The 576,716-nt window shown below is 38.6% G+C and overlaps 3 protein-coding genes across 3 annotated transcripts; 2 read left to right on the top strand and 1 right to left on the bottom strand.

Annotated features, from left to right (window-relative positions):
- The first annotated feature begins 66,189 nt into the window (after nt 1–66,189).
- On the top strand, nt 66,190–112,328 carry PLCZ1 (phospholipase C zeta 1). The gene is made up of 13 exons (XM_071551367.1): nt 66,190–66,203; nt 66,415–66,538; nt 70,373–70,607; nt 77,112–77,313; nt 78,890–79,034; nt 81,102–81,257; nt 88,887–89,117; nt 91,243–91,399; nt 93,058–93,174; nt 103,873–104,045; nt 106,960–107,092; nt 108,812–108,961; nt 112,231–112,328. Exons 1-13 carry the CDS (start codon nt 66,190–66,192, stop codon nt 112,311–112,313), a joined length of 1,920 nt encoding a protein of 639 aa, XP_071407468.1. The 3' UTR covers nt 112,314–112,328.
- Nucleotides 112,329–113,007: 679 nt separating this feature from the next.
- On the bottom strand, nt 113,008–322,594 carry PIK3C2G (phosphatidylinositol-4-phosphate 3-kinase catalytic subunit type 2 gamma). Its single transcript, XM_071551366.1, has 33 exons — nt 322,545–322,594; nt 317,519–318,265; nt 310,070–310,152; nt 305,954–306,111; nt 302,512–302,623; nt 295,433–295,535; nt 288,657–288,727; nt 284,796–284,859; nt 280,061–280,183; nt 273,475–273,508; nt 264,456–264,651; nt 260,729–260,851; nt 255,364–255,495; nt 247,491–247,602; nt 245,070–245,200; nt 238,149–238,337; nt 227,252–227,345; nt 226,088–226,182; nt 196,778–196,958; nt 195,058–195,165; nt 192,714–192,806; nt 190,575–190,704; nt 188,272–188,408; nt 185,514–185,683; nt 173,417–173,573; nt 168,249–168,358; nt 159,885–160,077; nt 159,192–159,313; nt 154,816–154,924; nt 146,498–146,573; nt 138,903–138,997; nt 122,918–123,043; nt 113,008–116,173 (listed from the first exon to the last, which is right to left on the bottom strand). The coding sequence occupies exons 2-33, from the start codon at nt 318,176–318,178 to the stop codon at nt 116,021–116,023; spliced, it is 4,440 nt and encodes a 1,479-aa protein (XP_071407467.1). The 5' UTR covers nt 318,179–318,265; nt 322,545–322,594; the 3' UTR covers nt 113,008–116,020.
- Nucleotides 322,595–410,641: 88,047 nt separating this feature from the next.
- Nucleotides 410,642–419,461, top strand: RERGL (RERG like). The gene is made up of 5 exons (XM_071549781.1): nt 410,642–410,739; nt 410,841–410,897; nt 413,753–413,826; nt 415,646–415,794; nt 416,907–419,461. The coding sequence occupies exons 1-5, from the start codon at nt 410,688–410,690 to the stop codon at nt 417,187–417,189; spliced, it is 615 nt and encodes a 204-aa protein (XP_071405882.1). The 5' UTR covers nt 410,642–410,687; the 3' UTR covers nt 417,190–419,461.
- Nucleotides 419,462–576,716: the final 157,255 nt, after the last annotated feature.

Here is a 576,716-nt window from a genome sequence, read left to right on the forward strand (position 1 = left end):
CAATGGACATGGCATTCCAGGTGTGCTCTAACAAGTGCTGGACAGGGGCGATGGTCCCTCTCTCCCCATGAACTGTTCATGTCCCCATTGGCACATCCCAGGAAGCTGCTGCCTCTGGCCCTGCTGGATGCCTCTGGGCTCCAGAGGCCCCTTCCCTCAGCCTGTCTGGGTCTCTGACCTGAGTGCATAGTGTATGCCCTTTGTCCAATGTTTCAGTCAACTCTGTTGGAAAAATTTAGCCTCTCTCCCTACCAATCCTTCTTCCTGCATCCTCTCCTGTAGGCCTCTGTCTTTAATGATGTAAATCCAACAGATGACCACTGCACTCTGGACACTTCCCAGCTCTCATGGGGTTTTGCTGACTGTGAGACTGTGTCTCCTGACGTCTCTGGGGGACATAAAGTATTCTCTGCTGTTTCAAAAGTTTGTATGAGCTATATGTTATGATACAAAAGGGAATTATTTTGCATGATTTAATAGTTATTTACATAAAAGGCACACCCCCCCTCCCCAACAACAACAACAAAAATTTAAGATCTATTGAAAACAGCCCTCCAAATTTTGAAGGAAATTTTAGAATGAGCAAATCTGGTCCTTCTATCTAACCTAACCTGCTTTAGCCATAGAACAAGCCTTTCCCTACTACTGGCAATATCTGCTCCTACTGGATCTGAAAGAAGCTGCATCTTTCAAACTGTAAAGCTTGTAGACTGGATTGGCAGTTTGGGAAAGCACAACATACAGAAGAAAACAATAGCTTGATATATTTGCTGACATTTCATCTTTGTTCATGTATTTGTTGGACTGACAAATAAATGTGGAGATGCATAGGAAACCTTTTTAAAGAGAGCAATGAATCAGTGTTTGAGACTGATATTGCATATGATGACAATTTCCTGGCTCTCTACAGTATTTCTCCAGTGTGAAACACTGTTCTGTATGTCATGTTCCATAGCTTGTTTTCCTTTACCTCAAGTCCCCTCTTCCCTAGTTATCCTTCACTCTAAAATATACTACTTATACTGTTCTCTTCTGGTTTTCCTACACTGTCGCAAGTGTCCTCCCTCTCGTACAGATGCATCTTTAACACACAAAATTTTAAAAGTGGGAGCAATAGCTTTGAGGTCAACATCAAACCACTCAATGTGCTTCCCCAAGGAGATTCATTGTTAGTTGCACAAATACAAATGCATGTGAATAAAGACGCTAATGCTTCATTACCACTACATCAGAATAATTGGTACTCTAATTTACATCCTCCCAACAATATCTATCTATCAAGATATAATGAGATATTTAACATGTTGTTACTCTATGTATGCACATGTTTTATACATAACAACCTGTTATCTGTCAGCTTAAACCAGCACTGTACAATGCAATTAGGTTCTTTCCCCTATAATTATCCTAACATATGTCTGGGCAACCCCAGTAAAGACAAATAACAAGCACAGGATATAAACCATGGCAGAATAAGGCCATGAACTCTTTTAGTTTGGCATTTTATATTATTCTGCTTTCTTGAAACTTCAGGTACCAAATGGATTTTTAAAATGAAGAATCTATCCCTTTTTCTAAGCAGATGGCATAATACTTATAAATGCCTTCTTTACATTCTTATTCAAGAGGAATAAAATGAGCCAGTCAGCAGAGTAGAATACGGATCAATATGTGTTCTCAACAGCCCCTGGTTTTATTTGCACTGAAGTCAGTAGGCGTTTTGATACTCATTTCCAAGAGTGAAAGATCAAGTCCAAGCTAGAATTTGTATCAATGTGTTCTTCTTTTTAGGCGCACAAATACTCCATAAATCTTGAAATTCCATCTCCTGAGAGCAAATTACACCCAGAAATGTGGAGTTCCTCCATAATCTGAAAGTTCTGCTATCACACAAAGTCCTTCCATTTCTTCCATTCAATTGGCTGCTCTTGAAAATAATCTTTCTCTGTAAAATTAAAGCACTACTTTTTCCCCTGTTCCTAATGATATTAGCATCTGGGGTTTTTTAATTTTCATGGCCCTATACAAGAGTAAGAGTGTTCTGCTTTTTGTGTGTCTCTTTTGGATGATGAACTGCAGTAAAGGTAGTTGTATCTATGGCAGAGATGATGAATGATAATTTCAGGCATGACTTAAACCAGGATATTCTCTCTGCCTTCCCTGGAACCTCCTGCATGAGTAGAAAGTTTTCTTGTCCTGTATCAGGTAACCACACCAACATTTCAAAATGCTATTTTACTTCAAATTCAAGAAAGAGAAAAAATAAATTATTCAGTTTTAAAAAGATTAATGAATTAAAAGTAATGAAGAATATGCACTATTTTGAAAAACATCAGGTGGAAACAGCCCAAACTACATTGATACTTATGGAATTGTTCTGTTCCATAAACATGCTCTACTATATTGACAAAGTGGTTTAACCCTCACTTTAACTTTGTTTCTTTTCCTTGAAAAAGAATCCCTCATCCACAGAGAATTTAAATTTTTTTTTTCTTTTTATTAAAATTGACACCAACTTAGCTTAACTGGAGTGAAGGGAACCATTTCTTTTGGATATCTCATAATACTCTTGTATGTTAACTGTTTAGACACCAGCAAGTAGCAGACTGTTACACTATTTTATTTTCTTTAAAGGAAATAAAAGGAAATCCCTCACTTAAATAATAAATATGATCTTTACAGAGGCATTCCATTTGACTTTTTAGAGACATCAGAAATTAAATAATTTTTAAAATTAGACTGTTCACAGTTTTCCACTAGTTTTGATTTGCAGACAAAAGCAGTTGGTACAACATTGGATATACTTTCAGCATGGAGCAACATTGAGATAGGATTAGGGAAATGCTCTAGAAATTAGTACCCATCCCTTTGGTATTTCAGATTTACATCTTAATTTTCCCTTTGTTCAGAAAACGTTCAATATATTTCCATGTGTGTTCATCCAGTTAGCATAAAGTGCCAGGGTGTATTTCATATGCACAGACTTTTTTCTGAAATACAGCCATCTGTAGCTATTTGATAAATAGGTCTGGAGGCTTTCTTGTAAAAACATTTCATTTCCATTTCCCATTTCAGATCACCTTACTGGGACTATATTTATTCTCTTACAGTCAAGAATGTTAGAGAGATCTGTCCTTTCATCTATACAGTAAATAATTTGGAACAGGGGCTATAATTTACTCAATATTTGTATAATTCTCAAAATAATGTATTTTCAAACTGATTGACTTCTAGTCAGTGCTACAATAAGAATATTAGAACAGGGCTGCATTTCATATTAAGGCAGATATTAGCCAGTATTCATGGAAAGCAAATTTAATACTGGCTTGGATGAGTATCTACATTACATAGTTCAGAGTTGCAGTCATCACATGTCTGAAAGGAAGCATATCCAACACCTAAGCGGGCAGTCAAAACAGCTCAAATTGCAACTATCAGACACTTACGATGAATTGCTCATGAATAAGCAGCAGAAGAATTACTGACAGAAGCTATTCTGAGAGGCATTTTGAACAAATCCAGGGAAAAAAAATCATGCTCTTTCAATTGACAGTTCACAAACAGAGAGTTGACATTTGGCAAACAGATAATTCAACATGAATTACTCAGTCAAGACTAGTAATAACACCTAACAATTATATAGTGCTTTACACATTCAGTGGATTATACAAAGTCTGACATTAATTAAGTTGAACTGCCTCTTCTACTCTGCTCTTTGCTTTAAAATTCTCCTTAGTAAAAAACTTGGTTTGGCACACACAGGTTTTCATACAGACCTGATGTGTGACTGGCAAAATCTCCATCTTTAAGGGTAAAAAAAAATACATTAAAAGAAACAAGGTTAAAGTCTGAGGCAAAAACTCAAGGCTGGCTTGTCAGTTTACAGTACAGCATGAATTAGGAATGATGCACAGTTGTTGTGACAAGCTGAAGATGGACTTGCTATTTCTCAGTTACTGTCCTCATTACTAGGAGGAGGAGGAGAAGGAAGGATTTGTCTGCTGGGCTGGTCCCAGCTGAAACCCTGACGGCTGACTCAGTGGAGCTGGGTGGTGCAGAGCCCCTTCACCCTACAGTGTTCATCTCCATCCTTGCCCAGGAAGAAGCATCACCGTTATTGCTGGAAATATTCACAGATTATTTAATACATGAGGTATGTGTCAGAAATCTTCCGAGGGGCAGGAGACACAAGGGCTTCACATGGATTGTTTTTGCCCTGCCTCCTTTCCCACTGTACATATAGAAGTTATTCAGGAGAGTATGTGAAAAACAAAAGCAGAATTGTACAATTAACACCTCAGTAAAAAGTATTGAAAAACATGAAGACTAATAGGTGTGGATCAGCCTCATTACTAAAGGCAGCATTTTCTATCATTTCTCCAAAGACTTCCATGAAATTAATTTTGGAAATATTGTCAAATCATCTACCCCCTCTGTTCAGATTGATGGTGAATGCATGAAGCTGATTAGTCTCTAACAAATATGTACTGAAATAATACAGGGCTGCTGATACTGGTATAATCCAAATTTCGGAGGATGCCTTGAAGAGATCAGAAATTAGAAGTTTTTCTTAATACACTCAAGAGACTGCATATCAATTTATGGAGATGATACATACTCTAAAGAGACAAAGAAAAATAAATTAGCCCCAGCATTTTCAGCTGATGGGGTTAGAAGGCAAACTCATTAGCACATTCATAAGACATTTGCTTATCTATACACCTGCCTTCTGTTGCTGAACAAACCTCTAGAGTATCCCCTGGTTCATTTCTCTGCCATTGTCAGTGGTGCCACATGTACAGAGTTCAATATTGCCCTAGTTATTCAGCACTGGTGGGTAATCAAGGTGCCCAATAGCCACTCACTCATGTGTAAGAAAATCAAATGGTTCAGTCTTTGATCTCATTGCATTTCACTGCTTGTGTAATTTATAGGGCTGATAATTGAAAGTGGTACAGGTTCCCTGAGTTAAATTCTCTGCTCATTTTCTAATGTGCTTTGATAAATGAAGTAGGTTGGTAAGCATAACGACAGTCCAGGATTTTGATTCTTTTTCTCTCTTTCTCTTTAAGATTATATTTAGATATAGTGGCAGCACAATTTTAAAAACAGCTTTTCTCTAACTACCATATGCTGAGTCTCTCCCAAAGCTCAAGTCCTTTAGGTACAAACTCTTAGAGAACATTTAAGTTTCTGACAGATAACCACCTGTCATGTATTTGAACATATGCATTATAAATTGCATGTCTGTTTTATGATTACAGAAAGGGAACACTCAAACTAATCTTTCAAGGTTTGCTAATAATCAATAGTTCTGTCTTTTCCTGAAATTTTGGTAATCAGAGAGAAGGAAATACATTCAGGATGGTATTCAAGACAAATGCAGGTTGTGTCTGCATCTACAGTAGCCAACTCATCTGACTCAGAAAGCAGTTCCTGGTTCTGTGGCCCTGAGACATAACTAGACTATTTTGTGTTTTCAAAGTGATAATAAAGTGAGATAATTGGGCGGGGGGGGGGGGGGGGGGCGGGCGGGGGGTTGGGGGGTTAGTGGTGGGGGGGTGGGGCAGGAAGGGAGGTCTGTACTGCTGTACTGCAGCCTTCTGGAGCAGTGTCTCCAGAGCATGATGCCAAAAACGTGTACTGCTTGCCCTGCAGCCAGTCCTTGGGGTATGTGCTTGTCTTCGTGGGCACAGAGCCTGCTGGCATTATGTCACAAGTCTGTCTGAGGCTAAAGGAACCTGTTTTGGCACCATCTATTTCATGTTTTCTGCCTGGAGTGAACCCTGAAGCAAATTGCTGTGCCAAGTGTCCCTTGGCTTCCTCCTGGAGGAAACAAGTTTACTCAATCAGAAAGAAGCCTGGAAAGGCCCTGGAATACCCGTACTGGGAATAACCAACAACCAAGGCTGGGAAGTTCACTTACTTAGAAGCATAGAAGCCCTTCAGGATACCATGTGATCTTGATATACTGACTAAGGGCTGTAAGTGTTATCATGGTCAAATAGATATTAAAACATCATCCACATCAGTTTCCCTGACTCCATGAGCTTGTGGAGCTTCTGATCCTCATCTGTAAGTTATAAAGAGCAAGCTTTTTGTCATCTTCTGTGTATTATCCTGGGCTTAGTACAACGACTCTACTTGAAGGGCATTGTATTCTCTTTTCTTCCTATAGCATGATTTTCCATTGCATATTAAAATAGTTCAGGAGAAAATGGAGAGAAAAGGAAGAGTACTGGATCTCAGTAAAGGGACTATCAGCATCAGAGATCTGTCTTCCAAGCACTAACAACCAGGCATCACACAGTTTTTTGGACAGCTCTTCCAGCCTGTCACTTTCACAAATATTAAGGGTAATTAAAATGGCAAAAAATAAAAACATTGACTCCTACACACCTGTTTTTTCTTAACTGCTGCTTAATATTTATTTTTCATGACAGTATTTAGTGAATTCATTTCTTTAGATGGATGTGTAACCATAGCAACAACATCATCATCTCATAACACATTCTTTAAAATCACACTCTGGAAACAGTGTATTGTTCCAACTTGTATTGTTTGCACTGATGTTTTGGATAAAAAATGACTGAACCTATTCAGCTGTTGCTGCAGTTCAGTAGTCCCTTCCAACCAAAGCACTTTTCGTGTATCACTGAGTGTTCCTCAAAACTTTCATTATGGCTGGTCTGCATCGATCCCAAGGGGAGGTAACTAAGGCACAAGTATATTATCTGACTTGTCCACCATCAGACAGAGTATGTTCTCTACACTTCCAAGCACAACCACTGTTCACCAACTAAACAATGAGACATTCTCTAGATGTTAATTAAGAAAAACAAAAAAAAAAGGGAGAAAAAAAGGAAAAGATAAAAATAAGAGTTTTCCCCTTAAAAATCAGGCTGAAGCAGAATAATTCCAGAGGTCTGAGTGCACTGCAGTTTGGGTAAAAATTTGTTCCAACATCTAGGTCACTGACCATAAAACACACTCAGAAAGCCAGTGTGGGATTTCTCTTGCTTACACTGCTATTTGTTTACTGTAACTGTTGAATTTCAAATTTATGCTGATTTGAGAGCAGAACTTGACCTCTTGTTTTCATGCAAGCATCTACCATAAGAAAAAAAAGAAAGAAGCAGTAAAAATATCTGAAAGAAGCCAAATAGTTTCTCAGCAGCATGAATCTCATAGTTCCTTGTGAGGCCTCTCTGAAGGGTGCAGTTGTGCTTCTTTTTGTGTAATATGACATATTTTTGCCCTCATCCTTTTATTGCTATTCCCATTAGAATAGAGCAGTAAACATTTTTAACGATGATGTTTTCACCAATTATTCAACAAATATAGGCAATGTCAGGTTAGAGGAAATGAGGCATGAAGTACTGCAGGCAGGGTTCATACAAAGCACCACAGAGGCTTGAGAGCAGCTGCTGAAAGCCATTGTGCTAAAATTTCACTTTGAAAATAGTACACTTTGTACAATAGGCTAAAGTGTCTCTAAAGGAAGCATTCAAAGCCTTTCATGTAAATAATTTACATTCCCATTGTGCAAATAATTTAATTTTAAAGTATCTAAGCAGTTGAAATGCCACAAATATTTGTCTGATTGGCATTTATGCCTAAAAATGTGGAAATAGAATTCTAATGTCCATTGCAAAGGCTGCAGAGTGTCCTTCGTTCTCTCTGCTTTGGAAACAGAGCCTGTAGGATAAGACACTCAAAGCTGTCTAGCACAAGAAAACACCTATTTAATTCAGCCTAGGCAGTGAGACACACGTATTGGGTTTGCACAGCAAGATTTTGGAGGTGAGGGGTAGGCACAAGAATGGCTTCTGTGAGAAGCTGCCAGAAGCTTCCCCCATGTCCAGCAGAGCCAATGCCAGGTGGCTCCAGGATGGACCGGTCTGCTGCTGGCCAAGGCTGAGCCCATCAGCAATGGTGGTAGCGGTTTTGAGACAGAGGGTTTAAGAAGGGAGAAGAGACCTGCACAACAGCAATTTCATCTTCAGAGAGGAGTGAGAATATGTGAGAGCAACAACTCTGCAGACACCAGAGTCAGTGAGGAAGGAGGGGCAGGAGATGCTCCAGGCTCTGGAGCAGATTCCCCTGCAGCCTATGGTGCAGCCCATGATGAGACAGCTGTGCCCCTGCAGCCCATGGAGATCCACGGCAGAGCAGAGATCCACCTGCAGCCCCTGGAGGACTCTGTGCTGGAACAGGTGGAGGCCTGAAAGAGGCTGTGACCCCATGGGAAGCTTGTGCTGGAGCAGGTTCCTGACAGGATCTGTGAAGAGAGGGGCCCATGCTGGACCAGGTTTGCCAGCAGGACTGTGACCCCACAAGGGACCTACGCTGGAGCAGTTCCTGAAAACTGCAGCTGGTGGGAAGCACTAACACTGAAGAAGTTTGTGCAGGACTCTCTCCTGTGGGAGGGACTCTACACTGGAGCAGGGGAAGAGTGTGAGGAGTCATCCCCCTGAGGATGGAGCAGCAGACAGAGTGTGTGATGAACTCAGCACAGGCCCCATTCCCTGTACCCCTGCAGCACTGGGGCACTGGAGGCAGAGGCATCATGGAAGAAGTTAAAAAGAAGGGAGGGGTGAGAGGAAGGTGTTTTGAGATTAATTTTTTGTTTCTTATTCCCCTACTCTAATTTGATTGGTAATAAATTAAGCTAATTTCCCCAAGTTGAGTCTGTTTTGCCAGTGGCATTAATATGGTGAGTGATCTCTCCATGCTCTTATCTCAGCCTAGAAGCCTTTCATCATTTTCTCTCCCCTGTCCAGATGAGGAGGAAAGTGATGGAGTGGCTTTAGTGGGCAACTGGCACCCAGCCAGGGTCAACCCACCACATCACCTTAGTAAATCTCTTCCTTTCATATTACTAATCCTTCTTTAATACCATTGATTTTAATGAGAGATGAGGAGTTGTTTATATTTTCTTGTTACCAGATTTAGAAAGTAGCACAATGATGTCATTTTTATACTGATATACCTTCTGGACATGCTGACCATGGACTGTCAAATGCCATTTCTGATGACTCATGCACATAACTGTGGTCATTCTTTTGCCTGCCTTTTCCTTTGATGCGCTGGCCTTTCAACTTTGTGATTTTTCTGCTCTTCTGAACCCCTCTGTGTCCCTGTCTGACCCTCACTGTCTCCAACCTCCCTGCCTCTCACATTAGACAACCTGCTTCCTATCATCCTAATTTTTAAATTTCTTTATTTCTGCTTCTGTTCATGTATGCAGTTTGTCAGACTCCTTTGGAGTAAGGAGGGAAATTAGTTTTCTTTACTTACAAGGAGCACAGTTTCAGAACTGCGGTATTAGAGCACAGTATTCATGAATGATGAATAAAAAAATTAAGAATAGAAAGGACATTATATAATAGGTGAATGTAACATGCTACCTAAGTGTCAAGGAAGGGAAAAAAATCTCTGAAATTTGCCCTCTTCCATTTACTTTTTTTTTAAGTGAATGGTAAAAAATGAATTACATTGAATTGAATCCTGATATCACAGTCAACAAGTAATAATGTACTCCAGCACTTTCTGCAGAGCTGCTCTGTAGAAGAATGGGTGACTTTGTCCTTGGTTTTTATCTGCTGATGGCAGAAAAATGGGAGTACTGAGAAACAATCCTAACTGGGCCCAGTTCTTTTCCCAGCACTTCCTCTGGGCTCCTTGCCCAGCCAACCTTCAGACCATTGCCCCCAGATTCTTGTCCAGCTCGTTTCTCCATTGCTCCCTTGCCCTCCACACTACACTGTTCCCAGCCACACATTCTCTCTTAGGGCTGGACAAGGAGTATCCTCCCTTTTGCTCTGTCTTTTCTCCTGGCCCTGTTAAATGTTCTTAGGAATCCAGTGCTACATCTGGTCGAGGTAACTCACTGCAGCTCCCTTTCCTTGCATCACTTTTCAGTCTCCTCATCCAGTGAATCTTCCCCCATGGCAGAGCTACCCTTCACCAACATTTCCACTGTACATTTCACTTTCCCAAAGAGACTAGTTGGAAAAAAATATCTTTCATTATCCTTATTCAAGGATATAGTCGGATTATGTAGCTCAGACTGTACTTAACATTGAGACTGAGGTAGATATCTAATATGGCAAATTTTAGCCCTTTCAGTAGAAGACTGTCACATTGAAAAACCCCAGTATCTCAACAAGTAGTGTCTGGCAATCTTAATAATACACATAATAACTTTAATAATAATAATACCACCAGCAGCCACTCATAATATATGTATTTTCCCTGATTTTTATGGAAGATTTCCCTGTAATATTCTTTTGAAATTATATTATCTTTTCTCTCTATGAGTTAATTGTAATTGACATAACAATTTATCATTTGAGAATAGCACCATGACATTATATTTTTTTAAAGGCTGCTTTTATTCAGATCACACAATGGAACAGACTCTACACAATAAAAAAGATCATGTAGTTTGTCTTTCAAGGTCAGGAAGACTACAGTGACACAGTGAGATTTGGTCTATCATTGAGGGACTTAATGCCATACCTCTGTTTAAAGATGTTTGTTACATTCTTAAATTTTCCGTTTCAATCAATATCTCCTCTCTGTCCCTCCCTTTCCAAGTCCTCTCCAAACAGATATCTGTAAAGATAAACAGTTTCCAACTGTTCTTTACCATCTGAGAGAAAAACAAAAAAGGGAAGTCAGAATGTAAAATTTAAACTTAAGTACACAGCGTTTACTGACATCAAATATAGGTGGATTTTGGCTTTATGTTTTTGGGGGACTGACCAGAAAAGTGCCAGTGTGCAATCTAGGATATAAATGGAGGTAATAATTTTCAGTAAGTCTTGCAACTTAGGAGACAGTTTCCCAAAAGTGTGCAGGAATTCAGAGGCTGTGTTTACACTATGATTGCTCCATTGCTTAGATTACTGGAAGGGCAATAAAGACAGCTTCAATACCAGTAGTATAAGGGAATTAATTTTTTTAATCTTCATTTTACCCATAAGGTATATAGATGTTGGCAAAAATGTCTGTATAATAGAGGTATTATACAGTTTTACTAATGTGTAATCAAAGCCTTAGAGAATATATACCAAATGCTATAATGACTTTCCTTTCTTTTCTTCAGACATTTTTAGTCATAAAGTCTCTTATGTAGTTTCCCAAATCAAATTAATACCTCATAATAACATTGAGCATGACATAGATGTTTTCCCTAAGTAAGTCTAATTTAGCACGTAATGTGCAGAGAAGTTTTACACTCTTCCTATAGGATATTTTGCTGAAATTACTCGAAGTAGATCAAAGAAAAGATACCAAAATAACTTCAATGAGTTTTCTGTTTTCTTAATGTTTGCATGTTGGGCATAACTGATTTGCTGTCTAGTGTGCCCTGGAGAGTTATGAAATCTAAAAAAGGAAGCATTCTCTGTTGAAACAGCATAGTATTATTCATGAAAATAAAACTGCATTGAGGGGGTGGGGGTAGGGGGGAAGCCTACTAATTAACATGGGGCTACTGCAAGGAGATCTATTAGTTTCCAATATTGAATAATTAGCATTTTTATTACTGTACCATTATACACACACCATTTGCTTATTTATTAAAGAAATGTAAGGGGTTTTTAATTTTCATTAACATGGTTTGATGCAGCAGAGAATTGCTTTACCGGAACAAACTATTCCAAATATTTTTTCTCATTTTCTTCACCCACTCTTCAAGCAATGAGAGGTGATGAGCCCAGTAAAGCTGAACTTAGTGTATCTTTCCATATGCACATGTATCATCACTGTGACATTGCAGTGTGCTGCTCGTATTTCACAATTATAGTTAATACAATGAAAAAATAAATTAATGACCTCTGTTTCCCTACAAGAGTGTCTGGCATTCTTGGGGTTTTAATTTGGAAACCCATCATCCAAAGATGCTCACTAGGAATCACAAGCTCTGCATACCCGTATCCATTGAACAAGTCCATGCCCTGTGAAAATGTTGTAAAAAGGGAACATGACAAAGTACAACATATTTCAGCGCAGTCTGAGAGAGACACAAAGGTCTTTAGGACTGTGTTTGAGTATCCTCTGGTGCCAAGGAGGAATACTGCTCTTGTGTATTGTGTTTGTTTCTTGGAAAATGTTTGATTGTTTTTAATAACTCTTTGTAAGTTCTCATTGAACAAAAAGTGTCAGAACAATTGCATGAACTATGGTCAGTGTCCAAACAGCATTTGGCAAGCTTCTGTGGGTTATGGTATTTTGCCCACAATTGAGTTTTCTGATCAACCTAACAGCTATTTATTTATTACTGATGGAAGTAGGATGAAATTCTATTGATAAGCTATGGAATAGTCTGACTTATTGAACTGCATAGTCACAACAGCAGCATCAACTAACATGTACATTTCATTTTTACTTTTCTTGGCTTATCTTTGCAAGCCTAATGCAGCAGCAGTGTTGAACTCTTCACTGTCTGTATAGCTATGTCCAGGCATGCACTCCAGAGACTGCCTTCTAGAAGTGGATTTCTTACCCCTTTGCAAGGGGAGTGAGTTGGCAAAGATTGTTACAGCTTTAGCATAGTTTATTTAGACATAAATATTCCCAAGACAGAACATTGGCTTACAAAATGGAAGTGTAGCATTCATCTCACATATAGAGCATATAATTGTAGAATCCACGCATATGGGACAACCTCCCCTCCAATATTTAAATATTGATCTGATATCCATGTGCTTTTAAAAGCTAAAAATCATCATTATTTATCATCTCAAATAAAATTTACTCTTAAGTGTCTATAGATACATGTTCAGGTATTTATGGAGATCCTTGTCTAGAATAAAAGAGGTTGAGTAGTTTGCAATAACAGAATTACAATCAAACTCAGAACTGCAGAGCTATTCATTGTTCTCATATGTACTTAAAACTTATTATTAAAGACATACGGTATAGGGCAGAATTCCACTTATATAGAACAGAATAAGTGTATGATTTTTTACAAAGGTATTTTGTTTTCCTGCATGGTATTTTAAAACTCTCATCTGAAGTTAATGAATAGCAGTATAAAAATAACAAAGCCAACTAACCTAATACAGCTATTAAGTTCTTTTGAGTAGAGCACCATGAGCTGGGAAAGATTTTAAAGAGATTATGGGCTGAGGATAAGAATTCCTATCTGACAGATCCCTCTGGAGGTCATGGAAGGAAAACAAACAAGAAGCCATGTGGCCAAAAGATGATCTCCCAACAAACAATTAGAGGGTATATGGGTCAGAAAAGGGGGAGGGAAGGAAGGCAAAAATGAAGACGCTCAGTTCTACAGTATGACTGAGATGCTGAGGCAAACAAGTATTGTATCCCTTCAAACTGAAAGAGAGTACGTTTAGATAAGATATTAGGAAAAAAAATCTTAACTGTGAGGATGGTGAGGCACTGGGCTTTCCCAGAAAAGCTGTGGATGCCCCATCCCTGGAAGTGTTCAAGGTAAGTTTGGATGGGGCTCTGAGCAAGTAGGTCTAGTGCAAGGTGTCCCTGCCCATGGCAGGGGGTTGGAACTGGATGATCTGTAAGATCCCTTCCAACCCAAAGTATTCTGTGATTCTATGATACTGCTGATGTCCCAGGTTTCCAGTTGTTGAAGGGCCATGTATTTTATTGAAAGGTAATAGTACCTGGTCTGGTTGAACATTTGTCAGTGGTTCCCTCTGTGCACTGCCTGAATAGCTGATGGGAAGTAACTCTTTATGTGTTGCATCAGTGCTACCCAGCCCTCCAAGTCAGGCTGCTCAAGCTACTGCAGAGGTGGCAGAACCACCACATGTGCCAGCCCTCCTCCTACCTCCCTGTGGGATCTGCCTGGCCACAGGACAGTCCAGCTGTGTGTGAGCAGCAGACTGGTGCTTCCCCAAAGAGTGGTCAGGGGATAATGTGCCATATGGTCAGGCTATATGTGCACTCCTGATCTCCACAGATGCACAAGCAGGTCCTTTGCAAGGGTCAGGTATGGGCAGGGACCAGGTATGGGCAGGGACCAGGTATGGGCAGGGACCAAATTAGCTTTCTGAAGGCAACATCCACTTCTGTATGATCTCTATTTCCAAAAGATGTTCTGTCTTCTTGTAGGGCCAGCAAATGCTCTGAATCAGACAGTGAAAATGATCCCTCTGGTATTCATGATGTATTTCACTTTCTCAGCTGAGAGGCTGAGAGTGCAGAGGCTGAGTGGTTTTGCTCCCCACCAGATGCCATGTCACATAAGAAGTATGGAAGCTTCTGGGGTAATTATCCCAGAAACCATGACATGTCTTTTTCAAAAAATTCCAAGCTAATGTGAGTGCCCTGACCAGTCTCAGGAAGAAGGAATTGCCTCGGGAGGAAAATGTCATTGGAAGGAGAAGTATCAGCGTTATGGCTTTGGGGAGAGGTTGTAGCTATGGGACAGAGTGACTGGGGTTTGTTCCAACAGGGCAGATTTTTACAGTATAAGAAGAAACAGCATTTACCAGTGAAGTGTTGAGCTTAGAGGGGAAAAAAAAAGGTTACAATCCCAGCTCTTGAGCTTGTAACAAATGTGAATTCTGTCTGAAGACCTTAAATGTGCTTAAATCATTGATAAATTATTTCTGTGAACAACTCCAGCCAAAGTTTGGGAGCAGGAGAGAATGAAAATATTCTTTTTTTTGGTTGGGGTTTTTTTTTTGTTGGTTTTTTTTTCTGTTGGTTGTTGTTGTTGTTGTTGTTGTTTTTCACTTGTTGTGAATGTAGATTGGCTGAAGTAGAACACTTGAAGCAAGATTGATTCCACAGAATAAATTAGCATGTGCTGGACTGAAGGTTCAAGTGTGTTTTCTGGCTGAGAGGACTTAGATAGCAATGTCTATTTACAGAAGATTTTTCAAACAGTGAAGAAGAAAACAGTGAAGAAGAAAAAATAAAATTGATTTGAAGTAATATATCAAAGATGAATTTACTATTTAGGTAACCTATATGTTTTTATAATATTTTCTGTTTCTCTGATTTTTTCTTTGTCACAATCTTATTTGTTTCTTTTATTTTAATGTAGTTCTTTCTTCCTCAGCATGCATCACTTCAGTCAGCTGTCCTATATGTAAATGCTGCCTTGACCTCTCCTAGCACTACATTAGTCAGAAGTAAAGATAATTGCAGAAGTGTTTTCTTTATACACTTTCCAAGTAATCCTACACTAGTCTGTAAGAAAAAAAACATACACTGAAAAGTGAGTCAGGAGAGAAGGCAGAAAAGGAAAAAGACAGCTAAAGAAAGACATGAACTGCTGAGAACATCTTAACTTTCCTGGTAATTGCACGGGAATTTTATCCAAACTAAAAGGATCATTGGTTATTCAAGGTATAAAAGCTCATGAACCACATGAGATATTGATGAATACAATCAGAAGCACAGAATATCAGTTGTTTATTGTGTTTTTTTTTTCCCTCAGAATGATGTTCAAAACCACTGGTCTACTTATTAATTTGCCCTTCTCCCCCTGCACTTCATTTCATTTTCATTTGTTGTCATGCTGAGATCTATTTAGGATATTTAATATAAAGTTAAACCTGAATCCTATTGAAGGTACTTTTATGATGCAAATAAATGATACAGAAAAACTGAAACCTTACTATTGTTGCCATTATAAAAAGAAGAAAGTTTACTTTTAAAAATATATTCTTCTTTTATACAGAAAATGTTATTCATACTGGGAAATCAGACTTTTTTAACAATAATCCCCAAATCAACTGTATAAGTAGTAGCAAACTAATTACACTAAATTTAGATTATTTCATAAGCTCCTGCAGGTTTTCAGAACTGGTTTCTTCATTACCAACTAATTATATGCAATATATCACCAGTTTTGCAAAACTGAGTTTGTCTCTGAGTTGTTTCCCTTTCCAAAGCTTCTACTTATGCAAGTGTTGTTAATTCACATTTCTAACTTATCCAGTAAGACTGGCTACAGCATCTGAATGAAATGTGATAGAGTTATGGATCTATGTAAGTGAGGTGGGGATATTACCTGAGTGGTTGTACCTGCTCAGGATTTAGAACTCTTTGCATGACTCTTTTGATAATCAGTCCTGGGCAAGAAAATGGTGTGTTTACACTGTTGGCTGCACACACCTCATGTAGCTGTGAACAGCAAGTGGGAAATCAGTCTAAATGTAACTCCAGCCTGTCACAGCTGGATGGTTTCTGTTCTGGAACTAACTTCTTTACAGCTGCCCTGGGCAAAATCTCCAAGGTAGAGATAATCAAAGAAGAAACAGGAATGTCTGAATGCATCCCTGTGTGGCTGATGAAGGATCTCCCTGACCTGAGAGTTACATCGTTCGTCACGTAGCTTTGTGCCTGAGTTCTGTGCGGAGGAGGCGACGGTGACTCCACCCTGGGGAGTTTCACTGATGCAATGCACTGGAGCAGCTCCACTTAGCCTACATCCACACATCTTGCAAAACTTTGTTAATTAGTCTAGGCTTCATAGCACCCTTCCTAGTGTGGCATAATTAGAGGGACTGCTGGACAATAGGTATGTGATGTGAATCACTGAATCAGGTCCCCAAGTGTGGAAAACTATGAGCAACATGGAAATATAATATGAAAAGAAAGAGCACTACAAGGAAAATGCATTTGTATTCTGAAAGCACAGTCAGGACGCAGCATGGAAGAGTAGATGACCACTCAGAAGAAAAGCATCACTCAAGGAAAAAGGAAGTGAGCAGATTGTCATGATGGAACTAGAAGAGACAGCTCTCTCAGGGGCTGTATGGAATATGTTTGTGAATGAGCAAGAAGCATAAAAATGCAATGCCATGGAAAAGAACTTAGATGACAGGTGAAGAGACAGTGACAGGACTGAAGGTAGCTGTAGACTGAAAGAGAAGGAATGATAAAGCAAAAAAAAAGGTATTAAAGAAGAGTAGAACTTCTGATTGGCTGTTGCACAAACTCTGCCTAAAATCACAGGTGCTGGACATACAATTTTATGGCAGGCCTTTTTCTGGAATCTGAGAAAGAGTATTTGTCTCATGGAAAGGGCAGCAGGTGAAGTACTCCAGTGCTGATCCCTGGTTGCTGAAATGTCTTATTCAAGCCATAGGCAGCTACAAGTAATTAGGGGCTCTAATCTGTGACCAAGGAGTGTTCAGACAGTCTATAGCTACCTCTCCATTTTTGTCTTGAGCTGCTCTACATACAGCTCTTTTTTTGGCATAGTTATGTTCCTCAGTGAGCATAAGATGCTCTTTAAAAGGAAAAAAAAAGGAACTACTGTTTGATGAAATTAGGTTAAGGAAGAAAACACAGAAATGCCTTTTCTTTTGATCATTCAGACACCAGCAAGGTCTTCATGGTAGAACAGGTGGAACCAATTTGCAAAATGCTTTTGCAATTACTCACTGTATGGTAAAGTGTTACTGGTGCCAAGTAAATTCAGTAGGAATTTTGAAGAACAGACCTGTTAAAATTATTTCACTCATATATGTATACACAAATATATGAGAATGACAAACAGTATTTTATGTGGAACAATAAAACAAGTAAAAAAATAAATCCAGAAAGATCAGGCTCTCTATAAGACCTAAAACTCCCAGAGTTTTGTCCTTACTGAATGCAAGGCACTGAGGGGAGGATGTAATTCACAACACTGCAAACCCTTCTGACAACCTAGAAGTTTCAGTAATGAGAGCATGGAAAAGATTGGTTGGATCCTGCTGCTATTAAAGCAGCACTGATGATATGTCTTTGCCTGTATCAAGATTCATTCTCTGAAGACTATGTATGTCTGTGTAAATTGTGTCATGGGTGTCATCAAAGAGGACTGGAACTGTGTTCTAAGACGTGTTGTAGCTGGAGACAATAAGCACATACAATAAATGGAGGAGGTTCATTGCTGCCTGTCTGGCAGCCATTTATCCAGCAAGAAAATGGGGAGGTAGTAGGGGGAGTCTAGAGAGGATGCAATTTCTCAGTTTCTCTGTAATAAGAAATTGTTCTCATGGTTTCTGAAACACATTATAGGCAGTCTCAAAGACTGTGAAGAAGACAGTAAATTGGACTTCTCAGTGAAGAAAGAAAAAGCCTTCCACTGCCATTTTAGGGTATCTGGACAACAGAGGTGTCCTTTGCCCTAACATCAGACACTGAAAAAGTATTGCTTAAATTCCTGTTGAAGAGAGATGTCTGCAAATATAAGTACAAACTCAGTGACACCTTCGCCAGTGAGAATAGTACTCTGAAAAAGTATGAGTGTTGACCAGGAATAAGCAATCCATTTTCCCATAGTATAGGTCAATGCAAGGTGTTCTTACCCTAAGTAAAGGTGAAGAAATGGTGGATTCTAATGCAGGTGTGGCTTATTTAAGTTTTCACATCACCCCTGAGAATGCAGGCAATGTAGCCTTATGAAACTGTAAACCTACAACTGAATCTCAGACACAAAATAAGTGGTGCAGATAGAAAATACAAAAAAAATTAGCTGCCAGAACATGATTAGAATTGTGTGAAGTTTGCTTTGTTCAGTTTTTTCTTTAGTACTTTAAATCACAGTACTTAGTATTAAAACATATCAGTTCAGGCAGCTATTAATATCCTTTGAGATTTTGAAGCAATTACATTTAGAAAAGGAATTGCAGAAGATGTATAAACAAGAATGATGTTCTAAAGAAATTAAACAAAGATCTTAATTTCAAATCCAGTCATATGGCTGAGAACAGGAATAAACCTTTGCTAAATAAAGTCCTAGCAACACGAAGAAGTAATAATCTGACATTTTGTTTTCTTTCTAGCTACTAAATACTTGTCTAAGGTTCATTTGCTGTCACATTTAGAACTGTAAATTCCACCAGAAAAATGGAGTGTGCTCAATGAGATGCATTACTTACTATGCATCTGGGACAAGAGCACCACGGACAATCATGGACTGAAGTCCTAACACAGGCTGTGGCCATACCATGTCAGGTTCCTTTCAGCAATTTCATTGTAATAAACAATGGCAATAAACATTTGTAATTACAAATGAGGCTGAGAACAGTCTTAGTCCCTTTTTGGGGCAGTTATTTTTCCATAGCAGTCCACAATGAGAGTGTTACAGTGTTAAGCAAAACTGTCCAAGTTTTTACTTTCCTACTCTAGATAAAAATTAAATCCTCTTAAGTTCTGTTCCACTCTTTCTTCATAAATTCCTAAACAATATGAAACTTACTTGGTTCAGATCTTGCTGCAACCCCTGATTTAAAACATTGTTCATGTTTGTACACTTAGCCAGAATCTTCGAGGAGGTTTGAGTGAAGTGTAGATCTTGTTATACATTCAGAGAAAAAATGGCCGAATGCTTGGCTTGGCATTACAAAACACTGATTTTACAGCACAACAACAGCCACAGTGCTTTGCCCATCAATATTTTTCTCATTTTTTATGGGACTTCTCATCAGTTGTATTTTCCTGATGGTTAGGTCTATGTTTGAGAAAAATCCTGTAGGGTCCTACTTAGTTTGACCTTGCGGTCCACGGCAAAACACAAGTGTAAAGATCTGATGTAGATGAGAAAAGAGGGAAATGATGAGGATCATGAGGCAAAAAGACACAAAGTTCATGAACATTTATATCCCATGCACATACATGTTCCTGACCTCAATCCTTAAGAATGGCTTCATTTTTGACATGTTACAGCAATTCTTCAGTTTGTCGTTCAGGAAGCTCATGCAAAATTGAGGAGAAGCAGATGCAGGATCATTTTAGGTAACCTTTGTGTACAGCAACAAATAAAATAGCTCCAATATCAGAAACTACTCAGAATAAATAGTTGAAACTATTGCTGTGAAATGACTGACTTTCAAGAAAAGAGTTAGCCAGACATATACAATTTGTAAGGTGAAAAACATGGAATTAGACAAAGAAGTTAATCTGATTTCTTTTCTCAGCTCAAACTGTAATGCATTATCATAAGAACAGTATGACAATCATTTAACTTTGTGGATTCTACATATTTAAAGTTAAATCTGAGTGAAAAATATTTTTCTGAATTTATTGAGCAAAGAACTCGATTTTATAAAAAGTATTCTTTGTGGTTATCAAAGTTTTCCCTTGTATAAAAGAAATACCTTTAAATTTGTCTATTTCTTGCTCTTTTTGTAATAGACCGTTCCAGGTTTTAAATTTCAACTTTTATTAGAGGACATTTTCAAAATTTTTGAGGCTACTAAAGAAATGCTTTCTCATCCAGAAATAAGAACGATCATAATGTTTTACTTTTGACTACAGAGGAACAGAAATAAGAGCCTCAAAGCTCTCTGCCTAAGAGGTTTGATTCTTCTCTCAGTTACTGCTGAATTTTCCAGTTTAGAACCTGATATCATGTAACTGAATTCAATGATAGACTGGCTGTTGATTTCTGAGAGATGTGTTGATGTCTTTAATGAAAAGTAAACCACAACCTCTTTCTGAGCTGAGCTAGCCAGGACTGGAAGCTGAAATTACAGCTTCAATGGAGTCTTATTTCCAGTCCTGTAAGAAGAGAAAAAGTTGAGCAGGAAAATGAGAGCAGCTGTAATCACCAACCTCTATGTTTAAAGACATCTGGGAGGAAAAAAAAGAATAATCTTTAAAATGAATGAGTTCTCTTTGCCTGTAACAATGAAAAAACACTTTTATACAAGCTCTGCATTTCACTTCTGAAGATGTAGAACTGAATACCCTGCAGCACTCCCCAGGATATCTGTACATATTCTGGTGATATTATGACAATACCTTGGGTATTTTGGAACGTTTACTGTCAAGCCTGTGTGTTCAATTTACACTGTGTAGTATCAGCTTTTACACTATGTAGTATCACATACTTTGTCCTGGCAGCCTCTGAAGACAAGTGTTGGTGTTGCTTGTGCATGGCATGACCAGTAGGATTGGAGCTCTAGGAAACACAAGGAAGCACGAAACTGCCCTAGAACGAGGCATAAAATGAGAGTTAATGATTGAGAAGTGACAAGTTGTTGTTGCTCTCAGGTGTTTCACAATCCAATTTCCTTGAACAAAATCCTATTAGAAGATAAGGAAAATGTACTAATTATTGACACCAGTACAGGTGCAGACTTCCCTATGAATAAATCTGTATGGGTGTGCTTGCTTATTAACTCTGCAAAGGCATATTCATGGCCATTGTCTCAGTGGGATGAGCTATCTCTTGTGGTATATCCTTAGGAAAGGCAAACTGTAAGTGGTACTTACAGAGAGATTGAATTATGCTCTCCTTTGAGAATAAAGTTTTGAACTTGAATGGGATGTCAATATAACTCATAATAAAGCTAAACATTTATCCTCTAGTCTGGTCACAACACAACTAACCCCTAGCACTCTACAGATTTTAATTCTGTACCAACCAAATCATCAAAAATAGCATGGCCAGCAGGACCAGGAAAGTGACCCTTCCCCTGTACTCTGTGTTGGTGAGGCCACACCTTGAGTACTGTGTTCAGTTCTGGGCCCCTCTGTTCAGAAAGGATATTGAGGTGCTGGAGCGGGTCCAGAGAGGAGCAACAAGGCTGGTGAAGGGACTGGAGCACAAGTCCTGTGGGGAGAGACTGAGAGAGGTGGGGTTGTTTAGCCTGGAGAAGAGGAGGCTCAGAGGTGACCTCATCACTGTCTAGAACTACCTGAAGGGAAGTTCTAGCCAGGTGGGGGTTGGTCTCTTCTCCCAGGCACTCAGCAATAGGACAAGGGGGCACGGGCTCAAACTCTGCCAGGGGAAATTTAAGTTGGATATCAGGAAAAAATTCTTTCCAGAGAGAGTAATCAGTCATTGGAATGGGCTGCCCAGAGAGCTGGTGGATTCCCCATCCCTGGAGGTTTTTAAACTGAGATTGGACGTGGCACTGAGTGCCGTGGTCAGTAAATGCACTGGAGTTGGACCAAGGGTCGGACTTGATGATCTCGGAGGTCTTTTCAAACCTAATTGATTCTATGATTCTATGATTCTAAGGTGTAACAGTGTTGTAAGGCAATCACCTGACAGCCCTGTGTTGGCAATAGAGATGTGTCCCTCCTGGTGAAGTAGAAATAATTCATGACTTCTGCACACAGTGTTAGGAATTTCAAAGTTCAAGCATATACCTAAGAGCATTAGAAGCCTGGCAGATAAGGTGAAAGACTTGGACTTTGTTTTTTGAATTAAATGACCAAGAAGTTTTCTTTGCTTGGAAGGAGTTCCAACTGCTGTAGAAAAGTAAATGGGGAATTGCATTCTTTGTTGTGCATTTCACATTAACATTTAATAAAGGTGGAAAAAAATAACTAATAGTCCTGCACTTCTGCTTTCCTTTGTACATTATATCACATAGAGAAAAGCTACACCAAATGAAAATATAGACTGCAATCTTAACTATAGGGAAAAATGGAATTAAGATCACCTGTGTTTGAAGTTATCCTTCCCCTGTGCATATTAATTATTCTACAGTCTAATTACATGATCACATATTAATGTTTTCTCTAGACTCCAGACTCAGTCATGCACAGAATGAATGGTGCTTGCTGCCTAAGGATTTTTCAACATTTGGTTCAGTGTGCAGCCCCAGGCCTCTCATAGATTCAAACCACATTCTGAAAACAACTTTTTTTTATTCCCACATGGACTTTTCTACTTACATTACAATATCTAATTACCTAACCAGTATTAATTAAACTAGTTCCTACCACTTTTCTGAGTTACGTGGCCTTATGGATTCCTAGTTACAAAGGGAAATTGAGCCACAACACTGCCGCTGGCAAGTAGTGTAGAAAATGTCAGCCAAAATGGTTAAAGTCAGGTGATGTCATGAGTTGCTAATTAGAGGACCTAGTGATAGAAAAAATCAACACATCTGTAAGTTAAACTGTGCTCTGTAGCCTCTCATACTTTTCCAGCGTTCTAGGATATATCAGTAGTAAGAACACTTTAGCACAGAATTTCAAGAGCAATTATATAGTGCCTTCCTATAAAGCCCTGGAGTAATAGGATCAATGCCTAAAGCTGCTATAGCTTGTTTATTTGTGAGCTGTGATCTCGCAAACAGAACAGGGTCATTTTAGGCAAATACTTCAGAGTAACTTCAGGAGACGTTTCCAAGGAAATTTTAAACGCCACAGGGGATTGTAGGAGTATGCTTATTCTTCAGTAAGTACTGCATAAAGCTATACTTTCCATATGCTAAGTATCTCCACTTTGCTGCAAAATTTTCAAGAGATAAAATGATCATAACATGACTTTCATAGTGGGCTTGTGGTGACTTCACAAAGACCCCTAACTATTGTGCCACAGACTGTGCCACATGTTACAAAAACCAAAATAAATAAAAAATGTACTCAGCTATCTGGCACATTTTGCCAAATAGGAAGCCATTTTCCTCTATCATTATTTATTACTATTTTAAGAGTGTGTTATTGTAGGTGTAATGAAACACACTGTCGCATACTGGAGCTGACAGTAGTGATCTTAGTTGGTGATCATAGGGTTTTTTTTTCCAGAATATATTTAAAACCATTCAGAATAAAGTTCACAACCTCCACTGTGTGAATAGACACTTCCAGAAGTGAGTATGTGTACAAGAGCTGGTGCAACAAGATAGGGGTTGGTTGTGTTCCAAGTGTGGCACTCACTCTTCAGATGTCATTAACTGTTACCTTTGCATTTCCATCACCTATGTGAGAATAATATGATTGCACAAGACTTCTGTGAAACTTAATACAAAGAAAATGTTTTGAAATGGCAAAGATATTACATAAATATCACAAATACTGAAAACTGCAAGATGCTGTTGATGGCTGCATAGTTACTCCTGGGTAAGAATTATGAGCACATTCTCTTTCCTTGTATTGCTTATATTTTTCACAATATATATGAGACTCACATTTTAGCCGTGGAGGATCTTGGATTTTTTTATTTATTAAAAGACATTTTATTTCTTTGTTTTAAAGGAATTCTGCTTCCATTTACCTGTATGGAAATATATTTTTCTACTCAGGTGTCTAAAGCCTTTGGTAATTGAAGATGTAATGTAAAATTTATGGTGTTATTTGCAAAGAAGCTTACTGGTAAGTAAAGTAAAAAATTCTAGTATTCTCTGCCTTGAATCTAGAGCAAACAAAATTTAGTTTTCCTGGATTCTAAACTGAAATCTACCTCCTGGGGTCTTACTGTAAATCTCACATACCTTATTAATAACACTGGCCTGAATTAGTAGGATAAAGACAGGTGTAAAGCTTATCTCCTGTTCACAATTGTTAAGTGGTAAAATAGGACACTTAGGTTAAGATTAATGCTACTAAAGCACCCATTTCAGTTAATTCCCAGAAGCATTCTGGGACATATCAGGACAATAGGACATATCAGACCAAGCAACATAAATAGCAGTACCAAAATACGAATTTAAGGTAAGATATATGTGCTGCTCAGTTTATGGCTGGTTTTCTTTGTACCAGGTTGGAAGAAAAAGAAGACGACCCTAATGTCTGGGTGTTGCAGTTGTATAGTATAAAGCATATATACACTCACAGCCTGCAGGAGTCATGATTAGCTCCCTATATCTGGAAAAATTATGATTCCTGTAATATGTAATATCTTAATGATACAGATGGCCTTGTGCATGATGGGTGAATACAAAAGGATTTGAAAATTATAAGATGAAATTAAAAATATCTAAACTGTCCCAGCAGTCCTTCCCTTTCAAGAAAGATTAACCTCTACCTCTGATTTTTTGATTAAAGTTACTTCTCAAGCAAATTCTTTGGGATCAAAGATACCTTGTGAAAATTGTGGCCTCCCATACCTTTGTTTCCTCTTTGGAAAGGTATTTTTAACTCAAAAAAATTAAATGGATGTCTTTGAACTCCCTTTGTCAAGAAACATAAAAAAATCATTCCAAGATAAGATGCAATCCAGTCAACAAAGGTTAGAGCACACAATTAGAGAAGCTATTTTCTGGCAACTGCTGTAATACAGCTACTGTGAATGATTTAGCTGCTTAAAGAGCATTATGGGCTGAGCAGGACCAGCTCTACCTACACTTAAGTCTCTGGATCAGTCTGAACGTGAGTCAAAGTTTTGTGCTTAGAACATTAAAGCAATCCACTATTTAGCAGGCACCAAACTGTAAGGAGACGTGTGCACTTTTATTGTTATTCCAGTTCTATGTTAACTCAGGTATTCCTAGGCATGTGTTTCTGCTGATTATTTCATTACCATGTGATAGACTAATAGCATGATCCAGGTGCTGAATATCTAATCCCATCGGGGGATTTGATAATGCACATGTCAATGACCTGGCAGAGTATTTACGTTCATGGTTTCCAATAGTGGATCAGGGCTCGAGTTTCCTGTGTGTCCCAAAGGCTCTCCGTATGTTACAGCACAGCAAACAGTCTGCTGCTTTCTTGATCTGTACATGTCTGAGTCCAAGTGTACAGCTTTTATCTGGAAACCAAAGAGTTCAAATTGCTGTGACAATAGAACACCTCAAATACATTTCAAGAATAGCTTTTTTTTTCTTTTTCTTTTTTCTTTTTCTTTTTCTCTTTCTTTTTCTCTTTCTTTTTCTTTTTCTTTTTCTTTTTTCTTTTTCTCTTTCTTTTTCTCTTTCTTTTTCTTTTTCTTTTTCTTTTTTCTTTTTCTCTTTCTTTTTCTCTTTCTTTTTCTTTTTCTTTTTCTTTTTCTTTTTCTTTTTCTTTTTCTTTTTCTTTTTCTTTTTCTTTTTCTTTTTCTTTTTCTTTTTCTTTTTCTTTTTCTTTTTCTTTTTTCTTTTTCTTATTCTTTTTCTCTTTCTTTTTCTTTTTCTTTTTCTTTTTCTTTTTCTTTTTCTTTTTCTCTTTGTCTTTTTCTTTCTTTTTCTTTTTTCTTTTTTCTTTTTCTCTTTGTCTTTTTCTATCTTTTTCTTTTTTCTTTTTTCTTTTTTCTTTTTTTCTTTTTCTTTTTTTCTTTTTCTTTTCTTTTTTTTTCAAGAAAAAAAGAAAACAATAATTTAAAAAAATACTTAACTGCCCCAAATGGCTCTATTAATCAGAAAACAAAATGTTTCATCTCTAGAAAAACCCAGATGACATATTAATTGACCAACAGTTTATCATTTTTGGTTCACATGCTATTTCATATGCTACAATTCATGACTGCTGGGCTCGAATCAATTATATCTACTAAAACAACATGTGGGCATCAAAACCATATCTGTTTTAAAATGCATCCATTTAGGGAAGCTCTGGTATGTTGTTTAAGAATCATAAAATATATATAAATGCAGCTGGGTTATTGGTCTTCCAAATGATTATATTTTGCATGACTTGTACCTGAACTGATTTATCTCAGGTTCACTTACCTGCAGCTTTTCAAAGAAGCTTTGGCACTACAAAATCCTATTTTTCTAGTGCACCAAGGGAGCAGACTTTTGAAGGTGTTCCTGAATTTAATTTCCCTGTTACTATACAAAGGTATTGCAGAAGAAAATTCAGTATATAGAAGAAAAATCTAGAAATGGTGACCTTTCCTTTGTTATGAAAACTGAAGTCCGTGACTGAACACATCTCTTTAATCAGCTGAACAGAAAAAGATGAGATATGAACAAGTGGAAAATAGGAAAGACCAAAATGGATTTCCAAAAGCAGGGATAGGCACCCAGAAGGCATTGCTGCAAACACCACAGAGTGCAGAACTAATGCAGGCTGTTAGCAGATTTGCAAAACGTGTGTGCAAATCCTATTTTTGGATTAAATGAGTCATGTTAACTACACACAAGCCAAGTAACTCTCTGAGTACAACAGAAATAAATTAACTGCAAGCATGTCCTTCAAATAATATTGGAGATAGGCATTATTTTTTTTTAAATAGGTAACTGACCTGTTAGTAGAACTGGCAAAAGACAGCAGCAGTTGCTTGGGGAGGTTGTTGACAGGAGACGGCAGAGCCATATTTGCCTGTGCCCAGACGCAGCTGGGTCAGGTTTGCTACCAGTCAGCTCAGTGAGTGGCACAGCAATCCAGAATTTAAACTGCCTTCACATTCCTCCACCAGGAAGGAAAAAAATGAGGTCACATTGCCCAAATAATATTAGTCAGGAGAACACAACTCTCTCCCATAAGGTAGGTTCAATGCCCTCTCTAAGGAATCAGCCTCTTGTCCTTCACAGAAGGAGCTGCTCCCTGTATCAGCCTTTATCCCCTTTGTTGCACTTGAAAGTACGTAATAACAGACTTCAGAGCCCAAATCTAGGCCCACCTAGGTGAACCCATAACAGAGGTGAAAGAAGTTTCAGCTGGAGGTTGCATGTCTTCCTCAAGGTTTCTCTCCAGTAGACCCAAAAACTTATAAACCGGGCTGGAGATTAGTAGTTAAGGTGCTTAAAACAGATCTATAATTACTTTCTGCTTCAAATATCTCCACCTGTCTCTTGGGCATAACAACAACAACAACAACAACAACAATAATAATAATAATAATAATAATAACAATAATAATAATAATTCATCACATTTCAAATGCTTTGATATCCTACATTTACAAACCTATCTCTCTCAGACAAGGCATTATTCTGCTACAGAGAAAAACTGGAGAGAAGATAAACAGGTCAGCATGGAATTCTGGGGCTAAACTGATGGAGCATAAGGTAGAAACCATCAGCTTCACTTCTCAGACAGACAGATCTATTGAAATTTGATCTATTTCCTTAAGCATATAACTGGCCCAGTTTCAAACTCGTTATTTCAAATATAGCTGACTAACAGGATTTACTGAGCTTTGTGCTAACAGTCCAACATTAACCAACAGGAACCCCATCAATTAACTTTAAGACTTCCTGGCAACAAGGAATTGCAGTTTCCTTACTGCAGGAGATGTTGGACCTAGTTGTGCTCAGAAGTGATCACAAGGCCTCAATCTCTCAATTTCCAAAATTTACCCCTAATTCTAGTTTTAGTGTTATCACAGTCAATAATTCTCCTTTCACAACAAAAACAGCCCTGAAGGGTTTCAGAGAAAGAGTTACTTAAGTGGTGCAAAATTAAAGGCAAGGCAAGTAAAAACTGGTGCAAGTAAGAGGAAAAGGCTTTTCTTTGGTTAAAGTGGGGAATAGATGACTATAGGGCTCTAACCATGACAAGAGTGTCCCTGGAGGGTTTGGGCAGGTCCTGGTGTGGAGCTCTGGCCAGAGGTAGGATTTCTAAGAGTGCCTTTTGAGAAGGTACAGCACAGAATGGGCTATGAAGTATGACAGGGGTCAAAACTGGTGTCAGGGATTGGGACTGTAGCATCTAGCAGCTATGTTTAGTGTTAAACATCAGATAAACAGCAAGATTAGGGAGGAAGCCACTGCTGGCAGATATTGTCTTATACTTTGATGTAGGAGAGGATCATTTTCTCTGATAGGGTATTAGGAATAAAGATAAAGAGGAGGTACAAGCTAAAGAAACTAGGATTTACAAACCCTGCTCCAAAGCATCTCTGAGCCAGACTCCTAAAGTTACCAGCTCTTTTTATTGTGCATGCTTTATGGTAGCCCATCATTCCATCTCCAGACATAATCCTGGCTTGAACCCTGGTCTTTTCATTATAACTCAGCCCTTCTGAGCATTGTATTGGATCACCACATACAGAACACACTACAATTCCAGAAGCCACAACAGCACACAACTTTTTTTCTGTGAATTAGTATTGAACAATTAAATAGTATCCTTATTCAGCCACTTGCTAGGATATGATGGAAGCTTCCAACAAAAATAAATACTGCTTCTTGCCAATGCTACCACCTCCACATCCCTAGCCATGTTTTTAGGATGAAGAGGAAGAGGAAGTTTGTTTGTTCTTTCAAGAGGATTCACAGGCTTTTAGTAAAAATGCAGGTGATATGTGGTAGGCAAAATTTTAGCAATTACATTCTGTCTGATATCCCCTGCTGAAACTGTTCACTTTCCAGCAGAGCATTTTAGTCTTTTCTTTAGAGACCACAAGGATGTTATATTTTACAGAGAATGATACTCTTCTGAATTACTATTGTGATTTCTGATAAAATACACCCTGTGTACATTGAAGACTTTTAGAAGTGAACTGTACCATTCCAAAGCTGTTGGCTTTGTGGTAAAAGTTTAAAGCTCCAGCAGCTTGACCAGCAAGATGTTTATCCTCTCACTATTGCTTTGTGATTGAATCTCAATTATATAATCAATCAAGTCTCTTACTTGTTAAAGCCATTTTTAGCCTTTGATAGAATGTGTGAGTAAAGCCAAGAAATATATAGATGCTGCCATTATATTTTCAGGTTAAACTGTTAGAAGATGGAAACATGAATTACTGGAAAACACACTTTTTGCATGAAACAGAAAAATCAAGCAGAAAAAAAGGGAATGGGATTAAAGAGTTTCTTATGTTTCATTTACAAGAGTTACAGTTTTCAGATAGAATTTTCTCTGCCCAAATCATGGTTTCTAATTTCGTGTTTTGCAAAGTATTGCAACTAGCTGAATTAATGAGCAGAACTTAGCATTGGTTCTTAAGCCCCTACTCTGTTTAAAGAAATCACCAATACACATTGGCTAACTGGTGACTGGAATTTGAAGTCCCCTTAAATAACACCAAGACCAAGTACTTTACAGTACACATCGTTAAAAAGCACTTTTACTTTTTCTGAAACCCAAAAAATCAATTATGCAAAATGGGAAGAATTAGAGCACTCAGAGACATTTGAACACTCATGAGAAAACACCTGCAAAGGAGTCATGTGCATTTGTTATTACTGATGTGGTCTGCAATCAGAACATCAGTCAAGGACTCATTCTGTCACAACATTTACTGTCAAAAAGATAATGCTCACCTATAGCTAACAGCTGGAGAGATAGCACTGGCATATAAAAATGACTTATATTGAGAACTGAGTGCAGTAGCTTAATTTATATTTTACTTTGCACAAAATAAAGGATTGCTACAGATCAGCAGTTTAAATGGGGTTTGAAATGTATGCTAAAAATACCAACCAGGTGCTGCAAAACAAAACAGCCATTTTGTTCATTGTCTTGCCCCTGCTAGTACTTGGATCAGCTGTGGGACACATTCACACCAGTTTAGCCTATACCAACATACTTTTTGCATTTAGTTCCCTACTGTCAGAATATTCTGAAAAGAAAGAAAAAAAATTCCTCAGTGAATTGTCTTTTTAGTTCTCGGTAGGGGACACCTGGTCACTTCCCAGTGGGATCCAGTAAGAGCACATGCAGTTATCTGGCTCCTTGATTTCTCACCTTTAGAGGACTTCTGTGACAAATATAGAGCAGTCTCATTTAAAGATATAAGACTCCTATTTTTAGCCATAGAAACTTATTACTTAAGCACATGCCTAATCATATTATTCTAATATGATTCACAATAGCACCACATTTGCACACCCACAACTTGAGAATTTTGAGAAGAAAAAGGGAAAAATTAGTATTTTCTATGTAATTCCTCCCACCCTCACACAAGGCTTGAAGAACCATTGTTTGTTCTTCCCTGACATGACCTCCCACCTCTGCACTTACATCACAGCCACCAAAAATTCAAGGTGGCTACAGTGATGGGCAGAGGAAAGGGGAAATTATCTGTTATTGAAAGCTAGCAAAGAACTAGAGACCAGACTAGAATAAAATGTGTGTGTGGAGAGAAAACAGTCATTATATCATGTTTCTGGACAGCTAAATAATGGTCTGAGGCAACAGCCACATTGCACACTTGTTGTAGTCACTGACTTCTCAATATTGAATCTATGGTTTGCAATTAGTCTATTGAAAGAAATATGTCCTGTCTTTTATTGTCATGACAAACATCAGATGTAAGAGAAGCATAAGCACTGTGGGTAGTGTATGTTGTGTGGCAGTAACTCCCTCTGACAGCCCTGAAAGGGTCTTACACTCTTCTGCTCCTGAAGAATTTATGAGTTTGACCTCAGCAAGATGGAGCACACACTCCTCATCCTATATGACTGAAAGCAGGAGGGCAATCGGAAAGACAAAGTGCTAGCACAGTAATTGTGCAGTGCTTGTGCTGGGCTGCCAGCAGCACTGGGCTTGTCAGCAGAGCCATCAGTGGAACTGAACAGAAACAGTAAAAACGATGCATAAGAAGCCTTTAAAGAGCTGACATCTGGATACAGTTACTTGAAAAAACTCACCACTGTGACTGACATCTGCACTGATGACCTGCCAGAAGCTACCCATTAAGCAGCAAGGCTCAGCAGGGCTGCTGCTCCGCTGGACATCGAGGGATGTCACACCATCACAGGGTCCCATTTGTCAGTTGGAGGAGCCCAGGGTGCCACCTCTGCCATGAGGGGCCTGCAGGAGTCACAGCCCTGCACCTGGTTTGGTGCCATGGCATGGCACATGCCAGGCTGCTTCCCACTGCTGTGGGGCAGGGTGGGGGAGACAGTCATGGCCGGGGCTGGAGGTGGCCACAGCTGGCAGCAGCAGGACACCCAATGCCCAAAGCCATTCCTTGTCTCAGTTTTGTACTTTCCCCTGATTTTCCCTCTCCTGACAGCAGCAGTGCGACACCAGCCTCATGAGGAAGCAAAATTCCAGAAGCCTGAAGCTGACTGTGGGAAGATTGCAAAGGGGGCAGAGATGACTGTAATGGATGTAACAGAGAGCTACAGGAGAAAAACAAAGGCAGGTTCCATCATTCCAGACTTTATTTTCTGTACATGGGTACGGCAGTTTGCTTCACAGTTTGCTGACACTCGTCCTGTTTGTGTACACAGATCTTGAGCTATTCACATAGCTCACTAGGCATCCAAAACTAGAGGCTGGTTTAAAAATGTCCTTTAGAAAATATACTTGAATATATATTTTTAGTATCTTTCTGTACTATTAAAGTTTTAAGGAGGCAGTGGTACCAATTCTTTAGAGTCAGGGTGATTTTTTTCCCTATCACTAGAAGCAAGATGATAGAGCAGATATTTTAAGAGAAGAATTTTCAGAGTTCATATTTTCAGAGTTCTAAAGTAAAATGATTAATACTGCAGATTTCCACATGGAAAAATATGTTTAATTTACTCTGGTTAACAAACAAAGCAAGAAGCTTCTGCTGTCACATGAAATAATTGCATCAACAAGTAAAAAGCTGCTTTATCTGAATTTTGTTTTGAATAGTGAGTGTAAAAAGGGAGTTGTTTATATGAGGGTTATTATATTGGTTTGTAGAGGCCAAGTTGGTCCGTGTCTTGATGGGTGCACAAGTGGCTAAAATTTATGTTTGGAAAAAAATTATATAGCTATGGGGAAAGGTAATACATATAACAATACATGTCAGATTTATTACCTCATATTCCCTTGTATTCCCCAAATTTGAAAGTTAAAAGTCTAGAAATTACTCTATGAACATAAGACTAAATGATCCATAAAGAAATAGTTGAAAGTCAAAACTGGGCAGCAAACAGGAGGAATGCTTCCTGTTGGAATTTATTATGGAGCTATGGAGCCCCATTAATCCCAGGAAGCAGTTTGGCATCCTCAGCACCTGCATGGCAAACATGTTACTAAGAAATGAGATGACAGAGAAACAGCAGAAACTTTTAGCATTGAGGTATGCCCAGAACAACAGGCAGAAAATAGAAGGGTGTGACACACTTTGTAGGTTGAAGGAACATCATCACAATTTGGCAGGTTTTATGGAAAGGGTCTCAAAGGACTTCAAGGCCTAGAACAGTCCTGCATGTACCTCACTTCTCTTCTGCTCAAAATAATTAAAACAATGTTCTCTTCTGGCATAATTCATTTTTACTTAAGTAAATCACTTTCCTTGCATTCATAACTGATCTTCTGTTCCTCTCTTTTCCCTGTTTTTTATGGGCTTTCATTTCTATTTTTTTTCTGCCCTCTGTAGCCTGCAAGTTCCTCATTCCCTGAAAAGCCATTTTCTGTACAGCTGTGCTTTCCAGCCCTGTCTTTCACAGCTTGATGGTTTCTGCCATTCACTTTCTTAATTTTCAACTCTTGGCTTTGAGAGCTCTCTGAAAAGCTTAGCATTGAGCAGGGCTTGCGACTTCACTGTACAATATTTGCCCAACTGTTTAATCTCTTCTCCCAGGCTTTTTCGTTTGTTTGCTTGTTTTTTGTTTGTTTTTTTGTTTGTTTTTATTTTGTTAGCTAACCTAGGCTCTGAGACATGACCATGACTTTATCGACTTTTCTTGTCCGACAGTCTTTCTTGCTGTGATTGAAGGGTCCTCCAAACAATCTTTCTTCCCCATTTCCAGAAAGGTGTATATGATTTTTTTTTAGCTGAAAGGACTCTTCACTACCCCCACTTTTTCCTACCCTTAAATGTTCAGGATTCATTACAAGGATCCTGACCAATTTTCCTTGAAACCAACAGAAACTTCTATCACCTCAAATAGAAGTCAAATCTTGAAATAAACCCTGAATATTCTAGTAGATGTTCTTCAGAGAAATATGACAGTTAGGTCACCTTACCAACCAACCACCCAAATAAGGACAAGGAATTAGGACAAGGAATTTGATCATTAATGTCTTATTTAGAAATCTAAAACATGGCTGGAATTGCAACGTAGTTATCATCCAGGTAGTTTCATTTACACACAAAATAAAAGAAGTAAAACCACATGAAGCAAGAGCATGAAAACCGCAAGGACAAGTTTTGAACCTTTTTAACTGCTACGAAAACACAACAGTTCAAAAATACAACAAAATTGAAGCAGAAGAGCAGAGATGACAAAATTTTGTCTTTGTTATTCTAGTGGCAAAGGAGTTTTATCTGGTATAACCAAGACTAGACAATTCTGAGGATGGCAAAGATGTGCTGCAGTCATAGTGAATTAAACTAGATGTGTAGTCATGCATCCAGTAGGGATTTTTAAGAAATGGAACAAACTAATACACTTTACAGATATTTCAGAAGATAGAAACATTAAAAGTTCAATTCAGTCTCTGAGCTGGTCTGACAGGGGTGGTGAAGTATGCTCACCATGAACAAAAATAGAAAACTTGTAAGTACATAAATGAATCAAGAGCCTCTTAAAACACATGCCCTACAGCATTTGCTTTCAGCAATTTTGACACATTTGTCCATCAGTATATGAATCAAAGAGATTAGCCTGAGAATATTTGCCTTGGAGAGAAGGAAAACATAAAATAAACAAAAAAAAAAAAGGGGAGAGAGAAATTTTTTCTTTGGACCAACGTCCATTTCTTGCTATCAGAACACTGCAAAAACTGTTTTGTATACAAGTTGCCAGCCTTAACAACATTGTTCCCATGTTGAAGTTTCTCCAATTGTCTGCCACGTTTGACTGCATGCAACTAATAATGCTCTCATGATGCGGAAGAGAAGAAAAAATAATCAATTAGCATTTTGTATGCCAGGAATAAAAATCTTCAACGCTTGAGAAGAAACATGATAAACAGCTGCTAAAGAAACTTCTTCCTGTAATGAAAATGTTACCAGAATATTATTTAGGTTTTCCAGGGAGAAAACAGGCTTATTTCACAGGATACCATGTGAGCAGGAAGGCTGGACCAGATGACCCACTATGGGTCTCTTCCAACCTTACCCATTCTGTGACATTAATAAATTAACATGATCTTTTCCACTGTATCTCATTGACCTCATATCTAACATTGGTGGATATAATGAAACTAATAGAGATTATTCTTTTCATGCCTCTCATATAGCAGTGTTTTGTATGCAACAAAAAGTTGTAATTCATGTGATATGCTACGAAAACCAAATCAAAACACAACTCCCTTACAGTATTGTCAAAAACATTAATTCTCTGAAAATAAAAATTGAGTTAAGATACAGAAATTCCTTTAAAAAGTATTAATAATATTACAGCATTTAGAGTTTCCTGCCTTACTAATCTTTCTGGCTCAGTTCAGCTGGACTTCCATCACACTTCATGCTTTGGAAGGTGGACTTTCACAGGGCAGGAAGCATAGGACCTCCAATCTCTGGTATATGGGCAATAAAAAGACAGTGGAAGCAAAGAGCAAGAGACACAGATGGACAGTCACTGCAAATCTATAACACTGATCCAGCATTGGCTTTGTGAACTATGAAATCTTTTCACAAAAAAAACCATGAACTAATTTATCATACTTTTATACATTAAATATGCATATGTATACATGCATATGAAATATGTTTTCTCTGATATTTTATTAGTTTATTATACTGCAATGAGTTGTCAAAAATATCTTTCCTCAGATCAGGCAAAACATTCCACAGTCTAATAAAAACAATGGCAAAGACATTTGGTCACAGAACCGAAGTGTTTGTCATTTGTGCTTGCCAGCTGCAAATCCCACACCAGCTAAAGGCAGGCAGCTTTCTCTTCCACTGCGCTCTGGCAGCTGCCAAAAATCAAAATTGGACAGATCGTAGATAGAAAAAAATTTGGGGAGTTTAAGACAAATTTGAGGCATATGGTCACTGTACTACATATAGTTATCTATTATTTGTTGTTTGGCAGGAAAATATTATTTTTCTATCTTCTGTGTTCTAGTTTTCCCTTACCAATGCCTCTTATTGAAATTTTGAGGTCAAATGTGACCATTGCTTGCTGCAGGGTGAAGATTTTTTTTAATGATTAGGCCCTAATCCAGCTCCAATTAAAGTCAATGAAAAGACTCTAATAGCCACATTGAACCAGGCACAGTGCCAACGCTCCCAGACTTTGCAAAAGCCCTAAACAAAGGTGCTCATTGTACACCAGCTCCCACATTCACTAATCCAGCTATCTGCATCCAGTGAAGCGGTAGCCAGGTTTTTGCAAACTGCTATAGCCTTTTTGACAGGCACTGACTAGCAAAAACAATGGACAGGTTCACTGGAAAACTACTGAAAATAACAGGAAAGAAAACATGACAACACATTTCAGCCCTTCATGGATATGAATTATATTTTCTGGATTCCTGGTAATGAGTTCTTGTGCATCTCCATTTGCAAGCACTGTGTTAAAATGATTTACAGAAGCAGAACATTACTGGGGAGCAGAGATGAACGGGAAACTCACTAAGACTAGCACCTTGGAAAATCAAAAATCCCAATAACCCAAAACGTGCAAGACCATCACACTTCAGGATACAATGGGCCAGAGCAAAAGTAACCAGCCATTAGCCACCCTCAGCAGTAGCTTACCTTCTCACTGGTGTCTAGGCATGGATGAAACCAGCTCATGAACAGAAGGGTCTGTTCTCCCGAGGGAAGAGAGTAGCAGGGATCTAGGTTTGGGAATGCTGCTGTTCACTGTGAATTGACATGATGTAAAAGGTCTTCACCGACATTGTTGTCCTATGGTGCTGTTGGTGCTTTCTGCTTTGTTGTGCTGTAAACAGTGGGTGCTCTCCAGGTGAACACAGTGCTCTGGGATCAAAGAAATTTGGAGACTAATTCCTGGCTGGGCATCACATCAAAGGCTTAGTGGATGGACATAAGCTAGCAGTCATGTCATTTTGTCTTTTTGAAAGGGTTCATTATAAGGCAGGAGTTGTATCTTGCTGGGTTGGTACAGATCAGTGGAGTAGGAATGTGCTCTTGCTCAGCTGAAACTTCACTACTCTAACTTTCCAATGGAACAAACATTACCCACATCTTTCATCTAAGTGCTGGGGATCTTAACTGTGGAACCCAAAAGGCTCTTCTGGTTTCTAATGGTTAATCAAGGTTATATGCAGGGTCATATCTCCAGAAGAGATTGTTCCTACAGACTGTATTTGTTTGCAGCTTGAAAGGGGTTAAAAGAAGCTTAGTGTTTTGGTTTCATTGGGCTTTTTGTCTCTATTCTTTTTTTTTTCCCCCAGAAAAAAAATCCTAATAATGACTTTCTTTTTGAGTCTCTGGAATAAATTACTGCAGCACTTAAATGTAGAGAGCAGAACTTTTTGTATGCCATGCCAACTGCTCTACAAAGTTTTAGAAGAGAAGGTGCTATATTAAATTCACAGCACAGTGTTTGTTGTGCGATTGCCAGGTCCAATTAAGCAAAATTTATCAAGGCTGGCAACAATCAGCTTGTTTCATCTGCTCCTTGAAAGGCCTGATCCATATTTTCTGTGAGAGAATTAATGGTTGGTCTGACTTAGAATACTGATCACCACTTCAAGAAAACAGTAAAAGATAAAGAAAGCTGAAGAGACCAGAACTATCTGGGGAGTTTATTATTTTATATGCAATGTATTACAGGTAATACTCTATTTTTTTCTTTATTTTAGTTTTGTACAACCAAAACATGATTAATTAACAGGGAACAAAAGAGACTGGGTTTAACCATTATGTATGAGATTGGCAAAATATTCCTCTTTTCTGTTAGCTGGAATCTGAGATACTGTCTATCATTTTGCTGGAAATCTATAAGCAAATCACTGTAACACCAGTTCTGCAGCACACACCCTGCTGGATGGATATTTCACTTCCTCTCAATCCAGCCTTTCTATCTATCCACTGGCTTTTGCTGATGCTGCAGAAGAACACTCTAAGAGCCCATTGAGAGTTGTGGTGCTAGACCAGTAGAGAGACTGGTACAGCAGTGTCAGGAAGGATCACAGAGTAAGTCACACTGCACACTGACCATCTTAGTATAGCCCACTCCACAGGAGATATCACATGCCAGAGTGTGCAGCTACGGAAAGATATTGTGCCACAAAAATATTTGTGACAGGCTCTTATCATTGTAAAAAAGTATTAAACTTGTCCTGCATTATTCAAGATGCATAGTCTCCCAAAAATACTGACAGACACTTTTTACCTATCTCCCTGCTCCTGGATTATATTCCCTGTCACTAATACGGCTCAGTCCTTTAAATGGGAAACTGTAGGTCATCCATCTGACAGACTGGAGAGGTTGGTTTCTTCTGCCACTGCTAATGCAGAGGCCATCTGGGGACACTTCAGTTGCTATTCTGCCTTTAGGGAGAGCTCACTGATCATATGAAAGCAGATGGAAGTTTGTTGTCTCTCCTAAAAGACATTTTTTGTGTTCTTAAGCTGCTTGCCAGCCAGCTTGATTTCTACCATTAGTAATGTTCCAAAATAAAGACTACAAATTATGTGACATGGCTAACACTCCCTTAAATCAATGCTGACTGTACTGAGAGAATTTACTGAGCTTTATTTAAGTGTTTAGGGACTGGAGTTGGGTGGGGAGAATCAGTAGTGATATATAGTATGACAACTTTGTTTATCTTTCTAAAAAACAATCTCTGAAAGAAAACAAAGTTTGATGAAGAAAATAATTGTACCTGTTTGGTGCTTTGAACTCCACCAAAGAAGTTTATTTGGACTACCATTCCACAACTCACAGAAAGACTATATTAAAATTACCTGGTGAGCTACCTGGAAAAACACAGCAGGGAACAATGCACCACAAGTCAAATAAATTTAATTAATTTGGTGTTTTGTTTTCCTCCTGACTCAAAGAAACACCTCAAGATCATTTCTAATACCAGGCTGTGACCTCCCTTCTGCACAGTTTATGACAGTAAATAACAGCATATCATTCCCTTCCCCATTAGTTATCCTTCCCGGCTGGACACCTAATTTAGGAGTTTCTATTCAATAATCATATTTAAGGTAATGAATGGCCAACAATCCAAGGAAGTTCCAGGTCTACTCTTCACTCCCAAGAAAATTGGACAGGGGTGAGCTATTGCCTGATTGTTTCTCAATACCTTTGTTTAGAGCAGTCACTTAAATCTTCAAAATTAATCTGAATTCAGACTCTGACGTGATAAAATCTTAGGTACCTGAAATTAGAGATTGCTTAACTAAGCTGCTGTGTATGATCCACATCCTTTAGATGTTATTTGTGAAGAAAAAATGGACTTGCCAGGGGCAAGATGGGGCTTTCTTTCTCAGGAATACTTACTTATTAATTTCCCCTGGGTTTTCTTCTCAGCCATACCCATTTCTGACTGAAGTATTGCTATAGCTTCTCTCTTTCCCCTTTGTTTTTAACTTAATAGCATTTCTGATCTATGTAATATTATTTTTCTGGTTCTGCTTTGCTTTGGCCTCTGTGGCTAATGTCAAAAACCCAGCATTTGCTGACAGACACTTCCATTTTCTATCCACTGTGCTGGTTTAATAAGCCTATAGTTTGTACTCAGTGGCAAACTGTAGTAATTGCATAATATTCACTGGAAAATACTGAGGTAACTGCAAAAATGACATTTTATTAATAAAGCAAATAATAATGGAGGTCATTTAGTTAGAATGTGCTGTATCCCTTCCAAGTAAGCATTTTTTCTTGCTCTTTCTTCAAATGAACTGCATGTGAAGCAACAGAACCTCCATTTTTAAGCAGTGGGCTACATGAGAGTTGGGAATCCTCCTGTTTCCCATAAGCAGGCACTGAGCAGGGCACTCTTGGGTACTATTCTGAAAGTACACATTGAAGTTATTAGGCACGTTCCTTGTGGCCATCAGTGTCCATTTGTTATAAACAAAGATAATATGTGCTTTGTCAGAGCATAAAATCTGTGTGAAGAATACACAGCAGCCAGTACTTTCCTAGTAGTTGAAGACACAGAGCAAGTTATTTATATTGTTGGTCTCTCCAGAAATACATTACAGTGTCCTATGAGCAGAAATAAATGGCAATATGAATGACACATTCACTATTATGCACTCATTATATAATAAACTCCTCTATTCCTATTTTCCAGGACAGCTGGAGGATATCCTATCACTATTACACTGTAGCCTGTTATGCAACCAGAAGAAGACCAAACATCATATCATTTAAGTTCTTGCTCTTTTTGCTGAGCCTGGTCTGTTCTGTGTGCTCTGTATTTTGTGCCATGATGATGACTCTACTTGCTTATTTTGAATTTCATGGTTAATCTTTCAACTATATTCATCTATCAAAACATAAAAGTAGTTCAATGGAAAATGGAATTCTCACAACCTACAAGTCAGTTGCTCAGTTGCTTCTGCTGTGTGATATGTATTTATTGCAATCACATGCCTGTTAAAAGCAAAGGACTGGCTTTGTGTAAATCTGAGTCAGTGTTGTGAAAGTTCAGTTTCAATGTTAACCTCAGCAAACCACTGAGGGATGTTACACCACCCTGAGCACTCAGAGTTCAGTGTTTAAGCACTACACTGGAACTGACCTCAGGCAAAGAGGTTATAGATTACCATGCTCTGCAGAGAAAGGGAGGTGTGTTTTGTATAATAATGGTCACTTACCTACATGCCTAGATTTATGTATAGCTTTATATATGCAGCATAGATACACAGCACGTGGCAGTAACAATTTTCTTTTTTTTTTTTTTAGAATTTACTGAGGAAGCCAAACACCCATCAACAAATATAAAAAAAATATATGTGTGACTATTCTGTGACTGGTTGGGTTTTGTCTGTTGGGTTTTTTCCCCTTAACAAAACAACGGTGTCACTGCTTTTAGCTTCTCACAATTTATTTAAAGGCTTGCTAAGATCAAAGCAGTTGTCACAAAAGACAAAGTGTGTTCCTGGGGAATAAAAAAAAATTTAAGTTTTTATTGCAAGACAGATGTCTCCTGGTTCTTGTCTTAATCTAATGGACACACTGGATAGTTTAAATGGGATTTCACTGTTTCAATTTTGCCATCCTTAAAACATGAACTGTAAGCATTGCAGGTAGTACTTCAGCTGAGAGGCCTTAACACTAATTCAAGTACTCCTCAAGGCAGGGATGCTCCTAATACAGCCAGAAGGACACAGCTCTGTCTACTCAACACTTGCATTAAGTATTGTATTGCTCTTCCTCAAACCCTAAAATTTTAAATGACTGGCTTTGAGCATTTTCTGCTGCTTACAGAGAGGGAGAAGAAGTAGATGTATGTTGTGTAAGGAATTTCACCAGAATTATTATTTACACAGCACTTCTTGCATACCAAGTATTGCACACTGTTATTTTCGTCTTCTTTTATACTCTGCTCAAAAAAATATTGTACTATGCCAGCACAGATAATTGCTAAGTCTTTTAATTTATATCCTTACAAGACAAGCTAGGGTAGAATAGTAGGAAAAACAGGACTCACAAGGAGAGCAGGTTAAGAGTGTTTTACTGTGCTTTTCAAACCCCTTAAGTTGCCAATTTAGTTATAGCAATACCCAATCTCTAATACCCAAATCTCTAATAAAAATGTTTCATCTACGACTTTATTCTCCTCCTGAAGAGATGTTTTTGTGGGTCTCAAAAGCAAAGCATTCATGTTGTCAAATGGCACAGTTAATGGCTAAAAGATTACAATATATAGAATGCATTAGCTTTTGTAAAAGGTCTTCTGAAATATCATAGAAATAATATTCCTTCCTGGAAAAAGTCAGGAAATACTGAATACTATGTATGCTTGTAACTTTTGGCTGCCCTATGGAAACAAATTTTTGAAAGAAAACTTGTGGTCAAGAGATAGTTTTTAAGATAATTTTTTTTCTTTATTCTTCACAGCCATTTCAAATTTGAAAGCTCGAAAATACAGCAGAGTTACTTTTCTACTTGTGTTTGCAAGACAGGATACAATGCAAAGGACACAGCATAAAACTGAGACTTTAAGTAGCCAAAACAACAATTAATAAGATTAAAATTTGTCATTACACAGAATCATTTATTTATTTTTTCTGATTTTTACTTTTTTTTGTCCTTTATATTTTCATCACCTTTCTTTCTACTGAATTCGTTATTTTCTTTACCAATTTAGTATCTTCTTTTCCCTTCCTCTTCCAAAACAAATACTGAAATTATTTTAGTTTTTTTTTTTAAAAAGTACCTCTCAATTAATAAATTTCCAGGGTCTTCCACTCTGTCTGCCTCTACAAATAACCTTATGTCCTACACCAGAATAAGACATTTTAATTTCTAGATACTATTTTTGAGGGTAGCTGGGGGCAACAGAACAAGAGGAAAAAAGAAAGGCAAACTCAAGCCTTGGGTTTTACTGAACAATTTTATCTTCTATTAAAGTAAATCGTGCCCTTAACTGGGATTGAGGTTTTATGTATCTTCACAAAATATCACAATGGGTTTGTTAGGGGTATTTTTGAAGGTATGGTTGCTTTTTCAGTTTTAGGGTTTTTCCATCTTTGTCTTTTCTTGCAAAATTGCATGTTCCGGGCAATTTGAAAAATAAACCATTAAGGAAACTTGCCTGTCTGACCAAGCAGGAGTTTCTCTGGGTGCCCCACCTGTCTCCCTGCACACCCCACTCACACTGTCAGATCAGGTTTCCTTGCTGGCTCAATCCCAGGTTCCTCATAGTAGAACCTCAGCTCTCTGGATCCCTAAAGCAATTTATTCATGGGGCAGTAACATGGAAACAGCTTGAGCTGGTGGTTCCAAGGAGGGACCCTGAACAAAGAACCCCTGGGCTTTTATCCCCTCACAGTCTATGTGTGCAATAAGCTGGGGTCTTCCTGCTGAGCCACCAGCTTCTGCCATGTCCAGGAGTGCCCAGTCCCCAGGCTGGGCCACAGGTCCCTGTGCCCTTTGCTGTGCAAAGGGGTTGAGCCAGTTCACAGCCTCTCGCCTGAAGCTGCCATTTCCCACCACCCAGAGCTCAATCTGCAGATTGTACTGTGCTAAGTGCATTACTCAACAGCACACTGGTGATCTGCCCACTCCAGATGTCAGCATCACAGGGCATAATAAAGTAGTGGCACAAATTTGATGACCTCACTGCAGGGAGACAACAGAAGGATGCAAAAATTAACCTATTTAGGCTTATTGCTACAGCAAGCTTAAAAAATAAGCTGGAGAGAGATGAGTGAACCTTGATATGGCTGTAGTCTCAACTAAATAAAATCCAGGTCTGAAATACAAGGAGTTCACTGGCCAAAGATGTGATTATTACTGGGTTAATGAATAGGTATGATTGCATAGGAACATACTCTTCTTCACGTTTTTTCAGTGAAAATTGCCTATTAGAAATCTTTCACCCTTTTAGTGACTGATGCTTCTGCAATGTTTAATCAGCTTAATATCTCTCCCTACTCTTCCTGACCTTTCTAATGAATCCAGTCTTAAAGTTTTTCCAACTGAAATGAGGACCTATTCTTTTCAAAGCACTGTCTCCATCCCAATCTAATCAGATGACAAAAGGTTAAAAGAAGGAGACTACTTCATCCTCATTGAACAGACAGCAAGCTGTGGCCCAAAATAAGTGGGTCATTTTCTCAAGGCTCTGGCGAGATAGTTATTAAATCACATCTCATATGTCTCACTTCAAGAACTCTTGATCACAAGTATTTCTTTGTCAAGGATTCCTACTGAATAAGGACAAAAATAGTTTTGTAAGGAGACTGTGTGTAAAAGGCAAGGAAATGTAACTGCCAGCAATGCTATTCTAAGTGGGAAGCAGAGTATTTGCTGAGAGCAAATCTGTTGTGGCTTCTCACTTGAGGGTGAGACAGCACCTGGAAGAGGAAGGCTCCTTGGCACTGGGAGAAACCCAGGGAACAGGAATAAGGGCAGTCTCTCCAGAACATGACTCAGATAAATTGAACTGACTCACAGCTTTGTCATTGGGCTTTCTTGAAGGCTCTATAAACCATGGCAGACCACCATCTTTTTGTGCCTAATATTAGGAATGTACTTGCTAAAATATCTCAATATTAAGATAAAACAATGTCTGCTATTAGTCATACAGATGGTTTGGCAGAAGTCAAAATTTAAGGTAGCAGCAGGACAGAGAACTCGGAGGACTGAGGAGGAAAAATACACATACAAATACATCTGCTTTGATTTGCTAATGATTGCTCTTGGCCAGACTATAGTATTTGAATGCCTGGTAGCCACTGAAAAGTGACAGTAGTTATAAAGCAAATCACAAAGACACAGCTATTTGGAGTGACAATAATTACATAACTGAAAATTATTTACTTTTATGCATTTAAATGGAAACAACTTAAATAGGCCTCAGATTTGGCACTATCTTCAGAAACACAGCCCAGAGCAATAAAAGACAAAATGCAAAAAACCCCCAATGCACGAGGGAAGAAAACCAGAGAAAAGAGAGAGAAGACTTAAAAAACCCTCATCTCTATTTGCACTTGATAAACTATCCCCAAAATATCTACTCAGAATGACAGTATTAGTGAGATGCTCTGCTAAACCAGTATGCAAGTTTTACAACACATGATTGGGTTGGTCAGTTTTATACATTGGTAACGTGGATTAAATTAGATTTTTAAATATTTTTCAAAACATAATTCATGTGTATTGTAATGTTTTATGCAGCACTAAATAGTACATCAATATGTTTTAGCTAATCTTAATATATATATTTAAAAACTTTTTGCTCCCCCTCCACCTTCTGCCTTTCTGCCCTGAGATTCCACAGACTCAAATTTGTGATCTCATTATGCATTATAAGGGAGTGTGGTGTGGAAGAAAAGGGAAAATGCTGTTTGATGGGATTAGATTTATCTGTATTATTAAGGACAACCTGAATATTAATGTATTTTTACTATGACTCATATTTAGGGGTTACAGAAAGGTAATGATTTCTAATTTAATATCAATACATGCCTTTTTTACAAATTATGTAAACATCAAATTTGTGAAGCAGAATACAATGAAAAGAAACCAACAAAAAATTTAGGAAATGTTTGTAAATTCAGATATTTCATTTGTTGTGTTGTCCATGGGGTCCACTTTAAAGTACAAACTTATGTGCTTAATGTACATCAACTCACTGTACATTCTGTGTCAAATTTGGAAGTCAGTGAAATTTTTATATGAGTACCTGAGAACAAACTATGTATATCGTGGACCAAATTCAAGGTTTGACAGGATGCAGTATTCTGCAGAGGAGTCCCCACCACACAAATATTATAGGGCAGCATGTGATTTAAAATCAAGATTTAAATCATTCTCCATGAGTACCTTTCAGAAAAGATTGGATTGATAGATATTACCATAACCTTGACAGTCAGCTATTCTGAAAAGGAATGATTTGTGGCATAGGTGAAATTTAAGGAGTTCTTTTTCAATTTCATTGGCTGCCATAGGGCTGAAACTTTTCCCATCTATGAAAAGCTTTAGGACTCCAAAGCTGAATGCAGATATACCAACCAATAAACACCTTGTATACCAATTGCTAGCAAAGCTTTCTGAACACTGTTGATAATTATTGTGCATTTATACCCAGGTAAATTGCTATAGAAAATATTGCCCTTCTGTTAAAAGAAAGACAGAAAATCAGGGAAATTTCTTTCCCTGCCCCTTTCCCCTTCTGATACTTAAGCTCCCATTTTCCGATATAATATAGTGGATTTATGGCCACCATTTTAAATTATTGTACTAGACAAAAGATTAAATTTTGTTCTCATGCTGATGAGGTCATTGTAATTAATCTGATCTGCTGTTTGTTATATTGCTGCATAATCTGTCCTCTACCCTTATAACTCAACCTCAAGACAACAACAGCTATTGGTCTTAAAACATTGATATCTAAATATTGATCAGAAACTTTTGGTAGATATAAACTATGATTCCTTGATTTTTACCTTTTTCATACATGAAGACAAGCCTAGATGAGTTATAAACAATGAGACTTGAGAGCAGAGATGTCACCTGAATGGAAATGGTTTCAGAGGCAGAATTTGGGGTTACTTTGATTGTGAGAGTATGCAGCACTTTGAAATAAGTCTGGGAGTCTTACAAAACATAACCAAAATACCATCTTTTAAAAAGTCCTAAACTATATTTGCAAGGAAATAGTTTACTGTGTTTATGCATGTAACTATTGACAATCATTTTCTAACGAATTTGAGGGAAACTATTCAGCAAACCATCTTTTTTTTTTTTTTTGCCAGCCATCTTCAAAAGAAGAGTCAGATTGTCTAATTTTAGGTGTCAATTTAGCTGTGCTTTGCTGCTCTATCAAATCCTTAAACCCAGAATAATTCTGTACAGAATGGCATAGCTGAATTGTTCAGGATACATATAAAATGCCTGCCCACACAACTGTGTTTGCAAATTGACTTGCCAGCACTCTTCAATCCCAAATCAGACTCAGTTATACCTATTACAAACCCCATAAGATTTGTTTCACAGTTCCTGATGCAGTGCTGTCTTGTAGCTGTCTATCCAAAGACAATTTTCAGTGTATTTATAGTAATTTCATCAGTGAAGTATTAGTAGCAGCCCTCCAGACAGTAGCCATGAGGCAAAATACATTCTGTTCCACATCCCATCTTATCCATCAGTTTACATTATTTTTCTTTGTATCTCAGAAAGTTATCACTGTAAATATAGTTCTAGGAAAACAGTCATTCTCATAGTATCTTTGTTAAAAGAATGCATTTCTGTATAAAGTTGCTCAGGAAACAAGGAAAAACAGAATAGCTTTTCATTCCTCAATGTTATATTGATTTTGTCTATGAGAGAGCAATCAGACACATCTTCATCTATGTTAAAGTTTCAAAAATATGACAAAATAGCTTAAAATAGGAAATATTAAAATGTGTGTTACCCTTAATACTCTGTCAAACAGCTATTCAGCTTTCTGACAAAAACATGCCTAGCAACAGCAAGTTTTTGAGATGGTTTTAAAAACAGAAGCTTGAAGCCTGTGGAAGAGTTTTGTATCAATCCAATCATAGCATGTAGTTTCTATAGAGGATAGCAGAATTTATTAAAAAACTTATTAAATGAACTTTTAAAAATGTTGCTTCATCTGGAGAGGTGGATGTAGTACTATTGGAGAAGGGCTATTGGGATGTGGGAGACCCTGTCAGGAGGGTTGCAGCAAAGCAACTCTTGGATGTTGAATTTTCTGCGGTGTTTTGATGAATGTTTGTCCCAGTGCCAGTGATGTCTGAGAATATTTTGGGTTAGACATGTTATTCTTCTTGCTTGGGGAAATCAACCAGCAGTGCTTTCCCATCCTGCCTGTTTTAGAAGTCCCAGGCACTTCTGTCTCATGGCACAAGAGAACAGATGGACCATTCCTTATGCACAACTTAGTGAATAATATTATTAATTATAAATTTTAGGATAATGATCTATTAATTAGGATAGTAAAAGAGAGAATGCAGTACAGCAATTGCATCTAGTACAGTGTAATGTATTATGGGATGAGAGTTGATGACACGAGAGAATCAATGCCATATTTCCTTGAAAAACTGAGAGATTCTCATATTAAATAAATACGAGATGCCATAAAGAAATTAGGCAAGAGAATAAATTTACTAGGATACAATCTGACTGAGACAGAAAGACACAGGGAAGAGAACTAGAGTGCTTTTAAGATGTGAGTTTGACATAAATGTGATTTGCACTAGAAAAAAAGGAGATAGCTTCTCTCAAGCAGAAGTGATCCTTCTGATCCTATGAATTATGATCATCTAGGCAGGGACATAAGGGAAACAGAGTATGTTTATCAACTAGAGAGCTCTTGATGACTAATCACAACAAACAAGACTTCAAACAAGTAAATATATCACTGCACTACAACATGTCTGGGGAATCTCAAAAAAGTCTGGAGTAAAGGCAAGATTTTCAAAAAAACTAAATGTGAGCAAACAATTATTGGATCATAAATATAATTTGATCTCAAATTATTTAGATCTCAAAGTAAAACTGCATTTTGAGTTATTGTTGGTGAACAAACTAAACCTACTGTGATTCACAACACAGAGGTGCTATAAAAGGAGTCAAAAAGACAAAACCAGGCAAGATTAGGGTTCTGCTTCAACCTTGTGTTCAGTGTTCAGAACACCATGATGTCACCTGCCTTATGAATAGTGGAGACTCATTCACTGCTTTGACAGCCGTGGTAGATAAAATACTCTGGATAGGAACCCCTAGGAATTGACAAATTGAAAAGCTGATGAAAGACATTCATACATTTTGTATGGCCTTTGGTAACCTTAAGGACAGGAAATCAATTACTTTTGTTATTACTTGATATGTGACTGCCCATAATAAGCAAGTATACAACATTTCGAAGGTTGTAATTCCAAAGACTTGGTGGCTGGTTGAAATTTAATAACAAAAGATTGACTTCTGGGATACCATCTGTTGGGTTGATTACATTTCGTCCTTCCCAAAAATGAGCATGTTTAAGAATTTTTCAGCCTTAAGTTTAAAATAATTATTCAAGTCCTGTTAAAGATGAAAAGTCCTGTCTCCCAAGTATCTACAAGCAAGAATAATTGAAATGACAGTCTGGATATCTAAGGATTTTCCCACATCTCCCTGTACTTTCTGGCTTATAAGGCCAAAGTAAGTCAAATTTCAATATTCTAACCCCAAGGGAGAATGAGAATTAGTTATCTCAGTCAACTTCTTAGAAAGACTTGTTTGATATTTGAAGGGAAGGTGGTTTTCTGTTTGCACAAAGAACAAAATCAGAAGCAATTCTTATTCACAAAAGAGACAAAATAAAGGTCACATGTTTTTGGTTTGTGAAGGTAACCAAGATTAGAGTAATTGCTTTTAATATATTCTCCCCTCAGAACTTCTGAGCCTTGATTTCTACTGGCCCTTCCTCAAACCCAAGTGGAGACTTTTCTGCTGTCCATCCTACAGAGAATCAAATCACACAGACAGGTTCTGTGAGCACTCACTATTCCTTGCTCACTTTCTCGGCAGAGGCAGAGCAGCAGAAAGAGACAGTGAGGTTAGAGTTCATGCATTTTCTTCTCCCTTTAGGAGCTGGCAGAGCAGGAAAGGTATGCCAGGGTGTACATGTCCAGCTTGCTGAACAGGTCAGAGCAGGTTTCACAGCATGTGGCAAGTGATTGTGCCCCAGGTTTCTCTGTCATAGCTTTGGCCCCAAGAGTGCCATACTGTGTAAAGAGTGAAAATTAATCTCTACTTTCTTCCCTCCCTATCCCTAAGTGGATATACTCGGAAGTAATAACAAGGCATGTTGTGGTGATAAAATTCCTTTCACTTAGCTCACCTATTTAAAAGAGAAGAGGTAATTTGTTGCTCCTTTGCTCATGCATGACTTCACAGCCTGAGAAGTTTATGTGTGTTTTTAACACTACGTAGATTAACAGGCTTTAATCTCTAGAGGGGATATACATTGTCTTGATGCAGCCAAAGCAGCAATCAGTACAGATGACAATTCCTGTGTGTGGTTAGGCCACAATCCTGTGTGCCCCAATACGGATCCTACCAACACAGTGAAGATCTGCAGCAACATTTAGGGCTTGGTGTGATAAGACTCCACTGCAAGAGTGAGGTCATACACTGCAGGGTTTGCCTTCAGGGAATCTAAATTTTCAGTGAACTTCATTAGAATTTCTACATTATTTGTAATAAATCTTTTTGAAGAAAGAGCAGGATATGCAGCAAAAGCAAGGTCCTTTGGCTTAAATGAGAACAGAATCGATTTCCTGAAACATAGTCCATCTTCTTGAGACTCAGAACAAACATTCAGTAACTTGAAAGCTGAGAGCGTATGTGCTGAAAGTTTAATGGTTTAACTGCCTTTCTTTTCCATCCACAATATTCCAATTAATTGATTACAGAAATGGGATTTTGCAATGGCCATTTAGGTACTTTTGCAAAGACCTAAGATAAACAGTTCTGTGTAGTGAAATAGGGCTGAGAGTCTGCTGATGAAGTCAGGGATCCAAAATTGTGCCATTCTGTTGTACATTCTATACAGCAATAGCACTTTCTTTAATCTATTTTTAAAACAGCTCACCTCAAAATAAAGTTCTTTCTTCTTTTTCTTAACATGTTTCGTGGTAAAAAAAAAAAAGAAAATGTAAATTTTAGCTCAAATTTATCCAAGGGAGTGAAACAAGGTAATGATCAAACAGAACCCTTATTCAAACCAAACTAGCCAACACACCAGCCAAACAAGCTAAAAATAACTAATGCACGATTATGCACTAAAAAAAAAGTACAAATATGTAAAGGTAAACATCTTAGTTCTTAGATTTCAATATATTGTTCTTTGAATAGAAAATTTAGGCAGAACTTTCAAAGAGCAAGCTTATTAAAACAAGAATTCTGAAACCTTAAACAACATCAATATTTCTTCATGCATAAGAGTGGATCATTTAGCTACACAGTCTGTGACTTCAGTTAACAAAGGAAAAGGTCATAGCAAATTGACATATGGAGAGCTATCCATAAGACTTAGTTTGGCATTGAATTTTAGAATTATACAGAAGCAGTAGAATAAGTGCAGAGTTGAGCTACATGCAAAAAGGAGGATACTATTCAGGAGTTATGGGTGAGTCTGCTGCTACAAATCCACTTGCAACTCCCATTTTTTCAGCTTTCCATCCCTAGTCCTCCCTCTTTCATCCTTCACAAGGTTTCTACTCTCTGCATTGAGATAAAGTAAACTCCTACTTCTCTAGGCTGTATGGCTTTTAGTACTCTTACAGGAGTGCTAAAAACAAAGTAGAGATTATCTGCCTGCGTTCACTGGCATGTGGCTGCAATTTTGAGGGAGAGTCTTCATGAACATGGAAGGAACCTGCTCAGTAACGAATGGCTGCCTGAAGACCTCCCCTCAGTTCAGCCCTTGTGAGGCTGTACCTTTAGCAGTGTGGCCCATAAGGGCTCCTCAGTAACAGAAACACTGAAATATTGACACAAGTCCTGCAAAGGGGCATCAGGTTGGTTAGAGGTGTGAGATGCATGAGGAGAGGCAGAGGTAGCTATTCAGCCCTAAAGAGAGAAGGCAAAAGGGAGGTATAATTGCTGTCTACAACTACCTTACAGGAGACTATAGTGAAGACAGGTCCAGTGTACTGGAGGCACACTGTGGAAGGACAAGAGAGAACAGGCAGGAGTTGGCATTGTGACTTGCTAGGAAGACAAAGGTTTTTATCATGAGGTTGTTTTAACAATGAAACGGGGGCTCAGAGAAGCCTTGATGATGTTGTGTTTTTCAGGCTATGCTCTTTTACAAACACCCCTCAAGGAGGTCAACATCAGGCTACTTTTGGCCACCACCTCTTCTGAGAGTCAGATGTTTCCTTCTCTGTCATGTGACAGCACATATCCTGTCCACATGATGTGGAATGTGCCTTCTGGAAAAATTAGGGAGCACCTGTCCTAGCCACAGGCACTCATTTCCCTGGAGTCTGATTTGCAGGAGCATGTGCATAGGGGTGAGGAAGGGCAGCAATGGTCTCACAGGAGCACCCCACTCCTCTCATGTGGGCATGGGCAGGAGTCATGTGCTCCTTGGTCTCACTGGGCATCTGATTAAACTGATCCCCCTTGGAATTGGGATGGTAGCTCAGTTTGCAGCTCTTCCCTGCTGGATGCCGGTGCTGTCCTATTAACTCCTCCTCATCCCTCTGGGCAGGCTTCATTCCGTCTCCAGGGACTCACTGCTTCTCCCACCTCAAACTGAATTTATGACTTGTCACAGTTTTATTCCCCTCATGGGTGGAAGCTCATTTTTCTGATGCTGTTTGTCCTCACTCAAGAAGCCAAATTGCAATGGCTGTTCTGTGTCTGCAATCACAAGTATTTCTGGATCATTACAGTAATCCACTAGGATGTGGCTTCCCTTAGGATGGATGCAGGCTACAAGATTCATGGTACTGGTACAAATACAGTTTCTTCTCAGGAATTTTTGACAATATGCAGTACTATTTTAAGAAGAATAAACATGTCTTTAATAAATATTTATGTTCCTTCTGTCTAGGTTTCCACATGGGCATCGTCATAGCTACAAAACTCATACATACACAAGCCTTTACTCAGTCTGGAAGTTTATAGCAACAGATATGCACTCTTGGTGATATTTCACCTGATTTGACACAATCGAGGCATTTAAATATTCTTTTACTATAAATAACACAATTTAAGTGAAAAATTATTTTTAAAGCTATCCTTATTTGTATGTGATGTCTTTTTATATAAAAAAAGAGATTAAATATGAGAGTGGGATAGATTTAATGTGGAATTGATTTTTATCATGAGCTATGGTAAGTTTATATATAGTAACTCTGGTTTTAGAGGTATTTGCATTAATCTGTGATCAAAATTGTTTTAGGTCCAATATTTTAAATGAGCAGATAGTATTTTCAAAGACTGTTATTCAGAAAAACATAGAATTTTCCATTTTTTAAAAAGGATCCTGATACCAACAAATGCTGCTTATAAAGCTTCAATGTTCTATAATTGTATTAGATACCATAGGTAAATCAGTATTTTTAACTGCATATTTCTAAATCTGTTTGGCAACCAGGGAAAATGTTTAGCTTTCAACCAATTATTATGGGATCATAATTGAAATTTCTTTCAAAGAAAAACTTTTATTATCCTGAAATGTGTAGAGTAATACAGACGTACACAGCATACTGAGGTTCACCTTGCTTAGATACATTTATTTTTCAATGATTTCTCAAATATGCCTTTCACTACAACCTTGTTTCTTGTGAGGATTATCTGGAATCTGCAGAGACTGAATCTTCAATGATACAACATTAAACATTGAAAAAGTGACTACAACTGGCACCCCGTATTAAGAATTAAAGCTTAGCCCTTTTATGATTTCTAGATATCCTAATTTTATTGGCTCTACTTTGTCTCAAAGTCTCTCTCTCTATACACACACACACACACACACACACACACACACACACACACACTTTATCTTTTATATGTATATATATATATATATATATATATATATATATATATATACTCATATGTATACACACACATGCACTTTATGGTTTTTATATATGTATATATAGGCTTTTTTTCTTCTCCTAAAATTCATTTGGTAGGTCTGTCCTGTCCTATATAGAGCATTTCATGCCCCCAATGCATTTGCAGTGACCCCAGAGGTAGCAACATCAATGCCAGCACAGTTATACTGTGCAGCACAGCTGGGGATTCTATCAGAGATACAACATGAATTCCAAAATCAGTTGAGCTGCAACAGCTCCACAGTGCATGTAATCTCATTAGGCTGGGTCTAAGCTCTTCAGACAGAGCAGTAATGACTCTGTTTCCAGAACTAGGCTGCCTGGTGTTTTGACATCCCAGTACCAAGATAAGTTGTACAAAGATTTGAGATGGATTTAACACCAAATGGTTAGGAGGTTGTTACTTGGTAGAAGGTACTATCCCAAACTTAGGCAGAAATCAGTACTTGTCACATAGTAGTAAAATCCTGACACCAATTTTTCACCTGATATAAAATGGAGTAGTCAAACTGGGATGAAAATATGCAAAATTGATCTAAGGGTAAAATGGTATTTTTAATGCAATAAAGGATATGCTTTTCTACACCTAATGCAACATGGTGTTTCAGTGCACTATATTTAGTTAACATGTCTCCTGACACTAGCAAGCCATTGGGCATATAGGTTTTTTTGTTTTAATAATGTAACTATCCTCAGTTGTTCACTCTAAGTAATGGTTACATGCTGAGTTGCAAATGCCCTTCCTTGCATTTTACTATTTTATTATTGAAACCTACCTTTCCCCCTTAAAACATGCAGGTAGCAAATTTCAATGAATTATTTGTGTGCATTGTTCTTATTTAAGCACAATATCATCTAGAGGACACTGTGTTTACTCTGAGCATTCTGAAATGTTGTTCTTTTCAGGATTCACTAGTCCTTATTTCAACAGTCTGGTAGAAATATATGAGACCTGTTTCTGTTGTATTCTCTGTCTTTTTTCAGAAACGGGTCAGGCACTACTGTACTTCAAGAACAAGCACTCTTTTTCCCTCCAGCATACTTGGCTCTCCTTCCTTTCTGTGTGTTTGTGGAAAACAGGGTCTTAACCCTTTCCACCTAACACACGGAAGAAAAGCTTCTAATGTTTGGTCTGAAGGTCTGCATCCAGACTTTGCTTTAAAGGGAGGAATCAGGGGTTGCTCAGAGTTCTGGATGGTGGGTGAACCACTAAACTGAGCATGCAGCACAGGTCACAAGATGTGTACTTTGAGGGGAGAAAAGTATTAAGATCATCTTCCTGAGGGAAAATGGAATTTCCTATTTCACACCAGACTCCTTGACATCAAACCTAGAAGTCCAGCTGAAGTCTTGTGTGTGAAGTCTTTATTCTCCGTTTTGCCAGTCTAAGCAAAGAGCCCACCCAGCATTTAGCTTGTGCACCTGAGAAAGAGCCTTTGAGGTACTCAGTAGTCACATCACACCAACCTGGCAGCTCACTTCTGGCCTACATGGTCCAAAGTCATGAGGATAATTCAGGTTTTATTTGGATTTTCTTCAGGTATCTAAAGGCAGTGAGGGAACAGGACAGACTGATTTGAGCTCTACTATGAAATCATAATTTGGCAGTCAGGATTGCACAGCTGAGTAATGAAAGAAGTGGCAAAAAGATTAAAAACAAACAAACGCTGAGCAATATATTTTGGCTTTGGCATTGTTTTCCTGCTTCTGGAATAGGCAAATAATGTACTCAAGAAAGCATTTCTGCCTCCGTTGATATGAGACTGCAGATCTGTATGAAATACTGAAAACTGAATAAATTCCTCACTAATTACATCTTAAACTAACATTTAATATAATTTCCGTTTTCACTTCATCATACTAATGAGCTACAAACAAGTGTCCTTTGACCCAGAGCTTACAGCTGCTGGCAGTTTCCTTTCTACTTAGCACATCATGCAGTCTTTAGATGACAGTTTTACAATATGGCATGGTTAATGATTTGGTCTTTTAGAAGCAAATGAAATAGAGAATATTCATCTGGGGAGTTAAAATTATCAGGATTATGCTGCCTATAAGGGTTTTAATAACAGAGGAGCAGAAGCATCAAAGTCACTTTTGTCTGCAGAATTTCATGATTAATATATTGAGTTCTGTTTTTTCCACTTTGTATTTTTGCTTATAAAACTATTGTGCCAATATCGATAGGAATTAGGCATTGGAATTTCCTAACATCTACAGGGGTAAATTTGCAAATTCTTTCACATCTTTTGGTCTGGTCTTACATGTTCAAAGAATTGAAAGAAATTGTCTCAACATAAGGAGTTCTTAAAATTAATATTGCTTCAAACAAAAAAACAACCAAACAAAAAAACTACTGGAAACAACTCAAAATTCTAAAAAAAGATGTTAATGTCAGGCAAAAATCCAAGTTTTCTTTCAACTTCCTTCTGCACGGAATTTCTTCCCTCTTTCCTGTTATCTGAAAACACATAAGTAACCCCCATTCTCGCAGAATCTCAGCAGCTCACAATTTCGTGTTTTTACTTTCCCAATAAAGTGTAGTCAATTACCTTATCACTAAAAAGAATTTTGCTCTCCTGGATCCAGCTACATTCCAGCTATGTCATGAGTTGTGCTGGTCTTTACTCTTTTTATGCCCACAAATTTTGCATTCTGTAGCACACATTAACACATTTTCCATAGGTGTGGGTGAGTGTCCCTCCTCTGAGTGTGTAAGGAAGCTGCAAGGGAACTCCACTGGAAAAATGAGACAGAGTTGAACCTCCTTAAACGAAGAAGACATTGACCACTCTTGCAGAGAGCACACTCGCTATGGCTCAGAGCCTAAATGTTCCTGGGTTGCATAGGTGCTTCACTTGGCAGTTGTGTATTTGACTAGAGCATAAATAAGTGCTTAGCATCTAATTTACTGAAACTTCTAGACTTTTAAGCCCATTTCTGGATCTAGTGGTATTAAATTAAATTGAATTGCTTCATGATTAACGTGTGTCATTGATTAAGACAAAAAATGCAGCAGGATAACGTCAATTAATTTATAAAATATTGGAGCACTGAAGGGCTGGAAATTGGTTTTAGGGACTTTCTCCAAGTGTGTCTAAAGATCATAGTCTAAAGAAGGGAACATTTCTGCTGTTCTCTGTATCTTCTTTATCAGGTCCTTCATTTGGTATGAATTTAACCAACTGTAGCATGATGGTACCTGTATCATACTATTCCTCCCAGTGGAAATAGTCAAATGATTGTAATTAATCAAACAATTAAGTACTTTGTTGAACTGGGACTTAAATAGAGGAGCCAGAAAAGAGCTGAAGGCAAAATAGAGCCTATGCATTTTAATCTTCTCTTTCTCCCCATGAATACTTCACAGGACATAACAGGCTATTTTGAAAAAAACCCTGTATTTTAAGCACAGTTTGTCCCATAATCTGTATCATACATTTGGCAGCCTATGTAACTTTGATAATGAAAAATAAATTATTGCACACCAAATACCAAAATGTTAATTATGCTTCTCATTGGCTTCAGATAAATCCATATTTTTAATGGATTTAGGCATACAGAACTACAGCCCAGAGGCTGAAATAGCAGCTTGGTTCTTGCAGGACTTACAGATCATAGAAAGCATGTTGTCAATGTGCCTTTAAAGTGACCTTTTGATGGAAAGAGAAAGAATGAGCTATAGAAGCTCAGAGAATTCATACTGCATATCTGATGATAATTACTAGGGGAACTGGTCTGAGCAAGAATATACTAGCAGATAATGTTAATTATTTAAGAAAGAACAACAGAATAAATTTGCATGTAGATGTTATATATGGAAAGCAATGGTACTGAATTCTATGTAATGCAGTACCTGAAGAAATCACATTTTTATTATGGACATGCAAAGATGATGAACAAGAAGGTGACTTCCTACTGCAGATGCACTTCAGGCATTGATTGATTAACAATGCAAAGATGAATAATAAATACTTGAAATAAGTTGTGCTTCTCATATCTGTCTCTAATGATGATATAATTAAAAGTAACTTGCAAATGGTAAGTCTTGCATGAATAAAGTTCTTAAGTAAAATAATAATATCGTCAGTGAACTGGCAAAATATTTTTCTCAAAAATCATCACAGGGATTTGTAAAATATATTTACTAATGAACTCATTAGTAAAAGAAAAGGTAAAAAAAGTGCTTTTTCTCGTCTGTTGAATGCTATAAGCAAGAAAGACAATATAAGGAACCTTTATGTCTTGGAATATGCCTGGTTTTAAAGGCAAATTGTCTACATAACCTGCCTCGAGATCAACGGAGTCCTAATTAAGTCATGATACATACAGGACAACACAGCTATTAAAGGCTTACACAGAACTTTCTGCTTCTCTGTGAGCCTGACCTCTTAGTGGTGAGCTTCTCAGAGGGCATTCTCTTAATAGTATCTTCCATGCAGAGTAAGAGGACCCAAACCCTACAATATAAAAAACCTCACCCTCTAGCAAGTTGTTCATCTTCACCTTCCTTTTGATTATCTCATTCCAGAAAGGAAGTGTTTCTACCTGAAACCAAAGACATTTATTGAAACCTACCTTTCCCCCTTCCACATGAAACCACTCTCTGAGAGGCTTAGCTTTCAATTCCCCCCTCAAAGAGTGGTTCCTTGCAGGGTGAGTCTATATTTTTCTTAACCTTTAGTGGAACTTGGAGTATTTCAGCCATTAAATTGCCACAATAGGATTCAGAATAGCATACATTCCCCAGTCCTGTCCCAACATCCTGTCAGCACAGAACTCCAAATATACATTCACTTCTAAGGAAAGAATTGTGAATATGTGGCAAAAAAAGAGCTGTGTGAAATGAACCGTCCACTGCATGCCCAGTCAGAATGATTGGGGGTCTCATGCCAGGATGGGCCACCGTGACAGTCTCCAGACATGAACATGCATGACCAGGAACACAGACTTGTATCTTCACCTTATTTGAGTGTGTAGGACTTAGTATGGCCTGCACCACGTATTTGGGTTAAAATCAAACTCCTTGGTGGCCAGACTGTGTCTCAGAAGTCAAGGAACAGTGAAATTAGGTGAGCAGCACTGTACTCAATGTCTTCTTGTCTTCCTCGGGCCTCTAAACGTCTTGTGTTTAGGAACAAACAATATGTGTTTAAGGAAAACCAATGAATAAGTGAATAAACAAAGCTTTTGATCCCTTGCTTTACCTGCAAGGGTTAAGTCTGTTCCTGAGGGCTGTTCCTACCTGAAACAGGAGCTTTCTGCCACTGAAGATGAGCACACCTAAGTAGCTGTAGGCTTGCCAAGGGCTAGTGCACTGATCTCTGATCTGTGTAGGTAGATCATGAAGCTTTGCTGGTAAAAAAAAACCTCTCCTGCATGAGAGCACAGCAGTGTGCTTGAGGATGTGGGTTTGTAATTCTGAATTTCAATAGGATTGAAATTTTCCTGTTTCTTAATGCTTTTTAATTTTTTGAAATGAACTTGCATTAACTTATAGGTAATAAAAGAGTTTTATTTGGGATCATGACTACTTTGCACATGTGCCACATATAATTAAGACCCAATTATTATATTATCTACTCATCAAGTTAATGCATTTGATGAGATGCTTGTGAGATCAGGGAGAATTGTTGGCTTTCCTGGGCACAGGGAGGCTGAAAATTGCATGTACCAGAGTACTGATTGAAGATCTCTGGATCAATGCAACTCACCCTAAAGTTGAAGAAGAAGACGGCAAGGGAGATGATTATTTCAGTTCTTCTTTTCTGGATTGTCTCCTCTAGTTCCAGAACAGTGGAATTATAATGATGGCCTCTTTTTAGTTCCTTTCTCCAGTTGTGAATTTGCCTTTTTACATTTTTATTCAACGTTCCTCCACTTATGCCCTTTCCGTGATCCGTCCTATTCCAGTTTGTTCTCCTCTAATGTCATTCTGGACACTGGGCTTCCATTTCCCTAAGGAAATACATTCCTACCATATGCAGTTCTGGTGGACTTGGTTATGTATAAAAATTCAGGACTGAAAGGCCAATGCCTACATCTAGAATAAAGCTGATCCAACACTTCCTTTTCTTACAAATATATAAACAATAATACAAAAAAAAATCCCACCAAATCCAACCAGATGTGATTATTAAGACCCCATCATCTCAGGATATTTTCTGGGTATGAATTTAACGATGGTGTAGTACATTAGGTTAGATTAGTAGATTAGATTACTTTGTTCCATTCAAGGATAATCTGCTGCATTAATAACCTCATATAATATGGGTCATCAGTTTTAAATATTCTGTATCTTATTCCCTCAATTTTGTACGGTGGCAATTCCTAAGTCTTTCTATAACAAACACCTCTAGTAACTTTGCAGAACCCCAGGATAGTATGCTTTGTATAGTTATTTTTTTAAATAATGGCTTTTTGAAATAATTTCACATTTTTTATAACTCTGAGGCTTTCATTAAAAAGAACTATGAAATCCACTATTTGTGTAGGAATGGTATGCTGACATACAGACCTGAAAATTATCTTGCACTTGGCATGTAAAAAATTTGCTTTTTCAGATTTGTTTGAACATTTTAGACCATTCTTATCATAGAAGGGAAAGCAATCCTTGAATTTGGTATTACTATAGCAGGAGAATTAATGCATTGATTGTTTGAGATCAGTGAGAGAGATACACTTAATGGAATGTTCTTTGGATTTCTTTCACCTTTATTTTCTCTGTTTCAAAACCATGCTTTTCTTTCTTTTCCACAGCTTGGTAAAAAATAGGGAGTAAAAAATACAGCAGAGATTTTAGTACAGACTACAGCTTGGAAAACATTCAAGTGGGGTGTTTTGTTGTGCAAAAATTGTCTTTTTCATTCTATAAATGAAGCAAAGAAAGAATTAGTACTGGATTTGGACAATATAAAGAGAAATCATGAATTTCTTCCGAAGACTGGGAGTATTGGTAGACTTTGCTTTCTGCCAACAGATAACTGCCTGTTACAGATATGTCTGTCTGTTCTGAAACTAAAAAGAAATTAGCTTTTAATTCCACACATATTTGAAAATGAAATTATTAAACTTGTTTTGCTGTGTCCTTGCTTTGATGGGTTTTCCACCTGCTGTAGTACTAACAAAACATGAAGCAAACTTGATAATGTGAACATTAAATATTCAGCCCAAGTACTAATTTTAAGTGCCCTCCCATTTTAATGCAGCTGTAAGCTGACAATGAAATACAAGCTAAGCTCTAGTGTTACTGGCATAGTAAAAATGATAATTTTCTTTGCAACAACAATTAATGGTAGATTTCATAGTATTGTCAGAAATAAAAGAAATTAAGCCAGTTTGGCTCAGGTACATTTTTTACCAACTTGATGATTCCAATGAGTTTGCAAGCCTGTCAATGGAGGAGCAGTTTCAACAAAATCCCTATTTTATTTTCAAAGTAAGTAGCATCTCATTGTGTAACTGTTTTGAACTGATGGAGTAGATTGTCTTCTCCTTGTGACAAGGAACCGTGGCTTCTCAGTAACAAAAACAAAACAAAAAATCAGTAATGTGTTTTTGCAGGCACAGGGCAAGTTTAACAGCAGATAGTTAGGACTGGGATAAAAAGAAAGTTTACAGACTATGGAAAAAAGGGCTGGCTACTTACGAAGAATTTACAGATAGAGCTAGGTCATGCAGGAAAAAAATTAGGGAAAGAAAAGCGGAATTTGGCTATTTCAGCTAGGGCTAACAAAAGTCCTTTTATAAATACATTAATAACAAAAGGAAGGGCAAGGAAAACCTCCATTCTCTGTTGGACTTGGAGGGAAATATAGTTAAGGAAGATGAGGAGAAGGCTGAGGTACTTAACGCCTACTTTGCCTCAGTTTTCACCAGTAAGACAGGTGGCCCTCAAGACAACTGGCCTCTGGAGCTGTTAGACAGGGAGAGGGAGCTGAATAGCCCTCCTGTATTCCAGGAGGATGTAGTTACTGACTTACTGAGCCAGCTGGATCCTAACAAGTCTATGGGACCAGACGGGATCCATCCCAGGGTGATGAAGGAGCTGGCAGAAGAGCTTGCCAAACCACTCTCCATCATCTTCCAATAGTCCTGGCTCTCTGGGGAGGTCCCAGATGATTGGAGATTGGCCAATGTCACCCCAATCCACAAAAAGGGCTGCAAGCAGGACCCTGGCAACTACAGGCCTGTCAGCCTGACCTCTGTGCCTGGCAGGATTATGGAGCAGTTCATCCTGAGTGCAATCACACAGCACCTTCAGGGTGGACAAGGGATTAGGCCCAGCCAGCATGGGTTTAGGAGGGGCAGGTCCTGTCTGACCAACCTGATCTCTTTTTACGATCAGGTGACCCACCTGGTGGATGAGGGGAAGGCTGTGGATATGGTCTATCTGGACTTCAGCAAGGCCTTTGACACTGTCTCCCATAATATACTCCTGGAAAAGCTGGTAGCCCATGGCCTGGACAAGTGTACCCTCTCCTGGATTAAGAGCTGGCTGGAGGGTTGGGCCCAGAGAGTGCTGGTGAACGGAGCTGCATCCAGCTGGGGGCTGGTCACTAGTGGTGTTCCCCAGGGGTCTGTATTGGGTCCAGTCCTGTTTAACATCTTTATTGATGATTTAGATGAGGGGATTGAGTCCATCATCAGCAAATTTGCTGATGACACCAAGCTGGGAGGGAGTGTCAATCTGCTGGAAGGCAGGAGGGCTCTGCAGAGGGATCTGGATAGACTTGAGAGATGGGCTGATTCCAATGGGATGAAGTTCAATAAGGCCAAGTGCCGGGTCCTGCACTTTGGCCACAACAACCCCCTGCAGCACTACAGGCTGGGCACAGAGTGGCTGGAGAGCAGCCAGGCAGAAAGGGACCTTGGAGTACTAATTGACAGGAAGCTCAACATGAGCCAACAGTGTGCCCAGGTGGCCAAGAAGGCCAATGGGATCCTGTCCTGTATCAAAAATAGCATGGCCAGCAGGACCAGGGCAGTGATCCTTCCCCTGTACTCTGCATTGGTGAGGCCACACCTTGAGTACTGTGTTCAGTTCTGGGCCCCTCAGTTCAGAAAGGATATTGAGGTGCTGGAGCGAGTCCAGAGAAGAGCAACAAGGCTGGTGAAGGGACTGGAGCACAAGTCCTATGGGGAGAGGCTGAGGGAGCTGGGGTTGTTTAGCCTGGAGAAGAGGAGGCTCAGAGGTGACCTCATCACTGTCTAGAACTACCTGAAGGGAAGTTCTAGCCAGGTGGGGGCTGGTCTCTTCTCCCAGGCACTCAGCAATAGGACAAGGGGGCATGGGCTTAAGCTCTGCCAGGGGAAATTTAAGTTGGATATCAGAAAAAAATTCTTTCCAGAGAGAGTAATCAGGCATTGGAATGGGCTGCCCAGAGAGGTGGTGAATTCACCATCCCTAGAGATTTTAAACGCAGATTGGACGTGGCGCTGAGTGCCATGATCTGGTAAATGGACTAGAGTTGGACCAAGGGCTGGACTCGATGATCTTGGAGGTCTTTTCCAACCCAATCGATTCTATGATTCTATGATTCTATTCTATGACTGTAAAAGGATGGATACAGCTTCAATTCCAGGTGTGCTGTCCTGACTGCAGTGGACACCTACTGCATAATACAGATGGACAACTTGAATTTTTGTTTTCATTACACATGCCTATCCTTCATTTCTGTTCTTAAAATGCAGGGTACTGATGACAATAAAGAGATGGATTCACAAGCAGCTGTAAGAGTGTGAAAGATTTTCAAAGAGAGAAAGGAGGGCTATTTTAGGAACAAATATAATGAGAGGTGGCACGTATTCTCTGCATAACAAGAAACCCCTGATATGGACAAAAAGTAAGAAATTGTGAGTAAGTCTCTAAGTTATTCAGAGTCACAAAAATGCACAGGTAAAAGTTCAGTTAAGTGTTCAGTGGAGTTGTACACCTTCACTTTCTTCTCAGAATGCTTATTCTTCCCCAAGTTTCTGGTTTCGAAAAGAAATTAAAAAAATTCCTAGCCCATCCTGAAGAATGTAGATAGAAAATTGACAAAGCCTGTATTGTAATTCCCTTTCCCAGATTAATTTCATAGGCCTTGCAAAAAATGAGTAAGCATTTTCAGTTGGATCGGAACATTTACTTTGCCCAAATTCCATCCCTCTGAGCAGCCTTTGTTGCAGATTCTGGTTTCACAGGTTCTCTCTTTTATAGAGAAAGGAAAGGAAAAGTTCATAGGGAAGGCAGGAAAGCTGTGTAATCCTACAATATTACATGTTTTTATCATTGCACTCTTTGCTAGAATTTTGACATATAGAAACTGCTTTTTAAAGAAGAGAGAATGGAGTTCTACAGAACCGAACAGTATATTGCAAAATGTCGTATATTTGCATCTCATGAGGGGTTGGTACAGGTGGAATAAATGTTGGAAGTGAGTCATCTTACTGCTTAGTCTTCTTTATTGTTCTTTACTGTTCCTTATTGTTAATTCATGTTCAGTATTTGTGTTTGAATAAAGTGCTTTTTCACAATCCAGAATTTCTAGTGCTTTGCTCCTGTTTCTATTAGTACTTAAATTTATGTCCAAAATTCCATCTATTATTTTGTACTGCAGATGTGAGCTACACTCACAACAGGCCATCTCCATTAAAGCATCCCTGAGTTGTATAACACTTTTAATAAAATTGCTCTTACTTTCAATAAAGAAATAATCAGTTGTTCAACCAAATTCCATGGGAAGACAGCTGCTTTCTCATTGAATGGTCTCCAGCAGTAACACAGGAACTGAAGGGCTGGCTTGGTGTTGCAGTAGCAGCTGTGAGGTGAAAGAAGAATGACCCATAGGTAATGCAGCTTTCTCTGAAGAATCAAAGGAGCACAGAAAATTCTTTCCATGCTCCATCCTTCTCCCTATTCAAGTGCATGGTGCAGATTCTCTCACGAATGGGCATCTGCAAAAGGCGCTGTCAAGGGACATGGTTATTGCCGGCAAGAAACCTGCATAATGAGCATCTTCCTGCACATGGATTAGTACAGCATTAGAACCTTTGTGTTCAATGACCAAAAAGATAAGCAACCAGATGAAAAGTCTGCTCTAGTCAATGCAAATCTGAAAAATTTCAGTATATATCAAAGGAACTATTTCATTTATTTCTGTTTTATTCAAATATTGAAAACTCTGCAACACAGTGTTCTGTACTAAGGCTTTGTAAATTAGTGTTTATTAATAAAAATTGAGTGTATGTCTTAGTCATCCAAAATAGAACAATGCAGAAATCTGGGTTTTATGTTAGATACCTTTCCATTATTAGTTTTTCCAGATGTATAAAGGAACCTCCCAAATCAAGGGTAAGTAGAAATTCAAAATCCTCATTTTTTTATCAAAAGGGTAATCTGAAAATGGCATTTGTGCAAAATGTTTTCTCTCCCCAAAACCATAGCAATGCATAGCTCTTGACTACATTTTTAATCCAGTGCAATGAAAGCAATCGTGGCCAGCCAGAGCAGCAAAGCTATAAAGTCACAGATGAGTATTTACAAAAGGGCATCTTCAATCCATGTGACACTGTAACTGCCATCATCAGTGATGAGCAACAGCAAAATCTTGTACTTACATTAAAAACATCTTTATTTGTAGAATAAAGTTTAAATGTTCACATAAATTTTTTTTAAAAAATGTACTGTTTACATTGTTGCTTGAAATTAACCGTTGTTTCTGATAAAACTGTAATTAAAAGTTGTGCTCGCAGAAAACAGCAAACGTAGTAGGCATTTTTAATAATTTGTGATAAATGTTAGGAAAATAATTACTGTTGTTTGAAAGTAAACCAAAACCACATACATTTCTTTGGCCTTTGTAAGAAACAGTGGGAGAAGGGAAGTAGCATTGCTTTATTCTGTAATGCCTCAACACCAAGCACACAACCCTGAGCAGTCCTGAAATACCTTCTGCACTAGCTATAAGAAATTTATTCCTCCTGTGTGCTAATCTCGCTTTGTTCATGTGCCTGCGTTAGGGACGTCTCTTGTGCATGCAGAGAGGGATGCACAAGCAAAACCTGAAGGCTGAACTTACAGGTTTCAGTAGCAATGAAAAAATCTGGATATAATGTCCCAGTATCTTTGCCAGCCTGCCTTACCAACCTCCTTAAAACCAATGCTTTATTTAGTATGAAGTTACATAAGAGAATGTCATGTTGGTAAAATTACAAAGGAAAGTCAGAGTTTGCTTGCTGGCTCACCTAGAGCACTGTTCTGCCTTTGACATTTTGACCATTACTAGTATCTTTAGAAGCAGGTGAAAAGTACGTGAAGCAAATGAAAAAAATACTGCAAATTATTTCCAGTCACTACAGACCGGAATTATTTTTAAAGTGGTGATTGACTGATGGAAGTTTCTGTACTCTCCTGAGTGATCCAGAAATAAATCCACTGAACAACCCCATTTTGTCTCTTTCTTCCTTTTTTTTTTTTTTTTTTTTTTTATTCTAGGCCACGATATCAAAAGGTGCATTTCGGTACAATGGAGGCATTGGAGACATTGGTGTTCAGATACTGATCATTCAGTAGTTTGTTTCAGTTCATAGAAGTGTGAGTTATAGGGAGTTTCCTCAGCAGATTTCCCCCCCCCCATATATCCTCTGACCAAGCCTGAATGTTTTCCAGAATGGCAATATGAATTTTGGGGTTCTCAGCTTTCACAAATTTCACAAAACCTGTGACAAACTGCCTTTGGTCTGTCCCATTTAAAGTCTCCCTCTAAGGCTTGCTGACATTTATGTGGAGGTTGGCAGCTTGGAAGTGGTGTGCCTGGAGGAGCAGCATCCCTGTAACATGAGTGGTCAATTCAGTCAAGGCAAGAGTCCAGCCTGACTTCCAAAGGTTGCTCTGTGATCTGAAGGCTGATTTGGGTGGGATTCAAAGCAGGATACAGACAGCTACTCTTATCCAGGCAGTTCCCTGTGGGGAAGTGGCAATTCAGGTGGGCATCCAGCCAGTTCCCCCACAACTATCAAGACACTCTTCCAAGGAACATGCTGGTTCTGCCTCCCAGGTGTGCACACTCAGAAGGGACTTTGTCCAGATGGCCAAGGAAGGGGTTTCCCCCAAGCTGTTGCAGTGGCCCCATAGCACAGTGCCCCTGTTTATTTGAACAAAGGTGCAGATGTTGTTGTGGCAGCCTCCTGCCTCACCAGCCTGTCATCCTGGATCAAGGCAGACACATCCTGGACAAGGAGGCTGAGCTCCCCAGGAGGGCACTGGTTGTCTGCAAACGAGAAACAGCTCCTTGGTGGGTACAGCTCCTGCCTGGAGCACATCCCAGGGCTGTGGACCATCTAAAGTGTGGGAGATGGCAGGCGAGGGCAGGGCATGTGAGCCACTTTGTGCCGGAAGGAAAAGGCACAAGAGAGTGGTGGGGGTGGAGGAACAGTTGTTGGAAGGGAACTTTGCTGGGTCCCTCAGTTTGTGACATCACCAGAGTGGCAACCAGGACAATACCAAGCAAACATTCTGTGCAGTTCCAAATGAGGTTCTGACAACACCACCACACTGAAGGGACTGCAGAAGGAGATGCACAGCCACCATGGATGAAGACAGATATCCTTTTCCTGCCCTACCTCCTCTCCCCCTTCCCTGCCCTGTAACAGCTACTGTTGGGATCCCTCTCATACCTGTCTCCCCCAAGGCCTGGATCCAGCCTGGGCACACATGGGACCCCGAGGCTTAACAAAACTAAACTTCTTCCCTCTTTCCCCAATTAAAAGGCAATGTCATGGGCCAGAAGTTTCCTTAACCTCATCTTTCATACATGGTTTTGGTCTGTCATCCAGGATGATTTTAAGAATGGCCAGGTTGATTTGGAAGGTTGCATTAAGGTTCTTCGAAAAATGCAAGTATATTTTGATCAGACTCATTTAAAACATCTTGTCAAGGTACGTATATGTAGATTAAACATTAAATACATTCAGAAGTTCAGTTATGTGTTGTACATTTGCTGACGTTTTAAAATTAATTTTTTGAGAAGTGGATTTCTTACTAATACGGTGTGCAAAATCAGCACATAATTTTTGTTTCTGTGTAAAATAGATAGCAAATGTCTTGCTTTAGGATTCAAATAATTTAGGTTGGAAAATATAACAAATGTCTTGCTTTAGAATTCAAATAATTTAGTTTGGAAAATACCTTTCAGATCACTGAACCCAGCCATTAATCCAACACTGCAAAGTCCACCACTGAACCATGTCACTAAACACATCTACATGTCTTTTAAATACCTTCAAGGAATGCTGACTCAGACACTTCCCTGGACAGCCTTTTCCAATTCTTGAAAACCCTTTTGGTGTAGAAACTTTTCCTAATATCTAATCTAAACCATTCCTGGCACAGCTTGAGGCCATTACCTTTGTCATATTGCTTGTTTCTTTGGAGAAAAGACCACCACCCACGTAACACCACCTCTTCAATACAACATAATGGTGTAAAATGGATAATATATAAGTTTTAAACCCCCTTTTTTTGTAACATGTCCGCATTTGAGAAAATGTAAAACATTCTGGTTCCATCTGATCCTGCTTCTTCTGTGATCAAGCTAAGGAGCCCAGACATGCTTGTCTGATTCTAGACTGTGCCATTAGAGCAACTTCCTAAAAATCCTTTTGCCAGGAGGACAGCATTGACTTTTCTGAGTTGCTCAGGCTTCAGACCAACATAGATCCAGGGCACATTTGTTCAATACTTCACTATACCTCTTCTCTACTATTTAAAAGGTGTGCCTGAATGGATAGGAATGACACTTCCAATGCCCAGGGAAAGGATTGGGCCTTGAGATATAGCAGTGTTTAAGAGATTTCTATAAAGTAGGTACAGCTAGAAATTGGACTTACAAATAAGTTAATTTAGGGTAGGTAAGCAAACTACGAACAAGTGGCTGTTGTCCCAGTGAGCAAATACTACAAAGTTGAGTGCTTTGGATCAATTTGGGTTTACATGTTCTTCAGGTCTCTTCTAGTGATGACTCAAAAGTTGTACGATTTTTCCTTTTACCTCAATTTTTCCCCCCAAAATAGCTGTCTGTTAAAGTTATTTTTCTAAGGGAATTAAACCAAGTGGCTATATATATATATATATATATATATATATATATATGTGTGTGTGAGTGTGTGTCCCTGTGAGTGTGTGATTCTTTAGAGAATCTTGTAACCAGCTGGCTGATTCTGTCCCAGTTTGGCAGAAGAGTATTAATGATGGCAAGTCAGAAACCTTTAGGTCACATCATGCCAACAGGCAGACAGGCAGAGGGAAGGCATTAAGATCTCCTCACTCTGTCGTGTTCCTCTCTCATTGTTCTCTGCCTTGTCAAGCCAAGGTAAAACCGGCAGCATGAGCTCAGCACTTGCTAAAGAGGCCTCCTGTGGTTTTGGAACTTGCACTGCATTGAGAGAATTGCCAACCTTGAGAATCTCATGAGATCTTAAAAGTATTTCCCAGTTTCCTCTATTTCCACCCACTTTGCTTTCTGACAGAAAGTTGAGAGAGATGGTCTGTTGTGGGTAGAAAAGAGAGTAATTATTCGAGGATGTCACCTGCAAAGAACAAGTCTGATCTAGCTGTATTTAACATATTATTCTCAATAGCATGATCCAGTTATTTGTAGCAGTACTGTTAGGTATTCCATGCTATTTAAGAGAGATTTAAGTGTATTCAGGGTTTGGGGGTTCAAATATTTGATCAGTATAATAACATGTAAAAATGCAAAGAAATCTGGAAGGGAATCTTACTGACATCATTGTCAGTAACTGCACATCAACAGTTAATCAAATACACATAAATACATTTTATAGAAAACGTAGTTTATAAAGAATAATCTGCTTTTTTCCTTGTCTGTTCTTTTTGAGTTTATTTTACAGTAATGCTCCTTTGAGCAATATCAGAATTATGAACATTAAGATTTTTAAGGAATAATACATTTTCATATAATTACTCTCTAGACTCTTTGTCTAGATACTTCTTTTTCTGAATAGCTATAATTTGATGTGCATTAATAAAAAGAAGAATAATAAAAATCTACCAAGAAGAAATTTATAACTCTCTTTTTATAGCAACATGATTTTTACCACTTTACTTTGCAAAACTCTCCAGTGGAGTATTATAACCTGTCTTTCATCAAGAGGTAACTGAGATAGAAGCTTTAATTATTTGCCCAGCTTCTCTTAAAGGCAATGCCTAAGTGAACATCTCTCAAGTCCTGATAGACTGTGCATTTCCAAAAGAAGTTGGTTTTCTTTTCCTATTCAAGGATTATGAGAAAATTTGCTGTTTTCTTAAAGATGGTAAAATTAGATTGAGGATATCAGTCCTAGATGGGGGAATTTATCAGCAATAGTGAAATTGTGTGTAATTAGCATTTGTGTTGGAATACTTTCCTCCTAGTGATTTCTGTTAATAATAATAATTATAGTTCTCTTTCATAAACTCCAAGCATTTCTCTCTAGAACTCATGAAATTTACTTTTGTACTTGTTTCAGTCATTTAATATATCCTTACTCTATTGTACTTATCCAGAAGTACAGTAGGATCTGTACTGCATAGGAAGGAGCTGGTAATATATCTTTGAACTTTTAGATTTTATGGTATGGCTTCAGAATTAATCTAACTTAGCAATAATCAAAAGTCTTGACTAAAGTCTTGATCAAAGCCAGAGCTCAAGTAAGTAATTTCCTACTTATGGACATTTTTGGGAAAGTAACTACTGTGTTTTAGATGCTGAAATTTACCCTTTTTGGTAGTCTCAGTTTAAGGAGTCAGCAATTTGGAATTTTGATCTTACAGTGATAATCATTGAGGCAATAAATTGCCATTTATTTGTGATTTTTTCTCAGCAATTTTGTCAGAAAATTTCTCATAATTAGGCAACTTGTAAGAAAAATGCAATCTAAAATGTTAGAAACATATTTTGTATGCACAGATACTTATTTTGAGTAGAAGATTTTAAAGGAAAAATAGAATTGTTAAATCTGAGAAAAGTATTTAAGGCAGAAATGGTAAAAACGTATTCTACTCAAATTCTTTTGCCCTTTTAATTTTTCTAGTGGCTTTTATACTGAAACACTGAAATTAATTACTATACTAACATTTTGTAAGCTCTGTAAAAATAAGCTTACAATTTAAGAATTCTGCAAGTGTGAATAATTAATCTAAGTTAAACAGTCTGGCTTGTCAAGGATAGAACATGATGTCATAGGTTATTATAAAATAGCTTGTCTTCAAACTTCAATAGCATTTCTTATTTGATGTGTTGAAAGACTTGGATTTCATGATAATTTGGTCATCTTTATTTCATTTTTAAGATTACTTATGAAAATTTAATGGACAGTATTTCCAATATGGTCTAAATTGATGTTGGAGAGGTATTATGGTAAATACATTTTCCACTTGATAATTTTGGTGTTGCAAATTTATTTTAATGCACAGTGTTTTAGAGATTTTGCATGTGTTTTAATATTGCCTATTCGTTAAATATAAATTTCTTGTAATTATTTAGATGCCATCATACGATCCATTTTAATTTATATAAAATATTTTTAGCCCATGAAGTCAAATGTAAAATTTGAAGAATATGATCTGATAACACACCGTTGCCCATGGGTTCCTCTTTGGTTCTCGCTCTTATGATCATTTATAACAGAGTAGTTTGTGTCTCTTTGTATCATCGCATAACTTTGTATTCATTGCTTTTTGTGCGGATTTTTTGGTTGCTTTTATTTCAGGAAAGACTTCACAGACGAGTGGGACTGTTTATTAATGTGGACGACTTCAAGGCAATTTACAGAGCTCTTGTGCACAGAACTGAGTTTCATGATATCTTCCTGTCATACTCAACAGACGGCAAAGTCATACCAGACACCCAGCTCGCTAAATTTCTTATAAAAGAGCAGTTTCTTAGGAATTCTAATGAAACAACGGCCTTTGAAATTATTGCAAAGTATGAGCCAATCGATGAAGGTATGCATGGTTCAAGCATTTGGTATCTCTTATTTAGAGTGCTTCTGTCAGTGACTGGGGTTTGCAAGAACCTCATAAGTTTATTATTTTAAAAGCAAAGTATTTTTGTGCATTTATTTTTTCTTTCTGTGTTTTAATTTATTTTCATGTCCTTTTTCTACTCTCTCCTTTTCTTTTTCTTTCTGTCATTTATTTATTTTTTTTCATTGTCATTCCATGTATTCTGTGCTTCAGCTCACTGATGGTCATTACAAACCATTCTTAATTTGTTTTTCTTAGGATTCTTATCTTCCATTGTGTTTGTCTGCCCTTTATTCTGTCTTGCCTCCCTTCAGTCATTTAGTGACAATGCACAGCTGCAGACAGGGCTTGTCCCCTTAACTTACCTACAGAATAAGCCCTATGTAAGATCTTCGTGGGTGCCCGATCACCCTTTCTGGATCATGGGAACTCTGAGAGGAGGAGAGGTCTATGAATCTGTAACATGTGCATTCTTCAGCTATTGAAAGCTGCCTCAAATTGTGGTGTAACATTTCTGCCGTGTTTCACTGAACTTAACTTGAGGCAAAATTTGCAACTAAGCTATGAAAAGTACCTAATTTAACTGCATTTTAGTGCAAACTGTTACTTTATTCAGTGGAATATGAATCTCAGATGTTTCTTTGGTTCCCAGTCTCTGAAAATAGGTGGATTTGATAACTGGTTAAGTAAAATAAACCCAAGGAGAAAGTATTTATTTTGGGATAATAACCCTGAAATAGCTGTGCTGATCCTGTGGTGGAAGAAGAAAATGGATCACTCTTTCAATAAGAAACAGAAGACATTTGGTGTTTCATTAAGAGACACTTACTGTCCAGTAACACTTACAAAACATGTGACCCCTTATGCCTTTACTCTCTAAGGTTGCCTTTCAAATTAGACTCTATTTTGTTGAATACATTCTCCTCTTTCTGAAGACTGCTACATTTACTAATTAATTATATAAGTTACCAGGTTAAAATGTTCCTTTTGTCGTGTGTGTTTTCTCTTTTGATTGGAAAAAGCTATAACGCAGTGAAACAATGAAAAATCTTTAGTACGTTAGAAAATAGATTATTAAATATCAACTGAAGTTTCTGTAGTTTAATTTAATGTCTGGTTTAAATTTCAGATTCTCGGCCAAATTCTTGCTTGTTTCTTCATCTGTGACATAATAGTTTGTTTTATAATTGGAAATAATCTTGCTGAACAAAATAATAGCTGTATTGTTCATGCTCCTTTGAGTGAACTAAAACTCCCACTCAAACATATATATTGGAAAGTTCCAGTTATGATTGACATGATAGATGATTCATATAGTGTTGATAGACCATTTTGTGTAGCTGTTGTTCTGAATTTGGTATAGAATATTCCCCATCAGGATGATCTGTTGGACTTATCTGCCAACCTTGTCCTGTGTATTGCAGAAAGGCAAAAGGTCAGATTTTGACACTTGATTGACTAGTCTGCTAATGGTAATAACCATTATCTGATGAACATGATAGCACCAGTATGTCAAGATTAAGATGAAAACAGTGACTAGATTTTATATGCAACTTTGATAAGTTCATCTATAACATTTAGTGGATTGCCAGCATTTGTGCAAAGAGAGAAGACTTTTCAATGCTATTGAGCCAAGTAACTCTGGATTAAGTTTCTGACGATATTGTAGCTGGTTCAGGAACAGTATGGAATATATTACTCTTCCTTTTTTATTGTACAATTTACATGTACAAATGCTGCATTAACAGACTTGGATTTTTTGGTTGGTTGGTTGTGGGGTTTTTTTGACTAAAAGCTTGCATTTTGGCAGAAAGAACCATTTTTAAGAAATTGATCACAAAATATGAAGATGTGATTCACACTTGACAATTGTGTCTTATTAATATCCAAATGTCAGTTTTATTCTGCACAAACATTCCATCATCTCTCCATTTTATTATTGATTTTGAATAGAAATCCTGAGTCATTAAATGAGATTAAAGAAAACATGCCAGCTAAATGCACCTTTTTTTAAAGCTTGGTATGCATTTCTTTTACAAAAAATTATTGCTCATTATTCAGTATTTACATGGATAGGATTAGAGGATAAGAAGGTGCATCCCACTATTATTTCCAGTGTAGTGCCATTCAAAGACTCTGCTTCTGTCTCTCTATTTTCCTGTTAGGCAATACAAAATGAGGGCAAACCACAATCCTGTCTTGGAAAACTTGCTTACTTTGTAAATAACAATAAAAGCCCGGTGCATTTGTCAGATAAAGAGATTAAGTAACCCAGAACGTATTTGTGAATAATAATAAAAAAATCAGTTTATTCCTAGGATATACAGTCTTTTAAACTTTGTTGGGTTTGTTTGAGGGGTTTTTGTGTGTGTGTGTGTGAGAGACAGAGCAAGGTGGAGAACATTAATTTGCAGGAGAGAACATTTGATCTCATTGGCCAATGTAAACCAAATTTAACAAAGTAGAGATCTCAGCCAAATTCCTACAGATTTCACAAAAAAATTTATGGAATAAGAAAGATGATGGCTGGCTCTGGGTTTATGAGACACAAGAATTCAGATGTGTGAAAGGGTGTGTAAATGTTCAGCCTCTGGAAAAGTTTTCAACAGAAGAAGATGATTATGAGATATAAGTCCTTAGAAAACTAAACTGCAGCTCAGATACTTTATTCCAGTATGCACCAGTTGTGAGTCAGCAGGAAAATAGTCTCCCTAGAATATAAACTCAGAGTAAGAAAGAAATAACTGTAGTCTTACTTTAGTCAAGGAAACATTTCTCTCTTTGCTGTTCACTTAGATTGTTTTAGTCTGCCCTTAAGTAGTAAAATTTTGTAGTATAGAATTCCATCTGATATTTCTCTCTGACTTTTAACAATTACTGAAAGCTTCCTTCTTCCAATATAGCAGAGTAACAGCCCTGTCTCTGATTGCAAGTGTTTGTCATGAGTTCACCCCTAAAAATTCCCAGCAGACGTGTTTGTATATATTTCAATATCTCTGGTGGCCAGCTAATATATAAATTTAATTACTAATTTAGCTATTGGGAAACAAAGAACATACACATCCATTAAAAACATGGCAAAGACACTTCTTCCCATTTCCTAGTCTCAAATTCAGTTCAGGCTCTTCTCACCCTCACTTCCTAGTCTCCACTTTGGTCCAGACACCTCTGCTTCCAGCTGCTCATGGCTGCAGGTTGTACTCAGTCCCTTCAGTGAGGACAAGGCATTGCAGGAGGCTTTGGGCAACACGTAGTGACTTCTTGTTTTGTCTGCTTCAGTGTGGATCCTCAAAAGGCCTCAGTCTCTTCAAGGCAACAAACATCTTCTAAAAGTTTTCATTTTTTTCTTTCCATAAAGAAAGCAAAATACTTTCGAAGAAGTTCTGAGATAGATAAGAAAGCAGAGTGTAGTAAACCCTAAAATTAATGTATAATGTAATCCAAGTCTTTCAAATACTCAGGTTATGTATGACATGTATATAGCACGACTGATATGACACTATTTGTATATAGGGCAGAGCTGGAGTTTACCTTAACAGGAGGAATGGCTAAAACCATAAAAAAAATAGATTTGGAAAAAAATTATTAATAAAATATATTTCAGACTATACAAAAGAGGAAGACAAGAAAAAAAACATTGAACTTTGTAAGCAGAAAGAGGTGACAAGAAGACAGAAATATTTTCTAGCCTTCTCTTTTTCTTTCTGCACCAAATGGATATGTGTGGACACTAACTATTGCTAAAGGATCCTAATGGATACTGATGTTCCTCTCGGGACAAAATGTGAGGCCTTGATGAAAGTATCTTTTCACTGCAGAATAGTTATGGAAATTTCCATTTTCTTTAATGTAGAAGGAGAAAATGTCTGCAAATGGTCAGAAAATAGTATGACTGTGCTATCCTCAGAACTTAAAAAGCTCACCCTTCCATTTCTAACTAGTTTTGGTATCTTTGTCAGACAAAGATAAAACGTTGCTCTGAAGAAATGCAGTAGTTTTTTTCCCTTGGTATGAGAGGGGTGAATGAATAGCATACCTCAGTTCACAGGACTGCCCATGCTTAAAATTTTGGAAAAACTTTGGAAAGTTAATATTTTTCATTAATTAAAAAGATAATTTCAGGAAAAAAGAATTGTTAGTAAATAACCCCTCCCCTGTTGCCCAAGTTACCAGCTTGATGTTTAATTACACAGATAAATACACAGAGCATGAAAAACAAATTATTCAGAAATAAATACTAGATCTAATTGATGAAAAGCCTTCACTTCAAAAGAATTAAGTCTACAATTAATGTAATTCATTATAGACAAAGCATCGAGGATGAATGTATTCTGTTATGAGCAACATGTAAAAAAAATAAAACTGTGTTTTAAAGATCCAGAAAGCAGAAACTTACTCCAGTTGCTACAAGTATTGAACAGCATAGTGTGCACTTGTGGATAAGTCAAAGTCAAGATATCAAATAAGATACAATTATCAAGAGTCATCAGGGTAGCAATGTCTGTCTGCAAATATGTTAGTTAAAAGAAGACCAAAAAATTCTTGATGCACTACCTAAGTATAAGCTGATGCCTAATATTATTAATTAGACCAGAGTAAGACCTCAGTCAAAAATATAGATGAAACAGGGTAGGACATGCTTAAATGACTTACTCAGATCAGAGAAGAAAGGCTGACAAATCGGAGTTCTTAGCAAATGGACTGTAACGAGTTTGACTAATACAGGTTACCTTTGAAGATAAGTGGAAAATGGATGATGAATTGAAAGACTGGGAAAGATCAAATGCAATATCTGCTTTAGAGAGGGACCATCCAGGGAAGTAGACACAGTTGGTTATAAGTAAAAAAATGGAACAAATAATAAATATGTATGACCAGTAAGATGGTAAGGAAGAGGAGCAGTTTGTCAGGACATCCCATGAAGAAGTAGCATCCAGTTTTCTTCTATGAGAGAGTAACAGCATATAATAAAAGTTAATATTATCAGAAGTGTAAGAAAACCTGACCTAAACAGTAAGATACCCTGAACTGGATTTGTTTCTACTGGAAAAGAGGGGAAGTGCAATAGCAGTCTTTGTATGTCAGAGTGAAGAAAGAGGAGGGGAATAGCAGGAAACAGAACAAATATTTTGGACAGCAAAGAATTTTCAGGGTAAACTTCTCTTATGGAAAACTTTCTAACAATAGGGTTACTTCAGGGTTGAAATGGGTTTACTGGGTTGTCTTTAGATTCTTCACCAATGGGTGTCTGTGAGAATAGCTTCAAACAGACTTATGGGAGGAATAACATCTGCTTGGTTTAAAAGAAAGCTGAAGGTCGGTATAATGTCTGCAGAAGCTTCATCTTTATTTTCTAATTCTATTTTTCATTTTAAAACATTGCAAGTTTTCTAGTTCAAAAACCTGTGTAACTTAGAAATTTTCTATGGATTCTCATTCATGTGTAAAACTTTCAGTTTGTGCACATACTGAATATCAATAACTGCAATTCTAACTTGCAAATTCTGATTCTTATAGCTGTATTAAGAATTACACAGGTCAGAAAAGGGGGTTTTGTGCAGGTTTTTTGGGGTATTTTTTTGCATTCCCAACCTCTCCCCAGGTTTGTTTAAGTTATTGTTAGCATAAAGTAATCTTGGATTACTTACTGCTTTTATATCACTAGCCTACTATGATGACAAAAAGGTTATTTTACAGTCAGAACTGGGCAAAATTCCTCACTAATTCAAACTATGTTTTGAAGCAAAGCTGACTTTTGAGATTATATCATTTGCAAAATGATTGCATTCAAAACATGGCATTGTGAGCAGCAGTTGGCAGTGTAATGGCTCTACTTGTCATTAAATCAGTTCAAAACAAAACAAATGGGATGACTATGACTGGTATGGAGGCAATTAGCTCACTTTGTTATAAATGCAGTATGTAATAAGCTTGATTTGCAATGCTGTCTGGGCAGTCATTTCTTTTGTTAAGATGCTGTTTTTATTTCAAATATTTCTAAACATTGTCAATATTTATTTGGAATTTCCCACCACTGAGAAGGATGTTTGGTAGGAATCATAGTTTCTGCAAGATTATATTGACGGTTTCTGGCTGACATTTTGGTGAAGAATCCCTGTTGTTTTAAAAGAGAAAAAGAAGGTTCCCTTAGTGTATTGACTGGCATGTTACATTCCAAAACTAAACAGCAAATATTTTCATTTATATTTAATTAGGACTACTGCAAACTCTTCTAACTGGTATCTGCAGAAGAATAAAAATATCATATCACATTTATTTCCTCCCAAAGGGTGAATCATATCCATTCATCTCCAGAATCGTGCATATAATGTTTGTTAGGAATTTTCCAATTGCAGGACAGTGTTATGTTCTATACTCTTTAGCAGTCCTCAAAACTGACTATTAAAAATTATGAAAGTACATAGATAGAAAGTCTCAGTTTACCTTCACATCAGAGATTTTTTTGCCTTTGTTTTTGCTCAGTGAGGAAGAAAAAGCAGATGTCATTTGAAGGATTTATACGGTACATGAACTCAGAAGAATGTTCAATATTTAAAAGCGAGCACAAGACCGTCTATCAAGACATGGACCAGCCATTATGCGACTATTTTATTTCATCTTCTCACAACACCTACTTGGTGTCTGACCAGCTCATGGGACCCAGTGATTTGTGGGGATATATCAGGTATTTAGATACTGATTTTTAATACTTTAAACGTTCTTTAGCTGTTTTTTAATGAATGCTAAGTCACATATAATCCTCCTTGGCAATAAGGAACAAAGCCATCACAGATACAAGCTGAAAATGTGAAAGTGGTATTTTATTTTGTGTATAGACTTTTCAATATGTTTGCTAAACCATCTGTTCATAGTCTGGAAACAATCTATTTTTTCACTTACATCTCAAAAATTCAACCTTGCAGCAAGTGAAATCTATAGTATGGTGCACAATATATGATTAAAAAAGTTTTTAATCTCAATATGCCTTGGAATATTAGATAACTCCCTGATACAAATATACAATTCCCGGGCAAACTCTATTCTGATCAATATATAGGAAGTAAGGGTGCAATAAGTTGGGGTATGTCAGGGATATCCGTGATCAGTGCATGTTGCAAGTTTAGAAACAACAACAGCAAACTGTGAGCACTCTGATAGCCAGGAAGAAGAAGAAATTTTGCAGTGTATGACTCCAAGATGATGATGACAAGGATGCCTTAATGCCAAGAGAGGGAAGAAAAAAAGGGATGATGTAATAAAGGCAGCACAGAGAGGGTGGAAACTATTAAGAATTTGGAAGAGAATTGTCCAGCTTTCCTATTATTTGTACTATGTTAGTGACATGAAAGTAGTTGGAACTGTTATCTATCTGAACGGGCTTTGTTTTGGTTGCTCTTTGGATATTCTGTAGTCACTTGCAACCATCAAAAACTCTACTGAATTTCTAATAGGTTTTGAAATTCTATGATGTTAGCACTGCATTGCTGAAAGTAATTACAAAGAAGGTGAAAAGCCCCATTTCTTCAGCTTTCTTTGCTATTAGTGTGAGTAAAATGCTAAAATCAGCTAGAGGCATCTTTGAGATATTGTAAACATGCAGGGCAGCATGTAAAAGACAGATTGGTAATTAAGTAAAATAGTCTCCAAGAAATGTTTCAATTAACTTCAAGGCAAATATTGGAAGCTTAAGACCTTTAAGGGATGTCATTAGCATAGTAAATATTAAAACATTAAATTTAAGGCACCTGAGAAACTTTAGCACTCTCTCTTAGAAATAAGGCAGAGGTAGAAACAACTCAATTACATAAACACCAAGCACAACTGGATTCTCTAAGTGCAATGCTGTTATTTTTAAGTATAGTGATCCTCAAACTTGCAGACAAATCCTGGAATAGTAATAGAAAAAAACCATTTCAAACATTTATTCTTCTCTTTTAAGTGACAGCTTGAAATTATACAAAAATTCCTTTATTGAAATCTTTGAGCCTCACTTTTGGTCTCTTAATGAAGGTTATTTAGGTGATTCCCTGTTCTTTCATGCTCTTATATAATTTATTACCTAACTTGCCCAAGATAACAAAAAGTATTGCTCTGTCTTGTACCTGTATAATTCTATAGGATTTCTTTTTGTTTATGATGAAAATATATGGGGTTTTTTTGTAATTAATCAATGTGCTTGTAATCAGGAATACAGCAACTCGTATAAAAAAGTGTGGTATCTTTCTTTTGACTGTAAAATTGTTTCTCTTGTTCTTTTGAAGTGCTCTCTTAAAGGGATGTCGCTGCCTGGAAATTGATTGCTGGGATGGTCCCAGAAATGAACCTGTCGTATATCATGGTCACACCTTAACAAGCCAAATTCAATTTCGTTCTGTAATAACCGTGATCGAGAAGTACGCATTTTCGGTATGTATATACCTGAGCATGTGTATATGAGTTGGTTACAATGGGATGCTGGGGGACATGGTTGTTGTCAGAGATTCTCCAGGGGAAAACAGTCTGAAACACAGTGCTTGAGGCAGTGGGCGTTGTTGAAATTATTACAGGAAAATTGTGCTATCTGTCTTGATTTTTTTTTAAGGAATAGTAAACATATTTTACTGAATGATTATAAACGCAACTTGTTATAAAGAATTCAGGTGATCTTGCTCAGCTTGTGGAGTGGAATGCTAACCTGAGATCATTTGAGGAAGGACTGAATATAAAGCAATCAACCACCTCAGAATCAGTCTGGTGTTTTTCATATCTTAAATGAATCGGGTCGGTCCCGTGGTGTAATGGAGAGCACTCCAGACTCTGAATTCCAAGGTCATGAGTTCGAGTCTCAGTGGAGACTGTCCCCTGGCAGTTCAATGCCTCCCTGCCATCCCATCCCGTCAGATCTTGGATGCTCAGCAGGGTCAGCCCCAGTTAGTACCGGGTGCTGTGACAGTCCCGAGGACTTCACTGTCACTGTCCAAGCTCGCTTGGCTGTGGCAGATAGACCTTAGGACTTAAACAGTGGGGCCAGTTCTGCACATGCTGTGCCTCACCTAAAACATCCACTGGGCAGGCTGGAAGGGCTCAGCCACATGGGGAGAGCCCTGTCCAAATCTTTGTTTGCGAAGTTTGGCCATACATACATCTTAAATGAATATACTTTGCTTATTCTTCTGTTACTATCAGCTTGTCTTACATCCTTATGAAATAGACAAGAATGTTAGATTGTAGCTGAATTTGAGACTTAGTCCATTTTCGATTTCCTCTCTTTTTATTTTGAATGTTGAACCTGATAAATGTTACCAGCTACTGATGTCTTTTTGTCAGGTGACTCATTAGGGTAGTGTCCCTTCTGCCCATCTCTGGCAAGGCAGCAAAAGGTGGAGAGTTTTTGGCACTGTCTCAGGACTTTGTAGAGTTTTCTGGCAAAACTCCTGCTCAGATGAAGTTCTGAATGACTGTTAAGATAACTCTTGAATTCCGGCCAGCATTATGTCTGTGAATATATACATCTGTGATCGTACATTTACGTGGATTTTATACATAGATGTTTATAGCCTTCTCAGTGTTTTTTTCTATTCTGATTTCTATATTCAATTTAGATAGTCTCTGATTTTGAAAGTGAAATAAACCCCATGCTTTTATTTCACTGTTCTTCAAAACCCATTAGATAGAACTCTCCTGCTGTCACTAATGCACAACATTATTGTGCTTAACTATAATGCCTACTCCATCTCACAATAGGTAATGGTTCATACCAGCTGTGCTGTTATTAATGGGCAATAGCAAATATTTCAGGGACAAGTGTGAAGACAGGGTCAAAAAAACAGCCCTTCCCTTAGAAAGTGACAACTTAGGTCCTGCTCAAGCAAAGATTTTATTCAAAGTATTTGTTTTCAGTAGCCACCAGTGTTACTGGCAAGTTATGAGATTTACTTATGCAGCCTAAATGAACATGTTCCATTCGAGCTATTCTCTGATTTTTACTCAATTTCCCTTGTTTCACCTGTCTTACTGTGATGGGCAAAGTGTGGAGTCCCCGGAAAAGATTCTGATATTGGTAAAAAAAATAGATTGTGTAAAGGCAAAGATTTCTGAACAAGCCTTATGGATACTGTCTGCTTGATATGTAGTCAATTAAAATCTGTCATAAACGAAAGAAAAAGACATTTACTCCTGCTATACTTGGTCAATTTTGTTTCAGAATCCAATTTTACCTTGTAAAAACAAAACAGTTCTTTTTACATCTCTGTAGATGTCTAGCCCTGTTTTAACCCTTCCTTAATGTCCTGAAGATATATTTTTCTCTTCTTCATTTGTGCTTTCTCTTTCCCATAAATATTTGTGAGCCTTTTTATTTTGTTACTAACCTGGAACAACTGACCTATATGCTGAATGTTTTGAAAATAAAAGAGGGAACTTTTCTAAGATATTTTGGAAAAGAAAGTGTTCTGTTTATTTATAAATAATAAAACCTTTAAATTCTCTTTTCAGTCATCTGCCTATCCAATTGTACTGTCTTTGGAGAACCACTGCAGCACTCAACAACAGAAAGTAATGGCACATTATTTAAAAGACATTCTAGGTGACAAACTCCTTTTCTCACCGCTTGGTGGTGAAACAGAGATGACTCAACTGCCTTCTCCCGAGGTAATAAGCTTGCATTTTTCTCTATGAAACACATAGAAAAATGTGTTGAGATCTGTTTGTTTGTTTGTTTGTTTTGTATTTTCATTCTCTGAATTTATGGAACACTTCTGGTGTCTGAAATAAACTTCAGGTAGTAACAAAAAAATATATTTAAACAGCACAAAAAAGCCCCACATGAAAAGATAAATGTTGGTATATATGTTTTCTGCTCATTTATTTTTTGTTGCTTAAATTGAAGGAAATTCCTGAAATTTCAACATGTTGTTGAAATGGAATCCTGAATGTTCAGGTTTTGGTAGTAACAATGATGATGAAACTTCCTTACTGAATTTTGCTACTGCAAAGACCTTCTCTCTTTCTGTATGTTTCTCCCTAAGACAGTGTTTCTCAGCTGGTAGCTTGAGACCCCTGAGATATGAAGTCAGAAAAGGCAATTAGAGGGGTGTTGAAAATTTTATTGCAAAATAAAACAAATAAATTTCCATTGTTCCTGTCTTTGCACACAATTTTCTTTCAAGGATAAAGTTTTTTTTAAATCTCTGGTAGCACAATGAGTACACCCAAAATACTTATTTAGGCTTGTCACTCTTGCCAGTGGTAGACATATTTTATATCCTTTTTTTTTTTTTTACAATAACTGAAAAAGAATGCAAATGAAATATGGTGAGGAAACACTGTCACAAGGAAAAACAACACATGAAGGGATATAATTTTTTAGGGATTTACCAAAGAAAAGTATTTTTGAAGTGATGTGTTCAAAAGATAGGCTGAAATGCTACCATCCTGTTATATTTCCATAACAATGTTGTATATGTATTTACTACCTAAATTTCTCACTCAACATATTTTTATTGTAGCACTATAATTTTTATACACAGCATTTTATTTTTATATATATTTTTATCACAGTGTCCAGTATCACTTTGAAATCATGAAAATTTTTTTGCTGCGTGCAAAAATCTATAACCTATATTGAAAACAAGGTTTTGTTTTGAAGCTTCTCAAAGCATGACTGGATTCAGTGCATTACATGTCTGAGGATCTTATGTCCTCTGTAGAAGAACAAAATCACTGTATGCATCTGAATCGTAGAGTCACTGAACCACATACTTAAAAACCTTACTTTCTATGAGATAAGTCCTTTACCATATGGTTGCTGTGATGTAGAGAATCCATGCTTCGTATTTCCATAGCTTAGAGTTTCCGTATGGCAGCTGTGTAGATTTTTTCCCCAAAAATGAATTGTTGAGTTTGTAAGTATGGAAATGCTGTCCAGGTGACATTTATTCTCCTGAACTTTTAATATATTAAAGTTATGTGAGATGTGTTCCACATGTCTATAAAATGTAAGACTTATCTAAATAATACCACTCTCCTCAGCTGTTTACAAAAGTCTAAATTTAATAAACTGTTCTCTTGAGAATTAACAAAAATTAGGGTCATCTCCATTTCTCCTATCAGCTCTGGTCAAGCATATAAAAAATCAGTAGGATTTTATTAGCAATGGAAATATGCAGCTAGGACTGAACTTGCAAATTGAGGAGTAAGCTTGACTTTTGGTGAGATCTTTTTGAAGACCTACTTTTGGTCCGTATTCTAAAGGAGTTTTGTGGCATTCTATCTTTAAAGCTTGGGACCTTGTGCATAGCCAAGGCCTGGGTAAAATCATTTTCATTTGAGGGAGTCAAATGCTGAACTTAGTCTTCAACACATTTTACTTAAGCTGTGCAAAAGAGATGTTACAAAACAATAGATGTAGAATTAAAATTCTGTTTGTGAGAAGGATTCACAGTTAATGCAAAAGTTGTCACCTATGTAGTTTACTGTTCCACATTTTTCAAGATGCAGCACTAGCAAGAATAGGGAAAAAGCATCTCAGTGTTCCTCAACTGGTTCTCTAGTCAGTGCATGAAATGGGATACCACAAAGTTTCTCCAAATACTTCTTAGAAACTTTTGTCAATTACAGGTTCTTTTTATATCTTGGAGTTTTGGAGACTTCCATGGAAATTCTTTTCTCCTCTGTCTTCTGGTCAATCTTCTAATCCCTTTTCTAAGTAGGTTTTTAGCTTTTTCAGCTGACATGAATGTGTATGACAGGAAGAAGCATTAAATGCAGAGCAAACCCATTCTCGGTTACTTCCTTGGACCACAGTTCATGCAGTGATGTCTCCTACCATTGCAAGGCTAAGTGAAAGGTGCAGGATGACCCTTTGAAGACCTGGTCTAAGGAGGTCCAGAAAAGAAATCTGGATGATCACTGAACGCTATTGTTCTCTGCTTTTTCTTGACACTTGTCATGAAAAACAAACTCCGGAAAATTTCAGGAAAAGAGTTTTTTTTTTAATTCTTTTACCTCACACATATATTCATCCTTCCAGCTGCTATACTAGTACTGTTAATTCCCCAGAATATTATTGTGTTCTGTAGCATCTCAACATACACTTCTTCCTCTTCATGTGGAGTAAAAGAAAGGGAAGACTTTTGCTCTCTTTCTTTCTTTCACACACACCTTATTTCATGAGAAACTGAGGTTACCCTTAGGCTTCACCAATCTCTTCTCCCTCCTTCCCAAGCAGACATTTTTCCACTCAAAGCAACAGACCCACACCATTCCCTCCTCACATCTTGGCCACTGTGGTGCTTGTAAAGAGACTTCAAGAACTTCCTTTAATATTCACTGGAATATCAGGTCCTTTGAGTCAGTTCACACATTAAACTGTATTTGACATCACTGACTGGTGCCAGAGATCCCTGCCAGTTGCACCAGCACTCCTGGTGATTTGCTGATATAAAGTGACAGAATGTAGTGTCATATGCAGCAGTTTGTAGATAAACTTAGAAAATATTGGAGTCCTAGAACAGATAAGCTTTTACTTACCCAGCTGTGTTCTTCCTCTGTAAGAAGTTTGACAGCTACTGAAAGAAACAAGTAAGCCTCCAATATAACACATAGAAAAGAATGTAAACACATTGATGCTTTTGATGAAATTTTGTTCCTGAATTATTTTTGTAGTACATCACACTGCCTTATACTGCTGGCAGGATATGCACATGAACTACTTAGGAATTTTTCATTATTTGCAGGTTTCCTGTCACAAAATTGGAATGAAATATTGATGTGTTGTTAACTGAAATTGAAGTGGCAACAACTGTTATTTTACAAGTTGTCTTTAACATTTACCACACAGCTGCATGATCAATTACTATATTGTGGTGGTTCAAAAGCATATCTGGCCATGATTGTTAAGCTTTCCCCATAGTTATGAAAGTCAGGATGTCTAAATAAAAGGACCTTTGCAATGATCTCATTGAGAAGATTCATAGTGGACCTCCAATACAACTTTATGGGCTGTGGACATTTAAAATCCTACTGTTAGGGGGAAAGCCAACTAACCCTGTAACTGGGACTCCTCCTTCACCCTTTTCTTCATCTACTCTGTATACAAAGGAGCTTTTGCCACATCATCACTGTTTTTCCAGAACAGTCGCTGTTTACCTGGAATGCACCAGTCTCAGTGCACCAAGTATTGCAATCTTTGACATCTAGATATGATATTGGAGTGTATGTCTTAGAGATTCATATTGCTAATGCATTTTCTTCCTTTCTACCTGTTGCACTGAGAAACTTTCAAAACTCAGTTGTACCTGCTGTCTATAATCTGTGTCAAATAAATTCTTACTAACAGTAACATCTGCCACAATGGTAATGGTCTGATTAACCTGTGCCTATATGAACCAATTTTCAGTCTAACCATCTCCATATTTACCTCTTCCATATAACTTTATACAGTTTTATAGTCTTATTTCCTTGTTATTGAAGACCTGAGACATGAAGAAGTTCAAGATCAAGGCAGTATTAGAATATCTAATTCTTTTCCTTCAGTGGTGAGATTAATTCCTATTTTTTGACCTACAAAACATGAATGCAAATGTCTTGACCAAGTCTTTGCATCAGGAATATGTTTGCTTCTTAGTAAGTCAATACATTTCTAGTCCACTCTTTTGCCTTTCAATCTGTCTGTGGCATCTATTCCTTACAAAAATGAAAAAAAAGATGTTGAAAAGGTAGCATGCCTTGGTGATGACCTCAGAAATAAGAAAATCAATATTGTTTAACATAAAATTTCTGGATTCTCTAGGTTCTAGTTAGAACTTATAGAAGACTCATCTGATTCCTAAACTATTTATGGTCATTGCTCTCTACAGTCTTTTTCAGGGACCGTGGTTTCCCCACAAACATGTTAAACATGCAAAACCTGTTAATAACCTTTGTTAGTAACTTCCCTGTATTATAAAGCAATTTCCTAAGATAATTAAAACCAAAAAAATGCCATATTTTATATCATCACTCAGGCAGGTTTTAGGCTGATGGTTTTTGGTGTAAAAAAAAATCAGATCCTCCTTTTCTCAAGGCATCCTCTTGGAATGTTGAACTGTGGTGAGGCATTTGTGCATGAAGGCCCTAAGCACGCTGTACTAATTAGCCCAGCTAACTTGTAACCATCTTCCTCTATAATCATCCTTTGGATTTCCTTCCAATCCATCCACCAGAGATTTAGTTGCCTAAGTAGGATGTCATCTTTGATACAGCACAGCTGTTTAACCTTGGACCAGACTTACATGAAATGTGCTACAAAACACAATACGGAACTGTATTTTTCAGTGTAGGGGGATTCTCGCTGGGTAAATGTGTTGTATGAAAACTTATTATGAGATAGCTAAAGTGGTACTCCTGATATAATTAATACCTGCTTAACTAGAGCGCACACACTGCTGGTAGTATTCATTTAAAGCATCTCAATAACTGTGATTTATAAGGCTGCCACAAAGACATCCATTCACACTTTTACTAAGTGTGATTCTCTTCTTGAATCAGTGAACAATGTTAGTGTTGGGTTTTTTTTTTAACAGCTGTACTAAACTAATTTTTTCACTGTCTTAAAGGTTTTCTCCATGTTAGACTTCACAGGAGATGTTGCATCTTTACCCTATATCAGTATTTAAGACAGCAATATAGGTCTTGAAATAGAAAACTATGTAAAACTTAAACTGATTTTAACTTTGTTACTTAGCAAGATTTTCAGAATTAGATATTCCTCTAACTAAGCACCTATTGCTGGCCATGACAGAAGAAAGAACAACATACTAAATTTCAATAGGGGAAGCTGTTCTTCTCTTTTTATTATTCGTGACTCAAATACAAGGATTTGTTCTCTGCATTTCTGAGAAATTTATTTTGTCCTTTTTTACATTAATTGCAGTGGTCAGTTAAGTGCGTTTGCCTGATCCAAAGTGCTCGTGATTTTGTCTTTGAGTCTTGGCATTGTTTCAGCTGTTCTGTTTTGTGTTGTACATCACATTAACCAGAATGTACTAGAAATAAGTTTTGTTCATTTAATTATGTAAATATTTGTTCCACTTGATTGTACTTGGAGGCTTATGCCAGCCTTGATGTCCCATTATGCTCTAGGGAAGATCTATTGTGTTTTACAACTTTAAATTTTTTAGTGTGCTTAGAGTTTATATAGAACTACGTGGCAAATGTATTTTTAACATATTTTGCCTTTCATATTAAGACTAGAAAGGAGAAGTTATAATGAATGTTCAGACTTTCAGCTCATTAAAAGACTTTTCTTTTTTAAAATACTTGAATGTTTAGAGAAAAAGGTGCTCCATGATTAGCACTGCTGATTACCAACTAAAGAACTCCAGTTTCACACAGTCAGTGGTTTTGTAACCATACATTTGTTATATGGTGGGGTTTTTTAAGAGGCATTCGAAGTTCAGATTTAAAACCTTTGATGTGTCACTATTTCGGTTCATACTTCACTGTCTCTGATTTGGGGTAACTATGACAGGAATTTGCTTCTGGCCAAAAAATAGAAAAATTTCATATTGCTCGAGTATTTTCTGTAACTGTTTTTGAAGACAGCCATGATTTTAAAATATTATCTTTGTAGAAAACAAAATAAAACCCCTACAAACTTGTCCTACCTCAGGATATTTACATTTTTGCTAATAATTCATAAACAGAATTTTAGGAACTGATGTAAAACATCAGGGCCCATTTTTATAGGATCACACACTATGGTCTGTTTTTCACTTAGAGCAAATTTGCATATAGGAGACAGTAATGTAGTCATGGAAAGGTTTTCTTCCCTTGTACACCAAGACTTTTATTCTTTTTTCAATATGTAGGATTAAATCTTACCTATGAATAACAAAATACAAGACCAAAAGTGGATAGAATTGCTTTTAAACATTTGAAAAATTTGAACATGTGAAGGAAAATTCAGAACTCTTAAAAAATATGAGTAGCATTAATCATATTAAAACTCATCTAAAAATATCACAGGCAAAAAAATGGAGTGCATCAATAAGAAATGAAGGAAATGTTAAAGGGCATCCTTATTCTGAGTCACCAGTGCAGAGAGACTAATCAAATCTTCCAATAGCATGGCATTGATAGATATTAAGCCCAGGATATCTCATTCCACTGGCAAACTACTAATACAAGATCTGAAGTGATAAGGGAATTATGGGCAATAGAGATTGCAATGTAAATAAAGGAACTGCCTATTTCTTTGCCTGTGGCTCTACTTTCCATTATAAAACTTTGGTTTTATATGTTTCTATCATCTGTACTTTTCATATGTACTTATTGGATGCCTTAACATACAGTATTTCAGTTTCCTTTCATTTATTGTGAAATGATTTTTTCCCTGTTTCTCTGACCTTCCCAGCATTGGAGCTTTCCTTTCCACTACTGCTTACAAAACTCAGTGAATATTTTTGTGGATCACTTTATTCTAGAATGGTCATAAGGCCTGTTAGTCACGGATAGTTCTTCTGTGCAACTGTAGGCGTGAATGTCTGCCACTTATAGCTGGTGTACAATGAATATTATTTCATAAATCTAAGAGAAATATGTGCTCATAAAATTCAGGTGCATAGACAAAAGCCATGTTGTAAGAACTGATATAATTGAATGATTTTTTCCCCTACATCCTATATTATGGAAGTGGAAACATGCCCACTTAAAAATAGAGAAATTGCTTAAGCATAATCACCAAACTCTGTTATTTCCCTGACCAGGTAAGATCAGCATGAGGATCCACAATAAAATAACAAAAAAAAATTTCATTTGGTACAGTAGACGTATAGGCACAAAGTCACTAATCAAATAGGGTAACAGGTTTCCCACAGCTGCTATAATAGCTAGAACAACTTCCAAATTAATCTCAGACACATGTCTGTAATATATATATATAAATTATTTTATGCATAGTGAAAAAATGATACCTTCTATGTCTTGCCTGGCCATCAACGCTGACACTTGCTTCCTACTTTTAACTTCACATGGTTTCAGCATCTGTGTATCTATGATGGAGAGCCTTTTCTCCTGTCATGGGTTTTGATAGTTGCATTCTGTTGTGTGCTTTGATCTGCAAATTCTGTTTGGTTTACTTATTTTTGTATTCTGCCTCACTGATACCTATCTTTACTTCCCTTTGTTAACTCACTTTGTTAACAAACAACTTTGAGCATGGATTAAATACCAAGAGATGAAAACCTACAACTAACATATATTAATTCTAGTTACGACTGTTTAACCTCCTTTCTACAGGCATTAAAATTCAAAGTTCTGGTAAAAAATAAAAAAGTTGGAACTATTGAGGAAGGTATGCTCAGGACAGATGATGATACTGCTGCTGAGACTGAGGATGTGTCTGAATCTGGAATGTCTGATGAAGATGAAGAGTCAGATGAAACAATCCCTATTTACAAAGGAAGGAGTCACTCCAAAAGAAGAGGAGATCAGAGAACTGCAACCCCACCACCTCCAAAAAAGTCAAGGGTAATGTTTGTCTCAATTGAATATAGAGAACCTATAGATGTATGTCAGGGTTTTTTTTTTTAAAAAAAAAAAAAGAACAAAGGAATATATTATCTTAAAATAGAGACATATTTTAAAAACAAGATTTTAAAATTACTTAAAGCAATGCATTTTGAAATTATGTTTTAGCTCAAGGCTTCAGAGTTTTCCACTTCTTATAAGAAACTCCAAACTGGACCACATTTTAATATCCAACTAAAAAGCAACCGTTTCCTGTGCTCCCATCTTGATCTTTAACTACATTTTTCTCTTTGAAGTCTTGTGCTTGTCCCAGGTGTTCAGTACCATGATAGATCTAAGATAAAGTTGCCCAAGAGTTTTGTTGGTCTCATGGTCCTCCTGGAGCTATAACTGCTCCTTGTAACAGTTCCTGATGATGACAGATGGAGTTAACTATTTATTCCTGATGTCCACCAGTCTATATTTGAGATTTTGTGGAGTTTCCACTCCTATATTTTTTCTGGATTTATGCATGAAATTAGGTGCACAGTTGTTGTTGTGCTAAAACATTTTTCAGAACTTAGAAAAGGTGTTTTTACATTTAACATATAAGTAGAGACTTAACATTATTTCCTCAAGAGAGTGTAAACATTGGATGTAATCTTTTTGAAAGTCAAATTGAACTTACTCATTTTTTAACCAAGTATAATTCTCTACCATGGAAATCTGTTGCTTCATCAAGATTCAAACTGCTTTGTTCAAGTTTTTTAAGACATTAAGCCTCACTCTGTTTCCAGACACTGTTACACATCACGGTCTAATTACCTGACTGTGGGTAAACTGGCAATTCTCCTCAGAGTCCAGTGTTCCTGCTGAGAGCCAGTGTCTGGCTCTTATTCTGTGTCCCTTTCCTTTAAATGATTTGATGGTCTTTGCTTCTTCTATTTCCGTCTGATAAAGTGGAAAAGGAAAAATTCTGAGGGAGGGAGGATGGAGTCCTCTTTGAACAGGAGAGGCCAGCTTTCCAGATAATAGAGTCAAATGTATTTGTAACATCATGTTAGAGACCAGAATATATACACCATACTCTTGATCAAGAGTAGCAACCACAGGTATCTGGTCATGTTTCACAGGCAGAAGAGAAAATGGCTTCCAGGGTCCCACACTGTTGGAGTATTTCTCCTGAGGTTCCATTATATTGCTCTGGGGGAGGGTGGGAGATATCCCAGTGATGCTGTTGGCTTTGCCTGCCACATGCAGAGTTGTGCTCTTCAGGACTTCTATGACAGTAAATGCTCCCCATGGGACATAGCCCCAGAATAATTAATGCACTTGAACTTTGCATAGTTTAAGAGCCATGGGCAGGCAATCTCTATTGTTTTGTAAGATGAGATTTTGCCTTCAAAAGCTTTAATGGAATGTAAACATTATGAGCATCACCAGCTCTTTGCTGGGTACTGCTCCTGCTTATCTCACAAGTGATGCTGAGGGAAATGAAATGGTCACATAGTACTTGACAGTGAGAGAAAAGACCCTGGTAAAATCTCAGTCCCTTTGCTTTTGTTTGCTTGATAATTGAGCAAGACTAAACAAAGATTTTGGTGAAAGAAGTTTCCACCTTAATTAGGAACAAAAGAGTTTTCTTAACTTCAGAGCAGTGCTTGGAGGAATATGCCTATGACTAATTTGCTTGATATAATAAAATATCCTCCAGTTATTCTACACTTATTGGTTGAGTTTATGCTATTTATCTTTTTCTAGTACTTTCTGTATTTAGGAATATAAAGTTTGATGTATATTTTAAATGAGTAATGTTTAAAGCCATGAAAAATTATGTTAATTTACATACCAATCTCAGAAGGAGGAAAATTATAAAGCTACCCAAAACCCCACTGTGATAGGAAGACTGGCAGCATCTCTCCATTCACCCTATAATTGTTATGATAAAGATGGACACAATAACCTTAACTGTCTCTGACTGTATCAATTCTCACTATTAAAAGTCATAAATTCATTAACTGTGACACATTTTCTCACACTTTATGCATACAAAATGATCATTTCTCTGAATTAATAACAATAATAATAATAATAATGTGTCATTGTGACTTTTTTATTCTTTCATTATTCATATGATGGTTATTAGGTGGAGAAGGGACAAATTGCCATTGAGTTGTCAGATCTTGTGATTTATACCAAATCTTCAAAGTTTGTGAGCTTTGATCATTCCCTAGAGAATCAGAAGTGCTACGAAAATAATTCAATCGGAGAGTCTAAAGCACGGAAACTTGTAAACCGCTCAGGTAATTTAGTTTGATATAACCAGCTAAAAGTTACCTTGTTGCTATGGCTCATTGCCTAAACATGGGAAGGGTTAAAATTTTATGAAACACATGCATCTGATTTTACTTGGTTGTTTTTTGTAGTACTGTTTTAGAAATGTCCTTTGTACTGCAATTTTTTGTGTTTCAGTTGGTTTTGCGTGGAAAATTTAAATTCAACTTTCTTTTAATTTAATGTGGTTTCATAAGAACATATATTAACACAATCGATGAAATTAATTATCGCCTCTTGAGTAATTGCCTTCTGCATCAAATAGTTTAGCAGTTACAGCCAATACCTGAAAATGTTTGGAGATTTACATTCCCTCCCATGTGTGGCCTCGGCTTTCACTGGAGTTGGGCATGGAGTCCCCCTGGCTTTGGGAGATCTGCAGATAAGGCTGAAACAATGGATAAACCTCAAAGCAGGCTGTTTGCTCCATTGCGCCAGACCTTTCATGCCAGCCAAGCTGGATTATTTAAAACTCGTTCTGTGTTGGAGCATCTCCATTTGGTGCAGTCAGTACAGTGCAGCCTCTGCTGTTTGAACTCCAGCTGCCTGCCAAGAGCCTGGAGGGAGTGTTAAGGCCAGAGATCACTGACCATGACAATGAATCTGCCACATGCCCATTCACTCAGGGCCAGTCCAGCTGCCACCCACCACTTTGTGGAGGTGATTCAGTGGTTGGTTGGGTGAATGGTGCTGGATGGCACCAAACAAGTAGGATTTTGCCAACAGACAGTTCTCTCTGGTTCCTCTGGCAAGCAAACCAACACAAAAGGAGTTCCATTGAAAACAAACAAACAAACAAACAAAACCCCTGCCAAACCCCCACCCAAATAAGCAACAAACAAAACCAAAACTAAAAAAACCCCGCCAAAATTAGGGTGAAAGGAGGATGGAAAGGATCAGAGTGATGACCCTAGAAATGTAAAGCTTTTTATTTAATTACTAAAAAGGAATCATGTAGATAAAAGTCCCATGCCTGTATTGTTTATGCTTTCCTTCCCCATAGGGACGGAACACAGCTAGTGGGAAGAAAACCAACCCACTTGGATAGTTATAATCTTCTGAAGCTTATAAAGTAACCAATTAAATGTCGTTTAAAAATGTGTTATTCATTTATCTTGATGTTATTCAGTCATTTTATTTAATCCCCAAAACAGCAAATAAGTGAAGATCATCTTGGGATGATTTTTTTTCTATTGAGCTACTAAAGAATCAGGGGGTTTTTTTGAGCCGTTTCATGTTGTTATGTCTTAGTTTTCCATGAGAACACATTGGGCTTTAGAGTAAAAATCATATACTTACCTAGAAAAGAGGTGAAGAAACAGAATATTTAAGTGAAGGAATGATCCTTGGTTACTGATTTAAAAAAAAACCACAAAAAACAAAAAACAAAACACAATACACAGAAAAACAATTTAAATATACATAAAATATCAAGGTTTTAAAATAGGATTTTAGGTGTATGTCAGAGTGGTCAATTTATCAATGTTAAAATAGAATATGTTGGTATGATATTGGGTAAAAAATATTACTGGATCAGATTTATTGTATTTTTATTATTATTTATTTGAATAGACTCTTTTTAATAGCAAAGTTTTTCTTACCAAGCTTTTATCATTCTGTTTTTAAGCTAAACAGTTCATTTCACATACCACAAGATTTATTACAAGAATTTACCCAAGTGGAAGAAGAATGACCTCTTCAAATTATAATCCTCAAGAGTTCTGGAATGTGGGATGTCAGATGGGTATGTTTGTCTGCAGAAACTGTTGCATTAATAGCTTTACAGTGACAAAAGGCTTTTTGCTTCCAATAGCATCAACTTCATTTTGTGTTATGTAAAGTTTGCCTTCAGCCTACATATCCTAGCAATTTTTAATCCCTAGTTAAATAGCTGTATCTTATCCCAAATATGACATTTATTATATTTTATTAATTTATTTAGTTTATTATTAGTTTATTTAAACAATACAACATTTAAAAGCCTCCATTACACAGCAATGGAAGTATCTTCTGAAAGAGATGTGAGTTTTCAATGGCTTTCTGTGACTTGAGTTGCACAGATGCAGGAGACATGGGCACAATTAATAGTGGTGACAGGAATTCCCAGAACAGGATATACTGCTGAAAGGGTGCAACATAAATTTAGCATCTTAACTTCCAGTCCAAAGTTCCCTGAACAATGAAATAAAAATAACTCCTGCTTCTCTTAATCAAAATTATTAATTTGAGACTGTTAAAAATAAGCATGACTTCTGCACTCGGCAGGTTTGAATAACCTTTCACCTGTAATCATTTCTCCCTTTTTAATGGCTTTAGAGATAGTCTTGCCTTCATCTCTTTGTTCTTTGGTTTAAAGGATTTGCAATTACAGAATATTTTGCTGTCTGTTACATCTTCTTCAGCCTTAGGTAGAGAACAATATTTTTTGCATCCACATATATATTCTATCTTTCATTCTGAGTCTATGCCAAGGACACCTGAGGGAGACTGTGGGGTGAGCAGGGCATTTTGCCTTAGGCTCCCAGTTTTGAGAGGTGAAAGGTATGGTCTCACCTCGTTATGTTAAAATCCACACTCATCCAAGGACAGGCACAGATTTCACTTTGCCTGTAGGGCCCTAGAACTTATGTCACCCTTGCTCCGGCTTTCCATTTTCTTGTTTCCTTTCTCAGCTTCCAAAATTTCTTCTGTAGCTAATTAGCTTCTCCAAAACATTGTTAACAGTATGGAAGTTCCACACAATCAGGACTGTACGTATTATCATATTTAAACCCCTAATGAATCCCCAGCTACTCTCCTCCAGTTATAAAACTTAGAATGAGCATCATGCATCAGCTTTCACCGAGATTGCTGTTTCCACATCTGTGGCCCTGGCCACAAGCAATGGGGGACATCCTCAACCCTCAATTTCTTACCCTTTGCTGTCCCCACCCTGAGCTGTGCCATGCTGTTCACACTGTCAGTGCCATGTGTAGAGGTAACATGGGAAATAGAGACCAGACAGATTGTGTGAATTTGGCCACTCAGTGCTGACTGTTCCATGAAGAACTGCAATTTCCTCAGAACCACCGTAACTCTCTCATTGTCACAAATTCTCATCCTGGCTTTTATGCTGAAGTACAGTTTTACAACTACAGTAGGAGTAAAAAAATTACTAGCTAGTATAGATTTTGTTTATGTCTGTGTCCATTAAGAATGTTTTTTTATAGTACAGATTTGGACTTGGGCTGGAAGTATCTTGCCATTATCATACCATGTGAAATTGGTTTGATTATATTCTGTCCTTGTGGCTGATCCTCACTGAGTGTGATGTCATGCTGTTGCTGGGTTATTTACCTGGGGTGTTGCACTCTATATCCTATCCACATTACTATTAAACACTAGTAAGTTTGTTTCATGCTTAGAGGAAGCACTAGCCAGAGGTCCTTTATTTAAAATTGAATTAATCTCCAGGTTTATCATGCTGCAGTTTACTAGTTTTCTTTCTAGCCTGTAAATCTCCACGATTATCTCTGCAAAATATATCCATTTGTTGGATCTCAGACAGGACTGAAGTCTTTCAATATGATTACATTGACTGTTTTATTTAGAGTATACTTTAATGAAAAGTCACCCTAAACATTAGTATGAAAAACAAATGAATTTTCGTGTAACTGGGGGTTTGGGCCCTTTCCTGGAAGAATTGAAAATATGCAGGAAGTGCTTAGATTTGTGCTCTTGGTCACTTCATTTGCATCTTCATTTAAAAAAAAAAGCAAACAACAAACAAATTTCATGAGAATAGGCTGATTAAAACAATTCTCAACATATATTATTTCCAAGTCATGTTAGATCTATTCTTAAGTCCATACTCTGTTTTAGATAACTGGTAGAAATTTAACTGCTCTTCACAATGCAACTCCCAGAGCGAATATCAGGGAATATTCTGCTGATGTCCTTCTACTGACTTTACACAGATTTTTTTATTTTTATGTCTGTCCTGTGTCTGCATACTCCACATGCCCTTCCCATCTCCCTGCCATTGTACTTTACATCACATGCACAGAAGTCATCCCTCCAGATCCCTTCTACGACTTCCCTAAAACTGTTCACAGGACTCTCAGATGCCTCCTATGTTACCTAGTCCCCTTCCTCAGCTCCTTGCACCCTGCTAGCTGAAGTTCCTTTAACCTCCATAACTGTTCTGGCTTGGCAAAGAAAATATATTAGGTTTTGTTCAAACCTACATATAACACTACCTGTCAGGCCTCTGCATCATGTAATGCTGAAAGTTGAGCTATTCCTTTACTTAGTGATCGACCCAAAACAGTGCCCTTTTCTGTACCTTACCAGCAATTTTCCCTAAATTGCTTGGAACATTTTAACTCGGAGCAGCCTGGCATTCAGCTAAAGCAGGATGAAACAGTCCAACAGGCTCAAGATTTGTTGGGGCTGAGGATGAGATGTGTAATTGTGTAAACCTAATTTCCAGAGGAAGGCAAGTTAAAACCCTCAGCTAAAACTATAGAGTTTCCACGAAATCGCTCTTGGATATCACTGTGCACTCCACGTCCATTCTCTGAAAATTGAGACTCATAAGAGCAGGATAGGTTTTGTGAACAAAGAGGTCTCATGGAGAAAAAACTCTTTTTATAGTCTGTGAAAATTAGTATGCCTCCTGCATACAACTGCAGTGTGGCACTGGAAAAAACTGGTTTGGTGTATCCATAGCTCCTTTTTTATTTAGTAAATAAGATAGAATGTAAAGATTAATGCAGGGAAAGAAAATTCAGGACAGTTATTTAAATAAACATATATCAGTTGAATTATATTGACCGGAAAAAGCAGAGCAAAAAATCCAAACCAAAAGAAACCTTCAGTAAAAACAAAAGCAGAAAGACTTAAATAGCCTCTTGGTTATGGCCTTTGCATGCAGTAGGAAACATTATCCATGTATCAAAACACTCTACAGGAATCACCAAAAGATGTCATAAGTTATATGCGAAAGCCATGGCATGGCAGATACAGAATTTTGTTTCAGAAGAGAAACAGAGCATCTGCTTTCTGGAGCACTCATAAAAATTTATAGGCTACTGTGAAAGTTTCACTGCTTCTTTGATGGATTTTTTTCTTACTCTAGGTTTTGGTTTGGCCTGTGACATTGAAATGCAGCTTGGCAATTTTGTCACATCTGTTTCATGGCTCAATCTTGTGTGCAATACTATGACAAAATATGGTAAAAAAGAACACGTAAAGAGAGGAGGGATAAGGAGTTCTCTATTTCTGCTTTTAACTTCTGAAGCTACTTAGGGAAAAACCCCACACTTATTTAGATCCTGGTGTGCCTTACCTGTGCAACTTAAAATGACTCATGTCTGACCTTGCTTGGGTTCTTTGTCAATACCTGTATTATTGCTGTTTTCCTAATATGGTTTAAACAGTCCAAAAATTCTTCTTTAAGAAGTCAAAACTACATTTATTACAACCTGGCTAATGAACTCAGCTGATAAAGTCTCCCTGTTTTATTTCCTCCTTGACTGAGTCTTCTTAAAGGTGTTTTAACACCTGCTTGACAGGGGAGCATGCACACAACCTTGGAGGGCCAGGCACTGTCTTTGATCGACTTCATATGACTCCCTCTCTAACATTCTTTCCCCTTCCATGTTTTCCATACCCTCCAACTGCTGCAGAAATGTCTCTGCATAACCTAACATAGATCTTACTAAATAGTGACGAATAATAGGCTGTGAAAAGATAATATTAAGATGCCAAATAAAGAAGTGTGTTTATTATCAGCAAATTCGTGCAGCTGGAAAAAATTCCACAGCTGTAATAGGCCACACAGCCATCCTGGTTTATGGACCTCCCCCAAAAGGTTGCTTTGCCTCTTACTGTCCATAAGTCCTTGGCCCAGTGGGACAGCAATTAGACTTGTAGGCTCCAGGGATATGATTAATCTAATACTCCCAGTAAGGACTCTTCTTTTTTTATATGTTGTCTGTTAAACTTCACTGATTTGATCTTCACAGGCTGTAGTGGGGCAGCTAACTCAGGTGCAGACACCTACAAGTTAGGTGGGATGTTATCATTCAGTATATGAAGCTCCCTAAATGCACTCAGCTTTCCTTTGGAATGGCTCCAAGGGCTGGGAGCTGTTTTGAATGATGGTTTCACATTTCTCCTGCAGAAATGTGTCTACTGCCAGGTTTATGAAAAAGCTCTTTACTCTGTAGCTTGCTTCTTTTTAGACAGTTTTTGGTGTAATAGATACTGGAATTTCACTTAAAAGCAATAAACATTGAAATTTAATTTTATCAGTTTTTCCAGCTACCCTCACTTCAGGCAACCAGTAGAATATAACCAGTAAATAATTTAGCTGAAATCCAGTAAACTTTAAAGAAAGACAGAAAAAATTTTCAGGGCCACAAATGTCTCTGAAATCCTTGCTGATCTTATTCTAAACTATGTCAGTGACTCAGACTAAAACAGGAAAGGGAAGCTGGTAAAGTATACTGTTCTGCTGAGAATCACAAGTCAAACAAATTTTAAAAATTATTTTGGAATAGTATCTCTTTAATGATGAATGAAATCAGTTAAATGACAAGCAAAAGAAGCTCAGACTTGAACTGCAGTGTAACTTTCAGACTGACACATTAATTAGATAGCAAAAATCAATTTAGATTTTAGATCTGATAATGCTTTTGGTACTTTTCCCATGAGAACCTCACAAGAGAGGATCCCTAATTGAAACCACTCGCAGATATACTTGGACAATGGATGACTTTTAATCACCCAACATGTTTTTTCCAGTAGAACTACTTGTAATTATGTAGGAACGATGTCATCAATGATGAACTGTATGGCTGAATTCTTAAAATTTCTAAGGACAGTATCTTTAGTGAAGCAGTATTGAATTGGTCCAAAGACAATAAAAAAAGACTGACTGCCCATCCTAAGCATGTTATGTCAGACAGTTATGCATTTTCTCAGTTCTCAGAAGACTAGTCCCTCTTACAATGGCAGAATCCCTCATGTTGTAAGTCATAAATCTGTAGAATAAGAGCGAGCATTTCAAGATATGTCAATGACAAAGCCAGAAATTATAGTTAAGCTTAATAAAATTTGGACTCTGAATAGCAAAACCTGATTTTATGCTGTAAGTAAAAGCAAAAAATACATACATCTTGACCAACATTTTTGGTCAGAAAATGAGATGAGCATTTGTGTGCCAAAATTTATACTATCCACTTAAGCCTGCTCTGTGCTGTAAGGGAACCAATCACTTTATCCTTTTTTTTTTTTTTGTGTGTGTAGACCAACGTCCTTGTTTGTAAAGTTTGGGTGGGATCTCACTAAAGACACCTGAAGACATAAAAAAGAAAGGCTCAAGGCTAAAGGGATGCTGAGGGCACTTAAAAGACTGACTTTGGACAGTATGTCCTCAAGCCTGAATTAACAATCCCCAGAGATGGCAGTGGGGATCAGAGTGACATCTCAAGACAACACCAAAATGGCAAGCACTGCTCAGAGCCGTCTAAGGAGGATGCTGTAATTTGTCAGAGAGCCCTAATTATGCTGGAAGCCTTTCCAATTTCTCTGATAGATACAGATAAAACCAGTGCTTGAGAAACACCATTTTTCCAGGTTCCACGTTCTGACCACTTGGTGATGGAGCACATTATTCCTTGCATCTGCTATTAGTGAGAAGGGTTTAAAGGATATTACATATGCATTGCATTTCTCCTGTGCAGACTCCATCAGACAACATATTAGATTTACTATATTGAAATTATTATTCCAAGGGAAATATTAGTTGTACTAGAGCACATTGTGATAGTTAATGCTTGCACAAGGCTTAGAAATCAGTTTTGTACTTATCATTCAGATGATGATGGTATTACCATATTTTAGTTTGATAGAATTTGTTTACTACTGATAAGAGATCCTCTTGCTATGTAGGCTGCTTCCATTAAATGAATGCTTGCTGCCTGGTATGTGGAAGAGGTGACAGTTTGTCATCATGATACAGTTTGTCCTTCCTTTCTTCACGTCTTCATTTGGTTTTAATGTAATCTGATGACTGAATATCCTCCCTTTGCATCCAGACTTTTAGTCAGCTCATACACAGTCTGCATTCCCTCTATTCAGACTGTGAAGGACCTTTTTTTAAAGCCACTTTCATCCTTTGGAAAAATAGTCATGTGGAATACCCAGATATGTGAGAACTTAGAATCACAGAACGGTTTGGCTCAGAAGGGACATTAAAGATCACCCAGCTCCAACCTCCCTGCATGGACAGGGGCACCTTCCACTAGATTAGGTTGCTCAGGGCCCCATTCAACCTGGCCTTGAACACTTCCAGGGATGGAGCATCCACAGCTTCTCTGGGCAGCCTGGGCAGCCACATTTACCCTCTGTATTCTGGGCAGCCTGTTCCAGTGCCTCACTACCCTCAGAGTAAAGAATTTTTTCCTAACATCTCATTTAAACCTACTCTCTTTCAGTTTGAAGCTGTTCCCACTTGTCCTGTCACTACATGCCCTTGTAAATAGTCTCTCTCCATCTTTCTTGGACTTCTGAAATATTTCTGTAAATTTGGGCAGTGATGGATTGGGTGCAGCTGTGAACTGCATATGAGAAGAAAGGATAGACTGTCAGTGCCCAGCTGGGAGGGCTAACATGGAATGGAAGCAATGTCTTCAAATCCAGTCACATAGATCATCTCATAACCAGTGGCCACACACCAGATCATTAGGATATGGTCCTGTTTTCAATAGTATTTCTCTGTCTGTGTGCAATTCAGTTCGAATTTTAAATATTTAAAAGGCACAGAATCGTATTGCATTAATTGTGAGTGGCCCATTTAAAGAACATAACTGGAAAGAGCTCAGGGGATGGCAAAAATGCTGATAAAAGGGTTGGAAGTTTGATGTATTTTATCACTTTAGGCTTAAATGAGTGAAGTAAATCATGGAGATAGGAACACCAGCAATGAATGCTTTTTACATATGATATTTTTTGAAATGGCATGAATTCTGAGATGCATTTTAAATGACATGAAATGCAATTGAATAGCTCATATTAAGAAAAATGGGTGACAAATGTGTCCTTAGCCATTTTAAAATCTTCCCTTTTAAAAGGAGAAAATACACTAAATTTTATAGAAATAATACAGCTAGTAAAACTGAGAAAGAAAAAAACCAAAAAATATAAAATGACTATTTAAAAGTCCCAACAGGACTATTAATTGGGAGGCTGGACCACAGAGAAAAGATGAGCAGCTTTCCTCAGCTGCCTTCGAATCATAGTTACAGTGCTTATTTTGTTTTTACAAAGTTCTTGCTTTTAGTCTATAAATCAATTATGTCTTGAAGGGTAGTGCTTATGGAAGGCACTGTATTTGAATATTTGAATGTTAGGTCTGCAATTAGTTGTGGGGCTGACTTTAGCTGACTACTTGTGATACAGAGGACTGAGGTCAAATATGCTCTTTGTGTTCCTCTGTACAGTGTGGATTGGTTCATCTTTTTGGAACCAGGCAATTTCCTAACTTCCATGTCCTACATGAAGTTTTGTACACCCAGGGCCTGCTGGGACAGCTATGGCAGCTTTGGTACCTTACAAGATGACTTGAGCATTAAAAACTCTGAGCTGAAGCAGTTTTGGCCTCATGGTCCCAGGAAGACTTAGATCCATTTCAGATGCAGGAATCACACTGAATAATTCCTTTGCTCAGGGGTTCCTCTAAGCCCATGTTTTGCCTTGCTATTTTGATGTCAATATTAAAAGGCTTTCAGAGCTTCGTGAAAGGACTGAGGAGAAAGTTTAATGTACACAGTGCTAAACTTCAGGTGCCTGTCCTTTCCCATGAAAACCATACATTAAGATTATGTACTGCTCAGATGGTTTCATTATAAGCACATTTGGGCTTCTTTCTAAAAGAAATCATCAGTTTAAAGCTCTCTTCGTATATTCATTAAATTTCTACTGTTTCATAAAACAACAGTACAAAGGAAGTTATTGGCAGTACTGCTCCTGAATTCAGCAATACTAAAATGAAACACTGGGTAGAAATTTGGTCTTCCCTGAAGGAAAATCTTGCTAAGCCCACACTGCTAGGCATAGGCTTTAGTTTATGATCCTTGTCATTTCTTGAGAAGTGTAACGATTATAACTGCATCTGATTAAAAAAGAAAAACTGTGCATCAACAATACACCATAAAGCATGTCCTGGGAGGCTCCAGGCAGCTGCAAACCTTGCAAATAGTTGTAGTAGAGGTTTGCATCTCAAAGAATAGGATCAAAATTTCACATTTGCTTAATCAGCTTAGAACTTGCAATACCGAGAAACCAGTAGGTATATTAAAACTACTGTTCTGTGTGTGTTAAACTTATTTTAAAGTAAAATTAAATTAAGTGAAAACATAGTGTTGATGTCTGAAGATATGAACCCATAATAACATTGCCCTTCACTTGTGTTGCAAAAGTAATTTTCCTAATATGATGAAATGCAAAGTATTTTCCTTTGCTTGTTTCCGTTGTTACATCAGATTTTCCTGCTTAGTAGCCTATAAAGCTTGGCAAATTTAGCAGTAGTCTCATTATGTGCAATCATGTAATTTGTTTCATCATGTGGAAGCTGCTATTTGAAGCTATGACTGTTCAATTTGCCTAATTTCAGTTACACTTTTAAAACAACATATTCCGAGTATGGCCTAGGAATCATCTCTGGGCTGAGAGATCTTGGGTTATCTGTAGATCACAGCAGGGCCCTCAGGGTTGCAGATCTGTAGCATCCATTGCTCAGCTTGAATCAATATATTATAATATGACAAGCATCATATAGCACCACATTTGGGTCTGTTTCTGGATGATGTGTTGAGTCATAAAAAACAAATTGTGAACCACTGCCAAAACCATACCAGGAGAATACTTACCCTGTTTAGAAAAAGGCAGTGGTGTGCAATGGGCAATATGAATACTCTGATTTCTGTTGTCAATGGTAAAAGAAAGTTCCTTTGAATATTGATGAAACATCTATCTCTGCATCTATATTAACATTTAGTTCAAAGCAAGAGTGCATGTTGTGTTTTGTTGTTTGGGATTTTTTTGTTTGGGGTTTTGTTAGACAAGATTTCCAATTATTCTTACTTGCTGCATGTTTGTTCATGATGCAGAGCAATCTCTTGGTTCCTTTCAGTGAAATAGATGATGCACTCTGGGAGCAATTGATGTGTTCCAGCCATTAACTGGTTTTGAGGCCATGGAACCATCCCAGAGCTCTTCTGAAGTAAACCCATGTAAACATGTGTAGTGCAAACATCAGGCCTACAGCACCAGCTGCCTCATTCCTATTTGCGTCACTTACTACAGAACATTTTAAAAAGACCATCAAAGCAGTGAAGAAACAAATAATTTTGGCAGAGAAAAAAAATTTGTGCATTTTCCACGAGATAAGGATTTTTGAATTGAGTGAAATCTTCATTCTATACATTTATATTAATTCAAAGGAACATGAATTCTTTCTGAATTACTATGAGGAGTCACTTCAACTGCTTAAAATCTTTCTTTTTTTTCTTACCAAGCTATCAAGTAAATGACTTTTTATCCTTTTCTATTTAATAACACATGTCATGTTATCACTTCACTGATTTGACTTCTGCATTTTCTATTTTGAATGTGATAGGAAGCTCCGAAGTACTGGAATAGGGGAAAATTTCACTAAACAGGTCTATTTCAGTGTTGAATTTATGTCATGAATTACAATAGCCTGTTGACGAGGAGTGTGTTATTTTATTATTGCTGCTGCAGCAAACCAAAAATGTTTTGAACTGCCAAGGAAAGGAAAATCTGTCAGGTGTATTCTTACAATAATCACCAGTAGTGCAGGATTAAGCTCAAAAGAGTATGCTCACATAAATTAAGAACACTTCTAAAATTGTTTCTATAAACTTATATGTATTTGCACTGAATATTCTAACTAAGTTGAAGCTCCATGATCCTGTGGGTGATATTGTTTTGTGATGAATTCTGCACCATAGCTAAGGTTAGGTGCAATCCTTTAGTTTTGCCTTCTGCACCAGAACTTTGTTAGCACGGTTGGGGAGCAGGGTCTTGCTGCTGTAAAGAAACTGGTATGTGAATTTAGAGGGGAAAAAGATGTCTCCTTTCATATTCTCCAAGGTCTAATTTAGAAAGAAAAGGGAAAACATATGACATGCTGCAATGTAAAAAAGATCTATAGGGTAATTCTTAAAACATGGTGCAGTTCTAAATAGTGTACTGCTTTCGTGCATGAGCAATTCATTAATGTATGCCACTAAATTTAAGAGAAATAACGGTGTCTTACAGATGAATTGAAAGATAAACCTATTTTAATCTCATTTGCATTTTTTTTACTATTTGTTTTATAAAATTGTCTCAAATCTAATTCACTAAAATCAATACTTATATAATTTTACAGTGGCCTTAAACTTCCAGACACAGGGAATACCAATGGAACTGCAACATGGAAAATTCCTGGACAATGGAGGCTGTGGCTATGTGCTGAAACCCGAGTTCCTGCGGGACCCCAACACAACATTTACACCACAAAACGTGGGAGGACACAGTAAACCAATGTCTCTGTCCATAAAGGTAAGTTTACTTAATTGTTGGTTTGTTTCATAAAAGTGGGAAAACAAATGTTTGTCATTCAGATGTATTTGTTATCTATTTCTGCTTTCTCATTTTATCCCCGTTCCTGGTTGTCGGGAAGATTTTTTTTTTAAGATGATGATAAAACTCTCATATAATATCTACTGCTGCTTGGGTTACTTATGTTTTCTAAAAATATGTAGGTGTTCAGAACTTATAGGAGTTTGTAAAAATACATGATTTTTCATGGTCTTGTTTACAGAAATATAAATAGTGTAGATGACAAAGGGACTGGTCAGTTGTGGTTGCGGAGGCTGAACTCTGAAAACTCAGAAACCAAAAGTGCCCTTTTGGTGTTTTTTTCTTAAAATATTAATAATACCACATGAACTGTTATTATGTTAACTGACAAAGGGAAATGTTCAAAGTTACGATAGGAATCTTTATGCCTCTTTTAAGTTTCGTTATCTTCCTATGCATACATGAAAGACTATTTATCATCCTAGAATGGTATAAATAAGTGTGAAAAGAGGGATGACTTAATAAGCCTTTGAATTATTTCTGCTTCTCACAAATTAAAATGGGATTTACTTCCTAAAAATATTAGAAATACATGTAATTTACAAATAATGGGTTGGAAAACTCCTTTTTTTTTGAGGTCAAGTGGATGTTTTATAATTGTTCACTAGTTAGAAAACCACCTTTTCCCAATGAAAATTTGATATTTCTGATTGCACAGTACACTACTTGCATAAATGCCATTTAATTAGCATAAAATTAGTGTATAATTGCTATTTTGTTTCTTTCTGAGACATAGAGGGTGGAGATAAAACATTAGTTAATAACAACTATAAAATAGTTACATAATGCATGTATCTAATCATGAACATTTTAGTGTCCTGACAGTCAGCATACAAATTGTGAATAGACATTGTTGGATGATTTCAAGCAGCCAGGCAAACACAACAATTATTTTAGCCGTTATTTGTATAAAGCTGGAATTAATTAAGATGAGCAGAACCCCTTAGTTGTCTTCAATGCAGGAGACAGACAAAATCACTGACAGTGGGAAGTAAATGTCTGAGTGTGGAAGAAGCTGGAAAAGAGAAAGGCAGATTTCCAGACTGAGGACACAGAGTGGGATTACAGGCTGGATAGTGCAGGGTACAGAGAAGCAATGGGATCCCATCAGCTCAGGGACTGTGGAGCACAGGGAGCCCCATTCAGAGTCAGCAGCAAAACCCAGGAAATGGTGGTTGAAGACGAAACAAAATCAGGAAAAGCAGTTTCTGCTGAAAAGTAGCTACTAACTTGATGACTAAGAAATTACTTAACAGAAGGCAAAGATATAAAATATCTAGAAGCCAAATCTCTCCAAATGACTGAGAGTGAATCAAGCAATGAAGAAAAGGAAACTGATAAGTCGCACAGGCCTGATTTCACTGAATTCAATATCCTCCTTAAGCTGATCTGCCACAATTCCCAACAACAAGGACCCTTCTTAGCTCAACATTTTTTACTACTCTGTATTTCTGCTTCACCTTGGGTCTCCCAAAAATTTATTGGATGTATGGATTTAGATTTTTTTCCCACCCCATGTGAGACTTAGACTGGGCCTAGCAGTGGGCTAGGGGTGTGATGCAGGCCCTGGCCAGTGGGGCTGCATTTTCTTCATGGCATTCAGGATATGGCAAAGAACCTCCCCAGGTTCTAAGTGGGCAGCCCATGAGTGATTGCAAAGCTTTCTAGTGAAGGGGGTAATTATTTTTTGGGAGGAAAGGGGACAGCATCAGTGCTTGCTGAGCCACTGCTCTTCAACAGTTCAATCTAGAACTTTTCTTGGAGCAAGGTGTTCAAGAAAATACTTAAGCAAACGGTGGAATTTGTGGGGGTTGATGTTTTGGTGGTTGACAGGGGAATAAGAGTCTCTATCATGAGTTTTGCTGCTTAGTCCTGAGACAAGGAGCAGGAGTCTTATATTTCACCTAGGCTTGCGAGGTTGTATCTCTCTCGTGATACATTCCATACACTGATTTCTAAAAGGTAGATTACGAACAGATGGTTATTCTGTCCTAGGTGTCCTGAAATATAGGCAGAAAGCCGACAAAATTGTAACTTTCATAAATCCTTTCTTAGGCTGGGTGTCAGGTTACAGGGCAGTCTGAGGCAAAATTTCTAGGTAGCTAACTAAATTAAGTAGAAAAGCATCAGGGAGCTAGCTTACTAAAATACAGAGTTTCATGTGTTACTGTGCAAGAGAAGGAACACAGGTGAGGCAGTCTGCTACATACCCTGTAACACAACGCTGATGTCACAGGCATGTTAATGCTGGTCCACTAGATACAACTAAAATTGGAAATCATGAGCTTGATATGAGAAAATGCAAAAAAAAAATCATGAAGCTGATTCCTCCAACATTGTGATTTTGCATGCTAACAGAGTATATTTTTTATGTCTAGCTATTGAATAAAAATTTGAATGTGAAAATTATTATTTAAAGCATGATATCAGATTTTATTTTTTTTTTTCACAAAGAGAATGGTGACGCTGGAAAAGGTTGTCCAGAAAAGCAGTAGGTGCCCTGTCCCTGCAAACATTCAAGGTCAGGTTGGACAGGACCTTGAGTAAACTGCTGTAGTTGAAAATGTCCTTGCTTATTGCAAGGGGGTTGGACTAAATGACCTTTGAGGGTCCTTTCCAACCCAAACCATTATGACTCTATGAAATTATCCAAAAATTAAATGGGAAGCACCATATTCTTTTTTTCCTAGGTTTAATATGTATTTTTAGAAGAGTTTATGACTGATATATACCGCTTATAGTAGTTTCTTAGGAAACAATTATTTCTATTATGGCTACTATATATAGTCAATTCTTACAGTTATTTCAATACATTACAACTTTAATTTTCCAGCTCATCAGTGGTCATCAACTGCCACCCAGCACCAAGTCGAAGACTAACAAAGCTGACCCTTTCGTACAGATAGAAATTCATGGTGTGCCAGAAGACCAAGGAAGGAGGAAATCTAGTGTTGTCAAAAGCAATGGTGAGCATCAGTCTGATTCTCTTGATTGTGAACAAAGTATCATAATATTTTACAAGGAATTACCAGTTTTGCATCCCAAGAGGTTGTTATAAACTTACAGAAACTTCAATTATTTCTCTCTAGACAAGGATCTTCCGGCACAAAATTTGTAGCAGTTTGTGCTATGTGCCATTTTTGTCAATTGGTAGGTTAAAAAAGCACAAATTCCTAGTTAGAAGCACTTTCCTAAGGGAAGATGGAATTTTTTTTACACGCTGCTGTCACTCTGGACAGCTGCTGAGCCCCACAGAGCTGATTGCCTGCTCTCCCCAGTTTGGATGGGGAGAGGGGTGGAAGAGCAAAAATGAGAAACTCTTTAGTTGAGATAGACACAGTTTAATAGGTACAGTAAAAGCTGCACACACAGGCAGAGCAAAATGAAGAGTTCATTCCCGCTTCCCGTGGGTGGGCAGGCACAGAGCCATTTCCAGGAAAACAAGGTTTCTTTATGCATTGTGGTTAACTCAGGAAGACAGACTGAATACCTGTGTTTCCTCCTTTCCCCCAACTTTCTTATGCCAAGCATGATACCGTATGATATGGAATATCACTTTGGTCAGTTGGGGTCAGCTGTCCCAGTCCTGTCTCCTCTCAAATTCCTGTGCATCCCAGCCTGCTCACTCGGATGGGGAGGGTGTGTTGCAGCATGACAAAGACAGAAGTCCTTGATACTGTATAAGTCCTGCTCAGCAACAGCACTTTGGTCAAAAATTCAAAACATAGCACCACAGAGGTTGACATGAAGCAAATTAACCCTATCCCAGCCTAAACCAGTACACTAATTGGGAAATTTAATTTTTTTTTTTCTGAAGAAAGTTTTTTAGCTTCATCACTTACCTTATATGAAATTTCTGGTAGGAGTAGTCCCTTAGTTGCTTGACAGGTGAAGAATGTACTCTTTGTATCTGTCTTCAAGCACTCTCTTATCTTTTTCATATAGATCTTGATGTCTCAGACTACAAGTTTCCTACGATTTCTCTTCTTCTGCACCTCTGTCTTCTATTTTGCTTTTCTCTTTTTTTTTTTTTCCCCAGAGATGGTTGCTATTTTAAATCAGCCCCTGAATTTCTTGTCTCTGTATGAACATTGCTCAAGACAAAGCAACCCTCTCCTGTTCCATATCCTCTTTTTGCATTGCTAGTCAAGTCAACATTTTACTACCTGAATTTATTTAGCTCCCACCTTATTTACAACACTGTAAAAGGAGAAACTTTGGCACAAACATGAAGCTATATGTCTATATAGACATATATAGGAATTCTCTGTCTATAGGAAAATCTAAGTTGAGCAGAGGTTCTTAATCTGGCTATCCTTGCTCTATTTTGCTCTTCTAAGAGATGACACTGACTTTCTTAGGCTTCTGTTTTACAGTATGATAATCCTTGACAAATCCTTAGGAAGGGGCTGGCCTGTATACTATAAACAAGTCCCAGGCTGTCTATGTTTGTTTCATTCTCAGAGTTTCCCACTGACAGTTTTAACTCCATAATCTCCATGAAAGATGTGATCCATGTAACCCTGCAGCCAGTGGGAGTCTCGTCATCTATTTAAATGAGCACATAAATCTAGGGAAGAAGAGTGAATCTTTACAATTCAGACTAGTGATAGCAGATACAAGAATTCAGTTATTAAGTTAAAAAAATAAAATTGTATTTTAATCCTATTTTCTTTTTTCATTAGCTTTAAACCCTAAATGGAATGAAACCTTCTCTTTTAACATCCAAGTTCCAGAACTAGCAATGATACGCTTCTGTGTGGAGGACGAGCTCTCTGTGCTTAACCATGAATTCCTTGGTCAATACACTTTACCTGTGCTGAGCCTGAATACCGGTAATATATTTATGTGATCTCAAAAAAATCTGCAGAATTCCAGGCTTTTGTCATTACTGTAGCATTGTGAGAATGCAGCATTGTGTCTATTTTCTAGAGGATTGTATAACTATATGTAAAAATGGCATTCCTTGGTTTTGGAATTATGCAAATCTCTGAATGCAAATCCAGGATGTTGAAATCAAAATAATATTAATGACATCTAATTAGTCTTACTGCAGTATTTCATTCTAGATAGAAACTGCTCAGATGGTATTTTAATTCATTACAAGAAGTGAGATTAGTCAAAACTGCTGTGAAGTTCTGTGCACTTTCTACTCAGTTAGGCTCAAACAAACAAAATTAAAACAAAACAAACCACCAAAAATCCTCAGATAACCTATCTGCAACTTTTCAGAGTGAAGAACAAAGACTATAAATTAGGCAAAATATTTAAGATATTTTCCTTGCCAGAGTTTGTATTGTTATACCAACACAGATCCTGGAACCTTTTGTAATGAATAGGCTGCACACAAAGAGCACACACAGAAGTCAGTACGCCAAGGAGAAAGGCTTAAGTAAAATGGCTGTTTACTACATTGGGTTTCTAAAGCTATTTCTGACAAAACAAACAGCTTTTATTAGTGAATAAAGATGTGAAGGCACAACATTTGAGCTGGCAACGGGCACTGTGCCTTTTTTATTAAACTTAATGGGATTTTAAATGGCTTTTTTTCCCTGTGCTCTAAAGTCATAAAGCTCCTTGTGATTCTTAGTTGAGGTTGAGGAGTTATGGAAGAACAAAGACATTACTCTTAGAGCACAGTTGTTTTTCTACAACATAAATTTTTACACTGATAACCTTTTACTTTCCTTATATTTGTATATTTCCAGATAATGGAAAAACCCAACTCACAATGTCTGAGACATTTAAATATCAGGCACTGATGTTCACATATGCCTCTAAAATCACTGATTTGGGCTTTTTTCATACATACAATTTTTCCATGTGGCTCCAATGTACCTGTATGATTAATTGTAGTAAAAAATGAGGGATTCATGTTTTGGAAAAGTAAGAGTACGCAGATTCTACAGCAAATATTTTGAGTGGAGTAACACAAAATGCTAGGAAATGAATGTAGGTACAAAAACTGTAAATGCTGACAAAAAAATTGCCCCAATCACCACCTAACACAATATAAAAAATGTAATTTGTTATAAGGATGCACAAAGGCATAAATAAAATGCTTCTAAGAGGTGAGGTGATACATAATTTCAAAATTTATTGCAGTGCTTAGCACTGAGACCTCTAAAATGAGGTCTGGAACAATGGTTTGGCTATAGGTACCCAAGCTCTCTAAACGGTGAAATGGGAAAATAATGTTCTTGCAGTGGGAGTCACAGCAGTCTGTATTTCTTAGGGAAGAACTGCCTAAAATGCTGACGAGTGAGCTAAGATTTGTCTTATTCTTCAGAGTTCCCATTGCTTTCATCTGTACTACAGGACTGTCCCTCTTTCCTTGGGATTCATATCCTGAGGTGGCCCTGAGGGCAAGTTGCTTCCAGAGGCTGAACAGCGCTTACATCTTATTTTGCCTTTGACAGGCAGTGGGACAAAGTTGTGCCATTGCCATCCTCCCCCAGAGTTTCTTTTGAGAGGATTTAAACCTGTATCCTCACTGCCTTCCTTTCCCCAGCAGCAGGCACCCACCTCAGCAGACTACGCTGGGGAGGAATGCTTGTGGGCCAGCTGAAGCAGGATTTGATTTTTCATGCAATGATTATCTGGTTTCACAACAGAGGGCTCAAATTGAGAATAATTCTCTATCTCAGTGGTTAAAGGCAAGTGGAGAGGGATTGTGTGCTACAGTCCCTGTCCCAGTGAATCTGCTGTGTATAATACTAAAACAGGACAGGAATCCAGTTATTGCCATTATTATCATGGGATCCAAGAATAGTTAATTATTTAATGCAAACTGGAGCAATTTTGATAAGAAAGGGAAGCTTTACTTCTCTCAGGACACTTTGTGGAGCATTTTGTAGGTAGAGGCTTGAACAGTCTTCAGAAATTAGTCTTAGTCCCTGAAGTGTATCTTCGGATAGGAAATAAACTGAGTCTTCAGTATATTGTGTGCATGCCCTAAAAACTGATCTCAAATGTAAATTGCCTGGAACCAGTTTTGCTGTCTGCTGCCCAGAAGCTGAATCTTAGATACCAGGGGAACTTTAGGTTGGACATCAGGGAGAATTTCTTCACTGAAAAAGTGGTCAAGCATTAGAATTGGCTGCCCAGAAAGGTGGTGGAGTCTCCTTCTCTCGAGGTGTTTAAAGACAGAATGGACGTGGCACTTAGGTCTAGTTGACAAGGTGGTGATTGGTGTTAGGTTGGACTTGATGATCTTAGAGGTCTTTTCCAAGCTAAATGATTCTGTATAAAAGGACCAAGAAATTCCAAACTCAAGTAAATGAGGGTCCCAAAGACTACATAAACATCCAGACAAATCTAAAGAAGGATTTTGAAAACTGCAGTTCGGAACATAGATATTTATTCAAAACAGAGACTGCAGCTATTTATACATAGATAAAACACAGAACATCTTTTTAATCAAAAGTGACATTGTTTATTATTATGAAATAATAGGCATTTAGTAATATAAAGCAATACAGGAAGGGGTTTTGAAGAGATTGTTTTGCTTTCCAAGCAGGTAAGTTAATTATGTTTGAAGTTGAAAACTACAGCTTCTCCAAATGCTTCAACAACCATATGAGCACACAGTTTCTGAGGTACACCTTGTGTCTGATAACAGGAATTACTTATATGCAAAAGAATCTTAAAACACTTAAGATGTCATGGTAGATCTTACACTTCTTTTTTCTGCCTCAGCTGGACAGTGCGTTGCTGCTGCAACACTGTTCTTCTCTAAGGCACTATTACTGCTGATTCACAAGTTACTTTGCTATCAGAACAATGTGTGCAGCAAGTAATAACTCTGAATGTTAAAATGTATGCTTTCCCCATGTTTAAATATCACTAGGCTGAAAGTCTTCAGTTTAAAAACACACATCCCGAAAAACACTATTTTTTCACTCTGTGACCAAAAGTGCCAGAACTGAAATACTGTATATGCAGAGGAGAAAAGCAATAGAAATAGTATTGGGGTTCTGTATTATTTCAATGTATTTTAAAGAGTTATTTAGAGAATCATAAGTTATGCCTTATTTGCATAGTAGAACATCATAATATTTGTGCTTGTGATTAACACACTAATACAGTGTGATTGTATTTACAGGTTACCGTAATGTCCCATTGCTGGGAAAAGATGGAGCCAGGCTGGAATCTGCTTCACTATTTGTCCACGTCTGGTACTACTGAGGGTGTTCTGCAATGTCAGCCATTTGGGGCATTGAACCCCACATGAATAAAGTAACATCACTGGATTTGCAACAGCTCAGTGCTGTGATTCCCAGAGTGGTACGTTCTCAATGATTTCATTAAGCTAATGGGATTTCTTGTGTAAGTGGATAAGCGATGATTACTGACATTGGCCCTACCGCAATTACTGAAGTGCCTGCTGTAGGAGAAGAATGAGAACATCTAAGACACGCGAAGGTGCACAAGTCCATGAGACTTGACAAGTGACATCCACATGTCCTGAGGGAACTGGCCAAGCAAGTGGCTAAGCCATTATCCATCATATTTGAGAAGTCATGGCAGGCCAGTGAAATTCCACTGACTGAAAAAGGGGAAACATAATCCATCTTTTTTAAAAAGGGAAATTAGGAAGACCCAGGGAACTACAGGCTGGTCAGTCTCAGAAAGACTTGGGGATGTCCTTGAGGGTGTTGGTTGACAAGGATATCAGCATGATGTGGCATCCCAGAAGGCCAAAAGCATCCTGGCTGTATCCAAAGCAGAATGACCAGCAGGTTGAGGGAGGTGATTTTCTCCATCTGCTCTGCTCTCCTGAGGCCCCACCTGCAGTGCCACATCCAGCTCTGTGGCCCCAAACACAAGAAAGACGTGGATCTGTTGGAGTGAATCCAGAGGAGGCCATGAAGATGATCAGAGCAATGGGGCATCTCTGCTGTGCAGACAGTCTAAGAGAGTTGGGGTTGTAGTGACAGGACAAGGTGGGAATGGCTATAAACTGAAAGAAGTCAGGGTTAGATTAGATATTTGGAAGAAATCCTTTGCTGTGAGGGTGATGAGGCACTGGCACAGGTTTCCAGAGAAGCTGTGGATTCCCCAATCCCTGGAAGTGGTCAAGGTCAGGTTGGATGGGGCTTTGAGCAACCTGCACAAGTGAAAGGTGTCCCTGCCCATGGCAGGGTTGTTGGAATGAGATGGTCTTTAAGGTGTCTTCCAAACCAAACCATTCTGTAGTTCTTTGTTTCTTTAGAAACAATTTATAAATACTGAACATTTTTTTACATTTTCAACATTCAGGTAATAATGTAATTTTCAGCTAATTTCAAATTTATGATTGATTACTGAGTGAGAATATTAGTCTAATATATATGATCTGAGAGATCATGACAATTTTTATGATATAAGCAAGTTACACTGACATTTTTATTATTGAACAAAATTTCTTACCATTTTATCTTTCCAAGGGAACAGGAAAAATTAGACATACAGTGTAACCCTTAAATTTATAATAACAACAGCTTCTGATTGGACTATTCCTCTTTAATGTCCACTGTTATTTTGATGCCAGAAAAAACAGTTTTCAGGAAAAAAAAAGTAGCTCTTAAAACAATAAAAAAAATCATATGCTAATATTGGCACCTTTTCTTAGCTTAGTCTTGAATATCCTGCTGCTAAAGAAAGACAAAAAAAATCATGGACTGATTTGTAAAGGGCCATGGTCCTCACAGCAGCAGGGAGCTCAGGATACATCTTACTGTGAACTCAGGAAATAGGAAGCACAGCGCTTTGAGGTGAACTAGAAGAATTTTAGAAAAAGCAAGGCTTGATTGTGTGATTTAAGATCTACTTCTTGCCTAATCAAGCTATCAGTGTAGATCTTCCCCATAAGACAAAATTTTCCCAATCTCCTTACAGAACTGAACTATTGTTGACCTTCAACGGGACTGTAGCCACCCAGTTAATGGCAGATTTGTTACTCAAATATTTTTTTAAAGAGTATGTTAGGTTTACAGGTCTCTTTCTTCAATACCACACAATATTCGTTATGTTTTCAGACAGTTATGATAGTATTATATTGTAATGCTCTTTTTATTTATTCTTATTTTAATGCCATTTTATTTAATGTTTCTCGAAGATGGAAAATCAGGGCATGTGGTAAATAACCATTAGAAAATGTCACAGGAAATAACACTATTAGAAAGTTGCATTAGAATTATAATAAGGAAGCTAAGACAGTAGACTAAGAAGACTCTATAATCAATATTGAACTATAAGGGCAGGTAATTTGATAACCCTATAAGCTGGCCTTAGTGTGTTTTCTGTGCTTGAATGACAAGGCACTTGATTCCTCACCCAGGTGAGCCTATAATCTAAAATGTTAGGCATACTGATCTTTGTAGTGATGATATCTGTATGCCAGCCAATATCCCTTTTATGTGGTAAATATTTTATAGCTTCTTAGGGCTCTGAATATACTCAGACTATTAATATTCAAGCAGAGTTCCCTCCACCTCCTTTCATTGAGGAGGAGCTTAATACAGCAGATTGCCTGGGGAAACTATTCTCAGACAAAAACTGGCCAACTGACAGAGTCAATTGGTTTGATGCTGGGAAAAAATCCAGCCTATATTGTTTCCTAAATAACTAGTCTCACTTCAGGAGCTTTATACAACTTCACCTTCTGAAGGCTGATTTCTGAGTGTCCTTTGGGTGAAGAAGGCAATTATCTTAATTTCTGGCATTATTATCCCTCTGTTGACCACTTTTCCTCCTGGCAGCACAAATGTCAGACCTACCTAGTATATGGTAACTTGTAACTTAAAATTTACAGCAGAGCAGATCAGAAATCAACCTGTCTCCTGTGCCTTAGAAATGTGCCCTTGGTCCTGAAAAGGTCCATACACATGGTCAGCTAGAGTGTGTGCAAGAGTCTGGCAATAATGGACAGTTTATGATGGCTGCTTACATGCCAAATGTTTAAAGATGTGCTTAAGTGCTTCTTCCACTTATGTAAAAATTCCTTGAATAACAGAGCCCGTAATTAGCCTCAGTGAACTTAAAGGAACTACTCATGTTCATTATTCAATATGTAAAGACATATTTTATAGCCCTGAGGTCAGTTCAATGCATGTATTGACCTGAATCCCTTAAGCAGCATAAGAGGTAAGCATCTGTGGTAAGACTGGTGAACAAATATCTGTGATACCACGATCTTAAATAAATACCTCACTGAAAGCTCCCATTCAATGTGTTCTATTTATTTATGAACATTAGCTTCTTCCTCCTCCTTTCTTCTCACAAATGACCAGTTATATCTGCTTCTTGGATGTCAGAATAAAAGGAAAAATGACACATCTTACTGACAAATGAACATCCTGGATTGAATGTTACATGATATCAAAAGCTTTTAAGTTCTTTAAAAGAACTAATTACTAATCGCATAAGATTTAATTTGAAATTTGTTGGACATCTGAAATGTGTTGGCACCCGAGAACTATCCCATGGTTTTCTGGTGAAATCATCAGATGCAGTGGGGTCACAGCAGTTGCTGATAAATTACACGATTATCAGCATTGTTTCAACACAGTCAGTGGAATTAATGTGCAAAGAATGAGGTCCCACGCTTTGATGTGTCCAGAATTCAGTATTTTTAGAGTCCAATTTGAGATGAAATAACCAAAAATTTTTATTGTTGTAAGAACTTCCTGCATGCTGCTACCAGTCCTTAGCATGTGATTTTTTTAAACTCACACCACCAGGAATCTGTTGCAGGAAGATGGTAGCAATTTTAAGACTTATGATTAGAGATGTTAAAAAATGTGATCAGCAGATGACTGCACATTCTCAAGGGCAACTGAGACAAAATGTACCGTGGGAAATGGGATAAAAAAACATTAGCAGATAAATAACTGAATTATCTTAGGGAACATTTAAATTATACTATTTCCCAATGGGTACCACTTTTCTTCATTTAACTGGACACTGCTCAGTTGAATGTTAACAGCTCCCACAAATGTTCCTTTGCTTTTCACAACAAGCCTCAGTACATGGTCTCTGAGCTCCGTGACTTTGTCATACACAACCTGAAATCATATATAGTGAAACAGAAAGAAAAACACAAATTTGTTAATCTATTTGAAAGTCAAAGCACTTACTTCAATACAGCACTCAGGATGATTATTACAACTTTGGGATAATTACTTTAAACTTCCATCCAGAATTGTAAACGCTTAACCATGAGCCAAATGCAGTTAGTGAATTTACCTCAGAAATATATTTGATCTTATCTAGTTTATATAAAAGTGATTCTGCCAGCTTAGGCTCATGAAATCTGATTACCATTTGTAATAAACTTGAAAACTCTGTTGTGCAATGCTTGAGCAAATAAACTCCAGTATACATAATTTTTCATGTGAAAACTGAAACTCTGACTTATGCAGAGCTTTGAACTCAAGTGTGTAGAAATATCACAACCTCTATGAAGTTCCACAGGAATCATAACATGCCTGATTTTGTGAGTAGAAATTCAGATAGAGGGCACTCATCAAGGACAGTGGCATGAAAACATAAGATAGGTAAATGTGTAAAAGTGTCAATTATTATAATTATTCAATATCTTTCTATAGCAGATGCTTTGATAAATGGTATTGCTCTTCTGCAAAAATAAGAAAAAACAAAACAGTTTTGATGGCAATTTTTTTAACCTATGTATATTTCATTTGTTTTGTATTCCTTAATAGCAGCTTAAAGCAACTTTACATTGCATTAACCTGTGTTACAAAGGTGTGCCGCATCAAGGTACAGTACCTCAGAATGTTTTCCCAGTACGGTACTTGTGATTAAATCTCGTGCTACGTACCAGAATTTAAAAAAAGACCAAGCCAAAGTAAAATGAAAATTCCTTCTATCCAAGACTTCCATAAAATTTTGTAACTGTTCTAGATCCAACAGAACCACAACATAGAAGAAATAAGAATTTTGTGTGAAAACTGCCTATAAACTTTACTAAATCAATAGTAAAAATATTTCAGACATTGAGGTGCTGGAGTAAGTTCAGAGAAGGGCAATGGGGCTGGGGAAGGGTCTGGAGCACAAGTCCTGTGAGGAGCAGCTGAGGGAGGTGGGGTTGTCCAGCCTGGAGAAAAGGAGGCTCGGGGGGGTCTCTCTACAACCTCCTGAAAGGAGGGTGTAGCCAGGTGGGGGTCAGTCTCTTTGCCCAGGTAACAAGAGACATGACCAGAGGAGATGGCTTCAAGATGTTCCAGGGATGGTTTAGTCTGGGTATCAGGGAAAATTTATTCATGGCAATGGTTGTAAAGTATTATAACAGTCACCATCCCTGCAAGTGTTCAAAAAAGGTGTGGATGTGGCACTTGAGGGTGTGTCTTAATGGTGAACTTGATAGCGGTGCTGAGGTGACAGTTGGACCTGATGATCTTAAAGGTAATTTTCAACCTTAATGGTTCTATGATTCTTATGCCAGCAACTTCATGAATGATTCTGGGTTCTAACTACACCCAATCATACCTCTTATAAAAATGCTGGCATTTTTTAATAGCATCATCAAATATTAAACATGACAGAATGCTCGACCCACTCAGCAGAAGTTGTAGATGTGGAACACCTCTGAGATTGAACCCAGTTTAGCAAGTGGAACCTACTAAACTTTGATGTTTCCATTACTCCAGAAGTGCTGTTCAAACTTCTCAAAATAAATGAGACAGTTATTCAGTACTTTAGAAAAGTACTAAGGCCTATAGTTTTTAAAATATTTTTTTAAATTACCTTAATACTGTGAGAATGCACTGAGGTTAAGTATGAAATGTTAACGACTTATTTTCTAAATTCAAAAAAATACCCATGGAGTGATAGGCTCACAAAAATGAGCTGCACTCAGAATGGATTCCTATGCTTTAGTCTCTGCATTAATCAAAAACTGCTGAGTGAACTGCATGTGGGCTGATACAATGTGAAAGAATGCTCTCAGCTAGTTCAGGCCTGAAAGGTAAGCTTTGTTAAGAGAAGCACATTCAATCTAAAATTTGTATGGCTGGAAATGTTTTTGGCATTCTAGTTGGAATGGAAGAGCACTTTAAATTTTAATTTCTCTGTGCGGTTTAAAAAGCAAATGCAGTGACATTCTGTCACTTCTGGAGAATGGGAAACTGAAACTGCCTAAAAGGTGTTTGCCACACAACCTGCTTGGATTTTCTGTGCAATCCGAGCACAGGCTGTACCTGTGACACTGCTGAGGAAAAGTCAGCCCAAGCCCCCTCCAACTTGGATCTCTGTGGGCTGGACCTTCTCGACAACTCCACTTGTAAGGAGCAGAAATGGTCTTGGGAGGCATCCTTCAGGCAGGAACAGAGCTTACAGAGGCACATCCCCAGCAATGTTCCTCATGCTGAGTGGTAACAGAAAGGAGGTTCTGAAGATCACAGGGGCACCCTGGAGGCACAAAACTGTTGGTTCTCCCACCCAACCCAAGTTGACTTCGTCTGCCTGTGGGATCACAGTGGGATTCTGTCTGCTCTGCAGTCTGGAGGGATTTCACTAGGAGCATGGAACAGACAGGATGTCAGGCAGGGAACACTGACCCACAGGACACTGAGCTTTCTGGTTTAGGGGATAATTGCTGCTATGGGGATGAACATCCACTGCCAGAGGTTGGGGGGGGGGGGAAGAAAAACTGTCCCACTCACTCTTTTTAAAGGGCTTTTACTAGAAAGATCTTACCAGGGGGCAACAATTCCTATTCTATTTACATACCTCTGGAAATCATGGTTTGGAATGGCTATCAGGGAAGTAGTGCTTGGCACTTTTTTGGGTTTGATGTTTCCTCTGCCCATTTTGCCAAATTGTATGTGAATTAAAAATTCCAGCTTCTCTGTCCCTCAGCTGCCTTTCCCCACCAAAAAAAAAGTGAAATGATGAAGAAAATCTGAAAAGCAAGTGGAGGTACAGTAAGCAATAATATAATTTAGAAGAAGTCTATGATCTGACACTGGAGCATTGCTAATGTTACCAAAGAAAGCTGCCTTGTTTCTTTGCCAATATATTAAAGATGCAGCTGCTGCTTTAAATCAACAAAAAATATACATGTAAGCTGTAAAAACTTAGAAATCTTCAGTATGGTGCATCACAACAGGCATGAACTGAGGTAATGAACAACTTTCAATCTCTGGCCAAAAAGAGACTTTACGGTTGGAGCAATGACAGACCTTTAGAGTGTAGGGTGGGTGGTTTTCAAATTATTCCAGTAAACTCTTTCTAAATAGGTATTGCAAATTCAGCTGGAGCAAGGTATATATCATCAGGATGTAGGGACAGAAGAAAGGTCTAGAGATAGCTGAATGTGGGTAAAACAAATGCCACCTGCCAGACTTTCCTAACGCAACAGTTGAATCCTGAAATGACTGTGCAGTAGAATACTTGGCTGCCGTTTATACAGCTGGATCAGACTAAGGTGAGTTATACATGTCCATGCACCAAATCAGTGGGACAGTTAGGGCTGGAATTCAAGTATTCCTGGCTCCAAAAAGAGAAGTACTGTTGACCTACAGGAGTCTAACGACATTTTACTCACAAATGTGGGACAGTTGCTTCTCCTTAGGTAGCCATGGCACAGTTCCTAGATTCGGGTAATTAATCCAAATTAGCTGGGATGTGTGGTGCTGGAGTGAGCGGCTGTGGCTCCTGATGCAGTTCCCCTCCTCCCTCTCCACCAGACTTGCTGGGGCTGTTCAGGCTGCTCCAAGCCAGCCCCTCCCTCATCTCCAACAGGTCTATGATATGACCCAGGTCTATGTGCTCACATCTGGCTGTACCCAAAGAGCAGGACAGACAGTGCCCTCTCCTTGCAGGAATGCACACTCTGCTTTGCCTTGGAGTTTTGCTCACTCTGTGTCTGTGCTTACAGGCAGGCACTCAGGAGAGGACAATGGAGACCTTGAAGCATTTCTTAAGGCACATTTTACACACAGGAGCAAGACCTCACTGCAGGCGGATCTGGTCATCACGGCTTTTCTCAGCAAATGTTTAAAATTAAGTAATTCAGGTTTATTTTAATTTTTTTTTTGCTTATTTTTCACTGAACTACTCTGAAACCTCTCGAGTAACTTATTTATTCCTAACAGTGGCCTATAACAGGTAGGCTATTCATTTTCTCAACCATTTTTTAATAAAATGTTATACCGGTGTGAATGCCACAAATTCCAAAATTCAAAAAAGGGAACAAAATAAAAAAAGGAGTGCTTGTTAAAAGCAACTCCAAAACATTGGGCATAGCTCATTTTACTGTCAGCCCTCCTGGACTTTCACATCTTTACTCTCACACACATGAGTAAAAATGAAATGTAAAAAGCACTTTTGCAAGGTTGATAATTTGCTGTAGGCAGTCATAAGCAATAGAAGTACAAAACTAAAATCAAAAATACCCAAGAGTAGCACATTTCAGATTTTTCTCAGCCTCAAAGAAAGAAATTAATATACACCTTCCTTCCAGCCACTTGGCTTTAATAAAAACTTATGAACTCATAAAAAAGACTAGTACATTTCTGTACACAGTGTTTTGGACAGTAACTAACTTAAAAGACAGCTGACTTATATTTTTAGTAGTTTTTCTTCCCTGGGGCAGCTTCTGCCTCAGTCTACCAGCCTTGAACAGAAAATGCATACAGAATGACATCACATATGGAAGAACAGAGCTGCTAACGGCACAGGCATTGAGTCTGAAAAGTCCAAGTTCAATGGAACCATATGTCCCCACTGTGATTAGCAGTTCCTGGTGAAAAAGATTGAGCATCTGTGAAGAAGGCTCTAAATTTTGATTTAGGATATTAAAGTTTTCATGGAATTTCTTTTAATAGCAGTGGAGTACTCCTTAATCACAACTAAATCTCCTCCCTGTGATTACTGTATGACTGCAGACAGGATTTTGGATGTTCTTGCATTCAAATGGATCTAATAATGACTTGAAAGATAATTGTTTTCCTGTGTTGCTGATTGGTTCTTATCTGTAGTCCATCTTGGATACTTTACTATGAATGTTATGATATATCATACTATATTTCTTTGCTTTAAATACCCTTCAAATGTAAAGGAATTTCTATAGACAGGTTAATTGGATTCATTCCACTCTCTGTTTGATTGTAAAGTAAGAAATAACAAAAAAAATAAAGCCTAGTTCCTTGTTATTCCACTGCAGTATCACAGGGAGGGAAATTTATCTCAACTGAGAGCATCAACGCTACTCAAGGAGCCTTCTTACAGAAGCACAGGAAGTCATCAGTGTAAGTAGACAACTTTTGTAATCAAATAGATGTGGGAAAAGAGAAATATTAAAACTCCAGTACTGGGAAACTAGGAGATAAGGACTCAGACTCTGCTGACTAACCTAAGCTTCATCATATCTTATCTATGAAACAGGGTGGAGTGGTAATATTTTCCATGCCTTCTACTTGCCTGCTGAAAGAGCATTGGTAAATTGCTTTGAGATCTTTAGGAGATTTATTATATGTAATAATTATAATCTCCAATCCCACCTACTGTTTCAATCTCATCTGCCCTTACAAATGAACAGTTTATGCCACTTCCCATCCTTTCATAAATGTTTCTCCATACAAATGTTTCCTTTCACTCCTGAGGCTTGAGCACTTCAGTGGTGTGTGAAATAATCATACATAGCTGTGAACTGCTAGCATTTTGACATAAAAAGGACCTGGCTATTTATTCTTGTGTTATCACTTAGGACAGTGACAATCAATTTTCAAATGTGAATTTGAGTAATAGCATCCTTTCAAATAGTACTTTTCATTCTGTTGTAAAAACCTACATTCAGAACTGACAAAGCTATGGTGCAATGGTACTTGGTCTCATTTGGCTGACACGTAACCGTGGTTACAGTGTAAGACAGAACAACTGCTTTCCTGAAGAGAGAGACATAAAAGGGACTCTTGCACTTCTGAAAAAGACACACAGCCCATGGTTGTGACCGCTTATGGTTCAGCTTATGATATATTCCTCCTTTCTGATTGTCCTCATTGCAGCAACTCTAAATGCTGTATTGTTATTTTATCTCAAGAACGGGCAAATAAAATGAAATAAGTTGCACCAGTTCAGGCTGGGGTCTGACCGGCTGGGAAGCAGCTCTGCAGAGAAGGACTTGGGAGTCGTGGTGGACAACAAGCAGTCCACAAGCCAGCAGTGTTGTGCCCTTGTGGCTAAGAAATCCAATGATGTCTTGGGGTGCATTAGGAAAAGCACTGCCAGCAGGTCAAGGGAGTTGATCCTGCCTCTCTACTCAGCACATCTGGTAAGGCACATCTGGAGTGCTGCTCCCCCGCTCAAGAAAAACAAGGAACCACTGGACTGAGTCCAGTGGAGGCCCGTGGAGAGGATGAAGGGCTTGGAGCATCCCTCTTATGAGGAAAGGTTGAGGAGATGGGCCTGTTCAGCCTTGAGAAGAGACAAATGAGAGGGGATCTCATCACTGTCCATCAGCATCTGAAGAAAAAGGGTCAGAGGATGGACCAGGCTCTGCTCAGTGGTGCTGAGCCATAGGACAGCATCAATGGGCAGAGACTGATGCACAGAAAATTCCACCTAAGCATGAGGAACAACTTATTTACTGTGATGGTGACCGTGCAAGTTTCCCTCACTGGACATATTAATGAACTATCTGCACACAATCCTGTGCCATGTGCTCTGGGATGATCCTCTCCGAGAGAGGGACATTGGAGCAGAAGACCCACTATGGTCCCTTCCAACCTGACCCAGTCTGTGATTCTGTGAAATAAGAAATGGTGGAAGAATTGAACAGTACTCACAATTTCATTGTAAGTAGGGTCAGAGCTTTTTGGAGCTGTTCTTGTTTTTCTTTGACTGACCTCATAAGGATCTGGCAGGAGATAAAATTCAGCATGTGCACTTGGGGCAGAGCCATCTGGGAGTTGCTGAAAAACAAAAAGGTCATAAATATGAATGCTGATGTTCTAGCAAAGAAAACAAATAAAAAGTACCAAATGAAATCTGAAGTTTGGGCAGACACAGAAACAGGTTACATTCTGTGTTCTCTTGGCTAAATTGGAGAGCCAGTGCATTAAATAACAGGAATTATTAGAATTCATCTTAAAATTGAATCAATAATAGAAATTAAATAATACAAGGTAGAATTGCCTATCTTTAATATTTTACATGCTGATAGGAAAACACTTAAGCCTCAATCTACTTCAACTCAGCTTAATCTGATATGAAGTCTAGTTCTTCCACTTTCCAGAGCAATGCATTGCCAGAGAAACTGGATTTTACCCAGTAAGCCTCTGCTGATTTTAACCCCTAAGTGTCAGTGCTGATGCTGAAAAGAACTGATTGTTTCTAAGGATGTTCAGTAGAACATATTACTATAGAAGAATCGGGAGCAGTTCCTGCAGCAGTATGGGCAGAACAGGAATCTTATAATAACAGTCTTTCCAATCTCACCCATCACACAGCTGCAATCTCTCTTTAATTTTCCAGTCCAGGTTACTGAATGATATTCCAGATATTCCATTTTATGGTAGCCACTTGAGATCAGAGCCAATCTATTAACCAGGCTCAGTCATAAGCCAGTGCTGGTGGGTGGAGAGTTTTTTGATAACTTCTGGAAAGCTGTCAGGTTATTCCTAAAGCAATATTAGAATTACTCAGAAAACACATTGGTGTTACTTGAGGCTTCAAAAGAACATGCAAGAAACATAATAACGGAAAACTACGGAGCAGGTATAATTAACCACAAACCCTTGTGTTGGTTACACAGTATATAATCAGAAATCTCAAAATGGGGCATATCAAAATATCAGTAATTTGAATTGTATAATCAGCATTTTAAGCAGCAAGTTTACCCTCAGCTCATAGGCAATCCAGTGACAGGATGCAAATAAGAATACAGGCAAAAAAAAAAGAGATCTTAACACATTTACAACAAATTAACGCAGAGTATTATACAGGCACTTGCATTTATATGTCCCATTGTAATTTTATACCTGTCTCAGAATGAAGTAATTTCTCAGATTTTGACTATTCACAGTATGTGTCTGGAAATGGGGGGCTTTCTACAGGCATTATCAACAACATATCCCTGTGATAGGAGAAACCACTGTCTTCTAGCAATAAATAACTTCTCTACCAGGAAGTAAAACTGTGCTTGTGTGTGAGAGCAACCAGTGCTTGCACAACAAAACTCTGGGTTTTGTTACCTGAAATGATTCTTCAAGGCAAATGATGTGGTCAGCTGCAAAGTTTATTATTGCTATCATTAACCCTATACAGCATCAAAGGATGCACTAGTCAAATCATTACATATTGTCAGCACCACGTGAATGATTAATATTATTATTGCTAAGCCGGTCCAAGTGCATCTGCTTTAAAATACACAGGGGATTTAGATAGATGGGGTTCAATGGCCAACATAAGAAAGCCATCAAAGGGCAATGAAAGTAACGGGTATTTTCTTAGGACTGAGTACCTCATTGCTAATGCAGGATTTATAACTTACACTGTCCATTTGCAAACCCATCTCTGTTGATCTAGGACTGTACTAAAACTTCAATCGAGGATTACAAGTAACAGTAAATTGAACACGTCTTAAAAATCAGGTAGGAATAAAAACTGTAGCCTTAAATATCAGTCCGAGCAACCAGGATTGTAACTATAATCAAGCTCTTCTCAATGAACATCACAATAACTTGAAGGTCAACTGTTTTTACATATTTCAGACAAATAAGGGAATTTTGCTAAATAAAAAAAAAAAAAAAAGTTATTCTTGACTAAGACCTTATCAGCACAACTGCTGAGGGCCAGCACAATGATCTTCACTATCTCCAGCATTGAAATACAGCACAAGGAGATCCCGTAAATCATCCCAGCAGTGAGTTGAATAACCAGGGGGCATGTCAGGATTGATTCTGAAAGCTGAGGTGAGCAGCAGCTGCAAAGGGCACCAAGCTGAGGAGCCCAGGTGGAACGTAATAGGCTACAAACGTAACATGGCTTCATCCATCCTATCCTGGTACCTTTGAAATGCAAACAGGCTCAGCCTGGCATTCACCTGCCAAGCTGATTGTCATGACATTGTTCAACAGGACCTGGGTATCCAGAAGCAGGTGCAATGAAAAGAAATCAGATAAAATTGTCACTATGGATTTGAGTTGCTCTTTGGCATATTCCCTACCCTTCTGTAGCTTACTTTTCCCCAAATCTAAAGAGGGCACTTTATAGCAGTGCTTTAGCCATATGAAACATGGACTGAAAACTGCTTCCTCACTTTTCCTCTGAATGTAGCTAAATGCATGATGAAAGAGGCGAGTGGGAGGGGAGGGTCAATAGAGAAAATCAAACAAGAGAATATTTTAGCAATTCAGAGGGGAAAACTCAAGGTAGAGTAGTTGCTCTGGGGTATTTCAGAACTAAAGTAAAGCCACTTTTCATCAATAGTAGCAATCAGCAACCAGACTGCTAGAGGTAATTTGAATTGCAGCCACCTGAATTCCAACTAGAGATCTTAGTTCTGGTTGGTGGGTGTTAGTATTTTCCACCTCCCCTGATTTACAGGTGACACTTTCCCATTTCATCTTCCCTTCCTAAGAAGAGGCCAAAAGGCCCCTCCAAATTTCACAATGGTCCCAATCCTCCATTTGCAGTGGCACTGTTATGCCATCAAACAATTGAAAAGCTTCAGCTGAGCAATCTTCCAGCTGGATCTTCCACTTCTCAGCTGCCCTCCCCTGATATGACACCACAAATCTAATTAGGGACTCCAACTCTTTAAAAGGTTCTGTCTCACTACAGACTAGTAATTTAAACCTACGGATTAAAGGCAGTTATAATCCAGACATGGCCTTACAAGAGCTCCTAGGGTGAGTTTATGCTGGTTTCTCTTTAGACTGGCAAAAGAGTTGATTTTTTTTCTTGTGAAGAAACTGCTTCACCATAGCATTTCTTGAGGCAAGACTTGCAATGGAAGGAGCTGTACTTTGCTAGACATGCCCTAGCAGGGACAAGGAGTGGACTTCACAGTCTGACAGTCATAGGGTAAAAACAAGAGTGGGATTAATGGCAGAAAAATCTTTATAAATATTAAGTAGGTAGAATTTGAAGTTTTATTAAGACATCTGACATAGCAGTCAAAAAACCCCAAGGTTTTGGGCAAGCTAGTTCTTTCCCAGGTTTCATATATGTGTTGAGCATTGAATTAAAAAAGAATGAAAAATAAAAGAAAAACACAACAAAAATCAGAGATATTTCTCTTACTAAAGATTATGTCTTCAATCATATTTAGTGAGCAAACTCATTGGATTGTCCTTTCACTTCCAATTCAGACTGCATTGGCATGTTTATAAATTTAGATAAACCTGACCTAAAACACAGAATCACAGAATGGGCCAGGGTGGAAGGGACCACAGTGGGTCATCTGGTCCAACCTCCCTGCTCAAGCTGGGTCATCCCAGAGCACATGGCACAGGATTCTGGAATACCTCCAGTGAGGGAGACCACACCTTCTCTGGGTGACCTATCCCAGTATGCAGTCATTGCACAGTAAAGAAGTTCTTCCTCCTGTTCAGGTGGAACCTCTGCCTTTGCACCAAAGACAATCTGTCGTGGTGAGTCCATTATAAACACAGAGAAAGATTGCTAGCAAGCTTATGAGTGATTCTGAAATCCAGCTGTTGTAGTTTGGGATTATTATGTAAATTCTCTCCCCTGCCACTAACTGCCCATGCCAGCAGTTAACAAAAGAAGCAGTTAACTGCTGATCACTTGGATGGGGGCAGGTTTGTCTCTTTTGTTTTTTGGGGACATCTTTTTTTCTTAGCTCCGTGGAAGGCAGGAGCGGTGGCTGCCGAGGAGAGAAGTGGTTCTGCTGGCACTGCTGGGGCTTCTGGCTGAGCTGCTGCTTTTTTCTCCTCGCCGTGGCTGTTTCTCCCGGTTCCTGCATCTGGGATCCCGGCCTCTGTTGCAGTCACCACCGCCTGCACCGTCACAGCCTGCCCACCCCGGCTGGGGCAGTGACCCAGGAGAGAGAGAGGTTTGCAGCTGCTTTTGCAGGACACGTGGTGGTTCCCCACTTTCAGCTTTCTTTTTCCTTCATCTGGGACAAGAGACACAGAGTTCATCTGAGAGCTAACCACTCGTCTGTCTCGCTGGAGAGGGACTGGGAACTACTGGGAACTCACTCCGCAGCCAGCCGGACTGTGACATTTGACACTGCTTAAGTATAACTTTCCTCCTGGAGGAAAACCTGCTGGGTTTTGGTTTTGTTTTTTTTCTTTCTCTTGTGGTGTTGGGGAAGCGGTTTGCACTAGTCTGTTTATACATAGCAGTTAAGAACAGTTATCCTTCTTCTATTAAAATTCCTGTTTTTCTTAAATTTGATAAAGAGTGGCGTGATTATTGTGGAGAAGGCCCCCTCCCCCGCTTGTGGGTAAACATTTGGGTTTTTTTCCCCTCAAACCAAGACACCAGCAAAACCCCATAGTTTGAGTTGGGCCAGAAAGAAAATCAAATGATACCTTGGGAATGGCATTTTGCACTTTAGAAAACCTTTATATCTTGAATGCACTTGTGATCAAAGAAATAGAAAAAATCCCAAGGTGTTAGATTGAATTTTATTTATGTTTAATTCGGTAGTCATTTCATTCGCTCAAAATAAAAGGATTTTTACTTCCTTCAGAAGAAGCTAATCCCAATTTAAATTACTATCTTAAATCTTGCATTGTGTAAGCTTGCAAATAAATCCAAGCTATAAAATCTGTAAGGCTGAAAAGGTAAAAAACCAAGCTCCCAACAGAAAGGCCACAGGTCCCCTTTATCCGTCTGTGGACAAAATAACCACAAAAAACCCCACTGTTTTGATCTGCCAATAAAAAAATGATTTGAATTTAGAAGCTGACTCCCTGTGCTCTCTTCAAATACAGCCAAGTGATGGAATGATTTTCTCAGAGAATGATCATCCTACCTGTCCTTGATAATGATGGATGTTTTTAAGGAACTCAGTTACAACTGCCTGTATATAGGTTTAATAAAGCAGTTTATTTTATTTTTTCTTCTAAAGTCAGGCAGAAGGTGATAGAAATATTTAAAAATGAGTGGGAGTGAGGGAGAGGAAATAATACTCTGGATTTACTTCTTTCCACATCTCTAGTTCCATACTGAAAACGTAATACAGACCTGTATCTGTTATGACTATGTTCCATTTATCACTCTAAATTTATTTTGCAAAACCCCAAAAGTTGATACTTACTTACAGAAACCAACACAGATAGGTTATGTACTGTATAATTTAATTTTAAATGTAATAGCTGTAGCTGGGAAATAATAGATTAAATTCAATTAATTTTTCCACAAGAATTATATTATCCTAATGACCTTTCTCCCTTGATCATTACTAATCAACCTCAACTCTCCTAAAAGAAGAACTCTTTGTTAGCATTATGATAGGCCTAACTACTTCAAAATTTGCCATACATTAAACTATTTAGTATTTAGCAGCAATATGAATTTTGGGCCATACTCCTATGAATTTTAAGGAAAGTTTTATGATTTATAAAATATGTATTTAATGACAATTTATTGTAAAACATTTTCAACTCGTGTCTTTGTGACATAAAATTTTCTTTTCAGTTGACTTTTGCCTCACATTTAAATCATGCCATCAGTTTCTGTTAGTGTTAGACATGCAGATCACCTTTTGTGTTAGAGTGAAACAGATTGATGGCTCCTGAACATTTGATAGCTCCAGCTGCTGTTCTCTTTTTCCCATCTTTCATTTTCAACCATCTTGACAGTAAAAAATAATGATCAAAGGTAACTTGTATTAACTAATGCCACCTTTCCTCCTCTATAAATAACTTCCTTTCTTCCCAAGAATTAATTTCCTGGACATTTTCAAATCTCAGTTGCTTTCTTTATTTTCTTCAATGAAAAAGAATCCCAGATAGCCAGGCTTTAGAAAGGCTCCATTTTCAGCATCTGCCCCCAAATAAAAATAACTCACTTTGTCCAGTAGTTCTCTCACTTTTCCTATCCTTTACCTTCATCTTCTGTTCTTACATACACTGCTATAAGAATTTATTTACATAGTGAAGGAAGGACTCCAAAATATTCCTAAATGTTTAATATCGAGATACCTTTAATTCTTAAAAATCATATCACTAGAGTAAGTGGTTAGAAAAAACCCTCATGGCTACAAAGCAAAATATCTATATATGAAGCGGAGACATTAGGTGGATTTATTATCCAATAAAGGAGGATTAGAAAAAAATCCACAGAAGAAATCAGCCTTGCACCACAGTAACTTTTATAAATTAGTAGAGGCTTCTAGACTAAATTAAAATTAGTAAGAAAAGCCATCACTGCTGCTACACTGTCTTTCATTTTCTTGGAGTCCCCATGTAACATAGTAGAGAAAGGCTAAGTCCCGTCTTTCAAAATTGCAGCCTAATTAGCAAATACAGCCTCCGACTTAGGAAAAGAGAACATCCTCTGGGCTACTTCTAAACTTAGAGAGCTGAGAAATTTGTAATACAAAGAGGTTCCTTCAAAAACAGATTAATAAGATATATAAACCTTCAGGACAAACAGGATTGTTGTGTGAACAGGTGATTATGTTGTTATTCGTAAATCCTAACATGGTACCAAAGATCCTTCCTTGTTTCTCCTTTGAACTCTGCATATCTCAAAGCACTGAACACCTCTATTCCACTCTGCTACTAAGCTTTTCATTTTCCTCTCACAGAATATCTTCAAATTGCTTCAAAGAAAATTTAAAATAAAATCACATTTGCAGTAATTAAATAATAATTAGACAAGAAGATAATCCACTATATCACTGTAATGTACCCTGCACTCTCTGCTATTGGCAAGACAAACCAGAAAAGCAACTGGCCAAAAGTGATTGCACAAATAAGGTGTCTTTTTTACCCAAGTGCTTTTTGCACTTAAAATTTGAAAATACTTAACTGTTTCTCTGCAAGATCAGAGCCATTGTATTACGTTTTTTGATCAAACTTTTCCCCCTCTCTTCTCTGTGAGCAGCCTCATTCCTAGTCCTAAGTTCTTTCCTTTCTCATGCATGCATCTGAGTATGCACATGAAGAGAGAAGACATGCCTTGACAGAGGCCACTGACACAGAGGCCAATGGCAAGGCAACCAAAGAAGAAATTAGGTTTACCTCAATTCAATGCAGGGAAATAAAAAGATTAGTTGGTTTCAGAACAATATATATTTTGTTGTCAGGAAAGCTCTGTAAAGCATTTTTTGAGCAGGCATTTTCTACGTTTCAGAAATCTGCCAGTGTCAGTAGAGTGAGCCTCCAGATGGTTTTGTCAATAACTATGATAAAAATGCAGAGATGCTCTATCTATAGTATTGATTTGAATATCCAGATGTAGTCTGTGTCCAGTACCTTCAGCATCCTCCTCAACTCACCTGTAGTAGAGCAGCCAGGACTTGTGCAGCCTGGCTGTGAGGAACAGCTGGTTACGCTGCATTCCTGACAGGAAGAACTGTGCTGGCAAAAATAGGGTCTAGAGCTGTCCTGAGCCACAAAATCTCTGAAGAGTAACCCAACAACCAACGCTCTCAAAGGTCACTGAGAGGTAGGGAAAGCATCTCAGTTAACACTCTGCAATGAATACACCAGTCCTGGGCAAAATGTCTTGGTGCTCACCTGTCCTGGTGTGTACGTGAGGAAGGTATATAAGTGTTCTGAAAAGTTTGAACTGATCTCTGTAATGCTGTTGAGGAAGGAGGCCAGGAAAAGATTCAACCTTTCATACTGTGGATATCTCCTGGCTTGGCTTGGTTACATTGCCCCCATGTTGGTGCCTGGCCCCATTTGAGACACATAAGACGATTGAGATATCTGCAGAAACTGCCAGACATGACACAGGACTTACCTGGGCCCTCCTCTCCTACAGTGGCAGCTGCTGGCCAGAGGGGACATGTTTGGTCATCTCCTGTATACTCAGGAAAATGAACTGGGGTTTAAGTCTCCACTGATCAAATGAGAGCTTAGTCATCTAGGCGAGGATCCAGTTTCTAAAATACTGCTGCCTTACGTCACCACAGATGACAGAAGGTGCGTGTGGAGCTGTAAATATGACATAGGCTTTATGGGAGAATGGACCATTCTGCAGTGGTCACTGGAGGTCTAGCAAAATAATTCATGGTATTTGAAACAACCATGGTCAGGCAGCTGATCCATGACAACGTGATGGAAATGTGATTCCATCACATCATGTATCTAAGCACCTTAGTTTCAAACTGATTCCCACTCCAAGTAGACCAAGGAACACAGACAGTGGGATTTTCAAAGTGAACAAGAATTACTTTTTAATATTTAACAAAACCAGGTTTTGTTTGATTGTTGGTTTTTTAAGGAGAAAGACAGTGATGGGAAACTGGCTGGATCCTGAAAGATTCAGGGCTTTCTAAGAACTACATAAAAAGTTTCTGATCTGCTTCAGTCATTTGAGAGGAAAGCCCATCTAACTCTGCTTAAATGAAGTAAATAAAATAAAAGCTGGCTGTGATACCAAGGTCACAAGAGTTTCTCTCCCAAGCCTTTATAGAGCTCTGAAACCAGAAAGGAGAAGAAATGCACTGAAGTGTACCACTGATGCCATGTTTAAAAGGAAGAATTTATTGTCTCGATGATCCAGAAAAGTTGTATATCAGGGCAGACAGTTCCAAACGGAATGGGCAAGAGTTCGTAAAACCACAGGACTATGACTGTCATGTAAAACAGGCTCTTGCCTTTTACAGGCCAGCAGCAGCAGCAGGCAAGAAGGGATGGAATTTAGCTCCAGCAAGTAATGACACAGCTTTGTCTGTGTTTATTACTGTTTCTGAACAAACAACATAGAAAAAGAATGGCTTGTGTCCCTACCCAGCCCACTCAGAGCTAATTCTATCTCTGAACTCTGACAAACCTCTGGCCCTTCACCAATGCTCAGGACTATATTACTGGGTGCTCTGTATAGCTCCATGTGGGCACAAACAAAAGTCACTAAGGCTGCAAAAATAATGTAAAACAGGTGATTATATAACCATAGTGCGAATCTATTAAGTAAATGTACAACTCCCAGTAAAAGATTTGAGCAAGAATCACATAGTTGGTTTGGGTTTTTTTGCTGTAAGTGAAAGAGGTTAACAAGACATTCAAGGTTCTAGATCTTTAAGTAATTTAACTCTGCTTTTTTTATGTACATAGATGAAAGAAGCAAGGTTCAGTCATGCTTTAAAATATTATTATTATGTGGATAAGCAATGTTGGAGCAGGATGTATAATGCAGACAGCGGATTTCATGAACCAGTCTCTGGTGGTCTTATTTCAGAATTACCACCAAACCCATAAAGAAACTAAATTCCATTGCTTTCAACCCTATATTATTGTTGTGCTTAAAACACTTAATTTTCAAATGACTATTTAATCTTAGAGTCTAAGACACTGGCTAAGACTGATTGAGTTTGACCCTTAGAAACATAGATCCCAGAATTTCTTTCTTTTGAATAAAGTACAGAGAACAAGCACATAAGACAAAACCCCATTTCACTTTCCCTTTGAAAACACTCAGGATTAAGAGCATTGCTGACTGTTAAAGGGCATGAAAGAAAATTAGCTTTAGAGAAAAGAAACATAAGCAAATGCTGTTCTGTTTTTATCTTTTTGTCACATACATATTATTTTCTCTCCTTGCCTAGGCCCAGATAGTAAGCAAATATAAAAATGCACAAAGAACAGTGAGACTGTTATCTGTGTCTTTATCCTGCTCTATTTTTCTTCTCACTTTCTTAATTAATTACAAAAGTCAGTATATACCTGATCCAGACTATTTTTAATTTCTCAAACTGTGAAGAGCTCCATCCACTTTTCTTTTGATTATTCTAGAACTTGCCATATCCCTTTGCAAGAAAGCATTTCATTATAGGAGGCATGCGACTTCTGCTCCTTAATTAATTCTCATTACTTCTACTTACGCTTTTGCTCAATGTTGTAAGTAATTCTTCTTGAACCTTGCCACCTTCTCCCTTAAATATTGGCACAATTGACTTGTGTCCGTGTTAGTCTGTTTTAACTAAGTTAAATTTTAGTAACCATAAATCACTCCTGAAGAAACAATCACTCCCAAGTAACCCTACTGAGAATAGTTCTTTGAACTTGTATTCTAGTTAAAAAAAAATCCTGAGAGAAATATGTTGCTATCAAAGCCTTAAAAAGATGAACTACTTTCTTTCTGCACTATGACACCAGGATCTGGCCTTTCTCATTGGCATCTCAGAGCAACCTCATGTCTCACCATTCGCTTGTTTTATCTTCACATTACTGTGGGGTATAGATCTCTACCTCCCTGAGGAAATACTTTTCATTTGTCCAAGATGGTTGTAGGGCTATGGAAATTACTTTCATTCTCTTGATCTTGCTCTGTCTCCACTATTATTTTTGATGTCTTCTTCATTTGCAACCAGTGGCAAATTTAATTTATGTTCGCTTTCATCTCCCAGATCACTCATATTATTAAACAGAGCTCACTGCTTGTTGTTTTTTTTTCCTTATTCAACACATATCATCTATGTAAGGAGTTACTTATTTAAAAATGAGCTGTTATAATTTAGAGCTGAGGCAGTACTGTGACTGTGACAGATTAAGGGGTTTAACGAGAAAAAATAACACAACTTTCTGTACAACATATTTGTCAAACACCTTTCATAACAAATATGTATGAATCCAACAGTAATCCCTGTGCCACAAGAACAGACCTCATCTCTTTCCAATATAAACTGCTGCTGAGTAGTAGCAAACTTTGTTTAGAGGTGTTCAGCTAATTTTCAGTCTAAAAGAGAACATAGTCTATCTAAGCTAATTTTCTTTCATTGAAAAAATAAAAGCATTTTCTATGACTATAAAATTGAATCCAAATTCTTTAAAAACTAGAGTTAGTACAAGAGCTCTTTTCCCATGACTTTTTATTTTGTTTTCCTGCACCAGTCTAGGGAGAACTTCATCTGAATGTGTTACCTCCCTCTATCAGCCAAGCTGCTGATTTCATTCTGTCACTGATACTCTCTGGATAACTGTTGTTCAGCTCAAGGAGATTTTTTTTTCTACTTGTTTTCCATCCTTGGATGACCAGGCTTGCCTCCCTATGCAACTTCATTCCAATCACTGCTGACTGATCCATGGGCTGCAGCAAGGAAAGCCATATACATTCATAAATATTCTGAAAGGATAATGTAGCTTTTTATTTAGCTGGCAGGCATTGCGTTCTTGGCAGGTAGTGTATATTTTTCATTGAAATTTATATAATGATAGTCATAAAGTGTAAAAGTTGGTAAGCTCATGAGAGGAACCATGGGAACCAACCAAGACTGAAGAAAAATCCCCAAGCCTTACCCAATCAAGCTGCAGACAAAACCCAGCAAAGGTAGCAGAGCATCTACCTGTACTGTATCTGGGAACTCCCCTACAGCCCTGTACCTGCAGGCTTAAATTTCACCCCTTTGGTTTTGGGAAAGCTTGGCTCTCACCTTTCTTCCCAACACATTTAAGCCATCACATCTCACAAACATTTTTGGAAGCAATTTGTACTTGGATTGCATAGGACATGGAACGGAAAGAGGCTGGATGTCTGTGTAAGCCTAAAGCTGATTACTAAATTCGTCACCCACATATCAGCTATCCCAGAATCATTAATCACCAAGAGTGGTACATGACAGCTTCAGAGCTTTTATAAAAGGAAAGCTGGAAGTAGTTTTGCAAAGATCTGTAGGAGTTTATTTTTCTTCCAGCAAATTTTCCCCCTGTAAAACTGGTTCTGAATTCATCACCCACGCACGCTTTCCTGAATTCTAGTAACATTTTACATTTATTGGCATGAGGTTGAGGATACGTTGGCTTTGTTTCTCCTCCCCTCTAGCCCTGAGGAGTTATTCTGTCCACAAGAAGTAATGGGCAAAAATGTTTAGCAGTGAGGATTGAAAGTTTAGCTGCTTATCTGGGAAAACAGGGCATGCCTGAAGTCATGGTAATGAAATGAGCAGGAAAAGCAGACTTCCTCCTGAGCCAATGCTGAACAGCTGTGAAACAGGCAAGGAAATATGTTAGCCAAACTCATGAACTTCCAAAGTGGCTTCTTCTGTTGCCTCTGGTGGTTTTTTTGAGGAGTGGGCAAGCCCAGCAGCACCAGCAGCCTGCCTGTATTTGGCTGTGTGGAACTAATCTAGCTCACAGTCTGCCCTGTTTGAGACCTGGTAGGGTCTTGATATTCCCCATTCTCTGTGTTGGTTAATACAGATGAATGGAATTGAACCTGAACATTTCAAGTTCAAAACTTATGTGTATATCAATTTTCATAAATCCATCTCCACACCTGTGCTGATCTACAAGCCACATTATTAAGGTAGATGAGCGCTCCCTGTGCTCCTGTTCCTGCCTACTGCTGGTTTTCTGAGTATTGTTGCTGCCACAATTGGACTGGTTTTGTTCTTAGCTAACAAATCCTTTCAGATGCCAAATCAAACCTCCCCTGGGCTCCTGTATTTTCCTCCTAAGACCACTTATAGCGCTTTGCCACGTACTGTGCTATTGTGTGTGAAGAATAAGCCTGCCCTGTCTCATCCCCTCCAGCTGCCACATCCTCCGTGACTTCAGAGGCCAAACACTACAGGGCTCTATGGTTTTCATCCCTATACAAATGTTTCCTTCTATCCCAGCCTCACTTTATTAAGGTAGTTGGATTTAAACTTTTTTTCCCTCAGCAGTCATGGTGATGCCATTCAAATCATAAGAAGAAGCAGAAAGCCATCTGACTTACAGAATCTCAGAATTCAAATGAAACCATGAATTGCTAAAGGGAATCTTGAGACTGAAACATTTTTAGTATCTTATAAATATCTGTTTAAAGGAACTTGTCTTCATTGTGCACCCACAGTCTTAAACTGTAGGCAAACATTAACAACCAGTCTTAACATCTCTGTGTTCAAACAGTTTCCTTGGCTGCAAGCATTTTCTCAGTGAAAAAATACAGCTTTCTCTTTACAGAAGGTTTGATTAGGTTAATGGTCCTTTCCAGTCCCAAAATCTATAAGGCTGTTCTTCTCCAATATTTGTCTTTGAAGAATTTTTGATAAAGTTTTCTTCAAGCAGGACAGGCTTTCCTAATGCATGCCTGAAATGTCACGGTGGTAAGGGAGAGGATGTTGTGAAGCTGATCTAGGGATAACTGACTTGTGGTCTGCAGCAAATCTGGCACATGTGGGTGCATCAGATCAGAAGTGCCTGCACTGGGGAGTCCATGCTGCACCTATAGCTCTCCACTGCTATAGCATTTTTCCTCTATGACATTCCAGATGAGAGGGGAAATTTCCTTCAGGAAAAGTGCCTGCAAAGCTATAGTATTGCAGTCTCTTGGCTTCCTCCTGTAAAGAAGGGGTGACACTTGACAATGGCTATAAACACCAGCTCCTTAGGAAGCCCCTTGTGAATTGTGCATCAATAAAGGATTTTCACAACACAATCTAGAAGTCCTATTAAAACCCCTAGACGTAAACCCACACAAATACTAAATAAAATTTATTTACATGGATCGAATGTCTCTATCACAGTTTCTGTCAGTTCTGTGAAGCTCTGTTTGGGATTAATTTGGCCTACTACAATTATTTTTACATCTGAACACATCATAAAATCTCTTTACAGACATAAATTAAATAGAGAAGAGAAGCACAAAAATTATTTACTATAATATATGGAATAAAACAAGATAGCAAAGTAATCTCTGCACAGATGAACAACTAAAATATAATTAGGGAGATTCTGCAAAAGACTGAATATACTTGAAATAGCTTTAACATGCCTTGAATAATCTATGATCTTGGCATACTTTTAAAAACCCTGTTCAGCTCAACCAAAAAAAGGCAAGGCAACGCAAGGCAAGGCAAGGAAAAAGAAAAGAGAGCACTTCAGAAAGTTGGATCTATATGACTGAAAAGATGACAAGATTACTAATGGGATTAAGAACCTTCCTATTACAGGTTGCCAGTCTGAAGTCAGTCCAGTATCACGGTATCCCGAAGCACTACTATTTCATATTTAAGATCAGATGATGAAGGATGGATGGCCAGATGGAAGGAAGGAATTGGATGCCCAAGATTTAAAAACATGATTGCCTAGGTTAGGCTGCCAAAACAATGACCTTATTTTCAAGTCATGAATCATTGCCAGTCTTACAGAGTGGGACTCCTACCACTTCTCTGCAAACTCACTAAAATGGATTCTAGTTGCCTACTTACAAAAGCAGACTAAAACTTAAAGTTATATTGTCCCTTTCCAAAAAATGAAGAGAACTGAACTCTGGATTTCACGTTTACACTACACTGCTATCTGTGCTGTAATTTATTTTAACCTAATTAAATGGCTGGAACTTGTGCAGAACAGTTACGAGCCTATACACTTCAAATGATAGAAATAAGTAGAAAGACTAATTCCAACACCCATTAACTCTGTTTCTGTGCATCTCCACACCTGCTTGATCCCTCAATGGCATCATCAGCACGGCAACCACTTAAATATACCCCTCCTACACACTAGAACTTACCAAAAGTTTATCGAAGTCATTTACATTTAAAAAGCACCACAGAAAAAATAAAGAGGGTCTTATGATACATCCTGAAGGTAAAGTTTTCTAAATTGAACCTGTCAGTGAAGGCTGATCTCACCTGTCAAAGTGGCACACAGGAAACAGAAAACAAGTCTCAGGACAGAGATGTCTTAGATGTTACAGACCAAAATGAACATGCTTGAATTGCAAATCAGAAGCCAGAGTGGCCAAGAGAGAACAGTCAGAGCTACATAAACCTCATGTGTCTCATACAACTACTTAAGCATTTGGCCTTATTTTATTACTGGTTAGTGCTCACATAAACTCCTTACTTTGGCCCCATTTATGGAAACCTGTTGCAATCCACTTTGGGATGGAGGTGGTATCAGTGTATGCAAAGAGAACCCACACCAGTTAATAAATGCTTTAATCCCTAGCTAAACAAAGATGGGATCTCTTGGCACAACCATTACTTGAGATGTGAGCCACTGAGAATTCAAGAGCACACCTGGGTGCTGAACTCATTACAGAACAACTGACATGCTCCCTCAGCTGAGAGATCACACGTGACCCAGGGAGGTCTCTCAAGACACTTTATCAGCCAATTCCACCTGCCTTCTGCTGCAGGAGCACTGCCAGCTTCCCCCTGCCATAGCCAGGCTCCAGGAACACACAGCACTTACCTCTCAGCCTCCTGACAGAGGCTGTGTTATGAAGCTGAGCATCACCCCACCAAATGACATTGCTGGTTAAAATACACCACTGCTCTCTCTGCTGAGCTCTGCCCTGTTCATAGACAGTCATGCTGGACTAGAAGGAAATGTATGGATAATCAATCCATGATTCCAGACTGACATGCTACAAAAAGTCATGCTGCTGCTCAGTGCCTCATATCTGACTGGTATCAAAATGTGTCAGCTGAGAGGGCCAAAACAGTATCAAAATTGGTTTTCCTGGAAAAGACCATTACCAGCCACTCAGGAAACCCAGTTTCTGTACCTGTCCCACACCATACTGAGTGAGCTCAAATGAAAAAAAAAATTGTTAAATGATGACAGAGCAGTACTGTCATTACTTTGAGCTAAAATTACTTATCCTAGAAAGGGGAAGATTAATGTTTTCACAGTACTCTGCAAATACAAGGACTTATGAACTATACATCACAATGAAAGTACTCACAATGTTCCTCATGTGTTTCAACATTATTGTCAGGCGTGTGTTCTCGTAGGATATGACTAATTGTACTCCAGGCTTATGACCAGTTGACTGAGGACCTAAAAAATGCCAGATAGTTGGATTTTTTAGTTAGCACCACAGAGGAAGTAGATCTGTAAAATATTTAAGTGTACATAAACTAATATATAAAAAGAATCTACTACATGTTTAAATCAGGGATGAAATTAGGACACAGATAAGGGGTGTGATGGAAGAAAGTGGTCTGACATGCAGTGCTCATTTTCTTTCCTGTTTATGAACTGACAGTGAGATTTTTTGTTTTCTAATTGCCATCAATCTGAAATTCAGTGGGAAATTTATGCTTGAGTGACAAATAATTGGGTGTTTTTTTGGCAGTCATTGATGACATTATTCACTACTGATGCAGAGCTCTTGTCTGGTTAAAAACACTGGATTTTTTTTTTTCAGTTCCCAACAGAAAAAACAAAAAAAGAAAAAGAAAGGAAAGAAAACAGAGCAAGTTTCCCAACTAGTTCCAAAACAAATTAGAGAAACAACATCTACATCTGTCATACATAAATTCTCCCTTTCTCATTCTGTACTTTTACTGTTCCAGGGTGGTTTTCATGCAACCTATTGCTTTCATAGATTTTTCTACTAAGATAAACTTTAACTCCACTCCCACTGAAAAAAAAACATTTTTCATTTTCCAAGCAAGAAGGATCAGTCCCCTAATGCAGAAGAAATGACTAACCGTGTCTCATTCCATCTCTCTGCTGAGGCACTGAGCCAGCTGTCCTCACTGCCCCAAAGGTGTGTCCTTGAAGCTGGGTAGGTAAGGTGGTTTACTTGTCCCACAGAGACAGCAAAGAAACTACAGCTGCCTTTTAGCACAGTAAACCAGGTAACGGTGAACACAAGCCCTCCTTGATGTCTGTCTGACCTTCTTATCTGGCAGTGTTTCACCTGAGCAGGGTGGTCATGAGCCGTTTTGCACCACCTAGTCTGAGACCTGGGGTCCTCCCCACGTGGTCACAGTCACAGACAGTCCAGACATTGCCTGTGTGAAGTAACCTGGTTTTACTTACGCAAACAGAGCTTCACTTAGTTAGACCAAAGCTGTATTACAACCAGTATTACGTATTTACTGTGCTTGAAAAAATAAGAACTGTCCTGCTAACTTTTAGGACAAAACAGTGATGCCTCGTGAGCTGGGGGTCTGTTCTCCTGCCTCCCCATTCAAGAATTAGCTGAGCTTGAGACCTCAGACAGAGAAGTCCTTCCCCCCTGCATGCACCTCGGGATCTGTCACTGACACACCAGCCTTAAACCCACTGCAGAGTGAGATAATGACATGAGACAAGAGAACATAGCAGCAATTAATTCTTTAAAAAAACATATCTTCTAAGAAGCAGAAGGAATGAGAAATGATGATGAGAATGAAAGAACAGCTATCATGCATGAGGGTTAGGCGCTGTCAACAAGAGGCTTTTCAGAGAGCATCAGGACTGCTGACCCTCGGCAGCAGGCAGGGCTCCCACCTCTCCCTTCCAGCCCCAGCAGACACCTGTGCACTCTGTCACACTCATGCTCTCTCCTTCCCACACATGCAGCCGAGCTCTTACAGTCAGTGTTGTGAGAGCAAGAAATCAAACTCCCTCTCCTCAGCGTTTCCCCTGTGTTTCAGCAGAGTAGGCAGCAGAGGGGAAGTTATAATGAATACACAACACTGGCTGTGTTTTTTTCTGAAGGAACCAAACGTGTAACCTCTGTAGTGAACAGTGACTAAAATAACTGCGAAGCAGACAGAATGATGGTGGTGTCATGTACTATTGGCAGCCAGAGAGCCAGTGAAATTGCCATTTATCCTAAGGAAAGGAATTAAAATGAATTTAAAGGAACACAATGTGTACATGCAACTGCCATAATATAATTTTTCCAGGCAGCCTGGATAACAACACTTCTGAGTTTCTGATGTTTGGAATTTTAGAATATGAATCCATCTCCAATTTTGTCCCTTTAGAGATTACAAAAATACATTTTTAATCACATCCTAATTAGAGAAGGGCCTGAAAAACTCTTTAATTGAATTGAAATCTTGAGCAGAAATCACTAAGCTGAGAGTTAGAAGACTGAGTTGCAGCTCTTCATTTGTTATTCTCCCTTATGAACTTTGACAAATCACTTGGCAAGACTGTACCTTATTTAATTTCTTGTGGTATGCAAATAAGAGCAGGGGGGAGAGGAGATGAAAACTCCATGAACCAGACAATGCCGAGGTTTTTTCCAGGGTAATAAGAAGTCCATAAAAATTAGTTCCTCCTCTCTTCATGCAAAGAAACTTTACCTTTTTTTTTTTTTTTAAAGTTGTGAGTCCTCTTGCCTCTATGTTGCAACAGACGTGTCGAATTCTAGACCATTATTCCCCATCAGATCTCCGAAGCTAAGCAGGGTCAGCCCAGGTTAGTACTTGGATGGGAGACCTCCCGGGAATACCGGGGGGTGTAGGTTCTAGTCCTGAGGACTTCACTGTCACCGTCCAAACTCGCTTGACTGTGGCAGATGAACCTTAAGAGTTAAAGGTTGGGGCCAGTTCTGTGCACACTATGGCTCACCTAAAAAATCCACTGCACAGGCTCAAAGGACACACCCATGTGAGCAGAGCCTTTCCCAAATCTTCATTCTCGAAGCCTAGCCGTGATGATGATGATTACACACAGCATAACACAAAGGAAGTTGTGTTTTAGTGTAAAGGCATAATTCACTTGTGGGGCTCTGTTAATTTTGTGAATTGCAGTGAGTCACCCTGAGTGGTTAATCAAGAATCAAGAGCAGTTAAGCATTTCAGAGGCTAAATTACATCATCACAACCCTGCTGATCCCTGTGCCTTCCCTCTCCTACCAGCATTACCAGTGCCTTTTTTTGCATTACTTAACTTTTACAGTGCGGTCATATATCCAGTCAAGGAACTTCTCTGTGGGATTTGGCCATGTTTAATTTTTTAAAAAAAATTACTTTTAAATAATAAATGTAAATAAGTTTCTAACAATATGTAAAAGGAAGTCTGAAACAGACTCTATGTGCATGACTATTACTAAAATATTTGCTCTTACTATGTGATAAACTGGGTATTAATGGAAAAAATAAAAGGAAGGGAAAGAAAAAATAATAGGGCATGGGAAATGTGATAAAATGGAAGAAATGTCTATAACTTATATTTCATAATACAGTGAGTTACTCTAAGCTGGTATATTTTAGGTTTTCCCACACTCAGTGCTAAATCACAGCCCCTTTGAAGTTCACGTGATTTTAGCTTCAAATGATAATAGGATACACATACAATAATTACTTCCAATCCATCCAGCTTGGGCAGATGGACTTGAACTCAGGCCCTGCATTTTCAGGCAGGTCATGCTCTACTTGCACTCCATTATAGACAAAGACCAAATACTGGTCTGTTGTAGATATAGGACAAAGCTGCACTGACTAGGACTGATGAAAGATTTTCCTCCCAGGGGTAGATTCTTCACTCACTGGTGTCAACACAGAAGCTGTCAGATAGCAAATGAGAACTCAGACAAACTCAAACACCGTGCCAGTTTATAATCTCTTATCAAGGAACATAAACATGAGAAAACTGTGGGTCCTTTCATCTTTTCAAATGACAAAATGAAGGCAATTAGTGTTGAGATTTCTACTGAAGGTGAAATGATCTTCACAGTAGTCAAGTATGCAGCTTTTTTCTTTATCTAGATGGTCTTTTCTTGCATGCTGGAGAACTATATTCTATCATTTGTGCAATGTTTTCATTAGCAGCATTTTCAAATAAGCTCTGCAATACACTTTGCACAACGCAAGAGGAATATAAACAGTGAGGAAGTTGCTACCGAGAAAATCAATAGGGAAACTATAATTTAATAATACATTGCATTTCACACGTGAACTGCAAAGCAATCTGAATAAATTAATTAGCTAAGTGTCAACACACTGCCATTAGGGAGTTCAGTATTATTCTGTATTCTACACCCTCAGATTTATCTTAGACCTTCTTTCTTCGTGACAGCCTGTTTTGACATCTGACATCAAAGAGTACTGGAACCTGTTTGGTTTTCCAGGGCTGGGGTTGAACGCCCTGAGCCAACCATCTGCCTGCTTTAGCTACAGCTTGGGTTTCTGAGCCTCCAATGTACCTGATTTCATATAGTCAGCTGTAAACACCTTGACTATCTCAGTGGTTTTGTCCTCCAAGCCAGCCAGAGGTGCTTACGGCCAGCAAAAGAATCTATATGTGACTAGACCATGAACACAACTTGTGGAAAAGCTTTACATCAAGAATGAGCAACTTCAGAAGACCAAAACCCTATGTAACCTGAGCAAACCAGCCTGTTCTCCTCAGGTCTACTCATGAGGACTGTGATCGTGCATGGGGAGGAATACTGTGCAACAGTTATCTTGAAAAGTTTGGATCTTCCTTTAGAAGGACACAGAGCCAGTTCCTCTACTGCACTAAAAGGACAGAAGCCATAGAAACACATGGAGCACTAATTAAACATGCCAGAACTGGGCCATGGCTGTACAAAGTCATAACTCATAGCAAACCCAAACCAGTCTGAATTATTAATATTTTCAGGAGATATAAACTCAAGAGAAGAAAAATAAACAAGACTGATATAAAATGTTTTTGATAGATTTTCTTTCTCTTTTTTATTTAAGGGCTGGCTGTGAGATAATTCCTGATATCTGCTCTATCTGCTCTCACTGCCTTGTAGTGGGGTGGGTATAATGAAATGTTGACAATATTCAGTGTAATTCAGAATTCACCCCACTGGGAGTACTGATGCAGTATTTGTGTCAAAGTAAATTTAGCACTGATTTCTAATCTCTTCATTGCTAGGAGCACAGTACAAATTCATAAATTTTAATTTTTATTTTACTTTAGTAAGTGCAATTACCTACAACATTTATAAATTAAAGCAGTGTAAGAGAAAGATGCTTGTTTGATCAGAATTCATAACCTGATCCTATTGGGCATTAATTTTATTTTATATTGATCCTAACCAAGAGACAGATGATTTGCTTGCATAAATGCTAAGAAAGAAATCACCACATCCATGCAAAGGTACAGCCCATATTAAACCTGAGTTATTTTTCAAACCCGACAAATATTAAGACCCTTGTAACCTCAGAAAGCAATGAAATTTGTGGGTGAAGAATATATTTTTTTCAAGGTAATTACCTCTCTCCTGCAGGCTCTGTAAACTTAATTCCTCCCCAGACTGACTCTGGCTTTACTACAGAGTTTACTTTCAAATCAAGTGTGTTTCTGGGCACCCTCAGTAAGCAAGAACCTCCAGGGCCACTGTGCTCTTCCCACCAACTCCTTGTTTTCTATCTAGCAGCTTGGCCTCTTGCCTTGGCTGGACTTGTGTCTCCTCTAGATGAAAGCTGTGTGCAAATGCCCTGCAGCAAAGATTTCAGTGAACTCACCAGGCTATGGTAGCAGCCCAACTCCAACAACCAGGTGAAGAATAGATGAACATATATGAAAATAATTTTTCAAGTGGGTAATTAGCACATGCATGGCTTTGATATCTGAGGTAACTCATTTACAGCTAAGCTCACCTTCTTCCACAATTCACCACAACTGACTGTCAATCCTTGTTGCTGACCACAAGTGGTGCAGTATCCAGAGCAACTCAGCCCACAATTCTTGTTTTTACAAGGTCTAAGCTCATTGGGTCCTGATTTGGACCTTCTATGCTACTGGTATTCAATAAATGATAGCTATCAGTTTTCTGGACTAAAGGAAGGTGTGGTTTTTGTGTTTTGGGTTTCCCTTGTTATTTTCTCCTGTATTAAACAAAGGTTTTGCCCTGAGTGTTGGAATAAAATGCCCAAACTTTAAAAGGTAGAGTTCTTGAAGAGGAAGAAAACAATCCCCCTGTAACCACATTGCTCAAGGCTAGACACACATTAATCTTCCCTGGCCAGGTTGTGACCCTCACCTCCACTAACTGTATAGTGAAGGAACAGATTGGGTTACCTGTGACACAGCTTTCATCAACCACCCCACCCACTAAACACATTTTTGCCTCTGTTTCTTTATTCTCTGCCTTGATTTTCCTGTCACTGACAACAAAAATAGATGGCTTATCCTTTAGACCATATCAGCTCAGGACACCATGGGAGGAATTATGAGGCTGCAAGTTATTTCTCAACTTCACTGCACACTCAGTTCATGCCTTTGCATAAGACTTTTACATCCGGATTCTCTGTAACAATTAGGCACCTAAATATTAGTGAAATGTCAAAATTCTTCCAAAGACTTAGGACTTTAAGTCCCTTGTGCCTCCTCTCCCTCTCACATCTGTATGTCTTTGGTTAAAGATGTCTACAGAGAGATGCAGCTCATGGACCCAGACTACATGTTCCAGTTGAATTCTGGTTTGGATTTTCTGTGACAAGATTTAGCCTTGTATGTTCCTAACACCTAGGACATCTTTGCATTTTCTCCTTGGGCCTTTGTGAAAGTTAGAGCAACCATTAGTAATTTTCAATAGTCATAACGGGTTTAATAGGGTAATGGCATGACCTAATCAAATAAACTCTACACAGGGGGAATCTTCCAAAGGCCGAGAAGCTAGAATGGGATTTATTTTGTTCTGATGGATTACAAAAAATGGTCCCAGCAAAAGAGATGATGAAACCTCTGTCTGCAGAGGGATTAAATTAACTTAATGGACATGCAAACTGAATATGCAGAGATACTTGCACTCCTTTCTGAAATGTGGAAAACTGATGATCTTGGAAACGATCCTATCATTTGGAGCATATAACAACCAGCTGAATTGTTTTGGTGCAGAGTGCAGCTGCAGACTTCTTTATGAGATTTATTTTGCCTAAAATCTGACTATGGAAGATTATTTTCAGTGCAAAACTAAGGCAGTGGAGTACAATAAACATTCACAATTTACTTTTTACGGTTTATGCTTTGGCTCTTAATATTGTAATGTCTGAAATGAGATTAAATTAGGTGCTGGACAGAAGAGAAAAATGGGTTAAGTGTTTAGATAGGCTAAGGGAACAGTGCAGCATCTCATTTAGCAAGAAGGGAATTACTACTGTCATTAATAATGTATACCTAAGCATTAGCATAATGTTCTGTTATTTACCTGCTCCACTCATTGTGAAAATTACTTTAGAAGTCACCCTTGATTTTCTTCGCTTGTGCAAGCACATTGTGCCTTGTCATGACTCACATCCTTTCCTCCAAATTCTTCTCTGAATATTTTGTTTTGTAGAACAAGAAACCTGCTACAGTTCATGTAAATAAACCTTTGCTTTGCACATAGGCATGTTTATTCAAAAAGAAACAAAGCAAGGCTGAAGGGAATATGTCTAAGACAAAGAAAGCTACAGGTGACATTAGCAACACATTTTCAGAGACCTTGAGAAATCAGGAATTATTTGTTGGTATCTTTATGTCTTAAAAGGAAACAACCTACCTAAACACTCTAGACTCACCTTTGCATTATTATAGTTAACATTATTACAGAAGTCCTCCTTAGAAAAAAAAATAAGATGGTAACCCACATACCTAAGGCCAAAGATGATGAATCTTCTGCCGAGGTACTTTTGGACCAGTTCAGGAAGAAGCTGAGTACAAGCTCATTCTGAAAGAGAATAAAAATACTGCAGGTAGTACCATATGTTGTGCTTTGTTCCTTAAATTATTCCCCTCCAAGAAAATTGCTGGCAATTTTTCAATGTATATACTAGAATTAGCAATAAAATGGAGCCTTTCCCCTATGGTTATGGGCAAGGAACTCAGGGAATGACTTCTGCTCAGGCCTTGGGGAGATGACGGTGCCCCTTTCCACTGTCTCAAGGATGCTGCATTGGTGTCTACCTGGGCCCTTTCTGTCAACATGCTCCAGACAGCAGTGTGCTGTGTGGGCCACAGAGTTTCACTCCTGTTTAATGTATGGAGCTGGAGATTTGCATTTGCAGCTGCAGCTACTTTTACAGAGCAGTCCATTTGTGAAACAAATGCAGGAGACCATTTTATGCTGTGTAGTCAGCACAAAACTTGCCCTTGGCACGGGATGACCCCAAGCCTCCGACCTCGTGTGTGCCTCCCTGAGGCTCAGCAATTGTGTAAACCCCCCTCACATGGCAGCTTAATGGACACTTACACTGAAAAGCTCCATACAGAGTTAAATCCTACCAGAAAACCATGGAGAGTGAAAAGTATGATCATATTTCACCATCCTGTTTAAAAGAGTAATCCACCTAATGTACTGCACTGTAACTTTTATTTTTATGTACTGACCTGTGCTGCTCTAGTGAACATAGACAACAGGTAGTTGCATTCAGCTGTAGGGAATTAAAACAATAAACCAAATCCCCAGATTTGAGTATTGTGCAAGGCAATAAAAACGTGAATTCTGAAATGGACTCTTGTGACTTTGAATCAAAGGTGGACAGTAATTGCATTTTATTAGCTTTTCCATAAAGCCATGTATCAGAATGGCCACTCTTCAGGATGGTTAGAACTGCTGTTCATGCTGATGTTACTTGGACTGACACTGTAACGAATGGGTAGAACAAGAGACTTTTCATATTCTAGCACTAAAATGTCACTATTGTTTTCTTCCAGTCTGTGGAAAATAATGTGCCTCTTATCGGCAAGATGTACTTCATGTAGCATTTGTGTTGTTTCTATTCAACAAGACGTGGTGTAACTTGTGCAAAGAAAAAAAAAAGAAAAGGAAGAGGGTAGTGGCAAATGCAGCTAGTGAGGAATTAACATGTGGTTACAGCAGACAGAGGAACAAGATGTGTATGTACATTGTAGAGATTAGATTTAGCAATCTGAATTTAGTTTAACAGGTGCCCTTTCATTTTTCATTCTACTGTTTGGAGTTTTTCCTCCCACACTGATGTTTCTTTAAAACAAAAATCAGGAGCAAAAATGGAGAAACAAACAGAATTGTTTTCCTTGAATTGAATGACAAATCTTTAAGCTATTGTCTCGGTTTGAGGGGAAGAAAAACCAAAATGTTTTACCCACAAGCAGGGGAGGGGCCTCCTCCACGATAATCACACCACTCTTTATCAAATTTAAGAAAAGGAATTTTAATACAAGAAGGATAACTGCTATATGTAAACAGACTAGTGCAACCCACTTCCCCAACACCACAAGAGAAAGAAAAAAACAAAACAACAACAAAACCCAGCAGGTTTTTTTCTCCGGGAGAAAAGGTTATACTTAAGTGTCCATGTCACAGCCCGGCTGGCTGCAGAGTGAGTTTCAGTCCCTCTCCAGCGAGACAGACGAGCAGTGAGCTTTCAGATGGACTCAGTCTCTTCCCCCTGTGTTCCCCGTACAAGAAGCAGAAAGGTACGAGCAACCAGAAGCAAATCCAAGGCAGGCACCAGCAGCAGCGCGGCACGAAAAAGTAGTCCGGGGTAGGCAGCAGCGAGACAGCCAGGAAAACCCCAGCAGTAACCAGCAGGGCAGCTGCCTCCTTGGAGCCCCCACTCCCCCGTTCCGCCGAGCCAAGACTGGGAAGAATATCAAAAAAAAAAAACCAAAAGAGACAAACCTGCCCCCACCCGAGCGATCAACAGTTAACTGCTTCTTTTGTTAACCACTGGCCTGGGCAGTTAAGTGGCAGGGGAGAGAATTTACATAATAATCCCAAAATACAACAGCTATTAGCAGTGGACTGCCAATACACCTGCCCATACGAGCATGACTAATTATTCTCTCATCTGAAGACAGCTTACAGGGGAAAGCCCATACACCTGCTTCAGTTTCCAGTAGCTTTAAATGGGCAAGTTATTCCCTGTGGGACCTTCATTCACTCTTTCAGCACAAGTCCCACGTGTAGGAAATCTCCAGGGCTGAGTATATTTTTGGCAGCTCAGCCTTTATTTGACAGCATGAAAATTAGCAGAGACTCAAGTAGCCCTTCAAGTTCAAAAATCTTGAGAGAAGTGAGCAGGAGTTGGAAAGAAAGACACACAAACTGACTTGAAAGAGAATTAAAAAAAATCCACACTGAGCAACATGGTGCTCTTTCTGCTTTTTCTACACCTACTCTTTCTGCAATAAATGGAAATACATGAACTGAGTGGTTTGTAAATAGGAGGTGAAAAGATTGTTTCAGACAATAGTGACAAAATCTCATTCTAAAGGAGACAATACTCTGAAAATAAATGATATTTGGTTTAAGTACAGAAGTGGAGTTCAGGGATATCTTACAACAGGCATGAACAAGACAGGCATGTGCACTGCTGGTGCTACAGCACTGACTGCAAAGTCTTTCCAACCTGTGTATCCATCACACTCAACAGGTACTGAAGTCTGGGGGGCAGCAGCAAGGCTAATGCTCGCAAAAGGAATGCAAAATCCAAATGGAACTGGTCCTGTGGCAGGGGTAGATGAACCAGGCTGTGCGGGGCTAAGTGGTTCAAAAGCAATGAGGGAGATGTCTCCTATGTGTTTGGGGAGAGAAGCATTTTACACACTATTTTTCGTAAGACAGCAACTTCCCCCTGAACTGTGCTATCTGCCTGCTGCAGGACTCCACCATTTAGATTTCCATCTGCAAAGCATAGACCACCAAAGCACACACTGAACTTTTAGGTGATTCCTAAATCTGTGGACCTTGATCAGTTGGACCTCAGGTAATGGGACCATACATGCTTACAATTAAACATGCATCGAATTACAGTGTTAAAAAGAAACAGGTATCTCAGAGCTTTGAACACATGTATGACCAAAAGCACACTGCAACCAGAGGATAGAGTCCATGTCTAAACAAGCAATTGTTTCCAGAAAGATGTGACCCTTGGTGGGAATCTTACAGACCCTGTGATGGTCTTGGCAGATAGACAGATGCTGAGGATGACCACAAGCATGCAATTACCCTTTCAGCCCCTGGAATTCTTACCTTTAAATCAGCAAATGGAAATTTCCTACAATTCCGCACACTTATGGATTCTTAGAAAAGACTCCTATTATTTGTCTAACCATTCTTACCTAAGAAGACAGTCTTTAATAGGTAATGTTGATATTTTGCAGGTCACTCAATAGCATTAAACCTAGAGGGGAGCAGCCAGGTACATATGGCCAGCCTGGCTAAAACTCAGCACATCACCTTTTTTCAGTCACTAAACTCAAAAGGGACAAATTCTACCTCTACTTACAGAAGGATACAACTGAAATAAAAACTTTGAGTGGCATTAGGGGCGCTGGCACAGCCCTGCACCACTGTAGCACAGCAGAATTTGCCTACTGCTCTCCATCAGAGACTAACTAGAAAAGCACTCCTCTGGTAGTGAAACACAGCGAGATTTCAAACCAGATTTAATTTTGATAGAAAGAAAAGCAGCCTCCCCTCTGATTTCAGCTTTCTTTTCAACTGTGCTAGAGTGGATCTGGGGTCAGAGAACACCCATGTGCATGTTATACTTTAACAGGATGGAGAATCAGCAGGAAAGAAATAAACCAGAAAAAGCTGACCTTGGTGCAGCTCTTAAAACTTCAGGAAAGGACAGAGGAAAAGAAAGGCCTTTGAACCCTCCCCATTTTGGATCTGCTGGATGCCTTGCTGCAGCAGTACAGGGGTGGTGCAAGTTCAAGGGACCTGTATACCTTGGGGGCACTTTGTACCACCACATTCTGTTTCTCCACATGGGCAGTGTGGGAGTTATTTTCTCATCTCCGCAAATCCTAAGTACCGCCAGTGAATAAAACAGAAATGAAAAATGGGAAGCTCTTATCAAACTTGATTACTTTTACAGTGTAAAACATTACTCACTCTACAACAATGCTGTGGTCCTCATTTTTACTGTATGCTTGAAAATAAGTGAACATAATTTACAATCATTTCCATTTGCACCCTCATTAAAGCCCTTTTATACAGCCTATAAGTCACCATAAAGCTCTTTATAGAACCTATCCATACCTGAAACACTGTCACTATTTGCTTATCTGCTTGCATTAGATTTGTCTTTGCCCCCAAAGTTCTTAATTTGGATAGTTAGAAAATCTTTATAGACTCAAAATCCAAAAGACCTAGTTTTTAATTTAATGATTAGCCTACTTGGGCACCTGCACTGACTCTTAGTTTGCCAAATATTTCCACCATGATAAACAAACCCCCTCAAATAGCCAAACCCACTGAACTTGCACACAAAACCAATCTATGTGAAAGATATGGGACAAATACCATCAGTTTATTTAAGACTATGTAGTTTTGCAAGTCAGTATGCACATCTAGTGTCTGAGCTGTGTTATCAATAACTATGAAATACCCAGTTATTATAGTTATTATATCAACAACTATATAATATCCACAAATTAAATGCCACATCTCTTAAATTATGAGAGATGGGAAGATTATCCATACAATGTTACCAGCTGGCTGAGGGCACCACATGCACACAGTTGTGATATAAAACATTGCCTTAGGGTCAGTTTTAGATTTTTCACTTGCAATGCTCAAGCCACATGTAAGTTGTCTTTCCAAGATAAGCATGAAGACATTCAGCTTTGTGAATGCTGTAGTTTAGCACCAGGGCATAAAGCAGACTAAATTAATGGAGGCTTACCTTGCTTATGAGTCCCCAGGCAGTACATAACCCTCCTACAATACAGCCATAGAATGACAAGCCACTAGGGCAGCCCCAATTTATATTATGAGATTTGGGCTGCAATCTCCACCCAGCCTATCACTCAGCTGGAGCTGAGCGAAATAGAAGAATTTTCATAATCAGAACTTTGTCTGGACTAAAAAGTGCACTTAAGACTTGACTGAGGGAGGAATTTGAATATAATCTGATCCTTTCTTCATTTCTAGGACTTATGGTTACTTAATTGGTAGAACCAAGCATGTAGTCAGTCCTGTGTGGACTGGACTAAATTTTTCAGAGCTGACAATGGTGTGTAATCAATCAGGATAATGTGTTTACAGTGATAACAAGGGTATTTTATAATGAAATATAAGCTCTTCTCTCCATCTCAGACAATACTCCAGCGTTCTGTATTGCTACAATACAGCTACAATACAGTACAGGTACATTTCAGCATAAAGAAATGACTGTGGCAAGAAAGTGAAAGGAGCCTTGTTCCACAGGCATCTGTTCTTACTAGATTTCTTCACAAATTTATCAATTAATTATTTCTCCCTACACAGTTTTACTATATCATAGGAATGAAAGTTTGGTAATGCTTGAGAACAGACAACTCACTAAATGGTTTCAGCCAGATCCAGCAATGTGAGAAAAACAACAAATTTGACTGCAAAGTTGTCAGAGGCACAAAAAAAGACAAAATAATTGTATTTCTTTTTACCAAGAAGGCCTTCTAGCTTGCCTTTCTACTCAGGCTAAGCCAAGAAGACACCATGACACTTTTAAAAGAGCCGTACCAAAGTTAAAAGTAAAAATGAAGGGAATACAAAGGAAATTACCCACCGACTGGTCTCCTTGTTCTAAGTGGGTCAGAACACGTCAGTATTTTCTAAATTTCTCACATCTCCAGCAGGAGAAGCATATTGAAGTAAAAATAATGATTCAATGTTTATGGAGTATCAATAACTTTAAAGGTTATCATCATAGAATTGCAGGTTAGCTGCATGGTGGCAAAGCAAGATGATTTCCCACATGCAGTAGCACTTTACAGATGGGAACAATCTGCTCATTGCTCCATTTGTTATTTTGCCCTCCAAGTCCAGCACACCAGTAGCAGTGCAGCCCTTTTAGGCACACAATTGCTTTCTTCTCCTCGTGGTCCAGCACTGCAGGCTGTACTAGCCTGGAAATAGCTCCTCTGGTCTTGTTCAGAGCCACAACAATGTATGTTCCCAAGCAGGTCCATCCACAGGTACCTTCAAATCCCCTAGTTGTGGCCATGCCTCAGCAGCAATGTGCTGGGAGCATGTCCCCAGCTCCAAGGGTGTTGCAGGCCCATAAAGGGAGCATGGAGAGCATTAGGAAGCCCACTGCAAGGCAGCTGCTCTGGCTGATCACTAACCCATGCACAGACCAGGGAGTGGGAGGGAGAGCAGAGCTTCTGTGCAGGACCGGGAAACATTTTTATTACTATGCCAGAGCTTTAAGCAGTCTAATTTTTCAGCTGTAGATTAGGCTTCTACACAGCAGTGCTTGGCCCAAATTGAAAATCCTTGTACCTTCCAGCAGCCCAGAGCACAGCAGAAGATACCCAGCTTTACATTTCTAGGTCACTGGCTTATATCAGCTTTCCCTCAGCTGTGACCAAAAGGCGCTAATGTAAAATAAACCACGACCCTAGTGTGAGTGACATAAAGGAATCACAGAAATGTCAGGACTGGAAGGGACCTCTGGAGATTATCTAGGCCAACTCCCCCTGCCAAGGCAGGGTCACCTAGAACAGGTGACACAGGAATGTGTCCAGGCGGGTTTGGGATGTCTCCAGGGAGGGAGACTACACAATCTCCCTGGGCAACCTGTTCCAGTGCTCTGTCACCCTCAGTGTAAAGACATTCTTCCTCATGTTGAGGTGAAATTTCTTGTATTTTAATTGCACACCAATCAAACCAAACTTTGGCAAGTTCAGTCAAGGGAGCCAAGCCCACAGCTCAGCTGTTCATACCAAATTAGGTGTAACTCTATGAGACAAATAGTTTATATCCTCTTTGGAAATCTTCTCAGTTTCAACTCAGGGCTCAGAATTTATATTCATATTAATAAGAAAACTTCTGTGTATTTTGCATATGGACAGTTTCCTCTTCAATCTCCATTACACAGTCACAGCTGTATAGTTAGGCAGCAAACATTTTTCTCTTCCTGCAAGATGTTTGAAATTTTGGAGAACAATCATGCCGTCATATACTCTTTTGGTATCCTAGACTGTCTATGCTATTAAACCAAAGCAGCCCCAGTTTGAGCTATGGCCCTAACACCACAGGCCATGACCTGGCTTACCTGGCAGAGGCCCAAGCTCTGCTAGAGGATGTGCCGAAAGCGAAACGTAGGGTGAACACATGAGCTCGTGCCCTCTTGCTTGAATTTACTGGCCCCTATAGAAGCCTGGGATCTAATGTAAACCACCATTTTCCTGCCTGACAGCTTTCTTGACAACAGCTGATCACTGGAGGATGCTCCTTTCTCCCAGTCCCTGATGTCACTGACAGTAATTGTCCATTCAACTTCTGAAGTGATGCAACACCAGGACTTAACAGCTTCCCAGGGTGCTGCTCTCAGCCCTGGCTTTTACGATGCTGAGGTGCCTATGGCTTTGTCCTGGCCCAGACAGTGAAAAGGCAATGTTTGTTACCATTTCAATTTTCCATTTTTAAACAGGAGAAGAACGTCAAATCTCAGAAAGCAGTAATGAATGAAAAATGAGAAAACATCAATTTTAATAGACATGATGTATCTGATAATATTGAAACATTCTGGATTTGGTCTTATGTTTGCAAAACAGTTTCTTCTACATGCTAACTACATTTTGAAATGGGTTTTTCTGGGATGAAAGAATGGAACTTTTCATTTAACAACTGTCCAAGTCAGACTTTTCAATATTTCAGAGCTTACTCCTTTTTTAGACATTACTTTCCTCAGAACCTACTCCATTCTGTCAAAAATTCAGTGAATCACTACTTTTTGATGCCAGCAAAAGGAAGAAAAGTTTTTTCTGAAAAATGCCCTGTCAGGTCTAATAAACTATTTCTCACTCTCACTTGTCTTTCTCTTAGGTTTTGATGAATGCTGCAATGGCTCCATCCCAAAACAGCTGTATTAGAAGATGTGTCCTTTATGTAATTTTTTAATCTTTCCCAAGTGAGGCAATGGAAGAATTCCTGAATCTTCTAGTACAATGCCATATGCAAATTAAAAAAAAATACTAGAAATGCTCACATTAGCCAGTTTCCTGGAGCCACTTAATAGCTGCTTCAGATAGAGATTCAAATCCTTCACTCTTTTATGTTCAAGATCCGTAAAAGGTAAATGCCATGAGTGGGGAAACCTGCAAAATGAGAATATTTGTAAGCATAACTCTTGTACTGTATTTGCTGAAAATATTTCCAGCTCTGTTCAACAGAAGAAAGTGAAGACTTTTGCAGGTAGAGCAAGGGATGAGTACAGGGTCCAGAGGATAATTTATCCTCTCACTCTGGTTCTTCTAATAAATTGCTGATATTTTTCTTCATCCTGTAGCATTTTTCCCAACGAAATAATTAATTAAAACCCAATTAAATAAATAAAATGTAAAAGCAGCTACTGTCATTTTATAATCTAAATAATTGGCCCTTTATGAAAATAGGAAAGCACTGCTCTCCCCATTTTTTGCACAACAGATCTCTGATCTCAGCCCAGGGCTCATGTTACACACACTCTTACAACAGAATATTGAGTACCAAAAAGACTTACAGAAACAATGTGACATTTGATGAATATATCATTGCTTGCATTTTTACCTCAGCTATTTAGAGGGTAGATAAGTTTTTCAGAGGAGGTCCCTGATCCCATATGTAATTTCAGGTACCAGCATAATAAAAGCAATATATGAAAACAAATGATCATCATACTAAAAAATCAATCCCAACAAAAGCGATGACAATAATAATAGTAAAAGTAATGGTCTTGCTGAATTTTTATTAAGATTAATTTAATTTCAGTTTAGTAAATAAATCACATATGCATAGAATGGCCTTATGTCAATTTTCAAATGCTTTGGTGGTTATAAATGTCAAAGCCTCATATTTTTTTACTTGAATCATCTTTGCATTTTAGAGACAATGCACAATAGATCAGTCAAAAGGTTAGATTTTTAACAATACACATAATCAATTTATGTTAACCTTGCCCTCACAAAGGGTATTTATCTCTCAGGTTGAAGGAGCATTAGAAAAGCTATCTGTGCTAATTGCACATAGTGAGCTTTGTGGTATGGATTGCTAATAGTAGGATTCATAATTAACATTATGCTTTATGTCCTCTAATGTATGTGGTAAAGTTAGAAGTTTTGATCTGGTTATATTTCATGTTCCACTACTCCCACTGGAAATTGTCAACTGTGTCTTGTTTAAAAACCTCTCTTTTTTATGCTACAACCTTGTTTATCCACTAGACCTCAAGAGGCATCTGAAGGTTTCAGACAAATGACTAAGGAGCTGTCTAGCATGTGATACATTGGAAAGGGACACTTGAGCAGCCTTTTGAAAGGAAAAACTCAGTGCTGGTATAACTTAGTTTGCAATTAAAACAGTGAGGGACTAGGATGACAGCAGTGTACTGGCTGTCTGTATGACCTTTTGATTACTTCTTCCCATGGCACTGAAACACCAGGGCTCAGTGAGGGGCTGCACAGATGAATAGCAGGAGGCTACTCTTGCCTTGCAGAATTGCAGGGGCAGGACACATAAAGAGAGAGGGAAGTGATATGACCCAAGATCATGACATACATGAACTGTGCAGATAAAAATAGAGCCCAGGTCATCTGACACACACAGATAGCCTGTGAATGTTCTGGGTTCCTTTGGGGCACAAAGGGGCTTCTTTCAAGGGATGGTAGGGAGGAGCTGTTTGGAAGTGTCTTAAAATGAATTGGACCATGTAGCACAAAGAGAGGGCTCTGGCTGTAAAATGCAGGCCCTCAGAAGATGCACCCTCAGCACAGTGGCCAGAGGACAGAGTGCTGATTGATAGCACCAATAACTGCTAGGGTGAAGGACAATATGAACCTTTTGGTGGCACTGAGCCCTTCTCTAGAAGGCCTTCACACTTTCGGTGAATTGCATCTGTGGCTAAAACTGGCTTTGCCCTTGTGAGTGCACTTGTGTTAGAAGAGGTGAACTTCCCAACCTGATACTCAGCTTTGCATCCACCTTAAATGGATCAGAAAAACATAAACTTCTACTGTGTGCACATGACCTGCACTGCTGATTCCATCACCTACTTGCTGGCTTGAATATTGCTCTGTGTACAAATTGTGTCACTTAAATGCTTCCTTGGGTGAAAAGATTTTTGGCCTTTTACAAAGCAATAATTAAACACAATTAATACTTCCTCTGAAACCAAATAAGAAGGAAGGTGCTAGAATTCAAGGGCTTGGTTGGGGCAGCTGTGCTTTGACTTGTAAATATGGGGCAAACGTTCAAATGTCAATAGCAAAATTTCAGATTCTGAGAACTCTGAGCTTTTGCCATTAGTTTCTTGCAGCATAGTTTGTATTCAGCACTTATATGAGGCACTCTCATATTGCATTGTTTACTCCTAATGAGACATGAATGCATAAAATTTCATAGAAATAATACAAAGCAGAAGCCAAGTCCTTCCTGATAGCAGTTCCAATTATTCTAGTAATATTAAACATTTTACTTTTTAAATCATACATTTTTAAACTGATTTAGTGGTTACATTGTGGAACAAGGATTTTTCTTTCCTTTGAAGCATCTGGCATCAGACAGAGCTGGAGCTTGGTAACACACAGACAGACTAATGGTCTGATATGGTATGGCAATTTCAGTAATAATAACAATTTCCTATAAAGAAATTTAGTTTTTTATTATTAGGATAAAATCTGGGATACATGAAAAGCCTCAAATTAATGAACTTCTGCTCAAAAACAGCCCAAAACCTTAACATTAAAAAACATGGCTATCAAGAAATATCATAAAATGAATTGCTTTTAACACAATCTTGGGGAAAGATCATGCAGTGACAGGTTACTGCTGGGACTGAATTATGACAATAAAGCCCTGGTGCTCTCAGGGACAGCCTCAGTATGTGCAGATTAACCCACTGTGAGTTCTGAAATGCTCTTTGTGAGAATGTTGTGTGGGATTTTATTAAAGGTAGGTTTATCTATAAAATGGGTAGTACCTCTCTTGAAATTCACTACAGGGTTTCTGAGGTCTATGCCTTTCTATGGAGAAATGTGTTTTCTTTCAAAATGCTCTGCTCACCACAGGAAAAAATCATAAACAGGCACTTGCTAAGTATCTTATTTTAAAACTTAATGGTTGGTGTGCAAATATCCCCAAATCAAAATCATTATTCAAGCACTTGCAGTATTTGTTTAGTGAAATTTCGATTTTCCCCAGCTGCTGCAAACCAGTTCATGTGAGCCAGCCATAATGAATCAAATTGGAGTCAATAAAATCCCCTCAGGTAGAGAAAGATTCTTTAGAATAGACTAATATAAATCCATTTAACTGAATGTTTCTCACAAGCCTGAGGGAATATAAAATTTGGATCTGAAATTTTTGGACCTTAATTCAAAACCATGTTGTTTGTGGCTATGTACTTCAGGTCAAATTTCAAAGACCTTTATATTTTTCAAGCTTATCACTTGAACCTCAACTTGCTTCAAGTCAAATGCTTGCTTTTTAGGCCAAACTTATGTTTTATTGTAGATACAGCCTGAGGAAGGGCTTGAACCAGGTGAGTCAGCATGGCTGTTTAGACAGGACTACTTTGCTCTCAGTGGGGGACTCAGTATAATGTATAGGATATTTGTAGAAAAAATAACTCCACTTGTATTACTAAAGCCTTGGACCATCATTACATAAGGACAAGCTGGTTTATGTAAGACAGGAATAAACCATAGGACTCACTGTCCCAGGAAATTGTGAAGAAATAAGATTCCGGAAATGAAAAGCAGGAATAGACATGCACATGAATAAAAGTAATATTCAGAATTATTGAAACTAATGACAGCATATTTTTCAAAAGATTTTAAACTGAATGATGTGAAGCACAAAATATTGGGTTTTGAGGGCAGAACAGTACATAAGACTATTATGTATTTGTCAGCGAACGAATATGTCCATCTTTTTGGAAGCAGGTTGTTCATGCCTGCCGGTGTCAGAGCTTGGCTTGTTTCTGTTTTGATCCAGTGTAAACATTCCTGCACTGCTTTAGTATATGGATTTTGCTGTGAGTTTTGTTAAGCATCATAAAGAAAATAAAAATTGTTAAAGGTCTTATTGTGCCTTGAATGAAGTCAGCAACACTTACCCCTTGATTTCAGTAATAGTTTTGTCAGGCCCAAGCTGTTCTCCCTTTTCTTCTCCCATTAAAAAAAGGAACAATAAAATATATAAAAGCTAGACTGTCACAGTGGTGTATGATTCAATTTCTTCTGGGGCTGAATAGAAGGCTTGACAGAGTATGTCGCATTGCCTTTGTGTTTCTAAAAATATGTCTGCTGTGCATATTCTCACAGATTTATCTGAGCACAGAGAGAACCACTTAACAGCAGAATAACATTCACTAATACGCTGCCTTACTCTGGGAGGGCATGAGATGGAAATTGCTTCTGGAGATGGCTGTGAAGTTTGGAGAACTGGTCGAACGATTTTTCCACGAAAGTGACCACATTGCAGGTTTGTACCACCTGGACTAGATATATCTGTGTTGGGGAAAAGGGAGAAGCAGAAAAGAGAAATGATCATAGAGGTACATTAAAAAAACTTACGAGAGAAAATATAGGGTGATTTCAACAAAGAAAACCCTGCCTTTAATGTAGTGCCAAGTGCCAGAGAATTCACTCTGTAATTCATAGTCTTTGCTGCACAGAAAGAAAAACTTGCCTGGATAGAATACAATTCAAACACTGAAAGATCACGGCAGTTTGTGAAAACTAATAGTGCACCATTAAAGCATCACATAACAGCCTCAAATTTCTATTAGGCTTCCTAATTTTGTGCCATGCTTTCCTTCTGGATGCTTTAATTAGCTCTTGATTTATTTTTCACTATAGGGCATGAACTGTTCTCCTTAATGGCTCCCTGCAAATATCTGTCTGCCTGGTGTTCTTTCTCCCTGGTAGCTCATTGCTTATGGCACTGCTGTTCATCCCATGATCCTTTTAATGTGGCACAAGCACATCTTCTCTAAAGGAAGAGGGAGAGTATATAAGCTCTCAGAAGAGTCACTAAAGATCAAGGCAAATGAGGGCAAGCAAAGAACATAATACATACAGATTCAGGCTTTTTACTGAATCCCAAAATGGTGGCTCTTGCGATTGACTTCTCTGTGTCCAGCATCATCCACTCCTGGGGCACAGTCTCAGGAGCTGGAGTCTTTGCAGGGCCCGTCACTGACATCTGTACAAGCGTGTGGATCAAGTTATTCAGTTTAACAGGAAAGCACTCCAAACTTTCCCTTATTTTCCTGAAGAACAAACAGTAAAGGCGATTTATGCATCAGATTTGTTTCCATTTCTTGATCCCTATTTTCACGGATGTAAGACCAAAAAATCCCAAATTCTAAAGCCTACCTCACACAAACTCATATTCACATAAACACCAGCCACTGCTATTTGCAGCAATGTAGCACATCTGGCCCAGAGCTCTACTGCTTAAAGGAGTAAATAGAGACAAGCAGAAGATTTCCATGTATGTTTTGAGGCGTTCCAGAGCTGAACAACAAGTGTTCTTTTTGACAAGTAGGAGAAAATGCACCAGTTGTTATTAGATTTATTTTTGGTTGCACTAACCTCACATGGGCTTACATGTGTTTGCACAAGGCTCTTGGATTCAATTTGTGATTTAGCTGTGCATGATGTGTTGCTAAATCCTCTACCCAGCTCTTAAAAGCTCTATTCCTTTGCAACTGCTTAAGATGAATTTAAAAAAAAAGAAAGAGATAGAGAGAAATTTTCTCCCAGTATCTCCCTCCATCTCATCCCTGTGCAAGGAGAGCGAGAACATCCTTCAAGTTTCTTGTAGTTTTAAGATCCTTCATCAGATAAAACACAATAGATAAAAACAATCTAGATATACATGGAGATATGTACTGTAAATGTGTTTTAAAGCCAAAATGAACTGACTTGAGAAATAACACTGCAAGATAATCACAGGACTTGAAGAGGAAGATGTAGTTCTCATTAGAAAACGCTTGCCCTCTTGAATTCAATTGCTAATTGAATTGTTAAGACCTATTAACTTGTGACAATAATTTTTTTTTCTGTTTCCCTGCTTATTTCTTCAGCTTTCTGAAGATATTCAAGATAGGTTCTGATGTTATAGAACAAGAATCCATTAGTTTCAGGCCATATGGCAGCAAACCTCTATCAAATTGTCAGGGGTTTGCTGTTTTCTTTCTCTTTTTTTTTTTCTTCTAGTTTTATGACTATATCTAACTAGGTTACAAGGGCTGACAATATCCTTAACCATCCTCATCATCCCTTGTTCAAAGCTCAGCAAATGCTTCACCTGTCATTTCAAATTAAATTCTTATTCATGGGTTTCTGTGAGTGGGTTGGAATTGCAGGGCAATCATTTGAAATCAACTCCACTCATCACATTAGCTTAATTTTCATGATCTTGGATGCTCTGGCTAAAGTCTGTAGTTTCACAGATGCAACCATGCCAGAAAGAATTACAGACAGCTCCCCAGTTCAACCAGCCCCCTCCAAAATCAGATTTTATTCAAAATAGTGAGTGAATTTATCACACACAAGTGAAGTATAATAAACTGAGAAGTTGTTTATATTTTTCTTAATGTAATACAAGGAAAGGTATGTCTGCATTTATTTGGTTAATTATCTTAATTATTAATTACATTCTCCAGAAACAGATACATGCAGACTATTTAACAAATTAGACACATTAACACTGAAATGTAAAACAAGAAAACAAATCTAATTTCAAAATATTAGTACAAAATCAATTCAGTGCTGATTAATTAGCCTGCATCAGAGGTGAATTCTTCCTTTTCAATTCCTATGTATTTAATTTGATGTGTAGTTTAAACACTTCCTAAATCACTGAGATATTAGGTAATAGAATTGCAACTGGCCATATAACAGTAAAGCAGTTAGGGAATTTGCCACATTACTATAAGAGACATGTTAACTTTGCAGCTAAACACATTGCATTTTAATTCACATAAAGCAGGCTTTAGCTTGTAAATTAATATTAATTCAGAGATCATTACTATGCAGAACAGCCTGATATCAGAGTCCAAGTATTCCTTCCATGAGTCCATTAGGCTTCTAAAATACTTTCAAAATTCAACTTGCTAATCACACACTTTAAATCTAAACAGAGACTTGTTCTGTCATTGTTGCAATTTTTTCCTGTGAGTTATTTTATTACATTTTAAATAAAATAAAGCCTGTTTTCTCCTGCTCTTGATATTCTGTTTTGTCTCTATGCAGTATTCTAACAAAGAATAGAAAATAGTAAGCAATCCTTGTACCATACTATCAAACAAAGAATTGAAAAGGCCTCTTTGCTATTCTGATGCCATCTCAGAGGGTGTCTTTACAGCAAGGTAGAACAACTCTGCTTATGATTCTCTGAACTTTCTTTTTAGGGCAAATTGGCTTAAGGAAACCCTCTTTGCCAAAAGCTGGTTCCTACCAAACCCATGTGTCTTATCTGTGTGAAATTTTGCAGTGCATTTTTGGCCTGGATTAGTTCTCTGACCCAGTTTATCCCATTGTGGTATCTGATTCCCCTTTCTGTTGGCATTTTTAAAGTTCATCCTGAGGACCAGTGGTGGAAGTTTCTCCTTGAACTCTCCCAGACCCCCAAACACCTTCTTTTCTCTATAGTCATGTTAAGATTAGCAATAGTGGAAGTTGGTAAGGTCATGTGTATTCTTTGCCAAGGTCCTCTTGCTCCCTGGTCATTACCACTTTGCCTGTGTCCAAAGCTGGCTCTGCCTTTGCAAAGATGACAAAAAGTCATCTCGGTAGCCCAAGCTGTTTAGAAAATTAGTGCCTGGTGGTCTATGGATAGAAAAACTGAAGTGAACAATACAAAGGACATCTAAAACACAGGTTAATCAGATGAAAACAGGAAAGTGTCATTATCTAGAGTAACATCGGCAGTCAATCTCACTATTGGTAACTTTTTTCAGAGAGAAAAAAGCTATTTTTCCCCACGATAATAATTGTGCACATTGGCGTCTGACCTGCTTCTCAGAAAAGTCCGTTAAATATCTAGGATTATTGAAAAGTAATGACTTTCCACTTTCCACTGCCGGACTGACTTTGAATTTCAGATTTGGCTGGCAGTCTTTCTACAGAGGAGTCAAATTACACTATCAGAAAACATAAACAGACTGCCTGGCTGCTTCTGTAAACAGACATGGATGAAGCTTGGCTAATGTTTTCACTAGTGACTAGTGATAGTGACTTGATTTTTAGGAAGCAGACAGTTCTTATGGGACTGGTATACTGAGGACTGGTGCTTAGATATTTTTTGGACACACCAGCCTTTCTTCACAGCACATACACTCATTATTACTGACTAGTTATTCAGATCTTAGTCTTAGTATATATAATTATTATTCATCTCAAGCTTCAGAATAATTTTCTGTATGATTCTTGATGGTATCCTACTTCTCATTTCCATCTAGGCCTGAAAATAACTTAGTGTATAATAAGCAAAATTTATTTTCATGCAATTCTGAAATGTTAATTAATGTTGTTTCATTTATATTCCACATTTCCATCCATGAATTTACCAGGCTCCATTTTAAAACAAGCTGGGTAGTATGCCCCAAAAAACTCTCAATAGAGTTTTCCAGAATATTACTGCCTTCAGCAACAGACCTTTTATAATTTTCAGTGACATTTATTCATGGACAGTTGTCATCCTTTTCATGTCCAGCAGTGATAAACCCTTCAGTTTAATGCCTTATTTCCCACTGTGATGGTATACAAGCAATAATCACACTTTTTATTGCTTGAGTTGTTAGGCTTTAAAAACCAGGTTTCCTTCCAGACTAAGTCTTATTCCATGGGCTAAGCACATCAGGTACTTTCCTGAAGTGCATCTTCCAGTCTAGTTTCCCTACTAGTCCTCCCAGGAGTCTCTTCTAGGACAGATGACATTCCTCTCCCCTGAGCTTGTGGCATCTGGAGTTTCTGCAACAGGATGAATGCCTCAAACAGCTTAAATTCAAGGAGTAAGTCTGCCTTCTGTTGCTTTGAGGCACATATACCACAATCTTCACAAACTATTTAAATGCCCCCAAAATAAAGTGCAGTGGTGTAGTTTTGTCTACACCCTTTCACATACCACCAACTTTCACTATGTTTTAGCTGCTTGGGAAATTTCTTGCTGAAATATCCACAGTCACCTGAGAAACAGGGATTGACTTCAGTTTGAGATTAGTGTCATGCTTTGAAAGGAGTTACTGTGAATTGCCCAGTCTGAAAACTGCTGGCTTTTCTGCCTTGGAGTGGATATGTTTGACCAGGGCAATAAGAGGTACCTAAGAAAAAACTCCATTAATAAATAAGCAAAGACTGCAGGCTCTCAATCAGGCTGCTGAAGATATGCAATGAGCTTCCCTGGTAATGTCAGATCCACCCTGCATCTCTTATTCATGGGTTTCTGTGAGTGGGTTAGATTGCACACTGCAATCAACTGAAATCAACTCCATTCTTTGCATTTGGCTACCTTTATGCCATTAAAAACAGTTTTAAATACACACCCCTTTGCAGGCACATTAAAAATGTCAGGCAGTGTGTCACACCATCCTGACATTTGAAGACATCTACAGAAAACAAGAGAGGAAATTTATATCCAGAGGTAAAATGGTTTTCCAGTTTCTGGTAAAACTACATTGTCAGGAGAAGAGGAAAGCAGGGAGGATAAAGGATAAAGCAGAGTTTCAAGGATCAAACTGAGTTCAGGGCAGATGCTGGAGAGACAACACTGTTTCGTTTGGCATGAGGTGCACAGACTGACAAGGAAACACAGAAACTCTTGTTTAACTCTCAATTGGTGCATTGTTTATCCACGATCAGAGGCTGTGACCTTCCAGAAGGTTGTAAGTTGTGAGGCTTAACACTGCCGCTCATCAGCCCCTAACAGGGAACTGACCCCCTGTGAGAAGAATACAGTGCACAAATGAGACCACAGATTGTGGAACATGTCTTAAAGCAAGAATGAGACTAAAGGAATTTAGTAAAACACAGAACATTTTATGATCCTGACAGGGGTCAGTACAGTACAGCCCAAACTCCGATAGCATTGTTCTGCTGGCTGAAAAGGTGATGGCCAGGAACAAATTAACTCTGTTCTGCCAGGAATATTTGTGACATCATTCATCATTTAATTTTGTTTTTAAACAACAGCAGGGGCAATGTCAGTATTATTGCTCAAACCAAACTCAGAAAATTGCTAAAAGCAACCTATTTCTACAGAACTACAGAGAAATACTGTTCTCCTGTTTCCACTAACAGAGGATTGGGATATTCAGTAGATACATTATATGACTGAATCTGAAAGATTACAATAACTACCTTGTACTTAGAACAAGAAATAACTTTCTGTTGGCAGCGTTTAACATTCCAATGACCACACTCCTTGTCTACAAAAGAACATTTTAAAAACAATGAAGTGGTTTTGGAAGTAATCATGGAGAAAAAGGAACTACAAATGGCGAGGGATTTGAGTGTTAGTAGAAGTTGTGCTAATAACCAGAGCTTTCAGTTTCCTTATGTTTCTAAGGACAGCTTGACAAATAGATACAGGAATAAGCTACAGAATGACCATGAGAAGCATGTTACTGGACTTTTTTTTACACTGATATTTTGTATAAGGAGATAACAATTAATTTTTCTGAAGGACATCAGTAAAGGTGCTGCAGATAACACAAAGCCCACAAAAATCTCAATATATTAAGATTCCTAGAAGCAGGTTGGAAAAATGTTTTTACTGAGGGGAAAATTCTGCATAGATCTGGTTATCAGGCCATCCCAAAATCTTTACTTTGAAAAGTGTCTGGACACAATTTCCAGAAGTTAAAATACTACTGGACATGAAGCCTGATGTTCTGCCCCTGTTTAAACCTGTAGAAATATTAATACTTTCTTTCATTTAACACAAAATTATGTTCAAATGAATAGAAATTAGAATAAAAGGGGAAAAAAGCTCCAAGAGAAATAGAATCCATGGAAATACATGAGCTAATGCAAAGGGATTTTCTTCTTGCAAATGAGCATATATAGCACAAGCATATCCAAAGAATATTAATGAATAAAATATGCACTCTAGCAATATCTGACTTTTCTATGTGATATAGTGATCTCTGAACACATCTTAGCAGAAAATGCAGTTTCAAACAAGAACAGAGCCCACAGCACTGCACAGGTCTGAACTATTTTGTTGGTGTGCAGGAATTGAGGGGAATTTTCACTCTGAAAGCCTTCATATTCTTAAGATCATCCCTAACAAGAAATCTAATGGGAAGAAGGACATGCTGGCCTCCAAGTCCTAGCTATAGTCTCACTGAGCTGAATAGGATTTCCTACCCCTAATATACACCTCTACCAGGCAGAAAAACACACCAACTCTTCTTATTTCCAAAACAGTGTTTGGCCACATCTCCTTCCTAACGCCAGCTGTTAATTCACAGGTTCTGGCTGAGAAACAATGGAGATGAATTCTCATCCTGAAGTCCCTCACCTCCTTCACCCTAACCCTCGAAATACCCACAACCACCTTGCCCAACTCCAATAAAGGGCATGGAGATACAGCTCTTTCTGGACCAAATCTTCATCCTTTGTCTCTCAGCAAAGCAAGGCTGCAGTGATGTCAACAGTAACCATTATGTTACTGAACTGAAGAGCAATACTGCTCCTTTTCACCTCCAGAAGGGCAGAAACTCTGAGCTTTGCATGACAGTAATGTAATTTTCACTCTGAACACTCAGATTTCCCTATTTGTTATGTATATACTAACCTCCTTTCACTAACTAAATGAACTGAGTTTTTTACCCATGAGAGACAGACACAACCAACCCAAACTATTTGACAGAATCAAGACTTTTAATTAGAAACTGCCTATTTTCTATTTGAAGTGGAAATATAAGTCTGTAATTCGGCAACATGTAAAATTTTAAAGGAAAGGATAAGGTAGGAGTTGATGGTAAATGTGAAGCTGTAAATTTTAAATTTGAAAATATAACAATCTTGCTAAGGGGCAAGAGTCAAAGCATACGAAAAAAACAAGTGTTAAAGGAGAAGGAATTCAGTGCTATGTTGTGTGCAAAGTAATGGAATAACAGTTTTGTTTGAGAATGTCCTCTCTTTTTTTTTTTTCCAGAGAAAGTAATTCTTAAAGTCTCTATGTCTCTGTTCCAGCTTTCTCTAAACTTGCTGCCTCAGTTTCCTCAGATTTTGGCAGATTTTAAAAAAGCATGGGAAGGAGACATATAAACAGCATAATTCAAACTGCCCAAACCCTTCATATGGGCCCCTGTAATAGTAAAGAGACTGGTTCAGTGGCTCCAGTTGAATCTTTCATCTCATTTATCCATTGCCTTGTCCCCTCTGTACTGAAGGATGGAGAGATTGCTCTTGTCTCAAGGCACTTTGCACCCTGCAGAGAACTGTGATGCCTTAAGGGAATGTCCTTTGGGGCTTGGAGTTTTCAAGGGGCCCTTCACTCAGTGTTCACTGCTGTGAACTGGGTATGTGTCCTGCACTTGCAGCAGAGGAGGCACCAGAGGTTGCTTTGCACATGTACGGGTTGTCCAGGGAGTGTAAATTCATAGGCTGTCCTTGGAAAATGATGGTGCTACTCAAGACAGTCTCTGACAGGGAGATTTTTTTCTCATACTTTGCCTAGAATGGAAATCCAGACAATCTCCACTGATATCATCTACAGCATCATCACATCGACAGTTGGAATGACATGCAATGCAGAGGTCTGACCTGAAAGATCAGGACTGAGGGCTTTATGTACATCATCTGAAGCTCATCAATAATCCCTGTTATTAGCACAAACAAGTGAAAGGTTTCTTTATTCTAACACAAATCAAGCTTAAAATGTATCTATATTCATATCTATATTTCTGTGATTGATCTGCTACATATTTAAAAGAAAGAACAAATACTATTTTGCAGATGGAGAACCTGGGTAGCAGAGGGAAAGGGCCTTGCCTGATGCAACAGAGAAGGTCAAAAGAAGAAGAGGGAAGGGAGTAAAATGTAGAAATTGAAGGCTCTCTCTCAGTCTATTAACAAGTTGAACCTCTTTATGCAGCCCAAATCCATTTGCATGTAGCTGCTGCATTTAAAAGCAGAGAGAAAAATTTGACTTGATGTAAACCAGGATGGTTTTTTAACCATGAAAAGCCTAAGAAATCTCCAGGCACTCAGTGATTTGTTGCAAGGGTACAGAAATGCACAGCTGTTTCTTCCAGAAATCTGAGAAACTGGTTATGACATGCATAAGAAATGGATTTTTAAAAGTAAACATGTGAAGACCAGTTATCCTTTTATGTAGTTTACCTGATTACAATCTCTTAACACAACAGAAAAACTACTTCAAGCCTGAAGAAGATAAGGTTTCCAGATTATATCCTGGTTTTACCTTGTAAAGTAGCTTGTAGCCTGGAGATCTGAGTCCTGAGGACGAAGGTTGTCATACACATATTTCAGATCCTGGATGCTGTTTAGCTCAGGCAATCCTGCATGCAACATCTTAAAGTAAAAAAAATATTAGATTAGTAGTCCACTGTTTTGTTGAAAAGAAATTTAAATTAAATGGGGCTAAGAAAAGAAAGGTTTTATGTCAAAAGATCTTCTTGTAAAAGAAAAAGTTTCGAGGATCTGAGAAGTGATTTTGATGCTAGAGCAATGCCTGGAATAGTAAAGTGAATATATTGCATTGTAAACCTTTACACTGAGGGAGCAGAGGAGGCATGGGTCAGAATCAATGATCCATTTCAGGTATTTATTTTCTCTTTGGATACCTAACCTCAAAGTGTTCTTTGCTAAAATTCCTTTATAGCCTTCTAATGGTGATAAAGGAAGGTGACCAAATTCAGCCACCTGAACAGTAGTAACCACATTTCTGTTATGCTCACAGTGCTGTCCGAATCCTAATTCAATTTAGTGTACATCCTCTTCTCATTTGTAACCCCTCATTCCACCATCTCTGCTCTGGACTCCTGCTGAAAACAGATGATGGATTCACTCCCTTTACAGTCAATGGAGGAGAAAACTTCTTTAGACTTGGATTCATTGCAGAAGCCCTGATGTGGGCAGTGAGAACTGTCCTCTGGAGCTGGTATCATTCTCCATCGATAATAAACAGAACTGTTTGTGCTGGTTTAAAGGTACACTGAGAGGAGAAATGAACCCAACACAAAAGAGATTGTAAGTCAGAGTTACAATTTAATAAAAATATTACAATGAATGCAATGATATAAGGAGAATATTGTTTTAACCCACAAAACCCAGAAGTATAACCCAGTACCCTGAGGCACAAACAGAATGGTGATGTTAGCCACTGTGCTAAGCCCCACAGGGTTTCCTTGAGTCCAAAGTAAAAGAAAGGGAAAAACCTGTTAGTGCAGATGATGGTTGCAGTCTGCTCAAGAGTAGTGGTCACAGTCCTGTCTAGGTTCTGTTCCTCCTCTGAATCTGGTGAGTGGTACCAGAAGTCTCCAAGCCCCAATATTATATACTCTCTTGTTCAGGTGGGAATGCCCAATCCCCGCCCCAGGGTGGGGAGTTCCACAATGAGTGATCTATCTCTGAGTCATGGGGTACTTTTGGAATCATTGATGGTTCATTAGCAGATACGCTCCCTCAGGCTGGGCGTTAAAATGCTAAGGACTTCCCAGAGGGGAGTTATCACAGCTTCTATCTCATAGGCTTCTTTAACACCCAGCTTACATCCTGAAGATTTGGGTGTGCCCTGGGCAGCTGCTGCAAATGGTCTGTTGTTAACAGTTCATGAGAAATGGCTAAAGGGTATAGAATACACAGTTTTGGTCACACCCACAAAGTGATAAACTGGTCCCAGCTGCTGAACCAGGACACTGTCCTAGTTAACTGACCAAATTACATTCAAAAGACAAATAATGAAAATATTCCCCAGCAAAGTAACAATAGGAGCAAGGTAGACAAGCTGATGTGTCCAATTGCCCATACATCTTTCTCCACACATTTTAAAATGTCAACAACAACAAAACATTTTACTTCAAAAACTACTGATTTTCTCAACAATCACAGCAAGCTGAGAGTGATGCTTTTTGGGGTAATGGAAAAAACCATCAGTTCTTCACATTGCTCAGAAGGAAGTATATCCGAATTTGCAGACACTGCACATTTTCTTTTTGATATTATGAGGAAAATCTTGCTGTGTATCAATCCCAGTCTATACTATCACTTGACAGTCAGATTTCTGTTTTCACAGAGTTTTGGTTAGCAAGGAAGAGAGAGGCAGAAAGCTCCATGAGGTGAATTTGGGTTGACAACAGGAGTAGTAACAATATTCACACAGTGCTATTTCTCAATATATATTCAACCAATTCATAGAAGACAATAACATCTTCTGTGCCCTTTAAAGGAAAAAAAAAATTAAGCTTCTTGCCCTTCAGTAGAAAAGAGTATGGATGTTACCATATAGGAACATAATTTTAACAATCTGTAATGCGACAGAAAATTAGGAGTTTTTTAGGTTCTGTGCACTGTCAAAGGTAAAAACACATTTGCTGAAGTGTAAAAAAGAAAAGCCTTTATCTGGGCAGTACCTACACAGTACTTCACTGGCTGCAAGGGGGTCCTAGAGGCTTATTATACTTCTTCATCCCTTTTTCTCCACACAGTGTATTTTTCACATTTCTAGTCCCCTCATGGAGCAGGCTTCTCAATGCTGTGGCTGGTGATACTAAATGGTAATTAGACAAGACATGGAACAACTGTTTGGAAAACAACTACAGGTCTCATAGGGGAACTCAAATGTCACTTAGATGCCTAAGTTCAAGTGCCTGCATTGCTGCCTTCGTTTGCCCACACATCTGGTTTGACCTACCAGCCTTGGTTACCCCAGGCCTGACTCACTGAGTGGAGCTGCCAACACTTGCCTCGGGCCTGGATTCAGAGCTAGCGTGTGATATTCAGCCTACCATACCATGGAAGAGGAAGAGTCCTGGCATTTTCATTGGTTAAACCTCCAAAATGGGGGTGTTTCCAATGGTGTCCCTGAGTTTAGAAGGGTGAAATGACTTCTATGAAGACACAAGTTTCTCCAGTTTTAGATCTGCTTTATATAGGTGCAGTCTCCTCTTTTACACTATTAAGCTGACCTGTTTCTTGTCACACTGAATCAATCAATTGCTTTCTAGTGTCACGTCTAAGTCCCTTTGAATAATTTGCTATCTGAAAAATCTTTACAACAGTAATGGAGCTTGCATGTCTTTAAACTAATCAAAAGGTGTTTTGTGTCCTGTAATTATCCTCTTTATAATAGTTCACATCAAATCTTTAATGAGAGCAAAGCTGATGAACTACAGGTGTTTATGCAGCTGAACTCTGCCAGCAGACTCTTTGGTCTCCAGCAGATGTTTTTGCTTTTGAAAGCAATGGAAACTTCATGGGTTATTTCTTACTCCCAGTAGCAAATGTCAGTATAGCTTTAGAAACATGTTGCTTACCACCAAGAAATAGCATTAATTCCCAAACTAGGCCAAAACCCCCTCAAATTTGTTCATCATCATATTTGCTAGAAACCACTAATTGTTGCTGATGATCCAGGGCACAGTTTACTACTTCTGTGAAGTACTCTACTTTTTAGAAATAGTCTTACTGTTCATTTTTTTAACCATGTTTTATAAACAGCATCTCATGTGGGAGGAGAATGAAAGATTGATGATGCAGATTTCCAAACTGAGAGAAATCTTAGACTGTCATTGTTACAAATAAGCAGGGGTTAGTTCATCTTATCCCTTCATGATAACATCTGAAATTCTGGGAATGGAAATGAATTCAAAGTGGAACTTCACAGTCTATTTATTTTTTCTAGAAATGACCCATGGAACTAAAACATTTTGGTATTTACAATTTCTGACCAACATCCCATTTCAAGTGCAGAACCAGACTCACCCTTGGAAACATCACTGGCAAAAACCAGGCATTTGCAACCATATCTTGTTTGTTTAATTCCTTCTGATATGAAGTGCTCATCAATGGGGTGCAAGTGGGCTGCCAGTTATTTTTTAATTATGAAATGCAGTGCAATTGACTGAACTGCAGCCCACTGGCAAACATTAAAACGTATCTGGATGCTGACTTTTAGCTGAGCACTATTACCTCTGCAGATCAACAGAAACAAAAGATGCAGCATGTCCTGAATATAGACAAACCTGAGCTATATCCAGGCAGAGATAGCTAGTTATTTCAGAGCTCCTGCTGGGAACATTTTCCTAACATGGTCTCTCTATTATCCCAGAGTAATCTAACATCATTATCTCTGCTGTTTGCAGAAAAAAAGGACTGCACTGGGGACAAGGAGATGGGCAGAAGCTGTAGCTATATTTGCAGCAAGCAGTTTTAGACAACCAGTTCAGAAAAGCAGGGATTACTGCTATGGATGAGAGAGTAGGAGTGTTTTCCTCCTGTGTTTTCCAGAGGCTCTTTTACTTGTACAGTATCTCCTACAACTGCACTCTGCATGGCTTTCAGTGCAAAATTGTGCTTTTATGATGGAAATGCAGTTTTGTTGCACCATTGTGACTATTTAGCAGCAAGATTAAGAGATCTGGAGCAATCCTTCCTGCTCCACACTGGGAAATCACTCCTGGTATCACTACATGGGAAGAAGTAGATGGAAGAGGCCAGATGAGAGATTCTTGCCATTTCTCCCTCCCCCACTGAATAAGTTGGAGATGATAAAGTAGTGTTTATAGAGCAACTTTTTGGCTGTACCCCAGTCTCAGCATGAGTTCTGTTTATAAGGTCATGTAGATTTTTCCATGCACAAACCAGTCCCCTACATCATGAGACCCTGGACATATGTTTTGGATTAATATCATAGCCAAGCATCTTAGCAAATATTAGTTAATTTAATATTCTCATTGTATCTGTGACAGGGCCAATCATTAACCTTTCACACACAAGTAGATAGAGGCATAAAGCAGTTATGGAATCTGCCACACCACATGAATCAGTAGGAATACTCAAAGACAAAAACTATTGGTCTTAAAATCCCATACAAAAGACTTTTTAAACCTATGTACATATGGGCAGTGCTCTTTCTTTCCTGTGTCTGCCATCCACAGAAGGCACTGTAGAAATGATTCTATGATTGTACAAATGTTCAAAAAACCATTCTAACAGAACCACTGTAGCTGCAGTGCTGCTATGTACTGTCAAATCACCCACTCTGTGAAATATTTAGCTTATGTTGTCTTGTAACTAACAACAGGAGTGGAAAATGAATTCTTGAAGACCTATAAAAAGGGCTAAGTGAAATTCCTGAATATGAAACTTTTACCCAGCTTCTTTTGGAGTTTTCTGCTATTTTATAAAAAAAAATGCATTAAAAAACACACATAAAAAACAGTTAAAAAAATCAGAAATTAGTATTGAAACTGGATAGTTTCTCTGGACAGGAAGTACAGCACAAACATTTCCAGCAGTGCAGCTGATACCTCTTCAAATCACTGTGCTACTGGAGGCAGCAAAGAACTGGTAAAACAGAAGAAAACACCAGAGAAAAATTATTTTTGATTTCATCCTCAAGCTTCTTACCATCTCCAGTAGGTTCAAGAGTAACTGACTGTGTTTCCTGACTATGTTATAAGCTCGGCAACAAAGCTCCACAAACTCTTGAAAACGCTGTGGGTTCTTTCCACCTTCTGTGATGAAATACTCCATCTCTGATGTGAAGATGAAGGGAGCTCGGTCCCTTGAAAAGAGAACAATTATATGAGAAATTTCACCGAAAACAGCTAATCATGCAAGACAGTTAGTAACTCATTAGTCACATTTGTTTTTTCCAGTATTGCCTTCCTCATTATTTCACCTCTTCCTTCCTCAGTGTGGAAATCTCTATTGGTCTGCCTGGTGTCACTGACTAACTGGGGCTGAGACAGGTTTTAGAGCAAGAGCTTCCTAGCGAGAAATTGAACAGCTGATCAACTGTTTTCTTCTGTCTTTTCTTTGCTTTTCTTTTTAAACTCTCCTTGCTTTAATTTCTTGACTCTAGCCTGGAAGTGAATCTCGAAATGAATTCTCTCTTGGTATTGAAATATTTAAAAGTTGCTCTTAAAAATGTTGGGTTATAAATATCAACTCCCTACTAGGCAAGAAGGAAAAACTACACCTCCACAATCCAACAAGCACAGAAAACCAACAAGGTACAATACTATCATTAAATATACACCATTCTGAAGAGATGTTTCTGACTCAAGCTAAAAAAGAATGGAAATACATCAACCTGGTTTCTGTACATTTACTTTGTATTCACCCCAGAGTAAATAAGGTGCAGAATCTGACAACATGGCTTGCCTTTTTTCTTATCACTAGCACAGTTTGTAGCTATGGCATGGTATTGCAAAAGAAAACAGATTAGCCAGAGTTCTCCTAACAATTCTATCATTCCACAGTTTCAGAAAGGCCTGATAAACTGCATCCTCACACAGAAAAAACTGCTGCAGTGATTTACTCATCACAACTGTGAACACAGAGGCACGTAAACAGATTAGAGGGCTCTGTTCCAAGGCAATATACAATGTATGCTAACCCTTAATTCAAAATGAACTTGAATAAACTAAATATTCTTGGGAAGTTTTAATGCAGAAGAAAATTTAAGGGTGACTCTTTCTTGGTAAAACCTCAGACATGGGCTGAGTCTGAATCCATTTTGCTTCCTGATGAATTCATAAATGAGACAGGTTAGTTTTCCTCAGAATTTTCCTTATTTTCCCATAAAAATGCCAGCCTTTTATTATTGTAGAAAGTATAAACAAGTTGTCTTGAGATTCTAGGCTACAGCTGCAAGTTTTAGTCACAAGAAATGCTTGTGGACTTCCCACACTTATGTTTGGAAATTCATCCTGGTTTACATGGCAGCTAAGTTTGAGTCCAGACCTCCCATGGTTCTCATTTACCTCAAAGCAGTCCAGGCCATTAAGGTGGGTTTTTTCTTTGTTGTTTTTTTTTTTTGTTTGTTTACTTTTGTGGGTGTTTTTTTTTTTGGTTTGGTTGCGTGGGGGTTTTTTGCTTTGTTTTAAATATATTATTCAAGTACTATGCATGATGGAGGTCCACAATAGAATTTGTTTTCTTCCAAATTTTTCTGTATGGTCCAAGACAGGAGTTCAAAGTGTGAGGGCTATATTACAATATGAATGTTACATTCTTATTGTGTAGTTTCATGCTGTAGCTCTCAGAGAATTACAAACCTGTGTCTATTACTGATTTCCAAGTGTGAGATTTTCCCAGATCCTTCTCTCACTCACTCATTCATCTTTTAGCTAATCTTTTGTTTATCAGTGGTATTTAAAACAGACATTAAGTATTAAATAAAATGATATAATTAGAGTCGCAGAAGTCAATTTGTTGAAGCCCATAGGAAAGACAGATAGACCCAGAAAACTATCAACATTAACATCTTGACTTATCTGTGGACAGAATTCCAATCTAAATTCTAATTTGAAAGCATTTTAGCATCTCAAGAGTGTCTAAAACTCAAATTTGCTCTTAGGCTAAAGTATTTCAAAGCCAAAACTATGGCTGAAAATACTATGCATTTTTTCAAAATTCATATTTGATTTCTGATGTCCAACTGCATCACTAAGGAAATGCAGCCCTCACACTATGGAACAATCATACTGTGGAAATGCAGCCCTTTATGAGCTAGGCCAAGTCTCCCATGTTGAGCTACTTGAGCTGAAAATAGATACTGCAATCAGAAATTACTTTACTGGAAGAAATATGGTGTTTAACATTGTTGGGTTGGGCTGTGGGCCAACTTCCATATAATGTAATCACTGCAACATTAGTCAATTCTCTTCTCTTGTTGCTAAAGTGTGCCTTTGAACATATAACTGATATTTCAGTATTTACATTTTATGTGTAGATTAATTTGACTTGTAAAATGATGTAAAGGAGTTTCACAAGGTTCTTAAATTTCTCAGTATCATTTATGACTGTCTTCTAAGGTGGTAGGCCTGTCCTCCCTTGTAAACCTGCAAAATATGATGTAGAAATTTGACTTCCTTGGTTTTTCTTAAGGTCTTGTGATATGAGAGCCTCTCCCATGAGGTAGCCCCTACAATCAGTCAGATGCTGAAGCTTCAGCTCTGCATGCATCTAAATAAACTAGTTGTTCATAAAGGGAACACTTTGCAATGTAAATAAAAATGCCCAAAACACGTAAAACTGACTTAGAATATGGGAGGCAAGATCCGCTAGAAGAAACATCACAGTGATTTCTCTCAATAGTATTAAACCCCAAAGTTTTAGTGGGAGAAGACACTTACTGTAGAGTACATAAAGGATTCTGAAAAAACAATTGACAGGCTGAATGTCTGTGTATAGATATAAAATATTCCTTGCTGCTTTCATAAACTCCTTTGGAAAATAAAAACATAGAAGGGGATAGTCTAAAAATTGCTCCAGCAAAATTACAAAGAGCCAAGTCCAGTCACTGCCCATCATGCATGGGAAAATTTACATCAGCAAACAATAGACATTGGTTTAGCCTTCATAAGAAAAAGAGCACTACATGCCTTGATGTTGACAATGTACCACACACCCCTGCACCCTCTGTAGACCAAAATGAACCTCAACGGGGTGCACAGTGTCTATTTCTATATTCAAACCAGTACATCTCTAACTGGCAGCCTTCTTTGTGGCACACAGCCAAGATTGTATTACATGATGGCATTTATTCAGAAGATAAGCAATGCATCCAAAGGCCTGGTAATAATAATACTCATTTGGACTCAAACCTATTTCATAGCTTGCTCACATAAGTTATCTACAAAATATAAACATTAGATACCTCTTACCCTAGAACTTACCCTCAAGATCACAGTAATACATTTGCATAGGATGTTCAGTGACCAATGACTGTGCAATGGACAATGGGACAAAAGCCCCTTGGCCTAAAATCCATATTGATTACAAATGGATGCCTGCATCAAATTAAAGAAATAACTGGCATCAGATTAACAAAACTGCTATGATAAAGTGTATGTATGTATGGCCACACTTCGTGAATGAAGATTTGGCAAGGGCTCTCCCCATGTGGGTGAGCCCTTCAAGCCTGCGCAGTGGATTTTTTAGATGAGGCCCAGCATGCGCAGAACTGGCCCCACCGTTTAAGTCCTAAGGTCCATCTGCCACAGCCGAGTGAGCTTGGACGGTGACAGTGAAGTCCTTGGGACTGTCACAGCATCCGGTACTAACTGGGGCTGACCTTGCTCAGCATCTGAGATGTGACAGGATCTGATGGCAGGGAGGCATTGAACTGGCAGGGGACGGTCCCCACTGAGACTCGAAGTCACGATCTTGGGATTTGGAGTCCAGAGTGTTCTCCTTTATGCCATGGGACCATCCCATGATAAAGTATTCTCAGGTAAAAGCCTTTTACTGTATCTCTGTAAACCAAAAGCCTTTTTTCTTTTCTTTTCTTTACGGTGTGCTAAAGAAATGACTTCTACTATGTAATTGTAATGTCAGGTACCATTTTTTCTAGAGAAGAAAAGCCTCATTGAGGGAACTAGTGTGGCTTGAGACAGACCAAAGATGTACAGCAAATAAACCTCTCAAAATCATTAAACGTACCTTAACATGGCTCAACTTCTCTTCTCTTTCCTTCTTTCCTTTCTTTTTATTTTTCCTCCCTCACTAAAACCCTAGATGAGATTAATGAACCCTTTGGTTTTATAGTAGAAATCAGTCAAAAAGACAATACTCCTGTTTATGACAGAGTCTGATTGCAGTTCTGGACTTTAAAGACATACTTTACTATTGCTGTGACAAAAGAGTTTACTCAAGCCATTCAGTGAGAAACAAGCCTGGTTTTATTGTGGTTTTGGTTTTTTTCCTCCTCATGTACTGCTTTTAAAGATTTAAGATTTTCATGGGAATGTGTTTTGCAGTTCCTCTGGAGATTACAAATGTTTGGATGATATGTCATGAGAGGGAAGGAAGAAAGGAAACCTCAAGGAAATGAAGAGATCATCATGCAAAAATAAACTTGGTCTGGGGTGATGGGAACATTTACTGGGACTTAACTGTAGGCTTGAAATACGCTGCAGTCCTAGAAAACCAGCAAGATCATCAGGATTTGTTATGAAACATTAGGTGTACATTGATTAACAAAGTTTGTAAGATCAACAATGGTTTTAGTTTTTCCTACCGTGAATCTCACAGGACAGAACATTAAAGAACAATACACTGACTTCCTTTTATATCAAGCAGAAAAAGCAGATGAGATAATCAACAACAAATGACCTTTACTCTGATCCAATCTAAACTTCCCAATGGTATACTTCTGGAAAAGTGCAAGTCACACACATTAATAGGAGATCAAAACAGTTGCAGTCCAAGTTGTCATATGGACAGTGCGTGAGAAACCAGAGAGAACTCTGTGCAACTTAAAAACCAGCTGCTGAGCAGCACACGCCCCCATGTATTGCCTGACTGCTTTAAAACCATTTTGGCTGAGTCAAGAGTGACTGATAGTATTCAGCATGACTGTGTGCAATTTAGATGTGTCTAATAAAATAGGAAAAGCTTTTAGGAAGTGCTTGACTGCTGACATCCTTTGCAGGAAAAGCCAAAAGCTTATTGAAGAACGTACTCACACAAAATAAATGAACATGAGTGCTTATTTCTCTAAGCCAAGTGAAAATATTTAGTCATAGTAATCATATATATTTGTAGAAACAGAAAGCATTGATATTCCTTTTTTATGTTGAATAATGAAACAGGGAACAACTGTACAACACAATTTGTCTTCAGCAAACACATAAAGATTCATAAAGAAATATGCCTGGACCACAGTAGATACTCAATTTTTCTTCTTACCAGGACAAGATCAACTAGAAACATGCTTCTGAGATACTTATTTTGTCTATTCTCATAGATTTCTTCTCAAATCTCTCTATCAAATTTCTATTCTAGTATGTTCCTCACAGAGCTTTTTTCTTTAATGCTGAATCTAATCCTTGCCGTGCTTTCATCCTATTAATTCTTGTTCTTTCCTAAGGGAACATGAAGATCCTGTCTTCTTTACAGCGGCCTCTAATGTATTTGCAGACTGTTACTGTGTCTTTCCTCAATCTTCTGTAGACAATCGTTTCAGCCTTTTCTCACAAGCTTGTTTTTCAGATGCCTGATAATTTTAACTGCTTTTCTCTGGACTCCCTGTAATTTCTCTGGACTCCTTATGCTCATCTATCTAGAAGTAAGATGTTAAAATATTCCAGCTGAAGTTTTCCCAGTGTTATGTAAAGTAAAAGCATTACGTCACATTTCAGGCTTTCCAATTCAGTATTTTATCAACTCATATTCTACTTGACTGTAGTATAACTCTCAGACCCCTTTCTAAAAAACTACTAATCCAAACTTACGTCCCAGTAAAACCTTTTACAATAAACTTCTACTAAAATATGAACAGACACACTCTCTATCTCATCATACTGGTTACAAATCAAAATACCAAAAGATGCTAAATAGAGGGAGGCTCTACTTATTATTGAAAGATGTTCTACTTAGTGCTTAATAGTTCATACCCTGCCAGAACAAGAAAGATGTTGCTAAACTGAAGTAACTCAACAAAGGGCCACCAAGATGCTGGTGGCAGTTGCCTGTGAGGAAAAGGTAAGAAAGGTGGGCTTGTTAACCCAGGAGCAATAGCTCTCTCTTTGCAGTGCTGGGAAGACAGTTTTACACCTCTCATTGGGAAGGGCAAGATCATCCTATCTTCACAAAACCTTCACAACAGCTCTCCCAACATAAAAAGGAAAAAAAGAAAAATGTAACTCACTCTGTGGGACCTGATTCTCTTTCATATCAGTAAAGCTTACTTTGAAAGATCAGAATTGAGACCAGTGCAGATTATTTGTTTCATCATTTTCAGAGCCTAGGGTTATAACCAATCCACACTCCTACCGTTGTCTGACTCTGTGGCTCTTAAATCTGCAATAATACTGTCAGACAAAACAGGGAGGTGTTTACCACCAAAATAGACCCTGTTACAGCATCAACTAAACAATTCTCACTTCTGCTTATGCAAGTGTATTTTAATTGCATTTTAACTGCAAATATATTTGACCAGTGAAACAGACTCACAAATAACTTGTAAAGTGTTATTATTGCAGAGATGAAAAGCTGCTTTTGACTTCATGGTATTGGTGAAAAAATGCTACAGCTTGAGTCACAAACTTCACAGACCCAAATCAAATAATTAATTTTAAACAGCACAACTGAGAATGTTTCTGAGTGAAGCATTCATTTTTCTGAGGAAGATCCAAGACCACAAATTTGCACAGATCCCCTTTTCCTATGTTGTTCATCTTGAAAAACTGTCATAGTAAGCAGACTGTTATTTCTAAGGCCAAATTAAATCACTGTTGTTTTTTTTTTTTTTAAGTGATACTGTGGATTTTTAAAGGTTATGCACTCAAAATGTAATTCAATATAAATGACTGGCAAGCATATGAGCTTTGGTGATATGTAGATAATTTTTGGAATCTCATCACACATACCTGTCCCTTAAGAATGCTTAACACATATGGAGACTTTAATAGAACTACAGCTCCTCTTCAAATAAAAGGCAAAACCTGCAAACAATGGAGTCATTACCTCTATTTCCTCATTTTCAATTGTCAGGACTGAAATTGCCATTTTTTTACCTTCACCTCTAACAAACCTTCACCTATGTAATGACCACAGAAACAGTCACTTGACTGAAATCTGCTTCTTCCACTTCAGTCTTATTTCAAATTCACTTCAAAGTATCCCAGTGGTGAGATGATATTACTCTCCCTTATACACAGCTGAGTAAAATTTTAGGCCTTTACTAAAATCAGAGGCCAGTTTTCTTCTTGACCAACAGCTGACTTAACTAGAGCCCACACTCTAGCCCTGTATTTTAAACTTATTTTCCGATGACTTTAATGTCAAGCAGATGAGATAAAAACTCTGCTCTGATCTCAGGGAGATGGTTTGTAAACTCCCCTCTTCCTAAAGCTGTTCTGAAAACTCACATTACTAGACTCCTAGTGGTAAAGAGCTTATGAATTTACTGAACCTGGGGAAAGGTAGCTTTAAATGAATTCTGCTACTCCCACTCTCTTGAGGTAGAACTTCAGTTTCTAGATGCCTTGGAGCAACTAAGAAAAAGGTAATTACATTCATGCCCTTCTTAACCATTTCTCAACCTCCTGTCCCTCCCAATCTACCAGCCAACCAAACACATAAGGAGCAAGGGAGCATTGATAGGCTGCAGGTGGAAATATTGGCAAAAACCTCTTTGATGGGATTATTTGAAAGAGCTGAGGTAAACTCACTGACTATGAGTTTTACTGCTCCCAGTACCCCACCCTTGCATCTCAGCAACCTGCTAGCTATCTGTAGTTGTAGAATCACCTGATGTGCAGTCAGAAGGCATAGATCTTATGAAGGACATGGAAAATGAAGTGTGGAGATGAGACTGCACTCCGAGCAATAGACAACACCAACAAAACACACTGACAATAGCTTGTGCCTAGAAGCTGTCTACCACCAAACCCCCCTCAGGGGTCTGGGACTTGCACTGATGGACTTGCAACCTGCAGCAGTGGGCTCCTTCTTTCCTGATTGGATGGAGACATGTCCTGCACTTTTCAAGTACATGCAGGTGATAAAAAGGTGATCATATTAGGACTTTTAAGGCATATCAACTCTTCCTTTCTCAAAGTGTAGATACCATATAGTCAATATTGCAGATACAATATAGTCCAAAAATGCAGATACAACCTTTTTTCTCCATGTCCATATGCAAACTTTTCTATTTCAAAAAGAAATATCTGAAAAGAATACCTTTTTTTTCTTAAATAAAAACTTTCCATGAGACATTAACACTCATTTTAGGTTATTAACACTAAAAATGAAATGTGTTACTTTTAAAATAAAAAGAGGTACTTCTACATTTCTATATGCTCAGACTTTCTTAAGTACTTTTCAGTGTAAGAAAACACAGACTTAGGAAGAAAGTGTGGGAAATATAATTTTCCCATATTTTTGAAACTTCCTTAATAACTGGAATTTCCCAGTGGAATAGTTAGGCTGCCTTTAGTAATTAACTTTGTAGAAGAAAACCAGCTTAACAGATTTACTGGGAAAACCACGCCAAGACCCAGGATTAGTTTGGCAAAGAGACAAGAGGGTCTCTGTGATTTTGATCAGGGAAAAGAAAAGGCAGTGAGTGCTGGCTATAAATCAGGATGACTGAATATCTAAAGAATAGAATGGACAATGAATTTAGTGTTCCATGAGCTGGACTACTTTTTATCCTGCCACCAAATTTCACACCACACATCATTGATTGAAAAATACAGATGACAGTGATGGAAGTGACTGGTAGGGAGAAGGAGGAGACTGCTGAAGTTTGGATTAGTTCAGTTAGCACAGGATTTAAATAAATCTCTTACTGCTTAATTTACCAAAGAAGAACTGTTCAAAAGAAACTGGTCAGAACTGAAAAGAAGAAAATAAAAGAGAAGACACCATTGCAGGTACAACCATAAACCAGACACCTTCTTCCAAACCATTTGATGACTGACCTAGTCTCATATGATTACCTGGATACTATGGCAACTACTTAAGTTGGAATGGGTCTAAGGTGATTGCCACAGGATACTCCATAGATGAAGAATAAGAGTGATATAAAATTAAATAATAAACATTTCTTCATATAGTTTGAATTGTACCTGCAGAATTGCCTGCTTTAGGGGAATATAGAGTCAAAAGTGAAGGCTGGATGAGAGAATGAAAGAAGCATTTTATTACCACTAACAAAATGTGTCATCCAGTATGATAAAAAAAAAAAGAGAGAGAGAGATATAATAAAATCTCATGGTTCAGTAGGAAAGTTCCCTGTGGAATTTGGGAATAATTCTTCTGCCATGCTCTGTTATTATGCTATTGGTTAGATACATCATATGTCTCCCTTCAACACTTCTGAAATACTAGCTCCTAGATGCAAGGAAAGACAAGTTATTAGTAATATTTAAAGTATTTGCTGCACTGCAAAGGCAGATCAAAGTAGAAAGGCAGCAAGTTCCTGATTCCTCTTCCATCTGAAATCAGGAAAAATTGACTTGTGACTTGGAATCAAAACTGAGCAGATTTATTGGATATCATTTAAAGATGAGGGTAGGAATCAGAAAAGTTACCTAATCCCTTATTGGAGTGTTATACAATCAGGAATGCAAAAGTGAGCATGATTGCATTAATCGTATCAGCTTCAAAAGGTTCTCTGAAGACTCTTACTGGATTTGATAGAAAGAATTGCAGCCCTTTCCTGACAGCGTGTGAGTCTCCGAGCTGCCAAAGTGCTCCTTGCACTTCAGAAGAAACTCTCCATATGCAGAACACTGCAGGGAACCTATCCTCATAAAGTTTTATGAGGAATTAGGTTTTTTTAATGGCAAAAAGCATTCCCTGACAACAGAAAATGGACAGCTGTGGCAAGCAGCTTCCTCAATTCTGTAGGGAATGACTGTTTTAAACAGTTCAGAGCGGGATTCCTTTTCTTTAAGCCTTCATTCACTTGCATATATTTCATTCTACACCAAAAAACCCAAGGTTTTTTGTGTAATGTCTGTAAAGAACAGCTGCATGTATAGGAATTTGCATTAGAAGCTTTTGATTATTTAAAGCCATCTACAGAACATTCTAAGTATATGTAGGACATCAACGGTACAAATCCCCAAGGGCCAGGACTAATAATTCTACAGGTTTGACAGCATTGTGCTGCTAGTTTTCCAATATGATTTTAGGGGTATGATGTTCTGGTAGTGCAAAGAACTCAAATAAAAAATCTAATAAGAACTCAAATAAAAGTATAATATAAGAGCTGTTAAAGAAACCAGAGGCTAAGCTTATTTCAGGCCTTTCCTTGTGGGAATGAGTAGATACAAACAGCACTGAGAGATTCAGATTTTGAGAGAACCTGAAAATTATGAGATATAAAATGTGATATTCCTGTGTTCCTGTGTTTAAAAGAGTATATTATATTTCATGAAGGTGCATATAGCTCATAAGAACTATAGTCATTAATACTGTATCTGCTCAGTTGCATGTAGGCTTGAGGAAAACAATGGTTATCCCATGGTGTTCACAACCTGCTGTTATGTGGGGGACCTAGTTTTCCTGAGGAATCATGAGGGAAGTCCATGAATGGAGGTCCTAAATGTATGTTTTTATTCTATAGTTTAAAAGCAATACACTTCATTGATAAACAGTTAAAAGAGGCTGCTGTTTATGGAAGTGTGTTTTAAGTTGCTTTCACAGACCTAATAAGAAGGTGGGTAACTGAGCTGTAACACAGTAAAGTTAGTATCTATTTTTATTATTGCTATTACATGATTTCTGTTTAAATTTAGTTGTTGTTTCCCCTCCTACATTTGCTTCCCCCTGTTGCTCATTCAACTAGGTAATTCATTGCTCATGTAAAATTAATACTCAAGGAAATTCCTGTTGGGTTCTAAAAGGAGTTTCTCTGGAGAGAAGGATCCAGCACTTGAGGAGTGTGCATAACTATCTGTTTTTATTACTCTTGTCTGCTTTATTCTTTCCACAGCAAATAAGTAGGATTAAGGGAGCATATCCTGAATGATGGATGATAATTCTGAGCACTGCAACTAAATCTTTTGACTGCATGGCTTACAAGTACTTATTATCCTCATCAGCTTCCCTCATATCAATACTCCCACGTTGTTATACCTAACACACTGAGACAGTCTACAGCAGTCAAAGGCCAGCTTAAAAAAAAACCAACAAAACAAAACAAAACAAAAAAGAAAACAAACCAATTAGCTCAAACTTAATTCTGATACTTGTTCTGAAAATTGGAAATTATTAAGAAACATGGAGGAAAGACGTACACACACTACTCATCTCGTCACTATTAGGGATCATTCATCCATTCTTTGCTTTCCTATAACAGCTTCTTTGTGTTTTAGACATACTGGCATTATAATATCCTATCTATTATTATTCCATTCCAATTAATTTCTTCATAGTGTCTTCACATTAGGTGCTTGGATACATGATTACACTATTTTATTTATCTTTGCTGTGGGATAGTTAGCACAGACAGATACAAAGGTAAATCAGGTATTTGCAAAACAACTTCTGTTGGATGTAGAACTTCAAAAGACCATGAAAAAGTGTGAAAATTTACCCACAGAGTCATTCTCTATGTGTATTTGGAAAATTTGGTTTCTTCTCTGAATATAGGGAACAGGTTGTCAACTAGATAGATTTATCATTTTGGACCCATTAAAGGAACACTCTTCTGTTAGGAAAAAGAAGGTGGACACAAGAATTCTGGCATAGGCCAGTCTACTATTCTGGTCACTGAACTGCGTAATTCTTTGACCAAAAAGGATTTAGATTTTCTTTTACACTGAAAGGGGATCTCCAACAGATTTTAACTCTTTTTCCAGTAATTTCTGTATTTTTTAGAGATTTTAATAAACAACAAAAATATGTTGTTTTGGAAAATTCAGCAAGAAAAAGAAGTACGATCTCATTTGAATTATTTTTAGTGGAAGTTGATAAGGCTCTGAAATTTCAGAACATTGCTTTAAAGTTTACCATGTGAGTTACAACAGATACTAACCTTCTTATTCTGCCAAACATCTGTGCGTGACCTAAAAATCTTCCAAAATCTATGTGGAACATGTGTCCGGTTTTTGTCAGCATTATGTTGTCACTGTGTTGATCACAGACTCCCAGGATGAAGGTAACAACACACCAGCCAGCGCAGGAATAAAAGAAATTCCTTATTGCCTAGTCAGTAAAAGGAAAGCACTTACATGAAATACACAGATCTGTGTTGGTTTGTGATGCTAATAAAAAAAACCACCACCAACAAGAAGTAATTCCACAAATGCTTTGCTTGTTGCCAAAATTTTAACAGAGAGGTGTTTGTAAGAATGTACTCAAATAAGTCATAAACACTATGCAAGAACAACTCTATGCATAAGGTTTTCACCTTGTGTTTTACAGATTCTGGGAAGTCTGTGGAAAACTTTAAGGTGAAAGGTGCATAAGAAAAGCAAGCTTCTTGGCAGGAAGCTGACATTTTCTGTTCAATGTTCTGCATGCATATTATAAAAGCAATTGTTACAAAATCAGATGAAACTCTGCAAATTTAACTGTTTACTTCATAAACATAGCAGGTTATTTTATACCCACCGTCATGTGCTGTATCTATATGAATCTTTTTCTCTCCAGAACTCAGTTGCCTTCTAATTAATCAAGTCTCACAATATTCCAACCCAAAACCCTGAACCCTATTTGACAGAAATTAACTGAAATAAAGAAAGGCTATGTAGTTTGCTGCTCACAGCATCTGTGAACCTGAACAGACTATGGGATCAAGCCTAGTGGCATGCAGAGGCCCAAAACCCAGCCTGGCAGTGGTATTTCATATCACTTATCTCTCTGATGCTCTTTTCCATGGTGAAAATTAGCACTTTCATGTTGGTCTGCTCCATGTAGCCAGACTGGCTTGCTCAGCTCTATCTCATTAATATCTTTTCAATATCACATTGTGGCACCACACTTTACCAAAAGGGTGCCCAGGGCAGATACAGGAAAATGTACATAATATGTACCTGCTCACCAGACTCTCACAGGTGGATTCCAAGTTTTCTGCTAATTTCAGTGGGAAGTGTTAACAACTGTGACTTCTTCCAGTAGAAGAAGCTACTCAACCTCTTTCATAATACACATTCAGTGCTCTCTTTCAGTGGAGAGTGACTCCTGATGCAAATCATGATCACTTTTTTACTCCAAAGTATAAGGAATAGCTTTTGTCTTTTTTTAATCCTACCTACTACAGTTTAAGAACTGAAAATGCAATTCAAATATATTAATTTCCCATGAATATTAATCACAATGTATATACAACATAATATAGAGCCCTAAACCATCCTAATCTGGATCTTTATGTTTTTGGACAAAACTTGACCATTTATTTAGGCATACAGGAATTCCCTGCAGATTAAGAATGACACCTGCAATGGCTGGTAGGGATGACAGCACTGTGCAAGACTTAGGCCACAGCACAAGAGCTGGCTGAATTTTTTTGTCTAACTGTGCTACTTACTCCCTTTGATGACCTTGGATAAAATACTTGAGCTTTCTGTGATTTTGTTCACCCAAGTGTAAAATGAAGATACTAAAGCTTGTTCTGCATCAGTTTTGTGAGCACTTTGGATACAGTACTGTATGAGTAAAAAATTATTAAGGAATAAAAGAAGAAAAATGTTCATTCAGTAGATAGTACAAAGTGAATGCATAGTAGCAATTTTATGCATACTCTATGCAATTAGATCTGACTGCATTTTATGTGCTTCAAAAATTGAAAGAAAATGGGTAGAAATTGGGTTTAGAATATGTCCCATTAATGGCACTTTTTGTAAACAGCAGCAGCAGCAAGAAATTGAGTTTTCAATCAATAATTAATAGTATTTCACTTTTGTTTTGCAATGTTGCCTGCATTTCTACCATAACACTGTAAACATACAACCTTGGAAAAAATATTCCGCAGAGATTGTTCCTGTTGAACTGAATCAAAGGATACAGTAGGAATTCAAGTGCTCTTAGTCAAAATGTGGATAAACAAATCTTATGAAATAATTACAAAAATAGCAACGTTTATCAAATGCATTTATACTCTACATGTACTAACAAATTGCTATAAAAACACTTCATTTTCAGAGGGGTAAACACTCAAAGCAGTCCTTTAAATTTAAAATTTTGGCTACTAATTTACCTTTGGCAGAGAAAAATGCTCTAAAAATCATCCCAGCGTCAGAAACATTAAAAGATTTTTCATGGGCTTCAGAACTTGCTCAGCCAACAAGGAATTAATAGAGTTAAAACCTTTGCTTATATAAATAGCATTTCCAATTTTTTGGCTGATGCATAACATCTAGTTTCATAAAATCAGATGCATTGCATGGGATCCCATGACAACATGACTTGGTAGTTTTGATAAAACAGCTTTCTAAACCTGGAAATCCACCAAAACTTTGCAGGGTTGATGTAAAATAAAGTATTTAGAGAGTTGAAATAAAAAAATAAAAGTTTCTGAGTTCAAGACTTAATTTCTACTTCAAGTTCTCTTCATTTTACTACTAAATTCCAAAAAATCTCTATGACACATTTTTATAGAACATATAATACACCTGACATAGAACAATGTTTCCTTAGAAAGAGAGTGGCACTTGAGTTAACTCCCTGGCCTCTATGCATGTGACTTGTTTGTCTCGTGTCTGAGCCACTTGTTTTTGCTGCCTACTGTAACTTGGTTTCTTTTTTCCCATGGTATAACATGAAGTGTGTAATAAGCTTCATTATGATGTTACCTCTTGGTAACTTGATTCCAGAGGATGGTGATGATGGAACCATTTTTTAATAGTGTTTTCTTTCAATGGTCCTATCAGTCCAGACTCCCTGTGGATCTTTGCTAGTGTAGTAGCATCTGGCACCATCTGTACCAAGCCTAATCAGATAGAAAAGAGATTGCATGAAAAATCTTCAACTTTAAAAAGATACAAAGACCATCAATTCATATTGCCTGTTGTTGGATCACTCCATGAAGAAAAAAAACCCCAAAACAAACACCATAATTAGAAGCTTATAAATAAAGAATGCAATAGAAAATAAAGATCAGTATTGTTTTCTTCTTGCTCTTTGGAAATGAAAATAAAGGACACATAGTAAAAAGTGACAGTTCCGTGAGTGAGAAATAAAACCATCAGCAATAATCCTGTGGATATAACTGCTTCAAGGTACCAACAAGGTCAACAATTTAATAAGATTCAAAGAGGGTAGAATATGTACAAAACAAAAAAAAATTATAAAAAATTTAAATAATATATTTACTATTAAATACAAATTTACTTCTTATGTGCTTATTGTCTAGAAAGCTAGACAAATTTTTCTGCAGTACTGATGATGCTGATTACAGCTCGGAGAAAGAATACTACATAGTGCAGAAATTAGTCTGATCCAGTATGTCATAAACTGGAACTCTGCAGTGCAGAGAGAAGCCAAGCATTTTGCAATGCTTCATTTCAATTCTCTGTCTTTACTGCATGCACTTAATTTCATTTTTGGAACTGAGATCTGACTTACCAGCCTTCTGTCCTTGTCCCAATGTGTGGTCCCCTAGCGGGTCATCCTTCAGCTCTGCACTACAGGAAGGACTTTGTTTAACAATTTCACTGGGTGAGAGGCTCCTCTCCTATGCCCTGTCTGGAAAGTAGCATTCTACTACCATTTTATTTGCTTTTCACATTTCTGTGAAAACTGATTTCTGTGTTGCCATGACCATGAAATTATTATGTCCTATTCCCTCGTGGGGAAAAGGTGGCCCATGTAGTAAGTCATTAGCCTAGGACCTGGAAAACCTGTGTACACAAGTGTCCTTTAGCACATGTCCTGCATGACCACAGGCATATCACTTGACCCTTTTATCCTTAATCACTAAGTGTAAATCAATTATATTAGCACTTCTGTAACTCTTAGGGAAAGATATCTGGAAAAACTGAGACACTCAGGGATTTTCTGCTGCAATGATGCTGAAAGGGAGAGACTGTCAGGTAGAGAACATTATTTGGAGACAATCCCTGTATCTTTCTTGGCAAAAATCAATTTGTTGGTATATGAAAGAGTCTATATATAATATTATGTTCAGAAATAGCATTCTTGTATTGTTTGCATTTGAAGCAGAAGCTTTCTAGCTTTCACTTCCATGTCTACAAAGAAGGGAGGAGTCTTTTTCAGGTCACCATAACCACCTGTCATGTGCCTGAACTCATATATATTTTCTCTTAGTTCCCTCAGATCACTCATCCTCTCTCATTTTCACTTTGTGGCTCAAAAAGCAACGATTTTTCTTTTAATTTTTCTCTTTTAATAGCTTCTGTACAGCAGGTAATCTGGATACATCAGTCTTCTATTTGAGCAAGGATTATTTCCAGTGAAAGATTTGGTCAGTGAAAAATAGCAAGCTTACTGCTGTCAGCAGATTTCTTTAGCAGCAACTGCTTTCCCTGCTACAGCTCTGCTATAACAACCATAAAAGAGAGAAATAAAGCTTTCAGATGAGTCAGGCCTGTCCTAAGCAACCTAAATCTCAAGAGCAATATTTCAAAATCAGCAGTGCAAATCTGTCATCACCTGTCTAGAGGTACTTTTTGCAGCCATGTGCATTTAGGCTCATTTCAGCATCTATGTGGAACCACACTGGATTAAAACTTCAGCAGCTATGGCCAATTTTCTCCAAAGCACACTTTTTGATACGTGAAGTTATTCTTAACAATCTGTTGCAAGCTGATGGTGTTGAAACTTTTGGAAAATTCTAACCTAAGTTGCTACATAATCCAATGAATTCGGTTGTACTTCTGGAGAGGCAGAATAAATAAATGAAAGTCAACATTCAGGAGTAGACAAGTATACAATTAAGGGCTCAAGAAACTGAAAAGCTGAGTGTTGGGTTTTGTTGTTGGTTTTTTTTTTAAATTTTAATTATTTATTTTATTTCAGTGGTAATATAGGTAAGACATCAAGGGAAATAAAAGTTAAAAGGATTATTTTTGTATACTGCTGTTTACATGAAATATGAATAATGTAATACAGGTTCCCCTTATAATCTAAAACTGACCTTGTCCTTTTCCCGTAGATAAACACCTATAAATGATCATTTGCATATCCAGTCCCTCTTGGAGCCAGATGTTGTCCATCACTCGAATAATTTGCAGAACCAACATGTCTTGACGTAGATCATCACCTATCTGTGAAGATTACACACAAAATTCAGTTTTCTCTATCAATACAAGACAGAAATGTCCTATTTAATTTAGCCTTTTTTGCCCACCAAAATAGCTATATTCATTTACAATAAATGTTTTTCTTTGAAGTTGCTACTTATCTCTCTGTGTCAGAAACAGACAGAGTGGATGGCACACATGGGCAGGAACAGTTCTGGCAGCCACTGAGATGGTAAAAAAATGCTCCCCGATTAACAGTGGCCTTTCTGCTTATTATTCCTATGCAATTAGTAGAGTCTGAAAACTTAATCCGGGGTAGGATCCTAATTTAGCTACATTTTAAAGTCTACCTAATGCTAGATCCCTTTTTACAAATGGCAGTGTTTGCCTGATGTTAAGCTTCACAACTTGGTACTTGCAGCAGGCTGAAGAGGAATTTTATAGTAAATTTACATTTTATCCATTACAGGATTCATACTCAGTTTCAACAGGGATGTAGTGATGACCACTCTCCCCATGGAGTTGGTCAAACAATAATCTCAGTGAAATGGGGCTTTAATTGTAGCCACAAGAATTAATGAAGAGATTATTTTCTACCATGGCTGAGTAAATGGCCAGTGAAAACAACACTCCTGATTTTTTGTTTCCCCATTCTATTCTATGTAAAATATATGACTTTTGCTAGTATTTTAAGTGCTTTGTTCTTTCATTTCATTCTTTTTGTATAAACATTCCAATCTGCAGACATTTATGGCCATGAAATAAGTACTTGAAAAGACATAAACTCATCTTAAAACCCAAAATATCTGAATCTATTTTTCTTTCATTTAAATGTAATGCTGTGTCCAAATAACTCTTCTTAGTACCCCAAATTACAAAAAAATCTTATTCTCTTTGCTTACCTTTCCTCAAATATACACTCAGTAGACAATTTAGTACAATATCAGTGCTTATAATTTTATGCATGCTTCATCTGTCATGAATAAGCAATGGAACTATACTACAGGTAAAAGATACTTTAACATAATGGTTTGCTGACAAGAAAAGGTGATTCTTAGATTAAATAGCATAAGTTTTTCTAAATGTTTGGAAAAACTTAAAAATTGCTGTCTCCCCTTAACAGGCCTGGAGACCATACTTCTATTTCTGAGAATCACAGCTGCTCTAAAGGTGAATTTAAATCAAGGCCGCATGGAAATCTTTTTCATTTGTTTATTTGTTTGTTTGTTTGTTTTAATCTATTTTTATCAGTTTTCAAGACTTCTACTTTGGGAAATGATTCTGCAAAAGATCTAGGAATAATGCCACTGGCAAGACTGACCATTGTGTATCCATCAGCATTTTATACACTTGTGTTCTGCCCTAAAACCAGCATCCACTGTTAGGGAAGATTTTGCTCATCTAAAAGAGAATTAACTTTCAAATGCACATATTGCCTTTTTGTGGATGGACTGTTCTGAACTTTGAGGCTTTTCTAGGTGACAACTAGAAAATAAATCAGAGTTTATTTTTGGAGAGTTTATTTTCAGAGTCAGTTCCTCCCAGAAACTCCAATGAGACAGAGCTCCTCTGCTGTCTCCTCCACCTCTGTCCTCCTCAGCCCATTCCTCCATGCTGGCTGGTAGGGGCAGAGTTAGTTCTGTAAGGTGAATGCAGCCTCTCACACTCCAGTATTTTGAGGTTTTAGAAACATGGCCAAAGCTAGTGGCCTCAGTCATTCTGAACTATCTCTTCTCTGATATTTGCCCTCTGACTTCAGTGTAATAAATAAACTAGCTTTAAAATATAAACTTTACATTTTAGTCTGGTTATCTCCACTAAGAAAAAAAATTTGCAAGAATTTGTTTGATTCTGTACTGATCAAAAAGGTGATACTTCAGCCTCACCATATTCCATTAAAAGTTCTACTGCCAAAAAAAATAGGAATATGTGAGCAGCAAAGCCAAATCAGCTGTTGTCAGGCTCAAGGTTTAAAACATAAATTAGGTGAATTTTGCATATCAAAGAACCTGAGGATTAGAGGAAGAACATACCTTAAAAATAACATTGATGTTTCCACTTGGAGCATTTGCATTGATGAAGGAGATTTTTAAGGGAAAAGCATTGGACGTAAAATATGAACATGACTTCAGGAGAAAAAAAGGTGAGACAGAAGAACAACAATGTCACATACATAGAAAATATGGCCTAAACAATACCTCTGACAAAGATACCATCTTTAAATAATGTTCAGTAGCACTGATAGCAAAAATAAATAATTCTTGATAATACTGATTATTTAACTGTGTCTGAAAAGTAAAACATTTTCCCCCAGACAATCTGTTTCATATAAATATCATATTATATGAAAAGATAATATTTTCTGTACTAATTGTTTTTCATTTTCACCCAAGCCTACTAAGAGTAAGTTTTGGCTGGAACCAAGTGGACAAAGTATGTAAGACTGATCTAGTGAGAATCATTAAAGCATTGAAAAGCCTTTTGTCTTATTATTTCCTGAAAAAGTACCCCTGCCCAATCAGACAATCTTCATGGAAGCAAAGAACCTGCCAATTTCTTTGGTGACCCCACTCCGGCTGACAATACAGGAAATTCTGAAAATCATGATCTGTTCTATGTGGAATTCATCTTAATTAAATATAAACTCTGACTTCTCATGCCCTACAGCTCCTTCCACCTGAAGACCTCAAAGCATTATTGAGCCAAGCACTGCAAATCCTGTGTGAGTTAGGGAGGTATTACAATCCTCATTAAAAAAAGGGGGGGGGGGGTGAAAACCCACTGAAAACCAAACAAAGACAATGGACAATTAATGATCTGGTTTCTAGAAATAATGAGTGCCCCACAAGAGCTACTGCTGTCCTTACAGAGTGGAGTGTAATGGAGGCTAATTTGAACAATAACACTACCAGACACAGCTGCCTCCTGCTTTTCATCTAAACACCTCAAAGCATGGCACAAGCATGCAAATATTGGCTTAGCCACATCAAACCTCTGCGACATGCAATAGTCATTATCAAGGATGGAATCCAAACCCCCTGTGGAATTTTGCCAATTGAAATGTCTCAGTAAGACCTTGAAAGGTTACTGTGAGATAATGCATCACCGGTAGAGCTGGGAGAAGTGCTTGCTACTGGTAAAATCAATAGATGACACCAAAATGAATTAAATTTAGGTAATTATAAGCACTTAAAAGTTCTAATTTGCATGATTATACTGACGTACAGCTCAATCAAGAAGCTGGATATATTTATAGAAAGAGAATAGCCTATAACGATACAAGAGAAATGAAAAAAAAATCTCTCTTCAGATACTTCCATTTAAACATTTTTGTATCTGTCCAGCCAAGCTGGTGCAGTATAAATAGCTCTACTTTATGGTGAGATACCTTCCCTTTAGTCATTTCCAAAAAGCCTGAAAGCAGGGAGAAGAGCAGGCTTCAATTTTTTCTGACTTATATCATACACAATTGGCCCAAGCCTGTGGGGTGCTGGAAGACCTCAGTTCTCAGCCAGATCAAGGCTGAATAGCAATTACTTGGAGAAACACAGGTCGAAGACAACTGAAGGGATCAGCACCTCTGAGAATCAGGTCCGCTATGGATAATGAGCCAGACAACAAAAATAGAGCACAAATTGCCGTAATTAGGCAGACATAACTGGTAATATATATGGGTGTTCAGGTTTGTTTTTTTCTTGATGCTGGATACATTTTTCTTCTCCAGAGACGGAAGAGCTTATTCCTGGTTTAATGTTTATGAACACATATCTGACCAAAGAATAACTGAAACTTAGTACTATGTTCAAAGTAAAGTCACTTAACACTAAAGATCACTGTTGTTTTCTTTATGCCTAAATAATTTTTAATAGGGGTTATAGACACAGGTAAGTAAGCAAAAATATTTAATGTTTTAGTAATTCTGAGCAAGTCTCAGCTCAGCAAACAGACAACATGCTCTACACCTTTAACTGCTCCCATAAGTGACAGGGGGGAGTTTTAGATGAGAAAAAACCTGACACCAAGAGCTACCTGGGCAGGTACGATAGTAACCAGTCTCAGCTTCAAGGAAGCCATGTGTCCTTGCCAATCCCAACTTCACAGGCAGCTGAGCTGGGAATGGGCTGCTTAGAGTTTGAAATGTCTGGTGCCATTGCTGTGTAATGTGTGACATACATGCAGCACCCACCCAACCAGCCCCTTCACCTCTGCTTTAAATCCCCCAGTTTAAAGTGGATTAGCCTGATGTCAGTCTACTAAATAATTTATGCTTAATATCAGTAAGATATTCTAGTTAATGCAGGCATTCATTCCCTTTCCCCCTTATAGTTAAAAAAAAAAGCAACTGAAAATGCAATCCATCACACAAAGTAGACTTACATCTGCCTCTATGCCTTGGACAACAAGTGCAGGATTCAAGGGAATCCGACAAACCTTTACCTCCTGGAAGAACTGCTTAAGTCTGTCAAGTTCCACTTTTAACACCTCCTGCAACATGAGACATTATGGCAACACAAAAGAACACAACAGTAGCTTTAGAGCTCTTCACTGTTTTCTCTGTATTTTAAGCAAGGAGTACAATTTCCAGAGCCAGTAGCATCCCTGTGACCTTATAACAGCTAATGAGGTCACACTGATGGGCCACTCTTAAAAATAAGGACTGTGATTTTACTCCACATTCATGCTTTTTCAGCCTAGATGCTCTACCAGCTCAAGACATCCTGCAGGTTTAGATGGAGAGAGACTCTTTACAAGGGCATGTTGTGACAGGACAAGGGGGAATGGCTTCAATGTGAAAGACGGTAGATTTAGATTGGAAGTAGAAAAAATTCTTTACTGTGAAGGTGGAGAGGCACTGGAACAGACTGTCTGGAGAAGATGTGGATGCCCCATCCCTGGGAGACCAGGTTGGATGGGGCTTTGAGCAATCTAGTCTAGTGAAAGGTGTCCCTGCCCATGGCATGGAGGTTGGAACTGGGTGATCTTTAAGGTCCCTTCTAAGTCAAACCATTCTGTGATTCTGTGATTCAATACTCATCATTAGAGGCTGATTAGCCTTGTATTGCTCTGCTGCATCTCATGGGCTTTTTTTGCCTTGCCTGACAACTTCATGATTTGTTGCTTGTTGCCTCAACACTGTGATCTCTCTTGTCCAACTCTAAGTGTGTTAACTGTGAGGTTTGGGAATTCCTTAATATCACAGTAACTGCAGCCTTGTGATTAAACTCTAAAATCTGAATTATGCATCAGTAATGTATAATTTATTACTACGATTTCATTTTCTTTACATGTATTTTCCTTTTGCAAATATTTTTGTCTTTTTACTTCCATATTTGCTTTGCTGCTCTCAGTCGCAACACAGAGTTCTCTGACAAATCCTTTGAAAATCTTTGAATCCTTAACAAGGCAAAAAGATTCATGATATCTTTCATGACAACCAGCAGGGGTAAGTATATTTTTATTTGCCTTTCTGCTCTGCCTTGCTGAGATTTCAGCAAGAAGCAGTTTTACACATCAGGTAAGTAACAACAGCTGTCTTGGAAAATTAAGAGTTTTTAACTGAAAATGGACCTATGCAATATAAAAGTTGCACTTGCTGGAGAAGACACCTGCAAGTTTCTACTGCCATGAATTTATCCTTGCAGATATGCATTCAATATTCCTTCCTTGTATTTGAGATATTAAGTACATTTCTACTCCAGTTGTCTGCTGTCAGGGACAACTCTGAGCAAAGCTTTCAAGAATACTGCAGCTCTACAGGAATCAAATATTTTGGAATGAGGTGCAGAATGTGAGCATTCAACTCAGCAAAGTGTTAGTCTGTTTGGTTGCCATTACTTCTGGTCACCTCTAAGTCCAATTGAGAAACTGAGGAATTTAAGTGGCTTAAAAGATCTGCTAACCTCAACAGTAATAGTGATGAGAGTTGTCCCATTAAATATCCATGTTTCACTTGTTTTCAGAGCAGCAAAAGTTTTATGAAGTTTAGTCAAATTTTGTTTAATTATATAAAGGGCATTAAAGGAAACAGGTGTCACCTTAGAAAAAATAAAGTTACCTGAAGAAACTTAGATGGAAGGGGCAGTATTTTTGAACAAACCTTTCTTTTTGGGTCACTAGCAACTTTCACTTTTGTGGCAATGTCTTCCAGAATTCTGATGAGTTTTTCTTCCTTAGAAAACTCATTGTTCAGGGTTTGTCCAGCACAGAATTGGAGAGCAGCCAGTAGTTTCTTATACCAGATTTTGAAATGAACTTCATTCTGTGCGTTCTTCAACAGCCTGAAGGAAGGAGGGGAAAAAACATTTGTGTATCAAAAATGGATTTTTATTTTATATCACTTCTAGCAGGAACAATAAGTGGACTCCAGACTACTCTGTATTTGGTGACTTTGGGCAGCAGAGAATTAAAAAAAATGTTTATTTGTAGGCAGTTCTCAAGTCCCATTTTAGAACTAATGAGATTCCAAGGATGCTGAATAAATAGGAACCTGCCATTTCTCATTTTCATACATAGTGCAGTGCCTGTATTTCTTATTTCTGCAAGAAAAGTTTACAAAGTGAAAAGAAGTTGTATTTTTGAAGTTTGGTCTTAAGTATATATCTCTAAATATTTTGAGGAACTAGATGTTTTTAATTGCCTTAAAACATTGCTGCTGTAGCAAGCTGTGCACGTCTCCTGCCAGGGGAATGAAGACAAGGCTGATGGAAGAGGCCATAGCACACAAACTGCTGGATTTATGAAGGCCTGGGGGACAGCTCTCTGGGTGTGTGAAAGGACACCAGTGGCACTCTCAGTGTGTGTTTATCTCCCATGGGCCACGCAGTGTCAAAGGAGTTCTCCATGTGCCCACACCCACCACCACTGAGAGAAGGCAGGGGCATCCCCAAGTTGTTTTCGATTCTGAGAAAGACCAACAGCTCCAGCTTTCTGCAAAACCAGCATAACTGTGCAAAACACGGGGAAGCACCAGGAGGGTTTATGAGGGTATATAAAACCACTGCACTTCATGTTCTGTGGGCTTCTTTCTGCCGACTGCTACCTGAAAGACCAAGATACCAGCAAAAGCAACCACCAAGTTTGTCAGAGACTTATGAGTGGTGACTATAAACTCTTCTCCTTTTCTTTTTTTCCTTTTCTCTTCTTTTCTTTCTTTTCTTTTCTTTTCTTTTCTTTTCTTTTCTTTTCTTTTCTTTTCTTTTCTTTTCTTTTCTTTTCTTTTCTTTTCTTTTCTTTTCTCTTTTCTTTTCTTTTCTTTTCTTTTCTTTTCTTTTCTTTTCTTTTCTTTTCTTTTCTTTTCTTTTCTTTTCTTTTCTTTTCTTTTCTTTTCTTTTTTTCTTTTCTTTTCTTTCTTCCTTTCTTCCTTTCTTTCTCTGTCTCTTTGTCTCTCTCTCTTTCTCCCTCTCTTTCTGTCTCTCTGTCTGTCTGTCTATCTGCCTCTCTCTCTTTTTCTCTCTCTCTGTCTCTCTTTCTCTTTTTCTCTCAACTCTTATTCTCTTCCTCTCCATTTCCTCCCCCTTTTTGCTCCGTGATATCATTCTGCTTTTATACTACTATTTTATAATAGATAATTACCAGAAAAATGCCTACATACCAGTTTTTCCTTTCAACCAAATTGTTCTAAAAATATATCATATCTAAATATGACTATCGATATATATATAGTGATATATAGATATAAATGTAAACACTGCTTCTCTAGTATCAATTTACTTTAATTCACCATAAGGGATTTATTACCAAAACCCAAAAGTTACTTCTGCCTTGCAGGGCAGGTCATAACAAATCTATTATTTTTTTCTCCTGCCAGTACACTTACACAAGCAAGCACATCTTTCAGCTGGGAGGTGCACTTAAAGACTGTTTTAGTCTCAGATGTATCATCAGTTCAGAAACTTTATTTTAAGCTGAGGAGACATTTCTGAAACTTGCTATATGGCTAAAAAGAGTGAAATGAGCCCATTTTATTCCTTTATTCGCTGGTAAGTGTGGGTCCAAAGAAAAAACTCAACTTTTAGTTCTACTGAAGCTTGTAAAAGCTTTGGAACTGGAGCTACCGCCAACATAAAAGTCAGAAATAAAACCAAAACATACTTCTTAAAATCATATTCACCATGCAGCCATCTCTAATTACACATTTATTTGGGTCAGGAAAACTGTGGAGTTGAGAGAGTTTTTTTAGTTAATCAAATTGATCCCTGGGAAATTTTTTCCTTATGTGGGCCAGAGGTTTTGTACAGTGCTTGATTTCTTTTTGTAAGTGTAGACGGAACCACCAGCTCTGTATTGCTACTAACACCCTGCCCATCACCTGGGATTTCCCTTTGCCTGAAGGACTGATAAACTGCTCTTTGCTTTTGTATGAACTCCCCCTTCCCCCACAACTTCCTCCTTAAGAACATGTAAAACCTCAAACTCCTTAGAGATGTCTGAATCTCACTGCAGTTTCCCTTACCTGATGAGACTACTCAAACCTAACAAATAATGCTAGTTTTCACAGGACAGAAGATCAGAGAAGCTGTTGACTTTCAAGGCACATCACACAAGAATATGCCACATAACAAAAAGCAAGATATGATATAAAGCACTGATATTTAAGGGCAAAAAACATAATTCCTATGGACACTTCAACTCCTTCAAATCATATATAAGGCATTACAATATTGCTACTGCTGCATATGCCTCTTTTAGTGATGAAGAATTCTTGTAATCTTTTATAAGGCAATGATTCTTCTAGGTCCTCTTTTCCTATGTAATTCAATGCAGAACAATATCACCTACTGGTTTCTGAAAAGCCTTTCCAGCTATACAAAACCTCTGAACACCTAAGGATTTGAAAATCTTAAAAAGAATGTGTGGTGTTTCCATCAGAAATGCCTAGACATGAAAGGGAAACAGTATGGGAAGTTTATCATCAGCACTCACTGAAGGAGTCTGAAATGACATTTTTTCTGTAGACTAGTAAAAACAAATAATTACTTTTTGGATCAGAAAGAAATACAAGTTGTCATTGCAATGCCTGTTGGAAGGCAAACTCCAGCACACAGAGGTAGTTTTATTCTTATCCTGAACCCTTCACAAACTGAAGAAGCCTGAGAGGACATGCAGTGAATATATGGCAGTAGATAAATTCTTTCATATTTCAATTAAACTACATCCAAGATTCCACAGGATGGGATTCATTTGCTTAAATGAAGATAGCCCATGCCATTTTAGATATTCTAGGATATCCTATGTGGCTTCCAGCTGCTGTCTTGGAAGGCCATGAGTCCACTAGAGGCAATATCTCATGTATGCCACTCCCACGCAGATGTCTCAGATTTCCTGTGCTGCCTAAAATAGCCAATGTTTAGGGTACTGAATCACACTCTGCAGTGGCCTTTTAGCTCAGATGTAGGCAAACAAGGAGATTTAAAACAAAAACATACTCTGTCCACTTCAGCGGCAAGTCAGGAAGAGGCCTGAAGATTATTTTTTAAACAAAAGCATCACTGGGCACAGTCCAAACCGTCACACAGGCAGGAACTTTAGTCTACCAAAGCAAAACTCAGCCCAGTCTCAGTCCAGCCAAACAGCTTGTATTTCTCTTGGCACACAGGCAGAATGAACTTGTTCAGTTTTGCCCTGAAAAGACAAGTGCACTTAAGAAAAGACAACATCACTGTGATACCTCTTTTGAACTGGCCATTTTATGTTGGTGCAGAACCTTCTGTGTGCACTTAGGCTTGCACTGAAATCAGCTTCTAAACATCTAAATCATATTTATTCACCTACTCCATTTTTAACAGTACATATTTAGGGAATCCAGAAAGGCTACTTTTTCATGCTTGAGAGGTCCCTTTAATCCTCTCAGATAGAGAACATTAAACAAGCTTTTATTTCCCTAAAATGAAAGGCTTAGGATTTCACGTACAAAATGATTTACTATTTTAAACAAAGCCACTCCTTGCATACTTAAAGGATCCATTTTTGATTATTTTTGTGGCTGACTATTCACAGGAAATAAGCTTGTATACACACATAGGATATAAAGACTTCTTTTCAACCTAAGTTATGGGGTGAATTCAGAGAGCTTATGCGTAAGGTGTACATGAGGCAGAGGACATACGTAATCTGAACCCTCTCACATGTGATTTTGGAACCCAGTCCATGGGGAAAGTTGAGGCAGTTGTCATGATCCCACTGGTAAAATCCATTTCCATGCCAGCTGCACCCAGCACACACTCCACAGTCTGAACACAAATGTCACCTTTCTACAGTACATGTGCTGCCCCAGCAGCCACACAAGGGGCTTAGGGCTCTACACTGAAAACTTAATTAGTGACAGTGATACAGGAAGCACAGTTTCCTTCTGCCTACCCACTGGGGTAGGTGTGCTTCTAAAAACCTGCAGACCTCAATTTGAAAAATGATTTGAATTAACTGGGTCTGACATTTATATTTCTTTAATAAAAGCAGTCCCAAAGAGGATACAAAGGACAGCTTTGAAAGTGATAACTAATTGTAGGATTTGCTAAAATGTTTATTCAACAAATTAACAAATACATTGTCATAATTCTGTCTTCCAAGTTTCCTGGTGCACACATCTTCACCCTGCCAGTGTGAGAACTTGGAAGAGATAGGAAAGGCTGCAGCTTCTGAGTTTGCAGGATGGAGAAATGCTCAAGACACTAATGAAATTTTCATGTTAGAACAGGATGCCTAGCTGTGACAGAGGAAGATAAAACTGGAATGATTTAAAACTCAAGGCTGCCAGTAAAGAAGCAAAGAAAGTTGTTTTTTTCCTGACAATCTTCAGAGGATTCTGCAAGACAGAACTCAGTATAAAAGCCTGGCATAAACCCAGGCTTAGACAGAGGATCTTGCTTCTAACGGGGAGACTTCCTTTCTCTTCAGGGTTCTCAGCAAGACATAGGGAACTCAGACACTGTCCCAGGGTCACTTTTGTGAAATAGCACAGGAGGAAGCTACTTGAAATTTAGCAAGAAGGCAAACTAGACTGACTCTGCCTAGCAGCAGTCAGAGGGTCCAAGTCAGATACTGGGGTTCCCTGAAAGATGCCCCCAGTTTTTGCAAGCAGCTGCTTCTCTTACTTTCTGCATGCACCTGCTCCATGCCTGCAAAGTGGCTCCAACTCCATTTTCTGACACTCACAGCAGCAGAAGTGAGTGTGTGTTTTATGGGTATAGAAACACAAGGGGGCTGGAAATATTTTTGCCACAGGGAAGAAGGGAAGGTGGGATTGAGTCAGGCTGAGTTAACTGCTGTATCAGAAAAGGAGAAACAGGGCTAAATGCAGCAGCTATAGAGAAAAGGCACATTCTGAAAATAAAAAGGAGAGAAAAAAAGGAAGGCAAAGAAAGAAATTGGATGGATCTTGGTAGCAAAACAGGTGAGCTGGCCTCATTATCCTTCTGCAATCCTGCAAGACAGGGAAGCTGACAGTATGCTCTAGTTGGATTTGGCAGACAAATGAAAGACTGAGGCAGCTCAGACAACTCTGCTGCTTGAACATCTGTTCCTTGTCTCCTTCAGAAAGGGGAGCAGGGTGAACCAGAGAGCAATGCGTGACAGGACAGGTCAGCTCACAGGTAGCCTGCTAAACCCCACTGTAACAAAACCAAACCAAACCAAAGCAAGAAAAGGCCAGAGTTTCCACTATATTATTGCAAGTTTAGCACCTGCTATGAAAGAGTGAGGCATAGTTTGACTGGGTTATTTACACCTGGTATCAGGAGTGACCCCAATTATTTTATTTATTACAGAAAAGCTGTTTATCAGCACACACACTGTGCACTCTTTGCTTACAGAGTTTTGAATTCAGAGACAGCCTATGAAAATAAGGTGCCTTAGATTTGTAAGGTGAGTCCTGAGGTACTTCCTCTTGTCTGTCAATCTTTTGTAAACCTGACCAGGGCAGTCAATATGCTTTGTTCTGAAGTTATATTTCATGCTTGTTTTTTCTTTTGCTAAGCTGGAGGCAGGACAAGTCAAAGAAGGAAAACACAATAGTGCAAAACTGCTGCTTATTATGGCGATAATTGCTTAAAAATCATTCTCCACATCCCTTGGTATCAAAGATTAGCACAAAAGCCCACTTCTCTACCACTGCACAGTTTCCATGTCTCAGGCTGCCATCTGTCTTCATTATCCTTAGACATCCTGCAAAACTCCTAAGCTGTCCTTTGTGCTTTATTGTGCCATGGAGCTATGGCACATGCCTGAAGCATATGACTGATTTCATTTTGAACTCCTTGAAGAAAACATTTTACTGTTTGCATTTCTAAACAGGAGAATAAGTAACAGGGCTGGTTTACCAGTGGGATTTCATGTGGGTTTTGCAGCTCCCACTGCAAGTTACCCACAGACACATGGATGACAGATATAGCAGCTGAAGATTAATACCTCCATCTAGCTCGTCATGAGGGTGAGCAGGGAACTGCTGATACCAATTACAAATAACTAATAGTTGCAAATAAAATGTTTCTTAGTTTTCTAATTTTATCTCCCCAGGATTATACCAAACAAGGTTTTTACTCCCCTGACAGTGATAATGGGAATAATCTCCTTTCATGCAGATACCATCATAGTAAGTACTGTAAAAACTGTACTCCAACAACTTCCAGGTTCTAACAAGTAGCTGTCATCCTCCATCCCCTACACCTGCAACTCCCCAAACTCCTCTGCAGAGTACAGCCAAGTCTGCAGAATTTGTCTTTTCAAGTCTTTATCACTTGCCAGCTGGTCCAGTCAGGCACGGCCTCTTTAGACACAGCCAAACTCTAAGGCAGCAGAGTGCCAAGCTGGCAGATACAACTGTGGCTTTTCTGGTCTCCTTGCCAGTGCCTAGGATGGATGACTGAACCTGTTGAAGCTCCCAGAAACACGCCTGTAGGATGGCAATCATTGCTTCAGAGAACAGAAAGGATGACTTGCACTTGTTGCAATTTAATCTCTATTCCCAGCCTCCATCACAGCCTTGGACAGGAAAATTTAATTTAACTAAGCTTGCATAAAAGCCTTACAGTGGCTCTGTTCCCACGGTCCTTTGTTATCCAAGAGAAACATATAGGCTATCTCTGTCAATTTTCTTTCAAAAAACAGACACAGAATAATGGCTTTGTTTTTAGACTAACTCCAAATTCTAGAAAGGTGTGATTTACATACTACAAATCAGAAAGAACACAGAAAGCAACAGCACTGTTCTGGGTAGACCTATTGGGCCATGGCAGTCAACAAAACAACAGATATAAAAACAAATGACTGAGAAGAACAAAATACCTGGCACATTGAGAACAACACAATTTCTGCAGGGGAGAATGGGGAGCAAAGTCAATTAGACAGCAGAGTTACTGTACAACAAAGATGGAAGGGACATTGCAGTTCTCCTGAGTGACTGCAATACTGTGCATTTTCCATAACTTTAGGGAACCACAGTGAAAGATCAACAAATTGACTGGAAGGATGAAGACTGAACTTCCTTTGCTCTGCCTTTCTTTGACCAAGTACAAAGCTAACAGAAAGTGAGTGGTGCAAGAGGGCTGGTAAAACTCTGCCCCATCTGCTGATCTTTCATCTTTCTTTCCATTCCAGAAGAAGAAGAGAGGGAAAGTTTATGTTTCTTGAGCAGCCTGAGTGAAGCATGGCACAATATTTTCTCTGAATCTTTCTAACCACGTAAGTCTCCAGGATGGAAGAACAGCAGCTGTTTCGTAGCTTGCAGCACCTGTCCACTTTTGGCTCTTCACACTTCTCACATAAGAAACCTGCAGTCAGTTCCACATGCTGCCTCTCATATAATGGAGCTGCTTTTACAGGTTCATTTTTCAAAGCATTACCCTTGAATGGAAAATACCTCTGCTTAAGGTGAAATTTGTTTTAACATACCATGTGATTAATTTGCTTTTGTTTTTCTGACTTCTGTTTTTCCTTATAACATAACCTAAATCAGACATCTAGCACAGTGGTATTCCTTAGACAGCAAAATATTGTTGCAGACGTATTATAAAGCATCCTGGTTGGGCTTAGAAGGATGACATTGCCATTCTTTGCTAATCTTCACTCAGATCTTTATGAACGCAACAAAATTTGCTTTCAGACAATTCACTTGATTCAGTAGATTCAATCAATGCATCTCCTCCCACTCCCACTGAATGTCTTAACTGTGGAATGCATGTCCTGTTGACTCACAAAAAATTAGCAGATCAGTGAAAACAAAGGTTATGCTACGCTATGCAAGGATGTTGCCAAACCCTTCTGATGTTGCCTAGCAGAAAAAAAGTTTTATTTGATATATAATACAGTTAGTTACACACATATCTGCATCAAGAAAACGAACCCCAGACAAAATTGGTTTTGTCCAGAGAAGAAAGAACTTAAAATAAAGCTTGAAAATTAACTATATCAAGAATTAATAGGAAAGTATAATAGTGTACTACCAGATATGGATGGTACTTGGTCTAAGGTCTAAGCAAGAAATGACCATTCTCATAACATGTCTTCTCCAATCTGTCTGCCTTTTTCTGTTCCAGTTTGTAAACTGGGTGAAATCTGCAAGCAGCAGAGGATGAAATTTACTAAAATACTGTTACAAACACAAAAAATACCTGCAGCAGAAAACCAGTGTAACAGAACTAGTGACTGTTTCCAACAGCATCTGTATACAACAGTGCTGACCTTAGATAACTTTACATCTCTGAGTAACAGTTCATGGTTCATCAAATATCCCTTCCTAATGAAGCATCAATCCAAAGCTACAGAAATGAAAACTCTTCACCCTAGAATGACATTAATACCGAGAGTGCCTTAAGCTCAAGATTAAAATTGTGGTTTTAACTATTTTCAACTATTAATTGAAAAAGCTCCACTGCCTCAGTAATGAAAATGATTAAACCTCTCCTCTGAAAAGAGTATTCGAAATTAAAAAAAAAAGCTTTTTAATAAAGCTATTGCATTTAATATTTGCACGAAGATTATCAGTGGGACAGCATTGTTTTGCTTCCAGTGAGAAACTTGGCACTGAAGTCTGGCATTAATTTTGAAAAGTCTGGCTCCATCTTTGCCAGCGCTTTGTTCACTTGACTAGGTATGTCCCTGTCTGCATTTTCCCCAAAACTGCAGATTCTCTCCTCAAAACAAATGCCCTATTGTTGTCAGAATTTCACACAGTATCTTACACCAGAATCAGCAAGCCTGAATGCTCCCAACAATCTAGCTTTGTAGTAGCTTAGAGTAAATTCATGCACAGGAACTAAAATGTGCCATTCATTCCTGGCATAGCAGGAATTGTTGTGTTCTTCCCAGTGGGTAACTGCATTGGAAGCTAGCAATGAATGGGATTAGATGGGATAATCACCACTAAAAAAAAACAGACCCAGTGGCTTTATTGGGATGCTGTCCAATATGCCAGCAATTAATTGAATACAGGCAGTGACTAAGCTACTCTACTTTCAAACTATATAAATAAAATGCAAAATTAATTCAGACTGAAGGAGTCTACTAGAGTCAATGGACTTGCTAAGCTTTGTACTCTTTCTGAATTTAGGCCATAGTTATCACAGCAACACACTGAGGAGAAACTGAAACTGTATTTCTTCATCTGCCTGTTGTTTGGGCAGTTTATGTCTACCAAAATGGCTTTGGATAGCATCTATGGTTCCCATTAGCTTCATAGCTTGAACAAGAAATCCGTCATGACACCGTGAAACAAAATGTATGACACAGAACTAATTCTGTATGGTTCTGCACTGGGCAACCCAAAGTCACACAAAATAGCAGAATTAAACCTGAGTTATGCTGCAACACTTTGGTCAAGTTCACTTTGGTTTTTGTTTGGTTGAGGATTTTTTGTTTAGTTGGTTTGTGTTGGGGTTTAGTTTGCTCGTTTTATCTGGGATAGAGTTAATTTTCTTCACAGTAGCTGGTATGGGACTGTGTTTTGGATTTCGGCTGGAAACTGTTGGTAATTCAGGGACATTTTAGTTACTGCCGAGCAGTTTTGAAGAGTCAAGGCCTTTTCTGTTTCTCCCCCCACCCCACCAGTGAGTGGGCTGGGGGTGCACAAAAAGTTGGAAGGGGACACAGGCAGGACAGCTGACCCCCACTGACCAAAGGGATATCCCATGCCTTATGACATCACACTCAGCACGTAAAGGTGGTGAAGAAACAGGAAGGGGGGGGGGGGGACATATGGAGTGATGGCATTTGTCTGCCCAAGTCCCTGTTATGTGTGATGGTGCCCTGCTGTCCTGGGGATGGCTGAACCCTGCCTGCCCACAGGGCGTGGGGAATGAATTCCTTGGTTTGTTTTGCTTGTGCATGAGGCTTTTGCTTTACCTTTTAAACTGCCTTTATCTCAACACATGAGTTTTCTCACTTTTCCAATTCTCTCCCTCATCCCACTGAGGGGGACAGTGAGTGAGTGGCTGTGTAGGGCTTGGTTGCCATCCAGGGTGAAATCATGACATTAATATACTAATACAGAAATACCTTCAGGGAGAAAACTAAAATTGTCTTTCTACAGTCATGAAGACTTTTGGTTGCTCATATCAGGAGCAGTCCCAGATTTTACTCATATATTCTGAGCCAGATCTGTACTTTATAATCCTAGAGTTTTGAGATTACTATTTTCATGACTCTGGGCATGGGGCAGGAAGGGTTTGGCTTTGGAGGTGGGAAATACAATGAGACCGTTACATTGTTTTTCAAATATTATATCATTCAAAGGAACTCATTCTGCAGAGCTGTTAATTTTCCTATTTGCTCTGCACTGAGTTAACAAGAATTTGCTTTGTTTAATGACATCTACATTCAAAGCTGTTATCTTTCAAGTAGAGTCTCAGATTTTTACAAAGTGCTCAGATGTCAATGGCAGAGAAAGGATGTATGAGATTTGATGCATTTCAAGTACATGGGGAGCCAACATTTCTTTCAGGACAGCATGCCTTCTACCTCTCTGGAAGAACTTGTCTGTAGATCCTTTGTGTTTTAAGCACAGGTAGTATAGATACAAGAACTGATCTCACATTACTTCCTGACATGTCAGTCTCTTTTGGATCTTTACTTTCATCACTGCTCTAGCTAGCAGCCCAGCTTATCTTATTTCCCCAATATCTAACAAAGGAAACTTTATTCAGATCACTGCCTACACAGGAATAGTAAGGGAAAATGAGCCTCAGCAGGTACTGCTGTAAGTGTTTCAGCAATGATGGTACCTCAGTGTCATCAGAAGACTGCAAAATGCTGCTTTCAGTAGTTCTCTCATATATGACACAGTATACTTTCTGTAAGATGTCAAATCTTTTTCTGTCAATTTTATGGCATCTCAGCACTGCACAACAACAAAGGGTGAATGGATCAGACCATCAGATCACAGTAATGTGTTAGCTTCGTTCATGTGCATGTGTGACTCTGTCAGTAGAGTAACTTTAAGAGAACCTTCATAGCTCAAATTAAGTGTCATCATGAAGGCCTTCAGTTCTTTACTCTCCAAAAATAACTAGCAAAAATTATTTGTTTTCAGGGAATAGAAGAGAGAAAATTTAGACTTTTCAATGGCGGGGTGTCTAGAGTTCAAATACCACTTTTTCATCTTTTCACAATTCTGCCTTTTAAGGGAGAAGTATCTTCAGACTGCCGCTCTTGTGCATAAGGTTACCCAGCAGTCTTCTTCAAACAAGATTATATGTACCATGTTTTAATTTAATTTAAATAGGGGGGACCATGAAAGATGGTTCTTAGCTCATTCCTGTCAGTGGCAGAAGAACAAGCATTTACACTGTAAAGAAGAAAGTTTCCACTCTGGTTTTATTTTTCATCTTCTTTTCTTAGTCTTTAATAATTTTTCATATGCTCTTACATATAGCAATAGTATCTCTTGCAAAGGTAGTAGAGCAGAGCAGAGAAACAATTATCTTTAGATTTCTCTTTTTTAAATACTGGTCTGGCTCTGATCTTCCTTCTATGTCACTACCTTTTGCCACCAAATATTGGCTTTGTAAAAAGATAAGTGGGAATTTGAAGTTAAGCTCATGTACCAGAGAAAGCTTGCTGTAAGATATTAGTAAGAGAAAATTGGCCCAAGGGTACTTCCCTAGTTGACAGCTGGCCCAGTTACCATGGAAAACAGAGGAGCTGGAGGGCAGGCACAGTAGGAAAGTGAGGCATAGACCTATGTGAAATCAGGCTGACTTAGTTTGCAGAGGCTTGCTGAAATTAATCTCCCACTTCAGACAGCTTGTTTCTCCTCCATTGCTGGGAAGAAGACATTAAGTTTCATCAGGGTTTACAAGTCCATCTTAGCTCTGCTGAGACATGTTCAACTGCGGGATGAGATCTAAATAAAGTTCTGAATAAACTAAAATCCCTTTTAATGAACCCCTAACCAAGAATGTATTACTTCTTAAGGTTTTACAAAGTAAATCTTACATCACTCTCTTCAGATCAAACTGTATAGTCTTGGGGTTAAAAATAATAGATTTTAATGTCAAAAGAAATTAAGGCAGATATAGTAATGAAAATCCATCTGGAATTCCTGAATTTCACTTGATTAGAAACCCTGGCAGAAATAGTTTATTTTTCTATGCTTTGGTTTTCCCTTTCAAACATGAAACGGATTATTTCTCATAGGCTTTCACGCAGGATGCTGTGTTTGTTTATAAGCTGGTCTTATGCCACAGAGGTAAATGCCATGGCAAATAGGTCTTTTTAATAACACTGCCACCTCCTTCCCATGTGGTACCCACATAAGCCAGCATTTTTCAATCATACTGGAGGAAATAAGAGCCCCAGGCCTTTTTTTTGCTCATGAGAAAAGCAGAATTAAGATTCAGTTGTTGTGATGAAATTTTCAGCTCTGGTTCCAAGATTCACAATCACATTTGTGAAAGTATTATTGCAGTAAGCAGATGTCATATTTCCATATGTCCTGAGTCAGGTAAAGAGTGGAGCAAGCTCTCCAGGGGCAGTTACTGCATTGGCAGAATAAATATAGATCAGCCATCTGACATAAAATGCTACTGGGACTTTGAAACTCACTGGCTTTGCAACAGGCATCCTTCTTGCACTCAAAGTGCTGTCCTTATGTTCAGTCCATGTGAGGATGCAGCTGGATAGTGGACTGAGAGACAGTAATCCTAACTTTCTTCCCCTCTCCCACCACATATATGCTCTGTAAATATCCCTGAGTCAACTGCATCTCTTCTTAGATGAGTACTCTGCTGACTGACCAAAAAACTTTGTGTGTTCCAAAAATTAATACTGGATAAGTGCTGTGTTTTCCTTCACAGCAAAGCACTGCCAATACTGACAGGGTGGCAGCCATGGGTGAGCCTTACAGAGCCAGGCAAATTACTGTTTAAACTACCTTAAAATCGCTGTTTTAAAAACTCCTGATGATGAAGGAGGGCAACAGCTGAAGACTGCTTGGGTCAGCTTTAAATTGATGCAAAAAACGATATTAAAATTGGTTGTTCTTTAAATGACTTTCCATATTCATACCATGACGAAGCAATGTCCTTCTGACTAACACACAGAACAGAACTCTGACAGTTTTGCTACGATGGCTGCTGAAATTCATTTCAGCAAATGGCCCTATCAACAAAAGCGCATAAGTGGAATCTGAGGACTGTGCGAGTCACTCAAAAGCTGGCTAAGCAGTGCCTATTAGAAAAGTTTAATTAATAAAAGTGCTTCTCCTGATAGAAATCATTGCACAAAATGAATGACATTGTGAAGCAGGCTAAGCAGAAAAATAAATACTGACTTCTAATACTGGACTCAACAAAGAAAATGCTACAAAAGCATTGAAATCTTGTTTACTATTTGACCTCCTCCACACCCAGTGCTCACAGGATAATTAATACAGATGGCAATGCCCTGGTTCTCAGGCAGAACCCTACTTCCCTTGATGTACAAAGAAGGTCTTCCTTCAGTTACAAATGTAACTGAAATGTGGAAATCCCTGTTCAGTCCCTTCTTCATTAGCCAAGATGGCAGCTGCCACACTAAAGCTAATGAGCCTGATTAATATCAAATCAGTAAATTAAATTTTTTTCCATACATCAGATAATTTTGTACTAATCCAGACATTTATACTGATTTAATATCAGCTGACATAACATAATTTCTCATTTAACTCTAATTGAAAACTACTTATTTCTTATTCTAAAGAGCATTTGCTGTCACTTATAACTTATGGCTTTTTATAAAGCTATTTTTCAAATAATATCATCATGAAATTTTATGTTTTCTGACTAGTAGTGGAACTTTTATACCCAAGCATGTGTGCAGAATAGAAGAAGCAGGAAATCTCTCTTAAAGGTATTTATTTTAACAATTTTTCTTCATATTTTCCATAATAAATTTTTAAAAGGACTGATTGAAACAAATAAACAAAAGAAATAACTATTCATTTAAGCAGTGTTGAACTCTACCCCTCTAGCTAAGTTTTTTTCCTGCTAAATAATTTTGGGTTATTCAGCTTGCCTTCAGCCTTGGTTTCTTCAGATGCTACAAAAGCAATGGCACATCCCTACTGCTAAGTCATTTGCTCACATTATGATGTAAATAATAAAACCTCTCATTGGTTACAATGGAATGCCAATATTTATATATCAAGGAACTGACAAGAGTTAGGAGAAGCATTCTGCATTGCACTGCTGAGTGAAAGCGAGCATTAACATTTGTGCAATGCAATGTTTGCAGTGATCCAACACTGTCATCTTTGATGACAAGTGGAACCCCTTGGGGCTGTATATGCTATTTGTCCCTACTTGTCTGTCTGGAATCCTGTCCTGTGGTTTTTCACCATGACACTTTCTTTCAGCTGTAACATGACGTGTGTGGGACCCTACAGAAAGTTACTGATAAACATCTCCATCCAACAGATGATACCTATTAAAAACTTGCTTCTTTAGAAAACACGTGTGTCAGTCTCAATCCTTCCACACAGGAGAGCACTCTTTCTCTGCAAGACACTATTCAATAACTGCCCTGATGGCTCAAGAACTGAAGAACCATGGAAATGGAATCAGTATAAAAGCAAAGACAGAATTCATTTGTAACTTACAGAAACATGTAACAGCTGATGTCAGGAGGGACCTCTGGAGGTCTTCTGCTCTGGTCCCTGTTCTAGTAGCTCCCTGTTCAGCCAGCTCTGAAACAGGATCAGGCTGTTCAGAGGGCTTGCCCTCTGAAGCAGGGTGGGAGAGTTCCTGAGACAGGGGAATGAACAGTGGTGCAACTAGACCATATGATGATGAGTCCCCATGATATGAGGCAGTTTGACAGACAGCCCTGTTGTTCAGCCAGTAGAATAGACATGCCAAGAGCTGCATTTCTACACTGTGAATGTCACTCTGATCTGCCTTCAGTCCCATCAACTGCACTGAAACAAAAGTGCCATTTCTGCCAAGCACTTCTAGCCAGGGCCCAGCTGCCACAGGAACAGCAAATACTTCAAAATTTCTGTGATACACATAAATTTTAGAGCATGAACAAAGACTCCACATTATTCTTTACATCATCTAAACCATGTCAGTCAGAACTATCCTTGCATACAGAATAGCAGAGATTGAGATTTGCCTTTGTCACTTCCTGGACAACATTCTCTTGTATGTTTGCAATGCAAAAAATAGAAAAGCTCCTTTCTCTGAACAAGCACCTGGCTGTTCACTTACCACTATTCAGCCTACCACAGTCTACAGTTCTCAGTGTAGTTATGTCAGGCAAAGTAGGACAGGTCAGTCAGAGTCAGGATTTGTGTGAAACAATCAAGTACAAGTCTCCAGTGGCTTCCCAGAAAGAGAAGTTGATGGCTGTTTGTTTTCTAGAATCAATAACCTAGACTGAGACAGAAACACAGAGTGGTTACACTTCTAGGCAAAAGGGTCTCAAGAGGAACATGCAGCAATCAAAATTACACTATACAGAAATGAGAGAGGAGCAGCATACGTTACACTCGGGAATAATGCTTTTTGCTGGAATTGGTTCTAGATCTCCCAGTTCTCTTGGGAAGTCACTTGAATCTAAACTTAACTGCTGGGAAAAAGTCTCATTTATTTATTTATTAAAGAACCCAGCAGAACTCTACTACTCAAAGTACTACTTACTTCTGCTCTCCTCTTGCTATTTTGCATCCTTCCGCCTATAAAAACACTTTGCTTGCTATCATTGCCAGTTCTCTGAGTGACCATTCCTCAGCCTGCCTAAAGCCTCTTCTGTATCACTCCAAACAGTTCCACACTTCTCTGCAGACACTGGGAACATTGAGGCAATTCCCTCCTTTCCCAACCCAATAGAGATTGCTCAGACTTCTGTCCTGGGAAGAACTGGGCTCTTGAAGCAGAAGAGGCCGAAATGTTTGCAGAGCCAGCTGGAGGGAATTCCCAGTTTCAATCCTTTCAAACTGCCAGAATCACGGTACTTTGCACGTTATATCTCCTACACATTTACAAGTGAATCTTGAAGAATCTTGGGAATAAAGCAGGAGGCCTTGAGGGAACAGTTATTTTAATTTTTTCACTGGATGACACACTGTGAACTAGTACTGGGGGAGGCTAAACATGAAAAGTGAGCACTTATGTTAGGGGGTAAAAAGAATTTTATTTTTTTAATCTACTTGGATATAAGCCTTGCTACACAAGCAAGGAAAATGAGCATAAGAAGCATAAACAGAATTTTATAGATAGATATGTTGAAGGCTTCTTTGTTGTTTGCACCCTTTTTGTCTAAGGATTTTAGCTCTACAAACCAGTTATTAGTTGAGATGAGAAAGGAAATCTCACTTTATGAGAGAGGGATGACACTGGTTTGAAAGGATCATCCACCTGTATATGTGCCACTGCTTTTTTATTCAAGGCACCATTTAATTTTATTTTTTCTTTCTATGCTATAATATTATAATATCTATCTTTGCGCTTTCTCTGTTTTTTGATGAGGAGGACCTTACTTTTCTCAATTTTACTAACGAGATGGCTCCTTTACTTGCTCATTGACTAGAGTTTATCTAGATCCTTATAAGGGAAGCAAGAATAATCAGCAGTAGAGAAACACTTTTATAGTTCGGGCCAGGCATTCTCTAAAATCCATCTCCTAAAATATCTTAAAATTGATCACCTCTGCAGTTTTCTCACCATTAATATTGTTAATAATACTAGCAAAATGTATTGTTTTTATACATATATTTATTCACACAACAGAAACAGCACCAGCCTCGGGCTGGAAATGTTCCACTGAGCTCTCCTTGCATGGCTCAACCACGCCTTGGAAATTTGGTCCTCTAAGCTTTCTTTTTATCAGGCCAACAGCCAGCATGTTATTTTGCTACTGTCCACTAAATCCTGAACTGAGTAGAAAAAAGCATATGTAGGGGAGGAAGCAAATAATTCAAAATAGGTCAGTGTGGGACTCACTGGGTTACCTTAGGCACAAGCCTTTTTACATACGCAGTGACAAGCTTAAATATTAAGACTTTTTTTGCGGCTTCCTCTGGCACTTCACATACCATCTGAACCTAAGCTCAATGTTTCTGTGAAAAGCTTTGATTTTGATGAACACTTTAAAAAGAAAACAAAAATCAATGAAAAATTCTGTAGTAACTACTTTACATTACTGTCAGCCACCCACTATTGATACAATATTGTGATAATATATCTCTGAATACCTTTATATAGGAATAAAGGCCTTTCAGAGACAAAAGTCAATTCTTGTAGCCCGATTGCTGAAACAAAAAAATAATGTCATGAACTTTATCAAACAGTATTATGTGTGTTTGACAGACACCACAGAGAAACCTAAAGAACAATTCGGCTATCTGTGTTGACTGTCTACTGCTTGTATGAACTACTGTGCAGAATTTTACAGGCTTTAGATTTGGAATTAATCTTAGTTCTTTTATATTCACAGGTCACTTTTTGCTATTTAATTCAAGGGCCCAACATACATCAGTTTCAAGTGAGTGGGTTCTTACTCAAGAAAACACTGAATGAGACAATGTGAGACAATGCTCTATTGAGTAATTTTGATACTTAAAAGTAAGTTATTGCAACATGATAGCAGTGTTGTTCAAGCTAAAGAGCCATGGAAAGACAACTCATCTGGCAGTCCTTTCTTTCCTCTCTCAGCTTATTTTTAATTTGGTCATCATCCAAATGACAACATTATGATTACAGACTAATATACCACTGAATATGAGGGAGCATTCAGAAAGCAATTAATGCTTAGGGAAATATTTTCAAACAGCAAGAGTTTTATGAGTTTAATCCTGAAATACTCATCATCTGCAAACATCTCAAAATACTGATTTATAGTAATTCTGCACTGTTATTCTGACAGGACCTTTTATCAATCCTTCTTTTCTCCTGCCTGGAAATAGTGCCTTTTATTCTAGTTTATTTCTTTTAAAATGTTTTACTAATTATATCTGGGTTTACATTAGGGAATTCTTTTCTCAGAAAAATTCCCCCAAATTGAAGAAAAGTTACAAAGTAATTTTCTGATAAGTCATTTACTGGTGGAACACATTCAAAAATGTCTAATTCATGATTCTGGTTTTTTCTAATGTTTCAGTTATTTAGGCAAACCTCCAAGGCTCAATTTTCATTCTGGTGGAGAATGATGACTAAACATAGAAATATTAACCACAGAAACATACAACTGACAGCAACATTAAGATGCCCAGTAACTCATTACACTGAATATGCTGTACCCACTTGAGGCCTCTCTCTGTTTATTCATAATTTTCCTTAAAGTTCTCACTGACAGTGTTCAGGAATAGGGATGATTTACAAAACTCCGACCTGCCAGACAAGGCTGTGATCAATTGCCTAACTATAAATGAGGACTCCAAACATATCAATCCACCAAAATCAGGGCCTGAACTGCATTTATTCAATTCATGAGACAAGAACTTTGCAACGTGTGTTCAATGAAAAATGGATTGAAAACAACTCTCTAGGGCAGCTCAAGACAAATTTTGCCAGAAATTGGTTCGAACAGCTGTTGTTGAAGCACAAAAGCTTGCTAAGCTGGAAAGAGAAAAAGACCTATAACAGAACAAATCTAATAAAAAGCTTTACCTAATCTGATGTGATTTTGAAACATCTGCATACAATAATTGCCATTTATAGAAAAAAGAAAAGCTCTACACAAAGGAAATAGTAATGGAATTGTTTGCAAACATTCACAAAAGGTAAAACCTGAAAACGGAAGCATTAAATGCAAAGGAATTATGAAGTTTTTAGATATTATATCTGAAAAAAATTGGAGTGAACCATCCTTTCATTGTATTCCACCTCAGCAGTCAGAACCAGCTAGCACCATGATTTTGGAGCAGAGAAGCAGCTTCACTGGTGTTGGAGATGGGGACTACATGGATATGCAGGAGTGGAGGAGGGCAAGGGATCGCCGAACGGAGTTCGACGTGTGGAAAGTCCAGGAAGACTCTCCCGAATCCTGACTGCGACCATATACTAAAGGACTTTCTTCATTACCAGTTATATCCCTCATTTTTTATTGAATTAAAGTTGTCTCTGTCTCTCCCAGTTCCAGAACCTTCCCCAGGCAGGCAGAAGCTGTCAGCAAAGGGACAGCTACCATTGGCCAGCTCCCTCTAGGGGGCGGGCCCAGCCCTGCCTGTCTTCAGTCCACACCCCAGTTCAGTCCCCCTAAGTTCTTCTACCCTATAATTGTTAGCAGATTTGCATGCTCCGCCTTAGTTCCTCCCCTTTTCCAGAACCTTCCCTATCCCAAGTTATATAAACCCCTCTCCCCCTAATAAAGTTGGATCAGCTCCTTGGATCAGCTCCGATCAGCTCTGGTGATCAGACTGGTCATCGCAGACAGTCCTTGGCTCCTGGGTGTTTGTTCTCTCGTCGCGAGGCAAACCTTACCTAGAGCCTGGGAACCCGGCGAACGACAACTCAGTCGGCAGTCAGCGAACCCCCGTCGCTGGTCTGGTCCCTTCCCAAAGAGACCAAGACTGCGACAGATGGTGCCGAAACCCGGGACTGTCGGCTGAGTCTGTTGTTCTAGATAGGCTCGCTGCTGTCCCGATTCGGTGATAGCCACAGGAGTGTCTGAGACACTGCGGTCCGGCAGTCTCCCCCGGCAGAGACTGGGCATCGGCCCCACCTCATCCTTGGAGCAGGCGACCAGCGAGAGAGGTGAGCTGTCGGGGTAGCCCCTACCCTTCCTACCCCCAACTCCAAACTCCCCCCGAAGACTCAGAACTCTATATTAACATCATGGGAGCTGCTCTTGGGAAATCTGAGCGCCCGATTTATAAGAAAATAAGAGCAGTCATCGAATATCAAGGCCACAAATATGATAAAACCTCCCTGAAGGCCTTGGCAACTTGGATTAACAGCCACCAGTTGCAAATCCCAGAAGAATTAAACCTGGAACACTGGGATAATTTGGGGGCTTCACTCTGGAGAGCGAAAAAGAAAGGCGACAAAACGGCGGGAAAGGCGCTTATCGCCTGGAGGCTGGTATACATGCTCCTCCAGGACCGCCAAAAGACTGGGCTTAACCACCCGACCGTTAATTCGGCGAGGGCACAAGATGGCGCCTCGAAGCCTTCGTCCTCCTGCTCCAGCCCCAAGGACGAGAACAAGGGCAAAATGGCGGAGGGGGGACACTGCATGGCTCGTGGCGAATATGGCGGCAGCGCGAAACACCTTGTGGCCTGGGACAACGAGGGAGGAGATGTGGGAGGAGCCGTTGACGGGGAGCGTTGGGAGGGACCACCCGAGTACATGCCCCCTGAGGCACCGCCCAAAAGCTACGCCCCTCATGGCATCATGGCCCCGCCTTCACCTGGTGGCCACGCCTCCGCCCAGGCCTACAGCCCCGCCCATTTGAGTCAACATGGCCGCGCCCATGCAGCTAGGCCCGAGGCCCACTTGAGGGAGGCCTACCCGCCTCTACCACCAAGGCCTCCCTGCCACCGTGCCCTGCCCAGTCCACCCTGCGATCCAGCACCGGAGAAGCCGTGTAGGCCCGAGGCCCTGGTCAAGCCGCAGGCCTTGCGGCGATCTGTCATGCATAGGGAACTATCCATCCGGACATCGCAGGAGTGCCGCCGTGTCACCCGATTAACACCACCGCCTCCAGAGTGTGCACACCCACCGGCCCCGATAACACCGAGGGCTGAGGGTGGTGCTGATATGGACAGTGAAGGGGAGACGACCATCACTCCCCCCACTAGTCCCACCAGACTTTCACCAGGATGTGGACACATGGACTTGACACATGACATAGACTTGACACATGCCTCAACGCCTAGGCCAAACACCTTGGACGTCATGGCCGCGGACACGGCCCACGCTTTCCCTGCCTCCGCCACCTCCCAAGTGGAGGTGGTACACCACATCGTGGAGGCACAGGAGAAGTCGTGGAAGGCCGTACACGAACAAGCGGCCCAGGCAGGGGACTTAGACATGCTTAAGGCCTTCCCGGTACATGTGGAGGGAGGTAGGCTGCCACAGTGGAGGCCTATCTCCTACCCTGTACTTAAAGACATCAAGAAGGCCATCGCTAAGTATAACCTAGACTCCCCATACATGCTCAGCCTCCTGGAATCCTTTTTCCAGGCATTCGACCTTACGCCGAACGACATCCGGCAGGTCACGAGCGCCTGGTTGCCTTCCCTACAGTACTCCGCCTTTGAGGCGGAGTGGAAGGCATTAATTAGGAAACACGTCACCGAAGGGGACTTTGTCCCTGTTCCTAGGGGGCTGACAAAGGAAAGAGCAATCGACCAAATGTTCGGCGATCCCTTGCCCTACTCCACTCCTGCATATCCATGTAGTCCCCATCTCCAACACACTGGAGGACCCCTCTCAACTGCAGGATTGCTCTGGGCTTCAGAGGCAACATTTCCCCAGTGAAACACACAACCAGCTGCTCTGCTGAGAATCACAGGAGAGTCTCCATGATGTTTGTTTTCCAACTGAGGCTTTCTCTCTCCAAAATCATTACAACCTCATTTGGGAAATTTGCATCATCCTTAAATTGCAGCTACTGTTTTTATTTATGATTTGAACATTTCAGATTTTTATAATTTGTCACCCAATACTGGCCTAGCTCAATGAATCCCTAAAGCAAACTGCAGTGTGAAGACTCAACTTCTAGGATTTCCAGTCATCTTTTTCCAGAAGTTTTCCAGAAGTATAAAAAACCAAAACAACTCCACATCCATCAAATTGATGACTGAAAATTATCCATTTGAAGTGACAGAACTAGATGAACTTGCCTCAAGAGTTTTCCTGATTTATTACTACTCTGCTTTACATCCCCAAATGTTCCTCTGGAATAAGCAGAGATTACGTGAAGTATCCATCAGGAAAGACTTTGGCTCTCTGTTTTGTTTTTGAAACAAGAAACAACAAAACATTTTTAATGGAAAAAAGATGAAAGGCATAGATGAAAGCTGAGTGTGATGCCTGCACAGAGCTCTCTCCAGTTCCTCAGTCCTGTTCAAGCCCACAAGCGAGGCATATACTGTACATCACATCCCAGCATCAGAGACATTGTAACAGACCACCAAAATGGTCTGGGCCATCCTTTCTACAGAGGATATCCAAAACACAAGCTCATCTTTCATACTCAGATACATTATTGGAGGGGTTATGACAGATATAACTTGAAGCTTGTTGTGAGTTTTCTGGCATAACTGAAAAACTAGATTTATCAAAAACTTCAGCATTTGCAAATGTAAAAGGAGCCAAACCCAAAATAAATCTGACAAGCCATGTTTGGAAAAACAATGTACTGAAAAATCTTTTCCTTAGTGCTGTCTTATAAATCATGGAACAGATAAAAGAACTACAACTTTTCAGAACTCTTTCACCTTTTCTAGTTTATCTCTGCAGTTGTAAGTGGGTTCATTTGCACACATACATAGTGGTGTGTTTTTTCATTACAGTAATAGGCACTAATAACTGGCATTTACAGACTTTTTCATGCTGCATTTGACAGTGTTAGTCCTCCTTGAATATGACTTTGGCATGGAGCTTCCTCTGTTCCAAAGGTGGGACACAAAGAGTTATCTCTATGTTTGGCAACTTATTTAGTTCAGCTGAATATGTGCCTGCACAAATAGAATTAATAATGTGAACGATAATGCTTGACTCCTTTCTCATTTTGATATATGATCACCAGGGAGCCTCAGCTCTTCCTTTTTGTCCTGGCACCTGATGTGGAAAAACACCTAACATTCCTAGATTTCTGGACATTCAGGAACACATTCATTCTACTAAGAATCTTTAAAATAATGTAAAAAAGACACATGCACAAGTATGTTGTTTATGTCCTTTTCAAGGACTCCTCAGATTATCTTATATTAACTCCTCAGATATCTCATATTACAAAAGGCATAGCTCTGATTGCTTTATTATTTTTAAAAATTATTTATTTTTCTAAAAGCTGTAATTTTTAACAGCGTGGGGAAACTAACTCCCTCTTTAGATTTAAAATGTTAAAATACCCTATTCAAATTCTTTGTTAACCTTTCCCAGTAGTGTTTCCTATTTTATTTTTCATTATTTGAAATTTATTTTCATTTTCCTATTAGTTAGAATTTTAAAGGTTTAAAATGCTATTACTTTAGGCAGAATATACCAGAATATTTCAACTTATAAAGAGAAATCATAACATCTGCAACACCTTTGCTCTTTGGCAAAGAGATGTTATGTGCAAAGCTATTTAAATTAAATAAGCAAACAGCTCTAGCAAAGCGAGCTCAGAGAACAACTGCTTGATTAAAAGGCTACTCCAATCAGTGGAAAGAGTCTCATAAACTGCAAAGGGGAATAGATTTCAGACCTCCCTGCTTTGCATATGGAACAGTATAGACAGCAAACTACCAAGGGGTAGAACACCTGCCAATGTGCCTGAAGCTTTGCCTGAAAGTGCCATTGATTGGCATGATTTGCCTGCTAGAAATGTCAGCCTGTCCTTTAGGGTATGTGTACAAGATTAAGAGACCCATGGAGCACCTCCTGGACCCAGAACCAAAGGGCACAGAAGCAGCAGGGCGAGTTCCCCCTGTGGCCGAATCTTCACTACACACCAGTGGGCTTTGGGGCTCCGTATGCTACACCCTGGGATCATAACACACAAATGTGCGTGTGTGTGTTGGGGCCCAGAGCTTCAGAAATGCTGGGATTGCTATGCTATAGTACACAAATGGTAGAGAAACTTAAGAGGCTGAGGACCAGTGTTACCTGCCTCACAGGTTTCACATGAATGTAAAAGGATGGGGGCAGCAGTGTTGTGGGACAGAGCATGTCAAAGCTGAAGCTTTTTTGCCCATCTTGTCTTTTACAGGTGTTTCCCCAGAGTGAAATATTCGCAAACTGCATTCCAGTGCTATCTTGTCAAAAAAAAACCCAAAAAAACCCAACAGTCCAAAAAGGGGCCAGAGAGGAAGGCAGATGTTAGGAATTATGGCAGACCAAAGGTCTTGCTCTGCAGTCCTTTTCTGTTGGGCAGTACTGACAGACCCATAGCTAGACAATGGCAGCAGCTAGTAGCTGCTTTTATCAATTCCAGCTGTGGGCATAGCCTGTTCACTCCTCTTTCTTTAGAGCTGGCAAAAAGTAAATCTAACATACTATTTTTTCCTTAAAATCTAAAATCTGTTTAATTAAATGTAAGATGTAATTTTGTGGATTTAAATGTACTGTTTTCCCACTCAGTCTGTAACTACTGAAGGTCCATAGTTATGTTACTTCTTTGTACTTCTTCACAACAAATCTCTTTGTTTCATTTGACATCATCCTTTTCTAAAACTGGAGTCTGAGAAAATAGAAAGTCTGTAGCTTAGGAAACAAAATAATTATCTGTCTGTTTTCCAAGGCAATAATCCAAGTCCCACATGACTAATAATGAAGCACTTAGCACGGTAGACTGTTGAATCATTATCTCACAAAAATATTGCTCTAATGGTGCTATTTACTATACACACTAGAAAAAAATATCTCCACATGATTGGCATTTCAAAAGTGGCAATTCTGGGTTCAGAACTAAAATCCCTAGGTGTGATCTAAGGTTGAGATACTGTGCAGTCCAAAACATAATGATGATCACATCCAAGGGAATTTATAATCAACACTCGGTTGAATCAAACATACATTTAGACTGGCTATCCATAGGTTTAAAGCTCTATATATGACTGTTTTTTGATTCTGATCAGTAAGAAGAACCAAATTATCACAAAACCAAAACAGATGTCTTTTGTATTTACATTCATGTCATTTTAATGGGCTGGGCTTTTCAGCCTGCTCTGCACAGCTACTTAGGAAGTTCATTTAATAATTATCTGACTTGATAACTTCTGACTGTCAGAGAAAGACACCATAATGCAGGAAAAGGAAGAGCTGGAGGATGGTTGCCTGCTTAACGTTTAGATAATAAGTGTGTTGGACAGATGAGTATCTGCTTGATTTATTCCTTCTTTTGAAGTCTTTAAGTAAATTATGGCTAACATAGACCAGTCCTGACAGTTAAAAATATATTTCCTTTTAGAAAATACGAAGCAATAATCTGTTGTTCTAATGCTGGAGTACTGAATGCAACTAGATGGTAACAATTTTGAAAAAGAAAATTTTGAGGTACAAACCTCACAATAGCAGAAATTGTAACTGGGATATTTTTAAACTTTTATACATTGCATATGGTCTTTTTGTTTCTTACAGCTTTTTTCATACAGAAAAAGGAATAAAATACTATGTTCTAACCATGAAATCAATAATCTGATTCACATTGTTTTCAGCATGTTGGATTCCACTAAGAGTTCCTTTTTAACCTCATATTCCCACTTTTCTACACGATATGGACTACAAAAGATAGAACACTACTCCTTTTTCTCTTGATTGCCAGTCAAAATGTAGTTGAGAAATGCTGCAAACTAGAAAAGTTTTATAAAGTTTTATTGACTTAGAAGTCAAGCTACAAAAGGACATTTTGCCTTCAGCAAGGTTTTCACCTGACTTTTTCTTTAGCTAAGCACACCAGATTCTTATGTTCTGGCAGAATATACAAACACTGTACTTTTCCATGACAATGGAACCTATTTCTTAGCAGCTGCCACAGATCCTAGAGGACACTGTAATTCTCCCGTTATTCAATCCTCCTGCGGAAGGCAACCATCTGTGAGACAGACTGCTGGACACCCGCTGCCCCAGCCAGCTGTTTCCATTCTAGGCTGCAGCTGACACCTGTGACAGTAGCTAAAAGCCAAAAACACTCAAGCAAGAGAGAAACCAACTGGCAGGCTGCCAGAGACAGAGGGATGGATTAAAACTCCAGCACAAAAGCTGACATAAGCCCACCTGTGAATGAAACATCAAGTAGCAAGGAGATAAACAGCGACTTTCAGCACGCAGAAAGGCCGAAAGGGTCTCAGAAGGTTTCCTTCCCCTCAAGCAACTTTTGGACTTTGCTAGAACCAGTTTAATAATGTGCAACCATAGCTCCAGGGAATGGGAAAACTTCTTCTAGCCTTGTCCTCTCCTAGGAGCTCTGGTGGGAAAAGACTAGAATGAGAGAGAACACGTAGAAGATTGTGGGGCAGTTCTCCATGTCTCACGGACATTAGGAACTCCTGAAATAAAACTAAAATAGGATTTAAGTGGTACATGTGGCCTGTGCTGGCACTGTGTGCATGGGCAATTTTTAGTCTGTTTGGGAAGGGGAGTCCATTCAGAAGTACCCACGAGGAGCTGGAACACTGATGGATGCAGGAGGCCCAAATTCCTCAAGAAATTAGAGAAGAGGAAAATCACACATGGTAAGAAAAAAAACCAAACACCCAAACAGATTGTAAGATCCTTTTCATTCTCAGTAGAATTAATGGAACAAATCTGCAGCAGATACAAACCAAAAACAGACTGAAAGTATCCTGATTTACCACACCTCGCAAAACCTAGAGATGTGTCCCAAGAATGAATATTCTCTCTATTCAGTCCTGTAATTTTTAGATAAAATTTTCAAACTTACTACTGCTTGATGGAAAGGAGTTAACTATTTACTAACTACCATTAGCATTAAAAAGGTAATGACCTGGTACGTCTTTGCTGGCTAGCAGCTTATCTCTGGCCTGCAGGGAAATTGAGTCAATTTTCAATAACAGGCACAATTATGAATGATGTTTGCCATTAAAATAAGTTAGTGATGACGATCACCAACATTTCTGGTAACTGGTTTCTAGATTTACAACAGTGTTGGAAAACACAGGAGTTAAAATCAGTTGACTTCTCCCTTGTGGCTCTGAAATCACATCACCAGTTTTCTCAATCGCATTACAGTCTTGTTTTCCAAGTTTTATTGTGCAGGTACAGTGTGCACAATGTTTTATTATTTAGTAGTAGAATGGCAATCACATTCATTAAATTAAAAATAAATATAAATTTGTTACTAAAGTTTGTTTTTACCAGTTTTCGCTTCTTGATCTCTAATTTGGTAATGAAACAAAACGCAATCCTTGAGAATAAAATGCAACCTAACCTGTTTTCTTAAAAGAATATATTTGAGTGTACATGCACACATTATTAATTCACGGAGCTTCTTTTAAGTCTCTTTAGAGGTGAAAGGAAGAAAACCTTTGTTTTCCCTTAGTCCTTTTATAAGGACTGAAATTCAATTTGTGAAGGAAAGCCTTTATTAATTATTTAAGACTTTATTAATAAAATCCATGAAATTACTGTTAAATTTTGTAAGTGAATTTATGGCTTGGGAAACTGCCCTTTTAAAATACTGGAACAGGAATATGAATAATTGCATAAATTGGAATGTTAGGTAGAAAACAATTTAGTACTGAAGAATCTGGTGGAGCAGAGTTACCAAGAAAATAAAAGCGTATGTTGTGATACACACAAGTAGCAAAATTTTAAGAGATGTGTGCAACATTTAAGTTCTCAGATTAGACTGCAGTATTTAAAAAACCCACATACGTAGAAGACGTACTCATCATGAACAGGACTGCTAATAGCTGAAAGGCAGAGAATACGATGAACCTTGAGAAACAACCTACTTGATGTGGGTATCATTATGTCACGTATTAAGCTATTTATAAAATAAATGTATTTTGCCGCATTAAATTGCACCGTGTCAGGTAACGACATATATTATACAGGATGGAATATCTGCTCTATATTACCCAAGATTATAACATTAGAGAACTTGAGCAAAATTTGGGAAAAACAGGGATTTACACAGATGTAGACTTCAAAGTAAGGAGGAAGAAGACCACAGACACAGTAATTTTTCTTCTGAGAGAAGAGAGACAAGGGCAAACCAATGATGTTACCCTGTCCATTGAACCCTCAACTAATTTCTAGTTGCACAGGAAAACTACCAACTCTTGGGGCATATTTAAGAACTCCAGACTGGACATATCCAGTATGACTAAGTTTAATGTTAGCAGAAATCGTCTCAGGCATGTTTCAGGCACTGTCAGAAAAATGCCTTGTTAAATGTGGTTCCACGTTATTTGACAGATATGCTCATTAGGCATGTTATTGTTATCCTACCTTTCAGTAAAACAAGCACATTCATAATTCTGTTTTATCCCCACTAACACTTTCAGAAACCATGCAGGTATGAAAGTATGATCTATGCTCTACCTGACCCCACACTTCATCAACCAAATGATTACATTTAAAACTGCTGTCTTTCCTTTGCAGGGCAGAAAGCTTTTGCTTTCAGGGTTCCAAACCAGTTGAACTGTAAATAAAAGCTCAGTTCATCCATCATTACTACAGATGGGTAAAAAAAGAAAACACACAGGAGTTTGATTTTCAGATCACAGGGCAGATGTTCAGACATCAGAAAGCCACATTCTTATTCAGAGAGCCTTGAGGTAACAGCACATAAAATGCAATAACCCACTTGTGCAATAATACAATTAGAGGGCTCCTTATATAGCAGAGGCAGGTGTTGAAAGGCAGTTACTTTCAGTCCTGATACATCTCCATAATCCAGAATAGGAACTACTGGAAACTGTACCATCACAAGTCAGACTCATACACAAAGAGGTACAAGAGATGATTTGACACACAGGTGAATTTTAACAACTTCAGGAGATGTCAAGGCAGCATACTTTACAAGTAAGTCAGTACTGCTTAGAGCACAAATTTTAAGGAAGACTATTTTGGCCCAAACCAATAAATGCAGAAAAATACAAATTAACAGAACCTTCCCCTCTCCCTCCTGCCCAGGGTAGGATGAAGATATAAGTATTTCATACAATTTACCCAGGCCTAGTACTAAAAGAGGAATTATGAAGGAGCAAAAAACTAGGTTTTCTGTTAATTTTAAGACAAAAGAGGGTTTGTCATTAATAGAATCATGGATACATTTCAGTGTGACAGAAAATTACTGTGGTAGCACTGGCAAATGATCTTACCAGCAAAGCTGATGGGCTACTTGGATGCTCTGAAGGGAACGATTCAGCAGGAGTTTCACCAGAGGGCTTTCAAGACTCCACTCAAACTTGAGTACCTTAACAGATAAATTGATAAAAAGAATCAATTTTATGCTGGCTTTTGTGTCTTTCCTTTATAACAAAAATAGTCAGAAAGGATCCAGTGCTTAGTCTGAACAAAGTAATCAGACACACAGAATTTGCTCTAGCAGTGCAATGGGCAAAGAAATTCAGGACCCAGGGGTCTGCTGCCCCCTGTGAGACAGGCAGGTATCATCCTGATTCTAACTGTGTTAACATACATGTAAATATGCAACTTTTCTTCCACCACTTAAAACTATCAATGCTATATTTACTATTTTATCTGATTATCTGGTTTGAGAAATAAACCTATTTGTAAAACAGAAGCTGTGAAAGGTGAAAGATCACATCAGTGTGTGAATGGTGTAAAGCAGTGAAGGTTCCACTGGCTCACAGTAAATACACTCATATATGCATACACAGATATCTATCATCACAAACACATGAAAAAACCCCTGAGAAACTCTGCCACGTGGAATAGTAAGTCATCCATGTGCACAGTGTTAGGCAGTAAGGGGATAAAGCTCTCAAAAGTTCCTCCTCAGTTGTAACACAGGATCTGCTCAATCCCCAAGTGCTTTGGAAGCAGCGAGGCTACAACTTGCAAAACATTAATTTCCAGTGAAATGCGATGTACATCTCTAAGGAGAGTTCTACACCCTGATGTCCAGGTTACTCTATGTTGACAGTGATTCTCTTGGTATATATAGTATTAAGAAAACTCTGATTTGTGGCAACACCATTTACTTCCTTGGGTGCAATGAAGCCCTGCCACCTGCTCTGGGGACTAAAGCTTAATTTCTCTTGTTTAAATGTATATTTAATTTTTCTTTGTTACCTGTAAATACCTTCATGCACTATTTAGAAAAGCTCAATCAACATGTCAAAAGAAGTGGAAAACACTCTATATCTTGGCCTAATTTTTAATTCAATCATTGTATCAGGTGATCAGCTTTCTTATTTATTCCTCTTTTAATGCATCAACCCACCTGAAAGAATCAAAAGTATTTAAACAAGTTATTGATCAGGACAGACAACTTCCTTGGCTATCGATTTCCTCCTTACCTGAACCAGCTGTGGGAGGTATTCTAAGAACTCATCATTTGACATATTTTCTATCTGTTGGACTGCTGTTCTGCGAATATCTTGATCTGGAAAACTAGAGCCAAAACAAAGAGGTATCATTAAGAGTATTGAATCACTGCAACTCTCCTGAGCTCTCACTGATATAAAACATTAGAAAAAGTGGTTTTCTCTCAAACTGGAACAGGACTAAAAAATCAATTAATTGGCTCTGTTGTAACGAGAGTCAAGAAACACATCATAGATAACTTAATTGGATTGATTGTTACAGTGTCATACAGCGAAAAAACCCAACCTGATCTTCAAATACCTTTTCTAATTTGAGCCATCATGTGTTGTAATTTCCTGAAATATGAAGTAAATTACAGATCTCTTGTTGCTCTTACTTACCTGAAATAGGAAATTTCTGTGCTATGGAAACTTTTACCTTGAAGACTTTTGTTTTGAGCAACAACAGAAAAGCTTGAAATTTCCCATAAAAAAGGCATTTCTGATAATTTATTCCAATGTCAGCTCTTCTGGTTTGTATTTATAACAAAATCAAGAATACTTTTTAAACAGAAGTAATTTTGAAGCTGAAAACATGAGGGTTTGGTTTTTGTTTTTTTTTTTTGGTTTTTTTTTTTTTTTTAGTTTTTGTTTTTTGTTGGTTTTTTTTGTTTGTTTGTTTGTTTGTTTTTTGTAAATAGAAAGCTTAGTAAAAAAACATCTTCCCTCAGAAAGGCTCCAAGTCAGTGAAAGAGATATTTCTGACAGGAAAATGTTTGAGTTCTCAGCATAAGCTATATTCTAAACTAATTCTGGTAGAACGCAGAGTGGTGCTAGCCTAGTATAGATTTTGTGATGGAGCTCTCAGCGTGAAAATGATAAAAGAAGAAAACACAGGGTAGCAGCAGTGATAATCCAGAGAAAGAAGGCTGGATAATATAAATGGTAAAAACATGATCTTTAAAAGAGAATGAAATTTTGATGCAACCTGACTGATTGAAACTGACTCTTAAGAGAACATTTTCTCTTTTTACAGAAAAAGTCAAAAAAAGTACAGTGTCTCTTAATATCTGGGGGCAAATCCCCCCAATATTTTAAGGCCTTTTTTGTAATATAAAAATTATTTCTACCGTTTCACATTTTACAATTATGACATTAATCATTAAAGGTTGGACTTGATCTTGGTCTTTTCCAGCCTTTATGATTCTATACACAGAGAATTTCAGGTCCACAGAAGTTGGCTGGATTTCTTCAAACTTGGTTTTGCTACTGTTCCCTTTTCACAAGGAAAGAAGAGATGTGTTCTTCTGTGTGTGTCTGCTTTGTGGTGTCATCCTTATCTGCGTATCAGTCCTTGCATGTCGTCCATTGCCGTCCCAACAATCTTTTCTGTCTTCTCCTGCAGCAAACTGGGATCATTCACAGAGACCTTTCAGTTACCAGAGCTGCAAGAAAGCTCATCTCTGCCAAAGAGGCAAAAATGTCTTCAAACAACACCACGTTCCATTGGATGTTGTTCAGAAGAGCTGCTGGGCTTTGATCCAGTCTCTGAGGACAAGAACCTGCCCCACGAAAAGCAGGAAATCCCTGCCCTCTGAACTGATGTGGCTGTTAGGATCCTTGGAAAAATTTCTGATTTGGCAGTGTAGGCACACATAAAAATGATGACTAAAGGATGTGGGTTATCCTGACAATGCACCTTGAGGAAAATCCTTTGAAATCAGAACCACCATGCATGGCAGAAGGTGTCACAGGCCAACAGTGTTAGTGCTTCAAGAGCTCAGAACAAAACTACACTGCTCCCTTCCCACCTTCCCATCCAGAACCTTTTGCCAACAAAATACCCAACAGAAATGCAAATCAGAGGTGAAACAGAGGAGACAGCTCCATATTTGCAGCAATGACTGTTTGTTGCCATCAAAAGAGAAAAAGTAGCAAAGTCAAGTGCTCAGAAATATAATGGCACCTGCTGTTTGAATCTTGAGCCTTTCAAGTTCAATAAAACAAGCTGAAGCAAAAGAGTGTGTATACTTTATGTGAACTAACTACAGGCCATCAAATAAAAATGTGGGTATTTTGATTAAAAAAAAAGGTGAACAGTTGGACTTACTTGAAAGGCCTGGTTCTCTGGCTGCCACCTGCAGCATTTTCAACCCCCCTTTTAACAACACAGCTCAGGTCTGGGTTTATTATTGTTTGTCTGTTAGGGTACATATTTGATGGTGTTTCTAATGCAGTTTATAATTTGTATAATGCTGAGAGGGCCTTGATGGGGAGAGGAGGAATATATTATAAATAAATTATTATGATGGGCCCAAATTAGCATGCTTTACAAGACTTTTTTTTAAACTTATTTATTTTAGGCAACCTATTAGTTATGAGAAGCTGTTACTTCAATATCCACATGGCTATTTAGAAAAAAACATATTTGAAGGAGGTATATATATTATAAAAACAATTCCTTTCATATCGTCCTATTTTCTAATTATTCAGTTGCTCCAAAGGCTGGTGTGCCAAACATGTGCAGATAATATGGAAATTAGTCTTTCCTTTTCCCTTCTTGCCTAGTTCAACAGGTTACTGAACAGTGAAATACACTCTACAAAGGCACCAAGTCAAGCAGAAAAATGTTATTACTTAGTTACAGCTTGTCCTTACTAGAAGCCAAGATCTGAACATATGCAATGCTGTATCTTTTCCAGCTAAACAAAGAATGTTAAAAATTATTTAAATCCCAAACTTCCTAGAAAATTCAACACCAAACATTTGATTTATTAATAATTAATTTGCTTCAAGTCAAAACTGGAGTTATATCTAAGTTACCAAAAGTAGCACAGGGAGATCTGATTAGGATAAGGATGAGCTCAAGTGCATGAGCACTGTGGTGAAACATCTGCAGGACAGGTTGCTTCAGGAAACATGGTTCTTGTCATTCTTCCTGAATAAGATTTTAGTAATTTGTTGGTTGTGGTTACTAAACTACTTCCTTCAGATTGTAAATCTCAAGGTCAGCCTGAGGCTTAGTTGAGTCTTTTTAATAGACCTGACAATCTGTTGAGCCCTAGATTTAATAGCCATTGCTCCCTTTGATTTCAGTGCTGTTCAGGGCCACAGGTACAATGGGTAACAGGTACAATACTTAATTCATATTTAAATATTGTACACAGGTCCCATATTTAATTCTATTTGTTTTCCCCTGCACATTTGTATAATAGCAAACATTTAACATCCTCAAAAACATTAGAATTACATGAAATTCTTATGAACTCCACTAGTATTACATGGTGCTTATGCTATTCATGCTTATATAAACAGTTTGGTAAAAGCCAGTAATAGGGTATGGTCCAGAAGCAGATCTGCCTGAAAAAAATCCTACCTTCACATGCCTGGAAACTATGCCATCTTGTAGGCTGGTAATTAATTAGGGCTGGAAGGGTTTTTTCCCAGTGAATGATCTTGCAAACATTTGAGTTGCATCAAATCTGATTTTAATAATCCATAAATTACACTTGATTAGAGGACATAATTAATTGATTTTTTGGCTCTGTGACACAAAGCAAGAGAAATCCCTTCAGGCTTAAGATAAAGCTTGATAGTTTGGATATTAGAGGACAACCAGCTTCTAGGGCTTGTTACAATGAATATGCAATTGTTTAAACCTACTGAAAACTGTGAAAGCAGAGAAGTGAGACAACTCTGTAACAACAAATTCAATATTCCAGTCTTTAAGGGCACACGCCCAAGAAAGAGGAGCTCATGTGTAGCACAGCTTGTCAACATTAGATCAATTTTGCAAAGGATTTAAACCAAAGATTGTCACATTCCTGACACGTGGCTTCTGAAAATGTCTTCAGAGAGGCAAGACATCTGGGGACTTCTCTTCCCTAGCTCTTTTATGAATTTCACCAAAACACCTGAGAACTTTGTCAGAAAAAAAAGTAAATTAAATGGTAATGTTCATCCAGGTTTAGGTTTCCATTTACTTCTAAGTTTTTTTTTTCTCTACAAACAACCTCTTAGTCTATAAATTCTTCAGTGAACAGAACTGCAGTGTTCCTCATTTATTTGCCCAACTGCATTGTAGCATCTTGCTGCTTTTTCTTTTGGATGATTTTTTTGTTCTCTCTTCTGGTAATGTGTATTCCAGAACGGAGGTTGTGACTTCTTGTAGGTTTGTTCTAGGTTTACGCACTTAAAGACTCTTCTGAATAATAAATATTACATAAATTACAGTAGTTGAGCCTAGTCCTTAGTAATAGGTCACACTATGCAGGACTTCAAATTTCCTCTCCACAGCTCTTCTCACAACTCCATAAATTATGAAACTGTTTTCCTCTGATATTTAACCTCAACACCCTTTTTGCTGTTTTCTTCTTCCCTCCCTGCATGACTCTAATGATGAATGACAGCCACCCATCCTTTAACTTCTAAATAGCTGTAGATTATTAGCTCTCCCTTGAGTCTTTATGATTATTTTTGCAAAAGCTGAATTTTGAGCTGGATAAGCATAGCTTAAATCTTGCTTTAGAAGTAAGGACAACTTCCAGTGTTTGATTCTTCTCATATACACAGCCAGTAGGAAGCTATTTGTTTAGCTGTACCTTTCAGCTAAATCAGATTCAAACAGAAAACTAAGCACTGCTGAGGCATCCTGTGGATTTGTGAAATTCTCTTGAGATTTTAGCATCTGCCAGTGGTGAGTTGACTGTAAATGAGAAATTGATGTGTATTTCATTTTTAATAGTTTTATTATCCTAACTTTGCTGTGCTGTCTCAAATAAACCTATGCTGAAATACATTTGCCAGGTAAATGGAACTGTACAATTCACTACATTTTCTGGCATGTGAGGATCTCTGAAGAGAACAGTATGGTCTTTCATAGGGCTTCTTTTAAGTTAAAGGCCTATAATGTGCCACCTATTTCTGCAATTTCCTTCACATTTTTAGTTCTGTTGCATTTTCAAAAAAAGAGAGTCTTCAGTCCAGTGAAATGCATGTAATTAAATCTGGCAGAAACAAAGAAAGAAGAGCCAGGAAACCTACTGGCATGAAGATACAAACTGAAAACAAAAAAACCCCTCTAAGTAGTAAAGGATATCATATCCCTGATGGATGCAGCTTGGCCAGGAAAGAAAGTATAAAAGAATTGCTTAAAAGAATAGACAGGTAGGTTTTATGGGGCAGTTTAAGTATTTTAAAAGTAATCAGAAAGGAAGAGGGAACAAACTACTAGAATAATGATTAAGATATTCCTTCAGTTTTAGCTTGCAGACAACAGTAGCAGGATTTTCTGTTCGTGATTATTTTAATTTTCTTGAAGGCTTCTAAAGAAAACACCCTATGAGTGTATGAAGATTAGAAAATGGTAAGGACTTAAAGAAAGTACAGAAAGAGAACAAATACCATCAGTAAAAAGGACAGTGGATTTTCGTAAGTTTCTGCTGAAACAGAGTTATATATTCACTGTTCATTGTGAGAAGTCATGCAAACCCTCCTCATCTCCACACATTGCAAAGGTCATGGTCCTATTCACCAGCTAGCACTTTGGCTGATTGATTGGCAGATAGATCTGTCAAATTTACTCACAGAAAATATACTTTAAGTGATGCTTTAAGTGATTTTCTACATAAAATTCTGACTAAAACAACTAAGAATAAGTTTAAGATGTCATGGAGACCATATGGTGAACCATATCCTAGGAGAGAACAAGAGTGGGAAGAAATTAACAAAAGTAGTTTTCCATTTGAAATCTGTATGATCTAGAAAGTTCTTCCCACCCCAGAGGCAAACTTTGTTCTCTGCTACATTAAAACTAAAGACTAAACCATGGAAAACATGATTATTTACATATTTAACCTTCTTACTTGCACATTTATACACACAAAGCATGCCATATCCTACATAGTTGTCTATTATTTGTCCTACCATAGCTTTCTGCTTTAGTACCTTCATGTTTTTTGCCAAGAAAGCTAAAAATGGGTAAAGGCAGTGGGGAAAAAAAAAATCACATTCTGATGCTTAAAATAAAGAGTTGTCTATTCTTACCGGTGCATACATCCCCATTTAAGTTATCACTAAATTTCATGTATATTAAGTATAAGCACTTCTAAAACTTTATCAGTAGCATGTTCTGTACATTAAAGTGTCAAATTAATTGTATAATGTTACTTTGTTCTTATCTTACTTCTTTGCATAAGCCCATGTTTGGTCTCCACATTGACATATGTAACAAGTAACAAGTAAGATGCAAAGGGGCAAGATAAGCTCTAGTTCTATCTCTTTTATAAATACTATGTTGGGCATTCTGTTGTGAATTCCAAAGGAACATTTTAAATTCTGCTTATATTAAAACAATGACAATCCGATTCCACAATTCTAAATCAATTTGGCTTTCAAAGGTGTAAGAACAAAATCTGTCTCCAAGCTATCACATTTTATTATAATTACTGTTTAGATATTCTAAGCTCTGAAACTCAATAGGTACTGTGCTACAGAAAGTGAAAATCAACAATAATACTGTGAGAGTCAAAGGCTTAGTGATTCTATAACCACAGGCAGCTTCTCTGGTCAAGGAGGGGTAGGTGGAGTCCCATCTTCCCCTACTGTGCCTGCTCCATACAGGGGATGAAATATGGAAGTCTCTCTGACTTGGCGTGTGGTTTTGAAGGAATGTCCTTTCCTGTGCAATTGCCCTGACAGAGTTAGAATTTAGCAGGAAGTTTCTAGGAAAGCATTTAAGCCTATCATGGAAGTTGGGTCTTCACCTTTACAACCTACATCATAAAGTTTCCTCTTCAAAATGGTTACAGCCATGCACAGTGCTGGACAGTGACGTACCTTTTTTGGTGGCTGCTTCCTGATTCTAGTTTAATTTCCTAAATCCTAGCCATGGTACCTCACAGGGCTGCAAGTACACTCTGCATGTGCCAGTAAAAAAAACCACACAAAACCCCCCAAACAAACCAAACAAAAAAACCCCAAACAAACAAACAAAGAAACAAACAAACAATAGCAGAGTGTTAACAATTATGTCTGGACTCTCATTTCTAGTAATTTGAGTAGCAAGATAACCAGACAAGAAATTGCAAGTATGGCTGTTCTATACACACACAAAATGATGGCCCACTAGCAACACACCTTAAATGATGGCATTTCTAACACTGCCTTCCTTGGGTTTCTTTCTGTCATCAAGAAAATTCCCTGAATAAACAAGTGTACTGGTGTTATTTCCCTGGCTAGTAGGCCATGCAATGCAGATACAGTTATAGAAAACTCTAACTCCACTAAGGCTTGGCTTTTTACCAAACTCAGTAAGTGAAGTCAACAGCAAAATACATGGGGCACCAATAAGCTGTTCTGAGTAGGAGGGACCAGCTCTGTACCTTCTGCCTTAGGCATAATTTTGTATTTCAGGCAATGGTTTATAATCATCCTTCCCTGAAATTAGAGGTAAGAGTGTAAAATCTTCTTCTACACTTCCCCCTCCCATCCTCTCCATGCCATCTTTATTGATTAAAGGAACATTCATTGTTTTTTAAATTATTTTTTTAAACGTTGGCTTCTGGGGCTTTAAAAAATCAATGCACTTGCTCCAAGTATTAGATGCAATGTTGCTACTGAATTTATCTGTGAAATGTACCATGATTATGTTTTCAATTTATGAAAGTTCTTCCTTTCCACTGCATAAATGAGTATGTTATCATTTGTCTGCCTTGAGAGGTGCCCACAAAGTGGAAGAGCATAAGCAAGAGAGACATGCTCATAGAACAAAAAATATCTATTAAACTGTACATTTAACTTTGTAGTGATCAAAATAAGTTAGAAGTTTCAGGAAGTTGTGAAGAGCTTTCCAGCTCAGATGCCTGATAATGGGGCTTGATGTGATGGGCTATGATACATCTCTCCAAGCTCTGTGATGCTGCCTTCTAACCCAGGCAATGAGGAAGTGCCTCCAATGATTTTCATTTCCTTAGCCGTGTAAATGTGAGCTTGAGCTTAATCATCAGGCCAGACACCGTTTTTTTTGCTCTGGTAAGGATAATTTAGAGCCCCCAGCCCAAGGCTTACAGAAATGGCTAGTGATTTTGAGTACCCTCTCTAAACTATACTAAATCTTATAAAAACTAAGCACATGCCTGCAGGACAAATTCAGGTTCTCTTTAAGACACTGCAAACTGAAGTTCCACCAAAGAAAGAATCCAGAATTTGGAGTGATTGGAAACTTATTGTCTCTTTTATGGTACTGATAAATTTGGTATATTGTGGTGCATAGAAATGATATAACATAGAGCTGAACTGCCGATTTCCTTGCTACAGGACATACTGAAAGCTGCATGTTTATGTGGAATCCATTTTGATTTGGAAAAAAAATCATAGAAGAAAAAATGCAAAAGTACTCTTAAAGTAAAAACATCTGTGTAAGGAAGCCTCTGAGTTGCAGATTACAGGAAGGTGAAGGGTAATACAGTGTAACTACATTTGGCCCATTCTTATAGTCTTCCCTGGGTAAATGTTGTAGGTCACCATTGGAGACAGGATGCACTACACTGACTTTTGGGCTGATTTAGTGCAGTTGCAGTTAGACAAAGATCAGCTCTCATTCATTTCACTTACTCATGGTTTGCCAGTGATGGTAACCCAAGTCCTCAAAATATGCATGAATTTATAAAGAGCATTTATTTTATATTCTGCTCATGTTTTATATGAACTTGGATCTTTCAGCCGTATCTCAGTAATCACAAGAAATCAGAGAGCTGTTTTGTGGATGATAGAAATGAGGAACTGAGTTGACGAAATGTCAGTGCCAAACATAATACAGGATAGAGTTGAATGAATGTTCAAAACCAGTTCAGTTAAAAAACCTATGATCCAAAGTCAGTGAAGGTAATGGTGAAAGAAAGCTGGATCCTATCCAGTGCTACTGCACTTTTGAAAAGGATAGAAATCTGTGAAAAAGAGAACTAAGAGAAAAAGTCTCAGAAATCCATTTATATGGAAAGTACTCCTCTCCTTCAACCCACTCTCTCAATTTGCATATACATGTCTCTCAGCAGTTAAATCATGCAACCTAGACATCTGTAAAATAGACATCTTTAAGGAAATGCAATCCCTCTTTCTGAAGGTCAGCTTCCCAGTTCTTCATGCACCTACAAAATATTGTGGATATGAGAAGAACGGGGGATTTTTGTTGGTTTTGGGGGGGTTTTTTGGTTTTTTTTTAAAGATGATTTGTTCTGTGATCCAGAACTTCTTTCTGTGTTGTTACCATGAAGCAAAAAACCTGTATTGATATTATCTTCTGTGAGGAGGAAATTAAAGGGACAAACCATCTCAGATCCTGATCAGGAGAGAAATACTAGTTCTTTGGCACGACTACAGGTGCACTCCCAGTGGTGGCACCAAGAGAGACAAAGTGATGACATTTTCCCATCTTTTCATGTCAGCAATCTTCATAATAGCCAAAATGAACAATGCATACACTGCATCCGCTACACACTGAGAAGCTTGGTGACAGACTGAGTCATCTTAAATACCCTGTGAAGCACCTGACAGGACTGATATTCTGCACCACACCCGGGTGCAGAGCTGCATCTTCAAAGAACAATCAAGCTCTTCATTTGCAGAAATGCCACCCATACACAAACCCAAAATTAGACAGAAGATCTAATCTGAAAATGTGACATGCTCTGACAAAAAAAATCTCAAAATCTCTTGCTACTCTGGGGTGTGGAAAACAACACACTGCCCATATATTCTGTGTTACAAAGATCTTTTCTAAATTAGAAATGGATTCTAATAATTTAATAATGATAGATAAGATAATAATAGTATGGTCAAGAATGTGATCTTTCAGAATGTTTGTTTCCACTATTTCCACTGTGCATAAAAAAGACATGTATGCAAATGTGAAAATGCTAATAGTTCAGATATAAAACAAGGATACAAGTATTCCTAGAAAATTCCATCTAAAGGGAAACAACAGCCAATATTCAGATTTAGATTATTGAACAACTATTTTTAATAATGTGAAGGTAAGTGTATAAAGTCATGTCTCAAGTAAAACTTTAGGTGAGGTTTGTTGGGGTTTTTTTTAAGGTACAGCATGAAACTGAGATTACAAAGCTGGTGCAGCTTGTGCTTACCCAAGACAAGCAAGGGCTTGATAAACCAAATTTGTTCAAGCATTTCATCTGCATGATTAATGTTTTCACAGGTAGGTCACTTAATGCAAAATACCTCCCAAGTTTTCTGAGGAAATGTAACTGCTGACACAGATTCTGTCCCCTGACATCTGCTATTACATCATGGGTAGGACTATCTCAAACATCAAGAAAGTCTCCTGACAAACAAGCAGCTCCCAATGTAAGTGGGGGTGGAACATAAGGCACCACAACAGAATTTATTCAAAGTGTGGAGAACTGACTTTAAAGTTTCATTCAACCTAGTTCAGAAAGATAGGTTACATGTGGGACTGTATGTATTTACATAGATTATTGGGTAATCTAGAACCATACTTCAGTCCTCCTTATCTCCCATTAGTCACTCCATGTCTGTACAGCAGTTTGAAGATATGGACTGCTATGTGAGTGCTAAGTATTTGACTGATCACCTGTTACCAGAAACTGACTGAACCTGTTATAGAGAATGAAATACGCTTTTCATTATCCTGGTAAATAGAAAACCTTCTCAGCCAAGAAGACAGGGCTAATACGTTCAACTCAAGGTCATCACAAGAGTTGCAACTCTATTTTCACTTTGACACAGACAGAGGTAAAAGCCCAGTCAGTGAACCACAGCATGATACTGTGCTGAGCAAACTGAAGCACTGAATTAATCAGCATGTGAGCATTCTGCTTATTGTTATTTTCCTACTTGGTTAATTCTCCCTTACCTGAAAGTCAGAAGTCCAAGTGCTTCTAAAGGGTTAGAAAATCTCCAGCTCCTCAACATGGCATACATTTCTGACACAGTCGTTCGATCCCAGCTGGGTGCACTGCCCAGGACCAGAGGAAGGGAGCAATTTTGATTATTGCAGTGGTAGCGATAAAACCATAAGATTCTTCTCTGTTGCTCTGAGAGTCTGGAAAAGAAGATTAGAAATTCGGTTTGAAATTAAAACCACCTGGAGCTTTGTGTAGCAACAAACTTTATTGTACAGAGGGGCCAAGTCACACAGTACACTGCTTTTCAGCTAACTACATTGCTTTCCTTGGGGGAGGATATCATTTTCTGCAGACCAGTTTTTATAAGAAAAGTGATACTTATACTCTTGATCTGTCAGCCTTAGGTCATATAAAAATGAAGTGTCAAAAGACACACATATGATTATTTCATATCCCAGTCACTCTCACTCTCTGTTGATGGTGTTGTTTGTTTGTCTTTACTGTTGTTGGTTTGGGTGTTTTGGATTTTTTTGCAAGGTACAGTTATCACCAGATAAATTATTGTTACATCCAGCTGCTACACACTGTCTCTAACTACTGTAGACAGACAAAACTGCTAGTCATAGCTTTCGTTTCTGCCTTGCTTTGACTGTTTAATGCAGGTGTTATCTATTTTTAATATATTTTCATTTAAAATAGGGTTTAAGTACATCCATGCACATACACAAAAACATGAACATGTGCACGTGTACAAACACACCGAGTGTGATTATCCCTAGCGCTAGTATGGGTTTGGAAAAGTGAAGAAAAGCTCCCAGCAACTTTCACATCTGTTTACAAAGTCTGGCATGCTATGCTTTGCTGTACTTACAAAAAAGGATTCAATATACAAAATTCCCCATAGATATTAGATATCTAAATGTCATATTGATAAAATGATCAGTCATCACACCGTATTTCACCACAGTGCAAAATTCCTCAGAATAATTTCTGTTTTATATTCTCTGATTTGTCAATGATTCGGATGTCTTTGCCTCATATATATTAAATCCCAGGTTTTGACACACCAGAAAACAGAAAAATAAATTCCTCTTGAGAAACAAGCTCAAACTCCTTAATTTGAAGTCAGAGCCTTCAAAAGCAAGCTCTGAGAGTGCAAACCGATCTTCAGTTCACACAAATCATTACTGAAATCAAGAACATTGGTTTTCTTTGTCATAATTTGATCAGATTGGTGACCCATTTATTTATTAACATAACATAATTTGTGACTTTAAACAGACAGATATTTTGGAAGGTGTGAGAAATCCCTTAGAAAGCAGCAAGTAAACAGGTTTTTTCAGTCAAGCATTTAATTATCCAGATGTGTAAACAGAGCTCAAAATCCCAGTGTTTACATTCTTTCCAACTTTGTCTTCCTTCAATTTGCAATATTTTGGGACATTCTTACCCAAAGAAAATATCTTAGCCCCACTGTAACTGTCAAGATTGTGCCTTTCACAACTCATAGCTATGAGTTCCTTTGGTTTTGTACACACTAAAGAACTTTTCTGCTTTGCCCTTCGAATTGCCAAGTGTTTAGGAACAGAGAACAGCAGCACAAAGATGGGCATGTTTTTTTACTGTCACAAGAGTGAATGTTAACTTCATTTTTTTAGGAAAATAAGCTCAAAAATGTATGCAGAGATGAACCTAACTGTGATACAAATTCTGTTGTGACTTCCAGTAACCATTTCAGAAAAAGTACCATTTTGGTAATCACTTCAAGAAACAGCTTCAGAATTCAGAGTATGTCTATGGTGACAGTAGATAGATGCCTTCGTGATTGTGTGAAGTCACACACAGAAAAAGATAAAAGTAGGCCTAAGACTTTACTGACGGCCTTGGTTATCTTGTGCATTTGGATGGTATTCTGCAGGACAGTTCAGCTGAAGAACCCCTTTTACATGTTAACTTTCTATAGAGATTTAAGTTTTCAAACAGCATCCTCCTAACTAGACAATCTGATGTTTAGATGAAAGCATCTAAAGCTTCTACTGAGCTTCCAAAGGGAGATAAGAAATCAATCCTTGTATCATGTTTTCTAGATAACAGATTTCTCCCTCTGACTTTACTCCAGAGGCAAAGCCATTTTCTCTTTCCATGCTTGAAAGATCAGAGACAAAATTAAAGGTTGGGGGAGTAGGGGTTTTTAGGTTTTGATTTTAAGTTTCTTAGTTGTAACAAAAGTTAACATATACATGTAACAGGACCTTTAAGATAGATGGTAAAAGTATTTTGCATACACATGGCATCTGAAGATTGTTATGCTAATAAGGACATTTCTTTGGCTCCCAAGGGATAAGATGCTAATAAACCATCTTTACTGCTAAAAATTCAGCTTATATTCTTTTAGCTAGAGTTGTACCTAAATTTCCCTCCATATAAGAAATAGATTAAAATATATAGCCTTTTACATAACGCAAATAAACCCCAAAAGCCTTAAAAGGTAAATAATTCAGTAATGTTCAGTTTAAGTTTTTATTAATCCTTAAGCTAAATGAAGAAAACAGCTTCTGTGAAAGCTTTGTTAGCTGGTCTGAATTGTTACCTTTTTTTAGGGAGAGGGGGGAAATGGCAAAAAAATGAGTTTAAAAGCTTCTGAGATCCTTTGGCTGTTTATGTTCAGTACTCAAACAGAACAAGACAAAAAGGCAAAAAGGAAAGAGCAGCAAAGATAGAAAATGCAAATTTCTGGCCCCTGGTACTGATTTTCACGTGGAAGTTTCTCTGCCATGGAGACCAGAAAAGTGTGCAGCATTACTGTGTTTTTTTTAGACCTCTCCTACTATTCCCCTGACTGGAAGGGCCTTTCTAATTACAATGCACAGCAAAAGCACTCTCAGGACCACCTGTAGTCAAACTAGATTCTTACCATGTAAGTGACAAAAAGGAAGCCGAAAAAGAGGAAAAATGTATAAGGAAAATGATGAATGAAGGAAATAAAGATAGCAGAAACCAGACTGTCATCTTCCTGGCTCCAAACCGGTGTCTGATCCTTACGCTGGTACCCACACTTCACACTGGAATACAGCAGGTTGTACCAGGGTTGGAGAGCAGCCTTTATCTCAGATGGCTAGTCTTTCAGGGTTTGTACTTCAAACACAGTAATCGTAATCCTAAAAGGAATCAGAGGCTCACTTCTGAAATATTTTCAGAACTCAGCCAAAGCAGCTGCAGTAATTAATGAATTCTCCTCTTGGCATTTTCTGGTTTGGTGATGATGCCAAAGATCCCACAGTGTAGGGCTGTGAGAGCCATGTGGGCACAAGAGCCATGTGGTGAAGCTCATTACCTTCAGTCCCACTGAATAACATCTTCATTAATCAACATCCAAGGGATGCTGGCCATGGGGACCAGTGATCTGAGCCACCTAACACAGAGACAGGAGGCTGAGATTCAGCTACTGAGAAGACTATAGGTCTGGACCAGGTACTGGGTAATACTATGTCCATGGAACAGGAAGAGGGCCAAGGACCAGCAACCAAATCAGTGTGGTTGTGAACCTTGGAGGATCATGTGTCTGGGTGTCAGCAGCTGGGGAAAGCAGGAAGATATGGAGTCAGCTACTGAATAGACTAAGCACAGCTACTGGAACAATCAATATTTTTATACTATATATAAAAATGTGTATATATATGTGCATATATTCCACCAGCAGACTTAAATCCTGATAAGGCAGAGAGGAGGAACAGGATCAGGTTGTCTGAGCTGTTCATTTTGTGGCAGTGTTGACATTTTGGGTGGTAAGGTACAGCTTTTTCCTTCTGTTGATTTATTGCTACTATCAGGAACACACGGTGCACCTTTGTGATGGCTGAATCTGGGGACACAGCCCCACAGCAGCCTTGTGTTTGTAACATGACTGGATTCAACAGCCTATAACAAAGACAACCATGCAGCTGTCTGTGCTTAATCATTGTTTCTTCCTTTTCTACCACCGGATTAAGAACATGTTTTATCCATTCATATATTCCCTCTGCTTCCAGTAGAATGAACAGAAGGATCCTGACAGGCTGAGAAAAGTTTCTTGTGTCTTCTGATCACAGAAACCCACATATCTCAAAATTGTATTTAAGGCTTACAAGCCTGAAGCATCATCATGCAGCCATGTTGCCACTAGGAGTCTACTTAGGTTCCTCTCTTTTTCTTGACATATGGAAAAAAGGAAGGAAGAAATCTTTAGATATCATGGTCATAGTATATTTGGATACTGATATGTTACAAATTTTTTAAAGAAAATCTAATGAATGAAGAAGGTAAAAAAGAATTCCTTTGATTTAGATACAACAAAAATTGCAGGTTGACAGATTCCTCTTGATCACTAAGTACTAAAGAATTGAATTTATTCATTCAAAGCCCTTCACCTTCATGATTCATTTGGTAGACCAGCTTTGCCTGTAAGATAGGATAGCAGAAAGCAAGAAAGTGCTGAAAAACACAGGGCTACCATTTTCTTTCCTCCAAGAATCTGTTATTGAACTTACCAAAGCTTTAATTCCAAATTTGTCACTTTCAGCACTCTCTTCCCTTCATATTCCCACAAACCCCAAAACTGCTGCACTGGGGATGTTATAGGGCTACCCTTGCCTGGTCTTTGTTATATCTATTGAATGAACCTGTTACCCATGAATTTGTGTATATCCTTCATGAATGTGATGATATTGTCTGCCTTCACAGCTTTGTGACCTCAGTTTAAAAGCTCACCACTGATTGTCTTAAGTAATTATGTCTTAAGAAGTAATTTCTCCCAGTTATTAACAATAGATATCCTACATGTTTCATTGAATGTCCCTAGTTCTAATAATGTAGAACAGATGAGGCATTCAACTTGTCTATCATCATCATGATTTTATAAAAATTAATCATACACAGACATCATTTAGTCTTTTCTTTCTATGAATTCCCAGCCTTTCTAGGTTCTCTTCATCAAACAGCCGCTTAATCCCTTTAATGATTTTAGTTGCCCTTCCCTGTACACTTTTCACATCTACTGTGTCTTTCCTGAGTTGTGGAGACAAGAACTATGCAGCATACTCAAAATACAGCACATCAAGGTTTTAGATAGCAGTGAAATGGCACACACTGGCTCCTTCTTTACACCCTTCCTGACAATGCCCAGTATTTTGTTGCACTTTCAGTTGTTGGTGCACATTGCATTCACAAGTTCAGGGCAATATCAGAAGTCATGTCAAGATGTATTTCCTGCATTTTAACTGCCACTTCTGAGTTCAGTGTCATGTAGAGTTGCTTAGGTAATTTTTCCTTAAATGTACCCCCTTAAATTTATCCACTCCGAAGCTCATCTGCCATGTTTTTGGCCAATTTTGTAAAGTCCTTCTAGATCATTCCTCTGTGGCCAGTCTGGCAGAGTTTAGTACCATCTGCAAACACAGAGATTTCCCTGCCCACTTCTTTTTTCCTGTCGTCAGTGAAGGTACTGAACAAAACTGTTCCCAACCAACCTTGTGCACTGGAAGACCCTACTAGTGATTCCTTCATTCTGAAAGTCCTGCTTTAAACATCCCAGCTTTGTCTTTAACCAGTTTTATTCTAAACTCATCACAGAATAATTTCTTTTCCAATCTGATGAGGAAGCTTGGCAAAGTTTTCTGAACATACCAATGCTTTATGTCCACTAAATCCCCAAAATCCCCAATATCCACAGACCCACTGAAAACCTCCTAGGAGAGCAGCATTTTGAGCAAGCAGGATTTGTATTTGCAGAAGCCACTGTGGCTCTTCCCTGATGAATTACTTCATACTTAGATAAATTCTTAATGATCTTATTCCTTCTTACTGAACCCACCATGAACAGAGGTCAGATGCACTAGCTTGAAGTTCCCCAAATCACTCTGAAGCATATTTTACAGCTGGAAATTTTCATGGCACCTTGTCAGTACCATGGCACCGTGACTATTCAAAATAAAATACTGACATCCCATTCACATTGTAAAATAAACAAACCTCAAACCAGATATCCCATGGTTAATAAAAATAATTTTATATTTCATCCTTTCTTTTTAGAAGCTGAGGTAAACAAACATCAAATACACCAGCAAATGGGTCTCTTTTTTCCTTTAAAAAAATAAAATTAAAGCCCCATGCCATGATCACAGAAATCAGCACAGAAAAATCTTTTTAAAAGACACATTGAATGACACTGAGAGGGCTGAATCAACTTTACCTTATTTAGTTGTTGTACAATTAATGACTTTCAACCTGTGTTGGAGGATTAATTCACACAATTAACTGTCATTAGTTTAATGGCTCTCTGTAAGCACCAAATTCCACTCTGATTATACCCAAAATTATTTTATGCAGTACATAATCCTAATTTGTAGTGTAATATACATATAGCTGAGCATACTAATCTGCCTCAGTATATACAGTGTGTTTTGTGTCACTTTGTCTTTATTCACCTTCTGTGAAACCTAAACTTCACATACTTCTTTGCTCACTTATGACTTGAAATAGATTTTTCAAATGCCATTTATTTGAAGTCTGAGTGTATAATAACTGAAGAAGGCTAATTTCCATTGAACCCAAAGGTATTCTTGCTAATACCGATACAGATGTACTGCAACATCTGAAAACCTTGTTTTTTGAATCAAAAATTAGTTTCTCGCTTCAAAGACATGAAAAGATACAGTAATGGAAAGGGAAAAACAATCCTTTTCCAAACTGGTAAAATACACTGCCACCTCCAGGGACTTACTAGACTTCGCTGTGATCTGTTCTCTGATTTAGAGGTGTTAGTTCCCAAATCAGTCAATCTAGGCTCATCGAGAGGAAAATTTTGTTTTTAAAGAATTGGATACACTTAACTGTGATTGATAGGATAAGTACAGCAAGCCAAGAATGGGCAGGGCTACCCAGCTACAACTTACAGCAACAGAGAACGCATTTGAGAAAGTCTTGCAATGTGCTTCAGGCACTCTTGGGTTGGCTCTTCAAATTCACCTCTTCTTTCTTCAGGTTCAGGTTTAATGAATTCCAGATTAGAGTCTGGAAAGTTAATCTTTATAAAAAAAAAAAAAAAGACCTGTTATGGTTTGAACTAGGTGAACCCATAACAGACCAAAGTGACTTTAGCGATATATATTGTCAGATACAACTGTCAATAAATGTTATCTTAGATTTGTACAGTGAGTACACAAAATAGGACAGGAAGAAGAGGGGATAATTATTTGGGGATGCTCACTGTCTGCAATATGTTAGTTACGTGTTTTGGTGAGAAATTCAGGCCACAGAACCAAGTAGAAACTAAATTTCCTGGGAGAATTTCATCCACTGTATTTCAATTTTATTACAACTGCATGAACACAGAGATAGAACAACATTTTCCTTTCCTCCTCCTTTTCTCACTTTTAATGGGAAGGTTTCTTAAAAAGAAAACTTTAATGAAGAACTGTTTTGTTTTGTAAAAGGTAGGGATAATTATGATTCTATTATCACTTCTGGATGTTCAAGTTCATATATATTACAGAGCATCTGCCAATTTTTTATTCTTTACATTTACATGTGGTTGTCAAAAATTTAGTATAATGTTTCTTAAGATACATAAAAGGTAAACGTTCAACCAAAATTAGAACACTTGAGGTGCTTGATAAGCTGAGTATATACTTACCTGAATTCAAGCTGTTCTTCAAAATTCAGCTCAATTTGCACCCTGTTTTTTAAGGTACACCACAATCTCTTATCTATACCTACTTTTTAATATATGTATTTGATATACCACACTCTTCTAAAGGTTAACAAAATTATTCCCTACAAAACAGTCACATCAGACAACTAGATAATCTCTAAGGTCTGCTCCAAACCAAGCCATTCATTCATTATATGAAAATCTATCTTTATGACATTTCCAGCGTGTTCCCAAATGGTGGTACTGCCACATGCATGGGAATAGCAGAAAATGGAGGGGGGGAGGGGGGGCGGGGATATGAGAGTTCATATTCCATTTGTTTCAGTAGAGAGAGAGATTATAACTTAATAACCATTTACTGTCTCAGCTTCCCTTTATTATTAATAGGGGGATCTATTTTAGGGCATGGTTTTATACTGAAATCCTCAGACTAGAAAATCCCCATTTTCTTGTCTGTTAAAACTAGGCTATTTTTAGGGCAGGCTCATTTATCTGCATTATCTGCCTTTTTATGTCATTTGTCAGTAGTAATTCAGCTTTTTTAATACAGAAAACAATTGGCTTTGCCTTTGAAATATCCAGTTGCTAACTTAACCTGGAAAGGTGACAAAACTACCATGCAGACTTGATGTATTTTCATTACTGAGAGCATCATTCTATTCAGAATGAGTGGGAACTCAAACAAGGGCAATGATTGTCCCCCTGTACTCGGCCCTGGTGAGGCCACACCTCAAATCCTATTTTCAGTTCTGGGCCCCTCAGTACAAGAAAGACATTGAGGTGCTGGAACGTCCAGAGAAAGGCAACGGAGCTGGGAAAGGGTCTAGAGAATAAATCATACAAAGAGCAGCTGAGGGAGCTGGAGGTGTTTAGCCTGGAAAGGGGGACTCAGGGGAGACCTTATCACTCTCTACAACTACCTGATAAAAGGTCATAGCCAGGTGAGGGGTGGCCTCTGGTCCCAGGGAACAAGTGACAGGACAAGAGGACATACCCTTTAGCTGCATGTGGGGAGGTTCAGGTTGGACATCAGGAGGAATTTCTTTATGGAAAGGGTTGTCAGGCATTGGAATAGGCTGCCCTGGATTGGTGGAGTGGCCAAGAAACAATTGGATGTGGCGCTTAGTGCTGTGGTCTTGTTGACAAGGTGATGATCAAAGGCAGAGATTTTTTCCAGCTTCAATGATTCTGTGCTCAGCATGTAATCATTGACAGAAAGCTATAGCCATGCCTCTTGAGAACTGCTTGTAGTCACTTTTCTTTATGCTCCTTAGTCTAATTGTAAGCTGTATGTTACATTTATAAAGGCATGCAATTCAATAGCACTCGGAATAAAAGCTCGAATTTGACAAGGCAGCTGTAAGTCAGGTACCAAGTACTTAATTTGTGTCAGAAGTATTTTAGAAACCAAAAATTTCAGGTACTGAGTCATTAATTTTTGTCAAAAGTACTTTTGGAACCAAAATTCTAACAAAAAAATTACCCTACAAAAACCTTCTCTAGCCCTCAGAGGTGGTATTTGATATGGAAAGCATTAGACATATTTGCCACTGCACAGAATTACAGACTGTCATCCTGAAGATTACCATGCTTTCTTAGTGTGGCCTTGATAAGCTGCCTTCTTCTGGCACTTAGCTAACAACCCTTTGCTTTGCTTCCTCACCTGAAGTGTGACTGAGGTTGGTGCATCAGCGCTGCAGATGCCCGGGGTAATCATAGCTGTGGGAGAGCTGCACTGTGTCATGCTGAGCAGCACAGTTCCGTGAATGAGCCGCCTGCAATAAACACAGAGAGACACTGCATTGGTCATGGAGACAAGGTGAACAGCTTTTATTGAAATTGCATCAAAGAACGTGGAACTGGAGAGCTTAAAAGACAAGCAAAAGGAGAAGAAACCTTTTCTCCCTATGTGGCTAGTACAAATCTGGCCTCGATCAGTAGAAGTGGCATCACTGCATAGCCTCACTGGCCTCACTGCATAGCGATATCTGGGCATTTGCGGGGGGCATGACACAAATACACTGCCAAGACATTCTAAGTCAGCTCTGCAGTTTACTACTGACTTCCTGCGTGACAGGCAGGTGTGAAATAAGGATAATACTATATTTCTATCTCAAGATATATTTTTGAGGACAAATACATTAGAGACGCAAAGTATCAACACAGCGTAAAAGGTGGAGGGCAGTATACATTTATTCCACAAAAAGAAGCAACCCATGGTAATCTACTGCAACCATGAAGGATCCTTGCTGATTTTATGTGTAGATGGCAGGGAGGAGGGAGCATGATATCAGAGTTTCCAAAGAGCTGAAAGAAATTTGAGTGTGATACTTTGTACTCCATATGCCACATATGGTTTTTGAAGAGATGAAAGATTATAGTCTGAAGTACCAGTCTGAGCACTACACGTACAAGTCTTATCAGCAAAACAGGCAAGCATGTGGCCTGAAGATAAGAAAACCAGCATGATTTGGCATGTCAACACAAGTCAGTCTAGACAACTTGAAAAACATCAGAAAGTTTGTGTGTAAATTCTAAGCATAACCAATTGACTTAAATTAAGAATGCAGTACCTGCAAAAATAAAGATATAGTATCCTGGACTTTCCCTTTAATTTCACAGAATCACAGAGTTGGAAGGGACCCACAAGGATGATCAAGTTCAGCATCTTGGCACCGCACAGGACCATTCCCAAGAGTGTGCCTGAGAGTATTATCCAAGCATTTCTTGATCTCTGGCTTGGTGCTGTGGCCACTTCCCTGTGGAGCCTGTTCCACTGCCCACCCACCCTCTGGGTGAAGAACCTTTTTCTAATATCCAGCCTAACCCTCCCTTGACACAACTTCAGGCCATGACCTCAGGACCCGTCACTGGTCTCCTCGGAGAAGAGAAAAATGCCTGCCCCTCCTCTTTCTCTTACAAGGAAGTTGTAACTGCAATGAGGTCTCCCCTCAGTCTTCTCTTCTCCAGGTGGAACAGATCAAGTGACCTCAGCTGCTCCTCATATGGCTTCCTCTCAAGGCCCTTCACCATCTTCATTGCCCTCCTTTGGACAGTCTCTAAGAGCTTAATAACTTTTCTGTATTACAGTGACCAAAACTGCCACAATATTCAAGGTGGGGCCATACTTATGTATCGAAATCTTAATGACTAGTGAGGTCAGAACTTTACGTTCAGCAACTCTTCTTTTACTGACAAATAATTTTTATTAATATCTTTTCAAGCACCGCTCAGTCAAAAAAACCCTGAGAGAATGCACTAGATACTCTTCACCCCACTGCAGCAGAAAGAGCCAGACAGGTAAGTGAGGTTTGAATGCCCAGCTTTCACCTGAGAGGAGGATGTTAGAGGTATAAGAGAATTTAGATGGACTATTTGTTCCCAGCAGGAGTTGCTGTAAAAAAAAAAATCTTTTGAATTACAAACTGAAATATTAATTGCTTAAAGTCATCTGAAGAAGGTTTAGGAAGATCCCACAAAATCACTGTTATACTCACCATAAATTAGCATAAACCTAATTCAGGACTAGGGTTTTTTTTCACTTCTCAAGCTGCTCATGTTGTTAGTGCAAACATTTTACTTTATTGTGAGAACACAGCTCACTAGGATTAAAGACAACCATTTTCTGAAGTTCTTTTTGCAGCTGTAGACACATTTGCAGGGGAATGAAGGCAGAAAAAGAGCTCTGATGAGAACAAGAGAGCACTTGGGGGAAACTAGTTGTGTTATATGAAGTCTTTCTCATTTAGGTCATTGATGTGAATGTGGAAATGATCAACGGTCATTCAGTTGTTTTCCTGTTATGTGTACTCAGATGACCTTTAATAAATGAGTGGCATCTCTTCAGCCATTTCTTTTTTCACAAAGATTTACATCATCATTTGAACTAATTGGCACTTTTGTTAGAAGAAAGAGGAGTACCTGAGAACAAATGAACATGAAGACCAAATTATCCTTTTGAGCTCTCATTACTGCTAATCACTTTCATATTGTACTCTAAAACCATGTGGGCCTTTAAAAAAGAATCCATACAGTGGATTTCTTTCCTGGGAAGCCTGTGTAGACAAATACAAGAAATAGCACAGACCTCAGAGGTATTGTAGATGTGTTTATTTGAGATGCTTCCTGAGCTCATTATTTCAACTCATTTACACCCAGTACTAATGTGGCCAAAGACTGTCCAGGAAGACAAGGAAGAATCATCACAAGGGCTTCTCAGAGTCCTCAACTGGATAAACAGCAAGTAAAGCATTGTGCCTTTACTGGACTTAGATGACTTCACGCATTAAAGCAGATTACAGGGCTGTAAAACCAAAGATATCTTCCACAGTGTGGAGTCAACATCTCATAAGAAAAAAAAAATTTAAAATTAATTTAATTTTTTTTAATGAGACACATTTATGCCTTGTATATAAAGTAGCCTAATTTATACATTTAGAATTAAGTGAGCAACTTATGTATCTTCCATCAGTAAGTCACTCTTTGGACTAAGGCTAGTCTGTAAACACAGGAGGCATTTTTTAAAAGATGTCAGGAGGCATCAGCTGGGAATTAGAGTGTCTTCTTTTAAAACACAGCTTTCCCTAGCAATATTTGGGGCAGTGTGCACACTACACAGTCAACATTCTCTAGAAATGAGTTTGCTTTGGATAAATGGAAAAATAACAGGGTCAGGTGGGTAAATAAAAGAGTAAAAAGATCCATCACTAATTTTAGAAAAAGAAGCAGGAGAGTGTGCAGGACCCATTCAGAAAAGGAAGCAACTAGCATCATGAGCATGATACCCATAACCTTTACCGAACGGACAGACTCCTCTCTCTGCTACCTGGTTCTGCTGATGACAGGCAGCACATTCCCCATTCTGCAGCATCAAAAACATTAGAATGTGATTAATCAAATGCTGTTCTGAACCTTCTACCATTTACTTTTTTATATGCTTGTGTATAAGTAGGGCAGATTGAAAACCTTGGAATTGTAGAGATCCTCAGCTCTTGTTTATTACTGGAGATAAAGTTCCCATTTTATCACAGAAGAGGACACTGTTATTTAAAGGCAGCTCAAGGTATCCCAACTTAACAAAGTCAACTTGTGTCCTGGAGTCACGTGGCAGACTTCTCCCACAACACCCTGCAAGAGGAAAGTTTTGTTGCTTATTCTGTCTGATTTGGAAATACCAGTTCAAAATAAATTGTGGTTTTAGAGTCAGTGAAGTCAGAGCAATGACTACTGTGGGGGACATCGCAAATCCAAAATTGCTCCAAATGATGGATTTCTGGTTTGTTAATTAGCTCTGGGTCACTAAACTATTCAGCTCGAGAGACAATCACGGTTCCTGATGTGAAGGAAGGAAAAGCTGACACACAGACTTGCAAACACTTTTTGAACTACGTCTTGTGTCTAGTAAGACTTCTTGATACAGAAGCACCACCAAGGACTCTACTGGCATTGATTTAGGGCTACTATCTAAGTCAGCCACCTGATAAGGCTGAGAAATGCAGATATGGAGGCTCACCTACTGCACAAGTTGCCAGCTGCACTCATTACTACCACGTTCATTCCCAAAGGAATATAACATTAGAGCAGAGCTGCTGTTTAGGCTGAATAAACCACAAAAATTAGGACAAAGTACTGTGTAAAAAATAACATAATTATCCCCAAATCTGACATTTAAAGTGTCAGAAATTCAGAGCTGAGGTTAAACTTAAAGGAAATCCAAAGCTGCTAAAATATAAAACGCCCCATATCTTATGACCCAAGCAGTCTTAATTCTTCATTGGAATGATACTGTGAAATAACTACTATATTATAATTACAGATAAAACAGAGCTCTAGAAAATGAAACATTTTCAATTGCAAAGTAATGCTAAATGTCCTACAGACATTTATAAGGGCCACAACCTCCATCCCTACAGTTTCTAGTTTAAATAATATCCTTAAATTTGTAGGTGATGAACACATTGAATACAAAATTATCAGATTATTTCAGGCTTTTGAAAGAAATTTGCACTTCTGTTCCTGATTACTTATTAATTTTTTCCTAAAAATATAAAGTTTAAGTTTACAAGCAATAACTTTAAGGTAAATAACTACATGTAGGCCACCTTTGGAGAATATTTGCAGGAAGTCAGTTCTGTAGAGTGAAACTATTTGTACAGAAACATGCAAAGCTGACAGGCATTAACCTCAACACATGGTAAAGATTATAGTGGCTGCTCTCTGTATCCAGCAGCCAGTCATGTTATAAATCTGCCCACTGCAAGAAAACTGACATAAAAGTGAAAGTTAATACTAGAATTCAGTATTTACTAGAATTCAGATATTGCTAAACATCTGTTCGCTGACAAGTCTTTAGGAACAACAGCAAACCTAAAGCAGACCAAATTCTTGAGAACATTGTTAGGCATTGTGTGGTTTCAAAATGGGCTAGGTATGAAGATATTACCATAAAAAAATCAGTTATATGTTTTAAATAAAGAGCTAGGTTCTGCTTCTTTATAAATATGTATATATTTCTCATACACTTTGCTTAGTATTTTTAGAGGGGAACTGGAGTGCCAAAATCTCAGAAAATAACTACAGCCCTTTGATCTGGCAAGAGATGTTGACATTGTCTTGCTCAAAAGCATGAGACACTTCACACTTCTTGAAAGAGATGAAAGGAATTTGTATATTTTACATGTTACAATAAGTCCAGGTTTTCTTAATCTTCAGTTCAAATGAAACATAAAGAATTAAAATATGAAGAAGCGACCACACAAAAAATCATTTTGGAAGAGAAAATAGGTATAAAATTTGCAGAGAGAAGTGCATTCAGAATCTTTTAAAATAAAGTGTTCTTTTGGCCTAGGTCACTAGCAGATCAGGATTCCTAACTAATATCTGGGAATAACTCAAAACTTGTATATTTTTCCCCTTCTGTCTTTGACATAAGCCACAATGAGCTTGATTGAATTCCTGTGGCTTTAATCAGAAAGAGTTATAACAGAACAGAAATAAGGAACCGTATTCTTAAAATGTTTGACATTTAATGTATTTTCCTAATGCTTAACAAAATAATTTATTATTATTATTTTTGTTATTATTATAATTTTATATTTTTATTATTACTACTACTACGATTACTACTACTACTACTACTACAAACACCTGAATAGAGAAAGAAGGGCCACACTCTGTCCTTATCTTCACTGACCCTGAGAAGAATGACCTTGAGAAGAGACCCACTGGGACAAGGATTTTAAAAAGGATGTTTAATGACCCAGGCAAATACCTCAGGGCTGCAGGCTTCTTCAAAGAGCTTATTTCTGTCCTTTCCTCAATAAATTAAATCCTAGACATTAAAGTTAAGACTTTCATAGAACTCAAATTCACCTCCAAGAAAAGTTTTCTTTTGAGAAAGTGGTATTTTCCAAGCTAGAGATGCTTTGTCAAAGATTTTCTGGTCAGATTTCTTTAATCTCTTTAGATACATTTACAGAGTTTGTTATTTAGAGACCTTAATACCATAATCTTTGCAGTAATACAAAGTCCTTTTGACATATTAGCATGACACTAAAGGTACAAATCTTTTCTTGGTACATACTTTCAAGTTTGGAAATACTCTATTGAAATAAGTCTTGAAGTTTAGTTGCATTCCAGTAGCAAGGGGAGTTTCAGGGCAATTCTTATTTTTAAACCAGTCAGTCTACCAATTGAAATCATGGTGAATGAATAATTCTGTGGAGCTGTGATTGGCTAAAATAGGAAAAAGCATTTAGGCTTCTTTGTGTTAGTAATTACTATAATTGCAAATGACACAGATATCAGATTAGAGGGTGTTGAACATGCTATTCCTAAATCATTCCTCCCCAACAACTCATCTTTTATTTCTGCTTTGAGGGGTCATTTCAGCAATGATCTCTACAATTACACAGTAAATGAATGGAAAGTAGCCCTTGATCCCCCTCATAGGTGCTGATTGTGGGTACCAGGAAAGAATGAAGCCATTTTTCAGTAAAATTTTTGAAACTTTCTGGGTGATCAACATGTTTGCTCTAATGGCATACATTAAAAAAAAATCACAGGGAGCTGAGGGCTTTCAGAACATCAAAAATCATTCCTTTCAGACTTGAATGCTGAAAAATATGAAAATCTCTAGAACAACACAGGTCCTCAAGAACAGGATTCTCACACAGGTACCTTTGGAGGTAAATGGGATAGGTGTTCCCCCATTAAGTTATCATGCCTAATGCTCTGCTTCTGAATGAATGTATTCAGCCCATGTCAGCTTGCTGGGGATAAGCAAAACTTAACATTCATCTCAAATTAGATTCTCAGCCAAGGTATTCCCTCTGTATTTCACCCTAAACACCAGGATGGTAGAAACACTCAAAATAAACATAATGCATGTTCTCTTTAAAAAGACATACACAGTTGAAGAGTGAGTGTGTGCTCTTTTTAAGGCTATGAAAAGTAATTAAATAAGTTGCCCAAGTAATCCTTGGAGCAGAAATTCATGTTTCTTTCCTTCCTTCAAGCCAAGTGCTCTAATCACTGTCACAAAAGAGCAAAGTAACACTGAAATTTCTCTAAAAAGCTAGGAAAAGCCCCTAGCCCAGTCCAATCTATTTTTCAAGCCTCTCAAGCTTAAAAGTTGAAAGAAACACAAGGTCTTTCAAACATAGGAAACTAAGCCTCTCAAGCTTAAAAGTTGAAAGAAACACAAGGTCTTTCAAACGTAGGAAACTCATACATGCATCCAGATGTTTTGTTTTATTTTGCTTTAAGTGCTGATTGCTACAATATAGCCAAGTAGATCATGGTCTCAATATGAGGAAAGAGCTATAGCTTAGAGACAGATGCAAATGAAGGAACTGTACATTCTGAATGTAGCCATTTGTTGCTCAGAGGGTATGTAGGGCAATGGAGTCTAAATAAAAATCATTTTAAAGAGTTGAACTAAATTCAGATGCCTCAGTGCTACTAAGATATATTTAGAGCACTGCAGAAAATTTACCTTAGATCTCTGTTTATCCATCACTGCAGAGACAGTCAAAGCTACAAGGACCCTTAAAGCACTGTTACATTGTGTAATGTGCAGAAAGAAGAGGTTAAAAACAAGGAGAAAGCTTCTAAAGTGGTGTAGAGAGGGAAAGGTGCTCATTGTGGTCATCACTAACTATCCTGATTTAAGCAGAATGAATGGGTGAGAACAGAAAAAAACCCACCAACCATTGTGAACAAGAAGCTGCTATGAAAAGGATTTTGCAAAACTACAGGAAAGGGTTCAGCAAGCCTCTCAACGTGCCTAGGGAACTTTGTCATAAGTGTTAAACAGCCACCTAAGCCAAGTTCAAAAACAATGCATGGGAAAAAGAGAAAAGCTTATACATGGGACTCTTACTGGTGCATCCAAAGCATTTTACTGTAACAGTCTCAGTCTTACTACTGCAAGATCCTGAAATGAGTATTTCTGTCTTTTTATATTTCTCCCAAGTTGAGTGCAATACTATTCAAGATTGGTCTTTTCTTAAGCTGTCATACATAACTGAACTTACTCTTTTGGATACAATGGGGAGCATGTCCAAGCAAGCACTTCAGTATTTTTAGAGGCACTGTTTACTCCCAGTAGTTTTATTGTCAGCATAGTTTCCCTCGGAAGAGCCTTTATTCGTAGAGGAAAGTTGACTCTAAAAAAACAGAAATCGGAAAAGAGAAAAAGAAAAAATTGAGCATTGTTACCACAAGTGAGCTATTTTTCTGGATGCCCTAACACATATATCAACCTATAAATTAGAGGAGTCACACTCTGAGGAAAAATGCAGCTGAGAGAATCCTTCAATACATTGATGAGTATTGTCAACCATTAACTTGAGTCCCAGTAGCTGAGAAGAGGCAGATAAAAACACTTTTACTTCAGTGGTAGCAACTTGAGATGACAAAGACAGAAAAAAGTCTAGTTAAACTTTGCTTTAGAATTACCTTATTAATGAGAGGCTATTTGAGAATAAACAACTCCTTAAGGGTGAATTGTAAACCAACAGTTAGTTATTTGCTGTCTTGTGTCTTCAGAGGAAAATGCCACTTAAGAAACTAAGAGTTGCTTCTAAGTAGAGTATGACAGTAAGTCTCTTGTTCAGATGTGCTTTTGTGGTGTGATACTTCCCAACCACAATTAAAAGGCAGATTTTGTATTAACAGCAATGAGTGATTTATATTTTAGTGAAAAAATTCAGTTTTATTGATATTCATCTCAACTTTATATTGACCATTAGCAACCTGGATTGGTCATTCCATTTGTTTATATAGTTGATAAAAATTGATTTCAACTTGTAACTTAGAACAATTCTAATAAATTAGGAACTTTCATGCTGTATGGATAAATCATCTGCATAATTACCCAGACATTTGCAAGTTTGTATTTTATTTTTCCTCAAAAAATCATTTATGCTGGACAGTGTTTTCCTAGCTTTTTCCATGTATATTCAGTACAAGCTTAAATTTCTCAAGTGGAGAGGAAAATTAATTACACTTTTTATGCATAAACAAAATCAATATAAGAAGCTAGAGGCTAAAAGAATTATTCCACATTGATAACATAATCATTAAGAAAACAAAAGATCTGCATAATGGAGATTAAGAAAACAAAGTAGAAGATAAATTTAAATAACATACACTGACACAGCAATACAACTCTCAGCATTTTGATGAAGGTACAGTCATATTCAAATATCAAGCAGAAGTAGAAATTGTATTTAAAAAGTATAGTAGCCTGAAAGATGTAAGAACTGTAGATACTAGAAATAATACATGATAACTGCATAAGGTAAAATTAACATAAGATATTGCTCCCAGTTCCAAATCTGTCAAATTTCTATTGAATTTGAGAAAGTTTCCTTAAATGCACTAAGAAGCCACTGAAAGAAAGTAGATGGTTGCCAGCTGAAATTCTGAAGTACTCCAAACGCCTTAATGTCAAAATTTCAGATGATCAGTCCTAAACATTTGGAAATTATGCAAATTTGCAAACCTCTCTCTTTGAATAACAAAGCAAGCCAGCCATTCCCCACTCTTTGTGATTAACATGAACAGAACTGAGAAGCAATTCTCAATTGCCTTCCCACGTATCCCTATTTTTAGTTTTCAAGTTTACTTGCCCTGTCTCATGCCCTCTACCTTACTCATAATTAGTTAGAAACAATTATTGGGAAAACTGTTTCAAATGCTATAGATAGCCTGTTCTCTCCCTATTATTGACAGACCAGTGACACTGCCCTTATTACATACAAATGTTTTACAAAGAATTGCACTTAACTTTAAAGCATCATCCACTTTATGAAGGGAGAAAAATAAAAAATTGAGACATGCATTTTCTGATACAGACAATTGTTAACACTCCTTGTGAACCTGGAACAGTGAAAAACCTCACAATTTGCAGAAAGCAAATGCTTGCCAGAGTTTCCCTAGGACACATTATATAGCACTACTTCCAGCAGGAAAGAACCTGGAAACTATAGCAAGTTACACATCCCAAGAATTAAAGTATGGGCCAAAGAGGACCAACATGCCTCTTCCAGTGATACACATGTGATACACAGAGAAAGGGAATATCTGTGTCACTTCTAAGAACTTTGATTAATGCATATCTGAGCTTACCCATTTGGTCTTATTCTTTCTGACTGTATGAGGCTGAGTCAAAGGGGGGATGAAGGAGAAGAAAGAGGAAATGGAACACTGGCCAGAAATAAGACACTCTGTTTCAACAGTAGTAAGAAGAACAAAGAAGTTGCTCACTGAGAAGGTGATATTCTCAGATATTAAATAAAGTTATACACCTTAATTCAAAGGCCGAGGGCCTAATTTCATAAAAACACTCAACGCAGAAGAGCTCTGTGGCAACCCAGGCTGTGCCCTGAGAGAGTGTAAGCAAAACAGACAAGCCAAACAACACGGAGAAGGGAGAAACCCAGAGGCAAGAAAGCATCCAAGGTGATGAATGGTAGGCTTAATGTTAATGCCATACCTCACATCTGTAGATTCAACATAAATCATGGAAGGTGAAAAAAGAGAAGATGGCAGAATAACTTTATACAGAGCAACCAGCTAAGTCAAAAGAAGGAAATTAAGAAGTTTCAGTCACCGAAAAATAAAACTAGTGAGAAAATAAGAGGGCAACTTTTGGACATTATGTGCTAAATGGTATCAGCCTGTTCAAACTCTGCACCAAGGAGACATTAACACTTTTCAAAGGCAATACACATGTTACAAAACAAAAGAATACTCCTAAAAGGGTAGAAAGAAGAAACACTAAAACAGGGCAACATCTTTACTATCAAATGATTTCCATCATTCCCGAGACCTTTCTGGGAAAGACTAAACATGATAACAGACTTTAAAAGAAGCTGATGTTTATACATAAAAACCTATCAAGCTCAAGTTCAGATGCTAAATGGCTAAAGCACTTGAAAACAGAAACTAAATACATGAAAATCAGCAAATCAAGCAAGCCTTGTCTTTGGTAGAAGCTCTCTGCCTAGATTCCTAATCACCAAAACACTACACTCCATATTTTTTCCCCCTGTTTAAATCAATCTTTATTTTAGATCAGGAGTCATTTCCAATTAGCTACTTTTCTTTTTTAGCCTGACTGATCCTTCAATAGAGAATATCTGACCATGAAACAGAAGCTTTTCCTGATGACCTTTCACCACATGCATTTTCAACAGCTGTTATCAGCTGAAAATTGTATACAGGTTAGAATGCATCCAGCCTGGCCTTGAACACTTTCAGGGTAGGGGCAGGCACAGCTTCTCTGGGGAACCTGTGCCAGTCCCTCACCACACTCCAGTAAAAAATTTCTTACTAACATCTCATCTAATCCTACTCTCAGTTTAACACCCTTAGCTGATTTAAAATACTCAGCTGACATCTGCATTTTGACTCAAAATAGCATCTGTTCACAAAATCCAGACTGGATACCAGCTAAAACATACAAAAATAATGGCATTCTCAGCCTGTGCTTCTGGACCTCAGAACACAAGTTTCAAGAAACCTCCCTTCACCTTGTGAGACTTAAACAAATCTAAGCCATTTGGTTTGAGGTGGAAAATATGTCAATACCTTTAATGGTTGAGGGAAATGTTGCCAAGCCTGGCAGACAGATGTAAACTTGGGAGTTTTTACTTCGGAATCTATTTGAATCGGATTTTGAAAATTATTTTTGAAATTTAATTTGCAGTGAAATGTAAAAGAGTGTTCTTCCAAACTGATACCATTATATACATCTCTAGATCTCGTGTCTGAAGTAAAGAGCCTCTTACAAGCATCTATGACCTATGAAAGAATTTGGTCTGCATACTTAACTGCTTCTTTTTCCAAGAAGCATTTGGATGGAATTGCACACATTTAATAATTATTTTGCAGAGGGAGAAATTTAAGCAGAAAGTCTGAAGCTTCAATCTGATTGCTTTACATTTTCATAAAATGGAAGAAGAGCAGAGTTTCTGCTCCAGTTACAGCTAAAAATTATTTCTATTCTATCTTCTTATATTTTGTTTTAGAAAAGGTTTTTAAAGATGCATTCCAGAAAGGCATCATCCACGTTTTAGAAGCCAAAAATGCTGTTAAGAAATATAATCCTTCCCTTAGACTTCAATTATATCTGCCTATATGCACCATAAGAAAGTACTTGACCAAAACTTGGACAAGGTGGAAATTCCTATAGAGCATACAAGAATGATACAATTTTTTAAACACAAGGACAGCAGATTCTTTCCAATCCTGCAAAAGACTGAGGGTTATACAGTCAAATGCTATAGACTCAAGTGAGGCACCAAAGCAGATTTTAAGTCCTAAAAAAACACTTATTTGGATGTTTAGCAAAAATGCACCCATTTTGTTTCTTCATCCTAGGGCAGACCTACTAATCTTCCTGTAGCTGTTCAGGACTGCTGTACCAAAAGATTATGCAAAATCTCCATTAAGACAGATGTGTAACACATTTGACATAAAAAGGTCTTCTTCCATTTGACCAGCTTGAAACTATTGTGTGCCTTAGATTAAGGTAAACAAAAATTATGAATTGCTCTCTGTATTCAATTATTACAAAAAAACCCCCACCCTTCAGTACCCTTTGTGCAATTCTAATGCAACCATGCTGCTTTCAGATTTAAAATACAGTAAAGAGTGATGCAAAATACCAAAAAAATTCAAAGATTGTAAATATAAACATGTCACGCTCAGGAAGCTGAGAGAATTCCATACTACTAAGTATGTTTTTTGTCATCCCAATCCCTTAAATGAATGCCAGTTTGAGCGTGTGCTTTGTCTTTCAGTGGAATTATCTTTCCTCAAAGCAGACAGGCAGGTGAGAGGTAATTAGTAGTTTTCATCCTAAACTTCCAGTCTCAAATGAAAGTCCTCATTTTAAAACTGCAGATCCCTCTCACAAAAACCAAACATACAAACACTCAAAATGAAAAAAGCAAACAAATAAACAAAACCCCAGCTCAACAAACCACAACAGCCGTGCTACTTTGTAATAAAAGAACCCTTAAGGAAATGTTACAATAGGTCCTCAGGCTGGATTGCACATATACTAGAGGTGGATCCAAAAGATGGAATTCCTCAAAAGAGGACAGACATGCAACCTTTGGTTGCATCTCATTTTGGTTCCAGTATTCCTCCATGATGCCTTCAGTGAACAAAAACTATCCTCAGACCAGACTTATCTCAGCCCTTTATTACTCACTTCTTTATTACTCCCATCTCCATAAGTTTTTCTGAATTTTGTGGAGTTTAATTTGTTCAGAAGATGCAATAAAAAGATGTGGGTATTTGGTTTTGGTTGGGTTTTTTTTTAATAAATATTTGATGTGTAATATCTGTCAGACAAACTTACATCAAACACAGACCCAAACTTACTTCTCATTCCAGTCAGCCAGGAAAAAGAAGGATCTTTTAACCGGAGTATTTCTGCAAATCTTTACTTGACATATTGTCTTCCCAGCATAAGTTAGTAAACAGGAAAAAGAGAAAACTTTGTAGCTGCAAAAGGGGAAAAAAAGGAAACATAAAAAACGATTAATTGTACCATACCACATCCAGAACAGTAAATTTCGAGTTAACCATTCAGAAACTTGTGATGATCTATCCTTATACGAAAAAACCAGAATTAACATAATGAATCTCTTATTAACATGTGCATGGAGGAGTGTTTATTTGGGTTGTTTGTTTTTTTAATTTTTCTGAGTTCAAGAAAAGTCCTTAAGACACCTGGGTTCTTTTCAAAGTTTATGTTATTAAGAGTAACTGTTTTTTTTCATTATTGTAGTGAAGGAAACTTTGGGCTTGTTGCTACTTGTTCATCATAGAGCCAACAGTAAATCTCCCACTTGGACAATTGCAACAAGTTGTGGCCCCAACATATGAAGGACAAGGACATAGAACTGTCAGAGCAGGTCCACAGGAGGTTATAAAGATGCTCAGAGAGCTGGAGCACCTCTTCTGTGAAGGCAGGCTGAGAGAGCTGGGATTGTTCAGCCTGGAGAAGAGAAGGCTCTGGAAAAGTATTACAGCACCTTCCACTACCTAAAGGGAGCCTACAAAGCTGGAGAGGGATATTTTGCAAGGGCATGTAGTGACAGGACAAGTGCAAATGGATTCAAAGTGAGAGTAGGTTTAGGATAGATATTACGAAGAAATTCTTTACTCTGAGATTAGTGAGGCACCGGCACTGCTTGTCCAGAGAAGCTGTGGCTGCCCCATCCCTGGAAGTGTTCAAGGCCAGGCTGGATGGGGCTCTGAGTAACCTGGTCTAGTGGGAGGTGTCCCTGCCCATGGCAGAAGGGTTGGAATGAGGTGATCTTAAGGTCCCTTCCAACTTTTCCCCATCTGTAATAAAAAGGTTAGTACTCAAGGGAATCTATACATTCATTACAGCAGAAGCATTAAAAGCCTCTCTGTTGGCCTTTTTCAGTTCCCTGACAGGCTTCATAGTGAAATTCAGGTCCAGGACTATCTGTTGTTTCATACTCGATTTACTGAAATCTTTTAAAAGATTAGGGTATAATATAGGTATATATATATCTATATATATCAGTAGGGTATAAATAACTAATGCTGTTAATTAGTATTCAGTTTTCCAGATCTTTCTGCCAGTATCAGCTTTAGACCTCACTCTGTACAAGAATGTTGAACATGGGAAACAGTCAAATGTAAACAGGAAATCTAAAGCAGTTGCAGACTGAAGGTGCCTGACTTTGTCATATTTACAAGAATGATGGTTGATCATTTCCAGAACATTATAACAGTATTTATAATTACTGTAGCAGATTTGGTTTTTATATTTTTCTGAGTCTAAACATTACAAACAGTTGGAGGATAGTTCAAGAAAGAATAGGGTTTAATACAATCAGATCAAGTATTGCTGTTTAAACAGAAGCACTGATACATAATATACAGACATATTCTTGACTCATAAATCATAAGGACCTAATGCAGGGAAGATCAATGCACACACAATGTTCATTATGACTTAAGTCAAGTGGCTTGCTCAGAGTGCATGCACTTCAACCCACTTTAGGTCTTTGTGGAGCATTTCACCTAGGCAGCCTCCCTGTGAATTCAGAGACATGATCACTTTGTATCACCCAGTATAGACAGGAACCTGACTGGGTTTGATTGTAGAAACAAATGCAGTGAAACATGAAGATAGCAGTGTTATGCCACTGGCAGCAAATAAGACACATCTGCTTGGAATTTTAATGAAATAAAACAATAAACCAATAAAAGAAACAAGAAGGAATGAAAATAAGTAAATAATTTTTACGAGTTTTGCAACACTATTCTGCAACTTGTAATGTCTGTACCTATCTTTTTAATGAGGACAGTAAGACATATTCCTGTCCCCACAGATGTATTCCTGAGTTACTGTACACACATTACAAGTTCCAGAAAAATGTTGAAATTAAGAACATAGACATAGAAATTGACAATAAGTCAATCCACTAAAGTGAACTTGAGATGGATTTGGCACTACACTAACGTGACTCTAAAACATGAGACAACTCTCTTCATTATCCCAAAGGATTAAAAGAAAAGCCATTTATCAGATATATTTGTGTACTTATGTATAGAAAAAACAAGGTGAGGCAGATAGTAAGGGATGTCAAAATTCTAGCATTTATAACATATATATTATATATATATATATATATATATAAATATGTATACATATTAAATATAAAGTATGCACATATATACATATATATGTATATATAATATATATATCTGCAGGACTATATATATTAAAATACACGTCAAAAACAGCAGCAAGATCATTAAATGTGACCTTCAGGAAAGGAAATTTAGATCCATGACATAGCCAGCATGAATTCATGCACTGCAGAAATAAGAATGGGGAATATGCACGTGATTGATGTTAATAAAAGTACTTGAGGAAAGCAGGTGTCAGAGCAGTAGTCCATGTTAAGATATCCATGTGATAGAATATGAATATTGGAAAGGGAGATTAAGGATGAGAGATTTTCATTTTCACACGCTTGAACATAGCATTGAAGTCATCAGTGGCCTTTAGGCCATAGGTAATTTCAAATTTTTCTGGTACAACAAAATTCAGTGGGAATGGTATAACCATTTGAAATCAGGATAGTGATTATAATTCTGTATTTATTATCTTAACTAATGCAAAGTCTCTTAAATTTTTATTAAACTGCTAATTCCAGCTAATGCTATATAGTACACTCTTGCTCACATTCTAAGGCATATAAACCCACTGTTGTTTGGAACTGAAGGTAAAATGAGAGTAAGGGAAAATTAACAAAAACTTTGAGAACTGCCTTTTGACTCAAAAGTAATGCCACCAGACTGTGGTGCCCTCTTCCTCTTTGAGCACACCGAGTGGCAAGAGAACACCAGTTTTGCTCAGAGTAGGAAAAGCAGCTATTCTTTTACCAAATTTGACCAATGCAGAAGAGAATATTCCAATCAGCTTTTTATTACCATTGTCCCCCTCTTTTCTTTCCTGTGCTATGCTGATATGCCAGGTATACTTATATATGTAAACTACATTTATTTTAATCACCATCTATAAACAGGATCATCAATACAGATACTTAGCCATGTAATGTTGAATACACCAAGAGCAAAAACTGCTAAGAAAGCCTCATTTAGAGTTAGTTTACACAAAAGCACCCCTCTATTTAACTTGGTGAACTGGTCTTCAACCTTTCCAGTTATTTGTATTGCAGAGACCACACAAAGTCCCAGTCCAAACTCCCCAGGCATGAAGCACACACCTTTTCCTCCCTCCTGCTGAGCAAGTCAGTCATGGAAGCATTTCTGAACACTCCCATCAAGACCTATTACTTCTATTACAATCTTTCCACACTGGTCAAGCACAAGCAGCCAAGCTACTTCCCTGATTCTCCATCTAACTACAGGGCCTGGAATTCTCCTAGTTAGTCAAATATAAGTGCACTTTATGCTAGAAAAACAGTAGAGATATACCCACTCAGTCTCTAACATTAATGTAAAATTATCACCAAAGCAACAGAGATAAATTGTTCTCGAAATACATGTGATGAAAGAGATAACATGTCTGCTTGTGAACACTTGGACTTCCTCCTACCTGCTCACCCAGGCTTCTGGGATGTTATGGGCAGCATAAACAGTGAAGCTGAGCTGGGAATCTAGGCTGATGTCTGCACAGGAAGGGCTTTTAGGTACTCTAGCAAGCTGGAAATTTGCATCAAAGCTGCTACTGTAAACATGGATGAGACGAGAGATGGCCATGGAAAGCTCAGTCACAGCAGCCTCTATTAACACTAAGAGGAGAGAGAGAGAAATAAATAAAGGTTAGCAATAGGTCATTTATGGAGAACCATATTTATCTTAAACCATCAGTTAGAGCTTTGAAACGCTTCCTAATAAAATTTAATTAAAATGACATAACCTACCAACTGAAGCCAATTAGCCATCTGTGCTTTTGAAAGCAGCTTTAGCTCATTTCTGGTGCATCATTAACAGTCTTCCATTACAGTGCTTTCAAATTAAGGCATTTTCAAAGTAAGCATTTTCAACTACAGCAAGTTATTGTGTGCCTCAGATATGCCATTTCAGTCTGTGAATTTTTGTGCTGGAAGGATTTTTATTAAGTAGGTATTTTGTGATTTCATCACTAAATGGTTACTTACTTCAAGGGAACTGGCAATGCATCAGTAGAATGGAGAAAAGGCACTGGTTAGATTTCAAGACCATAAGCTGCTGTAACTGTAGGTAAACAATTCAGAAAACACACACAATGGCAGCCACAATCATACATAGCTGGCACTCAGAAGGTCATGGACTGATGACAATATTACACAATGGACACTGAACTATATATCTATACAAATACACAGGAAATGCAGGGCATGCCCTTATCTATTCCACACCCTTCACCCTTATTTCTGTTATTTCCTCTGGCTTCAGTTCTGCAGTGCTTTTTCTTTCTTTTTTTTTTTTCTTTTTCTTTTTTCCCCCTGCAATTACTGGCTTTTATCCATTTTCCCTGTCAGTTTTTGGAGCAGCTTGGAATCACCTGATTGCCAGTGTAAATTAAAATCCTGTGTCCTGGCAGCCTCCTTCGAGTGAAGGGAACTACTAGGAGCACTCATTTTTAAGGCATGGGACAGGTTGAGAGAGAAAGTGTCATAGTATAGTATATCACTCCAAGATCAATGTAATTTGTCTTCCAAGAGGAAGATAATTTCTCTTTTTTTCACCCCTGTAACTCATGGGTTTCTACATGATCAAGAACGTCCTCTCACCACCTGACATGCTCCCTAAACTCGTCTGACCAATGTAGTCAGGAGCCACCTATTAGCTAATAGTGTCTGTTGGGTAAAGAAAAAAAAACAACAAAATAACCCCACCACCAAACCAAGAAAAAACCCAGGAATAGGAAGGCTGAGACATCTACTAGCTTTTTATACTTGGAATAGATGCAGGAATCCTGCTTAACATCACATACAGATACCACAATTCACTGGACATAGCTATCTCAGTTTCCTGACAGAAATGTCTCCAAAAATCTCCTATCCTCAGCCTGGAACTTAGTTCTCTTTCTTTGAAACCTTTTGCCTTTAAACCAGCAAACACACAGAACTACTGAGTCACAAAGTGCACTGCAAACAGTGCAAAGAAATTATTTCAGTCTTCATTTTATAATAGAGAAATTTTCACTCCATACCAATAGAAATACAGATAAAACTGAAATAGTTTGACATGTATTGGGGCTTGCTCCTAAAAATACTGACAGCAAATTATTGCACATATGAAGGACTGGCTAGAGCACTACACCTTCTTATGTTGTAATCATCTTCCACGTATGAAAACTGAATCATTTGAGAGACTAAGAGGTTAAAAAAAGGCAGTCCTTTTACTCTCCATGTAAACCTCTCTGTCCAGCACTTGTTTTTTAATTACCTTTTCATTTATTCTCTTCAGTATTTCATCATTTATCATCCTCCACCATAATTATTTTGAATAAATCTTTTGCTCTAATGATTTTTTCCCTAGAACACCCCTCCATGATCATACCCAGTTCTGGATAATTTGCACTGAATTCTTTTACATTCCAAGAACTTACCTACAGTCACACACATAGAGCATTCTTAAGAAGTCCAGAAGAGAACAACAGCTGATTATTATTTGAATCAGTACTTTCTGGCTTCTCTGAAAAGTACCACACTATTCACATTTAGAACAAACAACTACTTGGCAGATTCCCTGTCTCCAAGCTGTTCAAAGTGGCTGACAGGTAGTTGTAGTGTAACAGCAAACTGGCCATTGAAGTCAATGACTGCTGAGTGGAACCTTCTCAGCATTTTCTCCAGAAGAGGGTAAAATGTTGTTCAGAATCTGTGGAAATGTGCAGTTTTAATACAATCCATATTACAGGAGTAAGGCAATGTTTCAGATTTTGTCTCCAGAACAAGCAGAAATGTGTTATATCTCAGCTAAGCCACAGAAAGAAGGGAAAAGGTTTTGGCCAAAGGATTCCCTAAAAGGAAAGTCAGGAGAAAAATATACAATAGGGTGAGCATTTTCCATAGTAGAAAACTTACAGACATCAGTCAAGGAATTGAGTAAGATGCAATACACCTATCACTGTATCCAAGTTATCTTGTCCATTGACCATATTTGCAGAAAAGTTATTCTCATGAGTTACCTGAGTCACAAAATTGGATGTCTGATATGTAAACCCCAGACAAGCAAATAAAAGCCAACAGGAACCCCAACCAATTACAAAATAAAAAACAAAACAAAACAAAATCAAAAAAATCAACAAACCCAAAAACCCCAAGAAAATTGAGAGGGAAACTTTGCCATAATTACCTATAGGAAGACTCAATCTGTCAGTGATGAGGTACAAAGAACTCCCTACTTTTCTGAGACCTGCCCACTGTATTACAATGTGGGTAGATGGGACAAGGTTAAAAGTCTTTAGGTGCAGACAATGTCCATGAGACACCCTGCTGGGAAATGTTCTTGTATTTCCTTCCTCTCTCAAATTTCTCTCTTTCACTAGTGGGCCCACAGGGTCTGTGCCCTACTGCAGAAGTGGAGTCAGACTGGAAACAGGGCCTGAGGTGAGCACTACAGGCTGCCTCTCCTGCTGTAATGGCATGAGAAGGGTGAAGACAGTAATGGGGCAACCAGGGGGCAATTGGTTCAGCTGCCAGACAAGGAAGACACAGAGTGGCTGGGCACAGAGTGGCTGGAAAGCAGCCAGGCAGAAAGGGACCTTGGGGTACTAATTGACAGGAAGCTTAACATGAGCCAACAGTGTGCCCAGGTGGCCATGAAGGCCAATGGGATCCTGGCCTGTATCAAAAATAGTGTGGCCAGCAGGACCAGGGAAGTGATCCTTCCTCTGTACTCTGCGTTGGTGAGGCCACACCTTGAGTATTGTGTTCAGTTCTGGGCCCCTCAGTTCAGAAAGGATATTGAGGTGCTGGAGCGAGTCCAGAGAAGAGCAACAAGGCTGGTGAAGGGACTGGAGCACAAGCTCTATGGGGAGAGGCTGAGGGAGCTGGGGGTGTTTAGCCTGGAGAAGAGGAGGCTCAGAGGTGACCTCAGCACTGTCTAGAACTCCCTGAAGGGAAGTTCTGACCAGGTGGGGGTTGGTCTCTTCTCCCAGGCACTCAGCAATAGGACAAGGGGGCATGGACTCAAGTTCTGCCAGGGGAAATTTAAGTTGGAGATCAGAAAAAAATTCTTTCCAGAGAGAGTGCTCAGGCATTGGAATGGGCTGCCCAGAGAGGTGGTGGATTCACCATCCCTGGAGATTTTTAAACACAGATTGAACGTGGCACTGAATGCCATGATCTGGTAAAGGGACTGGAGTTGGACCAAGGGTTGGACTCAATGATCTCGGAGGTCTTTTCCAACCCAATCGATTGTATGATTCTATGATTCTAAGACAAATTAAATTCTGCACTGTTTACCAAATTATTAGGAGATACAGAATGAAGATAATCTCAGCAACAGAGTTCCTCAGGTGTGAGCAAATGCCCAAGTATGACGTGGTCTGCAGCTCCAGGCTTTTTCCCAACATTAATTTTCTCACTCTTGTCAGTTCTCAGTTTTAAAACACCCTACGGTCTCTGTGCCAGAGTCGACGTTTTTTTGAACCCCCCATTCTTCACTCATTAAACTCAGTAGCAATTAACTAAACTAGAGAAAAACATCTTGGGGAGTCTGTAAATGTCCATTAGTCATAAAACTTAGTCAGCACCTTTTCACTGTATTTTTATGAGTTGCTGAATAGGATTTGGTAGGTTGAAATTATATCACCCGTTCATGAAGCCAGAGAACTTTACTGCTTTTTATGACTTTTATGATTAATAAATCTCAGATGAGAAAAGACTATGGTGTTTCACTGATTTACATAACGTGGGCTATGGACTTCCTACAGCAGATTCACAGTTTCAGCTGTGTCAGGACTTATTTTCTAGAAAGGTGTCCCAGCCATAGCCAGTAGGTAGGAGACGATAAATAGAGCACATCACAAAGCGAACTGTGACCAAGATTAATAATCTCACAACTCAAATCTTGTAATTTATTTCTGATGTGAAATTATTTGCCATCACCTTCTCACTGAAGGTGAGAAGAAATCAGACTTGTAGAAATGAGATGAGAACAAGGGAAGTGAACTTTAACCACAGCTGCCAGATATGCTTATTTCTGACAGGTTTCTTGTACGAGAAGTCTGAAGGAATAAATTTCACCCTTGGTGAGAAACAGAACAATCTGCACCACCCCTGAAAGTGTTAGTGCCTTCAAGATATACTAAGGAACATACTAGCATAACCCTTACAGAAAACCACTTACCTTCTTCTTCTCGGTCCAGTATTACAACTCACATACTATTTTTGTGCCAGACCTTCCACCAGAGCAGGTGCTTTGCTGTTATTGCACCAGCAGATGATGTCAACTGAATACATGTTAAACACTCTCTCTGACTGTGTACACATTTTCCCCAGTTAAAAAAAGAAGAACAAGATCCTAAATACAGTTTACACACCCACACACACACCCACACACACCCATACAAACCACTCCGACCCCTCAAAAAGGCAAACCCAAAACAACAGAAAAAGTCTCACATTTCTGGAAAGTGCTAAGCAGCATTAATCAGATCATTGTTATAATAAGAAAGAGGCAAAACACGAAAAATCTCTAATGCAAATACTGATAAGATGCGGCTTCCAAGCACCAAGCGCTTACTGAATTGTTTCTTCCCATTAGCTGAAGAATCCTACAGATTATCCCTTGAAAGAAACTTAAAAAGCTCCTGCTGTTCTGATATCCAAAATGTGTCTACTCCTATATTCTTTTTAAGGCCTTGGTAACTTCTGCCTAAATATTTTTAAGGCCTGCGGCTTTGCAATTATTTAAATATTGGTCTTCTTAAAGCCTCTGGTTTTAAGACCAACATATCAGAATGCAACACAGCAATAACTGAGAGGTGAACAGCCAAGCTCTGATTTGAAAATAATGCAGGAGAGACACTTAGAGAGATGAAATGCAATCCATAAAAAGCCCTTGACATTTTTCCGTATTGCAAAACATAAAGTGTTTTTTTCCAAAACAAAGATGCAATGGGTTTGTGCTAAGAAAAGGAGAAAGTGGAGTTTTCAATTTCAAGGATAAGCCTTAAAAAAAAAATCAGTTTTCCCCTTTCCTTCAGTTTTTTGGTGGTTTTTTTGGTTTTGTTTTGGGTTTTTTTTGTTTGTTTTGGTTCCCTCTTCACCCCTGCAACTTTCTGTTGTGAATATTTTTATGATCAGGTCTAGAAGCAACAATGCAACAATCAAATCCCAAGAACAGTTAGAGAACCTTTACACTCTTTAAATGTCACTCTGACTTCATTGTTAGCAATACATTTCTTCATTTACTCGAAAAGATCATGACTCCAGCTGTTCAGTTGGAAAAGACTGTTCCTGGTGCATACTAGACTTTCTGGATGGGTCCCAGAGAACTACTGATCAAATTCTGAAAGCTGCTTATTATGTCTGATCTGGTGAAATCCCTGCCTGAAGCAGCAAGGCTGGAGACACTGAATAAACACTCATTCATCAGCTTTTGAGAAACACGCACAGCTCAGTTTTGTACCAGCCTGAAGTCTTTTCATACTCTGGATTGCAGCAAACCCCAATGCTAAATCTCTATTAACATGACTAATCTTTATTTTCTGTGAACACTTGATGCTGCAAAAGGTTCTGATGTCTAGAAATGCCCATAGTCCCTTGCATTTAAGAAGAAATAAAAAAATATTTTAAGTACTAAAACATTAATATAATCTTCTAAGGACTTCACACAGAGCAAAAAGAACATGATCCAGACTTAGGCGTAACATGGATAAGTACTGCTTTATTCACAGCAATGGAATAAACTGTTCTACAGAGACAGAGGCAGTTATTGCAACACTAAATCAAGGGTAGATATTTTGAATATAGTCTTTGACTTGCTTAGTCCATGGTGACTGAGCAATAATAAACATCTGAAAATCTTTTAATAAAAGGTAAGATTAAAGCAGTTCCTAAACAAATTATTAAGTAAAGCTTTACTTTTACTAGTATCCTTTATCCTTTTCTCATTTGTGGTAGACAGAAGATATAATGAAGAAAAACAAAACTATTTTATAATACTCAGGGTAATAACTATCATCGGGGAAAAAAGAGGGAAGGTAAATGAAATTATTAGTTGGAGTAACTGATTGTTGCTCTCGCTGTTCAAATTTGATCATATTTTATTCAAGATAAACATAAATACACATGAGACAGAAAAGAATGGTACAAACGGGAAATGCAGTCTGTCTCCTCCTCAGCTGTCAATGCTGACCTCATGTGCAACTGTGCTGCTCGAGAAAGCAAAGCCATGTGAGTTTTAGTTTCCCAGAGATCGGGAAAGATTTAGCAGTACTGAGCTAAGGCCGTGATTTTCCTTTAATTTTGGGTCACAGACTTGCAGACTTTGGCATGCCTGCAATCCTTGACAGCTACACATAATGAAGTAAAAAAAGAAGGTGAGAAGGAAACACACAGTTGATTTCAGCAGGAATATACAACTCACCAACTATTTGTTTTTTGCTTTTAACTTCAGCAGGTGAAAATATCATCTGGATTCCTTTCAGGCTCAGTGTCCCTTGATCAATGGATGGGAGGCCCCATGGCATTATTACAAAGGTGAGCACTGAGAAGACAGGGACTAAAGAAAGTTTGTCATCCCTGAAAGAAAAGGTGTGTAATATGGCTTTGCCCACTTCCTGAAGATCAAGTCTAAGTTCCAGAAGATCAGTTTTGGTTGTTGCACTTACATTTTGTTTTTCTCAGATGCTATCTTAACACCAGCTTTGATAAGCTAGCTCGTTAGTTAACCTTAAATATTTTGCTGACTCTAAGAAATTTATTAAGCAATTGCAGATGTAGGGCATATAGCATGTCAAACATACATGAAATATATATCAGGTATGGAAAAGGGCAACTGGAAATCTGGTTACCTCGGACAACTTTGAATATAGGCTTCTCTACAGAATGACTAATGGCCTGGCAAGTTCTGGCTTGCTATCAGTAAGTTGTAGTTTCTATTATTACACTACCAGAAATATTCTGCAATTGTTTTGAAATCAGGGTGTGCCAAGAACAAACACAGAAGCATAACACTTCACAGTTGAAAGCTTCCTGACAAAAATAAATTGGTACAGAGAAGTAAGGAGTAAAAACTGATTCCTTTACTTTTATTCAATCAATAATTTTTTCCTTGAGGAAACTACTGATTCAATGAAGTACAAATTTGGAAGTATCTTTCAGCAAAGGAATGTTTTACATCCTTTCGAGTCAGGTTTTCTGAACAGTGCAGAGGAAGATGTTTGTAAGGTAGATGCTGATTATTCATTCTTTTCATCATCGTCAATTAGTTGCCATCAAGAGTGTAAAAAAAAAAAAGGGATAAAGAACTATATCCAGGGGAGAAGAATCCTACAAACTGTATTTACCTTATTCTCCCTTCTGCACCTGTGTGTTCTCCCCCCACTCTCCTGGCTCTCCAGCTGCTTAGCTGTTCCTGGCAGCTTACAAGTGTAATTGCTGTTTCTGTTTTTGCTGTTCATGAAGTTGAATAATGCTGAAACAACAAGCCTGGCATTTGGAAACCTGCATTTGAACCACCTCTGTGTTTGGAAGGCTGCCGCAACCTTTGTTGTTGGTTCACCTTTTTGCTTCTCTGAGCACACTGCAATTGGAGAAAAGCAAACAGAAAAGAGGGAAAAAGAGCATCTGAGAGGCCACTTTTTTCCTCAAACAAGATGAAGAGAGACCACTGTTCATCAGTACAGCACAGCCCACTCCAGTGCTCAGCTGGAGGGTGCTCTGACAGCATCCCCCAGCTTCATGGGGCTGGCCACAGAGGGGCAGGGCAGGACCCCATGTGGCAGCAGCCCAGATGCGGCTGTTCCCTTCTGGAATCCAACCCGTGACAGAAGATACTCCTCCCCAAGCCTCCATCTGTGAGGTGCCCCACAATAATGCTCACGGTGTTGGGCATCAGCCAGTGAGTCTAGGCTCATTTTAACTGAAGAGTTGAATAAGGAAGGGTCTATGATTTTGTCTGTTACTGATATTTAATCTATTCCTCTTATGACAGTCTATCATTAGACAAGACATTATACAATAGAAGGTCACAAAGAACTAAAAGTTAAGGAGGAAAGAATGAAAGCTATTGGAGCCAAGTGGAAAAGTCATACAGAAAAATAATTTTTTTAGCCTTCCATGAAGTTCATTATTTTCCCTTTTCTCCACATGAAATGTTGGGATTAAAGACAACTGCCATGACCACCACTTACTATAACTGGTTCTTTCACTCTACTATTCATTCTCCATGTTTCAGTCTCCAGATTAGTTTCCGGGAATGCTCTTTTATTTATACTTTTAGATTACTTTAATTTTAGCTTGTCATAATTACCTTATAATACAACTAAATATGTAAATGTCTGCAATATGCAAGTTCTACCAGTTCAGTAATACAAAAAAAAAAAAAAACCAGCAAAATGTGTTTTCTGATGATATACCTTGAATTAACATATTTCAAAAGGAAAACTTTACCTTTGCCTGGTGTTTCCACGCTTTGAAGTGAATCCTATAAAGACAAAACCAGAGGGGAAAAAAAGTAATCAGTTACTTCAGAAAAGACCTAATGGTTGTAGGAGTAGTACTTGTGGACAATAAGGTGAAAAGGGGGAAGGACATTATTTAATGTTATGATGACAGAAGACATGACTGGGATTCACAGTACCAGGGACCTTCTTTCTCCAGCTCTTCCACCTGCTTTGTCTACCATCTCAGACAAGTCACTCAGGACCTGATTTCTGACAGTACTTGGCATGTCAAGATACAAAGAAGCACTTACCAACATTAGAGACGCATACATATTTTCAGACTCTGCATTGGTATAGCAGAGATAAGAATTCCTTCTCCACCCCTTTACATGCCTTACACATTCAGGCATGAATCCCAAACCATGTTGAGCAGGCAGAGCCTCAGCATCCTTTCAAAGCTGAGGAGCAGCAAATTTGCACTCACGTGCCCTTCATTTCACCTACATTCCTGCTTCAAATCAGCAAAAATAGCTATGCTCTTCACTGGCCTTTGAGCAGGCAGCTACCAGAGGTGGCCAAGAGGAAATACAAGGTGTGGGGATTTAGGGGCTGTTGATTGGTTGGTTGATTTTAAATGCTGCTGTATTAAATCCCCAAGTACAGTATCTGCCATCAATTAGACCTTGCTCCAGGTTTCTCAGACACATGGCAAAATTAAATATTGTGACACTACCTGTGCCTCCTTGTCCACAAAGGAAAAACTGTCATGGCAGGTAGTTCTGCATCTCCCGGCAGTACTGGTGGCACCTTCTCCCCAGGGCCACCAGTGGGACCCAGGCTGCTCAGTCTGCTCTGTCTTGGCCTGGCTGTGACACAAGTCAGCAGTGCCCTGACAGACAGGAGGGCCAACTCTGTCCTGGGGGCATCAGGCACAGCATCATCAGCTGTTTGAGGGTGGTGATTGTCCTGCTCTGCTCTGCACTGGGGCGGCTTCGCCTTGAATATTGTGTGCAGTTTGGGGCACCACAATATAAGAAAGATATAATATTATTGGAGAGTGTCCAAAGGAGGGCAATGAAAATGGTGAATGTCCATGAGGGGAAATCATATGAGGAGAAGCTTCAGGCCCTTGGTCTGTTCAGTTGGAGAAGAGGAGACTAAGGGGAGACCTCATTGCAGTTACAACTTCCTCATGATGGAGAGAGAAGGGGCAGGCACTGATCTCTTCTCTGGGGTAACCAGTGAAGGGACCTGAGGGAATGGCCTGAAGTTGTGTCACGGGATGTTTAGGTTGGCAATTAGAAAAAGGGTCTTCACCCAGAGGGTGGGTGGGCGGGCATTGGAACAGGCTTCACAGGCCAGTGGTCATGGCATCAAGCCTGCCAGAGATCAGGAAATGTTTGGACAATGCTCTCAGGCACATGGTGTGAATCTTGGGGATGGTCCTGTGCAGGGCCAGAGCTGGGCTTCAGTGATTCTTGTGGGTCCCTTCCAACTCAGCATATTCTATCATTCTATGAATCTATAATCAGACTTGCATCTGAAGTGACACAGAATTAAGTTACTGAGTCACAAATCTTGACCAGAGAGACTAGAAAATTAATTCAGTGTTTCAGTGTGCCTGTGGCTTGCACTATTTGGACCCATGTCCCTGAAACATTTACTGTCCTTTACAGTCATTAATCCCTTTGCAGTGGGTTGAGAATGCCTCATATTAGTACATATGTATTCAGCATGATGCTTCTTAAAAATTAGAATGCATGCAGAGGTGGCATAAGAAACACAATGCTGGCTGCACATTCTCCCTCTGGCACCTAGCTTGGAGCTGCGAGCATTTGTCTGGTAAATATGAACAGAAGAAGTCAAATTCTTACTTGAGGGGAGAAAAGCAACATTCATGATGAGAATTATGTTTTCACAATCTTTACAATGCAGTGAGACAAATGGGAACAGAGACCTTTGTTCAATTCTCTCAAATTTTGGAAAGTAAACAACCTTTTGGCACAGTACTTATAATTTCATCATAGTGTAGCCTGTTTAATATATAGTGGATTAGTGCTTGTTCTGGCAGGACTTGGTCTCCTAGGACTTTTTGTGAGCTGCCATAAGAAAGGAAGGGGGAAAAAAAGAAAGAAAGAGAGATGAAAACCATTAATTGTGCATCAGACCCAGAGTCTCCCCGAACGGATTTTAAAATCCCAGGGTTATGTTGGTTAGAGACTGAATGAATCACAATTATAGAGAGGTGCAATCAGTTAAGAAGAAATTCACTTGAGCCAGCTGCTTTCATAATCTCTTAACCATGGTATGGGAATGCACAGTACTGGCAGTGAGGAGGCAGCAAGGAGGTAACAAGTACAATTTAATTCAACACAGAAGATTGAAATAAAGTTTCTTTTCATTTTGTTTTTCTTTTTTTTTTCCTTCATAAACCCTAAATTAAATAGAAGTACATTGAAATTTCTTTCAAAGTATGCAAGTGCACATGTATAAACAAACATATACTGGCACCCTACATAACTTACATTGGAAGAAGTAAGCAGTGGTTTCCCTGCGGCATCATGTGCCCATGTGCCAAATGAATGCATTAAAAAGTATTCCACATTACAACAAAGCATCAGGAAACTATGGTGAAAAAGCAATTAGAAATTTTTTTCTGGCATTTTTCCTTTACCTGATGTGTAATGCTGCAGCACTTGAGATGTAATAGGTAACTTGTGGTGCAAGTTACCTGCTTCTCTGAAAAAAATAGCCTCTCTTCTACCTGAAAAACCCTTTTATTACTGTGCTGATGGACAGTAGAAACAATTCAAGCAATCTGACAAGATACACTAATATCACGACATTTAATAATTTTGTCAGTCCCCATATTCACATAAATTGACCCTACAACTCAAAAAGAGTTTTGGAGGAATTGTACTCCATCAAACAACTGGCTGTTAAATACTAATTTTGACTACATAAGCTGCTAGAGACAGGAAAGCTGATCAATATAGCTAAATATAGATACAATCTGATTTGTGACATTTCTATTCTATTCTATACATGAGGTAGTTGTATGTAATGTGTAACCTCTATTTTCATAAAATTGAACAGTGGTCAAGTTACAAAACATGCAGAAATGTACTTTACTGCTTGTATGACATTTATAGTTCAGTTGCTAAGATGAAGTTCTTTATGGAATCAAACACTTTCTAGATTTCTGAAGTCTAATCTACTGTCCTGGCAGCTATTTCTCAAAGGAGTAAAAAGCAAGCAGCAGCAACAGCGTTTGCTGGTGCAGGAATAGTTGGACTTTTTATACCCCTCCACTTGTTTGAAGCCAGTTGTTAGGTCTGCTTCAGCAAAGAGGGAGTAAGAGGCAGCAAGGTGTCAGTAAAGGTCACAGACAGCTTTTACAGGAAGGCTTCAAGGGACAGACAGCCAGTTCAGCTAACCAGGCCTGAAATGCAATGTTACAAGAACAAAACCTTAATAACTTAAAAACTTTAAAAATGAGTTACAGTCTAGTCAATACTCTTTAAGAGAAATGTGGAGCTGCTTCTTACTGAATATTAGGACAGAAAAATATTTTAAGACTATTCAATCAGGACACAATCTTTTTAACATTCAGAAAAGGGTATTCAGGAACATTATCATTTTGCTCATTACAGAGAAGCAAACAGCATGATTATCATCACCACTACCACCACTTATCATTTTTAGCCTTTGGAGATCACAGCACTCTCCTGTGCTGGAGACTGTACACACAGATAAGGAGAGGTGGTCCTTGCTCTGAAGGGTTTATAACTTAAATAGGTAAAACAGAAAGAGTAAAGTATATTACTCCCTCTATGCAAGGAAGGACATGGAAGTTGATTCAGCAGGACCTGTATATATTGGACACACTCTACACAGTGGAGTTGGAAATTTGACACGTGCTGGAGAATGAGCAACAGCAAAAGGGGAATACTTGGAGCAGGGGGTCTTGTTTGTTTGTTTTTACAAAAGGAACAGAGATTCAATTATTCACCTAGTAGCAATCTCTTAATCTCTAAAATAAAGTCAGTATATGCACAACACTGACTGAAGACCATCAGCAGCAAATGTGAACATCAAGAAAAACATTATACTTGAAAAAGATGACTTGCACTCTTTGTTTTTTACACCATTATCTTATTCTTCATGGCATAGCATGGGGTTTTCTGACTGCTCAGGACAAGCCACACTAATAGGAACTGATTTGGCTCTTTGACCACTGTATCTATTTCTCTGCTCAAATTCAGAGAGGATGGGGCTGAAAATGGACTCAGGGACACTCAGTAAATACAAGCCAGTCATAGGAGGCAGTTTACACATTGGGTTCACAGAGCTGACCTGAACATTCAAGGAGAAAATACTCTATATCCTTCTTACCTCAGGAAAAAAAATTTAAAAAAAAAGAGTAGCAAATTAGTCCCAATACCTTTCTTCTGCTCTAATTTCTTTCTAAAGAAAATTTCTGTTACTGTCCTCTCTATTTTTACCTGGATCCAGCTCTTTATCTATCTCTTGAAAAAGATTTTGTGTTGACAAAATATGTTTCTCACGGAGACGATACTGATCATCCTGATGCCACTCAGCACAGCCTGAAGTTTAACTGAAAAGCAGACCTCATGAATCCCTTGTTACTTTTTTATCTTTTTCTCTACAGTATTTGTCCTCTAACATACAGGAATAACTTTCTTTAAATGGAGATATACTTATTTCCATGTAATTCCACAACATGCCAGATAAAATGTTTGCTGCACAGACCCATTCATGCAGGAATTTAGCCCCAATAGTGACTTCTAATAACTGATGCTGAAGCAGACATGAAAATATTTAGGATGCTATAGAAGCAAGATTTAAAATAAATCATGACCTAAAAGGCAAGCAAGAGAAGATGCTTAAGTGAATCAGTTGGTCAAGTCTGAGTAACAAACAAAAAACCTAGAGCTCTGTTTTTTTCTTGCAGCTTGATCCTTCGGAACACTTGCCAACCTTCAGAGAGACAGCACCCATAAAACCAACAGTAGAAGGCCACAGCTGGTTCTGCCCAGGGCCACACAGCAACATCTGCCCTGTGGAATCTGTGCCCTCTGCTCCAGAAACATGGTGCAGGAATTTACTTACAACCCAGACCTGCAGAGAGCTACCCTGATGTTCTAGAGATTATTTGTTGGGTACTTCACCTTAAGTTGGAAGCTATTCCCTCCCCCTAGCCCCATCTCAGAGGAATAAACAGAGTCCAGGAACACAGAGATTTAAGAAACGAAGTTTTGGGGACATCACTGGAGCCCTTTCCACTAATATATTTTTTGCTCTTTGGCAAGTCTTTTCACCTCTCAGAAAGAAGTTTTCTCTGTACAATGATGATTATGTGAGAGTTTGAACCTCTTAGGAGTAAGCGTATATAGATGACCGTATAGAATTACTTTGTTACATATCACTCCTATGGCACAAGACGTTATAAAAAGAATTACACAAACTTTTCCCAGTCTTAATGCATATCAGGCATAATTAAATTCCTCTTATTTAGCTTGACATGTTTCTAATTAACACTCACAGTTAATTCAGTTAACACGAATTATTCCCATTATTCCCTGTCCTAGGAGCTCTTACACATGTCACAAACCATGAGAAAAAACCAAAATCAAACCCAACAACTTCTAAAGAGAAAGAATAAAAGTTTTGTAAGCAGGTGATCTTCTGAACACAAGCATTCCACCCAGTTTGACATGATTTTCTGAAAAATATTTGCTGTGAGAAAGAATAACAAGAGACCATACAAGGAAAGAAGAAAAATTCTTAGTAACTTAATTTTTTTTTAAAAGTGTGAAGAGGGAATTTCATTGGGGTATGAAAGAATTAGCATGACTTATGTTTACACCAGACTAAATCCAAGTGATTAATGGCTTGATTTTGAAATTTGCTGAGCACCTGCATCTCCAAGATGCTGACTTCAAAAGAAATTTTGGGTACTCAGAACTTCTGTAAATCAGGTCATAGAGACTTCTCCAAGGTCATACCAAAGCAGCTGATGACAAAACTGAGAACAAGTTCCAGTTTACAAACTGGAACAAACTGGAAAATTCTAGAAACTCCTGGAAAACCCATTTCCATGTTGTAAGAGTATTTCAGCTAAAATCTGGATTGTATGATGCTGGTCTTTCTCTGCATAAATAGCAAAGACTTTTCAACCTCAAAAAACCTCATCACTCAAGTGACATTTACAGAAAAAAAAGTTTGGGGTATTTTTTATTATTAACCTATGCTAAATATATGAAAATCTAATACCTTTAAAACACATGATTTGGCAAATAGGTGATATGGCAAGGCAGAGAGTTGTATGTTCAGTAGGAATAAGAAATAAGAATTAGAGGAGAATATCAGTTAAAGTTAAGACAGGTCTTCTATTGCTCTTCTGTTCCACACATTCTTTTTTTAATTTGTAGTGCCTCTTACCTAATAAGTGTCAAAAGGAAAATATGTGGCAAGACAGTAAAATAGACTTGATAAATCAAAAAATTAGTGATATCCATTCCAGTTCCAGTTTTAAGGAGAAAAATAGGACATTAACATATTTCTTTCACCTGTGCTTTCATCAATGCCAATGCCCGGAGTTTCCTGACTGCATCAGTGATGTCTCTGGTTTCCACAAAGCACAGGACACTGCAGATTGCTTTAGCTGCTTCAACCACATTATCAACTTTATGCTGTTGATAACAAAGAAAGGGGGGGGAAAGAGGCAAACAGTAGACTTACAGCATTTATCAGAAAATCCTTATCATAAAATTCATGCCAGTGAGCATGTAGAAATTCATATCTACTCACAAACAATTCAAACAGACCATGCATTACTACACTGGCTACACTGAAATCACTAGTGACCAAGAGTTTCCTAAGGAGACCATAACTGTTGTTGAAGTCCAATTATCTTCCACAGAGTGTGCCTTGTTGAAAACTGCAACAGATTTGGTACCAAAGACTGCTTTGAAGGCAAAACATTGACTTGTCTGAACATCACAAGTGTAGAAGCACTGCAAAGAAACTTATGAGGAAACCTGAAACCAAGCAATTCACAAGCTTTCTGAAGTTTTATGCTTCTGTGAATTTATCCTCACTATTGTCTCCTACCCATCTCTGTGAGAGCTGGAAAATAGCCATGTTCCTCCTAAAAATAGTGACTATGTGGGAGGCTGCATAATCTGACACCTGTGGACTGAGTACTTGTGCAGCCAGCTTTCTGCAAAATTGTACATATAGTTAAAACTATTAAATCCTATTAATCATAAATTTAGATCTTTAAATATTACCATATGAAAAAATCCCTAGATGAATAATCTCAGAAATACGTGGGGGAATTCAAGGAAAAACAAATTGGATTCCGAAGGAAGGAAAATGTGATCTTCAAATATCAAGTGCTCTATGTTCAGGAAAATAAATAAATAAATAAAAAATCAAGGGTTTCCTGCATAGCTATATCACTTCATTAAACCTTGAAATACATTCTCTGAACACGCAGAAGCTCTTCTATAAATATTCTTCATGTTTTTGTACTGATAAATGTTCCGTTTAGCGCACTACAGCATGTCTATGTACCGATAAAACCATTTCTCTAACTTATCTATTTCATGCCTGAAAAAGAAAACTGTACCAAGATGAACTTTCTGGTTTCAAGCTTAAGGTGTATGTGCAGACTGTACTGAGAAGGTTAACACACCTGTCATTAATACAAATAAATATAAAAATACATTGAGGTCACTAATTCCACATTACCTGCCTTGAGCAGAACTAAAGCAGGAATGAATTACATAAAATATTCTCAAATATTTGGTGATCAGATTCTTGTAAGTATATATTGCTGGGGTTTTTTTCATAATTAACGATAGCAAAGCCTTTTCATACTACAGGTTCTAGAGAGGAAAAAGCTATGGCTGACTGTGATCTCTTGAGAAGTTTAGGCTCTCCTTTGGTCTGAAGCCAATTGACTGTTCTATCATCCTACAAAGAGTAGATTTCCTTTCTTTGATATTTCTTTCTTACTACTTAGATTTTTTTTAATTGAACTCTAGCAGGATTTACTCTCTATGAACACATATATTGCCAGCTGAAGTAGAAACCTGTAAAAGCAGCATGGCTTCACTACTATGTGTATCACTGACAAACCCAAATCATTATACGTGCTAGTTTTCTCAGAGCTGTAGAAGAAATGAATCTATCTGTCTATCTATCTATCTATCTATCTATCTATCTATCTATCTATCTATCTATCTCTTTAAACACATGTACTTATGTATATTTAATGAATGTATACAGTTTGAAAATAATATTAAACATAATTCCAATTTAGAATTTAATTTAAATGCATTTTAATGTAGCGTTTTTCTTCTTCACTGGTGGATATGTTATTAGAACATGGGATTTTATGCCTATAAATACATTTCTGCAGGGCAATTCCTGAGCATTACCCAAGCAATAGACATACACAAAAGTAATCCTTGAGTAGAGACACAGCTCTCTGGACAGAAAAAAATAAAAAAAAGAAATCAAATCAATGAACAGTTTATATATTTTTGTATATATATTCTATTTTATGAGGAGAGTTGGGAATCTTGAGGAATGCACCAGTTTGTTTAATATGCTATTCCCTTTATAGATAAATTATCAAAGTACTTAATATTTATAGAAGCCACTATACCATACATATTGTTTTTATGTTAGCTACTTCTAAGGAGCATATTGCAGATGAAGGAGTGTAAGCATATAAAAAGGTTATGTAATACTGTATAGTATGAGCAATGACTTCTTTCACACTATTTCTCTATTGGGTCATTATCATGTAAAGAGTTTTCCTTTTTCATAATAGACATATGACATTGATTTTTGTTCCAAGAAAGGGAAGACAGATATTAACTCCTTACAGAAGTTTTATATCTTCTGAAATTCCCATTACAGTCAACAATTTGTAATTTATTTTTGCTTCTACATACTTAAATACCAGCTCAACCTTAGAAAGGTATTTTGGTGTTTCAATTATTTATGTGATTAGAAAAATGTTACTTCATTCTAGAGCTTCTACACACTGTATAAAAATTTAAAGTCTGCTCTACAGTAATAGTACATTTTGAATAGACTTTGAAATGAAGTGTGTGTCAAGTGGTTACCAAGGGCAATCAAAAGGGCTGTTTGGCTCTGGGAATGCTCTTTACATTTCAACCCTAACAGCACCCATCCCATCCTTGTGCAAAACACCTTATGTTTTTTTCCAATTTTGTCTTATAGAGGCATTATCCATCTTAAAATTAATTTCCTATTTCTCTGTTATTATTAAAAATTATAGTGGAATTGTCAGTTAAGTCAGAAGTATTTGTATCTCCATGCCTTTGAACAATTAAATTTAGAAATAGAAAGACAAATGTGCAAAATGCTGCTGATTTTTTTTAGAGAAAATGAATAAACAAGGATTCAAAGACCAAATAAAGGGTGCTCATTTTTTCCCTTTCTTAACTACATATTTGCAATTTATTACATTACAGCTCCATAATTTTTTGAGCCACTTATTAAAACATATCAGTAACACTAGTTTTAATTCTTGGAGGTTTGAAAAAGCTCCATGGGCTGATGCCTCTGAATGAAAACATCTGCGTGGTGATCCGACCTATAATGTTAATTTGCAATCCTGCTCTTTTAAGTAATTCATATGAACTTTATTGAGTTTCCCTGAGTAGACAAGATCTTAATTAAAAATAAAAACTACATAAAAATTCAGCTCTAGATACAGACACATTTTTTGGATAGTATGAATATTTGAAAAATGTACTTCCTTCCCTTTATAAAAAGTTAATCTCAAGAAATTGCTTACTTGAGGTAAAAATCTTTAGCAAAAACAAATTTAAGAGTCCTTCATTACAGGACTGAGGAATATCTACACTGCCTCGGTTGCGGAGGGTGGATTGCAAAATCTCATTAACATTGAGGTTACAGCCTTCTTTGAATTTAGAATCTTCCTACTTTAGGCCCTAAAATTTCAAGTGAATGTAAATAACTACCCTGATGGGTCTACTTCAGTAAGGAAATATATATGCACATTTGAGCTCAGGAACTTCAATTTTCCAAATGGTTATAGCTGCATCACATTTTATACACTAAATACTTCCCTTTGAGACATTGCTTACAAAGGAAAATTCAGTGAATACCTACACAGTTATCAGACCCAGTGCTTTACTTTGTAGCTAGGCACAGTTCAAAAGCTTATAAATTTTTATGCATTTTGAAAAAGTATTAAAGATTTACACAAAAATTTAGAATATTTTTATCTCTATATATTTATTTTCATAATTATTGATATATATTTATGTATTCATGTATATGTCTGTATGTAGAAGTGCATTTATATATATGTGTGTATATGGGTACACATTTGTATGCAAGTGTAAGTTTTCTGACTATTCAAAACTGAAAGACCCATGGAGAAAGAATATCCTGAGAGATTCAAATCTGGATTTAAACATAGGTAACAGAGTTCTGAAGAAAAATACTACTTTTGTGTTTTAACACATATTTGAAAGAAATGCAAAATTTAGCATACTAAGTTGTAACTCTGGGAGGGATGCCCTGGAATACCCCCATGCTACATCACTATTCTTTGGTTTTTCTAACATCTTTCGCTTTCTTTCCAGTTTTAAACCCTAGAAAGCCAGTTTTCATGACAACCTGAAAGTCAGATCAAATAACCATGTGGTTTCTTCCAAGGTATGACTCAATTTGTCCTTTAGACAAAGTCTGACTTAATTTGTTCTTTTAGACATTTGTCCTTAAAACACTGGTTAGCAGAGTACATTTAAGAGATTTTTCCTTTAAGATTCAAGGATTCAAGCATTGAATTGGCAGCCCACAATGCTTTAAAATAAAGCTCTTGGGAGTTTTGCTGCCTAAACCTAATCCTTCAAGTATCACATGCTTGCATATATATCCCAAATATGTACACATTAGGTTTGTGAGTTTGAAAATTAGGGATGAATTCTGCAGATGCATATAATGCATTATATCTCTACTAAATTTCAAATATACTGTCAACCCAAATGATCCTGGTTTTATTTACAGGTGCCTTGACACTTAGAAACAGTCATATTTGATATTTTAAATTTGTAGCACCTTCCTCCTAACCTCAAGCCAAGTTTTATTATGAGAATTTATATCCCTTCAAATTCAGATTAAACAACCTTAATTAAAAGTCTTCCTTAATTGCATCTGAGACAGATTAATAATTAGATATCTTTCACACAGAAGTTAATGCTTTTCTGGTATAACAAACAGAATAAATACCTCATTTTGCAACAGATATTCCACTTGGCTTCTATAGTTCATAATAACAGAGATAAGGTTCTGCCTGAAAATCAGGAAAAATAGAAAACAACATCAAGTTAACAACGACTAGATAAAGAGAACAGGTTTGGGCTTTTTTTGGTGTTTTTACCTTTTTTCTTTCCACATTCTCTACATCTGGAATAGTTTAATTGACAGTGTTCTTATGCTACTATAAAATAAGGACAAGTGTGTATGTAGAAATCATGCAATTGAGCCTGGATCTCCATGGGGGTTTGGTAGTCATTTGCCACACAGAGTAGATGCAAAAGTCTATGTATACATGAAGGATACAAATTTCCCAAGTCAAAGAACTCCAAAAAGTGATTTGCTATTTCAGTCTCTATTGAACTTCACATACCATTTATTTTATTCTTTCAGGTTAAGCAAGTGCTTAAATATTACCTTCAAGGATGGACTTAAGTACATGCTACCACGCTGTGGTTCCACGTCTTGGTCATGCTACAGAAGGTACCAAAAAGTTTGAACAGGTAGATTGCTGTGTCTCAGCAAAACTTTACTAAATTAATTAAGATTGTGAAGAGGAGCATATACTCTCTACACTGAACTCCAGGACTGACATTTCAGCTGGAAATCTCATCATTTCAGAACCACAGGCTCCAAGCATTATCACCAACAGCTAACTGGAATCAGAGTTCTGTTTTTAAGAAGCATTTGTGTAATTTTCTGTGTTTCAAGCACTGGAATTCTAGCTGTCACTTATTTGTCAGCTGGAACAAGACAAAAAAAAGGTGCCTGTGGGACCAGGGCTACAGTGTATTCCAGTGTCAGCCTCCTCTCTAAGGTCAAATCATCAGGAAAGGATATGGAAACAATTCCCACTTTCACACCCTGCCTAGCCTCTAGATTGGTAAAATGGACACATTAATGCCTTGATGGTCATCAGAGGCAGTTAGGGTTTGCATGCACTTTTATGGAAAAGTGGAATTGAAATTTACATTCTTCCTGCATTATTTGTTTTACTCTATCATTTTCTTATTGACTTTTTTTCCCCTGTTATATCCCCTACTCATCTTTAATTAGGGTTCTCCATCTTCAGAGGGTTTATAAGGAATTTCCACTCCCTGTGCAATTCTCCCATCCCCACTACAGTCTGGTAGCTGAAAGTCACAACAGTATTTTGATTTCCTCAGAGCAAATGGACTATTGTTTACGGAGAAATTGTGTATGTTCTTATGTATCTTAGCTGGGCTAACCGAGCAATCAGAGAGTAGAGTTGCAACTACAGTCCAAAGCACAGGTTTCAAGGTGCATGATTAGATTTTCATTGCCTATATTTCATGGCAAGGAGGAAGAGTCATTGCACTGAAATAATCATACAGAATAGAGAAGTGTCAGGTGGCCTTCCCTGTGCTAACACCATAGTGCATTTCCCTGTGGATGCTACTATTCACTTCCTTCTACAGGTGGTTTTGCCTTTACAGCTTTTTATTTCCAATCTGCACTAGCTTTATCTATCCAGGCAGTCCGTGTGTGGAGTAGCTGTCTGGCAATTCCTCCTGTAATCCTGTTAAATCATAGCTAATACAAGTTGTCATTCTCCTTTGACCAGATCTCCAGGCATAACATCTTTTGCAGAGCATAGCCAGCTTGAAAGTAGTTGTGAGCATACAAGCTTGCCTTGTTGACTTTTTACATACAGGTAAGCATGTTTATTATGATACTTTGCCTAAATGCAGGTTACTGAATAATTTGTAAATTATAATGACAGTTTTTTAAAAAATAACATATTTTCCATCATTTTATTCTACCCTAGAGATTTCTCTATGTAAAGTAGCCGTAATTTTACATAATTACTAGGAAATAAATCCAGTAACTTGTAACACTGACTGAAATTCTAGTACTAATGGTATCCTGAATTTTTGTCCGCTAGATAACTAATAATGCCTGTATATTATCACACAGATATACTTCACATTTGTACATCTTTGATAGCTGTGTGCAAATATGGCAATGCTAAGCCAGGAACATTCAGAACATCTTTGATGTTGAGGACATTTCATTAGCTTTTAGCAAGGGAATAAGGTACAACAGTCTTGAAGGTAAAGGAAATAAAAAAAGCACAAACAACTTAAGAGAGTCAGTCTTAGATCCCAGCTGGTCTATATGGGAGGAATACAAAGAATATATACCATATACTTAACATCATTCACTTTTCGGTTTCCTGGCAGCAGCACTCACAATAGAGAAATGCCAGGTTCCCTTACTAAAATGCTGTTTATCACCATGTTGCCTAACTAAGCATGGCTGGCCCCAGATTGTTGCAGTGAATGGAGCTCTATCCAGTTGGCAGCTGGTCACATAGTGTTCCTCAGGGTTCAGTAATGGGGCCAGTTCAGGTTTGTATTTTTATCAGTGATCTGGACAAGGGAATCAAAGGCACCCTCACCAAGTTTGCAGGTGACACCAAGTTGGGTGGGAATGTTGATCTGCTGGAGGGTAGAAAAGCTCTGCAGAGGGATCTGGACAGGCTAGGTCCATGGTCCAAGGCCAATGGTATGAAGCCTAAAAACACCAAGTGCCAGTTCCTGCCCTTGGGCCACAAAAATCCCATGGAGCACTACAGGCTGGGAGAAGAGTGGCTGGAAAACTACCCGGCTGAAAAGGATACGAGGATGCTGGTCAACAGCAGCTGATCATGAGCCAGAGTGTGCCCAGCTGTCCAAGAAGACCAGTGGTATCCTGGCTTGGATCAGCAATAGTGTGAACAGCAGGACCAGGGCAACAATTGTTCCCCTTTGCTGGGCACTGGTGAGGCCTCAGCTTGAGTCCTGTGTTCAGTTTTGGGCTCCTCAGTACAAGAAAGACACTGGGACACTGGAGCATGTCCAGAAAAGGGCAACAGAGCTGGGGAAGGGTCTGGCGTGCAAGTGCGCAGAGTGTGAGGAGTGGTTGAGGGAGATGGGATTGTTTAGTTTGGAGAAAAGGAGGGTTGGGGAGACCTACAGGAAATGATGTTATTCTGCAGACATTCTCCATGATCCTAAATTTCACGATTTGTCATCGATAAAATATCCATCTTCTATCCACCTCTTTATAACAAGGACCAGAATGGCAATTTGGGCCATGGTCCTAGAAAATCAGATGGGTCCTCAGTAAGCACCAGATACCTCGAACAAGTACCTCTCTATGTTCTTCTCCATCTGCTAAATGCCACATGTGGCATTTACCATTGCTGGCAATGTACTTTATAACACATTCATAGAAAACATTACAAAAAGTGTTAACAGCTTCTTTATCTAAAAGCATGAAACAGAATATAATGAAAGTTGAAAGAGGAATCAATCTCTTTTAAGGCTTGTCCATTGTGGGTTAGCTTTAGAGTCAGATGCACCTTGATTGTCAAGGTAAAACCTGTCATAGCTACCCTTCATAAAAAATTCTAAAATGACATTAAAAATTTTAGAAGATCACTCAACTGTGAAAATACAGGCATAATGAAGAGCAAAGCTACTATTTTACAGTATTTAATCTCAAAAATTCTCTAACAGCAATGTGCACATGAAAATTATGACACAACCCATCATAGGAATCTTTGGGAAACATGAAACCTGTAATGAAAACTTCAGTGATATGAAGGATGGAAAATGGGGAAAAATAACACAGATCTAAAGAAGATTATTGATTGTTGCTAAACCATCACCAAGGTCTCAAATTAAGAGTCTAAAACATTGAGCCAATTATCTTAATCCTTGATATCATTCCTGCCCCCAGCAGTTCTCAGAATTGTCTTTTGGGGCAAGGAGGTTCACTGCAAATATGAACAACTGCAAACATAAATACTGCTAAATACCAGCTTACCGAGTCAGTCTGAAGGCGCAAGTGTCTCTTAACAGCTGATTCATACAGAACCTTCTTTGGTCATCCTCACACTGTGGAAAAGAGGTCTATAGTCAGATATATAATTCTGATAAGAAGAATGTATGCTGGAGAGATTTGCACTGTATTTCCCAAAGTCAGCATGTTCTTAAGCGTGTCCAGAATGATTTGATCTGAAATTTTATTTGGTATCTTATCATACCTATCTTATACTGGGTGCTATTATATAGGCACCAGTGGGAGGAAGAGTATTCAGGAAAGGAAACTAGCTGAACTTAGTAGTAGAACTTTAAATTAGATTCAGTGGGGGAACAGGACGTGCAGTGCAAATAGAGATAGCAGAATATTCTGGTGCTCCATCTACCTGGGAGACATAAAAAAGGCAGACAATATTACCTACAGCATGCATCCATTCTGCTTTGATTTAATACAGTGGTGGGCTGGGGGAGAGGTGACTCACAGAGGTAGAGGGGAGCTGTGAGGGGAAACTTCATCTTGGAGAGCTAAGAGGCTTTCCTTTTTGAGGGAACTGGACATTTCTTCCACCAGCTTTTGTTGTGCCAGAAAGCAAGAAGGAATTTTATTAAGCATGTCAGTAGAAGTGGAGTCCTTAGGAAAACATTGAACCCATACTCAATGAAGATGGTCCCCTGGCAAACGGGCATGCAGAAAAAGCAGAGGCATTCAATGATTTTTTTGTCTCAGTCTTTAATACTGGTGATAATCCTTGGGCTCTCCAGTCCTCTGAGCTGTAGGAACACAACTGCAGCAACAGTGACTTTCCCTTTATGGACTCAAAAATTGCAACAGGCCAGCTGCATCACTTGGTGGGATTCATTCCAGAGTACTAAGGAGCTAGCAGATATTAAGGCATGACCCCTGCAGTCACATATCAAAGATCTTGGGAATGTGGGGCGCTCCCCACTGGCTGGAAGCCAATAAACATTATTCCAATTTACAAGAAGGGCGTAGGGAAATGGAATGGAGTGGGGTACAGGGGAGGAGACGAGAGGTGAAGATAATATAGTTCATTTGGTAGGGACTTGGAGTGATCATCTAGTCCAAGTGATGGATTATGACATAACCAATTACTTATCCAGTTAGATGATGGATCTACCTAGTGATGGATTATGAAATCACAGATGACTCAGAATCCCTTGCTGGTTAAATTTGAGCATCTCACCCAGTGAGCTCATGCCCCAAACTCAAGCTGCTTTTTGGAGTGGCAGGAAAGACCTTTGGTGCCAGTGATTGTCTCTAGGAGTTGCTACTTGCAGCTCTTGATGCTGTTGGAGTATTTTTCCTAGCCCTGCCACATTCATGCAGTTGGGGCCACCCAGGAGGCACACTCACAGCAGTAGAGATAGGCTGAGAGGGGAAACGTCAGCCTGGACATCTGGGAGGCTTTCCCTCTTGAAGGACCTGGGTATTTCTTCTGCTCCTCCCCAGACCAGCCTCTCTCTCTTTGCTTGTGTGACATCTGTTGCTGTAGTGCTGGGGAGAGGGAAGCAGCTTGACATCCCAACCAAGCCCGACTGCCCCGACTGCCAGACAAGCTCCATCACTCTCCATGTTTCTCTTCACAGGACATGGCGTCAGGTGCCAAAGAAGACATGGAGGAGAGCAGCTGTGATGGAAGTCATGGCAGCCTGATCCAGGCACCCCAGGCAGAGCTGCTGGAGGCAGCAGAAGACTCTCAGTGCCCCATCTGCCTGGGACACATGAAAAATCCAGCCTATGCAATCTACTGCATGCACAAATTCTGCTTTCAGCGCATCCAGCAGGGGGCCAAGGGGAGAGACAACTGCCTCGTGTGCAGGCAGCCCATGGAGAAGCTGCTGAACTCTGTGCAGGGGGACGGCCACTACAAGGAGCATGAGGTTGGCTTGTATGCCCACCTGCAGAGGATGGCCATGAAGTGGGCCTTCCAGCCACACCCCTGCAGCCATGCTACAACCAGCACGGGTGCCCCACAACCAACAGCCCTTGGCTGACAGAAGGGGGTCCCTGGACACTGAGAGTGTCCAGAGGCAGGAAGATGTTCCGGGGCCCTCCAACGCCTCTTCCCAGCAGGCTCCTGCATCCAGCACTTCAGATGAACCAGTCCCACTGAGGGCAGGCAAGTGCCTGGCTGGACCTGCTGCTCCCCTGGACCCACACAACAGCACTGAGTAGCTGCAGCCCCTCAGCACCCCCCCTCTATTGCACCCAATAAACGACATGGTTCTTTCCAGTACATGTGTGTGTCATGACCAAAGAATGTTTCTAAGTCCACAAGACCTTGGTGAGATTCATTAAAGTACTAAAGGAGTCAGCAGGTCTTATGGCAGGATCCTCTCAGTCCCCTAGCAAAGGCCTTGGGAGTCTGGGGAGGTGTTTGCTGACTGGAAGCTAGTCAATGTTACAAGAATGTACAAGAAGGGCACAATGGAATGCAATGCAATGGAACGCAGAGAAGAGAGGGGATAGGGGGAAGCAGGGAGGGAGGAAGGTAGGGAGAACATAGTTCAGATGGTCAGGACCTACAGTTTTCATCCAGTCCAACTACCTCATCACTTCAGGGCTGATCAAAAATTAAAGCCCACAATGAAGGGTATTGTCCAAATGCCTTTTTCTGGGGGACTGATAGTCATGAAACATCAACCACCTTTCTGGGAATCTATTTCTGGTGTTTGACCACCTGCTCTGTAAAGAGTAATTTATGGAGGAGTGATAGGATCCAAAGAGGATTTGATGGACTACAGCAACAGGTGGGTGGATGTGCAATATTTAGTATCCAAATACATATGGTTGATTATGATACGCAAGAGTGCCAAGATTCTCATATGTTCTTATGACACTAGTTAAACTACAACCTTAGTGGAGATTTCTATAACGTAACATATTCCAAATTTCAAAATTTAGAAGGATCATATAGATCACAGTTAAAATTCTCCCCAAGATTAGTTGCACACAATTTCACAAAAATAAACAGTAGCTGATATTTGCATAACTGTTCAAGATAGCTGAAGAATCTTAAAAATCTCAAAGTTTCTGCTTATTTTGTTTTTTAAAAGAACACTTCTTACATCTTTTTTAATGAACTCTGAGGGAAAAAAAAAATTTCCCAGACCTTGATTCTAAGTCTATGACTTTCCAATGCATTCTACAGCCAAAGTCACATTTTAGATAACAGCAACAATAAAATTAACTGTGAGCTCAGTGTAGCCTACATCAGATCCTTACATTTAGTGTGACTATAGCAGGTTTCAGTAGAGCTGAAGAAATCTATAGAACTGGGTCTGAAGTGAAAACAACACTACAGCTTTTGATGCACCATATATGTGTCCTATTTTGGGTTTTTCTTTGTCCTGACAGACTCAATGACACTCCCACCTGCAAGCAGAACTTCTACTTTCTATACAAGTGCTCTGTCACAAGCATGCCATGGAGGTGGAGGAAAACTCCGTGTCTATGACTTATTCCACCTCAAGAGCTGCTCATTTACTTTGCTATTATTAGTAACGTGAAGAAACTTCATGGCCTGAAGCACTCAGAGCTGTGTGTTACTGTAAAGGGGTGATCAATAATTCACTTGAGGAGATCTTAAAATGTCACCCTTCCTGGTTTAACCCTATTGTAGGGTCCACAAATTCTTTGAGATAATGAATGTTTTCTAATGTCCTGAATGCTGCTAATTTGTCTCCCAAGCTTGTTAGTTACCTGGCTGAAAGACATTATTGTTTGCTAGTAATCATGCTACCTGTTTCAAAAACCTGAAACAGCAAGGATGTTCTGCATCTGCTCCTGGCCTCCAGAGTGCACTATAGCATATTAAACCTTGTTTAAATGTGTCAAACTGCAACAGAATTGAAGGAGACTTTAAACATATTAATAGAACAAGAAGCTTTTGTCAGTAGCACAATTTCAAGGAATACCTAAATACAGAAGAAGGCTCCATTCTATTTGGGGAACTATACAATCCCTCTAGAAAGCCACAAACATTTAAATAACGGAAAAATCTCCACCTTTTTATCATAATGGGCCTCTGACTTCTCTCATCTGTGATTATGCTCAGAATGTTAATGTTTAACCCATTATGTCTGGTAAAATACTAACAGTGATAGACATGACAGTGCGGTCCTGGACTCTGAATCCCAAGGACCTGAGCTCAAGTCTCAGTGGGGACTGTCCCCTGGCAGTTCAATGCCTCCCTGCCATCCCATCCCGTCAGATCTTGGATGCTCAGCAGGGTCAGCCCTGCTTAGTACCAGGTGCAGTGACAGTCCTTCACTATCACTGTCCAAGCTCGCTCAGCTGTGGCAAATGGACCTTAGGACTTAAAACGGTGGGGCCAGTTCTGTGCATGCTGTGCCTCACCTTAAAAATCCACAACACAAGCTGGAAAGGCACACCCAGGTGGGAAGAACCCTGCCCAAATCCTCCTTCTCGAAGTCTGGCCATACACACATACACATGACAATAAGTTTTTGAACTTTCCAGAAACCTCACTTTCTGGCTGATTTAGTCCAAAAAATCCCTTTCTAGGAGCAAGTGAGGCTCTTAGGAACTCTTAAGTATTTTCTGCTGCCTCTTCACTACAAAGATTAAGACTTTTCTGAGATAATCAGAATGTGGGTATAACTGAAATAAATTGGTCTCTTGAACAGGCAGAGCACTCTCTGGATACGGTACCTGGATAAAGGTTCCTGCTTCTCTGCTGTTCCACTGAACATTCCTTCCTAACCAACACCTCCCACCAGGAATTTAACATTTTGGACCTACTACAAGTTGTGGTTTGTGCTTAAGAGTTGCCTCTTAGTGAACACTTGGGTTAAAATAGAGAGAGTAGGACAGGTGTATAGTCAAAACAACTCAAGTATTCATTATTCAGTATTACTGTAACCAACCTACACTAGGCCACCATTTCACAAGAGGACTACTGGATTTTCTCCACATTTGTTGTCAATATCAAGATTTCAGTGTATGGAGGAAAATCTGAAAGGTGCAGAATTCCATTCCTGTCAACAGAAGCTCTGCCTAGATGGTGAAGAGTTTTGCTTCCTTAGCATACAGACAAGCTTTGAAGCTTCAGAAGATTCCTGAACATAACATTAGGTTTCACTTTTGAAGATCTCTAATACTGTAGATGCCAACCAAGAAGAGGTGAGTGACTTTTCCACCATTACACATATTTACATGTGTCCATAATTACATGTAACCACAAACACTTCACTCTTCACAAGTCTCTCTGGCAGAGGATTAAAGTTTTACATCTTCTAACACAGAATGTGTTGTCACAGATCAAACACCAGAAAGAACTGTGATGACCATCTAATCTCAGGCACGTGGTGCTTCCTGCCTCAATCTCAATAACTTGCAGTTAAATGACAGACAAGGTACCACAGATACTTTCCCAAGACAAAACTCATTCCAGTGCTCACTGAATGTGTTCTTTTTACTGCTGTGATATGGGGATGGGGTGAAAAAGGACATGTGAAATGGACACTTGCTCAGCCCATTCTGAAGGTATATTCAAATGTGAACTATTTTCTCTAGACTGAAAGCAAACAGTTGGTACTTCATTGATCTGAATCATATTTGAAGAAGTGACCCGGTGATGAGAAGTTCCATGTTTCCTAATTTACTTTATTTGGACAATGCTATGTCAAAAAGAATCCATAGTTTTTTTAAAAATAAGTAAGTGAATAATACTGTCAGTGAAGAATGCTAGTAATTTAAATTGGGATAGCACATATCAGCAGTCAACTATACTGCTTTTATCTATAAAGTGGTTAAAATGTTGAAATTATTTCTATATACATGTAGATAGATATAAAATCAACTTAATTATAGTCCTTTTATTAATGCTTCAGGTAAGATATTGTCTTGAACTTTATGTTCACATGGGAACACATAACAAATTACAAGAAAGCCCCTACCCTTTTTTCTGCTAGACATCTGTCATCTCACCCATATATTGACAAACTCAGGCTATCATCATATCTATGCAAAGCAGGTAATTGGAACTATCTATAAGCAGAGATAACAGACTGCCAGTGAACACTGCCCAGAGCAAAGCTTCTGCTGTACTGCAAAGTTTGGGCTGTAAGTAAATCAAGGTTGCCCACTGAGAATAGAGCTTTCATTTAGTAGCATAGGTCAGTGTCGCTCAAACTCAGTAATCCACTGTAAGACTGGTTGAGCTCAATCTGAATAGCCATCTCTCTGGATTTAGAGATGATGATAACACATATTCTGCAAGGACATTTCTGAATGTCTACAAACAAGCACACACATAACACACACATAAACATCATGCGTGCACCAACACACCATCAGTGTGAACCAGGTGGCTTTTATAACCCCACTCTGATTTTCAGTGATAATGATAAGAATCCAAATATAATTCACTCAACAACTACTTAGAAGTTTTGCCCTTGTTATATTTCAAAACAGGAAGGCCAATCAAAAATAAGATTTCTCTGACCACTTGAAAAAACAGCATTGCATGCTGACAAAACACATTTTTTTTCTGAAAAAGTAACCTTTGGTCTTTTCCAGTTGTGTTCTCTACAGTAACTCACTAGATAGAAGTACAGGAGCAAAGCAGAGGTGTTCCTCAGTATGTTTCTACTGCAGTTCAGCAATAATATATTCATTCTCAGGAAAGCAAATAATCTCTCTGATTATTCCTGCAGGTTGCTACACAGAAGGCCTGGTGAAAGTTTATTACTTCAAGGATGCTGAAAGAAAGGGGAGGAAAAAAGATGACCTACCGTTCGAGCCAAATTTTGCTTCAAATGAGTAGTGCTGTGTAATCGAAGCTGAATGCAGGGAGTTGCCTTGCGAAGACTTTCATGGCTGCCCAAAGTATGATTGCTGCAGTTTGGGGGAAAACAAACAAATGGTTATTCTCTGCTTGCCACTTCCTCCCTTTTGTTTTCCTTGCTCCCTTTCCTAAAAACACCAGTAGATCAAATTCTAAGTGCAAAGAAGATCAAATAATAAAACCCCTGCAACTGGCACCTACTTCTGTGAAAACTGATGGAGTTTAGTTCTGGCATGTTTTCTGGTGAAACATTTAAATGATTGCTTAGTTGTATCATTAAGTTCTGTAACAGAACAACAACGACACAAAGAGAGAATAGCTCAAACAAACTTGACAAACCTCAAGGTTATTCATGCATGTTCTTCAAACCCAAATTAGTGTAATTTACACAAAGTATCCCGGTTATGAATGCACCACTGCAGAATGACTTGTGTCTGATACCCAACTGGAAAAACAAATATTACCTATAAGGTAATATACTAACTATATAACTATTAAGTTTATATAAACTCTAAGTTTGAAAATCACATTTATTGAGATATGGCCCTTGATTCTTAAAAGAAATCAAAGTTCTTACCCTGTGCAACTCACACAGAGATGATAAAGGCAGAGTTGATCTTTCTCTTTCTTAAATCATATGTCGGCTAAGGTCAGAAAGAGCTCTACTTACTCAGCTGGAGTGGTTCTTAGAAAATATGCTGCTGGTCAAGGATGCTCTACCACCCCATGACAGAGGAATTCCTTATTCTTATTTTCCTCCTCAGAGTAGCTTTTAGTCCACTTACTACTCTTGGCAACTTCTTCTAAATTATAATACAGACTTGATTTTTCACTTGAAATTATTTGAAACAAAACCAATTTCACTATTTCCCCTCCACATCCTGTTTTAAACAGTCAAAATAGTGCAAAAATGTTTTCAGAGTTAAGGCAAACATCTTTTTACATTTGAAAAAATCGTTTGGGATTAATGAGTAGGAAAAAACCCAATGATTTTCACAAAGGCAAATTCATCACCAAAACAAGTTAGTATGCACCATCAGTTACAACTGTACTGTGTGTTCAATGAGATTCATGTAGCTTTTTTCAAGCCTTCAGCCAAAAATTCACAAAAAGGGATATTCCATATTTATAGAGTTTTACAGCATGGTAAGTTGTTACAGAACTCCCTGGTCCATGAAGAAAAGATGATTCTTTTTTGGTTTGTCAAGGGCCATGGAAAGCTCAGAATTCAGATATAAACTGTACTTCTACCTAAAAAGGCTTTTGATGGAATTTCAGAATAAAAATAGTTGGCTTTAGTTTAAAAAAAACCAAACCAAATGCTCACCCTATGAATAAATCATGGATTAGGGGAGACTCATATCTCACACTGAGCAGCAGAGGTCCTCAGCATAAATGAATGGTTAAACTACATAAATATGCTGTATGTAATTGCCATTAGCACAATTACAGGGAATTAATACATCTTGTAAATGTTCTGCACTCACACTACACTGTAGTTAAGTAAATTACATACTCACCATTAGAGGTGACAAAAGGTGTAAATGCAGATGTAGAATTTTAATTTTTTAAACATATACATTAAGCATCACAAAGGACAAATTCATTTCCATCTGACAAATCAAATACTTAAAGCAAGTTTATCCTCTGGTAGAACTTCCACATATTTGCAAATTTTTTTTATTTCAGGAGCATAATGTACAGATGTAAGAGTGAGAGAAATTAACACAACACAGTTAAATACCTACACTAGTGAAAAGCATATCACTGTTATACCTAAATCCTGCTCAAATTCCATTACAAGCAAAAGTCCAAGTGACCAAGTTGCAGTTCCTGTGGCTGCACCAATGCATCCATCCTCTTCTGTTGCTCCTCAGCTCATCTCTGTATAGTGGCTTCTCATACCTTTCTTGAAATTTTTTCCTCTCATTTCACCTGATCAAGTCTGCCTTGTGACTCTAATGATGAACTCCCTGTGACTGGGGCTGGGCCAGTAAGGAAACTTTGTCTGACTGTCTGAGTAGGGTGTGTAGGGAGTCAGTGGGGACCTGTCGGATCACTGGAGCCACTTGCTGTGAAGGGGCTTTGGTCCCAGCAGTGAAAGGCTCTGGTGATGGGAGTGTGACTACCAGAGTGACTCCTGCATGGTCAAACTGGGAAGTTTCCTTAACACCTTAGAACTGTCTCACACCTGTTTCTCACCTTATACCCTGCCATTATTCCTGCTCTTTCCGTTCTGCCTCACATCCAACCTTTGGACAAGCACAGTAACAAGAATATTACAAACATAAAATATTACAATATTGCATCTGTGAGTCCTGAGTCACTTTGTGCTGATTGCTCCAGGACACATTCCTATTGCAATGCCAACATCACACCAAGCCAATGACAGGAACTGGTACAGCTATACCAATACAGAGGAGCATTCAGCTAGTGTAGAGCTACACCCTCCTCTGCAGCTACAGTTTTGTACTACAGATGTATAAAAACTGCCTGTTGCAAGTATAATTTTTCATTGTCATGATTCCAGCCAAACAAGCTAGGCCAAGAGAGGTTGAACTATGTGATTATAACTACATTGACACCATTGGTTTTTGTTAGCTCTGCTGTGTCAGGCAGATCCTACATCATCAAATCCTTTATTGACATAACAATGCTGCCTGAAATATTGCAGGCCGAAGGACTGGCCATATAGTTCACTTCATGAATGGATTTTATTTGCACAAATACAAAGAGAAAAGTTTTGACAGATATTGCTAAACAAGAGACGAGACAAAATGGATTAACGCCTCAGCAAAATAATGTGGAAACCTGGACTAGATGAAAAGTGAACTATAAAAAATAGAAGTGTAGCTTTGCCACAGAATGACAGATTTTAGCTGTACCACAGGCAGATTTGCTACTATACCTGTAATAGTAGGACAAAGGTAATAGATCCCCTGTGGAGGATAACATGATTATTAGTAACTGGTTTACAGGTCCCTGAGCTCTGTAAAGGAAACAAAAATGCTACAACTTTATTAACTCCAGTCTTCCCCCATTTTTTTTCTGAAATTACATGGACAATACAGCTTTGTGAGAATGCCAATGACACAGAGCAAAAGGCAGTCTTTGTCTTTAGGAGACAAGACAATGATTGGTCAAAGTAAAGGGACTTGTCTGTGATCTCCCAATATGTCAGAAGTAAAGAAAGGGAAAAATACTATCTCTTGAGACTCCCTCATTACTCACTTTCCCACAGCAAGGTTCTCTGATGTGCTATAAACTTCAGATCCTAACACAGTTCAATCAGACTATTTTTTAAGGGACTCAGCTGAGTAGCATCTCTGAATGAGAAACTTAATCTGCACTGACAAGAGAAAATTAAGTTTATTTTTCACAAAGAACATATTCATCCAAAGGTACTTGCTTCTTATGATTCCAATCTGCATGATTATGTCTCTGCCCAGTGTATAATTAATAGATTAAACTTTGAGTGAAAACCAATTCTTATTTAGATTTCAATTCCCAGAGAATAGAATTAGTAAGGCAAAAATAATGTCATCAGAAAGGTCATAGACAAGCATGTGAGAAGAAATGATAAGCATTTACACTTTTCAGTTCCATGCTCCTGCTCACTGTGTTGCTTGAACTGCAAAGCAGTAAGGTAACTGTGCAAATTACACTGTGGTAGAATGTGTTTGGAACTTTAAATACTCTAATGTCTTGAAAAAAAGAATATTTATAAATAAAGCTTAAAAATATCCTTCTACTACATTCCTTTGCTGGATCTGCACTACTGGAATTTATTGCTAGCAGACAGATCAATAAAAAAATATAGTTTTTAAAAAAGTCCTCTATTTTTATGTATACTCAAGTGTTTTGTTTTGCCTAGCTTTTCCAGAATGCCCTGAGTTTGTGGCCTGTTCTTCTAAAGGCAAAAATAGCTAAATGGATGATTGATTCATTGGTGACACATGAGAAGGGTGGTTTTGGCTGCTGTTGGCATTAAGAGCCAGGAGTTATTTGACACAAGCTGCTCAATCCCAATTTAATTTACTTCTATATATCATCTTTCATGAAGAGCATCATAAAATCATTTTTAGGGATATCCATTTTAAATCTAAGGAAATGTAGTAAATTGTGAAAGCAGGATTTAAAGATGGATGTAGAAGGTTTGGATGATGGCATGATAAAGGAAAGAATTTTTAGAAATAGCAGATGGCCCTCCAAGAGATATAAGATGCTCATGAACAGGACAAGTGTAATAGAGAGCACATCCACAGCTAGGAAATCCAGAGAAGGAGGGTCTTTGGATACATATGAAAATCAGAAGCTTCTGTGAATAGTGGTAAAATTTGATGACAGAAATAATGGGGCTTAGTCCACTCTTCTTTCAAGGAATATGCATCTTTCAGATAAGATTCTACCTGCAGATGCACTTACACTTAACACCTGAAAAAGGAACTGCAGAAAATCAACTGAGGAACTAAGGTACATCTTAGGGTGGAGCAGGGAGAAGGTGCAAGGCGTCTACAGGCACTGAAAAGAAATACTTGAAAGCATAGAAAGAAGAAAGCCTACAGGTTGCAGCAAGGTCACGGTTTCCCACCAGTACACAAAGTGCACTTAAAGACTGGAAACCAAATGAGACATCAGATCAGAATTTCACAGATGGCTCTATTAATTACACATTGACCTGCAATCTATATGCAACCTGATATTTGGATATTTGAAATCTGATATTCTACTTGCGAGTCAGATGGGATGTGAGATCAAGGATCTCTCTGTAGGAAGGGAATAATGGATGATGAAATTTTCTGATGCCGAGTGCAATGATCATTAGCACACAAGTATTTTCTTCCCTATCTCATTCAAAACTAAATGGATTCCAGAAAACATCAAGTTTTTCAGGTGCTTCTGCAGGAGGCAGGATGAAGTGCTCATTAATACGGTCCAATAAAACAGTAGATGAAAGCTTTTGACAGATCTTCCCAAAGCTATCTGGTTCACTAAACCAGTCTGGTCTGAGAACAATTAACCATGTCACCATTTTGGCCTTTGTGGGTTTTTTGTTTGGTTTTTTTGTTTGTTTGTTTGTTTTGGGGGTTTTTTTGGTGTGTGTGTGTGTTTTTTTGTTTGTTTTTGTTTTTTTTTTTGTTCTGTTTTGTTTTGTTTTTTCTGGATTACAGTAAAGTAGGAGCAGCAGAGTATTTATTCCCTTTGCTGTCTCATAACTTGGGGAACTTCTACTGGAATTCATCCCTGAACCATTTCATAATACTCTTCTGGGGAAGCACTCTGCACAAGTATATCAAATCACTGTGCTAGCAACATTGGGAGGAAACCAATTTGCAGTTAAAGATGGCCCACACACAGGAAAAATTTCACCCTGAGGCAAGTCTGTAGGCCATGTTGAGTTACCCAAGGGATCCCCATGGTCTGAGGTTTCAAATTTCTGATACACAGCTTTGATGAAGAGGCAGAAGAGGGGGCTGAACTTAATGGTATAACAGAGTTGCAAGCTGCAGAAGCTGGAAGTGCAATTCAGTGCTTTCTGCATGACTGTGAAGGAGCAAAGCAAAAAACGTAGAGAACGTTATTGACCTTGTTTCACTGCTAATGAGACGTGCAGAGATTCTGCAAGTGCAGGAATTTAAACAGTCCACTACTGCTGCGTTCCTCCCAACAGTGAAAACACGACTCTTTACTTTTTACACATACTTACTGTACACTGCACTGAAACACACTGAGCTCACCCTCAATAACGGCTCATTATTTCCATTTTTTTAGCCATTACTTTGAAATGTGAAGAGTCTTGAAAATAACAATTAAAAAAAAAAAAGAAAAGGAAAAAGTGCCTGGCATTCTTCTGTAAATAACAGATCTTACGTATGACCTGGTTCTTTACTCAGTGGTTTTAGTGTTCTAATGTTTTACACAGCACTCTGCTGTCCCAGCTCCTGCTTTACAGAGGTTTGAACAAGGGAAGAGTGGGCTTAGAAGTGCTGAAGTCTCCATCTTTAGTTTTCAAACATAATTCACCATAAACATCTGAACCTTTGACCTGTGTGCCTGTGTTACAGTAGAAGCGTTCAAGTTGGATACAGAACAAAGCTAATTTACACAGTGTGACACTTGCTCTCACAACTATGTTAAAACCTTCATTAATCAAACTGACTTGCTCTAGGCTAGTTCAGGTAATTTTTACACTCTACTATAAATACGTCTCCTTCTAAAATTTTCCCTTTCGATTACAGACATAAGTTATTTCATCTAACATTTTTTACATCTCTAATAGATGAGCTGTGACTCCTGCCGTACCAGCTTAACATGTTACCACAGAGTACTGCCAAATTCTCCCCTTCTGCTGCAAGTCACCATCTCTACAGCATAGCTGACAAATGCTTGCACTTTAGATGCTTCAACACAGAATCTCCTCCCTTTTGCTGACAGCTGAATTTAAGATGCCAGAGGGCAAGAAAAAAGTATCTGAGCCCAGTAGTGCTTTCTACCACCACTTTCAGAGCTTACTTGAATTAATGTGAGTCAGAGGATTTACTTCCTTATTTGTAGACTACATACATTCAGAAACATCATATTTGCATGTATAATGTGTTTTTCTTTGACTTGCAGTCAGGATCAAAGTGCTGACTTCATTTGCTTTACTACTACGGCCACTGAACATGAAGAAAAACCACCTGCTATGCAGCTGCATAATATTGTTTCTCCTCTCTTTGGCTATTTCCCCCTTTGAGGATATGCTCATAACACCTCTAGGAGACAGAGGAAGTAGCAGCATCCTTGTATTACAGACGAGAAAGACCAGAAGGACAACGGAGTGAAAGGAATTATTAAAACCTGCACAGAGCTTGTGTGAAGGAACCAGGATGTTAATCCTTGCACTAGAGTACATCATCATCTCTGCAGGACACAAGAACCATGTTACAGGATCTTCAGAAACTATGCATGAAGTGTTTGTAATATAATACTCTAACTCTCCCTATGGTTCTGTTTACATGGACTGTGGTTTAATGAGATACTTACTTTTGTAAGAATTCATCAGATCCATAAACACTTAAAAAGTATTTCTCCTGGGCTGGGTATTGATTTTTGCAACGAAGGATCTCTACAATTAAGTCACGAGTGATACAGCCAGCTGTAAATAAAGATAGCAAGAAAAATTAATAGTAGCTTGCTAGAGAATTCCAGGCTAGAAACTTGAGCAAAGAAAATTAAATATTTATTTTTTGTAAGTCCTAACAACTGCTGCAGCCTAGCTCCACCAAGAGGAATTAAATCAAGACACACTTGATTTTATTGGTTTTTTTTAACTTTTCCTTCAAATATTTTACATGTCACAGACTCTATGCCCATTTAGAGGAAATTAGTGATTTGTTAGGTAGCTGGAATGAAGAAGAGATGAGAAACAGTCCCAAGAAGAAAGGAATAGACAAATGGCAATTTACTATTTTTTTTTCATTTTCCTGATGAACATCTTGGTACAGTTCCAATGTGCAAATATAGCCTGATGCAAAAGTTGACTCTGTGGCCATTCATGACACAAGAAGGTTTCAGAATTGTATATGGTATTGTTTCTTCCATGCACAGCTTTTTAGTCATAACGAAGCTGTAAATTAATAGCCAAATGCATTTTACATACATGTCATACATCAATATGATTTAATATATGTATAACCACATAATAATATATAAATTTATATAATTCCCATAAATTAAGAAGTTCTATGCCAGTTTGTACAATCCGCTGTTCAGAACCACTCCAGCATTTTGAGAATTATTTTCCAGAACTACTTCAGCTTTTTAAGCCATTTTTCAACACTTGCCAATACACTTCCTCTCTGTCCATTTTGAAAGAATTCATCAAACCCAAAAAGAATACCTGCATAATCTGGATAATGTCTAGTAAGTTTCATCTTTACAGGCATGCAGATCACAGTGAACCTGCACTGATCCTGCAAGTCTGGTATATCTTCCTCTAGCAGAGAAGAGATCTGACTCTTCAGTGAAAAGTCTTCATAAAATGCACAGGAATGGTTTAACAATGAAAAATAAAGCCTGGACTTCCTCCACAACTCTCAGAAAATCTCACTGGCTTTTCTGTTAACAGCTACTGACAAAGTAGAGTTTCCTTTCTGTTTTTCATTCGTGGTAGTTCTTGCTTCAAAATTAGTGCCCATAACAGCCCTTTCTAGAAGCTTGAAGTTAACTTTTGGATATATAAATGGAAACTACCTACAAATTCCTAGATAATAAAAATGTAAGCCAGTTTTGTGTGTTGACTAATTTACACTGGTCCCATTTCAGACACCAGGTTCAAACTGAGCCTAACCAACCAGTTTCATCAAGATTAACGATGTTCTGAATTACCCAATCGCCCACAGTAGCCAACAAATAGAAAAGAAAAGAATAGAAAAGAAAAGAAGTTGGGTTCAGAGATGCTACACTATTATTTTAGAACAAACCAAAAAACACAGCGTTGTTTTTGCAGGGAAGTTTAAGGGGATGTGATACTGAAAAAAACTTCAGAGAACAGCTGACATTTTTAGGGGAGGAGACTGTGATAGAAACAAAACTGAAATAAAACAAAGTTTTTTACCATAGCTAGCTTGCTTTTTGGATTGGTCATCCCCAGGGGAAAATAACCACATCAATGGATTCAAAAGCTCCTTCCAAAAATTTTCATTTTCTTTGCATTTGCTCTTTTCTTAATATTTAGCCTTCTGACAACTCACTGTTTTAAGCAAATCCTCATACTTGGTTTCACATGTAAATTGCAGTCCCTGTTTACTAAGTTTAAACACTCCAGAAAACAACCACTGAATCTTGAATTAAAATTGTAACATGCTCTTTTCTCAGGTCACTCCTTGGAAAAAATCTGAAACTTCTTGGTATTATTTTTACTCTGCAGACCCATTCTCCCTTCCTTTCTCTGCCAAAGGTTTTGTATAACTGAACAATTCTTTATATTAGATGGGGGAAAATGTGTACTCCTTCCTCCCGACTTAACCTTACTGCTCACTTAGTTTGCAAGCAAATTTGGAACAGAACTGTTTCTTACATTCCCCTTCAGTTTTAACTGTGCCTTCTAAAGAGATTTTGTAAATAAAGTTAAGCAGATTGAAAAGATGGAACAATCTGTAACATCACATGATAAAACATTTGCATGTAGTTAAGACTTTTGCATTATAGGGAACTTCAATATAAATCCCTTGCCTAGCTGACAGAAGTGCTGGAATTACTACCTTCTGGTCCAAGTGTCCCAAGATCTTTCATGGCACCCACAAAACATTGGTTTGAGACGATACAATTGACTACATTTCCAGGCTTTCCCATAACTCTGTAGATGCTCTCAAATCAAGCAAGCAAAGTTGTATGAACAAATTTGTAAGTTTTGGCTACCTTATTTATGAAGGTGTTTTGGGGTTTGGTTTTTTTTGGGTTTTTTGGTTTGGTTTTTTTTTTTTTTTTTAATATGTGTGACTGACATTCTGTAGAGCTTTGGATTTGTGGCTTTCAACCTGTCAAACAAACTAATACTCAGCCTGTTACAGCCAAATAATTCCTTGACAGCTGAAGAAATTATTCAGGGAAAAAAACAACAACAACAACAAAAAAAACAACAAAGAAACCTCAAGACTATTTTAATGAAGCAGCACAGGAATGGAGAGGGAAGCATTTATTGCATTTTTTTGCATATGTTGCAGAAGTAAAAATTATCAGAGCTGGAATTGAAAGTTCTCCCATTCATCACAGGTACAGGATGCACAGGAGCACTGACAGCTTCCCACAGTCACCAGTGACAGAATAATCGAGGCCGGGAAGAATCTCAGTAGGTCCATCTATTCCAGCCTCCTCCCCACCAAAAGGGGGCAACACTGAATTCAGATCAGCTTGCTCAGATTTTTGGCTTGTAAGACCCTTAAAACCTCCAAGGGTGCAGACTCCTCAATCTCCATAGGTGAAGTGCTCTAATTAGTAATTATTCTCCTTTATTCTTTCCACCTAGTTGGAATTCTTTCCACCTAGTTGGAATTCTTTCCACCTACTTGTACTTTCCCAGACCTGTGCACAACCTTGGACATGGAGGAGTTTCAGCACTGCAGATTGTTAAGTCTTACATTCAGAAATAGAATCAAGGCTGTGAAAAGTTCCACAACTATATAAGGACTACTCCTACACTTTAAATGAGATTAAACTCCTTCTAGATTAAAGTCTGAATAATGGAACTATCACAATTGATCCCAGTTGTAATTAAAGAAAGTATAGATCTACATATTATTAGCAGAGTATGATATTTAGCATGATCTTAATTTTACAGCAAATATACTGAACGTGCTTGAAAAAACTTGGACTCAAGACTCCCATAAGACTTGCTCTCCAAGTATCTTTCCAGACAACAAATGCATTTGGTTATCACCTCCACAGAACTGAGTTGTGGAAGGATATGGAAACCTCAATCACTTACCTTGTTGTGTAAGAAGTAGAGGACATGGTGAAAAATCTGTCCAAACACTGATTCTGAATTTTGTTCCACCAAGGATGTGGTCTGGGAATTTTGTTGTGACACTCCAGATTTTCCCAGTATTTGTCTTCAAGTCAGAAGCAGGATAGGCATTCCTGATTCTGGAAAGAACACATGAAGAAACTATGTCAAAATGGTTGTGCATTTTTGATCTCATTTAAGAACAAACCAAAAATTCTATGAGATACCTATAATAATAGCACATAGAGAGTTGTTGCAATTAAATTCTGTGGAAAGAAATTGTAGCAACTCAAACCATGTTTTCATATATTAGCAAGATAACTACATATCAGCACACATAACTACATCTTTTACTTTTAGGAAAACCACCAGTAAAATCTTCATGAACTTGACAGCATCACTGCTGAGCTTGACCTCAGTGAAACCAAAAGGAGTTTAAACAGAGATATCAGTGTACACTGAGCACAGTGGAAATAATGGTGCTCAAATATGTACTTAAATAACTGAGTTTTAAGATAAAGCTAACCAAGAGCACATAAACAGACAGCTGTGACTAGGGCAGATGCTCAAAATGAATACAGGAACGTGCTTCCTATGCAAAATCTTAAACAGTCTCTATTTTCACAACACTCTCAAATCCAGTCTGAAATCCTCATTACCAAAACCCTAGGTATTTATGTAAATGTCCACAGAACGCAGTAACAGTTACAGCCATTGAGTCTCTCTGATATACAATTACCTATAAAATATATTGCCCCTTCTTCTTTCAGTTACTACAGACTTGCAGAAACTAATTCCTCCTGAGGCATCATTTCCTAATGAACACTGGTCACAAGTATTATGTCTGTCATCTGAGACTCAATTTGCTTTACAAGCAAATACACTTTGCTGCTGCAGGTAAGGGTACATATTGTACCAGCTGAAGCTTTACATTTCACTATTTGGCCTGAATATTTAGGAGCTAAACTCAAACATCCTGTATTAAGCATACTGTGTTCTCTTTGGTTTGTTAGTTCAAGAAACATTTTGTAGCTTCTGAGTTGGTAGCACTTTATACCATCTCTGCTTACAGAGTATTTTGAACCATAGTTCTCTCACCAGAAGTCTTCATTACTGTTACCTCCTGCCTCAGAGCTGCTGCCATAGTCTCTTAAACAACCATATGAACTACTCTTGCATGCCATGCATTTCTACAGCATGAAAAGGAAAGTAAAGCCTAGGCTTCCAAAATTAATAATCCAGTAAAACAGCCCATTTCTTATAATGAAAATCCAGGGAGCATGATGTTTCAGTGGGGTAGAAGGAAATGAGGCTTGACAAGAAAACCTCCAGTACAAGGTAGATTTATGCTCATCATTAAAAACCATCACACTACAGAGGCTGTTTGGATGACCTGTGCAGCTGATGTCAGTCTATTTTCTTTGTGTGCAAGCTTTCCCCTATCACCAAATTCATTCTTGTAAGCTGTTTCTGTAACAAGGCCAAGGACTGAATAAGTGGAAACTTCACCACCCTTTCTCCAGCATCAAATTAACAGGCTATGGTACATACATGGAGCATGACTCACCTCCTCAACTTACTGGCAGCCACTTCAAAACTAAGTGAACCTCATATCCTTCCCTACCCACACACTGCTTATATTTTAGGATAATGTGGAGATGCAAAATTGCTTTTCATGCTTTGCAGTTAAAAATGCATTCAGTTTCAGAAAATGTTGCTCATTTATGGCCATCTACCACTTTCATGTGATTAAAGGGCTTCTGGCCTGAGCAGGTGGGCAAAGCATGCCCATTGCAAAATTTGGAAAGTTTAGGTCTCCCAAAGCATAACTTTCAAAGAAAATCTTGTGCTACTTGTTTTCTGTGCTGCAACAACTCAGTGTATATGGAAAGTACTAACATTTATAGGGATTTGCTGTTTCACAGCATTTTATAACATGATGTACTTCTCTGTGGTGCAGAGCACATCCTTGAAGACAGTGGGAAGTGGAGGAACTCTGCATTTTGCAGCATTGAACCCTGAGACTTTTGGCTTGGCATCTTCTGGTATCAAACTCACTTTAGGATGTACTCTGAAGCCACCCATGGATAAATCCTCACTACAGCTATGTTCATAATTGTGGAAGTAACCTGACAAAGTTATTTTGATGACTGATTTACAGTTATGTACAACCAAATATTTTAATTATAGACATCTACCTGTACAAGTATTACGTAGAGAGACATGATGAGTTTGTATCTGAGCTTCATGCTGGAGCTGGAAGTATGCATGACACAGAGTTTGAATTACATGTCTTACCTCTGACATATGAAACTGCCAGCAACTGAGATTCACTGGGGACTAGAAGAATGCCTATTTGGCAAGACTAAGTATGTAAGTTATTTGAAAATTTATGACAGTTTTGGTCTTTTGGTTGCAGTGACATTTTATGCTAAAAAATGTTTTTCTGTTTATTTGAGAGAAAAAAAAGAAAATAAGTACAACTTTTGCTTTTCAAGAGTATCTGCTCATGACGCACACAAAACAAGTTCCTGTAAATCAGCAATGGCTTGTTTCTATTTATCTTTTTAGCCCTATAAATAAACACATTTTTTCAAAAATCAATAGAAAGCTTTTCCTATAATTACAATCTCTAAATATTTAAAAAGTCTGAAAATCTAAGACAAAAGCTGTCATGTGGAATGTGCCTTCATGCACCTGATGATAGAATAATTGTGTTGGAGTTTAGCATGATGAACTGTGGAAAAGTAGAAAACTGAGATGTATGTGACTGAGTACGTTTTGAAGCTGACCATCCATCCCATACAAATAGATAATATATTCACTGTTAATTTCAGTGCAACATCAAACTAGGTTTTTTGTTTGTACCTTTTTTTCCCCTTTCTTTTAAGAGAACCAGGCTTGACTGACCTTGAATGAAATCAATTCATTAAAGTTATATAAAAAAAAAGTAGCACTCCATTTTTCAACTACTCTTTGGGGGGAAAAGCATGCATTTGTGCTAACAACTTAACTATCATCAGTGAGTAGCTACAAAGGAAAATGAATGTGCACAGATGGCCTAAAAACTTCTATTTCTCAATGTGCTTGGATTTCAACACAATTTCTTTTTCTGTAGAAGATTTAGAAAGTAAAAAAAAGTTCTATCCCATTAAGCCAGGCTATTAACTGTAATCGTAAATAATAATTAAAGGAGACTTTGTCACTTGCTAAGTCTCACTTTTCATAAAGACAGTAGGTAGCAATTCTGTTCTCAGTCAGTTCCTCCAATTCTTTTTCCTGCTCTGAGCTACACGAGCATTAGTATTGTCCAAGACAATGACAGAAAAAGGATCTCAAGTTTTATACACCGTAAGCCATCAACACTGAAGAGTTAAATGTACTTATCAGTGACAAAAGGAACAGTTAAGAGAGAAAATATTTTTTGAATTAACATTTCTTCATGTATTTTAAACTTTAAAGCAAAAGTAGAAGAGTTTCTTTATTTGAGTAGGTACTGGGATTATGGCACTGTTCAGGAATGTGGAGTGTGGTGAGTTCAGCTTTGGTGGATGCCAGGTGCCCACCAAGCTGCAGGGACAGGGGGAGAAAATAAGATGGGAAAAAAACCCTACTGGGTCAAGATAAGAGCAGTTTAATAAATCAAAAGCAAAGACTGCATATGGAAGCAAAGGAAAACAAAATATTTATCCTCTACTTCCCATCAGGAGGCAGTGTCCAACTACTTTCCAGGAAGAAGGGTTTTGGACAAATGTGGTCATAATGAATGTTGTTGTCATAAGGAACATCCCTTTGGTCAGTTTGTGTCAGCTCTCCTGGCTATGTCCCCTCCCAAGAATTTGCCCATTCTCAGCCTTCTGGTGAAGGGAGAATATTAAAGAGAGATCCTTGATACTGTGGGAACACTACTCAGCAGCAGCTAAAGCACTGGTGTATTATCCACACCTTTCTAGCTGTCAAGGCACAGTCCAGCACTATGAGGGTTTCTATGGGGACAATTAACTCCATCTCAGTCAGATCCCATACATAGGGATAATTAATTAAAATTAATAACTGAAATGCTATAGTTGGCTGAATAAAGTTTTTTTCATTACTTACTTCTCCACTGCATTGCAAAAATCAACAGTGTTTGCATTACTTCCTTGATTTGCTTCAACCAGCTGGATCGACCAACTTGCAGCCTAAAAATATCAAAAAGACACCAGAAGAAGCAGAGCTCAGTTATAGAGATATCAGAAGCAGGATTATGAGGCTAACCTTGCATTTCGTTCCATAAGAGCTCCCTTGCACACTTTATCATTTTCCCCTGACTTGATCGAGTTTCAAATAAACATAAATGACCCCTTTTTGGCTGCACTCTAAATGCTTTCAGAGAAAAAACACAAAGTCACAAAGCATCAGCTACCCTGTGTAACAACTGTTTTTCCCCTCCATGCAGAACATAGGGAATTATCATCATCATCATGGCTAGGCTTCGCGAACGAAGATTTGAGAAGGGCACTACCCACGCTTGCTGCAAGCGTGCTGGTGGCTAAAAAGGTGGAGAGGGGATAGGCAGGTCCGGTCACAAAAGGCACAGCGGAACGTCTCCCTAGGTGACACTGGGAAGGAACGGTTCTTTCTGCGTTGTCTTTTCTCCTCAAGACTGACTCTCCGTGCATTCTCAAAGGAAGCAGCAGCGTGGTGAATGGTGTGTCTCCATGAATCCCGATTGGAGGCCAGAGTGGACCACTGGTGGCAGTCAATATGGCCAAGGCTGAGGTGTTGTTTCAGGGAGTCCATGTATCTCCTCTTCGGGGCTCCTCTCTTGCGGCAGCTGGTGGCAAGTTCACCGTAGAGCACAATCTTCGGAAGGGGGTGATTCTCCATCCTGGAGACGTGCCCTGCCCAGCGTTGCTGCGTTCTCATTAGCATGGCCTCGACACTGCTGACCCCTGCCTGTTCAAGAACAGACACATTGGTCACGTAATCAGACCAGTGGATGTTTAGGATTGAACGGAGGCAGCGCTAATGGAAGCATTCGAGAAGCCGGAGGTGGTGGCGGTAGATGACCCAGGATTCAGACCCTTATAAAAGAGTAGACAGTACAATGGCTCTGTAGACACTAATCTTTGTACTTTTCTTCAGGTGTTTATAGGACCAGACTCTTTTATGGAGTTTTCTGAAGGCTCTATATGCCTTTGCCAGCCTGTTGCCTATCTCTTTGTCAATCTTACCATCAGAGGAAATGATACTTCCCAGATAGGTGAACTGCTGGACTGACTTAAGCTCTGAATTGCCTATGGTGATGTGAGGATTATGGAAGACTTCTTGAGGTGCAGGTTCATAGAGAACTTCCGTCTTCAGGCTGACTTCCAGCCCCAAAAGCTCAGCAGCCTCTGCAAAGCAGGATGTTAAGTGCTGCAGACTTGCTTCTGTGTGAGCAACGAGGGTGGCATCGTCAGCAAAAAGCAGCTCACGGACAAGGTGATTCAGGGTCTTGGTGTGGGCCTTCAGTCGCCTTAGGTTGAAGAAGCTTCCATCGGTACGATATCGGATGTAGATGCCATTTTCTTAACTGAGGTCTGCTGTGGCTCTTTGGAGCATCATGCTGAAGAAGATTGTGAATAGAGTTGGTGCAAGAATGCAACCTTGTTTCACACCATTGGTTATTGGAAAGGGCTCAGAGAGTGCATCGCTATATCTGACTTGTCCACGCTGATCCTCATGTAGCAGGATGATCATTTTGAGGAACTTGGGGGGACATCCTAAACGTTCCAAGATCTGCCACAGGCCTTTTCTGCTCACAGTGTCGAAAGCTTTGGTGAGGTCAATGAAGGTTACATAGAGACCTTTGTTCTGTTCCCTACACTTCTCTTGCAGTTGTCTGAGAACAAACACCATGTCTGTGGTGCTCCTATTGGCTCTGAAACCACACTGACTTTCAGGTAGAAGATCTTCTGCAATAGTGGGTACTAATCTGTTCAGAAGTATTCTTGCAAGGATTTTACCAGCAATGGAGAGCAAAGTAATACCTCGGTAATTTGAGCAGTCTGATTTTTCTCCTTTCTTCTTGTACAGGGTGATAATGAGTGCATCACGGAGATCTGGTGGTAGTTCCCCTTGTTCCCAGCAACGCACAACAAGCTCATGGAATTTGGCATGGAGTGCCTGACCTCCATGCTTCCAGATTTCAGGTGGAATTCCATCAACCCCAGCTGCCTTGCCAGGTTTCATCTGTTGTATGGCCTTGAGTATCTCTCCCATAGTAGGGGCTGCATCCAATTCATGTTTCACCAGTTGTTGTGTAATGTGCTGAATTGCTGAGCCTTGGACTACACGGTTGGCACTGAAGAGAGTCTGAAAGTGCTCAGACCATCGGTTCAGGATGGAGGTTTTATCTGTTAGAAGCAGGTGACCACCTGCACTGAGTAGGGGGCTTTGAACCTGGTGTGTGGGTCCGTACACTGGTTTCAGGGCCTCATAGAATCCTCTTTGGTCACCCAAATCTGTGCATAGTTGTGTCTTTTCTGCTAGGTCGAGCCACCATTTGTTCTGGATGTCTCGAAGTTTCTGTTGGAGCTTGCTGCATGCAAGACGAAAGGCGACCTTTTTTATATGGCAAGATGGCTGAGCAAGGTGTGCTTGGTGAGCAGTTCTCTTCTTCTTCAGCAATTCCTGGATCTCTTGATTGTTCTCATCAAACCAGTCTTTGTTTTTCTTGGAGGAGAACCCTAGGGACTCTTCAGAGGACTGCAGGATGCAACTTTTAATATGTTGCCAAAGCGCTTCAGGAGAGGGATCTATGGGATTATCTTTAAGTCTAGTTTGAAGGTTTCCCTGAAAGCTGTCTCTCACTGTGGCTGTTTGAAGATTGCTGACTTGGAGCCTCCGCCTTGGAATGCTGCCTCTCTTAGGTTTGGGCTTGAAGTGGAGATTAAGGTTGCAGTGCACAAGGCGGTGGTCTGTTTGACATTCTGCACTCGGCATCACTCGAGTATGATGGACATCACTGACATTTCTCTGTTCTACTAAGATATAGTCAATGAGGTGCCAGTGCTTGGATCAAGGATGCATCCAGGTTGTCTTCAGGCTGTCTTTCTTTTGAAAGATAGTGTTGGTGATGGTGAGCTGTCATTCTGCGCAAAACTCTAGCAGGAGGCGTCCGTTGTCGCTGCAGTTTCCAACGCCATGCTTGCCCAGGACTCCTTTCCAGGCTTCAGAATTCTTACCTACTCTGGCGTTGAAGTCACCAAGGACTATGAACTTATCATCTGCAGGAACATTTTGGGTGAGGCGGCACAGGCCTGTGTAGAATTTGTCTTTTTCCGCTGGGTCATCTTGGAGAGTTGGGGTATATACGCTAAAAAGAACAACATGTTGCTTGTTGTGTAGAGGGAGGCGTAAGGACATAATGCAATCGGAATGACCTGTCGGCAGATTTTCAAGTTTGGAGGCAATGGAGTTTTTAATCATGAAGCCAACTCCTGAAAGGTGTCTTTCCGTTTTGGGTTTGCCTGACCAGTAGAGTGTGTAGCCAGCACCATGTTCTTTAAGGCTGCCTTCCTCATGAAGACGAACTTCACTGAGAGCAGCAATGTCAATGTTGAGCCGTGACAGTTTGTGGGCAATTAGAGAAGAACGACGCTCAGGACGTCCACTATCCCCAGTATCAAGCATGGATCTGATGTTCCAACATGCGAGTGTTAGTTTGAGCACACCTTTGCAGGCAGGTGTATGCTTTTGAAATCTCTTTGTTTTTGTTTGACCGCATGGAAGATGCCAGTTGGCCGCGGTTATCCAACCGGGTGTGGAGATGAGCTTTGTTTTGGCCACCTTTGCTAGGCCCCTCTCCGTGTGGAGCAAGCAGTGCTGTCCCTAGAAAAGGCTGCTTGGTCATTCAGGATGCTGTCGCAAGAGACTGTCATCTCTGGGGTCAAGTTTCTAATGACCCATATCCTGAACCGCCTGCATGCAGGGTTGGGTCTGCGGCTTCCAGCTGCTTCCTATCACCTGCCGTTTTTGACCCTCACCTGTCACTACAGGGCTTTGCAATGTGGGTGAACCCTTCAAGCCTGTGCAATGGATTTTTTAGGTGAGGCACAGCGTGCGCAGAACTGGCCCCACCCTTTACTCCTAAGGTTCATCTGCCACGGCCTAGCGAGCTTGGACAGTGACAGCGAATACCTCAGGACGTAGATTTGGTTAGAGTATCCTTCTCGTAGATGAATGGCCTTACAGGGCTAAACGAGCTCCATCTGCCCGGGTTTGGGGTTGGAGTTGTCCTTCTCCTAGGGTGGTTGCCAGATGGCTAGCAAGCCCATCCTGCCCGTGGACACTCTTTGTCTGACCCTTCAGCTGAGACCTGTCTGGCATGGGAGACCCTACCGGTGGCACAAACCACCTCCAGCATAGCTCTCAACCTCATGAGGGCACGCAAGCTTCTCCCCCGCGACAAGGGGGTGTCCCTGGAGAAGATAAGGAATTATAATGCTTTCAAAAAAAATCACCCAGTGTCAGAACACAAATAACTTTAAATGCAGAAGATATATGTTGAGTGTACAAAAGGGAGACAGGGCAAACTGAAGCTTATCCTGCAGTGTATTTTAATCCTTATTTTGTCTCCCTCTGGCCTGGCAGGAAGCTAAGGATTCCCTCAAACTCCATTAACCTATCAGGGTAGTCCCTAAGACTGATAACAGGAAGCTGGTGTATTCTGTTGAACATGAAAAATCCCCAGATACTTTCTGTGAACTTGGGGAGCAGAGGTCTGAGCCAGTATTTTAGGTCAGAGCACCCCTTTGTCTGTTTGCTATATACCCTTCAGACAGAACATTACCTCCAGGAAAGAACTTAATACTATTATATCTGCAAACCCACTCTTCTGTTGTAGGTAGAGACATACACCAGGCTTAACTGTGTAAGAGCTTTTAAACCCCTGCAGGAAGAGAAGCAACTAATAACATTTCCCAGAGGAGGAAACTGAGACAGAGCAAAAGATTTATAAATTTATCAATAATTTATATACAAATTTATAATCATATCACAACATAAAATGTGAGATTCTTTTTGGCTGGACAAGAAAGTGCAATAGGCACATATCTGAAAGGTAGAATATGGAGAGAATATGGTAGAATATGGAGAGAACTGATGACAACAGGGATGAAGTAACAGATTACATCCCTTCATGGCTGGAATCTATCTTTTTCAATTCATAGATTTCTCACATTATGCAAATCGAGTCACCTGAACCACCCTTCCCAAATATGAACACTGTGTATTTCTCCTTTCTGGAGCACCCAAAAGAAAATCATAAAGTTTGGTCTGATGATTGGACTTGGATGAAGAAGTGAGTCTTGTTAGTAACTCTGCAAACATTAGCTTCTAAGATTAGGTTCTAAATATCATAGATGGAACAGCTAAATCTATTAGATATTTTTAGGTTTTCCAACTTTCTTTCAAAAAATAGCATTTCCATTCACTGGGATATTACGAAGAAGTTTCCCTTACTATTTTTTAACATCTGACCTGGTGATGACAAGGCCAGAGAAAATCAATGTTACCTTTATTACAGTGGACTTATTTTAATTAGCACATATTAAATAAAGCCTAGAGCTATACAATTACATCCAAGAGCTAAGGATCAGAATGACAGTATGATTTCAGCAATGTGAATGTTTTATCTTGCCTACCTATGATCTATCTCAACTCTATTCTCCATGTTTTGATACTCTCCATTTCCCTCTTCATTCTTGGTTCTCATCTCCTACTATTTGGATGCATCATTCACTCATCCTGGACCTCACAAATCCAACCTGTGCTCATTCTTCTTTTTGCTGTGGTGTTCCACTTTTCCAATGACTATGACAGTCCTACTTGGCATCATCTCTGTCATCATGCATCATTTTTCCAAAACTCCCAGCCCAGTGGCAATGAGTTATTACTTTACAGGCTTTTTTTACTTTTCCCTCTCTCAACTTTCTTTCACTTTTATTTTCCCTTATCATCTTGAGGTTCAGCTGTCATCCCCTTGCCTTGGCTCTCTTTCCATCCCGACATGGCTCTTTCTCCCTGAAGGAATTCCTGTGACCACACTGATTTTTATGCTACAAATCAATTTTCTCCTCTCTCCCATTTCTTCCTCTCCTCACTAAACAGCTCAACTACTTCCCTGACTTAATCAAATCCTCTCACACATTTGAATGTAGTCGCCCTTGACTCACTCCTCCCTTCTCTTCCCTCCCCTATAATTCTCTCCTCCTTCATCACAGAAGCGTTTGTGCCTATTTCTTATATGCCTGCTTCCTGTAGCACCTCTTCTTCCCATACCACAATTTAATCTCCTCCTGCTCATTTGTATCCCACTATTTTCTACTTTTCTCACGAGAGGGCCCGTTCTTTTCATCATGATGTCAGCATGCTTTAGTTTTTTATTATAAGTAAAAAGCAACAACAGCCTTTTGTCTCTCCATCTACTCATCCCATCCTCTTTTCTATTCACCACTGAAATTCCAAAATGCAGTGCACAGGATTAGTCTTAAGAGTTCCTGTCCTCAGATATATTTCCCCCTGCTGCCTCCCCATCTGTCTGGGCCTGCAAATGTTTACTTCTATGGTTCTCCCTATTCACAGACATAGAAAAAAGTCAATCAAGTGTCTCTTCCCCTTTGCTTTAAGATACTGTGATCATTGGGAGTTAAAAGCAGAAGGCGAACCTAAACTGGCTTTTAATATTCATGGTGCAGAGGTATCCTGTAGGCTATTTCAGGATTCCTATAATGATTCAGAATGCTAAGAAGGACCAGAGGAAAGGGAGGATTTATCATTTTCTTTTTTCTTCTCTATGTCAGGATTTTGAAAGAAAGAAAATGAGGACAGATATAACATCAGAGAGAGTCATGGGAGTCCCATAAGACATGGTTGTTAAAAAGGGCAAAAATCACAAATAGGGCTATGAACACCTGATGGAAGAGGAACAAGTTAAAGGATTTGCCTTAAAAAGATAGCTATAAGTGTGTGTCATAGGATCCAGCTTCCACAGTTATAGTAGATGTGTGTATTTTTAGAAAAAAATTATATATGCACATGTAAGTGCAGGCAGAACATGGTGAAAGATATGGTGTGTTTCATCTTGCAGGATCAGAATATGTCAGCCAAAGTAGACACAGAGACAACAATCTGGTGCAACAACAACAAAAAAACCAAAATAGATTCAGCATAATGTATTGTTATTTTGAATCTCAGGTTTCATGTCAGACCATAAAGATTTGTCATCTCTTTCAAGCACATCTTACTCTACACTTCTGCGCTTATCCTTCTGTGGTAGTTTTATGGTTCAGTGAGCCAAAAAATGAGCCCACTGGAGCATTCTAGACCATAATCTAGATTCTCTTCTGGTGCAAAATACTTTTGTTTCCCCCGAGGCATAAATGTTTTATTTTTCATAAGGTCTTTAAATTAAGTGCTTCTAATCCATGTTGCAACAGTGTGAGTGAATACACAAAGTGCAAGGACACAAAAAAGAACAAAAAACTTTTAAGGACCATTAATATAAGAAAATTTCAGTACCTCTCTGTCATGTCCAGAGTCACAGGGCCAGGTAGGTCCGATGTTGCATCTTCTGGAAGTGTTGGTTAAACAAGCTTCCCCATTTCCACTTTCAGCTCTCAAACCTTGTCCAAAGGGATAGTTGTCTAAGAAAACAGTACATTGAGCACCTACATTGTCAAAGCCTATTGGAAAACCCAGACTTGTGTTGCCTCTTTCCACATCTGAACCAAAAACATTTGTGACTGAGTTTACGTTACTGTCCCCATAGAGTTCTCTCTCTTGGCTGTAGGGGTAGGGATCCACCAGAGAGATGTTTCTGTAATCAGATAGCAAAGAAGATCTGAAGCCAACCGTGGGTGACACTGTGCTATGCTCCCAGTGAGAAATTGAATTTCTAGGGTAAAGTTCTCCATAACCAACTAGAGGCTGACCATAAAAGTGCTGGCCATGCACATTCTGACCAAAGATGTCTGGTGGGAAGAAAATTTCTTCATGATCATGTGAATGTGATGAACCATAAAAAAAAAATTCATTACTGACTTCATCAGCTATTCTATCAAATCCTAGAGGGATCTCTCCATCAGAAGCAGAATGGTACACTGGGTAAGATTCTTGGCCCCCAGGCTGTCCTTTATGGAATTTGCCATGTGAGAAAGGTCCCCTCCCAAAGTGTGCCATGGCTGATTCTTCTCTTCAGTCTTCAGGGAAGTCTCATAACAGTTCCAAGGTCAAGCAAGCAATGCTTAGAATTGGAGCTACATATCACTGAAACGAAGCACAAAACAAAAGTTAAACCACAAAATAACTAGTATAATGAAAGTAGTACACTGCTTTGGTCATTTTTGCTTTAGAGTTTTCTCAACAAGGTGGAAATATTTTCTTCATGTGGAGCTTGAATACTCTTCTGCCTGATTCTTATCTCCAGACATACTTTTATTATTATTATTGTCATTGCTATTATTAAAAATAATAACAAAAAAAGACAAATTACAACTATTGTTATTATTATCCTTGACTCCTAAGTAATAGCAATAAGATGCCTAAAAAAATTGATCTAAATATTGGGATACTAATTCTGACAAATATTAATGAAAATCACCATTTTTTCCATACCTTTACACTTGGATAGCTCACAATGCAGGAATATAAAAGAAGCAGTTAGGAAAACTTCATATTAATGGCCGTCAGTTTCATTCCCATCTTCCCTTGTTTTGTTCCTCAAATTTCTTCATATTCTACCATTTTATCTCAGTGTAATCAGGTGAAGAAAGTTAAGTCATAGAACACAGAAGACATGAACCTCTAATTAATATTCAAAATGCTCCACCCCAAAAGCTGAGATAGGGCATATAGAAAGGGGGGAAAAAAGGTAAATAAATCAATTTCAGTTTTTTCTGTTACTTTCTTTTCTAAAACAGATTTATCCTCAAAGCCTGAGGCCGTATCTTCTTGAATAAATTAGCAGGCAAGGGCATGAGCTTCTGCAGCAGCTTCCCATCGTTCCTGCTGTTACTAGCAAACTTCCTGACCTAATTTTGGCACTTGCCAAATACTCCTCTGGTTCAGATGGGCAGCATATACTGGAAACTGCTGTCAGTAAGCATGAGGGTATTTGTATTTTTTTTTTTTAGGAAGAGAGTTTAGTTCTACAACCACAATATATTCTGGGCCACTGGCCCTCAAGGCCTTGGCCTGTTTCATTACTGATACAGATGTAGCCTAAAAAACACAAATGACATAGAACAGCAATACTACATACAGCACACTGTTGTGCTGAAGTACTTTATCCCATAATGAAATAGAAACATCTGATTTAATAATTCAATGAAAAATGTATTCCCCAGCATGAAAAGAAAAAGCTATTGAGATAAAAATTGTGCTCAGAAATTGCTAAAGCTTAGCTCCACAAATAGCTTTTCCATTATGTCTCCAAGATACTGTGTTAGTTCAGATAATAGCACCTCACAATGAAAATCTATGTTACAACAGAACATATACACATAATTTTATTTATTATTGTTTCATTTTAAGTCAAACTCTAGATGGCATAAGCTTCTGTCAGCCACAGTGGGGAATGAACAGTGAAATGAAAACTTTAATAGGTTGAAATGAAATCTCCAACTTAGAGGCTGAACTACTCTTTCAAGAACTCAACTTTGCAATTCCATGTGTTGCGTGCTTTGGTTTGCTTTAACAGTGTTGGGGAAAAAAAGCATTTATGAAATTACATTAAGCCAGATAACCAAAATGACACATATTACTTCGATTTGTGATCTAAACTTCAATTAGAGCCTTTGCAACTTTCCCTCCAAGTGAATTCTAAATTTCACTATGTTTTTAGATAAAGATGACACCATTTTTTCAGACAAAAAATTAATAAGCATAGCAACAGGAATTATTTGTATGAAACTATCCTCGTTCACAACTTCCTGTTTCTGATTTCTACAGCAGGTAACTAAAAGAAGGAAAATAAGAAAGGATAGAGCCATTAAATGAAGAAGTACAAGGTCTTTGATTATTTTTTTAACCCATCCCAAAAACTGAAATATTTAATGAAAAATACAAGATAAAAATAACAATATCTCTCTCCAGCCCAATCTTCATCCAAAAAGCTTGGCCACCTGGACAACTATAATTGAGGCACAGAAAATACAATACCTTTTACACCTTTTCAAGTCTTTCTAAAATATTTTATTTACATTTCAAACAAATACTGTTCATGATGATATATAAATGCCTAACAAATACCCTTGCTCATTCACCCCTAAGGCTTTACCTACACCTCTGCAACAGACAAATATTCACACACACAGAGCCCACCTCCATCCTTCTCTGTATCAATGCTTATCCCCTGCATGCTCCATACTGTCCAGGAGAATTACTGCTTTCCCAGTGGTCTTCAAAAGCACCCAGCTTAGCTACAGTACCAAAGGCTGCTCTGTGTACTCTGCCCCACTGTTCTCCTCGCTGGGCTGGGAAGTCTGTATGAACAATGGGCAGACTGCACAACTGGTTCCCTCTCCCTGCCTGGACCAGGGCAGGGGAAGGTCCTGGCAGGGAGCACACACTCGTACAGCACTGTTTGTAGCATCATATCTCTTTCATGTAGGTTTGTATTTAAAACTATCCATCTAGACTGGAAACTTAACCTGCCATGGTGTATATCTCAGTGGTTTGTCTTACTTGCTAGTTCAGTTGGAACGATGCTCTGTATTTGGGCCAACTCCTGATCCTTTTCCAAGCAACATACAAAGTTCAGGAAATGTTTTGGTTCTTTGCCAGTCACTATTACACCATTTGAATAATGAAAAGTGCATTGATAAAGCTGAATTTTCAAAAATACCTCATGAAGAAAAACTGAAATGCATTAAAAGATACCAAAACACCTAAGCTTTTACATTAATTTTGTCTTGTGGTTTCTGAATTCACATTTTGAAGGGATTGGCTTTTTCCTCCTGCAGCTATAAACCCTCCTTTTGCTTTTAAATGACAGCTGTGTTTTCACATAATCACGTGGTTTTGGGATCCGGGGTTTTGAGGGAGAAACCCAACAAGTATTCTAAAACATTCATTACAAATCAAGAGGCTTGAGAGCATCATGCAATGCTCACAACATGTAACTGCCATCCAAGAACATGACAACACTTCCCAGACTTCAGCATGCACATGCATTCCAGTGTGAAAGCTTGGCGCACTGCGGGCTCACTTTTCCCTTTTCCCACAGCCCAGGAGATGACTGGGCCACTTGTTAAGTGATAAGAATATCTACTGCAACTTCTTACCTGAAACACATAATTTGTTAGAAGAATATTCAGACTCCTGTGTTTCCCTGTTCACAGACACATTTAGATGACCTATGTGCTTTCACTATCAAAGGGGGGTAACTTTTTCGTCAGAAGCTTTTCTTCCTGTTTAACCGGTTTACCATGCTGATGAGTCTTTCCCAAGTCTTCCTTCAGGGAAAATTCAAACAGCAGTAACAATAAAATGGTAACACTTCATCTGTTCCCTTTCTTAATTTGGGAACCCAACCACTTTTATTTTTTATTTTTTTTTAAACATGGTGGTAGGTGATCTCATTTGCAGTACAAGTTTCAAACATGCTTAACATAACAACTTCACTAAGGGAAGACTTGGCTTTTAGGAAGACTTCTGCACCAGCACAGGATTCAAAAACTTTATCTTCACACAACTTCCATCCATCTGTGATAGTGGCACGTGCTCTGAGAGGAGGTCCCAGCTCCACTCACAGGATGCACGGACCTTGGATGGCAGGGAAGCCCTCTGGCTTTGGCTCGTCAGTACACAGAGCTGGAACAGTCTAATGAGAGAAGACTCTCCCTTATGTTGGGATATTTCTCAGGGACCAGTGAGGACTTGACCCCCACAAAGGGCCTGCTGGAGAGCTGGAGTAAACACAGCACTGGTCACGTACAACTTCCTAGACCTAGAGGAGTCCAACACCCTCCATAAAAGGGCGCAGCAGAGGCTGCTCCAGGCACAACACACAGTGAGTTCCCTCAGGACCATCTGCCTTCACACTTTATACCATTCCTTAAAAAGGTATAAATTGCTTCACTCAGTTGGCTATCCAGAATTCAAATAAAATCCTATCCTTAGTCTGCTCAAAGGTTGTAACAGGCAAGAAAATACTATCAAAAACAGTGAGGAAGTAAGTATAAAACCCCCAGTATTTCAGTTATATAAAGCCATGCAGTAAGACAGAACAGATCAGGACAAAGCATTTAAAGTTAATAATTAATATATCTTATATCTGATAAACTGAAGTAATAACTTGATAAAGCTTTACAGGAAATACTCTGCCCTTCAAAGTATAAAAGCAGTCAATGATGTCATTGCGATTTAAAAGCAGATAGACAAGGACAAAACTTATTTCAGCTGGTAAAAGGTGAAGCATTTTTGTCATATATTCTCCAAACCTTAAAATGTCAACTTGCTCCACAAACTATTTGGTGGCATTTGTGCTGTACTGTAGTCATTTCCAGTGATTACTGTGAAGTGATCCTGAGAAAGAGGAACATACCGGTTTTAGGAGCTGCCATTTCAGAGTTTATGGCAGTGCGATGCTGTTTCATCTCACAGTGATTGGACACAGTAAAAGGAGGAGGATCAAGAAAACAGGAAATAGGCATGGGAAGAGCTCATATTCCCAAGCACAGAAGGCAATACGGATAATACAAACTGAGCTGGGACTCACCCACCTCTCCCCACGGTGATTTCCAGGAGAAGGCTATGACAGTTTTTCTTGGGGAATTCTGAATATTTTCAAAGTTTATTTATTAGGCTTTTAAAGTGGCTGCTATTTTTCTGTTTTCTGCTTCCCATTAAAGGAACAGGCAGGAGTAGGCAGGAAACTGCTGAGTCACTTTCTATCCTAATTCCTCCCAGAACTGCCAAGAATTGTCTCCTCCTCTTTTGCTGGCGTGTGGGACAAAATCTCTAGAGACAAAGAAAACTGGATACTCCCTGGGATATTTCCTTCTGTTAGACACTCTCGCTGCTCCACCCACCGACAGGAGCACACATCTCACTCACTGGATTTGATTTAGCTATGACTGTGCTTGTACCAGCCAAGTACAAGCACATAATACCTCTATACACCCCAAGATGAAATACAGCATCTTCAGCAGGCTTTTGCTCTCAGCGTTGCTTCACACGCAGCTTGGAGCTTTCCCAAGTAGCACCCTTGCATTTGAAGCCTGGAGTCTTCGAGCAATAGGGCTTGCAAAAGGATTGCAGCAAAGTTTTAGCAATCCGTGGGGATGGAAACCTGGCTAAACAGAGAACCAGTGAGGAAACTGCTCCATTTCATAACAGATCCATCCTTCTGTGTTACTATTCTCCAGTGCCACCTACTGTCACTTCTCCAAAACTGTGAGGCAGGGGACAGATAATACTGTGTTGAGCACAGTGGCAATTAAGCTTTATGTCTGGCTACAGAGGGAATGTCATCGTATCTATCACCATCACTGACTAATATGGCCCCTGTCAGAAGGCTGTTCTTTATGGGAAACTCATGATTGCTGAGGTCCTCCTTGATGCAGGTGTGGTAATACTTCCAGTTCAGTGCATAAAAGTGCTGCTGCACCAACATGATGACAAGTTATCAGCAAGACTACACAGACACAACAGCTTTTTGCCATGTGCTGGTGAAAAAAAATGCCAAGATTTTGTTATTTAAGCAGCAGATGAAAAACAATTCTGTTTTTTTTAAAAAAAAGGTGTTGTACTTTAGGCCCTTATTTCTTTCTCACTTACAAGCTTCATCAAGCAGTAGTTGTACCCCTTTAGTAAAACTGAGCAGAGTAGATGCAGCTGAGCAAAGAAAATAAAAGTTGCAACAAAAAATACAGTGGTTGAGTAATTGCAAATGATTCATCAGTAAAGGTGACATTTGCTTTAAAGGGCAAGAAGGACTTTTTAGTTCTGAAAATTCTCCTCACCCTCTATTTACTCACACAGAAAAAGTCTGGGAAGGGATAGAGAAAGAATGGGAGGGAAACAAACTTTCACTTTTCCAAGAAAAACAAATTGAAAAAGAATTATTTTACACAGAAAACATTTTCACAGGCTCTGCTGACACCTACACCTAATATATGAAGTTACACCCTCCTGAGGTTTGAAATATGCTGTTGTGAAAGATCAGCCTCCACAGACTGCACACACTCACTACAAAGCTGGCCATGACTAAATGTAGACCACAGAATTTAATCTCTCCTTTTATTTGAACATCTTTTGTACTTTGATCCTCTGAAAGGAACAGTGCACTTCAGCAGAGTTTTTCTGACAGAAACAATTACTCCAGCTTTAAAACATTCAAATCATTGAAAAAGTGGGGTGCTGAAAAGGAGAACAGTCTTAATGCAACCATCTTAAAATATACAGTTAAAAATAAGACAAGCAGATAGATTTTTTTATGTGTATAAATCCAGTTACACACACAGTCACATATATATATATATATATATATATATATATATACATATATATATATATACGCATGCATCTAAACATACCTGCATATGCATACAAAACATAATGGTGTACATTTACATGTATACGTAGATCTCTCTGTAAAAGCCTACAATAGGGGTATACATATAATTGCCTATTCAATGCTAAGTGACCCACTAAAAGAGCTTCAATGATTCAGAAAACAAGTCAGGCCACACATTTCAGCTGAGAGTCAAACATCCCAAAACTGAAGAGTGCTTGAAGCCAAAGCTCTTGTTCATGAGCCATTATAAATTTTACTTTATGCTGTTTTCTTACCTTTCTTTTACCTTCTCTGAATTTTCCACTGTTTTCTGATGATATTCTTTTCATCTCCCCAGTCCAGTGTGACTGTTCAATGGCTTTCTGTTACCCAGCTTTGTCATTCCAGGGTATTCAATATTGAACCTTCCAGAAACTGTTCTTTATCATAGACTGTTCAAATATAAAAACACAGTCTTGTGATACTAGCACACTGTTAAGATTAGCTCCCTAGCAACTACAGCAGGCTTTGACCTATGAAAAATTTAGTCAGCTGGCTTATCACCCTTGCCAAAGCCCCTCCTTGCAGCTTGTGGTACGTGGGCCTCTACAGGACTGATAGAGCAGGAGAGCAAAGAAGACCCCAAAGTACAGAGCCTGACCACTCAAGTTGGCACACCTGGGCCAGGGCAGCACTGTCATACTAGCCTGGCCATGCTGTCTCAGGGAACTGTTAATGTTACTGTGATTGTCTTGAAGAGCACCTTACTTAAACATGGCTTTGAACTCAGCTCCAAAGGGACTCATAGGGGAGAGAAGGAAAGATGATAATAAAAATTCACTTGCTGTCCTTGCTGGGTTTTGCTATTAGTGGACCTTTGGTTCACACAATGTGTCAGCTCAGTGGCTTGTTCAGTGTTCAGATGAACCAGTAGGACTGAGTCCTTTTCTCTTGGGGAAAGGGAAAGAAGTGTAATTGTAACAACTTATACTAGGTTTATACTATCAACGAGTATATATGATACTATATGGTACTGTAAATCTAATATAACATTTGAATCAACTCTAATGCCTTTAACAAAGAAAACAAATAATTGTTTAAGAATAAAAATACAGGTTGAACCAGGGGATTCTGCCCCTCTGCTCTGCTCTGGTGAGACCCCACCTGATGCATCCAGCTCTGGGGTCCTCAGCACAGGAAGGACATGGACCTGTTGGAGTGAGTCAGAGGAGGCCACCAAGTTGATTAGAGGGGTAGAGTGCCTCTCCTATAAATAAAGGCTAGGAGAATTGGAATTGTTCAACCTGATGAAGAGAAGGCTTTGAGGTGACTTAACTGTCACCTTCCTGTCCCTGAAGGCAGACTGAAAGAAAGATGGAGCAAAACTATTTACAAAGGCACATAGTGACAGGACAAGGGGGAATGGATTCAATACTGAGAGGAGGTTTAGATTAGATATTGGGAAGAAATTCTTTACTGTGAGGGTGGTGAGGCACTGGAATAGGTTGCCCAGAGAAGCCGTGGATGCCCCTCCCTGGAAGTGTTTAAGGCCAGGTCAGATGGTGCTCTGAGCAACCTGGTCCAGTGAAAGGTGTCTCTGCCCATGGCAGTGGGGTTGGAACTGGATGATCTTTAAGGTCCCTACCAACGGAAACAATTCAATGATTCTATGATACAGGCCACTAAACCTAAAGAATAACTTACACATTATCAACCTTATCTCAATTTGCCTTTTCTCAAGGATGTTTTGCTTGCATTTGCAAAACTGTATATACTGCAGTACTACAATATCTTAAGTAAAGCAGTATTTCTGAGTTTCCCATGAACTTCTTGCACATGGGCAGCTTCTTACATCCTTCTTCCAACTTTATTTTACTGTCTTAATTGCTCACAGTATGACTGAAACTCTGGCTTTAAAAAGAAAAAAACCACAACCAAATCACCATATGGCTTTTACAAAAAAAAAAAAATAGTTTGTGGGTGCATGTATAATTTTTAAACCAACTGAACAGCGTTCCTTATATGCAATTCAGGATATAAAGCATCTGCTCAGATAGCTAATTTGGCTGCATAGTTAGGTCGCCTATGCATGCCAGCAAAGCATTCATTACTGTTTTCATTAAAACTTTACCTGCAGCATGAAAGCCAACAATAATTTACTGACGTTTTTCACATAAATAATGCAAAGGATGGCTTACCTGCAATAAAACATATTTCTGCAAACTTCTATGTGAAAATTAAGCTCACAGCATCCCTCCACCACAATTGGACCAACTCATGAATAAGTGGCTGGCAGAGTTACTTGCAGTGCTGAGAATACGTCTTCATCTATCATCCCAAAGTACTTTCCCCATCAATAGTACCCATACACATTATTCTTAAATAGCAGCTGCTCTCTGCTGTGTCAGGTCCTGCACCAGCCTGCTCATGGTTTTTCTAATGATGTTTTGGTATTTCTTAACGGGGAAGCAACAGGGAAGACCCTGTTGACTGTAGCTCTAGAATTAAACAGATGAGGTGCATTCACTAGGGCTGGACGAGAGACTGACACTGCTGCACTTCTGTAGCAATAAAAATTCACCCAACTCCACACCAAAAATGTTCATCCCATTGCAGCAGCCATGACTTAGGTTTGTGTTTTGCCCTGCACTATCTTTGGGCAGCCCAGTCAACTCCAATTGCTTCTACTTCTCTGCTCTCCTTACCTTGCTCTGTCTTCCTCTCAAGTGCAGGAATAAGTTAGTGCAGAGAAGGGAGTTGGGAGCACAATGCTTCACATCAGGGTGAGCTGCTACGTGTGTACAGTCAGGGAGGAACTGAAAGGCCAGGTGGGAAAGGAAAGGAAAATCATGCTGAAGCAGTGGCACCTAGGGGAAGATAAAGGACAAGGAGTTAGTACCCATTCAAGATGGCCTCTACAGGTTCCCAGTTCACAATGAGTTCAGATCCTCTGTCAAACACTGGGGTAGGCAAGGAAGAGAGAAAAGCAAGAGAGCGCTCTGTTTTCATCTCCACCCATTCAGCAGCCCATGAAAAACGGTCATTCAAAAAGCTCCACAGTCTCTGCACAGACAGTAATCTCCTGGTACTCTGGGGTGCGGGTAAGTACTAGAAAAGAAACAGGTAGTCCCATCCATCACCATGACCTATGAGATGACCAAAATCACCACGCACTGATGACATGAACACAGGTAGGGAGACACATGCTTTTCACCACAGTTGCTGGGGCAAGCGAAAAAAAGCAGGAAGATCTGAGGTTAGGTACACTCCCTACACTGAGCAGTGATGTCGTGCCACCCCTGCCCCACCAGCCTGTGCCTAGATCACTTCACTCACCTTTGTGGTTCATGCAAAGTAACAAATGTCAGTTTAGAAGAAGTTTTAGACTGAAGGTGGTGAACCCATTATGAAGAAATACATCACAAGCAGCAAAGCCATCTCTCTTCTTCCCCAAGTAAGTACTGTACTTAAAAGAGTCATCTGAACCCAAGTAGGGGAACACCACACTGTTCCTTCCAGTTCTGGCAGTGACAGTGTGGGAGCTGTTCTTTGATCCTTGGCAAAGCTCCAAGCCCGGGCGCCTGACTTCAAACCTGAAACATTCAGGTCAAACAGGAGCCTGAGGTATGCCTAACAGTAATGAATACAGAACTCACCACCATTTCAGCTTTCATTAAGGACTGGTTCTTTTCTTGAGGAGGAGAGGACAGGACTTTCAAATGTAAAACAAACAGTCTGACTCCACAGGTTGAGAACTTTAAAAAAAAAAAAAGAAAAAACAAGGAAATTTTAAATATACCTGACATTCAGGTGCTGTGGTGTCATCTCAGAGGGCTGTACTACCGGCCTCCAGGACAGGGTCTAAAATAAGAGATCATATTGTTCCACAGCAACTTGCCTTTCACTTGAGGTCTACTGTCACAGAATGTTACAATCGATGGCTGAAAAAAAAAAAAAGACTCTATACTGAAATTTGAGTCACTATGCATGGCTTATCTTGATATTAAAATAAACCTCATATACAGAACTCCTTGAACATCTGCACTTCCTTGTGACTGCCTCAATTAACTTCTCCATGTCTACATTATAGCACCAAGTCCAGGAAAAGTTCAGACATCCCAGACTGAGTCTGGAGCCCACTCATAACACAGTGTTCATGTCTGCTGTGGACTAGGAGTAAGTATCTCATTCTTCACTTGGTTCATCTGCTTTTATGTCCTTGATTCAAATGGAGTTATGCAAACTTCATGTTTGCCATCAGGCTATGGAGAAATCTATTGTAACTAGGATATGCTTTTCTTAGATGTAAATGCACATCCAAAATACAAAGAGCTTTGATATTGAGATTTTTTTCCCCTGAGGTTCAAGTATTTTATCATTTTAATAATATTCCTTTTCCCTGTTGCACTCATTTTATAGCATCTTTTGTATTAGCTCCGAGTATTATAATTCCTTTAAAATTCCTCTGGAGGGCACTATTACCATAACTATACAATTAGCTGCAGATAGATGAAATAGAGATAAGCACTCAATAGCTTTCTTGGCAGGAGGCAGTGTCTTTTAACCAAGACAGCTACTTTACTTGCTGCCTAGGTTTTTACTCTGCTCTAGATGATATGGGAATCCTTAGTTACAAAGAGGAAGATAATTTACAAATTCTAATTGGTAGAAGTTTGTCTTTTGAAAAGGTGGTGTGGTGGGGATTTTTTTCCTGCTATCATCTCTGTTAGCAAGTACTAGAAATTGGTATATCATTCAAGGGCTTTATAAAAGTGATATTCTCAAGGCACAGGGTGATTTGCGATATTTTGGGTTGGGAAGGGATAGAGGAACTGATTATCTTACGGACTTTTCCCTGCCCTCTGTGGACAGTCCTGTAATCCTGAGGCTGGATAGGCTACTGTGGGACCTTTACTCCAATCTCTTTCCATTCACCCCAGCTTCTCTGATCCACAGTGCAGAGCAAGGTCATCTATTTCTCCAGGATTTAGAAAAGCCTGTGCAGCATAAAGCAAAGGATAATATTTTGGAACTATGAAAGAGATTATGACACACCAGAGTTTCTCAGAAACTGCGTGCCTTTTTCTGAACAGAGAGGAAAATCAGAAGTGAGCCTAGCAGTTCACAGGAAACCTTTTTTGAAATTGGAATAAACTCATGAAAGCTTGGAAAGGTCAAATTTAAAGCAAATGCGTCTATCTGATCCCATCGCCCTCTTGTGATCATGTAGGATATTGCAAGATCATTTCATCTGTGTGCTTGGAAACTTTGTAAGGCAAACCGGCAGTGAACTGCACTCGTCAGAGTTCAGGCTATGAGTTGTTTTGGGGAGGGGTTGTGTGGGGATTTTAGCTCTTTGCCTTTTCTGTTAAACATTATTATGTACAGAAAAAAATGTTTCCTTTACATTGATTTTACTACTTCCTCTTGTTGTTTGTTTTTTTTGTTTTGTTTTGTTTTTTTTTTTTCTTTTGCACAGGTAGTATTTTGTCTATTTTTAAATTAGACCAGAAATTATCTGAATAGGTGAAATACTTATGTGAGAGTTATGAGGGTCTCAGGATAATATACCATATAGAAGAAAATAATACTGATGTAATGCGCTTTTAATTAGACAATCAAGCAAAGAAAAGAAGAAGGAAGAGTATATTTTTGTTACAGTAGAAATTATATGTAACAATCTATTGTTATGGAGAAAGAAGCAGTGCACAGAACTAGAATAGAAATATTAAAATAAAAATATGGAGAGGTTTTGAATTAACTTGCTTCCCTTAGTAAAATTAGCCTTGCTCCATATCATGGATTTTTTCCCTACTTTAACATGAATTCTCATTTGCTAATTATCATCTAGTTCAAAGACAGTCCTCATACCTGCATCTTATTTCAGGATCTGCATTGCCACACCCAACACTGAATGCTCATCACTTCTCCTCCTAATCACTACCCTTCGATAGCAATTTCAGCATTTTGTTATAGATTAAAAGTTTTTTTTAAAAACACAAAAACTAATTACATGAACTTTTTAAATAGATGTAAGAGGGAGAAAAAAAAGATAAGTCAGATTTTGGGTAGACCAACCTTGACATTGTCCTTTTAAAGCACTCCCCAGGCAGCTTTAACTTTTGCAACCAGCACTCAAGCAGCCTCTCACCCTAGGGCCCAGTCAGCTTGGCAGGATGACAGAGGTCAGCATTTCACATGAATGAACAATTTCTACAATATATAAGGCAAGCATTCAGCTCCCCCTCTCTCTTTTCACCTGTCCTTTAAAGTTTAAACTGAAACCATCACATGTAGTGTGCACAATGCAACAATAATCCCTCTTTCTATTAACCCTTTGAACCCTTATGATAGCAGCGATACCCTTACAGATTTAAATAGAGACTGCAGAACAGAAGGGCTCCTCCTTCTGCCCCCATACCAGATTTTTCCACCCCCTCCATGTAGTTTCCCTTGCAAAAAAAATCCCATTACCTCTCTAACTCAAAAATAAAGAGCAGCAAAATCCTGCTGTTCTTGCAGAGTGTTATAAGCGTGAGCACACACAGAGGGGCCAAGTAGGTGCAGTACTTGGACCAGATACACTTTTTGAATAATACATTTCTTTCTGCTTTGAATGTTACTGGCCTTTACACACAAAGTATTTTTGTGAGAGACAGAACCTCCATACAGTGATGTGGTTCAGGAAAGCACCATGATGAAATTATAGTGAGCCAAATAAAACTGACTAACAGTGAGTTCTAATCAAGGCACTAAGCAACACACACAAATTTTCACAAACTCAAAGGGGTTTAGGGCTAAGTGGCCACAAATCTACAAACTGAAATCAGACTTAACCCTTCAATTCTGAAAATGGAGAAGCATGCACCCTACCTGCTATTAGTTGAATGATCCAAACAGTTAGGGAAGTTCATTTATCCACCCAAATTCTCTGGACAGTTCTCAGAATGCACCTCCATCACTCAGGTTCACATTCACTGTTGAAGTAAACTTGAAAGGAGAAAAAAATGGAAGTCCGGATAAGAAAACCTGCACTGGCCTTGCTGAGCTGTTACATAACCTGTCAATTTCTGCACTCCCAAAATTCAAAATCTTTATTTTCCTGGGTTAGACTGGCTCTGCTTTAAACTGATGTGCAATTTTTTATGGAAAATTAAAAAAAAAAAGATATTCAGTGAAAGAGAGTTTAGAATTTACTAACTACTTTACAGTGTTTAGGTTGGCCATAGGATATTTTGGAATCCCTGGAGCCACATGCTGATGTGTACCATCCCAAATTCCTGCACATAATAAGAGCACATAGGGGGCTATCAACAGAGTAAAACCAATTATGACTGCCAAACAAACTCCAGTCTCCTGAGTTGCAAATTGTTGTAAGAGCAATTATGGTCACTGCTTTTCTATCCCCAAAAAACCCTTTAAGCAGACAAAAATATGAAAGGGCCATGAGGCTTGAATTTATTACAAGAAAGGGTTAAGAAAGTTTTAGTTTCTGACTGCCCAAGTTGTCCCAAACTCAGTGTCTTTTAGAAGAACAGGTAACTAAAATGTTAAGATGTGAAGGATTAACCATAACCATGTTGTTTCATTTCCCAGAGCACCACCTTGCCTTTTCCAGTCAGAAGGCCGGAACTGAGTAGACTACAGCTGAGTGCTGGATATGCATCTATTTACACATATAACCAAGGGACGAAACATGGAGTAGCGCATGGTGTCCCTTTTAGATAGTGAGAAAAGCTTAAGCCATCCTGATAAGCCTACAGAGGTACCAGACAGTGAAGAAAACTGTCTTCCATTGAATTTTTTGATTCAAGCATTTTTGTGTTCTTTTCACAGTGCTCTTTACCTCACATCTGTAATGATAAGCTTTGATGAACTGCTGAGGTTCAGTTACTATCTTTCCTAGTTCCATGTTTTTCAACCCTTTTGTTGCACCACTAATATACTTGGACAAGGAAAGAGATACCTTCTTGCAGCTAGGCACAGTTTGTTGAAAGACAACAGGAATACTCAAAGATCCCTTGTAGAAACATTCTTTGATTTGGATTGTTCTGTTCTCTGAGTAGCTTTTTTGTTTTGTTTTAGAGAGTTTGCAGAAAGAACAGTAGTGTTTCAGGGTCCCCTTATTCTTTTATTTGCCAAAAGGCAAAAACTTATGATCCATCTACAACTCTGAGGGCTGAATTGCAGCTGGAATTCCCTGAAGCCTGGCCCGAAGGGGATGTTGCTTCAGTGAATTCAATTTTCCAGGGTATTAAGAACAGAGAAAGTAAAATAGATGACAGGCACTGAGGGTGGAATTCTATCTCCACTGGAGGTTAATGGGGCTTTTTCTGCCACCATCAGAATCACAGAATCATCTTCAAGTAGGCCAGGGTTTCACCTCTGCTTTAGGGAGCAGAGCAGAAAACTGTTATACAAGATTTAAACATTTATTTTGAAAGGCTGAGTTGGGTAGTAAAATGCAAATAACGATACTGCTTTTGCCTGTGAAACTCTTCAAAAGCTATGGAAGGAAAGCACCATATATGAGTGTGGTATTATGGATATCCCACTACAACAATAAAAGAAATCAAGACTATTTCTAAAAATTGCTGTTTTAAGGATATTAAATCTTTGAAGGGGTTAGCCCTAAAGCTACATTCTCTATTCAACTATATTATGAAGAGGAAAAATGAGCCTTCTAAACAACCTATGGATTTTCAAATACTTTTCAAGGTGGAAGGCAGCTGAACAACACAAAATAGTCCTAATCCTTCACAGTCCTATCTTGTCACATTCTAAATATATGTTTTCCTCGGCAGAGGCATAGGACCAGACCAGAAGAAAAACAGTTTTCTACAATGTAATGGAGCAGCCTCATCACTAAGGCCTTCCACAGTCAAACAGAAAGGTGACTGGGACTGGGGACTGAAGATTTCTGCAGTCTTCCTTTGCTCTGCCATGGCCAAGGGCCCTGGGAGATTTGTTGTAGATCCATTTACATCCCTCATCTTCCCGTCTACTGATCTCCCTCTCTTCTTGCAAATGGGAAAGATGTTTAATAAATTTTGGCTCTAAAAATCTCTGAAAATTTGTTTCCAGATCTATCTTAGATACTATCTTAGCTCTTGTATCTAAGGGGATACTATGTAAGAAACAGTCTTTGTTTCAGGGATGTGTTTTACAACAGTCATGTATATTGGTGCTCTCTAAATTCACTGCAGATTTTAGTGTGCTGATGCAACGCAAGTAAAACCTCTAGAACTGTTGTAGCCTGAGGTCAATCACAAATTTAATGGAAGCCCATTTGGTCACTTAGTACACACTTAAATTCTAAAACTCCTTTTGACAACTGTAGAAACACTTATGACATTTAAGAGGTTTTTGATCCTCTGTCTTATCCTCAGTGAGGAAAATGAGGAGAAATATAGAAGAAATTTTTCTTTAATGCCAACTCACATATAATTTCATTGGTCTGAATATTTTACCTTGATCTCAGTTGTATGAAAACATATTAAGATATAGGCTGTCTTAATACTGCCAGACATAAGGAAGAAAAGAAATTAAGAATGAAAAAAGGCAATAAAGAAAAATGTAAAGCTATGTGGCAATGGATCAAAAATTCAGAAGCAAAGAATAGCAAGTAAGGATGGGAGCAAAAGAGAAAGTCATCAAAAAGGGCAGCAGAGGATGGAAAAAGAAATAAGCAGGGGAAGGAAGGCATTATCTAAAGCAGAAGTGCAGTGGAGGCAAAAAAAATTTGAAACATCACGGAAATAGGAAACAAAGTTGTAGAGAGCAAACTCACAAAATTATGAAAATGGGATACAAAAGAGAATAAGGCAAGTAAAGGAGAACCAGAGAAAGAAAAATCAAAAGAGACACCACTACACCTCTGGGAATACATTTCATTGCAGTTAGGAGGTGACTTGGGTCCTACATTTAGTTGACTAAGGGGAATTAAGAAAAAAACCAAACACCACCACATCTCTCCAACCCCACAGACTGCCACAGGTCCTGAGTAAAGGTATTACAAGCTCCCTTTCAATGCTTTTAGATTTCTCTGGGCTAGCTGTGTTTCTCTCTGCCATGTCTTCACTCCAACATTTCTGCCAACTTCACTTTACCTCCCCAGCTATCTCCTGCATCTTCCTCCCTTTACACCTGTTTTTTTTTCCCTTGCTACTTTGCACCTTGATTTAAAAAGTCAACTATAATGAGTACTTGTTTCTAACCAACAGTAATGGACTGAAATATGACAGGGTGTCCACAAAACCTACAAAACAACTCTAAGGAAAGGAAAATACACCAAGAAGAAACATGAAGCCAAAAAAAGTCAGTGCAGTTGAGTATTTTGTCTCTTATACTACCAAGTCTGGGAAAACACCCTCATCCATACATTAAGTATTGCAAGTTTTTCACGGGTAAAAATAGTAAAAATCTTACACTTTGAAGTGTGTAAATGAACAGCCCTGGTAATTCCAACAACAATGATTTTGAGGAGTTAGCTTGTCACGTGTAGGGGTTTTTTTAATAACTTTTTCCAGTAATGATGCCCCAACTACGCTCTTTCAGACCCGCAGAAGACAATTAACAATCAGGAAACAGCTTTCAGGTCTGAAAAACTGGGTCCCATTTCAGTATTAAAATACTTGGACAGAATGGGAAAGTCTTACAGCCACAACTGCAATGCTTTTTAGTGGATTTCATTCTATTGTTCCACCACCATTTAATTTGAACTCCAGCACTTTGTAATGTAAAAAACCAAACTGAAGGAAGTCTGTCAAGCTGCTTTACCAAAGCAAACCCTTATTGAGAGCTTATCCTACTCCGTTCTTTGCTGTGAAGAGAGGAAAGCAAACCAGAGCTGGAGCACTAATGAAGCACTTCAAGAATTAATGATATAGCATGCAAATGTGATGCTGATAAATGCTATCCATGAGAGCTTCTGGTTAGCAGCCACCTTGCTAAAAAGAGGGACAAGACCATGACAGAATTTGGGATTTTGAGCTAAGCAATGCTATACCAACTGGTGCACTGTACTAATGTACCTTTAACTCTCACATTGCATTTAGCCTATAACAGGGTGGATTTAAGGGGTAGGAGAGTAACTAATGGGGACTTTCCTTCCTCCTTGCACAAAACTCTGATTGAGGTGGCTCACACTGGGCCTCCACACAACATGGGTGATTGTCCCTGTTTCAGTGACATCTGTTATGCATTAGTACAGCTAAAATGGATGTCTTTCCATGTGAAAGCAGCTTTATAAAGAGGATAAAGTCTGTTTCACTCACTAGGCACATTTCTGGAAGCCCAGGAAAAATCAGCTCGGTTTTGAGTATAGGTGAACTCTCACAGTGAGAATGGAACATTTCTGCATGGAGATAACTATGGATTTTTCAACTCAATCTCTGTTCTCTGATTAAATTCTTACTCTTTCAAAACCAAAACGTTTCGTGAGAATATAGAATTTGGTAGAGTGCTTTTTTTCCACCAAAAATCTTCTAAGGTCTATGATGGGTTTTCTAGTAAAAAATGCCCAAAAACAAACAAAGAAAAATAAACAAAAAAACCACCCCAAACCCCAAAAAACCCTAAAAGCACCCTAGATGATGAAACTGAGCCAGAGTGTAAACCAGCAATGCAGCCTTTTATTCTAGGGGACTTTGAAAAAAAACCAAACAAGGAAACAAAATCATATAGAAAAATACTTTTGAACATTTTCACATGAATCAAGCATTTTTCAATAAGGAAACCAGAAGAGAATTCTAGTCTTGATCACTGAACTGAGGGGTAAACAGCAGAAAACTCAGGGAAGTGAAAAATTACAAGCATGATCCATAAAATATTCTGACAGCCAGACAAAATGCGAGCCTTACTATTCAAAGACCAGGAAGAAAGTCCAGCTGTGCAACTAGAGCTTTCAAATTGCCTGGCAGGGATGATTCGGTGACTAGTTTTTCCCACACAGGAAATGGACATGCAACATCCACTCACATTCACTTCTTCTTGTGCTGCTGAAGTTATCCAGTTAACCCACACATGGTCTCTGCACTAACACTTCAGAAATATTACAGTTTTTTAGTTATACAAGGGAACCATCAAAGCAATGGACAAAGGGATTTGCTAAGCATGAAAACCAATCCTCACTAAAAACTTCATTTAACTCAAGAGTAGAGGAGGCAGCTTTAAACATCAGCAATGACAGATTTTTAAATCAATCAAATAAGATTATTCATTGGACTTTAATTACCTCACCTTTATAGTCTGTGATTTCTACATAAAATTAAAAGGATATCTCCTCACATGTAAATTTTAGCTATTGTAAACTGCTCTTAGTGGTTATCAGTAGAAACAATTGCCATTTGGGCAGCTGAGCACCAGGCAAGGTAATCCCTTCTCTGCCAGGTTCACCACATCTTGAGCTAGTTTCTGCTTCTATATCCACATTTCAAAATTTTCACTTTCCAAGTCTGGATAAGCATGACAACTACTCATCAAGACGTGTAAAATGAAAACTGTTGTTTAAGCACAATTCTTTTATGTACAGAATTCTCACTAATCTCTAACAACAGCTGTATTTATATATATTGCATCCAAATGTATGTTAGGTCTAGCAAAGGTTTTTAAAATCCTGGTAAAAGGAACCCCTTGGGAATCCACTGTCATCTTCATAGTGGTGATTTAAGCCTTTATGAAAGTTATTGTAAGAGATGGAAGAGGAAGCAAAGTGGCCCCAGCTCGTTTGTGCAGCATGGAACAGACACCACAAACAGGCTTGCTGTAGTCAAAGTAATTGTCAGTACTTAATAAACAAAGAGGGTTGAAGTTCAGCAAGCCATGCCAGGGCACACCATCCCTGCAATGAGCACTAAGGTCAACAGCTTGGACACTTTCCTAAAAGTGTGCGTATTCCTCAGCTGTTTGCTGAATAGGGATGAGCTGGTCCCCGAATCAGCAATCCATTATGGTGACAAAGTGGCTCTTAGTATGCCCAGCAACATGTGGGACAGCAGCAAGTGTTGAGCTGCAGCCAAATTTTGTCTAAGCAAGATCTAGGAGGCTAATAAGATAAGGATCAGTGCTGTGTGTACATCTATTCATTCATCAGAGCACAGATTTAAATACAGAAAAAATAAAGGGTATAAGGAAAAAGCAAAGTGGGAGAAAATCCTCCTTGGATGTTATTTATGTTTCAGAAATTTTGTGAGAACATTGAGTAGTTATTGTTACTGTCAATAACATTTTTCTGAAGGTGTTGACTAGCATAAGGAAGAAGCTGTGTTAAAGCCAAGCTATTAACTTCCTTTCACTCAAGTCCCATTCTACAATAGAGTGCTTTCACAATAGCTGCAAGAAGCAAGTTTATAATTGTAAATAAGACATACTCTGTCACATATCATATATATCCCTATTTTTTTTTACCACAAATCCCTTAAGGCAGAGACTATTATTAATGCTAAATATATTAAAATTCAAATCAAATAGCAGAAAGAAAAATAAGCAACAACTTAATTAAACTTGCAGCCAACACTTCATTGGAAAATGTTGCAAATACCCCTAAGGAAAATTCAAAGTACAGAAGAACGAAATAAAATTGATCAAGTGGGCAATGAAAAAGTTTTCACCTTTAAAATAATACTCTATCTTCAACTTATAAGCATGAAATCATGTGCATACTGGGGGGAAAAAGTCATAACTATTTGCAAGGGGCTCCACCTGTTCTCACCTCTGGCTGAAGAACTGAATTCCTGAGAAGAGTGTTGCCACAGCTTCTCAGTCCCTTGCCTAAAGTGTCTGAAATCCTGACTGAATATAAGTCGGCCCAGATCTCTGTCCTGTTCATCTGTTAGCCCTTACCCCCCTATTCATTGCTAGCTGACTCACAAGTCTAGTCTCTATCTCCCACCCAGAGCATCAGGTGTGGGTGTGTCCCAGGTAAAAAACAATGCCACCACATGAATGAATACAAGGATGCTCCCACATTGAGTGAAGGAATTAAAAGGTCTTTGCACATGCAGAAGTAACCTAGAAAATCACAGTTTTGAGAGAAATACAGGCTGACAGGTGTTTACAAGTGACAGTTTCCACTAAAACACAAAACATGGTTCTTCTTACAATAGTGCCTTATTAAATTGCCTGTGAAGAATAAGTCTGTATCACCAGGGGAACAGTCATGATAAATTGAAAAGCCTGTCCTGTGGGTCTGACTTAAAACACACCTTTAGATCCAGTTTTCATAACTGGAATTTCTAAATAAAATTTGATCATATCTACGTGTCAGTGAAGTTTTATACATCCTACAGGCAGGTTTTGAAAACCTATTACTATCATCAGGATCCCCACACCTCCAGCTTCTATTGAGGACATAACTGTACATCTCATATTACTGCTGATACTATTAAAAGCAACAGACAAGTGCAGTGATGATCATAGCATGAACATTTTCCTGCAAACCGTCAGCATGAAAGCTTTGAAGTTCAGTTAACAGGAATCTTCACCGTTGTGGTGCCTTGCTAATTAGTTGTGCCTAATTCATTATATAGAGATAGTGACTTTCTCAGAAAATCCCTAACCAAACAAAAAAAGCTTCACCCAAATACCAGGAATTTTTATTTCTTTGTTTCTTTCTATACAGCCAGAGAAAGATTTCAATGTTTTCACAGCTCATGAGAGTATAAATCAGGCCTAGCCTCGCCTCAGAAGAAAATAAAACAAAGTATGTTTTAGGAAGATATCAAGAATATTCTTTGAAGTAAATTCATTTTCATGCTGAATAATAAAAAGATGATATAAACAATTTTTAGAATGTTTCTTACTTAACAGAACTTTAGCATTTATAAAAAAGAGCCGGGTTAGCAGTCCAGGAGGTGAAGGGTTTTCAATATACATATGAAGAGGCTTGATATGGACAATATACCTGTGTTATTTCCCATACATCAACATATCCTTAATACTGACAAAAAAGAACTCATACCTGTGCTGAGAAGAATTGCTTTTTGAGGTGGTAGTTTTCTTTACTATGCTTCCAGTCTTTATCATCTCTCTGCTGAGATGTCATTTCCAACACAGCTCTAACACTATTAGACTTCAACAAACCATATAAAAAGGGCTAAGACTACTGAATCATTTTACTTAAGCCTCCTGGCATTTTATGTTTTTTCCTTCTGGCAAATAAGTAATAATATTTGTTGTGATAAATATATCATAACAAAGTGATATATTACCTTCAGAGAAAGGCAAATCATGTAAGGGTAAAAGGGTGAAATCCTAAAGACCACCTAGGAGATGTCTTCCAAGATTTTCCTCCAGTAGTACCAGACAAAGCCTCAAGAGAACAGGGCACAGCTACTGGATCTATTCTGTAAACTAAATCCCTTTCTGTGTGCTTCAGTTCCTCCATTTGTTTATTCCTGGAGACTGATGATACTGTGAATGTTTGATCATCATGGCCAGGCTTTGTGAATGAAGATTTGACAGGGGCACTACCCATGCTTGCTGCAAGCATGCTGGTGGCTAAAAAGGCCGATGCGGGATAGGCAAGTCTGGTCGCAAAGGCACAGCGGAAAGTTTCCTTAGGCAATATTGGTGAGGAACAGTTCTTTCTATGTTGTCTTTCCTTCTCGAGACTGACTCTCCGTGCATTCTCAAAGGAGACAGCAGTGTGGTGAATGGTGTGTCTCCATGAATTCTGATTGGAGGCCAGAGTGGACCACTGATGGAAGTCAATATGGCCAAGGCTGAGGTGTTGTTTCAGGGAGTCCTTGTATCTCTTCTTTGGGGCTCCTCTCTTGTGGCTGCTGGTGACGAGTTCACCATAGAGCACAATCTCCAGAAGACAATGGGTGATTCTCCATCCTGGAGACGTGCCCTGCCCAGTGCAGCTGCGTTCTCATCGGCATGGCCTCAATACTGGTGACTCCTGCCTGTTCAAGAACAGACACATTGGTCACGTAATCAGACCAGTGGATGTTTAGGATTGAATGGAGGCAGCATTGATGGAAGCGTTCGAGGACCTGCAAGTTGTAGTGGTGGAAGACCCCTGATTCAGACCCTTATAAAAGAGCAGACAGTACAATGGCTCTGTAGACACTGATCTTTGTACTTTTCTTCAGGTGTTTATTGCACCAGACTCTTTTATGGAGTTTTCTGAAAGATCTGTATGCCTTTGCTAGCCTCTTGTCTATCTCTTTGTCAATCTTACTGTCTGAGGAAATGATGCTTCCCATATAGGTGAACTGTTGGACTGACTTAAGCTCTGACTCACCTATGGTGATGTGGGGATGACAGAAGACTTCCTGAGGTGCAGGTTGGTAGAGAACTTCTGTCTTCTTCAAGCTGACTTCTATCCCAAAAAGCTCAGCAGCCTCTGCAAAGCAGGATATTAAGTGCTGCAGAGCTGCTTCTGTGTGAGCAACAAGGGTGGCATCATCAGCAAAAAGCAGCTCACAGACAAGGTGATTCAGGGTCTTAATGTCTTTCTTCAGTTGTCTTAGATTGAATAGGCTTCCATCAGTACGATACTGGATGTAGATGCCGTTTTCTTCATAAAGGTCTACTGTGACCCTTTGGAGCATCATGCTGAAGAAGATTGTGAATAGAGTTGGTGCAAGAACGCAACCTTGTTTCACACCATTTGTTACTGGAAAGTTTAACATTAGAACAACGTACATATTGGGGACGAGGCAGGGAGCATGGAGAATGGGAAGGGAGGACTTTTAAGGACTTGGGTAGAAAAAAAATGGTATGAGACAGAGTACCACTTTTTCCTGATCAAGAAATACTAGAGAATCTTTACGAGTAAGAACTGATGATTTTTAAGAGATGAGCCCATATGCATCACATATTCACTATTGCCATTAACTACTTACAATGTAGAAGCACTGAAATGTCTCTATTCACCATTCTGTGCATGTCTTAATATTGTTATCCTTTACATGTATTTGCTGCTTTTTCATATCACATTCAGAAAATTTATCTCTAGAACATTTTTCTGTCACTGGCATATTCTTTGCTATTTATCACCTCTAACTTCTTCGGTTCCTGTTCACTTTCAGAGAAATCTGGCAGTAGTGCTTTTAGGTTTTTTTTCACTTCTCTGCCTCAATTCTTGGGCAAGTTTACATGTTCAGTGAAGTGAAACATGTGATGTCAAAAAAACTGCATGTGATGACCAAAATGATGATGAATGATGGGAAAGTTAGATTAGACATCAGGAGGAAATTCTTTACTCTGAGGGTGGTGAAACACTGGAACAGGTTGTCCAGACAAGTTTTGGATGACCCATGCCTGAAAATGCTCAAAGACAGGCTGAATGGGACTTTGACCAACATGGTCTAGTGGAAGGTGTTCCTGCAGGGAGGGGTTGGAACTAGATGATCTTTAAGGTTCCTTCCAACCCAAACCATTATATGATTCCAAGTTTAGTATAAAACACTTAAGGTGTAAATGAGAATATTGCTTGAGTGGCATGTTAGCTTCCATGCCCAGCTCTACTCTGATCTCTGAACGAAAAGGGATGTATTACAGTGTGTTTGGATAGAAATTTATTCATGGAGTTCTGGGATTATATACATTCAGCAGTTATCACTACCTGCTTTGGCTTGTGTTTCACAAATTTTGGAAAAAAAATCAGAAATTACAAGCCCACTTTCAGTGTCTCTAGCACAGTATGACAGTAGAATACTCTCCTGGCAAGGGATACGGTTAAGAGAAGGCTCTAACCATACTTCTCTAGGAAAATCTGCAAAGAAAAAGCTTTTTGATACTCACAGGTGTACAGGAGGAAGTTGAAAGTTTGACAATTTAACAGTCAAACCCCAAGAACTCTTCAGTATCATGAGGAAATTATTTTGCTCTTAAGATGCTGATCATACTTCCCCAGATGAGGGTAATATGTATTTCTTCCTTACGCAATAGTGATTTGCTTGTCCTGTACTTTTCATTTACATCAGTACATCTTTATTGCCTTCTTAAGAAATAAGACAAGAATTACATTAAAGACTTCACCACTGTTAAATATATTTTTGTTAACAATGGAAAAGTTTTTGAGGAACACAGTAAAACTCTATGCCTCATCAATGGCAGCTAAAAAGGAAAATTTCAAGCAACTCCTGTATCATGTCCCTAGTTTCATTTATATCCACTTCTTCATTTTCATGCCAAGCAACCTCAAATCTTTATTTTAGTTTAATTTTCTATCATATTCATTTTTACATGAATGCCCAGAGTATCCTTTACTGACACTACAACTAAATGCTTAGGCCTTTCATCCTTCTCAATTGGACCATTGTAATTCCAACTCAGAGCTTGCAATTCCTTTCCAAATGTTGATATTTGATCTTCAAACTTTGGAACAAGATGTTCCTGTGCCTGATATTTCACATTAATCCCACCTCCTAATTCTCTAATCATCTCAAATGCCACATGAAATGGAACCTCAGAGAATGAATTCATTGTTAAGATTCCTGCCTGCTTGTGAGTCATTACAAGTTAGGGACTAAGAAACTGTAATTGAAAAATGCTTCTCTGCAACTTCTTCCCCCGGAACACTTCACTTGGTCAACAAATTATGCTCAGGGGATTTCTGTCTTCTCGACATCATCTGACATGCCAGAAATAAAATATTATTGCATTAAAAAGTTTAGGTAAAACCTATTTTAAGAAAAAGAAGGGGAAAAAAGAGTAGAAATTACTAGGAAAACAAGCTCACATTTTTCAAGCTATTGGAGTTTAATTCTTATTAACATAGCATTCTACAATGGTACCACATATCTCACCTGAGATTCAGACCTCATTCTGATATGTACTGCATGAAAACACAGTTCCTTCTCTTAAGAGTTTAAAATCTATATAAAACAATAGAATAGAAAGTACTCAAAGTAAGTGTGTTTATATAGGGTATTCCTGCTCTTAGACCTGCTTATTTCTGCAATTGAGTTGAGGTAATTACTGATGTATCTCATGACCATCATCACCCCTTTTACCTGTAGTCACAGGTCAGGAAGGAAACTGGCATCGCAGATGACACTCAATTCAGGAGCAAGGGGAATGTTAAAACAAAGACCTCACCAGTTCTGTAAAAAAATCCCCATTTTCCATTTTCCCCATGGATTCTGATATCTTTACTTAGGACAAAGAAGACTGATCTTCACCAGTGCAAAGCTGATTTGTGTGGGACTGTTAACACAATGCACTACTGAGCAGTGGTGTAAAGGCAGAAGAATCTGTCCAGCCTCTGTTGTCACACAGCTGTTGTTCTGAGCCTCATCTTTCTCTGTTGTCCTCAGCCTTGATATTTATACAAACTTTTGATAAAATACCAGCACTGAGACATGAGTGATTTGTCATCTTTATGCCCTGTAAATGCAGCATAAAAATAAGTTAGACTGATTGAGATTACACTGTTGAGGCAAAACAAAATAGGGATCAAATCCAAACTGACGGCTACATCAATTTTATTAGTTTGAAGAGAAAAATTTACAAAAAAACCCTAATCCAAAAACCAATAAAGCACTTTGCCAAATATGATGTTATCTGAGACTCGTCATATTAAAAAAAGTTCTATTAAATCTCCCACTTTCAAGTTCAGCATCAAAAACACTCAGTTTAAATGATATTTCTGTCATTTTTTTCTTAACCTTCATGAAAAATTTACTATGCCATGCTTAGAATTACTTGAATAATACATATCTTGTTTTAAATTCAAGTTATTACATGCACTTGTAAAATGCTATTTGATTTGATTTTTTTCCTCCCACACCTAAAGCAAAATATGTGACAATTTTGTTTTCTCTTGGGTAGCATGTATCTGAGCTAACCCATTCCTACGGGATTCTCAATTGCCAACTAATCCAAAGCTATTTCTTTTAGAATTGCATCCAATGAAGTTAATGGACTCAAGGGGCTTTTTTTTTTTTTTTTTAAACTCCAGTGTGTGTGTGCAGGGCTGTTTTTTGCTTTGGGTGTTTTGGAGTGTTTTTGCAATAAAAGATCCATAACATATTTTTTCTTTTCTAGTATTCAGACAAAAAGTTAAACTACAAGACCTCAGCAGCATGACTAGCAACCTCCACTGCCATAAAGGTTTTGGTCTTGCAAGACGATCCATGGTAATAAATCTCTGTTCTTTTTTGAGTCTCTTTGCTCCCATCCTGATTATATGCAATTCCAATTATATTTAGCATATATTTTACAGAGGTGTAAAATTGATTGTTAAATTAAAATTAAAAAAAATAATCTCCTAATTACTTATGCTTTGCTATACTTTTTTCCTCCCATCACCTCACTCTTCTCATATGGACTCATTCTTAGAATAAAGTTGACCTTATTTTTGTAAAAATTCCTGGAAAGAACTTTACATCTCATTTTTCCAAACCAAAGCCTTCAATTGATTCTGGTTTGGATATGCCTGATTCAGAGGGGTTTTGAGAACTAATGGGCTTTTCATTCTTATATTGTAGAACTGACATCAGTGATGGCCCTAGTCTAAATAGTAAAGTAGGTTTCATTCTTCTGATGTCCAAAATATCACAAGGTCAAAATGATATGGCACAAAGAAAAGCAAATTCTCTTATCTCTACTTGAAGCAGTTCTGTGCAATTCCTTAACTCTTAATAAACCCCACAGAAAAATGTGAGAATACAAAAGTGTTCTGACTGATTAAGAACAGGATATCCCAAGAGCAGCTAATTTAATATTAGATCAAATGAACTGCAGTTGAAATTACCATGTTTTTGTTGACTATTTTAACATATTCAGGGAAGACTCAGGGATCTTTACATATTTCTGAGTCTCTTTGTAGTATCATTCTTCACACATTGTACCAGTCAGTGTGGAATACATGGATTTGAAGGGATGAGGGGGTGGGAGAAGATGTAGAGTGGATTAGTGATGTACCCCAGAGAAGTTTATTAAAGTGATAAAAGAAAAATCCTATCATAATTCATTTTCTGGTTTGCTTTTTCCCCCACTGCTAAACCGCACAAACCTCTAACAATAAAGCTTTCCAGAGGACTTGCTGCTTTCATAAGAATTAATATCTCAGCTTAATTTACAATTGAATAGTCAGAGAAGCCACAGAGATCTTCTCCCTCCTCATTCTCTATGTGATCTCTGATTAAAGGAAAACTTGTCCGAAACTTCCAGGAATACTTTCCGGAAAATTTCTCATCAATGAAGAAATCATTACAAGGAAATCCAACTCTGCTTTTCAGCTTAGCTCTGCTTTGTCAGAGCAGTAGCAAGGCTTTCTCTCCTTAGCTTGGCACACAGGCTTTTTACAGCAGAATGGGAGAGATGGGGAACTACCTTAGTAAAAACCTGACAATGAGCAGTGCTTGGGGTTCTTCAATGGTACAACTGGGCTGTGAGCTGAGCCATTCCTGTTCATCTCAACAACCTCATTCTGGGCATCTCATAAAGTGCCTATGGTTTTGCACATAGAATCATGGAAGTGTTTGGACTGGAAGGGACCTTAAAGATGATCAAGTTCCAGCCCTTCTGCCATGGGAACTGTTAATAAATGGATGCAGTGCCAAAGGTAGTTGAAGGTAATGCAAATGATTGGTTTGTTGCTTTTTTTTTTTTTATTCTATGTGTGGTTTAAGCGACTAAAAAGAGCTTTTATTCTAGAAGACTGAAAGATGTCCTAAAATTCTATGATGGATTAAAGTTCAAGGAAAAAAACAGCTATAGCATAACTACAGGCCACAAAGCCATAATGTTGTTGACAAACTAGTTCTCATTTTTGTCTCAGCAGAAAAGACAGACATACCCAAAACAGCTTCCCAATATCTACACAGGTTTATTCATTACCAGGACAAGGAATGTTGGCAGTCAACCAGATCAAAGATGGTCAGTCACTTTTGCTCAGACACAAGGAATCAGTAAATTGGAAGTACGGGCAAGAAGATGCAGTGGAAATAAGCATTTCGTTTTTAGGTCTCACCATCACCAGTTGTGAGTCAACACACAGAATTGCTGAGGAGAAAGACAGTGAACTGAGACATTTGGCAGACATGTGTCAGTCTTTGTACAGTGTTAGAACAGAGGACAACTACATCTGAATAGCAAGTATGATATATTCCTCTAATCTAAAAGACAACAAAGAGAATGAGAAAGTAAGAATCATGGACAATGATGGAAATATCTTTGAGGTTATATGACAGACCTACGTTGCTGGAGACCAGAATTGCATACTGAGGTATAGAAAGAACTTGGGAAAATTAATAATAATTAAGAAAATAAATTATGTAATTATAAGCTCTTATGACTTCAGAACTATGAAACATTAACAAGTAAACTATTCTAGACAGACTTGTGAATTATAACAGACTTGAGAGTTTATTGTAGATGGCTGAGGGGCAAATGCTCAAAGAAAAAATATGCAATATTTAATGTGACAGAAGAGTCAGCCTAAAAAGACATCTTCCTTCTAGCGCAGATGTACTTTAATCCCATGTCATCAGGGTGTGGTGGTGCACCTGCAAACACACACTAAACACAGACTTACCTTGCTGTACAGATGAGGGAGAAACAGCCAAAAATCATAAATAATATTGGAACAATCATGGCCAACTCCTGTTTGCTCTAGTTGTAACATGGAGAAACATCTTCCACTTTTTGTGCCTTCTTCACAGCTCACTGAAATTAGAGGAAGGATTACCACTATGTTACTTGGTTTGGTATTCAGCTTTGTAAGAATCTTAAACGGTTAACATTACATCACACAGAAAGTATTTATATGTACATAAAAATATCACTTATAGAGGAGATTTTTCAGCTCAACATTATTATATAACCTTTAACTTTTTTGAGCAATTAGTTATATGCCTGTTTATGATCAGCCCAAGGAAGTTGTTCCCCAAGCGGAAACAGACAAACAATTCTCAAAACTATTTTGGGGGCTATTCAATGTACACAATATGGAGTTATTCTTCCAATGCTGGAAAGCAGATCAGACACTTCCTTACTTTCCTGACTGTACAGTAAAGTGTTCTGCAAAGGGTACGCACACTTCTTGAGTAACATCCTCAACAAGTTAAAAACTTAATTTGTATCTTTGACACGACCATGTTTTAGTGATAAGGCAAAAGAAATAGATGGAAGTTCACCAACTTACCTCTCAAATACTGTCTCTATCTTGACTTTAAGTACTGGAGCAAGATTTCACCAAATGTAGCTGTGTATGTTCAGGATTATATTCAAACTCAAAATGTATCACCTGATACTGCTTAAATTTGGATGTCACCTAAAACATCGCACCTTTGGCATCCTCCTGCAGAATCTGTAGTTTTTTAAAAGGCAGTATCCAAGTGTTAGTACGGCTGCTGCCTCATGGCCATTTGTGAGTGAAGAGCAGCAATTACCTTCAGATCTAACACACCATTGCTATTTCCAAATCCCAAGTAACTTTTAGATTTGTTTGGTTTGGTTGTTTGTTTTTGGTTTTTTTTTTCCCCTTAACAGCTGCCTAGCATCAATCAGTACAATTTGGAACCTACCACAGTCAGATTAAGCTTCCAAGTACTGCAGCACAACCAAAAATGCCCCATGGACCCACTTCTCACTCATATTATTACTTTATTTTCAAAGCACACCATTTAGCACTAGTTCTTACCTCCTGAGACAGATAATTTCTACTGTTAATTTCTACAAAGTATAAGAACATTGTGAATTTTATTCTGGCAACATCATATGCTCACTCACCCATTTAGATTATCAGCGAGCTGCCACTCTCAGTCAGATCTTTAGAAAGGAGTTTCACTTTTTCTGTGTTTCTGGCTTTACACAAAACTCTGTAAACACTCTGTATGTTTTTGCAAATGGTTAAAATCTGCTCACCCTTCCAAATACCAATGTCATGTGAACAGTCTAGTTCTCTGTTCAGAATGACACCCAAGACACAAGAGGACTTTTTTTTTAACCTCCTGTCCTAAACCAGAACTAGGAACCACGGCACATCTGAAAGAACTGCTTTCTCTCATGCTTTCTACCATTCCCATCGGAAGGAATAAAGCAAGCATTTTGGATCCATTATTACTTTCACTCAAGATACCAGAGGAAATAATCTGATACAGCAAACACTGAAGGGAAGGCAAATTAGGAATAAAGATAAATAGCAAGAGTCAGTCAAACCAAGCACAAAAAGCCTGAGGCATGTGGGGCAATTACGTGGTCAGTGACCAACTGATTTCTGAATGGCACAGCCCAGATGGGTTAAAGCAAAAAATCAGTAAGGCACACAAAGTCTAGAGCATAAAAAACAAAAAATTATTTTCAATTTCTGCCATCTTCTTGCTTGTATCCAACACATTCTGCTCAATACCTTGCTGTTAGCAATGAGCCTGCCAGGCTTAGTAGACTTAGACTTCAGTCATCAACCAGACTTCAGAATTGCAAACTTCCTGCATCCAGCACATTAATATGTCTAAACAGTAAAAGTTGAAATCTTGAAATATAAGAAATCAAGAACATCACTTCTAGCAAAGGAGCAGGCAAAGCACACAATAAGAAAATACAATTGGAAATAATTCAGGACATTTTCATTAAGACTTGGAAAACAAGGAATTACTTGCATTCAAATACCATATTTTCCATGTCTTAAGAGAATATCTTGCAGGTAACCACTTTACTCTGAAAAAGATGAATTACACTAAAAAAATAATTGTTTTAACAAGGGATAATAGTGTTGCACAGCCATCTGGAAAAAAAATGTGATTATAATTTCCAAACCAAGCAGGTCACTGGGTTATGTATAGACATATAGAGAATAAATGTGATATCGTTCCCCAAGAGGTACAAGTACAGACCTGATGAATTATTAGAATAATTGTACAAATCTGAGTTTACAATGGCATTTGAACCAGATGGTATTGGCAGATACCTCAAAGAAAATCTTTTGCACATTATGAAGGCTCTGAATTGAGAACAAATGTCATTCACTTACACAGGGAAAATAAGAGCATCTATCAGCTGAAATGCTCATCAACCCACAAAGAATATGCAGCTCAAGAGATACACGATACCATGATCTCCAGTGAAGGATAGGGAGACCACAAAAATTCTTTAACTAACAGCAGAAATGCACCACTAAAAACCAAATCAGACAAGGATGATTGCAAACCTAGACATAAATGTGGCCAGGATTTTGATGGATTAAGAATAGACCATGACAGGATTAAACTATTGAGAGCTAATGTGTAAGGTTGATGGCAATAACTGTAACAGAGACAGAAAACAGAAACATTAAATGTTAATATTACTTTTGGTCAGTCACTACAGGCACTGGTATCCCCTGCTTAGATATGATAGTCCTACTGATAAAAGCAAACTAGAAAGATAAAGGAAAAAGAAAGACATTGCCAGAGATCGCCTGGCCAGGGAAGCACCACATCCACAACCATTGATCAGAGAACTGCACTGAGCTATTCAATTATCATGGACAACAGCAGAAGGGAAAGTCCACACAGATAGAGAAGAATCAAGAGTTTCTCACACTATATTCTGACTATAGACCTGACTAGAGAAGTCATGGAGAAATTACACTGCTAAATACAGAAAGAATATAAGGGAGGGAAAAAATCATCTAAAGTACTTTCTACCGCCATCCATTTTAAACAAGTGATGCATTGTGTTCTTCTGTTTGGTTAAACCAAATTACTCTTAATGACACAGCACTGAGGTGGGTGGCTCAGCCTCCAGCAACTTTCTTTTTCAGTGCATCATCATTACAACACCTTTTTCATATTTTTCAAAAACCTACTTGTAGGGAGGTTGAACCCTCCTTTTTCCTCCTTTTGCCACAGGGGAAGCATGATGAATTTAAATCCCTGCAGTAGGAGCAAAGGGCCACTGCTGTTCTCTACAGAACAAGACTTAGCTGATAGCTATCATAAATAACCTTGTGAACTCTCTCCAAGAAAACACTCCTATTTTGTAGTAATAAATACATGTACTAACATGTTAAAAAAAAGTAAAAATATCAAAATAGCATCCAGTATTGAACAAAGTAAAAAGAGCCAAAAAACCCAAAAACAAAAAAAAAGAAACTCCACAAAAAAAACCCACAAAACAAAACAAACAGAACAGTGTTACTACAAAAACATACAACTATTTTGTCTTTGGGGGGACTTTATCTCTCTCTCTCTCTCTCTCTCTCTCTCTCTATCTATCTGTCTGTCTGTCTATCTCTCACTTTAGGATTTTATGGCATTCAAGATTTATAATTCAGTTGTAAAGGTGTAACTCATTTAGGCTTTTCAATGAGTGATTGAACATTTTTACCTGTTTTGAATAGCAGGGCACATAGGCCATAACTGAAATGTGATTTGGGACTCTTTCAGAAAAAAAGGCAGGGACTAAACCCTGTGTGCTCGACTGTACTGACAAATGCAAGCTGCCCTAGAAAATAATGGATTCTAACAGTATGCACACTGTGAAAAATGTATTCTCCAGTGCAACTGCACAAAGGCAAAAGAGTTACATCAGGGATTAATTTGGCATTTACTCTTCTGATGTTATTTTCTGTGCTTGTAGCTATTACTGTTCTTTTGGCACAAACCCAGATTAGCCATTAGTGTGTGGATTGCCACTACTCTGCCAAGCTTATAGAATATAAACAAAAAATAAAAGCCCCTTTGCTAAGATGACAATAAACATTTAAAGCCCAATAATATCTCTGTGTAACTTTGGTAACAGTAAAAATATGGAGCCAGCTTTCATGGACAAATATAGAAAATGGGCTAAAATCATTAAGGCATTAGAGATGTTACATAATTAAAATTGTCATTTTATATTTGCTGCAATAAAAATAGCTATTTTACATGAGGCAATTATCATCAGTGATTGGTGTTATTGTATATGCTGATTAAAATGTTTATTTTTGTAAAGAGAAAATTAACTGAAAAGTGGCACAAGAAAACTAGGGATAAAGAGTAAGGCTTTAACAGTATTTCACATCATGGGACACCAAAAGGGAGCCTAAACCTATTCTTAATTTGATTTTCTGAGAAGCGTCAATCTAAACTGTGGCTGCCTTCCTATTGCTCTGATTTAATTAACCTGAAGAACTATTATGTATTTCCATTTTACCTCCCCCCTTTACAATAGAACAACACAAATCTTGTTGTTGACTTCATGTGGATCATACAAATGGAATAAATACTAGAACTTAAAAAAACCCCCAAACTTAATTTTCAACTTTGATCTTTCAAAAGCCAGGAGAATTTCAGGCATGTGTGAAGGAGGAAAGGAGTAATGTGCAAGTTATTTTAGGAATGTGGGATTACTCACTTTTCTTAAATAAAAACCACTCCTTGTAGCAGAAAAAGACTAAACATGATTTGTGATGCACTGGTGGCCTTAATAGACCGAGATATGAATAATATATGAATATTTGTGGGGAGGAGGGGGAGGGGCAGGATCCCTGTGACTTTAAACAGGATGAACAGCTTATTTGCTAATGATTGGACAGGATTAACATCCCTTTCTCCCACACCCAAAAGCAAAACCAATTCAATGATGCCAGAGTTTCATGCTGCATAAAAACTTCTGTATCACTGATTCTTCTTAATTTAATGCTCCATTACCAAAATGACCTCTCTCAGATTTAGTTTTACTAGATTGAAAAAATAGTTCTTCTCATTTCCCCTGCTTGGACAGGTTCTCCAAAAGCCATGTCCTTTCATCATTTTTGTAGTACTTTATCCCAGATTGGGTTTCTTACATTCCTGGAGCATGAATGATCAGAACTGTAGAGTTTATTACAAGTGTTTTCTGCAACATGGCTCATGTACTGGCAACGACTGCCCCATCTCTGTGGAAATGATTGCCTCCATTTCTCTTTAAGTTTGTATTTTCTTATTTCATAGACACACCACAGCAGTGGTGGCTTAGAAGTACTCCATGAGTGCCCACTCCATCCATGTTTTTCAGTTCAGTTTTCTTCAAAAGTAGGCTAAAACAGAAATGAATGCTTTAATCCTTAAAAAAAAATAACCTTACAGTTTGCATTGCTGAACCACAATTTGTTTTTATTACTTCCAGATCATTAAATTTCTGCATCTCAACTTTCATTCCATCTCTCCTGTTTTCTTTCCTGTCTTTAAGACCAACACTCAGCCTAATCATCCTTGCAGATTGTGAGACTTCTTATTTATTTTGCCATTTTGACACTTTATCTTATCGCAACCTACAACCTTCTTTCTTTAGTCTCTTCTTTGGTGTATATAGTTGAAAAAACTTCACCTATTTGCCTTGACTTCTTTCACAAGGTCTAAGTCAGCCCAACTTTTATCCTTCCTTATCTGTACACAGCCTGAGTTTCAGCATCCTGTGACACTCACTGTTTCAAAGGTTTTTTCCTCTCAGAGCTTATTTTTGTCACGCTGGATTTGCAACTCTTCTATACCTGTCTTCCCCTCTGCTTAGTATTCTGTTTTCTGATATCTTTTGTATCACTGATGAAATGAAATGTGAAATCCTTACATTTTCAAGTCTCTAAGCTTTTCAGTTCAGGTGACTTCTCTAACCAGTTCTTTTTATGTTCTCCTGAGTTTTCCCTTTTGAAGTAACAGCTGATGTAGCAAGTGACCTGATGGTAAGTCCAAAGAAAGCTCTTCTTTTCTTATGGGCACTATATCCAATTTATTTTTCACTCATCAATATGAACCAGAGATACTCCTCTCAAACTGAAAGTGTTTACAGTTCTTACATTTATTTTTTGGCACTTGTGCAAATACGGCATCTGTACTTTACAAAACACAGTCTTGGAAAGACTAAATGATTTACCTTGAGATCATTCAGGATATTTTTCTTAAAAATAGAGCAGGGAATTGGTTTCCTGTGCCAAATTTATCTGAATCAAACCTCTTTTCCTCCTCTGCATTCTGACATAAGCCTTTTATAGACCTCATCAACAAGCTTGTTTTTCCAACTCATTTCAACTTAATTTCACTAGCTAGAAAAAATGTTGAGGAAAGAAGGAAGAGCAGGAATAGAAAAGGGAAATCATGAGCACTCCAGAATACAAAGATATTTATTTACTCATGTAGGTCATCATCTGGTAATGCTTTAGTCCTACTCTGTTAAAGATACGTAAACAGGCAACCTTCAAAGGACAGGGAGAAAAAGTTCCTGGGATAATACTACTTAGTGTAGTGTACCCCATTTAGCTTTAAATTGCTGTTTTGACACCTCCATTTACAGGACTAGAAGCAAACATGGGTGAGACAATCTACCTCAAAAACTCCATGCACAGTGGCACTTTATACCTACTATGATAAAATAGAGCCATTATAGCACAGCTCCAGCTCACCTATATCTCAGATGTGGGCTCAAGACCTCAAGGAAATAATTTTTGTGCAACACAGCACTGTCAAGATATGTCTGGATGGTTTGAGAACCAGAAATATATCTGAGCCACAGCATCAATGTGATTTAAAACTTAATAACTTTCTGTTTCCAGAAATAAAGCAAAGTTGTTATTTAATGGCTGAAATACTGCCATTTTCTCCAAATGCCAGTAATAATTTAAATTCATGACTTCTGTATTATTCATGTGGTCCAATTTAATATGAACAGTATTTCTGGTGCTCAATGTTTATGAAGTGTGCCTCTTTAGGGTATACCTTACTTTATGTCAAACAGATGCTAGAACTAACTACCTGGTGTTCTGCTGCTGTGAATTGGGGATTAAAAAGAAGGCTCATAATTTTTTAACCTGAACAGGGGAAAACATAAGGATCTTTTCTTGACAAGATGCTGGGCAAGGTAATAACTTTTTTTCTTTTTTTCCTACTCCTCTTTCCTCTCTACTGTTCCCTCTCTCTTCACTCAGAAAAACACAGTTACTGCTAAGCACGACTTACAGACTTAACTCCCGCCCCCCATTCTTTAATTTTATTATTTGCTGTACCATCCTTTAGGCCTCAGAAGGTTAAAGATACACATTTTAAATACAGTAAAGTAGAAGAGATGCAGTGGGACAACTGGGCCAAGCCACCCATTTTCCCCTTCTGAGAACACATCTGCAAACACTCCCAAAAGTCAGCATGAGGTAAATACAGAATCTAGTTTACAGAAGAAACCCAATGAAAATAAATATTTATTTTTATAAAACCAATCACTGCTTGAAAAATAAAGAAATGTCAAAAAACAACTTGGAAAGAGGGATTCAGAGAATCACAGATTCCTTTACATCTCTAATGCTTCTTGCTTTAACAAAGTACTTGGGGATCATTTTCATACCTGTTTTTCCATGGAGTACTAAGAAGAAAGAAAAGTAGTTATTTGAATTTCATTTAACCTGCAGAAGTCACTAACTGGAGTAAATACATCAGTGCAGGTTAGTCAACAACAGTGCAGCGAGCAGTAGTTCGTGCTGCTTTTCTTTGCCCTTACTGAATATTTCAATGACACCTTGGAAGAAACAGTATAGACTCAGAAAATCCCACTTCATCATATGACCAGTACACAGAGCCATGCAACACTCACTTTGTAACTTCAAGCTTTCAAGTCATTGATTTTACCAGAATTAACTAAAAAAGTCTGGTTATAAGGATACTGCATACAATGCTTCAGTTTTATGTGAAGTAGTCCAGTTACAACTAAGTATAATTAGAAAATGGGTTCTGTCTTCATTCTACTATTGATATCTTCATTTCATTAGACAAATTATTTTATCTTAAAATTTTCTCCAGTCTTAGCTACAACAATTATCAATACTAGAATTTCAAAATAAGTTGTCAAAGTAAGTGCAATACATTTATTAGTTCTGCAGATGAGAATCTGACAGGTGCTCTGAAAGCAATGCATCTTATTCAGACTTCACGGGATAGGCTTCCCTAAGGAGAACTGCTGAAGTCTCCTAGTCCACATTAAACAACCTATATTTAGCAAAGAAAAATCACAGACTAAGCTTAGAAATCTTCTATACATTATATATATATCAGCCATCATATAAAGCAACTGTGTTCTTTTCCTGGCATTAAAATCCATAGTTTATTCCTCCATAATTTGGTTTCTATCTATAAACAATTAGTATTAAGTGCTGTTCTGTTTCCTTCTGCCCTGTTACACTGGGCTGCAAAATAATACCTTGATTTAGCATTCTTTATACCAGTAAGCACTGACAACTATAAAGTGAGTGTGGTCATAGAGGGACTCGAAACTAACACATTTATTTCATCCATACTAACGTACTAGATCATGTGACAGCACTGAACAACTCTAACTGCACATTATAGTTAACACAAGTCTTTCTGAGCACACAAATTGTTTCATGGCCCAAGGTGTTGTATTGGTTAGTGTAACAGGCCTCTGGAAAAAACCAATTCAGTAAATATATAGCGATGGGAAGCAAAACTTCATCTTTCACTCTAACTTTCATTATTCTTTAATTATTTCTTATTTGACTGACTAAAGTATAGCATCAGAATTAGGCAGAGACTATAATGAAAGTGAATATGGTGTAAAAGTTAAAACTCGAATAAAGTAATTAAAACCAAAGATTGCCTCTTATCAACAACCTTACAAAAACAGGATCACCAACCACTCCATACTGCTTCTTCCAGCCTTTTATTTTCTTATGAAGAAAAGATTAATTATATTTCTAGAGAGTATTGAAACAAAACTACTGAAAATAAATGGAGAAACAGGTTATAAACTTGCCTAGGACAAAACTAGGACAGTATTCCATTAGCTTGCTTTGAACTATCTTGAAAGATTTAATTTATGGACAATCTAAAATTAGTATTTTATATGGTGTATGCACATATTAGGAAAAACAAAGATCCACAGACAACCCATAAATTGGCCTTTCTTCACAAAAATCAATTATACATGTTTGGACTGAGCATCATTAAAGATAATCTGTGTATTATCTGTATTACACACATCAATTTCATAACAATATTTAGACTTCATTCTACCAGATACTGCAAGTTTTCCCCATCTAGTCCTAGTTTAGTGATCTATAGTGATCATTAAGTAGGTATGGAACTTCAGGAGGAAGCGGGGGGGCGGGGGGGGTAGGGGTGGGGAAGGGAAACAAAAACCTAAACCAACCAACCCAAGCAAAAAATCCAAACCCAAAAAAACAATCAAAAACCCCCAACTAACAAAAAAATAAGCCCACAAAACCACACTACACGGGCACCCCTCATTTCTTTTTTTCTACCACTGAAGAGAAATTACAGTTTCATTCATTCCAACACTATGTGAGGTTGGTCAAAATTTCTTTCCTGGAGTTACACTAGAAAGCAGCAAGGATATGGGAATAAAAACAAAGGTCAGAATTATCATTACGATGTGTTTAATAAGAGCATCAGAAATCCAGGCAAATTCCACCCTTACATAAAAACATGCTTACACACACATGGACATTCACATAATTCAATGTGATAATATGATCAACAGTGATATGAAAGACCTATATGATAACACTATCTCTGCATTAATAAGGAAGTCTTATGCCCAAAGCTATGAAAATAAGTTAAAAATAATGCATTTAGGTACAGTGACAAACTTTTACTCTATATTTGCATGTTATGGTGTAAAGTGTTCTTGACCTTACACTTCACATTTCTGGATAAATCATTATTATCTTCCGCCTCTTTCTGCATATTACTACACTATACACGAAACTTTTTCTCAGTTAGCTTTCTTCTTTTCCTCAGACAAAGGAACCTTTCCAAAACAAAAAAAAATCAATTAAAAAATCCTCATCACTCAACTGATCTGTTGTTCAAGTAAAATACCTCACAGCTTTTATCAAAACCTCATTTCAATTTACACAAAACCAGAAGTTAGCAGACTGAAGCTGCAGTGCACCTGAGAGGTAAACAAAACACACAAACAAACAAAAAGAGGCCCTATTAAAATATAAATGGGGAAAAGTATTCCTGGTAGCCATTTTTTCACAGAGAACAGTAACAAGAGGAATCTATTAATGTGATCCCAAAATTACTTTTTACAGAGATTATGTGGTCTTTTTAATCTTTCCTTTTCACATAATTTCACTGCCTTTTTTCAGTAAGTTCCACACTCTTATGGAAAAGAAACAAACAAAGAAAAATAATCCTTGCAGTTTATAGCACAAACTCATGCATCTATGTTCAAAACTTTGTTTCCTTTGTTGACACTTTTTCCATCATGTAAATTGAAAAGAAAAAAACCAAACATGTCAGAAAATTGGGTTGGCCCAATGAATTTAAATTACTAACTGCTTTTGTGAAATCTAAAAGAACAGAAATCAATGCAAAGAAAGTTCTGCCTGAACATGAGAAAAAACAACAACTTGACTGTGCAGGTGACGTGCACTGGAACAAATCACCCAGAAAGGTTTGGAGTCTCTCTCACTTGAAATATTCCAGAACCGCCAGGACACAATCCTGTGCCATGTGCTCCAGGATGGCCTTGCTTGAGCAGGAGGTTGAATCAGATCAGCCACTGTGGTCTCTTCCAACATGATGCATACTGTAATTCTATGATTTCACATTTAAGATTTTTATCTTGCAGGGGGAAAGAGGACTGATATTTGAATGCTTTGGGTATTTGTGAGATTTACTGCACTTGAGACAAAAGCTTCTATTTATTCACCAGAAAATTACACCAAGAGGAATAAGAATATCCCCTAGTAACTTATTAATGTAATGCACTGAACTCACTGTTTTTCATCAAAAAATACACCACGCTAGACAGAAAATATATAAAGTTGTTAATGTATTTATGAAAATTGGAGAAGTAAGATCTGACCAGACTTTAAGAAAGGCACTGCCATCTTAGCAGTTTCACAAGAAGCAGCACAAAGCACACAAGTGAGAAACTACCTTGTGATGAATGTTAAGTGGTAGGAGGTGGCACCTGATGGACTGATGTGTTACAGCTGAGGAAGGAATTGCTCTGCATTAACAGATGGATCCCACCAAGTTCTGGCTCTCTCCCTCTCCAAAACATGCAAACACAGGTGCCTCAAGCACTGGCTGAGGCAGAGACTGTGTTTGATATTACTGGTCCCAGAACAGGAGGGATGTCCTGTTACTGCATAGTGGCTGAGAAGCCTGTACTTAGATCCTGTTTTCTGAGGACCTGTGCAGAAAAACATTCACCCCTTCACTGCAGCTTTGTCCACCCACCCCACTGCCCATGAGCTGAAGCCAGCATAAGGCACTGGGTAAGGTGAACAGGAAATGCACCACCACAGATCTGGCATTACAATTAACGGAGTTACATTTTCAGACCGGGTTTCATTTTATAAAATGAGCCGGTGTGCTGGTTTAAAGGTAATCCAGCAGGATAAATGAACCCAACTCAACAGAGATTACAAATCAGAAAAAGATTACAATAAATACAATGATACAGAGAAAAGTGGTTCTAATCCACAAAGACACATGTATAACCCAGAACCCTGGGGCATGAACAGAATGGTGTTTGTCAGCTTCTGTGCTGAGCACCACGTGGTTTCCCTGAGTACAAAGTAAAAGTAAAGGAAACCCTGTTGGTGAGGATGATGGTCACAGTCTGGTCAAAAGTGGCAGTTGCAGTCCTGTCGAGGTTCTGGTCCTCCTCTGGACCCATTGAATGGTACCACAAGTACCAAAACTCCAAGATTATATATGCTTAGGTTCAGGTGGGAATGCCCAGTACCTACCCCAGGGCAAGGTATATCTCAATGGGTGATTTAACTCTGTGAGTCATGGGATATTTTTAGAATGTTCAATGGTCTAGGTATTTGCAACTGTCTATCGTGCCAGTCCCTATAATGGCCCGTTAGTAGACATGACCCCTCAGGCTGGGTGTGAAAGTGCTGATGCCTCCCTGGACAGGAGTTATCACAGCTGAGACACCAGTGTGAAGACAAACATTCCCATGCCTCACAGGTTTAAAAACCTTAAACACCCAGCTTGTAGCCTGAGGTGTCAGGTGTGCCCTGGGCAGCTGCTGCAAATGAGTCATTATTAACAGTCCATTAGAAATGACACAGAGGGTATAAAATACACAGTTTTGGTTATACCCGGATAGTGATAAACTGGTCCTGACTCCTGTAACTAGGACAACTGGCTTGTTTATTCCAGCAGTGATGTTTCATTCATCTGTGGAGACACTGGTTTCTTTTTCATTTTGTTTTTCAGCTACAGCTAAGCCAGACTTGGATGGTAAGAATATCAAGGGACAAAGTGGGAGCGGGGACCAAACAAGAAAGATACACTTCACATTTCCAGGGGATCAGCTATTGAGTAAACAGAAAATGTATCTCACAAAAAATGCTCAAATTGAAGCAGTATATTGAAACTGCTAAGCTAGAAATTAACAAAAGGACAAAATTAACGCACACTGAACTTATGTCCAGCAAATCACAGGTACACCTAAAGTTTTCATGGCGAGACCAACCTCTGCTCTTTCTTTGTAACTCAAATTCAGATTTTGTTTGTGTGCTTTTAAATAAAGGATAATTTTGTTCAATTCTTCATGACAGATGTCCCTAAAACTAGTACAGGATTGAACTGGGAGACAGAAGAATCTGAGTGAACAACAGGTGTATGTAAAAGCTCTAACATCAAAAAGAGAAAGATCAGAGAGTTCTATGCTTGTCTACTCATCTTTGCTGTTAAAAATGTTAAAAACAAAACCAGTAAGAAACCCCACTGCAGCCTCTTGCCCAGGAGCTATTTCTGGTTACACAGAAATATCAAAGTGCCTTCCTTAAATGTTATACTGAATTTACAGCACCTTCAATCAACAATAGTAGATATTATCAAGGAGGAACGGGGAAAGAAAACTACTACTGAGTATCTTAAAAACATAGATGAGAAAGTCAGCCAAATCCAAATGCACCATAAACTTCTTTATCTACCTTGTTATCTATACATGCTGTAGCTGAATACCTGGTTGAGATTATAGCCTTGTCTGGGTAAAGCAATGTGAGTAGATTCCAGTAAGGACAATCTTCTCCCAGTTCACAGATAATAGAATGCAGCTTCCCTTAAATTGACTATAAAGAGAAAAAGCTGTACCCAAAATAAGCCACTCTCTAAACCCAAGAAACTATCCCCCCAGGAGCTTGTGCTGTTTAACAACAACAATTTATTTAGATGGTATCAGTGGCATGTAAGCCTGGGGCAAAAGCACTAAACATTCCTTCCCTGTGCTGAATCATTTCACAGGCTCCTGTTATTCAGAATAAGGCACATTAGGAAACATCTTGTTTAATTTGGTTTATTGCAATGATGAATGTTACTCAATCACTTTTCTTGTTTCATAGTCAATGAAAAATTAATCATCAACACATGACTAGTCATTTACTATGATTCGATGCACTTCATAGATTACTTTTTCTTTGAAAGGTAGGAATGCAACACATAACAGAAGCATTTTTTTTCAAAATATTTGGATATTCGGATATTACCTGCATATACTTTGACCACTTACTGTGGAAAACTCTATTCTATCATTGCCTCTGTAACAGTGTTTGGAAAGTGTTATTTTCAGCCAAGAGGTATCAACTTTATATGAAATATATTTTTTTAAACTGGCTGATGCGGAACAACCTCATAAGTTGTACAAAGACCACATCATTAAGAATGTTCTTAATGTAAACCATAGTTAAGTGTATTCCAAATACAAGATCAAATTTTCTAAATGCTTATATTTCAGCTAATTATGCATCTAGACATTGAGATTAAAAAGGAACAAGTAAATTTCTGGGTCAACTAAATCTGAAACTTTATACTGGGCCATTAAAAGTCCCATTTCTAAAGTCTCTCAGTTCTTTCAGAGTAAACCTACCAGAACTTTCCATAACATAACATTGATTACTATATTTATGCTGAGCTAATCTGTATTTATGAAAAATTAATCCCATACTAAAAATTGAAAATCGTTAATGGGGCTCAAGGGAAGATGGTTTCACAGATTTTGAAGCGAAACTATTTGTTCTTCACATGTCCAGTCTATGAACAAATACACACTTAGCTGGAAAAAAAAATTTTTGGGGTATTTTAAAGACCTCCAGCATGGAGAAGCCGGCATACCCATCAGACCTGGAGACAGCTGTTTACACCTGCTAATGGGCAGGCTCCCACATGAAATCAGCAAAGAACTACAAAGTTAAATTCACAGACCAGGATTCACTGATTACTCCCTCTGACTGAACCAATAGAAAGGCTGAACAAGGCTGAACTGTAGTACTACCATATCAAACACTCCTGGTGCAATTATGCATTCAGTCTTATTCCCAAAACAGTTTTTTAAACAGACGAGAAACTTAGGGTTCCTCACACGATGGCAGGGCTCCAAATGTGGATATTAAGATGAACTGATGAGGAGTTAGGGTTATTCTTTTTTGTTTGGGGTTTTTTTGTTTGTTTGTTTGTGTTTGGTTTAGTTGTTTTGTTTTGGGGGTTTTTTTGCTACCTTAAGAGGCATTTGAATAGAAATGAGTTACCAAGGGATTTTTCTTTTAAAAGATGTAAATGTCAAATAAAAACCCTATCATGTCTAAACAGAGAATGAAAGAAAAAATATTAGGCAGAATTTAGTGCTATGATAGACTGACATAATCATGTAGTTGAATAAAGCTGTAATCAAAGAAGAAACTGGATTTTTAAAAAAGTCCCTATTCCCACTAATGTACTCTATGAGAATTAAATCAAAGTAGTGACTTCTCCTGGGTCTCCTTTCACTCCAGTGGACTTCAGAAGAGCCATGGTATACATTTGAGAAGCTATCTGTTGCAGGCCAGCAAGGAAACAAATGCCAGTACCAAAAAAGAGAGGGAAACGTTCAACAAACGCTTCATTTTCCCAAACACTTCATTTTTAGTCAGATGGCTTTTTTTTTTTTAAATCAGAAGTTGCATCTCATCTTTCACCTATGAGGAGTAAAACTGAAAAATAATGTTAAGAATGTTTATTTTTCATATTCTTAACAATATAGTATAGAATTGTAGAATGGCTGAGGTTGGAAGGGACCTTAAAGACCATTCGGTTCCAACCTCCAAGCCACGGGCTGGGACACCTTTAACTAGACCAGGTTGGTCTGAGCTCTGTCTGGCCTGGTCTTGAACCCTGCCAGGAATGGGACATTCAGAATTTCTTCATAATATCTAATCTAAACATAACACTGGGTTAGAAGCCATTTCAATTTCACAAGAGTGAAAATATTTCTTGTAGAAGAAGAACACTTTTTTCCCCCTTGTAAAGAGTGGAAATTTGTATTTATCATTTGCTTTATATAGTAATATTTTTCCCTATTCTGGCAGGCAGCAAGTAATAATGCCAAAATTTGCTGTAAAAAGATGTGCAGTAGAAGAAACCTAAGCAACCTAGAATTGCACTATTTGTAATGGAAGTCAAATGGTTTAGACTTTAAAACTAAACTCCATCACAGTATTCAATGTGTTCCATCAAGCTCTACTTTTAGCCAATTTTCAATGAGAATATTTTTATCAACATTTGTTTAGAAGAATCAAAGACTAGTTGGAAGAAATTTACATGTAGATGCATCACTTAGGAATGATTTAGTTGTGGTCCCCGCATTGTTAGGTTAATATTTGGGCTCCATGGACTTAGAGATCTTTTCCAAAGTAAATGATTCTATGAAGTTACTACTCAATCACTGTATGTCATTCATACAGAATTTGACATTCCTATCACTATAACTCATCATTGTTCATGGAATATTTATTTCTTTTTAAACTCACAGCCTGTTGTGAACATATGAATGTATTCTCCAAGTTTGCAGATGGAGCTCCCAGTCAGTATAGGAGCTGTTCTAAGTTTCAGGCATCATCCCATACCCTGCTAAAGCAGCCTTCCATTTGTTGGGGTTTTTTGTTTGGTTGGGGATTTTTGTTGTTTTTGCTGTTTTGGGGTTTTTTGTGATGTTTCTTTTGGGGTTTTTTTTGTTGGTTTGGTTTGGTTTGGTTTTTGTTTGTTGGTTTGGGGTTTTTTGTTTGTTGTTTTTTTGGGGTATTTTGTGGGGCTTACTGTCTTACTGTTTTTCTAGGGACTAAGTAAAGGTTTCATCCTATAACTGTATGTGCACAAGTGACATCATTCAGCAGGGATGTCACAGGAGTCAGTACAGTGGGAGTACTTTTTACTTTGCCTGGCCACCTCCAGCAAAAAGCCTGTCTATTTGCATAGAGAAATGCTTCCTAGATATGCAGCCCATACAGTAAAATCACTCCAATTCAATGGATTTACACAGCCCCCTACAGCTAGCTGATGATAAGGCTGTGCTGCCATCCAGCACAACCTGGACAGGCTGGAGAGATGGGCAGAGAGGAACCTAACAAAGTTCAACAAAGGCAAATGCAGGGTCCCACACATGGGGAAGAATAACCCCATGTACCAGCACAGGCTGGGTTCTGACCTGCTGGAAAGCAGCTCTGCAGAGAAGGACCAGTGGATCTGGTGTACAACAAGCTGTCCATGAGCCAGCAGTGTGTCCTGGTGGCCAAGAAGGCCAATGGCATCCTGGGGAGCATTAGGAAGAGCATTGCCAGCAGGTAAAGGAAAGTGATCATTCCCCTCTGCACAGCCCCAATGAGGCACATTTGGAGTGCTGTGTCCAGTTCTGGGCTCCACAGCACAGGAGAGACATGTAGCTCCTAGAGCAGTTCCAGTGGAGGGTGACAAAGATGATGAGGAGACTGGAGTATTTCTCAGGAAAGGCTGGGAGAGCTGTGCCTGTTCGGAGTGGAGAATAGATGAGAGAGGGGCATGACACAGCTTCATCCAGCTGGCAGCCAGTCACCAGTGGTGTTCCCCAGGGGTCAGTGTTGGGCCCAGTTTTGTTTAACATCTTTATTGATGATTTAGATGAGGGGATTGAGTCCATCATTAGCAAATTTGCAGATGACACCAAGTTGGGAGGAAGTGTTGACATGCTGGAAGGCAGGAGGACTCTATAGAGGGACCTGGATAGGCTGGAGAGATGGGCTGATTTCAATGGGATGAAGTTCAACAAGGCCAAGTGCCGGGTCCTGCACTTTGGCCACAACAACCCCATGCAGCACTCCAGGCTGGGCACAGAGTGGCTGGAGAGCAGCCAGGCAGAAAGAGACCTGGGTGTTCTGATTGATACCAAGTTGAACATGAGCCAGCAGTGTGCCCAGGTGGCCATGAAGGCCAGTGGATCCTGTCCTGTATCAAGAATAGTGTGGCCAGATGTAGGGAAAAAGCTGCTGTGTTTTGCTGTAGTGAGAGGTTTTTCTTTGTCCCAGGCTGCCCAACCCCGACGTGACCCTGGGTTTCAGCGCCAGATACCTGGATGAATTCTCACAGAGATATGGTCCAGGCTCCAAAATGGTTAAAGGAACGTTCAGCATCCTTTATTGGGGGGGTAAACAGGTTACATAGAGTTTTGAGGGATACACACAAACCAGGGTGGCTTGGGATAGGTCTAAGGGCTTTGATCATGAGGGGCTTTTTCCATTGGCTGAAAGCCAGCTTCACAAGGTGTCCACGCGCTGAGCAGCCCAATCCTGGTGACAGTTTGTCGCTGCTTACCAAGGGGCTGAGGTTGTTTACTTCTCTTTCTGGCTGCTCCAAGGTCAGGCTGACCTTGCCCGCCTAACGTGGGGTCAGGCAAATGCAGAGGCTGAGGCCAAGCCTCTCCCAACAGCCAGAAGGACCAGAGATCCTTCCTCTGTACTTAACACTGGTTAGGCTGCACCTTGGGTATTGTGTTCAGATCTGGGCCCCTCTGTTCAGGAAAGATATTGAGGTGCTGGATTGGGTTCAGAGAAGAGCAAAGAGACTGGTGAAGGGGCTTGAGCACAAGTCCTATGGGGAGAGGCTGAGGGAGCTGCGGTTGTTTAGCCCAGAGAAGAGGAGGCTCAGGGGTGACCCCATCACTCTCTACAACTCCCTGAAAGGAGGTTGTAGCCAGGTGGGGGTTGGTCTCTTCTCTCAGGTAAACAGCAGTAGAACACAGCTGGGGCTTAAGCTCTGCCGGGGAGGTTTAGGTTGGATGTTAGAAAGAAATTCTTTACAGAGAGAGTGGTCAGGCATTGGAATGGCCTGCCCAGAGAGGTGGAGGATTTACTGTCCCTGGAGGTTTTTAAGATGAGACTGGATGTGGTACTTAGTGCCATGATCTAGTGGTCACAGTGGTGTTGGATGAAGGGTTGGACTTGATGATCTCGGAGGTCTCTTCCAACCCAGTTCATTCTATGATCTTATCAATGCACCCACATATCTGAAGGGCAAGTGTCAAGAGGATGGGGCCAGACCCTCTTCAGTGGTGCTCAGCAATAGGACACAGGGTAACAGGCACAAACAGCAGCACTGAGAGTTCCATCTGACCTTAAGTAAAATCTCCTTTTGAGGGTGACAAAGTGCTGAAACAGGCTCTCCAGAGAGGCCGTGGAGAAAACATCTCCATCTCCAGAGATATTCAACACCTGCCTCAATGCAAACCCTGCAATCTACCCTATGTGACCCTGCTTTAGCAAGGGCGTGGACTAGATCTCCAGAGGTCCCTTCCAACCCTTTTGTGATTCTGCAGTACACTCTCAGTCTAATTCTTTTTGACTGTCACAGACAAAATCAAAATGTGTAAATTTAATGTAACTTTTTTTATGAATACTTAAAACATAATCGCATCTTCTTTATGGGTCTTCTGCTAGCTTATGCTCATTAAAATTCATTCTTTGGAATGTGCCGTGCAAAGAAAAGGCTGCTAACATGTCACAATAAACCAACTGTCTGAAACTCTGCAGAAAAGAAAAAAAAAAGAAAGAAGTAACATTTGCCTTGTACCTTGTAGTTTACGAGAGAAGATATCTAGAAGCAGCTGTAAAATGGTCATAAAGTAAAATTGGAATTTATATCAAAATCACTCTTAATACCTTGGGGCTTTTCTATCTCTGCATAGTTTACCCTGAGAGATTTAGTGGTGGAGTTTTATGTTAACGGGCTGAAAGTTATAGTGGAGTTGTCAGTAATACTACCTCTTTTTGGTGTGTCTGCCTATATATCAGTCTATTTATTTTTAAATAGCAACATAGTAACCCCCAGAAGGTGCAATATGAAAACGCTATTGGTAACAGCTGAACAGTTATAGAGCTGTTAACCATCCTTAATGAAAAAGCTACTGAATACAAGCATTTCTAGGTTTTGTTGTTGTTCATTTTGTTGTAGTTTTGTTTGGTTGGTTTCATTTCCTTTTGCTTTTTCAGTTTTACTTTTTTACAATAAATATTTTTTTCAATGGGGGCCGTGAGGCAATATGAACTTGCCCACCACACTTCCCAACTTCTTCTGTCAAAATATTTCTTTAAAAAGTAAACCAACCAAACAAAGCAGTATGAGAAACTGCAATAAAATTCACATACATACTGAATGAATTATCAAACATTTCCTGAATGATGGTGTGCAGGGCAGCAGTGCAAAGCAGTTATAAAGGCATTATAAAAAAAATAATGTTGGCCCAAAGTTCTCTTCTAAGATAAGGAAGATGTGTGTGTATGTTTGTATATATATATATCTGTGATGAGAATAAGAGGAAGGAATGGGTTTATCAAAGTTGAAGAACTCACAAAAAAAAAAAAAGGCAAAACAGAAAATTTATGGAAAATAAATTACTCTTACTCTAGGTCCTGCCTCATGAGCAGTAACAGCCCTAATGTTTTAGAGCTGGGGAATAAAAGAAAAATTCCACATAAAATGTATGACTTTTTTGGCATCAAAACCAGGAGATATTTATTTTCACAGTCAGACATGAAGATTCCCAGTGCCTGGTGAAATTTCAAAAGAAAGGTTTGCACATCTTTACTATCTTGTCAGCTGAGTCTCAAGTTTAACCTCAATATTTATTAAGCTTAGCTTTTATCTATTCCCTATAAGCTTGTAAAAATTACAGAACTCAATTAAGGTTCCTGTTCCCAGATGCTCCAGTCTTCCAACCCAGAAATAAATACAGTTAACTTTCAGCAAAGGAGATTCCCAGGAACGAAGTGAACATGTATAACAAAAGTACAGTCTGAAAATTCTTTATTAGAAAACAAAACTAACTGCAAACATTGAATGTATTTTCATTTCTTTGATTACAATTTTGTACAGTGATGTATAACAGACTAGTGGAGAAAATGGAAATGAAGTAAAGAACAAAAGAAAATAAAGAACAATTACCCAAAGTTGTTACAAAGGGAATTGTCAGACATCATCTTTTGATTAGAAAGAAAAGAAGAATCTTATTTCAGTTTCATGAAAATTAGAGAATTCTGCATGGCGTACAAACAGATGCTGAGCTACGAAGTCTCAACAATTTACTTGCTCCAGAGCAGTGCTTCTGCTACTCTCTGTGTGAGCACTGGCCGCTTTAGTCTAGATCATTGCCGAGGGCTTATCTGTGTGTGATAAGTGGACTCCCTTGGTAGCTTCACCTGGGACCTCTCATTGTTAACTACAAGTTTGAGGACCACCTGCTGCTGACTAAGAGGATATAAGCTCTTCAGTTTTATGGACATATTTACTTTTGAGAACACTACAAAAACTTGCATGTTATACTTCCTTCTTATTTTCAGACCACCCTTTAAATCTATATCTATGGCCCCTGGTCTAAGATAGAGTGCAATGGCTCTTCTTATAACAAGCCATGCTAGGTCATCCGGATTCCCTTTGTGGGTGCAAAATTTCTACTCATAAACATTGCAAGTTATTAAAGAATACTGGTATCTCTTAAGTATTTCTTGTGAGGGAAGTGGGAAAGAAGTGGAAGCAGGGTGCAAACATCTGCTGCCAGAAGATGTTTCACCACCACCAAGAATCATAGAATGGTTTGGGTTGGAAGGGAGCTTGAAGATCATGTATTTCCAACACCATGGGCAAGGACACCTCAGACCCCCATCCAACCTGGCCTTGAAAGGTTTTGAATGTTTGAATGACTAGAGTTTGTGGTAGCCAACACACAGTGCTCAGAAAGCATCTCACCTTTTGCCATGCACAGCAATGCAAAAATCTTGTTGTTTTTTAGTTTTGATACATCTGCAGCAATATCTAGAGCAGTAGGCACTGATAAGTTTAGAAAGTATTTTAGAAGCCCAAAGACAAACTCTTACACAGCCTAATTACTATATCAGGGAGAGCCATAATCAAATATTTTAATATACTGAGCCTCATGCTTGGGGTCTTTAAACACTGCCTGAAATGATGACAGAGCTACAGGCAGTTAAAGAAATAAAGCAGGAACAAAATCTGCACAGCTTTCTTTGCAAGAGATTAATTTCCACTGGGAGTAGAAATGTTGGGTTTGAGTTATCCTAATCCTCTTGAGCCACTACATGCCTTTAATGAAGTGTGGACAAAGCCAGACAGTGCTTAAGAAGCCACAAGAAAAGACTCCGTAAAACAGTTCCAAGCCCACAGAGGATGACACATTTCTTGTTAGAGCAAATAGGTTTAAAAATTCTAAAAAATTAATCTAATCTAAATGGGATTTAACATTTGCCATGAGCAAAAAGTCTAATCACTTTGGATTGGCTACATGGTGACCAAGGCTAACCTTAACTAGAATTTGATGAGGCCTAATAACCCAGGATTTGTAACTCTTTTATTACCTTGGGACCAAAGCCAGCTAAGTGATATATTCCTAGGGAAGTGCAGATGAAAGTGTATTTGGTACCAGCTGACTGTTACCACCTATGTATGACACCACCTGGAAGGAGGTTGACAGCTTTAAAAAAGGAAACTCAATTTTCAATAAAAAGAAGAAAAGCTGTTGAGTGGTCTCAGCATGTGCTCTGAACAATACAAGAGATTTGTTTAAAAACCTCCTGCTCAGTTTATTATAAGCTGATACTGTATGAAAATCTTTGAGGATGGGGCAAAAGTAGTAATTTTCTACAGCAGGACGATTTTGTTTGTTTCAGTACAAATAGATTCTGTAAAGTAAAAGCCCAATCACGATAGAGAGAAGCAGAATGTCTCATTTTGGGGCTGAATCATCAAAGAAAAATTAGGCATCATGTTGCAGTGTCTAAATAGTGAGGTATCCTGCTATTCACCAAAATCCCAAGCTGGGGCTGGAGTGACTAGTGTCTGAGACACAGAGAACTCAGAACAGGATTCACAGAAATATTTGGGCCAGGTATCCTATGTCCACTGAGGAGGCTCAACATCATCTTTTAGACCCCAGAAGCAATTAGCCATCAAAGTCCACACTAAAGAGAAGCATATAATTCCTTTCTAGAATCAAGGAGCCTTTCTCCCTTGTCCCACTCCACCAGATGAGTGAGAAAAAGGAAGTCATGCTCAAGCTGAGCTGTACCTCAGCTGTACTTGAAGAAAGCAGTGAGACCACACAAAGACCACAGTGCTACTAAATGTTAGAAAGCACAAGAAGACTGGCCATAAATCTGAAAATCTTCCTCAAATATGTTGTTATAAACCAAGTTCATCTGCAAGTAATTTAATTCAGTTATATGAAAACAGCACAGAAGTGCTCTGCACAGCATTAGGTGTCTAAGGCCTATCACAAAAGCAATCAGATCACTCTGGAGACCAGCTGTGCATCAAGTAGATTGCTTTTATCTAAGTGATAAAAACCTTGTAGACTGTGAACAATACTGGGCATAAAACGTAACATTTTTAATGAACAACATAAAAGATGAAAAGAATGAGCACAAGAAACGGCAATTTAGTCAGAAGATGGGGAAAAGGAGCTTCCAGAACATGACATTTTATAGCAAGTAGGTTTTGCAGTAAGCAGAATTTAGAGGGGAAAACAGTGTTTTTGTCCTCTAATTAATCCAGTTGTGGTACCTTGCAAATCAATCAGAAATGTTCCAGCATCAGCCAACTGAACCTAAAGAACAAGCATTAACATATTTTAGACCTGTTTCTGATCCAAGATAAGTTGCTGAAACCCCATTAATTTCAATGAATATGCAAAATTGGCCTTTTTACTGTAATCTTCTACATCAACACAAAAGAAAAAGCATAAACCATTAAGCATTAAACTGCCTTTATATTTTATTTCTTTTATGAGGCTCCTAGCAGGACATTAACAGCAGATTATACCTTTGTGAGACATCTAACAGGACGTTAACGATGGAAGGGTGCCCAATAAATAAAATTATTGTTATTACTACTATTTAAAGTTGGCTTGTCAGTACCAAGCAATAAAATTTTAACATTTGGAAAGTCAGGAGCTACTTCAGCACTCTGCATTTCTAACCATCCTCTGACAGCATCAGTTTTTTGGCCCAACTTGAATACAACAAAAACTTGATTTCAACACCTAAATTTCTTTTCACTTTCAGGTGCTGGAGATGCACAGCAGAGATCTGAGCACTTCAATAACAGCCAGCACAGGCACAGCCTAGTTCACAATACCTACAAGTAGGGAAAAAAGTCTGACAGAAGCACACCTGAATGCAGACTTCAAAATCACAAATATTTCATGTGCTTCTCAACACTGGCTTTTTATCTATAGTACCTTTCTCCATTTTTTGTGCATTCTAATTCACTATCATTCTTTATGTATGACTGAATCATTTCAATATATTTTGCTTACAGGCAATTTCCAAACATTTTGTGGTTCATTATTAAAAAAAAATTTAAAAAAAATAGAAGACAACTGAAAACTTGGAACAAAAAATTATTTTTCTAGAGCATCCATTCAATAGTAAAAGCTTCAGCCATTTCAGAAAGTCAATCATTTCAAAAAGAAAGGGTTCAACATCTGAAACCAAACTACAAATGGAAACACACTCATGTACACACAGACATACCCCTTTAAGATGTTGGACTTGGCTGCAGGTCTCTTACAACCTAGCTGATTCTGTAAAGAATTTAAGCTTTCTACATTCAGGCTACAGGTCTGGGTTGTGAACAGCAAATTTGTATTTAATTTTCTCTCCTTCTCCCTAAGTTTCCCTTTCTTATATCCTTTAAGGCTGACAAAATCCACAAGCTTGACAAAGCTCTACTAGCAGTTACATCTGAGTAGCCTTACTGTATTTAGAGGCTGCACAGAAACAAAAGATGATTTTGGCTGCAGAAACCAAGACAAGTGTTACATGTTTCAAAATTCTGAAATGCACATATTAGTCCTGATATAATAGTATTGTATCATTATTCTGCTCCTGAAAGTTGTTAAACTTCTTCCTATGGAAAGACAAAAAAAACTTGTTATATAATGCATTAAAAAAAAGTCAGAAAGGACTCAAAGCAAAGTGTTCAAACAAAACACCACACTTAGAAATAATTTCCTTTAAAACAAAGATGTTAAGTTAGAAGCTTAATAAGGTAATGTTTGTTCACAGTCCACAACTAGGTCTTGAGCATTTGTTGACCTTCCTTTCGTTTCTCAGTCTTTTTTTTTTTTTATATACCTTTATTGTCTTATCTTTCTTTGTCTCTTCCATATCCAGAGTAAATTTTCTGGCTAACAACAAAGTGAAATACTGCAGGCTGACTTCTCCCCATGTCAGAAGAACTGTTTTAGTAGGTCTTTATTAGGACTAAGCCTATAAAAAGACATTTGAAAATATACTAACCTCAGAGTTCTTGGAGAGCAAGTACTACTCATCCATGATAGAGCAGCAAAGCAAATTTTCCAGGAACTCTCAGATCAGTTTTCCCACTGCAGACCAACTTATTTTGGGGCAAATAGCTCAAGTTTCCATATACAACTGCTTCTTGGTTGCCAAAGATGGACTGCCAAAATAAATAAAATATAATTATCCTTAGAGTGCTACCAAACAGCAGACATGAAAGAGAACCTGATCTCCTGCTACCACTCAGGAGAGGGCACACTCATTTGAAACAGCCAGACCTCCTGACAGGCACCAAGTTCACTTCCTTCCACAAGGCAAAAGAGAGCACTTTGTGGTTCCTGTTCAGTTCAGCTGAAGGCACAAGAGAACTACTGGAGCACTCAGCAGTTTTACAAGAAGTCTACCAGAGGATCATGCATGTAGGGCATAGTTCAAAAGGACATCCAAACCAGCAGCAGACGCCCCACAGGCTAACACACCTGACCTCGTAACACAGGTGGTGATGTAGCCCAGCCAGAGGAATTCATGAAACATTTTAGGCTGCAGAAATGCAACCTGTTGTGTTTTTGTGGTTGTTTTCATCACTCTCCCCACTTTTCTCCTTCCCAATCCGTATTTTATAAAAGGGTTTGTTCTTCAGTGTCCTTGCTTATATGGTTACCTTCTAACAAAGATACAGAGAACCAACAGTTCTGACTCATGGTTTGCAAGAGCAAAATAACTTGATGACTTTCACTTGGTGTTTGCCACAGACATAAGGACATATAACAGCCCTGCCAAATACCTTTGTGTTTTTCCATCTACCTTAAAGGCTTGTGCTTATATTCTGTCTCTCTCTGTGTAAACTAAGTCATCGAAGCAGACAGAAGCCAATAGAAACAGAGTTTTTTATCCAAGTGACTTCTAAAAGACTTCTAGTGGCCTCAAGAAACTAAAAAGGTGAAAGAGGCAATGAAAACAGGACTATTTTCTACACGTAATATCCAAATACAGTATCTATAGATATGTGCCCTCCCCTCTGGATTGTGTGTGCCAGTGGAGCTGGTCCTGGAGCATAGAGTCTTGGCAGCAAACTTCGTCCTACTAGCGTAATGGTGTTTTTCTGCACCTGCATATACAACAGTGGGCAACTCTGGAATGGAATGCACTCTTAGGAACTCTGGATCTTAGGCACAAGAACACTAAGCCAGGACAGGTAGGTAGGTTGTGTGATGTGGCACTGGTCAGGCAGCTTGCATCTGCAAGGGAGCAAGCTTTCAAACCTTTTAAATCAGATAATGATTACTGCCACTGATAATCAACAAAAGCAAAACTCTGCTCCACTGGAAAGCTGAAGGAGAACTACTGTGCGAGAAAAGATACAAATTCTGGAAAACATGAAGGAAAAGACAGGGAACAGGGGGTATAAGTTTTGAGGCATACACATGAATCATTTTGATACCTAGTTGTGCCTGTGGCTGCAAAGGAGAAGGATGGGAGTTATGGGATGCAGGCACTGGTGTTCCAGAGTACATCCATCAGAGACAAATCTGGGGTCTTTGACCCACTGCTCGTGGCAAGACCCTAATGTTTCATGCAGTGGTTGGGACTGCATGCCCATCTATGGCTTCAGCATGCACTGACCTAGAACACAACACTGGCCTGGGTGTTTTGCATGGCAGTGAGCCCAGAGACTTGCAGAGATCCAGCTTCACAACCTACATGAGTCAGTGGCCTTGGCAGACCTACCAGCACTCCACTATTAAGCCATAAAGTATTAAGAATCACACATGGACAGCTTCCAGAGTCTGATGTTGTCCAGAAATGTTTGTACTGCTTCTGCATGTCCTTTCAGTTCATAATACAGATCCCACACCCAAAATAGAAAATCTGCCATTGACAACCTACATTCTGGCTGATTTCCTGCTCTCAAAGATGCTGCAAAATGTATGTCAAAGAATTGTCAAAGCACAGTGGTGTCTTGTTTCCTGGTGGCAGATTCCAGTTAGCTTGCTACACTCTTCAAGTATTGGAAAGAGGATGAAATATAGTGTTTTTTCACAGCAATCACAGGATTGAGACTCAGAGATAAACATAGTAGCAGTTTTTCTTGCAATTATGGTCTTATATTCCCTGGTTCTGTTCAGTATGAAGTTTTCCATTGGTTTTCTCTTTTCTTGCAATCCTGACAGCCAATCCATTACAAAATGCTGATGTAGGATTTCACAACTGTGGACAATGAAAGGCAGTAAGTCCCCATCTTTTATCTATGATTTGCATTATGGGGTTGGGATGTGGCAAGCAAACCAGGGAAAAGCTAGAAGGAATACAGATTGACACAGCCTCATAGACAAGCATGATGTCTGACAACTCCAGGAGTGTACAGTGTGATGAGAAAAAAGCCATTCTGAAGTCATCAGTGGGACACAGCTAAGATACTGCTTTGGAGAGGTCTGTCATGGAACATGTGGTTCAAGAACAGGAGTATATAACTTAGATTCACATTAATAAAAAACAAACTTCCTGTAGATCAAATTTATAGAAGAGGCCATATTTGCAATGGGGGGAAAAATGAACAACACACTCATCTTCTTTGGCAGAGCAGTAGCAATACTGACTTTAATAATGGAGAAGGAAAACAACTCCCCTTACAAACTACATTGTCCTACGTAGTGATTCCCCCTGTAGAAAGACCATCTCATAAGATAATCTAAACAAAAAAAAATTTTTGAAACCTACATAAAAATTACTGAGGATAAAGATATAACAGACGTCTCAACTTGATTTTGAGTCCCAGAAGCTGCCATCATTTTATTGAAGTAATGCTGTGCCAACATTGAGAGAAAACATTGATAGTAAACTACAGCCATGTCCAAATGGTAGCTCTGAAGCTGGTGCCAAGGATGAATGGGCAATTTCAGTAGGTAATACTGTGTACAATTCCTTGTAGCATAGTAAGAGATTGTGACTAACATCTTATGTTAAAGGAAATTTAAAAACCATTCTAGATTGAGCATCACAGGCAGAACTGCTGATTTCAAGGATTTAATGATGCAAACTTTTAATTATAGTGCTATCTCACACCTTGGAAAGACATGAAAAACCACAGTACAACCCATCTTAGTTCTCTTGACATTTTCTTCCTGTGTCCAGTACATAGAAGTTGACTGCTTTGATGGCCAGAAAAAATCTGAATTAGAGCAAGGAATTATGCATATTGAAATTAATGCAAATGTCAGAAAACCTGCTATATCACAGAGGTAGTTACACATAAAAACTGTCTGGCTATTTGCTGCTACTCACCACAGCATGCAGTACTGCAGCATGGATAGCCTGTGCAGAAAGGAGATGAATATATCCAACAGCATAAAATATTAGCAAGAAGGCACGAGAAGTTCACGTCTTGCAGAGATCTGTAAATAAACCAAGCAGTAACTTCACACCCCTAAGTCAGGGACAGTTCACAGTGAAGGTTCAGACTATGCCAGCTGCCATCTTTATGAAATCAGTTCTGCAAACTGGCTCAGTCACTGGAGAGCTGGTTCAGAAAACAGGAGGCACAAACAATTATGAGCACTGCGGATTAATAACTAGTTAGATACATGCTGCTAACAAATTAGCTCGAATACGTCAATCAAAAAGTGCTTTAGTAGGTTTGAGACAATCATTAACCTGCTCCTCCTATCAGCATTTTTGACCTATTTTGCTTATTCCCTTTCCATCAATCTTTGGATCCTACTTGTCACCACTTTTTGCTGGTCCCCACCTTTCAGTGGAAATTGGCTTTCCAAAAGAAAATACCTGCTTTCAAGCACTAGATTGTTACTTGAGCAGAATGAACCATTTTGTTTGATAATGTGGCTTCTTCCTGATCACTAAATAAATTTTCCCTTTCAGATTTTATTTAATTTTTTCTCTTTTGTAATTTTCATTTGTGGATAACTTATAAGTAAGTGATTATGTTTATTTGATAGCCAAAATATAAGCTGTGTTTTACTGGTTATTTGTCAGAAAAAAATTTACCAGGCCACTGATTTTTACTTCATTTACGTTACCAGGACACAGAATATACATGCAAACTGCAATTTCATTTCTACGAGGGCTTTACATGAAAATATGAATTTTAATTTCCTGTGAACATTTACCCTATTACAAATTACTCATTTTCATGACAGTCCAACACTGAGAACATATAAGTAACCAAAACAAAGCTCCCCTTAACACGTAAGGTGATATGTTTTTTCCAGCACCAGCTGATGTGCCTCAACCTAAGTTTTACTTCCATGCTTAAAAATTTATCATCAGAAATTTATCATCATTACATTATCTTCTGGCAATCCAGAAGATAATGTAATCCATTGCAGATCACTTATCTCATGCAATTCTTGACAGTTATTTGTTTAACCTGTTCTTAAAGGTCTTTTTTCAGGGCATCAGGTGGGGGATCTTCATTTATGATTTTGGGGTTTTATTTTTTTTTGATAACTTGTAACAAGTTCTCTTATAATGCCTATTCTAAGTCAAAGCTGCAATAAATCCATTACCTTCCTTTCCATCCAGCGTACAGACTGTTCTTGCTCCTCTGCAGCAGCTGTTCACACAGATGAAAGCTGGTGTGTCCTCCTTCTGGAGCCTTTGCAAACCTAATTGGCCTCCTTGAGGGCCACTCAATATTCTGATAGATCTCTGCTCATTTTCACCGCCTTGGCTTTAGTTGTTTCTCCTTGAAGTAGAACATCTAACCAAGGACACAGTGATACAACTAAAACTGGTACAATACATCACTTGTTTTTCAGGTTATACTCCTGCTTCTATATCCCAAGATTATGTTTGTCAAAGCAAGACCCACTATGACCTCCCAAACTCCCCCATAAGCTGCTTTCTGTGCTGTGTTCCTCTGTTAATTAAGCCAATTTTATAAACAAAAGTGGTCAAAATTAATTTAAAACCTTGCAATGAGCAACATCAAAATAAAAGTTGTTAAGACCATAATAGCATTTCATTTTTCTTTTGCTTTTTTAGATTAATTTCTCCTTGTTTTTCAGGGAAATCTTTTAAAGCCAGTTTCCTCTTAAGAGAGATACTGCTAGAACAGCCCTACTTCATAAATTTTCATACCCAGTGATTGTTTCCTTTTTTAAAAAGGCATAGGAAAGATAAAGCAAAACTACACAGGGAAGGGAAAAAAAGCCTTCAAAGAAAACATGACTTAAGGAAAAGAAAACACTGAAAATCATGTCTGGATTCTGCACTAGGGTTGGGGAGAACATAAATAGAGGAAGTTTAAATATGTGATATGAAGCAAAAATATACATAATCCTCCCCTGCCCTCCCCTGCAGACAGAAACATACTTCTTTTGAGAAATGTGTTTAATTTGGCATTTGTACCCTTGTACCTAGTTATGACTGATCACAGAAGTCTGATACCCTCCAGAAGATGGATCCCCTGTTTACAGAAATAGCAACTGAAGAAATGTGTCACATTACAATTCATCAAGGTCTTGGTATATTAGGCACAAGCATACCATAAATTTCCAAGAGTATTATTTTGAAAAGTTAAAAAAAACCAAAACAACCAAAACCCAGACCAATAAACAAAACAAAACACACCAACCAAGAAACCATCACCACCAAAGAAACACACAAAAATACAACCTCAGATATAGAAACCCCTAGGGTGAAATGATTAGAGAAATATTGTGGAATGTAAGAGGATAGTTAAAGATGCTTTCTTCCAAACCAATCAAATTAGCAAGGAAACATGCAACTGCATTATTCCAAGAAAACCAGGACCTATGTTTTGTAAAACAATTGCTTCACCGATGTCTTTATATCTGCACTGAAACAGTGTAAGACTACAAACAAAACCCCTGAAAGATAATGTTATTATCTTCAAAACATCTAGAATTGTCTATTTTCTGAAAGACTAATACCCATCCTTTCAGTAAGATCCTTGACCTATGACAATCTAATTATTAGAAGTTGCCTTTGTCCTGCAGACTAATAAGATCTGGAATTTTATATTGAAAAGGACAAAACTTTAGCGCTTTATGAAAAAAATTTACCATTTAGCATCACCAGCAAGTTGCTTCTGATGTAATGCCTCTTGCTTTCAGGACTACCAGTGCCTCAGCAGGTGGAAACAGTACAAATACAGAGTACACTTGTTTTTCCTCATTGCCATCCAGGAATGGATTTACTGTTTTGGAAGCAGACTGATCAATTACGAGAAGTAGGTAGTAGGGGCAGGTCACAAATGGTACTAAAGATGTAGTTAAAATTGATGATGACAGCAGGGAGCTGAAAGCTCCCTTTACCTCCAGACACTGCAAGAGACTTGGGTCAACCCACCACACAAGCAAAGACATTGTAACCATACACATGGAGCCAGAATAACTTTAAAACATTTAAATTCCTTTTTGCTAACTATTAAGTAGATGTTCTGATCTGTATCAGACCCAAAGTTTATCTGCCTCAGAACTACCTCAGTACTGTGAGCTTTAGCATCTCCTCCTACCCAAGAGCTGTAGGTGTATTTAAACCAGACCCTTTTTCTTCACAGCTCTCCTGAGATATAAATCTCCCACACACACAGCACATTTACCAGACACACAAGCAATCAGATCTTGACAAGGAAGAACATATCCTCCACTTCTCTGTGAGATTAGGAAAATAGGGTGTGTTACATTATGTGCACAACAGTCACTAAAGACACACTGTGAATACAGAAGACTCCATGCAAATTACTTTTTTGACCTATGAGAAGAAAATTGCCAGCAAATTTTAATAAATACCAAATTGTTTCTATATACCAAGGGTCCAGCCTCCAGCTTCTTTTCAATCTTGGGCTGCTTTACATGGAATAATTTAAAAGTCACAGGATCAAAAAAGGAAGAATCTATCTGACTGGTTAAGGTACTACTCTGAAAGGTACCTTTCTATTGAAAGGAGTGGTTTAGGTATTTAATACAGCAATTGCTCACTCTGTCTTTTTAAACTCTTCCACTGTGCTAGACTAGCAAATGAGATATTCTTCTGAGAAGGAACACATATGGGCTTGAGTCTTCTGTGAAAGGAAAGTATCCAAAAGGACTGTGCAATGTAACATCAGAGGGGTTGAATATGACCTCCATCTCCAGCTGCTTTCCACAAAGAAATAAACCACAACAACAACAAAATAAACCCCACTAACAACAAAATCAAGCCTTTTGCAACTTTTGGAAGAACACTCATTTCTAACTCTCTTGCTTTTAAAGATTAAAGGCTTAGCACTAGAAAGATTTCATCAGCCCAGAGTTGATCATACAGATTCCCGAAAAGAGGATTTACCTGAAATCATCAAGCTTGGCATTTTCTCCTGGCTACCTCAAACTATATCACACTCAGCCTCCTGGTTAAGAATACCATTAAACATTTCTTTATTCCTCTCCCTGCAACTGTGGGGAGCCTAAGTACCACATGTTCATCAGGCTGGAATTCCAGTGTGATTCTGGATTAATTAAAAGTTATGCAGGTCTTCAGTGTTATCTGCTCATGTCCCTGTAGGAGGCTATTCAGTCTCATAGGGGAGATCAAAACTTTTTTCAGAATATTAATTAACAATGAAAAATTTGAGGCATCCATTTTGAAAAAAGTTGAGTTCTGGTTGGAAGCTGCCTTCTTTGTCCTTTAAGCAACCTGAGCTAAGAATTAATAATTTATCTATCAAGATGAGCAAACCCACTAACGCCCACGGCAAGTTTTCTGCCATGGACATTGAAATGTTCAGCCATAAGTAGTGTTTAGAGATTTGACAGTGTCTATGCAAACTGAACCACGTTCAACTTAAACATACAAAGACATCGCTTACTGCAGCAAGCTCTTTCTCTAACCTACAGCAAAGGAAGGCTGGGTGCTGTAAGAAACCATAGTGGCTGCTATTCAAGGCTCTTAGAGATATAACCTAACACACAGATAAGTTTAAAGACTTGGCAGTGTGTGATTCTCACATTCAGCACAGAGTGCAAGCAGATCCTTTGTTGCAGCTTCAGGAAATGCTCTGTTTTCAATTCAATTCACACATTTTTGCTTAGTCTGTGTTGTAAAGGAGTAACATCTAAATTTAAATCTCCTTTGGGAAAACACGTTGGAACTGGATTTTGCCCATAGCAACAGGTTTCTTTCTTGCAAGAGAGAAAGAAGACTGAAGTTTGTGAAATTTTATCATTGTCAGTTTGTTTTGCTGGAGAACAGTATTAACTTCTGGTGGGAAGCTCTTCTCCTGTTGAAATTATAATGAATTCCAGTTACATTTTCATGGATTAATGGATTTTAATTCTTTATGGGTGAACTATTTCTCTGTGAATTAAATTGGAAAATTATGCTATTGTTGAATTTTATTAATGTTCCAAGCAATAACAGACTATAGGACTAAACGTGCATCTCTGTGCCTGGCAAAAATTCACATCAATGCAATCAACAAAGTTCAGAAAGGTGTATGTATGACCGGACTTCGCGAATGAAGATTGGGGAAAGGCTGTCCCCACGTGGGTGTGCCCTTGCAGTCTATGCAGTGGATTTTTTAGGTGAGGCACAGCATGTGCAGGACTGGCCCCACCGTTTAAGTCCTAAGGGTCCATCTACCACGACCGAGCGAGCTTGGACAGTGACAGTGAAGTCCTCGAGACTGTCACAGCACCCGATACTAACCGGGGCTGACCCTGCTCAGCATCCGAGATCTGACGGGATGGGATGGCAGAGAGGGCATTTAACTGCCAGGGGACAGTCCACACTGAGACTCGAACAGAGGTCCTTGGGATTCAGAGTCCAGACTGTTATACATTACCATGGGACCACCCCTCAGAAAGGTGTACTGCAGAGGAAAAAGAAAAAGAAAAAGCACTCCATGGACATCCTTTCTCAGTGAAGCATTTGAGTAGTACCCATATCCTGAGAAGTCTCTACTGTGTTATGCCAAATCAAAATAATAATTCATTTACATTGTTATAAGTCTCTTTCCTCTACAGATTTCAAAGCAGCATTAACAAGAGTAAGGGTTGCACTGGTCCCTCAATATTCCAGCTTTATGCTTTCTGACCTGCAGATACCCTTTCTTCTGTTAATGGAAACATCAGAGATGTAGTTATTTTCAGACTGAAAAATACTCAAAGCCAATACTACACTGAAAACCAACTACTGGGTAAAGACGAGCAAAAACATCCAGACAAAAGAGGACTGTTCTTGAGTTATCACATTTCCCTAGCGTAACTCCAGCATGAGCCCCTCCTAAGTATCCTTCTTCATTAGGAAGCTCGGCACTGTCCTATCCTATGAGAATAGGCTCTTCTGGACTCGGTGTTCTGTGCTGTAAGGTTAGCTCCCAAAGCCTCACACTACAAACACAGCCACTCATCAGCTTATTTAATGAAACTATTCACAATCAAAACATTCGGGTTGGCTGTTAAGCTCCTCTGCTTGGAAAAAAAAAAAAGGTCAAGGAGAGAAGTCCTTTTATTTGTGAAATTTCACAGCTTTAAGCAGATGTATTTAAAATAATATTAAAAAAAAATCAAACAGCATCCGTAAAAGTGAATAGAAATCTTTGAGATGTTGGTTTAGTCATGGGAACTAGTTTGTTCACATTTTTATTCTAGTACGTCTACTCACTTACCTGGGTGAATACTGAGTTACCTGAGTGAATCCTTATGACAAGTAAGGTAAGCCAATTTAAGGAAACACTTAAATATCTAAAAGTGAGTCTCCAACATAGTCATCTTGAGTTAGGCATAACAAAATAGGACTCTGCTGAGCCAGCTTCAGACAACTACATCCTGGTCTGATCTAGCTGTCTAGACTTCCTTCAGTCAAGTGAAAGAAACAGACAGTTTAGGACTGGAATCCTGGCATGCAAATATAAACACAATCTGGTGTTCATTGACCACACAGAGAACCCAATCTCTGCCCCCACTACAGCAAACTACAAAAGCAGAACCCTAATTCAGGAAAGATGACTCTTCAAGCCATCCCTTGCACACGCTTTATTTTTCCAGTTCACACACATCCAAATGAAATGTACAGCATGCAACACTTCTAAAAACACCTTGGAGCAGTTCAGTCTAGAAATTATCACAAAATGATGCACTTACATGTATGCAATCAATTGCCATTTGTGAAAAGTGTTGGCTTTTAGCTGTAGAATAGAATATACATTGGACCTTTCCTGATTTAGGCACAGAACAGACTTTTCCCTCCTGAAGTTTAGCCTATTTAGGTGGATGGGTTATTTCATTAATTTTAACCTGATTTGATGCTCACTTGCAGTTAGAGATTAATACAGCGCCTCCTGAGAGTTGCAGGTGGTCATAAGGAATTCATAACTCTAAGTTACTATATATCCAATTAATGTCACAGAAGATGCAAACAAGACCCAGTCTAGAAAATCAACAACCAAACCTGCATCACCTATATTTTTAAAATAAAGCTTTCTTTCTTTAACACGTCCTCACAGATCAGGTGTATTCCCAAGAAAATACTTTCTTACAATTTGTTTTGCAGTTTGAATTTGTTCAACAATTAATGTGATGAAAACTGATTCACATGAATTTATTTCTCTGGATGGTCAGTTTCGCAATCTCTCTTTTTTTTTTCCATACAGGTCTTGCAATCATTTATATGAAATTTATTGGGATGATCTAAGAATTTGTGCTTTTGATATTTCCATAATTCCTAAACTTCCCCTAAATTGTACAAAGAACTTAATTCAAACTCCAGAAAAGAATCGCTCCTTTGCACAACTGACCTCCAACTTTTGTTTAGTGAGTCTTTAGAGAATTTGAGGAGAGTTGGTACTTGTTCTTGACACACATTTCCTTTGAAAAACTTGTGATGATCCCAGTTTCTCAAAATTCCTTCTAAATTTTCTTTAGAGAAATTAATGTGCACCAATACCTCTTTAACATACTAATCTTTGCCACCTTATTTAAACGAATACCTACAGAATATAAAAAATAAAGGTAAACTATAAAAAGTTCACAACAAATCCATTTAACTGTACCCTGCATGTATTAAACACATATAAGATTTAATTAATGAAAGTAATTGCAGATATGCCTATTTCTGCTTTTCAGGAAATGGAATAGAAATAGTCAGTCAGGCTGCTCCTAGCTGCAAAGACAGACAGTCAATACTATAAATTGACTGAAGAGAAACATTTCCCCCTATTTGATCTCACTATTTTGTCTTTCTTCACAGTGCAAGAGTGGAGGGAAATATATCTTAAAAATTTCAAAGAAGCCTCACAAGCACCAACACCATCTACCTCATCCACACAATGCAAGAAAAAACACATACTCCACAAAATTGTCTACAGAGCAGAATAGTTTCTTTCCATAACTTTTACCTCAAACATCCTGTATACTGAAGGTATTAGTTTTGTAAAGTAAAAACATTCTCAAGCCAGACAAGTGTTGCCTTCCCGCCTCCTTAAGAACAAAAAGTCATTGAGAAAGTCTGGTGAACACTGAGCCCAGGACCCGAGCCTGAGAAAGGTCAAGTCTGTTCTAAATACAGAGCCAGTGATGTTCCAAAAGAGTTCAAAAATCCACATCCTCTGCTCTCCCACTCCCAATATAAACCCTGAATTATTTAGATAAGCTTTTTGGGACAAAGGTTAATGAGTCTTTAGGTCAAAAACCAATAGTAATCAACATTATCCAATTAAACAGCTATTCTTTTTTGTTGTGCTCCCACTTTTTCCCCGAGGAAGAAAGAAAAGTTGTTAATCCAAATTAGAAACAAACAATACAAAAATAAATCCTTTCCCAAGAATATTTTTTAAGCATGAACGCTATACCCACATTGTACAGTCCCTTTACAATCACATACCTTTTAAATCAGTTGCATTTGTATTTGATTTTTCAGAACTATAATCAAGATGTTAGTTTGTTACAAACTTACAAAAGGCACAATCTTTTCTGCCTCAAAAAAGACCTTCACAATTAAAATGAAAAGTTAGTGCTTATAATGAAAGAAAATTATGAGATTAAAACATGCATTGAAAATAAATTGATTACTTGTAAGTCCGAAATTAAGTAACAAAATAATAACAAGAGTTCAGACTCCCAAGCAGTAAATGTATTAATGACTATCACAATTAATCAACACATTCTTCACTGAACATATGTAATTGTTTACTTCCACTGAGACAATTTGTTAAATGCTTACATTACAAACACAACTACTTTCAGTTGTTTCTCACTACTACAGCACTAAATTACATACTACAGGGAATGGGAGAGCACAAGACTTATTAAAAAGGCCTGGGAGTCCTAGGCAACTATGCACTTCCCTGCTCTTATTCAGGTCACAGTGACAAGGAAACATCTTCCCCCAGAAAAAGCTTTCTATGGAACTACAAGGGCAATAATCTTAGAATAAATCCTGTCAGTTGTTACTGTGTTAACTAGAATGCTATGGATTTATAACAGACTACATTAGGCAAGTTATCTACTAGCACAGGACACTGGGTCATACCAATACATTTAACTGCTCATACGTCAAACTAATCTTGGAGATAAAACCTGGAAAACTTCTGCCCAGGCTCCTCTAAAAGACAGAGAGAGCCAGCACTGCTGCTACAGGGCTGTCCCCAAAAATCCACAGTTACAAATTCACATCTTCAGCACCTATAAAACTTTTCCAGACTAATCACTTCAGTTCATGTTTTACAGGTATTCATCTTTTTTCTTTCCCTCCCAAGTACTTTCACAGTTTCAAGTAATATGATGAATAAGGGGATAAATAAACAAACCCAAAACATCAAGTGAAAATATTTTAATGGGGACTCTAAACCTGCCATGCTGTCAAAAAGGAATTTGAAGTTTGTCAGGAAACAGCAAAGGCCTCCACTTCAGAAATGTAGTTTCTCCTCCCATGTACCTTCCTACAGATCTGAAAAATTACAGTTCCCCTCCCTTCCCAAAACCTTACACCTTTTCACAGTAGAACTTGTTCAGAGCTCCAACAGTGCTCAGAAGAGCAGGTGCTCAAGCATCTCAACTCCTCATCTGGAGGACAGGCTAATCCCACACAGGGATCAACACACTTCAGCCAAAAACTAGGCTGGGGTTTTCCACACTTAGCTCTCTTCTATTTCATTGAGGAGAGAAATAATGAGCATCCAGACTGCTTCTACTGTATTCTCAGTACTTCTGCTAACAGTGCTTAGGTATCATGAAGGAATAGGTGGAATGTTAAGACACTAGAGGCAGGGAAGCAAGAGAGAGGCAGTGCAAAGGTTAAGGGAAGAGATGAGGTGGCACATTCTCTGGATCAGGAGCCATGGGACAGGAGGCTGAGACTGCGTAAGAAAAGTGCCATGCTTTTATTGGGGAGCCACTGGTCTCTTGGGCATCATCTTCTTGCATCCAAGCTAAATGTTCAATCTGATCCTGTACAGCTGTTTTCATGATTGTATATTTAAGATACCTTTGTAATTCATAGCAGTAGGTAACGATAGCCAGTCCTGTAAAAGAGACTTGTTTATTCTTCTTCCTCCTGTCACAGTTCTATTAACTTTCCCAATTAAAAAGTATGTTCAGAGATGCCTTAACATATTCAAATTCTGTTGGTTTATAAACAACATCAGACACTATGGTTGTGCCTTGGACATATATCATCTGCATAAATGCTGGTCATGATATGTATGTTAAAAAAAAAAGCTATGAAACATTTGGATATTTTGTAAAAACTAAAGAGACTTACTCTGATTTTACCTGAACTACTATAAGTTAGAAGAAACTCCAGCCACGAGTGAGAAGAAACTCAGTGCCAAAAGTTGCCATTGAACCAGCATCCAACTCTAAATGTCTTCCATCTGGAAGAGTTCAGGAAATAACAAACTGCTGGAAATGTACAACAAATTTTGTTATGTATTTTAATAGCAACCTTTGGGATTAGAAGCACTGAAGTATCAAACATTAAAATACTTTCTTTGTCTCTACTGCATCTTCTGATCAACTCTCATCCATGAATTTTAAAACCTCATGGAGGCATTGTAATTAGCCGCTTCCTTCCTTTCTGGAACCATGCTGATTTTGTAAAGGGAAGCGTAAGACAGTCTTCCACTTACAATTGAATGTAAATCGTATAATTTATTAATTATTTCAGTAGCACTTGATATTTATTTTAATTAATCTTTAAGTCAGACATGAACACTGAGAAGTAACAGCAGGACATCAGAAGCAGCAAAAGTTCTTTCTTGCTTGAGAGCATTTTTAATGAAAAAGTAGATAATGTACTTCTTTTTAAAAATACAATAAACAAAGTTTGATGAAACTAAACCACGTACAATGGATGTTTTCAAACAAAAGAGAAAGCTTCCAAATTTGTCACCTGTATGAGCAGGCCAAGAAATAAAAGCCATCAGCCCCATTCCATCTCAGCCTTCCCTGCAGAGCAGTGCAGGGCACACCATGATCAGCAGTCTCTGCAGGGACAGAATTAGAAAGTTTAATTAGAATCTTGCTTCCTCAGGCTATGTTTGGTGGTAAAAAACTCTCCCAGCCCTAGTAAAGGTCCTGGGCTATGTGTCTTGATTCAGGTAAATCACCTTCTTCCCCTTGTCTTCTCTACAACCGAGAGGTAAAACCACACCTAACCAAGTTACTTATTCCTTACTAAAAGGCTATAGGTTTTACATGAACACGGGCCAGTATTAGCTGCTTTATTTGTCTGCATTTGGCCTCTGCAGATGTATATCAACATAAAGGTAATTTCTGGGAAAACACAGGGCTTCTTTCTTAAAGAAACCAGAACAAGATTAAAATAGCAGACAGATTTGTCTAAAAATAGTGTGGGTTTCAATGTTTTGGTTTTTCTATGGTGATAATAAATCTGCTTTAAAATTTTGACTGTTCATGACCCTAAATAAATCACTTGGTGTTGTGTTTTGTTTTCCTTCATCCATCAAATGGCAGCTGGAGTTGGAGGAAGAAAAGACGAAAAGCAATTTTGGCATGGCATTTGTGCCAGAATCTTTCAGGAACACATTTGGCCAATAATGTGGATAGGATCTGCTCTGTGCTTGCCTGGAATTCCAGTTCATTGGAAGGGTGCACCATGCTCAGCACATCAGCTCCCCATCCTCCCACTACCACCTTCCTCCCTGTGCCCACATACTGTTACTCCCAGCTCTGGAAGCAAGGCAGACACAGCCACTTTATCCAACTGTACCTTGAATTGCGGTAGGCAGCTACCCTCTGGAAGATATTTCCTCTTTCTGTATACTGCCAAAGTGTAAAAAAAACCTTCAACATACCAAAAAAAAAAAAAAAAAAGAGAAGGAATCACAACTCATTCCCCTTGCAATCTTGAGCCTGTGTTTTCACTTCAGAAAAAATTCTCATTCCAGTTATTTTAACTGACTCAAAATAAATTCGCACTAAAGAAGATATTTTAAATTCATGCATGTGAAGTAAAACCCACATTTCTTCCTAATATTCACCACAGATCTGAAAGAAGGAAACTCTCTCTTCCTGTTTGTCCGATCACCATTAGGAAAACACCACCATGTTTTCTCTGAGCAGAGACAAGCTCAAATGGCTGATCTTCCAAATATGTTTTCAGAAGTGACAGAGAACAACATGACACACAGATCTGTAGATGAGCCCTGCATCTCTCCATACAGCTAAGCAGCCCCATCCTTATTGTTACCCCTTGATTAAGAGGTAGCAGTTCCTCCAGGTCTGTCACATCTGTGTCCCACTGGGAAAGGCTCAGCACTACAGAGCCAAGGTGCACAGTGCTAGGTGTATATATGTACTAGGTGTTGTAATATAACTCACAGGTGTGAGCTCCATGGCACACAGTAGTTTGGCAGCTTGAGTTTCTTGTTTCCTGATAGTCTAATAGTAGCTTTGGGGTTTTAGACAAAATATTTTGGGGTTTAGTGTTTTAGTAAAATGTATACGTATGGCTAGGCTTCACGAATGAAGATTTGGGAAAGGCTCTACCCATGTAGGTGTGTCCTTTGAGCCTGCAAAGTGGATTTTTTAGGTGAGGCACAATGTGCATGAAACTGTATTTTAGTAAAATACTTCTCAGCATTTTCCACAACCTCAGATATTTAATACTTCCACCACTCACAGCTCCATCCCTCCAAAATCCCCTCTACACCAAAGGGACCCTACCCCAAGACTAACACAAAGATTTCCCTGTCTTTTTTATACTAAATTTAAGTATTTCAAGTAACAGGAGACACACGCTTAAACTTCATAAAAGTTGGCCTGCAAACCCCATCCCTTCTTTTTCTAATCAGCACATGGAGAAAGTAGCTGCTTTTTACAGACAGGCAGTAGAAATGCCACTTTCAAGGTCACAGTCCAGATAAGAAGTTACAGAGCAAAACCAACATAGCTCCTTTTCATAATAGTTTTCTGAATCTGTCTGGTCACCGAGTTCATGTCATCTTTTCCCTTTTTTACATGCCTTGCTGCTTTGCACATTTCAGTGAATCTTCACATACAATATCAAATACAGACAATATAACGGGAATTAGAGCTCTTTGAAAGCCTATGCCCCAAATTCAATTAGCAGTATCAATAATGCACTAGTCAGCAACAAATCCAAAAACATAACAGGATTACTTGAGAGTTTAGTAATGAATGAAGTCCTACTGAAATATATTCTTTTTTGACTTTCTCCTCCTCCAGAAGTAAGTACATAATGCAAGTTTTTATTTTCAAGTCTAGCTTATATCAGTATATAAAGTGGGACTTAGCCTGGTGCAGAAGAGGCATATCGCTGACATGCCCATTACTTCCACTTGCCTCATCCCAAAGCAGCTCTACTTGTACTGAAACTGTATTCAGCTTCAACAGCAAACATTAGCTGCAAAAAGCTGCCACCCTTGGGATTGATCATGTGTCCCTGTAGTCCTCAGGATTTACAGTCTCCAATTCACAGGGGTCCCACTGACACCACACAGCACTCAGCATGGGTATCCCACAGACCTTACCTTGAAATAACGAGTACTGTCACAGCTTTCCAATGCCCTATGCCAAGAGCAAGTGTTTTGTGCTCTGATGACCTGGAGATATTCAAGGATCCAGGGTCTTCAAGGATACCACTGAAGGATTTCATAAAGCAGAAGAAGCCAAAACTGTCTTATCCATAGTACCAGCAGAGAATGCACTTTGGAGTAAAGTGTCTCCAGAACCATAACTTTGGTTAGTCTTTGAAAAACATACTTCACTTCAAAGTCCATGAGCACTTCAAAGAATCATGAACAGTCAAGGAATTTTTTTCAATGTATATAGTTTAAGATACATAAAGCTAATCTTTACTAACAGAATGTATACTACTTGCATGGGTTGCTATTTCCATCTCAGGACACATTCTCTAACCAGAAACATGCGGGAAGCAGGGAATGAAATTCAATTAAATTCTGCCACAATATAAGTGAGTTCCTTCCAAGCCTGAAATTATGATTCCCACACTTACAAGTAATCAGTTCCAGGCACAAAACTGCAGAGCAGTGGAGCCACTCACCAAACTGGAATCAATCCCAGGGGAAATGGAGAGCTACAGTGTAAAGCAGAGTTTGTGAAAAGCAAGTTTAAAGTAACTGCTCCAGGAATCAAACCAAACCACATCTAGAACAAGTCTGTTCTGAGCTATGAGAAAGCCCATAGCCAAGCATTTAACTAACCACACTTGTAAACTGCCACTATTCAGTTTACAAAAGTCACATTTTCCACCTCCTTTGGAGTTCTCTGCCTTCAGCAAAACTTTCAGGGCTCTTTACTACCACAATAGGAAGTGGGTTGTGTATGAACTGTATCACCAGAGAATGCTCTTACTATGTCTAGGAACTTCCCAAGGAGTCAGATGCAACATATACACCTGTTTGGTACAAGAGAAAGTCAATTGTATTCTGGTAGAAATCTCCTCTTAACTTTGATGGACTACATTAAAATTGAGCTCTTTGCCTGGACAGAATTCATAAAGCTCTGCAGTATTAGCACATTAGAAGGGGCAAAAAGCTTTGATGTAATTATTACCAGTAGGTGGTATGGATTAACTACCATTTTCAAGCCAGCAGGTTATTCAGCAGTTTTAGAAACAATAAACCCCTGAAGACTTGAGGGAAAAAAAAATAAAGCATTTTCAAAAAACCTTAACCAATCTTATGCATTCATGATAAATTACTATTATAAGTAGGCATTCATGCTGGGAATAATTAGCAACATATCTCAACATTACTGAATGTCAATGAAGTCAAGAATACTCTTCATGAAAGAACAATACAGAGAAGGTGGCCAAGATGTATTTAAAAGGAGGCATGAGCAATTTTGTTAATTGCAGGAAAAAATGCCAGCTATGAACAGGATGGGCTCACAGCTTGTAGCATTTCTTCAAAACCAGTAACTAAAGAGACTGAAGGGCAAAAACTTTTCACTAAAGATTAAGAGAGGATAGAGAGCTTGCTGGCCATTTTTTAAAATACTTCCTGATAGTCAGATACTGTTACTCTAAATTAGATCTCTGGTGACTATGTATTTTGAGTTCTGTTATCCACAGGCATCTCCAAAGACTATAAAATGTCCATCTCAGACAATCATTAACTTAATATAAAAGTACATCTAAGAAGTAGTAACATGAATAAAAAATGTACATCTCAATACAATATGGGCAAGTAAACAAGGCAGCCTGCTCAGTTCCTGTTCACTACAGCAACACTAGTATTTGGACTGCTCTTCCCCTACTTTTAGTAACACCAAAGTCAAGTTGCATTTCTTAAGCATGAACTTGTAGATAAAAGAATTTCTTACCAAAGTCATCCCTCAATAGTGTCTCAATAGTGGTTTAGGTTGGGGTTTTCCCCCTAATAACAATATACTGTTGGGTTTATTTGATGAAAATGGCTGAAGACCTATTCTTTAAAAAAGACTGCACGAAGTTGGAACAAAGAAAACTCTGTACAAATATCTTGATCCCCAGATCGATAGCAACTTGACTAAAGTGAGTTGTCTGAGACTGAGAGCCTGAGCAGGAGCCAGAGATTGTAGACCTCTTAATACCTAAGTTTATGGTGCTATAGCTTGGCTGACAAACCTAAACTCAATGAGAATTCCTAGCTGTAGGTAAATTCCTATGTGAAATTACTTTTAATGATGTAGAAATGGCAAAACATTTAGTACATTTTTCATACATGCTTGGCAAGAAGCAAGATGATGGGCTAATATAAAAACAAGATGATAAAATATTTTGCAGTCCATTAGTAACTAAGGAATATGTGAAACAACATCTACAAAAATAAACAGTCTTAAAATTATTATACTGATATAACTCACAGTGAATATTTGAAATATATTTGAAGATTATTTCTCTGGCCTACCTGTATCCAAATCTAATTCAATTTATGCCTTGGATGTATTTTATATGACTGCAATAAACCTAAGTCTCCCTATATTCCACAAGGGTAGCCTGGATGCAAACCTAAAACCTGCACTAAAATTCCACCTCACTTGGCTGAACTTTAATCCTGGACAAAGTTATGAGGAGAGGTCAATAAATAAATGCTTAAGTAACCAGCACTAGCTGTCAAAAGAAGTCTGTGTTGACCTGGGGAAAGAAGGAGTTCTGTTTTCATTGTGGCTTATACAATTAGATTTATCTGCAACTAGCTGAAAAGCTGAAGTGCTCCAGCAATGTGCATTCACAGCCCAAAAAGCCAGCTCCATCAAGAGAAATGTGGGCAGCAGGTCAAGGGAGGTGATTCTTCCCCCTCTACTCAGCCCTTGTGAGACCCACCCCTGCAGTGTTGCATCCAGTCCTGGGGTCCCCAGCACAGGCAGAACATGGAGCTGTTGGAGCGAGTCCAGTGGAAGCCACAAAGATGATCAGAGGGCTGTAGCTGAGGAAAGCTGGCATCTTCCAGCCCAGAGCAGAGAAGGCTCCAGGGAGACATTATTGCAACCTTTCAATACTTATAGGGGGCTTATAAGAAAGAAGGGGACAGATTTTTCAGTAGGGCCTGTTGCATCAGGACAAGTGATGGCTTTAAACTAAAAGAGGACCGATTTAGACTAGATACAAGGAAGAAATTTTTTACAGTGAGGGTGGTGAAACATCAGAGCAGGTTGTCCAGAGAAGTTGTGGATGACCCATCCCTGAAAACACTGAAGGTCAGACTCTGAGCAAACTGATATGCCCCTCCTTATAGCAGGAGAGTTGGACTGGAAAATCTTTAAAGGTCCCTTCCAACCCAAATTATTCTATTATTTAAACTGAATATCCTTTACTCCAATGTCACATTAGAATTAGTACCCCATGATATCCTGATCAGTACTCTTTAAAAATAATATTCTTAAACAAAAATTTATTTCCAGAGATATTTTAAGAGAAAGAATTTTTAAAGTAACTTTAAGTAACTAGAAAAATGTGCTCAGAAAAATCATGACCTGAAAAAAAGCCCTCTTTCAGCAAAAGACGAAAGAATTTGAAATCTTTTTAGAGCTTCATCATGCAACAACTCACCATGTAAATACTTTCACAGGCAGAAGTTGCCAGTACTAAGCTGACCTTTAACAGAGGCTCTGTTTACACTAACAGGCATCACAACCCCATTAGGAAAAGGCTCTGCAGGGTTCCAGGGCCTGGTGCCCACCCATCAGGGGTTTGAGGGGGCAGGAGGGTAAGGCAGAGCTATTGCAGCTCAGTCACAGCCCGCTCTCCCGGCTCCAGATGCCTCTCCGCAGCTGGAGTGCATTAGCCACGCTCCTGCAGCCGGAATGCAGCTGCTGGGCAAGTCTGTCTGAAGGGATCTGCTTCCCAGCTCCAGGGCCTTCTCCAACGGGAAGGGAAACGTAGGGTGGAAAAGGACCAGCAAACTTCTTGCAAAACACACCCCCGCCCTGCACTGAAGTGTTGATGCACCCTAAAATCCTTGTAAGAATCGAGATATATTTACTTGAACCAGCTAATCACATAAAACGTCAAGAGGTCCATTTCTGGCCATCTGAAAACCATGGCAGAAAGCCTTTCTTGGACACAGGAATATCTTTGTTTGACTAAGGCTGAGGTTAACAGAAGTCATGGGACTTAACGGGACAGGTAAACAGTGTCAAACTGAGGAGACTACGGCATAATTTATAAACTATATATGGATGAGATTATACAAGCCAAAGGACCCTTTCTGGTTTTACATGCCCTGGAATTATGAAAGCTCTCACAGAACTGACACTTAAGCAACTGCATATCCAATTGAATTTGACAGAAATAGAGGTCATTTCATCACTGCAGAGAACAAGATTAAAAATAGCCATTGACTTAGGGCAAGTTGTGCTTTACATAGTTTCATAATAAGAAAGTGCGCCCCTTCCTACTGATTTTAAAATGCTTGGTTTTATAACAAGTATTTGTTAACAAGTGTTTGTTTCTGTAACAAAATATTGGCACAGTTTGTTACAGGAAACTAACTGGGCAACCTACCCTAAAGGCAAAACATATCTGAAATTGACAATATTACAACTTAAACTAATAAATCTGGACATACTTTTAATCACTAAAATTTTGAAAGCTTAAATAACGTTTATTAATGTGTTCCTTTAAAAAATACATGGGCAATTTAACTGTCAGTAATATTCCAACAGCCACCAGATATATCAAGGTTATTCAATGTAAAGGCTGCATCAATAGGTGCTCAGCCATAGCGTGACATTAAAATGTTTATATTGATCCGTACTGTAGTAAATGTCTTGGCAGAAATTACTGAAAAAGATCAAAGACAAAGGAGATACACATGGAGAGAGCACAGAACCCTCTTCTCATGACAGCAAAATTCAGCTTTTACATGCTTACACAGACACTGGTATAAAACAGTGACAGTTTTGCAGATGTAATTTGTCACAACTTAAAGAGCAGCCCAGCAGAACTAGAAATCCTTGACGTTTTGAGGAAATCAGACAACACACAACCAGATCTAAATCCTAAGTATGTGACATCTTGCACTCATTTTTACAACTTTCCCTAACAGAGTACAAAACTGCTCACCCAGTTTTTCACTCCTCTCATAACCCCAAAGTTACTTGAGCACACATCTTCTCAAATTCTAGTATGTGAATGGTTTTCACCTGAGTTTGGAAGGCAGACAAGACTTAAAACAAGTGTAAACTCAAAATTGAGTAAACTCATCTGTTTAGTGCAGAGAAAGGGCATATTACGATGCATAAACTGGAAATAAACAGCATTTATCTGCATTTCTGTCTAACATGAGCAACACAAAATCCCAAATTCAAGCTCTGTACATATACATATTACAAGGAAGAGAGATATGACCTTCATGAAATCGCAAACTGACGTTTTAGGTTTCACTCTCTTCCTTGGAAAAAACTTGAGGATCTCTGTCTTCACTCCTAAACTATGATGATACTTCAGCTTTACTGTTGTGGTTCCCTGCTCATAAATAAATTATTGCAGCAGGAAGCTCATGAGGCCATAATGTCCTTATTGTACCTATTCAGAATAACTTTGGGGCAAACATAGTTGGATTAATGGTACATATAAGGGGATGACTCATTACGAACTCCTAAAAAAAGGCCTTTTGCAGAACAACTTAAAGCATAAAACATTCTAATCACACAGAACAGCTTCTTATGGCTTGTCAATTTTTTTTAACAGCATACAGAACACAGAGTTTTGTACAACCCACCTCAAAGTTATTGTCTGCACTTACACACAGCTAACTAGACATCTTTCTTTGAAAAAGTCTGAGACAGTAAGCTCAAGTGCAAAATCATTCTGCTATGAAGCTGCTTCTAAATCATAAGATGACTGTTGTCTGAAAGATTTGGGGGGGTCTTTTGGTAGAAAGAATAACCCATGGATATTGTACTACTGCAAGAGCATAGAGCTAAACTTAATATGCCATTAACTTGAGTATTTCCATACATTCCAGGGGGGTTATTTGCTTGTTTTATGGATTTGGGGGACAAGAGAGGATTTTGGTTTTTTTTCTGTTGGGTTTGGTTTTGTTTGTTTGTTTGTTGGTTGGTTTTTTTGTTTGTTTTTTTTTAAAGACCTGGATGTTTTCAGGAAAAAACCTTAAATGCTTGTACTACAAATCTGAGCTATGCACACACAGAGAAACAGTAATGTAGAACATCATGGATCAATGTATTCAGTTCATTGATCTCCATGCACACACAGTTTTACTGCATGTTTGCACACAGGCTTTTTTATGTAACTTGAAAGAGAACACAGTTCCTGAGGAGTCTGCACAACTCAACACAAAAGAAAAGCTGGATCCATGTGAACACTGATCACATCCTTACCACAATTCGAAAAGTAAGAGCAAATCACTTCTTTAAAAATGTGAACATGTTGACAGACACCAAACACTTCCAGCTTTTGACAGTGACACTTCAGGGTACCCAAAATAATAGCATAAAAAAAACAGCCAAAAAAACCAACTACAACAAAAAAAAAACCACAAAAAAAAAAACCAAACCCCAAAAAGCCAACCCCAAACCCCCAAAGAGTAAATTTGCATCTGCAGAGCAAGACTCTAAACAGAAGGGTCTGAAACCAACCTGCACCCTAAGGGTGGTGTTCTTGAAGTTCTGATGCTTTTCTAAAATCCTTTCTCATGCAGAATTGCTGGCTTGAACAAACCTCTCAGATTGACAAGAAAGCCTCTTTCTTTTTACAACCTTCAAAACACTGCCACAGCCCCCATGGGAGAGGACCCTTCTGCTCCTCTTCAGTTTTTTACTCCCTAGCCTTCCTTTATCCTACCCTTCACACCATCCAGCACCTCACAAAAACTTCCCCACCTGTGCCTGCTCAGTCATTCTCTGGGGAGAGCAATCCCTCCCTGCCCTACAAAGGCTTACCAAGGACCAAGAAAGAGCTCAACAAACTGCTCCTCACCTATCTAGCCACACTCTCCTTTTAAGAAAAGGTCTCACCTGCAGTACATTAACAAACTCACTAAACAGTTCTGCAATCTACAGAAGAAAGGAAGAACTCTAGAGATTAAAGCAAACACTAATATTTTTGTAATCCTTATTGGTGTTGAATTTGAAGAATAAAAAAACCCCACAAAAACCTAGAGAAAACATGAAAAAAAATCTCATGCAGTAAAAATCTGGCAAGCTTTTGTAGCATCCAAGGAGTTCAATTAGCATATGCTCACATTTCAGAATAATCATGAATACTTGGCTGCCCTTAAAAATAGCTATAGGTTTAGACAGCAGACTTCCACAAAACATTATTCAACACAGTATGTGTGGTATAAAGCGTGGCAGAAATTAGCATGTCTTTAAAATATTCATCTGTCATATGCACTTCATCAAAAACAAGCATGCACACACGCTGAGGCATTGCACTGACTAGTATTCTTTGTGATAACAAAGATCCAGAGGAACATCTAGAACAGCCCCTGGGCATTGCAAAACAGAGAAGTGTAAGACACTTCATTTTTTTATACTCTGAAACAATAGTCCTGGTTTGTCCCTGAAGCTGATTTGGAAGCTGATAAGCTGTTCTGGACTGTCTTAATCACTGTAAAGCTTTAAACAAACCTGCCTGCCCTTGGTGCATTTGTGATAGAAGGGAAGAGCTATGGCCTTACCTTTAGCACATTTTAACTACATCATATTATTCGGATGAGGAGTTTCAGATCAGGGAATGGATGTGTTGCCTGGGAAGCCACAACAAGATTCTGAGGTCAGAGTCAGACTAAGGCACAGATATGACAAGCCTGCATCAGCAAAAGCCCCTCTTGTTATTATGTAATGTTAACATCTTTTAAATAATAAACTGAACCGTTGATAGTAAACAAGGAATTGCATGATCTGGGAGGAGTCAGATCTTTCAGGTAGAGTTTCTGAAGTCTTAAACTGATCTTGAAATCATTACTTTTATCATAAAACTTAAGCACTTTTGGAAAATATATTTTACAATGAAGACAGTTTAGACTGTAACCCCCGACTAAAGCAATGTGAAAACATTCAATTGTAATCATGGTACAAATTAAGGATTAAAGTGTAGGTGCAACTAGAAGCAAGATGGCCTTTACTTCTCTGGTATATCTCCTTATGTCTGCAAGTCATGTCTGTTTACTCTCCTAACAAATAAATTTTTGCTGTGGCAGCTTTGACCCTCCAGAACTGGGACAGACATAGAAAGGCAGGCTGGATTCAGTCATGCATCAGCCATGTCAACCAAGTTCTACATGCAGAATCTTCTGTGAACTGAAGCAGAAGTAACAGTTTTGGTTTTTCAGACTAAGGCTGACTTTGCAGTTCTGGAAGTCAATAAAAAAAATGTTTGAGTTGTAAACTGAGCAGATTTGGTCTGGATGTCACTGAGAAAAAATAAATGTAATGCTCTCAGCATGTCAGCTTGACAGGGTCACTTTGCTTTTCTGACCACAATTCTACTTCAAAACTAACCTTTCAACAGCTGCTCAGTTTCAGTCATCAATCCTACTACTGTTGAAAAGCAATGGCAAAAACACACATTGACTTCAACAGGAACAGGATGAGGCTCTTGACAGCACTTATCTTATAAATGATAGTCTTATGACATACAAAGTGAACATAAAAAATCCTGGTATGATTTAGACAGGCAGCCCAACTCAGATCACTAAAGGCCTAGCGCTATTTGTTTTCTGTTCAACAAACAGAAGGGTTTATGATTTTTTTTTACAAACGAAGCCAAGGATGTGATAGAAAAGAAAAGCTACTCTGTCTCTGATGGAATCTGAGCATCAGCTTTGCAATAAGGTGGACGATATCTGAATCTTATCCATATCTAGAAGGCAAGCACAGGCCCCTAAGACTGTATTTTACAAAATGCAATGGTTCGACACTGACCAGCAGGTTTTGGGCAATCAGAATCCAAGACTGAAGACATTCCTGAGGCCTGTCTGGAACAGAGTCATGTGTCCAGCACAGTCATACACAAACCTGTTCAGTGATGAAGCAGTGGGACCCCCTTTCATATCAGTCCTGTGAATTATTCACAAAATGACACTCCTGTCTGCCCTTCAAAAAGTGAGGCAGAGCCTTATGACTCATAAGTCACTAAGGTCACAATACAGTGAGCATTTCAAAACCAAAGTAATCTTATAGACGCTCCATTGTCCTTCCAGATGAAAATCCGCTTTTGCTGGCTGTGATGCACAATAAGCAATAAATTGAGAGGGAGCGGTCTTGGTTTTCCTAGTTTTCCTAGAAACAGCATTGTTGTTTTCTCAGGACGCACCAAGAACAATTAATGTTTAATTGCAAATATGTTTGGATGTGTCATTGGTGCTCCGGGGCTATTCTAAGTTAGCTCCCAGAGTCTTGACACTCTTTGCTCACCAAACTCAAGACTATTTCCCTCCCATTACAGTTACATTAAGAAAATGGGAGCCCTTTAAATGGAGCAACAACATTGTAATGCAAATCATCAAGTTGCAGGACCATTAAAATGCTCCTATTTCGTTGCCCTCTGGGCAACAATTGATTCTGAGACACCATCAGGTCTCAAAAGGGAAACAGAACAAAGAGACAAGAAAAGAGAAAATCCATTCCATGCAGGTTTCAAATTCAAAATTCATGACCTTCACTGCAGCATTTTTACCACAGAGTTGTCCCCAGCAGCACATGGTACAATGAGTGTCTTTTCCCTATTTGGTTCCTCTGCTTTTGCACTGCTTGGTTCCTGACTTGCAGTACATCTTTTTCAAACTGTTCAGCTCTATTGGAAACAGAGATTCTTCCCACCCCACACACTGAGCTGTCATCACTGTATCAATGGCTCTGAGCAGTTAGTTTTCTATACACTAATTAAGCTTCCTATAGAACCTGAGCTAATTAAAAAGCCCAACAAACTAATTCTGAAACAAATTGGCTGCAACTGAGTATTTACAAGAATATACCTGCTGATGAACCTGTTTCTAATTCTTTTTTTCCCTCCTGTTTCTTTCAGCAGCAATCAACAGCTGTGGGCACACAAAGCGTCTAAACCAATTCAAGATTCAGATGTTAAACCCTGAGGTATTTTTTCCTTGCAGTCATAAGCCCCATTAGTGTCTCTACAATATGCTCTGTAGTGGTATATACCTGGGGCTTGTTTCTATTCCTGAATTCCACAATCCTACAGCTACCTTTGATTATATTTTTCTACTACTATTATCCTCACTATATGCATGAGAATAAAATCACTTATAAATTTCTCATGAGAGCCTACGTGCAACAACTTCTCACAGTCAAGTAATGTCCACAGAATGGTTCTGTAATAAATTTACACATTGCCCTCAAGAAAAAAAACAAACCCACAACAACAAAACACAACCCAAATGCTTTCTGTGAACATGCTGTGCTTTCCACTTTTCATTTTTAAGACAGGAAGATGCAAGATCTCCAGATCTCCTATGCTGTACCAAAAAAAAAACCAAAACCCCAAAGTGGTTTTCATTACATTACAACGCAGTGAGTCTTAATGAAAATAGGTCCTTCCCAGATCTTGGCAACAAGATACACTTTTAGTGTGCTACTAATAAGTCAAATTTGAGTCAGACCAGCTCCTACTAGATTTCAGACCAAGAAAAATATTCCATGGTTTTTGTTTTAATTCCCATGGCAATATTTCTAAATTAATAATTCTAGCCCTCAAATGCTTGCATTACCTCCTGCAACAAGGAAAAACAAAACCCTTAGTAGGAACCTGAAAGTAATGCTGGCCATACTCATCTGTAACAATTTCCATTGCCCAAACAGAGAAAAATTCAAAAGGTACATAAACAATGTAATTATAAATAGTCATTTGGATTATAAAAATCACTCCAGAACCTCAGTTTTTATCTTTATAAAAAACATAACCAAAATAACTCCTTGCTACCATTTTTATCTGCAGTAGAGCTCTATGTCTGAACCTTTATTTGAGACTATACATACCTTATTCTGATGAAACTACACTTAGTAAAACATTAAGTAGCATTAAATGAAAATATGATGTATTTAATTAGAAAAACTGATCATAAAAATTTAAGACAAATCATCAGCTTTAGTGTCAGAGGCTTATTAAAAGAAAAAACCTCAAGGTTTTAACTGCTAGTTTTCCAATGGCAGTTCTGCTGAGAGCCACTGGAGTGTTCTCTCTAGAATTACACACTACAATACACTAATAAATAACTCTAATTATACTCTACTTGCAAATTCTCTGGCACTATTTTAAAGGAGCACAAGCCTATTAGAGAATGTAAGCAAAATAATATAGTGTATTATGAATTAGATTGATAGATTAGGCTGATAGATTTTGGAGCACTCAGCACCTTTTCATATGGATTATATCTTGCAATAGCAGTACCTTAAAGAGCTTCCAAGGTCTTTTAAAGATTTTTTTTTTTGGTGGCTTAATCATAATTGCGGTGTGAATGAACTTAAAAGGACATTCAGCTAAGTTTACCATCAAATAAAAAACAATCTCTACAAAACTGAATTCTAAAATAGCTGAAGTAACAAACAGTTTCCGGGAAATCCTAGGAACAGTTGGAAGGAACCTTTGGAGATTTCCTAATCCAACTCCCCTGCTCAAACCAGTGTCAGCTAGAGCAAGTTGCTCAGGACTTTGTGCAGTTGAGTTTTAAATATCTCTGAGGATGAACCCTCTACAGTCTTTCTGGGCAACCTTTTCCAATAGTCAATCACTCTTATGGTAAACAATTTTTTTTCTTATGTTTAAATTGAATTTTCTGTTTTGCAGTTTGTGACTATTGCCTCTTTTCCTATCATTACCACTGGGAATAGTCTAGCTTAATTTCTTTACCGCCACCTGATGGGAGGGTGTAAGATCTTTTCCTAATGCAGCCCAGGACATTGTTGGCTTTCTTCGCTACAAGGACACATTGCTGTATATGTTCAGCTTGTCATCCATTGGGACCCCAGCACCTCCCCTGTAAAGTGTCTTTGCAGTTGGTCACCTGCCAGTCTGTTCTGGTGTGAGGCGATATTTCTCTCTCAAGAAACTGAACTTGGCTTGGCTCTTTGAACTTCAGGAGATTCCTGAAGACCCATTTCTCCAGCGCTCTCTGGATATCAGCACAGCTGTGTATCAATTACTTGTCCCAATTTTGCACCATCTTCAAACTTGCTGAGGCTACAGCAAGATACTCTGTCCCATTATCCAAGTTGTGATTGAGGATATTAAACAACACTGGCCTCATAACTGATGACTGGGTACACCACTAGTGACCAGACTTCTGGACTGTGTGACACTGATCATAGACCTTCAGTTCATGTCACTGGCCATTTATATAGCCACACTATGAGAATGGGCAATCTATGAGGCTGTCTGATTGTCATCATGCCAAGTAAGATTTTCCTTATATCCAGTCTGAAACTCTCCTTTTTTAATTTGAGTCTGCTATTTCTTGTCATTCCACCATGCAACCCTGTGAAGAGCCTGGCTTCAGTTTCTCTCTGAGATTCTCAGAGCTACTGAGGGGGGGAGCTTTTAGGTCCCTGTTGTCACAGGGCAAGTGCTCCAGGCACCTTGGCATTGTGGCAGTCTTCTACTGAGCTTATTCCAGTCAGTCAGTATTCTTGCATGGGGAGAGGGCAAAAAAAAATGCATTTTTCCAGGCATAGTCTAATGAATGCTGAGCAGAGATGATCCCTTTCCATGGGCCATGACCCTGTTGCTCCTGGGAGGCCACTGGCCACCCTGCTGCTGGGGCAGTGCTGGCTTATGTCCAGTTCGCTGCCCAGCAACCCCAAAGCCCTTTGGCACAGCTGCTCCCCAGCTTGTGCGGCTGCCGGCACTTGTCCTTCTCAGGGCAGGGCTCTATCTCCAGCCGTGCTGGATGTCATGAAGTTCTTATTTGGCCCATTCCTCCAGCCTGTCTGGGTCCACCTTAGTGACAGTTTTTCACTCAAGTGCATCAGCTGGTACATCCAGTTTAGTGTCATCTGAAAATTGCAAGAGTGCAAGCTGTCACCTCCCCCAGGTCCTGGACAGGTCTCAGCTCAGCCCTCTGTGGGACTCCACCTGTTAGTGGCCTTCAGGTAGATAAAACCCTATTACCCATCCCTTTCTGGACCCCATCATCTAACCTGTTCTTACCCATCTAGTAGCCCATCCATCCAGGCCACTGTGCCCAAGCATTGATGGAAGAATGCTATGGGACACAGCATTGAGGAGCTTGCTGGAGCTGGGGCAATGACCTCAACTGCTCTCCCCTTATTCACATTATCTAGGCATTTTATAATAGAAGGCAGGCAGACTAGTTAGACATAAATTACCTTTGGTAAATCATGGTACCTCTGATCTCCGTGCTGACTGTTCCCCATCACTTTTCTCTCTTTTGCAAGGCCAGAAACAGCTTCCAAGAGGACTTTCTCCATGATTTTCCCAAGAATCAAAGTGAGGTTGACTGACCTACAGTTCTTTGGATTGTCCTTTTTGTGCTTTTATTGAGGATGGGTGCAAAATGCACATCTTTCCAATGAACAAAGGCATCCCAATCTCCATGATCCTTCAAAGACAGAGTGCTTTCAGCAACTTGGGAGGGAGACAAGCTCGTTCCATGGACTTGTTTAGCTAAAATTTGCCCAACACTGCCTAAGCTGTTTCAACTGCAGGCTGCTGTAGCTGTGCTCTTCATCCTGCTCATGGCTAGATATTCCCACATCCTTCTTTATACCACTATCTGTGATACAGTGTTGAGCCAATTCAGTTAAGTGATTCAAGATAAAACCAAATGCAATAACATTTTTAAATTTATTTTTATATCATATCAGCAAGCTGATCCACTCAATCAAGGGGCCACAAGGCCGTAAGATTTAATGTTACAGAAGTCACAGGAAGGAACAGAGGGTAGAGTTGGATGGAAACTAGCTTCTATGAGCTTAAGATGAACATTAAATCTTTTCTTGAGATTAATCTAAACCATGGCAACAACAGAGCTAGAAACAGCTCTGTAGTTTCCTGCAATGATTACACTCTCACATATTTAGTATATTGTATTTGGAGAATGAACATCTCCCACAGATCAAGAAGTTATGACTATTTTAATTTTCAACCTTTTTCTTCTAGTATGTATTGGCCACAATGTAACTTGAGCTTAAAAGTACTCTGAACTTCACAGTACTAATCTATCAGAAAGTAAGAGTATTGCTTATTTATGCTGTGATTTAATCAAACTCTAATCTAATATATACTGGTATGAGGTGCCATATAACTCACAAACAAGCATTTTAACACATATAACACAGGCAAGCATTAAAAATATACATTAAATATACAGAAAGAAAAGAAAGTTTTTTAAAAAGAGACTGTGCTCCTCCTTCTCATATCCCATAATGATTCAAGTCATGGATTTATAGTGAGATAAGCCTTGCTGGGAAAAAAAATCTTCTGTCTCATATATATTGTTCAAACACAGAGATTTTTCAGAACATATCTACAATCAAAAATGCACAAGATATGATTTTGAGAGTGGGGAGAATTGCAGATGACAGGGAACATGCTCAGCTGGAGTCTCCCTTCATCTCTAAAATGAGGGAAGCAATCTCAAGCATCTCCTGATTACTGAAAGAGCTGACACTAAACTTGAAGGGCCCCAAGCAGAGGGCAAGTCATTATAGCTCAACACTAACAGCTAAAGTACTCTGCAGAAAGACCTTCCTTCCCATACAGATCAACACATCTCACATGTTTATTTGAGATAAGAACATCTGAGTCGTCATTTTATCGCAGAATGATTAAAATGCTGCAAATTCAAACACTAGTTTATCTCCCTTGTAACTTATTTGAGAAGTTTCAGGAGGACTTTCATCACCATGTAAACTGAACAAACATCAGTGGCCACTGAAAAGCATCTGCCATCATAGCAGAAATAGGTTGGGTGCCATTTTGAGCCCTAAGCTTTAATAGTGACTGGCTGTTCATGATAGTTTGGTTTTCCTACTTCAAAGTCAGGTGAAAACTTGTAATCTAATGCTTTATTGTATCATCTGTTTCCAGGCAACTATTTCTTTCATATATTTTAGGGGAAAGAGATCAGTGGCAGTTCCTGCAATTTTTGTGTATGGGACACTTGTTTCTAGATTATAGGAAAAAAGATACAAATACAGGTCATATTGTTTTTCCAAGACACTAAATTCTCTTCACATCACGAAGTCGCCATACTTCATTCCTAAGGAATTAAAAAAAAAATCTCAATCTAATTAAATTAAACAGTCTTGTTGTTCTTTCCTGAAATAAGTCAATTCTTAGTTGCTTGTAGGATGCAAGTTCATCAAGCTCATGTTTTATTTTCTCCAATTGATGAAAATGGTATAACTATTCTTTTGCTTTACATTTTTTCTGAGTATCAGTTTTCTGACATCTCACTAGTTGTTTTGGGGGTTTGGGTGTTTTTTTGTTGTTTTTTTTTTGGTTCTGGTTTTCCCGGGGTTTCGGATTTTTTTTAACATTTGTTTTGTTTTGTTTTGTTTTTACATGGGACCATTCAAACAGAAAAAACAGCAGAAAATGTGAAGGCAATGACGCTACACTTGTATGCTATTCTAGCCAGAACACTCCAATGCCTGTTAGTTAAATTACCCTTTGAAAATCAACAGTGATCATTCTGAAGTTTTCAAATAAGCTTTCCTACCATTAGGTCCAGACCCATTAGGAAAACAAAGATAGATCTTCTGTAGTTTTGACTGTGACTGAGAACTTGAATGAAATATCTCCACTGTTGAATATTGCTTCACATTTTCTCCATACAACAAAAGCTTAATGCTTCTCTTTTTCTTTAGTCTGTATGCACAACCCATGGCAACTATTTTAGGATCTCAGTCAGAGCATTAAGAACCAGAAATGGTTTTAAAAGAATAATTTTCTTTGGTCACAATTTTTATCAAATCAGAGATTGAAATTTAGGTAACAAAAATAAAATCAATCTACCAAATAACCTGTTGGCAAAGGTTAATCTTCCCTGGAATGTGAGGGCTCCTTACAGCACCTTTTGCTATAGGTGGAGTTTGTTTTTTTCTTGTATAAATAACATCAGTGACAGAATAAAAACTGGTGCCATTCCTTAAGAGTTTTGCAATCACCTGGGACCTAGGAAATAGAATTTTAAATTCTTGTCCTGATTCAAGTCAGGGATTTGAAGCTTGGTATTTTTTTAAAACCTTAAGTATTTCATAATTACAAGACTATTTAATTACTCTAGGATCATACTCTCTGACTTATTTTAAAATTTTTGCAAAGCATATCTGGAAAGTAATTATTTTCTTCCAGTGTCAAATTAAGGGGGGGGGGGGGGGCAGAGGGAGGGTGGAATTCTTAAACACTTTGAATTATCTCAATAAGCAATATTGCTTGCTGGCTAATTCCATTACAGAAAAAAAATACAACAAATTCTAGTAGAGAATACAGTTAAAGATGTGTTTTATATTTTTGTTACCAAGTGAGTTTTGTAACTTGTGATAACATTCCTCTAGGCACTAAAAATAAAAAAGTGTACTCTTTATGCTGGGATTTGCGTGTAAGCACCCTCTGCAAGAATTTAGCCTTGCAACTCACATTTTGCTGAACTTGAATTAGGTAAAATGTTTAAAGATTTCTGTTTTCTGAGAAAAGTCTCTTATATGAGACTCAAGGAAAGCAGAATCCTGTCTAAAATTAGGACTTACAATAATTATATATAAAGATATATACCATTTAAAATCCCTCGCCTCCTGTCATTAACACCTTAATTATTCAAGAAGGATTTTTTAAAGTCTTCCATATGGCAGTCCAAGCCATAGATGAGACTATTTTTATGCTTTAATATATGTGTTCCAGTGAAATGTAGAGGTCTTTATCGTGTGCTAGTCCCTTCTTAGTTACACATTCAAAAGATAATCTCTGTCCCAAAGTTGTGTAGAGCAGATGTCAAATAGATGGTTTATGTACTTAGTTACTCAAAGTAAGAAACTGAAGATCAACTTGACTCTTTACATTGCAGTACTGTGGTGTTGGTGTGGGACATATTCAACACAAAATACACTGGGCACCAAGAATCACACAAGTCAGTTCTTAAAAGTCTGAGCATACTTTTCATGCTACAAAGAAAAGACATATATCAACAATAGATAATTCATGTCATAAATGCTTAAGCCTAAATGCCTCAGTTTCCATTCCCACAATACTGACCATGTGTTATTATGTGGGGGCCAAACTTTGTGCACCACGCTCTCTTTACTCTTAAGGGTTATCAACTCAGAGTCATATCAGGAGTCTGCAAGCTCTTCATGATATCATGGGGGATAGGCAGTTTCATACTCTGTGAGAAATCCATGAGAAGCTACAAAGGTTTGTTTTTCACATCCCATGTGACTTTTTGTGTGTACTAACAGTACTTTATCACAGATTACATTTGTAATTTCTGCTAAAAAACCCTTGAGATACTTTGCCATGGCCAGTAAGATAAAATTTCAATCACTTATGATAACAACCTACCTCTGAGAGCAGGTTTACCATTTTCAGGAGAAAAATGGCAGTTTTCTTCTATTCATTACACCACATAAAGAGAATGGAAAGTAACTGGGATTATGGTCTATCACGTCTTCTTTCCATCATGAATAAAACCTTTGAGTATTCCATTGAGGAACGTATCACATTCAGCTGAAAATCCTGTTCTAGTTTTGTTAGTTTTGTTGAGATTTTACATGTCTAGTTGGCCAGTTCATGTGCTATGGAAGCAGGGTAGCAGATGTAAAATTTAAAGCACTCCACCTAAAGATTTGGTGGAAAGTGGGCTTTAAAAGGCAAAAGAGAACTAATTCTTCTGGGATACAAACCTCAGCAAGTTATAGAAATCCTACACCATACAGAGCAAACAGCAGGCACCTGCTTTAGCCAGTGGTTCCTAACTGTGCTTTTTGGATTGAAGCATTATTGTTGTTCACAAAGTACAAATAGTTATCAGTTCCCAGTTCCACCTTCTTTACAGCAGGCAAGCAGCATGAAAAGGGCTAAAATAGAAAGTAAATGTTTTTCTGATGTTAATTATCTCCACCAGCAGTTTTGACTCTCAGAGGTCTTGGCATCAAGCCATAGATGTCCCAATCTACAGAACTGGAAATGAAATGCAAACTGCCTTCATTTGACCAGTGATATGCAGAATTCTGAAAACTTTTAGCTTAAACAATTGAAAACCAATCCTCTACATGTTCACAAAAAATAATTTATCTGGTTAATCATTTATTTCCATTGTCTCTATTAGAAGCCTACTGTTTTCATAGCAGAGCTTTCCACTCATATACAAAATCACTTGAGCAGCGCAGAGTTGTCTCATTTTTGACCACCAGATCTGAAACTCACACGTAACCTTCTACTCACTAGAGAGATGAACTGTTTTGTATGCACCTCTGCCCTTGCAGAAACACTTGCACCCGGTTGTAGTGAAGGTAAAATCATTCCAGAACAGATAGATTTGGTCATAAAAGGAACTCAAAGTGACAAGTTGCAGGTAAAGGACAGTCAATACTAAAATAAAGCAAGAGGCTGAGGAAATTGAAAGAGGCATTACTACTATATCTACCATAAACTGTTACATAAATGTCAAATCTAGACAAGTAATTCATAAAAGAGGTATGCTTACTTTGCGTCATTTCTTCTAATACATGAAATGTTCCTTCATGCTAAATGCAAATCAAAATTTTTCAATAAGGTGATCAACAAGTGTTCATTGCAACTTGAAATGTCAAAAATGGCATTGCTTGGATGGGTAGGCAACTTTTGCTAAGTTTTTTGTGGGTGTTGATGTAAAAGAAATTTGAGATTTGCCCTCCATATGGGAAGAAATAGCTCTGTGTATCCAGTTGCAAAATGCAAATGCAGCTGTAATAGCAGAAAAAGGGCAGAAAAAATATGAATAAGAGTAAAATTAAATAATTCAGTGTGGATATTCAGGAGTTCCTTCTGTTATAAATTTTCTCCATTCCATTTAGTTCAGGGAAGGGATGGAGAAAGGTAGTCTTTCAGAAAAGAAATGTTCACATTGTTTTATCTTCAATTAAAACATATTTTCTCTAATACTTTAAGTTATGTGAAGACTGAATACATACAACAAACCATCTCAGTATTATTATTTTTTTTTATAACTGAAAGAAATAAAAGTACCAGGCAGTATATTCTTTAATGTGTTCAACACCATAATTTGCTTATCACATCTGCTGTCCCGGTGAGGGAAGTGCTCACGTAGTTAAGTCCATGCAGTGGCAACAGGAGAGCTGGATTCTATTCTTCCCTTTGCAGAAGGTATAAAATAGAGTTTGGGCATTTACATCCTAAATACAACATTCAGTACTACAGCATCAGATTTTCAGCAGGCTGCCATATCCTTAACGCTGATGCTAAGCTTCCTGTACAGTGAAGTCTCACCTTCTGATTTCATTTGCACTTGCTTGGGTGTCTGAAGCTGACACAAGTCTTCTCTGTTACTGGGAAAGATCCACTATGGCTGTGTCACAGAATTCATTGAGCTAAAACAATGCCATCGTTTCCCTGATGAGTTTTCCACATACTTGCAGGAGGAGCAGTGCTGGTCCACTGTGTCACAGGGGTAGGAATGAGTGACAGGACCATGACAAGCCAAGATTGTCATGAAGAATTAAAGAGTAAAAATAAATCAGGGAGAAGAAAAAAACATCCTGAGGAGTATATCTTGAGCCCTCTTTAGAGGAGTTATCCTCTGTTTTCCTGTACTATGGACCTTAACTGCATTAATCAGCCTTTCCATGGCATTCACTGCACATAAATCCAGAGGAAATAAAGAGCATTCCTGAGCTGTTATACAGTGGTGTTGAAACTTAACACTTCTTAAAAGAAACTTCAGAACCACATATTTAAATTACTTGCAAAAAGTCACATCCTTGATAATGAGTGCACATGGATAAGCAGTTTTAGACTTTCCTCTTTCAGTGGTTTCAATGTACACAAAATAGCAAAATACTAAGTTGTGCCAAGTACACCAAATTGACTCCAGCCTAGTGATCTCAACATCCTGCTATTTCAAAAACAAACATTAAAGTGGTCAAAAAGGTCAGACTAAAGTTCTTTTAGATAGTAACTTTTGTCTTTTCAGTGAGCAATAGCAGAACAGGACAAGGGGAAAGGGCTTCAAACTGAAAGAGGGTAGGTTTAGATTAGATATGACAAAAAAATCTATACTGTGTGAGTGGTGAGGCACTGGCACACATACCCCAGAGGAGCTGTGGATGCTGCATCTCTGGAAGTGTTCAAAGCCAGGCTGGACGCAGCTCTGAGCAACCTGGTCTAGTGGAAGGTGTCTTTGCCCATGGCAGTGGGGTTGGAACTGGGTGATCATTAAGGCCTCTTCCAACCAAAACCATTCTATGATTCTATGGAAAAACTCCAAAGAGCAAAATAGAGGTATCCCCTGATCACATCTATCACCACTAGCAACTTTTAAGTCAAGGACTTTTGAGCCAAATTGCATCTGCCTGTTTATTCTTAAATATATTTTCCTCCATTAAGCATTTCCTTCAGGTATAACAAATGTACATTCAATTACCTTGTCTGCCTATTTTCCTGAGCTCACGTAAATCTGTTGTACCTATAATACCCCCTAGCAAACATACTGGTTTACTGCATTATTGAATGACTTACAGGATGCACAACAGTTCCACCAGAACAGGGTCAAAATATCTGAATAAAGAAGTATATTCAAGTTATATAAACAAAATATAATAATGGACAGAATAAGTGTTCAGGTGTAACAAGAATTTTAAAGAAACCTCTGGACTAGCTAAACCTTTGCACACAAGTATTTTATGCACTTTCAGAACTAAACAGCTATAAGAGAGAACTTGAGGAGCCTCTAAAGGAGGTATCACAGAAACAGGGTGTCCTTTTAGCAGGGTTAGCCCTTTCTACCTCGTCTTCCGGATCTGCCGAATCTTCTGTTTCACAGGCAAATTGCATGCCTCAGCTGAACACCACGCAACACATAATTTTAAATTTAAATTCAATAAAAACATTCACAGACATAAAAAGGCAGGCCCACAGAAGTTTTTGCAAGATCAGAGTCTCGGTGAGTGACGAGCTTTGAAACTCGAGGTGGAGAGCAGAAGACAAGCACAAACCACTAATTTTTTAGCAAGTTACCCCAGAAGCACTTAAAATTAAAAAAACAACCCTGTCGGTTTGTTCACTTTCCCATTCCTAGTACAAAATAGTGACAGCCTGCAAACAAACTTAGAGCAAACCCAAAGAAACACCACCCGTAGCTGGAGAATGTTCTCTTGTTTTCTCTTTCATTTTTCTTTCTTGACCTTTTCTCCCCTTTCTTTCCCCCTCCCCCCTAGTTCCTAACCGCACCGGGGGGGGAGGGGGGGGGGGGGGGGGGCGGAGAAGGAGGAGGCGAGGGACCCGCCAGCCTGCTTGGGACCGGCGGCTGGAGAGGCGACCTGCTGGAAGTTTGGGCGGTGAGAGGCGAACCGGAGGGACTTGAGGGGACGAGGAGGAAGAGGAGGAGAAGGAGGAGGAAGGCCCTTCTCGAAGAAGCTGAAACCCACCTAACCCCCGCAGAGAGCTATTGCTCCCGAGTCTCCGGCGGGGCGGGGGAGCCGGGGGGAGGTGGGATGCTGGGCGAGATGCTGGGCGGATGCTGGGCGGGATGCTGGGCGGTGTCGCCGCAGGCGCTTTAAAGCAGCGGAGGCGGCGGGTCGCGGTGTGGCGGCGGGATGGCTGAGGTGAAGGTGGCCGTGCTGGGCGGTAGCGGAGCCGGCAAGTCGGGTAAGGGGGAACCCAGGGAGCCCTCGGCCTTGGCTGTACCTCGGGTTTGGTGGAGAGGGCGGCGCGACCTGGCTAAACCTGCGTCTGCTTCCATCCTTTAGCGTTGGCCGTGCGGTTCCTGACCCGGCGGTTCATCGGGGAATACGCGTCCAGTGCCGGTGAGCGCCGCGGGATGGAGCGAGGGAGGGATGGAGAGAAGGGTGGGTGACCTTGGGGGCTCCACTCGGGGACACTTCGAGCACTTATTTGGTGGGGAATTTGGGTAAAAGTGCGGTTTCGCAGAACTTCTCGGGAGATGGAAGTTTCCTCTCGGTTATCGGCGAGAGGACCTGGTTAAGCGTGAGCTCTGAGGAGGGCGAACTAAGCTGTGAGAAAGGGAAAAGGCCAAGCGGGTGTCTGTGCAGGGATCGCCCCGAACCGCAGAGCAGCGTGGAGCGGCTGGGGAAGGGAAGATAACCGGGCTGCGAGGGTGTGTTGTAGTCAGCTCAGTCCGAGAGGAGATGAAGCAAGAGCAAAGAAACAGACAAGGGAAAAACCCCCACCAAAATGCCCACCCCCAATACCTGTTCTATTGAATATGTGCTCCTTGGCTCCAAAGGAGTGGAACAAATTGTTGTCGGGCACTGGTGGGGAATCAAAGCATAAAGCGAAGCCCCCAGTGGAGCAGGAATGCGCTGGTTGGATTGCTTTGTGGAAAGCCTGGCTGTACGGAGGACAGAAGGTCACAGTCATGCCAGAACTGATACGCTGATCTTTAACACACTTCTAAGGTCTTTGGAAGTTGGCAAAGCAGGACACGAACTTTCACATCTCGGGTAGAAATACTGTTTAACTGATACACAAACAACTTTGGAAGTCTGCTGCCACCCCAGCTGATGGGCATGAGAAGTCCCAAAACTTAACAAGGCACAGAAATTGCCACCTATCTCACTTTCCCTGATGAAGTAAAGGAGTCTTTGCACAAACGCCTTTTTTTTTTTCATAGGGATCAGTGTAGCTTCCAGTGATCCATAAATAAAACAAAAACTAGAAGTATTAAACTGAATTGCATTGAATATATTCAAATTACTATATTCTGAAGGGAGATTTAAAGGTGTATGTACATGCTCTACCAATACTTGTTACTATACAAACATAGACTGAAAAGACAATTTGAGTCCCAGCTGGCTGATCTAGGTCTGCGCTGTCACATGGAATTTGTGTAGTGCTCTCTGTGCTCCATGTGTGTTCCAAGCAGCTTACAACTAAGAACAGGTTTCCTTGTTCTGAGCCTCCAGTAAGGTCTCAGAAAAGGCTTGTTAAACCCCCAGAGCATTTTCATTTTTTAACAAATGTTTGTTGGAAGATAAGTTTAGAACTGTTTCTAGAGTGGAGGAAGGGAGAGGGAAGTGGGAATAGGAGTGGTAAAGATCATACTACTGTCAGTGGAGCCAAAACATTACTTAAAAATTTTGTTTAATTATAGAAACAACCACAGGGCTGCAAATTTTATACTCTGAGATGGTTGGGACTGATAGATCATCATCAGATGGACTCTTAATAATGTGCATAGAGAATGCTTAAGATGAGCAGGGTCCTGAGCTGAAGATGCTGAGTTCCAGAAATTATAGACCTATCCCTCATTACACAGTTTAAAGTGGATTTTCTGTAGTGCAAATATCAGTTCTTGTCTCTGTAGTTCAGAAACTGACAAATTATACTGCAGAAAGCCTGTTGACAACTAGTGCCCTGAACACAAACTGGATACACTTGCTTAGGACAGCCTGCTCATTAAAATAATAGTGATGGTCTGTCTGCAATGTTCTAGTATTGGTGGAGAGTCCTAAATCTTAGAACTACACTTGAGACATATTTTTGGACTACATCCTAAAGACATGATCCTGTAATACTCTGGATCTAATACTGCCTAGTATGAGAACTCTTGGTATCAAGCTGAGCGATATTCAACATTTATCTGTTTCTGAGCATTGTGTATCCCTTTTGTCTCCATATTGGAAGAGGAAAACTAATGTCTGGAAGTATTCATTGCACCAAAACTGTGATGGGAGCCCCACAGTGAAATGATATTGGTCTGCCTAAAGGGTTGGTTTTTGTCGCAGGTTTGGCCCAGCTGTTGCCAACCCTGGACTGGCCCCCCTTTCCCCTCCCAGAACCTTCCCAGCAAAGGAAAGGGAAAAAAAACAAACAGAAAAGACACGCGCTCTAAAGAAACTGAACTGAATAAAAAGAATAAATTATATTTACTAACATTTACAAACCACACTGTATACACAATACCTAGTATCCCACCCTCCAGGGGAGAGGGGAAGGGAGAAAAGGGGATTGATTAGCCAGAAAATACGGAAGACGCCAACCCAACCTAAAGAAACTGAATGAATCAAAGCAAACACAATTAAAAACCTCAAGGAAAGGGAACAAGAATGAAACAATCTCACCCAGGACAGGAGAACCACCAGGGACCAGAGGGACCAGACTTCAACCACCTCCCTCCAGCTCCTCAGCCAAGGACAGGGAAAACAGCAACCAAACCACTCCCCCACCCTGCTAAGTGAAGACACCTGTGGAATACTTGTAACTTCCTTAGATACAGTGGTTACTGAGGAAGCCATGGGTCAAACCATTACAGTTTTGTGAAACAAAATAAGTCTGTTTCCAGTGTGTGTTAAAAACAAACAAACAAAACCAAAACAAACAACCAGTCAACAACACTACAAAAAATGCCCACCAACAAAAGGAAAAAAACCAAACCATCAAACAAAAAAAACCCCCTATAACTCTGAAAACCCCAACAAATCCAACCCCCTCCCCTCAACTGCAAAAACCTCAAATCACAGACAAAACCCAAAAGTCCCTTGAAAAGCCAACCAAACCAAATAGTACTCATGTTATCAAATTTCTGATAATACTCTGTATTATCAAATTTCACCATTGCTGCCTTTTCTTTTTACTGTCATCCCTAGTCATTAACACTGATTTCTTTTTTTTTTTTTTTTTGATACTGTGTATCTTTTAGAATGCATCTACACTAAACACTTGTGCCTGGATGGGAGGCAGATACACCTGGAAATTTATGACCCTTGCTCACAGGTAAGAATTGTTGGAAGGAGGGCAAAGAAAGACTGTTCTTCATTCTATCTGTATATGATAAAAAGGGTCGAGGGGTTACTAACTTTTTGTCTGCTGTTAGAATTTGTACTTGCTGTTTTTCTTTAAAGACTGAAATTTTATAGTCGCTGTGGCTGAGACCTTCTGAGTACTTTCCAATTTCATGGAAGAAGCCCTTCATTCCTTAGGTTATTGGTAAATGCTTTTGTATTTTGGCATATTGCTAACAGAAATAATTTTACCTATTTGCCTTACATAATACAGAGATAAGGTACTGGATTACATGGAGGTTTCTCAAATATCCTAAATGGATTAAATTTAGTTTATAAAGCAAGCAGTTTTTTAAATGTCTGCAGAAATAGTCAAAGTAGACATTGTTACTACTCTTGCTAGCACTTTCTGATCTGTCTTTACAAATTTTTGCTTAGGAACAAGCCTAACTAACTGTTGGCTGCTTTTTTCTCAACTTCTTTAGTACCTGCACAGGAGTGGGTAGGAGGTAGAGGTAGTATTGCTTTTCTCTGATAAGACTAGATGGGTTTTGGAGGTTCTGTATCCCATGGGAGCTGGGGAAGAAAAGTAGGTCTCAGGAGGAGACCAGGCTGGGGAAGGAGGAGTTGCCATTTTTATTTCTGCTTCCTGAAGTCTTCCTGCTCTCTGAAGTTTTCCCTTAGTAGCTGGATTCCTATTCTACAAAGCTTAGTGTCCCTTCATCCAAGAAACACCTGTGGCACACACACAAGCCACCTTTCTTGCCTCTAAATATCCTGCAAATATCCCCACAGCATTAAAAAAAACTGTTGTATTAAAGATGCTGAAGTCTCCAGACAGTTCTGGAAATTTGTTCCATCTTTTCTTTCTCATGGATCTCTTTTCACTGCCACCTTTCAGTTACCATCCCTCATGGTCAGTTACAGTCTTCCCAGTCCAGATGTTAATAGTGCTACAGTGCTGCCCTAGTGCTGGATTTGGGATGTCAGTGGAAAATATACATTGCAAGTAGTAAAGGACTAAACTAGTGAGGGACTGACTTTAACAGTCTTCAGTTTACTACTCAATATGGGTTTTCCACTCAGCAAAAGTCAATTTTTTATTTTTATTTCTTTCCTGATCAGCTTCCAGTATTTCATCTATTTTGGGTCACATGGTCTTGCTAGCTGCTGCCAAATCATATAGAGGGATAAGCTAATTTAAAATAGTTTTGAAATTACATTCCTTTGCTTAATAGGACAGTTTGCAGTTGTTGCTTTCCGGAAATCAGAAGTGCCACATTTTCTTGGGGTGAGAGGACCCAGTTGGTCTAACCCCATTGTCACTAGAGTGACTTTCATCACTAATTTTTTTTTAAACTCAACTGTGGATTGATAGGAGATTTTTTTCTAGCTCCCTCTAGAAATTTATTCTCTGGGTAGTGTTTCAGTCAGAATATTAGGAACATGCAAACCAGAGCTATAAACAGAAAATTCATGAACATTGATGGCTCCTGCGTGTTTCTTTTACACTGAATTCTACAGAATATTGAGCATAAGCAATGGCTGTATGGGTTATGCAATTTCACTTCTTCAACAAAGCATAAATGTTTCATAATGAATTTGTGGGTGATCCAAAGTGCCATCTTTAGTGATGCTTATATATTAGGCTTTTGGAACAGTATTCACCTAAATTCAATGCCAGTACCTAGACCTATTAAATATCTTTTGTAATAAAAGGTACAGCATTCTCACATTCACAGTGACAAAGAAAATGCTCTGAAGTGACAACAGTAACATTCTTTTTGCATGTGAATTTGAACTTCTTTCAGCCGCAGCGAGGAAAACTCTCCCTCACAGACGAGCTCCACTGGGCTGATGGTTTTATCATTGTTTATGACATCAGTGACAGAGCATCATTTGCATTTGCAAAAGCATTGTTGTACAGGATCCGAGAGTCTCACATAGGAGTTTGTAAAAAGTAAGTGGCATAATTTTTTTCCCTTCAGCAAACATAAAATAGCTTGAGAACATTTCTGTGAGCTTTAGGCGTCCTAGTAAGCAATTAAAATGCAGCAGCATCCCAGTGACATAACACAATGCCAACAACAAGGTGTACCGGAAGGTAAAATGTGTGGCAAATTGCAATCTATTTCACTGTATCCTAAGCCAAGTACATCAAGATTTTTGTTCTTCTTTCTTACAGAACTGCTATTTAAATTATTGTCGTACATCCATGTGCTGTGATTTGCATGAGTATAAAGCTCACACTGTCAGTCTGTGCTTTTACTCTCCCACTCGATTACCAATGGAAAGGTACCAATGTAGGAGTTGAAGAAACCATTTCCCACAATATATAAATCTAATACCATGAATGTCTCCTAAATTGCCTTTACCGGTGACCTCAATATTATTTGTGCATGTGGATAACCATATGGGAAGAAACAAACTACTTTCAAAAAGAACAACCACAACTGCAACTCTTGAGTACATGGGGTGGTGTGTATTTCTGCTTCTGTCAGCTGAGGTGCTTTCTAAATAAATGAGAATGAAATCCCTTTCTTGTATCAGGAGTGGACAAAAAAACCCAGAATGCTTTTCTCTCTATCTTACTGCTGAGCTTTCTCAATTAGGACTTCTTTGAAAGGAGTAATTTTAGCAGAAGCTTGAAATTAGGGTTCCTGTGTTTTCTTACGAGTTACATCAGTGTCAGTGACGTATCTCTTGGACTCTATTATGTTACCTACAAATGGAGATAACGATCAGCTTGCTTCCTTGTGAAGTCCAGGTGTTGACAACATACGCAGCAGTACAGAGTATGGAAACAGCAGTGGATTAAAAACACATTGAGTAGACAAACAAAAATGAAAACCTAGTGATACAGAATAGTTTGTCTGGAAAATCATTTGACATTTGGCTAGGGCAAAAGGGAAAACAGAAGTGTCTGGCAGGGTTAGGGGGCTGGTTAATTCTTTTGGGGTTTTTTTTGCAATGCCTATTGTGAACATTCACACTTTTCATATGCACTGAATATAGCACAGCATACAGCAGAGTATTGTGACATATCTTTAATTGAAACCTTTTTGATTTCAGAGTGGTCGAGTCATCAGTATTTTTGGTTGGTAATAAACAGGATTTATGCCACATGAGAGAAGTTGGCTGGGATGAAGGACAGAAGCTGGCAATAGATAACAAGTGCCAATTCTGTGAACTGTCTGCAGCAGAACATTATCAGGAAGTTGTGGCGATGTTCACAAAAGTCCTGAGGAATATCACTTCAAACTTCAAAGTGAAGGAAAAGAGACGACCAAGTGGATCAAAGTCAATGGCCAAATTAATCAACAATGTGTTTGGAAAGAGAAGAAAATCTGTGTAAAAGGTGGTTAGTCTTGAAGTAGGAACAAGCTGAAATAATGGAGCAGAGCCAGCTCTTGGGATTCAGTGAATTTCCTCCAAAGGTTGGTATCTGGAGGAGTAAGACAGTAGAAACCAAAGGTGGAAGGTAGCACGGTCAAGTGGATGGTCTTGACATAGAAGACCTGACAACCTATTTCAAATTCTACTCCAGATTTACTGTGTTTAGGGCTGTGCCACTTAAACTGTAAGCTGCTCCAGAGGAGACTTTGATTCTGTATTTATTCAACACCAATATGGTCTTGGGTAGAGCTTCCAGGTGCATCTGAAGTATAGTTATTTCACAGAGTCACTTATGTCAGAAAAGACCCTTAAGATCCAGTCCAACCATTAACCTGACACTGCCAAGTTCACCACTAAATCATGTCCTTAAGTGCCACATAATTTCCAATAAACTCAGCCTGGCTGATCAAAATCTTACTTAAGAATTCTGAGAAATAGTTAGGGGGGGTTTGTGCAAGAAAAGGAAAATAGTGAGGCTTCATGTGATAATGTATTTGCATTTAACTCAAGGAAGGATGGCTCAGATCCTTGTGTGCCTAACACCTGCTGAAATTCATATGAATTAAATGCTTACACACCAAATTCATAAATGTTTTTTACCTGCAAAGCTGCCTTGCAGAGGCACCAGAAGTAAGGAAGCAGATATATAAAGCAGTATTGTCTTTTGTTTCAGTGTCTTTTTTTTTTCTATGAGTGATGAAAGAAAGTAGAGAAGGTTGGGAAGTGTGGGAACTGAAATGTTAGTGAAATGTTAGTCAGTGAGCATTGACTGTTTTGGCAAGGTTGTTGTTTAGTAAAATAGTTTTACAGCTAGGGCCAGCGTAAGGCCAGGGCTGATCCCTTTCACAGAACAGTTTTTGTGAGCTGTAACAAAGTTTCATTACCTGTAAGGTGGATGTGGCTGTTCAGTTTTAGATGGGAGCTGAAGCTTGGAAAGCACATGGACTGGTAAAGAGCACGAGTTCTTTAGGATGTCTGCCTGGATTTAAAGGTCAGCCTGCTGGTGAGACTTGTGCTTTCCCTGAGGGCCAGTGTCTTTACAACTAGTCATCACTGTGGTATTAAAATGCCACTAAGCACTAGGTAATATATTAGCTACACTTTTCAAACATGGATATTAAACATCAGATGGGTCCAAATATTTTGTCAGTTGACATTCAGAGCTCTTACTGTAGAGAACTAAATAGGGGCTTATCCCAGTGTGTTTGAAAGTGCTGTGCTGTTACAAAAATCATGAGAGGGAAGAGAAGTGATCTGTAGATTAATTACTGCCTCCTACCCATTCCAGGGGACAGCTAGGATTCAGTCTTTGCAAGTTGCTAAGTTGAACCCTACCTCTGTTCTGAAATTTTACCTGCATTGAAACTAGTAAGATTAATTTTGGAGTGTTCACCCCCATAAGATAACATTAAAAATTATATAATCTTAGCGTTAGAAGTGTAAAATAACACTGAAGCACATTTGAATAATTTTTGACCAAAGATCACATCCTTTTTCTAAGGAAAAGATACTGTTTATTTTACTTATTATAAAACTACAAATATTGGAACATAGTTCTCAGTTGGCCGACACAGGGTTGCTTTGTTTTCATGCAGCTGCTGCTCTGCCATATCAGGAGCAGAACATTTAACTGTATTGTCAGTATCTGTGAAACTGAACTTGAAGACTAGTCATGCAGACCCTTCAGCTTTCTAGCACTCATCGGATTCCAGAACAACTAATAGGCTGTTGCAAGTCTGGCATTGCCAGATTCAGGAACTCTTGTTTGTATCTACTGCTCTGATATTAAATAAGCTGGATATAAGATGGATGTATTAATGCGCTTTTCCCTCCTCCCTTTTCTGTTGTATAAAGCTTTTGACTTCTGTAAAACTGAAGCACCATGCAGATCCGGAATTCAAATTAGAGAAAATAAATCTGGGAATCAGACACTTGGCACAACAGTGCATCTCTGGCTTTCTTTTCTGAACACAGTGAAGAAGTCTTCAGGTACCTTTATGCAGTGAAGAGTAAAGAACCTTTTAAAACAATTCTTTATCCTTTAAAAATTAGTCAAGACAGCTACAGAGAAGCTAATGAGTTTTGCTCATATTTTTGGGAATGTGGAAGTCCAGACAGGTGAGAGCATGTAATATACCCCACAGTCTCCCTTTTTGCCTAGGTGGGCTAAGTCTTGGAACAGAGAGTAGCTGTCTTCTGGCCCATGTCCTCACTTGAAAACCAGCTGAAACAGCTACAGGATGCATTTAGATTTAAGCGTACTAAAACATCCACTATATATGTAATTTGATGTTCTTATGGTCAGGTTGTCACTAGTCTTTTATTCCTGGTAAGTGCAAGTGAGCAAGAGTGCAGAATTTTAAAGCAGAGACACATTCTCCCATTCTAAATGTATTTTATTAATATTTTTTTAAAAGTGAAGGCCTTTAGAAAATACTTAACATCAATTAAAGACTGATAAATACATATATAAATATATAACTATACATATATAGGTAAGTGCTCTTGGAGTTTTAAGAGTGAAGGCAATATGTTAACTGGTGCAGCCACATTGCAAACAAGAAATCAGCAAGAACCCTGCTTGCATAACACAGTAAATGATGTATGTGATGCTCACCCCTGACAGTGACATCACCCAGAGCATATCAAACTCATTGAAGAATGTGGAAATGGAGCTATTTGTGTTGCCACATATTGCTTCAGCATACAGCCCCAGCCTTTCTCACCAAAAGATTTTGAAATTGTCATACAAGAGTTAAAAGTTTCCTGCTGTCATGCCAGGGAGTCCTTGCTTGTGTGAACTTTTTAGTTCCAGTAAAATTTTGCCTGAGAAAGGCACTCAGAATTGATGTTCTTTCTCCTTGTCTTCAGCTTGATTTTACTTCAGAAACAGTGACATTAAAGCAAGGAGATTCTACTGAAGTATGAAGGTAATAGCCCCTGGCTCCCAAATGCTGTCTTTCAGAGAGATTTCAGGCGTTTTTGAAGCGATTTCTCACTATAGTTTTGAAATAAACAATCAAGACTATCACCACCTCAGCTCCTTTTCTGCTGTCAGGTCTGCATGCATTAAACTTTTTTTAAATCCCACTGTAGTCACATTCACAACAGGGCAGAGGGGGAAACGTCACAGAAAAACTTAATACATGATACTCTAGAAAAAAGGAATAGTTAAGTTCAGTACTGAGTAGACCGATCAACCAATCTGTTTCTTTCTATTTAAATAAGAAATCTATTTAACTCAGAATAACAAAGAAAAAGGTGGATCTGAAGTTTTGATACTGAAGATAAAAGTAACTACTGTAGTTTTTTTAGCCCATTGCTAGAAGCTGAATTCTGAAGTGATGGAAGGGAGAACATTGAAGTGCAAAGACCTTGTGAGTCATTTGGCGACTGTGTTGTTGCTTTCCTTTCTATCTGACTACACTGCTTTGAAGAGGGAGCACCAGCAGATATTTGAAGATGTCTGATCCTGGCATTCTGTCCATCTCTGAGGCAGAGAGAGGGATGGAAGTTGTTGCTGTTGAATTGAATAGTTCTGGTGCTTTCACTGACAGTCAGACCCGAATCACTCTGGTATTTTCAGAGGGTCCACTATAAAGAAGAGGAACATGAGAACCACTCACAGCAGAACTAAAGTGCAGTTAAGTATCCAAGAATATGTTAGTTTTCCATCAGGATGCCTGTTGGAGCAGGTGCTTTAGGTTAATGAAATTTTCATACTTTGATTATGGATAGAATAGTACTGATTAATAAGCTGGAAAATAATCCTTGCCTATCCACACTGAAGCAAGAAATTCATAAAAAAAAGGAAAAAAGAAAAAAAAAGAAATAGGTTACCAAACTACTAGAATAATCCACACCAATATTAAACTGTATATTAAGAAAGGAACCCTCCACCTTCTGTTCACAGGAACACAGGCATCTTCATAGCCTTATTAACCTGCCTATGGGGAATAAAAACAAGGGGAAGCTAAATTTTCATATGCTGGTCAGCCAGTGTGAAAAAGCAAAGCCTTTGTTTACATGCCTAAAAGTGCACTTGGGCACCTAACTGTCAACTTGTATTTTTTTAAAACCTGTGTTTGATTTTTCCATAAAGAACCAGTGCTGTAAATGCCAATCCCAAAGTCTTCTCTTGTGCTGGTTTGTTTTTTTTTCCTCCCACAATTGATATTATGTGACACAGGCAGACTATTCTGGGTAAAAAGTTATTTTTAAACAGACATTACTCTTTTCCAGAAACAGACTGTAAGTTTCTGTCTTCTTTTAATTGCTTTACAAAGTAAATTGAGTCCTTCTGGTTATATAATTAATATCCACGTTTCGCCTTATGTATTTGACATGACTTGAACCATTTACTGCTACATTCATTTTTAAAGACTGCCTAGGAGTTCAGATACGCACTTAATTACTGCTGAACTCTGTAAAACATCCACAGCTTTTCCAGGGAGGTGTCTAACAGTACAGAGAAATATGTACCACAAGCAAGACAAGTCATCAGAGTTGTTACCATGGGGCTTCAGCCAAGTGGTCTGAGTAAGCACTTCTGTCCCCTTGTGCACCCTGTTCATATCCAGCAGCAGAATGGCATCATATCTAAATTACATAGTGGATTTTACTACTTAAAATAACTATAAAGGAAGCAAAAATTAAAACATCTAGCTTTAAAATGTCAGGCATTGTGGTACCTAGTGAAGATTTTGCTTTTAACAGACAACTTTTAAAATAGGCTTCACACGGATATTTGGTTGTGGTGGGCTATGTTCGGTTTTTGTGTTGTTTTTTTTTTTCCAAAAGAGATTTCTAGCTTTTCAGGCGAGTTCCCTCCCAGAGTAAATTTTATTTTAAAGATTATGTGAGCCCCTAAAAGTTTAACAATCTTTTGGCGACTGCCTTTTAAAAGTAACCCGCAGCACATGGCTGAAAAACTCGTCAGCTTTCCTGCTTCCAACGTCTCCCTCTCGTGGCGTTTTACTCACACTTCATCCCTCCGTGAGCAGCGAAGCCTTTTTCCTTCTCGGCTTGAAACATCCATAGTAATAAATCCAAGAGCGCTGATCACAAGGTACAGGTGAAACCCCTCCTGCCTTTCACTACTATAAAGTTCTGCTATCGATTATTCTGAGTTTAACAATATCACATCTCATAGGCTTCATTTGACAGTGTCCTTATTAATAAAACTGCAAGTGTTGCTAAGGTTTTTCTCACGACTGACACTTCTGAGCTCAGCTGTTTCACTGAAAGAAAGCTCAACTATCTTATCTAAGGCACTGAAAGGTTTCCTGTTAACATACTGTCCATGCATATTAATGTCTTCAAGAAGGGCTCAAAAGCTTCTATCATGTTCCCAGCTACACCTGTTGGTCTGATAAGAGGTCTGACCTCCACCTTGTCTTTTTGCAGTTTCCTGAAGGTATTATCCCTCGAGCATGACCAAGAGACATGGCAGGGAGCTAAGGCAGAGTTAGGCAAGAGTGAGTGTTTCTTATCTGCAAGCTGAAGTACAGATGCATTATTTCAACTTTTAAATAAGCAAAGTCTCTTATTGCTAAAACTCCATTATTGTATTGGGGTGGGTTCACCTAGGTTCTAGGTTGCCATTTCAGTCAGATACCTGTCTATCAAACAATTTACTTCATCAAGGTGATGCCTCAAATAATGTAGAGGAATCACTCTCCAAAAGATATTAAATTCTCCAGCAATTATAAAGGTAATTAGAGTTGGGGATCTCTAAAGTTAGGTAGAGATGAATCATGTTCCAAATAGGACGCCTTGGGGCTCTTTGCCTGCTATTTTGTCCTTCATCTTCAGCACTACATAGCCCATCTGTCCTACTTTACAAAGTTAACCGAGTCCCTATGGTTAGATAATTAACATCGAACTTGAGATGACCACTGGGTCATTTAATACTAAATTTATTTCATATGATGGATCAGGGTGCTGGATTATATTTGATCCCTGCTGAACTTCACAAAACACCCTGAAATCCAACTGTCACAAGTTAAATTAATGAATGAACTGGAAATGAAGCTGAGGATAAGTTAACTGTGTACTGTCACAGACTGCTTCCAAGCTAGCTCATTAAAAACTAACTAGCAGACCTTGATGCTTCACTGCAGTCTGCAGCAAAGCCATATTTTAAATACTTGGCTATGGTAACTCCAAAAGTCAAAGGTGGAGCAGAAGGTTAAATCAAGTCACCCAACTCCCAAGCTGGTGATTCAATTAATCAGTTGTTTTCTGACTTTGAAAATATGTTTCAGCAATTTGTGAGTGTGCAAAACTATTAACTCAGTTTGTGACTTTTTCTGATAGCAATTGTCAGCCATATGGAATGAAGCAAGCTCATTACTTCCAAACAGCATAAAGTCTTTGCATCACTTATGCCTTGATGCTGTTGCATGTCCTCCTCTTTGCACCAAATGGCTCTAATCTTAAAGTATTTCCTTAAACATTAAGTTTAACTATACAACAAAGGTGTTCAGTGAGCTATTTGCTTTAAATCACTGATGTGAGGCCACAGTCACACCAGTTTCTCAACACATCCCCAGCTATTACAGCAGTACAGTAACCAAACAACAGTACAGAAGCCCAAAAGCATGCACGTTGCTGACTCCTGTACTGAAAGTGCTAACTTGAGTCTCTTGTTACATATTCTGAGACTTTTAAAATGAATTTTAGGGGAAGACAATGCACTTTGAAACTTCACTTCCTCTTTCAAATTTGTCTAACAGGTTCAGAAGTTGCTGGGGGAGAATGTACTGACAGGGCACTTCAGGAAAGGTTCAGTGGGTATCTAGGTTGGAATCTAGGCTGAATTTTTTTGCTTCCCCCCCCATATAGTTAAATTGGTAAACTATAACAAAAATTGATCCATAGTTTCTTCCATATGAGATATCACCAGGGTAGCATGTTTTACTTTGCTATAAGATGGGTGCATGCAAAAAAAACTAATTTAAAAACAGTCCTCATCTACAATAATGGATTATTAGAAATGTCTCTTGCTAGCACATAGCAAGGCCTCATTCTACAAATACTCTGCCTGAGAATGCCCTCTAAGTGAGCTTTCCTCCTTATTAATGACGAGTCACATAGGTAAAGCTACTTGTGTATAAGGGCTCTTATGATTGCTGGGCTGATCTAAATGGATGCACAATTATATGATTAAATACAACAACATTTTTTACTAACTATGTATAATTTTGACTGTCACTCAGAATTCAATTGCATTAGATGATTCACTTAATGACTGAGGTAGTCTGGGATCTGTCCTATGCAGACCTTAGGGAATACTGCAAATACTAAACTAAATCATGTAACTTATCTTAAATGCAAATGGGAAAGCTTTACAAAGAAAGTAATCTATACTAATCTTTTACTGTATTTGAAACCTCCTTCTGTTTACTTGCATTTGGAATCATCAATACAGGTTTACAAACAAATGCTATTGTGCTTGGAGCTGTTTCTAAGTGTGCAAGGTGCACACAGTTAGGCCTGTGTTTAAAAGAAAGGCCAGTATATACAATTTTGTTTGTCCTGACTGGTTCAGTCTGGCTTCATATACCAAGTTAAACTGATGTTTTTCCCATATAGCCTTTTAAATAATGCCCTCAAAGTGATTTTATGTGTACTACTGCTGTAAATCTCCTAGGAGCCACACCAACTCTTCTTCGTTTAGCAAGTTACTCTTTCTCCTTTATGTTGTTTTCTCCCAGTCCAGATTCAATCTCTGGATCTTTTTGTGATGAATTTAGTAGCAGACTCTGATTACTAATATATAAAACAGATTTATTACAGTTTATGATCATGCCCTGATCTACTTTTAACATAATGGACTGATATGTGTCTAGGGGAGTGGGGGAGCACAGGAGAAACATTTTCCTGTCTCTTCTCTTTCCATATGCCCATGTGATAATTCTGCTTTGTTTTTGGAAATCAGTGCTAACATATTCAAAAACAGGTATACCCATAGTGAGGTTCAATTAGGGCAATACACAAGACTTTAAATGTGTAATCTAGCACTTGTAAGGCACAAGTCACAGGATGAATAAATAACACAGATCATGTATTGGAACTCCTGCATTTCCAGTTTGGCCACAGGGTGTGTACACCTACATGCAGAACAGGAGAAAGAGAGATATGCTGGTCTAAGAGAATTTATGAAGGTTGTTCCTAAGATGGCACCACAGCCAGCAACATTCTTCCCTACTATTAACCAGTGGTTTTAGTTCCTGCTACCCTGAATAAATGGATTTGTTTTGCACCAATTGGTTTGCTAACTAGGCAGTGCTTTGTGCCATAATTGCTGTCCAAGTAACACAGACATATTCCACATGGACCCTGTTGAGAGTCATGTGAAAACTGACCTAAGCTAAATTTTAATGAGTAGGTTAGGAATTGGAAGCAGTCCAGTCCAGGCTCACCTGTACACTTCACAGCAGGTATATGCTCTCAGGGCTGGGAGAACACATTGATAAATAAAAGCACTTGTTGCATTGGCTCTGCCTTTCTTTTCTGAATTTTCTGTTTCTCCAGATCCACAGAGCTACCTTGTACCTTTGGAAGGATCATGCACAGAACCTTTGGTCCAAACCCTCTTTTTGCCCAGCTAACTCCCTGCCTTTGCCCAGCTGCCTAGAGGAGATGCACGTATTTGTTTTGAATTTGATTAAACTCAGGGTGAAATCCTGCTTGCTGTTATTCTGGAACAAACATAGAACGACTCCAGGTTTACAATGGTATGAGTGAAAACTAAATTATGCCCTGAAAATTCATTTAAAAATCTTTCAGATGCTTAAACAGATGGATAAATCAGGCACAGATTCTCAGGTCAACCTTTACCAGAAGACATCTCTCATCTGACTTACGGTGGAAGTAAGATGCTGTGATAGCAGCTAACAATAGAAAGGGAGTTACAGTAAGGGCGGGGAATATTTTTCCTTACCAAAGTCACTTGATTTTATACAAGGCATGCAAAATTAATGGTGGCTTTGAGTGATACCTGTATGTTTTATAGGTTTATAAATTGATTGTAGTAAAATCTTATATGTCCTATATCACTAGGTATTGTTTCAGCCTATTACAGGAGATATCTATCTAGAGTTGACTGAATTGTATTAATCTGATCCTAGTTTAATGATGCCTTAACATTTTTATGGGAGAATTTAATGTTTGCAATATCCATGTTCCTTATTTGAAAGTGTGACTTATAGGTTCTCATCTTCCTTAAATTATGAAATCCTTCAGCTAATAAAGGAAAATGATTATGGTTTGCAAAAAAGGCAAAGTCATTTAACAATCCATATAACTGTCTATTGTAGGTCTTTGCATAATAATTGTAATTTAGCTATTAGGAGTTCTAAAGGCAGTTATCAGTCATATGCCGCAATTCTGAGGAATAAGTGAAAACTCAAATTATTTAAGGACTTTGAACTTTCCAAAGGGAGAAAAAACCCCAGCACAAATCAATAACACTTTTAATAATGAAAAAAAACGGTTCTACTGAAATAACCAGTTGTTGATGGCTATTTTTCTAACTATTCAATATTAAAATTTTCAGCTTTCCCTCATTCCAAGGTCACAAAATGATTGTCATTTTATACAGATACTTCTGTGAGCAAGGAAAGCCAAGTTAGGAACTGAGCCTGCAATTCTTGATGCCCAAGATTTCTCATTTTCACCCTGAGTGCTTGAAAGGAGGTGAGCAAAGAAACCAAGATGGACTGTAAACCTGGGGAATATTTATTTCTTTTTCAATTTGAAATTATCTAAAGTTGACTTTGTATCTAACGTGTATCTCAAGTATTTCCTTCACAGATGATCAATCTGCAAACTTGAATCCAGCTTAGGTACCTGCATGTCCTTTCATATTTCTTGCAAAATGTACAAGGCCCTGCAGTTTTAAGATTTTCTTTTAAGATCTCAAGCCTCCTTCCTTCAACTCTCAGCTGTACCCAGTAAGAGCTGTACCAGGGAAGTAGACACCTGGTGGAGGTGGCCACCCTCACCTCAGTCCCTAGCAAGATTATGTAACAAGTCTCCCTAGAAGCCATTTCCAGACACAAAAAGGATAAGAACATGAATAGGAACACTCAGAACGTATTTACCCAGGAAAAAATTGTTCCTGACCAACATGGTCACTTTCTGTGATCAAACTGGTGTCTGTGTGCATGTGGGCAGAGCAGTGGATGTAATTTACCATGAATTTTGCAAGATTTTGACATAGTTAAAAGCACACTGGAGAGATGGACTAGACATAAGCACTATGGAAAATTGTCTGGATGGTTAGTTTCAAAGGATAGTGTTCAGTGGTTCCAAGTCTAACTGGGTCTGGTTTCTACAGGCATTCATCAGGGGTTAATACTGGGACTGACATTATTTAACACCTTCATTGGCATCCCCTGCAACAGGAGAGAAGCCACTCTCAGAAAGCTTGAGAATGATGCCAGGAGGGGAGCAAGGGTGGCTGCCACATCAGAGAGACCCCTGGAAAGAGATAACCTGGAGGGCTGGGCTAGCAGGGAGCCCCATGAGTTCAGCCACATAAATTGCACACCTAGGATGCAATAGCTCCATACAACAGGATGGGCTGAGGACTGCACAGGTGAGAGGGCAGCTCTGCAGGAAGGAAGCTGGTGGTCCTGAGTGGATAAGCTCAGAATGAGTCAATGGCATGCTCTTGTCAATATGAAGGCCAACAGCATCCTTGACTGTGTTAGTGAGAAAAGAGCAGCTTGAGGAGAGAGCTGATTGTCCTATACTTGACACTTGTGTGGCTGTTTAAGACTGTGCACTTTCTTTCCCTCCTGTGCAAGAGAAACAGGCTGGAATTAGTTCAACACAGGGCTGTGAACATGATTAACAATGGCACAGGACATGTGAGAAAAGGCTGAGGGAAATGGGTTTATTTAGTCTGGAGAAGAGAAGGGTAAGGTGGGATTTAATTGCCCATTTCAGTTACTGGTATAGCTGAACAGCCTCTTCTCAGAGATGCACACCAAAAGAACATGACTCAACAAAAATGAGTGACAGTAAGGAAAATTCCAACTGGATATAACAAAATAAATTGGTAATGATTTAAGTATTGAAAAAAATTTTCCCAAAAGTTTGTAGAATCTCTGTCCTTGGAAGATTTTTAAAACGTGACTGTAAAATGTTCTGGGCAACTTGATCTTCCTCTGAGCAACCTGGTCTAGTAGAAGATGTCCCTGCCCATTGCAGGGGGGTTTGAACTGGATGATCTTTAAGGTCCTTGCCAACCTAAATAATTTCATAATTCTAAAGTTAGCCTCAATTGGACCAGGGATTGGGCTGGATGACTTCTATCTCTCCTGTCCAGCCATATGATTCTGTTTACATACATCCTTTTCCTTTGCTCACCTCTCAGAGCTGCAGTGAAGACAGCACATTTTTCAAGCTCTGAGCTCCTGGGAAGTTTCTGCCAGTGTAAAAGAAAGTCACTGAGCTAGAAGGATGCTTTCTGTGGATCACCTGGTTGAACAATGCTGAAAATCACTGCCAAGTCCTTAGAAAGAGTCATAGAGAAGTGCCTGGCCATATGACAGCTACAAACTTCCCCTTCCTTGAAGGAGGATGTTGGCAGGATATTTATAAAGAATTTCAGTGTACTCTTAATGGAAGCTGACTGGATGAAAATTATCTGAATGAGTATTTCTTAAACAGTACAAAAATAAGAACAGCTAGAATATAATGTTTTACATAATATTCAGAATCGATTGTGTAGGATAACTCTGCCTTCACTTCAGCTCTGACATTTGTCATCCAAACACAGTCTTGTCCCACTTCACTTACATGTGACATACAGCATATTTTTTGTAGCAGACTCAGAGGTCAAGACACAAAATTGACAGCTGTGCTAGGTACTCTGCTAGTAACAGGCACTGTGGCATACAATATATAGAGTGAATGGAAATCTTGACATTAACCACCTACCTATAACACAAAGCACTGTCTAACAGACCCAAATATAGTCCAGCAAAGACATACTTTGAGTACCTCCTTTACACCCTGTATTTACTGTAGTGCTGACTATCTGTTGTCGGTAAATTCTGACCACTTTGCACGACAATTGATTTCTGTAATAACAGGATCCATTCTTTAGATGGATCTACAGAACATGCTGAGAAAACAAGCGGTAATGGCCTGACAGAAAGTTCATTACTTCTGTGAATTGCTCATTTTTAATTCACTTAAAATAGATGTAAAACACACAGGCAAGTTAAAATGACAGAGATATCAGGTTAGTAAAGGTGAATAATAATAATAAAAAAAGCTCTTTTCATTCATCCTCTGGATGAACTCCTTAGAGAAAGGCAGCTTTGAAGAGTCAATTAGGTCCTTGCCTCTTAAGAATTATTTCACTTATCGTTACAAAAAGGGCTGATCTATCCCTTTCAATGGATATTCTCTGCTTACATCAAATCCAGAAATGGCTTTAGTAAAACTGTTCTGGATGTTGATTGTCCTTAAAAAAACCCAAGCATCAACAAGAAAAAGCCTCAAAGAATAGTAAACTTTTTACTTTGAAATTAACATTTAAACTACTTAAAAGAAACAGTTAATGCTGTCTGAGTATTAAGAAGTAAAACAGTTTCTAAGGAAAGCCTTTGATAAAATCATGATTGCGGTTTAAAAAGAAAAAAGGGCTCTTAAAATGTCACATTTCTATTCAGAAAAAGCACTTCCAGTGATTTCTTAAAGCATATCAGCCCTTGCTGCTTCAAAAGAGCTTTTGTAGGATCCTCAGACAATTTAAAATGACACGAAGTTCTCAAGTCCCCAGTAGATGTGACAAGGACACAGACAGGCATTTCCACCCACCACTCGTTTCTGAGAGGAGTCTTCCAAATTGTCTTTTGCTGTACTCATTTTTCATAAGCCTCTGTTCACCTGCATTATTCCTATTGCTTTCAATCTCATTTTTGTCCCTCTCAGATGACTAACAGCAGTATTCCCAGAAAAGATATCAGCACTAAAGAAATTATTGGTGGTACAACATCTAGAGAACATGTTATGTGAGGTTTAGGTGGTGAGAGTGTTGATTTTAAGGGGTTGGATTTCTTAACTGGCTTAAACATGTTGTGCATCGTCTTACACAGCCTCACGTTCAATGAAGGTTCAAAAACAGCCACTGTCTTTCCTTCAGCTTTATGGAAAACTGTGAGTTTCTGTGGGCTTTCCGTTAGTGACCACTGAGTTATTTAGAGTAAATAATGTTCAGAGTTATTTTTGCCTTATTTACAGCATAATAAGTAGTTAGTGCTATGGGATGTGCAGCTTACAACCTAACTGTTCTCTGATTTAGGCTAATATAATACACCATTGGAAGCTGATTGCTTCAGATAGTTAAGCCATAAAGCTCCATTTAAATATGACTAGTAGAAAACTGGGCTATTAATAATAATTATTGCAAATGTCACTGATTTCAGATTATAAAACTTAATAGCCTATCACCATTAAACATGTGCTCTCCATAATTACACTGTGTACTGACTTGTTCTTGATTCTGTCTTTGTTAGTCATTTCACTCTTTCCAAAGCTGAAAACAAGTGTTTTCCACACAGCTGGGGAAAGGTTGATGGAAAGAACCCTTTTTCTGTTCAGGGTTTTGGGACAGAAACAGAAACCTAGTTTCCTCCTTGTAAATATCTGTGTTAAGCCTAGACATGTTATTTTTTTTTTATTAGACAAGGTTTACAAAGCAAAACATAAAGCATTTTAGGAAGGATGTTGTGATCAGTTCTTGTGTTTCTATAGCCTGAACTTAAGTGACAAGCATTTAAAGCTGGAGAGCCTGAGAAGGCAAAATGGCTGCATTGCAAGTCACAGAAAAAGAACGTGCAATTGGCCCGATCAGGTTCTGTCAACTGACCCTTTCTCTTCTTCCTGATTCTTTTTTTTTCAGCTTCCTCTTAGTCACACAGATGTTTAGGTAAAGGTGAGCTGAAATAAAACATGAGAATGTTAAATTATGGACTCAGTGCTTATCCTAATTTCAAACTCAGAACAGTTCTTGCAGAAGAGAAAGTTATGACAGGAAGATTTTTTTTTCTGTTTTCTGACTATTTACAGAAGTATCTAGAAGCTCTAGCAATGAACAGAGAAAGAGAGGTGGGAAATATAGACTAGCTGTTAGATTGTGCATCCAGGTTCTGGAAAACAGGAAGCACAGATTCTAGGTAGAAAATAAGTGTTTCAGAAATTCCTGACTACTTGGAAGTCCAACACCCTCATTTCAAATAACTAAGTGCTTTATGAAAAGGGGAATGAGCTGCTGTGAAAACCTGTTACAGTGAATCCCTTACAGTTGTATGCCTCAGTTTCCCATTTTACAAAATTCCTGTGCTACTTAAAATGTTTTTTAGACAAGGCTTGGAAATGTTCAATTCACAACATGCCTCATGTATACAAAGACTTGCCATATTATTACTCACAAAACTGGCAAGTTGTTAATATAAAATAAATGAGGCTCAAAAATATAAAATAAAGGCAGAAATACCTAAAACCAAAGTGACATTTTAACATGGAATAGATGTCTTGACAATGAGCAAAGCATCTAGAAATCAATCTAAGGGGCCTTTAAGTAAATAGCCGAGTTTGTCAATTTAGAACATTAGTGCACCTAGCAAATCATAGCTGCTAATGTCAACATATCATCCTAGTGCAGGGGACATACAACAATAAATGAGATGGTAAATATTTTCTGAGGAGAGGTCAATATTTGCTATGCTTGATGCTGTTTAATTCCTCAAATCCATTAATGCTTAAATGTCCAGAATGCAGAGGTGCTCTAAAGCCCTTGCAGTTTCCTACTGACTTTGGATGGAGTTTGGGTATGGAGCACCTTGCAGGAGGATTCAACTTGTCTCATACAACATGCATGCTTTTATAAACTCAAAATTATTACTAAATTTTATTATTAACTAACTGCATGTAGAAAGGCTGAAGACATGACCTGGGGACCATTTCTGATCTCTTTTGGGGGGTTTACTTACACAGTGGATTTTGTGGTGGACAATCTTCATTCACAGGAAAGAATCTTATTTCAGTATAAATGATGAATTGTCTACACTGATAACATCACTAGTTGAGAACTTTTATAGTCAGGGGTTTTTAAGGGTGTGTTGTTTGGGGTTTTTTGCTTGTTTTTTTGTTTGTTTGGCCTTATTTAAAAGAGGCTATCCTTAAAATTTCTGCCTGTAAAGTTACATACAATTGAAACAGAAACTATGACTAGAATATAGGATTATGTGACATCTTGCCTTTTAGGATGTTTTGTGGGGTTAGGGGGAGTACTATCAGACGTATTGAATGAATAAAACCTCCATTAAACTAAGTTCATTTAGTTTAATATGGAAGAACAAGTTTTTCCAAGCGAGATTTTCCAGTTCATCAATTAATACCCAAATATCCATCACCTCAAATTGTCAGCATGTTCATATTTACAAGCATGAGCCCATGCCCCTTTTAAAATACACAGCAATCAGCAAAAGAAATTCAGATTTACAGCTTTGTTTTTTCAGGTAGTTTTCTTTTCCCATCCCAAATACAGTTACCAATAATAAAAAGACATAAAAAGTCACCATTTATACTTTGGTAGTAACTCATATCTTGAAAGAACTGGGGATGCAACTTCTATGTGTCTACTTTTGTCTGGGAGGGGAAGTAGAAGCAGGGGGAGCAAGCTGATATATGGTTTGCTACACTTTGCAGGAGACTTGATTTGCTAAAGTACCAAACACTTGTTCTCTGAAAATCTTTCTCAGACTGCACAATCATTACCTCCAGTAACTTTCAAAAAATACAGCTCAGTGTTATATATGGAAGTCCAATCTAAAACTTGTCATGTTTTCATACGTTCACTTGCCAACTATCTACTCAGTCCCAGTATTTTCTTCTTCTGAGTTATTCTCTTCACCAGCAAACACCACCATTTGAGTTGTGTAAGATGGCAGCGTATTTTTCTGACTGATTAAGGGCAGACATGACTTACAGGAAGGGAGATGAGCAGACTCCTGTGGGTTGGTATGATGTGCCAGCTTTGTCACTTCTAGTTGTTGGTGTGTAACAACTCAGACTTCCCATGAGAACTCAGAAAATGTTAATACTCAGTCCAACAGCTCAATACTGTAATCTCCTCAGAGAAGTAAACAAATTAAACTGAAACAGAGAGAGAGTGACCTTGGATAAGTTGCTTCAGCAACCTGTGCTGCTTTTTACTCCCAACCTCAGCTGCCTTGTTCTTTTTCTGGCAGCCCAGGACCAGGAGCTCAGCTCTTTACAAAGCTGTAACTTGGAGTCTCTGGCTCTAAGGACGGTGCAAAGAGTAACAAGTGATGTAAGGTCCTGCCCATAAAGAGTTTCACAAACACCCTTCCTCTACTGTTTCAATATAACTTTACCAAAGCAGGAGCAAATATCTAACAGAGCGCAAGCAAAGTAATATTAAGGTACCGAATTTACAAATGTGTCTAGAAATGGAAAGAGGATTCAGGAACAAGGAAATGAAGGTGCTTGAACTGAAAAGATCCAAGACAAAACAGCTGAGATGGTTGCCTTTGGGAAATTCTTCACTGGGCCTTAATGTCCACAGAAATATCTACAGAATTATTCACTTCGGTATTCAAACAGAATTGTTTATACTTTCCCACAGTAGCTTAAATTCTGTGCTAAAAACTTGTCACTCTGTTAAGTCAATCAACCACTTCAGACAAACATTTTTAAGTACAAATCTGACTGACCATCTTCAATAGTTCTGAAATAAATTAAATCTATTGTCTGCTGTCAGCAACAACCCCATACACACTACTCTCGATCAATCTTTTTCTTCTACCTCCAGTTATATATAACTTGATATCCACAAACTTTTTTTCCTCCCCTTTAACAAACTGTTTCTGGGAAACAGGTCCTGCAGTTAGGATATTTTTCTCTCTCTTTTTGACAGGCCTATACATGAAGATAAGAACCCTGTTGGGATGCTGAATAGCCTACCTGTGTACGGTGTTGCTCTAAACATATGGCTCTAAAATTCAGAACAGATATATCATTGGTGAAGTCCAGATAATTGATTCATAAGTCAGCTGCATCAGGCAGGGTTTTTGATGGTATCTTTATAAATAGGTTGGTGCTTTCAAAGTGCGTGATAGTATCTCTCATATTGACATGAAAGGCATTTGGAGGTTGGAATATGCTCGTCACACAACTTGTATTCTTGGTGCAGTTCATGGGAGCTATCAGCTTCTCAGAACACTAATACAAATATTTGGGTAAATATCTTTTGCATATTTATTCTTCATAGTATTTAATCTTTCAGTCTTTTTAGGAACTTAACTGAATTTTTTTAGAAATAAATTTGACTTCCGCACTTCCACATTGTACAGAGAAAGTGGGGTTATTCTTCAAAAATGACATGAATACACACAGTTCATGCCTTAAAATCAGCAATACACAATTCAATTCAAAAGGTTGCCTTTGAGTCTTTCATTTTTAAAACCCACAAAAAAGATCACCAAGTCATTCAGAGACAGTAGTTGATTGGACCCACACATTTCCTACTCTGTGAAATGTTGGGCCAAACTGTAGAGAAAAAAGCCAACAGTGAACAAAAGTGCTGGACAACCCACACTACTTGGTTTACAGACTTTAAAAGTGAAAGCAAGATCAGCAGCTGACAGAATCCCCTGAACTCAACAGGAGGAACTGCCTTCCAGGACCTGTGTACACAATGCCCACAAGCTGCTTTGAACACATCTTAATCTGCAATTTTCATTTTAAAAGAGGGGATGCCATTGGTAAAACTGATAAGGATATTCTTCCTTTGTCTTTAATATTGATCACTTTTATATACTCTCTCTGCTGTATATACATTTGCCTACATATGAGGCATAAGTATATTAAAGTTGCCCTGTATTCCAACAGAAAAAAAAAGAATTAAAGAGAAGCTAATAAAAATGAGGTACATTTCATAGGTTGATTAACTGAAAAAATGCACATCTTTTTAAAAAAATGTTATTCCCTAGATGTCCTGGCTACTCACATTACATACATCACATCAACGACATTTTCAATTACTCTGTGACATAAATAAAATGAAGGAGTATCTGGTCCACACTGAGACATCTTACCTAATACTTTCCACACATGCAAATGCTCATTACTACTTTGAATTGCTGAACTACAGTGAATTCCAAACATAAGCATAACATAAACTAGCAATTTACAAGTAGAGGGCTGATTCATCTCTCACATCTGTGTGCTGGAGCACGCCCATGGACACTCATGGGCTTCAGCAGAATAGCCCCCTGAACGTTTACAGAAGCTACAAGTGATGAAAATTGCTGCTCAAAGTCGTAGTGATGTTGAACTCTGCCCAGGTGAAGAGTTTTGTGGTGCTGTGGGACAACCTCAGCAAATGGTTCGGGTGGAAGTGGGCTGTATATATCTCCTTTTTTTTTCATACATGAGCTACACAGACCATATGTGTTCATCAGTCTCTTGAGATAAGCTACAGAGACATTTCATAAATTAAACTGAGAAATGAATTTTTGCACAATAAATGGCCAGCAATTTTACCAAGGATGACTTGTGATGATTTTTAGCCACTATGTTTGTATATACACAGATATATACAAATATATGTATATATATAAAATATATGTGGAAGAAATTTAAAGATCATCTCATTCCAGCTTCCCTACCATGGGCATGGACACCTTTCACTAGACCAGGTTGCTCAGAGCTCCATCCAGCCTGGCCTTGAATACTTCCTAGTATGGGGTATCCACAACATCTCTGGGGAACCTGTTCTGGTGCCTCACTACCCTCACAGTAAAGCATTTCTTCCTAATATCTAATCTAAACCTACTTTCTTTCAGTTTGAAGCCATTCTCCTCATCCTGTAACTACATGACTTTGTAAATAATCCCCTTCCATCCTTCCTCTTGGAAGGTGGATGCTCCCTTCAGGTACTGGAAGGAATTTTACTTTTTTTAAATCACATGGGTCCCTCCTCTTCCTTCCCTTCTTCGGCCTCCTTATCCTGCACCTCAGCAGAAGAGGAGAAAGCATGTCATTCCCCTTCCCTCCTCTAGGGAAGGGGAAGAATCTGTCTCCCTGAGAGGACGGGATGCTAAGAGGGCCTGGAGGTACCCTGACCACACCCCCTGCATCTCCTCAGCACCACAGCTCCACTCTCTGCACATTCAGAGCCTATCACTGCCTAAACCTATGGCCTAACTCACCCACCCTCAGTGTTATAATAAGAGTCAAGAATTTTATTGCTGTTAAATAGAATGAAATATGTTTTTATATGAACAAACATGTCCATAGGTAGCCATTCTTACACTCCAGAGTTATTTTACCTCATTAATCTGTCTGGGTTTTTTCTAATTTAGAGCTGCAGAGAGTATGCTTGAGCAGAATAAAAGTTCATTTTTCAGTATAGTTATTAACAGAGCCTATAAAGCAAACTCAGCACCATTGCATCAAAACTACAGAGGCTAAAACATCTTGTGTTTCACTGTGTTTCTATTTTCAGTACACAGTACTGTCCAGGCACAGAAATAAACACATACACACACACACATGCATACATGAGGTAAACTCTCTGAACAGCCTCTTACTTGCTCTCCCACTTAGCATTTATAATAAGTATAGGAAAACACGTGACTTTTATCTCAAGGGTATCAATGTAATTGTGAAATCTTTTCTTCATAAGCTGAAATGAAACCACTTCTGATGTGCAGAGTGAACTGCTTAAAATGTTGTTTCCCACTTCCACACAAGCTTAGGAGCAGTAAGAGAGGGCACATGCTGTAAAGAGAGGACACTTTTGCTGTAAAAGGCCCCAGGGTGGGCTCTTGTCACATACTCCCAAAGGCTTCCCAAAGTGCCAGTATGGGAGCTATTTTCCCCTGCAGTTGTCTAAACTGAATCTTTCTAGTTGAACTCCCATATGGGAAAACCTTTAGGGCCAAAATCTGGTTTGAGCAATCTGGTTTAGTGGGAGGTCTTCCTGCCCATGGCAGAGGGGTTAAAACTAGATGATCTTTAATGTTCCTTCCAACACATACCATCCTATGCTTCTATGATAACTCAGAATGACTGTTGCCACAGTGTACACTGCTGCTGGAGAGGGATGGAGAGAAACACCAAAACCTCTGCTGTTCACAACAAGCAGGTGCCTTTGTTTGTGATCTGAAATTCTTTTCCCCTCCTTTGCAAACACTTTAGAAGTAAGTCTGTCTCTTCAAACCTCACTTGAAAGGATTATCTTCAGAGCTGAAGGCAGGCAGGAGCGCTGAGCCCTAGCACTCAGCTTTCCCAGCGGGAGGTGAGAGCCAGCATAGCAGTGGACTTAAACAGACCTTCCATTTTGACAGAAAAAATAAAGAGAACTAAGACAGAGACAGAAATTTTATTTACACAGAGCATAACTGGATGTGAAGTTATCCAAATAAGAGTAGGCGGCTGAAGAAAATAAGAAAAAAAGAAGGAGAGACCAGAAGTTTGTAAAGATTTAGTTGTAAAGATTCAGACCTTCTCTGCAGTGTGTTTTCATCTTTTGTATATTTTGCTCCAGTAAGATCATTGAATGGTGCAAAGGACAGCTAATTTACATTCTCATGTTTTATCAGTGTCTCATAGGTTTTAATTTGTTGTAATAGTTGTTGTCCATTAATTTAAAAATATTTCAAACCAAATTCAAGCAGCACATCCTCAGCCACCCTAAAACCTTAAAACAAGGGGAAAATTCCAAATCTAGGTGAAGTCCCATGGAGTGACCCCAGCGGAGAAGAATAGGTAGGGTAAGTCGTGCTTCTCATCTGCCCCTAATAATCCTAGTTACTCATCTGTCATGCCTTGCTTCGTTCTGCAGCGTCAAGACACAGCAGAACAACTGTTTCCCAAAAAAAAGTGCCATCAGCCAACATCTCAACTGACCAGTTTCCACACTCCAAACTGAGTTGTCAAACTCAGGCCTCTGATGGGGAATAAATAGGGGTAAAGGAGTTGTAAGCGATAGTGGGGGCTTTGCACATCGCAACAAACAGTCCTTTTCTTTTGGAGAAAACTATATAAAGGCTAATCTTCTGACCTCCTCTGTCTATCCAGCAGTCAAACTTCTTCTGCCTTCCAACCTTCCCTCCATTCTTCTTCTGGTTCTTCGCATCCCGAGGTTCTGAGCTGTTGTCTACCTCATTTAAAGAAGAGGAGTTTTCCCCCTTTTGTTCGATGTTGCTACTATCAGAATGGTGGCATTCACTATCTTTGGCATCTGTTTGTTAGTGGCTTGCTCAGCCAGGGCCCCCAGGGATACACACTGTTATCTCTGTGGTCTCTGTGTATCTCATCCGAGTTTATGCATCTTGAATTACCTGAGTTTCTGAGTGAAACTTTTCACTACAACATCCAAAGGGCTAGAAACCCTTTCAGTCACTGAGGCTTAAATTTGTCCTTAGGGTATCCCTCTGATTTTTAGTTTCTTTATAGTGTATTCTAGCCCACAGAATTCTTCTACTCTCTCCACCATCTTCCTCAAGAATTAAAAGCAAAGTATCAAGTGGAAGCCAATTCCAGCTTTCTATCTGCCCCAGTCTGGCGGATTCAAAGCTGGAAAAAGTCTCAAGAGAACAGAAACAAACTGGGTCACTAACATCCAAGAGTCAATCTGAGCTCAATTGATTACATCCTGTGAGTTTGGCATGCCACTGCTAGAGCTGTGATTTACGGAGGCACACATTTTTTCTTCTCTGTACCTTATCGTACTTCCAAGACTACATTACAATACCTGAGTGCCTCACAGTCCATAATGCATTTAATCCTAATGACATCTCTGTGAGGGATGGAGGTGCCATAATTTTCATTTCATAGATGGGTAGCTGGGGCACATTACAGGCTATGTTCTTGTCTAGGAGTTTTATTGGCAGGTAAGGTTCCAGGTGGAGACCGCTACAGCAGAATATGGATATCCACAGAGAGGATTATATCAGTGTTAAGTATATTAGAAAATTCCTCAGTGCAGCCACTACCCTCAATAACATCCACAGTTTTCCAAGCGAAGCAATGGAGAAGAATCTCTTACACACTTCTGCAGTGCCTGACTCCTAAGCTGTCCTTCCTCTTGTATATCACAGCATCTGGGAAACCAGGTGACATAGGATCCCTCCTAAGCATATGTGCCACAGCACAGGAGAAAACTTGTGTGCCTCAGTACTGCCGAGGCAGCAGGAATCATTTCACCCCTTCTTCCTTTCCTGTCTCTGCACATGTGTCTGGGGCACTAGCACTCCCACCTCTCCTCTCTGAGGAGCAGGGGCTGGGCTACTGCACTCTGAGGTTTATGATTGTTATTCTGGTGGATTGAAAGAGTCTAGACACCTGTGGTTCTTCTTTTTTGGGAATTTTAATACATATACCGTGGCAAAGGAGTACTCCAAAATCTAAAGGTTGATATTTGGGATTTTATTTTATTTTATCATGCAAAAAGATTTGTAATAGTCAGAAAAAATTGCTTAGAAAAATAAAAAGAGTCTTCCAAAATGCCTAGTTTACAAATCCTTATCTTATCTTGTTGACTTTTGACCCTAACTTCTTCAGATTCCTAAACCCTGAAGAGGACCTGTGGCTCAGACAACTCCTCTTGTTTCAAAGGATAGTCCCTTTCGTCCCACTAGGGTCTACTGTTGTTCTTCTCTGCTGACAGGTATTGCCCTACTCTGGTCCAAACCAGATTTAAACTTTGGCCAGAGACAGGGAAAATCTTCAAAGCTAATAATGCTGGCATTAGCCCTTCATAATCCTTCTGAGTATGAATATTACATTTGCTGTTTTCCTATCAGATGGTACCACTCTTGGCTCAAATGGTTTATTAGAACTGTTTTCAACTGGACCTGCTTAGTTATGCACCATTTCCTGTACAATTTTGGGATGGAGATTATCTAGTCCTGCTAACCTGATGTAATCTTACTCTCTTTCTCTTCCAACCCAGATGTATTCATTTGTGGTTTGGGCCCTCATTCCCAGTACTTATTTTGCTTTTTACTCCATACTATCATTATCATCACTCACAAGGTTATTAAAGATTCAGTTCTGTGTTGGTTCTGTTTTCAAATTAAAAAAAAAAAAGAAATAAAATTCAAAAGTGTTGAATAGCAGAACATAAACACCTGAAACAGAAATTTGACAAGGAATTAAAATTCAGCTTGGGGTTGCTATAAGCAACCTCACTAAAGCTGTTGGCCCAATACTTTCAAATATTTTGCAGAAAATAGGAGCATGTCAGATTCCCATTTTCTGAAAATGAAATATCTTTTTTACTCAACAAATACATTGCTGATGTTACCAAGCTTTAATTCAATGAGAGACTCTAAATATCTGATTCATGGAGGAAGAAATATTTATACTTAGAAATATGCTCCAGCTCGAGAAAAATAATTGAAAGAGGCATATATTAATGGTGTGGTATAATCCAAAGAAAATACCTGTAATTATATAGGCAATTCTTATTTATTAAAAAAACTAAACAACAAGTCTTCAAAACCTAAGAGCCCAGAGCAATAATTGTTACACTTATATAGATGTCTTTCGTACTGAATTGTTTTTTTTTTCTTTGAAATATGTCAGTAATAAAAAAATCCCAAGCCACTTGACACCAGATTTCCTTGAGAGATTCATGAACCTTTTGTCAGACCTGATGGGAATTTCATGTTACAGATGAAAAAGAAAACCCAGAAACATTTCATGTAGCTTCTTATTTTGTCACAAACATTTCAAATGGCTCCAGTGGATAAGCATGAACCTCTTCAGCATTTGCTTTCTTAATCAGACTCCTACAAGCATTTTGCAGTTTGTTTTTCTGCAGAAATCTCATAGGTTCTTTCGTCTGTTTCTCTACCAGTAAACTCAGTTTTGACACTTAAACTAATTCCTTACATGAACCTCCTGGGTAAATAAACGTGACTAACTGTTCCAGAAAAAGAAAAAAAAAGTGATTAATGAGTCATAAATCACCTGGATATTTTAGATAAAGTACACGAGCTTTTATGAATAGAGCTTTGCTCCATGTTGCCTGTTGTCTTTATTTTTAGGTGTTGCAATATGTCTCTTTCACTCTTAAGCAGAACTTATATCCCCAGGAGGGATACAATAGAACTCCAGTACTTGGTGGTTAAACCTAAACATAGCCAGGGTATTTCTAAACCTTGAAGTTAAATAGGTAAGTAGGCTACAAAATTAAGTAGATTTGCAAGTAGAACCCAAGCACAATCTAAAGGTATGCAGTCATTTAGAACTTTGAAGTTATAGAGACAACAAGGCTGCATGAATAGCTTCAGTTAGAGTGCAAAAGAGGTTGCACCCCATCACAAATCAGCAAGAGTAAAGTAGAGGCTTCCTTTATTGGCCATCATGAATAAAATTAAGAAGTTCAGCCTTTGAAGTCTAAAACTTTACAGCTATAATACAATCTGAATGGTTTTTGAGCATGCAGTCTATCATAGTGTCCAGTTCAGCAATGTCTATGGTGCAATACATTCAGCCTCTGTTCAGTTGTGCTGCTGTTAGTTAGAGACACTGGGTTTCCAAGCCATAGATATTGGGCATTTCAAGGATAGCTCCATCCTCCGTGAAATTCTCACAGATTATTTGGGAACAAATAAAAACTTTAGGCAAGCTTGGATGCAACTCTCAACTAACCCAAGATGTATGGCTGGGGGAGAAAGCATGGTAATAATTCAAAGTGATGCAAGCAATGCCAGAGTGGATCAGTTTCCTCACCACCCATTTAGACATTTTCAACACCACAAGGGCTACTACCACTCCAGTTTTGTTAGCTTGAAGATTTTAATAAACCTGGAGAACAAAACCAAAAGCAACAGTTCTGTGTTTCATCATCATTTTATGTAAATGCCATGTCAAATCAGAGATTTTGCAGGATAGAAAAATATAAACAGACTCAAAGAAGTTTGGAAAAGGAATTTTGATGCAATTAAAGCAATATGTACAATTACAGAAATCAAATAAATCTGATCAGTATTTTGTGTTTGTAGCAGAACTAGTCATATTTTTTCTAAAGAGCAAACTTAAAGACAGGTAATCTGTTTTATTAGAGCAAATAGTGTAGGCGAAAAAGATAGCTCAACTTTTGGGCAATCAGCCTTATTTGGAACTGAAACATCTCAAACAGCCTATTCTTGCTTTACCAAAAAAGGAATGATAAAATTGTCAGAGATTCTTTTAAACATCTTTTAAACATCTAGCCCTGAAACAGTCTCAATTTCATTTATTTGAATTATTTTCAGGAAGTCTGGAGGGCTTGGCTGGCCCTTGAACCCCTTCTGGTGGGTCTTCATAGAATGGCTTTTGTTGAAAGGGACCTTAAAGATCATCTGCTTTCCAACACCATGCTACCATGAGACCAGGTGGCTTAAAACCCCATCCAGGCTAGTCTTCCACACTTCCAAGGATGGGGCATACACAATGTCTGTGGGCAACGTGTCCCAGTGCCTCACCACCCTCACAGTAAAGAATTTATTCTTGATATCTAAACTAAACCTACTCTCTTTGAGTTTGAAGCCATTCCCCCTTGCCCTGTCACTCCATACCCTTGTGAAAAGTGCCTCTCCAGCTTTCTTGCAGACCCCCTTTAGGTACTGTAAGGCACTGTAAGACCCTACGTCCCTGGGAAAGAAAAGGACACCTATTTGTGAGCTTGATGGATGTACCCTTGGACAGCAGAGAGGATATCCAGGTATCTTGGTGAACAGCTGCACATGAAAGCACAGAAAGATGTTTTGTTCTGTTAAGACAAAAATATGGAACTCTTACTCTTCACCTGATTTTGCACCTCAACCATCAAAATAGAGAAGGGAGTGAGAGTAAAAATAGCAATGGTTCAGCCAGTACATTAAAATCCACAAGACCCATTAAATGGAGTTTCTAATAAAAATTCTTCCTAACTGGTTAATTGCAGTTGCTAAATGATTTCTTTTTATAGTAAAAGCTTTATAATTAACAAGCCAGACATTGATTTCTAGTCATTATCAATTTCTCTATGATTATTATTGCTTCTATAATAATCTTCACTGTATTAACATAGATTAAGAAGCTCTTTAAAATAGAGCAGCTTCATTAGCTTCTGCTATCACAGGAGGACCTGCAGAATTCGGCACTTCAGTTAACCACCACACAGAAGCTGAAAATAAATGCTGCAAGACTCTATTCCTAGGAGCTGACGTGCATGGAGAAGAAACCCCAGCACTCAACTCCGAGCACTTAACTCCCAGTCAGTAAAGCTTCTAAAATCATTAACTTGGACAGCCATGCTAACTATGTTTCTGTGTTAATCTTTATTGTTACATTAATGAAACATCTTTTATGCTAGAGACCCACTACATGTGTAAAACTTTATAAATCCAACAGCAAAACTGGAATAATTTCAATTAGGTAAAGTGTGGTAAAACAGCCTTAAAGCCACAACAATTTAATGAAACACAGGATGAATAGCTCACCCTGTGTAAAGGTTTTAGGCATTAGAGTATCAGAATGCACTGATTGAAGCAGGAATTAGGATGGGACCCAAGACACACTATTTTGTTTCTGTGAAAAGTGCCAGAGAATCTTTACAGACTAAGTGGCTATTTCTCATCGAAAGGTATGATGACTCACTCACTGAGTTTTTCTTTATATTTTCCATAATATGTGCTGAGACTGTTATCAGTTGTGGCTTTCCTTGGACACACCAACCCCTCATTTCTGCCTGCAAATAATTGAATTCAGTAAAAGTTTTTGTACACAGTGAATATGTTTACTTTTGAAGTTACACTGACTGCTTTGCACTGAGATTGTGATATATGATTCTTATGGCTGCATAGAAGTCACATAGAAACCTGGCAACAGGACAACATTTTTCTGAGCTATGCAGGAGTTTTATTTCTGATACAGATCAATTAACTTGGGACATATAAAATATCATCCAATTACTTGTATTTTTGAGTGACCATTATTCTCAGATGTTCCAAGTGATCTCACTCAACTCTCCTTCATGAATTTGCAGAGGAAACCAAAACCAGAGCTGAGTGGGAATGGGTTTTCAAAATATGTGGTTTTATACAATAAATGAAACAGACAGAAGAAGAAACAATATACAAGTTTCTGATAACTCAACACAAGGTTAAAACCCATGAATCCAGAACCCCCCATATTCCCAAATATGTTAACTATAATATTTTGGTTTGTCCTGTCACAAAGGCCGAAAATAGCTGGCCAAGGTAGAGATTTTAAAATGCTGAAATCAGGTTGGGGTCAGACCTGTCCTTCTGCACTTGCTCATTTTATTTAAGTATCACAAGTGTGGATGAGGGAATGCAAAAAGAAACAAATTATAAGAGAATTATATTGAAGGATTAAAAGTAAGAATTATTACAAAAATTCTCATATTTGAAACACTATTTTTTCAGCATAGTTCAAAAATGAAATGTATTTGAGCTACTTTCTTTTGTTATCTGCAAATATAATTTCAGCTCCCAAGAGAATCAGCTGTGTGGGATTTTAAATCAAACTTTATAGATTTACTTTGCAACTCTGGCCTAAACGTTGCTTAGGCTTCTCTGGCTTTCCCAGGAACTACTAGATAGGATTGCACCTCTCCTGCTCCCAAGCTGGTTAAGTGCTAAAGGAAAACTTTTGTGGTTTCCTGTAATTTGTCCAAGTTTATTAAGATCTGTTAGACTGATGCAGTGCTTTTTAAATTATCAGATATCTCAATCACTCTGAGAATAAACAGAGAAACCTTGCTCCTTTCATAGCACTGCTCCATTCAGAGTAGCATAAATATGGAAAATTATACAGAAAGTACAAAGTGATGGAAGATCAGCTCCTTGGAGAGAATGTTGAAGAAATACCACACACATGCTTAGCTTTAAAATAAACCTAAGATAATTATGAATTTATCATGAACTTCATGTGGACATGAAGGACTTTCAGGGGAAAGAAACAAAAAATTAAAAGGAAGGCTGCTTGAATAAAGCTTCAAGAGGGAAGAGGGTGAGACTGATCACTCACTTTTCCAGATGGTCAATAGTTAAAAATTATATAATAGGAATAGGAATAATAATAACAACAATACTACTAATAATAATAACGGTATTTCACAAAGATTTAGTTCTGAATACATTTTACCTGCTGCAAATTGGTTTTAGGGCCTGAATCCACATGAGAGAATGCTAAGTACACCTATAGCCTGCAGTGGAGGACTGTGGAGCAATAGAGGTGATCCCTGAGAGAACCTGAAACTCAGCCTCTGGCCCTGGCAGCACCAGCTGGGACAGCAGTGAGATACTTTGCTGTGAGACAAGGTTAATTTGTTTGAACACAGTTTTCTGTTAACCTGCCTAAAAGCAGAACCAGACATTGTGCCATCTATGTGAATTGTTTTGTGGCCATGCAGAGACATACCCTTTATTGTACTGTGTGAATAGCAATGAGCATAACATCAGATGGTGTCAAGTGGTCAAGGAAAGCACGATCCTCTTAGTTCCTCCCCTTCTAAATTCACTTAATACTAATTTTAGGATCTGATTCAATATCTTTGTTCAGTAATGCATTTCCTGATACAGGCAGACCATTTCTGATTTTATATATACAGGGTGGTGTAAATATAGGCAAAACTCCTTTGCCACTTGCCTGCTTTTGAAAATTTTAAAATAAGCTTTACTTCCATGTCATGAGACCCGAAGATTCGTATTTCATGGTCTTTATTCATGATGCTCAGTTGAAACCTGATTTAGGAAAAGCGAAACTTTGCTATGCAACAGTACAAAACTATTAAAATTAATTGACCTGACCATAACCATCAGTGAGTAACTGAAGATGTAACCAAGAAATCATCATGCCTTTTGAAAACTGTCTAGATAAATTTAATGGATATATATACAGCGATATGATCTAAGGGAATACATGCATTCATTTCCCTTTTCCATTCACCTAAGAGGGTATTGCAACTTTTATCTGATGCCATATTAAGGTATAATGTGCCCTGATATGCAACAGATAAGGAATTGCCAAAACTTTCTTTGATGTCTTTCAGTCATGTTTCCATCAAATAATTCACTATGGAAAGAATACATGCAGAAATCACTAACTACTTTGTAACTAAGTAATTGTTTTAGACCAAACCCAAGCAAGTTCCTTTGCATCTTTAATCCAAATCATCTTTTTTTATACTTGTTTTATATGTCTGATCTAGAGGGGTAAATCACACATATTCATCTGAAAAACTTTTGGAGTGAGAAATCAAACCTGAGAAAAAAGTCCAAGCCTTTCATCCTGCAATACAGAGAACACCAAAGGGCCACACCTATGAAAATATTATTTTTCCTCTAAACTTTTTGTCCCAAGGCCATCAAAAATCTCTCAGCTCTTTTCTGACTTATGCTTCAACAATGTTTTCAATAACCTCTACATCTCAATGTCTAGTGAACAAATACTCCAGAAGTATTGCAGAGAATTGTTATGTTCTAATACAGCGTGTACAGAATAATGAACATATTGAACCCAATCTATTTTCTCAGATATGAAGAGTACATGAATGTAATTGGTACTCTAATTTATGACAAATATCTTGTGGGTACAGTAACAAGGGCACTGAACAGTAACATGAAGAAGACCTAAGAGCTTTGCATCTTCCAACACCTTGTGGGATGGGGCTGTGCACTGCCTTCTCTAAATTCAGTGCATGGCTCGTTCAGATACACACTGTAATATTCAGTACACAAGTACTTCTTTGAAATGTTTTGAAGCAAATTCATCTTGGTCCAACTCTATTAACTTCTTGAGAGACATCTATGTTTCATCAGAAAGTGGGTGACAGCAATTAAAGTCTCAATGCACATAATGATATAAGTATCTCCTGTTTAGCTAAGGTTGGTTCTGCCCCAATCCTGGCTGTAATTCTCCTGTTGCCACAGGTGAAAGCACTGGTGGGAGTTATAAATTTTTCACTCCATGATAATGATTATTTCTATTGTGTCAGAAGACTCAGGTTGACAATATTCAATTGGTTATTTTCAAAACACATTTAGAATTCCTTCACAACTCCCAAGAGTATTGAGATGAGTCAAGATGAATTCTTAACTGCATTGAATTCAATGATAGTTGATGGCTTCAGGTAGGTAATGATTTAAAAAAAACACAAATCCAAGAGAGACCATCTGAACCCCACATACCATCTGATTTGAAGAGACAGAGACACAATATCTATACCTTAGTCTAATCATGTTTCAATTCTATATATTTACTGGCATTTGTTCATCTTTCTTCATTCCTCATTTATTCTAGATGTAAGTTTTAATGCAAAGCCAGAGAGCAGAGTGAAAGAGACCTTTTCCAAATCTTTTTCAGAATTTCACAACTAGATTTGCTTTGCTATTATAGAATTGAAATCTAAAGACCCTGAGCTCTGGGGTAATTAGCCCGAGGTTCAGATGTGGCTACCAAATTGCCCACAGTTCATGAAAGTCACTCATCCATACTTTCCCCTTCTCCTTCCAAATCCCAATTAGAACTGCACTTTATGGTATGAAATAATTTGCAAGATCAGGAAATTAGGCCTCCTGCATTAGACAGTCTATGTCTCTAGATAGTTATTTATCTAAGAACTGTCAGACCATGCTACGCATAAGAGTTGTGATAGCAAACAATAAATTATTTTATAGTCTTATAAGTCATGAAAGTTGTATTAAATGAAGTTAATAAAAATATTCTATCAGTATATAAAAGATCATTTTGAACATGAATCTTGAAGTAGGATCAAAAGATGGTTTTGATCATTGAAAATTGTAAAGGAATCAGTAATAAGAAAGACTAATACAAACACAGGAATTCCTAAAATTTTATCCATGGATTGCAAGTTAGTGGGTCAGACTTCAGAACAGCAGATCCATAAAATGTAATTCTGCCAAGAAATACTTTTATGTCCTATGCTTGTAACATGAGACGTCTTAAGATTACTAGACCTGTCAACTCAGTGCCTCTCAAAGAGGTGTTGCAGAAGCTTCTGGTGTGAACTAATAGCAAGGAATAAAATAGCAGGCATGTCATTGCACTTTGGACCAGAGGAGCTCTACAAGCTTTTATAATTCCTTTGTGGGCCCTTTGGACCTTTGTTCTTTGGCAAATTTATCCCAATATTTCCTTTTTCTCCCTCTATATCTCTCCACCCACCCACAGTGATTATTCACCCCAGTTCTGGTTCATCTGAAAGAGGTCCTGAGGGTGCCTTGAAGGACAATTTGGGATAAGCATATTAAAAAGCCACTTGCAGAATGCATTCAGATTCTGTGAGAACTGCTACCCTTCAGTATCCCCAGGCTGCAAAGACACAGATGTATGGTGTAATATCTCCCCAACATTATTTATACTGATGGAAGGAAATTAATTTAAACTGCATGAAGCTAAAGTAACTGAATTTTGCATGAGAAGGAGAATGAATTGGGAAAGTGAAATCCATACTCCAGCCTGGGATCTTCTCTTTGCACTCCTGAGAGTACCCTGGATGCTTCAAGTGCCTGGCTATTTGCAAAGTATGATGATAAAGAAACCAACATGTCCCTCTTCCAACACACTACAACATGTGGACCCATTCCCCCAGTGCCCTCCCCTCCAAGGCATCTTGTATCTTATCTTTTGTTCTTTTGCTGCGATAATGCTTTCAAGGTAAGGACTATGTGAATCTAACCCAGAATACTTCCTGTTTGGTACTTAGATAACAACACCTTTTCTAATGTTGAAAATTCTAGGAAATCATATTCAGTCACCAAGATTTTGATGCACATATTTGATGGAGGACACAAGTACAAAGATGAATTAGCAGTAATATGGTGATTTTCATAAAAGAAATACATAAAAGTGTTTCAGAAAGCAGATGACTGTGATTTCCTAAGTTTTATAGAACTAGATCATAAAGTCCTAATGGCATGGAAAACACATGGTGTTATCAACAGGACAAGCACAGAAAAAAGAAGTATATGATTCAGCCATACTTATTTACTTTAGTACCATAAATGTTATCTTTGAATCTTTTTATTTTTGATGGCTTCACAAGGATATAGCTAAGTATCTCCAATAATCTTCTTAGACTTGGTAATTCAATATTTTCATTGCCAGTACATAAAGTTGGTTTAGATGAGAATTTAGGGAAAAAAACAAACAAAAACCTAAAGAACCTAATCATTAGTTTTAGCAGCAGCCAAATTAGGTAAAACAATGATAGAAATACAAAATAAAACCCTTGGAAATGGTATTAAGGCTGACTACCAGTATTCTGTACAAGAAAGTCACGTCCCTCAAATCTTTCCAAATGAACATATCAGCTGGAAGGCAGTGAAACAATGAATTTTGCTTTCACAGAGCCCGTGGTGAGTCTCTCACTAAAGGAATCTAGTTATATATAAAATATACTAATTCAAAGTTGACTTTCCAAAATACAACCAAATCAAATCCCTCAACAACTTATATTTTTTAATGTGGAGCACTTCCAGCTGTTAGAGAGTGTAATAAAACAGTCCCTGCATGCTTGCTACCAGAAAAGTCCCTTAGAGCTGTTAGGGTAGACCTGAACAGCCTTCAGTCTGTTTCCATGGCCAGTGGAGAGCTGACACCACAGAAGGGTGACTGCAGGATCAGACCTGCCAGACTCTTACTAGATCCCTCCCTCTCCACAAGCAGTGCTAAGTGTTCCCTGGCTGCCCCTGACAACCAACACTTTGTTGTTGGTTACAGTTCCAACTCCTTGTAACTGCAATTCATTCTGATAAATATCAAACATACATATTTTCATGTGAAAGATATTGAAGATGAGGGGACACTTAAATGAAAATATAAGAATACATATGTATATTTGCAAGTATCTAAACATATTTTGACTGACGAGCAGATTTTGTTTTAGTTTGTCTGCTCTTGTTCTGTAATAGTAGATCTGAAATAGATTTTATTAACACAATAGAACTGCTGTCATTATTTCACTAATTAGTCCCATTTCTGCTGTTAGCCCTGAAAACACTGGCACTTTTTTCCCCCAGTTTGCCTCCTACAAAGACATGCCAAATGAGTTCAGGCTCTGTTTTGAGACTATAAATTAATAGCAGTATTTTGATCAAGCTGCATTTAAAATGACTATGATCACTTAAAAAGCATGTTAATTCTTAGTCACTAAAGTGAATGGCTGATGCTCTTCAGCTTTCTGCTTCCAGTGGGCAGCCAGAGATACACAAGACTATGAACAAAAAACAGACCCAGGTTATCTGTTCATTGTAATGTTAAGCAACAAATCATTTGATTTCGTTAATATAAATTTTCTTCCAGAGTAAACACAGAATCTGTCAGTCTGCTTTGCTTTACATTTATTTTCTTCATCAACTGTGAAACAACACCTGCTGTGTTTGGATCTCATACAATGCATGTGGCGTGCAGGGTCCCGCACTGTTCTGAAAACTCTGCCTGTACCTCAGTGTAACAAGACAAGTTATGGATTGAGTGACAGTTTTATGGGAACTGAATTTTTCTTGCTTTTTCAGCCTTCTAACAGACTCTTAAGAAGCAATGTGTCAATGCAGTTTGCAAGATGCACACATATGGAAGTCATAGAAAAGGTACAGAAGAGAGAATCTGTGGTCATATTACTTTAACTATTAAGAACTGGAAAAAGAAGACAAATATCTACTATAGCAGCATATATTCATGGCAGCAGAGCTCCCTATCCAGTCACACACATTCTGGAAACTTCATAATTTTTTTTTAAGGTAAACAATGGAGGGAAATTTTAGAAGAAGTATTTTCTGGAGTTTGTATTTTCCTTCTAAGCAACGAGCATTTTTCCCCATATGAAGTGGTTTTTTTCCTTGTTTTTAAAATATTATTATTATGGGGTTTTTAAAAAGCCTGGAAATTAAGTAAGTATTACCTCCCAGTTTTGTTAGACAATGCAGAATTTCTTCTGACACCTTTGGAGCATTTGATGTTGGCAACAGCTACATAATGAACATTGCACTTGAGAATACATGCCATAAAAACATGATGGGGTGACAGGACTTTCAGGATGTAAATACCTGAGTAAGTAAGGCACAGAAAAGGGATCATTTCTTTAATGTAGACTGCCATCACCTGGTAGCATGCTTGAGTTCCACTTTAACCCCCACTTCAGGGTTCCAGTAAGATTATTTGTGAAGCAATGCATAAGCCATCCTTTTGCTTTTCCTCCCTATAGACTTTTCTCTAAAATTGGCTTAATCCCTCCCTGGGGTTATAAACGAAAGGAAATGCTTGCATCTAAGAGACAAACTAATGGTGAGGGCCTGGGGGAATAACTGTACCTGTCAGCTCACTGAGAGCTAGAAATGGTTTAACTTGTTTACTGTAGTGTTTATCATGGGGTTTTTTTGCCTCCTATCCAGTCGATTCTACAGCTTCATTTCCCTTGTTTTCAAGTGAATTTTATTCAGTTATTTTATATATATTTTAATCAATCCTGCCCATAAGCTTAAATAATTCTTTTTTTTTTCTGGATATTTATCTGTGGCTGTTAAAATTTAATGAGAATTTAGATCATCAGGTCTCCTAATTATGCCACTGTGCCCTTCTGGGATGCTGTTCAGCTCTAGAACACTGCCATGAGATATTTCCACAGCATGGCAAGAGTGTTTCTATGTTTGAATAGAATCATAAAATCATTTAGGTTGGAAAAGACCTCTAAGATCCTTGTGTTCAGCTGTTGATCTAGCACTGAGTCCTAGTACTGCTGAAAGCACCACTAAATCATGTCCCCAAGTGCTACATGTCTTCTAAATACCTCCAGGGCTGATGATCCAAAACCAGTGCAGCCTCTTCCAATATCCCACCCTTTAAGTGCAAGCCCCAGCTGTCATGGGAGGCCTTACAGGAGGACAATATGAGGCAAATTTCAGCTGCTGAAAATGCCTTTACCCCCTCTAAGTGAATAGAGCTGTGCCAATTTGCAGTCACCTCACATTAGAATGTAATAGTCATTAAGCTATTATAATAGTTTGCCATAAACCATATGGTTAGCTTGTGTATCACTTCCTAAAGAAATTGCCACCTTTCTCCTTTTGGAAATACTAGACCTCTTTAAGAATTCTGAATTGTGGTGGTTTTATTTTTTCTTTTTCCTTCCTCAAATTGCTCTGAAGCTTAACAGCAGTACCACGTTTCTAATTAAATGGACAGATAGGATGCTGATAAAATCTGCTTTCTGTAATAAAAACTATTGATATTGTTGACCTGATAGATTATCTGCAATAGACAGAGCACAATGGCCAAAATTTAAAAAGCAAGGAAGGAAGAGCAGCTTAGCACAAGAATACATATATTATTATCTGTTCTTCTGCCTTTTGGAATTATTAAGAATGATTATAGAAATTATCAGTCATCTCTGCTTCTTCTTCTGGCATATGAAACAGAAATAGTGATTGAATGTCATGAAGAACTTACTTTGATCTCTTTTTTTCTTGATGAAATGACTTTGTAAGGTGAGCTTCTTATTTTTTTATGGTAGCATCTCTTACAGGAATCACCAAGATTTATGACAGCAGATGCCATTTTTCAAAATTTTGGTCCCATGTTGTATGGAGCAACACTTCAAACAGTAAAGAATATACTAATAATAATTGACATCTACAAAGCTTTTTATTTAAAAACCTTAGCAGCCCTGTCATAGCCCAAACCTGATTCCTACTTAAAGTTGCTGCTTTTCTGGGGTTTGCAGTAAAAATCTGTTCCTCTGTGAATTAACGTCACACAATTGCCTAGTAAATACCTACTGAACAGTTTTACTACTATGTTTAAAATCCCAGCATTCAAAAATGTCATGTACTTTTCTTAATTAAAACATTTATGTTATGGCAAAACCAATGATATCTCAGAAAAAAAAATAGTTGAAGTTTCAGCTTGGGCCTTCATACAAGGACTTAAAAACCTAGGTTCTAAATTCTTCCACATGGCTTTATATTTGCATCTGGAGAAAAATGTCTGGACTGCACTGATTTTAGGCCAACTCATCCCATTTACACCATGGAAGTCACCTCAGGTCAACCTCAGCTTTCCTCTCTAGGGCTGCAATATTGGTCATTTGCCTTTTCCAAGAGGAAAGCACTGTAACATGCCTGGGCCATTCAGTTTTGCACATGTCTGGATGTTTGGAGGTCATGGTAAAGGCAACAGCCATCTATTCATCCCTAGCTCCTGAATTTCCAGAGGTAAATAAACAAGCAAACGGAATGCTACTGTGGTAGATTTAATCTCTTCCTTTTGTTCCCAATGCCAAACACCAGCACCTTATTTTCAGAAGCTGACCTACATCATTTGCCAAGTATTGAATATTCAGGAGTTAGCTAAATACTGCAGCCTGAATGGTATCCAGGTTTTTTATAAGACAGGCTTAATGGAGGGTTTATCTGCATTTGCCAGTAATCACAGGAGTAGAGGAGCATGGGCTTTAAGAAAGAAACAAAACAAGCAAATATCTTGATGACTGACTACGTAGAACCCTTATCTTTGGACTGCAGTTTGATTTTCTTTGTGCAGTTTTTCTATGCAAAAAAAAAATATATATTGCAGAAGGAGAAATCAAAACACAAAATTAATAAAGCCTAGAAATGCACAAAATACACTGAAATTGCCTTAAGGGGAGAAAAAACAGGGCAAAAATTTAATGGAAATATATTTAACTTTTACTAATTTTTCATTAGCTCTTCCTGAAAAAATGTTCTTTTCACAATAAACAAAGAAAGCTTGTTTTAAATCAGATGGGATTTTCTAATAGCCATTTCATCTTATATTTCATCACTCATATTCCACAATAGGTTCTCCTGCCACCTAATATGTCTTAGTTTTAAATTAAGCAGGACACCGGTAAAATAATACACTTTCTCATGCTATTTAGTAAGCAAGGTTTCTTTTTATTGCAGGGATCTTTAGTTTGTATACCATTTCTCCTAAATTTCATCCTAAAAAGAATTTTCAGGCAATTTTTGGGCTAAAAAAAAATCTACCCAGGCTTTTCTGATTTCAGTGAGCTAAAACTCCATTAATGTGCCCCACAATTTTCCCAGCTTCCAGAATTTTACATAGCTGTCTTTTGCCTCAAATCTGAGTGGCTTTTCTGAGATGAGAGTTTGTTTCCCACTCAAAATAGTCTCCTGATAAAATCCCATATAAAATCCCATTTTATGTCTCTGTTGATGCAAAACCTTTTATATGCTCATAAATATTTATTAAATTCCTTTTTTTTTTTCTGCGGTTACTCAAAAGCTCCCTGCTATTTAGGTGAAAGCATCTATCAGTTGTGTAACTACTCAATCCACACTCATATTGGACACTGTTCTTAGTCTATGCCCATTTCCAAAAACATGAGGCCTCATATCCAATACCACCTGTCATTCACAGTTTGATGCCCTTGTGAACACTTGTGGCTGAAATGCCGTATGTTATTGTCCTCCATGTTATCAGCCATGTAAAAAGGGTTATAAAGGGAAACTTAGGGCAACAGTTGAAAAAAGGCATTTGTTTCAAGAGAGCACCTCAATGGACACTTAAAACATCAACCTGTGGAAACAAAGAGCTCTGGATAACATGTGATGGAAATGACGTAACTCTTCTGGTACTCCACAGCACCTAAAAATACATCATATTTTATGATTCTAACACTGTGAACACAGCAACTAATTACCATTTTTGAAAATAGTGTGCTGTTATTAATACTGATTGTACTTTTCTTCCACATTGTTGATGTACTGAATTGATGTAATTTTGAATACTCACAAAAATGTATTATTTGGGGGAGACCTATGTGAAAATACTGCAAGATCAACTAAAATTACATGTAAATTTCAAGTAATTGAAAGGGTGTTTCCGCTAGATATCCATGGATGAATTCAATCCCCAGCATATAGAGAACTAATATCAATTATCTACTCTCAGCACATGAAAATATTAATATCTGTGAGTTTTACAGATAGGAAGTATTGTGAAGTCAAAGTCATGGGTTTGGTGGTATGCTTATGAAAAGAATATGACATAGCTACCACTGATTTTTTAATTTGTATGTTTATGCAACTAGATATTAAAGGTATATACATATAAATATTAACAGTATATAACTATATAAGGATTTTACATGACATTTAGGACACAAATCACAGTCAACCACATGAAAACTTCAGTAGGTGTTGCATTATTTACTACATAAATGAAAAATAAGAGGTAATGAAAGGTGCAGCTGCAGATATTTGTGCCATTGGAATATTTGATTAATTGCTAAACTCTAAGAAGATGACCTTGATTCAATCTTTATCAGCGAAAGACACAGAGCAGAGGTAAACAGTCAGATTCCAAGGCATGATGTCACTTTCCAAAAAGAGATATGGTAGAAAAAGTGATTGATGGATATATTGATGGATAGAGTGAAACAGGAAGAAACAGAAGGACTGTAAGTGTACAAATCAAGTAATGTGTATACATAAGATATCTGTTTGCAGATAAGCTAAAGGAAGAAAACTCCTCCCTCCTTTATGTTGTAAGTTTAATCCTTCATTCTTTTAAATGTTATTTTAAATATAGTGTTACAATTTTGAGCAATACCAAAAAATTTCAAAAAAACCCCCTGAATTACTTTCTGAGGGCTACAAAATTTACAAGGTGTTCACTTCAGAAATATGTCACACACTTTACTAACATCAGCAAAATTCAATTTTGTGACCAGTAACACTACTATTACTAGTATCAACAGTAAAGTGGAAACATTCCACTTCTTGGATTCAATAGAATCAGAAGCTGGACTTTGAATGGTGCAGTTCTTAGTTTCTCAATAGATACCAAAGAACAAGTCATCAGACCTGAAAGGCAACCAGATAGCGAGTCCAGAGGAGGCCACCCAGATGGTTGGAGTGATGAAGCACCTCACCTATGAGGAAAGGCTGAGAGAACTGGGATTGTTCAGCCTGGAAAAGAGAAGGGTTTGGGGCAACTTAATTGTGGCTTTCCAGTACCTGAAGGGAACCTGCAAGAAAGATGGAGAGAGACCATTTACAAGAGTCGGGAGTGACAGAACAAGGGGGAATGGCTTCAAACTGGAAGAGAGTGGGTTCATATTACATATTGGGAAGAAAATCTTTATTATGAGGGGGGTGAGGCACTGGAACAGGTTCCCTGGAGAAGCTGTGGATGCCCCATCCCTGGAAGTGTTCAAGGCCAGCCTGGATGGAGTTTTGAGCAACCTGGTCTAGTGGAAGGTGTCCCTGCCCATGGCAGGGTTGCAACTAGAAGATCTTTAAGGTGTCTCCCTACCCAAACCATTCTGTGATTCTATGGTAATAGGATCAAGGAAAAAAAAGTTTCCTTGTAGAATTATACTCTCAATAACTATGGTTTTATAGATGGAGATTTTATAGGTTTTGATGGGAAATATGTATGGCATAAAATAGTCTTGAAACAGTGCTTTTGTGACAGCTAAAGACAAATAAACTGACTCTCAAAAGACATGCATCAGTCAAATCACAACTATGGAATTACAATGAAGTTTAATGAACAAAGATCCAACCTAAATTTTTCTCACTTGGGCACATCCTTACAGTTTATAATTTAGGAAAGCTACTGCAACAATGATAAAAACAACCATCTCTGCAAAGGGTATATACCAAAGTTTTATGTTACTTGGGTTATTCAAATATTGATCTTATGCCACATTTTAGCAAAAAACCAGCAGGCTGCTTCTTCAATGTGTCAACATGCTGCTGATTTTTAAATGCATAGGAGCCATCCTACTGACTTCAGTCTGGCTGAGGCACTAGATCTCATATGGCCTCTGAAAATCCTCTCCATCATAGAACTACAAAACAGCATTGACAGTCCTGGCACCAGGGAGTAGCTCATGGAACCTCTGTGTGGCTTCTCTACTGCCAACAGCAGCACTGGAACTGAGAGTGATTCGTAGCTTATCTGAGAGCTAAGCTACCACTTGCTTTTTGTATCTTTGGAAACAGTATCACATTTCACATGCATGCACCCATTTTGTTTAAAATATTAAAGCTACTTGTTTCAACTGAGGAATTCTGTAACTGCATTGTTTCACACAGTGTACAGAATTCCTCTCTTCTTATCAAAACAGAGTCTTGAAAATTTGGCCTTCCTGTAAAGACTGGTGGGGTTACTGGAATTCAATGCTTCAGAGACTGCACAGCCTAACAATCTGAACTGGACTTTTCTTAATTCCAGTGAAAAGCAGAAGTCTGTCAAACCTCTCGGTATGACCAGGCAATTTTTTCTGAGGACCATTCACAGCTCTTAAATCTTATTTTTCTTAATACAGGGAATGTTCTATTAGCAGCACCTTCACCTCTGACAACTTTCTTATTACAGCTTTTGCTTTGTACTCCCAAGACCTTGAAATATGCTTAATAACTAACCTCATATTATACTTTTCCATCTAAATAGCAATGACTTCCATTAAGGAGCTCTGACAGGCTTCAAAATCCTTTTAACTGAATTTTTAGTCATATAAAGTTTTAAACTTGTTCAAGCAAGCAGCTTTTCCAGTAAATTTTTTTTTTCATTTTTTTTTTTAAAGCTATAAAGCAAGTTGTCACCATGTATATAACCCAATGCCCAAATGAATGTAAAGCTACAATGACAATAACAAACGCCATGGAGTTTTAGAAACATTTTAGATAGACCCAGTTTAGTTTTTTACCGTTGAATGCATAGGCCATCAAACTGTGTTCTGGATTTGAGCATACTAAAAAAAAAGGAGGATAATCCAATACTCTTGATAATCTAGAAGTAGAAAGAAAGGGAACAGACAAATCTGAGTGAAACAGGAAGGCAAAGCTACTACTTTATCTCTCTATGTGTTCTGTCTTGGGGCAAGAAGCTGACTCATGGGGACAACAGTATGGAAGAAACTTGAAGACTAATATCTTCACAATTTAGAACACGAAAGGGTACATTTATTTGAAGTATATAAGTTGCCTAAAAGGTAGCTCTAATTTTTAAGCTACCAGTGAAAAAAAACAGATGGAATTTTGCTCTACATTGCATGGGGAGTTACTCATGAAATTTTTTTGTGGGCACAAGGTAAGGTTTTAGAAAGGTACATCAGTTAAAAATAGCTTTTGAATCCTTAATTCTTTTTAAAAGTTGTTTTTTAAAAAAGCAACTTTAAAAAATAATAACTTTAAACCCAAAAGGTTTTGGGTGTTGTGTTTGTTTGTTGTCTTTCTTTTTAACATCTCAGGCTTGACAAGCATTTGGCTGATAAAAAACAAAATGGTCCCCAGGAGTTCTACATGGATTTTTTTATTGGGTTTAACTTTAAGGTCCAGGACAAAAGCTGTTTTACCATTCCCTGGTCCACATATGACATATAGTCCAGGAAGTGGAAGCTTTTCTGCCACCCACATAATCTGCTCACGTTTCTGCCTTTACATCATCCGTAAAAACCCCACAAAAGTAATTTCACCTCCGAAAGGAGAACACTTACACATTCTCTATTCTGCCTTCCAACAGTTGGCTTTTAGTCTGTGGGGAATCCCTAATGATTTCATAGAGTAATGTGAAGGCTGGATTTTCTGTATAGTCAGACTAGAAGCAAAACTGAAAACGTGTCTTTCTATCTCTCACACACATGCACACTCTCACATGGGCACATGTGGGATTTTTTTAATGTGACAAGAAATTAACATAAGAATGGTTCTAGCTGTGATATCACCTTGGATATTGCTTGTCAAAGTGCTGATAGCAGCAGGTGACCCACCATGCACAGTTTCAGCAGAAATTCTGGTTTGGCAGTTCCGCTTAAAGTTAGCAAGTCAACTCCATTGCTTCCAGCAGAATCTGAAAGAAATCCTGATGCTACCAGATCAGCAACTACTTCAGCAGCTCTAGTAGCCAAGAATTTCAAATGGACAGTAGCCAGTATTTTGTGTGTTATCTCTCACACCTTGCCCCAGGCTCCCTTCTATCCATTACTACAAACTTTGTAAACTTGATAGGACCCATGTGACTCCACTTAATATTTTCCTCAGATTTACCTCTAGCAGAAGCACATACTGTACAGGGATAAGGTCTGTTTTGGCCCCCTTGGCTTTAAAAGCCCAGCTCTCAGCAGTCTGTGCCTGTGGCACACTCAGTCGCACAGGATTGCATTAGAAGAGAATCCTAAGCTAACTACGGATCATTGAAAGGTAGGCTTGCTGTAATCCCCAAAGAAAGCAGAAGATGTCAATACCATCCATCTTAATTGCTTATGTGTTTTTCACAGCACAGCTGTCAAGCAGCTAGCTTTGGGGAAAGCTTATTTTAATGGGACAGAAAGATCTCATAGAACAGACAGGCAGTGCTCCCCAAGATGTTCTCAGCATGGGACAGAAAAGGCAGTCCTTGGTGTGGCATAAGATTGGAGAAAACATTCATTAAAGGAGAAAAAACTCCACATGTACTTGTGTGAGAAGAGGTGAAAAATCCATTCACCACAGAAGAGAAACAGCCAAAAGAAAGGGAAAAGAAGAGAAATAAAGAAAACCTGGAGGACAATTGAAAATTACTTCCATATTTGAAAATCTATTAATCACAGAGTAATGGAATTGTCAAATACATTATCTTACTGTTGTCACTATGACTTAAGTAAGGAAAAGAAGGAGAGCTGTTTATTTCAGCCCACAAATTTAATTTTCATTAAGCATAAACCAGCTCATTAAAGTAACTAAACCCTCAGAAACAGTAAACAAACAGCACTCTGCAGTATTCAGATGAAGGATCATACCAGAAATCTGTGGGTGGACACAGAAAAGGAATGGATAACTTTGTGGACATAATGATGTCCACCATACAGAGGTCCAAATCAAACCACAGTAAACTTGGGCATGCTCTTCCTGAAGGGTTGCAAAATTCAGCATTATTACATATTATTTTTATATATCTACAAACACCCACTCTGAGCCTTTTTGACCTCTGAAAAGGTCTTTTAAAACAGCAAATTACACAGACCTTAAATTTGCCCACTTCAGTCAACAACCCTGAGGATTAACTTTTGGTCCTGATCTCCCCACTGACACCATGTGAACACAGAAGTCAGTATGACAAGACTGTAACAATTCAGATGGCACAGTTGATCCACATGATGTTAGGATCAGGTATCAGGCACCCCTCAGTTGCCATCACATCATGAACACTTTGAAGAACAGGACTGTTGTCCTTTTGCCATTTCTGCCCAGAGGAGTAACACCCCACTGCAGGAATAAAGAAACTGTGATGGTATTGAGATGAGGCTTTTAGCACTTCTAGGATGCACTCCATGATGCTGTTTCCATCTGAAGTACCTTATTCCCACCTCCACTTTGTCATGGTGGAGGGGCTCTTAACCCACATTTGAGAGCACTGCACTGCTGGACTCACTTGCTTTTCAGCTCTGCAGTACTTTCATACAAGGTTTAGAGCCTTACATGTTTCCATACACCAAAAACCGGGGGCGGTCCCATAGTGTAATGGTGAGCACTCTGGACTCTGATCACAAGGTCGTGAGTTCGAGTCTCAGTGGAGCCCATACTGGGCAGTTAAATGCCTCCCTGCCATCCGATCCCGTCAGATCTTGGATGCTCAGCAGGGTCAGCCCCGGTACTAACCGGGTGCTGTAGACAGTCCTGAGGACTTCACTGTCACTGTCCAAGCTCTCTCGGCCGTGGCAGATGGACCTTGGGACTTAAACATGTGGGGCCAGTTCTGTGCATGCTGTGCCTCACCTAAAATATCCACTGCGCAGGCTCGAAGGGCACATCCCCAAGTGGGGAGAGCCCTTCCCAAATCTTCGCTCGTGAAGTTTGGCCATACATACACCAAAAACCTCAGATACCATGGCGCTTTAGGTAATCACACATCTCAGAACTTGCACTGGCCAGGAGCAGTAAATGAGGAAAGGAGTCTGTTGAGGCTGATGGTAACATCTCCCCCTACTGCAATCAGTGCCACTGCAATAATACAATGCATAATACAATGCATAAAGACCTGCATAAAGGCCTCCCAGTTCATTATGCTAAATTTGAGCTGGAGGTGCTTTCTGCAGATAACAACTGAGATTTATAGCTGTGTAAGGGGGTCCTTTAGGAAGTCTTTCACTCTGATGAGTTACATGGACCTTCAAGCTCTCAGCAGCTTAGAAGACAGTAAAGAGAAATATATTGTCCCTGGATAGCCCACCTATACCATTCTGCAGAATCCAGTTTTTATTACACAAGGCATTACCAAATATTTTCATTTTTAATGTCTTTAATTAATGGCACTTTCTGGGCTTTGAATTACTTTCCATTTGCTCCTTGAAGTGGTATAGAGGGGGAAACTGTGAAACAAGACTCCTTCCTTCATCACACCTCTCATATACTGTGGTATAGCCAGAAGCAAGATCCCATTTCACCCATGAGGCTGAAGCTGGACATCTGAGCTACCAGCAGCACCTACTTCTCTCTCTCACTCTAAACACTGATTTTGTTCCAAGTTTTAACAAAAAATTAAAAGAAATTAAAGTGTTCATAAAAACTTTTCAAAAATGGGCTGAAAAAGTAGTGGCTGTTCAGCCTGAAGAAGAGAATGTTACATGGAGACTTCACAACAACCTTCCAGTATCTGAAGAGGTATACAAGGAAGCCAGAGTGAGACTCTTCATCAGGAACTGTAGTGATAGAACAAGGAATGATGGCATAAAACTGATAGAGGGAGAATTTAGGTTAGATATACGGAAGAAATTCTTTACTCTGAAGGTGATGAAACACTGGAACAGCTTTGCCCAGAGGAGCTGTGGCTGCCACATCCATGGAAGTGTTAAAGGCTAAGTTGGATGTGGCATTGAGAATGTGGTCTAGTGAAAGGTGTTTTTGCCCATGGCAAGGGAGTTGGAATGAGATGATCTTTAAGGCCCCTTCCAACCCAAAGCAGTCTATGATTCTCTGATTTACCTCAATTACAGTATTTCCTTCCAACTAAGGTCATCCCGCTTCAGATTTTCACTTCTGAAGAAAACAAGATTTGGAAATAAAAAGTAATTTCAAAACAAAGAAAAGTGCATTTCTGTTTTGTTTAAATAAATATACATCTGAATTTCTGAAACGCTGACCTCTCCAGAAAACATTTCAGTCTCAGCAGTAGATGAGACAGCGTTTTCCACCTGACTGATTTGCTTAATATTTTCTAATTATTAACTCCATAGTCCTTTTATCTTTGAGGAGTTTTCTTATCCTTAATCTCATTTAACCCCAAATCTGAAGAATAATTTTGAATTCCTAATCCTATTGATGTATATAAGATGTTCAGACCATGCTTCCTAACAAGTAAGGTAAAACACGGTGCTTAAATATTGTAATGAAGAGATTTTGTACTGAATGACAGTTTTCCTCTTTATGATCTTGGCACTGAAGAAAAAGCACTGAACTGATTATATTTCTTGTTTTAAATATTCATGTGACAATGTTGAAGAGAGAAATGAATATCAGAATGAAAAAATGACAAGAAAAAATGACTACAAGAAATCTCTAGACATTTATCACAGGCCTAGAGGATATAAACCAATCAACTTCTAAAATCTTCTCTTTGATCGAGATGCCCAGTTAAAGCCTACATTATTAATATATGATTCTGTTTAAAAAGTCTATTAATCAAGCAGGGATGAATGATTAAGTGGATAAAGCACTAGCCTTTGACCTAACAGGCAACTTTCACAAATCTCCTGTGAATTCAATTCATAAAAAAAGAAAAAGATTGCTTCAATAGCTGTATAAATTATCTGGAAACAATGGTTCTAATTGGTTTTCTCTGTGTCATTAAATGATTTTCATTTGCATGCAAGACCATCTCCTTATACAATTGCTAGGCTGATAGCTTGCTGCAGGATAGAGGATGACCAATAAACCCTGTGGCTAGCTGTGTTTTATCTAATAATATCTGTAACAACAATAACAAAAATATCTTTTTTCACTACTTTGTTTTCCAAGTCTTCTCTGGGCCTTTAAAGAGATTAATAGGAAAGGCCTCAACTCTGAAAATAGATCTGTATACAGGAGTTCTTGTTTTAGTGGCATCCCAGATGAGGAAACAGAGAACAGTCTGAATATATTCATGCTTTAAGGTCTAAGGATCCTGAAGATTTCGAAACTTTGTCTTGCACTGCTACTCTCCAGAAGCACTGGAAAACCAACGATTTCAATGAAATGTGCATTCAGGTGAGCATTAAAATTAGTAAGTAACTGGATATATGGCTTTTTTTAAATAACAAGCAGATTCAGGGTCTTTCGCATTCTACTAATACTGCTTTTTAAAGGATTTTAAACATGCATCAGATTAGTAAGTGAAAATCAGTGTTTCCAGTACCTTTATGCACTGGCAGTAGAGATAGGAGATTCACAAATTCTGATGGTCAAGGGCAAGAAGGAGTCTGTCTCATTTAGCACCACATGTGAAGTTCTGTTGACTTTGGGCACCAAAGAGGCTGCAGTCTGTTCTTTCTGTCCTTTTTGAAGAGAAGAAAGTGATTTTTTTCAGGGCTTTGAAAACTTGTTTCCACATTAAATTACTCAGTACCACTAGCTCTATCTTCTCCCTCATTGAGCACTTATTTGTTATAATGCAATATTTATTAAACCATGTTGTAAAATATTTCTCAAACTTTTTGTATTCCACTGCAGTGCTCTCCCCAAATGTGAGAAACACTGACTTTGTATTGATATACAGCAATTACAGGCTTAATGTAGGAATTCCTGATTGAGGCTCTGTATCTGTGCTGTTAGTGGTTAGATGGGATCATACAATGATCCTCTTGTTTTGACATGGGAGAAGTTATAGATACTGTCTGTAAGAAACATCATAGGTAATAGAGTTTGTCAAACACATGTCACAACTGAGGTGAGTGTAGTAAAATGTTGTGGTTTGAGCACACACTGGTCCTTTAATGAAACAGTTTGTCTGGAGGACATACAAAATCTTACTTAAAGGAAATTCTTAAATATAAGTGCTTGCTATTTCTAAATATTAATAGTGACAACTAGCAACATGAGTAATAAAACTTCTGCTGACAGAACAATGTTTTGTGTAACATTTAATATATTACCAAAAGCAGACCACTTTTCCAAGTTAAGATTGAAAATTAATAACCAATTTTGTTGTAGATGAGGAGTAAAAAGAACTGATATTATCTCACACTCTTGTCCTAGGTAAATAGACTCTGATGGGAAAACAGCATGAAATAGTTTTTTATGTTATTAAATAAGAAACAGCGGCCCCAGACACACACAGGAAGAGCTTTGTTATGTGCTTGTGCTTTACAAAGTTGAAATTTATATCAAGTATATTGTAAAGTGAGGTTTTCCTGTTGCTTAGAATACTATGGGCAACTTACTGCCTTTTAAAAGACTGAAAAGGGGTAATTTGAAAGTGAAACAATTTTTCTAATGACAGAGCTAATGCGCTTAACTCACTTTAGCATCAGACTTTAGTATTTGACCAATTCATATAAAACCTCCTTTTTTTCCCTTGTTCTGTGAGGTAAAATACCAAAACTACTGCTTTCTGGTCCTAGTGGTGCGATTCTGATATGTTCTGACACCGATTCAAATATCCTGGAAGCTCTAGCAGGGATGACTAAGAAATTTCTAGTATTAATTTATGTATTCAAGTGTAATTGCTTTCCTGACCCTTCAATGCACTTCACTGAAGTACTCTGAAGTGTCCCTTCTGTCTTGAAATGGATTGAGGTGGATGGTAAAACAGACACACTCTCCCAATGCTCTCTCTTTTAAGAAAGAGCAAAGACGTCCAGCTTAGAGCAGAAACTGAGCTCAGACATTGGAAGTATTTATAAATATTAATCATTCCTATTCTTAACAGCTTAAGCAGAGATCTGGTGCCTGCCTTTGTCACATACTTAAACCACACTGTTAACATGGGAAGTTACATGAGTTACTTCTGCAGACACTGCACAGACATCTCACCTTTCTTAGTGATTGCCCCATAGGACTGAACTTACCGGAATTAGGTGGGCATAGAAAACACCAGAATATTCAAGCTTTGACATGATGCACCTGCTGGAAGGTATCTCACTCATTTTGCATCATTGCTGAATTCTATGATGTCATGTATGATAATCTGCTATAAATAGTATCTGGTACTAGGATATGTTATGGTTGACAAGCTCAAAGTGAAACTTCACCTCCCATCTGGGGGGAGATTTTGATGGTGCCAGAGGAAACATGAGGACAGCAGCCATTCCCAGGTGTGTTGTTTCATTCTCCCAAAGATCTCAGCTACGGTGCTGGGATGGAGAAGGTAAGCTGGTTAGAAGGCTTACAGACTTTGTGCACATTTGGCCTATAAATGCGGAAAAAGAAGTGGTGTTCCCATAGCCTAAACCTAATGGGGTTGGTCACAGAGAACCAAATTCACATGAAAGGGAAGCAGAACATGCACAGTGGCCATGAAGATTCCATATTAGCTGAAGCCAAACCAATTTTCCTTGCATTCTTTGTAACATGACCTAGAACTGAACTGCTAAATCAACAGGCAGTGTTGTTGAGCTGTCTCAGGCTGGGTATTCCAGAGGGCTAACAACTAGGGAGCAGAGGCAGTCCAATGTTACCAGACAAGCAGATGCAGAAGGAAAAAGTGAAACAATGCCAAATTACTGACCTGATTTTTCTGAGATCCTTGACGGGTTCGGCGCTGAATCCCAGTGCCCCTCTGTACAAGTGCTCACTAACCATGTTAGATACATACGGATAGATCTGTGGGGGGAAAAAAAAATCAAAGATAAAAATCTGCTAGGAGGGGCTTTGGGAGGCAGTTGTGTCTGGAAAAGAAACCCCCAAAAACTGAAACTTCAGTCAATTCTCAAAGTGACCAGTTATGTTCCATTTTTCACAAGATAATGCCTATTGAATTGGGAGATTTTTGCTAGTCCCTAACAGGGAAACTAGTTCTCCCTAATTGGTTGGGGAAGAAGTGGCAATGCCTCACTGGAAACGGACTATGCACCTATGTCAGATAAAATAATTTCTTATTTTCTGTCACAAAAATTGGAAATTTTATACCCTCACAAACAGAAAAAAATCATTAATGGATTGTTATCTCTGGAAAAAGCCAAACTAAATTCTAGCTTATATTTCCTGCATGTTCCAGGGAGCTTCATATCTGAATTAATTTTTGATCTTTATAGATTAAGTCTACCTTTGGTCTATATCCAGATACATTTCTGCATTGGATTGCATGACAATAACAATGATGAGCAAGGTTTACAATATCTGTGAAATACATCTGTCATGAACCGACACACTGACAGAGCCAATGGGTGGAAAAAAGTTCACTTCCACAAGAGACACCAGTTCAGTTTAAGACTGGATGAACCATACACCAAACCTGTTACAGAGAGGGGAAGAGTCCTCCTTTCTCCTAGGAGAAGAATTGACACTTAGAAAAAAATACAAAAATGCTCTTAGTGATTTACAAGGATGAACTAGAAGAAAAAATATTTTAGAAACACATTGGTCTGGGAACATACTGACTGGAATTTATTCCTGTTACAGCTATTTATTGATGATATGTAAAATTATACCTGTTCCTTTACAGGGTTAAATAAATGCAGCCATCTACTTAGGTAAATGTTGTCCAATCATGTCCTCGGCAGTGTAGATGACACATCATGACTCCAAGCCTCTTGTTGTTCCTACATACTCCAAAAACATTATTTGTTTACTCTCTTGATTTATGAGAGACATTTCTTGCTAAAGGTGTAAGTAGGTAAATGTTTTGTAAAAGAGTAAACTCAATATTCAGAATTCACAAATGCCAAGAGGGGCTAAAAAAGAAAATCCTATATTCTTCAACCATCAAAAGTTCTGAGTATATTCCTAAGACTGTGTGTAATCTTGAAAGGTCAACAGACTTGGATTTTTTTCTGCCTGAAGGGAATGTAAGTTCCAGGGGTAGGTTTGTCTGCTTCCTGCCCACTTCCAGCAGTATAAAAATGCTGAAACGATAGGCATGGATATCAAGTTAGTAATATTATTCCCATTAAGTAAAAGTCCAAGTTCTTTGTATCTACAATATAAGTAGTATTTCTTACAAACTGTAAGTGATTATAGGAAAGGCTCAAGCCCAAAAACTTTGGCTCAGGATTCAAATCTTATGCAACTCAAGAGTGGAAAGTCATTCCAAAATGTGCTTTGAGCCTCTCTTGGAAATTTACACATTCAATAGTGAGTTTAGTGTTCTCTCTCATATCTCATCTGAATACAAAAATATTTGTAAGGACTATAATGTAAATAAGTGAAGCGAGCAAGCAAACTACATTGAAATTGTGAACTCCTTTCCAAGCTTTGAAGAAAAATTTTAAAGATTGTCACTTGGTATAATAAAAATTATTTTACATTGAGAACAAATTTATTGAATAAATTTATGAATAAATATATTGAATAAATTTACTAAGCTGTTTTATAGTCTTTGCATGAGACTTATAATTTCAATGGAAAGTATGAGGCTACTTTACTACACACAGAAAATTCCTCAAACTTCAGAACAGAATTATCATATTAGACATAATTGAGAGTAGAAAGGGGATTAAACAACATTGCACAGCATTGCTTTGGAAAGGTTAAAATCCCTATTCTGCAAGTAGTAAGGAAAATGTACAAAACAATATCAACAAGAGGGACTTTAGGTTTTTGTTTAATGTACTAAAAGGAAGCACTCTGAGTTGTTTTGCACCATTCAAAGCCTGGGTTTAACCATGGTTCCAAAAATTCTAACCCTTGCAGGTCCCATCCCCTTTTTGTATTGGCATCTAGTCCAGAATTTCGACATCTCTGGCATTCTGGAGGAAGTTCACACCCTCTGGAACCTGCATATCCCTCTACAAAAAGTACCAATAAGTATCTATCATGGTTGTGAGAGTATCCTTTCTACAAAATCAGTGTGTGTGGTGCCAGATTATCAAGAGAAGCATGAAATAACTCATGGCCTTTGAGTGTACTTGTTTTGTTGACTGTGGGAAATCACCAGTCCTTTCCTCTTTTAGTCATACTTCAGCCTAGGCATCCCTGGTCACATTTGACCTATTGATCTAGCAAACATGCTTTTGATGAATTTGATCTCCTTTTACAACAAAAAAAGAATTATGCTCTAAGGTCATCCTAACTTAGTTTCCATTTCAAACAACCTTTTTTTATTCATTAAGAAACAATCTTTTTTTTTAAATTATTTAAAAAAAATCTCTTGGCATGATGTTTAAAATTTATGAGCTCTACATCCTAATTCCAGATTATTCCCCATTTGAATTTTAAGTAAAAATCTGGCTTGATCAGCTTTCACATATTTGATGTTTCCATACTTTTTGCTCAGCATCTTTTCTTCTCTGTCATTCAGCAAACTTTGAATTGCATTTTTTATTTTAAATCTACTTAAATGTATGTATATTGTTCTTAAATTCTGGTTCCACTTTGCTCTGTAAGCCTTTTATCTGTTCAGGATTGAATATCCCTATTGTCTATGCAGTATTTATGTACATCTGGTTGTTTCAGATACATGGCAACAACAAATTATTCATGTTACAAAGAAAGCTTAATATAGATACTGCTATAAATATTATTGGGTATTGTTTATTTTATATGCCTGGTTTCTATCTAGTTGTGTTGAAAAGAATGAATAGAAATCATATTTAATGCTTGCCCGTGACATAAGCCTGAAGACTGTATGGTAAAAAATATCTGTCGTTTGCAACACAGTGTTTGTCCTCAGTCTGAGCACTGGTCTGATAAGGCAGCCTTAAATAATCACTTCCCCTTGCCTGGTTTTAATTAAAGTGACAGTAAGTAAAGACTGCCTAGAAATCAATCAGAATCAATGGCCTTATGGCAAACTGGCAGAGAAAAATCTAGTGCGTCAGTCAAGATCAGCCCAAAGAGGCAGTTTTCAGGCTAACACATGGCCTGTGTCTGCAAGGGAAGAATTTAGATCCTGTAACTCCAACAAAAAGGAGCAAAAGCCCCTCTCTCAATGTGAGTGACCTGAACTGACAATACAGAAAAAGGCAATCCTAACAGTCCATCCACTTGTTTTTACCATAGAATCTTTTCTAAAGAATAGCATGTAACAAAGTGTTTTGATATCCCCTGCCTGATTTGCAGCTCTTATGGCCACTGGAGCAAGGTTATAGGCTTTGGGATTTTTTCAGTATAATCTGCTAGATAGAGCAGAAGTGTGGCATACATAGTCAGTTGTTTTGCAGTCTGTCATTTAACAAAAATGTATTTTCCCTGTATCTGTCTTCACAGTCATGCCCTAACTCTGCACTCGTATCTTCCTTTTCTCTACTTAGTATTTGACAACTGCCAATAAATTAATAAAAATAACCTAGAACTGTGTCACACATCTCTCACATTGCTACCTGTTTGGCTGGTATAAGCCTGGCCTCCGAACTGTTAACGTAGTTTGATCAGGGAGAGCCAAAGCTCTGCCATTTGCATCTCCCGTGCTCCAGCCCTAGGAGTTTCCTGCCCCTGCAGCTCTACTTAAACATTTCTTCCCATCTTTTTCTCTGCCCAGACATGAGGCAGCCTGTCTATTTTGAGGTAGAATATCATGTTTGTCTTAAAGATAAATGAAGGTATATTTAAAGTCTAATGATCGTATTTTACTCCTTATCAAGGTACTTTTATTTTTCCTAAAAAAAAGTTGAATTTTAATTTTGTTTTTAATGCTAAGGAAATTACACTTCTGAGTAACTAGTTTGTAATTTGTGATCATGCATGATTCTGATAGTGAAGGAATTTCATTACAGGTACGGTAAAAAGAGGAGAATGCATGTACATTTGCATGTCCATGTGCAGGTAAATAAATAGTAAACCACATTGATAACAGAGGTCATTATAATTTGAATAAGATTATATTCTCTCTAGGAGAGATAAAGGGTAATGAAAGACAATTCAAAGCTAGTTTGTTATTACTTCATCAAATACCTCAGCCTTAAGCTGATAAAATTCCCTTGTATAGCTCCCATGAGACATTAACTGCAATGATGCTGCCAACCATTTGTAGTGATCTCTAAAAACATTAATATCACTATTTAAATGAATTTGTGATGCAGTATAACAGAGGGTAAAGCTAGAGGTGAATCTGCTACATAAGCTTCCATAAAACGACTACAAGCGTGTTACTGGGCATGACAAAATGAATTATTTTCACAACAGACAGGTGCTCCAAAGAGACTTTTAAAGACTTTTGCAGAAGACAAGCTGAAATGTGTTCTGTGAAGTAACTTTCATTGAGAGTGGTGAGGACAATGAAAGACAGAACTTTTGCTTTCCTTTCTTTTCAACCAAGTAAGAATTATCAGACTCCAAACAGCCAAGGAGCTTGACTTAAATCTATTTGTTCTTTCCCTGGCATTCCATTATGTTTCCTCTTTATTCATAGTCTTAGGAATCTTTCCTTTTGTGGCCCAACGGCTGTGCAGGTCTGGGCAAGTCCCCATGACATAACACTGTACATGATACAAAATGAAGCATGTGTGTTGGTCTCTGCCATGTAGCAAGTTCAGGGATTTTCTGCTAAAAGAAGGGCAATTATCCCAAGGGTCTTGTATCAATCTGAGACCACAAATCAGAAGGAAGACATGGTTTTGCACCAAAGGCTTCAGAGGAAAAAGAGTTTAGATCTGTTATATTGCACATCTACCCATTTTTACTGTGTTAATCCCTCCCTTGGAACCAGAAACAGCCAGTTGCATATAGAATTAGGAAGTTGCTGGGACTGTTGACTTGCAAAACAACTTGTAAATCTGAAAAGCAGTTAACTCACATTTTCTAAACCCAGGAAGCGATGAGAAAAATAATGCAAGTAGGGCAGCTGCTTGTCTTATTTTAGATCAAATTGTTTGTATACTTGGAAAAAAAAAATGTATGCTTGACTACAGACATGTTAAAATCTTTTCATTGTGAGAGTGTTAACTGAGACTTTCTCATGGGGAGTATTTCATTAACACTTGGAAAGAGGCACAAAAGCAAAAAGTACTGTTGTCACAGTATGTCACTTGACAGGCTGTGAGGGAATTCAACACTCTTCAGTAGAATTTCAGTCCCTTCCAGGATATTATGAAAAATTAAAGTAATTAATTAAACAGTACAATATGCTGGTATGAGAGGTAACCTAAGGCGTGTACATCTTACCTGTAATATTTGGGTTTGGTATTTTTCTTAAAAAAAATCAAAACAAACTAATATAAAAAGCCCCACCACCCCAAAACAGGATTCAGAAGCTTCTTTTATAAGCTGACCCCATCGGTTCATGCTCGTACAGCACAAGGACTACCTTATTCCAACATAAATAACCAGTTAATAAAATAACTTCTTATCTAAAAAGACTCATGAAGTGGCTGCTGACCAGGATTTAGACAATGGCCGTGAACTCTTGTTATGAAAGCCCTGGATATCTAAGTAAAAATTAGATTATTTTGATTTGATATTTTATGTAGATCAGGATTCCCTAAAAATAATACTAATTGCAAAACCCATGAAGTAACAAAGAAGTAGAAAGAGAATTATTCAGGCCATTGCTAATTTAAAAATAAATAAGAATTTGTTTGCAATCTTATTGTAGTATTTGAGAACAAAAATTTAAAGACCTTGTATTGTCTGATTCATTAGTAAGTGTCTTTATTTCTTTGTCTGAAATAAAGTGCATATAAATGCGAGAAAACACTACTGAGTTTCATTCACATCCAGATGTAAGGCAAGTTTTTCTCTCTTCTGATACCTAAGATCTGATGAGTAAAAAATTTAGATTGTGCTTAAATTGCCTTTCAAATAAAGTCTTACTGTAATCAAGAGGCTTATGAGAATGTGAATTAATGTTGATGTTAACATGGTTATTCATTGGTAGTATTAACACAATAGGCTATTTTCCCCACATGAAGGGACACCACATTTGCTTAAGGTTATTTTGTGGCTTTGGTTTTCAGTACTCATTTTATAGACTTCCTTTTGGAGTGACATGTAATGTTGTGTTTTCTTTGTTTAAGTGGGATTTTTATTTTCTCAAAGGGCAGAAAAAGATTCTTATTTTGTAGAGATTTATATATATTTATATTATCATCATCATACCCAAAATGAACACAGACACTAAAAATACCTGGTAGTAGTGAAATAGGATTTTCTACTTCCACTCTGTTCTTTCTTTGTCCTTTGACAATTACCAAGTGATGGAGACTGTTTCAAAATATCTAATAAATATGTTATGATTTTGCATTCAAAGCTGCCCCTTCTTCTGAGCTTAAAAAATGACAAGGATAGGAGTAAAGTTGCAGAGAATTGCTATCACTAATAAACTTTTTCCCCCAAAGTTGAGGTTTCTTAAAGACATGCATATTCTTCATGGTGTTTCGTGTTTGTGTTTGTTTGGGTTTTCTTACCCCCACTCCTCAGTTAAAAGCAATTCTAACGTAACGATACAATAAAATACATGCCCATCTCTTCAAGAACTGATATTTCAATCCCTGTCGTGCACACAGACAGATTTAAGAGCTTGCTTGTCAAGACTGTTTCTGTCAGCAGCTGAATCTCACCCTTCTGTTGGAGACATCTTGCATCAGGACTCTGCAGCACAGACTGTTCTTTTGCAGCAGAGAGGTGACACTCGCTCTGCTGCTGCTTTGCTTCCAGGCTGCTCAGCTGAGCAGTGACTGCTAAGTGACAGTGCTGTTCAATGCAATACACATTTAAAGATATGGACCTAACCTGCCTAAGGAACCTCCCTACTGTACCAACCAAGAGGAGAGATAGAAGGCAGAGCCCTAAGGGACAAAACTGAAATTGCTGCCTAATTTCAACCTGCATGACTGCCTCAAGGTGTGTTATATAGACAGGAAGAATCCCTTCTACAGGGAGTTTATCAGTTCACACTACATAAAATTTATGCTATGACAATTTGCAAAAGCATTATGTTCCAGCAGGATATAATAGGAAGCCATAACCTCCCTTCCCCTCACCCCAACAGCTCTGTCTTCACTGAGATAATCAGTAAAATATTTCCATTCATGTCAGTGAAAGCAGAACTGGACACATAGTTCATATCAAAAGCTAGGAGGGAGGAATTAACAAAAATATTTACCACAAAATTGCCTGTGTAAAGATTAGACTAGAAACCGGAGACTGAAAGATTGTAATTCCAGACATAGAGACACATATAGAAATTCATCAGATGCATGACAGTTTCTAATGGTCTATGACCTATTAAAAAGATTTTTAGTGCTTTTTCTTTGGACTATGCAGAAATATCTCCGTTGGTGTCAGAGATGATATGCAGAGTAAATCACCTGCCCACGACAAAGGTCTCACAAAGATAGGGTGACACATGCAAAGCCACCCTTCAGTCATCAAGAGTTTGTGTCAGGATTATTCTTCAGAAAAGTGTGTTGTGATGCAGGTGTAGAAACAAATATTTTTTCTTTTCCAAGAAACGTCCACCTACTAGTATCTTTGGACTGGGTAAAAAGAAAAGCACTTGGGTGGCTCAGCAGCAGGATTAAAGAGCAAAACTAAGATTAGCCTCAAATACTACCCAAATTATAAAATCGCTGAGTGTCTGAGGACAGTCCTTATGAGTCCCTCATCTGTTGATCATCCCTCCAGCAGGAAAGCCGATGACCATTCCTTCTACTTTCCTACCTTTACTTTGGCCTCCATCACTGCTCCAGAGAGGGGAGTGGAGGTGCCCACAATTAGTTCATCAAGGCACTTTGCATAACTAGGGCAGTAGCCCCTGTGTTAGTGAGGGGTACCTGTCCGAGCTCTTCTCTAAATGAAAAAAATTCAATGTGCCATCCACGTGTGAAGAGACTGTTTTGACATCTAGGTGCAGAACTGGCTTTGTTAATCCCAGACTCACAGCTCCTAACTCTGGGTTTTACAGAGACATGCAAGTTTCAGCCTTTCCCCTGGTGCCATCCAGGTGGTCCCAGAAACCTTCTGCTGTGAGATAAGGATCCAGCTAAGGGAGGTCTGTGCATTCCAATCTGTAAGGTGGGACCCAGCAGGTAGTTACTGTCACACATATTAATCTTCACTGCTGCTGCACCACAAGTCTGTCACAGCTGGTTTTACCAGGACTATTAATGGAAACTTCAGAAAATGCTTATGAATCTTATCCCCAGCTGGTGACGGGGCTGTCACAACAAGAAATGGATCTGCAAAATCAGCACAGATCCACATTTTCATTAAACAATTCAGATGTTCTTCATGTTCAGCTTTTTCTTTCACACTCATCTGCAAAGCTTGGTTGAGGACCCAGCTCCCCAGATTTGATGAAGATTCAGCTCTAGCACCTCACTCTCACCCTTGGAATCTTCACAGGGGTAATGTTATGTATTTTCCACAAGGTAGAAAGAAAGGTATTTTAAAGAGAAAGGTGTATTTGCCCTGAATAAGTTGCATTTTGTTATTCTTTTGAAGAGCTTGTTCCCTGGGGGATACGTTGGGTGAGGATTTTCCAGTCATATCACAGACCTTCTTAAAATCACAACAGATATAATCAGTTTTTGAAATGCCCTTTATACCTGTCAAGCTACATAAGATTACAGATTTGTCTGCTCACAAAAATGTGATGTCATATAGTCCCATTTGCTGCAGTTCAAGTCATTATCTATCTTGTCTGAAAGTGCAGTGTGCATGATCTGCAAGATCAATGTTGGGTTTGTTAAAGGGGGAAAACCAAAGATGACGGGTGTTGAATTCTCAAATGGAAAAACAGAAGTCAAGATGCCATAAAACATGGCTGCCCCTGTATATGTCACTGAGAGACAGGTAATTTTCAAACCATCAAGAGGCAACCTCTTTAAGGCAGATACCAGCAAACACAACGGGAGCGGAGAGCACTGGAGTAGCTTAGCTCCATGTGCTTTGGTTGCAGACTGATAAGCGAGACCAAAGCAGCAAGCGTGAGGGAAAACAGCACACTATTTTTACACAGATAACCAGAGTTGCTCTTAACTCATATCTCTAAATGTCCCTGGGAACACTGTACTTCAGAGCACTGTTTCCCTCTGTGCTACTCCCTCACTAGACAAACCCCAGCTGCAGGAGAGAGCTGCCTGATCTAAAGCATCCTTACCAGCCATAAGCAGAAAGTCTATCGCTTGGCCTATAGAAGACAGCTGGAAAGAGTAGATTCAAAGGTTAAGAGATTGAAATGCTTTTAGGCAAAAGCTCTAAATAGCAAAGGAGCTTTTCATGCACAGAAGAAATTAGAAGGACCTTCAGCATATTGCTTTTCAATGAACAGTTCTCCATAAATATGCCTGACATGAAACTCTCAGCCATGAAGAAAATCATGTATTAACCCAGCTGTCAAATTGTTCATCACTCAGCGCTTTTTCTAACCTCTAAAATTTAGGATTTTCAATTGTTGTCAATTACACCCCACTACATTCCCATACCAAAAGCCCTCCTTTTTGTTGTTTTAGTAGTTTTGTCCCAGATATATCAATTATGTTTTACCTGCTGACCTGGTCTCAGGCAAATAGCATATTAAAATGTCAGTGTCACTTCAGTAAGATTTTTTTGGCTAGTGTGATGTTTGCCAGATTTCAGGGGAAGTCTCTTTATTGGGATGGGGTTCAAGGCTAGGACAAGAGTATGAGAGGCGAAATTCCTGGTCCTTAATGGGAAGGACCACCCATAGAAATGCCTCTTTGACTGCCTAGTGCCCTTCAGATTTTACTATGCAAACAATTTCAGGAAAGAACAATTTTAAGAATTTTGTTAGTTGTTGCAGTGGCTTCTTAACACTTATGTACATTTAATGATGCAAGTCAAAAGAATATTGCAAGTTAGATGACAAAATGAAAATACAGAAAAAACACTAAAATAGAAATAAATGTATTGAGATCATTAATAATCTGTACTAACAGTAGAAACAGTTCAAAATTCTATGTAGATATATCCACATGTTAACTATCAAAATTATTTTTCAGAAATAAGTTATAAATTCAAGATAGGTACAGATTTACAGGGGTAAAAGAAAATTGGCAGATCTAGGAGTCACCAAAAGAGATCTATGCTTTCTTGATAAATTCCTAAATTTAAACTTCATCATCTCTCTCTTTCCATACTTGACACAAGCATGTTCAAAAATTGCAATATTTTCTTAATTTAGCAGCATAGATTTAAAACCAGTGAGAAAAGACATGACGTTTGGCTCAAAACCCCAGGAAGAAATCATGGTGAAAGTCCTGGTTTTTAATGTAGAGGGCACTGTAGAGCTTTGGGGCAGAATTGTGCCTGTGTTGTTGATTAGCAAAGCTCTAAATGAAGCTGCCCTGCTTTGAACTGGGATGACCTTTTCTTAAAGACCAGGGTACTCCTAAACCAACTTGGCTCACCTGTTTCTATAAATAACACTTTATGAGTTTTCAGATTCACTTGACTAGGTGGCAGGGAATCTCTTAATTCCTGGTGTTCAGTATGGACTTGGCTAACTTGCAGTGCGTTAACCATACAAAATGTTTTATTTATTTTTGCTGTCAAAAAAAATGTATGACCTGCCAAATTTATTTCAACTTCACTTCAAACATGCATCACCCTTGCATGTGGCTTTCTGACAGTATTAATCTTAGAGGCTATATGTACCTTAATATACATATTTCTGGCTGTTAAACTCCTGAGTGTAATTGCATTTCCTTACTATACACATATTAAGGCTTCACTTCAGATCTGCCATAAGCTATAGACTTATCTTCATTATTTTTTAATTAAATCTTATATTGGGTGATATTGTTTACCAATATCTCTATTTTTTCTACTAAATAACTAAGCATATATAGTTATCATATATTATAGAATACTGAATATTTTATGTGTATATTCAATGTTAAATTATCATTGAAAATTTAATAAAAGCCCAAGGTCATATATATCTCCCCACCCATTCCAGCTTTGGAGGCAGGATGGGAACAGGGAAGGAAAGCTTTCACTGTTAACTTTCAGCATTTTTCTTTGTGCTTGAATATTTAACAGTTAGCTTCAGGGACTGATGATCTCAGTATTCCAGTCCTATAGGTGGGACAATGTAAGGAATCTCAAAAATGTAGAGTGAGACACTGCATCCAAACTTCTCCTTTCTGACTGAAATAATATGCAAAGTTTCAGAGCAAAGATGTCCTTTATGCAAACTTGATATTGAAGCTTTTAGCAATTCCCTGCCAAAATGATGACAGCAGAAATTTCAAACATATAACACAATTTTCTTTTTGACTATTCCTGTTGCCACTATTAGCTTAGGGGTACAGTTTTTGCAAGTGTCTAAGGGATAGGAGGGGGAAATTAAGTTATTTCATCACCTGGTACACACTGGCGCTTTGTTGTAGTTTCAGGCATGCTTAAGCAGGTAAAGGGACACAACATCGACTTTTGATGAGTTTATGGGCCCTATGGCCAAGCTTCACTGAAAGCAGTGGGGTATAAGTGTAACTAATAACCAAAGCCATAGGTACCCAATGGATTTTGCACCTATAGTCCCATTGAGATTAAGACATTACTTCTCCATAAATCTGGAATTTACTACCTTTTAGTGATTACCTCCCCAACAGAGTCAGAAGTACAAAACCCACATGTGCTCCTCTTCAATATAAAGTGATTTGATTCAGCTACAAATCATCCTTCTCAGCTGTTCTTACGTGTCCTTGTGCACCTCACTACCTGGATGTTTCAGAGGTGAAGCAACCAACTCAACTGTAGACCAGTAACAAATAATAGAGGACAAAAAGGAAGAGACATAATATTCATAAGAGGAATAATGATGTTATCGAAGGAATATTCTGCTTCTGCAGCTATTTCTACCATTACATGCTTTGCTATTTATAATTTTGAAAGAAAAATAAAATTTAGCCTGCAAGTTAAAAGCATACAAAAGAGTATACTATGTATTTAAAGAAAGAAAAATTCCTTCATTGGAATGATTCCAAAATGTACTAAACGTTGGGGGTGGTGGTGAGGTGTTCATTAAGAATTTTTTCAGGTGCACATATTTTAGAATAGGTATTCTAGTGATGTAAACACTTAAGTCAATGAAGTTTCATGTTCATGAAATAAAGCTATAATTAATGAAAGTTCAAATGTGCAATTGAAAGAGATAGGTTAAAAAAAATCTGGCAAAATGCAAGCCATCCTTCACTGTATGATCAACAGGATTGCGTTAAGTCACTCAGTCATGCTAATTCACCCAGTTTTAGTACTAGCTCTTCATTAACGCTCACATTCTGTGTAATTATGCAAATATCTCTGAAGAAAAAAAGGTGTTCTTTTCAAATCTTCTTTTTACTTTTGGGGGAAACGCAACAACGTATGTTTTTCAGATACGGAGAGGTAGCACCTATGAATATACCACCACTAACAGTATGTAATTTACTTCAATTGAACAGTTTCCTCACATCAGTGTGGCTCAACCCTTTTTGTATACTTGAATATAACTTTGACCTAATTCTGGACTCCACTCTCTCCTGAGGTGAGGGTTGAAGTTGGTGAAATTCTTTCTATCTGTCATTATTCTATGATATCTCATTGCAAAGGAGATACTCTGCTGTATCTGAATCTTCAGTTCTGGGAGATGTATCTGCTTTCCATGGCTAAATATATGGCATTTCTGCACTTAGCAGGCATGTTTGGGATGTGAAATCAAATAACAAAAGAGAAGCAGTCATCTTCTTCTGGAGAAAAAGGAAGATGTTGTGTAGAGGGATGCTTCAGCATAGGACTGAAGGCCTTGGTCTACCCATGCCAGAATATTCATCCCCTGTACGGAGATATGGCACTGTCTCATACACAAGAGAAGAAAGCACTTGAGACTTCTGTGCATGGTAGACCAGGGATCAAGAGAGAGTACATGACTTAAAAAAGAATATTGTGTCTCTATATACTTGATTTGGTGGAGGTATTTCAGTTGTGACTCTGAAAACCTTGAATCTGCAAAGATTTGCTGCCTCTGCTCAGTGACGCTCAGGTCAGCAGCCAATATACAAGGCAAGAAATGCAAGTGAGAGGGACAACATCAACAATTTGTAAGCCCAGGTTGGATCCATTCAAATTATGGAGCTCAGTCTGCTCAAAGGTAAGTGTGCTCCTTGTTGCTACTAGGAGAAGCAAAAGGAGGCATTAACATCGTCTGCTTCCAAGTGATTTCCACTAAATCTGTCATAATAATTTGCTCTGCAAGAACCACCAGCCTTCTGCAACCCTCTTAGATCACAAATCACTCATGTGTGTTTCCATTTCAACACAAAATCAGCTTTGGTATCCAAAGGTGTTCCTAGAGTTAGGTTAAAGCATTGATCCTAAAAACCTAATTTCTTTTCTGTTTGCCCCTTGAGACTGGCTGTATCCATTGCTCAGCATTCAAAATTCAAACTCAGTAACAGCGGAGCAGTAATAGCCCAAGTAATTCTGATTGATGCAAAGACAAAAAAAAAAAAAGCATTAGATTTCATCTCTGCACTTTTCCTTTCCTAGACAAAATGGTGAGAGAACTTAACATATTTAACTGTTCTGTTCATTGCAGAGCTATAAGGATCAGGTTCAAGTTTGACTTATTTTTAGGGAAGGTTTGGCTGTGAGGAGTTTTCTTTTTCAGTAGTAAGTAAGACAGGGACTGAAGCCTTGGTCACAACAAAAGGAAGTTTAAAAAAAATCTTTCTGCCACATTGTGGGGGTCTCAAGTGGAGTGGAACTTCTTTTAAGACAGGATGCCTGAATCATATGTTCAAGTGTTAAGTAGGCCATATGACTGAATCTAAGATGGGGCACGACTTGGACAAAACCACCACTGCATGAACTTGAGGAATCTCTTCCCAACTCTACATTCAGTCCTGTATATAAGCACCTGGATGCTCAATTCCCAAATATGACAAATGTGACAGAAATTGAAATTATTTGCCTCTTGAATTTGACTGATGGCATTATCTAGCAAACATATTTTTAATGTTTTAAGTCACTAAGGCAAAGAACTGCTTCCACTTTAGTCATGCTATTACAGCTTCTTCGGACACCCTGATTCCACCCCTCCCCCAGAAGGACCAGTGCATAGCAGTAAATTAAAAAATAACTGAACATATCATAATAAAGAGAGGATTAACATGAAATTCTATATCTCTAGGCACGTGCACACATATACTTCATTGCTCCATGATCTCATGCCTCACAAAAAACAAACTGTTTAATTCTGATTTTTAAAGAGCAGAATCATTTGCTATATTGAAACAGCCCATTCATCACATAAAGCATTTGATTCTGTCACCTCAAGTACTTGTTAAATCACTTCCAGCTGCTACAATCAAGGGCTAGGTACTTCCAAGGTCTGACACTTTCTGAGCTCTATTACACCTTTAAGTATGATTCTTCAATCCAATTCTAGCCTTCATAATAATCAAGTGCCCACTCCACTTAACTTCAAGGCAACTGGGGAACCTGGAATTCTCCACATATGCCAGTGGCTGATTTTCAATCAGATCTCTTCAACCCAAGACTGAAAGTTCCTGAATATCAGCTAAGTACTAAAATGGTATCATTTGCAACTTACAGCAGTGTCATCAGTAGCACTTCCATTGTTAAACTCCTGTTTTTCCTAGGTCAAAAGCAGTATGTTTAGACTGAGGCTGAAATTAAATATACAAGGCAGAATTTAGCTGCAAGCATACAGGCAGGCAAACTGTCTGCTCACACAATTTAGTTGTGTGGGTCTTAACTAAGCTGCTGCATGTTGCTAAATTATGCTTTGTGTGCTACAAATGAGGGGAGTCACATACAGTAAACATTGAAATGCAGATGTTGGTAAAAAAGTGTGACTCTGGCTCTTCATATGTTGTAATATTAACCTCATAGCTGAGACACTAACATAAATCATTCCAAAAGAAGCGTTGCTATACTCAGGAATTTTTCCAACTTCTATATATGTCTTTTTGGGAAGAATATCTGTTGGTTTCCCTTTTCTTTACCTTACAGCATCAGCTCCTGTCCACCTCACAAGCAAGGCACTCACAAGCATTATTGTACAGTGATTACCAACACCCTGAAACTTATTAGGACAGGAGATGCACAGACTACTTGACTATCTCTCTACTCTGCATCCTTGATCAGCATCACCTGTATTTGCCTGCTTGTGTGAACCTGCTATTCAATAGGCCTAGATTAGATGTGCCTTCTTTTTCTTCCAAAGAAAAAGAGGAGACTTCTGTTATGACAACTTGTGGAAGGAGATGGCAAAAAAAGTGGAACAACATAGTTTTCCACAGATACAGACTAAGGTATCCCACAGATCTTCAATTTTTAATTTTTCTGACTGAAAAGAAAAAAATATCCCACACTAGGGAAAGCATGACTTTTGGACTTGCTTTCTCCAGTGCTAGCTAGTAAAGTTCTGAAATATTTATCCCCTTAATAAAAAAAAAGACAAAACCAACAACTCTTAAAATACCGCTTACCTCTCACAAGGGCAGCAGCACAAGGCAGACCTTGCATAGCTGCATTTTATGTGGTTTTCTCTACTGTGTTTGAGTTCTTTCATCTAGTGAGGCACAAAGAGAAGTTCAGTCTTTTTCTCGCGGTTGACTCATTCCTCCAACACTTTCAGGTATCAATTCTGTAGGGACTAATAAACCTGAAGTTTCCACTGCAATCTTTCCACAGGAGGGACACCTATAACAAAAAGTGCCCTTAAAACTCTTCCTTTCTGCAACACAGTTAAAATTAGACAAGGTATTCAGTAGTTATTAACAGAGGCAGACAGATAGGTACTCAATGGCGTAAATTTTTCAGGAGATCAACTTAAAAAGGGTCAAAACATACCAACTTGCAGAGGTCCTTGTATTTGGCACCTAAGGATTTTATGTTTAGTGTGCCAGTTACAATACTTAGAACACCTCAGAAAGTTTTCTATGGTTTTCCCTGAAAGCTTTTTTTTAAACTCTGAATGTCAAACCCCCTATCTTTTATTTCCTTATGGCAAAGTCTTCAAGTTTTTCCAACACAAATTATCTTAGTAGCATCATGGCCTAAATTCTCTTGGACAGACATAAACATCAGAACTGACAACATGAAATGTTTTTAAGAAAAGGAACTTTTCCTTTAAAAAACCCCAAACAACAACAACAAAAAAACCAAAACCCAACTCAAAACTAAAACCAAACCAACATTCCTATACTCTTCTTAATGTTACAATCTAAATACATTTTACAAGCAAAGTCAAAAATACTGAGTGCACGCTAGTTAAAATTCAAGGTATCAAAGAACACTACCAATATTTTTTGAGCTAAAAGATTTCTGTGTTGTATCAGGAAAAGTATAATACTCTTAAAAGTAAGGCACTTAAAATTAGTTGGGTATTTTTTCCAAGGAGTTTTCAACTGACACTCAGACTAATTTTGCTGCTGCAAGAGGCTGTGCTACTGACTCCAGGAGGGGCAGAAGTACCCTCAGTGTCCCTTTAATCCTTTCAGACTGGGAGTCAGAAATTCCAGATGCAGCAATCCTCACTGCTAATGGGCACTCAAAAGCTCTTTGGTTATAGTAAACAGAAAGAGAAACAAGGGATATGGACACCATGGAGCAGAGATGAGAAGAGCTAAGGTTTGACACAGATGCATTGACTGCTGCCCTGAAAGAAAGGGGAAAAACAAAACCGCTATAGCTTTTTCTACTCTAGTGAATGAATAAATAGAAGATGACAGAAAATCTTTTGGTTGCTTATGAATGTCAAATACTTTTAAGTGGCTGCCTTTCCTTGTCACTTAACATTAAAGAGCCATATAAAAATACACTTATGTTCAGTCATTTGGTTAGAGACATACGGCTTAGCTGACTTATAACTTCAATATTGATCAGATGCAAATGTTAAGGCCTTTCCTTTTCAAAGGGCCCCCCTCAATAGTTTATCCATTACCTTTGTATAGTTCTACCACCATCTGTGTGTATTACTTAAAGAGATTAAGAAGTAGAATTGCAAATTAGTCCCAAAAGAAACCCTTCAAACTCAAGATCTGTTGTTTTTCTTTATTATTATTATTTTCCTTCCTCAAAAAAGTGTCTGTAATGTATATATTCATGAATATATTTCTCTGTAAGGTTTTGCAAAGCAAGCATTATAGTATTTTGCTGGTGCATGAAAATAAAACAGTCTAACAAGGAATGAAAGAACTAATCCTTCCTAACTACAGATGTTCATTTTCCTTTCTAAGTGATCAGAAAAAGGCAATCATTGTCGTTTCCCATTCCCCTATTTGAAATGTCCATATTTTCATTTATGCTAAGATGTAAATTAACTCTTTGATGACTATTTGCAGACTAAGCGAGGAGGAATAGGTGATCCTAATGATAACAAGAATAAACATCAGGGGCCAGAAAGTCTGTAATAACATCAAAAACCTGGACCAGCTTCTATCTGTGAAAGCTGGTTGGGTGGTTCTTATTCTAAACACAATGGGTGGGAAAACTCCAAAGGAAACCAAACAGCACAGTTTGTACCTCAAAGGAGTTAAAAGTTTTCCTCTTTGTAGCTATGAACTGTGCTATTGCTAATCAGGGAAAGGAATTATCTCCTCCATCTGTGCCAAAAAGGCATAATTCAGGTGCACCATTCAAATCTTTTATTTATTTCCCCCCCCCTCTAATTTTCTCATCTGCATGGCCAGATTCATTTCCTTTCACCACTCAAACTCATCTCTACAGTATTTTTATATCAATAGCTTTTGTGCTGAAATTAAATCTCAGTGCAGACTTAGGTTTCAAGGTAGCTGCAGTCATTTTGGAATCACTTAAAAAAAACCTCAGCAAACAAAAAAACAACCAGTGAACCAACCAAAAACAGCAAAAAAACCTACATCCCTGTCCTAGTTCAGCAGGAGGGACCAGCTAACCCTGTGTGGGGGTGATCAAAGCTGTGTATTCTACCCCCTCTATTCATTCCCCAAGGTCAATGGGCCATTAGCAGCAGCTGCCCAGGGAGCCATTATCACCTTCCCACCCAGCCTGAGGGGGGCGGAGCTGCTAATGGGCCATCAACAGTTCAACACCCCCTGGCTCCCAGAGTTAATCACCCATTGTGTGAGTCCCCGCCCAGGGGGAGGGACTGGGTGCTCCCTGAGGGTACATAAGTGGTGGGTAAGAAGACCTTGGGAACTTCTCGTCAGATCCAGAACAGCAGCAGGACCTTGACAGGAGGGGATCACCGCTCTCACCCAGACCACAGCCCTCGCCTGCACCAACAGGTTTTTCATTTCCTTTTGCTCTGGACTTGGGGGAGCCACAGGGGTCTCAGCACAAGGGCAAACAAACCCCCTTGGGTTTGTGCCCCAGGACACTGGGTTATACTGCTGGGGTTTTGTGAGTTGAAAGCAATTTCCCTTGTGTGTCAGTGTTGTTATTGTAATGTTATTATTAAATTTTAGGTCTGACTTATAATCTCTCTCATGGTGAGTTCATTTCCCCTGCTGGTTCACCTTTAAACCAGCACAATCCCCCAAACACCACCACTCCTGGAGAACTCATATTACTGAAAGTTTTAGACTAAGGACAGAAGTTCACAATGTCTTGAAGGGGATGAAGACCTTGCTGGGTGTTGAATGATAATGGGGTCCTGGACAGATGTCTTGTTTCAGAACACTAGAGTATTATGAAAAATTAATTGCATAGCACAATGGTAGGGTGAACTCCCCACAGCCATGTTACTCTTTCCTTTCCAATCAGTTCCTATAAAAACATAGTGGCATAAAATAAATATTTTTTGGTTCAAATTTCTGTGATTAAGAGTTCAACTGAACTGTATTTTTAGGATTTTTAACCCCGTGCCACTGTGGTTTTAAGTTCAGCTACAGACAGTAGAGAGAGGACAAGTCAGGAGCTCACCACAGACATGGCAGGTCTGGCTCATTGACATATGCCTAAGAGAATTGGAAGTGGAAATAAAGAGTGAGGACAGAGTATTCATCACAAACACAACTTTCTGGCAGTACTGAATTGAAAGGCAGCAAGACCAAAATTAGTTGTAAAGATCTGGGGAAGATATTCATAATAGTAATGTATAAATATAATACAATACCCAATTAAACTCAGTTCAAATGGTGAAAATAAACCATCTCCTCATGTCACAGTATGACTGTATGCTATTCATTACCATTAAGGAACAGAACCTTGGAGCTATTTTAGCTACTTCTGTAAATATGCCACATCAGAACCTCCTTGTGATCAAACAAGCAGACAATGTTAAGAATGAGTAGGAGAGGAACAGTGAGTAAACCAGAAAACATTGTCATGAAACTGTATAACAGAATTAGAAAAGAGTCAAGACAAGAAGACAATAAGGAATAGCAGAGGTTGCACAGCTTCCATTCAAGGAGCGATTCAGTAGGATTCTTCATAAAGGAAGCAATGGCAGAAAAGAAAGCAATAAACATCATGAGTGTCTCAAAGTCACTAGACAATGATTGTTCACAGTTTCTCAACTGGAACTGAAAAAAACTGGATGAAGTCTTCTTAAACAAACAGCCAACAAAACCAAACCCATACTGTTTAGGTTGTGGGGTTTTGTTTGGTTATTTTTTCATTTTTTTTTACCTCTCCCCAGAAACAAGCTACTTACTCACTGGCACAAGACATTGGTTTAGTGGTTTGTCAAATCCTTCTCAATCATTGAAACCAAGTTGCACAACCTTCGACGCACAAAACCTAAAATAAGGTGCGAGGGCAAAAAGGAGAACACAACAGCAGGTGCCAGAGGGACCCGCCATTTTCCCCTGATAATGAGATTCCCAAAAACTCACATACAGTTTCTGAAAGCTGTGAAATATGTGTACTGAAATATGTGGATGAAAATAGGCTTGTGCTAACAAGACTATGTCCAACTGACAAACACTGTGAAGTCACACTGTTTGTTTTTGGTTGTGAGAAGGAGTGAGAAAGCATCTTCTAGAGCAAGTTTTGTTAAATAATACAGACTATTAAATGGATTCCCTCATGCCCAAACAGAAGAACATCAAGTTTTTTAGACTTTCTACTGCACAATGTGGTAGGAAACACCACGTGAAATCCACCAAAAAGCCTGTTGTCCCATCTTCTGAGAGATGTTCTTATTTGGTAGCATGCTGCAGTCAAGTAACAGTAAAAAGTACAATACAGGAGAGAGAATCAGCCACTTGAGTTCATAAATATTAATAAAAGGCTAGAACAATGCTATGAAAGGTAATCCTCCTTGAAGAAAGAATAAAAAATTAATAAAAATAGGGTGTTAATTTTTTGATCAGTGGACAATGGACATTATGCATTAATTACAATGATTCTTTCCTGTGTTCAATATGCATTACATGTTTTATATAGTCACTAGGATTTACATTAATAAGCTGAAGAGAACTAACCCCATTAAGGGACAATGTCTTCAGGAATACTCTGCCCTTCTGAGTAGAACAGGAAGAGTGCAGACCTACCTATCCCACTAAGAGCTGCAGGACCATGCACAAGCCACCTTCCTGGGACATTGCTTTCAGCCTTGGATTCTGTTCTGCTAAATAACGCTAATTATATAGTCCTCCCTCTGTTTTCACAGAGCCCTTTGAACTGCACTGCTGAAAAGCCATGGATGAGCAGGGTTTTAGAGATCAAAACCAGACTAGAAGTGCAACCACAGATCCATCATCCACAAAACTTTCAATTTGAATCTCAACTTCAAATTCTGTTCAATTTATTGCAGTGGGTGAGGATATCAATATCCCCACAAGAAGGTTCAGTTACAAACCTGAAGATGAACTTTCTGTCTCTTTCCTTATTTTGACTTCAAAGTTCTTCTCAATGGCAGCCTCCTGCAAATGATGCATTCTCATTGAAGTGCTTATTTTTTTTTTGTGTAATACCAAGCACTTCAAAGCACACTCCCTTCTTTCTCTACTGCTCATTGGCTTCAGCAGTGAACAGCAACTAAGTTGGGAGTATTATATCTGAGTTCTAATTTGATACAACATCAAAGGGATATATGTATATTTTAAAGAATTACAGCTAGAGCTGTGTAAAACTTGCCTTACAAGCCCAAGACCTTAGCAGAATGTTTGTATCTTCACCTTTCTTTATATTATCATTTTCATGCTTGGCGTTAAGATCACAGAAAAACTGTTAATAGAACAACCCCAATTATCCCAAATAAACCCAAGATATTTTAAAAGTTCAGATAATAAATTATGTCCTTGGTGTTCACAGGCACTGAGGAGACTGACTTCTTTCAGTTAAGAAGGAATGCCAAATAATTGCACAACTAATACATGCCTGAAGTTTGTCGCATGCTTGGTCTCCTTCCTTCTTACCCTGTCTAATGTATATTCCCCCAAGTTCTCTCATTCTCTCCAAATAATTTGCATGACTACTCTGCCTTCCTGAAATAATGACACAAAAGAGGTCCCCATCCTGAAAACAACCAACATAATGCAAACCACTTGTGAAGGTTTTAAACATATACTTGACATTTTTGAGTTTAGGGATGCAAGTGGATGCTTATTCTGAAGTTGTTTACCTGAAGGAACTTTTGGTGCCCCCATTACTGGGTCACCCTGCCATAGCTAGAGCTCTCAATCTTTCATGTATTCATCTTCTCAATACCCCATGGGAAGACCAGAAGTGCTATTATCTCTGGTTTATAATTAGGAAAATAAAGACAAGAGAAGCAAAAATCATGGTTTCCAAAGTGCTTCAGCTCCTAAGTCACTTAACCCTCATTATAAGCAATATTGTGCCGTGCTCCATGAACAGCGTGGCTAAGCCAGCAGCCTTTTCAGTGCTGGTCACTGGAACAGAGCACAGTGCTCCTCTGGGGAGCAGCCTACACACCTAAATTATAGAAACAAGTCATTAGATATATTTACTTGTCACAATACCTAAATCAGAAAGATATTTTTGAGAACAGTGGACTGTTTTCAAGCCTTGATTTAAAATGCTGGCAGTGTCACACTGTGTTGCAGCACTCCTAGTGGCTCATGATCCTTGCAGCTCCTTGACTTTTTGCTGCAGACAAGTGATGCTTTGAGTTTGCAAATGTCATTTAGGCTCTTGCAACATAGGTGTTCCTGAAAATTTTACCTTCATAAAAGTTTTTTGTGACAAAGGTTACCTGAATCTCCAGGAACCCAAAACCTTGTCCTAATTGAAGAACCATCCTCAGACAGACCACATTCATGGCTTGTTTGGTGCATTTTAAAGCACTGACCATTATTAAGTACCAAAATTAAAAGAATAAGCTTCTAGTGAGTTTTAGAGTCATAGAATGGTTTGGGCTGGAAATATTAAAGATCATTTAGTTCCAACCCCTTTACCATGGGCAGGGACACCTTTCACTAGTCCATGTTGCTCCAAGCCCAGTCTAACCTGGCCTTGAACACTTCCAGGAATGGGGCATCCACAGCTTCTCTGGAAACCTGTGTCTCACCACCCTCACTTATTTGCACTCATGAAATCCATGAAGTTGATTAAACCAGTGAGACTCAAAGCATTTTTTTTCCTTCTTTGTAATAAACAGGAAGATACTCTGATAAAAAAAAATCCCAAGAAAAGCAATATAACATAAAACTTTTCCTCCCCCACTGGTATTTTATAGATGACAAGGCATGAAATGATTGATCATACACTGTAATGACGGATAAGGACAATTGGCTGAAAGGTCAAAACTATTAAGTAAATAGTAAAAAAAAAGGCTGTATTTCTCTCTGAGGCACAGTAAGTTTAAATGGCAGGAAACTTTCATGTCACAGCCACACTGCTTCCATTTAAGTTTAAACAGTATTGAATGGAAATATCAGCAATTAGTTAAGCATTTTTGGTTGTTCTTTGAAAAATAAAATTTGAGCAGGGTTAAGGATGTTCAGATTATCTCCAATGTGTATTTAGACAGATAGTGATAAGACAAGGTGGAACATTTTTAAACTGAAAAAGGGGAGATTTAGATTAGATGTTTCTATGAAATTCTTTCCTGTGAGAGTGGTGAGGCCCAGGTACAGGTTGCCCAGAGAAGTTGTGGATGCCCCCTCCCTGGATGTATTCGAGGCCACATTGGGTGGGGCTCTGAGTAACCTGGTCTAGTGAAAGGTATCCCTGTCCCTGGCAGGAGGGCTGGAAGGAGATGACCTTTAAGTTCTCTTCCAATCTAAACCTTTCTATGATGATATTCATGATCATAGTGTGATATCCTTACTAATTTCTTCCCCTTACTCTATGAGTGTGCATCTACATAGACAAGCACAAATTTAAAACAAAACATTAAAGCAAAACACCTTAAAAATTGGTGAGTACAAGCTGAATTTATTCTCATTCCAGGAGTTGTGGATCTCTCTAGGTTTCAACATAGTTATTCCAAGGCTGGATTTAACCAGCTTTATAGATCCGAGAGTTTCTGGGCTGCTAAAATGCAGAGAGGCTTTTAGTAAAGCAACTGCTCTTTACTGGTAATGAAAGCTCAGAGAACTTGTAGCTCTACCAGCCAACTTGGCACACTGGAGAACCCTACAGGATGCACTTGGTGATTGTGACCCAGTTCTCCTGGGTATGATGCTACAGATCAAGAGGCTCTGCAGGAATTCTCACTACTACATTACATAGCAAGACCACTTTGTGAAGGCAGTTTCTCACTGTAAAAACTATCAAATTCATTTCAATTTTCTACAAGCAGAGGCATTTTTCATTTTGTTTATACATGATACTTTGAGTTTTTTCTTTTTTTTTTCTTCTCTTCCTAAAGAAACCACTGCAGACATCTCTCTTACACCACAAATCACTGAATCTACTTAGCATTTCTTGAAGAGGTGCAATTTTTAATTTTTTTCCATATATGACTTTTTTGTGCTAGTGCATTTGTCAACATTAGAGTAATTAGCTCAAGTTTCATCAGCTAGCTGGTGCAATCTGTTCAGAAAGCAACATGGAATGTTAAAAATCCTAATAAGCTTCTCCAGCTTCACAGATAAAGCCTGAGGGATTTGATTTCAGTTCTATCTAAAATCAGAGGAAATGTTTTAGAAGATAAATCAATACCACTGAAAACATACACAAAACAAAACAAAAAAAAAAACCTAATTAAGAATGGAGCTATTAGGCAAAAGTTATTTTTTCTGATATTTTAGGTTGCAGCAAGTCGTTTTAGTACTGCTCTGGATTCTTGCTTTCTTGGGGCTCTTTATGTCCCAACACGAATGCATTTGTATGTTTTAAGTGCAGATAGAATAACAAAGCAGAAACAAGGAAAAACATGCTTTTCACACATTAAAAGCACTTATTGATAGAGGTTTGTCTCCACCAAAAGGCAGCACAAAAAATGGAGCCTCTGGAAATCATCTTTAACAGCAGCCTGATCAAAAGCAAAACATCATTTTTGAAACACCAAAGCAAACTCTGTCCCTTAGCAGCCTTTTACTAACACAGTTCAGAAGAAGAGGCTTGGAAAACATTCAAGTATAGAGGTCCCTCAAAGAAATTACATTAACAGCACTGGATTATACAATAAGTATGACGTGGGGATATAAATTAAGATATGCAAATGTACATCTTGCATGGATGGTGACTTCACAGAGGCAGCTGTAGGGGAAAGTAGTATGGGAATGGGATGAGTACAAAAGCCAACTTCATTGTTTTCATTAAGCAGAGTCCCAAAAACCATGGGACAAGAGCATATAGTGAGGAATGGCCTGGATATCGCTGGGAGGGAGGCAGGGGAAACTTCCCCACAGGTACTGTACAATGAAACTGGGTAAAAGCACTAACACCATGGCTCAAAATTCCTGCTCTCCCTGGAATTCTGTCTATTGCACACTGATAAAGCAGAATTAATAGGCTTCTGCATGTGCTATTTGCAGATGAGGAGCTGACAACAACTCTTCCTGAAAGAGTGAAGAAAATGGAAAGGGAGAAGGAAAAGGGCAGTAACAGAGTATGTGGATATAAAATACGAGCACTATGCTTCAGCAGCAAAAAGAAGAAAATAAAGCAAAACAAACCCTTGATATTGGCATCTTCCCTGTTCAATCGCTTTGTAGAAACAATTTTTCCTAAAAGGTGCCTTCTCTGAGAGATCAAATTAGGCCACAATACATTTACTAATTAGCGTTAATGTACTAGAAATTACAACATACAGGGTTTTAGCTAGTACCGATTTTTTCTCTTGCAAACAAAATTAAACATGCTTTTACAATCTGCTCCCTGACAATTTTCCTGGCATTCCTTCTGTTTTACCTCACACCAACAAAAGATTGAGGGCCGTGTTTTGATCTTTAGGCTATACACCTGCGCACCCATCTTCTGAGCACCGCTGGGCTCCAGAGCTGGGAAAGCAGGGAGGAAGCACTTCTTTGTTGCACTGCTGAGTAAATTCAGTCATAAATTCTGAGTCACATTTTGGTCCATGCCATGTTTGCGTGGAGTACAGATACCATAAATCCAGTCCACAGCAGTCAGCTCATAAAGCCGAATCTGCGGCACCCGCTTCCTCAGCATGGCGTAGGGATGCCAGAACCATGCTGTTCTGCAGGCTGCACAGTGGTAGCATCTCACAGGCAGCCAAATTGCTCTAGAGCAGCTTTAAGGTTGCTCTGGGTTAGACTGGAAACTTGGATAACTGCCAGGGATTCTCAGAAATTCAGAAGAGGGGAGAAGTGGCTTGAATTCCATGTCTTCCTGTGCTGTAGGTAAGGGTTTGGTTCCATATTCATTGTACTTACCTGGGGTCTTAAAGCTGTGCACAAGTGAAAGAGATTTCTTGCTCCTTTGTCTCTGTCACACAGATCAGCAGCCCCCATAACTGGATGTGTGCTGTACCTGGGGACAAAGCTGAAGTCCTTTTGCTAAAAACCACCCCAGCCAGAAGGGTTGCAGGGGATGTTGATGTGCCCTGGGGGACAGATTTCAGGTGCCTAGGTACTAAGTTTCATTTGTATATCACATTACACTGACTGAAGCCTGGGAAGGGAAGTGTTCCTTCTCAGATCATCTTAGCAGGTGCTGTGGAAAGGTTTTTTTTTTTTTTGGGGGGGGGGGTGTTTGTTTGCTTGTTTGTTTGTTTCTCTCTTTTAGCACAGGATAGATCCTACTATTATTCATAGAAATATTGGTAATAGCCTTGATCTTTCCTGCTTCAGTAACACAATTATGCCCTTTTTCACAAAGTTTTTGGAGGTTTTTGGCTGTTTTTCTGACTAGTACCCACTTCTTGCTCAATCCTTTTGAAATCATGAACTATGATGTGTGTGTCTATGCTCTCTCTCCTTCCCACATAGTTTATGTTGAGTTCCACAATTTTTTTCACCAGTTTTGACCACCAGTTGCTTTGACCACTAGTCCCAGGATTGACACTTTTTACCCAGTCTGTTATGACATCAAGAAAAACAATGGGAGCAAGCACACACAAACAGAGAGAGAGCAACCTTTTAAAGTTCTGTTTGGGTTTTGTTGTTGTTTGTTTTTGCAGATGTATCTGAATAACTGCCTATGACTAGTTAAAGATACATTCCTTGTTGTACACCATCAATAAATAAATGTCAGTTTCCTAAACTATATTTTTGAGCTTGTTTAACATGCATTTTTCAGTCTTGTGTGCTTTAATAAAAATTGCAGTGTATATATTATTGCTTGTACTGCTCTGGTTACCCAGGTTTCCTTGCATATGTGGCAGTTATATGAGTAACCTCTTTTTCCTCAAAACTGGGAAGCCTAAGTGTTATTACAAATAATTCAGGGTAAAACTCTGAAAGACTGAATACATTAAATACTCTCGAAGCTCAATTTGAAATTTGCTTTTTATTTCAGCCCTTCATTGTTGAATTTTGCTTCTTATGGACTACCTTGAATGAAGGTTTACACGACCCACTTTGCACAACTTAAAGACAGCCATGGACTGAGACAAGAGTAATATGTAATGAAGATAAGAAACTAAAGGCTAGTATTCATCAGGGCGTGGCAAACAAGTCAGTATTCAGCTGGCCCCATCTCAGGTCAGGATGTTGACCAGACTTCAAGGCCTATTTTCCCTATTAGCAAAAGGTGGCCTTAAGTGGACATGTAGAGAGTCTCCTGGTGCAGGGAAAGTCTAATGTGATATAAAGACACTCCTCTGATATTTTATATTGGTGGTACAGGACATGCACCTACAACAAATGGTATATGGAAGGAAGTGTGTATGGAAGCAGCCACCATAAGACAGAATAACATTCAGATTGCCCTTATCTATGTTTTTTCCAACAGCTGAACAACTCCCTTGAAAAGAGGGCAAATACTAAGGTGGCTTAATATCCTTGCGACAGTTCAGCAGAATTTGAGGACCTAAAGAGCAGAGCTGCAGGTGCACATATACACATATTCAACAGCAAAAAGAAGTGCTGGATGACAGTCTTTATGTTCCATCCTTTCTCATATGGTCTATTGTGACAATAGCAATCTAGTTATAGTCTTTTAAAGTGATACAGCATGTTATCTTTCAAAGAAGATTAAGTTGTTGACAAAACAAGTCTTGCAACAGTCCACATATTTTATTAAAGGGTTATAGCTTTTAAGTGACCATAAAATGTTACAGATTTTTTTTCCCATGTATGCAGAAGTTTTTTACTTTTGGAATACATCTTGATCTATCAGAAGATTGGATATTCATCTGCAGTTAATTTCTTAATTCTACTCTAGCTGGTTATTATAATAATAACTACTACTACACTATTATAATTATTATAATAATTACTACACAGTAATTCAGCAGTGGTCATAAATACCATTGGTTTTTCAGTTGTTAATATAGCCAGGGCTAAATCTCTTGCACAAGTACAGCATCATAACCAGCAAAAAGCATGCAGATTTCTGAGCCTATGAAAGCCTAAATCTCCTCCTATAAATTTGATTTCGCCAGCTAAGGGTACCCATGATATACAAATGGAATCTCATTGAGGTGAAAAGAATTAATTCAACAACAACAAAAAATGGAAGGAGAATTTGGTGTGTTATGAGACATATCTGGTGATCTTCTAGTTGAAGTGACTGGTAAAACAGAAAAGTTGGATTTTGCATATTATTTTGCTTTCCTGCCTGGAAACAAAAATCAACAGAGGATTTTTACTTGAAATACTGCTTGGCATCCTTAGTCCAAGAGCAGAACTCTCCAAATTCCCAGAGTATTGCTCCTTATTTATATTACAGCACTGCATGAGACCTATGGGCCTCCCAGATTCTAAGTGCTGCCAGGGTATACCTTGCTCCCAGTATAAATCAGAGCAGCCTTGGAGAGTAGTTGCTTCCCAGGTTACTGTTAGTGGGGAAAGAAATCAATTCATAGCTGTGCCATTGGCTCTCTGACAGTGGAGGACACCCCATAGATATTTTCAATCAAAACCTTGCATGCTCATAGCAGCATAAAATGTCTAGGGTAAAAAACAAATTGGGCCACTGGTTCCTCCCCTTTAGAGATACAGAAATGAATCCAGGCCTGTTTATCAGTTCCAAATATACCAAAATTTTGGAAAAAGTTTGGATTTAGAGCTGTATTTTATAATATGAGCCCATTCCTACTCCTGACATATCTTGCTGTGTCTGTGATTAGGAAAGGTTATGGCTGTGAATCATGGCTTGAGGAAATGTGTAGTACACCTGTGTACAAGAGTAAACTAAATTCAGTTTGCTATTTATCTACTGTATTTATCTCAGTTAAGTAAACTTCGAGTTTGTCAAGATTTCCTGCTGGAAATTCTCATGATAATATGAGTATAATTGCCTTTTTATTGCCACAGACATCTGCTACAGTTTTCAAACAAAGAAAATACTGTGTGCTTTTTTCTCGCCTCCCCTGGCTTTCTCTCTAGTAAGACAGATCCTCTCTTCTTTTGAGTGTGATAGATTACAAAGCCAACAGAGGGGCAATAGAAACCAACCAGCCAGCCCCTCTTCCTCCAGACCCTCTTACCCTCCACCAGGAGGACAAAAAATTAAGAGTTGTACAGCAAGGATTGTAGTCCATTAAATGAGAAGTCTGTATACTATGATTCAAAAAAGATCAAACAGTTCCCCCCTATTCCCCTAATCTTCCTACTAAGGGTCTTGAATAGAGTCAAAAAGCCTGTGTCAAAGGCAATGTGGCCAAGAGAGCATTTTCCCTTAATCCACTGGCCCTTCTGCATTCTACAAAGAAATGACACATTTGACTTGATCCTAAAGGTGCCATTTGAGCAGGTGGATGTGAAAGTACATAGGCACTTCAGGCAAGACTGAAGGAGTAATTTTTCCAATCACCTGGTTCCACGAGCAGACTTGTGACCTTATCTTCATTGATGCAGAATGTGGGGATCACAGTATTGTATGTATTGCTCTTCTTCTCTGGGGACACACCCTTGTTGCAGTGGAGAAGCTTGCATGCCCTCATGAGGTTGCATGCTATGCTGGTGGTGGTATGTGACTCCGGTAGGGTCTCCCATGCCAGACATGTCTCAGCTGAAGGGTCAAAGTGAGTCCACAGACAAGATGGGCTCTCTAGCCCCCCGGCAACCATCCTAGGAAAAGAACAACTCTTACTCCAAACCCGGGCAGATGGAGCTCACTTAGCCCTGTAAGGCTATCCATCTAACCAAACCTACATCCTGAGGTATTCACTGTCACCGTCCAAGCTCACTCAGCCATGGCAGATCAACCTTAGGAGTAAAGGGTGGGGCCAGTTCCACGCATGCTGTGCCTCACCTAAAAAAATCCATTGCGCAGGCTTGAAGGGTTCACCCACATTGCAAAGGCCTGTAGTGACAGGCGAGGGTCGAAAACAGCAGGTGATAGGAAGCAGTTGGAAGCCGCAGACCCAACCCTGCATGCAGGTGGTTCAGTACATTGGTCATTCGAGACTTGACCCCGGAGATGACAACCTCGTTAGGCAGCATCCTGAATGACCAAGCAGCCTTTTCTAAGTAGAGCACTGCTTGCTCCACATGGAGAGGGGCCTAGAAAAGGTGGCCTAACCAAAGCTCATCTCCACACCCGGTTGGATAACCGCCACCAGCCGGTATCTTTGGATGTGGCCAAACTAAAACAAAGAGATTTCAAAGGCATACACCTGTCTCCAAAGGTGTGTTCAAATTAACACTCACATGTTGGAACATCAGAACCTTGCTTGATACTGTGGATAGTGGATGTCCTCAGTATTGTTCTGCTCTAATTTTCCACAGACTGTCACGACTCAACATCGACATTGCTGCTCTCAGTGAAGTTCTTCTTCATGAGGAAGGCAGCCTTAAAGAACATGGTGCCGACTACACACTCTCGTGGTAAGGCAAACCCAAAACTGAAAGTCACCTTTCAGGAGTTGGCTTCTTGATTAAAAACTCCATTCCCTTCAAACTTGAAAATTTGCCGACAAGTCATTCTGATTGCATTATCTCCTTATGTCTCCCACTACACAATAAGCAACATGTTGTTCTTTTTAGCATATATGCCCCAACTCCCCAAGCTGACCCCATGGAAAAAGACAAATTCTACACTGACCTGCACCACCTGACCCAAAAGGTTCCTGCAGATGATAAGATCATAATACTTAGTGACTTCAACACCACAGCGGGAAAGAACTCTGAAGCCTGGAAAGGATTACTGGGAAAGCATGGTGTTGGAAACAGCAACGACAATTGACACCTCCTGCTAAGCAGCTCACCATCACCAAAACTATCTTTCAACAGAAAGACAGCCTGAAGACAACATGGATGCGTCCTTGATCCAAGCACTGGCACCTCATTGACTATGTCTTAGTGCAACAGAAAAATGTTAGTGATGTCTGTCATACCAGAGTGATGCCTAGTGCAGAATGTCAAAAAGACCACTGCCTTGTCCATGGCAAAATTAATGCCCACTTCAAGACCAAACCTAAGAGAGGCGGCATTCCAAGGAGGAGACTCCAAGTTAACAATCTTCAAACAGCTACAGTGAGAGACAGCTTTCAGGTAAACCTTCAAACTAGACTTGAAATCATCCCATAGATCCCTCTCCTGAAGCACTTTGGCAACATAATAAAAATAGTATCCTGAAGTCCTCTGAAGAGTCCTTAGGGTTCTCCTCCAAGAAAGACAAAGACTGTTTTGATAAAAACAATCAAGAGATCCAGGAATTGTTGAAAAGGAAGAGAACTGCTCACCAAGCACACCTCACTCAGCCATCTCACCATGTAAGAAAAGCTGCCTTTTGTCTTGCATGCAGTAGGCTCCAACAGAAACTTCGAGACATCCAGAACAAAGGGCTCAGCCTAGCAGAAAAGACTCAACTATGCACAGATTTGGGTGACTACAGAGGATTCTATGAGGCCCTGAAAGCAGTGTATGGACCCACACAGTAGGTTCAAAGCCCCCTAGTCAGCGCAGATGGCCAAATGCTTCTCACAGATAAAACCTCCATCCTGAATTGATGGTCTGAACATTTTCAGACTCTTCAGTGCCAACTGAGTAGTCCAAGGCTCAGCAATTCAGCACATTACACAATAACCGGTAAAAAATGAATTGAATATAGCCCCTACTATGGGAGAGACACTTCAGACCATACAGCAGGTGAAAACTGACAAGGCAGCTGGGGTTGATGGAATTCTACCTGAAACCTGGAAACATGGAGGTCAAGCACTCCATACCAAATTTCACAAGCTTATTGTGCTGGGAACAAGGCGAACTACCACCAAATCTCCGTGATGCAGTCATCATCACCCTGTACAAGAAGAAAGGAGAAATTACAGAGGTATCACTTTGCTCAAATTACAGAGGTATTACTTTGCTCTCCATTGCTGGTAAAATCCTTGCAAGAATACTTCTGATCAGATTAGTACCTGCTATTGCAAAAGAACTTCTACCTGTAAGCCAGTGTTGTTTCAGAGCCAATAGGAGCACCACAGACATGGTGTTTGTTCTCAGACAACTGCAAGAGAAGTGTAGGGAACAGAACAAAGGACTCTATGTAACTTCCGTTGACCTCACCAAAGCTTTTGAGCAGAAAAGGCCTGTGACAGATCTTGGAACGTTTAGGATGTCCCCCCAAGTTCCTCAAAATGATCATCCTGCTACATGAGGGTCAGCGTGGACAAGTCAGACATGGCGATGCACTCTCTGAGCCCTTTCCAATAACCAATGGTGTGAAACAAGGTTGCGTTCTTGCACCAACTCTATTCACAATCTTCTTCTATCGATGGATTATAAAAGACTACCGATACGGTGAATTGGGGTTGGGCTCCGAGGAGCAGGGCTCGAAGAGCAGGAGTATGTGCTCTCGAGGGTCAAGCCCCTTTGAAGCTCGGAAAGGCTCCTCCCGCTCCCAAACCGGCAACAGCCCCCTGAAGGAAGAGGTCCACATGAGTCAAGAGTCCACAAAGAGAAGCAAGTTTATTGGTGTGCCCAGACTTATATAGGGTAGCATGGGACTTTCTAGAACAGGGGTGGAGTAAGAGGAGGAAACAGGGAGGAGCGACACACCTCATTGGGCAGCACGCAAATTAAGGGGAGGAACAAAGGAGAAACCAATGGGAGAACAGGGTTTAAACATAACCATATAAGGAAACTGGTGCACTGCACCAAATAGGGACCAATCAGGAGAGGGTTGGTGGGAAAATGCTCTAGGGGTTTGTGGGAAGAAGAAACCTGGATAGGAATGACTAAGGGAAAATAACTGGGGTAGCCATATTGGGGTACATAACAGTCAAACTGGGGATATGTCCATGTAACTCCTAAAACCCCCATGATCCTGACTCAGCCACGACATGGGTTCTCCAGGCTCTTGGACCTCCACATCCTCATCCACCCAGTGTTTGTAATATCGTTGCCATTTAATAAACTCTTCATCTAGTTGGTCTCCTCCGACATTCTTCAGCATGATGCTCCAAAGGGTCAGGGTAGACCTTGATGAAGAAAACGGCATCTACATCCAATATCACACTGATAGAAGTCTATTTAATGTAAGGCAACTGAAGGCCCACACTTGTCCATGAGCTGCTTTTTGCTGACAATGACGCTCTTGTTGCCCACACAGAAGCAGCTCTGCAGCGCTTAACATCTTGCTTTGCAGAGGCTGCTGAGCTTTTTTGGGCTAGAAGTCAGCCTGAAGAAGACAGAAGTTCTCTACCAACCTGCACCTCAGGAAGTCTTCCATCATCCCCACATTACTATAGGTGAATCAGAGCTTAAGTCAGTCCAGCAGTTCACCTATCTGGGAAGTATCATTTCCTCTGACGGTAAGATTGACAAAGAGATAGACAACAGCCTAGCAAAGGCATACAGAGCCTGAAGAAAAGTACAAAGATCAGTGTCTACTGAGTCATTGTACTGCCTACTCTTTTATATGGGTCTGAATCAGGGGTCATCTACCACCACCATCTGCGTCTCCTTGAATGCTTCCATCAGTGCTACTTCCGTTCAATCCTAAACATCCACTGGACTGATTATGTGACTAATGTCTCTGTTCTTGAACAGGCAGGGGTCACCAGTACCAAGGCCATGCTGATGAGAACGTAGCTGCACTGGGCAGGGTACATCTCCAGGATGGAGAATCACTGCCTCCCGAAGATTGTGCTCTGTGGTGAACTCATCACTGGCTGCTGCAAGAGAGGAGCCCCGAAAAAGAGATACAAGGACTCCCTGAAACAACACCTCAGCCTTGGCTATATTGACTGCTACCAATGAGTGTTATGAGTTTAGCTAAGTAGGCCTATGTTTAGGCTTTAAATTTCAGACTAGGCCTGGGACTATTGGCTGACTTGAGCTGGGCTGAGCTAGCTAACAGCTGACTTCTTCTAGTCAATGGTATTCTATACCATATTCCAACATCATCTTCAAGTGTAGGAGCTGGTGTGGGAGTGGTTTGGTCAGTTCCTGCATAGCTGTGGTCCCAGAAGGATGCACTGTGCCATCCCAGGAGGGATGGGAGGCCCAGGCCCAGAGCACCGGCTTACTGTCATGTTATCTTAGAGAAGTAAACTGTTTGTTGTTAGTTTTTCTCTCTGCTTAAGTCTGCCTCTGGGGAATTATCTTCTCTAGAGTGACTTGTAGTTAGAATAGTGAGATTTGTGTTCACTGGGGAGTGGGAAGTTATTTCTTGTTATTTCTAACTTGTGTAAGTGTGTGTTGTATTGTAGTTTACTCTTAATTTTCTCTTTTCTCTATAAATATATATAGTTAGTTTAAGCATAAACCTAGTTTGAAGGTTTTTTTCCTTTCCTCCCTTTTCTTGGTGGTGAGAGGGAAGCTCTTTCTCTCTGTGTTGGGCAGTTGGCATTTTGCCAGCTGAAACCAAGACACAGTGCTCCACTCTGGCCTCCAATCAGGATTCATGGAGACACATCATTTATGATGCTGCTGCTTCCTTTGAGAATGCACACAGAGTCAGTCTCGAGGAGAAAAGACAATGCAGAAAGAACCATTCCTCACCAATATCACCTAAGGAGACTTTCTGCTGTGTTATTTGCAACCAGACTTGCCTATCCTACATTGGCCTTTTTAGCCACCAGCAGGCTTGCAGAAAGCAAATATTCGTTTGCGAAGCCTAGCCATGATGATGATGTATTGCTCTTGATAGAGAACTAAACTAAAGAAATTGAGACAAATCTGAAGCAGTACCAAGGAAAGCAAATACTGTCTTTCAGCTAAAAAGCACTCCATAAATATTTTGGGAAAATGTGCATGATGCCCATGCACAATCCATTTTTACTGGATAGACTTCAGTACCTTGCAGGATGAAGAGGAAAGATTCTTCAACTTTCACAGAGATATTTCTAAAGAGACCTGGAGTGAAGATATTCAGAAGACCCTCCCCTATTGCTTCAGGCCAAGGTCAACCCACCATCTGCTTAAGCTCATCATCACAGGACCATGAGTTAACTTATCAAGAAACCTGCCCCAGGATGGATTCAGAAATATCACAGCAATCACCTACCATATGGGGATGGGGCAGGAGCTGAGTACTGATGAAACACACAGCTCGAAAATGTAAAACAGGATGAGGAGTAAGAATGTAATCCTCAGATGAGACTGAGGTACAAATATATGCCAGAGAGATGCCTCACTTAAATAATCTTTTTGATCTCAGTCTTGCACTAACAGCTGGACCTCTGTAGAAGTGCTGCCACAGAACACTGGCCTCAATTCACATGGAGAGTTTTATGCATCCTGAAGCATCATGTGCCTGATAACTGCATGTTGAGAGGAACATCCTCATCTTGTGGTTTGTTCCATCACTGCAGGGAGCAGCAATAACAAGATGCTGCTGCTGTTTGGCAGGAGTGCTATCCCCCTGTTTCACCAGACTAAGCTACAAAGAGCTAGCTCAGAAATTTTTAGGTCCTCCAGTTGTAGTGGAGGATTTCCAACTATGTCTGGAGGGAGGAGGAACACACAGCAGCAGTTCTGCATTGACTGTATTTAAAGGGTTAGCATAACAGGGAGACTTTTTAAACACAAAACCCCAAAACCAGAAATCAGAGATCTTCAAAGCAGGAGACAATTCCTCAAGGTCTGTTAAGTGTGTGCTTAACTTTCAAAGCTCAGGCTTTGTCAGATTTCAGTATTCCTAGGAGAGGCTTTTTATTTTCTTATGGAAAAGACAACATGCCAAGGCACTTATGTAAAAAACTGACAGGTTACATGGAAGACCAGTGGGACCTACATTGAGAAAGCCAATGGTGGGGTAAAGTCTTGAAAGTGTGTGTCCTGTGCTCTCCTGACATGTCATAGAATTTAGCACAGGTTGTTGCCTGTTTTGCCTGATGTCAAATGCCAAACAGAGCAGCAGTGCCCTCCCCTTCCCACCATACACACACACTGCAGCAAGACAACTGCACAGTGAGGGCATGGCAGGGGAAGTGTGTGTGTGATGTAGTCTTAAAGCAGACAGGTCTCTCCCCCACTGCCTTTTGAACCTCTGGCATCCAGAGGTGCAGCCAAGCACAATATTCTCACCATCATTTGAAAAGTATTTAGAAAGACATTTCCTGACATATGGCGGATAAGAACAAAGTGATCAGACACTTTCTATTGTCTGAGGTCACACAGCAAGGAGGATGGAGCAAGGACTCTGCTGTGTTTGCATCCAAATGCTTTCTGTGACAAAGAATTACAGAGCAGGCTGCCCTGTCCTAGCCATCTTGATGTTTGCTGCTAGAGCAGTGGAAGGATCTCCGCACAGAACAAATGGGAAAGGAGACTGATACAAGCAAGCAATGAGATCCAGCTGGAGTGTGATATGTAGGAAGGCAAAGATCTGAGAGGCAGAGAAAATTCAGACACATAAATAAATATGTATATTAACTTCTAATTTTTTCCATTTTCATGTCTTAACATTTGTTCTCTTCTTTATGTGGTGAAATATTAGTGATTGAAGGTACTTTTTATAGATTATTCAATTAATTTGCCTTAACATGTAGCATATTTAAAATGAGATAGTTAGAAAAACAGCAGAAGGACAAACTCTTCAGAGGCACTCTGGTGCCTAAATCCCTCAAACTCATCACTGTGTTCTCAAGGCAAAACTCAGAATACAGAATACATTAGCACAGATGATGATCACCTTTTGCTGTGATAGAGGTCACGGGTGAAGTCTGCATAGGTGAATTATATCACTGTTCAGTTCATAATATATGTATTAATGGGATTAAAGAATATAGAAAGACCAAAGCTCAGCACTTAACTTTCATAAGAGGTTAAGCATTTCTCCTAACTTTTCATTAAAAGGAATGGTTAAATAAACACATTTTAATATCTAGTGACTCAATATGGACTAATGTTCAGATAGATAATCATTAAAAATCTGGAAGCACACCACTTCTGTTAACACTGTACAAAAGAAGAAAATTTTAGTGAAGTTTTCAAATATGCTGGGTTTAAATCAAGCATATTTCAATGATAAGAATCATTCTTGTAGCCATCTACCAGGGACAGTAAGATAAGATAGACAGCCAGCTAATAGCATAATTATGCTCAGATGTGAAAATATAACCACTCTGTTTGCTTTGTTAATAGCTCTGGAAATTTGAACCAACTTACTAAAAAGAAAAAAGGTATTTGGCTGTCTGAAAGTCATCATGCAGCAATCAGTATAGTGCTCACTTTGAATAAAGAGTTGACACTGTGTTATAACATGACACACCAGTTAGAACTTTTCCAGGGACAGAAGTGGTTGTTAAATCAGAAGTGCATGTGTACTCAAGTCACTTTTCAAGACATTCTTTACTGTTGTCCTTATGAGTACCATGACTGTTCAAAAGTCACTGCAGCCTCATTAGAGAGGTGACCTTTGGGCAATTTCACCAAATTAAGAACTGAAATCTAGGAGCTTGCCAAGGATCTCTGATAGAGCTGTGAAATTTGCCACTTAAACCAATAAAAAAAATGAAAGATGTTTTTAAAAAGGAAAAAATCACAAGAGCTGAGTAGACTCTGCTAAGCCTTTCCACTTTATTTTTTTGTTTAAAGAACATGTAACCCCACAACCATAAACACATCAGAAACAGTGACCTTAATTTTGCAGAGCCTGTGAAGATATAGTGGTAGAACCCAGTTCTTGGATGTTGCCCTGTACTCTTTTGTGTCTTTTCCCCTTGAAGAATTTTACACTTCAAATTTAAAAATTCTTAGAAAAATGGTGGAAAACAACTGCAAAATTGAAGAAAACCATATGTACCGCTGAAATTTTCATTGTCTTTGAGATTAGAAGACATCATCACTACCACATTTCCCTGGGCACTTTTCCAGGAAGATGTTGGGGGGTACACTGAAAAAATAAACCTGAATGCTTAAATCAGTACCAGTTTGGCTTAACCTGCTGGGGAACTAAAATGTACAAATTGAAGGGTTTCACGAGAGATAAAGTCATTTGTGGACTGATATCCAGCAAGCCCTACCCGCTTCTTTCCCACTCACTTAGCTCTGCCAATGCAAGTCTCCAGAGCTACAACCTAAAGTAGCTCCAGGGAAAAACAAAACAAAAATCCCCAAACCACATATCCCCTGAATTATGCTTTTATGTTAATAACAAATGTATCCAAGCTTCTCTTCCTTTTCTTGTCCATCACTGAAGGCATATTGAGGAAAAAGAAAAACCAAGACAGTCACCTCTTTCCACCAAAAATATAACAATAATAAAAAAATCACACACTAAAGTAATTAAAGGCCACAGATCTAAACACAAAGCTGACTGTTTAGCTATCCCTTTTTCCAGTAATCATCTTTATCAATCTTTATGAACAACCTGAACAGTCATTGTTTCCCCCTGTTGTCTTCCTACTCTACCCAGTAGCAAAATTTACCAGCCTTTTGCTTACATGGACTCAAGCTCTTTTTAGTAACATTATTATTGGGGGACTGGATTGAGGGCAATGGCATAGTTTTTAGCACAGTGAAGTCCTGAACTAAGAGTGGAATTCCTAATATCACTGAAATTTTCCTGTCCCTAATAAGAATAAATTGAAAATGACTGCTTGGCTTATCTAAGTAATGGGAGATCACATTAAGACAAGCACACTGAAGATAAATATTGGATATAAACTCCTGACAGCAAGACATCTTAGAATGAGAGATGGGAAAAATTCTTTTCCTCGAATTATATTGATTTAGAAGAGGGGGGAAAAAGAGTAGAAGCTGTAACACTAGAGAAAACACTGGGTTGACCAAAAGCACAAGGGGAATGGTAAAGAGGGAGAGAATATCATTAACTAAATAACTTACACTATAAGCCCACAGCAATCAAAAATAAGTGTTGGCCTAAAATCTTGTCTGATCATGAACAGAACAGTGTAATTGAAATCTATAGGTGGAAAAAAATTTAGAAAGAAAAAAAATCAGGCAAATTATTTGTTAGCAATTTATTCACTTTAGACTGCTTTAATGGTTGAATTTCAACAATCGTGAACAGGATCTGCCTCTGATAGGAACTTTAAATATTCTTGTTTGAACCAACTATAGCTCCTGATACAGGAGTTCTCTCAATTAAAGGAAAAAAGGGAGGTAAATTGCTTTATTTGTTTCTACACAGAGGTCACCAATTGCATGTGAAAATGCTTTGATTGTATGAAGATGAAGGGTAAATGTTTTACCTCCACTATAGAGATGGAGTGTGGAGTGCAGCACCCAGCACCATGATGAGCAGGTCAGGACTCTACGTGCTGGCATTACCCCACAAGGTAAGGAATGGTAAGAATGACACTTACTGATCAGCTGAAAACTATCAGCCCCTCAATTGTAAACAAAGAGAAAGAGGGGAAGAAGAGTCTTGGCAGGAGCTTGACTGTGTCCTCCAAATCACCTCAGAAATCCCCAATTTGTACAGGTTCAGGACCTGCTTCTACAGGTATCTTCCAACCCAAAGAAACACAGCAAATCTCTGCATTAAATTAGATGTCATGTAGCAAAGCCAATAGGAATATCTATTAATTAATTTGTGTGTATCTCCTCAGCACTGCCAGAGCTCTGCTATAGGGGTGGCTTCCTGCACCAAGAGAACAGCAAGCCAAATGTGTTTAAGCTGTACGACTGTAACAGTGCAGGAGATTTTCACTGTTGGACTGCATTTCTCTTTTAATCACTAATGACAGCTCCCAATGACTGTGGTCAGACTCTCTTGCCGTTCTTGTTTAAAAAAGCAATTAATTGTCCTAATGTCTCACAGTGTTTTGGTTAGTTACCTGCTAACAATAAATAAAACCCCACTCAGACTCTGCTGAGGCCAGGATTCTCACAGCAGCTGCGATGGTGAGGATCAGAAAATTCAAAAGCAGTAAAGGCCTAAGATTCCTGCTATCCCAGGCTGAGCAGGGCTAAGCCTAGTCTTTCAAGTATATTTACATTGCATATAGGCACCTCACTGTGCTGACCCTTGAGGGCACAGTAATTTCCAGAACATCTCAGAGCAAAGGAGCTCTCAAATCTGGTGTTAACTAAGTCAACAGTCAAGCAGTTCATGCCTCAAACCTGGGGATGTCTGCGCTTCACCTGTAGTGTAAACATGCCCTCCCTTGGCTGAGGAGAAGTCTGGAGAAACCAACTTGCTAACCTGCTGTGGGTGAGGTTGCCTGCTATTTATGCCTTGCACTTCTGAACTGCTGAGCTTATTTTGGCTTTCAGTCAAGTGAGCAAGAACCCCGAGGATGCCATGTCTTCCTGGAGAGTGCAATTGCTGTTAAGGTGCAAAAGATATTGGGGAGGTGTTTGTTGGTACCTACATCTTGCATCCTCTGTCGTCTGCTCCCAGGCCCCAAGGACCTGTCCTGCACATACTCCACCAGCGAAATCTTTCAAATCTTGATATCTTTTACTAGAGACCACCAGCAGAAGAGTAATAAAGGGCTGTTGTGATGGTCCTTTTTTTTTAATTCCCCTTCCACTAGGAACAAATTCAGGATCACTTAAAATTAGTTTATTCCAGATTTACAAATAAATGCCTGCTGCTTTTTAGCTACTACAATATTGTTATCAACGATCTGTTGGGTCACAGATGGATAAAAATGGAATATATAGACACACTGTCTTCCTGTATCATAACTAAGATCATTGCCAATATTATCTGTGAAATTATGACAGCAAATCTGCACCAAGGGTTATTCTAACAGTAATCACTGGAAAACAGTGCAACAAACCTAGATCTCTAAATTGAGCCTGGTCAGAACAGAATAAAGCCACTGAAAGAAGATGCAAACAATGCAGCTCTGCCCATTACCTATAGATAAAAAACCCTCATTGGCAGGGGGGGATGTTTATAACTACCCAAATCAGAAGCTTCTCACATATTTTTATTCCATCCTGCACCTTCTGTTGTAAATCAGGCTTTAAAAAGCAGATAGCAGCACTGTGATCTTATGTCAAGAGCGAGATATGTTTGTTTAATGGGCCTTTAAATTGCTTGTTTTGGAAAATACACATACCACTGCCAACACCATAACTCCCCATTATATTTTTTAACTTGCTCTGTCTTTATATAATAAAAAATAGATGGACAAGAATCAGTATAAATAGCAGTAAGCTCTGATTGTTTGCATTTTTGGAACCACTACTTTCTAATTTCTTTGCAGTCAGATTGTGGCTGCATTCAGCTTTATATACACCCTCTCCAACAATTAAAGAAAAATAAAAACCACTGATTCTAACACTCTGAGCTGAATGGATGCCCTGTTTCATTAAACAGTGTTAGTACAACTTTGAGGTTTGAATGAAAATCAGAAGCCATAGAATACACCTTTCTGTTAAAACTGTGAGTCTAGAACACATCTAGGAGACTTAGGCACTTGGGGTTTGTGTTTCACATCTTTCAGGGTTTCTTTAAGAAACTCAGCTTTTTTGTTTTTAATAGTTACTTGACAGGTACTCTTTAAAGCACAACAATTTATCTTTCTCAAGAAGTGTATGACTTGAACACTTTATAGGTCTGATGAAATATAGTTTTTATTTACATGCATAATTTCAGAGGTCTTCTTTTTGCAGCTTACTGTGTGGACTGCTGCAAATATCAGACAGTCCAATTTGATTTTGTTTTCCTTCTCAGGTGACAACCTAACTGAAAATAGTTTTTCAGCTTTGCAACAGGTTTGCATATTTTTCCCCTACAAGGCCCACTCTGCAGGCCTCAAACACATGAAAGTTTTAAATATAATTTGTTCCTAATGGCAGAAAAACTTGTTTTGCCCTCTTCTTTTTTCCTGTGAATCCAAGTGTTCAAATTTGCTACAGTAATAACAACTTATTTTAGGTCATAAAAACACTGAGGGTAGGGATAGAAAAGATGCCAGTTCTGAAAATCTGCTACATCTTCCAGCTTTCCTTAAAAGATAAAAAATTGTGCTGATTAATAAGCTAAGCTAATTGTAGAAAGTTCCAGAAGACCTGGGTGTTGTAGTTTGGAATGATAATGTAGATTCCCTCCCTGCCACTAACTCCCATGACATTTAGTTAACAAAAGAAGTAGTTAACTGCCTGTTTGTTTGGGTGGGGGGAAGACTGGGGCAAGGTGTGGCAAGAAACAGGTTTTGCTCTGTCTGTTTTGTTCTTGAGGACATCACACAGCTCTGGGGGAGTTGGATCTGCGTGTGCCGGCTGTTGGAGAGAAACCTTTCTCTCCTGCTCCTTGTTGCTTGTGTGAAGTAAGCTAGTTTCTTCTTGCTACCGCTGTTTCTCCTGGGTTTTCAGCATTGGGGCCCCAGCCACTGCTCCAGCCTCACTGCCAATGGCAGTCCACCCCACCGCGACAGCAACCCAGGAGTAAAGGAGTCACATCTGCTTTTCCAGGACACGCTGCAGTTCTCCACTCCCAGCTTTCCTTCTTTGTTTGGGACAAGGGACACAGAGGGATAGACAGAATTCATCTGAGTGCTCACCGCTCCTCTGTGTCTCGCTGGAGAGGGACTGGGAGCTCACCCTGCCGCCAGTCGGGGTGTGACACGGACACTGCCCATAAGTATATCTTTTCTCCAGGAGGAAACCTGCCGGTTTGGGGGTTGTTCTCTTTTGTTTCTTTTTTCTTGTGGTGTTGGGGAAGCAGTTTGCTCTGGTCTGTTTACAGTTATATCTATACCTACATATATACATATATCAGTTAAGAACAGTTATCCTTCTTATATCCATTTTCTGATTAAAGTTCCTTCTCTTAAATTTGATAAAGAGTGACACAATTATTGTGGAGGAATCCCCTCCCCTACTTGTGGGTAAATATTTTCGGGGTTTTCCCCTTAAACTGAGACACCTTGGATGGTTAGAAATTCCCTAAAACTAACAGTAGATGATGCTATTTATGCTTTGCTTTTATAAATTACACAATGATTTAGAAAACAAGTGTGTCTTAAGTGAAAATAAGCTAATTAAACAGAAACTGAATGATCTAACTAAGGTTTCTAGTGTGAAAAGACTAAGCAAGTTCATGAACTAGTTAAAATCTGGACTGAAAAGGAAAGAAATTACAGAGAACCTACAATTTCTCCACTTCTAGCCCCAAAATTCTATAGAATTTGTATTTTGCACAAGGGAAGAATTACAGAGTAGGGCTCTGAGCACAACAGGATTAATAAGTATTTTAAAGAACACTAGAAAGAAACAGAAAGCTTTCAAGAAAAGGAAGAAGGTATTTATCAGAAAGAAAGCTATGATGATAGCTAACAATAGGGATGAAGAGAGAATGACCATTCAGACTGCAAAGTAATAAAAATAAATAGTAAATGGTTCTTCACCCATATGAAACCAAAAGAAAAAGCTTCTGCTAAATAAAGGAGAAGGAGCAGAAATTGAAAATAATTTAGATACTTTTCATGAGATAAACTTTGGTTTTCAATAAGACATGTGTTGCCTAACCTGGTGTCAAAGTTGGGATAGCTAAAAAAAAGAAAAAAGTGGTCAGCTTAAATACAGCTGAGGCAAGAGAAAAACAAAGGAGTGGAGATGCACTTGTTAAAACATCAGCTAATGTCTGCCCAAGTATTATGTAAAGAACAAAGACATGAGGCAGCCAATTTCTTGAGATTTCATAAAAACATCTGAGTTCAGGCACCATGATACACTATTAGCAACTCTAGCATCATACTTGTATTTAAAGACTGGAGAAGTGAGCAACAATTTCCTTCAGAGTATCACCTGACCCTGCTAGCACAGAAAGCTTCAGTAAAGAAATATGCATCAAAAATTCTTGACAGGAGAACTGCAAAATAAGAAAACAGTGACATAAGCAGAGAGTAAGATAAAATGTAACACAGGTTTGCTAAAGGTAGGAGTTGACAAGCTTGACATTTTCCTTTGATACAATTTTCTAGACGAGGGCAGCACAGCAGATCTAATCTATTTGGTATTGAGAAAAGCACTGGATTTTGTGTTACACATGGCATTTGTAGTTAAAAGGGAGGGGATGAGACCTAGAATTCCATAGTTAGTAGCTATGCAGCAGGTCCTACACAGATACCCCTGCCAGCTCTACTAACTCTTGTAAGTACTGAGAGAGAGGGATGTCTGAATATCCTTTGTCAACAGCTGTCCTTCCAAATATCTTTATTCCATACCCTGACACATAGCAACAAGGTCTGTTGAAATTTTCAAAGAATCATGTAATTCAGAAAATATTGTCAATATACAGGAGGACCAAAACACTGCAGAGATGCATTTCCCTTAGTGCTTTCATTTGGAGCAGTACAGTTAGGAGGTCTTTGCTACAGGACCAGGCTAGGGGCACTTTGCCTTAGACCCCCAAAAGCTTGGAACACAGGTGCCTTCAGCACAAGCTGTTTCACCCAGCAAACCTGCTCCTGTTACACCATGCTATTTGCTGATGCAGACATTGCACTGGTATCCTTGAGGACTTTAGTCACAGAAAAGATATGTAATGTACACAGTTCCAGGTCATACATCTAAGATTAAGGAAAAATCCCTTCATATTTGGAAATGTCAGAGGGGGAAAGAGGTTACTGCTTCATCAAAAGACGATTTTGAAACACAAATGTAACACATTAAGTGTGCCTATGAGGAGAGGGAACAGCACAGCAGATTACCCCAGAGTAAGCTGTACCTGTTCTTTGACTTGCCTGCATTTATCTCCCATGTTTGGGCTACCACATCCTCTGTTTCAGAGCCTCTCTGTCTCTCTGCAACTCTCAGCCACCTCTTCCAAGCAGGACTGAATGAATAAATGAATTGCTGCCAGTTCCTGGCAGGATTCACCAAGCAGCCCTGGTCCAACAAAGACCAGTATTTGCCCTCTTGAAAGAGGGAGGAAGGGGAGCCTTGCCACTGCTCTGGTGCAGTGCTGGCTCCTGGGACGGATGCCAGCTGGGCAGGAGTCTCAGCTCTTCCCATTGACTGCTCACATGCAGAGCTTGGCAGATATACCTCACACATGATGGAAAGCGACCACAGCTGCTCAGGATCATGGCACCAACCCATTCTGCCCATCACTTCGCTGCTAGTCATCTTCCTGACTGCTGGTGCCCGATAGAACTGCTGCTGAGAAGAGCAAACACACTGTTTGGAGGTTATTTTTCTTAAGAAGAGAGGTTCAGGACTGCCTCCACCCTTCATTTGAGAAGAGCTTGTGAAATTTCCTGGTTCAGAGAGGCTCACACATCCTGCCTTCCCCCAGAGACCCAGTTTGGGCACCTGAGAACAGCCGACAGCCCATGCTAACACTCACTTACACAGTCTGGGTTAAAATATCATCGCAACTCTCCCAAAACAGAAAACAACATAGTGTTGCCACAAAATGGAGAAATACTGCTATGGCCTTGCCCCATCAGAGAGAAAGACCTTAGCATAAAAGAAATGGAAGGCACTTAAATATGGTGCAGAATTCAGTGGGGTCAACACTGCCAGCCTTATCAGCCCCTCTTTCCTGCCTTTGTCCCTAAGCTAGTGATTCTACTCCACTGACAGCAGTAGAAAGCTTCTGTTTATCTGGGATCTCTGGATACAGTCTGCAAAACAGAAACCATCCAGAGCCAGTATTAAGAACTATTCCTGTTTACCTGGTAAGATTTTGCTTTTTGACATATGCTTGAAAGCTATTTAAGAAGAAATCATTTTGATTCTTCAGTCTTGGTTAAGAATTAAGCAGGGTGGAAAGCCTTCAGAAATCTGTCCTGAATTGTGGTATGGTAACCTACTTAAGTTACATTATGCTCAAAAACTATGGTGCTGTATGACATGGAAAATCCAGAGGGAGCTAGATCAATCAGAAATTAAGACTTCCAGATGCCATTTTATAAATTAATGATTTGGTTTCCCATTTGTACAAGTGCTGATGTAAACAACAAATCTCAGAAACTTCCTAGTACAGAAGAAAGCAAAGGGCCCAGCAGCATATTTTCATGTTGCAGTAGTTCAATAAGTGCATTTATTGAAGTTCCTTGGGGAGTTGTGCAACACTTATCATAGACATAGAGATATGTTTTATGGGCCAAATTCTGCTCTTCAACTTCATTAGAGGCTTTAAACTGGCATAATGGAAAATGAACATGCTTCCTCTGAGATCTTTAAATCTCTTTTGAAATAAGGACAAAAATAGGAACTAAAAATATTTACCATCTGGAAGACACATTCATTCTACAAAAGGTGCAAAATAGCCACGTACTCATTAGAACTGATTATCTCTTTTAAATATAAAAAACTATGCCCCTAAGTTTTCTTCTTTTTGGCACACACTCCAACCAGTTAAACTGTGTTTGACAATGATCAGATGAGTCTTGATTCTTATTTTTTGCTGAAATCTTACCTAGCTGATTCAAGCTATCTTTGTTAAACAGGAAAGAGCTATTTGTTCTACTGGTAGTTGAAGCAGATAATTTGTTTGTTTGAGAGATCATTCTAAGGAAAATCACAGGCACAACCCCATCTGAATTTTGGCTGTCCCATGTCCCTTTTTTTGGCTACACAGGGCTGGTAATGGTGATGCTGGTAATAACCATATTTAGGTTTTGTTGGTAATTTTATCTCTTACAAAGCAGTATCTCCAATTCCTCCTGTACTTTGGTGTAGAGAACTTGCTCAAGATCCTTCTTTGCCTAGAGACAGGAAGGTCAGGGAAGCAAACTTCTGAAAGGCTGCTGTGGAAAGAAAGCAGTTCTAGCTGCCAAGTGTCAGCTTGCCGCCAAAGCTTAAACACATATAATGGAGATATGGAACTCTAGTCACTTGAGTTTAATTTCCTTCCATAGTCTCTTTTAAAGGGTCTCTTGGCTGATGTAAGAATCTTGATTGCCCTTTGAAGAATCTTATTTTTGTTGACTATGTGGGAGCCTTCTGTAGCTGGTTTCCTAAGTGAGACGCCTCACAACACAAGATACATAGTTTTTTAAAAGGTGGTCCTAGTAGAGTAAAGCTACTTTTTCTCTCTACTAATTTAACATTTGACAACTTGTTCATGGCCTTACACTATCATTCCTTCTGTGCTCAAGTGTGTGCATACAGGTATTTGATTGGCCCTGCTGTATTGATGTGAAGAGATCAAGATGGCTGAAAAAGCTCTTAAAAATAAAATAAAATAAAAATAAATAATAAAAAAAAGAAGAAGGAAAAAGTAGTTTCCAGCGCTTGTGTCAGACTGCAGGATCAGCCAGGTGAAGTGACAAAATATGTTCACTAATAAAGCATTGTATTATGTCCATGTGCAACTCAGCATCTAAATGAAAGACTTGAACTGAAGTTCTACAAACCAAACAATCTCTTCCTTTTCAATTTCTTCCTACTTTAGTGCTACCTGAGAACTAAGGACCTATGCAGGAAGTATCCTCCAGCTTCCAGAGGTAGAGCCAGGTATACTGAAGAAGTTGGTCTTTTGTTTTTCTGATAAAATGCTTCTATAACAATATTATGGGAACATTCAGTTGCTCTCTGTGCTTGTAGTCTAACAAATCACAGTGCTCTTAAAAAGAAATATGGTTGTTTCAGTTACTTACCACAATCATTCAAATAGCTTTAAAAATACATGCTTCATTTTGCTTAATATGTTTAATGCCACAGTGAAGGGAAAAAAAATGTATCCCTCTTTCCCAGAAAAATAATTGCCAAAGCTGAAGTGTCCCTTTCTTCCCCTCCAGGCTTGCAACAGATCAGAGGCATTGCTTGAGAAATGACTATGGATAGCTAGGGAAATAACTAGGAAATTACTAAGAAGCTATTTTATTATGTCTAAAAGACTCAGTTATAAACCGATTACAAAAAGAAATAATCTGTTCTTGCACCCTATAATCAAGCTGTCTGTTCAGTGTTTTGAATGAATTTGGGCAATCCCATAGTGAAGAAAAAAAATGCCACTTTTACCATAGGGACTTGAACACAGCAATAGTGAATTCTGGTAAAACAAACTGCAAACCAATCCTTCTGTCTTGTTGTGGAGCAAAAATGCTGCTTTTCTTCTACTCTTCTTCTACTGGACACAAGCAGTGCAATCACATAACACCTTCAGGATGGACAAGGGATTAGGCCCAGACAGCATGGGTTTAGGACGGGCAGGTCCTGTCTGATCAACCTGATCTCTTTTTACGATCAGGTGACCCACCTGATGGATGAGGGGAAGGCTGTGGATGTGGTCTATCTGGACTTCAGCAAGGCCTTTGATACTGTCTCCCATAATATACTCCTGGAAAAGCTGGTACCCCATGGCTTGGACAAGTGTACCCTCTCCTGGATGAGGAGCTGGCTGGAGGGCTAGGCCCAGAGAGTGCTGGTGAACGGAGCTGCATCCAGCTGGTGGCCAGTCACTAGTGGTGTTCCCCAGGGGTCTGTGTTGGGTCCAGTCCTGTTTAACATCTTTATTGATGATTTAGATGAGGGGATTAAGTCCATCATCAGCAAATTTGTTGATGACACCAATTTGGGAGGGAGTGTCAACCTGCTGGAAGGCAGGAGGGCTCTGCAGAGGGATCTGGATAGACTTGAGAGATGGGCTGATTCCAATGGGATGAAGTTCAACAAGGCCAAGTGCCGGGTCCTGCACTTTGGCCACAACAACCCCTTGCAGCGCTACAGGCTGGGCACAGAGTGGCTGGAGAGCAGCCTGGTGAAAAGGGACCTGGGAGGACTGACTGATAGGAAGCTCAACATGAGCCAACAATGTGCCCAGGTGGCCAAGAAGGCCAATGGGATCCTGGCCTGTATCAAAAATAGTGTGGCCAGCAGGCCCAGGGCAGTGATCCTTCCCCTGTACTCTGCATTGGTGAGGCCACACCTTGAGTATTGTGTTCAGTTCTGGGCCCCTCAGTTCAGAAAGGATATTGAGGTGCTGGAGCAGGTCCTTAGAAGAGCAACAAGGCTGGTGAAGGGACTGAAGCACAAGTCCTATGGGGAGAGGCTGAGGGAGCTGGGGTTGTTTAGCCTGGAGAAGAGGAGGCTCAGGAGTGACCTCATCACTGTCTAGAACTACCTGAAGGGACGTTCTGGCCAGGTGGGGGTTGGTCTCTTCTCCCAGGCACTCAGCAACAGGACAAGGGGGCACGGGCTTAAGCTCTGCCAGGGGAAATTTAAGTTGAATATCAGAAAAAAATTCTTTCCAGAGAGAGTAATCAAGCATTGGAATGGCCTGCCCAGAGAGGTGGTGGATTCACCATCCCTGGAGATTTTTAAACGTAGATTGGCTGTGGCACTGAGTGCCATGATCTAGTAAATGGACTGGATTTGGAACAAGGGTTAGACTCGATGATCTCGGAGGTCTTTTCCAACCCAATCGATTCTATGATTCATGGAAGGGGACTTTTAGGCTTTGTCTGATGAAGGAGAGGAAATGGGAGATTGTGTTTAGGAAGAAGAAAAACAACACAAGTCTACGGAGTGGCCAACTTAAGTATAGAAATATTTCCATTATGGGTTAATCTGCACTATTTGCAGGTCCCCTGAAGACAAATAGTTGCTCTATTACACTCATTTCCATAGGAACTGCTTACAGTGCATTGCCTATAAACTGATATTAAATGAACTGCAAGCAATCTGGTGGAAAGATATTCAGTAAAACATACACCATAATGACCACAAGTGCACAGATGTGTCAGTGGATTTGCAGTATCAGGAATGGAAAAAATCTTGCAAGAAGTGGGCTTGTGAAGAAGATGAAGAAGCTAGCCCAGATAAAAATAGAACCTTTTACAGTTGGATAAATATATGTTACAAAATGGATTATTTTCTTCTTTTTCCCTTAGTCACTGTCTTGTTCCCAAAATCCCTTGAGAAAAGCACTATCTCATTAGTTAGGACTGCATGTATTTGTCCTTGAAAAAATTTCTATAAGTTTTCTTATTGGCCCTTATGTATGCTTACCTATTGGTTGTTATCTTTGTATTCTTATTGGTAACAGTTTGAATCCCCCCGACTTCTTCTTGGTAGTAGTTTGAATCCCCACAAAACCTTTATATACCCCTACTCATGATTAATAAACTCTTTCATTCCTCTCCTGTGGTCTCTGTGTGGCTCTTTTCAGGCATCTTGGGGACCACGTGGTGGGGTACAAAGGGAGAGCACATCCCCTCCAGGTAATGGGATAAATCCTGGGAGCTGAAGCCCCCCTCAACCGTTGCACACTGAAGATAAATATTTGATATAAACTCCTGACAGAAAGGCATCTTAGAAAGAGAGATGGGAAGAAGTTATTTTCCTTGAATTATGTGGATTTAGAACAGGTCTTGTTATGGGGTGCACATGTTTCTGCTTGGGGACACCAGCTGGATTCAAGCAAGAATCTACAGCCATTTTAATCTTATGACATTTACTCAGTACCTTGGAAAAAAATACATACAATAATCTCAGCACATCAGAAAGTATGTCCACATAAACACATGAGCACATCAATCCTGCATTGGCAAGCAGTGTAACACCTGGCAGGGGGAGGGTTTCTACAGAGAGAGAGAAATGAGTAGAGACAGAACAGGAAATACTGTTGTCAGCTTTTCAATCAGATCATGTCTGAGGCACAGAGGATAGTATGGAAATAGGTTTGCAGAAGTAGGCTATCAGCTAAGGATAGACCATAACTCCCAGTAATGTTAATCTCATGGACAGTTACTCAATGTGTACCAGGTTCCAGAGGATAATTTTATGAGGCTGTGATGAACATGACAAAACAGTGGGGTTGGGTCAGGGATGAGTTTCTTACTGTTGCTTTCTCAAATACAATAATGCAGCATCTTTACTACTAATGGCAACAATTAATCAAGAAGTTAAGAGACAGCACCTGTTTCACATCTTACTGATGTGAAGGCAGCAGTAGTTTATGGTCTGGAGACAGTCTGGAAACCACCCCAAAAATTACCTTCATTCAGGGTAACTAGCTTTGTTTCAAAGGGGTTGTACTGGATTAGATGATTTTGGTTTATTCTGTAGACAGTCTTCAATTAATATTATCTTCCAAAAGTTAGTTTCACACTGCAAACTGTTATCATCTGATCCTTTGCATTAGAGAATTAAGAACATAATGCAAAGACAGAAAACATCCCATCTCCTGGCCCATCCCCCTCCAAGTGTTTATTATTTTAGTTTCATGCGAGCTTTGCTATGATGATTTCCAAGGTCAAACCTTAAGTACTACATGAGATCTAGAGTGGAACACCATTTTTCTCCTCACATCCAAATCCTCACGCTCACAAAAATAGTCAAAGCACTTTGGCTAGAACTTTTTAGCTCCACATGAAGGCACTAAATGAATTACAGTATACACTGTATTCAATAACAGTGAACACTTCAAAGATTCCTAATAACTAGGGCATGAATGTAAAATGTGTTGCTCTGCACATCTAAGAGTTTTCCCCTTTCTCATCATGTTCTTTGAAAAGGTGGCTTTATTCAGATTTTTGTGACTGTTCTTGTTCTACAAAAGCACTTTTAGGATTTTATTGAGGTTTACATACACCAGTGTTCAAGACGAAAGGCTTTCATGTCAATTATTAATAACAAAATCTTTCATCTGTTTATTTAAAAAAAATAAAAACATAATCCTTTTTTTCCTCATTTTGATGTTTAATTTAGAATGAAAATCAAACTCTTTAGAAAAGTTTTTCTCACTATCACAAGGGGATCGCTATGATGTTATTAAGAATTCTCTCTATGAAGATAATGCCAGCTAAAACTAAAATAGAAAATAATAAAATAAAAAGCTTAATCCTTTTAAAAAAATCTTGAGCATACCTAATGATTTTCAACAGGAGTGAAAAGGCAGTCAGGATCTCATGGAATCAGAACACAAAATGCTGTTACTACTAATGTATTTGGGGATAATCAGTTCATTGGCTTAGAAAGTAACTCAACAGGGACTTCAAGGGATGTAAAAATTGAATTATTTCTGATCTAAAGAAAACCCTACTTTGTTTGACTCCTATTCCTCTAAAACATCTCAGCAAGACCTTGGACTATCCATGTATTACCTCTGAGCACAAGGGCTTGTTCTGTCATGACCTGGAAGTCCTGGTGCCCTTGCTATCTTGAAGTATAATTGTTCATTGACAGATATCTAAGCCTGGAGTACATGCAATTGCAGTCACTGGAGCTCTGCAAAAGTAATTTCATAGACCTTATTGTAGCATTGTTGCCCAGGTCGCTGCTCAGGACCTCTGTCTGTCAGGTTTCATGGCATTTTAAAATTAGAATTTTAGTGGATTCTATTTCATTCATTTTTATTTCTGTAGCACTAAATGCCAAAGAAAAATCCTCCTCCCCCAAAACATTCAGCAAGTGTCACTTCATACAGACTCCCCTTCAAAATTTCAAATAGTTCTACCAAATTTCATAGGAAAGGTTTGAAATATTACTTCTTACAATGCTTGCAGTTCTTGAATGTCATTTTAAAAAGTTTTGTCCTTCTAATTACATATATCTTTCAACAAAGATTTGGTAGTTCTAGCCTGATTTCATGTTTCTAACACATACTTCCTCACTCAATTTTGAACTACCTTTAAGTATTTTCATACAGCCAGTGCTAGAACAAGCTGCACAACAAAAGTCACGTGGTTACACACCTTGCCTTGATGTGGTCTTTCATGAGCTCTAGGAATCACATGTTCTGCTGCTGCAATATACCCTGACTTCAATTTTCTTTTCCTTCTTACTGACTTCAGGACCACAGACTCTGTGTCTTTTGGTGAAGAAAAAAGAAACAGAAGGAAGAACCTTCTTGTGACAAGTGATCTCAAATAGATGCCAACCAAGTTCAGAGTGCAGGAACTCTGCACTTGGGACAGTGAAACTTGGCTATGCAGACACATTTCTCATGTGAACCATTATATTATGAGTGGTGGAAATGAACATGAAGTTTCCTCAGTATCATTTTGATTGGTTGTGTTCCCAGCAAGCTCAGTGGACATGGCTCTTAAAACTGGGGGATCCACATGCAGAATTGTTTCAAGTGCTGATTGGAGTGAGTTGCTGGTACTTGTGGTGGACCACTTTCAACTTATTTTGCTCTTAAAAACAGCCTCTATCCCAAGTCTGCAAGAGCAGGCTTAGATCTTCATTTAACAAAACTATTAAAGCTACTTGCAATGCAAACAGGAAAGGACAGCAACATGCATCTTGGAACTCATATTTGTAGAATATGACTAGATTTGACCTGCTGGAAGGCAGGAGGGATCTGCAGAGGGATCTGGATAGACTTGAGAGATGGGCTGATTCCAATGCAATGAAGTTCAATAAGGCCAAGTGCCGGGTCCTGCACTTTGGCCACAACAACCCCCTGCAGCGCTACAGGCTGGGCACAGAGTGGCTGGAGAGCAGCCAGGTGGAAAGGGACCTTGGGGTACTAATTGACAGCAAGCTCAACATGAGCCAACAATGTGTCTAGGTGGCCAGGAAGGCCAATGGGATCCTGGCCTGTATCAAAAATAGTGTGGCCAGCAGGCCCAGGGCAGTGATCCTTCCCCTGTACTCTGCATTGGTGAGGCCACACCTTGAGTACTGTGTTCAGTTCTGGGCCCCTCAGTTCAGAAAGGATATTGAGGTGCTGGAGCGAGTCCAGAGAAGAGCAACAAGGCTGGTGAAGGGACTGGAGCACAAGTCCTATGGGGAGAGGCTGAGGGAGCTGGGGTTGTTTAGCCTGGAGAAGAGGAGGCTCAGAGGTGACCTCATCACTGTCTAGAACTACCTGAAGGGAAGTTCTAGCCAGGTGGGGGTTGGTCTCTTCTCCCAGGCACTCAGCAATAGGACAAGGGGGCACGGGCTTAAGCTCTGCCAGGGGAAATTTAAGTTGAATATCAGAAAAAAATTCTTTCCAGAGAGCGTAATCAAGCATTGGAATGGCCTGCCCAGAGAGGTGGTGGATTCACCATCCCTGGAGATTTTTAAATGTAGATTGGCTGTGGCACTGAGTGCCATGATCTAGTAAATGGACTGGATTTGGAACAAGGGTTAGACTCGATGATCTCAGAGGTCTTTTCCAACCCAATTGATTCTATGATTCTATGATTTTATTTTTTTTTAAAGAGACAGCAAATAAAATAACCAAAATATTTTTTGCAGTAACTTCTTCTTCCTGTACACAATGTAGTTGCACTTCAGAACAGTTCCACACTGCTTTCTCAGTATAAAATTGATTATACTTAGACTGTCTTCAGCTAGCAGCTCCTATGGCAATAGAAGCTGAATTTGTTTTGTGGCCTTCACAAAAAGAAACCCAAACCAAACAAATCTGAGCCTCTAAAAGGTTTGAGATTAATTCCAAAATACTCTTAAAACAAGCTACAGGAACTAGTCCATATTATGCATTTGACAATGTAAAGATAAGAAGGATAAAAGTAGCAATAGCTAGTATTTAGGTCTGATGACAGGAAGTAAAATATTTGAACTCCCATTTCAATTCAGTATTGATTAACCATATAATCTCTGATACATTATAGCCACACTGCCTTAGTTTTACCCTCTATATACTGAAGACAATAATACTCACTCCCATTTCTGAAGAGGTTTGAAAGTTTTGTGCAAAGAACACCAGGTAAGTATAATTAATCATCATCATCTCTTTTGGTTATTACAGAGCAAATGTGGCTGCCTTCTTACATGACTGATGGGTGCCTTGGAGGAGAAGATGAAATATTTCAGCTACACACTGCCTTTTGTTAAATTTCTGCCTTTCATTATTACTTCTCATCTTCTGATTAAGCTAGTGCTGATCTGGAAATCTTAACCAGACTTAAGTGAAATAAACCGCTCACCTTTTTATTTGACTGCATTGGAACTCTTTCATTGTATATGGAGGTATGTTAATTCCCTATTCTTATTTTCCTTCTTTCCCCCCTGTCACACAAATGAAGAGGGTAATCTTGTTTTACTCTTCCTGAATGATAGCAAAAGTGTTATTCATATGCTCTAATTTAGTCACCATCTGCCCAAGGTCTGGGGCAGGTACCCTCAGTTCCCTTTATTATCTCTAGAGAGAAACAGCATCTCCAGAGAGCCATTTATCTTACCTCGAGATGGGGGTGTCTAAAATAAGTCTGGAAAATTACACTCTGGAGATCTCTATTGTAGTTCTGTGGGTATTTAGGCCAGCCTGAGGTGACCAGCTCAATCTTGGGTGCATAACTTTTAGACATCCCACACAGAATATGCACAAGAGCTGCTAAAATGATCACATGGTAGTATAATAATTCCCACTGCAGGCTGATACTATCTAAAAGAGACCGATATCTCACAGCACAGATAAAGTCTAGCATGGACAATCATAGTTAACAACTGTAAATTTGATGCCTGACATTAATCAGGAGATAATAGTTAGATTGTAGCTTCAAGAGCCATCAGATGAACTCGACCCAGTCATCATTAATCAGACATCTTGCTTGCACATCTCCTACTTTGGGGCCTCCGTGCATGAGGCAGCAATGCTAAAATGTGCAACTGAGCGTCTCTTTTTCCGAAACAAGAAGTTCCTTATTTCTAATAATAGTAAATTAGTTACTATTGATTCTCAAACACTTTGCTTATTCCAGCCCAATCATTAGCCTTCCAGCAAGGTAGGAAAATTCCCCATTAAAGGGAATCAATATTAAATTTGGGGCCTCATTAAAAAACAACCAAAAACCAAACAAACAAATAACCCACAAAAAAATAAAAAGGATTATGTTTAGGGTTTTGTCAAGATTGTTAAGAAACTTGATCTTTATTAGAGGTACTTATGATGAAGTGTTAAAAATATAGGAAGATATATTTTGCCACATAACTCCAAAATACAAGGTGCAAATCTCCCCAGTATGTGGATAATCATCACTGTAACCATCACTGAAATGCAATTGTCTCTCAGGGGACCATGGTGCACATTTGCACAGCACGCTGCAACAGCACATAGCAGTTTAGGACAAGAATTAGCTAAACATATTGAGCTACTGACACTCCTTCCCAAGAAACTTGGATTTCTATGCTATGAGGAGAGACATCTTAAGTGAGAAGAAAAATTAACAAAGAAATTTCCCACAAATTCAAACAAAACAAAAAGAAAAAACCAAAAAACCACAGTGCTTCTGTATGTAAAAGCTTATTGGTACCTCCAGAAATCTGTCTGTATCTCCCCTTCCCTTGAGTTTTTCACTCCTGAAATCCTGTTACCATCATAATACCTTCATATTTTGAAAATTACAGTTGCTTCTTTTACTGTCTTACTAAACCACAACTCTTCAGACTTCGGGTGTTGAAGGCACTGAAAATAAATGATATACTGATCTGGAAAAGGCCTATACTCTCAGGAGCACTAATTTTCTTCACTTAGAAAGCAGACTTAAATTAATCCAACGTGACACTGTCACCCTCCTCCCCAGCAAAGAAACAATTGCCCTGTTTTGAATTTATAACACTTTTTCCTCATTATTTCCTCCTTTCTTAGTTTTATAAGACAGTCTTAGCACCTCTCCCTCATAACATCATCCTTAATTTTTCATCCCAACATGAACATCACAAAATAAAACTTTTTTCCCTTTCCCAGAAATGCCTTTTGAGGGGTCTTACACTTGTAATTCACTGCAGTTCCTGAAAATTTGACTTCATATCTTTTCCTGTTTAGAGAATACATTCTCTATCAGAAAAAAAAAAAAAAGGGAAATATAAAAAATTTGGAATACTCACAAGGGCGAAGAGAGCACAGCAACTAACCCTCCAGCTGCTAAAAAACCATTTAAGCTACAGCTGCCCACCTGATCCAAATTTAAGGGTTAGTCTGAATGGGGAGTGGAGTCAAAGTGAGGATAGGAAGTATACAGGCTTCAAAAAATGTCTTTTTTAAGAAGTCATCACTTCTCTTCTGCACTAAACTAGAGAAAATGTTGAGATCCTCTGTTGACACTCTTGCTCTTTGTTTTATACAATTTCTCAATCAACAGCATTTTGTGTTTTGTAGTAACATGCACAACAGGGACCCTGTACAGAAACAAGCCTATTCAAACTCTGTATATTTTAAAAAGAAATATGTATGGATCATATTTTTTAAGCCAGCTTGTTATTAAAAGAATCCAAGACATGCAGGAAACTTACACTTATTGTGTTGATTAGGTTTAACTTTGCAGGTACATCCTTGTCTCAGTCAGCAGCAACCTCCAATTTACCTTTTGAACTAACAAAAATGGACTAGAAGGATGGTACTAAGGAATAAAATTACTCCGATGGGTTTATTTCTTAGGCTAATATTGGAACTGAGAATAACACCAAATTTTCCTCATCCCTGGTCTAGTGTCCTTATCACAGACCCAACTTATTTTAAATCAAAGTTGTTGAAAAACAGCAACACTGAGTCTCAAATATGTGTGACTCATCTGAATGCAAAAGCAGTGAGATTTTGGGCTTTGTATTGCATACATGCAGATACTTCTGTGTTTGTCATATGCAAATGATACTTGTGAAAACTGGGAAATGCCAATCTCTGACCTGAGTCTTAGAGAACCAACCAAACAGTACAGAAGCACAAGGGCTACAGCCTACATCAAAAGTATCATCCTAACCAGTGGAGTAAAGATGATTTAGGTCACACTACAGAAGTACTCAAAAATCAATACTGCTCTGAATGTAAAATGAGACTGAAACCAATAGTCTGCCTGAACTTTGTTCACAAATTCAAATTGCCAACAGCAGCAATGCCAGCTCTCACTGTTTTCTTTGGGACTGTTGTGATATTTGTTGTTCTTCTTAAAGTCCCAGCACCTGTGGTCAAGGGATTAGATGTTGATCTCTGCTTCCCTCTAAAATAAAAGTAACTTTTTCAAGTTTGAGGAAATGTTTCTAAATGTTGCCTGTGCATGGCAGGCTACAGACTAGTTCTTCCTGTGCTGCAGATTAGCCAGACACAAAGCAGCTCGGAAGCAGAAAGCGCACAGCAAGACTGCAGTCTTACTAAATCTTGTGGAGGTATATGAGCTCCAGCTGTCCACTATTAAGATTTTTGGTAACCTGCTTGCTTGTCCCCTGCTGGTCTAAAGAATAGGCAGAGCAAATTGATGTTTACCTGTTCAGACAAAACTATAGAAAAAATGAAGAAAAGGGGTCTCAACCCCATGTTTTCCCCAATATTTTTTCCAATATTGTGATTTTCTTGCCAGATGAGGTGTATGTAGGATGCAGGATGTCTCTGTAGCCTAAGAGGTTGTGAAAGTACACTTGCATTAAGCTTTTCAGTGCTGTTCTTTTCATGCCCTGCTCCAAAAGGGCTGTACAAATAGCATACAGGATACAGTTCCATTTTTGGCCTTGCAATTTCAACCCACTCTCACCTTTAGTGTGACTACTATACAGTCATTTTTCTAAACCTAAGAAATTGTTATGAAGAGAAAGAGGATTTTGGCTATCATTTTATAGGCATTCTGTACAGATGCTGTCCATAAGATACATAAACAATATGAACTAAAGACAAGAAAAAAGGAAGCATTCTAAAAAATATTCTTTCTAAGCAGTCACATGCAAAATTTGCCATTATTGTTAATTTTTCAAGGACTGACTAGTGAGAGAGAACCTTACAAAAATCAAAGACTACACATAGCCAGTGGAAAGAAGAACAACATCTTCATATATTTTCTGTTTTGCATGGTGTTTTCCTGCAAGGACCTAACTGAATTAGAACAGTTTTGTTTGTTATGCTTCTAGAGGGAAGAACTGCGAATTCTCCTATTCAGCATGTATGAACAGGACTTCCCCTTATCCCTGAAACACGTTTGATTTCTGTTATTGTTTGAATCCCTCTTTAAAACAAAAGGTTTACATATGAGAAACAGAAGTTCAGGATACAAATTCTAAATATTTGTCTGATTTTGCTATCTGTGACTTTCACTTACTCTCACAAAAGGCGTATGATGCCAGTGAAATGGGGCTGGGTTTCCATCACTGTGGGCAGTTCTGCATCAATTCCTGCATAAATTGACAATGTGTGTTAAATATGATCCACTCTGCAAAGCTTGCCTGCAAGTTAGTCATGTCCAAGGGACTATTGTCAGAGAAGTCCTAGCTCCCAAAATTTGAATTCCAACTCTCCCACTGTTTCGAAGAAACATAATATTAACCAATACATCTAGATTTCTAATTTTCATATATATGTGCATCCTGGTATGCACATAAATCTTCCAAATACTTTCTGTTTCTGATACTTATTCCAAATTAGATAGACCGGGCAATATAGAGTTGATTACAGCATAGATTTTTACCTGCTGCTCTGAGGCCAAATGACAGTATAACCAACATCAGGAAAACACATTTCTAATTTTGCTGAACTACAAGACCAGAAATTAAATGAGAATCTCCATTCAGAAAGGACAGGCTTCCTTTTAGGACATGACGGGAAGATGTATGAGGTTAGAGAAGTGTATTTAGGTATTGTCTGCCTTGATTATACCATGTCTTTTAGTTTTTCAAAGGAATAGGAAACTATCTGGCTTGAATTCTCAGCAAGTTGGGTTCACAAACCTTACTGAAGTGTAATAGCTCCCCCTGCCAGGTTTAGATTATAAGCTACATTTCACACATGCGTACATATATACACACTCCAGAAATACATTAACACCTATGTTAGCATTTGCTGTCACTTCTTTAGTCTTCAATGATTATTAGATCAAAAGAAAAAAAAGTATGTGTTCTTGATACATAATGTGCATTAAAATAATTCTATGAAACTTGCAAAGAAGTAGATGGTAATATTAATTTGTGTTCAGTGTGGGCAACAAAAATATAAAATTATTGCAAGGAGTAAGTGAGAAATAAATTAAGTTACAAAATTTCAATTTTGCTTCAATTTACTGTTGACTTTTGAGTCCCCTATCAAATTAGCCTATTTTTTCTCTTAGACACTTAATTTAATGAATGATAATTGTGATCTAAAACTGCTGTCTGCTGACAAGCTAGAACCAAACAGTATTTGTGTTGCACCATGTTCTACCTATTTTTATCTTCAGTAAAGCTGATGACAGAAGTCCAGAGTTAACAGATTTAACCTTCAGAAACCTACAGATGTGACTGATGCCAAGAAACCCTGAGGATGACTTTCAAAGTCAAGCTATTCAACTAAAATTTTAATGGAGCAGATAGAATGCAAATCTCTCACGAAGTACCCAATCTTAAAATCACTCTACAACTCCACAGACATGCCAAAATATCCAGGAGTTGGAAACTTATGAAGATGTTTATTTTTTCAATAGCACTCATTATTGCAAACTTGCAAGGAACAAATCATACCACACTGTTGCACTAATACTGCAGTTTTTATTTTCTGGGAAGCCTACAGACTTTGGTTCACTTTTACAAGAATCTTGGAGGAAAGGTAAGTAAAATGACACTTTTATAGGTAGTTAAATTAAGAAAAGCTACTCATATGAAACTATTGCATAATCTGATATATTTTATATTATGTCTTCAATAGACAGTAGGATCCCAGCAGCATAATTTGAAACACATGAAAGTCAGTCTTTGGAGTAAGTTTTATGTGAGTTCAAATAGTATCAATATCAAGTAATATGGTACACAGTGATTTACAGTAAAAAAGACACTAGAGTGAAACTTGAGAACATGGGATGTTTTCCCAATTCTAGAACTTGCGTTCTTCACAATTTTACATCTCTCTGATTTTGTTTCTTCTACGGAAATTACATAATGTTAATGACTAGGCTGAAGTCTTCAAAATCTGATATGAAAGTATGTCAACATAATAACATTTTTATTGAAGAAACACACATAATTTTGCCATCCTGTGCTTCCTCTCCCACCTTATCCTCATCCTGGTTTATGCATGAATTTAGACCAGAAAAAGGTTTGATAATCTTACAATTAATTTGCAATTCAAATTACCACTGTATTCAATGAATGAATTTTTCATTGTTGGCTGTTTACATCATAGTCAATTCAAAATATTGAGAAACTATGGATTAGGTCCCATGGAAATCATGGAATTGTTTAGGAAAACTTGGCTATAATGTAATAAAAAAGGTTCTTCATTTTGTGCTTTTTCAGCTGTTACTAAGTCATTTATTTAAGATCATTTACTTCCATAGTCAGGGCCAGAGATAAGATTTTTCAAGGAGTTCACAAAATTCTTAAATGCAATGTCATATTGTGGAAGGAGCTGGGTGCTGTGGTAAAGATGAAAGGGGAGGATGTGACATGGCAGTTGTGCTATTGGATAGCTGGGAATTGAAAAGGTGCTCTCTGAAAAAAAAATTCTCAAGGAAACATGAGTTACGATTTTAAGAGGGAAGGCACTGGAAGAGCCATGTAAAGTCGCTGGTGGAGTCTCTTTTATATCTTTGTGAAATATGTTAGAACAGTAAGAGTTTATAAGGAACTAAAAGACCACTTTGATCTCTACATAATGATGGAGTTGACATCAGAAGTAAACAGTTCCAGAGAGTATCTGTCATGATTTTTGATGCTGTGCTTTAAGAATACACAAGAGTAGAGAAAATTGAGGTGAAGATAAATGTGCTCATTTCCTCATGGTTATTCCATTTCACTATGATTAGCATGGGAATTTTCATGCACAAACATCATATTCAGAAAAAGTTATTCAACAGGTGCCTATTTTTCAAGGCTGTCCATTGCTAAGTGGGGAAGACAAGGCCATACTTACTCCCCGCTCACCCCCCCCCCCCCCCATGTTATTTCATCATTGTTCCTTCCATAACTTTCAAGGAGTAAAATAAGGCACAAACACCGTTCATTTAATGTATTGATATTAAACCATTGAACACTTCTTCTGAGGCTGTGATCAACTTCAAGCTCATGACTTGTGCTGCTGACAACTGCAATAGTAGCAGTATGGATCCCAGAAAAAAGCTGCAGTAAACTGAAGCTAAGGAATTTTGTCAGCTTGAAGTCTTGTGTCCTTTGTAAGTGAAATGTTGTTTTGAAGCCTGTTTGTATGAAAATCAAAGGGAAAGCGCTTGTTTGACACTGATCTACAAATAGGCATATATTTTGTCCATTTGATGAGAAATTTGAGAAGTGAATACTTGGTTTGAGTGACATCAAATAAATAAAGGAACTTGACAAAATAAAATTTGACAGCATTCCAGGCTCCCTAGATCATTAGTCAGTTTTGAACATCTCACTTTCCCCTTCTAGGGGCTGGTTTCAGGAATCTATCTGGTGGGGAGGAAACCCATAAAAAGGAAGTGAAATTACAAAATTAAGTAGTCATCAGAGAGCCTTGTCTATTAGACATTTTTTCTCTCACAAAGGCTTACAAAGACAGAAAATAAAACAATACATGTTGATTTTTGTGAGAGGGCAAGAAGTCAAGAATAGAGAAAACCATCTAAGCTTTGATGTGAGGTGGACAAAATACACAATAATTTTCATATTATATGATCTACTTACATCATGAAAAGACTTAAAGTCTCTTTTGCATGGTTAAGGTACATAGATCTTAAAAAATAGAAAGGTGAAATGGGCAAGAGTTGAACAGGAAGAATAAGTACACAGGTAAAGGACAAAGTACTGCTGTCCATGTCTAGAATAGACTGTATATGGTTTGATTTGATTTTATATCTGTTATTAAGCACAGAAAATTTTGTAAACGCATAATTAGCATGTCCATTTGACAGCCTACATGATCTGCCAGTACATCTAAGGAAAAAGATCAAAGCAAAGTATTCACAGATTTGTGCATGCAACTATGAAGTTATTGTATGACGTTTTTCAGTTAACTACAAATTCTACTTGTATGTAAAAATGTCATTTACATTTTTGCAGAAGTTCTTCTAAATTAACTTTCATTATTAATTTAATCTGATGTCTTATAATTAGAACTGCTGAGAGATTGACTACAGTATGGCACTTCCCTATAATTAGAACTACATTGTTCATGATTTTAGAAGTTTTTAATATGTTCACTCACACCTCTGGTAGCTTGAGGAATGAAAAGAGTGAAAAGTACTAAAGACACTGAAAATATGATTATATGTAAATACACATAACTAGAATTTTTTGCCCTGAAAATCTGAAAGGAATGGCAAGTTCCACTAGAGGGAAAGAAGAGAGAAGGGATAAGGGCAGAAGAATAAAAGAAAAGGAAAATGATCTTGAAGTTGGGAAACGGTATTTGAACCGAGATAATGTGTTCTGTTCCATGTAACAAACATATGCACAAATGCATTTTCATGCATAAATGATTGCATTTGTGTTTTGCACTGTTTCTCTTTGCTTGCTGGCTACTGACCTGTCCCAGGCCCTTTGGCACACAGAACACAAAGGACATGGAACCAGTGTCAAAGCCACATCCTCTGCCCCACTTAAAAATGAAAACCAGTAAGTACAGCAACTGATTTGCCTGCAAATATTAACCTGTATCTTCAAACAACCTACCTCTTTGGTTTTTATACCTCTTGGTCAAATCTCATGTTTAAAGGGAAATTATACTGCTGCTTTTCATTTGACGTTGGATTTGAATACAAAATATCACAAGTTTTCATTTGGCTGTTACAATAGACATTAAAAACGTTATTTCAAACTCCTCATAAGGAAAATAAGACAATTATGTTTTTTACTGTCTAGGAGTTTGCCCATAGTTATAACAAGTGGTAAATCATTAATATGTGTCTTGGGTTGAGCTGGCAAAATGCTAACTGCCCAACACAGAGTGTTAGCCTCCGTCCCCCCCCTCACCAAGAAAAGGGAGGAAAGAAAAAACTGGAAACTCAGAACAGGTTTAAACCCAAACTAATTATATATATTTATACAGAAAAGAGAAAATCAAAAGCAAACTGCAAAATAATACACACTTACACAAGTTAGAATTAACAACAATTTTCTACCTCCCACCAAAAACCAGATTTCATTACCCTAGATCCATAAGCACCCCAGAAGACACCCAGAAAAGCAAAAGAGAGAAGAAAATAATATTAAAATGTTTCTCCTTTCCTGAACTCAAACAAAATGCAAAGTAGCAGCGGCCACGGCAAGGTCTAAAACAGCAGGATAGCAGCAGCACATCCTGCTCTACTGCAGCCATCATGCCAAGTGAGAGAACACCTCCTACTCTTGTATTTATTTCTCAGTTTTGCATCATCTGGTATGAAGTATTTCTTTGGTTACTTAAGTCAAGTTACATCCATCTCTCCTAATCTACATGAATTCTCTGAGCCTGCTAAATTGAGGCCTATCTAAAACTACCACATTATATTAACTGGATTATGTACAAAGAAGGTTAGATTGTAAGCTCTGCAAAACAAGCTTTGCACCAGAATATCATGCTGGGGTTATGAACACTTACTTTTTCACCTCTAAGAGGCAATAATGGTTACAAAGGTAGGCCAAGAATATTTTATTTTAAGTGATTTAGATGGCAAAAAGTATCTGACATGGAAAGGAACAGTAGTAAAGCGAATGGTAGCTCAGAACTCATTAAAATATACCTACAGGTTCCTTGGAGATCTGGTAATATAGCTGTGCATTTCAGTATAGGAATAATGACAAATGATCATTGTATATAGTAATAATGATTGCTTTTTATTTACAATAGTATAAATTACCTCCATTTTATGCTGGAATAACAAAAGATATAGAGCTGGTCACTGACTTCCCCCAACAGCTCTTTCAGCCAAAGGGTGGCAGAACTAGAAATGACTTCATTCTCTTTTGAAAGGAAGAGAAATCATGGCATAAAGACGTCATCAAACTACAGCTTTAACTTGGCTCCCTTTATTTCATATTTGACATAGTGCATTGCGCATATGAGTTTTTAATGAGCCCAAGAAAGACAGAAGAAATATGTTCTGTTCTCACTGACCTCCCTGGCTATGGCAAATCCCTGAGTTGCAAGGCAGAGGAGCAGGGAGAGCAACTGGAGTTTTTCAAGACAGCACACATGCTGGGGTGGCAAAGCAGCAAAACTTTCTGCTTTCCAGATGGAGCATTGTTAATATTCTGGATTTGTGGCACTGCGCTATTTTGAAACAAATAAAACCAAGTAATAAAAAATGAAGTTCATTTGCCATATGGCTGTTTATTTCTCTGTGCTACAGCTCAGAGATAAGTAATATATGGTTTCTCAATATGGCACACCCACACACTCCCCCCAGGTGCACGCGATATAGCACACCTAGATTAACACAAGCCAAACTCCTTTTGATTGCATTGAACATGTGGCACCGTGGCTTAAGGGATTTTCTCCTTCACTTGAAGTATAAGATACATTTGACAGTCAGGAGAGGAAAAGAAGCCTTTAGTACTGAAAGGAAAAGTAAGGGGGAAGAAGCAGGTGGATGGAAATGCACAAAAGATATGTGGTTGGTTGTTCAATATTTTCTGTGTGAAATTACTGCCCAGGAATGATAGGATTATGACAACCCAAACAAAGATTTGTCTAAAGGGAGAGTGAAACATGATCAACAGCATACCTGGCTCACCATCATCAGGACATTTGCCTGGATGCAAATTTCTGGTACCAGAAGAGTAGGGAATAACCAAAGAATGGTAAGACTTCCATTACACCTCACACACTTACAGTTCTGTTCAGAAAGGGAGTGTTGCCTGTGTCACAGGCATTTCATGGCTTTTGACAGTAAAATATAAATAGCATATATAACTATAATTATATATTTAAAATATAAAAAATAATATCTAGGTAACATTAAATAAATCTCCAGAGCTTTCCTATTTAATATGGAGCAGCCACAGTCTATTGGCCTCTCTGTCCTTGTCTTTTATCTCAGCAGGTGAACCATGAACCTTTAAAAAAAGGAATAAAAATTAAAGAAACTTGCTAAGGATCTTAACATCATGAGTCACTTAATTTTCCTAAAGCTGTCAAAGCAACCCTACCAAAGAAATGCCAGTCCTGACACAGCTACCACCCCTTTACAAGATTGGATCATCTATGTGTACATTGAAGGAGACAGTAGGTGTGGGTCCTCGTACACACTCACATGACTATAAAAACATGGTTGAGGATTCCAGAATTACATGATTGGTCATTTTATTCTTGCAATAAGACAGTTCAAATCTGTATCAGGTAACTTAGAGCATCTACTCAACTCCTTTTATCTTCTTTAGTCCCAGTGTGAGGTTTTCTCTAATTCCTAGGACATGACAAAATTTTGGGGTAGGAACACTACACCACTGCCTATAGACACATAAGCACACTGGGGAATAGTCCCACTTCCAGTCTTAAAGCTCAGTGATCTAAAATTGCGGCAAAAAAAGCTGATAATTGAGGCTTACCTTGTGCTAACCATATAATGTTCATGCAGGAAAATATACATACTGAGAAGTTGACTCCCAAAGCAATTATTCTTACACTTTTTCAGTACTGTTCATTTAGCAGTCATTTAAGAAAATCCATGTCATTATTTAAATGACTTTGCAACCAATGAAATCCCAAACAAAGGCCTATAATAAGGAAATAAGGATGTCTTACCCCCAGAAAACCAAAGCTATCTTAATGTTTTTCTTTAATTGAGATGAGACCTCAGAGATCCTTCAGGTTTTGCTGTGCAGAAACTTCTGAGTAGGCACCAAGAGTAACTTCAGCAAAAGCATTGTAGGTCATCCATTTAAGTTCTGTATAACAAGACAAAACTTATCTCCTGATAGCTCCCTAGCTATTCTGGTGATAGGAACCTTGGTACAAAGAACTTACGCATGCACTTAATTTTAAACCCAGCACTAATCCTGATTGAATCAAGACATCTACCTTTGTGCTTAAAGTAAAGCATGTGCTTAAGTACCTTTTTGTATAGGGGCCTTAATTACATTATGTGTGTGAGAGGACATGATAATTTTAGTTGGCTTTCCCCAGAGAGCCTTTAGTTAATAAAATAACTAGGTTTAATACTCCATAGAGTCATATGGGAACAGAATTGTGCTCCTCCTCCTGTAGCCCAGCACAGGGTAGACTGTAATTTAATTGTTGGAAGCACAGAAAGTGCTGAAATGCTGTATGTCTTAATACTGTACTGCAAGAGCATGTTTGTTTCTATTATGGAATACCTTGGGAAAACCACTGAGCTACACTACTGCTAGTTAGTCATAACAGTTTTTAAATTTTCTGATGTTTAGTACAAGACTATTGCTGTTTTACCAGATCAGATAAAGGAGAAATAGTTACAATTTATAGAAATTTTTTAGAAGAGAATGAATGAAAACAAAACCAAAAATAAAACTAATCTACTTTCCCACCAGAATCACCTGCTCCAGTGAGGAAAATTCAGCATAAAGAGCAGACCAAAATACAAAAACAAAAGTACTGCACATCTGTTTGCAAACAAATTCTTCAAAAGCCCTTAATATAATTATTCTATGTTATCCATTTCTGTGTGCAAATCAGTGTGTAAACTCAGCCTGTGAAGTGCACAGCTATGAGAGTGTGCTGGTTTAAAGGTAAACCAGCAAGAGAAATTAACCCAACGAAAAAGAGATTATGTCAGAGTTACAATTTATTAAAAATATTACAATAAATGGAATGATACAAAGAGAAATTGGTTTTAACCCACAAAACCCAGAAGTACAACCCAGCACCCTCAGGCACAAACAGAATGGTGCTCATTAGTCCCTGTGCTGAGACCCACGTGGTTCCCCTGAGTCCAAAGAACAACCTGCTGGTGCAGATGATGGTCACAGTCTGGTCGACAGTGGTGGTCTCCTCCTGTCAAGGTTCTGGTCCTCCTCTGGATCCAACAAGTAGTTCCAGAAGTCCCTGAAATCCAAGATTATATACCCTCAGGTTCAGGTGGGAACACCCAGTACGTCCCCCAGGGTGGGGAGTTCCAAAATGGGTGATCTATCTCTGAGTCATGGGGTATTTTTGTAATTGTTGATGGCCCATTAGCAGACACAGCCCCTCAGGCTGGGTGTGGAGGTGCTAAGGACTCCCCAGAAGGAAGTTATCATAGCTCCTGTCTCACAGGCTTCTTAAACATCCAGCTTTCAGTCTGGGGGGTCAGGTGTGCCCTGGGCAGCTGCTGCAAATGGTTCATTGTTAACAGTTTGTGAGAAATGGCTTAGAGGGTGTAGAATACACAGTTGGTCACACCTACACAGTGATAAACTGGTCCCAGCTGTTGAACTACAATAATGAGTTTTTGCATTACATTACAATAAAGAGTGCACACCAGAACTTTTTAAAAGTAATTTCCCATACTGGTTACTGAAAATGTGCCACAGACTTCAGAAAATGCAAACTCCAGTAAGTGTTTTGAAACAAAGCTGATACACATCAGATCAGCATCTGACTTTTATTTTTCTTCACTGTATTGGTTTGCAGCAGCAAAGTTGATTTTGTCTAAATGGTAAAAAGCAACAATTTCTACTTCTTGATTAATACATACTGGGTTTTTCATGCCATAGATAGGTTTCATGATATATTAGTTTGACAGCATCACAAAATGCTTTTCTTTAAAAAAACAGTCCTCAGGTGAAAAGAAAAAAAACCCAACAAAATCTTTTGAATTACCATTAGGAAGATACTAACAAAAAATTAATTTTTAAAAAGTAAGCATACAACATTATTATTTTTACAGATTTTTTTTTGAGATGGAAAAATTATCTATCTTAAGGTAGAGAATGAGATTCTAGCACACTTTTGTAATTTAGGACATATTGCAATTTAGCATTAAATTTTATGAAGCTAAAGATTAAACAAATTATCCATTAGAAATGCTAAGTATAATAGCGACTTCTGAGAATTTTCTACTCAGTTCTTTATTGGTTTGATTTGTAAAAGAGATTCATTCAGCTAACTATTTCCTCACACACGCACCTTGCACAGCTTAGATCCTTATGGTCTAACATCAAATACCACATTTTGACCATCAACCTGCCTGTAGCTCTACAGGAGCAGATATTCTACATATTTCCTTCTGCTTTTGATGCAGAGATTCTTTTACACCAGTTAATCCTTCTCAGTGAAGGGGGAATGAATTAACAGCAGTGACATATTTGCATGGGTTTCCATTGAAACCCAGTGACTGTGGGCCCCTACTGGTGTTCAGTGTAAATGAAGGTCTGGGCTGCAGTCCCTTCCCAGACTGCAGACTAATAGAGAAATTTCTATTTTAATAACTACATGTTCAGAAGTGTCCTCTGAAAAAATGTGGGCAAACAAAGCTGACTGTTTTCCAGCATCAAGTTAATAGTTGTCCAGGTGTACAAGCCCTCACACATGATTTTAGGGGAGAGGTTTGATAAAACAAGCCTTGGTGTTAGTCAGGAAATTGCAGTTAAAAAAGTGATTTTCAATAATGTTACTATTTACAGGCTTAACCTTGCTTCCATCTGAGTCAGCAACAGACATCCAATGATTTCAGTACTGGAGGCTAAAGCACTCAATACCTTTCAAAGTATGAGGTCAGAACACAAATTCTTGATGTATAGACCCCCATCTGGCAAGCAAAAGGGGACAAGAAATGAAGGTCCATAACATATATGTTTAGAAGTTTGAGACCTAAGTTCATCAGCATTAGTTTTCTATTTAAATATCTATTACTTTCTGAGAAATAGAAGAGTTAAATTGACAAGGTACATATATATTAGTCTGAACTCAGATTAGTTCAGATACATGTAAGAATCAGCACCCAACTTCAATCACTTGAGTAGTTAAAGTATTTGAAAGGCTTAAATTTAGTCAAATACTTAAATCTAATCCAGACTGCCTTTTTAAAGGGAAGTTTTACATTTAACTTTTGCCTAAATACTGATTTAGACTCCAGGATTTAAACCTGAAGAACAATTTTAATTTAGGAAGGACTAATGTAAGAGGGGGAGAAAATTACTTTCGTCTTCTGAGAAGAGATTGAAAATCATAGACAGAAAGGGACTCTGATATTTCATGTAACACCCCACACCATCCTCCTCCTTCTACCTTCAGTGTGCGTAGAAGTTCACTCACTGCCACTCACTTCACAGGAATCAACTAATTTGAAAACTGTTTTTACATCTCCTCTCAGTTTTCTGATCTTCAGACAAAACAAGCCCAGTCCTCTCAAATTTTGCTTGTAAGACATTTTTCTATAGGTCTTTGATCATCTTTGTCGCTTTCCTATGGACTGCCTCTACTTTCTTCACATCTCTCTTAAAATGTAGTAACTTGAACAGGAGTTCAGAGTTGAGGGCTTGCCAGAAGATTGAAAAGATTACTTGCTGTCATTTATATATGACACTTCTTTCTATATATGCTAGTGCAACTGGTTGAAATTAATGATTTATGTACAAATTATTTTCCCTTATAACCTCAAAATTATTTCAGACAAATCTGCTGTGTAGGCAGCCCTGCTTCATCTTATATTTGTATAGAAGTCATGAGTTCAGTCAGGAGGAATAAAAATAAGCAGAACACTTTGGTCTGGCCTTATTAAACCATCTCTTATTTTTCCACACTACAATTCTAATTTACTAAGACTGTTTTGAATTCTAATTCAGTTCTCCAGGGTGCTTGAGACTTGTTCCAATGGAGCATAATCCACAAAAATTGTTATGTATGTTCAATTCCACCCTTCATTACTAAAGATGAGGAATAATACCAAACTCAGGGCAGGTCAAAGTATGACTTCTCCCTTTCTGCATTGCTCCAGTTTAACAAAAACCTATTTAGAATCAGTCTTTTTTTAAATTCAGTTTTCTAACTTGATGTGCTTACAAGTACTTACCCATTCTGGATTTTCTTGGTTTATTTATGGTAACATCTTTCAAATCATGACAGAATCAGATGGTGACTTACAACTACTTCAGTCCATGAATCCTCTTACACTGCCATTGAAGGAAATGTGATTGGTTTGACAGCTTAGTCTGATGGATCTGTCAGTTGTTACTTATCACTTTTACATCCTTTGCTTACAGGTCGGCTGAGTATTGCCCCTTATCTATTTGGCCTAGAATTTCTTTATCTGCAATTCTCCCGTGTTTAAAAATCTGATACTAGATTTGCCCATTTCCTGTATTCCAGGTTTCCAATCATTCTTTCATTTTCCTATTCACCTGCTCTAGATTATTTCAGCACACCTAGAAAAAATAGGAAAAGTTATTTTTTTTCAAAGTAATCTCTAATTTATTCTTTCCTTATATGAATCTCTTATTTCTTCGTGCTGGACAACTGATTTCCTTTTTTTTTTTTTTTTTTTTTTTTTAAGAATAGAGCAAAAAACCTCTTGGGAATTTCAACAGCATCTTTTAGACAGCCCAGTAGTTAATATGGGGACTAAGGGGTGGTTCTACTGGGCAGAATCAAAATTGGCAGAATCAAAATTAGCACAATCTATCCAAAAAACATCCCAACAACTTCACTGAAAACATGGGGTTTACTTTAATGTTTTTCCTATGAACATCAATTCTATCCTTCAAGCCATCCTGTCAGCTGATTAAAAAAAGATTTGTGCATTTGATCTTCCTGTTTTGTTGGTGTGCAAGACAAAAAAGATACTTTGCATTTCAAAGAAGACAGCTTATTTCAAAGAAGCCTGGTACTGGGGCACAGTAATGAAACACCAGTTCAATATGTTCACAGTACACCAGTTTACAAACACATTGCAAATGTGAGCACTTACTCAGGTGAGCCCATTTGCTTTCATAACTGAGATCACATGATTGGAGTATGGGCACACATGTAGATAAAAATATATGTAACAAATTGCATCCTGAGCGCTTCAAAAATCAAATTAGCAGGAAGACAAAATAGCTTGAAAGCTGTTTTAAAACACCTCTCAATATCCATAAAATTATTAAAATCTTGGGAAAAAAAACCCCTTATACTTTTTCTTAGAACTGCAAATACAGTAATTATAGTTCTGCACCATGTTGTTCCCAACCTGTTATAATAACTATTTTGCATGCATTTCTTTTTTCACCTTCTCATTTACTGAGCCCTATGCAAAAGTCAATTTAACATGAATGCAGAATCATGAGATAAGCAAAGTTCTTTTTTGTGCTTGATTGGAGCAATCTATGCACACTTCATTGATGGTTTCTGTACATTCATGTGTATATTGTAATATTTTAGTATATTTTATGAACAAAGGAAGAATGCACATTTTGGGATAAACTTGGTAACATGGTAGGGCTTTTACATTTTCAGCATGATGAGTAGAGAAGAAGAGAGGTTAAGGAATTGGGGGGAAAAGATCAATACTAGTCATCTGACACCTGGACATAAATGGAAAGTTTTAAAATTGCCAAAAGTTAAACCCAAATAAAAAACCAGGACTGTAACTCTGCACTATCACCCTAAGTTTCCTAGCCCACTTAAGACTGCGCCCTGGAAATGAGGAGTTCATAAATGTTAAATTAGACAGACTTTACTCTGTGATGCAAACCATGGCTGTGACCTAAAGCAAGAATACAGAATGCCTTTCAGTTAGTGTCTGTCACTCTCATTCCCTTTGATGCTCTTCCTTCACTTTCAGGAAGAGAGCATAGGGAGTTAAGGTTTACGGCCTTCTCCCCTGTTGTCCCTCATTTTACAGGCACTGAAATCCAGATGAAACCTCAAGCTGCACAAGAAACACACACACGAAATCCTCTTCACTTTCATCAGCAACTTTTTCCTTCATGAAAGTTTCTATCAGAGAGCCGGTGAGCCTTATTATACAGTCATCCAGCTCTAGTTACCATAAAGTCATTCACAATGAAGCATTATAGAAAATCCCATAAAAGGTTTCCTCATCTGAACGAACAGTCACCAAGGTCCTTTCTTCCTCCCACTTTGAGGTACAGCAGAAGTGAACGAGTCTCTGCGGGCACTCTGGCTCCTGCAGATCACAGAGGCCTCTGTGGCCCCTTGTAACCTTCTCAGTTATCTTTACTCTGGTGACAGCATCCCTACCTAGATAGGGAAGGCTGAGTCAGCAGCCTAGACCTATGATCCCTTTGTTGGAAACTTGTTCATAAACATTAGCTGTAGGCCTCTGTTCTAGCAAACTTCTCTCTGTGTCAAAATTACACATATTTATCACATGCCTGGAGCTTTTGGTTAAATGTGGTACAAAGCTTGCAGTCTCTCTTCTAACTGAAAAAGTTAAATCAAGACAGGAAACTGGACCTGGATCTGGTCAAAACTGGCTGAAAGTTGTGCTATGGGTAGTTCGCCCCAAAGCGAGAGAGAGAGAGAGAGAGAGAGAGAGAGAGAGAGAGAGAGAGAGAGAGGCAGCTGGGCTGTATTTAATGTATCAAGGCATCTTCAGAAATCAGCATAACATGGTAGACTTTTCCTGGTTTTTGCTTGTATCCTGAGTAATCTGCTCTCTGCGTTGTCTGTTCTTGGCAAAAGGTACCAGGAGTGATAGCGTTGTTTTTCAGCCTGTTAGGAACCTACTCAGTAGGGTTAGAGCACATGGCAAAGAGCCTGGAGCTCAGCCTATGCTAATGTTCCTACTGCTGTTGCTGTTTGGAGGAAACAACTGGAGATGAATTACTGGTCTTAACTTCCTAATTAAGAAAAAGCTGAAGGGAATATATCATGGGCAGAGGAAAAAATACTGAAGAAAAAGAATTATTTTCTGGTTTATTCTTCAAATGATTCATGATTTGCAATACATCTATTGCAGTCCTTGTTCAACAAGATTCTTAGGCAAGTGTGTTACTTTAACTTGTAACCCTCTCTGAGAACTGTGGGAAAAAATGAGTAGTGTTTCATTTCAAAAATGAAAGACTAAGTGAGAACAGAAGTCAGATCCAAGTCTCATACTGTTATCACCATTTTGTAGAGATAGTTTTTTCACATTAATCATTTGCAGCTGATCCTTGTCAGTGGGAGTAAGTATTATTGGGTGTCTCAGTTCCAAAACATGTCTTGTTTCATTGAGTTTAACAAGTCTGTGAGATGTAATAAAGTTTTTTAGGGATGCAGAATTGCAAACAAAACTGAAATAACCTACTCTTAGCTATGATCATCTCCATGTCACCTGAGTAAATGATGTGATCTAAAGGTCTATCATGTATAAATAATATCAATATGGCATTGTCTATAGAAAACAGACTTAGAAAACAATTAGATTAATGTTTTCCTTCTTTTCTGTTGTAATAATTTCTACAAAACTGACACCTTCTTGAAGAAGGCTCCAGTTTAGCATCCCTACAGGGAAAGGCACTTGCTCCTGTAATATGAATCACTCAAATGTAGAACTCTCCAGGGACAGTGCTGCGTGTACTAAAAGACATGGGGTACTGTACAACAGTTTGTGATGAGAAAACAAGCTCTTATTGGAAATGGAGGAAGAATGGAATGGAGGCAAAATTCAGGATGATTATACAGTGCAATTCCTTGCATTTAATGAAACCATTACTGTGACACCAGGCTAGTAATTCATCTTGGAAACAATACATGAGAAGAGGTCAGGAATAATAAAGCCTACTACTGAGTGTGGAAATGGACAGTGTTCTATGTCCTTAGGAGGATAAAGACCCCATATTAAAGGCCCCAGTACTTCTGTTCCCATACCCAGAGCAAATCCTGTAGGAGTAGTAGAACATTTCTAGGGATGGTACCTTGCTTAAAGTGATAATGCAACATTTTTCTCCCCCCTCCTCACCCCGCCCGGGATGTCAGCTAAATTTCCTTGCCTAGGTAAATGTATGAAGGGATCTTCACCTCACAGTATTGGTTTTGGGTGATCTGTGGATTTTTGGTCCTTTAATAGACTCCAGAAGTTCTAAAAAGCATTGAAGTATCCTAAACATCATCCTACTTCCTTGCTAAAAATGTATCAAAATATATCTGTGACATGCAAAAAGTCTTCCATTTCTAAGGATATGAAATATGCTCAAGTTCTTATAAGAAATAGAGCATTACACTTGGGTTTTCATTTAAATATGATTTCTGAAAACTAATAAAAATATTAGAAATATTGATGCACAGAAAAATGACAAGTGAGAAAAAAATTATATAAAAATATTCAAAGGATAGCACAGGGAACTAAATGGGGGGAAATTACTTTCGCTTTGGAGAGAGCAAGACAATTTTATTAACATGGTTGGATAAAATATAAAGGGTTTTCCTAATCTCAGAGACTTCAAAAGAGACTTTTTTTTGAGACAATATTAATATCAAAGCCAGTTGTCACTATTATTAAAATGTTCTTTGCTCTTCATTAGTCACAAATCATCCCCTCGACTCACAAAAAGGTACTCGGTAAATTAAAAGCTTTTATGTAACACTCCAACAAAAGTTGAATGACTCCAGAGTTAAAAGGCAACTCTTGTGTCTGCCAATATTCAAAGTAGTAGCCAATTTCTTCCCTTTTTAAAGTAGCAATTTCCTTAGGGTATTTATTCATTTATAGATCTATTAAGAGACTGATGAGGAATGGATGACTAATGAAATGCTTTGTCGTTCTGAGTTCTCACAAGCAATCATTAAAGGCCTGATTTTGCATTGTGGGCAGCCTGCTGGTGCCATGTAAAATCCCTCTGGAGGATAAACAGGTCTATCCATCTACAGGGCTGAGAGAAGCCCGGATTTATGTCTGTGTGAGTGCAGAACAGTAATTCCTCTTGCTGGGTACGTTTTCTAACGCACTATGTCTAAGCACTTCAAAAGAGTTTGTTTGCCTATCGCGTTAGCCAGAACACAGCTCATCCCTTCAGCGGGCTGCATTGTGCGACACTTAATCGCTGTTTAATTGCGGTCTCACACTGCTGAACTTAATGGGAGCTCCTCACCCACTTGCATGGTGAAAGACTGGAGGATAGGATTATGAGATTTTCTTCATGTAGACCGAGAAATACCACACATGATGTGGGGAAGTCACTGTAATTTGCCCACCACTGGATGTGTACAGTTGCTTGCTTGAAATAATTGCCACGCTCCTTAGAGTTTTCTTTCCACTGAGCTGTATGTACTTCTGAGGCCGGGATTTGAAGACTGAGGATTCACTGTTGCTTTTCATGTGTAGTCATGTGTATTTCCATTTTTGGATAGCACTGCTGGTGGTACTGTTTGTCTATTGTGTCTTTGCTTTGAGCTAAGTTTGGTGCTGCAATGGTGAATGCAGCCCTGAGAACCAGTTTTCCAGGATTTTATGCCTGCCCTGGTACTGACTTGCCTTTTGTCTTCAGTTATATCACTTTTCCCTTTGTGTCTCAATTTTTCTATTTATAAAATAGGAAAAGGAACAGTTGGCTAAGGCTGAATTAATACCTTTAGACTGCAATAGAAAGGTAATATAGTAGTACAAAATATTAATGATTATACTATCTCTCTCTTTTTAATGGATTTATATTTAATTCAGTTACAGAGAGATGCTTTGTTCGCATAATAACATTTTCTACTGCCTTTAAGGCTCATAGTAGCAAGCTTGTGGGAAGAAAACTGCTAAGTGTTTGAATTTAGAAATGCTACTAGTTTCAGTGTATTTAAAATGCTGTTGAAGTCAGGACGATTTAAATGTGTGAGATTTCAAATGTCTCATTGACACACATCGCAAATTCGTTCATTGCCTGAGGGAGCTACAGCAAAAGGAAAAGTTGGAGTCTTTTAGTTTCACAGTTAAGGCAGCTTTTTTTAAAGTGAGTTAATGATGGAGCGTTTGCCTGTGCAGTTGTAACAGAGCAATCTGTCACTGTAAGAAGACTCCTGGGGTGACTAGCAAGACATGTTAACTAGCAACGGTACCTCCATTTTACATGACCCGCTGCTTGTCCCGGTGTTGCAATGTGGTCCATCCAGATTCCTGTGTGAGTAATGTGAACAGATCCATGTTTCGAACAGAGACACCGGCCAAACTCAGCTTGTAAAAATTAAGGGTAAGGGAACTCTGCCGAAGAAAGCAAGGGTCTGTCCAATATTTTTTTCTGTTCTTGCCCTAAGCATGCAGATAAGTGTGGCTGTGAAGAGAAGTGCATCTGTTGTGTTTTGTCACTGAGTTGGCTCCCTCTCACATTCCTTCTACTGCGCACTGTGCTCCGGACATATTGTAAGCACACACTCACTGATCTTTACTCCATATGATGACAGATAAAAATCTACTGCCACTGCACCTTATGCTAATTTTCAGATGAAAATGAATAGTATACATTGTGCCACACCAGGCCGCACTTTACCTTCCTGTGTTGCTCTATGCATTTATTTGGGAATATAATGGTGATATCAGACTTCTGGTCCCATCTCCATATCTTAGCTCCTAAACAGCATGAGATTTTCAGGTGTATGAGCTCCCTTACATTAGAACTTGTTTTTTTTTGGCAAAGGAATCAAGACCTTTGGGCTGGAAAAAGCTAACAAGTGGTTGGACAAAATTCTTGCCCTGGGCAGAGGACAATAAGGGCCATAGTTTATTTCTTAGTGTTGTAGTTTGGGATTATTATGTAAATTCTCTCCCCTGCCACTAACTGCCCATGCCAGCAGTTAACAAAAGAAGCAGTTAACTACTGATCGCTTGGATGGGGGCAGGTTTGTCTCTTTTGTTTTTTGGGAACATCTTTTTTTCTTAGCTCCGTGGAAGGCAGGAGCGGTGGCTGCCGAGGACAGAAGTGGCTCTGCTGGCACTGCTGGGGCTTCTGGCTGAGCTGCTGCTTTTTTCTCCTCGCCGTGGCTGTTTCTCCCGGTTCCTGCATCTGGGATCCCGGCCTCTTTTGCAGTCTGACCACCGCCTGCACTGACCACCGCCTGCACCGTCACAGCCTGCCCGCCCCGGCTGGGGCAGTGACCCAGGAGAGAGAGAGGTGTGCAGCTGCTTTTGCAGGACACGTGGTGGTTCCCCACTTTCAGCTTTCTTTTTCCTTCGTCTGGGACAAGAGACACAGAGTTCATCTGAGAGCTAACCACTCGTCTGTCTCGCTGGAGAGGGACTGGGAACTACTGGGAACTCACTCCGCAGCCAGCCGGACTGTGACATTTGACACTGCTTAAGTGTAACTTTTCCTCCTGGAGGAAAAGCTGCTGGGTTTGGGTTTTGGTTTTTTTTCTTTCTCTTGTGGTGTTGGGGAAGCGGTTTGCACTAGTCTGTTTATATATAGCAGTTAAGAACAGTTATCCTCCTTCTATTAAAATTCCTTTTTTTTCTTAAATTTGATAAAGAGTGGCGTGATTATTGTGGAGAAGGCCCCCTCCCCCGCTTGTGGGTAAACATTTTGGGGTTTTTTCCCCTCAAACCAAGACACTTAGCTAGACGCAGATACTAGCCTGTTTGCTTCAAGGTCACATTTTGTGTTTAAACGAGACTTTAACAGTCTTTTAGTTATGCTGGATAGCACACAATTGACTTGAACTCTGCCATTCGTGTCTTCCTTCCATGATGATGGAATACTAAAGTGAATGCACTGGATATTAGTAAGAGCCAAAAGCCAAAGTGAAAGAAGAAAACTGGTTTTCTAACTTTTCACCTTCATTCGGTGTGTGATGCAATTGTTAATGGAATAACACTGGAGGAATCATGTCTCAACAATATGCAGTGATATTCCCTGTGAAAGTCTCTTTTACAGTCAAAAACAAAATCATCAATTTGATTCCCCAGTCAGAATTTCAGCTGATGTCCATGTACAAATAAAAAAGCCAAAATCAAAATTGAAACAATATCTCAAATACTCCAACCCCCAGAAGATAATGTACCTTGTATATCTAATATTTTTTTCTGTTTTCTGAACAGATAATCTGAGATTGCACCTGCTGATTGAGAATGGTGTTTGAAATCAGAGACCCTAACCTATATCTGAGATAAAAAATTATAGATGGTACTTTGAGGCAATGCCAAAATACACTGATGTCCAGCTTATTCTGTCTTAGGAGCCAAGAATGAACACCCTAATACACTCCCAGGATAGCAAAATCACTACATTTATTAAATATGGGACCAGCATTAGTTTTATTGCAGGCTGTAGCTATCATTCAGTATCATCGATATCTTTCTTTGCTCCTAGTTACAGGAATGTGTGCCTTCAGGCACAGTCACTCCCAGGTTCTAGAACATGGAATCATAGAATAGAATTGTAGAAACACTAAGGTCAGAAAAGACCTCCAAGACCATGTAGTCCAACCTCGGACTGAACACCACCATCTCAACTAAACCATGGCACTAACTGCCACATCAAGCTGCTTCTTGAACATTTCCAGGAATAGTGATTCCACCACTTTCCTGGGCAGCCAGTCCCAATGCCTAACAACCCTTTCAGTGAAGAAATTCCTCCTGATTCCAACCTGAACCTTCCCTGGCACAGCATGAGGTCATTTCCTCCTGCCCTGTTGGAAATGTGATGGTGTACCTCTATTCTTGTCAACTGAAACACCCTCAGGAGATTCCCTGTGGGGCACTTCTAATTAATTTCTGTCATGACCCTGTTCAAGGATTGGAAAGTGATTTTCTTTTCCTGTCACACTACTCTATAGCCAAAGAAATTATTTGCTCCATGTACATCAATTAACAGTCTCATTTTATCTGGAATTTTTGTCCCATATCCTCTACAAACACTAATCTCAACAAACTCTTTCTTTCCACCTCGCTCCAAAGACTCTGCTCTAAACTTAAGTGGCCATGTAATCCCACTTCCCCAGCAACTCCCCATGAAATGATGATGTTTCTCCAACCTGCTCTCAGGTATGCTCTTGTTCCATATGGTCTGTCACATATTCTCCATTCACTCTGTGCCCTCTGCCTAGTTTTTTTGTGGTTTAGTAGGAGACAGCACATTCCTTGGCTGATTTGGTTTATTAGGCACACTGACTGATTGATTTGCCAGACAGCTGAGACCAAACAGCTTTTCTTTGTTTTTCCCTCAAGGAAATCATTAAATATGATACTCTTCTACCAACATTTTTGGAAAATACCAGTAATCAGAAGACTTGAAGGAAATAAGGCCCCTATCCAGTCGAAGATTTGACTGAAGTTCACTCATAGGTGTGACTGGCAGGCAGATCAGGCTATTTTTATGTTTAGCTACTTTCCTAAGAAAAAATATCAAGCTGCAGTATGTTTTAGTCAAAGGGACTCTGAATAGAAGATCAAGTAGCTTTGTCATTTTGCCTCAGTTTTTTACACCATCCTTAATCTGACATATATAATTCTACTCTCTGTCTTCCAATATGGAGCTGATACAGGATATTTGTTTTTGTAAGGCTGAGTATTAATGGGCCCTGGATACTTCTGAGACTTCCAGATGTTACTGTAGTAAAACTAAGTAAAGGTAATCCTAAGAAAAGTTTCTCTGGGCAGTAACAAAGTTCCATACCTGAAAGGAATAAAGATACAAAAGTACATTAAAAAATTACCCAGAGTATAGAATTATAAAATCTCCTGAGCTGGAAGGAACCTAGAAGGATCACCAAAGTCCACCTCCTGGCCGCAAGAATCACACCATGTGCCTTAAAACATCTTTGAAATGTCTCTTGAACTTTGTCAGGCTTGGGGCCATGACCGTTTCCCTGGGTAACCTGTTACAGTGCTCAGCCACCCTCTGAGTGAAAAACGCTTTCCTAATATCCAGCCTAAACTTCCAGTGACACAGCCTTAGGCCGTTCCCTTGGGTCCTGTCACTGGTCATCACAGAGAAGAGATCAGTGCTTGCCTCTCTCCTTCCCCTTGTGAGGAAGTTGTAGACTGCTATGAGGTCTCCCCTCAGTCTCCTCTTGAAGGAAAGAAAGTTGGAAAGAAAACCTGCACTGTCCTGATCTTTGGTTTTCCCACTGCAGATTCTCCTGTTGCTCTGGACCAGCACATTACCTGGATGTTAGGCTTTCCTTAACATGTAAAATCATCCCTGATTTCACAAAAGCAGAGATACTTAATGCCTGTTCACACACCACTTGGTTCAGGCTACCTTGTGTTCTAATGAACATATCACTGCAGTAGCTCAGAGCTCCCCATATTTCCAAAAAGCATATGTTAAACAATGTAAGCAAAGAGAAACCGTAACAGGCTTCACTTGTCCTAACAGTCCATCTGTTTCCTACTCCCCACTGAGCACATCTCTTTTCCTGGTTCCCTTTCAGGTGCACTCTTACCTTATGTAACGTGTTTTTTATTGGAGATTCATGCTGTGACCCTGTCAGAATTGCTACAGCAGGGGTGACCTCGGTAATGACTGTCCACAGCCTGCCAAGCTAAGTTGGTCAGTGTTAGCTGATTAAACTTTTAACAACATCCCCTGTGCGATAAAGGGCAAAATGACAACTTTGCCCATCGTCAAGGTGTCTGTATAATAAACTAATTAGTAAACCACACAGTCTGTGGAGCTTTTAATGAGTGCTATCGTCTGGCCTCTGTAATAAAAACCCAGTCTGCCCCCTTTTGGGATTCAATTAAGGCACAGACTGTCATATGCTTGGCCTGGCTGATCAATGAATCCATTCCGACCTTTGTCGGAGCTGTTTGCAAGGTCACTGGCAGTAGCGAGGGAAGGCAGCCTGGTGGTGGGGAGACATACCCAACAGCACCCGACAGGCACCAATATCAGCTGCTAATGTCCTCTTGGTCCTTTGACATCAGCAGAAGTTTCTCTCACACAAAGGTTAGGTGAAAGAGAATGTGGCAATATGCATATATATAAAATTTAAATAAATGGACACTGGTATTTCTGAAGAGAAAGATTTCCCTGTTATTTAAAAAAGTTCATTAATCCTTTCACATATGCTTGCAGATAGACACCTGTGTTTTTTTCATGCACCACAATGTGCTATCAACTCTTTGCTCTCCTAACTGTGTTTACTGCTATGATCCAGATACACAAACAAAACAAACACAACCGAGTAGTTCTAGATTATACAAAACACACCCCTTTTCAGGTCCTTGCATACAAATAATACTTATCACTATACAATTCCACAAGGGTTTTAGAACCCTTGAAATAATTTTTGTCATACTCTAGTGCAACAAGTAACAGCATTTTAATTTTACCAACAGGAAAAATGTCTGTAAACAAAAAATTGTCAAACAGGCAATGACCAAATCAGGTGTCCAGACACTGTTGGAAAGGCATCTTTTAAAGCAAAGGTTTCAGTTCTTTCACCTCTGTCTTCTGTCCTCAGGAGGATAAACAGGAATCAGGGGACTAGTAGTGAAGACAAGATCTTTGGTTTCATTATCATCTCTCCTGACCAATGACTAAATACCTGAGTTCCAGGTGAGCCTATCAATAGGCATTTGGACTGTCCGCACTGCCGCCACAGTAGAGCCAATGATGCAACGGGGTTTTATTACTGATATAGGAGCAGTGTGGAACCAATGTTCCTTCCAGACCTCCCAAACAAAACTTCCTTCAGCATACAAGAAAGCACTGCATTACATTATATGGCAGGGCCTTTAGCTTTTCTTTTCTGTTGTGAAGTGTGTGTGCAACCATAAGAGCTAGAACTGGCTGGAGTTTGTGTCTTCATTCTGCCCAGGCAAGAATCCTAACCTCTAAACACTATTTTCCTCTCCTCTCCTCTCCTCTCCTCTCCTCTCCTCTCCTCTCCTCTCCTCTCCTCTCCTCTCCTCTCCTCTCCTCTCCTCTCCTCTCCTCTCCTCTCCTCTCCTTGAATCTCCTCTCCTCTCCTCTCCTCTCCTCTCCTCGAATCTCCTCTCCTTGAATCTCCTCTCCTCTCCTCTCCTCTCCTCTCCTCTCCTCTCCTCTCCTCTCCTCTCCTCTCCTCTCCTCTCCTCTCCTCTCCTCTCCTCTCCTCTCCTCTCCTCTCCTCTCCTCTCCTCTCCTCTCCTCTCCTCTCCTCTCCTCTCCTCTCCTCTCCTCTCCTCTCCTCTCCTCTCCTCTCCTCTCCTCTCCTCGAATCTCCTCTCCTCGAATCTCCTCTCCTTGAATCTCCTCTCCTCTCCTTGAATCTCCTCTCCTCTCCTTGAATCTCCTCTCCTTGAATCTCCTCTCCTTGAATCTCCTCTCCTTGAATCTCCTTGAATCTCCTTGAATCTCCTTGAATCTCCTTGAATCTCCTCTCCTTGAATCTCCTCTCCTCTCCTTGAATCTCCTCTCCTCTCCTTGAATCTCCTCTCCTTGAATCTCCTCTCCTTGAATCTCCTCTCCTCTCCTTGAATCTCCTCTCCTCTAATCTCCTCTCCTTGAATCTCCTCTCCTCTCCTTGAATCTCCTCTCCTTGAATCTCCTCTCCTCTCCTCTCCTTGAATCTCCTCTCCTCTCCTTGAATCTCCTCTCCTTGAATCTCCTCTCCTTGAATCTCCTCTCCTCTCCTTGAATCTCCTCTCCTTGAATCTCCTCTCCTTGAATCCCCTCTCCTCTCCTCTCCTTGAATCTCCTCTCCTCTCCTCTCCTTGAATCTCCTCTCCTCTCCTTGAATCTCCTCTCCTCTCCTCTCCTTGAATCTCCTCTCCTCTCCTCTCCTTGAATCTCCTCTCTTTGAATCTCCTCGAATCTCCTCTCCTTGAATCTCCTCAAGTCTCCTCTCCTCGAATCTCCTCTCCTCTCCTTCTCTTCTCCTTCTCTTATCTTTCTCTTCTCCTTCTCTTCTCTTTCTCTTTCTTCTCTTCCTCTTCTCTTTCTCTTCTCTTTCTCTTCTTTTTTTTTTTTCATTTGAATTAAATAATTTTTTCTCTGCTATCTCACAGTATTTTATAACCTTGGGAATAAGGTGTCTGAAAGGTGATTTTTAACTGTCATGATGCAAAGAAGTGAAAACAAAAAGATCTAGCTTCGGTTGTCCCCTCGATTCAGGAATTGAGCAATCTCTGTAGGTATAACACATACAAATTTATAGCAGGAGACCAAGTTCAGTTGGTGTTACAATACCAAAAAATAGAAACACATGGTGATTACAGTGACACAGCAGTAATGCCTAGTATTTGTATTTCTGACATTTGCATTGCATTAGAGGTGGAAAGCAAAGGAAATGCAGAACTATGCCTTTGTAATTTAGGCGAAATAACTGTTATCTCTTGACTATTCAGTTATAGCAAGCAGAGAATTGAACAAAAGGCCTATTAAATATGTATATATTTTTATTAATCTTCATTAACGCTACTCCAGTGACTCCATCCTATGCCTCTCTGAGACTCTTCCTACTTTTATCTGCATACTACCAATCTTGTGTTGTTTACTGTGATTCCTACCTGCATCTCAGTTGTCACTAAGTTCCTCTCTCTCCAGAGCTATTACGAATCCCAAAAACCTAGTAACATTCAAGAAACAATTTTCTGCACACAATGACCTTTCAGTAGCAATAAGCAGTTCTACTGAGAATGTTTACAGTGTCCTATTCCAGCCCCAGAGCATCGAATTCAAAGCCATGAGTTCTGGTACAACTTGGATACCTCTGTCCAGCTCTATTTGTGATGAATAAATGACATTATGGATGGAGTTCTACCTAAAACCATACAGAAGACAGATGTATCCAGGCACAAAATTATTTCAGGCCATGAATTATATATTTTAGTGAGTGCTTTGTGTCACTAGCCAAGTCTTTAATCCCAGCTCTCTGCTAGGGCCTCACACTTTGCTAGAGCCAGGAGTGCTGTGCAATATTCCTACAGCTGGTGCCTCAAAACCACAAAGGAAAAGGTGCTCACAGCCTGGGATGGACTATAAAGCAGAGGACAGGTTAAGCACTAACCAAAGGAACATAATTTTGAATTTCTCAGGGAAGCTCACAGTTATTTTTGCTGGAGCCAGCCTTGCTCTTCTCCACCAGCCCATCACACACCAGAAGAAGGTTTTGGTATCTGGTAGATATCACTCTGCTTTCCTCTCTCCAAATGCAGCTACAGCAATTAGTTTCAGATTTTAGCCTGTTAAGATGATTGAGAGGTAAGGAGTCACTCGAGGCGGAGATGCATAAAAGAAAAGAAGAAAAAGCAAAGATCAACTTGCTAAAAATAAATCCAAGAATCTTTTCCTTAATTTTGGAATTCAAGTAGGAAAAAAAAAGAACACAATTAAATGTGGGGTTTTTCCCCCCTTTGAGTAATTTAACATTTAAAACAGGGATATTATATGAAGACATGGTCTATTAAAATTAAGATGCCTCAGATTGAAGACCCATCAAACTGTGTATGTCTCTGTGAATTTTTCACACACAGTGTGCACTTTGGTGATTTCCTCTGCTGTTTCTGAGCATGGCTATAGGTCATGAGAGTAAATTTCTTTTTGTTCTATAAGTTTTTCAAGCAAACATTGGACAGAAAATAACATATATTCGTAGCTCTAATTATCTTGCTCTGTGTTGCTGATCTAACCCTCAGATCTATAAGAGAGATTATAAGTTGTGCCGATACAGTCTTATCAACCTCAAGACTCTCTAGGCATATTTATAGGTATGTATATGTTATATATTTATAGGGAAGAACTTCGAAAATTTTGAAAGGAAATAAACAATGGAAAAATTATACATAGATGTAAAATAAATTTAAGGTTAAAGTTTTGTTGTTAATGCATGACTTAAAACATTCTGAATGTTATTCTCCCTTTCATTCTGCCCCAAGAATTTGAAACTGAGAGAAAAGAAGCAATGAAATATAAAATAATTGTATAGTGTTTATTTATCATTTTTTTAATTTCTCAGCTCTCCCTTTACATCAGCTGCTCATTTACAGTCCTAAACTTATGTATAACAAACATGATACATTTAGACGCTATCAAAATAATTCTTATCAAATGAACAAAGCTGTTTTGAAAACTTACTGGCTCAGCCCCCAAATGTAATCTTGTACTTTTACTAAGGAAGTGATTGGGTGAAATCAAATCTTAGCTCTTTTCTGTAACAGTTTACTTTTGCTTGGGTTTGCTGCACTCAGAAATGGATTAATATGCAAGAAGGCATCATGAAGTTATATGACTTCTGCACAGACTTTGACCGGTTTGACTTTTTGGCTGGTGGAATTACCATGAATACTCATCTGCAAAAGATGGGAAGAAGGTGCTGAGAATGCTGCAGATTTTCACTGTATTAAATCATTATTCACTGTGGATCTTTCTTCCCCAGTCCCATGAAAACTAGCTGTTCTTCACAGCTATGTTAAGTGGTAGACAACCGAGTAATATAAAATTTCTACCTACCCTTTTCATTCATATTGCAGAATAATGGAAAATATTTTAGGAAAACTCTCTGAAGATGCATACTAAAGATCAAGACTTTAAAAATAGACATTCCATAAGCTAAATCTTTCTTTTTTATGCTTTGCAGAGGCATTTTGCATCACCCCTTTAGCAGCTATGGCTGTGCAAGTTGTGGCTTATCCACAAGGGTCTTCTCTCCACAGAATATATCTGGGACAGGCAAAGGAGGTCCAATTACATTTGATCACTAGCATGGGAGATATAATGTAAGAAGGTAGCATGGCAAGAGCATCTTGACTCAAGAGAAGACAAAATATCTAAATATAGATTAGATGAAGTCTTGAAGCTGCTCCAACTTTTGAGAAGGGCTGGAGAGCCCTGACTGGCGCCAAGGTGGCTCAGAGGCTGCCTGCTGGTGGTGGTGTGCTGTGCTGGTCCAGAAGACAGGCATCATCTGACTGTCATTCGACAGTCTGGAAACTCGAACATTTCTTCCCTTTTTAGTGCTCTATTCCTGTACAGACACTTTAATGAGCTAACATTTGATCACAGTTTCTTTTGGTAGAAACCAGTCCAAAGCTCCCTGTCAATATTCATAACTAGACTATTACTAATTTCAGCTGAGTGTGTTAATTTGGCATCTGAGTGGCACTCTAGCTCAGAAGTAGCCATGAGAATTGCTCATGAATTTTATCGGTCAAAAGATTGGTGAATGGGTAAATTGTGTGTGAGTGTGTAAACACAAAGCTCTTGCTGTATTTATTTTCCTTTTAATGAATATTGTGTAGCATTTGGAATGAAAGATTCATTGGAAATCCAGGGCTAGGTTAGAGGCAAGAAAAAACAGAGGCAGAAAACTATAAAAGAATTGGAACTTTAACAAACTCTTCACTCTAGTATTTAAAAAACAAAACAAAAAAAAAACCAAAACACACAAACCCCCAGAAACTCTAAAAGAAGGCTGTTCACAGGGATTTACTGATAAAATCAAAAAGATGAACTTTTTTCTCAAGTCAGCTAATGCTGCTTCACAAGAAGGCTGCAGATTTTGCTACTTGCATTTTAGTATGAGGAAAATGGTTATAAGAGATTAATTTCTTAATCAAGGGTTTATATACAGTTCTGATTTAGCCTTCTTGAAATTTCACCAATCATAGTTAAATTATATTCATCAGTCTGTTTTTTTATTACCTTTGGAATAGCTCTAAGCACAAGAGGCTGTGAATTTCTAAATCTTCAAGAATAAAGGACTGCTGAAAAAGATTTGAGCTGTGATTTTCAGTGGTCTATCAACTGGTGTACTAGCAGTGCCTTTCTATTGAAAAGGGAAATGCTTTACAAAAATTGGCCATTTATACTTCATACCACCTCAACAGACCATATCATTGTCAGCCTTTCAAAAAGGAGATTCACTAAGACTATATTTTTCATGGGTTTGACAACATTTTTTCTACTCCCATGCTAAGGCATTAAAGGCTTGATTTTAAAAACTGCAGAACATCAACTCCAGCACAAATCTATACTTCAAGAAGCTGCTCAGTGACCATGGAAAAATCATGACCTGCAGATGCTCTTCAAATGTGATCTTAGTGACTTGCCCAAAGCCAGCTAGTGAGGCATAATTACTGCTGAAATAAGAGTTTCTGACATTGGAGGTTTTTTTAATGCTATTATGTATTTGTATTGTGCTAAAATTGAAAAACACTATATAGATCAGGTCACCTCCCAAAGACATTTTCTTACTGTTGTTCTGGTTTTTCCTTACATTTTTCCTACTGCAGTTACAGCATTATGACACTCAGTTGTGGCGCTTGGTGTCAGATCCACAGCCAGCAGAAGGATGTTTGGACAGAAATCTAGGTTTTCCTGGGGAACTTTTATCCCTTTTGACCCTTTGCAGGGTCTGAGATGATTCAGCAGGGCACTGTGAGCTAACACAGCATTTTATGACATACTTCACTTAAAAGGAACTTAAAAATTTATTTAAAATCAAATTCCTTTTACTTAAATGTGTTTTTAAGTGCAGAATTCAGTTCCTAGTATGTAAATTTTGTTAAGACATTATCTACAAGCGTCACAAATATGTACCCTTCTGAGTAAGGGGGAAAAGGCATTGTAGAATACCCACATCATAGAAAAGAAGTGTGTTTCTAAGACAACATCACACAGATTTTTTTGGCATGAGCAGAAGGGAAAGAACATTTTCTTCAGCAAGGCCTTGGTAATCCCAGTTTTGTCTCAGGGCAATTGTTAGGTGTAGATTGAAGGTGCATCCCAAGAAAGCATGCAGAATGTTCTGCATTCCATGAAATTCGTGCCTGAAGCTTTTCCCTAACTGGGGCCTCAAGGAGGAAGTTTCCTTTTCCTGCCTCTGAAATGACCAGCAGACTATTCTTTTAAGGTTCCCTCCCATTCAGTGTTTAACCACTCTCACTTTCTTCTGAGCTTGCTCACAAAGCCTTTATCTTATTTGTCAATGTTTGATATTAAAATAAAAAAGGTATTAATCTCTGCAGTGACCTTTCTGCTTTATTTCTCCTGGAAAGGGGTGCTGCATCTTTTGTAAGTAACTTCAAGGCAAGATATTATGCGGCATTCAAACATATGGCTTTTATCCAGTTAATCATTGTGCATTACCTACTTTCATCAGTGTTCAGAAACTTAATTCCAGGATTACTCATTCCCCCAAAAAGCCAAATAAGAAAATCAGAAGAATAGACCCAAACAATAGAACTTTTATACCAGGATAATTAGAGAAGGAACCTATTACCCAGGATTGTAATTACTGACTAACATATTAAATGACCTTTAACATTTACCTTAAGCCCCAGATTTCTAGAAAACCAGAAAGGTTATGAATGCCATATTAGTAATCTTTAATCTTTATTACTGCTGTGGACAGAATTTTAATGATTTTTAAATAGGCAGCGGTCACTAACATATCCCTATTAAAATTAAAAAAATCTCATAAAAAATTAAATGGATTAAGACTTCAAATGTACCATCATCAAAAGTATTATCTAATTATGGAGTTCAGTGAACAGGCCAAGTGAAATGGTTGGTAATATTAGTTACTTACCACATGGGAATGCCCGGGATTTATGCACAAATAGATTCTGCTTCTGTTGCAACATAGTAATTAAGAATTTGTCAGGGAAATTTGACCCTCTAGGGTAGATATTACTTTGTAAAATAAGAATGGCAGAGCACTAGTCTCCTTGCTGCACATAATTTAACTTGATTATTTATACATCAAAGGAAGTCTGCAGTGACTGCAGTATAATATTTAAGTAGAGGGATATTAGAGAAAGAAGCATGTAGTGAAATCTCTTTCCCAAATCTCCGTGAGAAAATAGAGGAAATTTTCATAAAGCATTTCATTTTGCATATAAATTGGTGCCTAGATTGTGCCTGTGAATTTACTGCTGTCAAATTTAATTTTTCTTTAATTCTTCAGGCCCAGATGTGAAAAGCTCTGTGTGCAGGCTGCAATTTTCAATGCTTACAGGTAGCACCCGGATCGATAATGTGTCTTTATGAGAAATTACCGTTAATGTTATTGAGTATGCATTTTGCTTTATAGGATAATAAGGTAATATGAAATGCCAATTCATTCATTAGGAAAAAGCTAAGTGCTTAAATGAAATGGGTGACAGGTCTGAAAGAAGATGTAGTTGTGGGCAGGAAGTCAAGAATGGATTTTTAATGACCTAATACCAAAAGATTTTTACCACTTACTTGCATTTGCTTCCTATAAACAATATTAACTATAAAATAAAAGTGCTTGAATATTTAAATTGCAGTAAGTGCACTTGAAGAGGCTATTTGGAAATGCTAGGTTTCTGGGAAACTCTCTGCCTAGCCTTCTTGAAGATCACAATATGAACTCATCTGGTATAAAAATTAAAACAAAACTCATTTAAACTGACAGGCGTAAAGTGAGCATATCAAGAGCATGGCCAAAAATCCAGAGGTTATTATGGGAAAGACAAACAAACAAAACGTACTTTAGCTCTTTGCTTTAAGAACAGTGTACTCCTAGCTCAGTAAGGTAAAAATAGCAGGAATTGAAAACAAAATCCAAATACTTTGCCCAGAGGAAAAATTCCAAACCCAGATCCCATTATTATTGTTCAAAAGAAGACTGCGGAAGCTCCTTAGAGTACAGTATTAGAAAAAAAAAGTGTTGATGTGTAAAAGTCTTTATAAAAGTAAGAAATTACTTGCTTTCTACATACATCCAGTGTTTGAAACCATGAGCACAGGACAGGAATTTAATGGACTATTTTGCAAAACCTCACTAGGTTCTTTGTTCCCTAACTCACTCTTCTGAGTTTTTACAGTCTTCATTGAGTTGTTTCTCCTCTTCTCTGCACTGGATCCTCCACATGGGACCAGGAGATGACTGCTGGTGACTTCATGCCTGGAAACAGAGCTGCCTTTGCTTGGAGCAGTACTCTCTGTAAGAGGCACGGCCCCATTCCCTGCTCCTGCCAGCCATGGAAAGCCTCAACTAGCCAAAGCCTTCTACAAAGTTCTGACATGGAAATGCCAAGTTTTGCCTCACTAATGTAATTTATTAGGATATAACAAAAGACACAAGAAGGAATTCATGAGCCTACCCAGTACAAGGTTCTCCAGTTTTCTTTACTCCCACTGCAAAGTGTTAATCCAGTTCCAACTAAATACATGTGTACCTTAATGCTAAAATTACCCAAGCTGGTCTTTTTCTAGAGATACCGGGACCTGACTTCCATTAAAAATTATGGTCTTCTAAAAATGATGGTCTTCTTTTCAATTAGATATCCAAATCCTCCAGAACTCCTCCACAATGATTTTGCACTTGGTATCTTATGAACTTGACATTTTTGCTCTTCAACAATAAATAAGAGACTTCATTTACTATCAACACCTTAAAACAGCAGTTTGAAAGCAGAGGGCTTAATTTTTTTTTAAATAGCTAACACTGTAAAAACAAAGGACAGATACCAGAAAAAGCTTTAAAGTTTTATTTTTATTTCTACTTTAACTTAGCAATGGCTGTTTTGCCTAAACGATTTTTTTTTACTTTTATGTAGAGCTCTTTTTTTTTTCCTGTGACCTTCAACATCTCAAACTACAAAGAGAGGACTTTCTCTAATGCTGTTTGAATATACTGTATTTTTCTTTTAAGGAGCCTTCCACTGATTTTTATCCTTCAGGGATCAATGGTTCTTTCAGTTCCATAATCTGACAAGCTATAGTAAAAGCAAGACACCCACTTCTAGAGCCATAAGTGTTAACGTGAGATGGCAATGGATGTATTTTCACGCTGAACTCAAAACAGCCTAGGGAGACCTTTAAAGTATCTTAGTCTAAGTCCCTCTCTTTGGGAGGACTGAGATATGGGAAGAACTTTAGTATTATTGTTAATCTGTATTACAAAAGCACCTAACAGCTTCTGCTGAGTTCAAGGCCCCATTAAAAGCAAGGATGGATAAAGCTGATTCAAATGTGTGTTCATTTCAGCATAACCTATGAATGTCTTTGCTTTCTAGTAGTGTCTGACCCTCTTCCACAAAACTCTTAAGTTTGGAAAGGGAGAAAAAGGAAGAAAATGGAAATACTGATTCACTACTAAATTAAGCACTGCTTATTTAGTTGCTACAGATTCTTTTAAGAAACAAAATTTCATTTCTGTAATGTAGTGTAGGTATAGAGAAATGAAATGTGAGCAGTTCAGATCTGTATAGACTCTGAGTTTGAAACAGCTAACAGCAAAGAATGAACAGAGGCTCAGCTACTGCTGAGTGGTAGGGAGGAAATCACTCCCTGGGAGTTCACAGCAACTCCCCAGAACTTTCTCATGAGAACTCTTCAAGCTTCTCACAGAACTCCAGAGATTCACCTGGGAACAGTCAGGATGTTTTCATCAAAACTCTGGACTTGTGAGATATGGACTATAACCTATTAGAAATGTAGTTTAATGGTGTGAGATTCAGTTTAGCCAATTAACATGTAGACTTAACCCTGTATAATCCCTTTGCAGTGTATTAATAAAGGACATTCTACCTAAATCATACCGATTGTCATGTAGTGTCTTTGATCCTCTGCGAATTATTGTTTACTTTAATGTAGCACAGTAAATCAACTTCTAAAGGACTTTTTGGATTAAATTACTCCACCTATCATCTAATACTTCTGGGAATGACCCTTCCCCCAAGGGTCCTTTGCACAGCATGCAATACTCCTTTCTACTCAGTCACGTACTCTATGGAGAGTTAACTTTCTTATTTTCTTCAGACTTCAGCACTGTTAACTTTTGTCTCACTGACATCCAAACACCTTGGCATGCTGCCAGCCATTCCTATGGATTGAGAAACCAAACAGGCGGTCAGCCTGGAGGAGGATCCACAGGGGCCATGGAACAGGAGGACAGATTGGTGAGCTGAGGTGTGGTGGATGAGGAGCTGCCCTCCAACACTGGTTCTCCCATCAAAGAGTCTCAGGAGCCTGACTGGTGAGTCTCTGTGTGGTGTTCTCAGAGTCACAGCAGCCATCAACTGCAGTAATTCACTTCAAGATCCCAAGCATTCAAGTGCAGGAAGTGCAGCTGGGCCCCTGTTCACATCTTGCTCCATCACTATTGTATTGTCTTTAGAATGTGCTACCTCCAGAATGTGCTGATTTCTAAAATCAGAGTGGCATTAGACGGACACTGGTAATTTAGCAGTCCTTTGATACACACCAATGTTCACACTAGGATGGCACAACTGAGGTAGTGCTGGCAACATTTCTGATTTGTTAGAATTGATGCTGTAGTAGAAATAGAACTAACTAGGGTTTAATGTAAAGGAGGTAAATGGGATTCAGACGGAAGATAATGGAATACATTCACAACGAGTAATGTATTTATGTCAATATTCTGTAAAATATAACAATATATTTCAACCGGATTGTGACAGGTTTAATTTACATATATATGCTGCTAGCTCCTTTCTTCTGTACTCAAACTACATGGGCACTCCAGGCACTCCAGTTTCTACTTCTAGCACCAAAGTATGTGAAAGCCTTTGCCTGGGAGTAGGTAACAAGCAGCCTTTGCATATGACCAACAGACCCTCTGTATTTACTTACGTTAAGGAAGAATTTGACTACCTCTCTGGCTATCTCCTGCAGATATACAGACACTGCTCTTGACCTCTTTGACCTTGGTTACTATGTCATCACTGTTTCAAAAGCACCAGGACTCAGACATTCCAGCTCACTCCATTTTGTTGTTGAGACCTCATGATTTCTCCTTCCCACTGTAATTTTGAATCCAAACATTTCTGATCTATGGTTTTTATAACACATCTAAACAGTATTGCTCTGAAAAATACAGTCATCTTCTAGCAATCAAGTAGTCCCACTGAAATAAAGGAAGATAAGACACTGAGTCAAAGCCTATTAAACTCTCCTGGATATTTACTCCAAAGAGTTTTGGATCAGGCTTTTGACATATTTCATTTTCTATACATTGTCTATGGCTCTAACAAAGATATTTATGGCCAATTACTAGCAGTAACAATTGTAGAGGTTACTGATGATCTATAGAGTGCTGTGGGATAATCACTGAGATAAGACATTCTTCTCTTCTCATCACAGATGTCTGGGTAGTATTGTTACATTGCCATGGTTAAAGTGGTTGTGCAAGTGATTTCTCTTAATAATCTAGTGAGTGCTTTGGGATCTTTCTGAATAAATGGATTTCTAGAGCACATGCATTCCTCTTATTATTACCTATCTGTCTGAATACTGTCACGCAGAAATAGGGATTCTCTCCATTTATTTGGTTTTGAAATAATATAAAATCAGTACAGCTATAGATCTCAATCATGTCATGAAGCAAAGCACTATCTGTTATAATATATTAGTCAAATGTACTCAGAAAAATAGATCCAACAGCACCTTACCACAGACAACAAATTTCTCTAGTCCTTTAAGAATGTAGGGGCATGTGTATTTTTTTAATGTTGTTGTTTTTATAAAAAAGCACCTGATCCCATATACAATATGTCAGGATAATTCCTCTGTCTCATTTAACAGGCTCAGTGTTCATCTGTTTAGACACTGGATGCAGTTTCACATGTTCTTTCTCTAAAATGAGGCCCACATTAAACATATTTTCCCCAAACTATTATTATAGCCTATGTGTAGTTAGCTGAAAATAATGCAGCTAGTCTAATTATTCATAATTTGTTGAGCACTGATGGCATCCATCATTCTTCTGTCAGGAGGAAACTTGATTCCCACCTCAAAAAGCTTATAAAAAAATGAAGAAAATTTATAATTGATACTAAAAATGTGAGCACTATACAACCCCCCAATAATATCTGTGGTGAATTTTGACTGATATTCAGCTTCATTCCATAATTTATGTCAAACAAGTTCCATATATATGCTACAGAAATGAAATTTAAATTCTGATTTTGGAAATCTAGCTTATAACAGCTTTTAAAATGTGTGAATCCTGGGAGTTTCAGTGAGGAGGCAGAAGTGTGTCAAAACAACTACATCTTCAGTGTATGCTGAAAATTCTGAGATACTAGTGCTTATTTTTCCCTTGTTTTAAAAAAAAACAGAGATAAGGATTATGCAAATACACAGTCTTACTTTTTTTCTGCACTTGTGTGTCTTCATCTATACAACCACTTAACGTTTCACATTGGTATTGTAAGTCACATAGTAGGGGTTTTGTGGGGGATCACATCATTCTGATCACAGAAAAGTGTTCACCAACGATTTGAATACACTGTTCTAATGCAAATAAACACATAGAGGGAGGAGAAAGTTCAAAGTGTAAAGGTCAACATGGAAAGAAGTTCCGTAAAGAAAAGACCTTTCAAATTTAGTCTAAGTTTTCAGTAGAGCCCAAGACTCTTCTACTTTCTGATTTGATACTTTAGTGGCTTCAGGAACACCAAAGGGTGCAAAAAGTATATTTAAATGCATGTATATAATAAAGAACATGATACCTCATAAACAACATGTAGATGTGGGCTTCAGTTGTAGTCTTGGTGGTGCTGGGTTAATGGTTTGACTCAATGAACTTAGAGGTGTTTTCCAACTTAAATGATTCTATGATTTTATGATTCTATGATGCTATTATTAGAAATACTTGAGTGATGCATCAGTAGATAGGCATGAGTGTGCCTTCTAATTTGGAAAAACTAGTTGTGTTAATTTAGAGCCTACTTCTTTGTACTGGATTTGTAAGCAAAAATCATGTTTATTGGCCTGGTTGCCCAGTAAACTGCTGTTCCAAGGCCCTTAAATTGTCCTTCAGCTGAGGACCAGTAGCACTCCAGTTGACACAGTACAACTTGTGGTTTGTGTGAGCCATCAGTACTATTCAGTAGAGCTTACAGAGTGTCACTCACCTTGCTCTGGGTCCCTGGCCTTGACAGCAGTTTCTGTCTAGGTAAACAGTCACATTCACATCATCTGATGTTCCTGTGGAAAACAGTGATCACTATTTTACAGACTTGTTTTCCTGGTTGAAAATGTACTCATCCAGGCAGAACCAATTCCATCCAAACTAAGGAATCAATTATAAGCCAAAGAACCAATGCAAAACCAGGGGGAAACAGTAATAATACTGAACATGAAGGTAGAAAAAGGGCAGTGGGGGAAAATCCTTGCTCAACTGTGGTGCAAATACATTTTCACTATCTGGCCCTACTTCCTTATTGAGGCTGGATGTGGTATGTATTGTTTAGCAGCACGGAGCAGTGGTAACACATGCACAGCTGTGGTTTTCTCATGCCCAGGTTTTGTGTGTGCATATTTACAAGGCTAATGCTTTTCTAGTGATTAATGAATGGCAAAATTAATCTACTTGCATGAGACCACATAGACAAAGATTAGCAGCATTTAACCGACCACAGAAGAAAAAAGATTACATTGAACTAAAGAGTTAATCTAAAACCCAGGAAAGCCTTCTTCACTTCAGTGAGGAAACTAACAGAAGGTTCTCATCCAATTCACAGCCTCTGAAGCAGATTGAAATCTCTTTCACAAAAGCATATCTAACTTTTGATGTCTAAATGCTTACACTTTTTACTCTTGCACTTTACTTAAAAAGCTGAGATTTCCTCCTTTCAAAAAAGCATCTCACAGAATGAGATAATGGAAATTAGCAGAGAGGAAAGAGGTGAAGGAAAGAATATACCTCCATTAAGACAAAAAGTTTGTGTTCTCTTGGAACATCTGTTTTTTAAAAGTTTCTCATCTGCATTAACTAACATAATTTATTTGTCTCAGTAAACAGTAGTTGTTGCCTTAATAACTGGTAAACAAAGAAGCCTGTAAGACACCCAAGTCCTTCCCCAATCTCCATCTTAAAAAAGAATCTTAGATTAATAATAATTCCTTGGGATTCTGAACTAAGCTCCATTCAGTCTTACAAAATTTAAATTCAACATGTAATTCTGTGGGAAATAAGCTTGCAAGATGTTGCACATTTTTCACTTCATAAATTAAAAGAAGCAAGGAGCTAAAGGTAGAGGGTGAAAAATACATACTCCCTCTTTTACACAATTATAATGTGAGAATTTGAGACAACTGTCTCAAACAGTTTTGTGAACAGGCCTTGTAGATTTTGACTTTTTAACAACCAAGAAAACACACAAGTCACTTTTGGTGTCATTTGCCCAGCTACGTAGGTTAGAAGGAATGGTTTCTTGATGCTGAGAGGCTTTCTATGTGTTACTCTGGAGTACCTACTTTTGAAACTGGATGGGACTCAGAAACATCAATAAAAGATGAAATAGATTTTTTTTCTCCTTCTTAATTCTACACCACCATTCCCCACAAAGCACCACTCAGGTTTTAGGTGAAGGGTTGAGTGATGTCCCCACCATCAACATTTTCGTAGACTTGTTTTTATGCTTCTGCAAACCATTTCTCTTTCCATCACACCAGAAATCAAACACAGGGCTGGGAGAGTTGAAAATATGCTGCTCCTCAAAAAAAAGAACTGTATGGCTGGAAAGTAATTATACTGAGAAAGCTGTTCTGGGTGGACAAAGCTAACCAGAATGCTTGAGAGTGTGACAAAATGCTAAATTGATCTGAGCTGTCTAGAGACAGTTTAAAATTTCTTCGTGGGATGTTCTGTTTTAAGACCTTATTACAGTAACTTCTCAGTGACTATATGTCACGATCATAGGTTACTCCATTTCAATGTGTATTTATTTTCTGTTAATGTTATAACTTAGGAAATTCAAAAGGATGGAAAGGGTACTTGGTTCTATCCCTAAATGTCAACCATGTAAGTGCTTTGACTTTTATTTTCTATTTGCTTTGGTCAGTGTAAATTTCTATGGGTTTTGCTGGTTGGGGGAAGGGGATTTGAAGATGTGCAGTTCTTGGTTATTAATATTTGACTTTGTTAGTGCTATCTGTTTACCGTATGGCTTCTGGAAAAAGATAGGAAATATTAGCTGGTGAGTCCTTAAAATGCATGATGTGTGGGCGCACTCCTTGTGCCTGCACATTCTTTGCACTGCTGCTTTGTTTAGCCTGTGAAGTACCATGCAGGGGTTTTGATATTGGGGGTTTTTTGATACTGCTTTGCTTTTACTTCATTATTTCACTCTTTTTACTTTTAATACATTTGAATGGTCAAGTTCAAGTGAATTCCATATGCTTTATACAGGCTGGGTATTTTTACCTCTTTCTGGAATAGAAAAGATGAAGGCTGTTTTTAGCTGCTGTTTACCTTCACAAAGCTGGATCCTGCACATAAATGAGGTTTTATACAAATACCTGGGATTTTATACAAATCCCATTCCCCTTTTGCTCAGAACGAGTTACAAGACAGCTGTCTCCGAAAGCAGAAATGGCCATTCTTAAGAAAGCAATAATAGGCCAGGCTTAAGATCCTTAGCAGAGCTCCTTTATTTTGGGACTTCTTTTACCAAAGGTTGAGAAGGACCCAAAGAAAATATCAAATATTCACTAATATTGAGGGCCTGGTACTCAAACTTGGCAGGGTATGAAATTTGTTTCTATAGGAAATCACCTTATTTTACAGAAAATTGAAGTGGTGTGAAGGCTTTTCTTCTTTTCTTTTCCCCAAACCATACATGAAAACTTTTGGGGGTTGGAGGTGATGGCATATTGTACTGTGAAAAATTGGTTTATGCTCAAGTGCCTCTTGCGGTCACAACACGATTCCTCACCTCTTCTTGCATGAAAAGCCAAGAGTCAAAGGGTGCTTATCCTCTGGGTTTTTTGCTGAGATCATTTATGCTTTTCAAAGCTGGATCCAGCTCCCAACTGATAGAGCAGGTCTGTCACTGCCCAGGCGCTGTCCTGCAGCATGTTTTCAAACAAGCCATTCCCCTTGTTTTCTCTATCTTTATTTTTGTCTCTAAAAAGTGATTAAAAAGAAAGAGGAAGTCTGGGTCAGTTCGATTCACTGAAATTTCCTGAAATGCTGCTGGGACTTACATTATTCCATTGCTACGGAGTAGGCTGTGCAGCGTGCGGCGCGATGTGTAATTGTGCTGGGAAGCCACTGGGTGTCAGCAGAAATGTGAAAGCAAGGCACGGGCACGGGCTTTCCCCTCTCCGTAAAATACATCACTTCACACAACTTTTATTAAGAACGTCGGAAAGGAAATACTGGGCAGAACTTTTTCACCCTGGAACATGAGTGGGCAAGTGGCCAGCACATAACTCAGCTCAGCCTGAAAAATAAGACTCTTCTAGTCCTTTTTCTTCGTCATCCTCTGTGAACTGATTTTTGAGTGATTTTTTGAGAGTCAGTTTTTAAAAGCAGGCTATGAGCTCAAACCGATGCAGGTAGCAGGATGGCTCAGGACCAGAGCAAAATCACTATTGACAAGGGATAAAGTCTTTTTCACACATCTGCTGTACAGAGTTTGTTTATTCCTATCGCTAAAGAAAAGTTTTGCCCAGTTTTCACTGGATTATTTTATATACATTTCAGTAGCCTCCACAGATTATGCTCTGTTCTATGTAGAGCCTTCTCTGTTCAGCAAGCTGTTCTACCAATACAGAGTAATCCTTTGGTAATTTGGTCCTCAACCACACTAAAACTCAAGGACTCATCTTTGGAATCCCACAAGAACAGAAAAATCATTTACGCCTATACGTCTTCTGGCCTGTTGTTATTAGTACAATGGTCTGGATGGTTGTGAGAGACAGAAACTGAGACAGGCAACACACTCCAAATATGAAACTCAAAATAAACTCCACTGGTTTTGAAACATGAGGATTGATAGACATATTGTCTTGTAGACATATTATTGTGTCCCAGTGTATGTCTTCTCTAAATTAGTACTGGAAATGGATGAAATAAGGAAGTAGGAGCCACTGGCACCTCTGGTTTTTCTGAAGGAAAAGTATACATCAGGAAAATTTTGAATATCTTTCCGTAGAGACTTTTAGACTTACTACTGCAAGGTAACACCTGAGGATCAAATCTCTGTGAATTTCAAGATTTCTTTAACCTTTGTGGTCCTCAGTGAGAACAGAGAGCACTCAGCTCCTTTCACAATTAGGCATTTACTTCCATAGATGTTCTCCATGTCTTCCTCTGTAAATAACACAGGGATGTTGTCACACTGGGCAGCTGCTGAAAAAAGGCTCTTCCCCGTGAGAGAAACGGCTTTCAAAATACTGGTAACAAAGTATTAGCTCATGTCTCACTCTGTGGAGTGGCCTGATTTAAATAACTATACTTTATTCATAATGAACAGGAATGCACCGATTTACTCTCTCTTTTCCCTCTCCTCCCCTTTCATTGCCCTTTTAAGGTGCAGAAGGTCATTTTAATTCTACTCAAAATTACTTCTTGAAAAATGTTGGTAATTCTGACAAAAGCATCACACTTTACTCTAAAGGCACCCAGTGAACAACACTATGAAGGTTACAGGAGAGCACCAGCTATAGCTCTGTTGTTTTCATTTGCATACAAATTGTCAGCCAGAAGCAAACATTTTCTAACAGTGAGTTACATAAAACCTGCTTTTTTGGGGGCTGAATTTTAATTTTACATTTTATCAAGAAGAATTTCGAAAGAAATAATAATTTATTAATGTTTATCAAACATGGACATCCAAACTTTAGGTAATTTTTCCAAATTACAGATATTTTGAAATTGTTTTAGAAGTTTTTTGTAATATAGCAGCATTTGAGGACTAGCAATCAGACATTTAGACCCCACTACACCAGGTACTCTACAAATGAAGACAGTCTTTGGGACACGATTGCAAAAACAGATTTATGACAAGAAAGAAAACAGACAAACAGGAAGACAGCAGGTGGGAAAGTGAGTAAAAAGCATAAGTGTGAAGGGTTTTCCACAGATAAGTCTATTACCTGTGCTGAAACTGTCAAATGATAAAGTACTACAGTGGAGATTTTAGAGGTAGTGGAAGAGACTAAGGTTTAAATTGGAAGTTTAATAGATAAACTGGGAGTTTAATAGATATGTCTGTGAAGTTTCCTCTGTTTCTTTCATAGAAGAAACTACAAGCTGAATTACTTCCACCCCTACCTATAAGCTTCACTTGTATGTTTCTAATAGTGAGCAGTAAACATTAATAGCAATTGATATGAAATAGCAGAGAGCATAGAACAATATGAGTTGCAACGTTGCCGCTTTATCCCTCTCCAGTGCAGTGTTATTTTTCTAAGAACTTCACTTCTCACAAAAGCTCTTCTGTTCTCCATGAGATAATATGAAAAGAGATGTGCCTGGTTCCTAAGCCACCTGATACCCTCATGTTGAAGGACTTTGAACTTACCTGAGGCTGCTGACACTTTCAGGGGATCAGTAGAAGCTTCTTCCTGTGCAAAGCAGCAGGACAAGGATCCTGCCAAGGCTGGAAACTAAGAGCTTGTGCCTGGGCATGCAGCTTGTAGAACTAAGCGTCTTGTGGTAGGAGGTTGCTTATAAGGTTATATGTTTACTCTGTTGTGCAAGATAATGATATTTTGTTACTGCTATTTTCCCCCAATAAATATTAGTTACCAATAAAGGAAGTAAAGAAAGCTGTTACAGTACACAGATGAATTTTAAAATATTTATCGGTGTTAAGTCTGTGACAAATAAGGGTCAACAAAGTTTAATGTTGTATTGTCTACTTGTAATTGGAATTCCAATAAAAATATCAGTGAAATACTAATTTAAGTGCCTTTTAAAAGCTTGCAGCATTTTGACAATGTACATTTTTGGGGTTTTTGTTCTTGGACTGTAAAAGATTAGGCATACCTGCACTAAACAGATAAAATTTAGCTTGGAGAGGTTTTATTGTCGTTCTTTTTTCTATTTGTTCTTCCTTCCTTCCAGAATAAAGACTAGGGATGAGATTCTCAGCTGGCATAATTTGGCAGAGCTCTCTGGTTAGGGAACAGGGCTGAACTGGTCTACAGGCATTCTTATTCTTACCCTTTTCCTTCTTAATTTAGACCTAGAAATCTGATGACTGCTGAAAACCTGGATCTGTTGGATCTTTCTCAGCAGTGTATGTGTATATGCACACTATCTCACTAACTCACACCTTAAGGTTATCAGGTTATTTTATCTTAGAATCATAGAATCATAGAATCGATTGGGTTGGAAAAGACCTCCAAGATCATCGAGTCCAACCCTTGGTCCAACTCTAGCTCATTTACTAGATCATGGCACCCAGCGCCACGTCCAATCTGCATTTAAAGATCTCTAGGGATGGTGAATCCACCACCTCTCCGGGCAGCCCATTCCAATGCCTGATTACTCTCTCTGTAAAAAATTTTTTTCTGATATCCAACTTAAATTTCCCCTGACAGAGCTTAAGCCCATGCCCCCTTGTTCTATTGCTGAGTGCCTGGGAGAAGAGACCAGCCCCCACCTGGCTATAACTTCCCTTCAGGTAGTTATAGACAGTGATGAGGTCACCTCTGAGCCTCCTCTTCTCCAGGCTAAACAACCCCAGCTCCCTCAGCCTCTCCCCATAGGACTTGTGCTCCAGTCCCTTCACCAGCCTTGTTGCTCTTCTCTGGACTCGCTCCAGCACCTCAATATCCTTTCTGAACTGAGGGGCCCAGAACTGAACACAGTACTCAAGGTGTGGCCTCACCAATGCAGAGTACAGGGGAAGGATCACTTCCCTGGTCCTGCTGGCCACGCTATTTTTGATACAGGACAGGATCCCATTGGCCTTCTTGGCCACCTGGGCACACTGTTGACTCATGTTGAGCTTCCTGTCAATTAGTACTCCCAGGTCCTTTTCTGCCTGGCTGCTCTCCAGCCACTCTGTGCCCAGCCTGTAGCGCTGCATGGGGTTGTTGTGGCCAAAGTGCAGGACCCGGCACTTGGCCTTGTTGAACTTCATCCCATTGGAATCAGCCCATCTCTCAAGTCTATCCAGATCCCTCTGCAGAGCCCTCCTGCCTTCCAGCAGGTCGACACTCCCTCCCAACTTGGTGTCATCAGCAAATTTGCTGATGATGGACTCAATCCCCTCATCTAAATCATCAATAAAGATGTTAAACAGGACTGGACCCAACACAGACCCCTGGGGAACACCACTGGTGACTGGCCGCCAGCTGGATGCAGCTCCGTTCACCAGCACTCTCTGGGCCCGACCCTCCAGCCAGCTCTTAATCCAGGAGAGGCTACACTTGTCTAAGCCATGGGCTACCAGCTTTTTCAGGAGTATATTATGGGAGACGGTATCAAAGGCCTTGCTGAAGTCCAGATAGACCACATCCACAGCCTTCCCCTCATCCACCAGGTGGGTCACCTGATCGTAGAAAGAGATCAGGTTGGTCAGACAGGACCTGCCCCTCCTAAACCCATGCTGGCTGGGTCTAATCCCTTGTCCACCCTGAAGGTGGTGTGTTATTGCACTCAGGATGAACTGCTCCATAACCCTGCCAGGCACAGAGGTCAGGCTGACAGGCCTGTAGTTGCCAGGGTCCTGCTTGCAGCCCTTTTTGTGGATTGGGGTGACATTCGCCAACCTCCAATCATCTTGACTGTTGCTTCTATCTAATTCACCTAATTACCTATTGTTGTAGTTTTGGATGTTAAAGAAATTCTCTCCCTGTCACCACAGAATTTGGGAGCTAATGCCCAACTCCCTTGCCACTAGATAACAAAAGGAGTAGCCAACTGCTTTGAATTCCCACTTGATTGCTTAAGGGGAAGGGAGAAGTTTCTGAGAGGGTGGGGGAACATCACTTTCTTCTTAGCCAACTGCGGTGAGTGAAAAAAACCACTGTTCGTGGGACTGGTGAAGATGTTTGGAGGAAGTAGAGTTGCCCTGGTTTTGGCCACCCACGACCCCAGCTCAGCTCTGGTGCTCTCTGCTGCTCATTGGAGGGTTAGAGAGAGGAGAGCTGTGGCCATGGTCCTGGATCATTGCTACACATCCCTTTTCCTGAGCCAGCTTTCTGTCTGCAAAGGAGTGAGCACCACCACCGCCAGCCCGTCCCTAGTCTCTCATCCCTTACTGGAGGACAAAAGAGAAGACACTGCATTGCCTGCTAGAGGGTTCCACTCCATCCTCTTCTGTGACGTCTTTACTTCCACGTGAGTCATTCAGAGGAATCAGTGATTCACGGACCACCTTTCATCCTTGTCTTAGCAGAGAAACTGAGTCACTTCGCTGCCAGCTGAGGTGCAGCAGTGACCCCTGCTGTTCATAAGTATAATTGCACCAAAAGGGAACAGAGACAAAAAATCTAGTTTCATTTTACAGAATCACAGAATCACAAACTATTCTGACTTGGAAGGGACCCACAAGGATCATCGAGTCCAACTCAAGTCAATGGCCTATACAGGGGATTAAACCCATGACGTTGGCATTATTATAACCAAGTTTTAACCAACTGAGCTAATCTCAGTATGTTTTGTTCTTTTTTTTTTCTTTGGGGGTACAGGATGGTTGTTTGTTTTTTCCTAGTTTTGGACTGTTATCCTTTGTTCACATACATTTTTCTGATTAAAACTCCTAAATTTCAAAGGGAAAACCCTTCTTTTCTGTTCCATATAAGTATCTTAGTTGTTTTTTATGTTCCTGAAGACTTCCCTTTCAGTGTGGTATACTGACTTAAATTCAGTCTTTATCCCAACAGGCCAGGATGACTCAATTAAAGAACAAACGTCTCTTATGTTTAGCAGCCTACTGAGCTCAACAGATGCAAGTAACTTACTCTGTGCAAAATGTGAGTGCATGTATGCATGGGTGTGTCTGGATGTAGTATCTAATTTACGGCAATACAGTAACCTGAACATATTCACAGACTGACCGTGTGACCATGTTAATATCTGGAAGTTGGGAAAACTTAGTCATTCATATAGACTTGTTATAGATTGCTCTGAAAGGCATCTTTTACCCAAATATTGTCAGCACCAAGCCGAGCCCCAGCAGAAACTTTGTTAGCATCACATAATTGGCTGATCAAGTTTTCAAAATCAAAGGGTGCCACATGAATTTCACTTTGTGGACCATGTAGCCTTGAGTGAGATCTGTTTAAGCAGTGGTAAATACATCTGTTGCTGACATCTAGATCTGATATAGCCACTTAGACTCCTTTTATATTTACTGGAGTGATTGTAGGATGCAATGATTGAAAATGTCTGAAATAGGTCAGATGAGTTACAAGCTAAATGTGACTATTCCTCTTTATTGAATAGAAGGGGCACTGAGCATGGCTGGTTGAGGTGCAAAAATTCATGCTGTGGCCATCTAAGTCTAGGTGAGGTGAATCCCACACTCACTGTCTTAAATAAACTCATCAAAATAACATTGAACGAGTGTCCTTAACACTGAGAGTGAGCAAACGCACAGCTCTGAATAGCATCTGTGTTTGCTCAACTTTTCATTTCAAATTGAGCACTCCAGTATATCATCAGTTGAACAAAATAAAAGATTGGCTCTGCATAGGAGTATATTTTGTGGAAACATGCTAGGATTCTTGAAAAACAGAAATTTTGACTGATGTAATGAAAAAACCTCAATACATTTAGGTTACTATTCTTAAGGCATCATATAAAAGGAAGAGCCCTTTTCTTCTGCAGATATTAGAGGAACTGGAAGTAAACACATTGGCTGTATCCACATGATGTGACAATGAACTTTATGGACCTACCTTTTCAATCCTATTCAAACAGCCCAGGAGAGAGGTCCTGTGGAGCTATGAGCAGGCTCACAACAAAGTACCAAACGGCTGGGAAAAAGAATCTTAAATGGTATGGACCCTATTCTCTGCCCTGGCCATTTCTCATACATGAAATGGAAGCTGCTGCAAAATCATAAAGGCCACAGTCCCACAAGATGCTGTGCAAGGAATGGTAGAAATTCAGGTCTTTTGACTGGAATACAACTCTTCAAGTGTGCTGTCTGTATGCAACCATCAGCACATGAGCACAAATACCTGTCTCACAGAGTAAAAAGGCATGTTATTTGACTCTGAATTGAATTCCTGGCTATGAAGATGTGAAGGGAGAGGGGAGAAGAAGGTCACTATGTAGTAAAAGACAAACATATCTGATGCATGCAATCAAGCAGGGTCCGTAAATTAATTTCCAGCTCTAAAAATTGACTATCTCCTGGGGAAATTCTATTATCGAAAAACAAGATATATTCCAATTAGGAGAGAGGTCATATAGAGGGCAAGATAGAAGAGAGAAAAGGAAGAAGACAAAAAAAACTTTACATATTAGAGCTCTAAAGGTATGACCGTCACTAAATGGGACAAAGAAGAGGAAGCTGTTAGGAACCTTAATTTGAAATGCCCTTGATTTCTGTCATTTTAAGTTAAAGCCTGCATATTTTAACACAGTGGTGCCTTACAGGATTCCAGCACATTGTGTGTACTGCTACCTGCTGTGGATCTGGACCTTGGATCACTGCTCTGTCTCTCAGCATGACATGAAACACTAAGGGGTACATTTTCAAAGCAGTAAGTGGGGATTTCACTGCAGGATTCCCGATGAAGTCAATGTAAGATATGGAGCTGAAGCTCTGTGCAATGATTTGAATACTTCCCATATCACTTCTTAGAATTGCCAAAATACATTTCTGGTAGGTTGCAGGGTTCTAGACGTTTGCAGGGACTGCTATTTGACTTCAAACCTTTTACTTTATAAATTTTGGGCTTTGATAGGTTTTTGGAAGCAAACAAATATTTTTACCGTCTGTTTTCTGTAGATGTTGTCAGCTGATCAAATCATTCTAAAATCTGCTGATTGTTAGTGGAGAGAACAGGTATTCATAGAAAGCTTTGCTGTTTTGCTTAATAAAGGCTAACCAAAAATAGCACATTTTGGTACCAGCTTGCCTGTCAAGTTTGTTTTGTAAGATTTTATAGTATTTTGGGTCACAGAATGGTATTAAAAATTCTGCGCTAATCTCAATTTAGCTAAACTTTTCAAAGAGGAATTATTATTTATCATGCAGCACCTCTCTCCAGCCCTGAATGCATATTTTTAATTTTTTTTAGAATTGAATGATTTTTTTCCCCCTGTGGAAACTCAGATATTTTGAAATAAAGAAGTTTTATTTTTCAGTGAAAAAAATATTTAAAATGCAGTCTATCAGCTAAGTGAGAAGCTGCAATCAGCTCTGAGTAAAGCTAAAAGTATTGAACAGGTAGGGGCAGAGCAGGAAGCTGAAGGTTTGTACAGGCAGGAAAAATAATTTTAATGTATCTCACCAATGCAAAATAGAAGATGTCAATATGTTCAGATAAGAGAGCTAGAGGATCACTGTAGCAGACTTTGGAGAGAGATGGTACATGGAAGGAACATTAATGTAAACCCTCATTTTTATACAGAAAAGAGTAAAATTGCTATTTGTATTGAATAAAGGTACCATACCGAGTGAGCTGAGAAACTACCTTCCCATAGATTGGAACACAAGAGCAATGTGGCTTTTAGATTGAAGTTGGAAGCCATTCCTACCAGGACAGTACTGCAGACAAGGTGGTGGCCGATGGCAGGACTTCTGGTGATGAACCTCAGCATAAATAAAGAGCAGAACACTAAAAAATTTTGATAGCAATTTTGGGATAGATGGAACAAGATTAGAAGCACATCTAGAACAAAAATGAATGAGAAAGCAAGTCTAAGTACAAGGGTTTTAGAAGCCAAAAAAACTCAAGTCCTCTGTATGTTCTGCACTGAACACGACAAAAAGAAGAGTGACTATGAACCACAAATGTGAGGCAGCAACGAGAGGGAAACACAGACATTTGAGCTGGAAAGGTGATTAATGACACTGTATGAGTGTAAAACAGCTGGTGAGACCTGAAATGCTGTATATAATTCAGGTCATTCTTGTACAAGAAATATTAATGCAAATTGGAACTGAGATAGCAAAGTACTAGCAGGTTGGTCAGAAGAAAGCAAGACCCTACTTCATAAGAGAAAATTAAAAATGCCCTAAGAAGTTCTGTGTCTGCACTCCAAGCTGTTCTGTAGCACAGGAGCCGCAATGTAGTACAGTGCTGGAGGGAAGCTAACATGTCCTAAGGCCATGAGGGTGGGCATATTAGGCTGAGTTAGATACTGTAGTCAGATACTTTTCAATTAGCTTGGCATGTGAGAACACGAGTTCCCCAAAATCTTGAACTTGACATGTCTAACACTATCATTAAAGGATTTGAATATTTTTATAGATACAGTGAAAGGATGAATACCAAAGAGCTAGAGGAGCTAAAGTTCTTAAATTTCAGAGTATTCAGGCAGGAGGGGAGAAAAAGGTTACTGACCATCCTTGGAAAAACTACAGCTGAAAAATTACAAGAATCTTTCTAAACACTAGTGTGAGTTGCTGAAATAGGTTCCAGTAAAACTAATGGAGAGCCACTAACTAATTTTGTGATGAAGCTTGGTAAGTTTAAGAAATTGAATATCTAATATTAAATGACTTAGTGATGCCACTGAAAAAGATGTTATAAACATATACCTAGAGAAAAGGCAATCATACAGAGTTTTACATAGCTGTTAAAAAACAAAAAACTTTCTCTCCAATTTAAATTAATTTTATTTTATATCATTCTTATTTTTTTGTTAAAATCAGCCAACCAACCAATCTATGAAAAGCAGAAGTCCTTTTTATTTTTATCTGTTAGTTCAAAGTGACTGATGGGCAGTTTGTTTTTGGCAAACCAGCATTTGAACAATGGAAGGTATTTCACTAGAAAGCATGGACAGGCTCTGGTTTCCTGGTAGTAGGTGTAATGCTAATTCCTACAGCTATTTTGAAATCAATATGCTGATGGGAGTAATGGAGAAAAGCAGCAATGTGCAGCAGATGCTAAGCCTACCCTTGCAGTCTCTGCAGCAAAGAAAAATCTTGTAAGTATGGTGATTCTTACATGTTGCAATTGCAAAACAGCCTGTCACCCTTATTCAGTGAAGGAAGGAGTTATTCCTGATCAAAGCACGGAATAAGGGTCAGATTCAGCAGCAGCAGAAGGCAGACACCTTAGTCACTCCTCTATGTATCTGTCTGGCAGGACCTGTCCCATTACTCATTTTTTTCTGAGCATACCTGCTAGATTGGCTCCATTCTTCTGCTAAATGGGTTCACTGATTAGAGCATTCATATGGGAAATGTGGGTTCAATTCTCTTTTCTCTCTGAGCATAAACAAACCTGCATCTTCCAGGGGAAAACTCCAACCATTATGCTAACAAGTATTCTGAAGGATGATCTTGCTCAGTTCTTGTTGAAGCTTTGTATGGAATAATAAACGTACATTAGACCATAGAAGGGAAATGATGGAAGAGTAAGACTTTGTAGCCAATGGGCAGAAGACCTGCACAAGGCTATATGCATCTACACAGGTGTGTAGATTTGTAGACACACTGTGGTAAGTACTTACTGGAGCAGTGAGCAGCCCTCAGGTTTCTCTGTTCCCCAGTAGCTCCCACGACCAATAGAAAACAGTCATCCTAATCCTTGTGTTTTTCCTCCCCTTTTCTGTTCTTTTTCATGACAGGCAGACTGAGATGGATGGACCAGTAAGAGATCCACTCCGATAAACGCTGTTGCTTGGTAGGTTCCTAGAAAGTCACAGGTTCACAATCTTTTTTTCAAAGCTGGAATGAAAATCCAGATCTTTCACTGGCTAAGTTATCTGGTCATTTATCAGTGTGACACAAAGAAAGAGACAGAAGTGGCTTTTCCTTCAATGTGTTTTAAGGTGGGATGAACATCAGTACCAAACTCAAGATGACTCAGTGTTGGTCAAGGTGTAGCAGAAGTTCAGTGTTTGACACTTCTGTATCCTCTGCTGTTTGAAGAGGCTAGTTTGGATGACCCAGCTTTCTCTACACTTACATATACTTCCCTGGACTTAAGCTTTAGGGCACAATTGTCCTCATTGTAAGCAGTTTGCAGCCCAGTTGGAGTTGTACATTCTGCAACTAGCTCTATGAAATACCTACTGGCAGAAGGTATTTGAGGCTGAAAGTGCTGGAAACAACCAGCATTTTGATCTGTTATGAATTTAGTCTTTAATGAGGGCTGTAGATCTAGTCCTAGGCACATATCCCATCTTGAAAATGTTCTAAGAGACTGAATAATAATTCAGTACTTATCAGTTAATTACTGAGTTGAGAGAAATGTCAGAGCAGATGAAGAAATACTCTCACAAACCCAGTGTATTCATCTCAACAGCTACAATTCCCTGATAATGCAGTTCAAAATTATTTATTTACGCTCATATTTGCACTGCAGAGCAATAATACATGTTGTGAAGTACTTTTTTTTTTATAAAGAATCAGTCTCACTACATTTTGTAAAAAGTCAGGAAGTTGCAATAATGTGAGGCCTTACGAAATATTGTATTTGCTCTTAAATATTTGCTGAGAAATTACAAAGAATCCATTGGGTTTTTTATGTCAATTTTATGGAATATGTGGATAGGTAAAATGCAACTTGGTGAGCTTTTACTGTATTGTTTGCTGATTCCAGGCATATAATTCACAGGATCGGAGGATAGATTTGCATACGTTTGTCTTATTACATAAACTGAACAGAGATTTCTTGTAGATAACAAACAAAACCTGCTTGAAATATATCCCTATGGCTTCCAAAAGGGGGTTTGTAATGTGTTGCTATATTATGCCTGTCAGTGGTAAACAAAATTCAAGAAAACCCTCCAAAATGTCCAGAAAAGACAATTGAAGGTGCATTTTCTTGGTTACAACTATATTTTACTGTTTTGTTAACTTGCCGGTAGAAATTTTCTAAGCACCTGGTTCAGGGAGACCTGCCCTGATGCTCCTCTCTGACTTGAAGTACGACCAAACACTTTATCAAATCAGGACAGATGGCCCGAGATGTGAACTTGTCAACAGGAAGAAAACGCAGAAGGACAACATATCTCTGCTGTAGCAACACTGCAGAAAGGATATTTGACAATGGGCAGAGAACTTTTTCCAACCTCAGCTTTGTAAGGCATAGCTGTAGGCCACCTCTCCGTGACATATTATGTTCTGGAACGAGACAATAACAGCTAAGGTTTCAAAGAGATGTCGTGATTTCATTCACTGAATTTAAAGAGGCAAGAAGAGAAAGCCCTCAGATTGGAAAGAGGAAAGATGAGCAGGAATTTCAGCTGTGATGTTGGGAAC

This window comes from Pithys albifrons, chromosome 3 (assembly GCF_047495875.1).
Source record: "Pithys albifrons albifrons isolate INPA30051 chromosome 3, PitAlb_v1, whole genome shotgun sequence".
Lineage (NCBI taxonomy): Eukaryota > Metazoa > Chordata > Aves > Passeriformes > Thamnophilidae > Pithys > Pithys albifrons.

Excerpts from the sequence above, each read along its gene's own strand:
- PLCZ1 (XM_071551367.1), top strand. Across the intron at positions 91,400-93,057 it reads GAAACTTGTAAACCGCTCAG|CTAAACAGTTCATTTCACAT; the intron begins GTAATTTAGTTT and ends TCTGTTTTTAAG. Across the intron at positions 107,093-108,811 it reads TAGTGTTGTCAAAAGCAATG|CTTTAAACCCTAAATGGAAT; the intron begins GTGAGCATCAGT and ends TTTTTTCATTAG.
- PIK3C2G (XM_071551366.1), bottom strand. The coding sequence starts at position 318,178 with ATGGCACACTTTGGGAGGGGACCTTTCTCACATGGCAAATTCCATAAA. Across the intron at positions 195,166-196,777 it reads CTAGTGACCCAAAAAGAAAG|GAGGTGTTAAAAGTGGAACT; the intron begins GTTTGTTCAAAA and ends CTCATGTTGCAG. Across the intron at positions 123,044-138,902 it reads TGAAACACATGAGGAACATT|CAACTCCCAGATGGCTCTGC; the intron begins GTGAGTACTTTC and ends TTTGTTTTTCAG.
- RERGL (XM_071549781.1), top strand. The coding sequence starts at position 410,688 with ATGGCTGAGGTGAAGGTGGCCGTGCTGGGCGGTAGCGGAGCCGGCAAG. Across the intron at positions 410,898-413,752 it reads GGAATACGCGTCCAGTGCCG|AATGCATCTACACTAAACAC; the intron begins GTGAGCGCCGCG and ends TGTATCTTTTAG. Across the intron at positions 413,827-415,645 it reads TTTATGACCCTTGCTCACAG|CCGCAGCGAGGAAAACTCTC; the intron begins GTAAGAATTGTT and ends AACTTCTTTCAG.